Source organism: Kogia breviceps, chromosome 12 (assembly GCF_026419965.1).
Source record: "Kogia breviceps isolate mKogBre1 chromosome 12, mKogBre1 haplotype 1, whole genome shotgun sequence".
Taxonomy (NCBI): domain Eukaryota; kingdom Metazoa; phylum Chordata; class Mammalia; order Artiodactyla; family Physeteridae; genus Kogia; species Kogia breviceps.
This window is the reverse complement of record NC_081321.1, coordinates 32,126,377-32,703,092: the sequence shown is the minus strand read 5'-3', so window position 1 is coordinate 32,703,092 and position 576,716 is coordinate 32,126,377. Positions and strand designations below refer to the sequence as shown.

The following is a 576,716-nucleotide window of genomic DNA, read 5'->3' as shown; positions in this document are numbered from 1 at the left end:
AAAACAGTAGCTCTAAATTCTTTGACTTTCCAGGCTTTGTCCTTTAATAGAAAATAATGCAGTAAATAGAATTGAGCCTGTTAGCTTGAAACAATTCAAGGACTGAATTAAACAAAAACTCCCCGGGGTTTCTGCATGAAAACTATTGAATTTGGCTGCAAATGAGCACAAAGCACTTTCAAAAAAATTTTTTTCTCATCCTTCCCCATTGCAGAGTCCTTGGTTTAGTTTATTTGATGATAATGGATCTCCATTGACCTACGTAAACTGGTATATTTATATACTCATTTCATTTAAAAATACATATTCATATACCTATTTCATTAAAAAATATGTTGAGAAAGAATGTAACGGTTTGTTCAACCATCTTTCTTTTTTTCCCTATTATTTTTTGGTGCATCCTTTTTAACATCTTTATTGGAGTATAATTGCTTTACAATGGTGTGTTAGTTTCTGCTTTATAACAAAGTGAATCAGTTATACATATACATATGTTCCCATATCTCTTCCCTCTTGTGTCTCCCTCCCTCCTACCCTCCCTATCCCACCCCTCTAGGTGGTCACAAACCACCTAGCTGAATCTCCCTGTGCTATGCGGCTGCTTCCCACTAGCTATCTATTTTACGTTTGGTAGTGTATATATGTCCATGCCACTCTCTCACTTTGTCACAGCCTACCCTTTCCCCTCCCCATATCCTCAAGTCCATGCTCTAGTAGGTCTGTGTCTTTATTCCTGTCTTACCCCTAGGTGCTTCATGACTTTTTTTTTTTTTTCTTAGATACCATATATATGTGTTAGCATACAGTATTTGTTTTTCTCTTTCTAACTTACTTCACTCTGTATGACAGACTCTAGGTCCATCCATCTCACTACAAATAACTCAATTTCATTTCTTTTTATGGCTGAGTAATATTCTGTTTTATATATGTGCCACATCTTCTTTATCCATTCATCTGTTGATGGATACTTAGGTTGCTTCCATGTTCTGGCTATTGTAAATAGAGCTGCAATGAATATTTTGGTACATGACTCTTTTTGAATTATGGTTTTCTCAGGGTATATGCCCAGTAGTGGGATTGCTGGGTCGTATGGTAGTTCTATTTGTAGTTTTTTAAGAAACCTCCTTACTGTTCTCCATAGTGGCTGCCTCAATTTACATTCCTATCAACAGTGCAAGAGTGTTCCCTTTTCTCCACACCCTCTCCAGCATTTATTGTTTCTAGATTTTTTTTTTTTTTTTTTTTTTTTTTTTGTGGTATGTGGGCCTCTCACTGTTGTGGCCTCTCCCATTGTGGAGCACAGGCTCCGGACGCGCAGGCTCAGCAGTTATGGCTCACGGGCTTAGCCACACCATGGCATGTGGGATCTTCTCAGACCGGGACACAAACTCTTGTCCCCTGCATCAGCAGGCAGACTCTCAACCACGGTGCCACCAGGGAAGCCCATTTCTAGATTTTTTGATGATGGCCATTCTGACACGTGTGAGATGATATCTCTTTGTAGTTTTGATTTGCATTTCTCTAATTATTAATGATGTTGAGCATTCTTTCATGTGTTTGTTGGCGATCTGTATATCTTCTTTGGAGAAATGTCTATTTAGGTCTTCTGCCCATTTTTGGATTGGGTTGTTTGTTTTTTCATTATTGAGCTGCATGAGATGCTTGTAAATTTTGGAGATTAATCCTTTGTCAGTTGCTTCATTTGCAAATATTTTCTCCCATTCTGAGGATTGTCTTTTGGTCTTTATGTCTTTATAGTTTCCTTTGCTGTGCAAAAACTATTAAGTTTCATTAGGTCCCATTTGTTTATTTGTGTTTTTATTTCCATTTCTCTAGGAGGTGGGTCAAAAAAAATCTTGCTGTGATTTATGTCATAGAGTGTTCTGCCTATGTTTTCCTCTAAAAGTTTGATAGTGTTTGGCCTTACATTTAGGTCTTTAACCCATTTTGAGTTTATTTTTGTGTGTGGTGTTAGGGAGTGTTCTAATTTCATACTTTTACATGTAGCTGTCCAGTTTTCCCAGCACCACTTATTGAAGAGGCTGTCTTTTCTCCACTGTACATTCTTGCCTCCTTTATCAAAGATAAGGTGACCATATGTGTGTGGGTTTATCCCTGGGCTTTCTGTCCTGTTCCATTGATCTATATTTCTGTTTTTGTGCCAGTACCATGCTCTCTTGATTACTGTAGCTTTGTAGTATAGTCTGAAGTCAGGGAGCCTGATTCCTCCAGCTCCTTTTTTTGTTCTCAAGATTGCTTTGGCTATTCGGGGTCTTTTGTGTTTACATACAAATTGTGAAATGTTTTGTCCTAGTTCTGTAAAAAATGTCAGCTTTTAGTTTTATTGATCTTTGCTATCATTTCCTTCATTTCTTTTTCATTTATTTCTGATCTGATCTTGATGATTTCCTTCCTTCTGCTAAATTTGGGGTTTTTTGTTCTCCTTTCTCTAATTGCTTTAGGTGCAAGGTTAGGTTGTTTATTCGAGATGTTTCCTGTTCCTTAAGGTAGTCTTGTATTGCTATAAACTTCCCTCTTAGAACTGCTTTTGCTGAATCCCATAGGTTTTGGGGTGTCATGTCTCCATTGTAATTTGTTTCTAGGTATTTTTTGATTTTCTCTTTGATTTCTTCAGTGATCACTTTGTTATTAAGTAGTGTATTGTTTAGCCTCCATGTGTTTGTATTTCTTACAGATCTTTTCCTGTAATTGATATCTAGTCTCATAGCATTGTGGTCGGAAAAGATACGTGATACAATTTCAATTTTCTTAAATTTACCAGGGCTAGATTTGTGACTCAAGATATGATCTATCCTGGAGAATGTTCCATGAGCACTTGAGAAAAATGTGTATTCTGTTGTTTTTGGATGGCATATCCTATAAATATCAATTAAGTCCATCTTGTTTAATGTATCATTTAAACGTTGTGTTTCCTTATTTATTTTCAGTTTGGATAATCTGTCCATTGGTGAAAGTGGGGTGTTAATGTCCCCTACTATGATTGTGTTACTTGATTTCCCCTTTTATGCCTATTAGTATTTGCCTTATATATTGAGGTGATCCTATGTTGGGTACATAAATATTTACAATTGTTGTATCTTCTTCTTGGATCGATCCCTTGATCATTATGTAGTGTCCTTCTTTGTCTCTTGTAATACTCTTTATTTTAAAGTCCATTTTGTCTGATATGAGAATTGCTACTCCAGATTTCTTCTGATTTCCATTTGCATGGAATATCTTTTTCCATCCCCTCACTTTCAGTCTGTATGTGTCCCTAGGTCTGAAGTGGGTCTCTTGTAGACAGCCTATATATGGGTCTTCTTTTTGTATCCATTCAGCCAGTCTGTGTGTTTTGGTGGGAGCATATAATCCATTTACATTTAAGGTAATTATCGATATGTACATTCCTATTCCCATTTTGTTAATTGCTTTGGGTTTGTTATTGTAGATCTTTTCCTTCTCTTGTGTTTCTTGCCTAGAGAAGTTCCTTTAGCATTTGTTGTAAAGCTGGTTTGGTGGTGCTGAACTCTCTCAGCTTTTGCTTTGTCTGTAAAGGTTTTAATTTCTCCATCAAATCTGAATGAGATCCTTGCTGGGTAGAGTAATCTTGGTTGTAGGTTTTTTTCCTTCATCACTTTAAATATGTCCTGCCACTCCCTTCTGGCTTGCAGAGTTTCTGCTGAAAGATCAGCTGTTAACCTTATGGGGATTCCCTTGTATGTTATTTGTTGTTTTTCCCTTGCTGCTTTTAATATGTTTTCTTTGTATTTAATTTTTGATAGTTTGATTAACATGTGTCTTGGCGTGTTTCTCCTTGCATTTATCCTGTATGGGACTCCCTGTGCTTCCTGGACTTGATTAACTATTTCCTATCCCATATTAGGGAAGTTTTCAACTATAATCTCTTCAAATATTTTCTCAGTCCCTTTCCTTTTCTCTTCTTCTTCTGAGACCCCTATAATTTGAATGTTGGTGCGTTTAATGTTGTCCCAGAGGTCTTTGCGACTGTCCTCAGTTCTTTTCATTCCTTTTTCTTTATTCTGCTCTGCAGTTGTTATTTCCACTATTTTATCTTCCAGGTCACTTGTCTGTTTTTCTGCCTCAGTTATTCTGCTATTGATCCCTTCTAGAGTATTTTTAATTTCATTTATTGTGTTGTTCATCATTGCTTGTTTCCTCTTTAGTTCTTCTAGGTCCTTGTTAAATATTTCTTGATTTTTCTCTATTCTATTTCCTAGATTTTGGATCATCTTTACTATCATTATTCTGAATTCTTTTCCAGGTAGACTCCCTATTTTCTCTTCACTTGTTAGGTCTGGTGGGTTTTTACCTGCTCCTTCATCTGCTGTGTGTTTTTCTGTCTTCTCATTTCGCTTATCTTACTGTGTTTGGGGTCTCCTTTTCACAGGCTGCAGGTTCGTAGTTCCCATTGTTTTTGGTGACTGTCCCCAGTGGCTAAGATTGGTTCAGTGGGTTGAGTAGGTTTCCTGGTTGGGGGGACTAGTGCCTCTGTTCTGGTGGATGAGGCTGGATCTTGTCTTTCTGGTGGGCAGGTTCACGTCTGGTGGTGTGTTTTCAGGTGTCTGTGGCCTTATTATGATTTTAGGCAGCCTGTCTGCTAATGGATGGGGCTGTGTTCCCATCTTGCTAGTTGTTGGGCATAGGGTGTCCAGCATTGTAGCTTGCTCGTCCTTGAGTGAAGCTGGGTCTTGGTGTTGAGATGGAGATCTCTGGGAGATTTTCGCCGTTTGATATTACGTGGAGCTGGGAGGTCTCTTGTGGACCAGTGTCCTGAAGTTGGGTCTCCCACCTCAGTGGCACAGCCCTGACACCTGGCTGGAGCACCAAGAGCCTTTCATCCACATGGCTCAGAATAAAAGGGAGGAAAAATATAAAGAAAGAAAGAAGAAATATGATAAAATAAAATAAAGTAAGGTAAAATTAAATAAAGTTATTAAAATAAAAAATAATTAAGAAAAAAATTTTTAAGTAAAACAAACAAACAAATAAAACAAAACAAAAAAAACGGACGGACAGAACCCTAGGACAAATGGTGAAAGCAAAGCTATACAGACAAAATCTCACACAGCAGCACACACATACACACTCACAAAAAGAGGAAAAGGGGAAAAAATAATACATCTTGCTCCCAAAGTCCACCTCCTCAATTTGGGATGATTCGTTGTCTCTTCAGGTTTTCCACAGATGCAGGCACTTCAAGTTGATTGTGGAGCTTTAATCCGCTGCTCCTGAGGCTGCTGGGAGAGACCTTACCCTCTCTTCTTTGTTCACACAGCTTCTGGGGTTCAGCTTTGGATTTAGCCCCGCCTCTGCGTGTAGGTCACCTGAGGGCGTCTGTTCTTCGCTCAGACAGGACAGGGTTAAAGGAGCAGCTGTTTAGGGGCCTCTGGCTCACTCAGGCCGGGGGGAGGGAGGGGTACGGAGGTGGGGCGAGCCTGCGGCGGCAGAGGCCGGCGTGATGCTGCACCAACCCGAGGCGCGCTGCGCGTTCTCCCGGGGAAGTTGTCCCAGGATCCCGGAACCCCGGCAGTGGCGGGCTGCACAGGCTCCCGGGAGGGGCGGTGTGGAGAGTGACCTGTGCTCGCACACAGGGTTCTTGGTGGCAGCAGCAGCAGCCTTAGCATCTCATGCCCGTCTCTGGCGTCTGTGCTGATAGCCGCGGCTCACGCCCATCTCTGGAGCTCCTTTAAGCAGCGCTCTTAATCCCCTCTCCTCGCGCACCAGGAAACAGAGACAAGAAAATGTCTCTTGCCTCTTAGGCAGGTCCAAACTTTTTCCCGGACTCCCTCCAGGCTAGCTGTGGCGCACTAACCCCTTCAGGCTGTGTTTGCGCTGCCAACCCCAGTCCTCTTCCTGGGATCCGACTGAAGCCTGAGCTTCAGCTCCCAGCCCCCGCCCGTCCCGGCGATTGAGCGGGCAAGCCTCTCAGGGGCTGGTAAGTGCTGGTCGGCACCGATCCTCTTGCGGGAATCTCTCCGCTTTGCCCTCCGCACCCTGTTGCTGCGCTCTCCTCCGCGGCTCTGAAGCTTCCCCCTCCGCCACCCGCAGTCTCCGCCCGCAAAGGGGCTTCTAGTGTGTGGAAACCTTTCCTTCTTCACAGCTGCCTCCCACTGGTGCAGGTCCCGTCCCTATTCTTTTGTCTCTGTTTATTCTTTTTTCTTTTGCCCTACCCAGGTACGTGGGGAGTTTTTGGGCATCTGGGTCGTTTCCAGCTTGGAATTACTGTGAATAAAACTGCTGTGAATGTTCTTGAGTGTCTTGGTGGATCTATGCATTCATTTCTCTTGAATATATACTTCCCGTGTGGGAATGCTGGACCATTGTGCAGGCCTAGGCATAATTTTTATAAATACTGCCAAATAATTCTCCAAGTGAGTGACTTTTCTAATGTATGTTCCTACTGATAGTGTAAGAGTTAAACCTGCTCCACATCCTCACTGTTCGGGACTGTGTCTGTCTTTTAAAAATTTAGCCAATCTGGTGAGGGATTGGTGATATATTCCTGAATTTCATTTAGGGAACATTTCCCTGATAAGCAATGTTGTTTAGCACCTTTTCATATGTTTATTGGTCATTTTTCTGTGTGTGTGTGTGTGTGTGTGTGTGTGTCTGTGTCTGTGTGTGTGGAGCATCTGTCTGGTACCCACTTTGAAAAATTTTGTTATTTAATGTCCTTCTGACAGGTGTGTGAAGGTCTTTGTATATTTTGGATGGGAGTCCTTTGTCAGCTATGTTTATCACAAATATTTTTCCTACTCTGTTACCTTTCTAACTCTTTTAATGATGTCTTTTTATAATGGAAGTTATTCAAGAAAATCAAATTTATCACTTTTCTGTGGATTACCTTGTGTCTTATTTGATAAAGCCTTGCCCATTATAATATTGGACCTGTTTTTTTTTATTGTGACTCTGCAGATACTTTGCAAATTGTGTTCAAACTACCCAGCAGCCTGAGTAGCTAATTGTTAAAGCCCTAGTCAAGAAGTCAACTCCTTCATTTAGTTATGAGGAAAGAGTTTTTTCAAGACAATGGCAGTTGCTGTGGGATTGTTCTTGTTCCTTTTCAAAAGGGGTACAGCAATTGTGTTTATTACTGATTACACTCATTTGCAGTGCATTAAAATCACAGCAGTTCCCAAGATGGACTGTATATCCTTTAACCTGACATTCAAAGCTGAATGGGCTTTTTGGTACCCTGGAATGAACTAGTAAGAACATTTCAGAATGTATATAAGGAAAAAGGGAAAGGAAATCTATCCATAATTAGTTGACAGAGGACTTTTGAGAAGATATAGAAAACTAAAAATATTTATGACTCACACATTAGGAGTAAAAAGGACTTTAGAATGCTTCATTGAGCCCTTTGCTGGAAGGGTGGGTTAAGAGCATTAGCTGACCCTGATTCTCTCTAACCTGCCATGTGGACCAATTGAATAGTTATTTCATAGAATAGAAGCCAATCTAGGGGGTTTAGAAGACTGAAAAAGTAGAGGTGGCACCAACTGTCTTTCCTTTGACTTCTTACCCTGGGAAGCAAGAATGTCTCAGGACCAGTTAGACCTTGGATTGGATGTGGCCGGCAATGGATGCAATAGCAGTGACCCTTTCTGGACCTTGGCTTCGTGACTGCTGGACCTCTTGGTTCTCTGTCCAACAGCAAAGCCAACGTCAACTTATCCTCCATTCTGGATATTTTCCATGTGCCTTTCCAGATTCCCCTCTCTACCCTTCTCCTCACTGCTTTTTACCCTGGGAGCCCGACCCATGTAGCAAGCATTCCAGTTTTCTCTTTCCCTTCAGCTTCCAGTTGGGTTTGGCCAATAAGTAACACCATCCGGAGATCAATGGGAGGAAAAAGAGTAAAGTGAACATAATTATCCCCTCTCTTCAGGGTTGCTGCCCAGGCCCTAGGTCATAGCCCCTTTCAGGTGGCCCTCTCCACACAGCACTTGTTTCAGATTCTGGTAATTGCTCTTTCTCTCCATCTTTCACTTTGGGGACATGTACAGCCTCCTACCATTACTTGTCCTAGAGTACTGCACTACCCCTTGTGGCTTCCCTATTTGCTGTGTTTTTGAGTCTCTACACGTAGTTCCATTATTAAACTCTCCTCCAGTGACCAATTTATAGAGGGAAGAAATTAAAATTGTATGAGAGAGTATGGCATGGAGGTTGTTCTTTGACTAATAATACTTCATCTGAGCAAACATGATGCACACTAGGGAAACTCGAACCATTAAATAGCTCCCATTCTCTTACTATGTTCTGCTCTCATTTCTAGCCTCAAAACGGGGCCTGATACTTTCTGACGCATCTTCTCTAAGGCTGTTTCTTCCCTTTTCTTCTTACCTAGCTCCATATTTTTAAAGTCTCAGCTTGAATGTTAATTCCAAAGTTCCCTGAAGAGTGTTATATGCCACTCATTCTTAGCAAGGAGTAATTTGAAAAATAGCAGTTAAAAGTTGAAATACATATTTGTACTTTTGCTTTGTTTATGTCTACCCCCTCCCAGCTTGTGGTCCATGGGAGATTTGTTCAGTTTTATTGTAAATAGTATTTATAATAATATCACCCAGAATAGTGTTTGGTACATTTTAAAATGCTTAATAAACATTTTTTGAATGAATTAATGATTAATAATCAACCAAATAATAGAATTCAGATGTACTGAATCTTTGCAGACAAATAAATCATGTATCATCAAAAAAATCACTTAACTTTGGGATAAGATATATAATAATAATAGTAGTAGTGATGATAAACAAAACAGAAAAGCATTAACCCAAAGTATATTACCCAAAGATCATCTACATTATTTTCTATTCTATTCCATACTTCATTTTTATCTGTACACAATTTCTGAAAAACTGATATCATAGATGAATTTTTGCTTTCTTTTGGCATTTAAGATGTTGCATAAAAATTCCTTATATTTCTAAATAGTCTGAGTAGTTACAGTTTTTAATAACTGCATAAAATATTATAGAGTTGCTATAGTGCAACTATCTTTGCCCTGTTGTCTGACATTTAGGTTGTTTTCTATACTTTACTATTATGAATCTAACCTAAATAAATTGCTCCATGACCCTCCAATATTAGAAAGTTCACTTTTCTTTATTTGTCTAAATCAAATGAAATCTGGCTAGGGCTCCCACCTGTGAAGGTTAATGAGAAATACAATCCCAGTCATTTCTGAAACAGTTTCTTTGTCTTTCATTGGTTTTACCAGAAATCTGGAGCTAATGTGGCTCCAGAAAATTAGAGAAGGGTTCCTAACCTCAGCTCATCTTTGTTCCTTTTGTTTTCTGTTACAGCCCAATGTGGGGGGCTGGTCGCCACCATCTTGCTCTTACGGTTGCTCCAAGTGACAGAGTGATGACTGTTCACAGAAGCCCTGCCCCACTGGTAGCAGCTCTGATAGGTAGCCACCTTCCCTCTGCTACTTGTGGAGCACTGTACTCAATCGTATGCAGTTTTCCCCCCATAAAAAACCCAAACCCCAACCCTCCTTGAAGTCTTCTGGCATTAACTTGCTCTTCTGGTGGTCCCAGCTTCTGCTCCCATCCTGTGTCAGACAATTTTAATGTCTTCCTTTATACATCCAGACCTCTCAAACCAAGGCCTCTGTGGGAGTTTACTTTGGGCAGCTTCTGAAATAAAGAGAACAAGAGTTTGTTAAGCACCCAGGAACTCCACTCCAAGAAGAGCCTTGAACTTTATAATATTACAAAGTTATACATGTCCGTTGTGTGAAGGAAGGAAGGGAAAAAAATTTCTTATATGTCCTCTAAGAATTAGGCCCATATTCACATTTCAATAGATTTTCCTATCATGTATATAATGCTACAATACATATCATGTAGCATATCATTTTTTCCCCAAGAAATAGGATTCATGGGTCAACTTTTATAAGTGTTTTATTAGTCAGTCTGAAACCTAAACTGCTGTAACAAAGGGAACCAAAAAACATTAACCACAGACAAGTTGGCTTCCACGTCTGTAATTGCTGTTATGAAATGATTTAGGAAATTCTTCCACTGAATACAAGGAGAAAACATGGGTCTATGTGGTTAAGGAATATTGGGGAAAGAAGCCTCATCCTCAGCTTCTACTGTCACTGATGTTACAATGATGCTTTTTGCTTACGACCCACATAGGAAAACTGGCCCCACTGTGCTGGGCTCAGAGGCTCCAAAGGGCAACAGTGATTTATCAGTAAAGACATCAGAGAGTTATCAAGAGAGTAGAGTTAAATCAGGCTAGAACCTGGAAGGATTGAGATCCAAAGAAGTGAGTTCCCTGTTTGGGGCTGCTTTCCTTAGGAGGGTGTGTGTTGTTGGCTCTAGAGAAAAGAAATAAGAGACTGAGAACCTGACCGGTTGTCTTGACAGCCCTGAAAGGAATAGAAGTTTGAATTCAGGGCTGGAAAGAGGACAAAAAGGTTCTGGTGAAAATCTCTGGCTTTGGGCTCATACTCCATGGGGCTACATTATAGGACTAAAGACAGACCAGAGTAAACAACCCTGGAAAGGACTGGATTTCCTACAAATACTTTTTATTTCTGAACTAAAAGAAAGTGGTCCCAGATGGCCAGGGGCCCCAAATAGTTGACAAAAACAACATAGACTTGTTACCAAACAGGTCTGGCTGCTCACCAATCGAAAATCAATACCTGTGAGTCAAGTGTTGGTAGAATGGGAAACGTAGCTTCTAATCAGAGAGCTGGCAATATGGGGAGAGCACAGACTCAGCGTCCCCAAAAACCAACTCCCACGATTCTGCCCAGCCATGAGAGTTTTTAAAGGGAAAAGGGAAATAATCTGTTAATCCTTGAGATGGGAGTTAGAGTCCTCACCATCCCACACTGCATGCAGGCTTGTCAACTTCTAGTGATCTTTCTTTAGATGCTATCTTGTTCACACAGTTTGTGAGATTACTGAAGGGGAAGCTAAGGAAGAGATTTTGTCATTGGCTAATTACTTATTCTTCACTTCTACTTCTTTGAGCTACAGAAAGAACCAACAGATTAAGCAAAGTATTGTGTGATCAAAAGATTTAAAAGGTGTGATTGTGCTGGAGATGAGCAGAGCATGTGGTGCCTGGTTTAAGGTTAGTCACAATATAGCTTTGCTAAAGCGACAAGACAAGGGGCCCCCTGCAGAAAGCTCTTTCCTGCCAAAAACTGCTTACAAATCCCTGCTTGTTAGAACATCATTCCATTTCTATGGGATTATGGGCAAAGGTCTATCTTTTGTAACTTCTTGCTGCTGACATAGGGTGCTGTGTTCTTAGAGTGGAAGATGTTGACATGGGTCTGTAGCATCTCTTCGCTGACAATTGTAGTTGCCTGTTTACATATACGGGCAGGACAAGCTACAATTATTTTGATGCACATAAAGATATAGATTATTATGAGCAATAGTGTTAATCCCATTCTCTTAAGGCCAATTCTTGGCACTGTGCTAGCCATGGATTCAGTATTGCTCAAGATGGAGCAGCTTATGTCATGGCTGTAGTCTGGTCATTGTGCAGTTAGCTTTTTCCCCTCTGGTGGCAGTTACAGTATCGGTAAAACAACTCAGGAATGTACATCAGATACTGAATCTGTGACTCTGTTGCCCTAATCTTTAATGACTTGAGCCTGCCCTTTTGTGACTCAGGGAGGCCTGGGACGTTTCAGCTTTTCGACAAACAAAGGGAAGGGGACGTGGAGGGGCCTTTGTACTGGGGGAGTGGGGGTACAGGGTTCTGATCGGTTCCAGATTCTCTCTAGAGAAAGATAATTTTTAGGCCCAAGTTAATTTTACAAACAATTTTGCAAATACAATGTCTGGCATACAATTAAAATAAAATCAGGCACACAAGGTGACAATACAACATGAACAAACAGTAGAAATAACAAACAATAGAGATAGACAAATAGGGCCTTCAAATATTGGAAGGATGAAGCTATTGGACAGAGACTTTTAAAAATATACATTTATAGGGCTTCCCTGGTGGCGCAGTGGTTGGGAGTCCGCCTGCCAATGCAAGGGACACGGGTTCGTGCCCTGGTCCGGGAGGATCCCACGTGCCGCGGAGCGGCTGGGCCCGTGAGCCACGGCCGCTGAGCCTGCGCTCCGCAATGGGAGAGGCCACAACAGTGAGAGGCCCGCGTACCACACACACACACAAATATATATATATATATATATATGTTTATAATTGAAAAAATACATGATTATTTTGTCAGAGAATTGGAAACCATAGGAAAATATTAAATGTTCATTCTAGTGCTATAAAGTATCAAAATCAAAATTAAGAGCACAAAGATGAGAATAACAGCACATTAGATAAAACTGAGATTTATTGAACAAGAAGATAAATTAGAATAGTAACAACAAAAAAGTAATGAAAAATAAGAGATTTAAAGTAGAGAAGAAAGGATTAAGAGACATAGACAAGAGAATGATAAGGTCTAATAGAGATGGGTAACAGAGAAGACCAAACCTGACTCCATATTGCAACTATGCCTTTAGCTCTAACATCTGTGCTCTGTTGCCTGTGCTTAGTCATGCTGGCTCTGTACCTTTGTCTGAAAGAACGTTGCCTAGAGCCTGAAATGTACATGCTGGTCCATTTTCAAGGCTCTGCCTCCCAGGCTTGACTTTTAAAAATATAACACTTTTCATTCAAATAGAGATAAAAAGTCGAGGAACAGAGAATAACATTTGTCTTCTTGGAGCTTTACGGGAATATCATGACCAAAACTATGTGGACAGCTGCAAGAACAAAGGATCTGGCATCAAAAAGTCTGCAACAACCAATCACACCCTCTCCCCTTTTAGTATTAAAAGAAGCCTGAATTCTAACTCAGGTAAGATGGTTCTTTGGGACACTAGTCCACTATCTTCTCAGTCTGCTGGCTTTCTGAATAAAGTCACTATTCCTTGCCCCAACAGCTTGTCTCTCAATTCATTGTCTTGACGTGCAGTGAGCAGCATGAGCCTCAACTCGGTAACACAACTGATCAGGGGCCCAGCAGAAGAGGAGAGGAACAATTAGAAGCAATATTGTCAGTTTTCTCTAGACTGACAAATACAAAAATCTTAAAAGCAGTTAAACAACATAAAACAAAACAACAGATTGTCTTTAAGGGAGCAACATTTAGATTGATAATTGTCATTCAGTAAATGAATAAATCAATGGAAAACAGAAAATAATGGCATGATGTCTGTAAGTGCTGAAAGAATGATATATGCAAAAAAAACCTCCTCAGAACCAAAAACCTATCAGCCAATAAACCAAACAAAAAAGCAAACAAACAAAACCCTACAAGAAGGAAGACAAAGACAGTTTTAGATGAATAACAAACAACAAAACAAAGCAAATAATTTGACAGCAGATATATACTAAAGAAAGTAACACAAATTGTTCTTCAAGTAGAGCAAATTTTTTTTGTGTGTGTGTGTGGTATGCGGGCCTCTCACTGTTGTGGCCTCTCCTGTTGTGGAGCACAGGCTCCGGACGCACAGGCTCAGCGGCCATGGCTCACGGGCCCAGCCGCTCCACAGCATGTGGGATCTTCCTGGACCGGGGCATGAACCTGTGTCCCCTGCATCGGCAGGCGGACTCTCAACTGCTGCGCCACCAGGGAAGTCCAGTTTTATTGATCTTTGCTATTGTTTCCTTCACTTCTTTTTCATTTATTTCTGATCTTTTCTTTATGATTTCTTTCCTTCTGCTAACTTTGGGGGTTTTTTGTTCTTCTTTCTTTAATTGCTTTAGGTGTAAGTTTAGGTTGTTTATTTAAGATGTTTCTTGTTTCTTTAGGTAGGATTGTATTGCTATAAACTTCCCTCTTAGAACTGCTTTCGATGCATCCCATAGGTTTTGGGTCGTCATGTTTTCATTGTCATTTGTTTCTAAGTATTTTTTGATTTCCTCTTTGATTTCTTCAGTGACCTCTTGGTTATTTAGTAGTGTATTGTTTAGCCTCCATGTGTTTGTATTTTTTCAGACTTTTTCCTGTAATTGATATCTAGTCTCATAGCACTGTGGTTGGAAAAGATCCTTGTTTCAATTTTCTTAAATTTACCAAGGCTTGATTTGTGACCCAAGTATGATCTATCCTGGAGAATATTGCATGAGCTCTTGAGAAGAAAGTGTATTCTGTTGTTTTTGGATGCAATGTCCTATAAATATCAATTAAATCCACCTTGTTTAATGTATCAGTTAAAGCTTGTGTTTCCTTATTTAGTATCATTTTGGATGATCTGTCCATTGGTGAAAGTCAGGTTAAAGTTCACTTCTACGATTGTGTTACTGTTGATTTTCCCTTTTATGGCTGTTAGCATTGGCCTTATGTATTGAGGTGCTCCTATGTTGGGGTCATAAATATTTACAATTGTTATATCTTCTTCTTGGGTTGATCCCTTGATTATTACGTAGTGTCCTTCTTTGTCTCTTGTAATAGTCTTTATTTTAAAAGTTATTTTGTCTGATATGAGAATTGTTACTCCAGCTTTCTTTTGATTTCCATTTGCATGGAATATCTTTTTCCATCCCCTCACTTTCAGTCTGTATGTGTCCCTAGGTCTGAAGTGGGTCTCTTGTGGACAGCATATATACGGGTCTTGTTTTTGTATCCATACAGCTAGTCTGTGTCTTTCGGTGGGAGCATTTAATCCATTTACATTTAAGGTAATTGTTATTGTTGATATGTATGTTTCTAATAACATTTTCTTAATTGTTTTGGGTTTGTCATTGTAGATCTTTTCCTTCCCTTGTGCTTCCTGTCTAGAGAAGTTCGTTTAGCATTTGTTGTAAAGCTGGTTTTGTGGTGCTGAACTCTCTCAGTTTTTGCTTTGTCTGTAAAGTTTTTAATTTCTCCATCGAATCTGAATGAGATCCTTGCTGGGTACCATAATCTTGGTTGTAGTTTTTTCCCTTTCATCACTTTAAATATGTCCTGCCACTCCGTTCTGGCTTGCAGAGTTTCTGCTGAAAGATCAGCTGCTAACCTTATGGGGATTCCCTTGTATGTTATTTGTTGTTTTTCCCTTGCTGCTTTTAATATGTTTTCTTTGTATTTAATTTTTGATAGTTTGATTAACATGTGTCTTGGCTTGTTTCTCCTTGGATTTATCCTGTATGGGACTCTCTGTGCTTTCTGGACTTGATTGACTGTTTCCTTTCCCATATTGGGCATGTTTTCAACTGTAATCTCTTCAAATATTTTCTCAGTCCCTTTCTTTTTCTCTTCTTCTTCTAGGATCCCTATAATTTGAATGTTGGTGCATTTAATGTTGTCCCAGAGGTCTCTGAGACTGTCCTCAGTTCTTTTCATTCTTTTTTCTTTATTCGCTCTGCAGTAGTTATTTACACTATTTTATCTTACAGGTTACTTATCGATTCTTCTGCCTCAGTTATTCTGCTATTGATTCCTTCTATAATATTTAATTTCATTTATCGTGTTGTTCATCATTGTTTGTTTGCTCCTATTTCTTCTAGGTCCTTGTTAAACATTTCTTGTATTTTCTCCATTATATTTCCAAGATTTGGGATCATCTTTACTATCATTAATCTGAATTCTTTTTCAGGTAGACTGCCTATTTCCTCTTCATTTGTTAGGTCTGGTGGGTTTTTACCTGCTCCTTCATCTGCTGTGTGTTTCTTTGTCTTCTCATTTTGCTTAACTTACTGTGTTTGGGGTCTCCTTTTCCCAGGCTTCAGGTTCATAATTCCCTTTGTTTTTAGTGTCTGCCCCTAGTGGCTAAGTTTGGTTCAGTGGGTTGTGTAGGCTTCTTGATGGAGGGGAGTAGTGCCTGTGTTCTGTTGGATGAGGCTGGATCTTGTCTTTCTGGTGTGCAGGACTGCGTCTGTTGGTGTTTTTTGGGGTGTCTGTTACCTTATTATGATTTTAGGCATCCTTTCTGCTAATGGGTGTGGTTGTGTTCCTATCTTGCTTGTTGCTTGGCATAGGGTGTCTAGCACTGTAGCTTGCTGGTTGTTGAGTGGAGGTGGGTCTTAGCATTGAAATGAAGATCTCCGGGAGAGTTTTCGCTGTTTGATATTTTGTGGAGCTGGCGGGAGGGAGTCTCTGGTAGACCAATGTCCTGAACTTGGCTCTCCTACCTCAGAGGCACAGGCCTGACACTCAGCTGGAGCACCAAGGCTGTGTCAGCTACACGGCCAGGTACGTGGGGAGTTTCTTGCCTCTTGGGAGGTCTGAGGTCTTCTGCCAGCGTTCAGTAGGTGTTCTGTAGGAGCAGTTCCACGTGTAGATGTATTTCTGATGTATTTGTGCAGAGGAAGGTGATCTCCGCGTCTTACTCTTCCACCATCGTGAAGGTCTCCTCCTTCCTCTTTATAATACAGCAATGTACAGTCCAAACATCAACCCATTTTAGCATTATAGAGTTCACTCATTCTTATACCTGAGGATTTATCTTTCAATCTTTATGGTCAGAAAGCGCCTGAAATGCACTAGTCTATTTTCTTAGTTTGCAATTAGGGTCCTGCTAGTGTTAGAGGATCTCCTGCCAATTGTACAGTTTTATTTAAAGTGTATTTATCGTATTCTTACCAAGAGTCAACTGTGCTCTTCCCACACTCATTCATGCCACTTGAAATTTATATGTATTATATAATTAATGTTCAACTTCATATTATTTAAAACAGCAAAATATGAGTGTCGAAGAGAGGTATTTCTTTGAAAATTAAGTTGAATGTTGTAGAAAGACAGAAAAAAGATTAATTGCTAAGTGAAAAATACTTTTAAATTTAGAGTGGTCTAGATAATTGCAACATACTGAAAGACATTATAAATATTGAGAAGGATTTTTTGCCCTCATATTTAAAACAAATTCTATCTTTCTTAAAGAAAAATAACCCTGGAAACAATTGCAGATGCATTTTGGTTTTGTTTTCTGCAATAAAGTAAATGTGGAAAGTTATTGATGGGTTAATACTCAAAATGTTGCCTAGTGGTAGAAGCCAGAGACACTGCTAAACATCCTACAATACACAAAATAGCCCCCAGCAAAAAAGAATTATCTGACCCCAAATGTCAATAATGCTGAATTGAAAAAAAAAAGCTTGTTGTTGTGAAGAAGTAAATTAGGATGCCTTGAGGAAACCAGAGACACACTCAAAAAAACTCAGAACAGGAAGGCACAAATGAATTTTCCATGGGAAAGAAGAGAAAGCCTAATGTATACAACATTGTTATTAGATAATTACATACACTTAAAAATGAATGTGCATTGAACTGCCCTCTACACACTTTCATCAAAAAGGTCTGTGGGGTATTAAGAGGATCTTGCTGGTAGAGAATTCTATTGATTGAGTAAAATAGTCTTTGCAGAAATTTCTCAGACGTTTGATATAAATGGTAGTTCCCAAGGTAGGGGAAATACCTTGTAAAGTTTCCTTCAAGTGGAAGTCAGATCTCAGTTATATCAGGGATCCATTCAAAGATACATCACTCACGCTCTTCACTCTATGGCCCCCAGAGAAGTAGTTTTTAACAATAGTTGTGCATGGGAAGTATTAGAGTTACCATATTTAACAAATAAAAATACAGGATGATATTTATACTAGAAAAGTATTCATTGTATATCTGAAATTCAAAATTAACTGACCATCCTATATTTTATCAGGCAACCCTTATATGTATTTTAATTACTTTTAATTAATTTTTAATATAAAGAGAACAATTTTTATGTGTGACATTTTCCACTACAAATTCCATTTAATTACCACAGAATCAAAACTCTTGATTAACTTATTTTCTCTGTTTAAATGTTGGCTTTTGTGGGAATGGTTCTAATTTAAAATACATTTCAAATATGAACTCTGAGCTTAAGAAATAGTATTTCACAGTAAGAAGGCTGTATGGTATTGGACAGTGAGGTGTGGTGTGGACAATAAAAACAAACAACATAAAAACTGCTATCAAAGAAAACCCACAGAGGAGAGAGGGGAAACCCAAACCTCCCCTCAGGCCTGCCACTTGGTATAGAGCAGTGTTTCTCAAAGTACTGTCTCTGGGCCATGTTGTCTCAGAATCACATGGGCTGCACTTAATGTGAATTCCTGGGCCTGCATCAGAATCTCCATTTTGGTTAAATGCCCCAGGGGAATCTTAGTGTAACAGAAGTTTAAACACCACTAGGTTAGAAATTTTGTTGTGCATGTGTGCACAGTATTGGAAAGTGTTGAAAACTAATGGTTTCTTTAGTCTTAGATTTTATTTGGAAATCTGTTGCTTCTTAAACCATTCTGAAACAATGTCCATGAACTCCCTTTTCTCCTTACAAGTGAGTATAAACTCACTTCCCACAACATTTATTTTCATTCATTCATTCATTCAACAAACATGGACAGGGGCAAGCCTCTGTGGCTATTTTAAATGGAAATGTTATAAATATAAACATTATCATTACCTTCCTGAAGGACAGTGTCTTTATATTTTACATTTATGTCTTTCTCCACATTGCTGGCAACCAGAAAAAATACAGCTTTATTTTACTTATTTGCTTTCCTATCACCTGTGGCAAATATTTAATTTGTTACTACATGACATTTACTATTTTGAACTTGCTTGTTTCTGTGTCCCTAACATGCACTGGGGCCCAACACGCATTGACAATATGTGTGTATGCTTATCAAAGTGGCCTTGGGAAATGAAATAACATGTGAAACTCGTTTTTTATTTTCCAGTAAACTTCATAACGTTCTCTGTGATTCTATCCTTTGTATAGATTTCTAGTTTATCTTACATGTGAGAAATGACCTTATAACCTGTGTGTGACAGTTGTTTGGGTTTTATTAAGTGCCCTGCTAGCTGGTGATATAGGGGCATTACTCATAGATATTTGTTTGCTACTCCAGTAAGCCAAAAAAATTTATTTTTATATATTTAACTACAGTGTCTTTCTTCTCCTGCATGTCACTTAAAAGTAGTTCACAGAATAAGGCGAATACTGCCAATTCTAGCTTTAGATGTGGGAAAGAGATGGATTGCTATCATGAATCCCAGAGGTGAAACTTTGTAATACACTCTCTTCTAGGACAAAGTAAGCTTGATGAAAATGAGATATAAATTCAAACCAATGGAGTTTCTATTTTTTTTTCTATGTGCAAAGGAACAATCAGTTCACTACCTCCCCCTACTTCTACCACAAAGCATCAATGGAAAAGGGCCTGCAGAATCTTTCCCTTGAATCTCTGACACTCACCCTTACAGGAAATCAAGCCACTCCTGTAGAGTGTGTGGGCTTCTGCTATTTTTGAAACAATGACATCTTAGTGGCCATTTTGAAGTTGTGGCTAATTTCTGTCACGTGAAAACAGTCTCTGGTCAGGAAATTCATTAGGGCTTCTAAAACAAATTCTTAATCATGTACTGTTTCTTCATATATTCCACCTAGACTCATATCAGGTGTTTTATCGATGGATCTCATACTGTTGAATAGGGAGAAATTTTAATAAAATGGTATTATTTCAATGTAACTCTGTACTCTGATACCAAAGCAGATAGGATCAGTATCCACTGTCACAAAGGATTTGTGCATTCCACTCCACTTTGCTGGCAATTAGATATGGCATTTGGTAAAGCAAAAGTGAGGGTGTATAGTGAATTTTCTATGCCTTCGGAGGTGGCTGGGTAGGGGTGGTATTGAGCTAGTTCTAGCCATAGGTGTTAGATAATACCTCTCCCGCCCAGGCCTTCTTCACATATTCATTTGGATCCAAATGTGCCTGTGGAGACTTGCTTTTTTTCTTGTGTTCGTTTGTTTGTTCATTTTCACAGAGATGCCTGGAAACAATGAAGCACAGAAAAATGGTTAACGATTAGGGTGATGGGGATGCCTGAGAGGCACCATACTTGGAAATGAACAGCAAACTTGGGAAAAGTACTCAATTTCTCTGAACCTCAGTTTCTTATTTATTTATTTATTTATTATTTATTTATTTATTTATTTATTTTTGTGGTACGCGGGCCTCTCACTGTTGTGGCCTCTCCCGTTGCGGAGCACAGGCTCCGGACGCACAGGCTCAACGGCCATGGCTCACGGGCCCAGCCGCTCCATGGAAATATGGGAATATTTCCACTAACCCCTTAGAATTCAGTCTTCCAGTTGTTGAAGTATAAGTAACCCTTGCTTTGTATATCTGTGTATATAAGACATTTTCTTAATTTAAAAATTTTTTCTTGAATGAAGCAAAATCTCTGAGAACCAAAAATGGCAATTATAAATAAATTTCTAAGGATGGATGTTTAAACAATCAATGATAGTTTTAAATGAAGCCTAACTAATAGGAACCATTATGATTTCAAATGAGTTGAGTATAAAAGGAGACAGAACAATAACTGAGATCCCATTTAATAAACATACAGTGATAACAGCACTATCACAAATATAAATTCAACTTTATGCAAGTCAAGCCTGAAACTAATTTATATTTCATGACTTTTATTAACTTATATCTAATGAGAATTATTCACATTTTTCACAGTATCATATCAAACTCTCCTAATAAAACTCTGCCCTGTTTTGCATGTGAATTGCACCATTTCATAAAATTTTCAGCAGTCTTTGACTTGCTAAATAAAGTTGTCACTCAAATCTCATTTCCCGTCTGAGCGCAGAAAGCTGAATGGACATTGAATTAATCCTGCATATTGTCTCCGCTTGATGAGGTCTCCAAGAGATCTTTGTCTTGTCACCTTTAATGGACTCTGTCTAATGGACTCATTAGTGAATTTCTTATCATTTTTAGGAGAAAGATGCACTCTTACAAAGTTGTCCTTCATGTGTTTGGAAATTATTATAATTTATGCCTTAAACACTTATTCAAAAATTAAGAATGAGGAGACTCTACTTTATTTGGGTACCATAATATTGTAACAATGACATGCTGATTACAATGAGGGGTCTAAGAATACTATTTCATGCTGATTATTTATGTTATATTCAAAACGAGTAGTTAAAGCAGACAACACTCTTCAATTCAATAGCTTAATATTACATCATAGTCATAAAATTTGCAGCCAGGAAAATGGAGATTTTCTTGGCTATGTTTATCTCTAAGTGCAGAAAAACTAATAACAGATGACATTGATATCATGCAAATCTCTCTAAATTCATGCTATGGGGATTTACATTTTAATATTACTTTGCATTACAGTCCAATAATGAGTACTCATGTTTGTTATCTTATACCACACTCTTCCTTCTCTGTCTCTTTTCTTGGCTTCTCATGTTATTTTGGTTAATGAAATTCATGGCAGTGGAGAAAATGGATATTAGACAAATATTTAATTCTGAAAAAAACCTGTACAGTTTACTATTTTTATTGTGTTGGAGTGTGTTCTTAGACCCATAATTAATCTGTAAAAACTTGCCATTCATAGGCTTATCACTTGAGAAAATTTGTTGAAGTTTCATTACCTGGTTTTCTTTGAACTCTAATATCTTAATGACTGTTGCTTTTATATTTAATAAGGGGGAAAAGGCCAATATTAATACTCTTGATGACTCTAACACATTTTTTCTTTGCTTGAAACCACTCTTTGACTTTGTTTTGCTAATTGCCTGATCCCGGTGTCTGATGAGGAAGGCGGGGGCCGGGGGGTGGGGGACGGGGACCCAGCAGGTAACTGCTATGTAACCCAAGGCAGGGTGTGTGTGTGTGTGTGGTGGTGGTGGGGGGGAGATGGGGGTGGGAAGAGGAGAGCATAAAGTTCTCTCCAGAGATCATGGTCAATAGAACCAGAAGGCATATACAAAAGTCAAGTTCTGGAGGGAGATCAGTGTGGAGGTTGAATCATCAGTCCATTAAAGTTGTCTATACTAAGGGCAGTCAGAGAGGGAGCTAGGGAAAGACTGGGCTTTCCTGGCCCTGGAACAATGATCTGTGGTGGACAATTAGAGAAATTCCAGATGCAAAAAACAAAGCCAACAGTGTTTATTTTTGTTTGCTTGTTTGTTTTAATATTTTTAGCACACCATTTACTGAACAAACTTTCTAAAAGGATTTAATAGGACTGTTATCTTTGGAATAGTCCTTCAACAACTTGCCCTTATAACCTCTCCACAGGTTACAGAATTTTTTAACTTTTCATTGTACACAAAAGATATTTAGTCCTTTCACTTTTTTTTTTTTTTTTGGAGGCGGGGGAGGTGGTACGTGGGCCTCTCACTGCTGTGGCCTCTTCCATTGCGGAGCACAGGCTCCGCGACCATGGCTCAAGAGCCCAGCCGCTCCGCGGCATGTGGGATCTTCCCGGGCCGGGGCACAAACCCGTGTCCCGTGCATCGGCAGATGGACTCTCAACCACTGCACCACCAGGGAAGCCCAAAGTTCTTTCCCTTTTTGAGTCTTGAATGTGGTGTTTTCTCTACCTAGAATGTTATTTCCCTTCTTATTTGTCTGACAAACTCTTACTCTTCCTTCATGATGCAATTCAAACATCACCTCTTCCATGATGCTTTCTTAAGAAAATCCTACACACCTCCATGCCCAGAGTTACTCATTCTGCTGTGTTTAGTACTCTCTTAAGGTACTTCTTTTTAAAAATGTGTCACTTATTATCATTTGGAGAAGTCATTCAGGTTAACGAAGGCACAGTCTCCCAGGACAACCAGCGTGGTTAACAATGGTTAACAAAGCTAACTATGTCATAGATTTTAGAACAGTTTTTGAACAGCTGAAATGTTTATTGCACTCAACATCAGTGCAATGTGCAGTGGAGGGAGTGTGAAGAAACGGAACAAACCACCGTCTGGTAGGTGTAAGTGTCTGTGATGAGAGGACAGTTAGTGGAAGGCTGTGCCTGAAAATGAGGAGGAATGAAAGTAGTGGAGATGAGGACTATTGAGAAGCAGAACTGATGGGGATGGGAGAGAGATGTGGATGATAACAAAAACATTTGAAGAAATAATAGCCCCAAATTTCCAAATTTAATGAAAAGTATAAACTGACAGACTGAGGAAGCTTATCAGACATGAAACACAAGGAAACATGGAGAAAACTACACTGACACTTCAAAATCAAATTGCTTGACACCAGTGACAAATAGAAAACCTAAGCAGGAGCCAGAGGGAAAAAAGAACACTTTATGTAGAGAGAAACAAAAATAAGGATGATAGCAGATTTTTTCATGTGAAAGAATACAAGTTAGAAGACAGTGGTGCAATATCATTAAAATAATGAAAGAAAAAAAACCTGTCAAATTAGAATTCTTCACCCAGTAAAAATCTCTTTCAAAAATGAAAGTAGTCACTCATAAGAGAAATAATACATATGTCAACACAAAGACACATGCACAAATGTCCATAGAAACATTCTTCATCATCACCACAAACTGTAAACAACCCAAATGCTCATCAACTGGTGAAAGGAAAAATGAAATGTGGTATATCCATATAATGAAGTAATATTTAGCAATAAAAATTATGAACTACTTATACTTACTACAGTATGGATGAGCCACAAAAACATTATATTACTTCAGAGAAGGCAAATACAAAAGACCGTATTGTAGAATCCCAGTTATATGAAATGCTTAGAAGGGGCAAATTTATAGACAGAAAAATATTCGTGGTTGCCTGGGGCTGAGACCTGGAGCAGGGATTAACTGAAAAAAGGAATGATAGAAGTTTTTGGATGATGGAAACTTTCAAAACTTGATTTTAGAATGTTTACACAATTTTATAAATGTACTGAATTATAAATATATTGACTTGTATACTTACAAAGGGTGAACTTTATACTGTGAATATTATACCTCAATAAATCTGTTTAAAAAATGAAGGTGAGGGCTCCCCTGGTGGCACAGTGGTCGAGAGTCCGCCTGCCGATGCAGCGGACACAGGTTCGTGCCCCGGTCCGGGAAGATCCCACATGCCGCGGAGCGGCTGGGCCCGTGAGCCATGGGCGCTGAGCCTGCGTGTCCGGAGCCTGTGCTCCTCAACGGGAGAGGCCACAAAAAAAAAAAAAAAAAAAAAAAAAAAAAAAAAAAAAAGAAGGTGAAATAAAGACCTTTTCAGACACACAGAAGCTGAAAGAATTCAACAGCAGACATTCACTTCCAGAAATGTTAATGGAAGTCCTTTAAGCACAAGAAAAATATAATTAGTCAAAAAGATGGATCTACACAAAGAATCTCTTTAATAGATAAACTATAGTTTAAAACCAAAATAGCAATAGTATACTTACTATAATATTTATAGCATACGTAAAAGTAAAATGTATGACAACGATTGCACAAAAACAAGGAGGGAAAACATAAGTATACTGTTTTATTGTTCTTATACCAAAATGTAAAATAATATAATATCACATGACAGTAGATTTTAATGTTAAGAATGTATTATAAATCCTGAAGTAATCATTAATGTTAACACAAAAATTCTAGCTAATATGCCACCAAAAGAGATAAAATGGAATTATAAAAATTACTTGATCCAAAAGAAAGGCAATTAAAGTGGAGAAGGGAACAAAGGAAAGATGGGACAAATGAAAGACAAATATCAAGATGACAGATCTAAGCACAGCAATATCAATAATCAAATGGAATGTAAATGGTCTAAATATTCCAATAAAAAAGCAGTGAATGTAATGTTGGATAAAACAGAATATCCAACTATATGTTGCTTATAAGAAATACACTTTAGTATAAAGATGTAAATAGGTTAAAGTAAAAAAATGAAAAAAAGATATGCCATTCTAACATGAAGCAGAAGAAAGCCAGTGTGGTTATATCACTATCAGATGAAATAGATTTTAAGACAAATATACTATAAAAGATAAAAAGTGTCTCCTGAAGATTATAAAAGGACCAGTTAATTAAGAGCATACAACAATCCTAAGTATATTATGTACCTAATAACAGAGCTTCAGAATACTTGATATAAAAATTGCAAGGAGAAATAGACAAGTTTACATTTACAGTTGGAGATTTCAACACCCAATAGCAATAGTTGATCAAATAAGTGGACAGAAAATCAGTAAGAATATCAAACACTGTGAATCAGCTTGACCTAATTTATAGGACACTGAACCCAACAACAACAGAATACACATTCTTTTCAAGCACACTTAGAACATTTACAGACAAACCAAATTCTGGGTCACAAAACAAGTCTCAAAAATTTTAGGATTATATCATATAAAGAATGTTATTAATGACATGTAATTAAATATAAATCAATAACAGAAAGATATTATACAATTTATAAATATCTGGAACATAATTGCACACTTTTTAAATAACCTGTAGGTCAAAGGAGACTTCAAAAAGGAAATAAGAAAGTATTTAGAATAGAATGAAAATTAAAATATAACATACCAAAATGTATGGGATGCCACTTGTGTTAGAATAACAGCCTCCCCAAATATGTACATGTCCTAGTCCCCAGAACCTGGAAATATGTTACCTTACATGGCAAAAAGGACTTTGCAGTTGGGATTAATTTGAGGATTTTGAGGTGAGGAGATTATCTAAGTGAGCTCAGATCATATGCTTGTTTGCTCTCTGTATACCTTCTTTGTCTAAGAGTCTGTTCAAATATTTTGCCTACTTTTTATTGGATTGTTTCCTATTATTGGGTTTTGAGAATTCTTTTTATAATTCCTTCAGATATTGGTTTGCAAGTATTTTTCATAAAGGGACATGAAAAGATGTTCAACATCATTAGTCATTAGGAAATGTGAATAGAACCACAGTGATATACTACTGCACACTTACAGGAATGCCTTAAATTAAAAAGATTGATTATACCAAGTGTTGGTAAGAATGGAGTTACTAGAATTCTAATACCTTGGGTGAGAACATAAAATATAGCCATTTGGGGAGGCAATTTGGCAGTTTCTTGAAGAGTTAAACATACACTTACCTATGTTCCAGCCATTCAACACCTAGGTGTTTACTCTTGAGAAATGTGAACATATGAACATACAAAGTCTTAGACATTAATGTTCATAGAAGCTTTATTTGTAATAGCCAAAAATTAGGGAAAAAAATCACCCTAAATGCTTTTCAACTTGTAAATTGGTAAACCATAGTTCCTACAGTGCACTACTGTTCAGCAGTAAAGAAGACTGAATTATGAGAGACTCAATAACATAGATTAATCTCAAAATAATTATGCTGAGTGAAGTTAGCCAGATAAAAAAGAACGTATATTGTATGAATTAATTTTTTTATGTAAAATTCTAGAAAACGCAACTAACTCACAGTAGCAAAAAGCAGATCTGTGGTTTCCTGGGCGTGGAGTAGAGATGGCAATGTGGGATGGAGGAATTACCCAGGGGCAAAATTAAACTCTTGTTGGTGATGGATATCTTTGTTATCTTGATTGTGGGGACTATTTCATGGTTGTATACATATGTCCAAACTTAACAAATTATATACCTTGAACATACTCAGTTTGTCATATCTTAATTATATGTCCAGAGAGCTACCAATAAAACACACACACAGTGAGATACAGCTAAATATATACCCACTAAATTAATTATAATAAAAAACATTGAAAATACTAAATGTTGGAGAAAATGTGTAGAAACCAGAACCCTCATACATGGCTTGTGATAGTGCAAAATGGTACAGTTACTTTGGAAAACAATTTGGCAGTTCCATAAAATGTTAAACATATGATTATCATTTGACCTAGTAATTTCCTTCCTTGGTACGTATCTTGGAGAGAAATAGCATATGTTCCTGAGACTTGTAATGCAAATGTTCATTGGAACTTCATTCATAATAGACAAAAAGTGAAAACAGTCCACAGTTCACCAACCGGTGAAGGGAAACACAATGTGGCATATTCATACGATCAAATACTACCCAACAATAAAAATGAAAAAAACAGAACAAAACGCAGTTCCATGCAAAAACATGAATGAAACTCAAGAACATACTAGGTGAAAAAATTCAGATGTAAAATATTATATAGTGTATCATTCAATTTATATGAAATTTCTAGAAAATGCAGAACTATAAGGACAGAAAACAGATCAGTGTTTCTTGGAACTAGGCGAGGGAAAGGAAACTGACTGCAAAAGGACACGATGGAACTTTTGGGGATGATAGAAATGTTCTAATATGGAACGTGATAATAGTGTGTCACTTTGTAAATTTACTAAAATCATTCTGCATATTTTAAATGGGTGAATCTTATAATATGTCACGTATGCCTCATATGCCTCAATAAATGTTAAAATGCAAAAAAATGTGGAGTACCTTTCATGTGTCACATATGGGGGATACAAAGGAAGAGGTGGCGTTACATGTGATAATTGAGAAAGTCAAAAGTTGGGTGAATGCTTAGCTAAATCCCTCTCCTTTCTCTCATGTAATTGGCCTACTGAAGTCACCTAGCTGATGATGTCTGAGGTTCAGAGGCCACAGCTTTGGAACAAGGCTCTGTACTCTTTCCTGTCGTTAGCTCATTTAGTAAAGAGGTGTCTTCCTTTTTTTCTGTTACAGGTATTTCTTTTTCTAACTCCCCAAAGGAGGTGGTGATGCTATTATTCTTCTTGCATCAGGATCAGACAGATTTAATAAATAAAAAGTCCTTGGAGGTATTCAGGGAAAGGAGCTTGACAGAGTCTGTACAGGTTTAATGACTAAAAAGTCCTGTTTGCTACTTCCCAACAGTCACCTCTCCCCTGCATTCATTAGTTTTGTCTACTGTAAATGCAATTGCTCACATCAATGAGCTGGCGAATAAACTCACACATAGCAAGTCTGCCAGTAAAGCTGAAGACAAGTTCAATTTCTTTGGGGGAGAAATAATGAAGTTAGCACCATATTCCTGCTTGTTTCTTTGATGCAATTAGAGAGGATGTTTTCCCCAAACATTCCATTCTCTGAGAAGTTCTGTTTCTTCCAAGCACTTTAATGTGCTTGATTTAGGGTGCTGTGAAACACTACAAAAGCACACTTGTGCCTTATCATTATATGTTGAAAAATACTGGTTTAAAAACTGGTTAATCTAATGCATTAGGGTGAAAATCAAAATGACTTAAGTAATTTCTCTTCGATAAATACCCAGGAATGGAATGACTGAGACATATGAAACTTTTAAACGGTCAAATGGTATAAATGGAGATGTGTGTACACACACACACACACACACACACACACACACACACACACACACACACACACACACACACACACACACACACACACACACACACACACACACACCAGGGGGAATGACTTAAAAATTCAGCTGTTTCTGTAATGTTATATATTATGTACCTGAGGCACTTTAGGCAGTGCCACCTTTGTTACTTGGAGCAAGGAATCCGGTGGCCAGTTAGGTGACTCGAGTAATAGTATACCTGAAAGGTAATGGGAACTTGAACAAAGACAGCTGGGCTAGGAATGATCAGGAGGAAAGAAATGGAATAATGTAGATATATATAAACTACAGGATCTAACTAATTTGATGTGGGGGTCAAGGAAGGGAAAGAATTAACAATGATTTGGAGTTTGTGGCAATAGTGTCTGGCAAAGGTATTTATAAGGCAAAGAGATGTCAAGAGGAGATTACTGGGTGGGGGGAGGGGAAGCACATACATATTGTTCAGATATGTTATTTTAAAAAAGAGTTCTAGATGGCAGGTCTGGAATTAGAAGAGAATTTAGGACTGGAATGTAGATTTAGGGAGTCACATCCATAGCAGTATAGCTGAAGAGGTGGGGAATTGTTGAGATGACAGAGGAAATAAAATGTGATTGCCAAGCTCTAAGACAGCACATTAAACAGCATTTATAGTTATAAAACTGGAGGAAAAGGGACCACAGCAAGAGTCAGCAGAGAAAGAAAAAGAAAGACAATTAGGTTTGTGGACTCCTTGGGAAGCTAAGGAAGGAGAGAAACCACATCAATTGGATGCTTTAGAAACCTATTTTTAATATGTTTTGCAAAATGTTTTGATCGAAAACCATACAATTCATGAATTTCATGTTCAGAGAGATCTTTTTTAAAGTTGGATTCAAAGAAACTGTGATTATCTCTAAGTAAGCTGGGAAAATGGCCACTGAGCTTAGGTAACAAGTTTCTCAGCATTTTGATCTGGAGTTATTTACAATTTAGCCACCTAGGAAGGGTTTCAAATAAACATGGACTCATGGCTGACTGAGACTGTGTAGCCAAACTTGGAAGACACACACACACACACACACACACACACACACACACACCACACATGAAGTGAAGAATTAATCTTTTCTCAGTGAAAATATAGTGCCATATTATTGAGATTTTTTTTTGTTCATAGAATTTTGATTAGTAATTATAAATAGAAATCACAATTAAAACCATAGTCTCCAAGGTAGAAGTACCATCTAATGATAAAAATATTTGCTGACTCAGGCCTTATCACATAGTGCATACTAGAGTGTTTCCAGCAGCCTGCGTTTTGCCTCAAGCTGTGTAGTTATCTCAGAGCAGATATTAATTTAAGATATTAATTGCTTATGTCATCAGATGTTCTTATTTACAGAATGTGACCCTGTTAATTTGCAGTCCTTGATTAAAATCGTAATTTTTATTGGTTCGTTTTGTGAACACGTAGCTTCTTTGCTTTCCTTACTTGCTGGTACCGTCACGGGATGGTTTGACCGGTAGTTTTACCTAATCTTTAGAAAAATCTCTCCTAAAAACAGCTAAAGATAAACTGTGATAAACAGATGAAAAGTATCTGGAAATGTTTCCCGTATCAGAAGACTTTCTGATTAAATTTATTCCTGTCTTACCCACTTATCTTATTCACACCAAAACACTATGAGGTGCCATGTGCCTGTCAGTCAGGCATGTGCTGATTGCTGGATGTGTATGAAGATGAAGAAAGCAGTTGCTGTCCTTTGAGGTATTCATAGGGTAGCAGTTTACAAAGTTATCTACCATAGCATTTAGTTTGTCATATAAATAGGACATAGAAGGTGTTAATGCAACAAATCAACCACCGTCCTACATAACCCATGACATATGCTGTTACTGAATCTAATCCTTATGTATAATAATATGTTTAAGAAAAATGCACTCAGAGATACCACTCAGGGTGACAAGAAGATCACTTCTCTGCAGTGATAGGAAACTTGCCCTTCTTGCACTGTCCTTATCTTTTTAAAAAAAAAAAAATTATTTATTTATTTATTTATTTTTGGCTGCATTGGGTCTTCGTTGCTGCACACAGGCTTTCTTTAGTTGTGGCAAGTGGGGGCTACTCTTTGTTGCAGTGCACGGGCTTCTCATTGCGGTGGCTTCTCTTGTTGCAGAACATGGGCCCTAGGCGCGTGGGCTTCAGTAGTTGTGGTGCACGGGCTTAGTAGCTGTGACATGCTCTAGAGCGCAGGCTTAGTAGTTGTGGTGTGTGGGCTTAGTTGCTCCGCAGCATGTGGGATCTTCCCAGACCAGGGCTCGAAACCATGTCCCCTGCATTGGTAGGTGGATTCTTAACCACTGTGCCACCAGGGAAGCCCCTCTCCTTATCTTCTGAGAGAGTGACAGCTAGAATCGAAGCTCCAGGAGGCTGGTGGGTGACCCGCTGGGTGAGTTAGGGCTGAGCTGGGGCTCCTGGCAGGAGTGTCACTCTGGGGGAGAGGTGTCCACTCCCTGTAAGTCAGTTTTCTTTTCTTTTCAAAGACCCGGGGATTATTCGGTTTGTTTCTCTTCCATTGCCTCCAAAAAGAGTCAAATATTAGCATGCCCATTCAGCATATGCCAATTTATACAGTATTTAATCTGTGGAGGAAGTGTAAAGATTGACCCTGCTAAATTTAGACAGAGCCTGTTCAGTCTTCTCAGATTGCAGGAGCTCAAACTGCTTATTAAAAACCTCTCAGTTGGAAATAAGACTATAGATCTGTTGGCCTTTTGCTGAACTATTAAGCCATAGATACCACTTTTACTGAATAGGGTATAACTTCAGTCGTTGAGAAGGAGATTATTTGCAGTGGTACATATCACCATAGTAACTGGATTTTCAAGCAGGGCTGTTGAAATGGAACTTAAAAGTCACACAGAAACAGGTCTACCTTGCACTGGCTTCAAAAGCATCATGCTGGAGAAAAACAGAGATTTAGTCATAGATTACATGTCATTTATCTATGATTGCTCAAAGGCATGGGGGAAAGATATGGGCAATATGCATGTTTATATCAATATGTTGCAAAATTAAGACAAAATAATATGTATTCCACCACTGACTTGATCTAAGCAAACAATCCAATAAGCAGCCTCTTCTCTCATAGCCTTGTGGCTTGAATTAACGCAACATTTATGAATACATAAAACTAACATTAGATTTGAGTTTTTCAACAATTTTAATTAGCATTCTAGGACTTATTCACCCTAAAACAGCAAATCTTTACTGTGTCCTCCCATGTACTGTGTAGTCATTGCAGGGGAGAGGGTGTGCTTATTGCTATAGCAAAGTTACAAAATGTGTAATAAGAATTTAGTAGGAAAATCAAATTTTAGAACTAAAAGCAAGTATAGATTGTCAAGTTGTAAAATCTTAAATATGAGAGGGGCTCAGAGAGAGATCACTGGCAATGACTCCAATTTTCAGGGGAGGAAGCAAAGTTACATAGTGATTAAGCAACTTGATGGAGGTCACATAGCTAGTTACATGTGGAACTGAGGCTAGAAGCCAAATATTCTGACTTTTGAATCAGGAGATTAAGAGAAACATGGCAAATTAAATATGGAGGGGTTCTACATGAGTTGCTCACAATTTAAAGAAGAAAACAAAATGAATACACATGAGACAACTAGAATATAATTATAAAATGTCAAGGGCTTAGAATTAAGGGTGAAGGTGTTCCTGCTGAATTACCTTTAAAATTCCTTATTAATTTTCAAGTCCCATGGCTTCTAAAATTATGGGTTGCAGTTTATGAGATTGAATTTTTTTTTAAGCTAAAAACACAGAAAAGCAGACGGAAGCTATAAAAGACATCCATGGACCAATTAACAACTGTAACTTGTTAACTTACTAATATTTACAAGTCTTTTTTCCCCTCCTTCCTTTCCTCTCTCTCTTCCTCACTCTCTTTTGTTCTTTCTTTCCAGATAAGAGGAATATTTCATTACAGATTAAGCTGATGCTCTTGTTTCTCACTCCCCATTTAATTTCCCTCCCAGACCAACTCCCAGGCAATCACTATCATGAATGCATTTTCCAGTAAATATTTAGTGAACCCCTACTATGTGTCAGAGGGAATTCTAGATGCTTGAAAGACATCGTTAAAAAAAAAAGACTAACATTTCTGACCAAGAATATTTTACATTTTAGATGAAGAATTTGATGTGTATCCATTTTTAATTTGTATGATGCCTATAAGTATATATGCAAATGAATAACATGTTTCTATTTCTGTGTGCTTTTAAATGCATGCAGTTTATCTCACACTCTGTGTACTAATCTGAAACTGCAGCTTGCTTTTTCTTCTCAGCATTGTTTTTGAGATCTAGTAGTGCTGGTAGATATAGATCACATTTATTTTTAGCTACTTTAAAGTACTGATATTTTATTTATTGATTCCTCTACTAAAAGTCATTTGGACTATATCAGATTTTAACCTTTGGAAGAATGCTGTAATGACATCCTTGTAAGTGTCTCCTATGCACATATTTAAGTCTCTTTAAGGTATTTACCTAGACATGTGTTTGCTAGGTAACTCCTTTTCAATTTTCTAAATGCTGCTGAATTATTTACTCTAGTGATCATATTGTTTGATACTCCCATCAGCAGTGATTTCTACTTAGAAAGTATCTATAGACCATAGTCATATATTTGACTTTGACGTGTATTTGACATTGACGTATGTCAGAATTGATGTTTTTGTGTTTTGCATGGAGGAGAGTATTTATGTGAAGAGCAGTTTGACAAAAGTAAATCTGGAGTTTTTACTGATTTACTAAAGAATGACCTAAGATCTACATTCTAGAAAGTGACTAGGAAAGTCATTTTTATATTATGGGACAGAAATCTTAACTCCCAGCCTTAATAAGTAGGAAAAGCTGGGCTCAGTCCTTCCCTATGTAGGTTAGTTTGACTGAAATAAAATAAAGCCAAACCTTTAAAGAAATAAAATCATAGGTGATACAAAAATACTAGAATTAATGCATTATCAAATGAGGGTACAAATTTAATGACACGATAAATCGAAATTTGCAAGAAAATTGTCTAAAAATTGGATTTCAGAGATTATTTTTGAAGTTGTGTTACAAGACTGAGTTCTATAGTTAAAACCAGACTAGCATGAGAAAAAAACTTCTTCTAAATACTGGTAAAGAGCTGATGCTGAGAAAGAGTTAGAAAACAGACTTAGAAAAAAATGTTTTAAACAAGAGGACACTTTTTCCAATCAAGAAAGCACAGTGTCATATTTAAGTTGAAATTATTTATAATTCAGAGAAAATTATACAGTTGCTGGTTATTAAGGTAAGAGTTTATCTGATAATAAAATTGGTTGGGTTTATATGTTTAATTATATAAATTATAGTCTTTTAAATTCCAGAGTATTTTTAAATGATCTAATACATCCTTGAATCATATAATGATTTTTAAAATTCATGGCAGAGATAAAAGTTTACAGAGCACATTTTTGAGTCTCAATACCTTCCCTCCACAACTTTATTGGGGAATCACTGACAAATATAACTGTGCATATTTAAAATGTATAATGTGATGATTTGATATACATATACATTGTGCAATAATTACAATGCCTTTCTTATTTTATCTCAAAATCCATGGCCCTGGAGGACTTATGGCCAAGGGGTTTTTCCATAAACATCTTGTAAGAGAAGTACATGATGTTGTCAAGAAGATAAAAATTCCACAGAGAGGGACTATGGGGCAAGTTTTGAACAAGAGGGAGCTTAGATGCTAATAAATATCTAAGAAGGGCTTGGTGTTTTCCTATGTACAAGAAAATTAACCATTCACCTGGACTCACAGGAATCTGGTGTATACAATGAATTTATAGTTAGTGAAGAACAGAACTCAATGCCCTGAGGACTGATACTTCTTGGCCGTCGCTCTCAGCCTCCCCACGTTCATGAAGCCTGCTGTGGGCACATTCCTCGACCAGTCTTGGTGGAATAAGATAAGTCAACTACCCAGACATCTTAGAAGTCACACCAAGAGCCCTGCCTGAGTCACAGGGCTGCCCCTCCGTGTATCTGATCAGAGAAGGATGGAGATAGCCCAGTGTGTTTCGCATAGGTCCGGAGGGGTTTTGGACAGCATCTGAATATTACCCGTGCACAAGAGAAAAACACAGCAGTAGTTGATAAAGATCTTATAGACCAGAAGTAGCATTACATTACTTGGGAGAGTAATGCAGCAACAAGTTTGACTGCAATCTGTGAATGGAGACGGAATGAAAAATCAGATGGCCTCCAGGTTCTAAAAACTGGAGACCAGCCATGCACAAGGACAGTCAGGGGACCTGGCATGAGTCTGTGTAAGACTCATTGTGTGGACCTTCTCAAAACGTGTACACAATGGCAGGGGCTGAAAGGGAAAATGAAGTTGACTCAGAAAATGTGTAAATTGAGAAAACTCTGAATCATTTTTTTACTCTGAATTGACAAAGATTAAGTAGATATCAGATAGAACAGAGGTTCAAGACAGAAAGTAAGTGCAATTATAGAAAATTAAATTGACATTTTTTGCACATTTGAGTCCATAGCCTAAGAAATCTGTATTCCTCTCAGATGAGCTTAATACTCTTGATAATGTATATTTATATGACAGGACTAAGAAAGATAAAAGAGTTGAAAGCACCGATTAGCTTTTAAAATATAATTGAACTGAGCTTACTTCAAATTTTAATTTCTTAATTCCTGTAGGTTAAAGAATAATATAAGCTAATATGAGTTATTATGTGCTTCTGAAGTCTCTGATAGCAGAAAACTTTTAAAATTATTTCAAATCAATTTTAGTGAATGATGTTTTAGAAATGTGAAATCTTTATTGATTTTTGAGAGGCTAAAAAACCTGGTTCCAAATATAAACGATGCCTTAGTTGAAAAAAATCTCAAAATATGTAACAGCTAGTTTTATAATGAATTTTAAATGGCTCTAAGTTCCCTTTGATGATCATTTATTATTCATTTGCATAATTATAAAACAAGAAGAGGAGTATGTTTTCTATTAATTGTATTATCAGTGTAAGTACAACAAATTGCCATACTTGTCTCTCTAAAACCGCGTGTCCCTGGGGACTTCCCTGGTGGTCCGGCAGTTAAGACTCCATCTTCCCAATGCAGGGGGCCCAGATTCCATCCCTGGTCAGGGAACTAGATCCCGCACACCGCAACAAAGATCCCAAGTGCTGCAACTAAGACCTGGCGCAGCCAAGTAAATAAATGAATATTAAAAATAAAATAAAACCATGTGTCCCTGATTTTACATATCCATTTGGGAGTTTGGTTTATTATGATCATAATTTGGAAAATTCAATGGAGACTGTCAAAATTTAAAATTCAAGACAATATTTATAGATACCATCAGGAGAAACACTGCTTTTTTCCCAATTCTGCAGCTCAGTTTCTGAGGCAAATATTGTTAGTCACGTATGTAATTTTCATTATCCCCTTCCTTCCTCCTAAGGAAATCCAAGTTTGCGTCTCCCTTGAATCCACCAAAGACAACACTTAGAAGTGACATTTTAAGAAAATTTCCCTGAAGACCTGAGGATTCCATAATAAGATTATATACCAGAATACGAAAATTTAGAGTTCTATGAGAGAAATAGGGACTCCTAGAGTTCATCACCTTGCCCTTCTCATCTTAGGGTTCCCCCAGACTGGCTCCTCCCCAGCCCCAGGCCTGTGTCCTTATGACTGTGGCCTATCCTCTGAACCTGGGCTCTTTGAAAGATTCCTCCATCCCTGAACTTCAGAATCCATTCCTCCTGGTGTCCTAGACCTTTTCCCATCATTAGTTACCACCCATTTTCTTCAAGGGAAACATCCCACTCATTTCACAGGATGTGGCCAGGCCTCCATGTCTCAGACAGAGCATATCCCTACTATGTAGGAACGAGGTCATAAAATGTTGTACCCTGATATGGAAAAAAAAAAATTTACCGAAATCAATGTGGTATTTTTGAATATTAACAATATTTTCTTCCTAAATATTTAAAGTACATTTAATTTACCATGAGATTTGAAATTACAATATTAGGAAGCCCTGTGGCTGAAAATGTAGGTGATTAGTTGGTAACATTGAGAAAAGAAATTTGAAAAATAAAGCCTGGATAGTCTGCTTCAAAAATATCCGAGATTTAATGCTATAATCTTAGTGTGCACTTTAAAAAACTTCTTAGCTTGAAATATCTCTAGACAGAGACTAAAAGTTAAGCTATTTTATATTTATGTAAATATCATTTTGGCATCACAGACTCCTTTTTCAGTGATTTGATTTGTGACCTGGTCTTCTGATGTTTGTGCAATCAATGGTGGGCATCAGTAGTCCTTCCACAATAGATCTTCCACTAAAAGTAGTAAATGAAACTTTACATTTATAGATTAGATTCTCAAGAGTTCGGTTACTGAGAATCCATTTTCCAGAGTCTGATCATCTCTTGGTCAAGTTATTCAACCTCTTTGAGCTTCAGCACTCTGTCTGTGAAATGTCAATTTTAAATGCCATCTGTTTTATTTATATCTTGCCTCATCGGAAAACACTTCTAGAAGAACAAATATAAAAAAGAATAAAAATATGAATACTGAAAGAGAATATATATTAGGGAATTCAAGAGTACACATGGAAACTTAGTGCCTGGGAAAGTAATCATATAGTCAGTCTCTAAGTGTAAAAGGATAAAACTGACTATCTGTTTAAAGTGGTAAATAACATTACCTGTTTTATAGAGTTGATGAATGACATAATCTATGTCATATCCCTGGGACATCACAGGATTTATCAAATGTAAGTTTTCTTCCTCCTGGGAAATTGAGGAAATGTGGGTTTGTCACAGAACCTTGGACCTGTGGTGATGTCAAGACATGGAGCTTGGTGGGGTCTCTGCACCATTGTAGAGATAAAAGGGGAGATGGATGATAATAACACAGTATATAATGTTTGGGTATTTGTTCCATACATTCGTATGAGGAAGTAAAAAATACAGAACTGAGTAGAGCTGAGAGGCTGTGCGACCCTAAGAGAGTAGAACAGGTGCAATGGGAAGAAGCTGTATCAGATTGATTTCTGCTTAATGTAAGACTTTTATCACATGCAAAGTCACCAAATGTGGCATATCTTGCTTCAGGAAACCATGACTATCTATCTCATCCCTGGAGGTGTCTATATGTAAGCCAGACATTCCATTGGCTGGAATGCTGTTGAAAGGATTGAAGGCGTGGATGGCTAAATGAACTACTTGAAATATGTATCATAGTTCTGTGGTTTTTCTGAAAAAAAAGGAAAAGGAATATTGAGTAAAGTGAATTTTAAACAAGTTTTAATGTCAGGAATGAACTTAAATCAATGGAGAACAGGATTACAGCTTAACTCTTTGCTAGTCTTAATATTTATACTAGCCTGTCATTCTAACCTGTAGGAAGCTCCCTATCCATCCCATTGCTTTAACTTGCAATTTCCCTATTGTGTCTGACTCTATCCAATTACCATTCTCTCCTCAAACGGATCTTTCTGACAAATTCAGATGTTGTTTATTTATAACATACCAGACTCTATTTGTAGATTGCTTTTCTGGCTTCTAAGACTCTCTTCCTTTCAGTAATTTTTTCTTTGATGCAGGCAAAATACTTCTATCTCAATCAAAGCTTCACATAGTTTTCTGAAGTAGGGTCATTACTTTTACCTTTCTTCTTTCTCAGTCGCTTTCAAGAGCTTCTTTCCCAACTTATGCAAAAACAAAACAATAGGCCAACACATTTTTCGTAGCCTGTGTTCTAGTTGCTGTTTTGTTCTCTAGCATCTTGAGTCATCACATTGCTCCTTTCCTCACTTCATGACATTCTCTGGATCCTTTCAATTTTGAAATAAGTAGGTTTAACACCTGCAAAGCCACCCATTGTCTTTTGTTTCAAGTTCCTGCTGAAAGCTTATTCTTATGACCCTATTATTTTCTTTAAATTCCCTAAGAGATAAAAGTCAGTTAAAAAAATCCTAGAAGCAAAAAGAATAATGAATAAGCTCTCACCTAAAAGGTGTAATGATGACCCTCTGAAGCTTGCTCATAGAGCAGGATATGGCTAGCACTCAAGAGGAGATAGCATCTCATTCATTGCCTGGACCACAGTTCTCTCTTCACTTTGCAAGCTTTAAAATGGAGTTAATATTTTATTATTGATATCTTTGTATATGAAATTATAGAGCCCAAGATTTGGTTTTCTAATATCACTAAGCTATAGAATATTTTATGTTTTAAATGTTTCATAATCTCACTGTATGTTCACCATAAACCAGAGGAGTGGGCAAAACAAGTATGATTCCCATTTACCAGGTTAGGTCACTGATGTCTAAAGAGATTCCGGGGTTTTATGAAGACTGCAAGACTACATGATGCATCCAGAACTCAAGTTCAGGTCTTTTGTCTCCTGTCCCATCACTGCTCCCTAAAATTTAAATATCATTTCATTTCAAGTCACGCAGACCATTTTATCTGTAATCTTTAAAAATCTTTTCTCAGAATTCATTTCTCTGACCAACATCTTTTAGTAAAAACCCAACATTAATTGCCATTTGTGTAAATCTTAAATGAAAACAATCTGAAGATCTCTGGATCTAGAGACATTTAATTTGATTACAAGTACATTTTTAAGTCATCTGTTTCTACTTGTTCGGGTGCAACTGTATGATTGGCTGCAACCGACATTCGATTGATAGAATTTGAGGAGCAGTTACTTATTTTCAGTATTTCACATGCACACATTTGCTGAATACATTGAGGGAAGAATACATTTTAGCTAACTCGGGTATTTAGAAGTGGACAAGGGGGCTTCCCTTGTGGCGCAGTGGTTGAGAGTCCGCCTGCTGATGCAGGGAACACGGGTTCGTGCCCCGGTCCGGGAGGATCCCACATACTAGTGGAGCGGCTAGGCCCGTGAACCATGGCTGCGGAGCCTGTGCTCTGCAACAGGAGAGGCCACAGCAGTGAGAGGCCAACGTACCGCAAAAAAAAAAAAAAAAAAAAGAAAAAGTAGAAAAGAGTAGCTCCAATCATAACTCTTTTTTCTGTTTTAATTTCCATGTGCCAGAGAAGCTTGTTTATTTATTTATCACCTATTTCAGACAAACAACCTACTATTTAACGGATTTTTAACTTCTCAGAGCCTGATGACTAATCAATCACTGTAAAGTTATTCCAACACGAAAAATGAACATTCTTTATAACTCTGAAGTATTTTTAACTTAATACCAAGGGTTCTCCCTAATGAAATAGCAATTTTTTATAGGAATAAGTGTAGTAAGTAAACTCTGAGTGAAAATTAGAATGAAAAGTTTACATATTTTTATGCTGACTATTGAAATAAGAATGGCAAACACACACATACTCACTTTCTTTGTATGAAATAAATATGTAGTTTTTTTAAAAAAGAAAAATCAGAATATTATGGTCTCGCCATGGAAAAATACAGCTTTCCCCTAATATTGTAAGTAAAGAGTTTCTTTTTTTTTTTTTATTTTTTTTTTAAGAGTTTCTGAAAAATAACAGAATAAAATATATTAAAAGAAACCAAAAAGCTTTTACTCCAGGCTATTATAATGAAGAAAAAGTGTTACAAATGTGAACTAATGAAGTACAAAGTAATGAATATTTAATTTGTATAATTTACCAAAGTGCTTTTAGAAATCAGAGCTACATTCTTCATAAACATAATGTTCATTAGGCCTTAACTGTAGCTTGCATGCAATTACCATATCCTTCTATACAGCTTCAGCATCATATGGCATTCAGTAAAGCCCCTCTGAGAATATCTTGAGGGCAAAGAGAGAAAAAGAGAAGAAAAACTGTTAGGGCTGTGATCTTTGAATAGCTTAGCTTTGACAAGGAAAACATAGAAGATGCATACCTGGAGGGTGGGCCGCCAGCACTTGTGTAGCAAACAGAATGGCCTCCCCTGGGCTCCCTACCCTTCTGGCAACAGTGTCTTGAAGGGTTAAACTAAACAAAATACGAAATTAGGTTGAAGGCTTAGTAGGACACATTATCACATTCTTAAAGGTAAGAGGAGTGCTGCTTAAAATCTGACTGATAACATTGGTTAGGCAGAGCAGTTTTCAGCAGAAACAAACTTGCAATGTGATATGAATTTTAATAAGACCACTGATGTAGCTCACATAGACTTCACAGCCCAAGAACCTTCACTCTTGGTCTATTATTATATAATGGAAGGTGATGATTTTTTCTCTTAAAGCACATCTCCTCTCCTTTTCTATTCCTTTATCAAGTTGGCAGCCAAATGCCCCTGTCATTAGGGGGTGAGGTAAAATTTTTAAATTTTATTTGAGGAAAGTTTTTGAAATAGCTAAAGAAAATCAAACTTATCAGTAAAATGCATGATATTCTAATATTTTTGAAATCTGGAAATCACTTTTAATAAGGTAAATTTGACAGAAGAGATTTCATAACTTTGAAAACTCTCTTTTCCCCTTTCCCTTTGCCTTGTTAATGTTTATCTTCATTATTCTGGGTCCACATAATTCAACATGCAAGAAGTTATTCAATGTTGCCCTGCAGTTGATCCAGCCTCTAATTACTAATTTCAGCACAAGCCATCCAAGGAGAATCACAGAGAACTTTAAATGTAACAGAGATGCCCTTTTCCTTGGAAAATGGTCTGTATGTGATTATAGTAAAAGCATAATAGCACTACCTGAGAGATGCAAAGAGTTTGAGCATAAAATGAAAGACCTGAGTCTAAATTCACCTGGAAGTCATTAGTGGATAGGCCTGCCAAGGATTTCCATTAAAAATGTTTAGAGAAAAATAATTTGACAAATTATGTATTTTATGAGCAAAAATATGCAACCTGCTGCATTTGGCACTCTGTCCTTCCATTTGTGAGAGAAAGGTAAATTGCCTTTGCAGTGAGTCACTGTAATTGGATTTCGATTCCTCCAACAGCACTGACGATTAGCTGAGATGCCCACCTGGAAGCACTTGGTGACAGCTGGCAGGTATAGCCTTCAGGGAGCTCGTGTCCATCAGACTTAGATCCTATTCGAGTGAAGGGAGAATTCTCAGGAGAGCATTTTGGCGACTTTAAGTTATCATTTAAGAAATCCGTTGGCAAGGATCTTTCATTTAGCTTGTCGTTTGGAGAAGCAGGGAAATGCAGACTCACTTTAGAACAGTAATAAACTCATAATTGAGATGGCCAAAGTGAATGCATTATGTGACTAAGTCCTGGAGGAAGAATTTGATAGGGTATTGGATTCTACACGATAAAAGGATTATGGAATTCTAGTGCCAGAGATTAAAAAAACAACAACAACCCTCTCACCTATCTTGACCTGAATAAATGCATTGGAGGATAAATACTACCATCCAGATAATTTTATAGACCCCACAACATTTTATAGAATTGGAAGGAATCTTAAAGAACTTAAGGGCACTCAGTTTAAATCATAAGCAGAAAGTCTAGTTGGGGACACCCAGTAGTCAAATGACAGCTTGTGCCATTATAGCGTAAGAACGAGTGAGATTGCCGAGGGACAGAGTGAGGAAAATCCTGAAGGCGGAGGAACGTAAGAGAGAAGGAGGGGTGATATTCACTGTGCCTGAATTGAGGGAACTGGAGGCAATTCAGGTAATATGGTCTTTATCTTCTCAAGTAGGAGGCAAGGTGCCCATTTGCTGAAAGTGACGAGATGCACATGCATTTGGGAACTCCATATGAGTGGAAAAAGCAGGAAAGCTGTTTAACAAAAATTGCATGAAGTTAGAGTCAGTCCGCTAGAGATAAACGATTGCCCAGCAGTCTTGATAGCCCCGTGGGTGTTGGGTAGCGTGGATTGGTTGTAACAGCAGCTGGCACGATTGTGTGGTTTTTTCTAACAATGCTCAGCTGTCAATAGTAAGAGACGAGTGATCTGATGATTGACATTACCCAAGGCTCGAAATGGCCATGATGGATATTTTCAGGTTTGGAGTGACCTTTAAAACACCAAATAGCAAGAGTTAACATATATGTAGGAAGTACAGGGTAAAAAGATTTCGGCAAAATCAAGCTGTCCTCATAAACAGTTCTGACAGTCATGTGTCTCTTTTCCTTGACTGTACTTGTCAATTTTACCATCTTATACAGCAGAGCTACTCTTACCTAATGTTATCTGGAATAGCCATTTGGTGGGTTAATTTTTAAAATTCTATTAAAGTGGAGAGTCATAAAAAAATTAGAGTATACAAACATCGTTTTATTTTACCTTAAAACATGTTTATTCTCCAAAATGTTTAATGTAGAACATAGATTTTTTTAGGATATAAATCTAATCATAGTCATAAGATCTTTTATCCCCTCTTCTACATAAACGATACACATAATATATCATCTATAATTTCCATACACTGCATCTGAGTTCAAAATTCTTGTGGATTTCTCTAACTTTAAAATAAATGCCACAATGATGGTGTTGTGATGGTTAATTTTAGGTGTCAGCTTGACTGGGCCACAGAGAGCCCAGACATTTGGTCAAACATTATTCTGGATATATCTGTGAGGGTATTTCTGGATGAGATTAACACTTGAATTGATAGACTCAAGTAAAGCAGATGACCCTCCCTAATGTGAGTGGGCCTCATCCAATCAGTTGAAGACTTGAATAGAACAAAAAGGCTGAGTACAGTAAGTCCCCTACATGCGAACGAGTTCCATTCTGAGAATGGTTCGTAAGTCCAATTTGTTCGTAAGTCCAACAGAATTAGCCTGTAATAGGTTTATAATACTTTTCACACAAATAATACATAAAAAACAAACACAAAAATAAAGAAAACATTTTTAATCTTACAGGACAGTACCTTGAAAAGTACAGTAGTACAGCACAACAGCTGGCACACAGGGGCTGGCATCGAGTGAACATGGCATCTAGTGAACCTACTGACTAGAGGAGGGAGAGGAGGGGGGAGATGGTAGAGCTGAAGGATCGTCAGCAATAGGAGACAGAGGGCAAGGTGTAATTTCACTCACGCCTGATGCTGATGGCACAGGTTCTGGTTCCTTGCTGGATTCAGTTTTATCTACCCTCTCGAAGAAACGATCCAGTGATGTCTGGGTAGTAGCTCTTTTTTTCTCCTCATAAACGACACAGGAGCACTGGATTGCATTCTGAACGGCTGCTGCAACCTCGGTGTACCATTCTACGTTTGGATGCTGTGCCTCAAAAACTAACAGTGCCTCCTCAAAGAACATCCCCTTGCCATTTCCTGTGTCGTGAATCTCTTCAGTTCTTCAGTTACTTCTTTTTCCTCTTGTCTCTCTTCGTCCTTTCTCTGGGCCTCCAATTCCATCAGGTCTTCATTACTAAGCTCCTCGTGTTGCACAGCAAGGAGTTCAATGAACTCTGCAGATCTAGCTTGAAATAAAGATACTGTACTACTGTACTCTATACAGTACTGTAATAAAGTACAACCATTTGGAAAGGATGCACGCATGTGACAATGTACACCAGACACATGAGCTAATTTATGTGATTGGACATGCGAATGCACTTGCGCATCTTTGAAAGTTCGCAACTTGAGGTTCGTGTGTAGGGGACTTGCTGTAAAAGGGAATTCCTCCTGCCCGACTGTTTGAGATAGGACATTGGTATATTCTGATCTCTGGTCTCCAACTGAAATATTGACTCTTCTTGGGTCTTAACCCTGCTGGCTTTCAGACTGGAACTACACATCAGCCCTCCCGTGTCTCCAGCTTGCCAACTGCAGATCCTGGGACTTCTCAGCTTTCATAATTCTCTGAGCCAATTTCCTAAATACCTTTCTATATATGTAATGTATACATACACTACTGGTTCTGTTTCTCCAGAGAACTCTGACTAATACAGATGTCTACATTTTTAGCAATTAATTATTCTTTATAACCCTGTCTTTCCAAAGCATTCAATTACTCATAAAAACAATATTCTTTCTTCCCACACTCACATTTTACTAGTATACGTGCTCTTTGATTAAAAGATGAAACTTTGATAACAGCTACACTGTCATGATCAGTTTGAGAATAAAATTCAAGCTGTGGAAACAGAAGTATGTGGAAGATCCAGTGGAAGGAAACGGTTCTGGCTATAAATGGGGGGAGAGGGTAAACCCAATCATGAACAAGCATGTTACCTTGAAAATCAAGGTAAGGTATTGTAACCCAGCCTGGTATGCTTCTCAAGATACTATATCAGCAGCCTGTGGAGTGGTGTATTAGATCTTCCACTTCCCTTTTGGAAAACCTGTCTTATTTGTGTAAAGGAAGACTGGCGAGCCAAGGCTCTGAGGTTTTCATAAAGTCATCATCTGGTACTGCAATCTACTGCCAAAGATCTGAAATATTCCAGACCAGCTCAGTGTTTCATTGACTCCTTATTCAGGCCACCTTACTGGCATCCACATGTATTCTCTTGCTCTCTTTCTCTTTCTTAAAGTCTTCAGGACACATATCCTTCAAGGCCATAGCTTTTCAGATCTTTCCTTGCGGGACACTTTCTCTCCTGGTGAGAACTTCAGGTACCCATGCGGGATGGATTGTCACCATTCGTGCTGCCACCATCAATGCAACGTGGCTCACAAGATGTCTCGGTCTAGACCCATAATACACTGCCGTTTTGGTGAAAGGAGGAAAGGTGTTTTGAGGTGCTATGGAAACCAAACTAGGAAGAAATGATCAGAGGATCCAAGCTGGATAATGAACTTAGAGAAAAGGGAAGGGCCAAGTGCTTGAAAGTGAACGGAAGAGGTAATGGTTAGAAAAGAATCTTTCCCTTGTGAGATAGCAGAATAAGTGATTGAAAGTGATGATGAGGCCTGTGGAAAGCATGAGGAAACACCCTTTGAAACTAATTTGGAAATCACAAGGCCAAGGATCTGTGAGGCCAGTGTATTTAATATTTTCACCTAAATGAGCTTATTGTTGATTAAAATTCTCAGTTACTTTTTATGCTAGTGCTTTTCATAGTAGAAAATATTTTCATCATAATACATCTAAGAAAGCTAGGATTTTATGTTTCTGGATAATTACCCCAGATCTCTACTTCAGTTTATGGTGAGCCTATGTAGAAGCCAAAAAATCAGAAATGTTAATTCATTGTGATTTTCTAATCTAGGAAGAATGTAAAACAAGGTCCCTTGAATTCAGCTAATTGCCCATATACCTCAAGGTTAGACCATTTAAAATCACATGAAGGGGGAGGGCTTTTGAGAGGGAAGAGGTATCTTCCAGGGTATAATCTTCAAAAGTTCTTGTTGTTCCTAAATATCTTTTGTTTCTGACTAATAAACTATTGCACTCTATGATCTAAATGTACCAAGTGTGGGGCTTAAATAGCCTATTGTCAGTGTCGTGTTCCAAATATCTATTGCTCATTAGTAGAATCTACATTAGTAATTAGTTCATTATGATTTAGAAATTGTTTAAATAAGAATGAAGCCATTATTAAAGGCCATTATGTAAGATGTCTGCATCGTTGCCCTTGGGACCTCACTGTTTTTCAGGGAGGTCAGTACTGGGAAGGCAGTAGGCGAATGTGGGAAGTCAAGAGAAACTTCAGCCTGGAAATCAGGAGAGAAAAGGAGGACCAAAGAACCAGTGATTGTTATGTGATCAATCAGGTTAATTTTGTTTCCAGGACGTCAGTACTTGCATCGAGCTAAATAACAATTTCCTCCCCAGTCTTTATCTCACAGGCTTAAAAACAATGGTCAAAGACCCTTTGGGGACATATTCAACCTCCACTGCCCAGATATGACTTTAATTCCTGCATGACCCTGGTTCTTTTTCCTATTTTCCTACCTGGTTATGTGAAGATCTTTCTTATCCTTTCATGTGTTTGAGGTCTTCTGCTGTGTTCAGTAGGTGTGCTGTGAAAATTGTACCATTTGTAGATGTATTTTTGATATATTTGTAGGAGGAGGTGAGTTCCACATTTTACTACTCCCATCTTGCTTGGAGCCCCTGCATGACCCTGGTTCTGATAGCTTTAGAAAACTGTAAAATTGCACACTGATAATCATTACCTAAACCTGCTGCCCACTCATTTGACTCTAATCTTGACACTGTAACTCCCTGTTGCCTGTAGCCTCTTGAGTCCCACATTACACCGTATACCCTAGACACGCTGGAAATAGAAGGAGACATTGGAGGCACTCCACTCCTAAACCAAGTCTTCAGTAAAAATGATGCTCCAACGTACGATCCAAACTTCTTTCTTTTAAAATATTCTTTTGAGAGTCAGGATCTTGGGGCTGGATTTACCACAGCTAAATAAAGATGAGGGGGGAAAAAGCTATATATATATATTTCCAAAGTGTGTGTGTGTATATATATATATATATATATATACGTGATATATGTATCATCTGTATAATTACTTTAAACTCCAAATTTCTTGTGCCGATATATAAATGACAGACGTGGTTTACATTTCCTAACTTATAAAATAGGAGGGATAAAGTATTTATTTCTTTAAGTGCTTTAAATCATAGCTAATGATAAGTAATTACAAGTAATCTCTCAAGATGAAAAACATCATTTAAAAACATAATTTTTTATTAACTTTTTCATTGCTCTAAAGAGGGTGCAGCTGTATACCTTCTATTACTGTGGGCAAACCCCTTTCCTTAAGTCTCACTGTTTGAAATAAACTTTGTCCCAGTCTAGTTTGAGGAAAGTTCAGCCTTGACTGGTAACCTTGACTGTTACTGCCTTTGTGTCACTTAAGAAAGGAAACTGTAGCAAAAAAAAAAAAGATACAAGTGAACTTATTTACAAAACAGAAACAGACTCACAGACTTAGAAAACAAACTTATGGGGAAGTTCACCAAAGGGGAAAGGTCAGGGGGGAAGGATAAACTGGGAGTTTGGGATTGACATATACACACGACTTCACTACTTTATTTAAAATAGATAGCCAACAAGGACCTACTGTATAGCACAGGGAACTCTGCTCAATATTCTGTAATAACCTAAATGGGAAAAGAATTTGAAAAAGAATAGATACATGTATATGTAAAAAAAAAAAAAAAAAAAAAAAAAAAAAAGGAAAAGAAAAAGAAAAAAATTGAATCAAATCAAAACCCTATAAATAAATCACATATGAAAACTGAGCAAATCATCAGTCATGTATATAAAAAGAATGACATTTCAAGTCAATGAAGAAAATATGTATCATACACTGAATAGCATTGTGACAATGTGGGAAACTATCTGAAAAAAAAAAGTTGGATATAACCTCATAGTTTATAACAAAATAAAATTCTGTTGAATTAAAATAAAAAGCACAACAACAGTAATCGCTCCGGGTCACAAAGCATTCTTTGAACTTTTGTTACGAATCAAATAACAAAACGAAGCTAAGCCATAGTTTGGTGAGCCCAGAGTATGATATAGTGGTTAAGAACACAGGCTTTGGAGTCAGACAGACTACTGCCACAGGACACTGCATTATTATTCCAAAATATTTGCTCCTACAGTCTCTGCCCACGGGGGATGTGCAAATTCTATAACTTTCTTGGTCAGTGGAATGTGACCAGGAGTGACCCATTTCATGGCCAACCACCTGTGCTCTTTCTCCTCTGCCTTGGGATGGAGGTCATGTCCACCTTGGACAGTGATGTCCCACATAAAGACTACTCCTTCAGCTCTAATCCCTGAATGAAGGGGGAGTGAAGCAGGGCCACAAGTCCCTTGTAACTAACATTAACATAAGTGAGAAATAAACTTTAATAAACTTTGTTTGTGTAATCCATTGAGATTTGGGGATATTCTTACCATTAAACTAGCCTGTTCAGAATGATACAGAAAATTGTCCTGGAAGTAGAATCTCTGCCGTTAAAAAATGCCTGAAATTATGTGACTTGTTTTGGGGCCAGTCAGAGGGTGGCAAAGGAACTCATTGCAGGATGGAAGCCATTGAATGCAGTAGTGAGACAATTAGCAAAACCGTTGCCCACAGCAGCTTGGAAAGCAGATAATGTATTTAATTAACTTGTAACTCTAGGTGATGAGATGGGAAAATAGAATGTTTGTAGCATAAACTGGTCACTATTCGTTGTGTTTGATAAGGTACTTGAAGAAAGAGATGAGCTCAAGAAAGAATCAACTGATTTATAAGAAGTAAAAAGGAATAGAGAGAATCCAGAAATTCTGGGACTTGTGTTAAAAACCAAAAATGACAAAGCTGAGAAAAGCTTTGAGCTACAAGGACTGATTAAAACCCCAATTCTTGGCAAAAATCAAATCAAGGGTGTGGCTTCCATGTTCTTTGTTGAAATCTGAATCAATTCAGCTGGTCTCCAGAAAATTCTTTCAAATGGAAAACATGGCTCAAGGTAAAGGGACTTCCAGACTATCCCACAGACGCCTGATAGGCTCAAATTATTAGCCATTAAAGGGGACATATCTGGAAAAGAACTGGTGGTGTGACCAGTGGCATATGAAACCGACTGGAATTAAACAGATACAGCGCTAATCTTCTGTGGGCAAGAAGCAGGCAGCCAGAGCTGCACGACCTCTAAGGAGCGCCGTTTCCAATGCATTTTTTAGATGAAACCAAGGAGGAAAAGGAAGACAAAGGATCACCCGGAGGGCAGAGACAAGGCGACTGAGAACTTTGAGAGCAGTCTCCCGGAGAGCTACTTCCAGGGAACAGAAACAGTTAATAGAGAGGAGCGTTCCCCACCTCTAGGGTGAGGGACTCTTGCAAAAACTGCCCGGAGTCATTCCAGAATTCTTGTGGGCCAAGGACGGCTGTGTGGTTTCCCTTTGTCTTCTTTCCAAACGGGAGTATTTATTGCCATTATCCTGTTCCTATGCCGTCAGTCTATGGCAAACGTGCAGTGATATATGCTGATAAACGTGGTACAATTTCCTCTGGTGAAAAAAGCCCCATTGTATAGCATTTGCCTCTTTCTGTGGTGTAAATACCCCAATGACGACCAATTTTAAACTACCAATGTGATGTTTGCAAAATTCCTGAAACTTTTTTTTTTTTTTTAAAGAAGATGTTGGGGGTAGGAGTTTATTAATTTTATTTATTTTTGCTGTGTTGGGTCTTCGTTTCTGTGCGAGGGCTTTCTCTAGTTGCGGCGAGGCGAGCGGGGGCCACTCTTCATCGCGATGCGCGGGCCTCTCACTATCGCGGCCTCTCTTGTTGCGAAGCACAGGCTCCAGACGCGCAGGCTCAGTAGTTGTGGCGCACGGGCTTAGTTGCTCCGCGGCCTGTGGGATCTTCCCAGACCAGGGCTCGAACCCGTGTCCCCTGCATTAGCAGGCAGATTCTCAACCACTGCACCACCAGGGAAGCCCCATTCCTGAAACTTTTAACAATCGACTCTCCTAAGGATAAGCTAGTTCCAGCACACCACTGGTGTGAGGATGAAGCAGACATATTTAATTTGAATGACCGATTGATCGATTGTTCATAGGTCTCAACAACCACAGGAGCGATACCCAGACTAGGTACAGACCCTCACAAAATCCTAGACTTTCAGTCTGGTCTTTTTTTTTTTTTGACATCTTTATTGGAGTATAATTGCTTTACAGTGGTGTGTTAGTTTCTGCTCTACAACAAAGTGAATCAGCTATACATATACATATGTTCCCATCAGTCTGGTCTTATGTCAAGATAAAATTTGGGGGTTGACTCCAATAAAGGAAGAAGCAAATAGTTGTAACCCAGATTATAGACTTTGGTAAAGTGTGATTGTGTGCGAACTACGTGCTGCCTCTCTATGGTTGGATGCTACATCCCCACCCCGCTGAGGTCAGACTTGCTCAGGTGGCTTGCTTCAGGCTGTGAGAAGAAGGGACATGAACTTCTGAGCAGACCGTAAGGTCCCAGAGAGGGCTGCCTCAACGGGTGGGGTGCTGGAGTGAGCAGGGCAGAGAGTAGAGCCACACCAGAGCCGCTGCCAACAAATAATAAGTGCGCCTCTGTAGTGAAGAGCCATGGAGTGTTTATTGTCTGATTGTTTTTATTTTTTGTTTTTAACTGCAGCATCGTCTGATATAGTTACTTAACAGCATTGCTAGGATAATTACTTCTTCTCTCAGCCTCTTCTGTAGGGAAGGGAATAACGATACCTACCTCATTAGGGTTTTTGTGATGACTGAAAAAGTTAAAATTTGAAAATGTCTGGCACAGAGGAACCCAGGAAGTGAAATTTGTTGTGATCTGGGGATGAAGATCCTTGGAATTTCGTACTGTGAAATGTTGTGGCGTGGGTAGTATGTTGTGAGAAGCATTAATCTTCAGGAAAAACCCCAAGGGAGCTTTCTGTTTAGAGAAATAATTGCCCATAAAAGCCTCCAGATAATAAACATTTTATCAATATTAAATCTTTTTTTTTTTTTTTTTTTTTTTTTTTGGTACGCGGGCCTCTCACTGTTGTGGCCTCTCCCGTTGCGGAGCACAGGCTCCAGACGCGCAGGCTCAGCGGCCATGGCTCACGGGCTCAGCCGCTCCGCGGCATGTGGGATCTTCCCGGACCAGGGCACGAACCCGCGTCCCCTGCATCGGCAGGCGGACTCTCAACCACTGCGCCACCAGGGAAGCCCCAATATTAAATCTTGATGCAATCAAAATACCTGTGCTGGAGCCCAATATTATTACTTAAAATCCAGGTAACCTTGGGCAAGCACCTAGACCTTCTTGAGCCTCTATCTTTTCTATTAAATGAGCAGGATAAAATCTGCGCCACCCAACTCAAGGGATCTTTATCAAAATGCATGAATTTTATCTGAAAGCGCTGTATAAACTGTCAAGTGCTATAGTAATGTAAGAGCTTATGAATACTTAACATACTATCTACTTAGTTTTCCCTATTTATGTTCCACATTAAAATATAGCTCCTTTCTATTTCCTGCTTTTCTAAGGAAAAAGACTGAATCATTTGTTGACATGTCAGTTTCTGCAAAGAAAAATGCCATTTGACTTGTGTGCGCTGAAAATATTACTCTAGTTCCCCCTTTACCAAAACAACCTAAAGGAATACATTCTGCCAGATCATCCCTAATGAGCTGAAGCATGTTGTGTTGCCACAGTGAGGAGATGAGGCCAATTTCCTTTGTGCACCTTATAGGATGCATTTCCAGAGTGGATACTCCAGCTTGTTTTTGTTAAGAAAGTTGTAGCCTTTGAATGTTGCAGGCTAGTAACCACCTGTGACACTTTTCTGAGAGCTTCTAGAAGGTAAAAGTGTTGCAAGAATTGGTATCACAGCCTCTGGGAAAATTCTTTTCAAAGTGTGCCAAATTGTGCCAATATATATCTGATTTTAATGGGTATGCAGTTGCATGATCAGACTTAATACTATTCTATATACTTTGAGAGGATTTTTTAATAAAGAAAAATAGATTTTAAGAAATGATCTTTGTATTAAATAAGTCTGGCGTCAGACTGACTTGAATTTATATCCTGCCAAGGCTGCTTACTAGCTGTGTGATCTGATGCAAGTTACTTCACCTCTCTGAACTTTAGTCTCTTCATCTGTAGACTAGGAATAATAATAGGATCCATCTCATAGAGCTGTATGAGGATAAATGAGCAATACAAGTGAAGTATTTAGCACATTCCTGGGCTCATAGAGTTCAACACAAATTCTGTCATACTTTACTGAGTTACTCTTTTGCTTATGTGAACAGGGAAGTGGTTTTGTTTTGTTTTTAGACTTTTACTGCTTATTTGCTATAGTAACTCTTTCCTCAAAATAGCCATTTTTTCCTATTTATTATTACTTGTATTCACAGCCACTAACTGGCCTAAAATGTTATTTGAATAGGCAACATTTCAGGCTTGGTTGTCTATTCTAAATTGTGTGATGAAGTACAGAAACACACACAACTCTCACACCAATACGAATCTATAGAGAATGCATCAGAAAATTTTTTGTCAATTTTGTATATTGCTGTTCCCTGTTTATGTATTCATTTTATTGGTTGATTCATCTTTATTGTTAATTAAACCCTGAAATTACTATCCAAATTGGAATTCAAGTAAAATGTCAAAGGCATTTACATTTCAAAACTAGACATTCCACAAGTACAATTAATCTCAGAGCATTAAAAAGAAAGAAAAAAATCACATGAGTGTTAGAATCCTAGATCCAGCAAGAAAAGTAGCTTGTGAAATAAGCTGTGTGGTAGCGAGCTTTAGGCAGGGCATGAGGCAAAAAGTTCTACCTATGGAGAGGGTTGGGGGTCCCCTGCTGAATGAATGGGGCTTGGGAAAATAAATAAGGCTGAGGAAAATAATGAAAATGAAGCCTTCCTCCTCACCTCACTTTCAGACCAATTATAAATTATCTTTGATCATAATCTCCAATATTAGAAATTTCATCAGTTTATTTTTTATCATGTGCTAGCATAGTCTTGCTCCTTCCTGGGAATAAATGATCTGTTTTGGCCCAAGCCTTTCATTTTGCAAAATTACTATTCCTTTTGCATCTCTCCTGATGCTCCATATCACTACAGAATATTTGTTAAGTACAGGAAAAATTCATGTTTTCCTCCCGCTTGTCAGGTATCATGTGGAAGAAGGACTAATGAAAACCATTTTTCATGCTTATTCAACAGAGACCGTTAAAATGAAATGAATAAAATGCTTTTTGCTTAAATTGAAACCTGCCCAAATGTTTCTGTAGGGAGACTTTTTTTTTTTTTTCAAACTAAACAAGCTGACCTCCCATTTGGTTAGATAACCATTTCTCACATTTCCTTGGGAGTGACTTACTCAAGATGGTAAACTCAGCATGTTGACTAGGTCTTTACAGCACCATTAACCATCTGGACTGTGAAAGAATTGGTCCAATTCAAGGTGAGGAGCACAGACTCCGTGATGCAGTCTGTCACCTCACATCACTCACAGTCGAAACTGCCTCCAAATTGGATTCTGGATGAAGGAGAAAGGCAGACTCAGAAAGCAGGGTGGTATAAATGGGGTTCTGGTACCTCTGGCCTCATCCCTCATTGGTATTCAGTTCATTCTTATTTTTTTTGAGAACAGGTCTCTGCAGTGGGACTCTTTGCTCAAATCCATATTCTGAACTCCCTGAACCTGGGTATGATCCAGACTAGTGGCTTCAGACAGGGTTTAACAGGAGGAATGGGGAGAGACAGAGAACTGGGAAGCTGGCTCAGAGGCTTCTGGCTTGTCTTGTTGAAACCAAGTTTGTGTGCTCAATGAACAGTGAGGCCAAACAAACCGAAACACCTGAGCTTGGAGCAGAGAAAATTTACTGCAGGGCTAAGCAAGGAGAATGGGTGGCTTATGCTCAAAAAGCCCAAACTCCCTGATGGGCTTCTGCAAAGAGTTTTTAAGGGCAAAATTGGCGGAGGCAGGGCTGCAGAGTGTGTGACTCTCTTCTGTTTGGTTGGTGGAGAGGTAACAGGGGGTGTTCCAGGAATCTCAATCATCAGCCTTCTGGTTCCAACCAGTCTGGGGTCCACAAGCTTGTGCTTAGCCTGAGATTACCATTCTCCACCTGGGTAGGGGCCCCAGGTCCTGCAAAAGTTATGTATCAGATTGCTATGCACGTCCCCTAAGGAGGACCCAGCACCCTGCCCATTGCTGTATGATTGTTTCTTGACTGCCTTTCCTCTGTTTCTGCATTCCCACACTTCCTTAATCATTGACTGTTTGAATCTGCCATTTGGAGCTCCGGGAAGGCCTAGGAGGTTGAAGCCTTTTCCCTCCAAACAAGAAACGGGGGACACAGACAGGCTTTTGTACCTGCGAGGGCCCCACAGGGTCCTGCTCAGTTTCATTTGCACTTGAGGAAAATTGGAACCATATCCTTCAGAGGCCAAGTGGGAATAAGATGAAATCTTGGCAAAGGAGGTTGGTGCTGTGGGGGAACCAGGAATAGATAATGGGTTTGGAACCAAAGGAGTGAGAGATAGTGAATTTACAGGGGGCTGTGGGAGGCCGAGTCCACAGCGATTCATCAGTCTCAAGAGCCTCTGTGGGAAAGGAGACCATTCAAATCATCAAGACTTTAATGGCAAGATCATGATCAATGAAAATGAGATTTCTTAAAACCCAACTTTCTGTCTATTTCACACCTACCCTTGTATCTACTCAGCTGACCACGGCTTGAGAAAAACATACAAACACGCTAACTGGTTTAAGTTCATGAGCTCAAATGGTTCCTGGGAGCAGCATGGAAGTAATATTCTACCCCCAGTCCATTTACTCATCCACATTCTAGGTGATAAGTCATCATCTCTTCTCTCTTCATTCTAGTTCTAGGTGATAACTTTTATTCCTATTTCACTGAGAAAATAGAAGCAATCAGAGGATTGTCCTACATGTTCCCACCATCACCCCTTCCCACCCACCTGCATTTGTGCCCAGACACTTTGTCTTTTTTCTACTTCAGTAGATGAAACTATTACTTTCCACTCAGAGATGAACCCCTCCCACCCTCCCACCAATGCATCAGATCCTATTTCTTCTAATCTACCTGAGACATCATCCCAGGCATCGCCCCCTGCCCTTCCTGGGCATTCCTCTGTTCTCGTTCTGATGGGTCATTCTCATCAGCATACATCCACTTTGAATTTCTCCATATCCCACTCCAGCTATCACCTCATTTTGCTGCTCCCAAAAAACTTTTGGCTTTAGTCTTCCACACAATGGCTCCTGTCAAGCTCAGCAATGACCTCCATGTTGCTAAATCCAATGGTCAATTATCAATCCTTATCTAACTTGGTCTATCAGCAGGATTTGACAGTGTGGATTTGACTCTCACCTTGCAGTACCCTTTTTGCTTGGTTTCTGGAACACTGTACACTGCTGATTTTTCTACTAATTCATAGCTGTTCTTCTCAAGCTCCTTTGTCTGTCCTTCTTATTTATCCTACTGATAAACATTGGAGTGCCTCAGAGTTCAGTCCTTGGAAATTTCCTCTTCTCTACCTGCACTCACTCTTTAGGTCTCTTGTGTCACATTGTTGTAAATACTATCACTAGGTTGATGGTTCCTAAAATTATTTCTCCCTTGAACTCTAGACACATACAGCCAACTGTCTATTCAACATCTCAACTTGGATATCCCATAAAAAATTTAGTGTTGTAAAACCAAACTCTTGCTATGCCCCTTGAACCTGTTACTCCTGAATTCTTCTCTAATCAGTAAATAGTAACTCCATGCTTTCAATTTTCTTCCTATCTAAAATCCCTCATTTAAACCATCAGTATATCCAATGTTCCTACCTTCAAAATATATCCAGAATCTGACTCCTGCTACCAAAACGGTTCAAATAATTGTCATCTCCTTTCCTGGATAATTGCAATATTCTCTTACTGGCTTTGCTGCTTCTACATTTGTCCCAGTTGGTTGACATTCCTAGTGCTCATTGAAATCTGGTTTTCCTTTCCTTCTGGGAGGACTGTATTTGTTGGGTCTTCTGACTAGTTCTTTGTAATGGAGTGTGAGTAGAAGAAAAAGTCATGTGGACTTTCCAGTTCACTTTCTCCTTCCTAATGAATACGTCAGCTGTGTTAAAATAATAAAGCCACAAGTAGAGGCTGGATCATCGTGGATCCAGCTGAATCACCAGGCAGAGGACGGCCAGCTGGAGCATCACCGGACAAACTACTTCACATTTCAGATGAATGTCCGTTAAATCATGTCTCTGTATTTCATTCAGAGTGAAAACCAAAGTACTTAAGAGTAGCCTACAAAACCTGTATAATTTTCACCATTAGCTCTCTCTGCCCTTATCTCCTACTTCTCTTCCCTTTGCTCTCTCTGTTCCAGGCACACTGCCTCTGGGTTAGCCTTAGGACACCATGCACATTTTTGCCTCAAGGCCTTTGCTCTTACTGTTTCCTCTACCTGCCATGTTCCCAAGATATCTGTATTGCTTGCTTCTTCATCTTCCTTGAGTCTATTCAGAAATGATAGCTTCTGGGCTTCCCTGGTGGCACAGTGGTTGAGAGTCCGCCTGCCGATGCAGGGGACACGGGTTCGCGCCCCGGTCCGGGAAGATCCCACATGCCGCGGAGCTGCTGGGCCCATGAGCCATGGCCGCTGGGCCTGCGCGTCCGGAGCCTGTGCTCCGCAATGGGAGGCGCCACAGCAGTGAGAGGCCCGCCTACCACACCAAAAAAAAAAAAAAAAAAAAAAAAAAGAAACGATAGCTTCTGAGAAAGGCCACAATTTATTTAAAATTGCAACAGCTTAGAGCTCCCTAGCACTTTCTGTGCCTTAGTTTCCTCTTTAGTATGTTAGCTGTGTAGCATATTATATATTTCACTAGTTTGCTTATTTATTGCCTGTCTTCCCCAATTAGAATGAATGTTTCATTACAGCAGAGATAGTTATCTTTTTTTTTTTTTTTTTCTAATGATCTTTCATCAGTGCCTCAAATAGTGCCCGGTACATAGTAGGCAGGCAATAAATGTTTGCGAAATGGATGAATAAATAAATGAAACCTCTTTTTCCAACTGCAACATCTGAACATGACAAATGCTTATTTACGTGCTTTGATTAGAATGGGTACAACATAATAGCAGAAATTCACATCCTGGCCTAGCTATAATGCAAAGGTAATGCACAAAGAGTTCCAAATGAGAATCCGACCCTTCATATAATTTAGATGCAAGCCAAAGAGTGCAAGTTGTAAATTCGTAACTACTTACAATTAAAATAAACAACAGTAGGCAAGGACTTAATATTTTTTCTATAATTGAATCTATTCATTTTTATAATATACCTACAATGAAATCTGGAAAGGATATTACACAGCCCATTAGTATATAATAATCATGCAGAAAATATATTGCACAATAAATAGAGTAGGGAATGAGGCGGAGATTATGTGTGTGGTGTGTGCACATGTAAGTGGGCAGTCAGTAGGTGATAATGAACGTCCTCTTCATGTTAAAGCTGTCACCCATTCAAGTTTTTTGCTAGTTACACAGAGTTATTTTCACATCCTCAGTTTAATCGGGAAAATTCAAGATTTTAATGTGAAAAATGACCAAGAAAGTTCTTGGGGATACAACATATTGCCAAAAATGCAAATGTTATTAAACAAAGATTTTTCTTAAAAATATTTTTAATTGCCATTTTCCTAAAGATATTTAATGAAGTCTGCTAAAGGGTTTCTGTAGTATATAAACAGGCTGCTATAATGAACCATTGGGGAAGAACTTTTTTTTGGGGTTTTATTTGGATTTAGAACCTAAGAGGTAAGAATATGCACTTGAATGGCATGGAAAATCAGACCAAATAGCATAAGGGCCTTCTGCCTAGCAAATGAGATGGGGTTTCTCCAGCCTACCAGCCCGGAAGTTACTTCTGACCAACACTGCCTTTATATTCAGAGACCAATTTTCAGCTGAATTTTTTGGGGTATAAGGATTGTTAAATTGATCTATGCCCTTGGGATTTTGTAAATATGAGCTATTTGCCTACCAAAAAAGACAATGCCTGTTTTTTTTTTTTAGAATTAGTTATGAGACAGTGTGGGAGTAGTAGAAGGACACCTGTGTTCTAGAACTTGCTCTGCAGTAAACAAAAATGACATCAATTTTTTAAGCAGTTTCTTTACCAAACAGGATGCAATGGCTATGTTTACTAACTCTTAGGGATTTTGTGAGCTCCAAAGAAGATAACAAATATTAAGGGCTATAAACAACTCTCTAGAAAAATCCAAAATGATAGTATATGTTGTCATTTATAGTTGAAGATTCTGGTCACTTTCCAGAGTGGACTTTCCCTCCATACCTAGGCAGAATCCGATCATCTTTACTCCATGCACAATAGTTTGTGGGATGATTTAGAGAGAAAGAAAGAGATTGTTTAGAATATGAGTAGAATATAATATTCACTATCATCCTTTGGATTCAAGACAGATATGATGTCTAAGAACAAATGAAATCTTATAGTTTGTTTATTACATGAACAAATTTATCATTTGCTCTTTTGTTCATTTCTTGTTGGCTCTCTAATTAATTATGGCTGCTTGCTAAGTAATCATTAAGATCCTTGCTTGGTTCTTCTGATGTGGTCATTCAGATATGCCTAAGTGACCAAAATGGTTTTACACAACAAGCATTATCAGTTTTCTACATGTGAAGAAAATCTAAGGTAAAATTATAACTGGAAAATGCCTACCAAATGAGAAAGAATGTAACTTCCAAAATGTCACATAAACATATAAGACAAGAGTTGCTGGATTTTAGTGTATAAGGCTAGATAATTAGTAGGAAGTTTCTCTGTAGGGAATATGAATCTAGTCTTGGAAATCTGTGTATTTTCTGAAGTTTTTAGAAAAAGTAAATAAAAATTACATTCCTAACAACACGAACAATTATGTAAAATGATCTTTCCTCATTTTTCCTATTTGTTCTTCAACCTGTCTTACTTCTTCCCTTTACTCACTGCTTTTCTAGATCTATTATTTTCTTGCACAGAAAGCTCTTTGCATTTTCTAATGTATAAATGTCTGGTTTTCTGGGTTTCTTTTTATTCTCTTCAGACCAATATGGCAAAAAGCTTAGGGAGCCAAGAGTCAAGTTTACATAGAAACTTCCCATATAGTAGGAGAAGCTGCTCCATTACCGAGACAAAGGCCCTTCTACAACTGGAAGTCTATAAACAAATACAGATTCATTTTTTTCCCTACTATGTTTGTAAGAGATACAGAAAACCTGAGAATTTTTCAATGTGGCCCTTTGCCTGCAGATGTTCTTCATCTGCAAATGTTGTGCGTGAATTTAGCCCCTAACTGTTCCCTCCCACCCATTGGAATAAAGTTTATACTGTTGGCTGCTAAGCCACAGGATCAATCCTGCCTCTTCCAAGAACCTTCATTGACCAACTATTCCCCAAGGTAGATGAGCTTTAGTTGACCCTTCCACCTTAAGCCTTATATAAAGTTACACTCTCTTGCCCTGAGTTAGAATATCCCTTTAGAGTCTTCTCGTGCCTGGCATTTTTGCAAACAGGCTTATGCTAATGGTGCTTTGGTTGATTTTCTTCCACATGCTTATCCAAACAGAGTGGGAGCCACAAGAAGTAATGTACTGTTCTATGATGAGTTTGGTGGGCTGAATAATGGCCTCCAAATATACTGAGGTCCTAATCCCTGGAACTGGTGACTGTTGCTTTATATGGCAAAAGAGACTTTGCAGGTGTGATTAGGTTAAGGATCTTGAGATGTGGAAGTTATCTTGGATCATGTGGGTGGACCCAATGTACTCACAAGTGTCTTTACAAGAAGGAGGCAGAGGGAGAATTCACACAGAAGAGGAGAAGGCAATGAGACCATGGAGATGGAGCCTGGAATGATGCAACCAAGATCTCAGGAATGCTGGCAGCCTCCAGAAGTGGGTAGAGGCAAGCAATCTCTTCTCCTTCAGAAACTCTCAAGGGAGTGTGTCTCTGCTGACACTTGAATTTGGCCCAGTAAAACTGATTTTGAACTTCTGACCTCCAGAACTCAAAGGGAATGAATTTTTTAAAAATTTATTTATTTATTTATTTATTTTTTGTTGCATTGGGTCTTCGCTGCTGCACTTGGGTTTTCTTTAGTTGCGCAGAGCAGGGGCTACTCTTTGTTGTGGTGTGCAGGCTTCTCATTGCGATGGCTTCTCTTGTTATGGAGCAGGGCTTTAGGCATGCAGGCTTCAGTAGTTGTGGCACGCAGGCTCAGTAGTTGCAGCTCGCAGGCTGTAAAGCACAGGCTCAGTAGTTGTAGCACATGGGCTTAGTTGCTCTGCAGCATGTGAGATCTTCCCGGACCAGGGATCGAACCATGTCTCCTGCATTGGCAGGAAGATTCGTAACCACTGTGCCACCAGGGAAGTCCCATGAATGTTGTTTTTAAGCCACTGGGTTTGTGGAAATTAGTGGCAGCAGCCGTAAGAAACTAATTTGTATACAGAAAGTCCTAGTAAGTGGCAAACCAAATATTTTGGAGATCGGATATTGATAAAACCAACTGTGCATAGCTGGGGACATTCTTTATCACTTAATTACATTTCCATTTCCTTCTAAATTAGTCCATGTGTACTTATTTGTCATCTAAGAGAAGAAGAGAAGAGCTTTGTTTTTTGTGTTTTGTAGAATATAGTCTAGAAAAAATGTTTTTACACATCAAGTGTAAATGCAGCCCATTGCAAAAGAGAAAGCGGCAGATTGCACTACAGATCTCCAAAATCTATCCCCTTGAAATCAGGCAAAGCCATGTGACTTGCTTTAACTAATGACACACGCCAAGAGGTCTCATGTGTCCCTCCCATGTGGAAGCTTAAGAGACAGTATTTGCTTCCTCCTTCTCTTTTCCTTTTGCAGGACTTACTAGCAGTGCTCTATGTCCCCAAATGAGGCTGACAGTGAAGAGCAGAGACCACGCTGTCCACCGTAGGCATGGCGTGGGAGCAGGAAACACAACAACAACAGCTTTGTGTTTCAAGCATAAGATTTGGTTACTGTAGCACAATTTAGACCATCTCAACTGATATGCAGAAATAGCCTTTCTTGTCCCCAAATACACCTCCAGTTTTTAATTCTGGAATCATCTCAAGCATTCATATATATTAGATAGAAAGCCGTGTCCATGTTTCTTCCACAATATCTCTCAAAATATCCTTTTCTAGCCATGACCACTGCCAACACCTGTGTTCAGCAACTTCTCATTTCACTCTTGAACCACTACAGTTAAAGTATGTCCCTACATTCAGACCCTTCTCTGTAAGGTATCTCCTGCTAACACCAGCCAGATCAATCTTCAGAAAATGCTGCCTACTTTACATACCACCCCACGCAAAATTCACAGTGACCTACTCTGGATTGAATGTGTACCCTCCAAATTCATATGTTGAACTGCCCTCCCCCCCACCAGTGTTATAGTATTAGGAGGTGGAGCCTTTGGGAGGTAGTTAGGGTGATATCAAGGCATGAGGGTGAAGCCCTCATGAATGGGATCAGTGCCCTCGAAGAGTCCCAAGAGAGCTTGCTTCCTCTCTGCTGTCAGCCACTTGAGGATGTTGGCAATTTGCAATCCAGAAAGAGAGTTCTCACCAGAATGTGACCATCCTGATCTTGGACTTCCATGAGAAATAAATTTATGTTGTTTATAAACCACCCAGCATATGGTACTTTGTTATAGAAGTCTGAACTGACTAAGTCAGCTCCCCATTACGTATAAATTAAATGTCTCATCCTTAACCCTCTTACAAAGTAGCCATAGCTTTCTGTTCCAATTTTATCATCCTTTACATCATATTATTTTTTCTCCACATCAGCCAGGCAAGTCTCCTCGCTCTCAATGAAATGTGTCACACAACTTTAGTTTTCAGTTCTGTCTTTGGAATGATACTTTTTATCTTGTTGTGTTTAATCCTAATAGGTGAATACCGCCTAGGTCTGGTAATATTTTGAAGTTTATTTCAAGTATTAGGTAAAGGTTTTCTAGTTAAACAGCTAATGCCTTTGCCTGAGTGAGAAAGAAAAGAGAGCTGGTCTGCAGACCAACCCTTTCTAGACTTAGAGCAATTTATCAGCCTGATGTGTGATGGCTCTCTCAGTTCATGTAATCACAATGCATATATATATGATTTATCAGAGCTGCCACAAATTATTGCTATGCTTAATTTATTCAGAATCTAGTTCTCTATTTATGTACCTAAATGACATACTAAACACAGGGAAGGAAAAAAATCTGTGCTCAATAAATTGAAACATGATTTGTTATATACCTCATAAAGTTTAGTGGCCTTTAGCTAGAGTCTATTTTTGATTGAACAAAGGGTTTAATTATTATAACCAACACCATTTCAGCATTATCTTCCCTTTGAAATATTGCAGTTAATTTTTCAGTCCAAGCAATTACTTATTTGTTAAAAAAAAAATGGCTACCTTTGAGGCTTAAATTAAAGATGACAAAAATTAGCCATCAAAAGCCATTTCAATTTTATGAAAAATAAAACTGAATGCAATGATTCAGCTTGAAAGCTCAGATGATCTTTACGGGAAATTAGTGATGTTGCTAATAGTGGTTCCAATTTATAAGGCACTAGAAGGAAGCAATCAAAGAGGCTAAAACAAGATAAATAATCCTTAAAATGGAACAATTAAATAAAGATCAGTTGTGACAAAAACCATAAGATAATTTTCCTAGGCTTTAAAAGGCAATGTCTTTCTTTTTGTTAATTAGAAATAATCTACATATTATAATATGCAACTATTTACCAGGCAACGGAGTGCTTTCTGTTTATATAAAAAAAGAATGCATTTCCAGGTGAACTTCTATTCAACAGGGAAGGTGGCTAGGGTGATAATTTCTCATTTCTCTTGGTGTAACTTTGATAATCTCCAGGCTCTCCATCATTTTCTTCTTCAAAATTAAACTACATATATAAACCATGTGCAGCAGAATTCAAAATAGTGCAATATATTTTTTCATTTGGTACAGATATTAAAATACCTGCTTATTTACACACACAGCAGAGTGTAAATATGAAATGAAAAAAAATGTCACATAGGGTTCTCTATGTGAGAGAACCTCTCATATATTCTCCTTCATAACACTCCTGCCTGTATTTCAAACCTCATGAAAGGAACACTATTTACTGTCAGCCTGACAGCTGTTGAACGTGTCGCTGTTACCTCATTTACATATGCAGATTAAAATGCTTCACTTTGTTTTGCACTAGCTTGATCTCTTAATTTTGATAATCTCAAACTGTTGTTATTAGTTTACAAGAAAAAAAAGTCAATTATTTCATAAAGAAATTTATCCACATAATATTTATCTATTCCTACATAGAATACATTTTAAATGTATATATTACTTTATTCTCTGTTCCATTATAGAGAGTCAGAATGATAATATTAGAAGCTCTCTTGATTCATATTGCTTTAAAATTCATGCAAATGGGCATAAATACTGGGTTTGCACGTTTGTTTAGCATTTTCATGCATATTTATTCCCACATAAGTAAATACTTCTCACTTTCGAATTCCTTTTTTTCTTTCTGAGAAAGTAACAGGCCAGGAAATGAAACGGCAAGCAAAATAAATTTCTAGACTCCACACATTTACTTGATTGGGATAAATAAAGTGCTGCATTCTAGTATAACCTTCTTTCCTCAGGATATTACGGCTAGGAGAACGACAATAAGGGCTTCACTTACAGACCTTGGCTCCAGGTGATCTTCAGTTTGTTACTGGGGTACCAGCTCCCTGGTACCTCTCCCATCTCGGACCCAGAGATTCCCTCCCTGGCTGTGTCACTTCTATGGCGTCTTCATGATCCTCTCTGGGGCCATTTGCATTCTTAGTTCTCAGTCATAGCACCCAGGTGTTTCATTCTGGATAGACCCCCAAATCTTGTAGGTAAAAGGAAAATTATTCTAAACATGAGAGCTCTTTCAAACATTCTTTGTCTGCCTGGTCTTTTATAAACCTCAGAAAGTACTCTTCCAGCTTCTGACTCTCTTTTAAAGAACATATCCTAAATCCCCCCAAGAAGCAGGCTGGATGGCAGCAAGAGTTAATTGTGTGACTCTACCCTGTGTCACAGTCTCTGCCTTCTCAACAATCGCTCACATCTGGACCCATGTTTTCTCCTTGAGAGAGCACTTCCTGCCCTCTAGGTAGGGTATTTTCTTTCCCCTTGTAGGGGGTTCTTTGGTCTGTCTTTATTATTTTGAAAGTCTGAATGCCAGGCCTCCACTGTTTCTATAGGAGAGATAAAAAGCTCTCTTGTACACATGGTTGCTGGGAGTGTTGTGCTACACTGAAACTTCAGCTACACTGGCAGTCACTTCCTCCCCTTCACTTCTCATAACCTGTAATCACATTCATTTTAGGTTGCCAAGTTATTTTGTTTTGTTTTTTATCATGAAAGTCACTGATTGAATTTCCTCTATGAAGAAGGCATTGGGTAAAAAGACAGAGCTCCTAAGAAGATACAAATCTAAAGAGGAGAGAGGAGATACGTGCAGATGAACATAACAAACGAAGTTAGCATAGGCTGTCTTATATATATATATATATATATATATATATATATATATATATATATATATATATATATATATATATATATATATATCAAAGGCCGATAAAGAAAATTAGTAGTGTAGCTGCTGCTTAGAGGAAAGAGAGGTCAGCGAGGGCAGGAGTGGTTTCTGATGAGTTCTTAGAAAAGTATGTATCTAACTGGGTTTTGAAGGACAGATAACACTTTAGGTTTAGTGAAGGCAGAATCATACTTCAGGCCATGGAAATTTGGGGAGAAAATGTGAAGTAGGAACATATATGTATGGGAAACAAAGAATCAGTTGAATTTTGGAATGGATGGAGGATTTGTTTAGTAGGAAACAACACTGAAAATATTGGTGGGAGATGGTTCATAGAAGACCTCGTATTGCAAGCATTTAGACTCTTAGGCCAAACTGTGTTCCAGTCAAACTGTGGTCCCACCCTATGAGATCTTAATAACGATTCTCACAAAACGGTTCCAGAGTTTAAATGTCTGAAAAGCACTGTATTACTCTTATAGATATTCACAGTGCATTTTAACGCAGTAAAAGGTCTGAGAAGTGCCGCGATAAAGAAATCTGTTAAACATTGTTTAACCCAGAACTTCTCAGACTTTTTTGACCATGGGAACAAAGCTGCCTTAGGCCCTATATGGATTTTGCAGGAATTTGAGGAAGGAACTATTGCCCTATACAAATGGAGATCTACAGAGTGGGATACCTGCATAATCTTGGAACCATTTGAATTTAGCAGGCCTTTTTTTTTTTTTTTTTTAACATTTTCTGTATAGAAATTGAGACTGTAAATATTAATGAATCGAGATATATTTATGACAAAACTTTCCTGTGCAAAACAATGGATCTAGGTGCTACGTGGAATGCATATACAAATACAGTTGGTTACTACTCATAATAAACTTCAAGCACATAAGACTCATAAGACGATTTCATAAATAACTATAATATGAGGTGGAATATAATGTGTGAGAATAAAGTTACAACAGAGTGCTGTGGGGTGAAGATGTGGCAGAAGGGATGGACTTTCTCAAAAGAAGAGCATTGGGAATAAGAACGTGGCTCAAGGAGGAGCCAGGAGATACACTGGTGGAAACGGAGTGAGTGAAAAAACCGTCGGGTTCTGACCACAAATGTGGCCAACTAGCATCCTAACCCTCACACTTAGAGGGTTTGAGTCTGACCTACACAGTGTTGCCAACATTTAAAAATTCAGAGATTACATAAAATCTGGCTTTCTAGCACCTGTTGCAAATAACAAGACTTGTGAGCAATAACCTGAAGCTGGGTAGAAACTTCCTCTTTAGGTAGAATTTGTGGACTCTAGGTTGCCATAGTCTCACCATAATCTGTTATCCTGGGACCAAGTGTCTGGAGCTAATGATCATCTAGGTGACAGCTGTTTTTCTTACAGTATAGGTAGGAGGAAAGTGAAACTTTTCTTGTATCCATGTTTCCATCAAAAGTGGGAAAATTAAGGACAGACATGCGGGTCACAAATTTCAAGAACAATGGGCAAGACCATGTTAGCTGCAGGAGATAAGAATACAAATACAAATACAAATACAAATGCAACTGTTTTGAAAGAATGTAACATAAGAGACCACTTCAGTCATTTATGTCATCTGCTTGGCGCCTGTAAGCTTTCGAGTTTGACTCATGCTGTAAGAGAACAAGGCAAGTGCTCGCAGGGAGTCAAAGGGAAGAGAGGATTTCCAAAAACAAGGATCATCCTAGAAAGATCAAGTGGGTTAAGAGGATTGAAAAATGGCCATTGGACTTGAATATTTGGAGGCCATTGGTAAATGTAATGGTAAAAGTTCCCATGGAATATGAGGGTGGAAGCCAATGATTGAGGAAGATGAAAAAGAGATGAAGGAACTAGAACCCATGAGAAATGCTTAATGCAGGGTTTCAGTGGAAGGTTTTTTGTTTTTGTTTTGATTGTTTGTTTTAAATGTAGAAGGGCTACATGAGTCTTCGGGCCACTATCCCTCTTCCTCTGGGGCATTCCTTGCTAAGGGAATCTCAAGCACAAAGATTGTGGTCAAATGGTAGAAAAATTATTGTTTTCATTAACCTGAGAGAACTTCCCAAACCTCTTAATGGAGAGTTTAAATTAACAACTACATTATAGCATACAGTTTAGGTCTAATGCCAAATTGGAGCTTTCTACCTCTTTTTCCTTGTGTCTATGCCTATTATACATCTCAGATTTGAGGGTAGGATTTTACCATTGCATTGCAAGAAAAAGTGAATCTGAAGTTTATCCACTACTCCAAGGGTAAAAGGAACAAGATTGCAAGAGAGTAAAAATTTGCCCCAATGACTGACTGCATAGTCTATGGTGGGAAAATGGCCTATTCCTTTGAGAGATTAGAGAGGAGATGACCTGTACTTTTCTCTTTAAGAGTTGGGATCCCTGTAGCTAAAAGGAGAAAAGGAAGCAGGAACAGGATGAGAAAGTATCTGAACTCTAAACTTCAGTACTGTCACTTTAATCGCTAGCAAAACGTGGCCCAAGGAATGTTTGGATCTGGGCAGAAGGCTATTCCCCACACAAAAAACTCATATTCAATGTACGTGACACTTCCTACCCCTCATGACTGTTCAAGATCACCAGTATGTCCTTATCAAGAGACAATATAGTAAGTGCATAAACCAGTTGCAGAAAGACAAATGTTGCATGATCCCCCTTATATGAGGTATCTAAAATAGCCAAATTCATAGAAGCAAAGATTGGTAGAATGGTGGTTTCCAGGGGCTGGGAGAAGAGAGAAATGGTGAGTTACTAACCAATGGGTGTAAAGTTTCAGTTAAGCAAGATGATAGCCCTTGAGATCTTCGGGACAGCACTGTGCAGCACGATGTTTTGTACACTTAAAAACATAGTAAGGTAGATCTTATATTGTGTTCTTTTCACAATAAGTTGAAATAAAATAAAATTTAAAATAAAATAAGACAGTAAAAAGACAGCTTAGCGTAGTGAAGCTTCCAAAGCAACTGACTGCAGTTCTACCACTTGTGAGCTGTGCAACTTTGCCAAGGACTCTACTGTCTCTGAACCACCTTATGCCTACAAGGAAGGCAGTTATGAGGACTGAATTTGACGGCAGATGTAAAGTATTAAATGTATGTTTAGCACATAATAGTATTCAATAAATTATACACATACACACCACATATTTATATGTCATTTTATAAACCTTAACAGTGGTATTTCCCAGACCATATTCTATGGAAACTACTTTCGATAAACTTATCTGAGAAAAATTGTTTCCTTACTGGGAAAGCAATGTATTTCACTGAAGGAAGAAACTGAGGTTGAGAAAGACTAAACACTAAATCAAAGCCCATAATTAATAAATGGCAGAACTGGAAATTGTCATCTAGATCTGGGGTCAGTAAATTACCATCTGCTGGCCAAATCTGTAAATACAGTCTTACTGGAACATGTGCCCATTTTTTATGGTCTGTGGTTGCTTCTGTGCTCCAATGGCAGAGTTGAGTAGTTGCTACAGAAACAGAATGGCCTGAAAAGTGTAAAATATTACTACCTGACCTTCCAAGAGAAAGCTTGCCAACACCTGGTCTAGAGTAGACTAGCGTAGGAATGAAGTATAGTGAGCAGACATTGGAATAGTCCCGATCACCAACAATGTTCAGTGAGATTTCAAGTAATTCAAGTATTCTAAACCCTACCTTCTCATGTGAAAACCCCTAATCTTGCATTTTCTCTTCATTAACCGCTGTGGTGCCTTTTTAGATGCACATTTGTATGCTCAGCAGGTACCTGAATATTATATCCTTAGGAGCAAAAGTTTACACTGAATTGGAGTGGTTATAATAATTCATTTTCAGTTTCTGTTTTACCATTCACTTCTACAAGTATTTTACTGTTGGTTTATATCTTGAAAGTTCCCTTGGGTACCACGATTATGTTGAAAATGCTTCCAAACATGGCCATTCCTCATCCTGAGACCCTGTGGGGATTGAGCCTCCAGCCTTCTTTCTCTGTCTATTTGTAGCTTTCTCTGGAGACTCCGTAACAAGGAGGGCACAGCGTGATCAGAGTGATGCATTATCACAAAGTCAAATCAGATCCGAAACAAATGAAGAGAGAAAGAGATTAATGGACTCACTACTTAGAATACATGATAACCCAGTGATTTGCAGTTTCCATTCAAAGGGGGAAAGTGAGATTGGAAGAGTCTGCATAGACTTGTGATAATTTTGCTATGGAAAGATTTACTATTCTGCCTTTTGCCTCTTTTCTGGACAAATGACATTGCATGTTACCTGCTTGATTTAAGACTATTTAAATTTTTCTGAATTTAGTACTATCTTCCCTTCCTTCACAATTTCTTATAAATAAATTTGCACAGAATCAAGGGCAGGAGCAAATTGATTTAGGTCATTTGTTTCTTTGAAATGAAATAAAACTGCTCCTCCTTCACAGAACTTCAGATAAAAGACACCTGTTTCTGATGGGTTTTGCCCGACTGCCAAATTGGAAAAAAAAAATTGAGTCCCAACCCCATCATTTACCACCAACCATGTGACCTCAGCCAAGTTACTGTGCTTCTTACAGTTTCCTTATAAGTAAGATGGAGATAAAAACAGTAGCTTTCTCATATGCTTGCTGTAAGAATTAATGCAATAATGCATGGGAGGCTCTGGGCACAATGTCTAGCGAAAGTAAGAACTCAGTAATTTTATTTTTTAATTTTTTCAAAATTTTTTTTATTTTTAATTTTTATAACTTAAAAAAATTGGAGTATAGTTGATTCACAATATGTTTAGTTTCAGGTGTATAGCACAGTGATTCAGTTATATATATATATATATATACACACATATACATTCTTTGTCAGATTCTCTTCCCTTATAGGTTATAACAAGATATTGAGTGTAGTTCCCGGTGCTATACAGTAGGTCTTTGTTGGTTATCTTTTTTTTTTAATTCAATGACACTTTTTATTTTAACTGTTATCTATTTTATAAATTAACATTTATTGGAGTATAGTTGCTTTACAATACTGTGTTAGTTTCTGCTGTACAGCAAAGTGAATCAGTTATATGTATACATAATATATCCACTCTTTTGTAGACTTCCTTCCCATTAGTTCACCACAGAGCATTGAGTAGATTTCCCTGTGCTATACAGTAGATTCTCATTAGTTATCTATTTTGTACATAGTAGTGTCTATATATCAATTCCAATCTCCCAATTTGTCCCCCCCCCTCCCCGCCTTGGTAACCATAAGTTTGTTCTCTACATCTATGACTCTATTTCTGCTTTGCAAATAAGTTCACCTGTACCATTTTTCTAGATTCCACATATAAGTGAAATTATACGATATTTGTTTTTCTCTTTCTGACTTCACTCTGTATGACAATATCTAGGTCCATGGCACTATTTCATTAAGAACTCGGTGATTTTAGACCAAGACATGCTTTCTCAATTCTTTAAGACTTGACAGCTGAAATGACGGAAGGAATTTTCCTCTTTTTCATGTAAATTTCAACTGAGAGGAGGTACTGGACAATGTATTCTTGGTTGATAAGGGAAAATTAAGGGAATGGAGCATTATTTTTTTAACCAACAAAATCCAGACTGAAGGGACCTTTGTTGTCCCTGCCATTACGGTGATATGTGTTTGTCTTCTGCTCCTTTGCTGCATAAATACCTGAAAAGTCAAGCGTAGAATATCAGAAAATTCATTGTTTACATAATTTATCAAGAATTTCAAAATCCGTTAACTCAGAATTTCTTAACCTGGGCTGGGCATCCAGAGAATAGCTTTCTGGGGATCCACAAAAACCCTGAAGCTTTAGGTAACATTCTCTGTTTACGTTCACTTTCCTGGGAGAAGTTGCATAGCTTTAATAAGATTCTCATTATGGTCTTTGATCTATAGATCAAAAGTAAAATTCTATGTAGTATCAGAGGGCCAAGAAACTTGAAGAACTTTGGAATTTTGTGAGTATATAACTCTAGCTAAGAACTCTGCACTTTACAATAATCTTTTTTTTTTTCAAGTCAAACTAATGAAAAAGCACTTCATACTGTGTAAAAGGCAACCAAACAGCCTAATAAAATAAATAATTACACATCTGTGGCACTGATGAGCCAGCTAAGTATGTTCAGGTGACACTTCTGTGGAAGGAAAGCTAATTCATTATAATTTAATAGCACTTTACAATAGATGCTTAACAAACCATGTAATAAAACATAATCAGTAGAAGCGTTTTAGAAGCTAATGTTGAATATTACAAAAACCCCCTCATATTATGTAATGATTGTGGATTCCCTTCAATTAACCGTTGCTGCTCTCACTGAGAGGCAATCGGAATTGTAAATCCTCAACATTTTGCTCCAGTGTCTCTTATTTTCAGTTGGGTTTACCATATGCATATGTGTAGCCTTTTGTAAAAGAGTTCCTTCTTTTCTAATCTGAAGGAAGTTCCTTGCTTAACTTGGGTGGTGGTGGAGGCGAGGGGGTGAGGCAGGCCTGGGGGGCTGCAATCAAAGAATTAATCTCCAGCCTTCCCTGTCAAGAGTAGCCCTGGAAAGTTGATTGGAGAGCAGCTGCCATCTTTTCTTTGAGTAACTACTGTATTGACTGTCTTCCCAAGACCAAACCTTCTATAATGGAAGTATACAAAGTTTTCTACACTTCCAAATGTAAAATAGATAGCTAGTGGGAAGCAGCTGCATAGCACAGGGAGATCAGCTTGGTGCTTTGTCACCACGTAGAGGGGTGGGAGAGGGAGGGTGAGAGGGAGGGACACGCAAGAGGGAAGAGATATGGGGATATATGTATACATAGAGCTGATTCACTTTGTTATACAGCAGAAACTAACACAACAGTGTAAAGCAATTATACTCTAATAAAGACGTTAAAAAAATAAAGCAATATGGTCTATGGGAGCACAGAGGTTGTAATTTACTCAAATTGAGTCATGTTCTTGAACTACATAAGGGGAAGGGTTGGTTTATGGCTTAGTCCTCCCAAAAGGAGAATACTCCGTATGCCTTCTTATCTGGCCTCATTCCCCTTTCCTAGTTGAGAGACGCCACCCACTTTTTGAGGAACTCTGTTATGCCCTGGTGGAAGTTCTTCCTCCTTTCTGGTCCCTTCTTGTGTCCTGCAAAGTTGCAAGTTGAATGTGAAGGCATCAGTCCTGTAAGTGCAGCTGAAAGGAGGTGCTCCAATACCAGACCAGTCTCCTGGTTAGAAAGTGGCACAGCTTATTGGCTCATTATCTTTCCTAAGAAAAAGCAAGTCCATTTTGCCACGTTTCTATTTATTTTCTCATCTTATGAAGAAAGGGCAGAATTCCTATGATTATGACTCTGAACTTGCCTCTAGCAAAACAATAATATCACTGTTATTGTGCTAGTGTATGGGAAGAGTGCTTTTCCAGTTCATTTTGTCACCAAAACGTCTATTCCCTAAGATCTAGAATGATTTGAAAAACAATAACTCTCATTGTCATAATTTACATAAGAACAAACTGAAGGATTATAAACACCTTTTATTTATTTGACCCATCTCAGAAACCCAGAGACTGTACTTATTCTAAAACCACCTAAATATTTTCTACTAAACTAGTATTTGGATGCATGACAGAGACTATTCAACAAGAGTTACTTTTAAAAATTCAGACATCTTAGAAGAAAACCTTATACATGTTTTTAAATTTCAATTTTTTAGGTTAATAAGGAAGTGCAATAATAATGTAGTCAGAGAGCAGTAGATTGGATTTAGGTTCTGGTGTGTGACAGGTGGCAGTGACCTTGGTCAGCTTATTTTATCTATCTGTAGTCTCTGTAACCCCCAGGTACCACGCTGCTGATAATATCTAGTAAGGGAATACTAAATGAAGTGACTGCTGAAAGTCCTGACCACACAATGCCTATTGAATCAGTGTCATTTAATTCACTACAGTTTTCTTATTTTTAAAGGAAGTAAGGTGTTCAGCCTCCATTGTTTGTGATGTGGCCGTAAGGCTAAGTTAACGGCAAAAGTACAAGGTGGAAGTGATGTGTACCACTCCTAGCTCTTGCCATCAAAGGGATTATGAGGGCACTTCTCCGGTCCTCTCCCCACTTCTTGCTGACTAAAAGATAATGAGAGCTAGACTAACCAAGTGCGACACACAAGTGGAAGCCATGATGAGGAAGGGAGAGGTACCCTACCAGTCTCAGACCCCTCTCTACCTGTGGACTGTCATGTGACAGATAAACTTCCAGCTAGGTTAAGCTACTGTCTTATCTTTTTTTCTTTTCCCTCCCTTCCTTCCATCCTTCCTTCTTTTCTTTCTTTCCAGCAACTTAGGCTGTACTTACAAAGTCCAAACACCAAACACAAGGAAAGGAGTTGTCAAGGAAGTCTCTGTTTTTCTTTTCTTAATGAACCTATTTATTATGAAGCCATTAACACACCTTTTAAGCATAAAATGGTATGAAAAAATGCTTGTTCTATGAAAAAAGCAAAACCAAAATCATAATCAAAACCATTTTAAAAGCACCTAAATAAGAGAAAAAAAAAAGACTGGAGGGCAATATAATAAATATAGCCATGTTTGTATTCGAAAAATGGCATTATGTTATTTTTTTTGCTGTGTTTTCTAAATAAATTTATGTTATTTTGTACTGGAAAATATTTTAAAGATTTTCTAAGGACATAGTCAATCTGAAAAAATTTCTTTATGAAGATGTACATCACAATACTGTTTTAAATGAAGAGAAATTGGCATCTAACAGTAGGCAAGTGGTTAAATAAATTACATGAAGTGATATACAGGTCCCTAGCAAGAAGTAGGGACGATAAGTCCCCCTGGGAGTAGGGACAGTGTGATTCACCCTCATCCTTGAACTCTTGGTACAATACCTAACACACAACAGGCAAAAGATATGTCCAACGAGTGGACAAAGGAATTAACTAATGAAAAAAGAAACGGTCCCCCAATTCGCACATATTTTTACCACATGATGTTACTTAAAAGAGAATGCAATATTTTTAGTTGGACATCTTATACATACTGCTAAAGGAAAAAAAAAAAGATTCTTAAGAGAAAAAAGATTCTTTTCATCTGTAGACGCCTTCACATTATCCTACCAAGCTCACATTTTCCCTTTCCACATCACTCAGGGCTTCTTTGGCTTTATATTAGCTTTGTGCTGAAAATTGAAATTGGAATATTAGAACTCAGTCGGGGAGCACACTAATTTAATTAAATATTAAAAGCCAGCTGGTTTTATGTTATGTGGGCAAATTAGAGAATTAATGATTTGGTACACTTTCTTGTTCCTGTCAAGCTACAAGAACATGAAGAATAGCTCATTCATACTCAGTTACAAAAGGTGAGATTGAAAAATTAGGTCTGCTCTATTAAAGTGTTTCCACCTAGAGTCTTTTGAGAATAGGGTAACTTATTTATAAAATGCCTCCGAAGGCATGAGTCCTGGGACGATGTGAAAGAACCCAAGAGGCCTTATTATTAGGCACTTCGAGGAAAGCCTCACGTGGGAAAACTGATCCACTCGAGAATCTTGAAGTACTGTTATCTTTTTGTGCAACCTTCTTGGGAGTCAACTGGGTGCCTGTTGATGTCAACTGACTCTGTAAGCTGATCAGCTCCTGTAAGACTTGGGAAATATTTTCTCAGAAACACACAGTGTGAAACACACTCATTTCACACTGTGAGTGACACGCAATCAGTAGAAAGGATTTTCAGTCGTTAGTAGTAAAGTAGTACTGTAGTGAAGATTTCCCAAACCTCTTGGTCGTATGAGTACATACATGATACACAATGCAATGCAGTAAGAGAGCAGAGGGTACTCTATTCATCCCAAGGTCAGATGCCAGACTCGGTGTCTGGTGTCCTTGGTTTGTTAGACTCACGATTGCCTCACTTATTCTGGATCTTTTCCATTTTCCTCTTATAGTAGTTATAATCTTTATTATTTCTGCCTCTAAAAGGATAAGAACCTTATGGGAGTTCTCTTGTATGTTATTTGTCATTTTTCCCTCACCGCTTTCCATAATTTTTCTTTGTCTTTAATTTTTGCCAATTTGATTTCTATGTGTCTCGGCATATTTCTCCTTGGGTTTATCCTTTGTGGGACTTGCTGCACTTCCTGGACTGGGTGGCTCTTTCATTTCCCATGTTAGGGAAGTTTTCGACTATAATCTCTTCAAATATTTTCTCGGGTCCTTTCTCTCTCCCTTCTCTTTCTGGGAACCCTATAATGTGAATGTTGGTGTGTTTAATGTTGTCCCAGAGGTCTCTTAGGCTGTCTTCATTTCTTTTCATTCATTTTTCTTTATTCTGTTCCATGGCAGTGAATTCCACCATTCCGTCTTCCAGGTCACTTATCCAGTCTTCTGCCTCATTTATTCTGCTAGTGTAGTTTCCATTTCAGTTAGTGCATTGTTCATCTGTGTTTGTTTGTTCTTTAATTCTTCTAGGTCTTTGTTAAACATTTCTTGCATCTTCTTGGTCTTTGCCTCCATTGTTTTTCCGAGGTCCTGGATCATCTTCACTATCATTTTTCTGAATTCTTTTTCTGGAAGGTTACCTATCTCCACTTCATTTAGTTGTTTTTCTGTGGTTTTATCTTTTTCCTTCATCTGGTGCATAGCCCTCTGCCTTTTCATCTTGTCTATCTTTCTGTGAATGTGGTTTTTGTTCCACAGCCTGCAGGATTGTAGTTCTTCTTGCTTCTTCTATCTGCCCTCTGTAGTGCTATTTCTAATATCATGTTTTAAATAGCTGTGATCTTTTTTTTTAACAACCATAACTAACAAGTTAAATCATTTTGCCTAAAGGTTGTATCATGGTGTTCCCATTCCTGAAGAAAACTCCTTTTTAATACTTTCTTACGTTACTCTGGTTACTTTGGCTTGCATATAATGACTGGTAAATTGACTATTTTGGGTGGGTAAAGCTGTGGATAATTTTTAATTGATAGTTTTAGCTTGAGTTAACTAAGGGATAAATCTCCATAGGTAGGGTCATGTATCTTTTACTTGACTCAGAAATAATTCCTTGTGAGACCAAAGCCAAACCTAGCAAGACATCCTTACTGCTCTGAGCTGACACCATCATTGTAAATTGACTGTCTGATTATATTTCTTCTCATGGCTCCACATTTTCTTCTGGATAAAGACTGTAATTTTTAAGATGGCTTTTATCACTACCCATGACCTCCCCTATTCTCCCTCATACCCTTCCTTTTGGCTTGAAGATATCCTAATTATTTGTCAAGTCTCAGCTTATACAATGCTTCCTCTAGAAAACTGCCCCAGACCCACTCTAAATCACATTACATGCCCTAATGTGTACCCATGAATCATAAACTTCCCCAATTTTTTATAAGCTAGCATTTGTCACACCATAGTGTAATATTCTTCTTACTTTCTGTACCTTTCTCCCCCACTAACCTCTAAGCCCTGTGAGGACAGACACCATGTTTATTTTGTTCATTCGTGTATTCTTAACATTTAATATGGAAATAGGAACACCATAAATACTTGTTGAGTGACTGAATGAATAAATCTCAGGACTACAATATCAACGGCTGGTGTTTTTAACTCTTCTTACTTGAGTCTGCAATACAGAAATAATGCTTGGTTTTCTTGTTCGCTTTAACTCCTTCTCACTCCCAAATCTCTCTAAATGCCAGCCGTGTGAATAGGAATGGATAGAAGCCCTTTCAGGATATTTATGTTTTAAAAACAGAGTGATTTTAAACTCAGACAAATCTCTGATTGATGGATTTAGATAGTGTAACAAAGGATAGTTAAAAAAGAATCAGACAATGCCCAAAGGTTAAGGAGAACGCAGCTGAGTGATCCACTGGGTGGGGAGTCTTCTCAGACAATTTAATGTTATCCCAAAGGTTTATTTATTCTTTGTCTAGGGGTTGTGTCTGTCCCATGCTGCATCCTTTTCCTCCTGACATGTACTCTTTGCTCTCATGGTACCACTAGGCTCTTGTAATCATGAAAGTCATTCACAGAAAGATTCAAGAGATATTTTGTTTCTTGTAGTCTTTCAGATCACTTTCCAGATAGGGAAATTTATGGTAAGGTAGTGGACATTATTAATTGTCTTGCCATGTGTATTTGTTTTCTAAGGCTGTTGTAACAAAGCACCACAAACTGAGTGGCTTAAACAACAGTGATTTATTACCTCATCAGATAGAAGTATGAAATCAAGGTGTTTGGCAGGGTTGGTTCCTTCTGAGAGCTGTGACAGCAAATCTGTTCCATGCTTCTCCTCATGTTTCTGGTGGTTTGCTGGCAGTCTTTGGCTTTCCTTGGCTCCTAGAAGCATCATCCCAATCTTTGCCTTCATCTTCATACGGTATTCTCCCTACATGTGAGTCTCTCTCCAACTCTTCCCTTTTAATAAGAACACCAGTCATATTGGATTAGGGTCCACCTTAATAACCTCATTTTTAACTTGGTTACCTCTGTAAAGACCACATCTTCAAATACACTCACATTCTGAGGTGCTGGGAACTAGAACTTCAACATATGAATTTGGTGGGGATGCAACCCATAACACTGTGTACGTTTTCCCTTTACTCTGTCCTAATGATAGAGCAATCATATCTACTCCTATGAATCTCTCCCATGCAGACCACCAATATGATTAATCTACAGAGTCCCATGCTCTGGGCCACGGTGGGTTTAAGCCTACCAGTTTGGCATTATATGGCCACAGATTGCTTTATTTATGGCCATGTGGCCTAATGAGATGGCAAGAGATTTACCGACATTGTAGGAAAGAAGTTTCTTAGCTCAAGAAAGAGCCACAAGAAGAGTTGAAAGGCCAGCTTTGTTTGTAAAGGGGCAGACAGTGCCTACTTCAGGCTTTGTGGGCCATGCAGTATCTGTTGCAACTCCTCAACTCTGCCCTCACAGCGAGAAGGCAGCCATAGACCCTACGTAAATGGATGAGAGTACATTCCTTTATACAAACATGTGACAGGCTGGATTTAGCTCACGGGGCATAGTTTGTCAACCCCTGACATAAGATGTGAGAAGATGGTCTTTCTTCCATTCTGGGGATGAAGCTGACACTCAGTGGACAGGGATGAAGAAAACAGAAAATAGGCTGTGGCTCCACTCAAACCATGCCTAGTTATAACTCTAACTTTGGACTTTTTCAGTTACTTTAGTCAGTAAGTGCTCTTTATTATTCAGGTTGGTTTGGGATGGATTTTCTTATGTTTACAAGCCAAAGCACTCTAACTGATAAAGGAATTCATCAAGTCCAAAATAATACGAAAACTTAAGGGCAAACCTGAACACATAAGCTTGTCTCCTGGGGCTGACAGACTCTTCCTAAAATGAGAATGTTTAGGCTGAGCCTGAGACGAGTGAAATATGCATAGAGTCACAAGAGATTCTTACTCGGGGAAAAAAAAATATGTGGCAATTTATGAATCACTTGTGTAATCATTTGCACCCAGCTTCTTGAAATAAGCAGAAGAAGAAAACATCCATAAAACCAGTTGGATTCCCAGTTCTTCTATGTAAATACATACCTCAGAGTGCATAGGCCAGTGCCCCAAATAGATTCTCAACATATACTTGGTGATGATTGATTTCTCACTTCAAAATCTCCTTTGTTGTTTTGAAATGAGGTTAAAATATTTTTGCTATCTATGTATGATAAAAAGAGATATTCACTTTTCTGTTATTGGATATAAAGAAAGTAAAGCAAGCATCCTCACCAAGATAAATCATAGGTCAGAGAGAATTTTTTTTTTTTTTTTTTTTTTTCCCCGGTACGCGGGCCTCTCACTGTTGTGGCCTCTCCCGTTGCGGAGCACAGGCTCCAGACGCACAGGCTCAGCGGCCATGGCTCACGGGCCCAGCCGCTCCGCGGCACGTGGGATCTTCCCGGACCGGGGCACGAACCCGTGTCCCCTGCATTGGCAGGCGGACTCTCAACCACTGTGCCACCAGGGAAGCCCCATTTTTGCTTTTTAAGATTATTGCCAGCATATAGCAGAATTTTAGGGGTGTACAAGAAAAATATGAGCAAAATAGCCAATTTGATGTTTGAAAGACAAAGGAACTTACAGGGAACATAAAAAATAATGATTTTTATTTTGCATACTCTTATGGTGCTATACAGTCTAAAAGGTGTGGTGAGGACAATTAGATGAAATCTTCCTTGAGGTGTAAAGAGAAATACAGGTTTAAGTCTCCTGGACCAGGCATATTCTCAGCACTCAAAATGAAGAAAAGCATTTAGTTATAAATTACTCAAAGCACACACATCATACAAAGAGATATCACTCCTGACAACAAAGGAAAGCGGCTCACAAACGAATGAAGCCGAATTGTAGCAGTTTTACCTTTAGGCTTCATAAAATCAGTGCAGAAGGGCTTTGATTTCATAAGGATGTCAGTGATTCTGAAAAAAAGTGACTTTAGGAAATGATTGTACTGCAAAGATCAAACAGAAGGTTCCATAGGTTTTCAGGAAGAAATAGTTGGTAAGTTACTGGTAAACTGCCGTTTTTAGGGAGGAAGCTGCTTGCCAACATCAGGGTCCGGCCACCAAGGTGGCCTCACCATCCCCTTTATATTATGACCTTTGCATGGCTTTTTTTCCAAGGGGCTGCACAGGAGCAGCATCCTCTAACGATGCATTAACAGGAAGTTTTGGAGAAACTTGCTGTGCTCACGGGCATCACAAGACATGGCTTTGCAACTGTGGTTTTTAAGAGTGAACAGAATTATTAATTGAAGAAATGAAACATGCTGTAAGAGAAAGCGTACTCATGCTTGAAGGATCCAGGCTTTAGCTCCAGCGTTTGCTGGAAGTAAGCCACTGATGAAAATCTTTCAGTGGTGTACATGTTGGGCACTGTTTCTCTCCATTTCCCCACTTTCTTGCCAAAGAAAAATACCTGAATGCTGCTAACTCTCATTCAGAAGATAAAGGGAAAGGGTCCATGTGCCTGATTTGTATTTTGCACATGTATCAATTGCTGGGCTGCCGAGAACGTCTGTTCTATCGGAAAGTGTGAGTCGAGTCCTCCTAGAAATTGTGAATTGGGCTAGCTTAGGAAATTCTGTAAGTACTCTGAAAAAACAGGGCGCCCATAATGCACTTGTAAAATAATGATTTTTCTCATTATCCTTCCCAGTTTCCTTTCCCTCCCTACTTCCCATTGTTTTGCTCTCCTCCCCCACCTCCTCTTCTTTTCTTCCTAAAACAGCAGTGCTGCCGAATACTAATGAAGCGATTCTTGGCCCTACCCCATTCATTTATTTCCAGGCAATTAATTCAACTTTCTGACATCTAGCCAGAATGTTATGCAGGTCATTTGTGGGTCTGCTTAATTTCTCAGGACCCTGTGGTTATCAGCCAGCAAAGCTCATTGTGAAGATGAGCTAATCCAGCTGGTAGGCAACTTTGATTTCCACTGGTAATACCATCCCATCATTAAAGCCACTGAGTCCTTGAGCTTGGCAAGCTTCCCTTGTTGCATACTTCACTCTCTGATTACAAATGGTTTGCAGCTTCTACGTTTGCCTCAAGAGCTCATTTTCTCCCCTGAAGGACACTGGGCCTGATGGCATCATTAGCAGTTTTTCAACATAAAATTTCACAGGGCTGTCATAGCCCTTCCTGGCTCTCCGATGTTGTGTATTTGTGACCAAGGCAAACCAGTGCATTCACTCATCTGCCCTGAAAGCATGTGAAATGCAAAAGGAAAAAGAGGTGATTCAAACTCTCAAGAATTTGCTGTGAGCTCCTTGAATCAGTGACCTATCCTCCTCGTTGCTAGGCATATAATAGGTGCTTATTAAATCTGTGTTACTTTCTCTTGTGAATGAATGAATAAGATTGTGAGGTGGGAGAAAATAAGACATATACATGTGAAATATCTTACAGAGTAATTATGGAACAATGTGTGATTTGTGGCAAGAATATATATCTTTAAAACTTTTGCCGAGGGCAATTAAATGGTAGTGTGGGGTAGTCAGGAACTCTTCTTAAAGAATTTGGCAAAGATCAGCCGGGAAGAAAAGAATCTTTCAGGAGAAGAAATAATTTGAGAAGACAGTCGAGGATCAAGTGAAGTAAAATTGGAAGGACTTTAAAGAGTTTAGAAGTTAAAAGAACAGGGCTTGGAGACTGGGTTTAAATCCCATTTTAATCCCTTGATTGATGTCTGGTCTTAGGAAACTTAATTACTTCTTTGGGCCTCAGTTTTCTCATTTGTAAAATGGGGATAAATGTACATCATAGAATTGCTGTCAGGATTAAATAGAAATAATAAGAGATAATTTAGCATGGGGTATAAAATATAATAAAAATAAAGAGTAAATACTAGGTTTATTAGTATTAGTTTGGAATGGACAGAGATTTCTAAGTCATGAAGATGAAAATGGTATGTAGGATAGTCAATAATTTTGAGGCATTGAAAACAGATATGATAAAAAAATGGGAAACCACTGAAGATTTCTTATCAGAGGAAAGAAAATGATATTTAAAGATGACATTACAAAAAGACAAACTACTTGCTATAGGCAGGCAAACTAGCTAGTAGGACATAGTGATTGGTGAAAAGGGGAAAGCATGGTAGCTAAAAAAATGAGAAGGAGAAAGTGAATATGAAAAATATTACATAGGAAACTTTGGCAGAACTTGGTAATTGATTAGAAATGCAATGCTGCAGAATGTAAGAAGTTAAGTCAAGGATAGGGAGATAATGATAATCAAGGATCAGAAGAAAGGTGATTCCACCGATTATGATGGATTAATTAGTACAGAGTTCTTATTTAGGGGCAAAATAAGACAAATGGAAATATCAGATAAGGTGAAATTCAGTTACTCTAGATGTCTATGGATTTATTTTCTTTTTAATTTGCACACCACACAATTCACACTTCTTGGTATACAGGGCTATGAGTTTTGACAAATGCACAGTCATGTAAATATCACCACCTCAGCCTCAAACCCCACAAATTCCCTCATCCTGCCTCTATGCAGTTGACACAGAGTGAGTGAGTTTTGATAGTTTGTATCTTTCAAGTGGTTCATCCACTTTAAGTTGTTGAATTTATGGACATAGAGTTATTCATAATATTCCCCGATTATCCTTTTCTACTGTTATACTTATAAAAAAGTATCCTCTTCAATTCCTGATATTGGTAATTTATGTATTCTCTTTTTCTTGGCCACTTCAGGTAGGGATTAATAAATTTTATTGCTCTTTTCAAAGAACACTTTTTTTGTTTAATTTATTTCTTTATTGTTTTTCTGTTTTTAAGGTTTTTTTTCCCTCCTTTTACCTTTATTATTTCCTTTCTCCTGCTGACTTTGGGTTGGATTTGCTCTTCTTTTTCTAGTTTATTAATACATGAGTTTAGGTTATTGATTTGGCACCTTTCTCTCTCTGTTTTCAATATAAGCCTTTCATGCTACATGAAAATACAGCAGAGAATATCTGAGTTTTCAGTAGTATCTAGTTAAAACTAAGCATTTGGATATGGATTTCATTTAGTTTGAATGGAGTTTCTTTCAGTCAATGGGAAACAGTGCTTCCCACAGTTTCAAATACACACAAAGCAGCAAAGAGTCATGTAAATGCTGCTACTAAATTTATTCAAGTGCTTCTTGAATACAAAAATAAGATGACGATTATGGAAAGAGACAAGTGAAATGAATCCTAGCCACCTCGGTTCTGTCCGCTAGTCACGGAAGCAGGTACTTAAGGACATTCTCAGGATCAACTGAATCTTCAGGTTGAAAAACTTAAAAGTGCAACGTATGAAACTCATGAAAAATGATACACTTCACCCAGACTCTAGAATCAACAAGAATTTAATAAAGTTAATCAAATAATTGTAGTTCAATCGCACATAAATTTGAATTGTTTTCCCATTAAAGAATGCCTGTCTGTAAATTATTGCAGGGAAAGCCATTTTCAAGTTAATGTTTCAACCATTAGAACATACAAAGGGCATTTTCCTTAATTAGACACAGCTCTCTTTCCTTCTAGTTTATCATTACCTTTGTTAGGTGAAATCAGATTAGTACTCAAATTTATTGACATGTGTGATTCAGTGACACTATTTGTTTAGAGTTCATCATATACCTGGTGGAATAAACTCATTAATTATAAATGAATTGTTATGTAGTCATCATCTAAAATGAGTCAGTGCTGTTCTCCAGAGTCATTATAATGAATGTGAACACAGCTGGAATAAATATCTCTGTGAAGGTTACAGGCTTTATTCTGAAATATTTAAGGCTCCAGTTTCTTGTTTTGTGAAGACCTCTTGTTCAGGAAAAATGACTTGACCTCCCTTTGAGGAAGATTGTTGCATGCATTTACTTTCTATTTTATCAAAGCTATGTATATTCCATTGTGGCATCTTAGGAACTATGGGAACATGGAAAAGCCAGGATTACCCTGGCTGTTTTGGTTTGGCCAGTTTTCTGTATTCAAGAGGATCTGGAGAAGAATGACCTTTGTGGTTTCTGATGGCTCCTATGTGATATTGTTATGATACAAGATTCTCCTATCTTCAGTCCTCTCCCTGATTTCTCACTGTTTCCTTAAGAATGGGGAATCGTATGCCGCATGAAAGAGTCAACCTCGTCTTTTTGGTTTTGAGATTTACAGTCCAGCTTGGAATTTGGTGCTACAATTCTTTCTAGTGTCTAATGGCGAAAGTGGGTAGGACCTGAAAATGTAACCATGGGTGGAGAGATTCACCAGAATAGTGTTACAAAACGCTGCTTTAGAATTATGCAAATGCATACAGTATTCCAGAGCCTTGCTTTTAATCAGTAGTCACCAACATGTCATTATGACATGCATGTTATATACCAATTAATGTTTGAAATCGGAGAATACAATCAATAATCAAAGGAATTATATTTCATCAGTGCACAAAACTATTCCATTTTTCTAGGATGTGATAGCAGGTTAGCCCATTTCACAGTTAACATCACCATGGGAATGTCAGGAGAGAGTCCAGGGTGAAACAAATTGACTTAGCATTACCGTGTTATATGTTATATAACTCAACCATGCAGATTAAGCTCCTGGGTGTGAGAGTGATGAAATGATGTGTCTTGAAGGAATTCCTGAGATGCAAAATCACTTTTCATCGCTGCCTCCTTCCCTACCTTTCGGACTATCTGACAAGTTCGCAAGGACTTTTTTTTAGAATACAGTGATAGATGCATTGAGTATGGTGGGCATATGGTCACAGTGTGAAGCTTCTTTTAGGAATTGTTTTTCTTCATCTTATGAAAAAACATGGATATTGTATCAAGCAAGTGAATGGTTTCTGCTTTTAGAATCCTTGTTGATAAATATTAAATATTATTTATTCAAGTGGCAATACTTCATTAGGCATAAAAAATTAAACATTGAACTGACAAGAAATTAAATGTAAATACTTACGTTTGTTAATGAAAAAGGATCAGGGAAAGGAGGGAGGCAAGGAATATATTCTGTAAATAGTATTTTCATTTATAAAAATACCACTATGTATTGTTACATGTATTCACTCTCACTGGTGCCTTTATTCTCTGTCCTTTCCTCTTTCCTCACTCTCTCCTTTCTGGTTTTCCCCTTCCTCACAAGCCCCATCGCCTGGCCTGCTTCCTGTTGTCAAATACAGTTGCAGATTAACGCCTCTGTCCTCTCCTGAGACTTTCCGAGATGCTCTTGTCTTCCCTGCGGGGGTGAAAACTACACCAGTTATCACTCTACTATTCATGTATTTGATAAGACATGGTCTTAGTGAGCTGAGTACAGAGTCTATTGCCTAAAAAATCAAAACAAAAAATAAGAGAAGCTCTTCACAGTTACAGATGAGTGGTTGATGCACATAGGAGAGAACAAGTTATTGCTCCCCATTCATTCATTCATTCATTCAATAAATGTGTGTTTTAGCATCACTCTGTGCTTAACAGAGGAAGGTACTGGGGATATAGAGAAGAATAAGGTTCTACGGGAGATTAAATGAGTTTTACATATTTTTCTTTGAGAAATTAGGAGAAACTTAGGGGGAACAAACAAATTGAAAGTGGAATGAGTGAATAACCTGAAGTGAGTTAGGTAAGTGTGGTTTTCAAAATAAAACGTCTGTTATAGTCTCCCCACAACGTTCCTTCCGGAAGCGTGGGGAGGAGTGTGGGGTAGGGCCCAAGCCCTCAGACTCCCGAGTCACTGCAGTGTCCATGCCCTAGCCTGCCGTTTACTAGCTGAGAGATGGTATGACTTCTGAGGGGAGTGATTTTCTCTGTTTCACTCACTGATGTAGCCTAAGTGACTGAAACAGTAGGTGTTCTATAAATGTGCGAAGAGTATTTGAAGAAAGAACTGAATTTGGGTTGTAACTTCACCCCTCTTCCTTGGTGTCTTCACCTGCACGTCTCCAGACTTTTATACAAGAAAGAGAAAGACTCCTTTATTGTTAAGACCACTGCTGTTTTTGTTTTGTTGTTGTTAGCTGCCAAACGGAATCATAATTACTCTAAATGCCCTTCTCCCCCACCCCACCAGATTTTTTAACATCTCTAAAAGCTGAATGCTTCTTACAACTAATGACATCTTATAATAATTACAGTGTTCTTGCCTTTCTTAGTGGAACATATAATTATGTAACCTATTTTAATTGATGGCAGTTTATACTTGATGCAATAAGGTGACACACTGTAACTTATAATACCAAACATTGTAAAATATACACAAAGATAAAAATAAATTTTTATGTAAAGAAAGTAAATATTTAAATATGCTAACTAAAATGTATTAGTGGTATAAAACTTCTTAGCTCTCATAATATATTTAGAACAATGTGGTTGAATATGTTTCATTATTTTAAAAATTTTTGTTTATTTAAGTACTAAATTCAGTTTGAGTACTTAGTATTATGTCATAATTGAGAAAGATACTATATGTACATCTAAACTAAAGAAGTTCAACATGAGCTACACTTACTAAATCACAATATTCATTATTAATCCCAACCAACAGTAAAGCCAACATTTTTGCTTAAAGCCAGCTCATAAATTTTCATCTTTCCTTATGTCAATAAGTTGTTTTTGCAAACTAAATAGAAGATGCTGAATTTTTACATTGGTTTAAACTCAGTGTAATTCATTCTATTTAGAAGATTTTTTTTAAGTTAGAAATTTATTTGCAAGAGTTTCAAATATGCATATATGCAAAGTTTTATAGAAGACACACTTACATTATTATTGTCAACAAAAACACAATCCATATTTCCCGACATCCATTTTCGACATGCGAACTTCATGACATAAGTCTCTTTTGAAAAGCAGTTATATTTTTCATTTGTTGGCTTCCTTCTTGTCAGAGTTGGTAAGACTGTCATAATTTTCCCCTTGTAATGTGGCTAAGAGCTTTTATCAGATGCTAAGGGGAGGATTAGCTCTACTATTTTCTTTTTCATTTGTGTTGCATTTTTAATCCTCTATCTGATGTGAGTGTATGTGTGTGTCCTGGTATGTGCACACGTGTACCTGCACAGTTCTTACTCAGGAATCACTTAGAACCACTTGTCAACTTTGTGAATGTTATTTTAATTAAAATGATAAAATACAAGTGTTTTCTTAGGTAAAGCATGCCTACATTTCATACCCAGTGTATGAACACGGCTAATAGAATTGTGGTTTTCCCTGTGACATACCTGAACTGAAACCTGAGTAACAGACCTGGTGAGGGTACGGTGGTCTGTTTGAATATTAAATATCAGGTCAAATTCCTTTCTTGTTTTTAGATAAAAATGAAATATTAATGAGTTCTAAAGTTTACTTCTCACATCCTAGTGGATTGATTGCCTTGTGCACCGCTGCGGGTCAAGACACTCTGGAAACCCTGGCTTATAGAGAAGTTCCTTAGCTTTGAATTCATAGTATTCCTCAAAGTGCTTCCCACTCACATCTCCACATTTATTCTTCATTTTTCTCTTTCACAAATCTCCAGAATTCTCTAATTTATCTTCTTCTTCCAGGAGACAGTGAAGATAGTGCTGTGCTTCTCCAACTTTAAAGTGCATACAAATCACTTGGGGATCTGGTTACAGCGCAGATTCTGAATCAGTTGGGCCGGGGATGGGGCCTGAGATTCCGAATCTCTAATAAACTCCCAGGTGATACTGCTGCTGCTGGTTCATGGATGACTTTGAGTGAAAAGGAAATAGAGGTGAAAACACTGTCAGAAATACATTTTACTAATTCCTTAATTTGGGAAAGCCACACCTTGACTCTCAGGTTTTTCATACCTATCCTACAGTGTCCATTCATTCATTCATTTTTAAATTCATTCAACAAATATTTATTGAACACCTAATATGTATCAGACATTATGACAGTTGCTGACAAATATGAGGTTTCAGGTATCAAGGAGTTGAGTCTAGTGGATTGTTGGGTGAACTAAAGGACTTACCTTAAATGGATGCACATATCAATATATTTATATGTATGCATACATTTAAGTAGCATGGATACACAGATACATGTTTCATAACACACACACACACACCTTCCTACCTGAGGCCTTTGGTTCACATTGTCCCTTCAGACTGCAATATCCTACCCTCATCTCTTTCTGCACCTTTCTGCATCTTTTCTGCACCAAGCCTTTTCCTTTCCCTCCAAACTGAGCAAATGCTCTTTCTTCTTTTGTTCCTGCTTATTTTGTGCACCATTCATCAGACACATAGAAAATGCTGAAAAGATTATTACTTCTTTTTTGATAGTAGTGTTTGATTCTTAATCTTTTTAGGGGAGGGATAATGTCTTATATTTTTGAAATATAGTTCATTACATTTAGAAGAAGCTCAGTCAATATTTACCAACAATGACCGTATTATTTTTAGTTTTTAAACATTATATAATATGATGTCTAACACTAACTCAGATATTCTGTGATCTCTTTTTTTATTATTCATTAGTTTTCAGTTAAATGGTATTTTTGCTCACACATTACAGTATTTATATGATGAGGTGAACTCATAGAAACAGAGAGTAGAATGGTGGTTTCCAGGGGCAGGTGGGTAGGAGACATGGGGAGAGGATGATAAAAGGGTACAAACTTTCAGTTATAAAGTGAATAAGGTCTGAAGAGCTAATGTATGACATGGTGACTATAGTTCATAATATTGTATTATATAAATGAAATTTGCTAAGACAGTAGGACATAAGTGTTCTCACCAAAAAAGAAAAAAAAAGTATATATGTGAGGTTATGGATTACGTGTTGGTTACTAAATTGTGGAAACCTCTCACAATGTATATGTTTATCAAATGATCACATTACACACTTTCAATATATTACAGTTTTATTTATCAATTAGACCTCAATAAACCTGAAAAAGAACTTAAAACTATAGATTACAAATGACAAATATTAAAGAAACCATAATGAAACATACATTAAATAAGATGTTGTTTTAATGGTTATCCATTTGATATCCATTCTATTATTGTTCCTTGAAGATCCAGACCATGTTTTATACTCTGATTAATTCAGAGTGCCCATCGTACTCTTATGTAGTAATCACACAATCCAATAGTTGAAAAATAAATATTAGAGACCTTATTTTTGACAATTCAAGTTTTTCATTATTATACTCAACCACTTAGTACAAGAAAGAGACAAAACAGAAAAAAAAAAAGTAACAGGAAGATCTTCTTTGCATTATGTCATTTAAAAATGAGCCTTATATTTTATGTCCTGTTACTTTACTACTTAAAAATTTTTTTAATTGGAAAATTTTAAATGTTTGCTTTATTTTTCGAAATTTTTCTTTCTTTATACAATTTTTAAAGGTTGCTTTCCACTTACAGTTATTACAAAATATTGGCTATATACCCCGTGTTGTACAATACATCACTGAGACTATCTTACACCCAACAGTTTGTACCTCACACTCCCCCACCCCTATATTGCCCCTCCCCACTCCCACTCGTAATATTCACTACTCTGTTGTATTTCTTAGATTCCACATATAAGTGACAGCATATGGTATTTGTCTTTCTCTGTCAGACATATTTCACCTAGCATAATGCCTTCCAAGTCTATCCATGTTCCTACAAATGGCAAAATATTCTTTTGTTTTTTGGCTGCGTAGTATTCCATTGTATGTGTGTGTCTCTGTGTGTGTGTGTGTGTATATATATATATATATATATATATATATATATACACATATATATACACACACACACCACATCTTCATCCATTCTTCTGTTGATGGACACTTAGGTTGCTTCCATATCTTGGCAATTATAAATAGTGCTGCTATGAACATTAGGGTTCATGTATCTTTTTGAATTAGTGTTTTTGAATTTTTCAGATATATACTCAGGAGTGGAATTGCTGAGTCATATGGTAATTCTATTTTAGTTTCTTAAGAAACATCCACACTGTTTTCCACAGTGGTTGCATCAACTAACATTCCCACCAAGAGTATACAAGGATTCTTTTTTCTCTACATCCTCACCAATATTTGTTATCTATAGACATTTTTTTAACATCTTTATTGGAGTATAATTGCTCTACAATGGTGTGTTAGTTTCTGCTTTATAACAAAGTGAATCAGCTATACATATACATATATCCCCATATCCCCTCCCTCTTGGGTCTCTCTCCCACCCTCCCTATCCCACCCCTCTAGGTGGTCACAAAGCACTGAGCTGATCTCCCTGTGCTATGTGGCTGCTTCCCACTAGCTATCTGTTTTACATTTGGTAGTATATATATGTCCATGCCATTCTCTCACTTTGTCCCAGCTTACCTTTCCCCCTCTCCATGTCCTCAAGTCCATTCTCTACGTCTGCATCTTTATTCCTGTCCTCCCACTAGGTTCTTCAGAACCATTTTTTTTTTAGAGTCCATATATATGTGTTAGCCTATGGTATTTGTTTTTCTCTTTCTGTCTGACTTCACTCTGTATGACAGACTATGTCCATCTACCTCCTACAAATAACTCAATTTCATTTCTTTTTATGGCTGAGTAATATTCCATTGTATATATGTGCCACATCTTCTTTATCCATTCATCTGTTGATGGACACTTAGGTTGCTTCCATGTCCTGGCTATTGTAAATAGAGAAGAAATGAACATTGTAGTACGTGATTCTTTTTTTTTGTGGTACGTGGGCCTCTCACTGTTGTGGCCTCTCCCGTTGTGGAGCACAGGCTCCGGACACGCAGGCTCACCGGCCATGGCTCACGGGCCCAGCCGCTCCGCGACATGTGGGATCTTCCCGGACCGGGGCACGAACCCGTGTCCCCTGCATCGGCAGGCGGATTCTCAACCACTGCGCCACCAGGGAAGCCCCATGATTCTTTTTGAATTACAGTTTCCTCAGGGTATGTGCCAGGTAGTGGGATTACTGGGTCATATGGTAGTTCTATTTGTAGTTTTTTAAGGAACCTCCATACTGTTCTCCATAGTGGCTGTATCAATTTACATTCCCACCAGCAGTGCAAGAGGGTTCCCTTTTCTCCACACCCTGTCGAGCATTTATTGTTTGTAGATTTTTTGATGATGACCATTCTGACTGCTGTGAGGTGATACCTCATTGTAGTTTTGATTTACTTTTCTCTAATGATAGTGATGTTGAGCATTCTTTCACGTGTTTGTTGGCAATCTGTATATCTTCTTTGGAGAAATATCTATTTAGATCTTCTGCCCATTTTTGGATTGGGTTGTTTTGTTTTTTTGATATTGAGCTGCATGAGCTGCTTGTAAAATTTGGAGATTAATCCTTTGTCAGTTGCTTTGTTAGCAAATATTTTCTCCCATTCTGAGGGTTGTCATTTTGTCTTGTTTATGGTTTCCTTTGCTTTGCAAGAGCTTTTAATTTTCATTAGGTCCCATTTGTTTATTTTTGTTTTTATTTCCATTTCTCTAGGAGGTGGGTCAAAAGGATCTTTCTGTGATTTATGTCATAGAGTATTCTCCCTATGTTTTCCTCAAAAGAGTTTCATAGTGTCTGGCCTTACATTTAGGTCTTTAATCCATTTTGAGTTTATTTTTGTGTATGATGTTAGGGAGTGTTTCAATTTCATTCTTTTACATGTAGCTGTCTAGTTTTCCCAGCAACACTTTTTGAAGAGGCTGTCCTTTCTGCATTGTATATTCTTGTCTCCTGTATCAAAAATAAGGTGACCATATGTGTGTGGGTTTATCTCTGAGCTTTCTATCTTGTTGCATTGAGCTATATTTCTGTTTTTGTGCCAGTACCATAGTGTCTTGATTACTGTAGATTTGTAGTAGAGTCTGAAGTCTGGGAGCCTGATTCCTCCAGCTCCATTTTTCTTTCTCAAAATTGCTTTGGCTATTAGGGGTCTTTTGTGTTTCCATAAAAATTGTGCAATTTTTTGTTCTAGTTCTGTGAAAAAAGCCATTGGTAGTTTGATAGGGATTGCACTGAATCTGTAGATTGCTTTGGGTAGTATAGTCATCTTCACAATGTTGATTCTTCCAATGTAAGAACATGGTATATCTCTCCATCTGTTGGTATCATCTTTAATTTCTTTCACCAGTGTCTTATAGTTTTCTGCATACAGGTCTTTTGTCTCCTTAGTAGGTTTATTCCTAGGTATTTTATTCTTTTTGTTGTAGTGGTAAATGGGAGTGTTTCCTCAATTTCTCTTTCAGATTTTTCATCATTAGTGTATAGGAATGCAAGAGATTTCTGTGCATTAATTTTGTATCCTGCTACTTTACCAAATTCATTGATTAGCTCTAGTAGTTGTCTGTTAAACTCTTTAGGATTCTCTATGTATAGTATCATCTGATCTGTAAACAGTGACAGCTTTACTTCTTCTTTTCTGATTTGGATTCCTTTTATTTCTTTTTCTTCTCTGATTGCTGTGGGTAAAACTTCCAAAACTATGTTGAATAGTAGTAGTGAGGGTGGACAACCTTGTCTTGTTCCTGATGTTAGAGGAAATGATTTCAGTTTTTCACCATTGAGAATGATGTTGGCTGTGGGTTTGTCATATATGGCCTTTATTATGTTGAGGTAAGTTCCCTTTATGCCTAGTTTCTGGAGAGTTTTTATCATAAATGGGTGTTGAATTTTGTCCAAAGCTTTTTCTGCATCTATTGAGATGATCATATGATTTTTCTCCTTCAATTTGTTAATACGGTTTATCACGTTGATTGATTTGTGTATATTGAAGAATCCTTGCATTGCTGGAATAAACCCCACTTGATCATGGTGAATGATCCTTTTGATGTGCTGTTGGATTCTGTTTGCTAGTATTTTGTTGAGGATTTTTGCATCTATCTTCATCCGTGTTATTGGCCTGTATTTTTCTTTGTTTGTGACATCTTTATCTGGTTTTGGTATCAGGGTGATGGTGGCCTCGTAGAATGAGTTTGGGAGTGTTTCTCCCTCTGCATATTTTGGAAGAGTTTGAGAAGAATAGGTGTTAGCTCTTCTCTAAATGTTTGATAGAATTCTCCTGTGAAGCCATCTGGTCCTGGGTTTTTGTTTGTTGGAAGATTTTTAATCACAGTCTCAATTTCAGTGCTTTTGATTGGTCTGTTTATATTTTCTATTTCTTCCTGGTTCAGTCTCAGAAGGTTGTGCTTTTCTAAGAATTTGTCCATTTCTTTCAGGTTGTCCACTCTATTGGCATATAGTTGATTGTACTAATCTCTCATGATCTTCTGTATTTCTACAGTGTCAGTTGTTATTTCTCCTTTTTCATTTCTAATTCTATTGATTTGAGTCTTCTCCCTTTTTTTCTTGATGAGTCTGGCTAATGGTTTATCAAATTTGTTTATCTTCTCAAAGTATCAGCTTTTAGTTTTATTGTTCTTTGCTATTTTTCCTTCACTTCTTTTTCATTTATTTCTATCTGTGCTGATTTCTTTCCTTCTGCTAACTTTGGGGATTTTTTTTGGTTCTCCTTTCTCTAATGCTTTACATGTAAGGTTAGATTATCTGAGATGTATCTTGTTTCTTGAGGTAAGATTGTATTGCTATAAACTTCCCTCTTAGAACTGCTTTTGCTGCATCCCATAGGTTTTGGGTCATCGTGTTTTCATTGTCATTTTTTTTCTAGGTAGTTTTTGATTTCCTCTTTGATTTCTTCAGTGATCTCTTTGTTATTTAGTAGCGTATTGTTTAGCCTCCATGTGTTTGTATATCTTACAGATATTTTTCTGTAATTGATAGCATTGTGGTCAGAAAAGATACTTGATCTGATTTCAATTTTCTTAAATTTACCAAGGCTTGATTTGTGACCCAAGATGTGATCTATCCTGGAGAATGTTCCATCCATACTTGAGAAGACAGTGTATTCTGTTGTTTTGTGATGGAATGCCCTATAAATATCAATTAAGTCCATCTTGTTTAATATGTCATTTAAAGTTTGTGTTTTCTTATTTACTTTCATTTGGGGTCATTCGTCCATTGGTGAAAGTGGGGTGTTAAAATCTGCTACTATGATTGTGTTACTGTCGATTTTCCCTTTTATGGCTGTTCGCATTTGCCTTATGTACTGAGGTGCTCCTATGTTGGTTGCATAAATATTTACAATTGTCCTATCTTCTTCTTGGTTTGATCCCTTGGTCATTATGTAGTGTCCTTCTTTGTCTCTTGTAATTGCTAAGTCTGTCTTAAAATAACTCAATGGTAAGTCTTTTCATTATTGCAACACTGAGCAAGATTTTATTTCTTCTATGGTTAATAAAAGATTGATTTAAAAGGATTTGAATAAGTACACATCGATCTCTTATATGTGCCATACCTTTAGTTCTTCTGGCAGTTTTTTTCATTTGGTGTCAAAAAATATATATGTATTGCGCAAATTTTTCTATCAATATTTTGTAGTAATAAAAGAAGCTGAATGAAGTACACTGGAGACTGACAGAAGAAAAAATATAGCCCAGCATCTGGGTAGCATGATTAATTTTTTTAACACAAACTCGTTAATTTAGTGTGTGCCTACATTCATCTTCCATTGCTCCATTCTAATAATGAGTTTCAAAGATGAAAATAATGATTTCACCAAAAATATACTTTAGTGCAGGGGCTGTATTAGTTTTCAAGAGGCACGAGCCTACATTTGCTTGCAATTGTCATCAAAATCCTTCCGTTTAATGGTCATTTAAAAAGCCATCCCCCCTTTATTTGGGATGAATGTGAAGGTGCCTATCCAGGGAGAGAACCAATCAATTTAGTAGTTAATGATTACTGTTTCCATTTCAGAGTGTTCACATTTTCCTCCAGCTTCTCCTAGTGTGGTATTGTACGATTTATGGGAGAAGTCACCACTCTTTCAGCATATGTGAGCATTTCTTTGCCTCTTCTTCGTGGAAACATTTAGTTTGAATTTAACAGAGAAACAACAACAACAACTAGAAATGTCTTTCCCCACCCCAGTGAACACAAAAAGTTAATCATCTCAGAGAGTCTGCATTAGACCCAACGCCGCATAATGCAAATATGGCAGAAAGTCTATCTTTACATTTATTTGCCAATGTGTACAGATATGCTTCATATAAATTAATCTTCCATTTCATTATAAGAAAAGAATTACATCTGTGGTCAAAAGTAGTGGTGGTGGGGGGAGAGTTAATCTGATTTAGTGCAGCATGTGAAAAATTAATTGAAAGTCAGAACTCCATAGTGTTTATTATAAAGTAATTTCACACCAGCTCAGGATTAGCATGGTAATGGCTGACATTAGGTCATCACTATGTTAATTGAAAGACAGCACGCTATATAAAGGGGAGGGAGAAAGAGAAGGAGAAAGAGAAGAAGAGAGAAAGAGATGGTTTTCGTGACACAGGATGTAATATGAGTAGGTGGTGGTATGGGATGAAAGGCATAGAAAGGATGGAACCTCAGTGAAAAAGATAGGCTTTTGCAAAATCAAAGTTCTCTCTTTGGGTCGCCTAAGCAAATATTATGTCTGGTGACATGAAACTTAGAGACGTTCTGAGATCCCTGGAAATTGAAGTGTTTTCCAATTACTTCACCTTTTAGCCGCTGTCTTCTAACTGAAGACACTGGCTTGCTCTCTGGTGGTGATGCCGGAGCCAGTGGAGAAAAGGAAAATCCCAGCACGTGCTTTAAGTTCTCCTCACCTTTGTTCTCGGAGGACACAGCTTGGCTCTCAGAGACTCAGCTCTCACCTGGACAGATTAGTGCAATAGCATTAGTGGTAAAGTAAAGGCATCTTTCGTTCACCAACCTTAATAAAGCCAAGGGTTAATAAAGCCACTAGTGGAGGACAAATAACAGAAAAAATAACCTGTCATTTTGCCATCATGCTGACGGAGCGGCCAAGTCAGGCTCAGCCTTCTAGTTGAGGGCAGACTCTACTGAGCATCCATCTCTGCAGCGACCCGCGGCCCCGCACCCTCTGCCAGTCCCACGGGCGGGCTGTGGGCTGGGCTGTGCAACCTGCACGTCAGCAGCTGAAATAGGGCATCTGTGGTATTGGCAGAATGCGCCGAGGTGTTACAGAAGTTTCAGGGCTAGGAGAACAGGCACAGACAGACCACACGCTGCGTGTAGTGAGTGAGAACTCTGCGTTGGTAACTAGGCGTTGTCCACGTCTGGGCTAGTGGCTCATTAATGATTTAAATAAGCATTTCTGGGCTTCCCTGGTGGCGCAGCGGTTGAGAGTCCGCTTGCCGATGCAGGGGACGCGGGATCGTGCCCCGGTCCGGGAAGATCCCACGCGCCGCGGAGCGGCTGGGCCCGTGAGCCATGGCCGCTGAGCCTGCGCGTCCGGAGCCTGTGCTCCGCAACGGGAGAGGCCACAACAGGGAGAGGCCCGCGTACCACAAAAATAAATAAATAAATAAATAAATAAATAAATAAATAAATAAATAAGCATTTCCATCAGAGCAAACAAACAGACAAACAGAAAAGGTAGAACAGTGGAACACCTATTTAATAAAGCTAGAAACTGGCTCAAAGACCTAAATTCACAGAAACAGATAGGAGAGAAAGTAGCTGTTCCCGTAGCCGGACGGTGGGGAGCGTGGTGTGTATGTAAGTCCAGTGTATAGGCAGGAGAGGGTGGTGGCCGGAGCAACAGGAAATCAGTGACTTTTATTTATAAGGAGAAGAAATCATCTTTTAGAATTTCGCAGTTCTCTGTGGTACAAACTGACGAGTGTGACCTTTCGGCGTGCCCTTTCTTCGGGAAAGTTTGCAACCCAGGCTGACATAAGCTGTTGTAATATGTTAATTTTGACCCAGTTCTGCTACAAATACTAACCATGATCTCTTAGACATTTTTACTAAAAAATATAGTCCTTTCAGACATAGCTTTAAGCACTAAGTCTCCCCATGAAGTGTATTAACCTTTCCAATGAAGGTCAAAATAAACAAAAAGCAAAATGAGGCAAGAAAAAGTGGTGTAGAGACATGGGAACACCATGGAGATTGTTAACTGGGAGGTTAGCATTCCAGGCCTCGTCCTTCCTCCTTCATCTTGCAGGAAGGAAGCTTTGTTCTTTGGATGAGTATGGTGGGAGGTCAGCTGGAAATTATCTGGAAAAAATTTTGAGTAGAGATGAATTCAGAGAGAATGGGATGAATTTGGAATCTCCTGTCAAGGAACGAGGTGTGGTGTTAGAGGCTGGAAGGAAATGGGAAAAACAGGCTGAGAGTGTTCTGTGACCCTGGGTCGACAGCCACTTTTTCAAAGGCTGCCCGTCTGTCCAGGGGCTGACTACGATGGGTCACAAGCTCCAACGCCAACTCTACCTACTAGAAATGAGTGAGAGTGACGTAGGTGCTCCTGGGGAAACAGGTAGTGGCTACTCAGCCCCTATGCTTTGTTGCTACACAGAATTATGGGCCAACTGTGCCTGTATCTTCTGACTTCTCAAGAGGAGACAGAAAAAGAAAATTTTACATGTAATTTCCCAATTCCTAAGTGTGCACGACTAATTTAAATGGAGATTACTGTGTGGACCTAACAAGGACTGTCTGTGAGCAAGACACAGCTTTAGGCTCACAGGTTGTCACTGTGGTACAAGGGGTTTGCCCCCGACCCTCTCATTCTTTGAAATCTATTTGCTGGAAGATAGATGTCTATCCTTCAGTGTATGTGCTTGCAGAATTGCTGTTCATTATTATTATATATTATTATATTTTAAAATCTGAAGGTTAAAAGGATTTTCCCCTCTGTGACTAGTGACTCTCAATTGTCAATTCTCAGGTAAAATAAAAGGCAAAATGTGGAATATGGGTTCTGTGACACACAAAACTGAAGCGCTGAATGAGAAAACAATGTTGAAACTCCAATGTTGTATCTTTTGTTCATTCTTAAAGAACAAATGTTCTTTGTTGTAGGGCAGGAATTCTTAATACTGTGCTCACTCATGAGCTTCAGCTGGGCTCTAAGGTCTCTGACATGGTACACATAATGTTGAATGTAGATGTGGATTGTGCACTTCCATTTTTGCAGGGAGAGTCCATAGCTTTCACTGGCTCCCAAAAGGAGTTCATATCTACCCCACAAAAGATTAGTATCTGCTGCTCTAGATCCTATTGATAATCTTCAACTATTTATGCTCCAGAAAAAAAGTACATTTTCTCTGTTTCTTCTGTGTCACTTGAAGTTCACAGAAAAATTAAAATGACAAGGAGCTCTTCTATCACCCCCTTAGCATAAAATTTAGAGTCCCACATTTGATGAATGTGTCAGGTCACCAGGACAATTATTGGTAAGTTATTTCTGAAGAGATCAAATTAGTTTTTTATACACTCAACTAGACATGTATTTAAAACTTGGTAGAATCCATACTTTCCTAGATTTTAAACTTTTTAGATAATATGCTAGGTGAACATTTGTCATTCTTTTTACTTTCCCAGAATCTGAACCCCCTTCTTAGATTTTGAGAATACATGGAATTAATTAAAATTCCTGCATAGAATGGGAATAAAGGGTAAAAACTCAGCTTTGAATAAGTTCAATCTATGATTATATTAAGATAATCTTCCCAAATAACTTTCTTCAAGAAACTAAACGTACTCTGGAGGATATAACATCATCCAGAGCCTCAAGTTCTTTTGCAGTTTTTCACACACACAAAAGGTATGACAGACTTTAAAAATAATAATATAAAAAAGGTAAAAACTAGCCAGAAATCAAGAGACAAAAACAAACAGGGCTTCCCTGGTGGCGCAGTGGTTGAGAATCCGCCTGCCAATGCAGGGGACACGGGTTCGTGCCCCGGTCCGGGAAGATCCCACATGCCGCGGAGCAGCTGGGCCCGTGAGCCGTGGCCGCTGAGCCTGCGCGTCTGGAGCCTGTGCTCCGCAGCGGGAGAGGCCACAGCAGTGAGAGGCCCGTGTACCGCAAAAAAATAAATAAATAAAGAGACAAAAACAAACAAACAAACAAAGCCATTGAAACTGGTCCACAAGAAATAAGAAATATGGATATTAGAGTAGACTTAAAGTGAGTATGATTAATACAAGTTCCAAAAATTATATGACAATTGAAGAATTTTGGAAGAGAGCAGTAATACGTCTTCCCTTACTAAAATGGAAAATCTAGAACTGAAAAATTTATATCTCCAAATAAGAGGTCAGCTGGTGTGTTTAATAGCAGATTAGATTCAGCTGGAGAGAGAATTATTCATTTAAGTAAAATACAGGTTAGGAGAAATTATCTTGACTAAATCAAAAAGGGACAATAGATTGGAAAGTTCAGGAAAGAGCATTGGAGGTATGGGATGCCCCAAAGAAGTCTAACATAAGTAATTGGGATTATAGAAGGAAGAGAGAGTGAGGGAAGAAGGAAAGGAGAGGGAAAAAGAGAGAAGGAGAGGGAGGCAGAGAGAGAATAAATGAATGGAAGAAAAGAAATATTTGAAGGATCAATGTCAGAAAATTGTCCAAATGAAAAAAAGACATCAAGCAATAGATTCAAGAGGTGCTATAATCTCAAAGCAGAATAAATACAAAGAGAACTACATAGAGACATATAATAATACTGCCAAATACCAAAGACTAAGAAAAAAATGTTAAAATAAGCCAGAAAAAAAATGTTATAATACATTTTAAGGAGCAAAAATGGGGCTGAGAGATGACTCATCAACAGAAATGATGCAAGTAAGAGCACAGGATCTTATTTTTAAAGTGCTGAAGATTTTTATGTGCAGCAAAAGTAGGATTAAAATATGGCAAAACAGATATGGGCCTCTGCTTCCAGTCAATATGAAGTATCAGGGACCATATTTACCCTCCTGTCTGAAGCAAACAAACAAACAAACAAATCTCCCAAATTGGAAAAGATAAAACAAAAGTTTTGCAGACACTGGACATAAAGGCAATGAATGAGTGATCCCTGAGAGATGATGTGAAACAAATGAAGGAAGCACTATAGTTACCCCAGCTTAATGACTTGAAAGATTTTCCAGCTGAGAGCACAGGGAGGAGAAACCCTCAAAAGTTAATGATTAAAAAAAACCCAAATAATCCAATAAGGAATGAGCAAAATATTTTAATAGACTTTTCACTAAAGAATATATAGGGGCTTCCCTGGTGGCGCAGTGGTTGAGAATCCGCCTGCCGATGCAGGGGACATGGGTTCGTGCCCTGGTCCGGGAAGATCCCACATGCCGCGGAGCAACTAAGCCCGTGAGCCATGGCCGCTAGGCCTGCGCTAGGCCTGCGCGTCCGGAGCCTGTGCTCCGCAACGGGAGAGGCCACAGCAGTGAGAGGCCCGCATACCGCAAAAAAAAAAAAAAAAAAAAAAAAAAAAAAAAGAATATATAGAAACTTCAAATAAGAACACAAAAGAGCTTACCATCACTAATCATTAGAGGAGAGACTATTAAAACCACAATTTTTATCTGACTACAAAACTATTAGAAAGGCTGAAATTAAACCAGCAGATCATACCAAGTGTTGGCAAGGATGTGGAGAGATTGGAGCTCTCATACACGTCTGGTGAGAGTGTAAAATGTCATAACCACTTTGGAAAAGTTTGGCAGTTTCTCAGAAAGTTGACATATGCCTACCATATGAATCAAACATGCCATTCCTAGATATTTACCTAAGAAAAATGAAAGCATGTGCCCATACAAATATTTGTACACACATTTTCAAAGCACTTTTATTTTCATTAGCCTTAAACTGGAAACAGCCCAAGTGTCCATTAAAAGATAAATGGACAGATACTTTGTGATATATCCATATAATGAAATACTACTCAGCAATTCAAAATAATTAACTATTGAAACACATAACAAAATAGATGATCTTAAAATAATTATGCTGAGTGAAAAAAGGCCAGACAGAAAAGAATACATACTTGCATGATTCTATGTATATTAAAATCTAGAAAATGCAAGCAAATGTGACAAAGAGCAGATTAGTGATTGTTTGGAATGAGAGAGCAGTTAGGGGCAGGAGGGAAATAATACAAGGGCAGTATGAAAACTTTTGGGATTTATGGATATGTTCACTCTCTTGATTGTGGTATAGTTTCATGGGTGCATATGTATGTCAAAAGTTATGAAACTGCATACTATAAACTGAATATCTTCAGCTTTTTTTGGTCAATTATACTTCAATTAAGACATTAAAAATAAAGGAAAATGGAACTATATTAAAAATACAATAATGAGATAATTCTTCATGAATATAATTGGACTAAAGAAAACACAAAAGAGATTTATTCAGGTGAAAGGAAAATTATCCCAGATGGAACAGACAGATGTAAAAAAGAATGAATAATAATAAAATGTGTAAATATGTGGGTAAGTCTAGATGGATAATGATTGATTAAAATAATAAAAACAATGTCAATGGCGATTAAAAATGTATGTAGTAATACATATAAACTGTAACATAAAGATGGGAGACGGGCGGGCTTCCCTGGTGGCACAGTGGTTGAGAATCCGCCTGCCGATGCAGGGGACATGGGTTCGAGCCCTGGTCTGGGAAGATCCCACATGCCGTGGAGCAACTAGGCCCATGAGCCACAACTACTGAGCCTGTGCGTGTGGAGCCTGTGCTCCGCAACGAGAGAGGCCACAATAGTGAGAGGCCCACGCACCGCGATGAAGAGTGGCCCCTGATTGCCACAACTAGAGAAAGCCCTCACACAGCAACGAAGACCCAACACAGCCAAAAATAAATAAATAAATAATTAATTAATTAAAAATGAATATCTGGTAAAAAAAAAAGATAGGAGCTGGGTAAATGGAGTTTAAATGTTCTAAGTTCCCTCCATTGTTTGGGAAGTTGTAAATTATATTAGACTTTAGTAAGTCAGTGATGCATATGCAATAAAATAGTAAATATAATAATAAAACATATAGAAGGAAATAATCACAACAATAATAAATTATTCTAATGAAGGCAAGAAAAGAGAAAAAATGGGACATAGCACAACCAGAACAAACAGAAAACAAGTAACAAGATGGTAGATTTAATGCCACATATGTCAGTAATGACATTTAAATTAATAAGACTGGGCTTCCCTGGTGGCGTAGTGGTTGGGAGTCCGCCTGCCGATGCAGGGGACACGGGTTCGTGCCCTGATCCGGGAAGATCCCACATGCCATGGAGCGGCTGGGCCCATGAGCCATGGCCACTGAGCCTGCACGTCCGGAGCCTGTGCTCCGCAACGGGAGAGGCCACAACAGTGAGAGGCCCGCGTACCACACAAAAATAATAATAATAATAATTAATTAATTAATAGGACTAAATATTTCTTTTAAAAATCGAAGTTAATATTGGTCTATTATAGTCTAGATAAAACAACAAAACTTAGCTATAGGTTGTTTGGTGTAGATTATGTAAAGATTAAAGTAAGGGAATGGAAAAAGATAACTTTACATACACTAACCAAAGCAGGCTAGTATCATTTGAATAATAAAAAACAAAGTAAATGTTAAGGTAGGAAGAAATACTAATGATAAAGAGAGACTAAAAGTGCCATTCTACCCAAAATTATCACAATTCTAAATTTGTATGGATCTAATAATATAGCCTCACAATATGTGAAACAAAAATTGAAAGAACTAAAAGCAGAAAAAGTTGTAAACACAGTCATGGAGAGAAATTTAACATATTTCTCCTTCTCTTCATAAGTGATAGAACAAGCAGCAAAATGATTAATAAAAACAAGAGATAGCAAGAATATAGAGAAATTGTAACCTTTATATACAGCTAATAGGAATGTAAAATTGTGAAAACACTTTAAAAAACAGTCCAAAGTTCCTCAAAAGTTTACACATAGAATACCATATGTCCCAGAAATTTTACATTTTCCTAGATATATAATCAAGAGAAATAAAAATATAACCCACAGGGGCTTCCCTGGTGGCACAGTGGTTGAGAGTCCACCTGCCGATGCAGGGGACACGGGTTCGTGCCCCGGTCCGGGAAGATCCCACATGCCGCGGAGCGGCTGGGCCCGTGAGCCATGGCCGCTGAGCCTGCGCGTCCGGAGCCTGTGCTCCGCAACGGGAGAGGCCACAGCGGTGAGAGGCCCGCATACCGCAAAAAAAAAAAAAAAAAATAACCCACAGAAAAACTTGCAAATGATTGTTCATAGCAGCAGTATTCATAATGGCCTCAAATTGGAAATAAATGTCCATCAAAAGAGGAACTGGTACATAAAATGTGGTATATCACACAATGAGGTGTTATTTGGCCATAAAAAAAGAATAGAGTTCTAGTACATGCTACGGCATGGATGAATCAAAGAAAATTATGTTAAATGAAAGAAGCCAGACCCCAAAGACTGCATATTGTATGATTCAATTTATATGATATGTCTGGAATAGGCAAATCTATAGAGACAAAAAATAAATTAGCTGTTACCTATGGATGGGAAGATTGGGGAAATATAAACTTTATTTTTCTGCAGAGATAAAAAATGTTCTAAAATTAATTATGGTAATGGTTGCACAACTGTAAATATACTAAAAACCATTGAATTTCACCTTTAAGGGGCTCCATTGTATATTATGTGCATTTCATCTCAATAAAGCTCTTCTTTTTGTAAAAAGGTAATGGTTTCCACCTGGTTCTCATAGGACACTTGCTTTTGGAACCCATTGCCATGTGGCAAGAAAGCCCAAACTAGCCACCTGGAGAGGCCACATGTAGGTGAGAAAACTAACACAAAATAAGGTAAAGGAAATCAATGTATAATAGAGATTATTAAAAATGACAAACTTGGTTTCTTGAAAAGAATAATAAAACTGATAAATTTCTGGCAAGACTGATGAGAAAAAAAAAAAAACTAAAGAAAGTTAAAGTTATCAAAAACAGAAACATGAAGGGGAACATTGCTATAGATCCTACAGACATTAAAAAATATATTAAGATGTTCTAAAGCCCTTTAAATAAATATATTTGAAAATTTAAATGTAGACAAATTCCTAGAAAAAGTTTGCATATATTCAAGAAGAAATAATCCTTTTTTTTTTTTTTTTTTTTTTTTTTTTCTGTACACGGGCCTCTCACTGCTGTGGCCTCTCCCGTTGCGGAGCACAGGCTCCGGACGCGCAGGCGCAGCGGCCATGGCTCACGGGCCCAGCCGCTCTGCGGCATGTGGGATCCTCCCGGACCGGGGCACGAACCTGTGTCCCCTGCATCGGCAAGTGGATTCTCAACCACTGCGCCACCAGGGAAGCCCCCGCATATTTATTAAATAAATTGAATCTATAAATAAAAGCCCTCTCTCTCACAATGAGAATTCCAAGTCCAAATATATTAATTGTTGAATTCTATCAAATATTTGAGAAAGAAATACTTTTAGTTTTAGACAAAAATATTCCAGAGAACAAAGAAGTGGCAATACAACTCATTTTATGAAGGCTGCGTAACTTTCATACCAAATCCTGTAAATAACATTATAGGAAGGGACAATTACAGAGCAATCTTTTAAAATATAGATGTAAAAAATCCTCATAAAGTATTACGAGACCAAATCTAGAAATGATAATATTTAAGACCAAGCTGAGGTTATTTCAGCAATGCAAGTTTCCTTTGACATATGTAAGTTACTTGATATAACATGTTAATAGAATAAATGAGAAAAATCATACAATTATTTCAATATACACAGAAAATGCACTTGATAAAATTGAACATCTATTTATAACTAAAAGCTGCTGGCAAAAAAAAACACAAAAAACTGCTGGTAGAGAGGAAGTTCAAGATGGTAGGAAGATCTTGAACTCACCTTTTCCCACAAACACACCAAATCTATAGCTACATATAGAACAATTCCTCTGAAAAAGACCTGAAAACTAGCTAACAGCTCCTCCGCAACAAAGGATAAGAGGCTACATTGAGATGAGTAGGAGAATCAGAGTCATGGTCTTGCCAAAAACCCCACCCCTGGAATCACGACCCACAGTTGGGAAAGATCTCACAATACGGAGCTTCTCCCTGAGGAATAAGGGATTTGTGTCTCACATCAGGCACCCCAACACTCAGAACCTGCATCAGAGAGATCGGCACCCAAGATGTCTCCCAGTTTCGCTAAAGCCAGAGGGCATGCCTCAGTCTTGTGCTCTCCCACTGCCTCGCTAAACCTGGCAGGTGCATGCAGCCCACACAGGGGATGCCCCTTGAGTGCCTTTTCCATTCAAGACTGTCTTCCTCTGGCCAGGACCCTGACCACTGTGGTTTTCAGTTCAAATATTGGTCCTTGTCCACCTCTCTGTCCGTTTGGCACCATCCAGTGGACTTCTCGTTTGTCTCCCTCAACTCACTGCAGCCCCTCTGACCTCTCCCCTACACTTCAGCCAAGAAGATTTTTAAAAGTTCATTGGGAGCCATTGAAGGTTTTCAGTTCCAAGCCCTTGAGAAGATCATTGATCAGATCTGCAAATTTACAAGACACTAGCGAAAGAAAAAAAAAGGTAAGCCATAACTAGAAGATATTTATAATACACATATCAACAAAAGGTTCATATCTTAATAAGAGAACTACAGACAACCCAAGAGAAACACAGGCAAAATTACTGAACAGGACCATCACTAAAGAGGATATCCAACTGGCTGATAAACACAGGACAAGTGCCGAACTTTATTATTCATTGAGAAAATAAAAATTAAATCCACAGTGATACATTTGTATATCCCCACCAGAATGGTTAAAATCAAAATACCTGTCATTACCAAGTGGGATATGGTTGATATTAAAAACAATTGGCAAGGAGGATACAGTCAAGCCTTCATATCAGTGAGCTCCACAAGAAGGGCTGACTGTACTTTGACATTTTATGTAAGCATTCGTGGATTTTGGTATCCACGTGGGGGTCCTGGAACCAACCCCTGTGGATACCAAGGGACAACTGTATATGATACTCTTATCACTGATGGTATAAATGTAAACTGGTTAAATTACTTTGAAAAACTATTTGGCAATATCTTCTAAAGTTGAACATATGCACACTCTATAACCCAATAATTCTATGCTTCATTTTTATAACAGAAATATGTACGTTTGTGACCTAAAAGATATTCATAGCAACATTATTCTTTTTTTAATATCTTTAAATTTTATTGAAGTATAGCTGATTAAAAATGTTGTGTTTAATTTTGGCTGTACAGCAAAATGACTCATTTATACATATATATATTATTGTTTTTCATATTCTTTTCCATTATGGTTTATCACAGGATATTGAAACATTATTCTTAATAAACAAAAACTGGAAACATCCCAAATGTTCATCAAAATAGAATGGATAAATAAATTGTGGTATACTTATATAATAAATATCCTTTGAATATCTAAAAACCCTCTGAATTTCAGGACTCCCTATTCCTGTTTCAAAGTCATATGAATATTTCAAAGTCATATGTGTATAAATGGGAGGGGAGAGAGTGTAAAGCTTTTAAGGTATTCTCAAAGGTATCTGTGGCCCCAAATAGGCTAATTTCCGTTTCATGGGTTGATCCAATGAGCACAGGCTAGTGTTTCTCAAAGAATACTGATGAGCATTTTAAGATGTTCAATGGAAATAGGAGCCCATGATCAAAAATGTTTAGGTAACACTGCTAAATACAACCGCTCTTTTGGAGATTAGCATACTTAAGGCTTTCATAGAAATCCTGCTGTGAAGAATCATGTATAATTTTCGTCGTTTTAGTATCCACAAACTAGTTTGACAAAGGAATTGTCAAAGGAATTGAAATCCCCTTCCTCTGACTGTTTTTATTTGTTTGTTTGTTTTTGAAAGATATCTGATATCCCAGGGGACTGGCCTTTCTTGCAAAATATTTTGGAAAAACATTGATGTATAACAATTCTGGGTGTGAGGTAATTAAATGAAAGACTTTATAAAAAATGCATAATTGAGAGATGACTCAATTAATTAAGCTACTGAGTGCAAAACCCAGGCATTAGTTGAAATCATCCAGCTCTTGTTTATACGCAATTGACTCAACAATCCTCTCCGGTTTTAAGAAATCCAATTCCTAGTCAGTGTGTAGAGTAGACCTTGCTGATGTTTGATTGCAGTGACTGAGGAGTTTAAGGCATAGAAAAGCAAACATCTTAAAACTTCTTGAGATCCTTGGTCTCAAAAGTCTTTCATCCCCTTGTTCACTAAAATTTTCTAGCTAGCCACCTCTTGCCAAAGGCTCCTACTTCCTACCATGTGGCTCTGGCCGTTATCTCCCTCCATCCCGTCTGTCCAGAGCTTTTCTCTCTCCAATTCACATTTCCTGTTTTTAAACTATGGAGGGTGGTGTAGTCATCACCTGTCTTTTTCTATCTATGACCTAGGATCTCACCTTTTACTCTTGAAGGGCTTTCTGAGCTCTGTTCTAAACAAAGTCCTCTTTTCTGTTTTAATTTTTTCTTTCTCATCAGTCAACAAATATTTTTTGAGTATCTCCCGTGTACCAGGCATATTGGTATTTTTTGACTTTTTATTTGAGTTGTAGCTCTGTGTCATTGCAGCTTTCTCTGATTTCTGTTTCCTAACTCTGTAGTTTACATGCACAGACACAGATAGGTATTTATAAATCTTTTTCATAGAACACAACACTTTTTCTTGGGATATAACTAAGAAACATATGGACAAGATATGGAGAAAAATATGCAGTCATGACATTCCCTGTGTATAATGTTAAATCTTTCTTTAAGATACAATAGCTCAAGTGTTTTAATTCAACCATTTATTATGTGTTATTGTTTGGCTGCTGGACATAGTAATTTTTTTCTTGGCCATAAGACTGACAAAAGTGTTTTATATTTATTACTCTATCCAATCTTCAATACCATGCGCTCACACAGAAAGAGAAGGAGGACAAATCACTTCTTTCCATCACCCATCTTTCTCACCTCTAAAAATAATCACAAAGTTGTCTTTTCACTGTGACCACTTTCATTTTGTGATTTAGAAATTATCTTCCTGAGAATGTGTGTGAGATTCATTCATTGGTTCATTCATTCACTGTTTAACTCACAAAGCATACCTTGAGCACCACTAGGAATTATGTGAGGCAATAGATCATAAAATCAGTCAGTGATGGTCTGTGCCAGGGGATTGTAGCTTTTCCCCTTTCAGGATGGTGCCTTCACTAATTTGGGGTGATCTTTTATTACTGAAACAGACAAAGCTCAAATCTAATAATCTAATAAACATAGAAATTTGATTGATAACCACAGTTTTAAGTCTGAGAAAATTGTCACTTAAAGATTGATGTATCTACAACTAGAGCATTCCTTTCCACATAACTATTTGACTTTTTTTTTTTTTTAATTTCAAAATTCCCTAAAATACCTGATGGAAGTAAAGACCATCGAGTTAGGTTGAACTTTACTTCATGGGAAGGTAGCATTTATGAGCTGAGTTTTCTTCCAGGATAATGAAATTTCATGTGAGGCATTTGGTGTTCTGGGATTCAAAAAGGTTATCAGCCAAGCATTTATAATAAAAATCTGCCTGCTCTTCCCTTGCATGCACTGGGAAGATGGGAGTGCTATCAGTTTGACATTTCTGTCAGAACTGGTATTTGAACCACTGGATGATTCTGACAAATGCCACTGCTGTCATTGGCTCAGTTTTAATTATACCTGACTGAAGCTTCCAATGGCAGCAAGCAGAAAACTTAATTAGCTGGAGTTAGAGCCTGAGCGGGCTGGAGGATTCCCGAACAATGCATGGGCTTTCAGTGGAGGAGTGACCATGCTGAAATCCACCACCCTTGGCAGGAAGCTGTTCTGGCTGGGCAGTTTTCAAAGCCTCTAAAGATTACTGCTGAATTTAAATTGCTTTTTAGAGCACATTATATTTATTAAATTTACATATTTCTTTTTCCTCAGTAGTATATGACAGTAGGTGAAATAAACAAATACAAAAAAGAAAAGGAAAAAGGCCTGTTTAGAAAAGCTTTATTTCCATGAGGTCTGGGAAAAAGAATATATATATATGAATACATATATATGTATACATATATATATATGTAGGTGGATGCTCTGTTCAAGAAAACAACAAAGCAAGTTGGAATTAATGCCTCTATCACATTTTTTAACATCTTTACTGGAGTATTATTGCTTTACAATGGTGTGTTAGTTTCTGCTTTATAACAAAGTGAATCAGCTATACATATACATATATCCCCATATCTCTTCCCTCTTGGGTCTCCCTCCCACCCTCCCTATCCCACTCCTCTAGGTGGTCACAAAGCACCGAGCTGATCTCCCTGTGCTATGCAGCTGCTTTCCACTAGCTATCTGTGTTACATTTGGTAGTGTATATATGTCCATGCTAGTCTCTCACTTTGTCCCAGCTTACCCTTCCCCCTCCATGTGTCCTCAGGTCCATTCCCTACGTTTTATTCCTGCACTGCCCCTAGGTTCTGCAGAACAGAACCATTTTTCTTTTTTAGATTCCATTTATATGTGTTAGCATACGGTATTAATTTTTCTCTTTCTGACTTTTTTTTTTTAATAGTGTCTGGCCTTACATTTAGGTCTTTAACCCATTTTGAGTTTATTTTTGTGTTTGGTGTTAGGGAGTGTTCTAATTTCATTTTTTACATGTAGCTATCCAGTTTTCCCAGCACCACTATTGAAGAGGCTGTCTTTTCTCCATTGTATATTCTTGCCTCCTTTATCAAAAATAAGGTGACCATATATGCATGGGTTTATCTCTGGGCTTTCTATCCTGTTCCATTGCTCTATATTTCTGTTTTCTTGCCAGTAGCATACTGTCTTGATTGCTGTAGCTTTACAGCATAGTCTGAAGTCCGGGAGCCTGATTCCTCTAGCTCTGTTTTTCTTTGTCAAGATTTCTTTGGCTATTCAGGGACTTCTGTGTTTCCATACAAATTGTGCAATTTTTTTGTTCTGTGAAAAATGCCATTGGTAGTTTGATAGGGATTGAAATGAATCTGTAGATTGCTTCCTCCATCTGTATCATCTTTAATTTATTTCATCAGTGTCTTATAGTTTTCTGCATACAGGTCTTTTGTCTCCTTAGGTATGTTTATTCTTAGGTATTTTATTCTTTTTGTTGCAAGGTAAATGGGAGTGCTTCCTTAATTTCTCTTTCAGATTTTTTATCATTAGTGTATAGGAATGCAAGAGGTTTCTGTACATTAATTTTGTATCCTGCTACTTTACCAAATTCATTGATTAGCTCTAGTAGTTTTCTGGTAGCATCTTTAGGATTCTTCATGTATAGTAACATGTCATCTGCAAACAGTGACACATTTACTTCTTTTCTTTTCTTTTTAACATCTTTATTGGAGTATAATTGCTTTACAATGGTGTGTTAGTTTCTGCTTTACAACAAAGTGAATCAGTTATACATATACATATGTTCCCATACCTCTTCCCTCTTGCATCTCCCTCCCTCCCACCTTCCCTATCCCACCCCTCTAGGTGGTCACAAACACCTAGCTGATCTCCCTGTACCATGCGGCTGCTTCCCACTAGCTATCCACCCTACGTTTGGTAGTGTATATATGTCCATGTCACTCTCTCACTTCGTCACAGCTTACCCTTCCCCCTCCCCATATCCTCAAGTCCATGCTCTAGTAGGTCTGTGTTTTATTCCTGTCCTACCCTTAGTCTCTTCATGACATTTTTTTTTCTTAGATTCCATATATATGTGTTAGCATAAGGTATTTGTTTTTCTCCTTCTGACTCACTTCACTCTGTATGACAGACTCCAGGTCTATCCACCTCACAACAAATAACTCAGTTTCATTTCTTTTTATGGCTGAGTAATATTCCATTGTATATATGTGCCACATCTTCTTTATCCATTCATCTGTTGATAGACACTTAGGTTGCTTCCATTGTCCTGGCTATTGTAAATTGAGCTGCAATGAACATTTTGGTACATGACTCTTTTTGAATTATGGTTTTCTCAGGGTATATGCCCAGTAGTGGGATTGCTGGGTCATATGGTAGTTCTGTTTGTAGTTTTTTAAGGAAACTCCATGCTGTTCTCCATAGTGGCTGTATCAATTTACATTCCCACCAGCAGTGCAAGAGGGTTCCCTTTTCTCCACACCCTCTCCAGCATTTATTGTTTCTAGATTTTTTGATGATGGCCATTCTGACCAGTGTGAGATGGTATCTCATTGTAGTTTTGATTTTCATTTCTCTAATGATTAATGATGTTTAGCATTCTTTCATGTGTTGTTGGCAGTCTGTATATCTTCTTTGGAGAAATGTCTATTTAGGTCTTCTGCCTGTTTTTGGATTGGGGTGTTTGTGTTTTTGTTATTGAGCTGCATGAGTTGCTTATAAAGTTTGGAGATTAATCCTTTGTCAGTTGCTTCATTTGCAAATATTTTCTCCCATTCTGAGGGTTGTCTTTTGGTCTTGTTTATGGTTTCCTTTGCTGTGCAAAAGCTTTTAAGATTCATTAGGTCCCATTTGTTTATTTATTTTATTTTATTTTTTTTATTTTTTATTTTTTTGCGGTACGCGGGCCTCTCACTGTTGTGGCCTCTCCCGTTGCGGAGCACAGGCTCCGGACGCGCAGGCCTAGCGGCCATGGCTCACGGGCTTAGTTGCTCCGCGGCATGTGGGATCTTCCCGGACCAGGGCACGAACCCGTGTCTCCTGCATCGGCAGGCGGATTCTCAACCACTGCGCCACCAGGGAAGCCCCCATTTGTTTATTTTTGTTTTTATTTCCATTTCTCTAGGAGGTGGGTCAAAAATGATCTTGCTGTGATTTATGTCATAGAGTGTTCTGCCTATGTTTTCCTCTAAAAGTTTGATAGTGTCTGGCCTTACATGTAGGTCTTTAACCCAGTTTGAGTTTATTTTTGTGTATGGTGTTAGGGAGTGTTCTAATTTCATACTTTTACATGTATGCGTCCAGTTTTCCCATCACCACTTATTGAAGAGCCTGTCTTTTCTCCACTGTACATTCTTGCCTCCTTTATCAAAGATAAGGTGACCATATGTGTGTGGGTTTATCCCTGGGCTTTCTATCCTGTTCCATTGATCTATATTTCTGTTTTTATGCCAGTACTACTTCTTTTCTGATTTGTATTCCTTTTATTTCTTTTTCTTCTCTGATCGCTGTGTTAAAACTTCCAAAACTACGTTGAATAATAGTTTTGAGGAAAACCTTGTCTTGTTCCCAATCTTAGAGGAAAAGTTTTCAGTTTTTCACCATTGAGAGAGATGTTGGCTGTGGGTCTGTCATATATGACCTTTATTATGTTGAAGTAAGTTCCCTCCCTTCCTATTTTCTGGATAGTTTTTATCATAAATGGTTGTTGAATTTTGTCCAAAGCTTTTTCTGCATCTATTGAGACGATCATATGGTTTTTCTCCTTTAGTTTGTTTATATGGTTTATCACAGTGATTGATTTATGTATATTGAAGAATCCTTGCATTCCTGGGATAAACCCCACTTGATCATGGTGTATGATCCTTTTAGTGTGCTGTTGGATTCTGTTTGCTATTATTTTGTTGAGGATTCTTGCATCTCTGTTCATCAGTGACATTGGCCTGTAGTTTTCTTTCTTTGTGACATCTTTTTCTGGTTTTGGTATCAGGGTGATGGTGGCTTCGAAGAATGAGTTTAGGAGTGTTCCTCTCTCTGCTATATTTTGGAAGAGTTTGAGAAGGATAGGTGCTAGCTCTTCTCTAAATATTTCATAGAATTTGCCTGTGAAGCCATCTGGTCCTGGACTTTGTTGGAAAATTTTAATCACAGTCTCAATTTCAGTGCTTGTTATTGGTTGCTTTATATTTTCTGTTTCTTCCTGGTTCAGTCTTAGAAGGTTGTGTTTGTCTAAGAATTTGTCCATTTCTTCCAGGTTGTCCATTTTATTGGCATATAGTTGATTGTAGTAATCTCTCATGATCCTTTGTATTCTGGAGTGTCAGTTGTTACTTCTCCTTTTTCATTTCTAATTCTACTGATTTGAGTCTTCTCCCATTTCTTCTTGATGAATCTGGCTAATGGTTTATCAATTTTGTTTATCTCCTCAAAGAACCAGCTTTTAGTTTTACTGATCTTTGCTATTGTTTCCTTATTTCTTTTTCATTTATTTCTGATCTGATCTTTATGATTTCTTTCCTTCTTCGAACTTTGGGTGTTTTTTTGTTCTTCTTTCTCTAATTGCTTTCGGTGTAAGGTTAGGTTGTTTATTTGAGATGTTTCTTGTTTCTTGAGGTAGGAATTTATTGCTATAAACTTCCCTCTTGGAACTGCTTTTGCTACATCCCATAGGTTTTGGGTCATCTTGTTTTCATTGTCATTTGATTCTAGGTATTTTTTGATTTCCTCTTTGATTTCTGCAGTGATCTCCTGGTTATTTAGTAATGTATAGTATAGCCTCCATGTGTTTGTATTTCTTACTGATTTTTTCCTGTAATTGATATCTAATCTCATAGCATTGTGGTCAGAAAAGATACTTGATCTGACTTCAGTTTTCTTAAATTTACCAAGGCTTGATTTGTGACACAAGATATGATCTATCCTGGAGAATATTCTATGAGCACTTGAGAAGAAAGTGTATTCTGTTGTTTTTGGATGGAATGTCCTATAAATATCAATTCCATCTTTTTTAACGTATCATTTAAAGCTTGTGTTTCCTTATTTATTCTCATTTTGGATGATCTGTCCATTGGTGAAAGTGAGGTGTTAAAACCCCCTACTATGACTGTGTTATTGTCAATTACCCCTTTTATGGCTGTGAGCATTTGCCTTATGTGTTGAGGTGCTCCTAAGTTGGGTGCATAAATATTTACAATTGTTCTATCTTCTTCTTGGATTGATCCATTGATCATTATGTAGTGTCCTTCTTTGTCTTTTGCAATAGTCTTTATTTTAAAGTCTTTTTTTTTCTGATATGAGAATTGCTACTCCAGTTTTCTTTTGATTTCCATTTTCATGGAGTATCTTTTTCCCTCCCCTCACTTTCAGTCTGTACGTATCTCTAGGTCTGAAGTGGGTCTCTTGTAGACAGCATATATACGGGTCTTATTTTGCATCCATTCAGCCATTTTATGTATTTTGGTTGGAGCATTTAATCCATTTACATTTAAGGTAGTTATCGATATGTATGTTCCTACTACCATTTCCTTAATTGTTTTGGTTTTTTTTTGTGTGTGTGTGTGTGGTACGCGGACCTCTCACTGTCGTGGCCTCTCCCGTTGTGGAGCACAGGCTCCGGACGTGCAGCCTCAGCGGCCATGGCTCACGGGCCCAGCCGCTCCGCGGCATGTGGGATCCTCCCGGACCGGGGCACGAACCCATGTCCCCTGCATCGGCAGGCGGACCCTCAACCACTGCGCCACCAGGGAAGCCCTTGGGTTTGTTTTTGTAGGCCTTTTTCTTCTCTTGTATTTCCTGCCTAGAGAAGTTCCTTTAGCATTAGTCGTAAAGCTGGTTTGGTGATGCTGAATTCCCTTGGCTTTAGCTTGTCTGTAAAGGTTTTAATTTCTTTGTCGAATCTGAATGAGATCCTTGCTGGGTAGAGTAATCTTGGTTGTAGGGTTTTCCCCTTCATCTCTTTAAATATGTCCTGCCACTCCATTCTGGCTTGCACAATTTCTGCTGAAAGATCAGCTGTTATTGTTATGGGGCTTCCCTTCTGTGTTATTTGTTGTTTTTACCTTGTTTTTTAAAAAATATTTTCTCTTTGTATTTAGTTTTTGATAGTTTGATTAGTATGTGTCTTGGTGTGTTTCTCCTTGGATTTATCCTGTATGGGAGTCTCTGTGCTTCCTGGACTTGATTGACTGTTTCCTTTCCCACATTAGGGAAGTTTTCAACTATAATCTCTTCAAATATTTTCTCACTTTCTTTCTTTTTCTCTTCTTTTTTCTGGGACCCCTATAATTCAAATGTTGGTGCATTTAATGTTGTCCCAGAGGTCTCTGACACTGTCCTCAATTCTTTTCATTCTTTTTTATTTATTCTGCTCTGCAGTAGTTATTTCCACTATTTTATCTTCCAGGTCACCTATCCGTTCTCTGCCTCTGTTATTCTGCTATTGATTCCTTCTAGAGAATATTTAATTTCATTTATTGTGTTGTTCATCATTGTTTGTTTGCTCTTTGGTTCTTCTAGGTCCTTGTTAAACGTTTCTTATATTTTCTCCATTCTATTTCCAAGATTTTGGATTCTCTTTATTATCATTACTCTGAATTCTTTTCCAGGTAGACTGCCTATTTCCTCTTCATTTGTTTGGTCTGGTGGGTTTTTACCTTGCTCCTCACCTTCTGTGTGTTTCTCTGTCTTCTCATTTTGCTTAACTTATTGTTTTGGGGTTCTCCTTTTTGCAGGCTGCATGTTCATATTTCCTGTTACTTTTGGTGTCTGCCCCCAGGAGCTCAGGTTGGTTCAGTGGGCTGTGTATGCTTCCTGGTGGTGGGGACTGGTGCCTGTGTTCTGATGGATGAGGCTGGAACTTTTCTTTGTGGTGGGCAGGACCACGTCTTGTGGTGTGTTTTGGGGTGTCTGTGACCTTATTATGATTTTAGGCAGCCTCTCTTCTAATGGGTGGGGTTGTGTTCCCGTCTTGTTAGTTGTTTGGCAAAGGTTGTCCAGCACTGGAGCTTGCTGCTTGTTGAGTGGAGTTGGGTTTTAGTGTTGAGATGGAGATCTCTGGGAGATCTTTCACCCTTTGATATTATGTGGAGCCAGGAGGTCTCTGGTGGTCCAATGTCCTGAAGTTGGCTCTCCCACCTCAGAGGCACAGCCCTGACACCCGGCGGAACACCTAGACCCTGTCAGCCAATGACTGAGAGGAAAAGGGAGAAAAAAAGAAAGAAAGAAAGAAAAAATAATAAATAAAGTTATTCAAATAAAAGGGAAAAATTATTAAAAATAAAAAAATTTAAAAGTAATACAAAAAAGAAAAGAAAGGAAAGAAAGAAGAGAGCTGCCAAACTAAGAAGAAATCCACCAGTGATAACAAGTGCTAAAAACTATACTAAAAAAACAAACAAATAAATAAATAAATAACTGACAGACAGAACCGTAGGACAAATGGTGAAAGCAAAGCTATACAGACAAAATCACACAAAGAAGCATACACATGCACACTCACATAAAGAAAAAAAGGAAAAAAAATATATATCTATACATATATATATATAAAAGGAAGAGAGCAGCCTAATCAATAAACAAATCTACCAATGATAATAAACTTTAAATACTAAACTAAGATAAACGTAAAACCAGAAACAAATTAGATGCAGAATGCAAACCCCAAGTCTACAGTTGCTCCCAAAGTCCAGTGCCTCAATTTTGGGATGATTTGCTGTCTATTCAAGTATTCCAGAGATGTAAGGAACATCGAATTGATTGTGGAAATTTAATCCACTGCTTCTGAAGCTGCTGGGAGAGATTTCCCTTTCTCTTCTTTGTTTGCACAGCTCCTGGGGTTCAGCTTTGGATTTGGTCCCGCCTCTGCATGTACATCGCCCGAGGGCATTTGTTTTCCCTCAGAGAGGATGGGGTTAAGGTAGCAGCTGATTAGGGGGCTGTGGCTCACTCAGGCCGGCGGGGAGGGAGGGGTATGGACTGCAGGGTGAGCCTGTGGCAGCAGAGGCCAGCATGACGTTGCAACAGACTGAGTTCTCCCGGGGAAGCTGTCCCTGTATCATGGGACCCTGGCAGTGGTGGGCTGCACAGGCTCCCAAGAGGGGGCATGTGGAGTGTGACCTGTGCTCGCACACAGGCTTCTTGGTGGCGGCAGCAGCAGCCTTAGTGTCTCATACCCGTCTTTGGTGTCCGCGCTGATAGTCGCAGCTTGCACCATCTCTGGAGCTCGTTTAGGCGGTGCTCTGAATCCCTTCTCCTCATGCACCCCAAAACAATGGTCTTTTGCCTCTTAGGCAGTTCCTAACTTTTTCCCAGACTCCCTCCCAGCTAGCTGTGGCGCACTAACCCCTTCAGGCTGTGTTCACACAACCAACCCCAGTCCTCTCCCTGAGATCCGACCGAAGTCCGAGCCTCAGCTCCCAGCCCGCCCCGGGCGGGTGAGCAGACAAGCCTCTCGGGCTGGTGAGTGCTGGTCGGCACCGATCCTCTGTGCAGGAATCTCTCCACTTTGCCCTCTGCACCCTTGTTGCTGTGCTCTCCTCCGTGGCTCTGAAGCTTCCCCACCACCCCCTCATCTCCACCCATGAAGGGGCTTCTAGTGTGTGGGAACCTTTCCTCCTTCACAGCTCCCTCCCAGAAGTTCAGGTCCCGCCCCTATTCTTTTGTCTCTGTTTATTCTTTTTTCTTTTGCCCTACCCAGGTACGTGGAGTGTTTCTTGCCTTTGGGGCAGTCTGAGGTCTTCTGCCAGCATTCAGTAGGTGTTCTGTAGGAGTTTTTCCACATGTAGATGTATTTCTGATGTATTTGCAGGGAGGGAGGTGATCTCCATGTCTTGCTCCTCCGCCATCTTTAAGGTCCCCTCTCTGTCACATCTTATATTCTCAATATTTGCTTTCAAGGTGTAAATATGTTTATACTTTTTACTTTACATTCCTTTGGAAACCCGCATTAGCAAGCTGTGATGTCAAACTGCTAACGTGCGGTATTTAAAAATTAACATAACTCTTGCTTGCTGGTTAAAGTCTCCTTTCATTCAAGAAGTAATCTCTCAGAATCGCTGTTCTGAACAGTATTACTGAGATCCCACTTGACGTTATTACAGCTCATCGTAACTCAGACCCAGTTTACTCTGCTTTTTACGTTACTCATGGGTTTGAGATCCATCATTTGTCTTCACTCACACAGTCTAAGCAGTGCAGAAAGTGTTGTGCTGAATATTGAGTTTTGTCAAATGTCAAGGATGCTATTGTGCTTCATTTTATAAATAAAATATGACGATGCTTGACAAGACTGACAACTTTTGATGACTCAGCCAAGACTCAGGATCTTCTACTCTTGTCAGCTGTCTAGTTTGATTCTTTTGCCACTGTCATTGCTGCCTGTAAATCCAGTGATGCCTCAGGAACAGAACATTACTGGATGTGGATTGATTACTTGGATAAAATAACAGCCTACGGGGAATTTGACTTCTGAAGGAAGGCAGGGCAGTGTCGGGCTTTGAAATTTTCTCAGGATGGTTCTTGTGGGAATAGCTGTAATTCCTCACTTTCAGGAATACTAAAATGCTAGTACTAGGCCTAAGTTAGCTTCATTGCATACTAGAGTTTTTGGCCTTAGAACAAGATCTGGGTGGAGCCTGGTCTCAGCATTCTCAGCAACTTTGAAGAAGAGCAAATCTTAGGTTTGGTTGTTTAGTCAAGAAATATTTATTTCCAGTGGTAAAATTACTACTGAGTTACTTCTCAATATTTTGCAGTATGTGAGCTAATTTTAAGCATTGTGTTTTTTTCATGCGTGTGCTGCGTTGGAATGCAGCAGTCTTTTTGAAGGCTAATGTGGTTAAGAGGTACTGAATTTTGATCATTTTATGAGTTTTCAAGGAACATACTCCTATATCTCGACTTTCTGGAGTCTGCTGATCCAAACTACAAAATAAAGTTGATGGAGTCCTTTTTCATCATCCCTCTGAAAATGGAATAGAATTAAAATTGGTACTTAAAATTAAATGAGGTGAGGTTCCACGTACCAAGTAAATATAAAATATTTAAAAGAAAATGCTACAGATGACAGAAAAGCACAAAAATTGTCCTGACATGAATAATTCACCAATTCTTACATGGTATAAGTCACCTACTAATGTGCATTACCTGCCATTTAATAGTGGCTGTATCTGAAGAAATATGGAAATTGGAATATTTTAATAACTTTCTATATGAAAGATGATGAGACTGCCTAAATGATTAAGAGGAAGATATGTTATAATGAACTAAAGCCACTCGAGTGTAAGGTAATTTTAATTCAAATCTCCATCTGCTTATGTATAATTAAGACTCATTTAACAAGTTAATGCCTAACAGAGAGAACTGATAAGTTTGGTATTAAAGATCTTAAGAGAAGTAAATTAAACTGTCGGGTTGAACTGGTCTTTAGTTTTAATTTCTTACACCTTGATATGAATTTCAGGGTCCATTTCTTTATCCTCAGTGTTCACTTAAGTATGAAGTCAAAGACAAAAAGGAAGGGGAAATGGAATTATCCTTTTTATATTTTAATTTTGGAGATCCCATCCTGTCTAAGGTGTGACAGCATCTTGACTGATATGAATATTTATACACCTCATATTGTTCATAGTATAGCATCTGTATGCCATTAAGATGGTGATTTCAAAGCAACAAAAATATTTATGCACAGTTGAGATTGGCAGCAAGGTTAAATAACCTAAGAAAATAACAGGAAAACTTTTAAAGTGCCAAAGGGACTGTTTTGATCTCTAGTGAATTTCACGAGCTTGCTGACTGCTCAACTTCCTACTTGAATTTTTTTCTACAGTTACCGCCAAAGAAGGTCCAGCAATCATAAATATGGTGTCAACCTTTTTGTCTTCTAGCATAACAATTTAATTCACAGTGTATGACTTCTCACTTAGGTAGAAGATGAATGGATCTTCTATTTACACGCTTCTCAACACTTCCAGGACTAAATTCAAACAGTGGACTCGAATTCATGCCGCCTTCTTGGCAGGATTCTCACTGAGAAGCCATGGGTTTTTAGAAATGCCCGTGCGATGCCAGCGCCATTGGGGACCACAGAGTGAAGCCTCAGTCTTCTAGCTCATTGTCAGTTACCACATAGGCCTCTTGTCAGGTTACCTTGATTGACAACTTACACAGGTCACAAATTAATTCACTGAAGCCTTTTTGAGTCCTCTCAAGAAATTCATAGCTCTAATCACCTTCTACTGATAGTATGCATTGTCTGATTCATTTCTTATAATTTAAAAGCTAGAAAGTATCCTATTACTTAATTCTTTTATTTTATTGCCTCTAAAAGTTCAAGTAATTTGCTCAAGTTCACAGTTTGTAGAAAGCTGTCTAATATTTTGATTCCTAGTTCAGTACTCTTTCCACCATATCACACTGTCTCTTAGATATATCAAATAAACACTCTTTCATACACACATACTATTTATACAAATGTGTATTTTTCCATATATATTTATTTACACAATTGAAATATCCATATATTAAAATACCTCATTTTGTCTTTCATTACTTAGAAATACCTCAAGAGGAAAGTAAATAGTTACTAGAACTTTCAAACTTCCCTATGTAAGGAAAGCAAAACTCACATATGAAAGAAATTCTGGTTAACCCTCCATGAAGTATATACTATTTTTCCTAAAAAGTGTTTAGAAAACTGTGTCTCCAGCAACTTTTCATCCACCAAATTATTGAAAATTTGACTAGCCACTTAGCGTGTTTACGTTCAATAGACCTATTCGCCGCCAAATCCCTGCCTCAATAATAAGCCTCCCTTGGCATGTGTAGTCACTGCAACTGCGGATATTCCTCAGAGATAGTGAGATCCTAAGGCAAATATTTATTTTTTCATGCAAATAGATATTCTGATGCATTGCTTTTGAGAATGCAATTGTTAATAACTTTTGGGAGGTCATTTTAAGAACATGATTGAAAAGTCTTTTAAATGATCTTATTCTTTAGTCCAGCAGGCTTACTCCTGGTTTTTTATCCAAAAGAAATAATCCGATACACACATAGAATACATACATACAAAGTATACATAGAATACACACTCAGAATATAGACATACATAGAATACATACATAGATGTATGAACAAGTATGATTATTGAACCATTATTTATTATACCAGCAGCAAATAGTAAGAGAAAGGAAAAAGGGCAATTGTTAAATAAGTTATGGTTCAGCCATATAATGGATACTCTAAACACTGAATGTACTACATATAAACATTTATTGTTATAGGTGGATATTTAAAATATATTGTTAAGTCAAACATTAGGACATGAACATTTGTATCATGTGATCTGATTTTGCAAAAGAAGTTATACATCTGCATAAAAAGGTTTAGAAGGACATTGTTTTAGGTGGGTTCTTCTGGTTGCAGTTAATGGAAACTTCTTCAGGTTAATATAATGGTGACCCATCATGAACATACACATGAACATAGGGAATATAGGAATCTCAATCACACAGTCAGACCTCATGTTAAAACAGAGGAAACTTTACACCAGTTATGACTAAAGAAGCATAAACTGCAATGGTCAAGCTTTATGGAGACAGAAACTAGATAACCACTCACAGGATTGTCCTACTTTGAGAACACATGCATCCCTACTATAGTTCTTCACCATTATGGAGACTCCTTTTTTTCCTCTGAGTGTCTATTGGCTTGAACATCAGCTCGTAATTAACTGAGGACCTCCTCAAAGCTCCAGTTGAAATTTGATTGATCCACTTGATCACTCTTCTTGTTTGGACAATGTTTATATTCTAGGTTACTTCTTAGACAGATGGCTGGCCTGAAGTTTGGATACGTTGGGGTTAGTGCCCACCCTCTGGTCCAATCAGTATGGTTAGAGGTGACCTATAAAGATGGACTACTTTATAAAGGATGCCCAACATCACTAATCATTAGAGAAATGCAAATAAAAACTACAATGAGGTATCACCTCACACTGGTCAGAATGTCCATCATCAAAAAATCTACAAACAATAAATGCTGGAGAGGTTGTGGAGAAAAGGGAACTCTTTCCACTGTTGGTGGGGATGTAAATTGATACAGCCACTATGGAGACCAGTATGGAGGTTCCTTAAAAAACTAAAAATAGAGCTACCGTATGACTCCAGCAATGCCACTGCTGGGCATATACCCTGAGAATACCATAATTGAAAAAGAGTCATGTACCACAATGTTCATTGCAGCACTATTTACAATAGCCAGGACCTGGAAGCACCCTAAGTGTCCATTGACAGATGAATGGATAAAGAAGATGTGGCACATATATACAATGGAATATTATGCAGCCGTAACAAGAAATGAACCTGAGTCATTTGTAGTGAGGTGGGTGGACGTAGAGTCTGTCATACAGAGTGAAGTAAGTCAGAAAGAGAAAAACAAATATTGTAGGCTAACACATATATATGGAATCTAAAAAAAAAAGGTTCTGAAGAACCTAACCTAGGGGCAGGACAGGAATAAAGATGCAGACATAGAGAATGGACTTGAGGACATGGGGAGCGGGAAGGGTAAGCTGGGACAAAGTGAGAGAGTAGCATGGACATATATACGCTACCAAATGTAAAATAGATAGCTAGTGGAAAGCAGCTGCGTCGCACAGGGAGATCAGCTCGGTGCTTTGTGACCACCTAGAGGGGTGGGATAGGGAGGGTGGGAGGGAGATGCAAGAGGGAGGGGATATAGGGATATATGTATACGTATAGCTGATTCACTTTGTTATACAGCAGAAACTAACAGAACATTGTAAAGCAATTATACTCCAATAAAGATGTTTAAAAAAAAAAGATGGACTAGTATAACTCAATAGCAAAACAATAAATGATCCAATTAAAAATGGGCAAAGAACTTGAATAGGCATTTTTTCAAAGAAGTTATATGAATGGCCAACAAGTACATGAAAAAGTGCTCAATGTAACTAATCATGAGAGAAATGCAAATCAAAATCACAATGAGATACCGCCTCGAACGTGTTAGAATGGCTATTTAAAAAACAAGAGATAACAAGTCCTGACAAGAATGTGGACAAAAAGAAGCCCTCCTACACTGTTGGGGGAGAACGTAAACTGGTGCAGCCACTATGGAGAACAGGATGGAAGCTCCTAAAAAAAATCAAAGATATGACTACCACGTGTTCTAGCAACCTGAATCATACCTGGTATATATCTGAAGGAAAAAAAAAAAATCGCTATCTCAAGGATATATCTTCACCCCCATGTTTACTGCTGTATTATTCACAGTAACCAAAACATGGAAACAACCTAAGTGTCCATTGACAGATGAATGGATAAAGAAAATGTATATATGTATGTACACAATGGAATCTTTTTCAGCAATAAAGAAGAAAGTCCTGTCATTTGTGACACCATGAATGGACTTGGAGGGTATTATGCTAAGTGAAATAAGCCAGCCAGAGAAAGACAAATACTGTATGACCTCATTTATATGTAGACTCTAAAAAAGTTGAACTCATAGAATCAGCGAGTAGACTAGTGGCTCCCAGGACCTGTGGGGTGGTGAAAATGGGAAGATATTGTTCAAAGGGTATCAACTGCCAGCTATAAGGTGAATATGTTCTGGGAATCCAAGGTACAGCATGGTGACTATAGTTAACAGTGCTGTATTGTATTCTTGAAAGTTGCTCGGGGAGTGGATCTTGGTGTTTCCACCACACACACAAACTGGTGATTATGTGAGGCGTTAATTAGCCATATTGTGGCAGTCATTTTGCTATGTATACATGTGTCAAATTAAAATGTTGTACACTTTAAGCTTGGTGTTGTACGCCAGTCATGGATCAATAGAACTGGTAAAAATTTAAAGAAGGGAAGAAGAATAATGGATGTTCTACTAAACTGGGTCAATTGTTTCAATAAACTGGATCGTTTGCACACTAAAAATAAGTATTTCCTATAGTCTTTGGGTGTTCTGGATTGGCATGAATAATTAATACTGTAAGAAAATAAATTCTGCCCTCCCATTTAAAAAAATATCAAGTATCAGTGATTATGTGGAATACTGAGAACTCACACACTGCTAGTGGTAATAGAAATTGTTATAATCAGTTTCGTATCTCTAAAGTTGAACATATGCATAATCTAAGACCCAGTAATTCAACTTCCAGGTATATGCCCAATGAACAAGTGTGTACCATGTATAGAAGAATGTTCAAACTATTAAGTATAATAACAATAATTGAAAAGAACCCAAATGTTCGTCAGTTGTAGAATAGATATAGGACTTGTGGTCATCTCACAACAGAATACTGCATAGTGATGAAAATAAACAAACTACAAATACATATAACACCATCGATCAATCTCACGAAAAAAATGTTAAATAAAAGAAGCCAGATCCAAAGAATACACACTGTAGGATCCCATTTTTACAAACTTTAAAATAGGCAAAATTAATCTGTTGTGTTAGAAGCCTGAATAGTGTTTACAGCTGGAAAGGATGGAGGGGTAATATTTGGGAGGTGGATTCTGGAATGCCGGCCAAGCATTATTTCATGACCTGGATATTGGTTATACAGGTGTGTCCATTTTGTGATAATTTTCTATAGACTTTTCTATTTGTGTTTTATTTTGACACAAAAGTTTAAAATGTAAATCATTAGTAAATAATTTTTTAAAACCTACTTAGAAGGGAACTATGGATACTTTAGGCATTCTGAAGCTTAGCTTGTCCAGGAGAGATGCACTGTAAGACTGACAGTGGTTATTTCTGATGGCCCATCAATGAGTCTCTATGAAAAACAGGCCTTTTCCCTAGTGTTTTTCCCCTTATAAGTTCCCTAGTGCTGTCAAAAATAGTTACCTCATCCCACATTCTTTGTAATCATCAATACTTCCTTACTGGGCAAGTATAACAACCTAGCAACTATTTGGTTTTCTAAAATAATGATTTCAACAGGTACTTAATGCTAAGCAACTATAGGTGATATACTGCATTGCTACATTACTAAGGTCTCATTTTCCATCTTCAAGGAGGTTATGAATATGTTCACACACAAACAAGAGAGTAACTCTATTCTAGAATCTTATTTGGGCATTTGTTTACCGGAACCATATCTAGTACCAAGAACCGTATTAGTTAGTTAAAGCAGGAGAATAGAAATTGCTTAAAATAAGAGAGTTTAATAAAAGGAATTCATCAAGGGAGATGAAAAAGTGTGAATGAGACAATCCATCAATTAGAAACAGTGGGAAGCCACTGTCATTCCCAGGCAGGTGTTACAGGCATTCAGGGGCTAGGGTCCCTTGGAATCTGGCAGCTTGGTTGGCCTTGTCTGGTGGGAGATGTGGCCATGGAGGAGGTGCAGCTTCTGCCAGAGATGTTGTCCCAGGAGAGAAGGAAGAGCCAGAGGAGGTGGAGGGTAGAGCCCAGAGAGGGCTGAGTTTCAGCCTCCTTTGCTCTGTAAGTTCCTGGGAGGGGCTCGGTCAATGTGTTCACATGGTCACATGTTTGTGTAAAATTTGTAAAATTAAGATTATAACTGTAATCAGTTAAGACCGCTGCTTTTTTTTCACTCAACTTTTCTCCCTGTCACATTTCTCTTCCCGTCAGGTGGTGACAGAATAGCCATGGACATTTTGGGGCTCAGACTAAAGAGAAGGTGAGTTGACAATATATTTATTTTTGTTTATTTGGGATGTGTTTTCATGTTTTGCAGTTACTTATGTGTATAATTAGGTTATTTCTAGCTGTCTTGGCATAGGAATAATTTATAGAAATATCCTCTGTCCTAACTCACTGTGTGACATTATACAAAAGAGGAGGGCCAGAATTCCTATTGGGCTGTGAATTTGTTCTTCACTTCCTAGCAGTGAAAATATATGAGTCGTGGGTGAGAAACAAGCTTTAAAATATACAGCTAGAAGCAAATCTAGGGTCAAATTTTAAAAATATTTTTCAGCTTATGTAAGAAAGAAACTTAAAAGAGGCTTTCCTTAAATTCACAACAATCCAAAAAATTTAGATGGCATTACCAATAACGAGTTGAGAAAATGAAATATTTTAAACTGTCAGGAGTCAAATAATGTTGATCAGCTATGATAAAGGAAATATTATCTTTTTATTCTCACCATACAGGTAAGTAATCACAAAATAATTGTCATACAAAGAGAACATTTTAAAGTAGGCAGCCAAAAACATAGGTGGAATGAATATTAAACCTGTTTGACAGATAATTAATAAAAATTAAAAATTTTGTGATGTGACATTTATAAACTTTTCAAAATTTGTAGTTGTTTGCATTTTCTTTCCACATTCTAAATACATATTTGGTTTTGTGCCTAATTTTAAATTCAGAATTTTAAAATTTATCTTTCTAATTAGAACTTTTGAGTGTTTAAGCCACAGGTTCCACAAAACCTGAAATATTCTCCTGAAAGAAGGAAAATGCTGTGACTTTTCCTTCCTTTTGTCCTCTGTTCTTCTGTCATTGCCTCCATTGACTAAGACCAGCTGACCTGACAGCTTTAGGGCATACAGTCCATGAGAATTTGAGGAGGAGGTGAAGAGAAATAGGGCCAAAATGTCACAGCAAGGAAGTGGGTGAAAAGGGTCCTTTCATACTTTGCTGATAGCAGTTGAAATGAAAATTGTGCCACCTCTGTGGAGGGGTAGTATTTATGATCACAGCCATAGTAATTCCACTTCTAGAAACTTATCATGAAATGATATATTTATGTTTATTAATTAAGACATTGATTGCAATAGTTAAAATTAGAGACAAAGTATACATAAATGGGTGATAGATTAATATATCTATGGTACATCAATACAATGGAATATTATTCCCTTTAAAAAGGAGGACAGGGGCTTCCCTGGTGGCGCAGTGGTTGAGTGCCCACTCTGTGCCCACACTCATCTAGCTGCTTTATATGTATTAACTCAATTAATTCCCAACCAATGAAAAAGTCTACAATTATCTCTCCTGTACCCAGCAGCAGCAAGCTTAAGCAACTTTCCTAAGAATATACACGTTGTAAGTGGCAGAGCTGGAAGGCAGTTAAGTAAGTAGTGGTTACTAATAAGTTAAAAACTTGTGGTACGGTACTGAATAATAAGTGAGACCCTAGTTTATAGCTGGCTGGTGAACCCAGGAGCAATGCTTGTTGCAACACAACACTGTTGACTGGGACATGTAAAAAAAATGCATGGCACTAAAAATCCCGAGCAGCTGTTGGTTGGTAAAACAGAAGAAATGTCAGAAGGATATATGTGGCATTGGTTATTAACTGTGCAACACACTCATGAGAGACACATTATGGAAAAATATATTAGACACTATTGGGTAGAAAGCCAAGGGAGTGATAAGATAATACCACCTATGTGTGTTCAGAAATAAGTGGCGGGGCTCCCTGGTGGTGCAGTGGTTGCGAGTCTGCCTGCCGATGCAGGGGACACAGGTTCGTGCCCAGGTCCAGAAGGATCCCACGTGCCACGGAGCGGCTGGGCCCGTGAGCCATGGCGGCTGAGCCTGCGCGTCCGGAGCCTGTGCTCCGCAACGGGAGAGGCCACAACAGCGAGAGGCCCGCGTACCACCAAAAAAAAAAAAAAAGAAGAAGAAATAAGTGGCTGTTAGCAAGAGTTAACGCAAGTCTCCTGGGAAGATGGGAAGACGTGGACAAAGAGAAAGAAGGGTTTATTTGACATGGAAAGCACCACAAGCAGCGTGGCACGGGAAATGCGAATGGCCATGTTTGAAAAACTGTGGAGAGTCCTGTCTGACTAAAGCAGAATCTGAGTGGGATGCTAGAAGTAGCGCAAAACATACCCCAGATAATCAGCTTTATGGGCCCATTTACTCAGTTCTACAAGGAGACTTCTTACAAACCTGCTACAGTGTAAACTGGTCCTGCTGAAAAGGGGAGCATACTTGAGCAAAGACAGCAAAAATCAAAAGGACAAAAAAATTTCAAAATACTACTTTATTGAAGACTATTTTGGTCAATTATTTTTGTCAGTAGTTTGCTGTAGCTACTATTCACTGAAATTCTGCTCTGAAGCCATTTCATGCATATTTATAGGAGCAAATGGTTTGTTTTATCTAGACTTTAAGTCCTTTTAATATACCTCCAAAGATGTACATTTGGAAAATAATGACGAGAAACTGTAGAGAGAATAGACTTGGGGTAGGTGGAAAATAATTTGCTCGAAAAATTTTTTTTTACTTTATTTTTTAAGAAGTGAATTAGTTGGTGAACCTATTGCAGTGTTCAACGTTATTAATCAAAAATTAATAGAAATTATTTAATAATAATTATTGTTATGATATCATACCAATTCTATTAGATTATTCATAGAAATAAAAAATAATGGAAATTAACTAATTAATAGAGTACAAATCAATAGAAAATAAAGTTTAATTAAATTTTAATTAAAATTGGAAGATATTAGTTTGAAGGTGCATCAAATTATTCATCTACCTAAGACAAAGGTTTCTTGAGGTCTGAGTTAGAAATTCTTCCTGGAGACAAGTGTGAAATCAGGTGGAAAAAAAGGTTGAGGTTAAATTATGAAGTCCTTGATAAATGTCTCAGGCATCCAGATTTTATCCCATGCTGAGGACAAGACTCCTGAAGGTATCCGAGCTCAGTGAAGAAGGTAATATTTAGGAGGCCCAGTGTTGCTGCCACACATAGGAGAGACTGGAAAGAGTGCCCAGGGAGAGCAGGTCTAGATCTGTGGTGGTAATTAGGTATGAGACGGAGACAGTCTAGCCCGAAAGGCGACTGGGTAAGGGTATCGAAGACAACCTGAAGTACTTTGAAGAAAAAATCGTACTGCTTTTTTGCCTTACCAGAGAAAAGAGAAATTCAAGAAGACTCAGGTGATAAGCATGACAGAGCAGGCCAACGGTGGCACCAACGCAAAATAAAGAATTTGAAGTAGAGACCAGCAGCTCATTGGAAGCATAAAAATGTGTTTAGATGGAAGATTTAGACACACCAACAAGACATGGATTAAATCAGTATGTAGCTACGGAAAGGTTACGTTAGAGGAGTCCATATTATGTGCTCTTAAAGGGACAGTCTGCACAAAATAAGATGGCAACAGTAGTCTTCTTCATGGCACACAGCGAAGAAAAGCCCGTAGAATATACATTGTTTTCCCCCTCCTTAGGTCATTCACATATGGATCCTAACAACAATTTCTGTCAATAAAAAATATAGGGCTTCCCTGGTGGCGCAGTGGTTGGGAGTCCGCCTGCCGATGCGGGGGACGCGGGTTCGTGCCCCGGTCCGGGAAGATCCCACATGCTGCGGAGCGGCTGGGCCCGTGAGCCGTGGCCGCTGCGCCTGCGCGTCCGGAGCCTGTGCCCCGCAACGGGAGAGGCCACAACAGTGAGGGGCCCGCGTACCACAAAAAAAAAAAAAAAAAAAAAAAAAAAAAAAAAAATATAGAGGGCTTCCCTGGTGGCGCAGTGGTCGAGAGTCCGCCTGCCGATGCAGGGGACACGGGTTTGTGCCCCGGTCCGGGAGGATCCCACGTGCCGCGGAGCGGCTGGGCCCGTGAGCCATGGCCGCGGAGCCTGTGCTCTGCAACGGGAGAGACCACAACAGTGAGAGGCCTGCGTACCGCAAAACAACAACAACAAAAACAACAACAACAACAACAAAAAGATAGAATTTCAGGGCAGAAATAGAGACACAGATGTAGAGAACAAAGATATGGACACCAAGCGGGGAAAGTGGCGGGGGTGGTGGTGGTGGAATGAACTGGGAGATTGGGATTGACATGTATGTATACACTGATATGTATAAAATGGATAACTAATAAGAACCTGCTGTATAAAAAATAAAATAAAATTCAAAAAAAGATGGGATTTCTAATTACTTAAGCCTAAGTAAAATATTTTTCCTCTTCACATTCACGTACGTCTTCTGAACTAAAATAAAATATCTCACATACAGCCAATTACTTTTCTTTGCTGAGCAGCAGATTTATTATTCACTTACTAAAAAAAAAACATGTTTAGCACAAAGATATGTTATATAGAAAGGTAAAACATAACACTTCTCAGATTTTCACTGATTTTTGAAAAAGACATTTCTCAACTCATAGAATTGTATAAACACAGACATGAAAAACACCAACAGCACATTTTTAAAAAATTGGCAAGCACACTTGGCCTTAATAAAAATAAAATGAAACTGCTGACTTTGGAAACACTGCATTCTGTGAGATGTGTACATGTTTCTTTTGGAAAAAAATCTACGTGTTGGTTCCAAATCCCATTTATCTATAGGAGTAATTTGAATTCAATGAATATTTAAACCCAGTTGTACCAAGAGGATAAACAATAACCATAGGTATTAAGTCAGGAAGGAACTGAGCTTTTAAGATAGACAGGCATTCTTATTTAAAACCATCTGGTCAAAAATTAACTCTAGGTGCACTCAGAGTAGTTGTCTTATCGATTGGATTAGCAATAGCTAAAGTTAGAAGTGGCGAAATTTTCAATTGCCTTAAGTTGCTATTACTATCACTATCTTGAAATTTGGGGGTCCAGCTTTTTATTATATGTAAATAAGATTCATTTCTTTCCATCTATGTAATAGCCGTTTAAAAGGTAAGAACTTAGAAGGGTAGATGAGTACGGAAAACAGTAACAAAAGGACCAATCTGTGAGATAAGTGAATAAAATAACTTAAATAGCATTCATTATTGTTTAAATGGCATTCTACCAGAGGTTTATAAAGACAGGGGTGACGCAAGGGCCAAACTCCATGAACATAATATCCGTGCAGGAAGACAATAAGTTCTGTCTATGTGATTCAAATTACAGAAGAATAAAATTTCCAAGGTAAAATAAACTGCAGGTGCATCATAGTGTATGCCAAAATGCTGAGAAAACCTGGTGTCATCAAAACAGGCTCCAAAGAGAAAATGTATATGTGATTACCTTCTAAGAGGGGTGTAGGATTTGGCATAGAAACCCCAGACAGGAGAGTAGCATTAGATAACCTCAGTGAAAGGGGGCAAGCTTCTCAGGAGCCAGAGTAACTCAGAGAAAATCTAAAGAACAGGGGCAATAGGCAAGGTGGGCAAGTTAATGGAGGACCAGGAATATAAGGCTGAGGCTTCAGAGTCTGATTCAAGAGCTAGTAAGGAGCCACTGTATGTTTTTAAACAGGAAAGTAGCTTCAAAAATGTTTGGATGTTGTGTCTCCATTATGTTAAAACAATCTCTTGCGTTGAATGAAAATTTGATCAAACTTATGCATGCATTGATCTGGCCTTTCACTCTGGAGCCATTATGATTGATATATAATATGCTTGATGTTTATATGATAAAATGCCAGATTAAGAAACCTATCTGATAATTTAACAAGCTCACTTTTTAATAAGGCGTTTATAGTTGACTATGCTGAAAATGATTAAAAAGATAAGTTTCCAAAAATGTATTTCCAACGGATGAACTAAATAAATGCACATAGAGCTGTGGACTGAACTGTCACCCTCCCCCAACAAATTCATATGTTGAAGCTCTAACCCTAATGTGAAGGTAGTTGGAAATGGGGCCATTGGGTGGTAATCAGGTTTAGATGAGGTCATGAGGGTGAGACCCTCATGATGGGATTAGTGTCCTTAAAAGAAGTGACACCAGAGAGATTTTTTCTCTTTCTCTCTACCATGTGAGGACACAGCAAGGAGACCATGACCAAAACAGCAACAGAGCCCTCATCAGGGAGCTGAATTGGTTGGTGCCTTGATTTTGGACTTCCAGAGTCGAGAGCTGTGAGAAATTCCTGTTGTTTAAGCTACACAGTCTATGGTATGTTGTTATGGTAATTTGAGCTGACTAATACAGTGTCCTTACAAACAATCTCAGCTATTTCACTGATCTTCTCTGACCATGTCATCCCCTAAATTGTTCTTGCCTTTTCCTTACATGGGTGGCAGTCAAGGAGAGCATGAACTTGTGTTTATTGAATGCTTAGTCAGCATCTGTTAGATGATCTACACACATTATCTAACTTAATCCTGGTAAGAATATAGGACACAATAATCAGTGGGAAGTATTTCAGGACAATTTCTTGAAAAAAAAAAGGGATAGAAAATGTACGCATTTTATAATCCACAATTAGGAGTCTTCTAAATAGTATATATATATAATTAATTTATATCTGGTAACCACAGTGAACAATGGAAATAAAACACTCCTTGATAGCTTTTCTCAGGGATAATCAATAATTTATTTCTCTTTTATTGTCACAATTACCACAACTATCTAGCTACATGATCAATGTCACTACATACCACAGAAAGATTGTCCACCTACACTTTACTGAGACAAAGACAACGGCCATTTATGTGTTAAATGTACAACGGGATGTTAAAAAGAGGTGGCTTTTATGTATAAGACAAGATGTGGCACATGAGTTATCAACAGGTTTGATTTCATATGTATTATGCCAAGAAGCAAGCAGAGAAATGTTTTGGCATTGAGTTGTTATTAAAGTAGAAAATAAGTAAACTAAATCCAGAGAAATAAATCCAGATCTACAATAGGTACATTAAATAGATACATTAAAATAGGAAATTAATTAGCTCCTCAGTATTTCTGTTTGTTTTTTTTTGGTTTTCTTTCCTTTTGCTTGTTTTTATATATAAATGAGTAATACGAATATATCACAAGTTAAAGAAAAATCTCAGCCAAAAAGAAGGTACCAGTATATGAAAAACAAATGAAAAATTAGCAGGTATTTTTGCTTACAAAAAATTTAAACTATAAAGAGTCACAAAATATATATAAAAACGCCACATTGAACGAGGCAAGCATCCTCTACCCAAACTGGTAGCATCCCCTGAAAGTCAGCTGCCTTCCATCCATTCGGTCATACCGTGGTGACTGACAAAAAGGCATTAGGAACTCGTGTGCCATCAGGGGACTTGGCCCCATGGGTCATCAGTTCTTGGATTGTCATCCAGTTGTCCAAAATTTTCTTGTTCCTCTTCTTCATCATCTTTTTGTGACTCAGTTCAATGATGTTGACCTCCTTCTTGCCCTCGCTGCCGCTCTGGGGACTCTCCTTGAGACACTCCAACCGGCTCCGCATCATGAACTCTCGGCGGCGCCGCTGCTCTTTGGCCCGCACCAGGTGTTGCTTCCTCTCCTCTTTGCTCCAGTAGCGCCCCATTTTCATCTCACTCATGGTGTCATCGTCCGTCGTCATGCCACTCCGCTCCTCCTTGATCTTTAAGGCACGCTCCTTCAGAATGCGGTCCCTCACGGGTCTCTTGGTGATGTACCGCGTCCCGTCACTCCTGATTTTCACCTTCCATTCCATCTTGGGTTCTGAGCACTTCTGAGACTCCTTGCACACGCTCACCAAGCTGAGCTGACTCTGAGCGTACTCCACTGCGGACTTCTGTTGAATTAACTGCATGTAGCTTTGATAATGCCGGGCATGTGCTGGGATGTTTGCATATCTATAGGAGGAGCTGTGGTAAGGAGAGAGGTAAGGGATGTGTTCACTGCTGGTCTTCTCTGGATCAGAAAGCTTGCTGCTTTCTGAAGTCTGCTCTTTGCCTTCAACGCCGCAACCTTGTTCAGTGGTTTTGGCTTTGGTTGACTCTTTACTACTCTGTCCAGAAGAGGACTGATTGGCTGCCATTGTGCTTCTCAGGTTTTTCTTATTGGTGAGGTTGATCATTCTTGGAAGGGAACTGTCAGGGGAACGGTCCACAGTGAGTGGAGTGCTTCTGCAGCTTTCAGCTGTGTTGTAAGCACTAGAACTGTCTTTGTCTGACTTTTCTGGGTGTTCGAGGATGTCATCTAGTTTTCCCCTCTGCGTATCTATGCTGGTGTTATAATTTCGGAATCCTCCATCATGCAATGCCCAGATGTCTCCGTACTGGTCTGTCACTTTCCGGAGCCTGTGAGCCTGCATGATATTTTGGCACTCAAGTTCAATGTTTCTTAGTTCTTCATTAAGCAACTGTAGTTCGTGCTCCACTCCTTCTCGTCCCCCTTGATTGCATTCTATTGTGCTGCTTGAGTAATACAGGTCATACTCTCCATGCTTCCGAATCTTGCATTTGAGCTCCAAGAGCTGCCGAAACCTTTCACACTCCTCATCTTGGTTGCCAATACAGTCTGAGTCAATGTATTCACCAGACACGAAGCTCTCATTGCACTGAAGTTCAACGCTTCCCAGAGTGTCTTGGCTCTGCCCCAGCTCTCTCTTGCTCTTCAAAGATGTGCCCTTGGGATGCTCAGCTGCATTCTCCTGCTCTGAGCTCTCGTCGTTCCGCAAGCTTTCGTCTGTGCGCCCCACTCCACTGTCCTTCTCATGGTTGTTGGATGAAGATGTTGCCGTGTCTGTTGTGCCTTCTTCTTCTTCTTGTTTTTTTGGCTAAGAAAATAAAGTTGAGAGAAGAAAGAAAGCTAATTATTTTGAAAAACACCAGTTGTTGGAAAACTTGCTTGAAAAAACAGTGCTTCTTGGCAAAAGTGCAGTTCCTAGAAAGCTGCCCTGATTTTAGTATCCATAACAATTTTAGAAATATAGGCAATTAGCTCATGGCAGCTTTTTATGCTTGAATATAAAGAAAACAAAAGCTGCTTGAATATGGCTATGCTACTCACTTGAGGATAAATAAAACAGGACACATTTAAATAAGTGATTCTTGTCTTAAGGTTCTCTCTTAGTTGGGAAACTGGAGGGAAGGTGTGTAAATGAGGTGACTTTATGAGTTTCTGTGGTGATAACACACGAAAGGATGCATCAGACAGAGTGCCAAAATAGTCTTCAGAAATAGGAAGGCCTAGAGTTCAGAAGCCACATCATCTTGTTACTATGTTCTTTTTCCTGAACTTTTCTCAAGTTCAGAGGAGACTTCATTGGATCTAGTAATACACTGATAATGATAAGCCAAACATCACAAAATTTCAGGAATAGGTTCGTTACTGGAGCCCAGGACCTTCCATTTATAGATGAGGAAACTTAATCCCAGATGGGTGTGGCTTCTTAGGCTAGAGGTCTAGGGGGCCAGTGCCATCCCCCAGGGCCAGGATTTCTTACACGTCCAAGATGCTGTATTCTTGCATACGTGTACTTTGACCTCAGTGCATCTCCAAATCACGTTGCTCAAAAGCAACAGTAATGTCTTCGGACTCACTCGGGTTACTTTAAAAGGTTTTTCTACTCTTAACCAGTAATTTCCATCAGGGGTGAATTTTATTTTACCGAGAGTAAAATGACGGTTCCCCTGAAAATCTGAGCAGCACTGATTGCCAGACATGAGCAGAATGTCAAAAAACATATTTTGAGATAGGTATGTAAATATATGTGAACTTCACTCCCTGATAATTTTTGGCTTTTCATGCAGAACAATTAACTGTCACTGCCCTAGGGAAGTGCACATCTAATTGTTTCTCTGTGAATAGGGTAAAGTTCCTCTTTCTTCCACCACTTCTCTTATAAAAGTCTACATGGCAGTTTCTAGATTGTATTCTCCTTTATGCCTGTTTACTCACTATTTTATATATATATATATTTTTTTTCCTTTAGCAGGAAATTATATAATTAAATATAATTAAGCTTGTTAGTGTCAAAGAAGGACAGAATGGGTGATAATGTAAAACAGGTCTGAAAGGTTAAGATAATTGTTTTCTTCCACCTAAGTAATGGCAGAACAAAGTGTAATGAACTGGGGGGAGAACATAAGCATGTATCATGTTATTCTGGGATTCTCCATCTTTCCCTAAAATATTTTTCCTCATTTCTTAAGAACATACTGAGATTGATTTTAAATGTCTTATTGATAAAAAATAATATTATACATAAATAACTGTAACAATGGAAAGATTGATACATCCCTATGTCCCTTGCTATAAGGTGATAACAGCATCAAATGTGGTGACATCTACACCCTGTGCCATAAAATTCCCAGAGGACATTATTGATATTGGACATTTGAGTTTATATACCATATAACTTACATTTATACTTTTTCTCCTATCTAATGTTAGGCTGAAAAAATACAGGAAGGCAGTATTTTTTTCTTATTTTTCATGCAATAAATGATACAGACAAATTAATTAGCAAAATGTGTGTTAACAACAGTTACAGGACCAAGGACAGCATGTGAAGTAAATCTTCAGATGGATATATATTTTAGTTTTTAAATATGGATATGTAATTTTTACTTGTATTTCCCTTTCTTTTGTCACTGGTTTATGAGCACATGTGAAAACAGTTTTCTATTCTCAAACCTAGAATTCCTGGTTTCTGATATAATGCTACTCTATAATTTATCATTTCCCTATGGAATTATTATAGTGACAGGCAATGTTTCTACCAAGGCATTTCTAATGTAGTATTATTGTTTATAAGGGCAAAGGACTTTTAAAGGTTTCTGTACTTCTCATCATTTTTCAGTCTCACGGTGAAGAAAAATTTCTACACAATGAAAATCTCACCTCAGGGACATCCTGTGTTGCCTCAAAAGACCTGGCATTTGTATTACACCTGATGAGCAGGCAGCATCTGACACCGTATCACTTCACCTGGACAGGATTTCTCCTTTCTTTATTCCAACATCCTCCTGTCAATTTTGTATCAGGTCACATTTTTTATCTAAGAGAGAAAAAGCCTGGAGCAAGGACTTTCTTGCTTGTAACCAGCAGCTGCCACCAAAAAATATCTTTATTTGTGGCCAGTGTTGAAGTCATACATTAAAATTTCAGCCTGTCCTCTTTATATTGAAAAGCAATTGCTACAGTAGCAGTATTGCTTTTGAGCATGAACTATTGTTTGTGAAGTGGCCACCGAGCATCCATGGTGAGCACAGAGTGTAGCACACATGGCTCTGTCAACTGCAGTTTGCAACCTAATAATTTATTAGCATATACACATGAGCACGCATGCACGGACACACACATGCACACACACACCCCTCTGTTACGGGATGCCAGCATGTCAATGCATCTCATCATTCAGTTTGGTAAAGTGATAGGATGTTTGTGTTTTATATTCTTAAGCCTAACTGCCAGGATTTTTTTTTAAATTACCTTTTAGGGTGGGTTAAGAAGTAATGTTGAAAATAGGATGATAATTAAACAAATAAGCAGATTGACAGCGGAAGTGTTAATAAAATTATATCAGGCAAATGAATGACATGAATCTGACATTAAAAAATCTAGGCTATATTGATCTTGATTTTATCTAGTAGAACAACAACAACAACAAAAATGGAAAGAATACTAAGACTCGGTTTGCCACAAACCACACTGTGATCTTTCACTAATTATGAATTACTTAAAGGCAGAAACTTTGCTCATTTTCTTTGTATTCTCAGGATCAAACGTGGTACTTGAAACATATTAGGGGCTGAGAATTTTTTGTTGAATGAATATATGACCTTAAGACAAAATGATGTCAATAATCTCAAGTTGAACTACTCTTAATTCAGGAGTATAAAGGTGTAATCATGATACCAAATGCCCAAGGTTGATGGCTTACATCATGTCATCATCTTCCTAAAGTTGCCTAAATATTCAAATACATACATTAATATTTTAAAATACAAAATTACTTTTTTGGGAGGGAGGGGTTACCTCATGAGATATAGTTTATCTCTAGCTGGCATATTGAGAAACAACATGCATTTTTACTGTTAAATTTCTGAATTAGGTTGAACAGTACCTGGGTCAACATTTGAATACTACTGTACTCTCCACAGTGGCCCCTAAGCTTCCCAAAGTGGAAGTATTCTTTTTTTTTTTTTTTTTTTTTTTTTTTTTGCGGTATGCGGGCCTCTCACGCTGTGGCCATGGCTCACGGGCTCAGCTGCTCCGCGGCACGTGGGATCTTCCCGGACCAGGGCACGAACCCGTGTCCCCTGCATCGGCAGGCGGATTCTCAACCACTGCGCCACCAGGGAAGCCCTGGAAGTATTCTTAATAGAAAAAAATTGTATTTATTTGCTCTGCTTCATTTGAGGCGATCATTGGCTTTCAAAAATTACTGTCACAGAGATGTTTGGTCAAACTCTTTGATTTTTTTTTTTTTTTATTCCATTTATGGCTACACATTTAGAAAAGAACTAGCATCATTTCAAATGCTGGAGTTCAGATTGTGGCCCTACCTGCTCCACCTCACCGGCAGTGCGCTGCATTGCTTCATTATGCTGTTCTTCCAACATCGACAAGTTTAACTCCTCTAAATATTCATTCCTTTCATCTTCCAGCCAGCCTTCATCCAGCTGCAAAAGAATACCTTAGTACATTACATTCGGTTAATGAGAACTCAAGCTAAAATAGGGTAAACTTAAATGGTGACACCTGACCAGTTCCTTTTATCATAATGATTCTCTTCAAAATACCAGCCTCCTATAGTTCACGTCTCAGAAGGAAGAAAAGGTGATAAAAAAAAGTAAAAAAAATTGGACTCATGCCTTTCATCCTTTCCTGAAACAGAGCTACAGATTTTCTCTCATAACTGAGTAGACCTCACAGCACAGAACATCACTGTCTTTCAAAGTGTATGAAAAGCATACTGCATAATCCACAGCTGTCATGCTCATTACCCCCAACAGTCCCCGTGTTAAAGAACTGCAATGGTACTAATAGGGCTATGAGACAATCGGGCCTTTTTCCTTAACAACAACCCCCAAAGCCACTCCACACAAAGCACCCCCCACCAGCATACACACACACTGATGCTACCGTCATTCTGCTTTTTTTTTTTTTTTGTGGTACGCGGGCCTCTCACTGCTGTGGCCCCTCCCGTTGCGGAGCACAGGCTCCGGACGCACAGGCTCAGCAGCCACGGCTCACGGGCCCAGCCGCTCCGCGGCATGTGGGATCCTCCCAGACCGGTGCACGAACCCGCGTCCCCTGCATCGGCAGGCGGACTCTCAACCACTGCGCCACCAGGGAAGCCCTGCTCTTTTATTTTTAGGCGGCTGACTTTCAAGTTAACAAGATGGCTGCTTGCCACAAATACGGACATTTATTTCATCGGAAAAAAAAAAAAAAGGAAAATTCTAAGTTACTCTCAGTAAAGAGTGATGCTGTGCCATGACTATTGTGATTCGTTTCTCAGACCCAGTTCCAAGGAAAAAGATCTCAAATGTGCACGTAAGGGTGTGGGAGCCGTGTGAAGCGTTCAGGGTTTTCTTTGTGGGTGCTGAAAGTAGGTATTCTTGTGGCAGTCTTACACAAACTAAGCCAAACAAATCCTTTTGGCTTCTCAATACAAAAGGAAGTGGAAAACTGGTGGTTACCTTGCTAATATGATAAGTGTTGACAGTCAATTCAGATAATTTGCCTCAAAGTGGGTTTTTGGAGCTGGATTACATAAATTAGCTGTCTATGCTGATTGAATTAACTGAATTATTGTCAAAGCTCCCCTTTACTCTGTGTTACAAAGAAACAGCAGCTTTCTAGTGAATCAAAACTGATAACAGTGGGAGATGTTTTCACCACCGGACAAATGGGTAAGCACCAAACAAACACAAAAAATAAGCTTGTCTTTAAGAGAACTGAGCTTCTGAAACGTAAAAACAAACGAACCTGAGAGGACATTAAATTGCACCAGAAGAGGCATTAGTGTACATGTATCACATTCATTAAATGAAGGCAATCATAGGTTTCTTTTTATTTACTAAAGGCTACCTAGACCTTAAATTGTTTCAAATTTGACTGGGCCAAAAGCATCAATGCATTTATTCATCCTCATTTATCTCACTGTGGCCTGAATAACTTGACCAAGTTCCACCCCAGTGACTTTGATATGCAGATGAGCTATGAAGATTAAGCTGACTAAAAATTTAAATTCAGTCCAATTCATAATTGTCCAAGTTTTACATTTTTTAATCCCTTTTAAGTTTCATGAAGCTGCAAATGCCAGGCTCCAAAAGAAATTACTTAAAGCTAGAAATGTTTATTTTTTATAAGCACAGCAAGGACTTTTTCTTTAATCAGGTCAAAACAAAATATCTGCCAACACTGATACAGTGAATGATGGAACAGAGTCTTTTGAAATTGAAATGAAGGGATGGGGAAGACAAAGAGAACAAGTGATAGAAATTAATGCTTTCCTATAACTCTTTTCTTATTAACTAACTCTACGGATCCCTGAGTTGCCATGTGTAGTTAGTGTATGTCTACTTTGATTAAGGCTTCCCTCTAGGCTGGAGGAATAGACAGCACACTAAGTCAGGAGAGATTCTTCTGGCTCACCTCCCTTCCCTGTCGCATTTCCCTTCCCCTTACACACACATTCATGGCAGTCTGAGTTCAGTGCTGTGGCAGAGACACACTTTTCCCTTGAGTTGAGCCGTGGGAAAGGAGGGACTGTCATAATTATACAGGGGGATCTGTCTGCACAGCAGAGGCTCACACGTGGCATTTCAGAGAAAGAAACAACCTGCACTGTCTCAAAAGTTCTCTACAGTTCTTACAAGAGTCCTCTCTGCCCCAATGTCCCAAGGGGAATAGGACAGAATAGCAATATCTTTAATGGTATGAGGAAGAAAATGGGCAGAAAATGAAAGTAAGTTGACAGGGAATGAAAGAAATGAGTTATTTAAAAATATTGCACCGTTGCACAATACTGCCCCCAGCAACTCTGATCACTTCCAAGAATGTAGAGAGAATTTGAAACATTAAAAAAAAAAAAAAAAAAAGGCTAGAAAAAGGCTAAAACTTCTATACTCTCCCTAAATAAAATACATATGCAAAAAATGCAATAATGAGATATACTGAAACTGATGGGAAAATATGGTGATATAAATACAAGTTTTGTGTTGTTTTTGCCACCTTATAGCATGTATTGCTTAAATTACATTTTTAAATTATGGTATTAAAATGCATTTTCTTTCCTTATTTTTCTAGAAATCTGATTTTCTAAAGGCAATTAGCTGCCTTCCAATGTCATGACAGCTTCTTCAGGATCAAGGGGCTAGGGCAGATCTTGATTTTGACAGACAGGGTGATATGCTACAGTCAGACAACCATCTTTTATCAACTGTGGAAAGAAAGTCTTGTTTGAAAATTCATCCTCCAACATTGACTCTTGGGTCAGGAGTGTAACCAGATATTCAGAAACGCCAGTGGTTCTACCAAGCATATGTACGCCATCAAAGATTAACAGGATCTGGTTTTATGTTATTAATTTCTATTTTTTCCAGAGTATGTTATAGCTGTTATGTGGCATAGTAAAGGAAATGCTTTAATTCTAAATTAATGAGGTTTCTAGCAGTTACATGGCAAGGGCAGGGAAACCACATTATAAGTTGAAATACCTTTTCTACAACAAGGATGACTATTGAGTACTCTTCAATTTACCATTAATTTCACTAATATGTATTTAGCCCCTTTATTCTGTTATTTTTCAAGAAAATGGGGTCTTTGAGGTTAACCGGTTTGCAAAATTTTCAGGTAATTAGTGCAACTTCATATGTATTTTAATAATTCACTCCCACATAGACAGCGCAGCCAGTTGTGGAGTTTCCTTTCCCACTCCTAGGACCTCAGGTGTGAAACTTTAGTCTGCCCTAGGCTATAGCAGGCTTTATGGGAACCATTCAGAATGGTCAAGGGCATAATGGAAATATATGTGGAAAGGGTGATCTTTTAAAACCACTATATTCAAGACAGGATTCGGTTTGACACTGAAATACACTTACTCAATGTAATTTATAGATAGTATGTAGTTATAGAGTCTGAAATATATCAGATCAATAACCTGAAAGACAAATGGTGATATAACCAACTTCACTCACTAAAGTTGGTTATCCAGCACTGACAGATGGATAGAATGGCGACAATGTAATGTCCTTTCTGCACTGTGGTGGGGGATAAAAAGGATATAAAAAGAAGTACCAATAGTACTTTTCTTCCACCATTACCTCTCCTTTACTTTCATGACATCTCCCTCTGTAAAGATATAAAAAAATTCTTTAAAAGCTATCAATTTGGGGCTTCCCTGGTCGTGCAGTGGTTGAGAGTCCGCCTGCCAATGCAGGGGACACGGGTTTGTGCCCCGGTCCGGGAGGGTCCCACATGCCGCGGAGCGGCTGGGCTCGTGAGCCATGGCCGCTGAGCCTGCGCGTCCGGAGCCTGTGCTCCGCAACGGGAGAGGCCACAACAGTGAGAGGCCCGTGTACCGCAAAAAAAAAAAAAAAAAAAAAAAAAAGCTATCAATTTGTTTTTGTCACACTAGGAAAAAATTCATTTACTATACATGGAACTACACTGTACTACTTAAGGGATTTTATTTGATAAAGTTACTCTAAAAAGATTTAAGTTGATAGCTAGATATGCTAATGTTTCTCTCATTAGAGATTCTTTTCAAGATACCTTAATATGCCAATTAAGTATTTTTAGATGAAAACCTAAAGCAAGGATCCACACAGAATTAAATATCACGTAAAGTCAATCATTTTTCATTTATGAATTAATTTAAATAACTGGCAAGTGGAAGGAGAGAGTAATGATTCAATTTTGTGTTCTTTTAAAAAAAAAGATGTTTAGCTGCCTTTCTGTGAAGCAATATTAAAGAGTCTTTACTTATAATTGTTTTGATAAGGTTGACCAGTTGGGAAAGATGACTCAATTATATTTTGTATGCCTGGTTTTACAAACATCCGTGGCACTGATCTGTTATAGAATAGCAGACAGTGAACCTAAAATGCAGTCTCAAGACTTTTGCTCTGTTCTGACCTGACTCTCCGGCCTTGCGACCAGCAGCACGATTCTCCGGCACTCATCACTAGACAGCAGGGCCACCGCCGCCTCTCGATCCTGGACGTCTTCCCCATTTATCTAGAAAACAGATGAAAGTGGCGCATTAGTTTCCATTTCCACGATGCTGCACACAATAAATGGCAAATATCAGCTCATTTATGGTAAATGTATGGACAATGAAGCTCACACAATGGGCTCGTCTTCAGCCCCTCAGTGCTAAGTGCCTTCACTCAATTACGCGCTTACTGTAAGAGCCGTATCGATCCCTGAAGGATGGCGGACATCAGAGGAAGCAGTTATGTTCATAAATGTCCAACCTGCGCCCTGGCAACATACATCTAGCAACACAATTAACCAGCCCCTGACAGGTGACGTTCATCTTTCTCCGCTCAGAGTAATGGAAGTGTCACTCTGAGATAATGGTGCTGGGGGAAGTAGGACCAGCAATACCACAACTGAAATCCGTCATCCCGCGCGCTTGCTGCGAGCCAATTAGCGAGCTGCCACGTTATCTCTCACCGGGCGATGCTCCCGGGCTGCTGTTGCTTGCATTTTCATTTAATCATTTCGTATTTGAGTGTGGGTCTGACTCAGTTGCCCCAAATCACTCTCGGGATATCTTTCAGTGCTTAACTAATCAAACGAAGAACCAGTAACATTGTCATCTACTCCAGCTCCTTTCTCGGATCTATCCGCTTCCATAAAACAACAAAACTAATGAAATATCTTAAGGCTCATCTCTTAAGTATACTTAAATAAAAATTTTAAAAATTAACATAAAATAAAAAATATTTAAACAAGAATGCTTACTGAAAGAAGCCAAGCTAGAGTAAACTTTCGATTAAAACAAAAGATTCTAGTGGTGTTTGAAATGTACCTTTTTCTGAGTTCTATAGGGAAAATAAGGTTCCTAAAGTTTGTATTTTAAACTACATTTCATGTTCAAATGTATTTAGCTCTTATTGATACACTTTTTTCTTTGGATATTTTAAATTTATTTTATTTTATTGATTGCTCAATTCCATAGAGATGAGATTTTTGATCCATAACACATAATCAAAAATGTGGGAAGAAATTTCAATTGAAGAGATCAAGTAATTCTATCTAAAATAAGTATTAATTATTTCAGAAAGTATGGCTGCGTTGACCATTTTTTTCAATAATTAATCTAACATCTTTCACTAAGAATTTCTGCTTAAAAGCATGAAGTAGCCTCCTGCCATTTTCTCCTTGTGGGTCTCTGGGATTCTGGCTGATTCATGAAGACAGACATAATTATCTGAAGACGAGCTCAGGAATCTCAAATGTGGACCACAATAAATGATTATTATTCCTAGACTCATATTTAGCACAAAGAAAGCAGACAATGATAGTCAAAGGGGGGAAAAATCATACAACCTCGTGCTGTATTTTCTTACTGTGATCAGATGAATAGCTCCTTAGTTTTTCACTTGTATGTGTGCACAGGAGATTCAGCTTTTATAACTTTTAAGTACATTCCCTTTTTTCTTTGGCAATTCTCAAATAAAATTCACCAAATTAGAAAAGGAAAACTTTGATTCAAAACTGGGGACTAATGACCAAGAAGGATATTTTGTGGGGGTTTTTTTTGGTAAATATGTATCTGAAAATTTTGTACTGAGTCCAAGGCTTTTTTTTCTTCAAATAAACATAAATTGGCAGTGATGGATTCCACTACACCTCCCCCACCTCAATTGCGTGTAGTTTAAAAATAATGATTTCTTAAAAAAAAAAAAAAAAAAAAAAAAAAAATAATGATTTCTTTCAGTTTTGAGGGCTTTTATCCATTTCATAGTAATTCTTAGGAGTATATCTGTGATGCATCTATTTGTCTATCAATTATGGACCTAATCGTTCATCTTCCCTCAGTCTCCTTAGGAGACTGAGTTGTATGATCTCACACAACTTAACCTTTTGTTTGAAATACAATTCTCACTATTACTTCTTCACTTGAGTATATGCCTACTTCCAAATTCTTCATCTAAACTTTACCTACCATTAATATAAACATTCTTCATTCATGTTAATGTTATTGTTCATTTCCTCTATTAAAATGCAGATAATAGTGCCTTTCTCAGAGGACTGTTATAGGATTAAAAGAGTTAATATATATGTGAACAGTTAAAATAAGTGCCTAGTATACAGAAAGTGCTCAAGCTTGCACATATTACTGTTAATGCTATTGTTGTTATTATTATTACTATGATTATTTATATTTTAATCCCTCAGAAAGACTCTTTTCTTCTAAACAAAGAAAATATATGAAAATTCAGGGGAGGAGCGAGAAGATGGTGGAAGAGTAAGACGCAGGGATCACCTTCCTCCTCACAGAGACATCAGAAATACATCTACACGTGGAACTGCTCCTATAGAACACCCACCGAACGCTGGCAGAAGACCTCAGACCTCCCAAAAGGCAAGAAACTCCCCACGTACCTGGGTAGGGCAAAAGAAAATAGAATAAACAGAGACAATAGGGACGGGGCCTGCACCAGTGGGAGGGAGCCGTGTAGGAGGAAAGGTTCCCACACACTAGGAGCCCCTTCGCGGGCGGAGACTGCGGGTGGCGGAAGTGGGGGAGCTTCGGAGCCACGGAGGAGAGCTTAGCAACAGGGTGCGGAGGGCAAAGCAGAGAGATTCCACAGAGGATCGGTGCCAATCAGCACTCACCAGCCCGAGAGGCTTGTCTGCTCACCTGAGGGGCGGGCGGGGCTGGGAACTGAGCCTCGGGCGGATCCCAGGGAAAGGTCTGGAGTTGGCAGAGTGAAAACAGCCTGAAGGGGTTAGTGCACCACGGCTGGCCGGGAGGGAGTTCGGGGAAAAAGTCTGGAGCTGCCGAAGAGGCAAGAGACCTTTTCTTCCCTCTTTACCTCCTGCTGCGCGAGGAGAGGGGTTTAAGCGCGCCGCTTGGAGGAGCTCCAGGGACGGGCTCGGAGCTGCCGAAGAGACAAGAGACTTTTTCTTGCCTCTTCGCTTCCTGGGGCGCGAGGAAAGGGAATTAAGGGCACCACATAAAGGAGCTCCAGAAATGGGCGCGAGCTGCGGCTGTCGGCACGGACAACAGAGACGGGTGTGGGACGCTAGGGTTGCTGCTGCCGCCACCAAGAGGCCTGTGTGCGAGCACAGGTCACTCTCCACACCTCCCCTCCCGGGAGCCTGTGCAGCCCACCACCGCCAGGGTCCCGGGATCCAGGGACAGCTTCCCCGGGAAGGCGCGCGGTGCGCCTCGGGCGGGTGCAGCGTCATGCCTGCCTTTGCCGCCGCGGACTCGCCCCACATCCGTGCCCCCCCCCCCCCCCCCCCCGCCTGAATGAGCCAGAGACCACAAATCAGCTGCTCCGTTAACGCTGCTCCTTTGACCCCGCCCTCTCTGAGCGAAGGGCAGACGCCCTCGGATGACCTGCGCGCAGAGGCGGGGCCAGGTCCAGGGCTGAGTCCCAGGCGCTGTGCGAACAAAGAGAGGGGGAGGTCCCTCCCAGCAGCTTCAGAAACAGCGGGTTAAAGCTCCGCAGTCAGCTTGAAGTGCCCTGCATCTGTGGAAAACCTGAATAGACAGCGAAATATCCCAGGTTGAGGGAGTGGACTTTGGGAGCAAGATATACTATTATTTTCCCCTTTTTTCTTTTTGTGAGTGTGTATGTGTGTGCTGCTGTGTGAGATTTTGTCTGTGTAGCTTTGTTTTCACCATTTGCGCTGGGGTTAGACCAACCTTTTTGTTTTGTTTTTTTGTTTAATAGAAATTTTTCTTCTTAATAATTATGTTATTTTAATAACTGTATTTTACCCTACTTTATTTTGTCTTCTCCCCTTTCTTCCTTTCTTCCCTCCTTTCTTTCCTATTTCCCTCCTCCCTTCCTCCCTTCCTTCCTTTATTCCCTCCTTCCTTCCTCCCTCCCTTCCTTTCTTCCCTCCTTCCTTCCTCCCTTCCTTTCTTCCTCCCTCCTTTCCTTTCTTTATTCCCTCCTTCCTTCCTCCCTTCCTTTCTTTATTCCCTCCTTCCTTCCTCCCTTCCTTTCTTCCTTCCTTCCCGGCCTTTCTATTTTTTCTCCCTTTTGTTTTGAGCCGTGTGGATTAAAGGCTCTTGGCACTCCAGCCAGGTGTCAGGGCTGTGCCTCTGAGGTGGGAGAACTAACCTCAGGACACTGGTCCACAAGAGACCTCCCAGCTCCACTTAATATCAAACGGCGAAAATCTCCCAGAGATCTCCATCTCAACACCAAGACCCAGCTTCACTCAAGGACCAGGAACGAACAGTGCTGGACACCCTATGCCCAACAAAGAGCAAGACAGGTCTACAGCCCCATCCATTAGCAGAGAGGCTGCCTAAAATCACAGTAAGGCTACTGACATCCCCATACACGCCACCAGACGTGGACCTGCCCACCAGGGAGACGGGATCCAGCCTCATCCACCAGAACAGGGGCACTGGTCCCCCCAACCAGGAAACCTGCTCAACCCACTGAACCAACCTCAGCCACTGGGGACAGCCACCAAAAATAGATAGAACTACGAACCTGCAGCCTGCAAAAGGGAGACCCCAAACACAGTAAGATAAGCAAAATGAGAAGACAGAAAAACACACAGCAGATGAAGGAACAAGATAAAAACACACCAGACCTAACAAATGAAGAGGTAATAGCCAATCTACCTGAAAGAGAATTTAGAATAATGATGGTGAAGATGATGCAAAATCTTGGAAATAGAATAGACAAATTGCAAGAAACAGTTAACAAGGACCTAGAAGAACTAAAGAGGAAGCAAGCAATGATGAGCAACACAATAAATTAAATGAAAAATACTCTAGACGGGATCAGTAGCAGAATAACTGAGGCAGAAGGACGGATAAGTGACCTGGAAGATAAAATAGTGGAAACAACTACTGCAGAGCAGAAGAAAGAAAAAAGAATGAAAAGAACTGAGGACAGTCTCAGAGACCTCTGGGACAACATTAAACGCACCAACATTCGAATCATAGGAGTCCCAGAAGAAGAAGAGAAAAAGAAAGGGACTGAGAAAATATTTGAAGAGATTATAGTTGAAAACTTCCCTAATATAGGAAAGGAAATAGTCAACCAAGTCCAGGAAGCACAGAGAGTCCCATACAGGATAAATCCAAGGATAAACATGCCAAGACACATAATAATCAAACTGTCAAAAATTAAATACAAAGAAAACATATTAAAAGCAGCAAGGGAAAAACAACAAATAACACACAAGGGAATCCCCATAAGGCTAACATCTGATCTTTCAGCAGAAACGCTGCAAGCCAGAAGTGAGTGGCAGGACATATTTAAAGTGATGAAAGAGAAAAACCTACAACCAAGATTACTCTACCCAGCAAGGATCTCATTCAGATTTGATGGAGAAATTAAAACCTTTACAGACAAGCAAAAGCTGAGAGAGTTCAGCACCACCAAACCAGCTTTACAGCAAATGCTAAAGGAACTTCTCTAAGCAAGAAACATAACAGAAGGAAAAGACCTACAAGAACAACCCGAAACAATTAAGTAAATGTTAATAGGAACGCACATATCAATAATTACCTTAAATGTAAATGGATTAAATGCTCCCACCAAAAGACACAGACTGGCTGAATGGATACAAACACAGGACCCATATATATGCTGTCTACAAGAGACCCACTTCAGACCTAGGGACACTTACAGGCTGAAAGTGAGGGGATGGAAAAAGATATTCCATGCAAATGGAAATCAGAAGAAAGCTGGAGTAGCAATTCTCATATCAGACAAAATAGACTTTAAAATAAAAACTATTACAAGAGACAAAGAAGGACACTACATAATGATCAAGGGATCAATCCATGAAGAAGATATAACAATTGTAAATATTTATGCACCCAACATAGGCACACCTCAATACATAAGGCAAATACTAACAGCCATAAAAGGGGAAATTGACAGTAACACAATCATAGTAGGGGACTTTAACACCCCACTGTCACCAATGGACAGATCATCCAAAATGAAAATAAATAAGGAAACACAAGCTTTAAATGATACATTATACAAGATGAATTTACTTGATATTTATAGGACATTCCATCCAAAAACAACAGAATACACATTTTTCTCAAGTGCCCATGGAACATTCTCCAGGATAGATGATATATTGGGTCACAAATCTACTCTTGGCAAATTTAAGAAAATTGAAATCGTATCAAGTATCTTTTCTGACCACAATGCTATGAGACTAGATATCAATTACAGGAAAAGATCTGTAGAAAATACAAACACATGGAGGCTAAACAATACACTACTTAATAACGAAGTGATCACTGAAGAAATCAAAGAGGAAATCAAAAAGTACTTAGAAACAAATGACAATGGAGACATGACGACCCAAAACCTATGGGATACAGCAAAAGCAGTTCTTAGAGGGAAGTTTATAGCAATACAATCATACCTTAAGAAACAGGAAGCATCTCGAATAAACAACTTTGCACCTAAAGCAATTAGAGAAGGAAGAACAAAAAAACCCCAAATTTAGCAGAAGGAAAGAAATCATAAAGATCAGATCAGAAATTAATGAAAAAGAAATGAAGGAAACAATAGCAAAGATCAATAAAAGTAAAAGCTGGTTCTTTGAGAAGATAAATAAAATTGATAAACCATTAGCCAGACTCATCAAGAAAAAAAGGGAGAAGACTCAAATCAATAGAATTAGAAATGAAAAAGAAGATGTAACAACTGACTCTGCAGAAATACAAAAGATTATTAGAGATTACTACAAGCAACTCTATGCCAATAAAATGGACAACCTGGAAGAAATGGACAAATTCTTAGAAATGCACAACCTGCTGAGACTGAACCAGAAGAAATAGAAAATATGAACAGACCAATCACAAGCACTGAAATTGAAACTGTGATTAAAAATCTTCCAACAAACAAAAGCCCAGAACCAGATGGCTTCACAGGCAAATTCTATCAAACATTTAGAGAAGAGCTAACAGCTATCCTTCTCAAACTCTTCCAAAAGATAGCAGAGGGAGGAACACTCCCAAACTCATTCTATGAGGCCACCATCACCCTGATACCAAAACCAGACAAAGACATCACAAAGAAAGAAAACTACAGGCCAATATCACTGATGAACATAGAGGCAAAAATCCTCAACAAAATACTAGCACACAGAATCCAACAGCACATTAAAAGGATCATACACCATGATCAAGTGGGGTTTATTCCAGGAATGCAAGGATTCTTCAATATACGCAAATCAATCAACGTGATACACCATATCAACAAACTGAAGGAGAAAAACCATATGATCATCTCAATAGATGCAGAGAAAGCTTTTGACAAAATTCAACACCCATTTATGATAAAAACCCTGCAGAGGGTAGGCATAGAGGGAACTTTCCTCAATATAATAAAGGCAATATATGACAAACCCACAGCCAGCATTGTTCTCAATGGTGAAAAACTGAAACCATTTCCACTAAGATCAGGAACAAGACAAGGTTGCCCACTCTCACCACTCTTATTCAACCTAGTTTTGGAAGTTCTAGCCACAGCAATTAGAGAAAATAAAGAAATAAAAGGAATCCAAATAGGAAAAGAAGAAGTAAAGCTGTCACTGTTTGCAGATGACATGATACTATACATAGAGAATCCTAAGGATGCTACCAGAAAACTACTAGAACTAATCAATGAATTCGGTAAAGTAGCAGGATACAAAATTTATGCACAGAAATCTCTGGCATTCTTATACACTAATGATGAAAAATCTGAGAATGAAATTAAGAAAACACTCCCATTTACCATTGCAACAAAAAGAATAAAATATCTAGGAATAAACCTACCTAAGGAGACAAAAGACTTGTATGCAGAAAACTATAAGACACTGATGAAAGAAACTAAAGATGATACAAATAGGTGGAGAAATATACCATGTTCTTGGATTGGAAGAATCAACATAGTGAAAATGACTCTATTACCCAAAGCAATCTACAGATTCAATGCAATCCCTATCAAATTACCACTGGCATTTTTTACAGAACTAGAACAAAGAATTTCACAATTTGTATGGAAACACAAAACACCCCGAATAGCCAAAGCAATCTTGAGAACGAAAAATGGAGCTGGAGGAATCAGGCTCCCTGACTTCAGACTATACTACAAGGCCACAGTAATCAAGACAGTATGGTACTGGCACAAAAACAAATATAGATCAATGGAACAGGATAGAAAGCCCAGAGATAAACCCACACACATATGGTCACCTTATCTTTGATAAGGAGGGAAGGAAACACAGTGGAGAAAAGACAGCCTCTTCAATAAGTGGTGCTAGGAAAAATGGACAGCTACCTGTAGAAGTATGAAATTAGAACACTCCCTAACACCATACACAAAAATAAACTCAAAATGGGTTAAAGACCTAAATGTAAGGCCAGACACTATCAAACTCTTAGAGGAAAACATAGGCAGAACACTCTATGACATAAATCACAGCAAGATCCTTTTTGACCCATCTCCTAGAGAAATGGAAATAAAAACGAAAATAAACAAATGGGATCTAATGAAACTTAAAAGCTTTTGCACAGCAAAGGATACCATAAACAAGATCAAAAGACAACCCTCAGAATGGGAGAAAATATTTGCAAATGAAGCAACTGACAAAGGATTAATATCCAAAATTTATAAGCAACTCAGGCAGCTCAATAACAAAAAAACAAACAACCCAATCCAAAAATGGGCAGAAGAACTAAATAGACATTTCTCCAAAGAAGATATACAGATTGCCAACAAACACATGAAAGAATGCTCAACATCATTAATCATTAGAGAAATGCAAATCAAAACTACAATGAGATAATATCTCACACCGGTCAGATTGGCCATCATCAAAAACTCTAGAAACAATAAATGCTGGAGAGGGTGTGGAGAAAAGGGAACACTCTTGCACTGTTGGTGGGAATGTAAAATGATACAGCCAGTATGGAGAACAGTATGGAGGTTCCTTAAAAAACTACAAATAGAACTACCATATGACCCAGCAATCCCACTACTGGGCATATACCCTCAGAAAACCATAATTCAGAAAGACTCATGTACCAAAATGTTCATTGCAGCTCTATTTACAATAGCCAGGACATGGAAGCAACCTAAGTGTCCATCAACAGATGAATGGATAAGGAAGATGTGGCACATATATACAATGGAATATTACTCAGCCATAAAAAGAAATGAAACTGAGTTATTTGTAATGAGGTGGATAGACCTGGAGTCTGTCATACAGAGTGAAGTAAGTCAGAAGGATAAAAACAAATACCGTATGCTAACACATATATATGGAATCTAAAAAAAAAAAATGTCATGAAGAGATTAGTGGTAGGATGGGAATAAAACACAGACCTACTAGAGCATGGACTTGAGGATATGGGGAGGGGGAATGGTAAGCTGTGACAATGTGAGAGAGTGGCAGGGACCTATACACACTACCAAATGTAAATTAGATAGCTAGTGGGAAGCTGCAGCATAGCACAGGGAGTTCACCTCTGTGCTTTGTGACCACCTAGAGGGGTGGGATAGGGAGGGTGGGAGGGAGGGTGACACAAGAGGGAAGAGTTATGGGAACATATGTATAACTGATTCACTTTGTTGTAAAGGAGAAACTAACACACTATTGTAAAACAGTTATACTCAAATAAAGATGTTTAAAAAAAAAAAAAAGAAAATTCATGTGGGGGGTGGTGGTGGTGGGGTGAATTGGGAGATTGGGATTGACATATGGACACTAATATGTATAAAATGGATAACTAATAAGAACCTGCTGTATAAAAAATAAAATAAAATAAAATTCAAAAAAAATAAATAGAATAAAATTCATGCATAACATTGAAATCCGTAACAGGAAACATGGTTCTAGTTTAAAAGATATCTCTCTCATATATATTTTTAAATTTTAGAGGGTCATCAAGAAACAGTATGGCTGCATTTGATTTCCTTTATAGTTGGTGTTCTTCTATCGCCTCTGTGAACTCATACTGACGAGAGCTATGGTCTCCAGTCCTGGCATTATGTTCTTATTTTGGGAGGACAGATCACACGTTGTAGAAACAGTTCTACATCCAGAATCATATGTGGAATGAATGAAATCTGTCACAGGAAACTGGCATTAAAATGTAATCTTTGTTTAGTTTTCAAAATAAAGGCCACCTTAGCCACCGGGTTGGTAGATCCCATTGTACTCAGGACATTAGTTTGATACCCAGATTGATATTGAGGCAAAAAATGCAGCCATAGGTTTCATCAGAGATGCCTCTCAAGGAATGAAAAGACTTGAGGAATGGAATCAGAGAGAGCTTTCCACCTTCATTTGCTCTTGTTCCTGAATGATGGCTCATAGATACAGGATTGCTTGTAGGAAAGCAGCATGTTGTGCCTGGAAACATCATGCAGACAGAAAGGTGAAGGACCCAAAAACAAGGAGAAGGCATAGATGAGAATTGGAGTCAGCACTATTTAACGGAAGACTTCCGTTTCAAGAAAAGAGAGGGAAAGAGAGCAAAGAGGAAGGCAATATTTAACCTTTGTTATAAATGAGGAAAAACTGCTAGATAATATATCTGTCTAGTTTTCTGTGCATGGTATATGCAAATATTAGTTTCAAAATGGATATTATCTTGGCTTAGGAGAGATTTGTGGCAATTACAACAAGAAATCAGCCGAAATTCCACTTTAGGCCTAATCTCCTGTATGGGCATATGGGGGTGTGTGTGTGTGTGTGTGTGTGTGTGTGTGTGTGTGTGTGTGTAAAACCCTAAAAGTCTAGAAATATATTTATATAGCTTTTTTTTCTTGAATATGCCAATTTTTAGGTTTCCTGTATCAGTGTACCATAGGCAGGTAGGCAACTACACTTCTTGACATTCAACCACCTATAGAATTTCTTATTTGAAAACCCAGGAATCTTAGGCAAGAGAAAAAAGATTTATTTCAAATGTGTTTATATTTTAGTGTGGAGAGAAAGAAGGTAAGTGAAGAATAGAAATACAGAGGTGAAAAGAACAGAAATAGGGGGAAAACAGTTATCCAAAGGGAAGAAAGTAAGAGTAGGAAGAAACGGTGAGGACCAGTTTAGGGCAGAGAAAGAAAGAGAGCTGATTAGAAGTCTTATTGTTCCACTGTTTGAGCTTTTGCAGGGTTTTGTCAGGGACTAATCCTTAGAAACATGACTGACTTCTCTGGCCAACATGAGATTAGATTGCTTACATGGAATAGTATATGCCAAAGAGAACGTGAGACTAGAGCACTCTTTACTTTAGACGGCTGATCATGTATGTCTTTAATTTTTCTCCTGACTCAGCACGGCAATTTTGTAAAAGAACTTCCCCATATTAATTCCTGGGAACACATCTGATACCACCAGTTTGTGGCAAAAGCACAGCAAATAGAACTGTCAAGCACTTGCAGAGAAAAAACACATGAGAGCTAGAGTGTGTTCTCACCAAGGTAGGTCATGGTTTCTCTTCTGCATGATCCCTACCTTCTAACTATATCGTGTGATTACCTGTGTGTGTGCCATTAGGTGAGGTTCTCTGACAGGACCGTGAAGCACTACAGTTAGAAAATTTTAGCTACACAATGAAGGCAGGACCACAGAAATACTCTACTTAGGTCATTGTGAACAGGAAATTAAAATCACGATTGCTCTAATGAGATTCATTTAAATCAAAGCCAGCCAGGAAACTTAAAGGATGAGAAGAAATCCTCTCTTTCTCCCACTCTCATCTCCCTGGGAAAGGAGTCATTAATTGTTCATTACAGGGTATCCCATAATCTCCTTACCAGCCACATAGGAGCTATTTGTCTATTGGTACAATTTTGTCACAGTTTTCTTTTATATAATTTACTATCACCCTTAAGATTCTTTGTTTCCTGTGTGTGCAAATAGAATTGAATTCTAGGCTTTTTAACGTGACAGGTATTTATTCATTAGATGTGACATATTTGCCACTAAACATAAACAAATCAGGCAAACCACAGCACTTTATCAATCCTGCTGTTGTTTTTTCAATGAATTAAGTCCATTAAGGAATGCTTATTATCCAGAAAATATCTTATCTGAAAACTTTACCTGCCCATGATATAGCCAAGAATAAGGAAGTGTCAAAATACATAGTATGCATCTGTGGAAACACATGTACTTTATTTCTATCAAACTCTACCCACAGAACTAATAGACACCATTTTACTAACCGTATTTGTGTATCTAGCCTATGGGAGGTGGTGACCTGGAAACTAGGAAGGGAGCCAGTGAGTGCACAGTAGTGGGTATGGGGCGGGTTGAGTAGATGGTGAGAGGAAGAAGTGACAGCTGGAAACAGCAAGAGGAAACAGAGACCCAATGCATCAGAAAAAGTAGCCAACTAGGGTCATTTAATATCAGGGCACACAATCTTACAGATCTTTCAGCCATTGAGCATTTTACTCTATTATATAGAGCGTTGTGTGATGATTGCTGGGTGTGCCGTGTCCCTCAGCATCAAAGGAAGGTTACATTCTTTTCAGTATATTTAATTGGAGATGTTAACAAAGTGAACAACACATTTAAAATGATTTCTAAATCAAAAACTCAATGAAATATTTTTGAAGGTTTCATTATCTGGATGACACATGAAGATGGTGCCCCCTTTTATTAATGAGCATCTATATGTAAAGCTTTACTGCAGGTTTTATTCTTCCATCTATCCTATCACTCTCTCTACTGAATACCCGTGTTTCATTCACTCGTTTACTCACACGAGTGTGAGAAAAAACATTGAAAATATGGTAGCAAACAAGACTAAGTCTTGGTTTCTTGATTCACTTTTCCTGCTCCCGAGTTATCCAGTGATAGACACATCCCATTTTGTTTAACTACAGGCCATCACTTAGGGAGCTCATTCAAGTAGGAATTATGTATTCCTGAAGTTTTCTGAAGACTAGTGGGACCATAACCTCTAATCCATACTTTTATTCTTTCCTCATTGGAGCCTTAGTAGAGGGTCCTTGATGAAAAAGGAGTTCTGTGGCCTCTCGCTAGAGAAGGGAAGGGGTATGGAGAAGTGGTGTGATTCAGTGAGTACCCCCCCTAAAGAAAGGAAAAAAGACCAGCAGAGGCTGGGCAGAATAGCCCTCGTGTGGCACAACTTTCTCACGACACCATCGCATTGTCCTGTAATCAGCTGCGTAAGCAGCTGTCTTCCTAATTACACAGGGAGTGCCCCAAAGGCTGCCATGGCATCTTGTCTATTTTTAAAGCCCTGGTTCCAGGCAGAGTGTTGAATCCAAATGTATTGAATTGAAAAGAAACATTCGTTAGGGGTTCACATCTAGGAAGGAGAAATGGGAACAAAAGATCTGTCATGATAATTAAAAGTTTTGCAGAATGTTTTAACAGTCTGTAACTTCTTCAGTTTGTCATTTGGGCCCGCCCTCCTTCCTGTCTTGCAGCTGTGATCTGCAGTGAAACTCAACCGCCAAGGACCTCTGTTCTTATTTTGGGTTAAATTGGACATAAGAGCTGGGGCGCTGTGTGTCTTCCTCCAGCCACCCTTTATGAGAAAGGACTCAGAAGGGATAGAGCAGGTCAGGGAAGATTTAGGACAGAAACTTTGGCTTTTGCAGTTTTTCCTGGTTTGGCCGGGAACTCTTTCCAGTCTACACACCCCCTATAAGGTGCTTACCCTCTCTATTTTTAAACCGAAATTCAGTCAGCCTCTATGTTTTCACATTCCGTCCTCCACATGTCCCCAGCAACTCATTTATAAATAATTAAGACTTCTTCAGACCTCTAAACTTTCATAGTAATGGAACACTGGAATCCCTGTTTACCTAATTTCTTGTCGAAAAGGCAGCAATAACTGCTGCTGATGCTAGTAACAACAGCAGTTAATGCTTATTACTCACCATGCACTGTGTGCTAAGAACATCACATGCTTAATCATATCTAACCCTTGCAACAATATATTTTACTATTACCATTCTTTAAGATGAGGAAACAGGCTTACAATGAGAGCTTAAGTAAAGTGTCCAAGTAAGTGATGGAGCTGGAAGCTGAAGCCGAGGTATCTGAGTCCAGAGATTATGTCTTACTCACTAATTATTAGCTAATAATCCTTAATAAATGGCACTATCCTTATTTTTAAAAAGGTTTAAATGATCACCTTTAGTTTTGTAGATGTTACTATCCAGAAACAAAGACAAATTATTTTCTCTAACATTTTTCAAGGAACAAAATAAAATTAAAACTATTGGACAGATAGTAGGAAATTAAAGGAAATAACCACAGCACGTACTTGCAAAATACGATCCCCTTCTCGAATCCGGCCATCTTTGGCAGCAATGCTGTTTGGATCTACCTGTAAGGGAGAGGACACACAGCTTCAACTGGATATGCAATATCCTCCCAGGAACTTAAAAATATGGTTTAAAAAAATATTTTAAAAAAACGTATTTCAAGTTTTTCTCTTGATTTATAGAATGCATGCCAAATTTTTCTTCTGTCAACTGATTCTGAAAATGTAAATGAACTATTTTAGGATTAATTACAATAAAATTAAAGAGTACTAGAGCACATCTTGATTTGTAGACCACTTTTCTCTCCCTGCCGCTCTTTGTTTCTTCCTTCCTTTTGTCCTTTCCCCCTTTTTATTTTATTTTATTTTTTTATATCTGTTCACTCATTTCTGTATCCCAACTGTCAGACATGGTCTTCAGCTGACATGATCCTCAGCTGATGTTAATACTAGGACCCAGGAAATTTACTTTCTGCTAGGGTGATTTTTAAATCCTGTCTTAGCTGTCTGAGAAAACCTGATAGCTATACTCTAAGTCCATACTTATTAAAGGGATTTCTGTGTTATGAGCACATTAATTTATAAAGAGATTTATAATCTATGTAGCTCAAGAAGTGAAAAAAAATCCTATCCATGTAGATTATTACTAGACACTACTTTACATATAGGGTGAAGTATATTAACTGTCACTTATTTTAGAATAAATAGATATTTAAAGCTCTATTAAGAGTTTATCAACATTTTAATAGGCCAAACTTGAGTGATGACTTTCTGTTCACTGGGGCTAATTCCATCCATCACATTTCACATGAAGGCTTCAAACCATTTACTGGAGCTTATTCTAGCAAAGCCTTTTTTTTTTTTTTTTTTAAAGCAAAGTATTTCAAGTGTAGGGTAAGGTTGATCCATCCTATCCAGGATATTATTTTTTAATTAGGTGATGCCAGCCAATAAATGAGCTTTAAGTGATCAATCAAGAACAAAAGACACTATAATTACATGTAAGATGTATAGGGAAACAGTTTTTCCAAGTAATTTTGTTCTGTTCCTGTGGCTTTTTTATTATCCCTGAAAAGTAAAGTTCCAAAGCTGACATGTTTAAATAGTAAACAGAGACTTACTTGAAGGAAATAAGGGGTGGTTAATCAATTGTATCCTATTTAGAAGACATTCACAATCTAAAACTTTGTCTTCAGAACAGTAATCAAACTAATATTAAATAGGCTGATAATAATTCCATTACTTGGGCAACAAAATTTACTTTCCTAACTGAAAGTGACAACTGCTGGCACATTGCCAGTTCTTCCCATTCCAGCCTCCCAAGGATTTTCTCATCGTGAGTCATTTCACTCCACTGCTCGCTGTCTGCCTCCCCTAACCTCTTCTCCGTGGCATTTCTCACCTCGCTGACATAAATGCCGGTGTCTTCTTCATCATCTGTTCGGTAACAGACTGTCAGGCCCAGCTTCTCTTGACTGTTAACACGACACAACTCGACCTCCTGAGAGAAAAACACACACAGAACGACATTTATCTCAGAGAGAAATCAAATCCCGCAGCGGAATGGAGAGCTCGCTGATATTCTGCAGGCCATCCTGGGAAGTCTTCATAATTATTGCCCAACATCTGAAATTAACCCATGTTACCAGAACCCTTACAATTTACTCCCAACATGTATATCTGTATATTCAGGCCAGTGTTTTAACTTTTCATTGTAAAGTTGGAGATGTGCAATTTTTTTGTATTAAATCATAAAACTTTACAAAACCACAAATGAAGTTTAAATAAAATATGTATAAATCAAAAATGTGGAATCAAGAAAATATTTGAGAATGTTAAAGTAGGTAGCAAAATGTTTATGAAACTACTGAGAGTACTGTGTTTTTATTTGTATTTTAATAAAACAAAATTAAGTTCAAATAAAAAAAGACTAAACTGTACATCAATTCTTCTTTTGAGTTCTATACAACATTATAATAAGCAAGAGTTCTGTGTAGCTCAGGCCAAGGTTTTCTATTATCTTGTAGCAGCTCTAACCCTTGGAAAGAAATGGGTTCATCCAGGCTATAGGGAGAGACATCAACAGTCATATGGGCAGAGGCAATGATTCAAAAATGTAGCAGTAAATGAACAAGGAAACACATTTACTGAAACACATAGCCAAGAGGCTTGAAATGTCAGTCCTTAGGTAATGTATATTGAATCTATTTCCTGATTTATATTCAGTAAAATAATAATAAATTTCAGGGTATTTCATTTTTATATAATAAAATAGACTTGTACTACTCTCAGAAGCAGATGACTTTTAGAATAAATTGCATAATTCCAAGAACTGAAACACAAATTGGTGCTCTCATCATGGAGAATGTGTTCCTATTGGATGGAGCTTATAAGGCCCTTTAGTAGAGAATCAGATGAGGAAGAACAGAATAAATTTACATTGGAAATGAAATCTAGACCATCTTTCTAAAACTCAGGCTTTGTGGGAGTTATGAATTTGTCTGTCTTGCTTAATGATCTTTCTCTAGTGCCTGGAACAGGGGATTGTTCAGTGTGGGGGACTCAGTTAATACTGGTTGAAGGGTGATGGCTTTTATTTCAAAATATAGCCTAGTGTTTATAAGTTTTTGTAAAACAATAATTAAATAATATTTCCTCTTTAACTGGAAGTAGATTTTGTGTCTGTGTGTGTGTGCGTGCACGTGTGTATGAATGAAGGGAATAAAGTTTGTTAATAAAGTATCTGTTTAACTGTATATGATCTGAAATAGTTACCAGGACTAAATAAAGAGAAACTCACTTAATTTCAAACTAGAGGATATTTTCCAGTACACTGTGCTACATTTGAAGAAGTATCTTCCCTTTTAACTTTGTATTTCAGTGAAGGTCTTGTCATTGGAAAATAACCATTTATTTTAACGACATACTATAAACCAAAGGTAAATCCTTAACAAGGATAGACAGTCATAAGCTCCAGTGACCAATGATTTCACGGTTAATAGTAAATAAAAGAAAATTTAAATCTTCTATCCTGAGACATGTACTGCAAATTGGTGAAGTACATGAAACCATGAAGAATGCTGACTTTCCACCTGGTGGACAAAGATACTCTAAATTACACTACAGAGCTTAAAAAGGGCATGGTGTATGTTGAACAAGAAGAAAAAAAGTCTTTTCACCTAGAGGAAGAATAGCAAACAGTGACATGTTTTGGCACCAGAAGCAAAAAGTATACACCAACCAAGGGCACTATCAAAATTGGCAACAATTAATGCCTCTAGAGGGAAAGAAAACTTGACTAAAACTGTAACATTAGGAAGGAATTATAGCAACAAAAGAGCTTCGATTACAGCAATGAAGTATACAGTTAAGGAGTAAAGAAGCTTGTGATTCCTAAGAGGCCTACAAAGAAACATAAACACCCCATACAAAATTGAAAGTGGGACCTTTAAATCAAAGCAAATGAGCTGTATTCGGAGCTGAACTCCATTGACTTTCGATGTCCTTACAATAGCACCGGAGAAAACACCCCATCCTGTGGCAAGTTGTTTCCAGAGGGAAGCATTCCTTTCGTGAGTGTTTTCTCTACACTCTCCGTGCTGTACTATGGTTTGGTGTTTGTTTAGAAGATGCATATCTAAATATTTTGTGGTAAAATGGAACCAATCTATTAAAATAAAAAGGGTAGAACTACCCATACAACACCAATATCACCAAGAATCACAGGGAAACAGAAATCTGAGATCCTGAGGTCAAAATAACTCTTCAATATTGTCATCTTATTGAACCTAAGCAAAACTGTGAAGCAGGTCTCAAAGTTACCCACGGCATCTTTGTTTTCAACATCACCCCCTCCCCCTTTTAAGATACTGGGCATCCTCCTATTTCTTTTGCTTCCTGGAGCTCCTAAGTCTGCCTAGCTAGCAAGCCGTTGGGGTTTCAGGCTTGCCACCCTAATGATCTCCTAGAAAAACCTGGTATTTGGTGTAGTCTTCCATTCTCTCACAAGTAGCTCTTGAGATATAGAGATAATTGATAAATAAATGTTTCTTAAAGCGATCATTAGTAATTATTTGAAATGTGGCCCCATCCAGGGTTTGGTTCACACCAATAAAGACTGAAAATACAATTTTTATCACAAGCCTAATTCAAAGGACTGAACTTATGGAAGTAAGATTCCAGGCTCCAGAGGAGGCGCAAGTGAGATTTCTTGGATCCCCCAAAACCAGCCCCAAGTGCGGACTTGCAATTCTTCCTTTGGTTGAGAATGTTTCAGATACTACAGATTTCATATTGGTACACAAAAGCATACATTTTAGAATCAAAGTTTCTTTAATTCTATGACAACATAACATATAAGCAGCTACCTGTTGACAATTTTGTTTGCATGCGGTAAAGGTGGCTCTGTAAAGGCTGCTTATCTGAAAAGAATCCTCGAGCCCAGGTTTAATTTAGTATATTCCCTTCACAGTGCACACAAGCCTCTGACTTCTGAAGAAACAACCTTCTGGTAATAGAGAATGTTTTCCCTAACAACTTTCATACCTTTCCCTCTGTCACGAGGAAGCTGTTTGATGAACAACATAAAAGTGAAATGCTACCTCTGTACATTTTCTCCGCGGAGACAATTCTTGGGTATCTACAAATCAAAGGCAAGCCCGCACGGATGGCACTGCTAACTACCCGTAAGTCATTTGTGACTGGAGTGGAAGAACCACTTCATATACCCGATGAAACCACATTCATTTTGGCTTAAATGTGCTTTAAGATGCTATGTTCTGGGAATGTGTACAGTCCCTTAAAAAAAATCAAATCACAGTATTTAATCCTGCGAGAAACTGATTATTGAGATTGAGGGTGGAGTAGGAGATTAAAGTTAGTAAAGTTTGCTGTGAAATATCCTTCGAATTATAGAAAGAATGGGATTTTTACATAAATTGGTTGCACTACAGTGCTGTGAATATTTTATATTTTTTAATGATTGGGTCTAACTAAGGTGGAACAAGGAACTTAAAAAGAAAAAAAAAAAAAACACACTTTTGCTTTTTAGATGGGATTCTCTTGCTGGAAGAAGAACTGAGGCTTGAAGCTGCCTGCAATGTTTTTTTAAGCAAATTGTTTCCACACTCTAAAGAGCTCTGAGGCCCGTGGCATGAGTGAGAAAATTCAGAGGCAATCGGTACTACACAAGTCAGAATGAAAACCAGGGCTAGACAAGATGGTCACTGATGTCAACTGACAATCCCGAGAGAGGGGTCTGTTGTGTCCATATCTTTCTTTTAATTTTATTTGTTTTTTGGTTTTTATTTATCAGACAACATATCCATTACTACACAAGTTTAGTATTAATCGTATATCATTGTCTTAAATTTTGTAAGGTTGATTAGTAACTAGTGAAATACCATGCTTAGTTGTTCTAACAAAACCTTTATTAAAAATGAATTAAGTAGGAAATATGAAAACTTTAACCCTCATAGTTAAGAGAAGCCTAGATACTCTACTGTGAAAATATTGCTTCAGTTCACTCGCTCCTGGATAGTGGAAATCAGGTATAAAACTCAGTAAAAAATGAATGACAAAACTCCTGGAATACCCAAATTGCCATGACTACAACATTTCAGGCTCAGACACCCCAGCTCCAAACATTCAAAACAAGTTGCTGCAACTAGTAAATAAATTACATTTTATAGAGACATTAGGGTAAAAGAGAAAGCACATGGTCCTGTCTTTAACACCCTAACCTCACCTCCTCACTCAACCACTTTCCCTTTTCAATGATATTGTTGTGAAATATAGGCAGTGTTTAATGCTATCCTATTCTTAGCGACTTTCTCTTTCTGAATCCTTTGAGAAATAAATCTGCCACATTTTTCTAGATCCAGGTTGTCTGCTTCTCACTGTGGACTCTGAATTGCCTTAGGAAGTCTTAAATTACCCATTTGTAATCAATTTTACACCCTAACAAAGAAAAAGATGTTAATTTTGTTTATACTTTTAACTGGGGAAGGGAATGGATTCACCAGGCCAGTAATTAAGAGTCCATGTCAGGAATAGAAATGGGAAACTTAAAATCAAGGTGAGTGTGAAAAGTGGTTTATATTTTGTATCGTTACTTCTGCTGTGTCCACTAGAGACTCAGGTCAGCGGCATGCGCACCTGCCCTTTAATGGGCTTTCACCCAGCCCTGCTCTGTCTATACCAAAGAGCAAAGGCAGGGCAGGAAACCAGAAAAACGTGCTGTTTACATCTGACATGGTTTTTTTCTTCCTTCCTATTTTGATATTGTATCTTTTGAGAAAGCTGCACTTGTTTTTAAGTATTAGGATCATGTGGTTTACCTTTGTAAGAATCCAGAGGTTCAGGGCTTTTCACAGTTGACTCTTGAGATTTGAACAAAACATAAAATGATCATTTATTAGCTTACGAATGGCACTGCTAAATATCCACAGTCATTTGTGTCTAGATTTTGTGATTTATATGTTAGTTGTTGGTGGGTCTACATCAAGATAATTCAACATATCATAGCAATGTACAGAAAAGACTACTCACAAAATGTCATTTCCATAGCTGCTTTACTTCTAAAATATCCACTTGAAGCACTCCACGCTCTGATTGGCTTCCATTCCTACTCCACCATTTGTGCTCTCTCACTGGACCCTGAGCCTGTTGACGCTTCCACTTTTCACTATCAATAGTTCCCTCACACCCTCCCCTCTCTCCTTGCCCAGCTTGGAACTGCAGCTCGTCGTGCTACTCATAAAAATCCACAACGTCCTCGCTGTTCCCTGCCTTCACCGTATCACCCAGCAAAGGTCAATCACTGCTAAGCCCAACTATTCACTTCCTTGTGTTCCCACCTAAGCGGCTGCATGGTCCTGGAGCAAAAGGCACAGCCATGCTAGCCACACGGGCTGCTTTCACCGTAAACTCATTCCCACGAACCTCCAATGGGCCATCGACACTGCCCGACAATCGCACGTGCTTCCCTCGTCAAGCTGCTCCGCTTTCCTCAATTTTCCGACACAACCTGCCCACTCTCAGTTGATGACCTCCCCTCAGAACTCACTGGATGCTAAGAGACTCTTATTACCTCAACTTTCCATGCTCCCAGATGAGTATTTCACTCCCCTTTTCTCTGCAGCTCTGCTATGGTGCCTTCGCTCTCTTCACTCGTAGCCAATCATTCTATTCCACACTTCGTGGAGAAGAAAGAAGCCACGAAATGGAAACCACTGTATCTTCCCTCCACTCAGCATATTAATCTAAGTTTATCTGTATCCACCCCATAGGCAAGAATTCTGTTACAGTGGAAGAAAGACCACCAATTCTATCAAAGGCCAATGCTTCCACTCACACTTGGTAAACCATTCCTTTCTTTTCTTTTCAAATTTTTTTCCTCCTGGAATTATTCCTTCTCTTTCTCCTGCATTATCAGTTTCTCTTTCCCTTATGAGGTCATTCCCATTGCCAAACACACACACACACACACAAAGCAACAATATCATCCAAATGGGATAGGACGGGAGGAAACCCCACAAAGATGATGGTCAGCTCTAGGTTGAGAGCTGCTGGAAGAATCAAATAAAAATGTCTTGGAAGACATAATGGAATTGACTTGGTGCTTACCAAGGCCAAATTTCCGAGCAGAGAACACTGACCATGCAAAGGCACAGAGACAGGGAACAACATACCGTGTTAGAGGAGCCTTAAGTAATTAATGTGTGGGAAGCTAAGGGCTGAAGATTGGAGTGGGTGAGTGGGCATGGTGAAAAATAAAACTGGAGGAGTGGCAAGATCATAGAAGAATGACTGCACTCTATTGAGTAACTTGGACTCTGCAGAAAAGTAAAGAAGACTCACCGAAAGGGAAATAACATAGTCTGATTTGCAGTTTGGAAAATGGCTTCAGCAGTAGCATGGCGGGTGAGTTGGAGGGGTTAAGAGATGGGGAGACAAGTTGGGAATGTTACCAGTTCATGCAAGAGAAGGTAGGAGCTTGAATGTAAACCGTGTCATGTAAGTCCTTAAACAATGTTACTATTATTTCTACTTTATTGATGAAGAAAATGAGGCATAGAGATAAGTAACTTGCCCAGAGTCACACAGCAAGTCAGAAGCAGAGCTGGGATTCAAGTCCTAACTAAAGGACTCATCCTGAATTCTCAACAGCTCCTTGCTCTGGTTCCATTTACAGCTCTTTCTCATTTTTCAGCTTTCAGCTTAAATAATATCCTGGATAGTATCCCTCTCCATCACTCTTTCTGAAGCAGGGTCTCCAAAATTTTCTACAGAAATTTCACCAATGCTTAGTAACTTCTTGACAACTATGATTTATTTATTCTTTTTTATTAGCAAATTTGTATTTTATTAAGTTGCTTATTTTTATTGTTGGGTTCCTTTACTATTCTTTAAGCAGATATTTTCTGCTATGTTTATTATATCCCACAAGTCTTAGATATGAAAGAGGGAAACTCAGCTCTTGAGGACAGAGCCATGCCATCTTCTTTGCATTCCTAACACCCGGAGAATCTGGGGATTTATGCGAAGCCCCCCAGGAATCTGCTGGATGAGTTAACTACTATAGTGAAGTTGGATTTAGGCTATAATTGCTTTGGCTATGTTTGTACCTCAGTATAATTGTATTAGATTAAGTAGAATAGATTCAGAAAGCTGTTCAAACAATAAATGTGACTGACTCTCTTATAATCTCTGCCAACAAGATAATTAATCACAGTGAACTAGAAAAATCAAGCAAAATTAACTATAAAGTACTCATTCTAAGGATTCTTCTAGCGCATTTAGTTTTTATTCACTTTATTCACCTGACACTTTCTTAGCACCTGCTATGTGCCAAGGCACTCGTTTAGCACTGGAAACTTTTATGTACCAGCCATTGTGATAAATGTTTTGGGAATACTGTCACATTTAGTTTTATAAAAATATGACAGGCTAATATAGTGTATCACAGTTATTTACAGTCCAACCAGCATTCATTCTCTCTCTTTTTGAAAGCATGACTGTAAGTTTCTTGTGCAGAATCACACCTTCTTCTTTCCTTGTCTATATGTCTATTCAACACTGATTTCAGCTTTAGGGGCAGTCATGTGACCTAGATATCAGCCAATGAGTGTATTTTATTTCCTTAGCTGTGGTGATCATTTCAAGGATGGATATTTGATACGGTTCAAGGCCATAAATATCAGGCCTGAGAGTTTTGTTGAAACTGTTGGGAAAAGAACACTTGCCTTCCCTGTTGTACTTGAACCTGCAAGACTATAGGAGCAGCTTAAATCTTCATCTTCCCACAATATACAGAGCCTAGGAGTAAATGCAACAAAGAGGAGATAAAAGCCAAAAGATGGAGAAAGACTAAAATTTAGTGGCGTCGTTTGAGCCTCTGCATCAAGTTATGCCTGAAATAGTAAACTTCTGGATTTTTCAATTCAGAGAGTCAATACATCTTCCTTTTCTCCGTAAGTATTTGAGTCTTCTGTTTTTTGGATCAGAGTCCCAATTGATTTTGGTAGATAGTATAAATTTCATTTTATAGATAAAACAATTCAGGACCAGTATTAAGCAATTTACCTAAGGTTACTTAGCAACTATTTGTCTGAGTCAGAAATTGAATATAGGTTTGGTTTTTTTTTTTCCTTTTACTCCAAAGCTTGTTTTTTCAGTCAATGCACTCTTCTAGTCCAATGATGATTTAAGAGCTCATTATTAGACTGAGGCTTAAACACTTAAATGACTCAGAAAAGTGCCATGGGCTACATGGTAGAAAATAGATGAGCCAAGGGATGAACCAAAAGAGGGAAAGTTCCAGAGAGAAGCTACTTTCATGCAGTAGGTGAAAAGTTCATTGCAGCTATAGCAAAGGGTTGCTGAGGGGAGTATTAAGAGATGATGCTAGAGAGGTGAGTTAGGACCAAAGTCTAAAAGATCTCATAACCAAAGTCCTGGGCAGCAAAGGGAGAGGGAGGTCAATATGCAAAATGTGGGGCATTCCAGCTTCTATAAACTACAAAGAGTTATGAAACTAGGACTGCTGAGAGAAAGCAAGACTTGATTTTCTGGTATTCAACTGAGGCAGAAGCATAAATTTCTGTTTTATTTTTAATATTGATTAAATTTTAAGAAAATTAATATAATCATAATTTACTTCATAGGATTACTTGGAAGGAAATTTTAGACACAATTTAACTTGTCCTCCAACTTTCATCAATAGAAATGACTTTCCCACATTTACCCGGTAATTTAGTGGCAGAGCTAAGATAGAAGCCAAGTCTCCTGACTTTGATTCAATCACTCTTTTTTACTGTCATCTCGTTGATTCTTATATTATTCTTTATGTAATTCTCACCTGGGATGGTCAGTTGGGGTGTGCAGGGAGGAGAGTGTGATGGGAATGGGAAAATCACTGCAGGAAATGAGAGAAGCTGATGCAAGTGGGTTACCTAGGCGAAATGTGTGGAAGCAGGAACAAGGTTGACATGTGATGTTAGCTGTAAGGTAAACTGAATCAGGGTGATGATACAGGACTGGAGGAGAAAAGGGCTTGAGCTGACATTTTTTTTAAACTATTCTTTCAACCCTTTGTGTCTATAACAGACTTTAAAAGAAGAAATAGCACACTAATCTTTTATATAAAAGTATTGTCCATTCTCTGAGAGGCTCAAACACCTATTATCATTCTCACAGTACCGTATTTCACCTGGTCCTGCTGTCTTTATTGTATCTCTACTCCTGCCATTTGTAAGCTCTCGTCTCTTTGAATTACGGAAGCTAGCTTTTTCAAAAGAAAGTGTTAACAGCATTTCTTTGATATTGGTCACGTGCATTCTGAAAGGTAAATAGTCGAAAATGACAGGGCGATCCTTTGCGCTGTGGTCGTCCTTGATTCAATGATTGTAATTCTTGGTCCTATTCACCTTCATGCTTTTGAGCTTGGCCATGTTTTCCATAAAGGAGATCAGCTAAAGAGATACCATTTACTATTTGGGGTGCTGTTTTAAAGTAAAAAACAAAAAATCTTTTTGAAGAGCAGACATTTACTTGAGAAAGAAAAAACATCTTTTACTTAAATATAAGACAACCTACAGCGACCCTGGGCGGCAGAGTGAGCAGAGTACAGGAATAAAGTAAAATCTACACATGCCCAAAATGATCCTCAGGAGCACCTACAAGGGAACTGAGTGAACTAGGACTGAAATAGGTTATAAATATCAACACTGGGTGACAGAGCTGTCACTGCTTATCTAAGAGAAAACAACGTCATTTGGAAGCTAACCTTTTGGAATATTGGAAGCCCTGGTAAACACGTGGCACAAAAGTTGATACACTGCCTATCCCTTGACAGGTAGGATATATAGATAAGAACAAAGTGGCAAAGAAGGCAGAATGAAGAGCTACAGGGCTGTGGTCTAAGACAAACCCAAGAAGGAGTATATTTACGTTTGGTGGGTAGGACTAAAAGACAGCACCAAAGGGCCCAGAGTTTAGTAGAGATGGTAGATTTCTTGTGAACCAAAGCTAAAGAAAGGAAAGAATCGGGGGCATGATAGCAAAAACTACTTTTTTGAACTCGAATGGAGATAGTAATCTAAATTTATCAGATAATATTCCATTTTTCATGCTCCATGTTGGGGCAATACGTTGAAATGCAATGGAAATTTTTTTGCTAAAAATAGTGCAAACCCACTGTGTTCTTCATAGGTAGGGAAATTAAGTGTAAAACTTGCACAGAAACTACAAAGATTTTACATTGTAAAATATTACATAGAATAAATTTGTGTTCCTGGAAGTGGAACAGAGGAAGAAGTCTTTTATGTAATTATATTTTTATACCTAATATTTAAGACCTTGGTTGAAAATATGATCAAATAATGAATTAAATTTTCTTCTAACTACAAAAAGCCAAAATATCGTCTGCCTTACCACAATCATTCAAAAATACGGTATTTTATTCCAGCATTTCATGGTCAGTAAGTAACCTGTTCCGTAAGATTTGTTATGAAAAGATGTTTGGTGTCCCACATCTCCAGATTAGTACCACAGTGTATAATAATAATAAATTTCTTTGTAAGTACACAGTGATTAATTGCAGGTAACAGGCTGATCCTGAATTCATGCATTATTTCATATTTGGTAGGTTCTATGTTTTGCCACTGGCCGTTATCTCAAGTGTTCAAAGAACTCATCTGATAGCACAGATTCTAGATTTTTCCTTTTCTATCCCTTCTTTATGGAGCCAGCTCTCCTAGTGATTTTTTTAAGGCCAGTCTGTTATGATACATGAAATGCACTGCATCTTTAGTGTACCGGCAGTAAAATTCTAATTACATGCATTAAAACCAATTAGTGGACCTGAATATCTCCTGATCTAATGAATGAGAAAAGGAGGGCCTACATTTATCTATTTCAGATATTATACATTGAATTCTAGACTGGGAGACGCCCCTGTCTCTGTTGACACAACAGAAATTTATCAATCCTTTTCAGAACTTCTCTTTATTTGACAAGCATTTAGGAACTTTTCCAGCATACGTTATTAAGGAAACATAAAAGGAAGATTAACAAAGCAGAAGAAGAGGGGAAATAAATAAACCTGTTGACAAAATGAACTTTATTTCCATCAACTGGTTATTGGAGCAGGAAATACAGGCTTTTCTAATGAGGCACTGGACTATGATGGCGAGTTTTCTTCTAAGCCAATTTACAGTGGGGGCTAGGGAGCTTTTCCTGTGGTCAGCATAACAGGAAAATGTGCAAGACTTTTAAACCTATCAGGATCCCATAAAAATTATAATAATTATTCCCAAATTATTTTTTCCCTGTTCTTTTTCTTGCTTGGTAAAGTAGCACTTTCATATAATCAAATGTGTACACATTACTGCCATAGATATTTCTGATCTAACCCAGGAAAATAAATCCTAAAAACATTTCTCTTACAAAATACAGCAAAAGGTTGAAAATGTGGAAGATAAAGCTTTGCATTTTATTCAACATTTTTACATTTTCTCCAAAAGCTCAAGATAGTTGGTGAGTTATTCTTTTTTCTTAAATCTAGAAGCAATGCGAATGAAGCAACTGACAAAGGATTAATCTCCAAAATATACAAGCAGCTCATGCAGCTCAATATCAAAAAAACAAACAACCCAATCCAAAAATGGGCAGAAGACCTAGATAGACATTTCTCCAAAGAAGATATACAGATTGCCAACAAACACATGAAAGAATGCTCAACATCACTAATCAGTAGAGACATGCAAATCAAAACTACAATAAGGTATCACCTCATACTGATCAGAATGGCCACCATCAAAAGATCTACAAACAACAAATGCTGGAGAGAGTGTGGAGCAAAGGGAACCCTCTTGCACTGTTGGTGGGAATGTAAACTGATACAGCCACTATGGAGAACAGTATGGAGGTTCCTTAAAAAACTAAAAGTAGGGAGCTTCCCTGGTGGCGCAGTGGTTGAGAATCTACCTGCTAATGCAGGGGACACGGGTTCGAGCCCTGATCTGGGAAGATCCCACAGGCCGCGGAGCAACTAGGCCCCTGAGCCACAATTACTGAGCCTGAGCGTCTGGAGCCTGTGCTCCGCAACAAGAGAGGCCGCGATAGTGAGAGGCCCGTGCACCGAGAGTGGCCCCCACTTGCCGCAACTAGAGAAAGCCCTTGCACAGAAACTAAGACCCAACACAGCCATAAATAAATAAATAAATAAATAAAACAAAAAAACAAAACAAAACAAAAAAAACCTAAAAATAGAAGTACCATATGACCCAGCAATCCCACTACTGGGCATATACCCTGAGAAAACCATAATTCAAAAAGAGTCATGTACCACAATGTTCATTGCAGCTCTATTTACAATAGCCAGAACATGGACACAACCTAAGTGTCCATTGACAGATGAATGGATAAAGAAGATGTGGCACATATATACAATGGAATATTTCTCAGCCATAAAAAGAAACGAAATTGAACTATTTCTGGTGAGGTGGATAGGCCTAGAGTCTGTTATACAGAGTGAACTAAGTCAGAAAGAGAAAAACAAATACTGTATGCTAACACATATATATGGAATCTAAAAAAAAAAAAAAAAGTTCTGATGAACCTAGGGGCAGGACAGGAATAAAGATGCAGACATTGAGAATGGACTTGAGGACACGGGGAGGGGGAAGTGTAAGCTGTGACAAAGTGAGAGAGTGGCATGGACATATACACTACCAAACGTAAAATAGATAGCTAGTGGGAAGCAGCTGCATAGCACAGGGAGATCAGCTTGGTGCTTTGTGTCCACCTAGAGGGGTGGGATAGGGAGTGTGGGAGGGAGATGTAAGAGGGAGGGGATATGGGGATATATGTGTAGGTATAGCTGATTCACTTTGTTATACAGCAGAAACTAACACAACATTGTAAAGCAATTATACTGCAATAAAGATGTTAAAAATGCAATAAATATAATATTTCACTTTCACATCTTTCAATAAAAATAATTGTAGTTTCTTCAAAAAAGAAGCAATGTATGCATTTGAAATACAACTGTTCTTAGAAGGGAGAAAGTTCATTTGGGAGAGGTATGTGCATTTTAAACTTTGGAGCAGCTTTCTCAAAATGTACATAACATTATTTACAGGTATAATTTCATGTATTCATATTTTCTAAGTTTGGTCATAGCTCCTTGTCTGTACCTATATGATTCATAATTAACAATGACCTGTAATGTTTATCACATATTATCCTATGATCTATTTTTTTAATGGAAAATAAGTAATGGTATGGATTTTTCAGAGCTTGTAAAGTTTCATAAGAATGCACATATTCTCATATATATGTATCAATTTTTATTCTAGATGGTATAATTTCCCCAGTGACTAGTGTATAGGTGTATAATTGTATGTTTGTATCACCATGATGCTAGTTTGTGGCATTTAAAGTAGTAGTAATTTATTATATTGGATAGACAATTAAATAAATAATGATCAGATTAAATTATTTATTTATTTTACATATTTATTATTAAAATTATTTTATAGTTATTTGGCCAACTGCTTTATGAATTGCTTTTTCCTTGGGCCTTTGAAGAATAGACATGTTTCTCTATTTGTTGTTAATGAGATCAGTCTGAATATTTGACCACTTGAAAATTTCCATCATTGCATTATGTATTCTACAGCCTGATTTGATAACTACATACAAAAACATGGATTATCAAAATTAATCTGAAGTATATCAGCATCTGTTCACTACCACATAATTTATAATAGCAAAGTATCATAAATGTCCTCAATGTCCACAATATGGGACTTCTTAAATAAATAAGGGAATATCTGAACTACAGAATATTAAGACTCTGGAGAACTTCCATAACATGGGAAATGATCAATATAAATACTAAAGCAGGGCACAAATTTATATAACATATAACCATCTCCCTTTTGTGTATTTTTTTTAGTCTTATATTCAAAGAAAAATTCCTGGAAGAAAATATGAGTAGTTAGCTCTAGTTGCTATTGTTATGATCATGATTCCTTTCTTTTTAATATATCCTTGTATTTCCAAGCATATTTTCTGTGAGTATATACTTACCTAGAGTCAGAAAACTAAGCATTATTTTAAAAAAACAAACATTAATCATTGAAAACAAATGGGTGCTCTGTACATCATGGTAGCTGGCAGATCTCCATGCCTTCCCTTCTACACAATCATCTTATTTACTAGAAAATACTAATTAAAAAGCAAGGAAAAAAATAGTAATTTGATCAACTCAGTGAAGTGAGAAGAAACTAAACATAAATATCAAAGAAACACTGTGTGAGGGTAAGAAGCTCAATGGCAGTACCATGGGCATTATCTTCATCTAAAGGAGACACAGGGCTTCCCTGGTGGCGCAGTGGTTGAGAGTCCGCCTGCTAATGCAGGGGACACGGGTTCGTGCCCCGGTCCGGGAAGATCCCACATGCCGCGAAGCTGCTGGGCCCGTGAGCCATGGCCGCTGAGCCTGCGCGTCCGGAGCCTGTGCTCCGCAACGGGAGAGGCCACAACAGTGAGAGGCCCGCATAGCGCAAAAAAATAAATTAAAAAAAAATAATAAATAAAGGAGACACAGACACTAAACCTTGGTTGTTTTTTAATGGCCCAAATTTAGCCAAGCTTTTCTGTTATGGAGCTCCAGAGCCTGAAGTTCTTTGTGTTCGTACTAGAGCCAAATCTACATGAACACGTCAGACTTGACTCTCCACAATTCTGATCTTCTTTCCCAACTTGCTTAATGACATTACCATTGTGTCAGTCAGCCCCATTTAGGTCTTCACCGCTATCTTGTATTCTCCACCTGTGGTCTTCTACAGATAATGAACATTGCCTATAAAATGATTCTCCTTTCTTCTTTTCTTCCTACTCCCTTTGTTGCTGCTCTGGTTCTGTCTTGTAATTTTTATTCTCTACCTGTTCAATCCCCTTGAATCATCTGGAAGATTACTCCTTGATTGATCTTATTAATATGTCTTTAACACATTATTTCATGCTCAAAAGCATTAATGGTTCCCACTGATTACTGAATTAAGTCAAAAGTTCTCAGACTGACTCTCCAGACTCTCTGTAATCTGATCCCAAACGACATCTGTACAACATCTCTTATTCTTCTGCTTAAAGATCTGATGACCTGGCCAAACTGGAGTAGAAATCATTTCCCAGATCTGTCAGACTTTCTTCCTCCTTACCAAAATGTATGCCACTTCATTTACTATCCCTATTAAAATTCTGCCTATATTTAACATCTAATAAATTATGAACTTCCGAAAGGTGACGGAAATGTATTCAACTTTGTATCTCAGTGTTGATAGTAGGAACTTGCAAGTAGTAAATGCTTGTGCTTGTTTGCGAAATAAATGAATCCATTTCAAACCACACCTGTATCACAGTCTCTTTATCACCCAGAAGTACTCTTCATCCCTCTGGGTACACAGTGGTCTCTGCATCTCTAATTCAATACAAATCATACTCGGCCTTACATGTCATTATGGAAGACACGGACATTCCCAGTCTATAGGCATTAGGATTTCCTTGCATCTGGCCATGTCTAGAAGACTAGTATAGATGAACCGCTAGGACCTATTTATTTGTAAGAAGGCTTAAGAATCTCCCTGTGAAAAAGGACACAAAGACTCAAAGAATAGGACTCAAAAAGTAAGACTTCTGTGTTTGACAGTTATGTTGTGCTAGGTACTTTGAAGAGCCTTCCTGCTGAAAACAACTAATGCGGCTGACCTACTTCTTTTATTTATTTTCAAAGTATCACTAGGATGACAAAATAACAGTAAATACTCAGAGGACAAAACAAATGAGTGAAGGTGAGAATTTGGAAAAGAATAATCAGGAAGCAGATTTTATCCTTGAGAGCATTTACTGATTTAAGTGAAGCTAGGCCTCAATGTCCACAGTTTCACAGAGCACAAAGAATAGGAGACAATGTCCAGAGCCTATCCAAGATAAAGAGTCTAACAGGAGACCACAGGAAGGAAGCTGGGAGGCCCAAGAGCTATTGACTTAGTGTTATGGTGAAAAAGAAACACAACACCTCTATCCCAGGGCATTGCAAAGAGAACTGTTTATCGTGAATTTTGGTCTTGAATGAAAGGGAGAAAAGTCTCACCTGAGAATAAGCAATAACAAGATGGCCCCTATGCAAACTTCATGGATGTTTGCACCTCCAATTCAGACTACCTGGAGGGGTAACTGGTGGTATGTACGACAGTTCAAGCTGATAATTAAGTTTAAAGTAGTCCTGGGAGGGTGATATCCCCAGGAGTCCAGAAGAAACAAACTCACGCTTTCTGGCTGGAGAAACGCAGGCCTCAAAGTGTGCCAGGGACAAAGTTGGAATTAAAATGTGCTTATAGTCAAATTTTACAAAGTACACAAAGAAACAGTGCATCATGAGTGAGATCCAGCTGGAGAAAAAAAAATTAAACAGGAATAACTGGAAAGACATTGCAAATATATACAAAGAGATTTAACATAATGAAAGAAATAGGAGCAAGGACGGTAAATATGAGTAATGAGTATAAAAATAACCAATAAAAAAGAATAAGAACTTATAGAAATGAAAATTATAATAATTGGAATTAAAATTTAAAGGATGTGTTTAAGAGCAGATTAGACAGACCTGAGGAGTCACTCAACTAGAAATTAGTGAACTAGAAGATAGATTTGAAAAAATTATCTAGAATGCACACAAAGAGATAAGGAAATGAAAAATAGGAAACAGGAGTTAAGAAATATGGAGATAAAGGCTGAAAATACTCCAGAACTGATGAAAACCACTAATCCACTGAAATCAGGAATCAGTACCTTTATTGTGTAACATAGCTGTGTTATCAGTGGAATGGTACTTCTGTTGTGCTGAAATAAAACATCTGCTGACCTAGAGTTCTATACTTGGGAAAATGTTTTTTCCGAGAGTAAAATAAAGATATTTTCAGATAAACAAAAAAGCCAAACTATTTTGCCAGTAGCAGGCTCTCGCTAAAGAAAGCTAAAAGATGTACGTTAAGTTCAGAAGGAAAACTCAGATGGAAGGTCTTAGATGCAAAGAGAAATGAAGAATAAAGAAAACCTAAACAAATATGAAGTGTGTATAACAACTCATACTATATAATGGCTTAAGGGGTTAAAAGAAGGCCAGGAAAAATTAAAATGCTTATAAAGGGTATCATATAAGTCAGGAAGGGTGTGGTTTGCTTAAGTGTTCTTGAGTCTCTATACAGTATTCCTGTTAAGGATGAGGGTAAAGATATTGTTAATTACCAAAAAAAAAAAAAAAAATACACTAAGTTTTATAAGATAAGCACTAAAACAACAGAAATAGTTCATATTACCATATTGTAATCCAGCAGAGGGGAAAAACTGGAATGAGAAAGATAGACAATCAGTTTACATTAAAGACAAGAAAGGATAGAAAAAGAAACAGAAAAGCGAAAACAAAGCACAGTATAAGAAAATATAATTATGCCTAAATTTATAAATAATTATGAGTGTAAACAGACAAAATCATGTAGTTAAAAGACAAAAAAAAATGACAAAATATAAATGCAAACAGACCACCACTGCCGCTAGCACAAAAGAACAACATTCCAGCTATATAAAAAGTATACAAGAAAGGCTTGCAACAAGACATTGTCAAAAAGGCATCCAAAACATAACAATTCAGAAAAGTTGAAAGTAAAAGTTGGCAAAAGTTATGCCACAAAATACTAAGACTAAGCTGGTGTGGCTATGTTATTAGTAAAGTAGAATGTATTGTAGAACAAAGATAATCGCAAAAAATGTCACTACATTTTTTTAAAGAAAAATTAAATTGACCAGGAAGAGATAAACCTTCTGGGCTTAGTTGCACCTCAAATCATGACCTAAAATCGTAGAAAACAAAAATGACAGAATTAGAGATAGAATTTGACAGATCTATCACTGTAATGGAGATAGATAGATAAATCAGCCAATGTAATTTTAAGGATAAAGAAGATTCAAACAGTATGATTAACAAGCTTGATCTAATGTATAGCTATAGAATATAATTCCCAATAAATGCAGAATATATATATTATTTTCAGGCATGAACTGACCTTTCATGAAAAGGTTTGCTTTAGCATAATAATAATAAACACATTAAATTCAATTTATGCTAGGCAGTGTTTTAACCACATTAGAATACATTTAATCCTCACAGTCCTAAGGGTTTGGTATATAAATATACCCATTTTATATATGAGAAAACTGAGACACAAAGAGGTTAAGTGATTTTCTCAAGGTAACAACTAGAAAATGGAAGAGCTGGGATTAGAGTCTGTGCTCTTATCTGCCATGCACCCAGGAGCACTGCCAGGCTGTTGGCAGGAGTTAGAATTGTCTCCATTCCGAGCTCTCCTTCGTTCAGGACAGTGGGTTCTTCCGAGGGAGAATGTACAGAGACAGGATTGGGAGGGGGCATGAAATATCATGGTAATGTTCTTTTTCTAGAACTGAGTACTGAGCAGACAGGTATTTATTGCATCTCTGTTTGAGGGCAAGTTGACTCTAGCATAGTATTACTCAGACTATTTTTAGACCTGACATTACAATTTTATGCCATTGTACTAAAAGTGCAATGAGAACAAGTGAAAATAAAAGGTAGATTTTAGCTCTTTGTAACACCAAAAGCATAAAGATAGGCACTGGTTACTTTTTCTCCTGGAGGTAACTCTTGGAACACGGCGTGGCAGGTACACAGTGATCCGACAATCTGCCTGGACCAGTAAGAAGTGGAGAGAGGGAGAGAGACCAGGCCCCAGAACATCAGGTCCAGCAGGGGATATGATCATCATAGTTGAAGTCAGAAAGAAGGAAAATGCCAGATTTTATAGGGTAGCAACTTGGCAGTTTGAGAGTACATATGTGCCATACCATGAGGATTCCCAGAAGCTTCTGGAAGAATTTTGATGGGTGATTTGAAGAACCCAAAAAACAAGAGGAGAGGGTATAGCCAGAAAAATACTGTTTTATTACTGCCTGTGCTTTTTTCTAAACACAGGCATTTTCTAAGGAAAGTGGGTAACTGTTATCTATGCACTTAAAATGAATAATAGATATTTGCTGAGGGCAGAGATTGTATATATTTTTATCATAATAATATCTTACATGATATAAAAAATCATGAATAATGCAAAAATCCATCAGAACTCCTAATAAAGCAACTTTTAAGTATATCTGATACTAGATATTAGGGATACCATTTTTAAAAACAAAAGAAGGCACATGACTTTTTGCAGAAAAAAGTGCCATTCTATTAGTCTCCTAATACCATGAAGTGTATCCCAATTTAACTCAATAGCTAATTTTGGACAAGTATGTGGGTTTGGGAAGGGGCCTTGAATCTATAAAGGGAACAAGAAACGTGTAATATAAAGAGATAGTAATTTATGTACAGATGGAAATCCAGATATACACGCACACAAAAACACACCCCTCTGGAATATATACCAGCCCTAAAAGGCTCTGTCCTTTCCAGCTTGGCTATGCCAGTGGCATCCAGCACCCTAGGTAGTCACTCCTTCTGAATGCTCCTGGCTAAAATGCAGAAATTCTGCAAATTACTTCTATAATGGGCAATGGAGAGGAAAAACTGGATGCAATTCAACATAGGAAAAGCCAATTTAAGTACTATAAAATGTTTTCTAATAATGGAGTCTGTTAGGCTTTGGGGTAATCTCAGCAGGAGATATGAAGGCTGTATCATAGGAAGGACTTAAAAATATCAAGGAAAAATTTGATTTCAACTGTTTCAGTTGGGCAAACTTCTGCAGCAGAGGAAAGGCAGTACCTTTAGAACATTACCGAGGTCACAACTATTGTTGAAAACTTACGTGTGACAGAGAAAACCTTGCAATTCGCTGCTGTGTACAGGAAGGTCAAGGGCATTGTAGTTTCAAAAAATCATTACTCGCTTTCTAGGAAAAAAATCAGTTTAATCTTCAAAATATGGTTTCCTGAAGTAAACAGTATGAGACAGGATGGTCTGGTAAATGAGAGGCAGTGGACACCTACCATAATTAGTTTTACTAACTGTTGCTAGCATCTCATTTAAAGAGAAAGTTCACTTTAAGAATTTTTTTTGTTTCCACTGTGAATGCAAGTTTTATTAATGACCACACTATGGGTAGACCACAGTCCGCTGTTACTCTATTCAGATTTTGGCTCTTTCCTTCCTAGATTTTTGAGCAATGTGTTCACGTATGTAGATGACCACCATCCCATTTGTAAAAAGGAAAGAAAGAAAACGTTTATTGTACAGAATGGACTTCTCATCAGTGCTGGGGTGGTCCTCTGAGACTTTCATTTCTTTCCTTCACAAAAGCAGAAGATGAAGTTTAAGTGCCTTCCTGTGTACTTAATTTAAAAATACCAGCCACTCTATTGTTCAGAACTAAGTCCTTTCAATCAAAAAATGGCTTCTTATTCCTCAGATACCTTCCATGCATGAGGTAATGAGCATTTTAGGATCTTAGAAGGATGCTTCACAGTAATCCCTTGGGCTTTTCTATTTCACAGAATTTACTACTTATTTTGCTACATGCCTACACAGAATTGGTCGAGTTCATGCTTTTCCTTTTAAAGCTATTGAAACTCTTCAGTTGTGAAAACAGCCTAATGAAAGTGGCCTCTTTATCCTCCTCCTGCACTTGCAGACTACTCTGGAATGAATATATCACATAGGTAGGCATGGCCTCGGTGCGTCTGGGGGCTATCTGGGTGGAAATGGAAAAGTCTTGAAGCGAGACAGACCAGTCTAGAGGTAAACAGGCTGCCAGTGCTGGCAGCTGTGCCGTTACAGAGAAAACTGCATTCCCCAATGTGGTCTCACTTATCAATTTTGACAGGTGACTGTCTTGACTCCCCAGAACATTTATCAAAGAGGACAAATCGTGCTGAATGTCAAGTTTGCCAGAATGACTTTGGTTAATAGTTGACTATAAAGAAAATAGTGCTCATAACCACCTATTTATCATGCAGGGGAAGGAGAACACTCTACCTAAATAATTGTTGTTTATTTTTAAAAAGCCAACTATTTATTTATTTGAATCTATACTCTACCATTCCCACCATCTTAGTTCAAGGCCTTTTCATTTCACACATAGACTATAAAAATTTGGGTCTCTCATTTGGGTTTTGTTCCTTCAAATATGTCCTCCACACTTCTACAAAAATGGGTCGATCTGGGAAACAATCTGATTCCTCAGGCCTCTTGTAACATGGAGGTGTCTTCCCATTGCTTGTAGTATAAAGTTGCCTGTAGTATAAAGTCCAAGTTCCCAGTTGTTACATAAAAGTTGTTTCCTTATCCGGCCCCTGCATACCTGTCCAGCCTTATCTTGTATCTTTCTTCACTTCCCAAAACACTCTCCAGTTAGACTGAACTGTTATGAACCTGCTGTGTTTGTTGATGCCATCACACATTTGTACTTACTCTTGCCTTAAACATTGGTTTGTTCCAAATTCTCCTCAGGTACCATTCATTTCCTCTCTGACCATTTCCCAAAGAGTTAGTCACTGGTTTCTCTGTACCACTTCTGTATTTTATTATTGTGTATGTCTCAGAGTAGTGTAATTATATATATCTTCCTATTTCTGTAAGCAGCTTTTGCAGGAAAGCGCTCTCTGCAGGAGGCCCCTTTGTCTTGTCACTAACCTTTCACCAGGCACCCCCAAGCTCTACTTATCTCTAGCTGCAGCACACCTTTCAAATCTTTTGATCACACGGTACTTTGCCTAACTTGTTGGTTCTTCCCGGAGATCAAAGAAGTAGAAATGAAGAATAAGTAATTAACAGATGGCCAGATCTCTTCCCTAGCTTCCCCTTCAGTAGTCTCAAACTGTGAACAAACTGTGTGAACAAACTGTGTGAACAACACAGCATCTAAAGAAAGATCACAAGAGGTTGACAAGTCTGCACACAGTGGGGGATGGCAACGACTCTGACCTCCATCTCATTGATTAACTCAGCTTACTTCCTTTTTTCCTTTTAAAAGCTTTCATGGCCAATCAGACTCTTCGGAGGTGGTTTTTGGGGGACACCGGAGTCCATCATTTCCCCAGATTGCCAACATTCTGATTACAGGCAACTTTCCTTTCTACCAACATTTGTTTCGCTCTCGTGTGTTGATTTTCGAGCGGCAAGCGGCCAAACCTGATTCGGTAACATTTCTACATCTAGACTGTGAGCTCCTTGATCGAAGACAGTATCGTTTATTTTTGGCTGACCAATACTCAGCATAGAATCTGAGATTGAACACATTGCTTAAAAATATTTATTTCTGAACTTAACCGGGTCACCATGGTTACCAGAAGCTGAAAGGAGAACATCTTTATATCATAGAAGCTGGAGGCATTAAAACAGCTTTGGTTTTAAAAGCAAAATTTAATGGCATATGAAAAATAAAATGTAAAAAACCTGCATGTCTAATTATGTATTATGGGAATACCATGATCTGTGTTGTATGCAGAAGGACTGAGACCTTAGAGTGCAATTTTATTTTATTTTCTGATTTTTTTCCAGCTTTGTTGAGATATTATTGACATATAACATGTATAAGTTTAAGGTGTGAAATGTGATGATTTGATATATGTATATATTGTGAAATGATTACCACAATAAGGTTACTTAACACTCATTCTGTCACATAATTACCTTTTTTTGTGGGGAGAACGTATAATATCTATTCTCTTAACAATTTTCAATTGTATAATATGGTGCTGTTAATTATCATCACCATTAGATCCCTAGAACTTATTCATCTTGTAGCTGGAGGTTTGTACCCCTTGACCAACATCTCCCTATTTCCCCCACCTCCCAGCCACTGGCAGCTGCCATTCTACTCTATTTATTTGAGTTTGGCGTTTTAAGATTACACATATAAGTGAGAACACAGTGTTTGCCTTTCTCTGACTTATTTCACTTAGCATAATATCCTCAAGGCCCATCCATGTTTTGCAAATGGCAGAATTTCCTTCTTTTTATGGCTGAAAAATATTTCATTGTATGTATACACCACATTTCCTTTTTCCATTTATCCCTTGATGGACACTTAGGTAATTTTCATGTCTTGGCTATTGTAAATAAGGTGCAATGACCATGGGGGTGTAGATATCTCTTTGAGATAATGATTTCATTTCCTTTGGATATATACCCAAAAGTGGAATTGCTGGATCATGTGGCAGTTATTAGGGTACAATTTAAAATCACTGACTACCATATGTGCATAGACTAGCCTCTCCTTTCCTGTTGCAAAACCCCAGAATGTATTTAAAAAAAGTATATATTGAAAAGAATCGTAATCATGCTTCAAAATAAGAAGGGAAACCCTTGATGGATTAGAAACTGTGAGAAATCTCTGAAGGATGAAAAGCAGAAGGGATCACATAAAAGCCTGAAGCTCCAACAAGGTAGAATGAGCACCAAGGGTTCGATTCTAAAATAACAGGGAACTAGCAAGGCTCTGGGCTGGGAGCCTCCAGACACACAGGAGGGTAGTGGTACACTGCACACTAAGGGTTCCTCCAGTTCCATTCTCCCTGCCTGCTTGGAACACCAAGAGCCCCTGGGAAGTTTGCTTCACTCTCCCCAAAGCTCTAAGAAGTAAGCTTGTAGTATCTCCAAACTTAGAGATAGGAAACTGAATTAAGCCCAGGTAGAGCTGTTCTGGGATTAGGAGGAAAATGCAGTGCGGTATTATGGAGACAAAGGAAGAAGAGCATTTCAAGAAGATACACATGGGCAATAGCACCAAATGCAGCTGAAAGGTTAGGGAAGTAGATGGTATAACTGGATTTGGTCATTCTTTTATTACTTGTCATCCTCATATCACATTTTAATGGACTGAGAAATAAATGAGATTTTTAAAAAGTGGCAGAGAGTCAAACTCTTCTTTTAACATGTTGAAGAAAAGGAATAGAGAAGATGAAAGTCAGAGATCCAAGCAGGCTTCATTAAAGGTCTTTTTTTTTTTTTTTTTGCTTTTACATAAAGGACTTTTGAATGTGTTTGGGGGTCCACTGTGACACTCAGAGCATCTCTCTTTGTGTGCAGCTCATAACTCATGTTTCAAGGGCTTGCAGACCCTATCATCCATAAGATGTGGGGTTTCTTTCCTGAAGGTTCATTTTCTCCTTCCTTCTCTTCTTATTTTTATTTTTTAAATTGAAGTATAATTGCTTTGTCATGTTGTGTTAGTTTCTACTGTACAATGAAGTGAATCAGCTGTATGTATACATATATCCCCTCCCTCTACACTAACAATGAAATAGCTGAAAAAGAAATAAAGAAAATATCCTATTCACAGTAACATCAAAAACAGTAAAATTCTTAGGAGTAAATTTAACTAAGGGGATGAAAAATCTGTACACTGAAAACTGTAAGACTTTCATGAAAGAAATTGAAAAAGACAGAAATAGGTGGAAAAATATCTCATGTTTATGGATCAGAAGAATTAATATTGTTATGTCCATATTATCCAAAGCCATATATAAATTTAATGCAATCACTATCAAAATTCCAATGGTATTTTTCACAGAAATAGAAAAACAACTTAAAATCTGTATGGATCCAGAAAGGTCCCAAATAGCCAAATCAATCTTAAGAAAGAAGAACAAAGCTGGAGGTATCACACTTCCTGGTTTCAAACCATATTACAAAGTTATAGTGATCAAAATAGTATGATGCTGTTATAAAAACAGACACATAGACCAGTGGAACAGAGTGAAGAGCCTAGAAATAAACCCAAGCATTTATGGTCAACTATTATTTGACAAGGGAGCCAAGAATAATCAATAGGGAAAAGACAGTCTCTTTGATAAGTGTTACTGGGAAAACTGGGTATCACATGCACAAGAATGAAATTGGGTCCCTATCTTATACCACTCACAAAATTAACTTCAAACAGATTAAATACTTAAATATAAGACCTGGAACTATAAAACTCTTAGAAGAAAATATGAGGACAAAGCCCCTTGACATTGGTCTTGGCAACTATTTTTTGGGTATGACACCAAAAGCACAAGCAACAAAAGCAAAATAATTAAGTGGGACTACATCAAACTAAAAACTTTCTGCACAGAATAAGAAACAATCAACAGAATAAAGAGGCAATACACAGAATGGGAGAAAATATTTGCAAATCACACATCACATAAAGGGTTAGTATCTAAAATACATAAGAAACTCATACAGTTCAACAGCAAAGACAACAACAAAACCACAAGTAATCTGATTAAAAATGGGGGTAGAAGACTTGAATAGACATTTTCCTAAAGAAGAGATACAATGGCCAACAGGTACATGAAAAAGTGCTCAACTTCACTAATCATCAGGGAAATGCAAATCAAAGCCACAATGAAATATCAATCACTTCATACCTGTTAGAATGGCTATCGTCAAAATGACGGATAACTAACGTGTTGGTGAGGATGGGGAGAAAAGGGAACCCTAGTGCACAGTTAGTAGGAATGTAAATTGGTGCAGCCACTATGAAAACCAGTGTGGAGGTTCCTCAAAAAATTAAAAATAGAACCAGCAATCCCGAAGGAAACAAAAACAAGGTATCAAAGAGATATCAGCACCCCCATGTTCATTACACCATGATTCACAATAGCTAAGATATGGAAACTACCTAAGTGTCCATCAATCAATCTATGAATGGATACATAAAATGTGATATATATGTGTGTGTGTGTATATATATATATAATACATACACATGATACACACACACAAAATGAAATATTATTCAGCCATAAAAAGAAGGAAATCCTGCCATTTGCCACAATGTAGATGGACCTTGAGGGTGTTATGTTAAGTGAAATAAGCCAGACAGAGAAAGGCTATACTGTGTTCTCACTTATATGTGGAATCTAAAAAAGCCAAACTCAAAACCAGAGAGTAGAATGGTGGTTGCCAGGGGCTGGGGTTGTGGGGTATGAGGAGATGTGGGTCAAAGGTACAAACTGCCAGCGATAAGGTGAGTAAGTTCTGGGGATCTAATGCACAGCGTTTTGATTATAGTGAACAGTTCTGTGTTATATACTTGAAAGTTGCTAAGAGAGTAGATCTTAAATGTTCTCATCACACACATAAAAATGGTGATCATGTGAGGGGATGGATGTATGAACTAGCCTTATTGTAATCATTTTGCAACATATGCATGTATCAATCATTATGTTGTATATCTTTAATTTATACAATGTTATATAGTAGTTATATTGGGCTGGCCAAAAAGTTCATTCAGATTTTTCCATATCTTACAGAAAAATCCGAACAAACTTTTTGGCCAACTCAATATTTCAGTAAAGCTGGAAAAAATACAGATAGATTTATGTATAAAACACTTCACTGTAGCTTTTTATGATAGCCAAGAAAATCCGGAAAAATAAATACCCAATGAAAAGGTAAATTTTCAGTTATAGAAAAAAAACAATGTAAAGAGGGAAACACATTAAATGTTGACTGTGGTTAACTCAGGTAATACAATTGTGGATAATGATATTTATATTTTTTATTTTGGACTTCAAACACATAGATCAGATTTACCATAATTCTTGGCCCATCTGTATTGTACATGCAAGTTTCCCCTTTACCTATATTAAATTAGATTATTTAATACATAGTGAATACCGGTGGGCTCACCACATAACTGAGAACTAGGGCATCACCGATAGCTTATGTCTTAAGGGAGGAAAGGTAGAACGATATGCCAATACAAAACACATCCTCTTTAAAGATTCCAACATTTTTTTCAGAGATAATAAATTGGTGGAAAAAAATCCAAACTAGAATTATTTTCTGTACTTTTCTAATTAAAAAATAAACACTGTATTTAAATAAAACCATTTGTTTCTAGTGCCTACAGACTGCATCTGACATTCTGAATTGGCAAGTGTACATGAGTTAACTTGTTCTAAACACTAAAGCTAAAGCCAGGACAAGAGGGCATGCTGCTTGCTACAATTGGTACAACAGACCAGACTATTGTACAGTCTGTAGAGACCAGAACAACTACTCACAATGTGTAGCCTTACGTGTGTGTGTGCTCTTTTCATAAAAACCCATAAAGTGTCGGTTGGTATGTTTGAAATGTTAAAATATTTGTAAAAATTTTTAAGGATTTGACTACGCATTTTTGTCACTTTGCTTGTGTATTACATGGAAGAACTAGGTGCTGTCAAATCATTCCATAACCAACACTAGTGGCCTCACAGAGCTCACATGTGAGGATGCTGTGATTGAAGAGGTAAGTGGTCTCTTCAAGAAACAGAGCTAGACCTGGGACCAGACTCCTAGTTTGGATGCCTTTCACTTGATTACATTGCCTCTGAAAGGAACATTGGAATGTTTAGCTGTGATTTGCTTTAGATTGGAAAAGATAGCTCTTCTTTCTTTGTCTCTATGAAAACTGTTCTTTGAAAGCAGACTAGAAGTCATTGGGAAAATATGATTTCATACGCAAATGTTCACCTTAAACCCAACCTTTCACGAACACCTTTCAGTAATGCAAGGAAATCCTCTGAATGTGTATCACTGAGTATCTTCAAACAAAAACTGAACGTCAGCATTTTGATAAAATTCATATATGTAGCGTAAGGAATCTTCATTTTATATCTAGATTCCTAGTCAAAGAAATGTGCCCTTGGTTACATTGTTTAATCACCAACTTGGAAGGTTCAATTTGCTTTTCATTGTTTTCTTAGGAAATAAAGTTTAGTGTTGTCATAATCAGTGAGTCAAAAGACAGATTTGCCTCATATTTGTTTTATGAAATTACATGACCAAATTGATAGCCATACTAATCTCATTTCTTTCAGTAAGAAATCTAAAAGAATTACAATAACTTTGATGACTATTTCCAACTTTGTGAAATTTTCTCTCTAGTCACTCCTTAAGAAGGCCTTTTTTTAAAATAAAAAGTCATGACTTAGGAAAATTGTTCAATTTAGCAAACATGGGTATTCAAATTAGAACTTCTGAGTCATCTCTGCTTGGACTATTAGGATTATATAAAATGGGATTACAAAATCTCAGACTCCATTAACGCTCAACAGATATAAAAACTAGGACAACCATACAAGGTATTGTGCCAAAGGACATTTTTGGGAGGGGTGGGGGTACGCAGGCCTCTCACTGTTGTGGCCTCTCCCGTTGCGGGGCACAGGCTCCGGACACACAGGCTCAGCGACCATGGCTCATGGGCCCAGCCGCTCCGCGGCATGTGGGATCTTCCCGGACCGGGGCACGAACCTGTGTCCCCTGCATCGGCAGGCAGATTCTCAACCACTGCACCACCAGGGAAGCCCATGAAAGGACATTTTTGAAAATGGAAGAGGAAGCTATTCATAATTAAATTTGAACAGTAGTTGTACATGGAGACAGTTTAGGGCAAACCAGGGCATATGATTATCCTAACACAAATTGAACCCCAATCATTCTTTACCTACATAAATTAGCATGTTTATTTACTAGGGTCCTCCAGCTTATAAGTTTGGGGTAAAACATGCACATCTTCTTTGTTAGAAAGGCAACCGAAAACATCCAGATTTTCTTCTTTTATGATCTGGCACAAGTGTATGTTAACTGTTTAACAACTGGGCTGTTAGCTGAATTATCATGGGGAAAAAAACCAAAGACTTTCACACTTTATTTCAAATTTCTCTTCTACATCAGCTCTCTTCTTATTTCCCTTCATATAACCCTTTGTATTTGTTTTCAGGACTCATAAAATAAGAACAGTAGCAGCAATGGTCAATTCTTTGTTCACTTATCAAGCAAATGCTGCTGAGTGCCCCCCATGAACTAGGGCATGTGCTAGGCTTTCCAGGTGATATAAAGATAATTAGAAGTGGTCACTTCTGTTAAAAAATAAAAACTATTTAGAAGAAAAAGATAAGTACATAAATAACTATAACCCAGGAAATCAGGACAAAAATATTTATAGAATGTAGTAGGGGAGTTCAGTGGTGGGAAAGCGATAGTGAGAAAGGGGTTTCAGGAGCAAAGAGGCCCATAAGTAAAGGCACAGAGGAAGGAAAGCACACTGCTAGAGTTTGACCCCAAGATGCCTGGAAAAATAGGGTGATGACAGACTACAAAGGATCTTCAATGCCAGTCAGAGAATGTTAGAGTTAATTCAAGGAATAGAGTCCTACAACGTGATGGACAGGGGAGTGATCCAATGAGAAGTGCATTTGAGAAGTACTGGTCTGGCATGGGAAATAGGATGGACAGCAGACTAGGGACTGGCCCCCAGAGACCAAGACATAGCCTAGAGATAGAGGAATGTCCTAGACAAGGGAGGAAACAGTCGTGATATAAAGGAGAAACATGCCACAGAAAGTCTGGACATATAAGCCCCAATATATGACAACCTGACTGGTTTGACCTCCATGATTAGCATTTTAATCTGATATAACTAATATGGTGAACTGAAGTGAAGATGCTGGTGTCATTACTAGACACTTTGCTAAACCAACTCCAAACTGACAGAACAGCATCTTATCTTAAATGTTCAAAGTAATAAAAATATGTTCACACTTCATCTAGATTAGTTTTCAATTCAATACATTTCCCCAAAGGATGAAACTTATTAAGATGATTTTTTTAAATGGATGATTTTATTGCCCCAGTGGTAAGTGGTACAAAGTTATTTTAAATATTTTATTAAGAATTCTAAAATGGGATTAATAAGTGGAAGGAAAGGGATTGGTGAACTATAAAGCCTCCATTGAATTTAAGAATTCTGAAGATTCTACACTTTCACACTCGGCACACTATTTTCTCTTTTCCCTAATATCTACCACAGTGTATGGATAACATAGAGTCTCTTTATGAGTTATGTTGCATACCCAAACATATTCCTGCTACCACTGCTTTTCAAACTCCTTGATACATTCCTCAGAGACTGTAAGAGTCAGAGCTGTCTACTTGGGGAGACTCTCAGTTCTCTGTCCATTATAGTGTTTCACAGATTTGCTGAATGATCCCTTGATGAGGAACTTACAAACTGGGTATAGGAGTGGATTAGAGAACATGTCAAATTCATATCAAATATGAGTTTATAAGATATGCTTAGCAAAGTAAATTTTCATGGATATCATTAAAAATCTATCTCACTGCATATTTCTTTTTGTTTCTCCCTATTTTAACCCTTTCCTTAAAAATGTTTAACTGAAACAAAAATGGCACTAGAATTTGAACCCCTGACATAAAGAACAAATACCTTTGTTCAGAATAGCCAAGATATGGAAACAACCTAAGTGTTTGTCAATAGATGAATAGATAAAGAAGATATGATATATTATATATATATGTATATGTATATATATGTATATATGTATATGTATATATATATATACACACACACATATATAATATATAATAGTCCATTATAAGTGTATGTATATACATACAATGGAATATTATTCAGCCACGAGAAAGAAGGAAATTCTGTCATTTGTGACAACAGGGATGGACCTTGAGGGCATTACGCTAAATTAAATAAGCTAGATAGAGGGGGAAAAAAAAGCATGGTATCATTCATGTAGAACATAAACAAAACAAAATAAAGTCAAACTCTTAGAAACAGAGAGTAGAAAAATGGTTTTCAGGGGCTTGGGGGTGAGGTAAATAGGGAGAGTTCAGTAAAACAGTACAAACTTTAAAAGAAAAAAAGAACAAATAGCTATTAGAAAGGGAGAGGATATCTCCCTTTATATATCCCTTATAACTGCATGCTGGTCTCAAGCTCCTTTCCAATTCCCTTGTGCAAAAGGTGGAAAGGGATTGTGCTTCTCAAAGGTTGGCCCATGCAGACCATAATGGGGATCCTCATATATTCCTGCATCAAATATTGAGCATCCACTATGAGACAGGTGATGTCAGGCAATGATGAACACACAGGTAAGGCCTCTGCCCTCACAGCCTAGAAAGGAGCCACACAGCTCTATATGTGCCCACTAAGCAAACTTTGCTGAAAGCTGCCTCACAAATCATGAAGTTGCTCAAAAAGATATGATTAAAATCTCACTAATGCTTATCCTCTTGTTAACTACTTTTCTGAATGAACATCTTCCTGATTCATAATTCTCTTTTCTTTAACTACGTAAGAGAGGGATTATATACTTAAATTCTCACAAATATTCTGCACATATTCACAGGAATCCAGCTCTGGGAAATAAATTTTGCAAAATGACCCTTCTCAGCATAGCCCAAGGGTTTACTTATGCTTTGCATAAGAATTGCCAAGAGGAAGCGAATTAATATGCTAAATGCTCTTTCTTGTTTGTAGATAGTAGCCCAAGTTTGGGTTTCAGTTAACATCATACAGAACTCTGACACATACTTGTCTTTCTCTCTTTTCTACCTTTAATACCTCTCCAAGCAAACTTCTAAATTCTCTTTCATAGTGATGACAATGTACACACAAGGGCAACTCTATGTGCACTTAACTCAGGCTATTGGATATGTTTCTTCAACTTAATCTTAGGGGGAGGAATAAAAACAACGTCAAGCAGCATTTCTAAATGATAAAAATCACCAAGCTCAGAAATGTTGCTTAAATTACTCGCTTGTCTTGGCTAACATGATGTTTTATACTATCCAAATGTTGTACTTATTAATTTTCTGACTCTCCTCTATCAACACTGAGTTTTGAGAGTTGATGGCAAATGGTGCAGAAAATTCAACGTCTTCCTTGCATTCAGGCAGTAGCAAACATACCTTTATTAGGAGTTGGACAAAAGAGCTCTCTTTTCTCAAAGGCTTTCCCTTTAAATTATTTCTGGTAAAGGCTGGATTTGAGATCTGCCTCTGACTTGCTAAAGGCTATTTATGATTTATTTCAACCTTTAGCTGGCTCTAGGAAAAGAAAAAAAAAAAAAAAAGAACAAAGTTGAAAATACAGAAAAAGGAGTGCTTAATCCTCGGTATTTCAGTGGAAACAAGAGTCTGCATCCTGTATCTTATGATGGCTGCATTGTGTAAATTTTGATATTTTAATTTTTTCCCTCAAAAATGAAATTAAAATCCTTTACATTTTTAATTAGAAAACAGTGCCATCATTTTTTAAAAAGATCAAATTTCAAGCCGTGAGTCTTTTAATACAGGCTGGTCTGCTGAGACTTTTCTGAAGCACTGGGGGAAAATGTAAAACCCAGTCAAATAATTTTCTGAGGCAAAGTGGTGATGGGCCATGGTGAGATACGGGTGTCATAAAAATTTCATAGTGGTCCCTAACACACCAGCGTCACCATAGCATTGACACGTTGACTCTAATATCTCCAAAGAAGCATTTGCTGTCTATCATGGCTCTGAAGGGAGCTGTTACCATCTATCAGTGCAATAATCTGAGTGTTAAAGAGTCCCTAAATATATATTTACAAGATAGTCAGATCTGTTTTGGTCTAGTGGGTCAATAATCCACACACTAAAAGTCCCTAAATATGTATTCACAAGATAGACAGATCACCTTTGGTTCACTGAGTCAATAGTAAGTAGGCCTTTAAAAAGGTGCCTAAATAGTTGCCTTGTTTGTTCTTCAGCAAGTTCAGAAATTCAGTTCTGTACTCTTTTTGTCTTTTAAGAGTAGATTTATTATGCTAGTTCCAGTGGATGCCACAAGCTGAGTTTCACTCTGGCCTATGCTGTTTTGCTTTCAAAAAGTCAGAAGAAAAAACCCGCCCGAGCACAAACTATATTAAAGTTACGAGGCGAGGAATGGAAGTGCAGACACACAGGCAAAGCCCTCCGGGCCAGGATGAATGCTGTGCTTTCAGACTATGTCTCACCCCTGCCTCCGTCTCCGGTCAGCTTCCAGCCTCCCCCAACTCCTCCGACTGCTCTGCTGGAGGCTCTGCTTGCCCATCTTAAAGCTCATTTCAACAGCAGAGAGATCTTACGAGGGCTGCAGAACCCGGCCCTGCTCTCCACCAGTTACTCATTCTGAGTTCACCTCCTACCGCTGTCCGTCGCTCTTGCCTGTGCCCCCAGAGCACACCGGCCTCTGCTGTTCCTGGAGCCCACCAGCTGTGGTCCTGCTTCCGGTCCTTTGTACTCGCCCTTCCCTCTGTCTGGGAAGCTCCTCTCTCAGAATCCACACGGCTAGCTCTTTTACTCCCTTTAGGTCTCTTATGAGAGAGGCCCTCCCTGACCACCCTGTATAAGAGGGCAACGTCTCATCCCAACAGCATGCATTTCCTTCTTCTGTTACCCACACTGCTTGTTATCCACTAGCAGTTAATCACCATCTGATATAATGTGTCTTTACTTGTTTCTTGTCCATCTCTTTCTCCTAAAGGTTAAATTCCACTGGGGCAGAGGCTTCATCAATCCCACACTTAGATAAGAACCTGGCATATTTTTCGAACTGCTCATTAAATATTTATGGTACAACTGGATGAAAGCAGATGGAAAGGAGTCCTGTCTCTACTTTTCCGATTGCCTACTGATGTGTTTTCATGTTTAGGTTGAAGAGGAATGAGTATCTCTTTCTGAGATGAAGTCCTCTGCTTGGCCATTAGACCTCTCTTTTCCATAATACTATCTAAGTGGCATAAAACAGGTCCTTCCTGAAGGACCACTGCATCCACTGCATCCCCACAGCTACTGGGTTATAACAGAGTTCCTGGAGGAGCTGGGGTCATCTGAGCATGTCACAGAAACACTTGACCAGCCTGCTTCTAAGTGTAATATTGTGTAAAGGCAGCATTTCTAAATCTCCCTGTCCACAGTCAGCTCTGGTGATAGCAGTGGACTGACGAGATCTCACAGTCTCATCTGATGTAAACAAGAGGGATGGCGTGTGGCACTCTGCCATGTTAGCATAACAGACTGAGGTGTACTGGGTAGAGCCATTCTCTCCTAAGCTTGGTCAATTATCCTTGGGGTATTCCCCAATGCCTCCACCCCTACCTTTAGCCATGCAGATATTCTCAAATGTATCCCTTCTCAAGACTGAAGCCTGTCACAGTAACTTCTTCGTTATTTAAATTTCATGGGCATATTCTTTATTTCAATAACTCAGAAAGGTGACTTTGGCAAGAGAATCACAGCTGACAGCAAAGCAATGACTATGGCGGCGTGATTAGGAGAGGTTGCAGGCTACAGAAGGCCTGTCTGAGCATTTACCACTGTCATCACACTGATGCTGGCCTCTATTAGGGACTGACATTGGTCAGAAAAGAGGATGCAGTTCAGCAATAGTAATCACTCTAGAATCTGTCTGTATTGTAATAGTCAAAGATATGCTAATTAATTATAAGAATTTTTACTGTGAAACTGCTTAGCCTAAGCTAGTCTTTCTCCCATGTCCTCCCCTAGCACACAGATGTATTTTAATAAAGCTTTAAGGCACAAACGAAATAAAAAGCTGAAGTGATCTAGATAAATCCATTCCCCAAACCCAAAGCAATTAATTAACTGAAAGAAAAACGTCATTTAATCTTGAGTTATTTGGATAAGTGACTCAACTTTGTAATTTATTTTGCATGATGGGCAAAACTTAATGCCTATTTCAGTGTATACCAGTACTTAAGCAGATTTATAAAATAAAATTTTCAATCAAATTAATGGAGAGGAGGGGATAAGAAATTAACATGAACAACAGCAACAAAACCATCAACTCAGATACTAGGTATATTGCACAACCTTCCAAATTCTGGCTGAAAAGAAATAATGATTTCTGTAATCCCCAGCAATGACTTTTGCAGGGGCAAGATTTCAAATAAACATCTATTTGCTTTAGGTGAGCTTCACTGAATCGGTCTTATTTGATTTCAGATCCTCCTAAGGGAAGAGATTTCAGGATTTCCTGGTTGTAAAATGGAAAAGAACATTTTGCTGAACTTGTATGACATCATCGAAAGCATTAAAAGGGCAGATAATCACAGGTTCTTTGCCTGTTTACCAGAGCTTCTTTACCTCCTCAATCTACTTTATTTCCAAATGTCAGAGTAGTCTGAAACCTTTCAAAGATTTATAGACTGCAGAAGCAGAGGAAATATTAGTTTAAATTCTTTAACTTTTGTGAAAGCTTTTAAGTGATTAATAGATGGGCTTTTGGAGTTGTTTCATAACACGGTACAGATACTCTGATATGTACCGTGTGAAGGCTAAACACGATTTAACAACAAAGGACATGAGGTCATCTCTCAATCTAGAAAGTCAGGGAAACTGCTCTTTAGAGTACTTGAGTCATAAATATATATATATATATATATATATAAGATTTAGTTTATCAGTTAAAATCAAAATACTACACAATGAATGAAAATAGTAAATACAATCTCGGTTTTAAATATAATTTCTTTTCCAAACTCTACTTGGAAATTCTCTTATATTACAAGAAGAAGAAAAAAATTGTAGCTGCCATAATATTATTTATACAAAGCAACAAAAATGTGAGCAAATTATTTTCAGGCTTGTATTATAAAAATGTTTTTTCCAATATACTTAAAATACCAGTGCCAAATAGGTGAAACAAATATTTAAAAGCTCTTACCTTAGATATATAATAGACAAAATAGTTCTCACAGTGATAAATTAATGTTTTCTTTGTTATGCAAAACGCCTCAACCATAACTTCATGAAGAAACGTGAAGTGGTGTGAAAATGATCTTACCTCATATTCAAAGTCCTCTGTTCTGTCTGCATCAGCAGGCAAGCTGGAAAGATACTCATTGTCCTCATAAAATTCATGCTCCATCGGATGAAGAGAATGGCAGCTATGGGAAATGTAGCAATATGATAGGAATGGATCAAAAGGGTTGTTCCCAAGATTAAAACTAATTTTAGAATTTCACTTTTGTTTTCACTGCTCGCCAATAAGACCTTTACTGATCTAGCCTTTAAATGAACTACACCGCAGAAAGAGCAACTGCTTTTCTTTCTCCCCCTATATGAAGTCCATCAATTTGATTTTCTGAGAGAATACAAAGATAATGGCTCAAGGTCGACCTTCATTCTGTGAAGGGGCAGATGTGCGACCTCGCCCCGCCGTGGTGCTATATTGATACTCTGGCCTCCTTCCATTCCATCGAATGGATTTGCTCCATGCATCGGTGTGTGGCATTTGAGACTGAAGTCTACCCAAAGGTGGGTATTTTATAACAAAGTACTCCCAATTTCCTAATTACAGCCTCCAACCAGTTCTGAAGTCTGATATTATACGCGCAGGCGGCCCTCCATGTCCTTGGGTTCTGCGTCCAAGTATTCAACCAACTGCGGATCAAACAATCGAATCTTTAGTTCTATTTCCAACCTTGGGCTATCCCAGTTACCTCGCAGGAGCCATGTGAGGACCCAGTGGATAGATGAATGTAAAGGCAGACGTTTCCAGACGTGGTGGGCTCTGTACTGGCCCAGTGGGGGTAAGAAGCGCGGTAGCACGCGAGTGCTGGTGAGTGTGGGCCAGGGGCCTGCTGACTGCAAGGGGCACTGCAGGAGGGAGGAGGAGGAGGAGGAAGGTACAGTGGTACAGTGGCAGGAGTGATGCTCTGCCTCCTCGACGTAAATGGTGCTGTGTATGCCAACCTCCCACCACCCTCTGTCTCTCTGTTAAGCCACTTAATCCTGGCAGGGACAAATAAAGTTGTTATCTGTACCCCCCAAAAAAAGATAGAAGCTGAGGTTGGTTGAATCCTTGGATGCGGAACCCGTGGATGTGCAGGTAGGGTGGGCACCGTGTCTTTCGGATTGTAAATCGTACTCACGTTGCCCCCATTTCTTAAGATTTCCTTCCTCATTCTCCCTCATAACCCACATCTTTCCCTCTTTGATAAAGGGCATGTCCACAAACAATAAAGAACGTTCATGGTGATAACTCACTGGAAACTCCTATAAGCCACAGGTTTTCATAATCCCTTTAGAAAATTTCTCAGGACAAAGGGAACTGATGGAGTAAAGGAAATGAAGAGGACCCAAGGCATTGTATATTACTTCTATGTATCCTTTAACTTTGGGGAAATGTTTTACATAATTTATAGAAGGCCTTTCAAATTGCTCTATGCCCTGATAGAGGCACTATACATTATACAATATGAAAGCTAAGCACAGTTGAACAGCAAAGGGCATGAGGTCCTCTATAAGAATGTCCAAGTCAGTGAAAAGGCCTAAGTGCAATTAACCAAGTTGGTTTCAGGTGAGACCTCTAAGCCCAGCCATTATGAAAAAACTGGACTTAGTAGCATAAATTAGTCCCCTCATCACTAGCTGGAATGCCAGAGACATTCATCCTGGTGCCCTCACACAGCCAGTGTAAATATTCTACCAGCCTCTTCTCACTATACTCTAACACTCTCTAATTTTCACACAAATAGCAAAAGCAGTACAGGTAGTATCTTGCTTGCTGGTCTAACAGGTGAACCCTCCTAGCTTAAAGCTGGACTGGCTTTTTTTTAACTTTTAATTTTATATTGGGAGTATAGTTGATTAACAATGTTGTGTTAGTTTCAGGTGTACAGCAAAGTGATTCAGTTATACATATACATGTATCCATTCTTTTTCAAATTCCTTTCCCATTTAGGTTGTTGCATAATATAAGCAGAGTTCCCTGTTGAGAAGCCCATTTGGGCTGGTAAAACATCAGAGCCTGCCGTTTGGGGCATCTGACGTGTTTCCCTGGTCTTTGACTTAGTAAGTAGGAAGCCCTGCTGTGAAGAACACCTTATTAATTCAGTAAACATTTACCAAGTATCTACCAGACGCCAGGCCCTGTGCCAATTGCTGGAAATCGGTTGGTGTCTTTTTAATTGGGTAGAGCAGCAAAGTGGGAATTTTAATATAGTGAGATAATGAAGGGGAAAATAGAGACACTATGAGAGTACCTACTACAGTCCTAGGAAGTCTGCTAGGAGAGGTTAGCTTTCAGCTACGATCTGCAGGGCTTGGGAAGAGGACACAGCGCACTGGTTAAGGGAGTGGGCATTGGAGACAGACCTCCTGGGCTCAGGAGCCTGGCCCTATCGCTTCCTTGCTGTATGACCTTGCCAATTACTTAACATTTGTTTCCTCATCTGTGACAAGGGGATGGTAATAATATAATGTACTCCCTCAGAATGTTTTTATGAGGAGTAAATGAGTTAATAATTGTAAAAAACTTGGAATACTCCCTAAAACATGTTAAGTTAGCTAATAAATGTCAGCTATTATTCATTCAAGAAAGTATTTATTGGATGGCTACTCTGTGTCACACTGTACTAATGAATATTGTATATTTGTTTGCTTGTGTATTTTTCATCTCCCCTGTAGAATATAAGCTCCAGGAGGCAGTGGCTTTATTTTTTGTTCCCCGTTTTATGCCCAGTATCTAGTTCCAGTGCCTGACTCAAGGGGCTATTTAATAAGTAAGGGATAGATGACTAGAATCGTAGGTCAGACAAACAGAGCCCCTGTCCTCCTGGAACTTGAAGTTTCAAAGAGTGGTTTCCAAAGCATGGCTGCACATTAAAATTGCCTAGGGACATTTTTGAAAAATTCTAATGCCTGGGTTTTGGCCTGAGGTGGGATTGATCTGGGCATTGCATTGATACTGCTTTTCAAAGTTCCCAGGTGATTCTAATGTACACGTGTAAACCACTGAGATGGACTTAACAAAAGCCACTAAAGGGCAGGCGGGTGTCATGACCAAGTGTACATTTTGCTAAATGGAGCGTGGATTGCAGTGGGCAATGAAAACGCAGGCTACAGAGACTACTGCTTTTATAAATCAAGCTCTCAATAATGTTTGAATATTTGCTTAAAAGTTCACAGAACAAAGTGTGTGGAGCAAAACAGACTTCCAAAGCTGCAAGGGGAGCATTATTTGAATAAACTATCTCTAACTGCCTTTAACTCAGGTAAAAATGGAAAAGAAATATTCCTTTAATAGTTCCTTATTTTGTAGCTCTATACTTCCTCTCGGACAGCCGGGATCTTTGGTTCACTTCTCAATATATCAGGTAATTGTTTTCTTTGGAGAACTGCACTTTAATAAATTTCCTAGCTTCTCCTTTAAAGAAGAGAAAAGCAAAAGAGCAAAAGAGAGAGAGATGATCCACAGAGGAGAATATAGTGCCAACCTGCCACTTCTGGGTCCGTCTTAACAAGGTTTTTTGGCAGCTTCGGTGAGAAAAGCTATTTCCCTGACCAGTGCTCATGAGCTGTGTGAGGCTTGTGATGACTGGAAATATGAAGATGAACTAATCAGAGCCAGACTTTTTCACTCAGCATCTCAGCAAGTATGATTCCTGAGCTGAAACAACCGTGCAGGTCAGGAAAAGTAAGAGCAGGACAGCTGAGAACGAATTGGATGGAGACACCATTACACTTTCCAAACAGAACTGAGAGCTTGTCTCCATAACTGTCAACCTGCTACAGTGACTTGTCTCTTCCCAACACCTACTTTCAATGACGAATGACAACAAATAGGGCTCTGGGAGAAATGACAGAAAAATACCTGTCTGAGAGCAGAAATGGACAGATGTCGGGCACTGGAGGGGTGGGTGGCCTAAGTTTGGCCAGGGCCATGATATGTTCAAAGGTGATGTCCGTCTGAGTGCTGGCGTCCACAAGCCGCACTTCTGGGGCCGTCCCATAGGCTGGTTTACTGAGAGGCGTTCGCCTTAGCACCTGCACCACAATGGGCTCCTTGGCATTTCGAAAAGCTTCCACTGCCTCTTCATGGGTGGCCTTTGAGAGATCCTTCCCATTGACCTGCAAAGATGAAAGGACATTGCTCATCTCAGAGGAAAGAACAGAGAGGCTGTCATGATAGATTAAATAAAGGTGGGCAGGGGAGGCTTAAACCAGCTCTTGTTATGAATTTTGTAAAGGAATATTTAATCAGACATTGGCATTTATTGAACTCTTCACCAGCAGGAGAAAGTGAAGGAGCCTAGGAAAACAGTTATTTCTTACACCTTTAGGAAGCAAATCATCAGAATTATTAGTAAAGATTTCAAAACTTAAGCAGCACACAAGCCTCAGAAAATGTTCAAAATCTTCAACTAGGTAGAGATGTTCAGTATATCCTTTTTAAAAAATGATCTATCAATCTCTTGGTGGTATTTTCAATATTTAATCAGTCTTACTGACTTGAAATCTAATTTGGGGGGATATTGTCAAATTTCTTTCATATTCATCATTTTTATCCAAGACCAAATTATTGCTCATGTGCATATTATCCTAAATCCTTGCTATTCAGAGTGTGGTCCATAGGCCAGCAGCATAAGAGATTAGAAATGCAGAATCCCCGGCCCTATCCCAGACCTACTAAATGAGAGCTGGTATTTCTACAAGATTCCAGCTGATTTATATGCACGAGAAAGTAGCACGGCCCTAAAACACCTCTGAGTGAGCATACCATGTCCCTCTCCTCCTAGCCTGTTTTCATTTGTACCAGTTTATGACTCTCCAGCACAGCCCTGGACATAACAGAGGAAGAGGTCATGTTTGTCTTTGCCCTCCATCACTGCTTCTCAGTTGGGCCAACCACTGGCATTTGGGAGATAAAAATTATTCTTATAGTGATACTCTCCCACACCTGCTTATTTAGGGCCATTGATGTTCCCCCACATTTGTGGCACCCAAAACAGCCACACTCTTTTCTGACCACCCTCTTGAGAGGCAGTACAGACACTGCTCTCAAATTGTCATCAATTTATTCCCCTAAAATAGGTCCTGATAACACAGCCTCTTAGTGGAAGTTGTGTTTTCATAAAGGACTACGGAATCCTGAAAGAACTTCACAACTCCCATCCTCAGTGAATCAATAATATTGGCCTTTGCAAATAGGAAGACATACTTGGGAGTACAGTACTATGATCAAAACCCCTGAAATTACACCATTTCTAGACAACTAAAGTACCCGCCTGTTGGTGAGGCTCTGATAACTGCTGTGCACCAGTAAATCCTTAGAGATCCCTGGGTGCCTTCAAAAGAAGCAAAGGGAATCACTGAGTTGAAGCCAGAGAGTGATTGGCTGGCGTTCAAATGAGCACATTTTCTCTCCCTGAGCAGACAAAGAATATGTGCGTGCTCAAAGCAAATGTGGGGCATTTGGGGGTAAATGACACAATGCCAGGCAGAAATCATCATGTCATGCAGAGATAGGCTTAATGACCTGGAGGAGGTGATTTGCTCAATTGACCCTGAAAGAGTTAATGTGCCTTCAGAAGCTGAGCAATTAAGTTTCCTCACCAGCACCATATGACCCAGTACAGTTAGTTCTCGAATAACTAGTAGGAAGCATCAGCTGGAGATTTGGGTGTGTACCTACCAACGTGCACACTCACTAATCTGTGCATTTACTCTCTCATTCTTTTCTCCACGAACTAAACTTAAACATTTCCACTGAGTTTTCTCTGGCACAACCTTGGATGGCTTGATGACTTTGGGCATACAGGAGGATGTGAATGAGGGACACCTACTGACCAGCATGCATTCCTTGAGCTGCTGTCGGGTGACAGGTACTCTGGGCTGAGGCCACCACTCCTGAGCACCTGCAGTCAGCAAATGATAAGAGAAGTTCCAGGAGGGAAAAGCACAACCTAAGGTCTGGCCTCTCATGTTGAATAGCGTCATCCTCTGTGTCTCATATTGTGGTCCGTATTTATAAATTCCAGGGTTATGGAAGAGGGTCCAGTGGTAGATAATACTGCTCTGTCGGTATCTATGTGTTAGGGAAGAAGTGCCCTTTTGTCCACACGTTTCCTGTTTCATGGCATACTCGTACAAGATTTCATACCCTTCCTTCTCCGAAAAGAACTCCTGGTCACAATCTGTTATCAACTATTTAAAATCTACTGGAATTATGTCAATAATGCTACCTTTTCCTTTAAACCTTGCATCTGGAGTAACTCTAACAATGGCAGAATGAAAGAGGACAGAGCCCTTTTTGAAGGAACTTCAAGCAATATCTGAGGGTAAAGGGAAAATAATTTGTGGCCATGGTTTCTTCCAGTCATACATTAAATCCTACTAATGCATAAATTGTGTGTCATTAAATAATGAACAGACAAATGCCATTATTCTATTTCTTCCCCAAGGTGGCTCAGTACCTTGTCTACAATTTAGTCTTGATATTCCTTTGTTTCTTATTTGTTTTAGTGATCTTCAAAGTAAGATTAATTTTTAAAAAGTGAGTTCCTTACTGACAATGATTATTTATTTTATGTTCCAATAAGGTAAATAAGATTATTTTTGCAAAGTTCAGAAAAGTATAAAAATTTCTGCAGAAACATAAAAATTGCTGGAGAGTATTTTAGGCTGTGAAATTATTAGTTCTTATTGCAATGCTTAGTATATGCAGATATTAGCTTTCATACAGCAAGATCAATAGCTATTGATTCTAAGAATTGTACATTCATTCATTTACAATCATGGCATTTATATGCAAATTTCATTTTTTTCCCTTTAAGATAATCAAATACAGTCTTAAAAAAGGACAGTCAATATAATCTCAAGTATCTTACTTCCCCATTGGGAACGCTCTTTTCTTCCAGTTATCATGCAGCTGACCTCTATTTTCATAAGCTATTTAATATCTCTCGAAGTAAAGAAGTCTATGACCTTTAAAGGCTCTGCTGCCCCATGTGATTCCTTAGAAAATGTAAGCACTGATGATACAAAACACCTTTTTTTTTCACTTCACTTGAAGTTCATCAACATACTGTTAGCCTAGCAAAAGGTCACCCTTTTATAAATTATGCCTTTCACAACAGAAAAAAGATTAGATTTAATTGGGATTTTCTGGCAGTTGCTTTGCTCAGTTATCATCAGTTTCAGCTAGGGAGAAGAACAATGTTGGAAGAATACCTGAGGTTTTAATCCTATAGAAAAATTCTGTAGTAAACTAACAAATGAATAGCAAAACTTTGTTTTTTTTCCAAATGGTTAGATCCTAAACCAACAAAGTATTTGGTATTTCATGGTGCCATATCCTTATCATTCTACTTATTTTCCATCATATTCTCTCCGTCCCCCCCTTTACTCCTCCTTCCGCCTTCCTTCCTCTCTGTCTCCATCTTGGTTTTGGATGGACAACTTATGTGAAATGAAACTGGAGAAGGAGAAGCCATCTATCAAATGTGTTGCAGTTAATGCAGGTAGTTAAGAGTGCCGATCCAAACTGTTCTAGGTGCCTAGTAAACAGAAGGAAGCAGAAGTGAAGGAAGTTGAGTTTCAGGAGAAAAAAACTGGATGAAGAGCGTTGAGAGCAAAACTGATGGGAGGAAATGAAAGGTAATTTGAAAATTTAAAAAGATATACTAATGTATTATGTGGGGTGTGCTTTGAAGTGTACATGCGGAAGGGTTTCAAGAAGCCTGGTGATTTGATTTAAGCAGGGTGTAGAGAACAAGACCTTTTTCTAAAGTGGTTGTTAAATGGAATGAGTGAGAGGTTAGAGCGCCATAATAAACAAGAGACGTATATGCGATAATTCCCTCTATTACTCTAACATCTGGCTTTTTGAGAACTGTGGCCAAAACTGATTTGGTTCTAAAGCTACCTAGCAACTAGAGTATAACTGAAAAGACTCATGGGGTTGCTGTTTGATAAGAGGCTTGCGGCCCCAGAGTGGGGTGACTGGACTCTGAAATGGTGATTAAGTTACCTGACTTGAGGTAAATGGGAAATCAGGCACATTATTGATAAAGAGGTTCTCAGAATTGGTTACAGCATAAAAGAGGAAAGGAAGATGCCACTGATAGAAGTTGAGGAGAAATAGAGACATGTGGTTATCCTCATAAAAACTAGATTTGGGATGGGAAGCAAGTGGGAAGAGTAGCCTTAATCATGCCAAACTTGAAGCAGTTCTAAGACATTCAGATAAACTAACAAATAAATGGATGATAAGTGACTAAAAGAAGAACTAATCATGGGAAGCCACTTCCAGAGAAGGTCTTCCTCTCACCCCTGCACTTACTTTATCAATTTAGTTGATAAGTTGAAAAGTATACCCAATTTTACTGCTATGAAAAATGTCGTTTCTAAAAAAATATTTTCCATTTTATTGATAGAGAGCAGTGAATAGGCGAAAACTAGTAACTTTTCAGCAATTAATGCAAAAAAAGTATGAGTACATTTGTTGTGGCAGATGGGCTAATTAATCCATAAGCAACTTGTGAATGTTAAGTAAAGAATATAGCTTTTCATATGTAAACCAAATCACAGCATCTTTTGATGAAGCTTCTGTTTAATGAACAATCAATTTACCCTTTGGGATAAATTGCAAAATCTGGGCTACTTGTCAACAACCTCCCCAGTGTGACTGGTGGCCTCAGCTTGGATATGAGCTCCCCTACTTGGATTAGTCCTGCAAATCCACACACATGCAAAATGTTCTTGAGTACCAGAAAGCCAACAGGCTTTTCTCTTTTCCTTTTGTAGTGCAAACAAGTGCATAAATGACCAAGTCACCCTGGTGAGGTTCCATTTCCAGAGTCAGCTGTTTGGGATGATTAGGGTTTCCAAACCTCTGTGCCTCTTGTAAAAAATATGGGTGTTTAAGCATCTCTGCCTTTCATGGGAGAATACATATGGGAACACTCAATAGAAGAAGTATAGAATATCAAGGATTATGTACAGTTTCAAGTTGAGAATAAGCAAGCATAAAACACTTGAATATTGTTTTTTTAATGTTTATAAAACTTTATTGTTTCATTCATTCATTTATTTTCAGCTTTATGGAGGTATAGATGACAAAATTCTAAGATATGTACATGGTGGGGATTTGATATATGTATATATTGTGAAAGGATTCCAAACAACTAGTTAATTAACACATGTATCACTTCAATTAATTACTTAAGTTTTATTTAGGTGAGAACATTTAGGTTCTACTCGTTTAGCAAATTTCAATTCTATAATACAGTGTTATCAACTACAGTCCCAGGTTTTACGTTAGATCCTCAGACCTGAGTATTGTAATTCTGATTGGGCATGACAGTTTACAAGAACTCCCACCCTCATGAATAACTGTGAAATTAATTTTGATTAGAGTCCCTATGTGAATGCTGATCAAATTCTCTACTTGATAATTACCAAGGTGTTGTAAAAACATGGCCTAATAACAGTTTATATAAGGAAGAAGCAATATTTAAATTGCTACTAAAATGTTTGGTATGAAAGGAATTTAAAATACTCTGAACTCTATATTCATGAAAACACTTGTCATATACAAACTATAAAACAATTTTAAGGAATTAAAGCATATTGCTTTTTTCTAAACTTGGTATGCTTGATTCTAGGTGGACATCTGTTATGTAAATTGAGGACAGCACAGCATAAAAAATACTTATAGTAAAAGGAACTCACAGGATAGGAATGGTGCAAAATGTTGTGAAGAAAACCTGGTGAGAGATTGACTAAAATTAATTTTGACTATTTTAAAAACATTATCAATGAACAAAACAATCACTGGTAGGTTTGTGATAATCACATAATTTCAGAAGTTGAGAATGTAAGAAATGTTAGATTGTATTAAACCAAAAAGCCTGCATAGTTCAGTGTTCTTTTGACAGTGCTGTTACTAGATTTTGGGAAGAGAATATGGTAATTATCACACAGGATCTAATGAGCAGACCTATTCAGAAGTGATCCTGGGGCTCCTTCTGGCTTGTCTGGACTACAGGGTTGGTAGCTTTATTTTCCTGGTGTGTGGGGTGTTGCAGCTTCCCTTGAGCTCCAAAGGCCCCCAGTGCTGCGTAGCTGGCTTTCCCAGAAAACTGGAAATAACTGACTTCTAACTCAAACAGCCTGAACCTTCTGTGTTTCCATACTGACGGTGTGCCTATAAGAGGACAACAGTGGGGTGGGGTCCCTCCACTGGAATACAGACCCAAAGCATGTCCAACAGTTTCAGGTCCCCTCTGTGCTGCTGACCTCTGATTTGCATGTTCCCCCAATAGAGACTGTAACCTAACCTATAACTTGTGACATTGTAGGATTTGCCCCATGGACCCTGTGTGACATAATACACATTTATAAACTAAAGAATTGAATTTATTCAAAATGCTTTCGTATGTAACATTAATGAATTGCAGACTTCAATGAGATATTTTAAAAGCCTAATATTATGTTTAGTTAATTGACTGTGACACTGTGAGGTCACTACAGTAGGACAGTATGTTGTTTCCTGGTCCCTTTCCTAGTACATTTTGATGGCGAGGTGTTCCCAAATGCAAGCAAGACTCATCTTGAATTTGTCTCATTAAGATGTTATAGACCCATTATTTGTGGATTTGTCAGAGCTGTTCTTGAACCAATTTATAATTTTGGTTATAGGAAATCTTGGGGATGCATCTTTCATAATTGCTTTTCCCCCATAATCTTTTCACTGTCTTAATTTTTGCATCCCTTCTTCTGTATTTTGTTTCTGTCTTTATTCTCATTGCCACACTTCTCTTCCAAGCTTTCCCGTTTGAGATTCAACAAATCTGAAGAGTGGTTTTCTATAAAAATTATTCCTGTTTTTAAGGAACAGGTTATGATAGTTTTAATTCTTACTGGGGGAAATAAATTAAAATATATACAACATAGTTTTATTTACTTCATTATAAATGAATTTATTTTCCCTCCCCTCAATGAAAGAAATGGAAGTTTCTCCTCTTTGGCACATGAGCTGGTGTTTCTTCGTTTGTCCCTGAGATCCACAGTCTACTCTTTTCTACCCAGCTCTGTATAGCCTGGGATGCTGATAACCGTACTCCAAGTCACCAGGCTCCCTTGCTTTACATCTTTTGTTTGGTTTGGTCAATAGTAGGAGAGGTAATGTTCTGTCTTTATCCAGCCCCTCCCCACCGGGCTTGCAGGATGGCAGCTCCTGCCAGGTGTGGTTCGCACCCTGGCTTACATTCCACCTTCATGTCTGCAGGTAGTAAGGAGTTCTCTTTCTATTGCTACTCCCTGCGCTTGTTCCCTTAGCTCTGCTCATATCTCTCTAAGTGCTCCTTCATACAGCCTTCTTCAATGAAACCCTTTGAGTGTGCCTTCTGCTTCCTTCTGACTAACTAGACATGAACCTCCTCTGATTTAAACAGTAACAATAACAAAAATATGGTAAAAGCTAAAACTTACCACCTTTGCAAATTAACTTTACTATCAAAATGAGTTGCATTGAAAATACAATTCCTAGTTTCTCAGATTCAGCAAAAGTCACACATTTTTAAGGGAGAACTAAAAATGTAACTTTTATTGCGATCATATAGCAGATGTAAAGTATCTGGATATTATATGTATACAGTTATTTTGTAGACAATCCCTCAGTTTGGCTTTGTCTAGTGTTGCTTCTTGATTAGATTCATGTTGTATACTTTTGTCAGCAAGTCCTAGAAGTGTCTTTCTCAGTCCATTCTATCGGGAAGCAATGGATTTTCCCGTTTTTAAAAGATTATTATTGGAGTACAGTTGATTAACAATTTTGTATTAGTTTCAGGTGTACAGCAAAATGAATCAGTTATACATATACATATATCCACTCTTAGATTCTTTTCTCATATAGGCCATTACAAAGTATGGAGTTCCCTGTGCTATACAGTAGGTCCTTATTAGTTATCTATTATTTATATAGTAGTGTATATATGTCTATCCTAATCTTCCAGTTTATTCCTCCCCCACCTTACCCCCTGGTAAACATAAGTTTGTTTTCTACATCTGTAACTCTATTTCTGTTTTGTAGATAAGTTCATTAGTACCCTTTTTTAGGTTCCACATTATTGGTGATATTAAACTTTATGACTTGATGAGACAGAGAGGGAGCAAGAGATGGGGTGGGGAGGAGAGGAGGGAGAGAGAATGAATCTGAAGTACACATAAGAGGTTAACGTTAAATTTTAAAATGTTAAAATTCTACACGAACGGTATTTGAGAATTCTTTGTACTACTCATAACTTTTTGATGAGACTGAACTTACGTGAAAATAAAATGTCTCAAAATATTGCTCTATTGTTATTAGCTATAAATGGATTTATGCTCTAATCATTTAGAGTTAGTAAATAAGAAACTGATGGATTCCTAGCTTCCTACAGAGTTTGTTTTTGTATTTGCATATCTTTAAGAGGAATAAATTCCTACTCTGAACTGAATGTCTTTTTTCTTGGGCACACACACACATACACACACACAGACACACACACACCCCTACAACGAAAAACACAGATTGCTATCACCAACTTTATCATTGTCATAACAATTCATCTACTGAGTATCACCTGAAATCCTGTTCTCCTCCAAGCTGAGCTATTTAAAAAGATAGATGACTGCCTTCTGGCTAATTGTAGGAGTGCTTTCATTACTATAAAAAGACTTTTTATATCTCAAGTGACCCTATAAGCAGTGAATAATGACTTGAAGTCTTTGGAGAAGTGTCCACTGATGAAATGGTAGGATAACAACTACTTACTGACCTTTTACTTCCTAAGATAATACTAAGCTGATGTAGTTGATTATTAATAAACCTATCCGTTGAGCTTTGACACATCAGATCCAAGTATGTTAAACTTAATGAGAAATTCTGATGGAGACATAAAATTTCCTGCAGCAGGCCTAAGGGTGTAAAGACATAAGGCATGTATAGGGCAAAGGCTGTTAAAATGAACTCAAATTGTTTCATTGGGTAGAAACTTCATTGTAATTAAATGACCCAGATTTTCTTTAAAAATTACTATAAACAGCAGCAGCAACTGAGGGTTTGAACAGAGCTCTCCATCTTTCATGATCCCTGAACAAGAGAAAATGTGTTCTTCGTGCTTGGACGAGGTCTCCTGGTCCCAGTTTCGTGATGAGAGCATATATGGATACCAAGAACATAACTTTGGGTCTCAGCCACACTAGCATGCCAAAGGAGTGCTAAAAATAACTATCAGTTAAATGAAAGGAATATTAGTTCCCCACAGAGTTACTAATGAGGGATGAGACAGTGAATTACTTGTAACAGGGCATCAGTCACGACAACATCAAAGATGCTGAGGACGTCTTCACCGGAGGTTTGCTGTCCCCTATCTGTAAGAGTGGTCTAACGCTTAGCTATTTAAATGCTTCTTTGAAACAAACATTAAATGACAAGAAGCTGACTGTTTTGTCTAGTACTGTAGTTTAAGGGCCCCAAACACGCTTGGCACGCACTTGACACTCAAAAAAAAATGTGTTAAATACATTTTCGTATATTTCTCTATCAAGATTCATGTTAAAAGAAATGTGATTGGATTTGTCATTAAAGTTACTTGTGTTTATGTGCAAACTACATGCCTTTCACTGCCCGGTTCTATTTTGTAGCCCAGTTAACCATATCATTCCTTTTACTTAAATCTACCATAAAAATGGATTTGAGTGGCAAGGAAAGGCATCCACTTGGCTCTGCTCAAGAGCCCCACCCACCATTCAGTGTTATAGTACAAAAGATCAAGGACGTGGGAATCATTCAGGACTGGGGTCTGAACATAGTTCTCAATATCAGCTATGTGGCTTTGAGTAAGTTATGTAAACTCTCTGAGCCTCAGTTAATTCATCTGACACAGGAGATGATAATACCCACTCAGAGAGTTGTGGATGGGATCCCATAAATAACACAGCTAAGGCAGCTGCCATGCTATGATGTTGATTCACGCTTCCTTCCTTCCCTCCCTTCCTTCCTGAGTAACTCTTGAGTGACAGAGACCAGGTGATTCTCTGGGGATAAAGGCCTGGCAGCGATAATAACAATACTACCGGTTAGCACTGAGCATTCCTCACAAAATGCCAGGAGCTGAGCAAAGTCCTTGGCCTTCACTATCTTGTTCACACCCAAGAACAACTGTGTGAGGTAAGAACTTTATCCCCAACTGAAAGCTGTGGAAGCTGAAGGGCAGAAGGTATAAGGAAAGGTACCTGCTCTCACAATCTGCTAAGACGAAACAACATATACATCTGTAATTGTAAACAAACTTGTAAAGAGCCGACATAAAGGTACTAATGGAGTGCTGTGGAAGCTCCAGGGGCCAACTATACTTGGGAGAATTGTGATGACTCTAGGACTTGACATTTGGGGTGGTCGTTTTTTTTTTTTTGGTACGTGGGCCTCTCACGGCTGTGGCCTCTCCCGTTGCGGAGCGCAGGCTCCGGACGCGCAGGCTCAGCGGCCATGGCTCACGGGTCCAGCTGCTCCTTGGCACGCGGGACCCTCCCGGACCGGGGCACGAACCCGCGTCCCCTGCATCGGCAGGCGGACTCCCAACCACTGCGCCACCAGGGAAGCCCTTGGGGTGGTCTTAAAAGATGCAGTTTCATAAGTTGCAAAGATGAGAGTAAGGAAGGGAATCCCAGGGCAAAGGTGCAAACGAGAAAGTGCTCTGGGAACCGGTAAGAGATCTGGTGTGACTGAGTACACAGGCATTTGGCTAAGTTGCAGGACAAAGAGGCTGGAAAGGAGGCTTTGACAAGATCCCAGTGTCTTCAGTGGGCCATGGTGAGGTATTTGTTTTAAACAACACCTTTCCTCTGAAAGGTAGCATGGTCTCATTCGGGTTTGGGGAAGGTAACTCTGAAGTCTATGGTGAGAAGTAACTAAATGAAAGCAAGGAAACCGTTTAGGAAGTTACTTGGAGAGAATGATCAGTGCCTGAATCAAAATGGGGAGAGTGTGAATGGTCCAAATGAGGGAGGATGGATAGGGCTGTAAATGGTACTCTGATACTCTCATTCATGCATATTCCAATGGGACCTATCAGAGTGGCAGATTTTCTACTCCAATTGACTAAATCTACCCTGTAAAGAAATACAAGCTGTAGAAGTTGATTTTTTAAGTATAAAGGTATAAAGGCATTCTAAGTAGATGTTGTTCGTCTCCTATGGACTTACATTTTCAGTGATTATTGTAGAAATCAAAAACTACTCTTCCAATGTTCTGAAACTGCCTTTCTGCTTAGTACCCACCTAGCAAAGTGGGTAACTCTCTCACTATAAACACCATACACACTCTCTTTCTCTCCCTCTCTCTCTCACACACACACTCATATAAACTCACAAATTCACACACATACAAACACTTTTATACTTTCTACGGTCCTCCACCTGAATCATTTATAGCTTTTGTGGGATATAAACTTAGAAAGATATTTTACCCAAGTGGATATATAGCAGTTTTAGAACGTGGGGATTAACACAAGAAAGTAGAACTTGGGTGACATATAACTGCCTCTTCACTGCCAGCATCTCTAAGCTAGTGTTTGGAAGATGAAAGGTTTTTCATACCAGTTTCAAAGGATAGGACAAAAATCTGAACAAACAGCCATCACCCTATTACAAGAGGGAGGTTTAAATCGTTTTCAGCAATCAATACTGCCATTTGAATTCATTCTGAAACTTGTTGAGCTCAACTGATGACATGAAACGATGGTACAAAGGGAATTTCCCCAGGGAAATTCTCAAGCTTTTATATCCACAAGTAAAGCCACCTGAATTTGTGCCCATAACCTTCCTAACACCATGCTTCCAAATTCCTCAAATTCATGAACTTTGAAAAGTAATATTTTGTTCTATATTTATAAAAAAACAGATAGCTGTCTGAGGCAAAAGACGAAGTAAATGCATTTAAAATAGCAACTGATGCTATTTTATATAAAATAGCTGGAATTTGCCCTAGTAATTTCATTGACTTCGTTGTCTCTATGTGTACCTTGAAACGGATAATAAAGATAATAACAATAATAAAACTTTGTTGAGCGCTTACTGTGCGCCTCATTCTCCACTCAGTACTCTCTGCTCCTAGAGGTGAAGGAATTATTATTAAAGTCATCCTCTAGATAAAGAAACTAAACTTTAACAGCTTAAGCAATTTCCACAAGATCACATAGTTCCCGAGTGAAAAAAAATCCCAAGATTTTTCTTAAAATTCCTATTAATTCTTTTTACACATCAATAGAAGTACAGAGCCTCTAAAAACTGGACAAGAGGATTGGTGGGTTTATTCTTCTATTTTCTTTTAGTGAATAATTCATAAGACTACAATTAAGTAATCAACTGTAGGCAGTCACGGGTGTAGATAATTCTCTCAACATCTGTCCCTAGGACAAGAAAACTCCAGTTGAACGGTGAAAAAATGTTTCTGTAAAGTGAAGAGTTTAGACAAGATGCTATTCAAAGACCTTCACAGCCCTAAGAAAATCTATAAAAGTATACATAAGCATGAATATGCCCTATTCTTATGCAACACTGATGTCATTTAAAACTTTGTTCAAAAGAACCCCCCACCCACTTGTTTTCTATAACTGAATCAAGTAACGCTCAGACAGGAAGCTGACTCAAGGACCCGTCAATCTGTCATTGAACTTTTACCTTGAGATGCCCAGTTCAAGGCCCAGCCTTGCACAGGTGTGACACAGTTTTGTTCCTCCCTCACAGCAGTTCAGTGGCCCACTGAGGTGTGATGGATAAAGTTGCCAGAGAAAAGAGCACCTGGGTTCTCTTGTGTTTTTACCTCAGTGGACATATTACAAGAAGTGGTTCAAAGAGAAAGAACTTCTCCAAACCAGCTGCTGGACTGTATGAAAAACGGTAACCAACTCAAGGCTTTGCAATGTCTCTCTAATGGCATGCATGTAAAATTAGACAACAGCATTTGCGGGCACTTCTTGAAAACTGCGTTTTACACGGCCCTATCGCTCCTTCAGGAAGGGAATAAGACTGAGGACCAGAGCGAATGTAATTGCAGATAGAGTCATTATATTCTTAAATTTAACCTGCCACAAACATTTTTCTGTACTAACAGTGTTGATTTTTATTTTGCTCTGTTTGGAAGAGTTGGGGGAGACGGGCATATTTTTGTAATTTTAGTTCCTTCAAACAATTAACATATGTACAATTTTCAAATAATTTTCAGCAGATACAACAATCCTGCCAAGGCCTGGTAAAAAGCTCTCCATTGTTCCATGTCTGCACAAATTACACTGCATCTCCAATGATTTTATGTACATTTAATCACTAAAGATTAATTACATGGCATACGGAAACCAGTGAAACACTGAAGAGATAACTTCAGTCTAAGTGCACATGCAACTAACTTGAGGCTTTTTAAAACAATTTTAATTAAAAGTACTAGAAGAATCATCAGGCTGAAAATATTAGGAGCTCTGGGATGGATGAGCTTAGCATAGCTAATTAATTGTATATTTAATCAAAGCAGCCTTTGGCTGTAATTAATAATCTATTTTCCTCTGGTAATAAATACTGTAGTTCTGTAAAAACAGGTTATAATTTCCAGAATGCCATATGCACAGAAGAGTGGGACAGAAAACAAGCATTTCCACACCAGCTTTCGAGCTGAGCTTGATTTTATTTATTTAGAGAGGATGTTGTCTATATCTCTTTCATTCGTCTTAAATGTCATCTTGCAGTAGCAGCTTACAAATAGCTATCCCAGAGTGGCTTGGACATTTCAAAGGTGTAAAGAGTAATCCAAAAGGAGTGACTAGTAGAATGCTAAATGAAGTCTGATTTTTCTTGCACCACAAAGATCTCATATTTGAGAGAACTTGAAGTAGTTCCATTTTAATATGACTGCTAGGATGGTGAAACTCAGCATTAAACAGTTCCTTCCCTTCATTTCCTTTTAAATGGCAGAGCAGGACTCAAGAGATGTCTACCACCTGCATCCCGGTAATATGCTCAAAGCACAGAGCCAAGTTGAAACTCCCTTTCCTTATGATAGATTTTACTCTGACTGCCCCCCCCCACACACACACTCCTCTCTGCTCTTCAAGATTCCCTGCTAAGCATAGTATATTTTTGTTCTTATGACCCTTTCATTAATTTGGGGGACAGAAACTCTCTAATAGTCACATGCTTTTCATATGATCTAAGATTTCTTTTCTTCTTTCTTCTTGCAAGCGAGATATAAGTTCCAAGAGTTTTGCATAAGTAAGGAGATAACATAAAAATTAATCTTAGATGATGGGTTTTTCCTATCTTTTAAAATGTTTTAATATGTGAAAATTAAGTATTATTGTTTCATATTTTTAAGATTTTAATGGTAGCATGTAGGAGTTATGGGTGGTTGAACAAATAAATCTTTAACTTAAAAAGCATCTTTTAACATCATGGAGAACACACATTTTTGTATGCATCTGATACAATTGCTTGATACACTAATCAATTCATAGCATACAATCCATTTGTCTGGGGGTTATGTGGTTTTCATATGAATATGTATGAATGAAACAGATATGAATTAGATAATTAAAATTATATCAAGTGAAAATATCTTTATTCAGTCTATAGCGGGCATTAATAAACATCTAGGAACCAGACCAAGAGAATAAAGCACAGAGGTAAAAATTTGCCTGTCTCCCGAAGGCCACCATTAATATCCTATGATCAAAAGTAGCTCTTATTAAATACATGAAGATGTCTTCAGGGCCTAATCAGTTTATAATATAACATGCAATTTCTAAAGAGAACAAAAGTGTTAAGCACAATTTTTAAAAACTGCACAGGTAGCCTTTTCCTTTTAGAATTAGGACTAGTTGGTGACTCATGACACAGCCTCTCCCATGTCCCACTAAAATTATCTATGAAGCAACAGGGGAAAATAGTTCACTTGGACAGTGAAAGGCAGCATCATTCACTATTACTTTATTTGCCTCAATTTTCACTTGGTGATTGAACCCACTTTCTCTGAGGATTCATATGGCAGCGCCTACACTCACCCTGGAATATTCTGTTCTCCTCACAGCACAAAAGCCTACTCTGCTCTGTCCTGTTGGAACCCTCAGAAGATTATTCTAATAACTCAGACCTGAGGTTATGTACTATCAGGGTTGAGAAGATGAAACTGAAGAAATGCAATTCCACCAAGAGGTAGATGGTAGGAATTTCTTGAAATGTGTGGGGAGATTCGAAAAACAGAAGTTAAAAGTAGAGGATCTTATGGGCTTCCCTGGTGGCGCACTGGTTGCGAGTCCGCCTGCCAATGCAGGGGACGCGGGTTCGTGCCCCGGTCCGGGAGGATCCCACATGCCGCGGAGCGGCTGGGCCCGTGAGCCATGGCCGCTGAGCCTGCGCGTCCGGAGCCTGTGCTCCGCAGCGGGAGAGGCCACAGCAGTGAGAGGCCCGTGTACCACACACACACACACACAAAAGTAGAGGATCTTAGAGGACAGGCAATCCTAAAGACAGGGTCCTCAGGTGAACTCATGAGAGGATGCTCCTGTGGAACTTTAACATCTTTTTTTTAGTCTATATAAAGATGCCATATTTAAAAGTATTCTTCATTTGATGTGTATTCGTCATAAGTTATTTACTTTTCTTTAAACCTTCTTGTCATGAGAAAAGAGAAAGGGAGGAGAAAGGGAGGAAAGAGTGAAAGCAAGCGAGAAGGAGAAATAGAGAGAGAGGGAGAGGCCTGAGCCATGCTTACATACTTAGCTTTCCTTTACGTCCAATGCTGCACATGACATCCTTGTAAAGAAGGGAAAGTACTAGTTCCCTAACCCTAACCCTAACCCTAACCCAGAGAAAGTACTATTTGGAGGGTTTAGGTTGCTCAAACAGTACATGACAAGATATTCATCAACGTGCCATTATAATGCACAAAGGCAAAATAAAGTAAAGGGAAAAAGTATGACTGTTCAGCCCTAGGTTTGATTCCAAGCTTTGCCCCTTGGCAGCTGTGTGACTTCAGGTTGATCAAATGACTTTTGCGAACTTTGGTTTCCCCAGCTATATAACTGGGGATAATAATAATGCTGATCTCTAAAAGTTATGACCAAGTAATGAGAAGATAAATAAAACAACCAGTATGTGAGACAGAGTAGGAATTCAACAAAATATGGAAATTATTTATATTATTTTCTTATCTGCACAGCATTCAAAAGGGTTCTCTAGTCAATGTTTATCAGAGAGTGATAATTATGGCACATTTAGACACGTTGAGAAAGCATGCTCCGGAGATTTTTGGATGGTAAAAATTTAAAGAAGTAAAATGTTATACAAGAAAGAGCACTGGATTAGTGGTCAGAAGACCTGAATCCTTATTCTAGAACATTTGTTACCAATGTACACTTGGAAAGTCACTTAAGCCCTCAAAACCTCAGTTCATTATAAGTTTCAAATACATATGAAGTCAGTACAGATAAGTTAGTACTTGATATTTGCAATCTATTTAGCAATTTATAAGTTAATTGCCTCACCAATATTCATCTCCCTACTCACAGGAGATTTAAAGATGATCCACTTCTTAAATCGGAGGTAAATATTGGTTTAATTGATTTTTGCCAAGGTCATACAACAAGTGGTAAAGCTGGGATTAAAGCCTGGGCTGCCTCTCAGCATTCCTGTTATGCCACCATGAGGCATCTCTCCTTCATTCTCAACCTGTTGCCTGGATTAGTTAATTAATCCCTGTACAGCATATAGGAAATTGTTGTTAATTTAAATCCAAATATTACATTCTTAGCAAAACTGCTCATCAAAGAAGGCAATGAAAAAAAGAAGTGAGATTCTATGATTGATTTCCTAGCTCTGATAAGTATTTCTGAGTTAACTAGAAACCAGAGCACAGAACTATTGGCTGAACTGGGCCCTTGTGAAATGTACAATTTGATAATTTTTAGAAGGCCGAGGATCACAGTCAACTGATGTCACCATGACATTTTTACTCATTTCCTAAACTTATCAAATGACAGCTTCAGAAAGTTAAGAGTTCTGTTTAGAAGAAAAATCTCAGTAAAATATCCAAAATTTATGAAGTCTAAGTCTTTCAAAATAAAGTAAAATAACAAATTTAGTTTAAAGAATGGCGAGTTGACTTCCTCTTGTTGCTTAAACAGTGAGTAAACCGATGAGATTCCAAACATGGAGGTAAGTTCCATTCACATCTACTGCTCCATTACCCCTGCAATTACTTTAATACAGGACGCATGAGAGGAGCCGCTGGCGGAAATGATTTCCCAGGTGACTGGACTGCTGAATAGCACAATTGCCTTTAGGCTGGGCTTTCTCAACAGTGGTGCTGCTGGTATTTAGGCTGGGGAATTCTTCCTTGTGGAAGCTTTCTTGTGCCTTAAAGACGATGAGCAGCATCCCCGGCTCCTACCTACTAGATGCTAGTAGCGTCACCCCTCCCACCACCACCACACACACACCACCAACTGTGACAACCAAAAATGTCTCCTAGAGGGTGAGATCATGCCCAGTTGTAAGCTTCATTTTAATGACACTACTCCATTAAGGTTGAAGAATGCTGGCTCTAATAGACACCTGGGTTTATGATAAGAATGTTGAAACACTGCTTAACATAGAAGTTGAAAGGCAGAAATTAACCTCTATTTCATGGATTTTAAAAATTTTATAATTATAGATAGTCATATTTTAAGGGGAAAAATTGACCTGGGAAATACCTGAGTAAAATAGCAAGCAACAGTACTTATAAAAAGATCTCTGGGACTTCCCTGGTGTTCCAGTGGTTTAGACTCTGTTCTTCCACTGCAGGGGGCATGGCTTTGATGATCTCTGGTCAGGGATGTTTCACATGCCATGCCATGGGGCCCCCCAAAAAAGGGGGGGGTGTCTCATTATGTTCATTTTTTTTCCTGCCAGTCAAGAAAAGTTAAATGTGATTGTCAGGGTTCTTTCTTCATGGTGTTGTCCTGGTATAGAGACCCAGAAGTTGTCACTTGTCCATCAGCTACTATGTGTTGGATTCTTTGAGTTATCATTAAAGTGGTAAGATCACGCTTTGTTGGTGATGGCCATATGACAAGGATTAAGATGACAAGGATCCCTGCATTCCAGGTGACCTGCAATATTTATTCCAACAAATATTGTGTTTCAATAATTTTTCATTATAGATTTGATTTTCTATATTTTATTCAATGTATAATTTCCTCTAAACTTAAGTTTTCCACATCCTCCCCAAGTAGTGAGGCCCACATATGCTTGTAATATGCACCCTAATAAATAATAGCTTAAGCATTGTTAATATGAATTGAAAAATTGTTTGCGATTCCATGTACTCTTTTTAGAAATGCTCTGCTCCACATTGATTATCTGAACACTTCATGGCATTGCTGACTTGGGGCAGGATTTAGGATGCTGGATAAAGAAATGTGCAAGGGATAACAGAATGTACTTTTGCAGGACTAAAAGGCTGTGAAGCATCACCAGATTAACAATAATACCTGGTAACATTTACTATGGAAATAGTAGTTAACTATTTGGAGCCCTTGACATGACTATGTACTGCTTTTTTGGATGCTAATGGAAAGAAACATAGCTGACTCATTTCTTATTCATTCATTCATATATAATGCATTTCTTTCTAGATTTAAAAAGGCTGCATACATATGTATTTTCTAAAAGGCTACAAAAGTCAATTATTATGTTTACCCAACAAGGAACTACTTTTTCAACTTTAGAACTCCAGTTTGAGAAAACACTCACCTCTCATCTGGGAGACATTTTCCATCTTACCTCATTAGGGTGGTTGAGCATGATATAGAAAAGGGTGATCAAGTGTGACAAAACCTGTGCTCTGTCTACACTAGTTGCTTTCACTATAATTTTAATTGCTGGATATCAGAGCTTCAAATATTTCTACTAGATATCAAGAGACAAGCCTTATAAATTAAAGAATATTGTTGGTATATAACCAAACATGTAAATAGATATTTTGCATAATTAGCTAATTTTTGGAAACCAGCGTATTTTTAGAGTTTACAATATTAAACATTTTAATACATATAGTTGAGGTTCCCTGCTTATAGTCTTTCAAGTTCTAGGCCTATTTAGAGTCAGTTACAGTAGAATAGAAGGCAAATGATGTTATTAAAACCCAAAGCTAACAATTGTAATTTAAAATATAATTAGATGTTGAGACCTTTCTAGTGTGTAATGTTATGCTCCTGTCACAGCACTGGGAATACTAATTAAAATGAAAAATTAGAAAATAATTTTCCTGAGCCTGTGATTGGTTTCCTCTTCCTTTTTTTCCCTTCAATTTTCATTCATGAATTCACAAAAAAGAAATTACTGAGCACCTGCCAGGTGCTAGACAGTTTTAGGCACAGAGGTAATATAAGTGAACAAGTCAGACAAAATCCCTGACCTCACAGAGTTGACATTTTAATGAAACAAGCATACAATAAATATAATAAATACTTCATCTATTTGTTAAGTGCTATGAAAAGACAATTATCTGTTACTTGGTAAGCAGAAAACAGAGCAGCATGAGGAGAATTGAGAGTGGGAGAGGGGAGTTGTAATTTTTCTTTTTGTGGTCCATGTAGGTCTCATTGAGAAGGTGCTGACGTTTGGACAGAGACCTAATTAAAAGAAAAAGGAATGCTCATGTGTCTATTTGGAGGAACTTGAGGAGAAAAACAGCCATTCCAAAGGTCCAGAGGAGGAAGCGTTCTGTGCATCTGTGGGCAGCAGAGAGGAAAGGAGACTGGAGAAGAGTGAGTGGAGAGAGGAGTGATGGCTGAACTCACAGTAACTGGACACATACTAGTCCACTGTATGGATGTGTCTTTGACTCTTGGTTGACTTTCCAGGAAAGCTTTCTCCACTTTTCTTACTTTGGTTTCTTTTCCCTATTTTCATTCTCCACTTTCCCATCTTAGTCAATCTGCCGCATTCATTCTCTGCCATCACGCATATTCTCCCACTGTTGCCTTTTCCTCCTATTGCCATTTCTCTTGCCATCTCCCGGTGGACTGTACACACAAATAATGAGGCCTCATTCGTTCATCTCTTACTCTGTGTCCAGCATGATGCATTAGATACAATCTTGTTTAATTCAATTTTTACAATTACTCTTTTAGATTACTGCACCTAAATGTTACATATTTCTGCTTGTGTTTCACAATAAAGATTCATAAGCCATAGGATTTGAACCTCAGTTGGGTTGATTCCAACTCTAAGATGTTTATCCTGTTTTTTTTCTGGCTTTTCTATCGCCAGCTCAATTCAAGAAGTATTTCAAACAGTGGATTTAACAGAATAGGAGTCTTATCAAATTTATTTTTCAGTGTTAGAAGAGGCCTTGGAAGTCATACTGTCTAACCTCCCCTCAGTATCTGAATCTCTTTAGCATCTATGCCAAGTGGTCATCTAGGATGTATATGAAAACTTTTGGCAATAAAGTATCAAAATGTTTTAAAAATAACACTATGTTATAACATAGGTCCACACTATTCCATTGTTCTGCCTTACATAAAACTGGAAACTATTGGCTGTGATTTTTCACATATTAATATTGAAAAGTTACCTTTGCCTTTTAGTTTTCTCTTCTTTCTTCTAAATGGTATTTTGTCTTAGTTTATCTCATTAAGCGTTAAATTTGAAAAATATTTTAGGTATATTCTGGTTAAATTTTGTTTTGTTTTTGAGGTTACGTTGTAGCCAAGGCAGACATAGAGATGGTTAAGCTGCCTTGCCTCTAATTATATTTCAAAATAAACACAAATAGTAATGTAGGAAACAGGTGGCAGTAAAAATAGTAACACTTCCAGTGAGTCCTGGCATTCTGGGAATTTCCTGGCATGTCATTTCCGTAGTGGAATTAACACACAGGAATAGTCAATCTCAAGGATCTAGTCATCTCAGGATAAGTAAGGGGTTCAGGCTGTCTGATTTGGCTTGTGCCAAGGACAGGATAATGCAAGTGCTGCCTGCCCAGAGATAGGCTTCTTCTGGCTCCCTCTGTAGCCTCTTCTGCATGGTGACTGAAATTCCTCTTTCTCTTTATCCTCCTCACCCCCAACTCCAATTAAAAAATAAAAACAACACATGTTTTGTCTGGGAATAGTAACAGATTAACATTCACTACACTTCATTGTAGATGAGTTAATCAGGCCAACTTGTGTCAACACTAAGATTTTAAGAAAACTGGGTCCAGAGCAAATATATTTTTCTAGGAAGAGGTTGGGGTTGGAGAGGGGGGCAAGTTTTGAAGCTTGATATGGATGATTAGGGAGTCAGACAGGGGAGCATGGTAGGGACCAGTCATAGAGGCCAGAGGGAGGTTGTGGTTTGAATGAACACAAAAAGTCAGTGGGTGGACTGGTGTGTAAGTACACCTGACTTACTGCATGCTTTTCTTCTGGTGTTTGTCACCCTAAATGTCTATCAACAGATGAATGGATAAAGAAGATGTGGTACATATATACAGTGATGATTTCAGAGTAAAATGCTAATGTGTTCTCAAAGAATATGTGGACCTGAAACTTCACCTTAAGAGTTAGGAAACAGAATCATAAGGGCTAAGTGAGTAGTGCAAAGTCACAGTTTGTAGCAAATCTGGGGAACTGAAATCTGTCTGGTCTTTGGACTCCTTGGCTTGGTCAGGGTTATATTAGGTGAGATGAAAATAGGGAAGATAATAATTTTAATAGCTCACATTCATTGAGCACTTACTAGTCACCAAGTGTTAAATATTTTCCTCATATGTATTCAGCATGTAATCTAGCAAAACTACAATGAAATATCACCTCACACAGGTGAGAATGGCCATCATCAAAAAGTCTACCAACAATAAATGCTGGAGAGGGTGTGGAGAAAAGGGAACCCTCCTACACTGTTGGTAGGAATGTAGACTGGTACAGCCACTATGGAGAACAGTATGGAGGGTCCTAAAAAAACTAAAAATAGACCTCATGTGATCCTGCAATCCCACTCTTGGACATATATCCAGAGAAAACCATGGTTCAAAAGGATACATGCACCCCAATGTTCATTGCAGCATTATTTACAATAGCCAGGACACAGAAGCAACCTAAATGTCTATCAACAGATGAATAGATAAAGAAGATGTGGTGTATATATATATATATATATATATATATATATAGTGGAATATTACTCAGCCATTAAAAAGAGTTAAATAATGCCATTTGCAGCAACCTGGATGGACTTGGAGATTATCATACTAAGTGAGGTAAGTCAGACAGAGAAAAACAAATATCATATGATATCACTCATATGCAGAATCTTAAAAAAATGATACAAATGAACTTATTTTGATAGAAATGAACTTAATTACAAAACAGAAACAGACTCACAGACTTAGAGAATGAACTTATGGTTACCAAAGGGGAAAGGTGGGGGGAGGGAGGGATAACTTGGGAGTTTGGGACTGACATATACACACTACTATATTTAAAATAGGTGACCAACAAGGACCTACTGTATAGCACAGGGAACTCTGCTCAATATTCTGTAATAAATGGGGAAAGAATTTGAAAAAGAATAGATATATGCATATGTTCAACTGAATCACTTTGCTGTACACCTGAAACTAACACAACATTGTAAATCAACTATATTCCCACATAAAATAAAAATTAAAAAAAAACTCATTGTGGTAGAATGACCCCTCTATTATACTATTTGAATGGGTGAGAAACAAATAGAGTGATTTTAAGTGGCTGATCTCAGGTCACACAGCTAGTTCATGAAGAGTCAGGTTTTGAACCAAAATTCTTAATTACTGTACTGAAATGAGAAAAGGCACTGATATTGACAATATCAAGTTAGTCAGTTGGTTGTAGTGGGAAGAAGCCAGCACATAAATGACCTCTTCAGTCCTGCAATTTTGATTAAGGTAGGTTTAGGTTCAAAAGTTCACATGGATTTGCTTTGATCTCTTAGGATTATGCATTTCCAAGTATATCTTCTCAATTTCACATTATGATAGAGCAAGAAAACTTAGTTGTGAGGAACAGTACTCCTTAAATTTTGCTACAGGACACTCAAAAGTCATGTATATAATGCAGATCATTCTTCTCTTTCTTTTACAAATAAGTTGTTGAACTTTTTTGATGGGCCTAACAAGAAGAGCAGGATCTTACCCATAAACCCTTAACATATTTTCATCTATTTAGCTACTTTCAAAAATGCATTTTTTTTTCAGAGTGGGATGCAGAATAAAACTTAAAAGAAAAAAAATAAGCACAACAAATTTAGATGAAAATAATACAAGTTCAAATGATAAAGGAAGAGGGTTTCATTTGCATAAATGTAATGTGCATACTACTGGATCCTGAATAAGTCACAAAGAATTTCTACTTGATTGGTTGTTTATTTTTTTCCTTTGAGAGGGAAGGTCAGAGCAAAGGTTAGATATTTCAATAAGCTGCCCAAGAACCTCTGAAAGAATAAATGACTTGCACCTAGATGTCATAATTTAGGGATCCTGATGAAAACCGTTAACTGTCAAGGTAATGCTCCCAATTGAACTCGTAGAGTCGATTTAGTCTGAGTTCTTGCAGGATCTGGGAGGATCATTAGAAGAAGCTTGAGGCTAAGCACAGATAATAAGAGTATCTTAATATTCTTGGTGCTTTTACAAAGGAACAGATACCATACATCAATTGTACACACTGCTCTGAAGCTCTAGATGGGGGCTGGGGTAACTCCAGCCACCCTCTCCTTTCTCCTCTCCAACTGCTTCAACAACAACAACAGAAAGATGTTTAGGATGCTGTTTTCCAGAAGTCCTAAGACACCATAAAAATCTAAAGAAGTCTCAAAAGAGACATATTGTTTTTTATTCTTTTTGAGATTCTTCCCTTTGAAATCTTGTGTAAACTTATTGAGAAAATGAAAATAAATTGCCACTTTTTGGAAAACCTGAAACAATGAAATTTAAAAATAAAGAAAAAACATAATCCTTGGTTATGGAGGACTCCTACTATCTACTCTTGGACAAAGAGGATAAAATACAAAATGCTGAGAATATTTAAAAGCTCAGCTGAAATACAGGCTATCCTTTAGATTCTCCATACATTGTATCTTCTGAAAAATTCCACTTTGTGACAGCTCCTCAAATGCTCTTCAGTTGAACCTTGAACAACCATGGGGTTAATCTGCATATAACTTATAGTCGGTCCTCCATATTTGTGGTTTCTCTGCATCCATGGATTTCACCAACCATGGATTGTGTAATACTGCAGTATTTATTATTGAAAAATATCTGCATATAAGCAGACCCTTGCAGTCAAACCTGCGTTGTTCAAGGGTCAACTGTACATACATAACACATAATGTCAGGATGAATTTTCTCAAAAGGTTCAATATTTTTCCATTTATATAAATAGAAATAATTGTATAATTTTGAAAAGTTCTTAAAACTCTTAAATAGAGTTGATCCTTGGCTAAACTTCCCCCATCCCCTATAGGCAGCCTCACTGTTAGAAGGCCAATTTATTTGTTCTGTCTCTAGTTCCCCTCTTACTATATGCTAGGTACACTCCCTTTCCTATTCTGGTTAGATTTTTTCTTCTCCATCTATTATCAAAACTTTTTGCTTTGAGACTCAGAGACACAGTAGAAAACACCCTGGCCTTGGCCTTATAAGAAGGACTTAAAAATTCATCTCTCCTACTTAGTTAATTTTGATAACTCTGTAACCTCTCTGAGCTTCAGTTTCTTCATCTGTAAAATGGAAAATACTACCAGTCTCACAGAATTGCTTTGAGAAATAAATAACTCAACATATGTGAAAGTAGCTAGGATGGTAGGTACTTAACCACTGTTTCTTGACTCTGAATATTACTGGTTATAGATATGATTGATTGCCTGCCCAAAAGTCATTCCCTTCTTCCTTTTTATAGAACCCCAGCTCCCATAACGGAAGCTAAATATTTCAGATACTTCTTTTCCAGCTTTCTTAATAGCTAAGAGACAGGCATATAATCACACACTGGCCTAAACTATTTCTGGGGAAGTCTACTGAAGTATTTCTGGGATTTTTCTCCTTGAGAAAAGAGAAAGATGACAAGGAAAAACACCTTATCTGCCTTCCCAGCTTAAGTTTAGCCATGGGACGATGTGACACTTGGAGCTACAGTAGACATTTGTGACAATGAAGAGAAGGCTAAGATAAAGACAGGAAGCCAACCCAAGGCTGAGGCATCATTGACCCACTGATCTAGGCTGGGGACAATTATTCCTGAAATGTTTCCATGTGCTCAAAATGAAGTTGAACTCCTATATTTAACCCACCTTTAGTGAAGTATTGTATTACTTGCAGCCAAAAAGCATAACAACTAATAAAACTTTTTAGTTTTATATCTATAAAGTATTATGAAAATCAATTCATTCTTCTTAACCTGGTAAATTGATCCTTAGCATCCATGAACACCAAGTAAGTGGCTAATGTGAGTAGGGCAATGTGATAGATACTAGTGAGAGCATAGGTCTAAAATATGCTTTCTGGAAACCTTCAAGATGGCGGAGGAGTAAGACGTGGAGATCACCTTCCTCCCCACAAATACATTAGAAATACATCTACATGTGGAACAACCCCTACAGAACACCTACTGAACGCTGGCAGAAGACCTCAGACTTTGCAAAAGGCAAGGAAGTCCCCACATACCTAGGTAGGGCAAAATAAAAAGGAAAAACAGAGACAAAAGAATAGGGACAGGACCTGCACCTCTGGGAGCTGTGAAGGAGGGAAAGTTTCCACACACTACGAAGCCCTTCACTGGTGGAGACAGGGGGTGGCAGGGGGGAAAGCTTCAGAGCCACAGAGGAGAGCATAGCAATAGGGGTGCAGAGGGCAAAGCAGAGAGATTCCCGCACAGAGGGTCAGTGCCGATCAGCACTCACCAGCCTGAGAGGCTTGTCTGCTCACCCACTGGGGCAAGTGGGGGCTGGGAGCTGAGGCTTGGGCTTCGGAGGTCAGATCCCAGGGAGAGGACAGGCGTTGGCTGTGTGAACACAGCCTGAAGGGGGCTAGTGCTCCACAGCTAGCCGGGAGGGAGCCCAGGAAATCGTTTGGACCTACCTAAGAGGCAAGAGAAAATTGTTTCAGGGTATGCAGGAGAGGGGATTCAGAGTACTGCCTAAATGAGCTCCAGAGATGAGTGTGAGCTGTGGCTATCAGTGCGGACACCAGAGACGGGCATGAGATGCTAAGGCTGCTGCTGAAGGCACCAAGAAGCCTGTGTGCAAGCACACATCACTATCCACACCTCCCCTCGTGGGAGCCTGTGCAGCCCGCAATGGCCAGGGTCCTGTGAGCCAGGGACAACTTCCCCGGGAGAACTCAGTCTGTTGCAACATCATGCGGCTTCTGCTGCCACAGGCTCATGCTGCATTCCATACTCCTCCCTCCCCCTGGCCTGAGTGAGCCAGAGCCCCCTAATCAGCTGCTACTTTAACCCCGTCCTGTCTGAGCGAAGAACAAATGCCCTCAGGCGACCTGAATGCAGAGGTGGGTCCAAATCCAAAGCTGAACCCCAGGAGCTGTGCAAACAAAGAAGAGAAAGGGAAATTTCTCCCAGCAGCCTCAGGAGAATTGGATTAAATTTCCACAATCAACTTGTACCCTGCATCTCTGGAATACCTGAATAGCCAACGAATCATCCCAAAATTGAACAGTGGACTATGGGAGCAACTGTAGACTTGGGGATTGTTTTCTGCATCTAATTTGTTTCTGGTTTTATGTTTATCTTAGTCTAGTATTTAGAGTTTATTATCATTGGTAGATTTTTTTGCTCTCTTCCTCCTTTATATATATATAAATTTTTTTTTTTTTTTTTACTTTTTCTCTTTTGGGGATCTTTGTGTGATTTTGTCTGTATAGCTTTGCTTTTAGCATTTCTCTTAGGGTTCTTTATATTCTTTTTTTTTTTAAAGTATGTTTTTTAGTGCTTGTTATCATTGGTGGATTTGTTTTCTGGTTTGGTTGCTCTCTTCTTTCTTTTATTTAATTAAATTTAAAAAAAATTATAATAATTAAAAAAATTTTTTATTTTAATAAATATTTTATTTCCTTCCTCTCTTCCTTTCTTCCATTCACTCTTTCTCTCTCTCTTTCTTTCTTTCTTTCTCCATTTTCTTCTGAGCCACGTGGCTGACGGGGTCTTGGTGCTCCAGCCAGATGTTAGGCTTGTGCCTCTGAGGTGGGAGAGCTGAGTTTAGGATATTGGTCCACCAGAAACCTCCCAGCTCCCCATAATATCAAACGGTGAAAGCTCTCCCAGAGATCTCCATCTCAACGCTAAGACCCATCTCCACTCAATGACCAACAAGCTACAGTGCTGGACACCCTATGCCAAACAACCAGCAAGACAGGAACACAACCCCATCAATTAGCAAAGAGGCTGCCTAAAATCATAATAAGGTCACAGACACTCCAAACACACCACTGGATGCAGTCCTGCCCATGAGAAGATCCAGCCTCATCCACCAGAACACAGGCAACAGTCCCCTCCACCAGGAAGCCGACACAACACACTGAACCAACCTTAGCCACTGGGGGCAGATACCAAAAAACAACAGGAAATATGAACCTGCAGCCGGTGAAAAAGAGACCCCAAACACAGTAAGATAAGCAAAATGAGAAAGAAACACACAGATGAAGGAGCAAGGTAAAAACCCACCAGACCAAAGAAATAAAGAGGAAATTGGCAGTCTACCTGAAAAAGAATTCAGAGTAATGATAGTAGAGAAAATCCAAAATCTTGGAAATAGAATGGAGAAAACAAAAGGAACGTTTAACAAGGACCTAGAAGAAATAAAGAGCAAAGAAACAATGATGAGCAGCACAATAAATGAAATCTAAAATTCTCTAGAAGGAATCAATACCAGAATAACTGAGGCAGAAGAACAGAAAAGTGACCTGTAAGATAAAAGAGTAGAAATAACTACTGCAGAGCAGAATAAAGAAAAAAGAATGAAAAGAATTGAGGACAGTCTTAGAGACCTCTGGGACAACATTAAATAAACCAACATCCAAATTATATGGATCCCAGAAGAAGAACAGAAAAAGAAAGGGACTGAGAAAATATTTGAAGAGATTATAGTTGAAAAATTCCCTAAAATGGGAAAGGAAATAGTCAATCAAGTCCAGGTAGTGCAGAGTCCCATACAGGATAAATTCAAGGAGAAACAAAAAGACACATATTAATCAAACTGTCAAAAATTAAATACAAAGAAAAAAATTTAAGAGCAGCAAGGGGAAAGCAACAAATAATATACAAGGAAATCCCGGTTAGGTTAACAACTGATCTTTCAGCAGGAACTCTGCAAGCCGGAAGGGAGTGACAAAACATATTTTAAATGATGAAAGGGAAAAACCTATAACCTACATTACTCTACCCAGCAAGGATCTCATTCAGATTCGACAGAGAAATTAAAAGCTTTACAGACAAGCAAAAGTTAAAAGAATTCAGCACCACCAAACCAGCTGTACAACAAATGCTAAAGGAACTTCTCTAGGCAGGAAACACAAGTAAAGGAAAAGACCTACAACAACAAACCCCAAACAATTAAGAAAATGGTAATAGGAACATACATATTGCTAATTACCTTAAGTGTAAATGGATTAAATGCTCCAACCAAAAGGCAGAGACTGGCTGAATGGACACAAAAAAAGGACCTGTATATATGCTGTCTACAAGAGACCCACTTCAGACCTAGGGATACATACTGACTGAAAGTGAGGGAATGGATAAAGATATTATAAGCAAATGGAAATCAAAAGAAAGCTGGATCAGCAATTCTCATACCAGACAAAATAGCCTTTAAAACAAAGACTTTTATAAGACACAAAGAAGGACACTACGTAATGATCAAGGGATCAATCTAAGAAGAAGACATAAAAACTGTAAATATTTATGCACCCAACATAGGAGCACCTCAATACATAAGGCAAATGCTAACATCCATAAAAGGGGAAATTGACAGTAACACAATCATAGTAGGGTACTTCAACACCCCACTTTCACCAATGGACAGATCAACCAAAATGAAAATAAATAAGGAAACACAAGCTTTAAATGATACATTAAACAAGATAGACTTAATTGATATTTATAGGACATTCAATCCAAAAACAACAGAATACACATTTTTCTCAAGTGCTCATGGAACATTCTCCAGGATAGATCATATCTTGAGTCACAAATCTAGCCTTGGTAAATTTAAGAAAATTGAAATCGTATCAAGTATCTTTTCTGACCACAACGCTAAGACACTAGATATCAATTACAGGAAAAAACCTGTAAAAAATACAAACACATGGAGGCTAAACAACACACTTCTTAAAAACGAAGTGATCACTGAAGAAATCAAAGAGGAAATCAAAAAGTACGTAGAAACAAATGACAATGGAGACACGATGACCCAAAACCTATGGGATACAGCAAAAGCAGTTCTAAGAGGGAAGATTATAGCAATACAATCCTACCTCAAGAAACAAGCAATGTCTCAAAGGCACAATCTAAACTTACACCTAAAGCAATTAGAAAAAGGAGAACAGAAAACCCCCAAATTTAGCAGAGGGAAGGAAATCATAAAAATCAGATCAGAGATAAATGAAAAAGAAATGAAGGAAATGATAGCAAAGATCAATATAACTAAAAGCTGCTTGTTTGAGAAGATAAACAAAAATGATAAACCATTAGCCAGACTCATCAAGAAAAAAAGGGAGGAGACTCAAATCAATAGAATTAGAAAGGAAAAAGGATAAGTAACAACTGACACTGCAGAAGTACAAAGGATCATGAGAGATTACTACAAGCAACTCTATGCCAATAACATGGACAACCTGGAAGAAATGGAAAAATTCTTAGAAATGCACAAGCTGCTGAGACTGAACCAGGGAGAAATAGAAAATATGAACAGACCAATCACAAGCACTGAAATTGAGACTGTGATTAAAAATCTTCCAACAAACAAAAGACAGGACCAGATGGCTTCACAGGTGAATTCTATCAAACATTTAGAGAAGAGCTAACACCTATCCTTCTCAAACTGTTCCCAAATATACTAGAGGGAGAAACTCTCCCAATTCTACGAAGCCACCATCACCCTGATACCAAAACCAAAGATGTCACAAAGAAAGAAAACTACAGGCCAATATCACTGATGAACATAGATGCAAGAATCCTCAAGAAAATACCAGCAAAAAGCATCCAAAAGCACATTAAAAGGATGATACACAATGATCAAGTGGGGTTTATCGCAGGAATGCAAGGATTCTTCAATACAGGCAAAATCAAACAATGTGATAAACCGTATTAACGAACTGAAGGAGAAAAACCATATGATGATCTCAATAGGTGCAGAAAAAGCTTTTGACAAAATTCAACCCCCATTTATGATTAAAACCCTCCAGAAAGTAGGTGTAGAGGGAACTTACCTCAACACAATAAAGGCCATATATGACATACACACAGCCAGCATCATTCTCAATGGTGAAAAACTGAAACCATTCCCTCTAAGATCAGGAAAAAGACAAGGTTGTCCACTCTCACCACTATTATTCAATATAGTTTTGGAAGTTTTAGCCACAGCAATCAGAGAAGAAAAAGAAATAAAAGGATTCCAAACTGGAAAAGAAGTAAAGCCATTGTTTGCAGATGACATGATACTATACATAGAGAATGCTAAAGATGCTACCAGAAAATGACTAGAGCTAATCAATGAATTTGGTAAAGTAGCAGGATACAAACTTAATGCACAGAAATCTCTTGCATTCCTATACACTAATGATGAAAAATCTGAAAGAGAAATTAAGGAAACACTCCCACTTACCAATGCAACAAAAAGAATAAAATACATAGGAATAAACCTATCTAAGGAGACAAAAGACCTGTATGCAGAAAACTATAAGACACTGATGAAGAAATCAGAGATGATACAAACTGATGCAGAGATATGCCATGTTCTTGTCTTGGAAGAATCAACATTGTGAAAATGACTCTACTACCCAAAGCAATCTACAGATTCAATGCAATCCCTACCAAACTACCAATGGCATTTTTCACAGAAATAGAACAAAAAATTTCACAATTTGTATGGAAACACAAAAGACCCCAAAGAGCCAAAGCAATCTTGAGAGACAAAAACGGAGCTGGAGGAATCAGACTCCCATACTTCAGACTATACTACAAAGCTACAGTAATCAAGACAGTATGGTACTGGCACAAAAACAGAAATATAGATCAATGGAACAGGATAGAAAGCCCAGAGATAAACCCACGCACAAATGGTCACCTTATTTTTGATAAAGGAGGCAAGATTATAAAATGCAGAAAAGACAGCCTCTTCAATAAGTGGTGTTGGGAAAACTGGACAGCCACATGTAAAAGAATGAAATTAGAACACTCCCTAATACCATTTACAAAAATAAACTCAAAATGGATTAAAGACCTAAATTTAAGGCCCAACACTATAAAACTCTTAGAGGAAAACATAGGCAGAACACTTTATGGCATAAATCACAGCAAGATCCTTTTTGACTCACCTCCTATAGAAATGGAAATAAAAACAAAAAGAAACAAAAGGGACCTAATGAAACTTAAAAGCTTTTGCACAGCAAAGGAAACCATAAAAAAGAGGAAAAGACAACACTCAGAAAGGGAGAAAATATTTGCAAATGAAGTAACTGACAAAGGTTTAATCTCCTAAATTTATAAGCAGCTCAAGCAGCTCAATATTAAAAAAGAAAATGAGCAACCCAATCCAAAAATGGGCAGAAGACCTAAATAGACATTTCTGCAAAGAAGATATACAGATTGTTAACAAACACATGAAAGAATGTTCCACATCATTAATCATTAGAGAAATGCAAATCAAAACTACAATGAGGTATCACCTCACACCAGTCAGAATGGTCATCATCAAAAACTCTACAAATAATAAATGCTGGAGAGGGTGTGGAGAAAAGGGAACCCTCTTGCACTGGTGGTGGGAATGTAAATTGATACAGCCACTAGGGAGAACAGTATGGAGTTTACTTAAAAAACTAAACATAGAATTACCATACGACCCAGCAATCTCACTACTGGGCATATACCCTGAGAAAACCATAATTCAAAAAGAGTCATGTACCACAATGTTCATTGCAGCTCTATTTACAATAGCCAGGACATGGAAGCAACCTAAGTGTCCTTCGACAGATGAATGGATAAAGAAGATGTGGCACATATGTACAATGGAATATTACTCAGCCATTAAGAGAAACAAAATTAAGTTATTTGTAGTGAGGTGGATGGATCTAGAGTGTGTCATACAGAGTTGAAGTAAATCAGAAAGACAAAAACAAATACCATATGCTAACATATATATATATGGAATCTAAAAAAAAAAAAGTTCTGAAGAACCTAGGGGCAGGACTGGAATAAAGACACAGATGTAGAGAATGGACTTGAGGACATGGGGAGGGGGAAGAGTAAGCTGGGACGAAGTGATAGAGTAGCATGGACTTATATACACTGCCATATTTAAAATAGATAGCTAGTGGGAAGCAGCCGCATAGCACAGGGAGATCAGCTGGGTACTTTGTGACCACCTAGAGGGGTGGGATAGGGAGGGTGGGAGGGAGATGCAAGAGGGAGAAGATATGTAGATATATGTATATGTATAACTGATTCACTTTGTTATAAAGCAGAAACTGACACACCATTGTAAGGCAATTATACTCAATAAATATGTTAAAAAAATAAAAAATAAATAAAAATGGTTTCTGTCCTGGAGAGCCTCTTAATTTACTTGGAGAGATAGGGTGTGTACGTAAAAATGGTAAATAAAAAAAGTGCTACATTAGTGATGCAAACGATCAGTGCTATGGAACTTAAGTCTCAGGATTACTGATGACCAGGGAAAAGTTTGTGGAAGCCTTGTGTTTGAACTTGTTTTAAAGGAGGCTTTAAGGAGAATGCTTTCAAATGGAAAATAAAGGAAAAGCTAAGGGAAGATGCTGGATCAATGGCACACAAGACGGAAGAATTTTGTTATAAGACCAATTTGCCAGACTCAAGTTTTCATGTACAGGAACAGGGAGAGGTAGCAAGCAGCAGATCGTGATGGTTTAAACACCAAGTTAACGAGTTGGACTTGGTTGTGTAGGTAATATGGTTTTGAGTAAAATGAGTAACCTTCTTCACGCTTGAGGAAGTTTAATTTGGCAGTACTCTATAGGCTACCTTGGCAGGAAGAGACTCTGAGGGTTAGAGAACCTAGCTGTTGAGCTGAATGTCTAAATATGGCTGGTTAGAGTGGAGGAGAAATGAACAGATGACTAGAGGTGTTTTGATGGGTGACATTGGTAGGAACTAACAGATCATGACTTAGCTCACAGGAGAACAACTGCCATGGTGGAAATATGAGGCATTATGGGAAGTCGTGGGATAGATATTTTGTGGGTACATTTGCTTGGCCTCATTCTTTCGCCACCACATACTTCTTTATGTGCAGCTCACCTTCATTTACACCGAGAGGAACAAAATGGAGATAATTCTGAAATATGGCTTATTAGAAAAATACTATCTGTAATTTAAGATTTTGTTTTTGTTTTTATATTTTATTTGCCTGACATCATGAGGCTTCTCAGTCTATCAAACACAATAACTATATAGTCATGTTTTGAAATCTCTTATCTTCTCCATTTTACCCCCTGTTGAAATTTTATCTGTCTCCCGTTCTACACAATATCAGCAGTGTCCACATAGAGCTCTCACTGGAGTTGATCAGAGTGTCCCTTTCTATTTCTTCTCCTTTATCTCGCTCTGTGCTGACTATCTGAAAAGAATATCTTCTAGGGGAAGAGTTAAGAAATTATAAAATATCTATATAAGAGCTTCTATTTGGTAATTGAGCCTGACAGTGGGAAACACTTAGATAGCAGTGATGTTTTTGTTAAGTTTGTTTTTGTTTATTACCTTCATGAAAGCTACACTGTGCAGAGGTACAAACACAGTAGAAACCTTCCCACAGAAGGTTTCTGGTTATTTCTGGGATGAGAAATAAAACCTACTACTAACAACTTTATATCTTCATAGCATGGTTATGTTTTGATATTCAATATAGAATAAGTCTCAAAAAGATCAAAATCTCAGCAAGATCTCTTAAGCCATTGAAAATCTACATTCTTAGTACAATAAGCATATATAAAAAAAGGGGTAGGAATTCTTTATCCAAGAATTCCAAATCTCAGTTCCAACTTAACTTGACTGTGGAAAATATCCCAGCCATCTGGTGACTTAGCAGTGAGCTAATGTCAGCCACACATGTCTTGTGAACAGTATCAAAACTAGGATGGGGATGATAAACTAGCCTCACCTCGGAAGGACACCAAGGCCACTGAGGCAATAGATAGGCCAACTGCTCTCTCAACAGGTGGCTGGTGAAGGGGATGGCTGTTGTGAGTGGAGAAGAAACTGCTGACATATTCAAAACCATGCCCTTGACCTTCTAATCACAATAGGTAATTCAGAGAAGAAAAGTTCCTGTACCAATATATCATGAGCATGAAACATACAGACTTGAAACATGCAAAGAACTTTATGGTCCCAAGAGACAAACCATTTTGGTTCATGGAAATTACTCTATTCCTTTGATCTAGTTTTACAAAGTTATGGACCAGTGATGTTCACTCACATTTAATAGAAAAGTTATTCAGAGTAGATAAACATTCAGGTGGATCAAATGAATGGTTTTAAGGATAGAAAAAGTATTTTAATATGTGTATATGTTAATTTCCACGTTTCTCACAATTTCTCATTTTTTTAAATGTAAAATTGTTATTGATATGTTGAACAAAGAGACATGTCTATATCTATGTTTCTTTAAAGAGATCTATACAAATGGCTGTTCCAGAATTTCTTTTGTTAAGCCTTTCTTGCATCTAACCACCTTTCCAGAGAGGAGGCATTCTTCTCTGTGTGCAGCAAGAACTCACGTGTAGGGAGGCTCTGGACCGATGATAGGATAACGTCAATGATCATGATTCCCACGTAACTTAGGGACCTGCTACTTCAGTTGAAACTATTTCTTCCTGCTTACTGTTCAGTGAAAATGGTGAGCAGCTAGTTAACCTCTTTCATAAAATAATCTCATGCACATGAGGAGTTACTCAATCATTCTCTCAGCCATATAAGAATTTTGAAGTGATAATGGAACCAAGTCAAAGTGGAAGGTTATATATTATCATCAAACTATAATAACTATATTCACTGACCTATTAGACTGTAAAAAAAAAGAAAAAATATTGTGTCATCTAGTTTCCTGAGAAATCAATATTGCCCCAGTCTCAAGAGGAAGTCAGATTTTCCTTCTGTGTATCAGTTGAAAATATATACCCATGTTCAAGTCAGGATGTAATCACATTCTTTTCATCTGCCAGTGTCCTCATTGTATCTCATTAATATGCCATTGGTAAAAGTCATTATTTCTTATCCTGAAATCTTCATGTCAATTGTGATGTTAAATATTTGAATGGATTTCATAACAGAAACAAAACTTTTTTTTTATAACTGCTTGATTTTATTTTGGGAAAGGAGGTAGGTATTACTTTGGTCCTTACTTCTTAACTCATTTGAAACTAAAAACACCAGTATCTTCTCTTAGAATTCTGACTTGGAACATCACTACTAATAGCTAAGCCTTGGCACTGAAGTGTGTTTCTGAGGCAATATGGTTTTAACAAAATTTTATCAAGCTTTAGCATAGCTCCATCAATTTTTCCCAAGAGAGCTCCCTAGATACCATCAATGGTAAGAAACTGTGTGTGTGTTTCTTATATAAGAGAACAAACTCATTGTGATTATACAACATTTTAGATTTTTTGACCCAACCATTATTGGGTCATTATTGTTAATACAGTTGTATTTGTTCAATAAGAGGTTTTCCATAAGTCTGTGGAGAACATGAAGGAAAGTTTGTGTCTTGTCAGACTAGTTTATGTCTTTCATATAAATTATCAACAGGTGAGAATGTTTGAAAACGCATTAACATTTCATAATAGGAATAGTCTCTGGACTTTTATTCTTTTGTAAAGAGTAAAAACCAGATTCCCAAATAACAACATAACTTAAATAAGCTAGAGTATCTGTAGGGCTCTTTAAATTAACATATTTATTAGTGTAATAACATTCAAGGTACCTGTGGCTGAAATATCTTATTTGGGGGCATAAAACCAGTGGTAAAGAAAAAAAGACCAGAGCAGCCAGATTTGTCCTCTTATTTATAATCAGGTAGGTTAATTTGCTCACTGATAAGCAAGAGAATAAAATTATGAAAGAAATTTAATCTCATGCTCACAATGGAGATCCAACATGTCACAAAGGTTTAAGGAAAAACCCTCTCTTATTTGAAAAACACAAGAGCAATTCAAAGATAAGCATTTCTCAATCAAAATCATTATCATGAATATGGTAAAAGTCCCTGGGGGCTTTTCATGATGTCGCATTTATAACTAATATTTTTTATTTGGCTGTTTTATGCAGAGTTGGTATATTTAGCAACTAACCCTCATTTATACTTATATTTATATTCTACATCATGCCAATTCTGAACCTGTATGAAATATGTTTACATTTATGTGATTCTGTAGCATAAATATCTGATGCCTAAAAATTTTTAAATAATAAACAAAAGGAATTAAAATTCAAAATGTATGATGCAATGCCTCTCCAGCCAAGCCCACTTCCATAGCTTTTACCATACTTTTCAGCTCTTCTTTTTTTTTTTTTTAATATCTTTATTGGAGTATAATTGCTTTACAATGGTATGTTAGTTTCTGCTGTATAACAAAATGAATCAGCTATATGTATACATATACCACCATATCCCCTCCCTCTTGCATCTCCCTCCCACCCTCCCTATCTCACCCCTCTAGGTGAACACAAAGCACTGAGCTGATCTCCCTGTGCTATGCGGCTGCTTCCCACTAGCTATCTATTTTACGTTTGGTAGTGTATATATGTCCATGCCACTCTCTCACTTCATCCCAGCTTACCTTCCCCCTCCCCATGTCCTCAAGTCCAGTCTCTACATCTGTGTCTAGGAATAAAGATAAAGACTCAGCTATTCTTAACAGACATGTGCCAACATCTCTGCTAGACAATTTCACCTTCAGTACTGCTGAGAATCTGCCCACTAATGACCATAATGAAACATGCTTTGTGTGAGAGCCTGTTCATTTATTTTCATTCCCGTGAGTGCCTTCAGAGACCAGAGTTGCAATCACGGCTACTTACTATTTAATTCCCAGCCAAATTTATGGTCAAATTGAAAAATGGAGGCAAGCAGCCTGATGCAGGATGCTTTTGTCTGAAGTGTCCTCCTGGAATCATTATACTTGCATTAATCTTTAATCTGCAATTAAACAATCAGTTCTATGTAAAAAAAGCTGCAAACAGATCTCTTGCATATGTCCTAGACAATATATCTTAATGGGAGGTAGGGGGCAGGGTGAGAAAAAGGTGCAATTAGGACTAAATTCGTCACAGATCCTGGTTCAGTGGGCGGTTATTTATGGAGCTCAAAGTTCCTCATGCAAAATGACTTTTGTGTATTCTGACTGTTCACCAAATAACCTCCATGTCTTGCACTGTGGGCTGGGCAGGGGGCCTGCAGGGTAACAAAATACAAATGCCAAGAATAAGGATGAAGGAAGGAAGCTTGGCCTGACTGAAACAGGTCTTGGCAGAAATTGTAACCTGCCTTGTATCTTCAGCTTCCCAATTAAGAGGCCTGCTTCCTAGCTTCCACAGAGGCTTAACTGGAGATCTGAGGCTGCCAGGTAGGCCTGGGCACCACAACCATTAGCAGGTAGTTGAGGACACTGGGTGCTCAGGCTTGTCAACTGCCCTTTGCTATCAGAGGTGTCCACAAGGTGCCACCTTCCTGTAAGAGTGGAACACCCCAATAAGAGGAGCTTTTTATAAATAAAACAAACAGAGCTCTTTGAGTACACCAAAGGTTTCAGGGTGTCCTTGCGGAAGCAGTAGTCTGAAGGGCAGGCAGTAAAGGTCTTTCTGCCTATACTGGGAAAACAAACAATAGAAGAGAACAAACAATAGAAGAGGACAAAGTGGGTGAAGCAATAATTAAGTAAAAGGATCATCTGTTTCAGATTGGAGTGGTCCCCTAATTCAGTTTTTATAATGAGTGGCACTTAACCACTAGTTCATTTGGGGTCTCATCTAACAACCTGGAATAAAAATGAGATTCAAACCTCCTAATTTTAATTTCTAATTGTAATTCTACTCCTGGTTTGCTATGATGGTTCTTTAGCAATGCATACATACTATGAAAATGAATGGTTTCCATCAATTTTGTAAAGAACAACAGCTATTACAAATTTGAAGTCAGCCTAGGAAAGAGAAACAAATCAGGCATAGAAACTGTGTTGGACCAACCCCTAAAAAGACTGGCTTCATTTTACAACCACATTTCACCAGGTAATTTTTATTTCATTATCTTATTTCCTTCTTCATGTATAATGTTTTCATGATCATAATAATTATAGAAAAATATTGGATTTATAGGGGATACTAAAAGACTATTTCTGAGACAGGGGAATCACAAAAGGCTGTCAGCCATAATTGGTATTTGGCCATGCTCAGCATACGCAGGCTTGTGGTGTGTATGGGGGGTTGCAGGTGCTAAGGGGAATCCTTGAAAGCTTGAAACACAACAACCTCAAGGAACTGAAATTCTCTATGCATGAAAGTATAGCTTAAAATACCAAGTAGCATGCAGCAAATGAATGGTATAGACAACATATATTCCTAGAGGCCAAATGAAGAAAAAAGAGGGAGAAGAGAGAGAGAAGGGAATAAGGAGAAAGGGCTCTGTAAGTATTCAGTTCAAGACATCAGGCAAGAACTCCAGGTTCCTAATGCATCTCAAACATAAGCACAGGAGAAGAATCATACCTTTTATGATATCATGTATGAAGAAAACCCCTAAAATTTGAACTGCGAATACTGTGCCATCAGTCTGCTTTTCAGGGTGGTTTTATTTATTTATTTATTTTTATTTATTTATTTATTTATTTGTGGTACGCGGGCCTCTCACTGTTGTGGCCTCTCCCGTTGCGGGGCACAGGCTCCGGACGCGCAGGCTCAGCGGCCATGGCTCACGGGCTTAGTTGCTCCGCGGCATGTGGGATCTTCCCGGACCGGGGCACGAACCCGTATCCCCTGCATCGGCAGGCGGATTCTCAACCACTGCGCCACCAGGGAAGCCCCTTCAGGGTGGTTTTAGATTCAGAAGTTCATAGTGTCAAAATGCATTATTATTTATAATCAAAAAATAAAAGTCACTCTCAGTACATGAATGTTCTTATGAAAATTTACTACAATATCATTTAGAGCTGCAAAGAATTTGCTTCTCCACACCACTTTCAGCCTGGCAATCAAGTACTCTAGATAAACATAATTAAAGACACAAAAGTAATAGACATATATTGATTCCAACTAGTAAACCATTAAGAGAATTCTAAGGTAATATTTTGTTAAACATCTGGTAATAAATTTTACTCTACAGTATCACAGATTGCAAGTTTTGATTCTATTAAGAAAAGAGAGCTGCAACCATAATCTCCAGAAGAAAGAAAATTGACATCTGGCTCTCATTTCGTTACAACTTTTTTAGAGACACAAGAGAGCAGCTATTATTATTATCTGGGTAATTGTTATTCATTCAATCATATTTTTTTGAGCATCCACTATGTTCCCAGGTCCAGCGCTTGGCATTGAGGATTCAAAGGGATGAGGCCAGGAAATCCCTTTTAGGCAGGAGAAAAAGATACAGAAACATGGTATTGAATATGACATGAGTACATCCCATATAATATGGGAACTCCAGGTATCTATCTGCAAATGTTTACTGGATATTTCCTCTTGTATTTGCCAGCCCAGACACAAAATCTGTCTCAAAATATTTCTTGCAACTTTTCCCTTTTTCAGATAGTTGTATCATAATTCTTGCTGGTCAGGTGTACATCCTCATAATTCACTCCTTCACATTTACCTTTCATATCTAATTAGTTCACACATCTGCTTTATTCTGCCTGCATAATATCTCATATTTTTTCTCTTTCTGCCCTCACAACCCTGCCCTAATCCAGGCCTCAATTATCTCAGTTTAAAATTACAGATATAGGAACTTCCCTGGTGGTCCAGTGGCTAAGACTCCGCGCTCCCATTGCAGGGGGCCTGGGTTTGATCCCTGGTCAGGGAACTAGATCCCACACGCAATTAAGACTTTGCATGCTGCAACGAAGAACCCATGCACCATAACTAAGACCCGGAGCAGCCAAAATAAATAAACAAAAAATAAATATTTTTTAAAAATGTAGATATAATCTTCCACCTGACCTCCCAGTTAAGTATCTAAGAATGCTTACATGCCACTTGTTATGTAATTATCCTGCTTAAAATCTTTTAGTGCCCTGCTGCTTCCCTCCTTCCTTTATTTACCAAAAAAAAAAAGAGCATGTAAGAGCACAGATCCTGAATCAACAAGGCTTCCTGTGTTTGAACCTGGCTCCACCATTTATAAACTGTAAGACCTTGAGGGAGTTAGGTAACCCCTGGGCACCTCATTTAACTCTGTTAGAAGATGAGAATAATGATAATAGTACTTGCTTCATTGGGTTGCTGTGAAGTTTAAATGAATTAATTTTTGTTAAGCACTTAGATCTGAGCCTGTTAAATAGTAATTGCTTTAAAAGTGATTAAAAGTTATTTTAAAATTTGGGCTTTGATAACACCCCCTCTCTGGATCTCAGCTTCTTATCTGTTTAGTTGATCTCTGATTTCTCTAATCTGCTAAAATAGAATGTGTCAGTACCTGGCACATAGTAGGTGCTCAGTACACGGTGGCTATTACTGGTTGTGACTCAAGGCCTTCCGTCCAACACTGAGGACTTGACACGAACTGTTTTACTTCATCTTTCTTATCTCTTAACTACATGAAATCTTCACTCTCACTGGATGATCCCTTATCTCCTCCACATGCCATGGGCCTTCTGTGTTGTTCTTTTCACTCCACCGTTTCCACAGCCTGAATAGCCTTTTACTTTTGCATTCATCCAAATTCTGTTGTTCAAATTTCCATTCAAGGCTTACCCATGTCAGTGAAGTTTTCTCTAGATACCCTGATTCTCAAAGACTGTCTCTCCTGTTTTTTGTTACAATCCTGTTTTGGTCACTTTGCAGGACTTCACTACGTAACACTGATAACGTGGCCACGGAGCAGGTCGAGCCCTATCAGGGTACCAGCATGGACATGGGAGCTCACTCCCCTGAATGATAGAGACAAAAGTCCGATGCTGGAGCTGGGCATAGTGGCTGGGCATTGGGGTGGGTACAGGTGCCTGGCCTGGAGAAGGTAAGAATATAACTACAGACTTTAGCTGGAGTGCAATCCTAAATCTGGATGAAAGATCAGAGTGTGGGCAGTTCCTGCAGGGCCCACAGGCAGAAGTCACTGAAGTCAGGCAGGAGGATTCAACGTGTCCGTCGGAGGTACAGTGAAGTCACTGGGCCCTTCTTGAAAGCCTGGGTGCTCATTCCTGCCCTTGTGCATCCATTGGTTTTACGGAGAAAACTCTCCCGAGTTCGCATCTGGACACGACTTCCCTCTGTAAGATCCCCCGAGGGGTGTCATACATTTACAGGTGTGTCTGTCTTTTTCCTATACTCGCATCGTAAGCCCTCGTGAAGACCATGTCTTACCCCTTTTGAATCCTTTCACATCCCCATCATAATTTCTGACCTACTCTTTAACAAATACCTGTGGTATTCAGTTGGCAATAGCTTGCATCTTTTTTTTTTTTTTTAGATGTTGGGGGTAGGAGTTTATTAATTTATTAATTAATTTATTTTTTTTGCTGTGTTAGATCTTCATTTCTGTGCGAGGGCTTTCTCTAGTTGTGGCAGGCCGGGGCCACTCTTCATCGTGGCGTGCGGGCCTCTCACTATCGCGGCCTCTCTTGTTGCGGAGCACAGGCTCCAAACGCGCAGGCTCAGTAGTTGTGGCTCACGGACCCAGTTGCTCTGTGGCATGTGGGATCCTCCCAGACCAGGGCTCGAACCCGTGTCCCGTGCATTAGCAGGCAGATCCTCAACCACTGCGCCACCAGGGAAGCCCAAGCTTGAATCTTATAGAACTGCCAATATGTGACCCTTCTTTACCCTCAAAATGGCAATTTCATATGGTTCAATTGAATACAGTTTTAGTGTTTTCCAGGTTACTTTACTGAGAAAACTCAAAACTCTGTCATTTTAGTTAACTCATAAGGCAGATTAAAATAACACTCAACTTTTTTCCCTTTCCTCAAATATTACCTGTTATGAGAATCTTCTAAAATCAAAATATTTCTCAAATCAAGAGAAATAATGGTTACTATAATTTGTCTTTTAAATGTAGTAATGAACTACATATGCATTCCATTCGATTACTGGTTGCTCAGTGATATCAGGCTTACTTAGATACATTGCAAAAACTATTCTGTAAAAAGTACCGCAAAATCAACATTTTGGTTGTTGTTAGTAGAGAAGCAACTTTAGTGTGGCTCAGAGCAAGTTCTCTGTTGTTCAGCTTCGTGGGTTCAAATCCTACTCCTCTAGTTATCAGTGTGATGGCTGTGGGCAAGTTATTTAACTCTTCTGTGCTTCAGCTTCCTCACTGTTAAAACGGAAATAATATTACTACCACCTCATACACCTATCAGGAAGACCAAGTGAGTTGACATGCTCCAAACTCTTACAATGACACTTGCTACTTACTAAAAACTCAATAAATCTTAGCTAATGTTATCTTAACATAAATCATGGTAAAAAGGAGACCTAGAGATTATCATACCAAGTGAAGCAAACCAGACAAACATCATATGATGTCACTTATATGTGGAATCTAAAAACATGATACAAATGAATTCATTTACAAAACAGAAATAGACTCACAGACATAGAAAAGAAACTTATGGTTACCAAAGGGGAAGTGGAGGACGGGTAAATTAGGAGTTTGGGATTAAAATATATACACTAATATATAGAAAATAGATAACCAGCAAGGACCTACTGTATAGCACAGGGAACCATACTCAGTATCTTGTAATAACCTGTAATGGAAGAGAATGTAAAAAGAGAATATATGTGTGTGTGTGTGTGTGGATATATATATATATATATATATATATATATATATATATATATATATATATCTGAATCACTTTTCTGTACACTTGAAGCTAACACAAAATTGTAATTCAACTATATTTCAATAAAAACCTTTTTAAAAAGGGAGGCAATGAGCCTAGAATACTTCTCTTCAAAATATTTCGAAGAAAGTGAATTACTTTTTAATATTCCTGAGGAGGTAAGATGTGCCCTAGCAAAGATATCTATCCAGGAAAGTGTATCTATCCTCTTTTGTCACAGGTGATCAACAAATAGTGCTGTGTGATATGAGATATCTTAAAGAAAATTGGGTGTTTTTAATAAGTTTTACAGAATAATAGTTGTTAAATGTATGTACATTTTATTACTTGAACTGACAAATTGATGATATCATTTGTCACCAATTATATTAACATTTATTAGAAATACAATTAATTATGCTCAAGGGGAATCTTAAGTTTTAAAATACATTCTTAAAAAAGCAAATTGACCTCTATAAAGAAATTTTTATAAAAGCAGAACATTCTCTAATAAATGAAGTATACTCTTGGCATATCTTATCAATTACTTATGTTTATAATCATCACTCTGTAACAATCATAATAATGAAGATTATGACTATGATACAGAACATCATAAGAGCTAAAACAATTTCAACCTGCATTCATTAATACATATACAACTATCTCTGAGTTTCTATATAAAAGTCATCACAGTCATCATGATCAACATCATCTAAAGCCTATTTAAATTCATCAAATATTTATTAAATACCTACTATCTAAAGGGGAATGATTCAAAAGGCAAACCAAAAGATAAGTCCTCCTCTGCCAAAGTAAAGAATAAATCCTTTTTTTAAAAGCTAAATTAAGCTACCTTACAGATATAGCATCAGAAATAATATACTGTAGAACCTGAGTTTCACATTTCTCCTTGACATCACTTGTTAGATGTGACAGTAAATAGCTGAACCAAATAAACCAATGAAACATATTTAACTAACTTCAGCAAAAGTGAGAAGAAAAAGAACATGGCATCGGTTTAAAAAATTACTCTTATGCTTTGGCAATTTTTTATATTTTAACAACATTTGAGTTGTTTAATACAGGCTGTCATGGGATACACTTTGTCATTAAGACAGTTTCTTTGTCACTGTAGTTCTGCATGTGCAACTTTTTTGGGAGAAGAGGGAGCATTTCAAACCACCACTGTCACTGAAAACAATATTCAGAGCACATGACTAACTCAATCGGGAGTGTCGTTAGGAAGGTAATTTGCACATTGGCGGAGCTAGATGATTTTATCTGTGTATATGCATATTCTTATCTATTTGTGCCTCTTCCCTCATCTTCCCAGCTGCTGGCTGAGGTGGCTGGTTATCCACCATAAAGTCATGCTGTCACAGCGGGGGGGGGGGTTGTGGTTGCGGGTGCTGCTGAGCCAGAGTCTGTATTTCCTGACTCTCCCCTGGTGTCCAGGTGTGGCCATACGGCTTGCTCTTGCCAAAAGGGTTAGAGCAGAAGAGATCTATATCATTTCTCATCATGACTTTTTTAAAGAAGTGGATGGGGTTTTCTACTCTCTGCCTTTTCCCTTTCTGCTGGCTGGAAGTAGAGGATTCCGAAGCCACAGGGGATGACGGAGACAGAGTGGAAGGAGCCGGAGCCCCTGAATCCCACGGATGAAGGTCCCGCCAGTACAAGAGAGTGACCAGTCCCAAGTTAATTTTCTTTCTCTCCTGCAGAGGCTCTTTATAAGGATAATTTTGACCTTCCTTATCACCACTATCACACATTTATTAAGAATGAGGATGATGTATTTATGTCCCTGGGTGAAATGTTGTAGGTAGAGATCTCAATTGTGGCCCCAAATCTAAAAGGAATTTGGAAATTTTCTGGCAAATTCATCTAAACAAAGCTCCCTAGAGACCCAGAAATAAATCTATAAAGGCCTTCAAGTAGTCAAATGTCAAAACCTCCTAGTACCAAGTGATACAATAATGCAAAAGGGAATCTGTAAGATCTAATTCTGAGTCTACTCTTATTTTAGAAAATAGCTTAGCAACCTTTTTATCTGATTTTTCAGTCTGTGGCACACAAGAATTAGCAGATACCCTAAGAGCAGCAAAAAATGGATCTGGGTTGATTAATGTGTAGGAAGAAGAAAAAAAAATCAATTTCGGCAGCAATTTTTCAAAAACAATTACAGAGTCTACTTAGTAAAGGGAACACAATGATACAAATCACTTAATTCTGTTTATTTTCACTTACAGCCAAGTTGGAATTTAGAAAATAATTATGCACATGGAGAGTAAGATGCACATCAGTTAAGCCAACTATCAACAAGGTAAGTTGATAGTCTTTGATTTTATACATTTGGTTAATAGATTTTTCACTAATAATAATTCCTTTTGTAATTTCTCAACTATTTTGAGAAATATGTAATTCCTTTTGTAATTTCTTTTGTAATTTCTCAACTATTCTAGGCATACTTTCTTCTGTCAACTGAAAAATATGCATAACCTAAAAGTTAGTTGAGTGTTGTATTTTATTCAGTGGACAAAACTGAGGACTTAAGCCTGGGACACAGCATCTCAGATAACTCTGAGAGACTGCTCCAAAGAGCAAGGGTTGCGGGGAACCAGTATACACAGGAGTTTCTGCCACAGAAGACCTGGTAGTCAGAACATCAAAAGATTACTGTCAGTTAAAGAAAACCATCTCAGGTTGAGGAATTTAGCGCTTTTCTATGTATGGGAAGATGCAAAGGCTGGGCTCACGGAAATCATTCCTTTGATCTGCACCTCAGCGCTCTGGGGCCAGTATCCTGTGCTTCTTACCCTGAGTCTCCTCAGGGTGCCCTGCCCGGGGTGACTGCAGTGGCTGACTGCTAGATGGGGGCAAATTCTGCCTCCATCCTGAGTTCCCCCAGGGCTCACCATCGGGATGGCTGTAATGTGATGGCTTGATGGCTGCAGCATCCTTTGTTTACTGATTTGGCAGGTGGCATTTTTAGTTCACATTTCAAAGACATTAATCTTTAGCTGGCTATTCAGGCAAAACGATGTTAGTTAAATACTTAGAAGAAAAGTCAGTTTTCTAAACACTGCCCCTAATTCTAAAGAGAAGTACTTCTTCACCTGGTATTCCTTTGCTGTAACGTTCAGGGAAACTAGTACCACAAAGTAACTGAGAAAAGGATGGCTATGTCTAGGGGAAAGGTTGAATGATTTAAGTAACAAAACTTGAAGGCAAAAACCAAAAGGGAGCAAAAAGAGGTTTACTAGATGGTTTGTGATAGAATTGATTCTGATTGTTTCTAATTAGTCACTGTAGACGAGGGAAAGAGATTATGGAATACATTTAGTTTGTCTGCTATACATTTAGTTTGTATGCTATACATTTATGCAAAGGTTACATTCTGATAAGTGTATGTTACATTTATGTACGTGGGGGGGAAGACTCAGAAAGTTTAAAATTTAATCATAGTTCTTACAACTGAAAAGGAAGCAGCAGAAAAAGAATTTACTTGGGAAAGTGTGTCTATTATTTAAGAATATATATCTGCAGTGGATAAATGGCAGTGAGCAAAGAAGATATATTTTTAGCAGAGGAAATTGATATTTTAGTCTTTCTGGTAGTTTCCCTTTTAGTTAAAGTTCAGTCAAGAATGTCTGTCCTTGATGTTAAATTAGCTCATATTCAACTGTTTTGGGGCTTTGTGCACAGAGGGCAGCAATACTCTGGAGTATTTTAAAAAGAAAAATTCCCTCATTTCCTATGGGTGAGAAAGTTTCCTTCTAATGCCCACATGTTTCCATGAATGATTTTTCTGCATAGTTTATATGCTTCAATCACTCTGTCCAAGGGATAGATGATTAAGTTAGGAAGTCTTTCTAAATATTCACTGACTCAATTTTGGTTTTCACATTTCTGGAGATGAGCTGCAATTTCTCTGAAATTGTCCCTTTCTTCTCTGTGCTCTCATGGTGCACAGGAAATATCAAAGTATGGTCCATTGCAAATATATATATACTGTTTCCTCCTCTATTAAAGGAGAAATTTGTATTTTTCCATTGATGAAATGTAATGCTTGGCACTTAGTAGATGTTCACTGTATGTCTGTTGAGTGAATGTTAGAATATCAAAGGTTACAGAAGCTATATGCTACTTAAGTAATTTAAAGGAGCAAAGAAACTTTCAGTGAGAATAGCAACTAATTTACCAACAGAAAAGGGGAACATACGATGAATTAGGAGTGATTTGTGGAATAAGTGATTTCTCACTTTATATTAGCTTTTACTTGGCCAGCAAGTGCTGAGGCCCTGGGGCATTCTGCATTATGAATTGGGAGTCACCAGTCATCACCAGGCACCAGATCCAGACAAGGGATGAAGATATGGCTGGTAACTGCTCTGGGTCACAATCGTCTATTTTCTAGTTTGTGGTAACCCAAGATTGGATAAATTCAATAACCTCTGCTGTGTTCTAGGCAAATGGCTACACCACCTGAAAGTTAGAAATATATCCAATTGCTTCCTCTGAAATAGTTTACAACCCAGAAATTCCCTTACGCTCAACCTTATACACTCAAAACCTCCTTCCATTTTGTCCTATTGAGTAGGATAGGGAAAAAAATGAGTTCAAATAGAATTTTTGTAGCACTGAGGTAGACAGTTCAACTGTGAATCATCCTTTAACACCGTTATACAAAGGACATATGAGATATTAATTTCAACTATAATGGTTTTTGAAAGTATATTATTATTAAAAATATATTCCCTTAAACCAAAAAACCTCATTAGTTTTTGAAGTCAATAACATCTAAAAAATTCTCTGCTGGGTCAACATTTTCGGCACAGTTATGATGTAAAGAAATGAAAACTTCCCACCCACCAAACACTCACTCTGTCTACCACTGCCCTTATATGTCAGCGAAGGACACAAATAATATTTGTGGTTAGGTATGCCACTCTCCCATCAGGAGCAAAGCTATTTTGTTCTGTAATGCAAATGACTGCATTCGTCAAAGGAGCTTTGTTACTTATTCATTGTGTTCCTTATCATTCCTTTCCCAAACCCCAGCGATTCCGTGGCAAGCACAGAGGTGCATCAAGAGCAGCATCAGCCACTGTCAAAGGTATCCTTATCAGGCGAGGCAGGGTGCTTGGAGAATGACCTGCCAAGTCACTGCAGCCTCCTGCCTTCCGACTCCTTTGTGCATAGTGGGATTCTTTGTCCTTATTCTATGATCTGCTTTTCTCAGCATGCTTCATGGTGCCATCCCCACAAACACATCTGGAAAAACACACTGGAAATTGAAAGGATTTGTGAAAACACCAGGCTCTTTTTTTTTTAATCTTTTACTTCTTTTTGGATGAAATGGAGTACTTTGTCCAGCCTTCCCACATGGATAAGCTTAGTTGTTTTCTCTCTCTCTCTTTTATTTTTTAAGCACAAACATAATTATTTAAAGACGCTCTAAGACTCAAGAGAAGCCTAGGAGGAGTGGAGAGAAGGAAAGCCCAAAAGGGATATTGACAAGTGGAGAAAGGGTCATCTGACGTCTCCGACAGAGACAGGCACAGGGGGCTCTTTCTCATTACATCTAACACAGCTTAACTGAGTTCAACACAGCCGTCTCTATCCTCGGGGGGAAAGTTTTCTTTTTGGACAGGCACTAGAGATTAATCCTTCTGTAATTTCTCCTGCTTTCCTAACTGTCAGGGGATTTGTGTTGGAGATAATGGCGGTATTAATGCCTAACCTAGGTGTAGAAATTGCCTTAATATAACAGGGGTCATGAGGAGCACACCAATAATTGCCCCTGAGTGATAGCCCTTAAAGTAAATGGCAATATAGGGGGGCCCACATCCAGCGGTCTTTAATGAAGTTTGGGGCTCTTCTGATGAGATTCTCTACACAATAGGCAGAGAATCAAGGCTGCCTCATGAGTTTTAACCTCTAGCCTAGATTTAATATGGCCTTATTAAAGATCCTGGCCAGGGCATTCTGGCATGAAACGTAATAAAACAAGACACAAAATGTGCTGTAATTAAAGCAGTTTGGGTAGTAGTATCAGATACTTAATAATTAAGGATTTTTATCAGACAGTTGTGCTGGACAATGAAACAAACAATTCACTGATAATGAACTGACAAGGGCATTGAAACTAAGGCTATTTTTAAAAGAACACCAAAAACGGCTGTGCGTATGCTTTGTGAAAACACGGTGGCATTATCACTTAAGCTATATTTAAGTGTCACTGGGTGAGATTCTATAAATTAACAGTTGGCAGGCAATTGAGATCGTCTTAAGTAAATACTTTGCGCATCCTCCTCTTCCTCCTCCCCAATGCCTCGATGAGCGAGAGGCAGGGAGAGACCCGTTAGTGCTACAATTGTCCAGACCTAAAGCACGACTATGGCAGTGGGCTAAAGAAAGGGGAAGGATGGGGACCATTTAAGGAGGATCATTTGCTAAAACACAAAAGGAGTCTCTAAATGATGCTATTATCATACTAATCTAACAGTAAGCAAACAAGCATATTTGCAATATTTTCAACACAGAAGCTTTCCATTTCTAAGTTTGTTAACATATTAGTTCTTCATAGCTTTTCTTTGGCCAATTTTTTGGAAACATGCACATTTACTTAAGTTTCTTGGTTTAGAAAAAAATTCAGAAAAAAAAGAAAAGTAACTTTAGTTATCAGGTGTAGTGAGTTATAAGTGGAGTCTCTGTGGTTGTTCATTGATGTGCTTGGGTGTCATAATTTAACCATATCTGTCTCTGCTACATTGACCCAGTATATGGTCCCTCTTCACCCCACAACACAGAGGCAAACCATGTAGGGAGATGTTCATAGGTCGCTCTCATGCCCTTAGAGAAAAAGAAGTATAATTTGGGGGCATAAAAGTTGTCCATTCACACTCACTCACTATCTTACTGGACAAGAAGTAAGAGACACCATAACACTCATTCACTCATTTAACAATGAAATTCAACCCAAGTGGTTCTACACAGGCTACAGTTACCACACAATATCTTCATTATCACATGCTGTCTTTCCTTTTTCTAAGAGTGATGAATGAACTCACCAGGTGACTTAGTTAAAGAGAAAAATATGGAAGTTAGTACTTTGTGGTTCTTATTTACAATTTATCTACAGCAAAATATGTCTTTAATTCAGAAGAGAAAAAGTAACGATATATACCCCAAAAAATCTTAAGGAAAGAGCCCATGACAAATATTTCAGAATCCATCTTAATCACGTTTATGATTTTCTAAGTATTTTAATCCCAGGTCTGGACTGGCACCTCCCCCGACACTGTTGACGGAACAGGTGGCTCCACTGAATGGCGTATCATAAAGGGAACGGTGAGTAGGCACAGGTGGCCATTCTGTTCACTTCACTTGTGCTCTTCTGTTTCATAGAACTGACCAACATATGAAAGCCACATGCTATTTTTTGTGGAAGCTAGTGCAGTGGAAGCCCAGAACTGGGTTGATTCTCTTGGCCTTCAGCTGGGCATCATCCATTGAACAAGTTTTGCTCCTGTGTTCATTCAAGACTGCGCTGGCTTAACTCTGCTAGTTGAATGTGGCTGGCGTTATGGAGTGTGGAGGACGAAGCAGCCACTTCTGGAAGTAACTGAATTCTATTCTCATAATGTCCCTGGAGATGCCAATGCAACCTTCACCATAGATTCACTGTGGAAGCCATGAAAGCCTGGGTTGTCTCCATGTCCCAGGGCCATGTTGCCTTCTTCCAGGGTAGCTGAGCTCCTGGAATCCCCCTTATGTTTGGCCAGATTGGAGCCTTGTGTTAGATGGAAATGGCTAATCTATATCTTACTGACACAAGATCTTTAAGTACCGGAGGGAAAGTATACGGTCCTCCATCCTATCAGAGGCTGTGTCTAAGTCCAGGTGCTTTCTGATGGTCAGTTCCATAGGAATAGGAAACAAAAATTTACTTTAATGCCAAATGGGTGTGAGTAACCTACAATTTCTGTTTAAATATATGACAGTGTACCCTACACTGATTTATCAAGGGAGTCATATGTTGGATATACACGTGGTCTTGACCATATAATATTCTATATAATTCTATGGTTCTATACATCTGTTGTGTGCACTGTGCCCTCCAAGGTACTGTGGGTTCTCATTTGTTTACTTAAAGATTATATCCACAATGAATAAGGCGTTGTACTAGGTATTGTGGAAGGAGCGAAGAATCCACGACAGGGCCCCCTCTTTCAAGGAAATGTAAGGATGAGTCCCCCAAATCTGAATAACTCTAATACAGGTCAGAGTGTGATGAACTTCAATATTAACTAGGGAAGTATAGTTGAGGAGCTCAAGAAAGACTTTGGAGGCATTCCTGAGGTGGAAAAATGTGTCCAGCAGAGAACATGGAATGGGCAAAGTGCAAAATAAAGTCAGAAGTCAGCCACCTGCCTAGTTTGCCACTGTACATTAGGAAAAATTGGAAAATATGGCTTAAGAGAGAAGTGGTTTTGATCATAGCACTGAAATCTTAAAACGCTTGTTAATCATACCTGGTTTTGTAATTTTACAGGCAAGTAAGAGCTACTAAAGTTTTCTTGAGCAAGGGAATGATACAGTAAAGTATTTTTTAAGAGTATGTATTTGGCAATGGGGTGACAAGGACTCACTGGCTGCACTTAACTAATGCTAGAGGTGAACTCAGGGTACATGACCCCACATTGGCCGCAAGGAAACTGGGAGGTGCCCAGCCCAGGATCTGGAAGCGGACAGACCCCCAAGTACTTCCACACCCAGCCAATTGCTCTTGCTAATATCACTGCTGAATTACTGTAATTCCTGTGTTTTCTTATTTTATAAAACTATTTCCTAAAAAAAAAAAAAAAAAAAGACAGAATTACTGACGCATAACTGTGTTCATCATTTTGTGTGTGTGATTTATTCTCTCTATTGCAAAGAACCCCCTCAAAAACTTGCTTATTTTTTACTTGATTTGGCAGAGCTTGACAATCAATAGCTGTGTCTTTTTCTCACAGGTTGGCTAGGAATTCAGGCAGAGGTATGCATATCTTTAAATATAGTCCAGGAATCTTCTGAAGGAATAACTAAGTGATGACCACTTTTTTTTTTTTAACCTGGATAGCTTCATTTGTTTTACTCAGGTAGAGAGATTAGCAGCCTCTTGTGACTAATGATCAATGACTTCTAAACCATGTCAATACATTTTTAGAGTTAAAGCATAATGAAAACTTAATGAAGTCTTCCTGGTACATTAACTTTCTATGAGAAATATACATAAGAAATGCATGCTCAGCAGTCAAGAGACTCATGTGAGTTTTATAGGTATTCCTGACTTAACAAGTTAGTTCCACAAACACTGACTGAATATCTATTTTGTTAAAAGTCCTGTATTAAGCAACTCGGTGGGATACAAAAATGATATATGAAGTGGAGAGTTCCCTCAAGGACCTTTCAGTATAGAAGTTAATTTATTTGTTTTTAATCCTAAACAGATTTGAAAATCAAGTTTAGAAGGCTGCCTACTGGTTGACAGAAAAGACAGACATTGTATAGTCATACAGAACTGAATATAATCAGTTCCATTATCCAAATCTAACCCTTGGGAGCACAGTGTGAGGTTAACATTGAACGTGAACATGAATGACGTTTTAATGAACACCTACTGTGTGCAAAGCACTCTTCTGTGGGATTTGGGGTGGGGTGCAGGAATGAAGCAAATATGAAAAAGATAGGTTCCGCTCTGGAGAGCAAAGAAAGGCATGCACTCAATTAAAATACAAAGCACTTGGTGAAAGTTCCATAAGAAAAAGGCCCAGGCAATATTATGGATTTTGGGAGGAGAATCCATTGATTCTATTTAGAGCTCTGAGAAGATATCAAGAAGCAGATGGCATTTAAATTAGGTCTTGAACGTGAGATAGGATTTTTAAAGGTAAGGAAGTAAGGGAAGGAGCATCTCAGTCTCGTTCCCCAATTCCTTTATACGGGTAAAATCTGGCTAATATATATCTACGTTAAATGTTCCTAGAGGTAGACATCACTTGGGAGTAATACTTGGAGGTGCGGTTGTCGGGAGCCTCCTCTCTTATCTCTTTAGGGAAGTTGTGCCCATGGAGCTCAGTGGTCACTTTTTTTTTTTTTTTTTTTTCTTTTTTGCAGTACGCAGGCCTCTCACTGTTGTGGCCTCTCCCGCTGCAGAACACAGGCTCCGGACGCGCAGGCGCACCGGCCATGGCTCACGGGCCCAGCCACTCCGCGGCACGTGGGATCCTCCCGGACCGGGGCACGAACCCGTGTCCCCTGCATCGGCAGGTGGACTCCCAACCACTGCGCCACCAGGGAAGCCCCAGTAGTCACTTTTGCTGTTGCTTTTGTGCTCGGCATTTGTGTGGTTGACATGGGCTGTCTCCCTGCAGCCCTAGTCAAATGACTGGGGTCTCTTCAAAGCCAAGGCCCAGGAAAGTTCCACTTTTACACAACAAACTCTGCAGAACATCATCCGGGGTAAAGAGACACTATACAGCTGTCCCGAGGAGACCCCCTGTAGGTGAAGGAATCCAACCTAACAATTTGAAACTACAATGAACCCTAACGATCCACTTTGCTGTTCCTCAGTGCAGCAAAAAGAAGGTGGTATCTGCTCATGACAGACAGACACATCTCCACAACCCCATTCACCTAGGGTTATGTGTGCATTTTACAGCGAGACGGAGCTCTACTCTTTTCTTTCCCACTCAAGAAAGCACAGCAGAATGCAAGGCAGTAACAATGCAGTTATAGGATAACACTTGTCTCCCTCCCTCCCTCTTTCTCCACACACAAACACACACACACATATGCACGCACACAAATATGGTTTGTGAACATTAAGTACTTTTATACAATTATTAGTAACATGTTACTTGGAAAACACTGCACAATTTCTAAGATAAATTTGGATATTTCAAAAATGTATTCAAATAGTCTCTAAGAAGATTCATACAGACAGCTTGCTTTAATTTTTTTCTCAAAATAAAATCCAAGTGAATTCATCTGTGAACAGTTAACTTTCTCCAGACTTGCCTTGTTCAGACTGAACAAGAAAAAAATTTCATTTAGGAAATGCCTCTCCATTAAGCTTCATTTCCAGGGTGTTAAAATTTATGCATTAGAAAGTTTGAAACCAGTTAAATATGTTTATTTTCATTCATTGAAAAATTAAAATCTTGAAATACTGCATAGTTAATGTGTAACGTTATAAAAAGTAGCAAGTGTATATACTTTAACCTATTCCTAATACCTATCTAAATATTTGAAAAGGAGGATATTTATTCAATTCAGGAATTAACTCTTTGTCAAAGCTGCAATCAATATATAAATAAAAAGGCAGCAGTAAAAACATGTGCTAGGCAGGCTATGTTTATGATATCCTGACAGAAAATGTATAAATAGGGAAAATTTACCACTCACTCACGAGAGCCTCACGAAGCAGAACTAAGATCTCGCGCACATGATCAGTCAGGTTGGGAACGTTGGCAATTTCTCAATTTCATGCAGAATAGCATTGTTCAAGTCACATCTCTTGGAACAAAGGTCATTTTTTTCCCCTCAGTCAAAACAGTAAAACTGTAATTGTTCTAGGAGTTTTCATTTTTCTTAAGCTAATGTTAATTTAATGGGCATTCTTTTTCTACATCCCTGACTGTAGGTAACGCAGGGCTGTGCTGTCTCCAGAATCAATCTGTTCCATGCATTGTGGCTCGTGAAGTGCATTTAATTGATGTTTATTGCAAGGGAAAATGATTTATAGTGTCTAATAAGCATTCACGATTTAGAGCCTTGTTGTTCATAACAGCTTCCTGAAATAACAGAATCTTTGGGTGCATAAATCTGTTCATAAAGGCTATTAAACACATTGCATCTCTTTAGCCAGGGAATCTGATTCGGCTACAGACAGGATGAGGGATCCAGCACCAGCTATTTGCTTCTTTACTTAAGTCTGGTAATGGCTAATTGAAAGGTTGCCGTGTGTAAGAATGCTTAAACATTGCCCAGATTTTAGACAAAGGCATGCTTCCAATTTCTGAATGTTCATTTCTATTTCCACAAGCTGCATTACTGTGTTGGCCAAGAGAGACATATGGAGTTTCAACGACTGTCTAAGCTGCACATTTTAAACTTGCCCATGAAAAGACATTTTAAAATTTGTTACATCAGCCTGGATCATATGCCAGGTGTCAAGACTTTCCTCTAGTAATTTCTCAAGTTGTTTTGAAATGTTAAGGTGAAAGATCAGGACAACAAAGCCCCAGGACACACTAAAGAAAAAAAAAGTAATAAATACAAACAAATCACCTCGTTTAAACCTGGACTGGGCTGACATGATTTTGGGCAATCAGATGTTCATGTTCAAACATGTTCAAATCAGTGAGCAAAGCTGCCAATATTTGTCTGAATTTTTGACACGCACTATTCTATAGACTTTGAAGGCAGGTCTCATGCTCAGTCCTCACTTATTCCTAAAGACCTGTATTTCCTCTTGGTGCCTCTACCCTCTTCCCAGTTCCTCCATTGTGAAACATCAGAAACTTCTCTGCCGCCTTTTTCTCCCTAACCTCCTCCACTGGACTCAGTCACCGAAACATGATGCTCTGGCCTGGCGCCCTCTCGCAGCCACCTTCTCCAAGCCAGCCCCAGTCCCTCCTCTCTCGGTTCTCTTGATTCTTCTGTAATCTCTCGTCTCCCTCCTTTGCTTTCCTCACCATTCCCACTTGTAGGAACCTCAGGGGGATCCCTGGGGCTCACAGCGCTCAGTCCATCCTCCTCAACTTCCCAGACTCAGCCAGGCAACTCTGTGTTATATATTGAAGCTCCTTATTTCATTTGGAAAACAAACAAACGAAAAGATTCAATTCCTAAAAACTGGTATGAAAATTATACGTGTCTTGGTAATAGTAACTTCCACTAATTTTAGCCAAGCATAGATCTGATTTTGCCACTGCTTTCTAAAAAAACAACATTTTTTGAAGGTTTCTAACTACATATAAAAGAAAATTCACCCTCCTCAGCTTGACCCTCAGAATTTCCCACCACCCACCCCGTCTTGTTTTTTGGTCACTTCCTCCTCTTGCCTTTCCCAAAGTCCCCTGTGTTCCCCCCACAGCACACCAGCACGGTCTAGATAGATTCCCCGAATTCTGATCTTTTTTTTTTTTTTTTGCGGTATGCGGGCCTCTCACTGCTGTGGCCTCTCCCATTGTGGAGCACAGGCTCCAGACGCGCAGGCTCAGCGGCCATGGCTCACCGGCCCAGCCGCTCCGCGGCATGCGGGATCCTCCCGGACTGGGGCACGAACCCGTGTCCCCCGCATCGGCAGGCGGACTCTCAACCACTGCGCCACCAGGGAAGCCCCCCGAATTCTGATCTTTAACTTTCACTGTCCTTATGGCCAGAATGCTGACCCCCATCTGTTTGATGTTCCAGAAACAGCTTGAATTACATGTTCTTCATGAGGTTTCTGTGTGTGGCTGCCTTAGTTACAACTGCCCTCCTTTTCCTGGTCATCAGTTGCATTTTTGTCTTACTACAATGACTTATCCTAAGGATGTGAAGCCGCTGGAGGGTCCATTTCCTGTCTTATTCACCCGCAGAGGCCCCACTGTGCTAGCAGCCTTGCACCAGGAATGCACTTAAAATCTATATTGCATTTAATTGGATAGTCACTATCAACCACTGGGTTAATTTACTACTCATAACACCAAAAAGTCACTAATGCACTTAATTATTTAGAAGAGATAGATTTTAAAAGCATAAATTAAATTATTTTAATTTAATTTAAAACAAATGCCATGTTTCTGACATTGGTACAACAAATATAAGCACTGATGGAAAAAGTCGTGGTTCCCGGGGCTTCCCTGGTGGCGCAGTGGTTGAGAATCCGCCTGCCAATGCAGGAGACACGGGTTCGTGCCCTGGTCCGGGAAGATCCCACATGCCGTGGAGCAACTAAGCCCGTGAGCCATGGCCGCTGAGCCTGTGCGTCCGGAGCCTGTGCTCCGCAACGGGAGAGGCCACAACAGTGAGAGGCCCGCATACCGAAAAAAAAAAAAAAAAAAAAAAAAAAAAAAAAAAGTCGTGGTTCCCTAGAAACTGTAGTTATAATCACATGACTCAAATGGCTACAATAATCCAGCCATTTTATTCTACTACTGAAAAGAGGGGGGTGGGACGAGATTATTCATTGCTTCATGACTTGAACGTTTCTTTCTTATAAAGCTTGAGGAAGTTCAGGTGTTTATTTTAGTTTTCTATGGAGAAAACTTGAAAGAAATCATCTAAAATCCAAGCACCTTTTCCTGTATGGACAAGTTAGTTCGTGTGTTTCATTGTACTTCTGTTCCCCTTCAAAAAGCATCAGTAGCAAAACACATTTGAGAAAAATGCAGCCAGAATTTTACAGATGAGCTAATTTTCTGTAAAACAATACTTTCAATTGTACAACTTGAGCCCAAGTTACATTGTAATAAAGGATGCAGCATAATTCAATTATGTAGTGTTTATATCATATTCAAATTAATCAATTTCCATTCCTCTTGGAGGGTCTACCTTTTGCCTAGCAGGGGCCTAGGTGCCATGGGAACAATAAAGTACAAAAAGATAGAGGAAAACAACATTTTCACATGTGAATAATTAGACGTGGATCCATAAAGATTATGAGACAATATATAGTATAATCAGATGCCAAAGGGCTTAGCAGATAAAGCCTCATCTATATTCAAGGGCAATAGTTCCTCCTCCAGGCCTGTCTCTCTCTCTGGAATGGGTACCACTCTTGCCACATAATGGCTGAATGTTTGGCTCTGCCTTCTCCTTTGGCCTCACGTTCAATTAGTGTCAAGAAGCAGTAATTCTTAACTCATTCTTTAAAATGTCTCCCACTCTCCCCTGTTTATCTCGGTTCCCGCTGTCTCACTGTATGAAGTTTTAATCTCACTTCCTAATTGTTTTCTCAAATTTACCTGCACCCCTCCTGCTCAAGGATCACTGGATCACCTGCTCATTGCCTAGACAAGCCAGTTCAAATACCAGTCAGGATATTCAGAAGGCCCTTAGCAATGGCCTTCATTCATTCAATCAATCAACACATATTTTTTAACAGTTATTATATGTGAGGCACTATTCTAGGCACTGGAGATATTCTTTTTATTGAAACATTTATTTTATTAATATGGAAAGAATCCAGAAATTGGATCTCTTACCAGCTGTGTGATCTTGAATTATTCTCTCACTTTCCTAACCTCAGCTGGTTTCCTTCCTTGCAAAATGGGGAAACAATCTTGCTTGTCCTACTTAGATCCCAGAATTACTAGGGAAACTTACACATAAGGTAGGGAATTGAAAATGCTTTGCAATATCTAAAATAATAATTCCCCACTAATCCCATTAATTTATACATTTTGGAGTTATTCTGAAAAGACATACAGTCAACTAACATAGGAAAGAGAGAAACTGGTTCCAGTGGAGGTGACAGTGGAAGGCTTTCAGGATTCAGTGTTCTCCTAGCCAGGTGTAACTGGTATGACAGGACTGTGTCCTGCAGATAGTGGAAAGCTGTCAGGAAAGACTTTTGAGCAAAGGAGCCTGAAGAACAATGTACTGGCAGCAGGTGGAAGATGACTTGAAGCACAGAGACCAGGATCGAGATATGTTAAGAGTGGAGAAAAGCGTGGATTCAATAAATCAAGAAGACTGGCAGTAAAGGAAAGGAGGAGTGGAGGTGAAAAATATTATAGAGGAAGAATCACAGAATTTGACAATTTGAATATGTTGGTTGGGAGAAGAGAATGTGGGACACAGGTGAGTAGGCAATGACTCACAACTTAGGATTTGATGTGAATGAATGGCTTGTGATACCCTTACCAGGTTAAAAGAGTACATTTATATTCAAAGATTGGTTTACTATTGAATGATGAGTCTGAATGGCACATACCTTGGAGTAAATATTGAATATATATATAAAATAATACTCACATAATAGAAAAGATTATTAGAGCCAAAATGAACTAATGAGGACTTGGAAGAAGCAGCACTTCCCAAGTATTTCTCAGATCAATGTATGTGATTGATGGGGGGAATCCTACAACTGGGGAAGAGTGTGAAAGGAGGTTCAGTACAAACGACTTCTCTAATTATACTCCTATTTATTTTGTCATTTTATTATTTTACTTTTGTTGTTACAGTTGAAAGGGATCTGTTTTTCTCAGAATGCCCCAACTGATGATAATTTTTTGAGGTCTAGAAACATAGCTCTTTTGTATTTGGATTAAAATGAATTCATTCTTTATTCCCACCATTAATGTACAATGACCCAGATTTCAGGCTTTCAAGATCTGTAAGTTATAAAATGGCAAGATTGGTGTTTGTGTGTGTGTGTGTGTGTGTGTGTGTGTGTGTGTGAAATTTACTACCAAAATATTTACTAAACACTTTTCTGTGAGGGGGTTCTTTCAGTGTTCTAGTTTCTAAGACACCTCTTTGTAGGCTACTCCATAAGATTCCTATTTTTAATGCTTGCTTTCTGAACTTATATTTTATTTCAGTTTTTAAAGAAACAGTACATGTTTTAACAAAATACCCACCTCACAAAAGAAATCAACAGAGAGATTTTTTAAAATGCTAGGATAGAATAAAAATTGAACTGTAAACTTTAAGGCTATAAAATCTTAAAGTCTATTGCACTGGATACGATTCCTTAATCATATCCAGTGCAATAGCCTCACTGCACTATCCAATGCAGTAGTCATTAGCCACATGTGGCTACTGAAATTTAAATTAACTAAAATTAATAAAATCAGAAATTCAGTTCCTCAGTTACATTAGCTGCATTTTAAACAATCGATACCCACCTGTGGTTAGTGGGTTAGTGGCTACCTTGCTACTCAACAGCACAGATGTAGAATACTCCCATCAACACAGAAATTTCTCTTGGATGGTGTTAGTTGAGACCATTTTTTTACATAAGTGAAAGGAGCTGACTATAGTCTGATTAGTTCCATTTGCCCCAAAGTTGGTCCAAGTATTTGTATAGCACATGAGCATTAACATTGCTAAAAATGTAAACGAGCTAGGCCACATCCAATTTGACAGCTGTTCACAGACATGCCCCTATGGTCAAAGTCTCAGAATAAGGGCTTCCCTGGTGGCGCAGTGGTTGAGAGTCCGCCTGTCGATGCAGGGGACGCGGGTTCGTGCCCCGGTCCGGGAGGATCCCACGTGCCGCGGAGCGGCTGGGTCCATGAGCCATGGCCGCTGAGCCTGCGCGTCCGGAGACTGTGCTCCACAACGGGAGAGGCCACAGCGGTGAGAGGCCCGCGTACCGCAAAGGGAAGAGAAAAACAAAAAAGCCTCAGAATAGCTCCTGCCATCCTTGGGACCAAGGTCAATATGGAAGAATGTTATTTACTTTCCTTGGACCATATTATCCATAGTATTTAAATAACCCCTTTGATCCCTGGGCAGTGGAATTCTCTTAAGGTAATTCCAAAATAATTTCTTTGGTCAAATTATTTTAAAAAGTGTGAATTCCTCCTGTCACGTAAGAAATAAGTCCACACTGTTTCCTCTAACTCAAACACAGGAACACGAGGAGAAATGAGGTGTAGAGGCCAAAGCCTGGTAACTGCACGTGGGCAGGTTTCCCTCCCCTCAACACATTAGATGTTGTAATTAAACAAACGTTTTGCGAGCACTGCAGAAATACCTTGCTATTCTGCAATTTGTTGAGAACAAAGATAACATTCAACAGATCCAAGAAAAACCTAGGATGATTGGGCCTTCCAAAATCACTGTGGTTTTGGCTTCAGTTTACAATAATAATAAACTTAATTATCAGCTAGCACAGAATATAAAATGAGCCATTAAGGTAGCTTATCAGAGGGGGAAAAAATCTGACATTGAAGGCATCTGGTCTAATTGATTCTAGTACTGAGAAGTCACCAAAATGAGTCCTGACTATAAACAATGTAACAGCTATTAATTCGCCTTATAAAGATCAAACATTTCAGAGGGAGGTTGAATTTTAAAGCATACTGAGTAATCTGCTCTTATAAATAGGAGACTCTGTTTAGTAAACCTAGCGAATTAAAGCACTTAATAAATGGGGGAAAACCCACCAGTCTAAATCTCTTGTTGGTACTAGAGAATTCTCATTTGCTCCTTCAGAGAAGTAATTAATTGAAGGGCACATTTTTCTTCTCTTTGTTCTTTCCCATCAATTTTAATGGGTACAGAACGTCAGTCACACGAAATGTAATAGGACGAGAAGATGGATGAGTGTATTGAAGCCACTAGTCAGAGGACAGAAACTATCCTGATGAGGTGACGGTGGCAGCCCAGAGTTCAACAATATAGCCTGGGCAATATTTAGTAAGTGAAACTATGTTGCTCCATGATTTGGTATTAGCAGTCAACAAAATCAATCTCCAAACACAATTTATCACATTTCTACAGGTCAGACTTTCAAAGTCACATTCTCAAAATATGCTCCAATGACACTCTTAACTCCAGAAAATGATTTAATCTGGCAAAAAAGTGGATAAAGAGAAGAAAGGCAATCTAACCTTAAGGAACCTGACCTTGTCTTATAAGTGATTAGAATTCCTTTGGAAGGGGGGGTCTTATTATAGCCTAGAAATTATGCCCCTATATTACAAGATGAATTGGTATATGCGGTGGATGCTTGCTGAGCACTGAGACCCCACCTTCAGGACCGAGGCACTCACTTACGCAGCCCCTGGGGGCACTGGGTGCTGCTGCCTCAGAGCTTTGTCCTGCTCTGGGTGCTGCGCTCAGCCAAAGGGAATCAACGGCCTTGTGCAAAGCTATGCCCACTCGCCAGGAGCCGCCACCTCCACAGATTAGACGGTGCAGGAGTGCAAAGCCAGGCTATGGGAACAATTCTGAAGGGTCATCCCAGCTTCACAGCAGCCCTTGCCGTTATCTGAGGTCTCTGCTGGGATTGCATTCCAGTCTACTTTTCCTTCTGCCTGATGCTACTGCCTTCACTCCCACACAGGTGTTGTTCCTGAGAAAGCTCTTAAGCATCTCATGTATAAATCTTTGTCTCAGAGTCTGTTTCCCAGGCCATGTAACCTGACAGTATATATAATCAAAGAGACATTTTTCTTTGTAGAGAATTAAGGTAATTTAAATACTGGGCTGAATGAAATAACCACAGACGTTCATGTTCACAATTGGTAAATAATGAATGTACTGTTACTTTGCTAGGATTTACACAGCCAAAAAGATGTTTTTTATATAATTTAAAAAATTTAAACCATATGATATTTAATAATTTAAATGCAGTTTGATTCTTGTGGGCCTCTGTATCTTTATGTAATCCAGGAACTAATCAAAGTATATTAAAACACACTCAGGGGCTGAGGTACCATGTACTAGTCCTGACAGTTTCCTTTTTGAGGGATTCAAGGCAACACTAGGCATCGTATATATGACCACCCATTGGTTCCCACTTATGAATACCATGATGTTCTTAGTAAAATTTATGTAGATATTTCTTTAAGGTCCTGTTAGACATCTGTCTCATATGCACTGTCTAAAAGCAACCCTTTATAACAAGATATCTAAAATTCAAACTAAATCTATTTGAAAAATATCAGTGGAAGATTCTACATCTCAAATTAATAGTGTGTTTTTTCCCTCTCTCAGGATTTTCTGTGATCTATGAAACACAGATAATACTGGCTGGAAAGCTGTGAATACTTCAAAGCCATCAAAGCAAACTTCAAAGCAAGGGCCCAGTTTTAAACTGATTTTATAAATAAATGAATAAATAAATAAATAAAGGTATTTATGGGGAAGCTCTGGGGAGCAGCCATCAGCACGTTGATAACAGGGTTACTGGGCAGTTCGGTGGTACCAATGGTCAGTTCATCAGTCACAGACGTGGTATCAATTAGCCAGAAAATGATAATCCATCAAGAAGATCATCTGATGAATGTGACCTTACATAGAAATTGCTGGGGAGGCTATTTATGTATAGCATTTGCTTTAAATGTTTTTATCACCGCTGTTTTTAATCAGTTATGAAACCACAGTTTCATTTTCCTGAGATTTAGGACCTAGCTACCTTGCTTTCAAGAGACTGAAATGACAGTATGAAAGATTCGTAAGGTCACTTCTTTCTAAATTAATATTTAACTTGGTTTTAACAACTTTTTAGAATACTTAGTATCCAACTGGATCCCACACATCTGAAAAAGAATTAACAGTCACAGGCTCCACTGAGATGTATCTGTGAATGATCTACTCTGCAGATGAGCCTCATAGAAATGAATCTGTGATTTTTATGCATCTGCTAAGAAAACTGGTTTTTATTGGTGACGTTTTATTTCAGAAGGAGGAATGGAAAAGACTAAATTAAGCCATCTAATCTATGCCAGTTCAGGAGGAAACACTTCCCAACACTTTTTAGTCTACATTTCACATCCAGTGAAATATGACGATTGCATGGAGTACTGTCATTGACTTACTTTCTCTGGGTTCTACCAACTGCGTTAAATATTACGTAGTGCAATTCTGAAAAATATTTTAATTTTAATTTTATTTTTACAAACTCTTGAAGGTTAATTGAGAGTAATTTACCCTCAAGTAGAGACACCATCCTTATATTTAATTCTTAAAATGATCACCACAAACAAGACAGTAAAATCTCCTTCTTCTTTGCCTCCCTCTTTAGATTACCCTAGAATCTGGATAAGACTCTGCTCTGACCTAGAATATGTCGGGCATTTCTGTTACAGTTTAGAACTAATTTTGTGGCAATTGAAAATTAATCCTGATTAAAATCCTGAGTTTTTCAAATTCAAAAACTTAACTTCTACCCTTTCTGAGTTTTCTATCTCAAGTTATCTGGGGGTCACTGAGTTAGTTTCCTGAAAACCATCATTGATATTGGGTATATGAGGGGCATTATCTTTACTATCATTATATTCCTCATGGCTCAAAGAATATCCTCACTTTACAAGTAATAATATCTAATAAGTAAAATAAATATGGTTTTGAGTTATTGAAAAAATCTATTTTTAGTATATTATTGAATTGGACTAGGTTTTACTTAAAGCTTAAAGTTTTAAAAATGATTTTCATGGTCTTCTTAGGCTACTCTTTGCTTTATACGACCTTTATTGGGATAGCTGCACTTGGACAAATTCTCATATTGGTGCTAGAGTAATTATGAAACCAAAGGCAACATCATCAGGAAAAATTCAGGCATTTTGCAGTGTATTTTATAATGATCACTTTGAATTATTTTAATAGTAAGGAGGGACAGAGATAAAATGAATATTGTAATAATTTAGCCATCTTTTACTATTTCAGTGATGGATATAAATCATGTAAAATAAAAAGAAGTATGTATTAAGCCACTTTTACACAAAATAGCTAATTCAATTTTTTCCTTGTTTTTAAAATTTAATTTAATTAATTAATTTTTTTATACAGCAGGTTCTTATTAGTTATCTATTTTACACATATTAGTGTATATATGTCAATCCCAATGCTAATTCAACTTCACAGCATGGAAAGCAGCAAATGAAGAAACATGACAGTTACTAAATCAATAATCAATTAATCTCATCCCACACAAAACACTGTTTTGTTTTATATGATGTATACATATTATATTTTAGACACTTTACTTTTATCTATAATATAGCAAATCATTATCACTATGACAACCCATGATCCCTTGTTCCTCTCTCTCTCTTTCATAGAACTAATATTGTACCTTGCATTATAGTTATTTGTGAACAAGTGTGTATTACTGGAGACTGCGGGACAGTAAACACCTTGAGGGCAGGGATCCCATCTTATTCTGCTTTTATATCACCTTCAACAAATTGCCCTGTATACAGAATTCACTTGGAATTTAGCCATTCATCCTTTACTCAAGAAACATCTATGTGGGTACTGAGTTAGATTGAAAACAGGGTTTTTGCCCTCCAGAGATTCAGAGACCAGTGAAAATCACAAACAAGTAAACTGAGAAAGGATACCATTTGGTACATGTTATGACAGAGGTAAGCACTGGTTACCTTGGAAGGAAAAAGGAGGGGGTATTCTTAAGTTCAGGGACTCCAGGAAGATTTCCTGGAAAAGGTGCTACCTGACTCAAGCTTTGAGGAGTGCTACAACTTAGTGAGCTAAAGGGCAATGGGGAAATTCTAGGAAGAAAGAACAGCAAGGTATATTGGCCAGTTTGACAACTGAGGAATAAAAATTGTATCATTATCCATCATGACTGGCAATTTTGAGAAAAGGACCTGATATGCTGAAACCACCTGGGTAATAAAATCCTTAGTTTGTGAGAAAAGGTCAGGAAATAGGAGTGCAGTAGGGGTGAAAGAAGGGTCGATAGAGCTTGTTTGTTTTTTGTTTGTTTCATTTCGAAAAGCAATGACAATTCTTCCTTAGTTTTAAGATGTGAGTTCTCCCCAGTATCTTCTTGTTTCTGAAATGGGGATGCAGCTTGCAATCAATACGGATATTAAAGGTGGTAGCTTGTCAACCTTGCATGCCCCCAGCTGTCTTTACACTTGATGATGAGCCTTGCAAGTAACAATACCGTAAAACAGATGACATCTTCAAAATCAAGAAAATACATAATTTCGTAGTTTCCCAAATCATTTTGTTTTCAAAGAGAACTCAGTGAATACTGGAGACGAAAGGTTTCTTCTGTGAATGCAGTTGTAGCTATATCCCCACTCCTATTCCTTGACCCGATGTGTATTAAATACCAGGCACTGTATGATATGGTAGAAATGCAGAGATGCAGAAAAACTAAACATAAATACAGTAGGATCTGACTATATTTCAAATTCTGGAGGAGCTTTGGGAAGAACCACCTACTCTGTCTTGGGTTCAGAGAGAACTTCCCAGATTGTGAGCCTTGAATTGAGTTACAAAGGATTAGGGTTTTTATCAATATATGTGTAGGGGTATGAAAAACACACTAGGAAAAAGGGACATTTCAATGAAAAGCAAAGAGATGGGGAAAATCACGTTGTTTTCAAATAAGAAATTATAGTTTGGTTTGGTGAAAATTTGGGCTCTTAGGAATGTTTGAGGAAAGATAGCAGATTGTGAAGGATCATTCATGCCAGGCATAGATTTATGGGAAAGTGGGGAAAGGCTTTCAAGCTCTCAAAAGTGGGAGTGTCAAGTCACTTTCCCATACTGATGGGCTCTCATAGGTGAGACAATTTGATTTAAGCTGTTAAAACAGATGGGAAAATGGTAGTAGAGAGGACCTGCTTCTCTTCATTATACTGAAAAGGCCATCTCTGTAGAACTCTCTGAGGAGAAATATAAATAGCATCTATTATCCCCCTGCCTTTCTTCATCCTTTCCTCCCTCCCTCGCATTTCTTTTTCCTTCTTCCTTTATCAGACGTTTATTGAGGACCTACGATGTGCCAGGAGCTCAGTATTTATGGATCAGTTTAGTGAATAAGTATGGAAAGCTCAAAGGGAGAAGAATATTTGCTATTTATAATAAAATGAGCATGGACTTTGGCATTAGGCAAATCCCAGTTTGAATTTCAGGTGTCCTACTTGCTGACAATATGAATTTATCATTTGATTACTTTGTGCCTCAGTCTTCTCATTTGTAAAATGGGGACAATAGTAGCTAACTCACAGGGTCACTGAAATGAGATCATAACCTCAAAAGTTACAATTAATGGCATCCCCACAATGTGTTATGCCCTTTAAATATATCTCATTTAATCCTCAGTAAAACCCTTCAAGGTTGATATTAATCAATTAAACAAAGGCTCAATGAAGTTAAGTAACTAATTCACAGTCCAAGAGGAAATACATGGTGCTACTGCTTGATTCCAAAGGCTCTGTTCTTTCTTCTGTGCTCAGTGCCTCTCCTATGTATCACATTGTGCTTGGGCACTATTTTCCATGTTGTCTTAACAGTGAGGTTCACAACTGCATAGGCAGAACCAACTTCAAACAAACAAAAATATGAGCCGCTAAGGAATACAGAGCACACTTAAGGAGTGAATGGCAAAATCTATCCATTGCAAATCAACTTAGCATGGCTGTGCTCTTTTAAATAAAGTGCCAAGAAAACAATATTTACACATATTCTATCATTTAACTTGACTTCAGAGATGCTATTTGATTGCATCCTTATGGTTTATAGAGCCCTGCAGTGATGCCTGGCACCAAGTCCATTCATTTTTGCAGGAAGATCAAGATACTCAACTATCCTCATCCCATATCCTGCTTTGGTCAGGCCGTTTGTCCCATTTTCCCTAAATATGTCCAATTAGTCATATTCTATGACTTTGCTTTTACAATAAATCCTGGACACCAAACATACTACATTGACTGATGGGATATACAATAATTATGCTGAATTTAAAAATAAACCTTGGCTCCTAACCTAAGCCACTCTAAATAAGGACTGCAACCATGAAGACCCTTAGATTATCCTCGCCCATATAGAACTGCCCTTTCTCTGTAACATCTTCTGCGTTAGGGTTGTGCATTTCCACATTTATCTTCTAATTGCTTTGTGATAAAACACTTTGAAGACTGGCTTCTTAGCTTATGCTTCTTCTGCAACCTCTGTTGCTATCTAGCACAGTACTGAGCACAAAGCCGGTACAGAGTAATTATCTGTGATTATTCAAAGTTTCCCAAGCTTTCCTTTACTTCAAAAAACATTAATATCTGAATTCTACCGTAATTCAATTATAGGAAAATATTACTATCACTGATTACAATAGTGGTCTTTAATCCGTGGATTTATTATTTTTTAAACCATACTCAGTAATTCTTTGTTCATATACCCTTGAAAAGAATTTGTTAAATTTTTATTATTTAAGTAAAGGTACCTGAGACAGACCCTTAAGGGCCTTAGAAGTAAAAGGTTAGTTCAGAAAAAATCTAATTTCCACTGAGATGAGAGCAAGTTTCTAAAAATTTCCTACAGTATTCCTAAAAAGCTACATAAAGCAGAAGTGGGGGGATGTTCTTCACTAGGATCCAAACTACCATTAAGCAAGATTTATAGCTTGTTACAAAATGGCACAAATTAGCAATTAGATGTTATATGTTGGAACACAGGAGAATATGGGGCTGCTACCTTTTAAGCTTTTTGTTGAAAGAAACAAAGAACTCTTCACAATAAACTTTAAAGCTGTTATTCCACGTTGGGAGTGAAAGAATTAAGAGAGAATGGAATGAATACAGCTGGAAGGGAGATGGAGATGGAGCAGGTTATATGCATGATTTTGGAAATGTTGCATTAAGATATGAAAATCACAGTTGTATTTGAATTACCTAGAATTCTAAATCTGAAGACAAAATTACGACCCAGTGGTACCTAAATCCTTATTAGTCACAAGAAGAAGACATTTATTAAGAATAACACCTAAGGGCTTCCCTGGTAGCGCAGTGGTTGAGAGTCCGCCTGCCGATGCAGGGGACGCGGCTTTGCGCCCCCGTCCGGGAAGATCCCACATGCCGCGGAGCGGCTGGGCCCGTGAACCATGGCCGCTGAGCCTGCGCCTCCAGAGCCTGTGCTCCGCAACGGGAGAGGCCACAACAGTGAGAGGCCCGCGTACCGCAAAAAAATTAAAATAAATAAATAAATAAATAAAATAAAAAAAAAGAAAAAGAATAACACCTAAAATTCTTATGGTGTATGCCGCAGAATGGGTTATGAGAGAAAACAGTGATTGAGGCAGAGCCTGTTCTGGGCAACCTTCTCACCTTTCCTTCACAAATTATAAACTTTTCAAGAGCAGAATCCTTCATAGAATTATAGTCTAGGGCCTCTACTTGAGTACCTAGTGATTTAATTTTTGTATCTTTCTTAACCATTTAATAGGATTGATTGAATACCTAGTAAATGACTTGTAAAAATTCAATATATGAAAATATACCCACATAAAATGAATTTATTGAACAGTGACTGGCTGTTGTGCAAAGATTTTTCACTATTGGTTAATCTTCATAAATAGTTCCTCTTGTAAAGTTCTGAAATCACAGTTTGCTAAAGATAAGCAGCCCATTTCCTACTATCTAACGGGATTTGAAGTGAATAAAAACGTGCATATGTTATGTAATGATATAAACAAAATAATGTATTTTATAAATATTTTCAACAAATATTGAAATTAAAGAATTTTCTAATCAGATTATCCCACTTAACTAGCAAATTCAGGTGAGTTGAAGAGTCAAATATCTCAGCATATCTATTAGCTAAGTTTTCAGCAACATGTCTCCTTTGTGTGTAACATGGAACCAGTGAAAATGTTTTCCTCCAGTTATTTCCTCTAAATAGAAAGATATGCAACTAGAGGTAGCTGATCTTCTCCTGGGTCTAGAACAATTCAATAAGTAGTGAAAATTTGAAGAAATTAAAGGTATACATTTAAAAAAATATGTGATATTCTGATCCTTATAGTAGAGAAAGGCACTTCATTTATTAAACCTACCTAAATCATTAAAATATTTATTTTTATTGATATAAAAAATGCTCTAACATTTAAGGTTTTCTTCAAAAGGCTTGGATAAGGTAAAGTCTAACTAAATGTACATGTTTTATTTTTTAATCACTATATTATCACCACCCTATGGACATCATAGTTCAAAAATCAATTTATCTTAGTTTTCAAAGCAGAAGTAAAGATGACTTTCATTTTTAATATTCACAATTTTAAGCAATTTTGCATTCTAAAAAAATCAGGGCTAAAAAAATTCATACTCCAATGTTAGTAGTAACTCCATTTTTTATAATCTGCCTTATCCCAGAGAAACTTCTTGAAAGTGCAGTCGACCTCATCTTTGAATCCACCACTTTCTGGATTTTGTCCACATTGCTCTATTTAGATGCTCTGTAATTGTCACCACTGGCCTCGCTCCAGGTTAGGTTCTCCAGGAAGCCAGCTCTGAGACAGAGTTTAGTGGGAAAGAGCTGAGAAGCATTCCCTCTGTGGAAGGGAGGAGAAAGAAGCAGGACTGGGCAGATGGAGAACTGAACTATGACGCAGGCCCAACAACAGTTGCAGGGAGCTCTGGAGCTCGAGCTGCCTCTCAGAGGGTCCCAATTCAGGCTGAGATGCCCAGGCCCGTGTAGACTTGCATCCTTTTGCCATTGGAGAGGATGAGCCTCCTGGGAGGGGAATAACCTTGGGTGAGGGGCTGACAGTGCTCTCAGCAGCTGGGGCAACAAGTCCTTCTTGAAGAGGCACCTGAGCAGCATACCACATATTTTCATATCCAAAGACACTGCAGTTCTTATCCTGTCTGACCACGTTGGCCACTCCTTTTTAAACACCTTCTCTGCTTGGCTTCTCTCACTATTCTTCTCCTCTTCCTTCTCACTCTATAACAGTTTCACTTTTCCTCCTTTTCTTCCTTCTCCTTTTTGTGTTTCTTAATATTGTGTCCTTGGTTCACAACTCTCCTCACTGTTCAGTTTTTCTCCTCACTTTTTACATCCTTCTGGGTGATCTCATCCACCAAACACATATATGCCAGGTCTTCATTTTGAATATTCACTCTCTGCCAGCATTGCTCAGATAGCCCATGATGAACTCAGTGGCCTTCTCTCCTCTTTCCAGAACTCACTTCCCCTTCTCTTATTTCTTCTCTGTAAATTTCACTACACCTCCCTGGTCTCACAAGCCAGAAACCTAATGAATTTACCTCCTCAGGGTCTCATTTCTGTCCTCGCTTTTACATGATTTCTATCACTAACTAACTCTGCAACAGCCTCCAAATTAGCCTCCCTTGTAGTTTTGCTGTGGTACCTACCCCATCCCCCAACCCAAGCCCAATGTCCCCAGACACACACCACAGCCAAGTCTACACTCTTAACTCCTAACAGAGTGATTTCCCCCTCTTTAAAAACAAACAAACCAACAAACGGACACAATGCCCACCACCTCTCAGGCCATGTTCTAGAACCTGCCTGCTACTTGTCACTTGTAGTTCCCCTCCTCCAGGTCCATTCACACCTAGCACCTGTTTGCCACCTCCATGGACTTCTTTACCCTTCCATCTCTTTGATTCTCTCTCCCTTCTCATCCTCCCTAATGCCCCCCCACCACCATCGAGTCCCTTTGCACTCCTCTAGAAGTCTGTCAACATCTCTGTTAATTCAGCATTTTCACTTATCACATTATATGAAAATTCTTTGCTTATGTGTCTTTCTTCTACTGCCATAGTGTGCTTCTCAAAAGCAAGGACTGTCACATCTGTCTTTGCATCCCCCGTGGAAAAAATGAGGACTTGGCACCTATTGGACAATCGAAGCCTACTGAAAGTAGTTTATTGAACTGAACAGCATGGCTAGAGTTTAAGGCAGCTGCTAATTGGTTGACAAAAGCAAGACATTATTGTGATATGTCCTCATTTATTTCTCTGATTGTAAAAGAGAGATAACCTCATTCAAGAAAATTTAAATGAAGGGAGAATTTATTATAGAAACGTACTGGAACTGGGGAAATGAGGCCTCTCTGAAGACCTGCTATTTATTATTTACACTCCTCTTCTTCATGACCCATGTGCTCGTAGAGACACTTTCTCAAGTGTCTCTGATTCTCAGTATATTTGATCCTTGTAGATCTGGTGGACCACAGACCCTCAAGCTTCCCAATCTACTTAAAGCCTTCTCCCTCTCTCGATCTCTCTCTTTCTCCCTCTGCATTCTAATCCCCTTAGTAATGGCCTGTTTCCCAATAAATATTTCTGAGACTGAAAAAAATCTAATTGCACCCTCAACTTCATGTACTAGGTGACTGCTCCTGGTTTAATCAGCTGTTAGGTATGGGGCAGAGAGGAAGGAAGAGTGATATGGTCTTTCACTAGAAGCTATGGATGGGGCAGAGGCTATGGTCTTTCAAGGAACCATGGTGGGACTCAGTGAGTGTCTGCTGGCAGGGTGGGGTTAAAGGACAGTCAAGCGCCTGACCTGCCTTCAAGGAGTGCACAATTCAGTCACACATACTTGACGGTAATACCAGTCCGATGAATGTAAAACACAAGAAACTCAAAAAGTGCAAGCAAAATGCTATGAGAGTTCCAAGGTGGGAAGACATCAGTTTTTAAAAAATCAACACTTGCAAAAAGCTCTCTGCCCAAGGAGACATTCAAGCCAATGGGGCAGGGTTTGACTAGCTAGTGATGGAAGAAAATAGACAGTGATGGGAGTGGATATAGAGGGCGTTCCACAGAGGCTGAAGGAAAAGAACTACATTACAAGGGTCTAAGTTGGGAAGTCAACTTAAAGAGAAAAGCAAAAAGATTGGTCTAGAGAGATTATAAATTGCCCTGGGGGAAGATCAGTGAGCGAGAAAGCCAGAAAGGAACCTAGCGCCAACTCAGAAGGTCCTTGAATATACTGGAATAAGAAGTTTTACTTCATTATATAGTAATTGGGAGCCATTGGATACTTTCTAGAAATGTTGTTTTGGAAATCAGAGTGGACTGGCACACTGACAAATTCCAAGTGGAAAAGTTGTTACCATGATATCAGAGAGATTGAATAAGAAGAATTGTGATTATGGGAAGGCAGAAATTGATGCTGGGGAACATGGAGAAATAAAATAACCAGAAGGTCACTGTGTGGATGGAGAAGTAGCTATTTTAATTCGGTGTTTCTGAGTCTCACTGATAGCAAGAATGACGGTGAGACCTTCGCTAGCACCAAGGAGTGTGGGGGAAGGATGACCTTTGGGTAAAGAGGTTAAGACATTATGAGTTGGGTTTACATAGTATGAAACAAAATAAATTTCTGAGGGATATGGGATGGTTACTAGAGAAGGGCGACTACACTAGATTAAAGAAAGTTGTTGTAGGATAAAGGAGACTTGAACATATTTTAAAATTATAGGATGCTATCCTGTAGCTCCTTGTTGGGATTTTGTGAGGATTAAATAAGATGATGCTTAGAGAAACAGTGCTTAGCACAGTGCCGAGAAAAAAGGAAGTGCTCACTGTTAGCTGCTGTCAATACTGTAATTGTTGTCACTGTCCATGAAGGTTCCATTTCAGTTTTGATACTAATTCATGGGTGCAGGTTGTGGGGAGACCTTCCAGTTATGCCAAGCCAGTCAATATTTGCCCCCATTTGGAACATGTTATTCAACACCAATGAACACCCCATTGATAAATTTCCATTAATCAACCGAAAAGTTACATTCGATTTATGTATGAAAAAATCAAACTTAGAAGTCAACAGATTTAGATATTACCATAAAATCTCCCTCATAAATAAATCTGTTTTTAGGTCAGAAATGCCTAACAAGCTACTGCAGCTGTCTTGGTCCAGCTGGCTATTTAATCAGATTAGTACAAAACAGGCAATTTAGTTCGTGTCAATAGAAGGGCCTTGTTCAAATTACCCATTTATTAATTCTTAAGAGGTTAATAAATAACCTACTTTGAATAAAATAAATCACTGCAGATAACAATTGCGTTCCTGGCACATATAAGAGTTAATAGATGCATGAAAATTGCTTGGTATGAAGGTTACTGGATCTACACAAACCCTAGATTCTTGCATCTGCGTTCATACTGGAGCTGGACTGGCCCAACTCCAGCTACAAATAATTTTCTTGAAGCAACATTCCTTTTCTTCTGCCAACTGAAAGCCTTAACTCCTCTGTAGGAACAAAAAATATCAACCAAATTTAAACTTGACCTCATTTCACACCTAGGTACATTATTCTGATTGTTTCACTGGATTCCTCAGTGAGCACATTTGCTTTTGTTTCCTGCGGTTACAAATCTGAAACTGTATTCTACTTGGCCCATGTTATCAGATAGCAAAATCTAGAAATATAGAAAGAAAATTTTTAAAAGTTCAATGTCATCATGATTCTGTTACAGAGAAATCATCTTTTTGCTCTTGGTCATGTAGGTAGTATTCATTGCTAGTCTTAAATGTTCACATCCCCTGATAACCTTTAATTTGCCTTAGCTTGTAAGAAATAATAACAAAAGAAACAAAAAGGCAGGTGACCTGAGAATTACATCTATAAATAAATACATATGGTTTGGACCATCAGGTGTTGATGTTCGTGGGAGCTAATTTGCTTTAATATACCAGCTAGAAATATGCCGGCTTCCAATCCCAAAGTCACTTTTGTATATAGTATCCTCTCTTCTGGGGGCAGCTATGTGGCCTCGTGAACACCTGGTTAAGAACATGCTTACTTTCATGTGTGCTCTGAGCTGCTGCTCCTTCAAACAAAAATAGAAACTAGTCTGCAACACCACACGGGGCTCCAGTGTATGATATGAGCCTATCACTGGTTTCCTTTGATGTCTTATCTATTCCACTGACTCAATAAAATAGAGCGCAAAGTTAAGGACAAACTGGAGGAGGGCTCCCCTTGGAAAACACACACAAGACCTTCAAGCTGGGGTTTTCACTTATCGAATAAAAGCCAGTTAAATGGAAGCTAATACTTCATTTTCACCCCCTTTTATTAAAGATCATAAGTACTACAATTCAGGAGTCGAGAAAATAAATATATGAAGGAGTACAGGTGGAAGCAATAAAGAGTATGGCTTATCTATTTTCTCAAGATTTAGGAAGCACTTAAAGGCAAAACTACAGACAAGCACTTTAAAATTCTACAACAAAGACTCCTTAACAAATAAATACAATGGTCCTTTCGGGATGCAGGAATCTGGCTTGATTTCTTAGCAGAAGATAAACAGCTTAACGGAGGCATAATCAGGGAAGATGCCACCTACTACTTCCTCCATATTATACTTTTATGTCAATTTAGTAATTCAGAGAAAAATTAGATTAATCCACTCCCCTGCTCCTCCACCACCCAAAGAAAAACAATAGTATAACTCAAACTCTTAAAAACCAAACTAAAGGGAAGTGTTCCACCTAGAGACTGTTTTCATGAGTCCAAGCAGATGAGAGCTTATCTTGGAATGAAGATGATTTTAACCTAGGCTCGCAAGTTTGTAGTAAAAAGAGAAGCAAAAGGTATTGCCCCTGGTGTAATTAACAATGTTAATCTTCTTTTTCCTCTCTATGGTGATAAAGGAGTCATTTTTATATTTAATTAATGCAGAGGATCATTTTGGAAAGTGGCTAATGAGCCTCTGATCACATTACCATGAAAATGTGCATTAACATTGCAACTAAGGAGGCTGTTTCATGTGTAGCAAATCCACTTTGTAATTAGCCCACTGTGAAATGAATCACGTCAGGGGGAAATCTGAGGGAACCAGTAGGCAGTGGGCACTTGGCGACTGCTGTGCCCACAGACCACCAACATCCCAAACATTGTCTTTCATCAGCAATTTCACCTAAAATCAAAAGTAGTAGTGTGTCACAACTGGGACAAACCAGAAGAAGGGAGAAATAAACTTTATTTCGCCAAACAAGAAATTTGGACTTCATACACCCCCAGGGAAACCTGCCTAAATAAAATGGTGAACTAATAGAATTCTATGAAAACTCAGAAGGCTGGGAATATCATTTGCTTATTTTTATTCTGAAAAGCCCTCAGATATACATTAAAGGGACATCCAAATTTACACACATTTTTCCTTTTTATTACAATACAAATATTGTAATAAGCTCTTGAAATTAATTTCTAGTGCTAAACAAAGAAATTATAAAAAGGATCCAAGAACAAATGATAAGAAAATTCGTTTATCTACTTTTTTAATCCAAGCCGAGACACAGTATGTATTTTTTCTCATAAAATACAAATATACCAGGTCTTCCTCTTAAAACCAAAGCACAAATTCCTAATTAGTCAAGTAATTCCTCTGACTAACAAGATTTGGCAAGAAACTTCTCCTGTCTATTCCAAATAACTGAGCTCACAGACCTATTAAATCCCAATATTTATGCAGACAATGATACATTTGATTTTCAAATGTCAACACTGTTCCAAAATGAGAGAGGGGCTTCAAAATATTACAGACATGGATCTCAGTGCTACTCCTTTTACTTAACTGACATCTTGGCAGTAGATACCCAAAAAATGTTAAAAAGAATCCCACAGGAAGTCATCTGAAGGGGGAGTGGCAAGGAAGCTGAAAACTGCCACCCCAAACCAAACTGAAAAGCCCCCAGCCAGCAAGGCTGCCCTTCACTCTGAAATCTACAGAAAGAAAAACGAAAGCCAGCCACAGTTCATTTACCATTTTTCAGACAAACACAAAGCCTGGCTATTTAGTTGCTGGTCGCAGACCCTGCACTCACCTGGGAAACTTCATACAGCAGTTTGTAGTGTTCCTCTCTTTTCTGAAAAGTGCACAAATGGCAGCCCATTCTAAGAAGCAGAGAGAGAGAGCAAATCTTCTAATTTCCCCAGAACTGAAAGGCAAGTGAGCTGAAAGGGAATCACCCTCCAGACTTGACTACTGTTTCTCATCAGTCACTTCAGTCCAGAACCACAGACAAACCGCTGTTAGCCGGAAGCACAAGCCGGGGTGCTGTGTGGCAGCATGCTCTTCTTCGCTTTCCCTAAGTATCCTGCACTCACCGATACACACACAGAGTTTCCAGTCAGTTCATGGCAACACTCCCCCTGTCTCTGCATCAGTGCACATGACTACACAGATTCCAGCTCATGAATATTAATAGTACCTCATTGATTATTTATGACAGAACATGTTAGCAGGGAGGGGTGTCATAGCTGCTGCTGATGACAGATGAATATTCACTAATTAAGAAGCAAATGTAGTGTGGTTAAACAAAATTCGCTTGTGTCAATACCATCTCTGTTTATTAAGGATAGAGGGGTTGAGCGTAGGGCATTTCAAAGAAGAACATACACTTAATTTCTCCCTTAATGTAAGCTCTTAATATGGGAGTAAGAAATTCAGAAACAGAAATATTATACTTAGTTCACATCTCCATGTTTTGTCACAATTAGAAGAAATATTTTCAGTACTATTAAGTCTAGGGCAAGATGGATAGGAGCAATTATTTGAATTTATAAAATAAACACAGAGGCAAAGGAAAATCTGGGGAGTGATGTGGGAAAGGGACAGAAGATGGGGGTGTCATTCAGAGTTTTAATCCTGATCCTACAAAAATAACTGAATATTTGTATTCAAATATTCAGTTCATATGTAAAGATCATTACTTACTAGGGAGGAAATAAGTCATATTTTCTTAATCTAAATAAAGAACATTTAAGCAAGTATCAGTGGATATACCTGTACAAATAATAAATATTTTAATTATATAATGGGGCATATCTATTGAATGTAAATTTGCAGCCCTGTAATACATGCAGGTCTATATTTAAAAATTAGATAAACACAATGCCTTTTCTGAGAAAAATTTCAAATGCATATAGTATTTATGCTAATTTTATTAAAGCCATATATAATATTTCAGAAAGCTGACACTGGTAATATTTAAATTCTAATGTAATGCACATTGACTCCATTTATGATTCTATACTTAGAGTTCATAATATACAAAGGTGAACACAGACTTAAAAAATTAAACTTAAATGTTTAGATAATAGAAGTAATGAATCTAATTTCATACTCTCACAATATATACATTGTATCGCAAGCTGGCATTTTTTGTCCCTTAAAGATATGCTGCAAACAGCTAAAGCAGATAATAAAATTCCTTTTGTTCCTGTACTGACTTATCCACAACCTCTGCTAATTAAGAAGTATGTCCTTGTACCAGCACATCTTTAAACTGGACAGGATAGCAGGTGGGTTCCAAAGCAAAAATAATTACTTGGAAACTGATGACTGGTTAGGAATTACATTGGATCCTGAAGATTTTTAATTGCTCAACACTTACGATAGCTACTTTTGGGGGTCCAATTTCCTAAAAGTGCTTTGTCAAATGTTTAGAATCGATAACAGGAAATGATTCTAATGAGTACTAATTGTTAACAAATTGGCTTTGCAGCTAGCAACACCTCAACACCAGCAAGGAGCCAGGAGATAAGCAATCATCTGCTGCTTATCAGTCATTTCCCTTGGGATGTAATAATCCGATTTTCTGGGCCTAATTTCACCTAACAGCCTGGATGAAAGCCAAGCTAAGAGAACTAGATGAAAGCAGCATCATAATTGAGGACCTGATGTGAACAAAGTTTACCAGGACTTCCTGCAAATTAGAAACCACTTGTAGTAAATATTAATTATTTTGATTCCTTTATGAAAAGGATATTGTCAAGGAAGTATTTGAGGGGACGGACCTTTGTGAAAGTCAGTTGTGGCCACAAACAGATGCAACCTCCTTAGGTGCAGTTGTAAAATATATATGTTTGATGCTTTTTAAAATTTTGATTTTCTTTGAGTCTCTACACCACTTCCCATGAAGTGTTCTTATGCTAGAGATCACATCCTCAAAGCAAGCATTGACTGTTTTTTGAAGGATTCTATATTGCTGAGCTGTGACAGAATTAATGACTCTCAGATGTTTAAATTCTGTGCTTTAAAAAGTCAGATCAAGGAATCAGAATGCAGTAAGACAAGGATGGTTCACTCATCTATCAATGAAAGTGTTTGCTTCCCTCACTGATAAAAATCTTTATGCAACAGGTTTTGAAAGCTAAGTAGGAAACAATTACTGAAGCTATGGTTGCTTATTGGGGCTTTCTTATAATATTTTGTAGTTGGCTTGTAAAGAAAAATTAAATAATCACAGCTTTAAAATATTTTCTTAGTCATAAAAAAGTAAAGAACGAACAGTGAAGTAAGAAATTTCAAATTAAAACTATTCTTTCAGCAATAGCTTTCTTGGCTGTTTTCTTTACTCATTATTATTTCTGCGATTCTCTAATTTCTACCTCAGGAAGCAAGGGCAGCTTCTCCAATCATTTATCAAATGCTGCCCTTGGCCCATGCACCTTGGAAAGATTCCATCTTTTGCTCCTAATGGGTTCATCCTGGAGAATTGAAAGGTGATTTGAAAAAAAGAACTATAATTCCAAATTTCTCTAAATTTCAATAGAGAATGAGGGTTAGGTTTTTCCAATGACTAAACTGTGAAATCTTGTATTAGAATATAAAGTTTGAAGCAAATAGAGACAAATGAGTTAACCCGAACAATGTTTTAACAATGCAAATAGATTAGATATTATCTGTCTTGGACAGTAATAATATGAAAGAGTATGAGTTAAAAATAAACAGAGAATAGATGTTTATCTTCCCAAATATCCTTAGGAACAAATTCATCAAAGTGTAAAAACATATGTTGGGTTGGGTATATATTTCAAGATATAGTTGTTTATTTTAATTGCTTTTAATTTATGTTAGTTTACTCCCCTCAAATGCAGTGGCATTCAAAATAGATGTTCATCAAGATCTGGACTGCTGTATAAGAGGGCTCAGTGAGAAGTAAATGAAAGAAAGGAGTCCAGCATTTATCTTGCTTTTCCTCTATAAACAGTACCACTAGACTAACCAAATAGTAGATGAGAGGAAGCTTCTCTTTATAGAATCATGCCAGCTAACAAACCAAAAAAAAGGAATGATAGAGCATGCCCATGCCAGCAGCCCTTAATTATTTAATGGACCTAGTAGTGAGAATTAATGGCTGCTGACATGACACCCTCACGCACACACACAGGAGATAACTGGACATTGTGTGCCACCTGACAGAAGAAAACGGCACCTTTCCAAAAACGAGTCTTTCCCACAGTTGAGCAAGTTTCATGGAATATGGAGGACCAAGGAGCATGTTAAATTATGCCATGGAGATGCAGTCAGCGAAATTCAGACTGTGGGCAACTCAACATCGATAGATACACATTCCAGTTTCTGAGAGAGAGGGAGAAAGGGAGAGAGAGGAAGAGAGGAAAGAGGGGAAGGGAGCTAGAGAGAGGGAGATATGATGCCTAGGAAGTCTACAGATTAAAAGAGACTTTAATGACATTTTATAAACATACATTACTAAGCTATATGCTTGGGTATGCAAATCATTTGGGTGATAAAATGATAAATAAACCTAAGAAAATGATTACCAAAAAAGTCAAGAGGATGCTTACTCCTTAGGGGTAGAGAGGGGGGTGTGTTTAGGAGGGGACAACAGAAAGTTTCAGCGTGGCTAACAAAGTTCTAACTCCTGATCGGGGTAGTGGTTTTACTAGGTGGTCATGTGATAATTCATTTAATTGAGCTTTGTTTTATGTGTTTTCTATATTTTTGCTACATTTACAAGAAAAGATTTTAAAAACTAATTAACAAAGAGGGTGTACCTGTGTTCCATCCCTGGTGGTCAATACAGTACACAGTTGCAGGCCCTACCAGAGAGAGATGGACAGTCCAAATGTGCCTGTTTTGAGCCACTGATCCCCTTGAGTCTGTGACAGCTGCTGTCAGTTGCATATGATTCTTCCTCTATTGCCTTTGCAATGACTGGGGCTGTTTCTCCTACGTGGGTGTGGACGTTCGGTAAGTAACTCCACTCTCTGACCCTCTCGCTATCCTTGCCACAGTCATGTGTGGATCTTCTAACTAGGCTGTGACTACCTATCTTGACACCTAGTATACAAATTTCCACCCTAGTCTCAAACTTGCATTCCTTTTAGGGATATATCTGGGCACTTCTGAGTAGACACTTAGCTGCCTAACATTTTCTAAAGTTAGTATCTTATATTCAATCACAAAGAACTGAGGCTCTGAGAGACAGGGACTTACTCAAGGTTAAACTGAGTAAAGAGATCTGAACTCAGTTCTCCAATGACAAATTCTGTGGTTGAATTCGATAGCTAGTTTGCTGAGCTATCTCTCTTGTAGAGGAAGCTAGAGCTACATCAATATGCCTTTACATGATCCTGATGACAGGAAATGAAGGCTAGCCCTTCAAAGTGCTGAAATGAAGTGAGAGAGAGAGAGAGAGAGGAGAGAGAGAGAGAGAGAGAGAGAGAGAGAGAGAGAGAGAGAGAGAGAGAGAGAGAAAGAGAGAGAAAGAGAGAGAGAGAGAGAGAGAGAGAATGAACAAAACTTTAAAAAGATAGATACAGCCTGAAATAATGAAAGTGATTTGTAGTTAAAAATGTAGACTTTATAAGACTACTGAAAACATTTTAATATGTCACAGCTAAATCACTTCAGTTAGCTAAAGCCCCTCCACAGCCTTCATTGCGTGTGGTCCCCGAGTGCGCAGTACAAAGTAGAAGAAAGGACAACTCATCCTGGTTTGCCTGGGATTTCCCTGGCTTTTAGCCCAAAGTTCCCTACCCTGGAAGGCCTACTGTCTCGGCAAAGTGGTCCCTGGAACGCACACCTCTTGTTTCAGGCTCCAGCAGAGCCAAACGCCTGTATACAGGTCCCCATCTCTTCCCAATGTTGGCCCAGATTTTACTTCACCCTGCTTATTCTTCAGAAACACAAATCAAGCTATTGTGGTTCAGTTTAAATGCTCTCTCCTTCCTGGACTCTTGGAGTTGAAGTAGTGATCTCTTCAACTTGTGAATTCTCAGTGCATTTTATCTGTATCCATCTCAAGACACATAACACTTCTACTGTACATCATTTTTACATACATGCCTTACCCCTCTTATTGGACTATGAGACATGTGAGGACAGCAGTAACATAAGTCCTGGGCAACCTGAGATGAGATGGTCAATTGATCTTTGACTTCCTCAAAATACTAGTCTGGTGTCTTTCACACTGCAGGTCTGCAACAGAGGCATAGTGAATGAATGACTGTTATTGGGATATGAGAACAGACCTGATTCTGGCAAAGTGACATATATTTGTGTTTCTACTCTATACCTAATTTCCAGGTGACATTTTTCCCCCATTAGGGCTGGTTCAAGAACATTAAGTCAAAGGACTGAAGAATCATAAGCATTAAGATAGATTTAATCTGGTTCAATTCTATAAATTTGAGAATCCATGAAACAGAATATTTTGTGCCAGGTACACAATTAAGTATGATCACATGTGTTTTATCAGTTATTGCATATACATATACTATGTATACATTTCAAGTTATACTTTGTTCCACATATTAGTCACATATTCATTTATTTATTCCCCAAATAGTTATTGGGCACTTATGTCTGGTGGTATAATAATGCAAGGTGTTTGAAATTATACATCATCTCATTTGATGTTTACAATTTCTCTGAAGTAAACATGTCAGGTATTATCCCATATTTATTTATTTATTATTATTTTTTTCCTGTACGTGGGCCTCTCACTGTAGTGGCCTCTCCCGTTGTGGAGCACAGGCTCCGGACGCACAGGCTCAGCGGCCATGGCTCACGGGCCCAGCTGCTCCGCGGCATGTGGGATCTTCCCAGACCGGGGCACGAACCCGTATCCCCTGCATCGGCAGGCAGACTCTCAACCACTGCGCCAGGGAAGCCCCATCCCTTATTTATTAATGAAGAAATTATTAGATGTTGAAATTCCCAATGCCAGGAGACCCAGAGCCTTTGTCTTTTGTCTCTAAACCAGTGTTCTCTCCAGAACACTATGCAATATCAACTAATATCATGTATTTACAAAAATGCTTCTGTTGATAGTACACACGTGACATCCATTTGCTTAGTTACAGCTCCAAGGACCAGTGTGTAATGGAGCATCCTTTTCACACTGTGATCACTAGGTGACCATCATCATTTTGTATCGACAATTATTGCTTGCAGAAGAACTAAGAGGGCTTTACCAACTTACGAACTCCTAAGAATGTCAAGTTATTAGACTAGACTCCAATGGAAAGAAGGGTGTGGATTGCAAGGAATAGGACTAGGGTTCCACTTGAGCTTTGTTACTAGTACCTGTGTCACTTTGTGCACCTTACATACTCTGAAATAATACTTACCTTGCAGGCTGATTGTGAAGATGGAATGAGATAAAATACATGAGAAGGGATTCATTAACTGTGAAGTATTTGGTCCATATTGGGGCAATGGTTCGACATGGGTTCTAGAATCAGTCTGCCCTGGGTCAAGTCCCAGCTCCCCTAATTTCTATCTATGTGATGTTGGGCAAGTTATTATTTTTTAACCTTCTCTGTTTCTCATCTCTAAAGCAAGGATAATAATGGCATGTACCAAACAATTACTGCACGGGTTAAAGTTACTGTGATGATGTGTCATGTATACCTGGCACATAGGATGTACCCCCATCCCTACTGGCTACTAGTAATCATACAAGTAGTGTGGTAACGATAATAATGATCTCTGTTCCCAATTTCCAGGTTATCTATTTCTAATTTTTCTATCATAATAAATCTCTATTACATTATTTCAAATTTACTTCATGGAAACATCATAGCCATACTTCTGTCCACCTTGTTTGCTATTGTACACTTGCATGTTGGTCATTCAACAACTTCTGAAAGGCTGTTTCCCAGCCCCTTGTATAATAGAAATAGTGGCGCATTTTGTAAATGCATAAAATTTTTTTCTGTGTAAAGAATGTAATGTAATACAGTCAGAGTAATAACCCTGATGTTATATTTACTCCTTTTAATGCATAATGTGTAGATGATCACATCTGAAGCAAGATTCATACAACTGTGAAATAGGTAGTTCTTTGAGAAATTTAACGACTACTAATCTAGCTCGGCATAATATTGGCTTTCTTGATTTGATCATCTATAGGCCAATTGGCTATGTACATTCCAGGGTATCATGTTTTGGTAAGGTCGCACTGTTTAGCAGCGTCATGGATAGTATGTAGGGTTTCCCAGCACACTACCATCGCCGTTTTTAGTTCTACAAAAGTGACCTAGTAAATGCTCAGCAAATCCTTTCATTTACCAGAATTTTTTGAACACCATGATGGGTAGAGAATGGTGATAATTCTTACACATTTTTGAAAATAAGAGCTAACACTTATTTAACATTTTTTATATACCAGTCATCATTCTGACGCTATGTGTTATTAATTTGGTTTAATCCTCATGTCAACCCTCATAGGTGAGTACTATTAATATCTCCTTTTGACCTGGGTAGAAAATGGGTCACATTAGTAGTAAATGGGGGAGCTAGGAGTCAAACCCAAACAGTCTGGTCCACTGCTTAATCAGTATTTTATACTGATTGTCACACAGAGATAATCCTCATTATGACAAATTCCTAGATGGTTAGAACAAGGCATTCTGGTGATGCTTGTAGCACACTGAGATGGAAGAACTTCCCCAAGGACTAGAAGTGCAGTCTAAAGTTAACTCCCAGGGCTTCCCTGGTGGCGCAGTGGTTGAGAGTCCGCCTGCCGATGCAGGGGACGCGGGTTCGTGCCCCGGTCTGGGAGGATCCCACATGCCGCGGAGAGGCTGGGCCCGTGAGCCATGGCCGCTGAGCCTGCGCGTCCGGAGCCTGTGCTCCGCAGCGGGAGAGGCCACAACAGTGAGGCCCACGTACCAAAAAAAAAAAAAAAAAAAAAAAACCAAAAATAAAGTTAACTCCCAGGTTCCAGGTTGTAACCTCAAGCATGGCTGCAAACAACAGATTGAGTAAATCTAAGCAATTTCATAACCTTACTCCACTCCACTGGTGATGGAGGACTGCTGCACTGAATATGTACCAACAACCACAGACTATCTTTCCTTCCGTAATAAATATTAATAAATATTAAATGAATTAATAGTAGGGCAGTCATATCTCTATATTAAGAAATTATCAACAGTTGCTTAAGTAAATTTGGAGGTTTTGAGAAAGGTGAAGGTATACAGATTTGCTGATGACTCCCAAATTTGAATCTCCAGGTTTAATTTCTCTCTTAAGCATCAGAACCCCTTATTCATTGACTAATACATTAACGTATGTGTTGTCCATAGCACATTAAATTCAATGTATCAAAACTTAAGCCATAATCCTCTACCTCCAAAACTGCTGCTTTACAAGTGCTCTGCATCAAAGAATGGCCTGACCATCCCCAGGGGCTCAAGTCTGAGGTCTGAGCATCTGTCTCGGCTCTTCTCTCTCCCTACACCTAATGACCAAGCACTGTCAACTTTAACTGCTACATCTCTCTTCCTTCCTTCCCAGAGCACTCTCCCAGGTTCAGGCTACTACCTTCTCTCAGCTGGGTCCTTCATTCACTCAAGAGCATTTGGAGTTTAGAATCATACAAGGAACGACCTGATGGGTTTTTGATTCTCTCTGCCTGAAAACACATATTTATAAGCCCTTCATTTTTAAATTTTTTAAAAATTGAAGTATAGTTGATTTACAATGCTGTGTTAGTTTCAGGTGTACAGCAATGTGATTCAGTTATACATACATACATATTTTTTTCAGATTCTTTTCCCTTATAGGTTATTACAAAACACTGAATATAGTTCACTGTGCTATACAGTAGGTCCTTGTTGGTTATCTCCTCTATATATAGTAGTGTGTATATGTTGATCCCAAACTCCTAATTTATCTCTCCTCCCCGCTTTCCCCTTTGGTGACCGTAAGTTTGTTTGCTATATCTGTGGGTCTGTTTCTGTTTTGTATATAAGTTCATTTGTATCATTTTTGTAGATTCCACATATAAGCAATATCATATATTTGTCTTTCTCTGTCTGGCTTACTTCTCTCAGTAGGATAATCTCTAGGTCCATCCATATTGCTGCAAACAGCGTTATTTCATTCATTTTTATGGCTGAGTAATGAACATTGGGGTGCCTGTCTCTTTTTGAATTATGGTTTTCTTTGGATATATGCCCAGGAGTGGGATTGCAGGATCATATGGTAACTCTATTTTCAGTTGTTTAAGGAAACTCCATACTGTTCTTCATAGTGGCTGCACCAATTTACATTCCCACCAACATGGTAGGAGGGTTCCCTTCTCTCCACACCCTCTCCAGCATTTATTATTTGTAGAGTTTTTGATGATGGCCAGTCTGACTGGTATGAGGTGATACCTCATTATAGTTTTGATTTGCATTTCTCTGATAATTAGTGTGGTTGAGCATCTTTTCATGTGCCTTTTGGCCATCTGTATGTCTTCTTTGGAGAGTACAGTTCTGTCAACACCACTCTTTAGGTCTCTTTGGTATCTTTCTTTTTTGACTTTAACAGAGTCTAGACTCTACTTTTGTATCTAATACTGTGATATATACTCTCTCTCATCCTTGGATCCTGCTCACCTGTCAGTCATTATAATAATATTCAAGATTTATAAAATTTACTCCTGGATCTCATGGAGTAAACTTTACAGTGAGAGGAAGCAGTAAATAAATAAATAGATAACGATTACATACAATATCCAGGCAAGTAAAGGGGTTATCACAGAGTGATGTGATGGTGAGTAACTGGGTCATCCTTCTTGGCTACTCTAGAGTCTGGAATATCTCTTTTATTCCCTGCCTGCTGACATACATGCATATATATAATCAGGTAAATATAAATTAAGAAAAATAAGGCAGGTAAGGGAATAGCAAGTAAAGAGATAGGTTCTTTAATAGGGTTTTTCAGGGTGTGAAGTTTTCTCCACCTTCAGGACCCTAGGAAATCAGTTATCTATTGTAGTCCTGGTATTTTCAGACCTACTTCATCTCATTGCCACTTTTTTCTATCACGAAAACGGCCTTAATATGGCTGTTTAAAACATTAGCATTACAAAACAATATGTTAATACCACATCAATTTCTGTCAAACTGATAATATAGAATGCCTGATTGTATAACAATTCTGGCTCAGAACACCTATCATCAGAATGAGTACCTGAGTTCTTTTAAGACTTTGAACTTATCTAGAAATGTCTTTCAACCTCACTCTAAAAAACTTCCTGTTACAAACTTGAACAAGTTACGTACCCTTTAGATGCCTCGATGCCCTCACTATGAAATAGGGATATTCACAGTACCTGCCACAAAGGGATTGTGTGAACATGTGTTTTACCTGCAGCCTGCTCCATGTAGCTGCTCAATAAATATTGGCTAACATTATTACAGCTTACAATATCGTCTTGCTGAAGTGTCTAAATTCTGTTATTGTGAAGATATCCAAAAAAGAGGCAGCTATATTTTTGTTTTGTCTACCGTTCTTGCCTATGACTGGAAGGATACTTTGAAACATCAAGTTTCACTGGGGAAAAGTTGGATTCCTCTAAGATTAAAAAATGGTTGATATCATAGTGTCTGGCAGCCAGGAAGGAGCAGAAAAGAACTACCTGGTTATGGGAGGTAGGACCTGGGCCAAGACATGGACCCTCTGAGTTCCACGAATAGTTGCTGAGCACTTCCTCTTTACCATGCCTTGTGCAGGCCTCTAGAATGTACTATACTTAAGTAGGCTCATTTGTGAGACTTTCTCAAGTGACACATGCACAAGCTCTAGTCCCAGGGCTTCGAGTCAGCAAATCGGGGATGAGACCTAGAAATATGCATTTTCAAACAATCCACAGAAAATTCAGGTATGTGCATCCCTTTCCCTTCTCAAAACCTAGAAGTAAGGTGTTAAACCAGACACTCTCTTGAATGCCTCCATCAGGAGAATCTCTATTATGGTTACTCATGTGACTAAGAAGATCTTTGGGTCTTTGTTACTAATTTTAAAAAGTAACTAATATTTCCAAAGCACCTACTATGGCAAATATGCTTTAAGTCTCACAAAAATTTTATGAGATATATGTGGTATTTTTTAACATAGAACCTCAGGCTCAAAATATTAAGTGATTTGATGAAAGTCACACAGCTGGTAAGTGGCAAAGCTGAGATTTAAATCCAGATGGGCTTTACTCTAAGACTGTGTCTTTTCCAATAAGATATTTCACTTCCCTCAGGAAGTAAGGCAATAGAGCCCACTTCATATAGCACAGTGTCTTTCATGAATGTGCTTTGAACAAAGAGCTGTGGGAGGTAGGCTTAAATCAGAGTCATTGCCTCTTTTTGCAGTTCACCAGACATATCCTAACTGTGGGCTATGCCTATGAGCAATTCTTACCAGACCTGTGGCAAGGCTGGGTTTAGCTTCTGGGAATCAGGTATGAGGTTAAACGTGAAGAACTCAACACCCCCTAAAGGGACAGTGAGTGGCCCAAATTAGAGGTATTGGTGCCAGGCAAAGGGAACTAAGTGACTGCTTATTGGATTCTATGTTAATGAGATGATTTTCCATCATGCACCATAATTGATTAAGTAAAAGTATGAATCCATATACTCTTCTGAAAGATATGAGTCTTCTTTGATTTTCAGTATCGCTAGATATCAAGTTCAACCTGTCTGGAGCTTAGTTGCTCCATATTTGAAAGCTCTTTCAAAGAGTGATGACAAAACACTTAAGGTTATTGAGGTTATAAAGCTAATGGTATCAGAGGATAATGAAAGGTATACCTTGGAAATTGTGGTTTCAGGTTGGAATTCTTAAAGTTGTTTTTGTTTTTAACCCAGCTAGGTGTAAGCCTCCTTCTTAGCTAGCCTGAAGTAGACCCACAAGTCTAGTGATTAAATCCAGTGAGAAGGGACCACGTGTATCTACCACATGCCTGCAAGCAAAACTCACCAATGTAGTGGAGTCACATGGTGAATATAGCCTAGATCTCAGACTCATTATTTGGGGAAAGACATTCAGATGATCTTACAGACCTGCATCCAACTCTGTATGAAGGAGAGATACATCTTTACTTCATTAAACCACTAAAAATTTGAAAACTGTTTGTTACCCCAAAATAGCTTAGTATGACTAAGACTCAGAGACAGCATGTCTGAGTTCATGTATTTCAATAAATACAGTTAGCATGAAAAAGCTCAACTCATCATGACTCAATAACAAGTCATGATGGCTTCTGGGGACCTCTTAAGCAATTTTGTGTAAAGAAACATAGCAACATTACCTAGCATAATTGAATGAATATTCAGAAATATCAGTATAAAAATTGTCAGGTTTCCCAATAAGCCATCCAGATTTTCATCAGATCATTTGCTTAACCATAAAGATAAGCTATATTTATTTTGGAAAGAAGGGAGAATAAATCCAACATAAGGACAGTCTTATATAAGCAGACTAAATATATGCACAGTGTGATCATATAGAACTAATTACCCCTTGGAACAAAACCTTGCCCATTTTAGAAATACTGATGTTCAAAGTGGCTTTGCATCTTAATTGCATTAAGACAGCAACTTTGTATTACCAAACAAACGTAGCATAAGTAAGTTAAGCTCATTTCTAATCAAGTGATGAATTATTTTTGAATAAAGGAGAGTAGCACCTGAAGGAAACCAGACACAGGACGGAACGGTTTTAGTATGGAATAGGAATTTCCAGAGCATGATGAACTTCTCAACAGAGAGTAATGGAACATGGGCGTCAAAACCAAAAAATCAAGGGTTTAAGGCCCAGCCCTACAATTTGAGCTGCAGTAGCATGCTTAACTTTCTGAGTCTCAGTTTCCCTTTGGGAAGCAGAGTTAATAGCTTGTGCCTTGTGGCACTGTTGATAGTATTACAGGAAAAACTTGTTCCTCATATAAGACCATCTTTTCCTATCACAACTCCTAAGAGTCTTACTGCTTTCTGAATGATTTGGATGGGTTACAATTACTAACTTGTTCAAAATCTTAACAGGTAAGGATGTTAAAATATCGTCTTTTTAACTGCTGAGGGTGGAGAGGGTCTAATGGCAAGGTAAAGTAAAATCTTATGATTTTGGGAAAGACTCAATGTTATGAAACTAATATTAGAAGTTAGGCAACATTTTCAAGGCAGTACGTCTCTTAAGAATATATAGTATTATGTGCAAAAGATCAGAGGTATAGGATTACACAAATTCAGTAAAATTTTGGGAAAATGTTTGTAGTAGAATGAAGCTTAAAGATTTATCTAACTTAACTCACTGCCGAACAGTGCAAAAAACAAAACAAAAAAACAAATCCCAGGGCTTCCCTGGTGGTGCAGTGGTTGAGTCCGCCTGCCAATGCAGGGGACACGGGTTCATGCCCCGGTCCGGGAAGATCCCACATGCTGCAGAACGGCTGGGCCCGTGAGCCATGGCCACTGAGCCTGCGCGTCCGGAGCCTGTGCTCTGTAACGGGAGAGGCCACAACAGTGAGAGGCCCGCGTACTGCAAAAAACAAAAAACAAAACAAAACAACAAATCCCAGAGTTGAGCCTATGTTGCTAATTTTTAGTGAACAAAGAGGAGTTTTTGAACGATTGAAATGAGGAATAGTTCAGGAAAATCAGAATAAGCATACGTAAAAAGAGGGAAGCTACTGGAGGATAGGAGCTTAGCTAATCATGACTTGAATAAATGTCATATTGACAAGTGAAATTCCCATTATGCATGTACTGTGTGTGCACACATGTACAGAGATGGAGAATGAGATATGTATATTTTGTGTGTATGCGTATATTCATAAAATTTTGGACACTAGTAATGATTTCTAATGGAGTTTATTACTGGAAATTTATTACAATAATGATAACCAACAAAAGTTCATTGAAGTGCCGGACAATCTGCTAGTTATCTGTGAGACGTAGCTCCTTTGAGAATTTATTTCATAACTTTTGCCATGTAATGGCAGATGCACAATATTCTCTTCTAATATTAATTAGTAAAATGAAAATTAGTTATATTTGTGTTGATTCTTTTTTTTTTGGTTTAATGATAAACCTAGTTAACTATTTCCATAGGTGTAGCACATAAAATGGTGTATAATTCAGTAAGAATAAAACTACAAATAAAAGCAAATTGATAACTCTGTCAGGCTCAAGAAATACCAAGGTAATGAGCCAAGAGATTCTAATTAAAAGCCATCAGTTAAATTCATTTATTCATTCAACAAGTATTTATTGACACACATGGGTCCTCTGTTAACCTTAAATAATTAAATAAATAAATCATTAAAACAGAATTCTCAGTAGAGATATAGTATACTAATCACTGTGGAATATTAGCTGGTTGAGTGATCTATTTTATATATATTACTTACTTATAAATATATGATGCATGTATATGTATTTCATTGTTGGTAATTTTTGAGTATTTCTCAGAAAAACATTTAAGGTAGGATATATTTAGCGAGGAGAGATGGAGGAGTTGTAGAAAAATTGTCAGTGGAAGGAACAGTGAAAAGATGAATACTTAAGAAAGCATGGGAACATTAAAGGAATGACATATAATTTAGTCTTCAGGGTAAAGTTTGGAATCTCCTCAGGAGAGATGAACTTGACTATTGGGTGAAAGGTCTTGAGGGTCTGTGTTTGTTCTTTCTGCAGTGGGTAATGAAGAGCTACTGAAGATTTTGTGTAAGGGAGTGCCAACATAAAGGCCATTATTTCAATCTCTCAAGAGTCCCTAACTGGAAGAAACAAAGAGGAATCTAATAACAGTATTAATAATAAAAATAAACCTTTTACAATAGTATGTAAATGGTCATGAAAAATAGGAATGGAAAGAAGGGGTATACTGAGTAAATGAGAGAAATGCTACAGACATAGGTTCCAAGCTGTTTTGCCAAGTGATCAGCAAGGGATAGGAAGGAATCAACAACAAATACATCTGTAAGATTGGGGGTTTGATTTCAAGGCTATGTCATGAATAGAGATGAGGAGGTCAGGAGGAAGAGTTACTGTGGAAACAGACTGGAGTTGGGTATGATGATATTGAGGTACTTCTTAGAATAAGATGTCCTCTATGGAGTTGAAAGTTTGCTTAGAGAGGACAAAGATAATGATACTGGATGTGTATCATAATATGGATGTGAAGGTCATCAATATGCATCTGAAGGTAGTGAGTTGGGAAAATATGAAAGAAAAAGATATAGGAAAAAAAAAGGGTCCAGAACTGATCCTCTAAAGAAATCAGAAGAGGATGGGACAGAGAAGAAAGTCAAGAGTCAAGGGAGTTGAGAATCCACAGAAATACAGTTTCAAAAATGAGGGGCTCATTAATAGGGTCAAGTATGGCTGAGGATTCCAGGTAGGGGTGCAGGGAGTGGTGGATTGGAATGCATCAGTCATTCTTGAGAGGCTGATTAGAGGAAGGCAGAGGTATCTGCACAGAGTTGAATGAGGGATGGGGCAAGTGATGCAGTGTTGATAGTGGATGAAGACCATTCTTTCAAGAAGTTTGTAATGGAAAGAAGAGGAAGCTAAAATGTTATTGTAGGAGACGGTAGGATCAAGAAAGGATTTGTTTGTTTGCTTGTTTTAAAATAGGGATGAATTGAAGAAAGAAGAGAGATTGAAGATGCTAAAGAGAGATGGAACACAAAAGTAGAGGAAGTCAGAGTAAATAGGATGAGAGCATGGTAAGAGCCATAGGTATTGGTTGGAGGAAGATTTTTTTTTTTTCCTCAGGCAGAAGACAGAGATGAGTAAAGATTAGATAATTTAGAAGTGTGGGAAGGGAAAAGAGTTGAACAAGCTCACAGCAGACACCTTTGCATTCGTTGATGTAGGAAGTGAGGTTACAGTTTTCTTGAGATTAAGATAAAAAAATAGTAAGCTTAACTTACAAAATCAGGACGTACTCAACAAATAGCAATAATTTAACATAATTCAATGCTGAAGAAAACTAAGTTTCCACAGGAACATGGAAACTGCCCTCTGAGAAGTGACAACTTGCTTTGCTTTTGTCATGATAAAACTTACATCAAGCATATGCAGAACAACTGAGGTTCCAAGCAATGATCTAAAATTGTGACGGATGTAGAGAAACACCAAATATTACCAAGGAGTCCTCATATACTGGATGCATCTGACGGCTGGCTAGTTTGATTTAAAATTACAATCTGAACAGATAGAAACACATTTCTTGACAGTCATTAACCGCAAGTCATAAAAGTGCCATTAATTCTGTAGTAGTCAGCAAAATGCTTTGTAATGATCTCACATTAACGCACCCCGCTCCTATAAAACCCCCATGGCAGCAAAGGTTTACTCTGTAATACTAGTTGAGTTTTCAGAAGCTTAAAATCCCTGCCAGTGCACCTGCTTTCCAGAAGATCATTAGGTAAAAATCCCAAGGCAGCATAATCAACCTGGCTTCAGTTACCTCACCGTCTGCTAGAGAAGAAAATTAATGTTATTCCATGAGTCTCTCTCCCAGGATTGGCTAGTGTATAGTTACTGGGCCAGCTGTCTGAGGGGTGCTTAGGTCTGTTCTAAGCTGACCTGGCTCATCGTCTGTGTGGATCCCAAGTCTCAGCATAGCGCACTAACACACCGACTGCAGCCTGCACCAGCTGTTCCACGATTGTACAGGTACTTAACAGGATTACAGCACACGGAGCTACTAGTTTGGCAGTGAGCATTTTGTCTTCCAACGACAGCTTTACGGCGACTCTCACAGAAGCCATCCTACTTCTTAAAAAAGCGTAAAACCAAAACACCAGATATAAAACCAGCATTCCGGACAAGAAGACAAGGAGAAAAGAAAGGCTCTTATGACAGGGTTATTGCTCAAGCCCATTTAACAAAAGATTTCTCTTTTATTCTCATTTCCTATGGAAAAGAGTACAAATTATCATGGAAAATCCTGCTTTATCTCTGAATGGAGTTACATAGCCTTAATCTGAAATCTGCTTTTCTTCTGGCTACAAGAAGCCAAGCGGGGTATCCCAACAAACTGCGAGGGGAGATGTGTCACATGTGACTGGCTCTCAGACTGTGGGTTGTCAGCTGGATGCCGATCTGAGACGGCAGTCACCCTGCCAATGACACCTACATCTTACACTGGTCCCCCGACTATTCTTCTCCAGCCAAGCCCTTTTCCTTTGGTTGCTGTTGTACCCACTCGGGGAAGCAGCAATAGATCAATGCTTCCTTCATATATCAGAGCTGTCCTCCAAGGTGGACTGCAGTGAAATTGCTTTGTTTCACCTAACAGCCAACTCTGAAATTTCGGGGTAGAAAAGTAGCCACAGGCAAAATGTAGTGAATCTTACAGAATCTTCTGTTTAACCATTTTAAATAGGACAAAGTCATGACTACTTACAGAGCTTGCTTTTGGATCTGCATGAACTATGATCACACAATTTTTTAAAAGTCAAGGATTTTTTACTGGGAATAAAATTCCTTAAGGGCAGTTTTCAAGTTGGTATCCATATGTAGTAACTACAGGTACTTCCTTGTTTTGATGCAAGCTAGAACTGTTAGTGTTTGAAGGTGTATACCACAGTATCTTTCTTCCAGTTACTCTTTCCTGATAATGTACCAGCAGAAATGATACCAACATTTCATTTAGGAGGACATTCCACTTTCATTGCTGTTCCACAGAATGAAAACGATGTTTCTAAGTTTTTCAATTTAGATTTTAAAGCATGTTTCTATTTCAAAGAATTTCATACATGCAAACATCAATGTACTTTTGTTGTTTGTCAATGTCAGTTATAAATTCAAATAAATGATAATATGCTGCAGAAGGAGGCTCCTAGAAGCAGGGGAAAAATAACCTTATTAGAACTGCATAAATTCTACTTTGTCATTTAATGTTTAATTTTTAAATAAAAATACACAAACCTGTAATTATACAAGTTATATGTCACATATGTAAGATAAAGGCTGCTTATTATCTGTTGCAAGGATGAATAATTAGGAAATTAAACAATAGAGTTTTATGTTACATAACTATCAAGGGAGTTAACATGTGGACTAAGCTTGTCATTATATATATATGTTTCTATATACACACACATATACATATGTATATGCATATATGTATACGTATTTTTATATACATACACACACATATATATATGTACACACACACATACACATTATCTGAAAGTGTGGCTAAATCTTAAGACCCACACAATGTGCCATCCAGCTTCAACATTCAACCCCCTCTACTTACTCAACAAATACTGTACAGTCTTGCCATTCAACATTCTCCTGCACCTTTATCCCTGTGCACTTTTGATGATGTTATTTCCTCTACCTTGATTACAATTACTCATCTGAGAATTCAAATTTTATCCCTTCTGTGAGCTTTTTACTTCTTTCTTAAGCTGAACGCAGTGCCTCTATCTCTGTATCTCCATACCATGTTGTAATTATCGCTATTCTAGGAATTCTAACATTACCTCCTTACCTGCCTGCTGGGTTGTGACATCTTGGAGGACAAACACCATCTCTGCCTTTCTGGCATCTTGAATACTGTCTGGCATGTAACAGATACACAGTATGTACTAATGCATGACTGAATGAAGTGTGTGAAACTAAAATAGTGGCCAAATTAAGCAAGAACATCATACATAAATCTCTTAAACTATTAGCCTTGTCAATGTTTTGCCAATTGCTTTCCAAGGAAGTAGCCACTGTTATTCAGTTTGTGTTGACAATGGCACTTACCAAATTTCCTGTGGTCAAAGATGGCATTGCCTATAAAATAACCACTAATTTAACATCAGCTTATTTTTGGTGCGGGGAGGAAAGGAAATACGACAACGCTAAAGGCATGTATGAATTACAGGCCTGTTTACCATTTTTAAAAAAAGTTAAAACATTTAAAAATTGTGTGTCTTTAGAATTAAGGAAATATGGCAGTTTCTCTTCCAAGTAAGAATAATTGGAACTCATCCTTGGTTGGGCTATAGCGTTCATCTTGAAAGCGATAAAGAGGTTGCATCCTCGCTTGTTTTTAATCAAACAACAAAACAAGGTTCTAGGGCAGAAAGTCAAATTCCAGTTTCTTTTAGAACACATTCTTTAGACGCTGAATGTTTCTACCATCCCCCCAAATTCACATGTTGAAACCTAAGTGCAAAGTGTTGGAATTTGGTGATGGGGACCTTTGGGAGGTGATTAGGTCATGAGGGCAGAACTCTCATGAGAGGGACCCGTGCCTTGTAAAAGAGATCCCAGAGAGCTAGTCCACCATGTAAGGACACAGGGAGAAGACAGCATCCATGAACCAGGAAGTGGGCCTTACCAGACACCAAATCTGTCGGTGTCTTGATCTTGGACTTCCCAACCTCCAGAACAGTAAGAAATAAATTTCTGTTGTTTTTAAGCCACTTTAGTCAGACTAAGAAGGAGGCTATTATCAGTAAGTTTAAACATCAAGGCACAGGATGCTTTTAGGTAAGGGTATTATGGTAGTGTTTTGGGAAAACTTTGCATGAATTTGGACTCAACTTCTAGAGCTGCTACAATATAAAAGAGCAGACCTAATCCAACACACACCTTCAGACCAGTTAGAACATTTACCCAGGGAAGAAAAACAATTCATTCCAGGCATTGTAACCCTCTCTGGTTGCTAAATCTGTCCAAATTTCTAGTTGTATTAAAAAAAAAAAATACATGTTGAGAAAAGTAAAAAAAAAAAAAACCAAAAAAATGCTTTTAATCAGAAAGAAAGTCCCTCTTTTGCCATTCTTGGTCTTCAGAAAGAAGAAAAAGATTCTCTCATTTTCAACAGAAGAAAAATGCATCTCTAAAATAAAAATTTAGTTACCGAATTTTAAACTATAGGGATATATAAGTATGTGGAAGAAGCAGGAGTAACTATGAAAGTAAATTTAGTACATTTGCTTGCATTTTTAATTCAAATATACTTTTCCAATTTATACTATGTTTAAACTCTCAAATTTTAATGGCTTAGCTTAGGAAAAATATATTTGTCAACCTCAGAGGAAATACTTGGGTCTCCATCAGTCATACAGTTGTAAAGTCTTAGCAGAAAACTAAAATAATGGCTTTGCTTCTAGGTCCCATGTCTGCCAGCCAGACTTAGTCTCTTTCAATTTACTTAAAATTTAAAATGAATATAAAGTATACACATATTGTACTTGCAAGCATGAAAATAGACAAAACTTAGAATAATTCTATTTCGAGAGTCAAGATCTTGATTATCTAAGCAGATAGTAAAATGTGACATTTTCAGCAAATTCCTCCCATGATAAATGACCCTTTGTAAAACTGAAAGACATACTGTAACTCAGTGCTAAGGTTGCTATGGTAAAGCATGCCTTCTGGACACAATTCCTCATTTCCAAATAACTGTGTTTTATCTACCACAAGGTAACCAATTTCTTCCTTTAAACACATAAAAAAACCATATCTATACTTAACTATACTTTCTCAAAGTTGAAATTTCACCAAAAATGTTGGATGCTTTACAACAAAGGATGTTAGGTTTTACAAATTTGATGGTTGTCAATATTTTCCTATATTCAGACTAAGATATTTATTCATTGAACTTTTATTTGTATGTGGGCTGTGTATACTGCTGGACTCTAGGAAGAAAAGGCAAAGTTCCAAACCAGTAACTAAATTTTACAGTTTTCTTCATGTACATATGAAGAAAGTCCCATTGACTTTTCCTTCTGAATATCTCTCTGCTCTACTCTCATGCTGACATTTTTCTTTCTTTTTTTCTTTTTTAACATCCTTATTGGAGTATAATTGCTTTATAATGGTATGCTAGTTTCTGCTTTATAACAAAGTGAATCAGCTATACATATACATATATCCCCATATCTCCTTCCCTCTTGCATCTCCCTCCCACTCTCCCTATCCCACCCTTCTAGGTGGTCACAAAGCACAAAGCTGATCTCCCTGTGCTATGCAGCTGCTTCCCACTAGCTATCTATTTTATATTTGGTAGTGTGTATACGTCCATGCCACTCTCTCACTTTATCCCAGCTTACCCTTCCCCCTCCCCGTGTCCTCAAGTCCATTCTCTACAACTGCATCTTTATTCCTGTGCTGCCCCTAGGTTCTTCATAACCTTTTTATTTTTTTTAAGATTCCATATATATGTATTAGCATACAGTATTTGTTTTTCTCTTTCTGAATTACTTCACTCTGTATGACAGACTCTAGGTCCATCCACCTCACTACAAATAACTCCATTTTGTTTCTTTTTATGGCTGAGTAATATTCCATTGTATATATGTGCCACATCTTCTTTATCCATTCATCTGTCAAAGGACACTTAGGTTGCTTCCATGTCCTGGCTATTGTAAATAGAGCTACAATGAACATTGTGGTACATGTCATGTCGACACTTTTTACTGCAACCAACCAAGGTGAAATTATCATCATTTGAACTGTGCAAAACTGGCCCCATTGCATATGCCCTGCCTCCTCCAACAGCTCACACAGCTTCCCCATAGTTCATCTGTAATACAGGTAGATTTTAAAATACAAACTGGATCAGACCACATCCTTACCTTAAGGCTTCAGTATATTCCTGGTGTCTTAAGGCTAAATACCTAAATCCATAACAGTGTTTTGCAAGGCCCAGCATGATTAACTCCATGCTTTTCCATTCTCAGTTCTTGCTGCTCTCTTCAGTCATAGACTTCGTTCAAGTCTTCAAGTGTGCTCTGCCCTGTTCCCCGCAACCTCAGGACCTTTGACTATGCCAGTCCTGAACGAAAACCCCTTTTCTTTGTCTCCTGAGTACCTACTCATCTCACAATGTCTTCTGGGACACCCTTCCTTAGGCTCAAAATGAGATTATTGTCAGTTAGACATGACTGTAGCATTCTGTATTTTTCCACCATGGAAGTTATCATAGTTTTAATTACTTTTGTGGAAATTTAATTAATACTTATCTTCCTAACTAAGCTCTTACCTCTAGATTTTTAAGTTTTAGATATTATGTTTTGATATTTTACAATGAACAATTAATATTTAGCTCTTTACTCCCCTTCCAACTCTCTGATATTGTTATATCACATTCTTTAAGTCAATATTTAGTCATTACTTCACATATATATCACATCTGAGCCATGTGGTATATTCTGATTACATTTCCTTTCTTACACAATATCTTGTTTTTCCTCTTTTTTGTTTGTTTACTCAGTATGTATCTATGTTATCTCTACAACAGAGACTGCTAGTTGTCATTTGCTATCACACATCCCTTCTTCCAAAGTAAAAGATCTTCCAACTTCTAACTTGGTACATGATTATCCAAAAGCCATTTCTCAAGGGCAGCCATGTTTCTGATCAATGCTATGTAAGTGACATGTCATATGGAAATTCCCAGGAACCTTCCTAAAATCACTGCTGGCTCATACCCTTTGTTCATTTTTCTTCATCATCCCTTTCTCCTTCCTGCCATCTTTCCAGCAGAAATAAAGTGGACATGAAGACCGGAGATGAAGCAGTCATTTGGACCATAACACAACCTTGGGAATGGAAGCCAAGTATGCCCATATATGTGGTTCAAGGGGGTCTGCTGTGATTGCTACATTACACATAAAATTGTATTTTTGTATACCCAGATATGGTGGGAAATATCTGTAGGAATTATTAGATTTTCAGTGAGGGAACTATAACCCTAGAGATATCAATTAAAGTTGGTCTAATGCAATCTCTTTATTATACAGCTAAAGAAACTCCCCCAGAGAGATAACTTGTCTTACCTAAGATCATAGAGAAACAAATAGCAGATATTGGACTAGCCTGAGATCTTAGGCTCTTGGCCTTCTTTTCTAACCTTTCTCCTCAACTTCTTTGTCTCCTGTTAACCAGCAGAGTGTCTCTGAGCTATTATAACCTGGGAGAAAAGCTGCTGATCGCATTAAGAACTGAAATTAATAGGGGAAGAAAGTGAAACTAGAAGGACATAGCTACTCTATTTTGTTTACCTATAGGGCCTTGTGAAGAATTAACTAGGTTTAAATAAATGTCTTTTACTTGAAATAGCATTCCTGCTTCAATTAAGCAGTATCCAGTGAAGCAATAAACCAGTAGAATAAAATAAGCCAGAATTTGCTTACCCTCCAAGTTCTTTAACATGGTAAAAAGTCAACACCATGATGCAATGTCTGTGCTCTGGTTGATGAGTGCCCAATAAATGAGGAATCAATTGATTTTTTGTCAGTCAGTGAGAGAAATCAGCCTGGTCAATGCTATTTCTCATTCACAGGTGTGAGTTTTACTAATCTGACCCATAACTAAAAATAGAGAAACACCAGGGGGGGTAGTGTTTCTCTAATGTGGCATGTGGGACTGCCATCTTTCTACTTCCTCTTCACATTTCTGTCTTAAATGGGAAGATGAAGGAAGTGGGGCTAGAAAGGAAGACTGGTGCTGCAGATAGGATAGCTGTACTTACATCAGGGGGTAACATTGGTTTTGTTTGTTCTCACTTTCTAGGCATTAGGTTGGGAGAGCATAGGCTCCCCTTGTATGACATTTCCAACTGGATATGACCAACCCTTTCCCAGGTCGCTTCTATGGGCAACAGTGAAAGAGGCACTTTCTCATGTTACGTCATTTAATCCTAACAGCCTTCTCATCTTTAAAGATGAGGAAATTAAGGCCAAGAGAGATTCAACAGTCAGAGCCATTAAGCCACAACAGGATTCCAAGTTAAATCAGTCTTCCTTTACATCTCACTGCAGCATTCTTCTCCTAGATAGGGTACCAAAGAGAATACACTTCCTGACCTCCTAAACGCTAAAGAAAAGTCTGTATCAATTAAATTACAAATATGACAACATTTTAGCATTTCACTTCAGGCTAGGCCAAGAATACATCAGGAGGCTCAATAGTAAAATGGTGTAGCACTAGATATGTTAACTATATCTGCCTATGATAAAGAATTCCAAGTAGTGGCTTGTATTTAAAGGCTGAGTTATTAGGCAGAAGTTTCGGAATAGCCATTTTTATCTTTTTAATTATGTGTGTGTGTAAGTATTTTCCAGGATATGAGAATATAGAGGGTTTTTAGGAAGTCTTATGCTTATGGTTTTCAAGCGAAAACACTAAAGAAGGCTGTACATCATCATGCCCAACAAGACATGAAAAAAGAGTATTAGAAAGTCTTCTGAAAGAAAACATGTGTCATTGTTCACATTTCTACAGGGTTTAATTTTCTCAAGAAGGTCGAAAGTTGAAGTGGAAGTTTTTACACTGTTATGGGTTGAATTGTGCCCGCCCCCCCCCCCGCCAAACTATGTTGAAGTCCTAGCCCCCAGTACCTCACAATGTGACCTTATTTGGAGATAGGGTCATTGCAGATGTAATCAGTCAAGATCGGGTAGAGTGGGTCCCTAATCCAATACGACTGGTGTCCTGAGGAGAAGACAGTCATGTAAAGACACAGAGGGCTTCCCTGGTGGCGCAGTGGTTGGGAGTCCGCCTGCCGATGCGGGGGATACGGGTTCGTGCCCCGGTCCGGGGGGATCCCGCGTGCCGCGGAGCGGCTGGGCCCGTGGGCCGTGGCCGCTGAGCCTGCGCGTCCGGAGCCTGTGCCCCGCAGCGGGAGAGGCCACAGCAGTGAGAGGCCCGCATACCACAAAAAAAAAAAAAAAAAAAAAAAAAGACACAGGGAGAAAGCATGTGAAGACGGAGGTGGAGATTGGAGTTATGCTGCGACAAGCTAAGGAATTACGAGGCTCCACCAAAAGCTAGAAGAGGCAAGGAAGGTTCCTTCCTCGGAGGCTTCAGTAAGAACATGGCTAAGCTGACACCCTGACTTCAGACTTCTGGACTCCAAAACTAGGAGGCAACAAATTTCTGTTGTTTTAAACCACCCAATTGGTAGTATTTTGTGAAGACAGCCCTATAAAATTAATATATATGTTAATACTGGTTGTCTCTGAGTTTCATTGAGAATATTGAAAAATATCCTTTTAAATATCTGAATCTTACTGGGAATACCAAGAAACTTTTCACATGTTGATATTTCTGAATCCTCATTTATAAAGTGGTAAATAATTGAAACACCAAAAAAAATGGTCAGAAATGACATCATATAAATAAATTCTACAGTAAGGGGAATAAGTGTGTCTAAATAATAGATGGAACACTTTTCCTCAGTGCTCCCATAGCACCCTATGAATCCCTGTCTACTCGTTTTCCCCAATGTACTGAGAAGTACTTGAGGACAGAAGTCTTGTTTATGGGTAACTTCTGCACCCAGCCAGGTGCCTGGGGACCTGAGTTTAGTACTCAACAGATGTACTAAACAAATGAATAAAGAAATAACAAAATAGCATAGACTTTAACAATTTTTTTTTAAAAAAGAGGTATTTAAAATGTATTTCCTGGGCTTCCCTGGTGGCGCAGTGGTTGAGAGTCCGCCTGCCGATGCAGGGGACAAGGGTTCGCGCCCCGGTCCAGGAAGATCCCACATGCCGCAGAGCGGCTGGGCCCGTGAGCCATGGCCGCTGAGCCTGCACGTCCGGAGTCTGTGCTCCGCAACGGGAGAGGCCACAGCAGTGAGAGGCCCGCGTACCGCAAAAAAAAAAAAAAAAAAAAAAATGTATTTCCTAAAACAAAAGCATGGTAAATCCCTTTACATAAAGGCTATACATGATTCTTTTTAATATTACTAACTTCAACTTTTATTATATTTCTTTTTAAAATTAATTTTTATTGGAGTATAGTTAATTTACAATGTTGTGTTAGTTTCTGCTAATAGCAAAGTGAATGAGTTATACATATATCCACTCTTTTGGTACGCGGGCTTCTCACTGTTGTGGTCTCTCCCGTTGTGGACCACGGGCTCCGGACGCACAGGCTCAGTGGCCATGGCTCACGGGCCCAGCCACTCCGCGGCATGTGGGATCTTCCCGGACCGGGGCACGAACCCATGTCCCCTGCATCGGCAGGCGGATTCTCAACCACTGTGCCACCAGGGAAGTCCATATCCACTCTTTTTTGATTCTTTTCCCATATAGGTCATCATAGAGTATTGAGTAGATTTCCCTGTGCTATACAGTAGGTTCTTATTAGTTATCAATTTTATATATAGTGGTGTGTATATGTCAGTCTAAATCTCCCAATTTATCTCTCCTCCTTCTTGGTAACCATAAATTTGTTTTCTATGTCTGTGACTCTATTTCTGTTTTGTAAATAAGTTCACTAGTACCATTTTTTTAAGATTCCATATATAAGCGATGTCATATATTTGTCTTTCTTTGTCTGACTTACTTCACTCAGTCTGACAATCTCTAGGTCCATCCATGTTGCTGCAGATGACATTATTTTGTTCTTTTTTATGGCTGAGTAATATTCCATTGTATATATGTACCACTTTTTTTTTAAACATCTTTATTGGAGTATAATTGCTTTACAATGTTGTGTTAGTTTCTGCTGTACAAAAAAAGTGAATCAGCTATACCTATACATATATCCCTATATCCCCTCCCTCTTGCATCTCCCTCCCACCCTCCCTACCCACCCCTCTAGGTGGTCACAAAGCACCAAGCTGATCTACCTGTGTGATGCAACTGCTTTCCACTAGCTATCTATTTTACATTTGGTAGTGAATATATGTCAATGCTACTCTCTCACTTCATCCCAGCTTACCCTTCCCCCTCCCCGTGTCCTCAAGTCCATTCTCTACATCTGCGTCTTTATTCCTGTCCTGCCCCTAGGTTCATCAGAACCTTTTTTTTTTTTTTTTAAGATTCCATATATATGTGCTAACATATATATGGTATTTGTTTTTCTCTTTCTGACTTACTTTACTCTGCATGACAGACTCTAGGTCCATCCACCTCACCACAAATAACTCAATTTTGTTTCTTTTTATGGCTGAGTAATATTCCATTATATATATGTGCCTCATCTTCTTTATCCATTCATCTGTTGATGAACACTTAGGTTGCTACCATGTCCTGGCTACTGTAAATAGAGCTGCAATGAACATTGTGGTACATGACTCTTTTTGAATTATGGTTTTCTCAGGGTATATGCCCAGTAGTGGGATTGCTGGGTCGTATGGTAGTTCTATTTTTAGTTTTTTAAGGAACCTCCATGCTATTCTCCATAGTGGCTGTATCAATTTATATTCCCACCAAAGTGCAAGAGGGGTCCCTTTTCTCCACACCCTCTCCAGCATTTATTGTTTATAGATTTCCACTTCTTATCTCTATTCTTACACTTAGCAATATAATCAACCCTCTCTTTTTTTTCTTTTTTTCTAATTGGAGTATAGTTGCTTTATAATGTTGTGTTAGTTTCTGCTGTACAGTGAAGTGAATCAGCTATATGTATATGTATATCCCCTCCCTCTTGGACCTCTCCACCCACCCCAACCCATCTAGGTCATCACAGAGCAGCAAGCTGTGCTCCCTGTGCTATACAGCAGGTTCCCACTAGCTATCTATTTTACACATGGTATTGTATATACGTCAATCCTAATCTCCCAGTTCGTCCCACCCTCCCTTTCCCCCACTGTGTCCACATGTCCATTTCCTTTTAAAAGGAAAACTATTTGAAGTCCAAATTTATTGCATGATATAAATAGTTTGTTTTTGATACCACTTGGATTCCCCATTCATGTGCTCAAGTAGCTTGGAACATTTATTTGCAGAAGTTTTTCAAATAAAGCTATCATAAGTTTTCACTGTTCAATTAAGCAAGCATCAATAATAGAAATGAATATTCTTCAGTCCCAAAAGTAATAATGAGAGAAAATATGGAGAGACAGAATGAGGGAAGAAAGTTCAAGAGTGAGAAAGAAGGAAGAGAAAGAGAGAAGCAGTAAATTTGCTTAATAGATCTTTGAAAATTCCAAAAGATAACAGATTGCTTATGGGGAAAAATGTATAAAATTCTGACTTAAAAAGTCTTTAGTAAACCTCAGGTTTCAATTAAAAGGGTCTTATAATCTTTCCATTTTATGTGTTTATATTCAGCACAGCTCTTTAGAGAAGTACTCCTCCTTTGGATAAAATACCATGTTCACTTTCAAAGACTTTATCTCATGTTGAAAAGATGATGTTTTAATCAGCTCCCTTACTTCCACTTTGACAAAACTTGAACTCTGTAAACTTATAGAATCACAGCTCCCCATATGATAGCAGTACTTCACTGGAAATGGCTTAAAATAAAAACCTGTTGTGCTGAAAAGAAAGCAATTTACAAACAGCTTTATCTTTATATTTCAAAATTCTTCTAGGTTGAAAACACTCAGTTTTTCATACGTGCAAATCAGTATCTTCCAAAAGTTTCCATGAATGTGAAATATCCCTTTCTTCATGGAATACAAAATGCTTAATTCTTCTCTTCTACTCACTTCATGGTCTCAGTTCATCATGCTTTCTTGTTTATAATATCCATTTACTAAAATTATTCCTGTCATATTTTCCAGTTGATAAATACTGTCAAGGTAATTATTAAGTGTATATTTCTTTACTCAGCTAACTGGCCTTATTATTAAACCTCACACTCTAAAAACTAATTGTATGTAAAGCGAACGGGCTGCATGTTTAAGAATTTTAATTACTTTTCTATATCACTTTGTATTCTGTACATAACAGCCAGGTAACACAGCTTCTACAATGATAAGTGGTTTAATTAGAAAGCTAAGATAAGAAAAATGCCTTTTACATTAACGAATTTGTTCATGCCAGTCACGTGATAACTTGGACTCGTCTTTTCTTGCAGAATTTTAAAATGTAAAATGTTAATATTAGGTGAACCTTACTTCCTAATAGTCTAGCAAAGGCTTTGTTAATATGTCATTGGTTCTTTCTCTTTTGTATATTTAAACACTACAGTTGTAATTAGATTGCAAAGCTGAACCTGCCTTTAATCTTTGTGCCAGGCCAAACAAACAAGTTCTTTCTCACGCTCCTAACCTGGCACGAGAATCACAAATGTAAGTAGACGCAAAGTAGACGCAGATGTAAGCTGTGCACTGCCAATAGCATGCCTGCCCTTTCCACAAACTGTCTCAGAGGACAGCCATTGATTTCCTAGTTATTATGAACATGAAATTATTGAATGACAGATGATAGAGTGTTAGGTCCTACAAGTATTTTCCCAAATGGGTTATCTAGCCAGGGTTGCCATGGTAACTCTGCTATTTGACAGACCTTCCCACAAAGAACCCTTTGCTCAGAATTCAGCATCAAATAGCTCTCCGCTTACTACAGGCTCCTGTTATATCACAGAACTTAGAAGCTTTCATATAAAGAAAAGAAGGGTTTTCTTGCTGGGTGAGTCCACTCTGGTCCAAAGTACTAACCTAAAACCAAGCTGAGATATTTTAGCTCAGTTTTTTTTCCCAAGTGGATGAGGACTTTGCCAAGGGCTGGACACTGTTCCATTAACAAAGGCAGTGTTAATTCATAGAAGATAAATTAATGGCTCTGAGAATACAGGGTCCATGGGGAATATAAGTTCTGCATCACAACACACAACTCATTAGGAGGAACGAGGCTCACAAATCAGGCAGTTTTGCATCATCTAAACGTTGTAGCATTTCTTGTCAGTGCAATATTCACACTGTGAAGACAGAGTAGGGGTTGCATTTTTCTTTTATGTTTTTGTTGTCACACATACAGAAAATAAAATAAAATAAAATAACATTTGCAGATGAAAATAGTCTTTCTAAAGAAAATATTTTAAAAGGTAATTTTTCTAGTTGATGTGTCTCTTCTTAACTTTTGGCTTTACACTCGCCATTTTGGCCATGAGAGGTTTACATGCTGGTATTTTTAAGATGAGTTACCCGGGGTGAGTGTAAAACCATAATTTCATATCAAAACAACAAATTAAGGACATTATAATAGCCTGGTCAAGATGAAGGGAGCTACCCTGCTGCCACAAGTAAACTTTGATTTTTTTCTTTTCAACGGCTCCATTTCCTCATTTTCTTTTCTTCTTGCTAAATATAACTTTGCTCTCAAAAGACATTCTGGAAATGCAGAGCTTTAGTATTCTTCCTCAGGAACACTTTGTTAGACTTATCTAACACTTGTATTTTAGTTTTTCTGAAGAATGTATCATCACTCAAAGGGAACAGCAGTTAGATTGAATTTTACATCCATTCAATGTTTTATAGGTAAAATTCCACAGGAATGGATACCAAAGATCACATTCTTCACATGTAGTAGCAACTCATCTGCAAGTTCCTATCCAAATTCTCCAGAGATGACCAACACTGGTTTTATGACATTTTATAATCTTAAGGAGAGAGATCCAAAACAAAATTAATTTTAATTCATCTTAAGCTAAGAAAAAATGCCACATTCAACATTTTTTTTCTTATATGGAGGAAACTTAAGCAAGTAATGATAGTATGTCATGTTTCTGATCATTTTGTACTAATTAGTTTTAATCAAATTTATTAATCTACAGTAGAGATTTAAAATAGAAGTCTAAATAAACCACAATTTAGGCAAAGTGTTTGCTATTACAAATTTCAATTAACCTGAATCACAGGAAATTCAATTTTATATTTGTACATGCTGATAACAAGCAAATCTCTCTCTCTACAGATTTCTACTCAGAGCTCCAAACCAACATAGCCAATGTTCTACTGGCTGTTTCTATTGGGATTTCTACTGGGATGACCAAAAAGACACTTCAAATTTCATATGTTCCATCTTGAACTCATTGAATTAATTGAATTTCTCTTCCTTGCCCTTACCATTTCCCCATACTAATAGCTGTCTTCTATACTACAAAATGGTAGGTTTATAATACGATGACTATTGTATTTTGTTGCATTTTATTTGCTTTGGATTATCTGAAAATTGTGATAACTCTCAGAAGACAGAGAAAACAAAGTTTTTCTATGTGTAGAGCTGGTGGGGTTTGGGCTGGTACATGAATACGTCAAAGAGGTTAAATCCTGGCCTTTCACAGTATGCAATCAATAGATTTCCCCCAAGATTGAAAAGCCAATGTGCAGCAATATAAGCAAAGTATTTAGGAACATGGAGGTAAATATCAGAAGAAATGTGCAGAGGTCTGGGATGTGGGGATGAGATAGACCATGGGACTCCTCTTTTTCACTACAAACCGTGTCATATATTTCAATTTTTTAGCCATAAATGTGTACTTTGAAAGAAATAAAACCTATCTTTTTTAAACCTATAAAAAAGGTAACACCATTCACCCAACTGCCCATCCTAGAACTGGGGTGTCATCTGTGTTACCTCTCCTTGCCTCACTCTCTACATTCAATCAGTTACCAAGTGCTATTCATACCATCAAATTAAAATCAATCTCTCATATTGCTCAATTCTTCTATCGTAGTCCAAGGCCTTCATGATCTTTCCTAGATCATTGTAGATCATGATAGACTCAGTCTCACTGTCCAATACAGACTGTATAAGGCAACCAAATTAATCTTTATAAAGCATAAATCTGGTCAGGTCATTACTTCTCTGCTTTAAACATTCTAATGCTTCTCCATTGCCTTCAAGACAGTTTAATCATCTTAAAAAGCATGCAAGACCCTTCATGATCCAAATTTCACTAACATTTCAGTCTTATTCTTGGTCACTTCAGGATGTATTTTCTCTAAACTCTGGTAAGATTGAATTTTTGTGTGTGTGTGTGTGGCAAATCATATATTTGACAAGGTCTAGTATCTAGAATATATAAAGGGCTCTTACAACTCAACAACAAAAAGATAAAACAACTCAACTTAAAAGGGCAAAGGACTGGAATAGACATTTCTCCAAAGTAGACATCTAAGTGGCCAATTGAACTATTTTTTAGGTTTCTGATTAGTACATGAGTTCTTTTGCCTCCAAGTCTTTTCATGTATTGTTTTCTTTGTGGTGTAGGATATTTTAAAATATCAAAATATTCTTTGCATACTCAAGTTTCTTTGCATACTCAACCCCTGTACCTCTTTGTTGCCCCCAACTTTCAATTAATATGGAGAACTCCCTTTTTTTATTCTAAGAAGGAATGATACAGTAATAGGTCAAGAAGTTGAAAAAAAAATTAAAGAATACATTCTTGGTATTTACATTTCAAAAGTTTAATCTTGGGGATGTGACAGACAGTAAACAGGGGGAAAGAATCATAAACTAGACAATGCATTTCAAGAGAATTCTTTGAAGAGCAGCAGAGAAGTAAATGAAAGAGAACTACACCTGAAATGGTACATCACACTGAATGAGGATATTACGAACGATGACTCACCTAAACTGTCAACAGAAAACCAGGTCAGAATGAGGAGTGCTCAGCAGATAATAGGTAGATAGAAGAACACATGGAAGGTCGGATCCAATACCATTTTCTTTTTTTTCAGTTTTATTGGAATATAATTGACAAAATTGTAAGATATTTAAAGTGTACCTGATGATTTAAATATGTATACATTATGATTCCCCCATCAAGTTAATTAACACATCTATCACCTCACATATTTACTGTTTAAATACCTTCTTTGGTGAGAACATTTAAGTTTTACTCCCTTAACAAATTTCAATGAAATATTACAAACCATAGTCATCATGTTATACATTAGATCCTGAGACCTTATTCATCTTAGAGCATAAAGTTTGTACTCTTTTACCAGATTCTTTCAATTTGCCTCACTCCCCCATCCTCCTGGCAACTGTTTTTCTACTCTCTGTTTCTATGAGTTGGATTTTGTCTTTAGATTCCATGTGTAAGTGATACCGTGCATTATTTATCTTTTTCTGTCTGGCTTATTTCAGTTAGCATAATGCCCTCCAGGTTCATCCATATTGTGGCAAATGAAAGGATTTCCTTCTTTTTAAAGGCTGAATAATATCCCTGTGTGTGTATATCTATCTATCTATCTATCTAATCTAATCTATCTCACATTTTCTTGATCCATTCATCCATTGGCGGACACTTAGGTTGTTTCCATACCTTGGCTATTGTGAATAATGCTGTAATGGGCAAAGATAAGTAATACATAAGATACTGACCATGCCCTCAAAGGGCTTAGTATTTTCTGTTAATGTTTTTCTTATACAAAATAGAAAATAATCTTTTCATCTCTGATTAGTCCCCGGTGATTTTAAATCATTGACAATTCTCATTTTTGAGAGAGTATTAGTGCTCATCAAATTCAAATACTTTTGATGCCCCAGGGTGAGAGGAATGGGAAGAAGTCAGGACTGTAGTCATAAGGGAGGGGCCCATCCACTGGGCATAAGACTTATATACTGACCTCAAGGGGTGCAGAGAATTTTTTACATGAGAGAGAAAGGAGGAATAGGCCCCATAGTTGAAAGGCACAAGATGTGCAAGGGCCCTGAGGAATTTAAGGTTTCAAAAAGTGAAGAGGGTGGACTGTTTCTGGCTGAAGCATAGTTTGGGGAGAACTTTAGGAGATTAGATTTAAGATGAAAATCAGAGACAGAGTCATTTTGTGATAGCCTATAGACTTTGGACTTCATCTTGCAGATAATGCAGTTGGTATTAAGGAAAGTAGCATGCTTGGGTTTATGCTGGCAAGGAGAAATTCTTGCCATACTGAAGAAACTGGAGGACATACTCCATAAAGAGGTTGTTAGAACAACCTAGATAAGGTATGAGGAGAGCCTGCCTAACAGTGGGGAGTGGGAGTGGCAAAGAGGCGATGGATTTAAGAAGCCCTGTGAAGGCAACAATCTGTCTCAGTAAAGAAAGCTGAGTCAAAGGAGAAAGAAGCTGAGATTTCTGATGGGATGACTAATGGACAGTGAATGCATGTAAAGAAAGCATTTTGTAAGTTACACATTCATAATAAAGCTAATCAGTTTAGCACATGGTGCAATATAAGGGCAAGTTAAAGAAACAACTGAAAAGTGTTTATTACAGATGTTAGAGAAACATGTTATTACCACGAGCTACTGGAGAGAAGCTTTCCATTTCAAACAGCTTCCCTTAGTTCTCAGTAGACATTCATGAAATGTTCCCTGAATAAGGGAAATTGTATATTTATTTGTTTGCCTATAAGCATGCAAAGTGTTAAGCTGATGACAATCTATGGATTCATCGACATTTTAAATTTATCTAGCAAGCCGATCCAAGTAATTATAAGGACAAACTTTTATCATTTACGTAGAAAATCTGAATTGCCAGTAAGTGGATTTTTGCTACACCCAAAGCACCTTATGGCTAGCTACCTTTTTCAAATGTACACATTTAAGTCCTTAAGAAGAATTTTTTTTAATGCTTATATCCTAAATAAATGTGAAAGCCAACTCTACTATAGAATCCAGAATCTCAAAAATACAATAAAAAAGAAGCCTAATTACAGTCAGGTTTAGATCTACCTCAAAAACACAAAAGATATAGATGCAAGTAAATCAAAGAAGGCATAATTTTAACCAAGAAGCTATATTTCTTCAGAACTATTTTAGCTTCTTGGACAGTTTTATTAAAAAATCGTTTTATACTACTTGTAAAGCAACATCTGTTCCTAAAGACACTTTTATAGAACAGGTCTTAATGAAATTATTTTTCAGTGAGGATTAGTTTAGATTTCACTGTAAGAAAGGATAAAATGATGCACTAGGGAAGTTTTATGAAGTTATCTTCCCCTGGCTACACCCCTCCCTCACCCTCCCATCTCTACCTCTGGTTGAAAGCTGTAAACATTGTAGGGCTGTGTGACAGTCCCAGAACAAAACAGAACATATAATAATATATTTTCAAACAGAAAAAACAAACAAAACAAAACCCATGAAGTCTTAATTTCTGAAGTATGCCTCTGCCCAGAATGCACCCTTGACAGTGCCTCGAATGTGTTGAAAATCACTTAAGACCAATTATTCAGATTTAGATGAATCTGAAGGCTCATCAGAGGAGCATTAGTCAACTATTTCACATGAAGGCCAACTACATGTTTTCTATATCATTCCCTGACTACCCACTAAAATTTTGCTGATATTAGCCTATCCAAAATGCCTTTCTGGGACTTAGGTACTAACAGTGTCTATTACAAAATTCATCTATGGTTTCTGTCAGATTTAAGTTAAATGCACAACAGGGGGGAAAATAGCTGCCAGAAAACAGCAGATTCAGTAGATATAGAAACAAAGAGAATGTATCTGTGTATTGCTCTCAGAGTCTTGCAACCAGAACCTGAGTTATCTGATAACAGCTTCATTAAACTGAAGGCTGCTCCAATATCCCTTTAGAGAAGTTGCACAATAGCTCCATTTTAAAAGAGAACACCATTTTACATATGAAGCTGGCACAGGGGGCCAGGACCTTCTATTCCTCTGCCCTGCCTCGCCTCCTCCTCTTTGACGGATCCTTTGTAGGATGCCCGGAATCTGCATTTTTAGGCTGAGGGAGCTGAAGCATCTACCCAAACAGGAATAAATGGATTTTACCCTAAAACTGAAAAGCCCACGGAACAATTAAGAAAGGAATGCAAGGGGGAAATTATTGCTTTTTTTCCCTTTTCTGTTGATATTAATATCGTATATCACCGTGGGTTGGAATAATTTTAAAACCTACAGATCTGTAAAAATTTAAGTGCATAGCATTGAAAAAAAACCAGGAAGATGACTGTCAAAAGTTAGTAAAATAGGCAGAAGAAATAAGAAACAGGATAAAGGGACACAATTTACCATTTGAATTTTGATATTTTTATCATTCTTAGCCTACGTTTTTACATTATAACATCTGTTAACAGTAATTTTTTTTTAATGACGATAGTTTTTTCTTTCTTCTTTTTACATACCTTGGTCAGTTTTATTTTTGACAATCAAAAAGCATTATTTGTGTAATAAAAACAATTCATGAATTTTAACGGATCAAATAAAATATCAGTATTCTTGTATATACTGATATATATTATATATATTATATAACATTATACTATATATAATACTATTATAGTAGATATATTATATATACTAGTACATATAATAAACACTTTATTTTTGCACCTTTCTTGTTTTCTACTTTTTCCTCAGACCCAATGACACAAATCCTTAAACATAATGCAAGTTAGGAAAAATACTGAAAGAGCTTGTCTTTGCCACTGCTTGTTTTATAGCTGAGAATGTTTTATGGATACATTTGTGCAGATGAGATGAAAATAGTCTCTTTGACTTTAACCTAATAAAATTACCTTAGAATTAGGACAGTAAAGGAAGATTCTCAAACTAGTTAAGTCAACTTTCATGCAACCAAAAAATACTTAACTGAGTACCTTATGTGTCAGACACTGTTGTAATTTCTGGAATAAATACTTTCATATTGTAATTTATTTGTATGAAATAAATGGGGAGAAAACTCTGTATTTTTGAATTTCTAACCCCCTGGGAAATTGACTAGGCTTCAATTTCAATATAAATTAAACTAGTATATAACATTTGGTATTTGACAAAAGCACAAAAAGTTTACTAACTGGAAGTTATACAGAAGTTATAGCTTATGGCATTTGTAAGTCATTATAATTCTTGATTCAAATTAGAACAGCTCAAGACATCATGCATCTTTTTGTTATGATTTTGATCTGTTCATTTCTTCACATGGTGGTCTAAGATTTTCTTAGAAAAGGAACAACAGATCTAGGGTCTTCCTATTTCTCTCCCTTTACTTCCTTCCCAAATTTGAACTAGTTATTTTTCTCCAATCACTGACTTCACATATTCTTTGTCCCACTATCCCACCCTTTATGACACCTTCAGCAAATCCTGTAGTTTCCCAGTCACCTTCTGTTATTAAAAGTTCTGTCTAACCTAATTTAAAGCTCTAGTCTCTTGACTGCTTAACTCACTCTTTCTCAATGCCAGCCAGACTTGGGACCTGGGCCGACCTGGTTTGGGAAGCAAAGGGGTTTCACCACACCAACATGGGTATATTTTAAAATTCAGTGTCATATTAAGAACAGAGGAGTAATAGTGTTGATAATAAAACCCAAAATTCACAGATCATATCTTATGTACCAGGTACTTTGCTAGAAGCATTATATTTATACCTCCACTCTTTACATCATCTCTGAGGCACAGACATGGTTAATAACATGCCCAAGTTCACCCAGCTAGTTGGCAGCTGAGTAAGGATTTGAATTTGAGTATTTATGGCTCTAAAGCTTATGTTTGTTTTTTTTTTTTTTTACCATATACCTCTTTTCTCTAAGTGGCCATTTTGTGTACCTTTTAACCATAAGATACAGTCCAAAGGGGCAGAATAACTTATATTCATGTAATAAAGGAGTAAAAAGAGAATATAAGTGGCTTGTAAAATAAACTACCACTTTTTAATAATAATCAAAATTCTGTAAGGGCATAGAGATAAATATATAATAGCAGAATTTTAAAATGTCTGTCGGCTAGAGTTGTTTTGGTTTTTAAGAACGGCAGTAACCTGGAAAACAAAATGTGGGTTCTCCAAGATTCTCTGGCACTTTCTCAAATCTGAATCTATTAAAAAATACTGAATTTAAAAATAATTAAACACAGCATTTTCCCCCCAGCTTGACTTGTCAATCCTATTAGACCAAAGTCTAATTAAGAGCAGAAAAGTGGTTATTTTGTCTGCCAAATGAAAATAAGTTAGTGCAAGTTAATAAGGGTTGGCTTATTACTGGTTGGCTATTTTGATTCCAGCTTGTTATAATAGTAGAAATTGCTTTCAAAAGATATACTCATTTTGCCAGTCATTTATAAGCATGGAACAAAGAAAGAAACCTTTGTTGTGCCTATTTGGGGATTAAAAATAGGATGAAGATACAGTAGAGTACAAAGCTAAACACACCCTTAGAAATCACAACTCCATCTAAGGTAAAGGAGGAAGAAAGATAAAAAAGTGAATCGAATATTTCTTGAGTGTGTTATTTTACCACAAAGTCATTCAATTAACAAAATCAAATATGAGAGTGATTTAAAAGTAGAACTTGCCAAAAAAAGGTACTTTAAAACAAGCATTTATTGCTTACTAGTAGAAGGTACATACCTGCCAAATTACACATGCCACTTTAAATCTGCCTCACATGAGCAAAAGAGAAAAAACTAATTATCATAAAAACTGTATTTGTGCAGTTTTTATTTATATTACACTGTAATGATTTCTAATTAGTATGCTTCATAAAATAACATTAGTAAGACTGACCCTAAAACTTACTCTCAATTACCTGACTTTCTCACTGAGCACTCTATTTTGTAACTTTCTTAAAATATGTCCTAGATTCTCTAGGACAGCATTTGAATAGACGATGGAAAATGCCACGGACATAAAGAACTTTTTCATTTACTTACAAAGGTGAGCTGGGAAGTAGATCTTCCCCAGGACAGCTTTCTGATGACACTGCAGCCCTGCCAGCTCCATGACTGTAACCTCACAAGAGACTTTGGGCCAGAAAACAGCCAGCTATGTTGCTTCTGAATTCTTGACCCACAAAGACTGTAAGATAATAAATGTTTGTTGTTTTTAACTGATAAGATTTGGGGTTTAAAAAAAAATACATTTACTTATTTTATTTATTTATTTTTGGCTGTGTTGGGTCTTCACTGCTATGCGTGAGCTTTCTCTAGTTGAGGCGAGCAGAGGCTACTCTTCACTGTGGTGCACGTGCTTCTCAGTGTGGTGGCTTCTCTTGTTGCCGAGCACGGGCTCTAGGCACACGGGCTTCAGTAGTTGTGGTGCGTGGGCTTCAGCAGTTGTGGCACACAGGCTTACTTGCTCTGCGGCATGTGGGATCTTCCCGGACACAGGGCTCGAACCCTCGTCCCCTGCATTGGCAGGCGGATTCTCAACCACTGTGCCACCAGGGAAGTCCCTAGATTGCGGTTTTTCTTACATAACAATAGAAAACTAATACAGATTTTGGTGCCTGGAGGTGGAGTGCTGCCATGAAGAGCAAACTCAAATGTGGAGGCAGCACTGAGACCATGCAGTGAGCTTTTAGGAGGGTGCTAGTAAGAGCCTAAAGTGCTTTTAAAAAACTGTCTCGTGGTCTTTGATAGGACTGTAGGGGAGGATTTGCAGCAAAGTGAAGTAAATGTTACTGGAAATTGGAGAAAAGGAGACCCTCGTTAGGTAGTGGCAGTAAAGTGTAGCAACCCTGTTACCTTCAGTAGCTTGGAGATAAAGGAATTATCTAATAAACCGGGTGGTCTAGTTAAAGGCGTGTCCAAGCAAAGTGTTAAAGTTGCTTCCTGGTTTCTTAGTCCTGCTTAGAGTAAATTGCAAAAGTATAAAGATGAACTACAGGAAGGACTGTTAAAAGGAGACGGGAATTGATAGTTTTGAGAATTCTTACCATTTCCATATGGCACATGATACTAAAATTAAGAGAAGGCTTCTGAGAAAGGATGAAATCCAGGGTACTACTAAGAAAACCTGGTCCAAAGATGAAGCAAAGGCTATCCCTGTGAGGTATTGCCTCAATGTACTATTCAGTCAAGCAAAAGGCCTCTAAAGAGAGCAGGGAGGTGCCCACTCTTCCAACTAAACAAGACTTCTAGAAAGATTAAGGGTGTAGTGCTGTTCCTCAGTGTTCACAAAGTAGAGGAGGGTTTATCTCAAAGATAATTTTGAGTGTAGCCTTTGTCTAACAGAGTAGACACCAGCAAGATTCACGAGGTTTTGAAATAATTATATATTTGCATACATCATCAGCTTAGACTGAAAGGGACAGAGAGATAGCACAAAATGGAATAGGACTTTTTGACCTCCAAAGTTCTGCTTGCTGGAATCAGGCAAAGAAAACTACTCAGCTGCAGCCATGTACTAACTTGCATGAAAAATGAAGGAGGACTCAGAGCCCGAAAGTGGAGCTGAGAGCTATGAAGACTCATTCCCAGACCCTGAGACCTAATCAAGGAACTCTGGAATAGCTATGGACCAGCGACTCCTTTATGTCTCCCATTTCCCCCATTTTTTGAACAGGAATGTCTATATCAGTTACCTAATACCTGTGATACTATTGTATTTTGGATGTGTGTGGGGGGCAGATAACTTGCCTCTTTAGTTTCATAGATGTACATATTGAGAGGAACTGTACTCAAGAAGCTTTGTTTAAGATCCATAGTGGAGGACATTCATCCATACCTAGACTTGATTTAGATGATGAGATTCTGGATTTAGAGCTGATGCTTTGAAGCACTTGGGGGGCCTTGGGAGAAGTGAGTGTATTTTGATTGTGGGCAAAATGTGAATAAATTTACATCCAGAAAGTGGACTGCGGTGGTTACAAACATTAGTTGATACTCCTCCCTTCAAGAGGTGGAGTGTATTATACCTCCCCTTGGGTGTGGGCCGAATTTACGAATTCACTTCTAACGGGTAGAATATGGCAGAACTGATGCTATGCCACTCTTAAATTAGGTCACAAAAGACCATAGCTTCTGGTTTGGGTGCGTCTCTCTCTCTCTCTCTCTCTCTCTCTCTCTTTCTCTCTCTATCTATCTTTCAGATCACTTGCTCTGGGGGAAGTCAGCTGCCACATCATGAAGCCACTCAGGCAACCTGTAGTGAATCCCACTGGTAAGGCAGTGAAGTGCTTGGTCATCAGTCAGTGAGGAACTGAGGCCTGCCAACAACCATGTGAGTGACATTGGAAGCAAAATCTCCCCAGTTGAGTCTTCAGGTGAGACCCCAAACCAGAATCAGGCAGCTAAAATGCTGCCAGATTCCTGACCTACAGAAACAGTGAGAAAATAATGCTTATAGTTTTAAGCTGCTACCTTTTGGAGAAATGTGTTGTTTAATAATAATAATAAAACAATGCACTGTTCTTAGAAGGCAGAGACAGTATATTCAGGGCTTTCTGAGTCAAGATTATATAAAGCCTTACAGCTTCTACTTATTCGTCTCAGAAGGCTCACTCTTGGAACACTGTCTTTGGGCGTCTCCTGATCTGCTACATAAGAAATGTGACTGCCCTAAAACTGTCACTGTAAAAATGCCACATGTAGGTGCCTGTTTATCAGTCCTAGCTGAGCCCAGACACATAACCACCCCCGCTAAGGCACCAGACATGGGAGTGAAGTGGTCTTAGGTCCTCCAGATCAGCCCGTCTTCCAGCCAAATATCACTACATAATCTTAGTTAACCCAATAGAAAGAGAACATTCACTCTCAGGCCTTGCCTGAATTCTCAGCCCAACAAAATCATGACATATAATAAAATGGTTGCGGTGGTAAGCCACTAAGTTTGGAGGACTTATTATATAACTACCTGTATAGTTACCATTTCTACTCTAGGATAAGCATTCGGTTACACAGTGACACGTAATAAGAAAAGCCACCAATTCCATACCAGAAGAGTTCCAAACACTTTGCTGAGCCCCTAGACCCTTGGAAGCCCACTTTTCTTTTTTAATTAGGAGTAGGCATCCCGTTATTCAGTTTTCCAAATATGTAATACTTACTACAACGAATTGGGTAACACCGCAGTTACAAATAGCCATGACAACGAAGTAAGCCTTTTAAATAAATCTAATACGTTCATGCATTTACCCAACAAACAATTATTAGCCTCAGACCAATTATAGTGTTGAAAAGAAAATAATTGTTACATAACCATTACTTGTGCTAGGTGTTGTATACAACACAACTACAAGAATCTAACATGATTTAAAAAGAGGGAAAAGTGCTACTTACTATATGGTAAATCCTATCAATTAAGATAAGCACTCAGTGAAGGAACCACAGAGAGGAGTTGAAAGGATTTAGTAGAATAGAGAGTGTTTTCATTCCACAGTTCCTGGCGGTAAGGAGACCACTATCCTAGTATTATCACAGTAAATACACAATGCCCGGGGCACTGCAGGCACTCAATACATCTGAATGAATTTTGAATGAATGCATATAGCACTTGCTAGTAGAATTCAGTGACTAAGTGTATTGTCTTGATTCTTGTTTACAGGCTAACTCTAAAGTTAGATAAAGGGATATTTTTTACACAATGCAGGCCACCTCATCTTGTGGTTTGGTGTTAAAGCCACAGCTAATAGTAAACTGTTCTTTCGCAATTCCTGTAGCTCCATTAGGAATCTTGCTGAAAGAAATGGCTGGTAAAGTATAAAGCTCCAGTGCTCCTGGATTTTCTGACCATACACCATTAATCTTACAACTATTCAATAGGTGATAGATAGTTCTCTTTCTTGGTAACTTCCAAGATGATTAGGATTTACCTAAAGGGGGGGCATTCTGGAAGGAATAATGGTGTGAACATAGATCCAACGAGAGGAACACACAGAGAACATTTTGGGAATAAGGAGGCGTTAGGTACGATGCATTTCAAATAGCTTTTTGTGAGCCACTGGCGAGCTGTGCCATCAAGTTAGTGTGATATAACCAGTCTTTTAAATGAAATACTGAAATAGAATAAAGTATCAAAGAGCATCACAGAAAATAGGAGTAGGTCTCTTTTGAATAATATTTAAGTTGTGGGTGTATGATATATCTTTGTGTATACTGCGTCCCAGTGAATAATCTTTTCCTTCTCTGGGTCATGACCGAAGTAGTTTGAGAACCACTGTCCTAGGGGAACATCAGCAGAAGCTACTGCGGGATCTGGAATTACGGAACCAAAGCTTTTATTCTACTCGTTAATCAAAGCAAATCCTTCAGGACATACTCATGATTTAATTCATCCCTAACCATTCAATTCTCAAGAATTCTGATATCAGTACATTTTATATGGCCTAATCTTATTAAGAATCACAAAATACAGGTTTCTTTATTTTAGTGGACATAAGATCTATAACATAAAGCTATACTATAACTTTCCCATTTTTTCAATTTTACATATTCTCCCTAAAGCCCTGTGCTACTATAAAAGATATAATATGATTTGAGACAAACATCACTCCAGGGCTTCCTCATCTTCATCACTTGTTGGTTTTTGACCTTGACACTTATTCAATTAGAAGTGACTCGCCCATCATGCACTCCTTTGCTCAAGTCAGCCTTTTCATACCAAGGAGAAGGCTATTCAGTTAGTAAAGATTTTTCAATGAACCCAGGGCCAAAAAAAAAAAAAAAAAAAAAATCTTACAATGTTAGCACTTATAAACTAGTGATTGGGGGAGGGGTCCATTTCCCAGACGCTATCATTCCTCCCAGTGTTATATGACACTCAGTGAACTGATGTTATCAGGAGGGTCCACAAATAATCTGCAGGCAAATAAATTGCTTCAAAATGTCCCAGACTGTGAGGTTATTTAATTTGCTCCCTGATGTGTGTCTCAAGTACGTAAGGTGGCTCAAGCTCTTCCCAGTTATCCTGTCAATTCTCCCTTGGTCTCAGGATACAGGGGAGCAAAACGTCCACATCACATACTGGCCATGCAGTAAGCTGGGAGAGAGCAGGACTTGTTAAGACTGTCAAGTACCATTCACAAATTTATGCCTGTGGAGCTGTTCCCCCTGGAAGGGAACCAAATAAGTCATGCTTTTTGAAAATTGCTTATGACAGCTTTTCAGTCTGCTTTAGGCTGGCTCTCCATGGTGATTTGTATTTTCATATACTGCTCATACATTAAAAAATTTACACCTGTCAGGTATTGACAGAGTGCCTCCATCCCTAACCATTTTCAGCGGGGGAATGCTTTGCTTCCAGACATTATCCAAATAAGTTTCTATCAAGAGTGAGGGTGACATAACAGGTGAAGTCATAAGAAATATGAAGCATATAAGTATGGAATTTCAATAAGAAACCAAGTCTTTGGACTTTTTGAAGGGATGGGAGTTACAATAGTCCTATAGGACATTTGAAACTGTACATCCAGCTATGGGCTGATAGTGAGGAGCGACCATAATTGCTACAGTGTAGAACCTGCAAAGTTTGTTTTATTGTTCACGATGGAATCATCTTTCCTCCTGCATCTGTGACTTATGCTTAGCATCAGAAAAAATAAGACTGTCCATGGTATCTTCTTCTTTCGTTTTAAAATAAATGACAATAAATACTATTGCCAAGCTGTTTGCGTCAGTTATTTGGTTTTACTGGCTTCCGGAATTGCTTACACCACAGGGGCTTGTAAATTTTCACTGACTGTAGACCACTGTTATATTATTCTTATCAAACAACTTCCTGGGAGATAAGAGTATCCCAAGCATCAAAGGGATAATGACATGTTACTTAGCCCAATTAGAAGGATGTGTGTGGTCTGAGCCCCAGGAATCATCAGTTTGGAAATATGAAAAAAGCTTTTCCTTTTTTGGTTCAGAAATTCTTAACAATCCCCAGGTTACCAGCCAAAAATATATATTTTTCTTAGTGTAGGGCACAATTCTTTGACAGAATGTACTTTTTATTTCTTAAATGCTGTAGGATCAATGTTATAATCTTGTCTGGCATCAAATAGGCACTATTGACTGACTGACTGACTGAATCAATCAATCAATCAGTGTAAGATGCATAATGATGCTCTAAAGCAATCAGGTGTATGTTGCATGACAAGAACACTTACCAGGCAGGATTTTAGGTGCTTAGATATATCACATCACCTTTAGTATTCCTGAAACTTTTGGAGCTGAGTGTTGCTATTACTTCTAGTATTACTATTTCCCTTTTCTAGGTGAGAAAATTGAGTTTGATGTATGATTCCAATCCACTTTAGCAGTCCCTATTCTCTTTACCTTTACTAGAAACTATTTTAGGTGCTAAGGAAAAGTCCCTCAAGCCAAGAAGTAAGGGTCAACTGTTGTAATAAACAGTAGCTAGGATGAGCTGTCTTCAGAAGTAGCTTACTCCAAGAGTGCAGGACATAAGGGCCCCTCCAAGACTAATTTTACACAGTTAGAAAGATAAATTTAACAACTTAAAACTATCCAGGACTATTAAATTCTCTCTGAAGACAGTATTAATTTCACCTATATTGAATCAAAAAATAGGAAGTCTCCAAAAGAAAGTTTTTGGCAGTGTTAAATCCAGCCTTGTTAAAGGGAGAAAAACACTGTCAGGTGAAGGTTACTTCTGGGGTTAATAAAATTGTTTATTCTGGTGTGAGTAGTAGAGGAAATGCTTACCATATCTTTTCACAGCTTGGAAAAAATATCCCTTAAAACTGTCCCCATGCTGAAACTGATATTAATAACTTAAAATTCTGATTCTTCCATCAACTTGAATCACTCTGTTTACTAAGGGACCCTCCCAGGAGGTACTTTGATGACTGGAAATTGATTACCCCATTTCATAAAAAGGCTTTTCCATGCATCTCCAATACCCTTCAGAAAATAAAGTAACATCTTTCTTGGTGAATGTATCAGTCTTTTTTAAAACTGAGCTAGCATGAATCAGCTCAATATATTCTAAGCAAAATTAAAATCTATGAGGAGATATTTACCTATAATACAACACAACAAATATTATAATACAAACATATACAAAGTAATAGCAAACACTGATAAAAGAGTGGTTAATCCATGTGAAAAGAGAAAATTTTATAGAGCAGGGATTATTTGAGCTGATCTTGAAGGAAGAGAGGGAGTTTTCCCAGATCCTATTGGGCTCCAAAGTTTTCTGGAATACGTATCTTTGCTAATCATGAAAACTCAGTGTGACTTGGTGCTTATGAATGCATTCTGAACAGTCATAAATATTTCAGTTGGTGCTTTAATCATAAAATATAGAGTGTTTATTTCTATCAGCTAACTACTTTAAAATCTCAGCATATTTTCAAAGCCTACTTTTCTGCCTTTTTCCCCTAGAGTGCCTCCACAGAACAGCTTTGCTGGAGTTATTTCCTTGGTACAAAGGAGGAAAATTTCTGGAGTATCCACATGGCAAAAGCTGAATAAATAGTGTGCTCCAAATGTCCAAGCTGGGTGCCAAAAGTCCTCATCTGGTGCTGTAAAGAGCAGAAGGGCACAGAAGGTTCTGTTTGATTGGCCTCACACATCTGAGGGTCTGAAGGCATAATCAGGCGCCTGAGGAGCCATATTTGAGGCTCAATGTATTACAGTCAATGAGTTACAAAATCACAACGTTAAAATGGAATTCACTTAGGTTGGACCTAAGTGAATCTATTGTGCTCATTTACTGTCTTTCTGGGGGGAAACTCCAGTGAGGAAAGATGAGAAGAAAAGGTTATGAATCACTTTTTTGTGTTTGTTTACAAAATGACAACCGATAAAACAAGAAGAGGTTCATTCAATGTCAGGATAAATGCATTTGTTAGCAAATGAACTGTGTACTTTTTATTATTCTTTAGTGTTCGCCTTTTCTTAACATGCTCTTGTGACATAAAGCTATAAATGAAGATATGAATTAAAAGGCCAGTTGTAGAAAAACTTGCTTGTATTAAAAAAAAAACAACAACACAGTATATTTACACCTAAATTCCCCCATCTTTGGGGCCAGGCTTCCAAAAAGCTGCCAAATAGCTGCCAAATAGTACAACAGAGAAAGTACACTTTTGAAAAGTAAAGAGACTGCTGATACTCCCTATGTGAACTTTACCAGGTAATTTAAAGTCTCACTATTCTCTTCTGTATAAGGGCTAAGCCTAATTTGCAAGGTAGGTCTCCAAGAAGAATCAAGATTTTGGTGAGAATATGGACTGGCCTTTAATAAATATTTGACAAATGAATGAAAGAACCTTCTGTTTCAGCAAAACTCAATGAGGTTCTCTTCCCTGAATTTGCAATTCCTTACCTCGGTTGCCCATTTGCTTGTGCCATTCTTTAGTTCAATGCATAGGAGATTAGAGCAGGGAGCATCTACCACTAACTAGCTGTGTGATGATAATCAAGTTGCTTAACTTCTCTAGGTCTTAAATTTTATCATTTGTAAAAGACATATAGCTATATTCAATGAATGAGTACATGTAAAGCATTGAGAATTGTGCTTTGGACATTTGGTTTACTTAATTTTAAAACAGTATAAAAAAGTAAAGACCAGGATTCTGAAATTAGATTTAAAATAAATAGGAATCCAGCTATATATTGTTTAGAACATACACACTTAAAGACTCAATGATATAAGAAGTTTGACTGAAAAGGAAATAATAAAGAGATATGAGTGAAATTCAGGAACTGATACAACAGTATTGATTGCGTACAAAATAGACTTTAAAGTAAAAGGTCATTAACAAAAAAGGGCAATTTGATTTATAAATTAAATGAACAGTGCAAGAGTAAAAGGTAACCATATTGATCATATGTGCACTTAACCACATCTCCTCACGAGGCATAAAGGAAAATTTTAAGGGAATTGCAAGGAAGAATTAATAAATCCACAATCATACTGTAAGACCTTACCATACCATTCTAAGAAACTGAAAACAGACAGAGAAGTAGTGTGAATAATACAAAGTTGAATTACATAATTAACAAGCTTGAGCTACCATATGTGTGTGCATATTAGTGCATGTGTAAGTGTGTATGTGTGAATGTACACATGTATACATATGAATATGCATGTATATTATATACACATACACATATTTATGCTCACATGTACACAAATGAGAAGGAAAAAGAAATAACTTTGTACCTCCAAATTATAGAAACATTCTTTTAACACTTACTAAAACTTCACAAATGATTATAAGTACATTAAGGAGCTATCAATAAATATAGATGAATCAACAGAGCATACAACATGTTTTTTGACAAAAATGTGATAAATCTGAATAGGTGAGGGCACAAATCATAAGTTTGAGACATGAAAAGCATACTTCTTAAAACTTCATGATGAGGAAATAATTATAAAAAATTATAAATATTTGCTTGTCATAGCAATGACAATTCTGTATATTAAAGCATGTGGTATGCAGGTAATGCAGTATATAAAAGGAAATATATAGTCTAAAAGGCATATATAGACTGCAGGGAAAAAGAAAGGAAAATTAATATGTGAATAAGTATTTAACTTATGAATTAAGGAAAACACCACTAAGTAAACCTGAAAGAAACAGAATTAGAGGAAAATAAAGAGTAGAAATTATTGAAACAAGAAACAAAGAAAGATTACAAGTATTCAATAAAAATAATATGAAGAGACTAGCAAAGAAGACAAACTGTTGACAATATTGGACTAGTAAAAAGAAAAATATAGAGAGAATGGTAGAAAGGAAGATGGGGACATTTCTATTTGCAATGAATAGAGTAGTTATTTTACAAACACCAGTTCAGTAAAAACACTGTAAATAGTGGACATATTCTTGAAGAGATGAAACTGTGAATCACTTAGATTGGCTTAACAGCAAGTAGAAATGTTAACTAAGACTATAAAGATGATAAAATCGAATCAGTAGGTAGGAAAAAACCCTCAAACATCACCAGCCCGAGTTTTACATGAGCTTTTTTTTTTTTTTTTTTTTTTACCAAAGATGGTAATCTCCATCTCTAACAAACTGGTGCAGAAAATAGATAAATAGTCTAGTACAACCTGATACCAAAAGCAAGCCTGGACATTGGGATTGACATATATACACTAATATATATGAAATAGATAACTAATAAGAATCTGCTGTATAAAAAATAATCAATAAAATAAAACTCAAGAAAAAAAAAGCAAGCCTGGACATGCATTAAAAGTTATAGATTATGAACAAGTAGTGTCTACCCTTGAAATGCAAATTGATTTAACATTAGAATGATCTTTTAACATAATATCCACTATTAGCAAGTTAATATTATAAAACTACATGCTAATTTCAATGGATAATATAATTCTTTAAATAAAAATCAATGTTCACTTGTATTAAAAAATCTTTTAAAAAGAGGAAAAAATATAAGTTCCTTAGCTGTGAAAATATACAGCACATATTCTTAGAATTAAAGTGTTGTAAGTTGAAAGGTTTTTCTTTAAAATCAAGAACAAAAAAGGATGTTTGTCATTACTTTCATAATTGTAAAGTATTTAACACTGCACTAGAAGCCCTAGCCAGTGAAGTAAAAAAGAAAAATATATAAGAGGGAAAATAATTGGAAAGGGAGAAACAAAAATCTCATTATTTGCAGACAGTATAATTGTATGAATGAAAAATCCAAAAGAATCTATAAATTCACAGATTATTAAAAAATTTCAGCAAAATTCATTGTATATAAAATCCATTTATGAAAATTATGCAGTAACCTGTGTTTAAGTTCTGGTTTCCATAAGTACAAGCTACTTTGGTCATGTGATTTCTGAGCATTTAACATAAACTCTTTGAACACGGATTCCTAACCTGAAATACCAAGATAATACAACTTCCCTTGAGGGTTGTGAAGATAAAATGAAGTCTTGTTTATAATATCTAGAAACATTATTTTCCCTTCTCTACAAATTTCATATCATAGGCCATAATAAAGGTAGGGTCATTAGATTACTCAATATCCTTTTTATATGACACATTAATAATTATCTAACTACAAGAAAAGAATTATCTTTGCAGAAAATTTTCCCGTAACAGGAAGTGAATACAATATGGGTAGTATTTTTTTAGCAAGAGACTCTGATACTTGAAATCGGTTAGCTGGCTTTCTTTAAAGTCAAAATAGAAAGTTACCTGAGAGATTGGTAATTCAATCTGGAGTAACCTCTCTCAGTTATATAAATATATGCCAGCTGGCTTCTATGTCCCAGAAAAACACTCAGGAAAAGGAGGCTCTACATTCTGGACAAGAGCAGCCCCTTGCCCTCAATTATATTGCCATCCACTGGAGAGAAGATGAGAAAATACAGAAGCACCTGGATGGAAAAGGTAAAGAGCTCGCCTTCCTTTTTAAGGACTAATATTATTAAAATCTTTTGAATGGATTGAGATAATACAACTGAAATCTGCAAACAAGAAAGATGCCAAAAGCCTCTAAAGAAAACTTGCAGGTAAGGAAAGAAAGAAGGCTGGACTGGGCCCTGTGCTCAACTCCAAAGTGGTCTTGCATTGAGTTCTTTTAATAATACTTATAACAGCTAGTAGCCTCTGCTCTAAGTGTACGTGTGTGCATATAACTCATTAGCTGTCTCATGTAGCATGAGTCTGAAGCCCTTTCTTATCCTGTCTCTGGGCACTGTTGGTGTGCCTGGGGGGGAAATGGTTGAGTTAGAAGCACAAACTCGGAGTGGAAAGTGTTGGATGGAGTGGGACTATCTTTTCCAGGGAAGCCATTGCGTCCTGCACAGGGATATGGACCAACAAGAATGTAACCACAGCTGTGGACGGGGAGACAACAAACTGTGCAGGTCCTGTTTTCAACAGTGACACCTTGTGGCAGACAGAAGTAAAAGCAGTCAAATGGTGAGCGTGGATCTGACTCTTCAGATCTCCCTTCCTCCCTCACCTTCTTTTTAAAAGTAGGATTGGGCTTTTTGACTTTTTTTTTTTCCCCAAGAGGAAAGAGAGAAAGTGGGAAACTGAGTGTCTTGTTTATTAGATCAGGAGGCAGTTTAAGTGCTTACAGTGACTATTAGAATATTATATTAAAATATTAGAAAAAGAGGGCACCTTACTTTTTCCCTGCACTATGGTGTGTACAGCTTTCTTCTGCTGTCTTAGCAAGCACAGAATCACTGCCAATTATGGTGAAACATTTCTCTCAATGGCTTGGTATCACTTATCCCTTCTGCCTCATGGACTTGCTTTGGGATTTTTTTTTCTCGTTTTTGTTTTCAATACCCAAATAAGAGATTTTATATTATGATTTAATTTATTGGGTTGGCCAAAAAGTTCGTTTGGGTTTTTCTGTCACATCCTACAGAAAAATCCGAATGAACTTTTGGGCCAACACAATAGTTTGTAGGTTCCTCAAATCCTCTTGAAAACAGGCAAGACATATATTAAAAATAGTAAACTCTTCGGATTTTCCCACAGTGATAAGGAAAGGAAGACATATATTCACACATATTATGTACACCCAAGCTATTTTATATCAATAACAGCAAATTTTCATTTCTTTTGTGAAAGTGTTCATCAAAGACAAATAGAAAGAGGAAAAGGCACTGATGAGACACTGTGGAAGTTTACACAGGCTTGCGAGCAAATGTAGCATTTTTTACCATAAAATCAAGATTCATATCTTAAGCAATGATAGACTTGAGTCTTCCTTATTTGAGACTCATGTGTACTCAGGGCTGTAGGGGCAAAGTTGTACGTAGGAACATAGAGGTGATTTGTGTGTGTCTACGCTTCTGCCTCTTCTAATCTTGCTGAGCTGAATTTGCATGCCCTCTAACCTAGGGAGAAATGGAGCTCAAATATCTCCACATAGGTCTAAATAACCTTTCCCAGCACCATTCACGCTCCACGTCACCCCACCTTGATCTTACTGCATTCTGACCCACTCAGGCACATTTCAAATAATTCAGACTTATGCTAGAGCATTTTGAAATGAAACATTTATTTCAAAAACAGTTCATAATTTCCTAATATCATGAAAGATATACATATATATAGTAATAATTGCAATGTAATTTAAAATTATAATAAATATTAAGGTAATTTTCTTATGGTAGTAAGTACTGAAAGGGCTTATTGTCTTGTGCAGATGTTTAGAATTAACCTTTCTTTGCCTATCCTTTCTTCTCTATCAAACTCAGTAATACCCATTTTATTACTAAAGTCTTAACTAAGGAAACGGGTTACCTTGAAAAGGAAATATTATCGTATATTCCATTAAACACAGCAAAACTTAAAATTTCACATAAAAATAGGTTATCGAATTACATGGTAAATATGTCATTTGTTCATTGTCCAGTACACGATATATTTACAGGAAAATTACTAGGAACTTCTCAACTGTATCAGATCTCAACCTTATATTTAGATGCAGTCATATATTACTGCTGATAATGTGATGTCAGTGAATAGATTGGAATTTTTCACTGTCCTTTATCAAGATAAATTGTTCTGTCAATAGCAAATGGCTGGCAAGTATTAACACTCTGCACACTATATGACTTTTCATTCCCTGCAAAAATTGTATTTAATGTTTTTGCACAAAATCTATGGCCATGACTATCCTTATTACCTATTTAACTACCTTTTAAAAGGAGGATTTATTTCAGCAAATTAGGACCTGGGTAACAAGATGGTATCATGCATCATAAACTTTAAGTCAATACAAGGCAGGACACTTGCAGTTTGAATGGGAAAATACCTTGCTCTCATCCCTTGGTCATCCAATAGTATTAGCAATCTGTGTTGGGAGCAGCTGCTCAGAGCAGAACTTTATCTTGGCCTCCTTCCATCTACACTGCCATGGTGTCCTACAGTAGCAATTTGCTCATTGGCCTATTACTTTCAATAGGTATTCCAGTAATTGGCTATTTCACACTTGTAAGGCTTGAACTGGCAGAGAGCAAAGGCCAGGCAACCAGCCTGTCAGGGTCTAGCAAGCTGGTCATTCATCAGTTATAATCAGCTTTTACAAGAGTGAGTGAATCCTCAGAAACCTTGTTTGCTCTGATCAGTTTTGCTACTAGTATAATTTGACCACAAACTGAGCTGCCCTTATCTGAAGAATGAAAAAGTTGTCCTACAGTGACAAGCATGTTTGTTTATTCAGACCCCTGGAGAGACTGATCTAGGCTAAAAGGGGGAAGGGGAAGTTTTGATAATTCTGGGTTCCTTCTGTTTTTCTAACCACTTATTGTCTGTCACACAATATACTTGCCAAAAAATAAACATTCAGAGGGCATCCACATAATTTATTTTTTAATGATAGATTATTCAAGAAGGCCTCATCAAGTTAAGAATTTAAGAGTTAAATTTCTCAAAGGTGAGGTTCAATCTGGCCAAAGAGGTTGGGAGTTTTTGCAATCATAGATTATTTTAGAAATATCTATTTAAATGCAATTTAAAAATACACTGTAGTAGCAGAAATGATGTGTGCTTAGGCGTACTTAAGTTCTCCATGACCTGATTTAACATGATCTGGGATAAACTAGAAAAACGGTTTGCTAGAAACTTTGGGTCCATAAACATAAATCAGCACGGGCCTCACTCACATTTAAAAATAGCAATTTTTCTCTTGTTAGCCATTCCCAATATCTTCTGCTATTTCTCATATCACTGAGCTCTAAGAGAACAGAAACATCTGGCACAGATCTAAGTTTTCAAGCAAAAAATATGTGAAACAGAGACAAGAAATAACACATTTAGCACTGGGAGATCAGCTCTGAGCTTTGTGACCACCTAGAGGGGCGGGATGGGGAGGGTGGAAGGGAGGGAGACGCAAGAGGGAAGAGATATGGGAACATATGTATATGTATAACTGATTCACTTTGTTGTAAAGCAGAAACTAACACACCATTGTAAAGCAATTATACTCCAATAAAGATGTTAAAATAAATAAATAAAAATAAAATAAAATAAAATCCTGATCAGTTTCAACTGCCCTCACAATTTCAGGGCCTAAGCACGTGGGTCATTGCTAATTTATGGAATTCACCCTAGGGGGCTAGAAAAACTTCATTTGTATAATTTAGAAAGAGGGTTTAAAAGTGCTTCTTAACATCCAGGATTTATATTCCCCCCCCCCCGTGGGCATCTCTTTTGCAAAAAGAATAAACCAATGACTACATGGAAAGCATGCATACAAAATTTCTAATGGAAAAAACTGCTCTTTATTATGATGTCTATTTTTTGCCATCAATCAGCACCTATGATTCCCATACAACAATCCTATGCTCTCTCTTCCCAAAGGCCCATTCGGTCTGTTGACCAGCTGGTGACAAGGTGATCTGTCATCAACAACTGCCTTGAGCACAAACAAAATATACAATCAAAAATTTGACCTAGTTAGTAAAGATTTTCAAAAAATTCCAACTTAAAAAAAACATAAAGGGTAGGTGATTTAGAAAGCTGTTAGAGATGCTCAGGAATCAGTTCTAAATTTTGAAAAGACATGACTAAAGCTTTTAATAAATCTACCTTCAAAGAGTTATGCACTCTTCCTAGTTGAATAAATGAAGTGACACAGATGCATATCTAATTGTAATACATCACAGGATAATCTGTCAAGTCCCCAGTGCTCAGGCCCTGTCACCCCTCTTCATCCATTATTTATCCACAGCCTTCATTGCCAGTGAAATCTCTGTGAAGTATGTAGTATTTTCGCTACATACTTAGCAAAAACTTTTGGAAAGCATGTAGTGGATAATGATCATTCAACACTGTGTAAATTGTTTCTGAGGGGGAAATAAACAAAACATTTAAAAAGCACCAGGATTATCCCAGACAAAATCATACATTTCATTTAGCCAGAGAATACAGTGGATGTTCCATACTAACAAAGTTCATTTGGGTGACACCAGAAGGCCCCAAATGCCTTTTCTTTGCTGTAGAGCAATCAAATCTCCATGATCTTCCTTGTATCATGACAGGGACTGGGGAGACCTCAAAAAATGCAAGCCTGAGCTTATAACAACATCACTTCAATAGTAGGCAAGTGGATTAAGGGCCCAATGTAATCATTTTTTCTTTTTCCCTCTTTTTTTAAATTGCTAAGCTGATAAAGAAGTTGGAAGAATGAGGAGATGTACACCATGACCACTCTCTTGGTGTGGAAAGCCTGCCTCTGGCAAAATTACAGGAAACTCGTAGCCTTGCTTTTCTGCCGGCTTTTTCTACCAGCTCCGGTGCACATCCCTTAGTTGGGAGCAGGGCCTTAGGAAAGCTTCCCAAACAAATGTATCCTGGCTTTACAATCAGGATCACATGGTGCTGTTTTTTTGCTTTTGTTTTTTGTCTTTTTAAGGAATCACTGTCATAATTCACAATAATCGTAGTTTTTTGAAACATGCTCTTAAACAATGAAGAGGAAAAGACATATTTTAAACAACTTGAACAGTTCAGACAGATACTCTGATTTAGTCATGAAGGAGTGATATAAACAAAAAGCTGCTTCAGGCGTGTAGTAGTAGAAAATTAAGGTTCCTGTAAAATAGGTTTCTATTCCTCTCCCAGTCCAATCACTAGCTTTACTGTTTGCCAATAAAATACCAGATAAAAGACTAGTCTCCAGATAAGGCAGCTCTTGCCATTTGGACCTTGTGATAGTTTATGTTCTCAGACTGTGGTGTGGCAGTTGCTGATAATACCTTTACATCACTAACAGGTGCCCTAAGGCCCAAACCTTACACACTTTCCTCTGGAAAGGAAGACCATAATAAAAGAACAGAACATACATACCATACACAAGTTAAGATCAGGCAAGTAGCTGTTTTATGGCTTTGTAACATTTGAACTAGAGTTCTGAAACATCCTTTGTGATTAATAAAAGTCACAATTAACGCAGGAATATGACAGCTGGAAGCAGTTCTGGTTCTTGCTGCAACAACTAAGCTGCTTCCCACAGCCTCACACAATTCTCCCTAAGCAGAGCCCAGCCTGTCCTGTAACAGCTGCTTCCCATCACTTCCCTGGACAGAAGGGCAGTGGATGACACGCCTTCGCTATGGAGACCCACGCATCTCCTTGACAATGTGCAGGAAATCCCACCATGTGGAAAAGACAAGTTTGCTTCTTTCCTTTGAAGATGTACGCTAAACTTACGGGATCATTAGGCAACCCTGAGAAAGAACAGATTTGCTTTCTTTTAAAACTTTACTTCCCCTAAAGAAAAAATAATTAAACTCCATCTTATGTGGCTGTTAGGATAGCAGCACTGAGGATATGAATTCAAGCTTGTCTCATTTGGTATGAGGTTCTCATATTTGAAGAGCTAGTATTATTATTATCATTACTACTTTTATTATTACTTTAAATCAGAAGCTGCCTTCACTCTTAGAAATCCAGATTCTATTCTCTAAATCCAAATAAATTCTCCAAGATTGAGAAGACTAAAAAAATTGCAGGTGAAATAAAGGAATTTTTAAGTTTATTCTCACTTTGCAGGGGCTGGGGGGAGTCTGGGTTCTATTTATTGTGGCAGTACTAACAATTAATTTAGGAAGATGGTGTGACATGAAAATAAAACTTCTGATTGAATTTCAAGGACTCTTCTGTTTAACTAGCTTCAAGAGTCCTTTTTTGATCATAATAAAATTATTTGCCATATGGTTCAGATGCTTGTGATCCCCTCTCAATGAGAGGATTATGCACGAGATAAAATGCCTACTGTAGCTGCAGCCAAGCACACAGCTGGCTCTGATAATGCCAACAAATGGCTTCATCTATCTCAATGTCATGCAGGAGCTGGTGCGATGTGAGTCAGCCCCGAATACAATTAAAATCTACATCATCTGTGAGAAAGGTGATGGAGGTTCTGACATCAGAGCTGAGCCAGATCCATCCTCTTCCCAGAGCAACAGAAGAAACGTGTTGCCCCTTCACCCTGTCACATTAATGATGCACCCTGCACATCCCTTCCCCTGCACATTAAAGATACTAAATCAAGGAGCCTCCAATTTAAAAGTTTCACCTTTATCTGACATTCAGCAACAAGATGTACAGTTTCTAAACTAAAGTTGTGTATTCCTTGCTTCCCTTCTTTTCCTGATGAGAAAACGCCATTTATGTCCATGAGTGAAATATAAATAGAAAAGTTTATGATCCATGTGGCCTCAAATTGTGGCAATATGCAGAAATTTCCTTGTTTTAGTTCCACAATGTTCAACCACACTAATAAAATCAGGTTTGAACATCCATTCGTTCCAGAGAACCAAATTTTATTGCTAAAACATCCATAACTCATAACAAGCAAGCTCAATACCAATTCACAGACAAGTCACCTCTTTTGCCTGTCTTGAGTAAAAATGAAAAGTGAAGTTTGTGCAGAAATTTTGCCGTTTTGCTCTATTATATTAGAAGGAAACCTTGCCAATATATTTCATTGGCATGTCCAATGACTTTCCATTAAAATTAAATGGAATAAAAAAAATTAAATGGAATAACACCTAAATTTCAGAATGAGGTTAAAGTGAATTCTATAATTTGTTCATTATTTATACACTTTTATTATGTACCTTTTTCCCTACTGAAAAGACAAAATTAATAAACCGGGGCTTCCCTGGTGGCGCAGTGGTTGAGAATCTGCCTGCCAATGCAGCAGACATGGGTTCAAGCCCTGGTCCAGGAAGATCCCACATGCTGTGGAGCAACTAAGCCTGTGAGCCACAACTACTGAGCCTGCGTGTCACAACTACTGAAGCCCGTGTGCCTAGAGCTCATGCTCAGCAACAAGAGAAGCCACTGCAATGAGAAAGCCCACGTGCAGCAGTGAAGACCCAATGCAGCCAAAAATAAATAAAATTAAATTAAAAATAAATAAATTTATAAAAAAATTAATAAACCATACACTAGTATGCAAACCTGTAAACTAGCATGCAAATTTCTCATGCAACTGAAGAGGAAAGTATCCACACCAAACAAAATACCCTATACTTTACAGTCAAAGAAAAACCTGTGTAAGATGCTTGAAAGTCCTTAACATATAAATATATGTGTTTGTACATATTATATATCTACATATATGTAGATATTTGTTACATACATATTTAGATATATAAATAATTCTTTGGAAAAATCGACAGGTTTTTTTTTGTTGTTGTTGTTTTAATTTTTTGACCCTGAAGTTAGGTAGAAGACCTTGTGTAACATAATCATCAATGGACATGAGATATTTCAGATGTCACCTTTTGCACACTTGCCCTGTCTTTGATGGTCTATCATATGCATAAGAGTAATTTTTAAGCAAGCCTCGTCAAAGTAGTCTACTAATGTGACAATTATGCCTTTAGTCTATTCAGTTTATGAAAAATGTATAAAAAGCAAGTCAGTTATTCATTAATTTTTTAACCAAATAAGCTTATAACTCACTATGCTGTCTTAGGACAATTTCTATAGAATTCTTTGTAGTCACCTTATACTAGAGGCTTTCGACTTTGGCTGTACCTTAGTATCACTTGTGGTGTTTTTTAAAAGTAAAGATACCTATGATTTACCCACAGTATGCTGGAACTGAACCTCTGAGATTGGGGCCCAGACTTCTGCATAAGATTCCGTTATAAGGTTCCCCAGATGATAGCTAATGAACATGAAAGATGGAGGCCTGTATCTAAACATTGCCTGAAAGGTATTTTAAATGTATTATTTAGCAGCTATATGAAATATACAGCACCATTAGAATAACTGTATTATTTACAGACATTTCTTGCTTTAAGCAAAATACATCACATTTCTAATATAAATTTATACAATCCTGTAAATATTTATTATAATGTTATGATATGTTTAGCTCTATACTAGGCACTGTATGGTAATATAAAGAAGTATGACATAGTTTTTATGTTTATTGAGTTAATCATCTCAGTAGGAAACAGACATACACCATATTAAGTATTAACCAAATATAGTAATTGTCATATTGAATGATGCTTACAATAAATGCCAAAAGGCAGTAGACCTAGAAAGTACCAGTGTGCAGGCATGTGTTGATTATTCCCCATGGAAATCTTTATCAAATATTCCTTTAGGGAGCAAAATCCACTGCTGCTTCTTAGAAACAATTTTTTTTTTAATTGTCACACAAAACTTCTGGGAGAAACCTATCACACAAAGCAAGATAACTTATCAACTATATTTTAACTGTTAGTCTTAAGTTGCAAAAGGTCCTAGCTTGATAAAGGTTTGGTTTATTAACCCCAAATGAGAATTGCTTATAACAGATTGCCTTTTTGAAGACAGAACAAAAAGGTATTAGGAACGTGTGTGTGTGTGTGTGTGTGTGTGTGTGTGTGTGTGTGTGTGTATTTATTTATTTATTTTAGATATAAATGTAGTAATTTGAATATGGAAGTGTCCCATTTCTAACCTAAAGTAGATATTTAATAGATTTCTAGTCTTCCAATTTCATTTCCAAACTCTTCTCCACCAAAATACAGTTAACTAGTCTTTCCTTCAAAGAATTAAAAAAATACTTTAGAGATTTGGTGATTGAAAATGCCTTTGAAGAAAGTAGCACTGACAGATTTGTGATGTCACCTAGTTATCAGTAAAATATAAGTACACTAGAGAGGGATAGAAAGGTCTTAGGTAGTATCATTAAAGGACCACCATTTAGTTCAATGCTATAAACTTTTTTAGAAAAATCAATCCCAGAACCTCCATTATTAAATTAAATAATTTAAATAAATTAAATAATTAAAGGCATAGTTATTTGAGAACTAAGTTATGAAACCCAGAAGAAAAAAATCTCTACTGAGTGACTATTTGTAAAAGACAAAATTATAACCTCACTTTGATATGTGCTCACAATTGTAAATTAGCATGAAAATCCCTCAAACAACTAGAAGATAAAAATACCTACACCATGGATTTGTGCTTTAGAGTCAAAGAAAAACATAAGAAACACATAACATAGAAATATAACTTAACAAAAACATAAGAAACTCCGTAAATAAGAACACGCAGTTTCCACATATGGGTGACCTACAGCAGCTGGGGCAGGACAGCCTTCCTGAGAGGGAGATTAGCAAGTCAGTCAACCTCTCCCAGCTTGAGTTTCCTCATCCACACAATGAAGAAAAGTGAGCGGGTGTGAGGATGGAGTGTACGGGGACTGCCCGGGATACTACCTGGCACATTTAAAAACCTCAATAAAAGAAGAAGAAGAAGAATGATGTTTTTTTTTTTTAAGAAGAATAATTAGGAAAATCATTGGTTACACACCGGAATATAGTGTCTAATCAGAAGACTCTCTTCCTATGCCATGGAATTGTATATGAGTTCTGGCAATCCTGAATATAATTCTTCTATTCAGCATATATAACTGGATGGAAGTGGCAGCTGGTAACAAATAGCTGGAATAAAATGGTATGCAAATGGCTATAATTCAGAGGCTGTGCTTTTTGCCTCTTTGTGCTATTTCCCAGACTCTTCATGTTTTCATTATCAAATCCTACCGATGGAGCTCCTCTGAGCTTACCATGCCTCCATCTGAGGCGTTACCACAAATCAGCAAATTCACATTGCTCAGAACAGAACTCTTTCAGATCTGGATCCCTGGCGTTTCACATCTTCCCTTCCTCCTGACTGCCCCCAAGGCCTGGGTCAGGGTAAAAGTATCATCCTTTATCTTGGTGGGAGCAAAAGACATCGAAACTCTCCTCTTGGGTTTCATGCAGCCTGTAGCTTACCAGGAACTAGAGAGGGTATTCCTCCCTTAAAGGGTGGCTAGGTGGAATGCAGATGGTTAGACAACTGAGGGAAATCCCAAGAGAAACTCAGAAACTGATCCTGTGTCTAATGGCTGGGTCCTGAAACATTTCTATGGTTGCATGGCTATTGCTACTACCCAAACAGGCAGCCAAGGCTAAAACGGTCACCAAAGAGTGGACTCTACCTATTGCCTTACAGAATTCAGAAAGTTCCCAGCATTGTTGCGGGCCTCAGCATCATCCTTGAACAGTGTATGCAGCATGTGCTTAGGACTAAAGCCTATGAATGTGCAGAAATTACTCATCAACATATGATCAAGTTACAAGGAGAACACTATTCACATAGTGTCAAACCTTGAGGGCAGGGTCCATGTCCATGTCGCTCGCGTTTGTATTCTTAGATTCTAGAAAAGTTTGAGATCATGTAGATGCTAACTTGCCAAAATAATGAGTAAATGAATATAATACCATTCTGGTTAGGAGAACAGAGAATGGGCTTTAGAATAAAACACATGTAGATTTAAGTTCATAGATTCTACCTTTTATGGCTCCGGTTTTCTCTTATGTATGATGTATACAATAATATAAACTAGCTTGTTGGGTTGTTGGGATTAATAAAGTGGTTTGTTCACAGTAAGTGAACTAGAGCACACAGTAAGTGCTCTAAACACCTTGATATTAGTCTAGAGGGTGTGAGTGAGAGAGAGAGAGAGAGAGAGAGAGAGAGAGAGAGAGAGAGAGAGTGCGTGTGTGTGTGTGTGTGTGTGTGTGTATGTATGAGAGGGAGAAGTTGGGGAGAGAAAAGTTAATGTAAATCTTTCTAGATTTGGAGTCAGAATAAATGAAATTACCTTTTAGGGTTCTGTTTTTCATCTGCATAAAATGTAAAAACCCTTTAACAAACATTTTCCAAAGAATCCTGAACAGAAAACTGCTTGAGAGTTCAGCTCTCACCCTGATTCCCTAAGGTAACCTGTGAATTTGCTGACTGGTCATCGTTAAGTATTTGAGCTGAATCTTAACATCACTCAACAACATTATTTCCTAACAAAAGAATAATGAGATATTACTTTGGAACATTTTCCTGAATGGACTCCCACTTGTTACTCATTCTTCCCTTTAGTTGTTCAAGGATAAAATTGACTAAGTGAAGGTGTTAGAGCCAACTCTCTACCAGATGAAGTCAGTTCTAAAAGGTCATAATAAAATTAGTAAAGGCAGATGGAAAATGTGCGGATAACAGCTGGTAGCCCCCTAAGTATGCACACTGGTACAACTGTGATAGCAGACACTGCTCTTTCATCTCTTTGCTTTCTCCTCATGCATTCTTTTTTTTTTTTTTTTTTTTTTTTTTGCGGGCCTCTCACTGCTGTGGCCTCTCCCGTTGCGGAGCACAGGCTCCGGACGCCCAGGCTCAGCGGCCATGGCTCACGGGCCCAGCCGCTCAGCGGCATGTGGGATCTTCCCGGACCGGGGCACAAACCCGTGTCCCCTGCATCGGCAGGCGGACTCTCAACCACTGCGCCACCAGGGAAGCCCCGCCTCATGCATTCTTTAATTCCCAGGGACACAGTTATCTTGGTGGTTGAAATTAAATCATATACATTACAGACCGATGGTTGGGAAGACATCATTAGGTTCTTAGCCAACATAGAATTCTACTTGTCGATATAGGTTATCAATGAGTAAGCATGAATAGAATCCTGGCTTATTAAAAATAGCTTTTGTGGGCTTCCCTGGTGGCGCAGTGGTTGAGAATCCGCCTGCCGATGCAGGAGACACGGGTTCGTGCCCTGGTCCGGGAAGATCCCACATGCCGCGGAGCAACTAAGCCCGTGAGCCATGGCCGCTGAGCCTGTGCGTCCGGAGCCTGTGCTCCGCAACGGGAGAGGCCACAGCAGTGAGAGGCCCGTGTACCGCAAAAAAAAAAAAAAAAAAAAACAAACAAACAAAAAAAATAGCTTTTGGGACTTGGACATAGATTCTAAAAGCTATCACTTCCCAACACTGTTATTAGCCTACAAAATATTTTATCACTTCCTCCTACCAATGTTAGAGAATAGAAAATACAAATTATATCTAAAAAAATAGAGAAAAGTTTTATGTCCTCTTGTTCTAATCAGTTTTCTGCCATTCAATTGTCATAAATTCAAATTTCTAAACATAATTTTAAAAATATTCCTATGATGCTTCAATTGCATTCAGTTTAATTTATCCAGCATTTAGTGTTTCAAAGATATCTAAAATAGGGCTTCCATGGTGGTGCAGTGGTTGAGAGTCTGCCTGTCAATGCAGGGGACGCGGGTTCGTGCCCCGGTCCGGGAAGATCCCACATGCCGCGGAGCGGCTGGGCCCGTGAGCCATGGCCGCTGAGCCTGCGCGTCCGGAGCCTGTGCTCCAGAACGGGAGAGGCCACAACAGTGAGAGGCCCGCGTATCGCAAAAAAAAAAAATAAATAAATAAAAAATAAAATAAAAATTAAAGATATCTAAAATATAAATTCTAAGTATGTTTAATATATGTTTATTCTTCCATCTTCTTCTTACATACATAGTTGAATCCATAGCTGTATCAGAGATATTGGCCAGAGCAACTCAAAGAGAGTAATTATTTTAGTGAATTCAATTCTCTGAATAGAAACAAAACAAAAGAGAGATTCAAATTTTCACATGTAATTTTCCCCCTCACATTTATATTTTTGAAAGTCTATGGAGACAAGAATCCAGTTGTAAAGACATCGTGGGATGACTGTTGTACTGCATAATGGGATGCATGTAATGCAAATTCATTTGTTGAGCACCAAATAACCACTCTCTCCTGGTTAGCGTTTTTCTCCCCTCTTGGATAACTATGAATTAAGCCAAAGTGTAACTCCCTGAACAAGCTCCAGAAAACCTGGAGGCACTAATATTTCTTGATCACCTTCTTCCATTTCCATTTTTCATTTTGTAGGACCCAGCTGTCTGCTTACAAGACTACAAAGATTTTGTTTAATACTGTATCAATGTTCTTGGTTTACCATTGACAGATTTGAAAAGGTTGTTGAAAACTGAATGCATACATGCAAATGTTTTGTTATTAAGTGGAAACATTCCAAGAACTCAAATGATCCATGTGAAATTTTAATTATAACTTAACAGCTGCTTGAACTAATTGAAGGATATCAGAAAGGTGATTTCCTTCTCATTGTAATTAAAGAGTTAAGCCTAATTTGCTGTTGTCAGGACAAGACTAAATACCAATCTGGTCTGCCTAATTATGGTAAACAGATAACTGCTAGAAAAGGGTAGGGCCCACCCTAGACAAAGACAACAGGTTCTCGATGTGCCATCGCCACCCATTCCTATTGGAATATGAGCAATGACCTTTAAGCAAAGTAGCAACTGTTCTCAACTTCTGCTCTCAAGGCTGCAGTTTCATCTTGCAGCATCATCTGTTCATTCCCTCTTGTAGCCAATTTTATTTTCTTTCAGTTTCTCAATCTTTTCCCCCAAGGGTCCTCTGTGACCTCATTCCTTATGAGAGAAGAAAACTGAGGCAGAGAAAAGGCAAGAAAATCTTCAGAGCAAACAACTGGTAGAAAACAAGACTCTTGACTAAATAGTATGGTGCTAGGCTTGGGCTGGGCTTCCCTGGTGGCGCAGTGGTTGAGAGTCCGCCTGCTGATGCAGGGGACTCGGGTTCATCCCCCGAACCGAGAAGAGCCCACATGCCGGGGAGCACCTGGGCCCGTGAGCCATGGCAGCTGAGCCTGCACGTCCGGAGCCTGTGCTCCGCAGCGGGAGAGGCCACAGCAGTGACAGGCCCGCATACGCCTAAAAAAAAAAAGTATGGTGCTTTTTCTCACTACTCTCTGTGCTTTGCACCTACTAACATGGAATTTATCTAGTTATCAGTTTACTATATTACAGTAATGGGGGAATACATCTTGAAGTCTTTTTAATGGTATGCTGTCACTTGCCCTTTGTTCTGGAAGAGCCAGAAAGTTGTGTTTTTGATTTTTTTTTTAAACTAGAGTGCTATGGAAGAGTATACTTTATGAACAGTATCATCCTTTAATATCCTAACTGAAAGGGGTTAAACCTCCTATTCAGTAGTGCAAGGATTTTAGATGCAAAATAAATGAATCACTTTAAGCCTGGTATTTCATACTCTTTACAAAACCCTGTCTCACTTTCTGAGTAGGCTTCTAGATATGAAAACAGGTGGAATTCAGCTGCCAAGGGTTCTGGCAATCTTGATGCTTTTTGGATGATTCTTCTTGTTCTTTTTTTATGAATTCATTTTCTTTCTATCAGCCCATAACATAAGGATAGCCAGTAATTGTTTCTGTCTTTTTTTTTTTTTTCACTGTCTATAAAAGAGACTCCTACATAAACTCAAACTCATTTGGAGTAGTGTAGGGGACTGCAGGGGGAGGGGCTTATTTACTCATCTTTGGATCTTTCTCAACGGACACGTGTCTCCTGCCCCCAGATTCAAATACATATTGCAAGTGGGGCAAAGCCGAAAACAGAGAACCACTGTCAGAATGAACCACTGTCCCTGTGTGTGGTCCATGTGTTAGACCTCAGGCATGTCAGAGTAGCTTATACAGAAGCCCAACGCTCTATAATTCTTTATCAGAGCAATAATCTCTTTACTTAGAACAGTAATACACACGTTAGTATATTATTAAACTTCTGACTCACTTTTCTAATCTATGCCCAGTCCCATATTGTTATTGCCTAATTATGTATTTGCTGCATCTACTCAAATTCAACCTGTTTAACTTTCTTCCCCTGAAAACCAGCTCCCTTGTTAATATGACCCATCTCTCCTATATTACCTTTCCAGCTATAGTCTCTCTCTCTCAAATTATTCAACCTACGTCACACTGACAATAATCTTCACAAAGCATCATTTCGTAGGTAATGCCATGCTACTGGTCAAAACCATTTAACACTGGGGATTTCCTATAAAGTTTAAATTCCTTAGGCTGACATTAAGAGCTCTCATAATTTTACCCTAAACTCTTCTACTTGTCATAATTCTTAGTTCTAAGCATCACAAAAACTACTCTGACTACTTAAAGTAGAAAGGCGTTTGTTAGAAGACTCATTGGGTAGCTCACATAACAGCTGAGGAGACCTAAGAACCTGACTCAAAAAACGGAAATGAAGAAGAGAGGCCAGGCAGCCCAAACCAGCTCCAAATCATGCCACCGACTTAGTCTGGTGAGGACACTGCTGCTTCCACCATTGACCACTGGATGCCATAGCTTGCCACTCCTGTCACCAACACTGCTGACGTCAGCACTGGGTACACTGCCGTTGCTGCCACAGAAAATGGATGTGGCTGCTTCTACTACCAGAATGGATACCTCATTACAAAGGTGCCCCGTTTCTGATCCCAAGTCCCAGACAAGCTTCTGCTTGGACAAACCTAGGTCTGTGGCCAATCTTTTGTTGTAAGGGTAGGGAGCAAGTATCTGGACTTTCCAAGTTATAGACTGAGAAATAAGTCTGCTTGCTACCAATGCTCATATGGGGGGAATTCCCCAACCGGGCACTCAGATGGCAAGGAGACTTGCCACTGGTTCTTACCATGAGCTTCTGACATGCTTAAGTCTGTCCCGTATAAATCAACAAGTGCACTTTCTTGACTGTCTGTCCTTTTGCAGGATGACGCTCTCCCTCATCCTCTTTCCTTTCATAGCCGTGCTTCTTAGACGTGGAGCCCGTGCTCACTGTCTTTGTATCCTCAAAACTGTGCAAGTTAGCAACACTACTCCAGTTAATCTAACACTGACTTCACCATGTAGCTTTCATATGTTAACCTCAGTGCACCTTTTTCAGAATTTCCCTTAACATGACCATTAGGTGTAACCAGATCCAATGGCCACTCCCACTGTTTTGAAAAAAGTCTCCTTCTTAGCTTTCATACTGTTTCTTTCCCAGTTCTCTTTCTTCATCTCTCTTCCTTGAAAATGTTTTAAGAGACCTCCCCTACTTCAATCCACCTGTTTAATAGTGGATGTTCTCCATCCTGTCCATGAGGTCCCCCCAAATTGTTCATCTTATAAGCATATCAAATAAACACACTGTAGACCTTAAACTTTCAAAATGCTTTATGCCAATTATATCTCAGTAAAGCTGGAACAATGGAATACAAATATTGGATGTTTCCCAAATTATTGTCCTTCGCCTTTTCCCCTCGTACTTTCCCATCTATTTATATATCCCAACCCCCCACTCATTTCCAGCTAGTTTACCTACAAGGCTTACTGCTACCTAACATAGAGCACTGCTCACTTGTTTTGTTTTGTTAAAATGAAATTGATAACAGTCCTTCTCTGGAATTTCTGATACAATGCCATGTCTTACAGTGACTATCACCTATACTGTAATGACTCAGGTCTACATCTCTAGCCCAGATTTCTCTCTAGAGCCCAAATCATATATTCAGCTGATTCCTGGTTAAAAACGTAATGCCCATTGACAAGCAGAATCTTGTCCAAGACCCCAAACTCCAGAAGAAATGCACCTATTTCACCTCCTTTAGACTGTACTTTTGTCAAATATTGAATCCTGCCCAGAATCAGAATAAAGCTTTGGCACTCCCCAAATTATGGTTGTGATACATATAGGGATATGGATCCCTCCCAGGTATGGTGCAGATGAAGGGACGAAGGTGGCACCACTGTTTCCACCCTGATGAGAAGTTAGCCTGCTCTGCATCAGACAAACTCACACCCAGTTTGGGGCTGGCTTCAGTTCTTCTTCTCCCATATTCATAAAGTAAATATAATAACATCTCTAACCTGACTGGCGGAATAGATCCCAGAAATGTATACAAAGTTCTAAGCTACTGACACTACATTTTTAAAAGTTATTATTGTTTCCTATATGCTTTCCAGAAAGCCATGTTTTCTCTGAATCTCCCTTTGGGGGCTACTTATTAAGTAAAAACAATCAGGTAGTTATGCTCAAATTAAACTAAAATGTATTTGTTCCAGAATCCTATTATTTTTGTCATTGTGTAGCATTTTTCCAATTAAATTTATCAAATTTGTAAGTTTATATAAATAATGTTATTTTGAACCCTTTAGAGTATCTTTATTTAATCTATTTTGAGCACTTTAAGGACTTCTTATCTATCTAGTTTTCCAATCAAGATAAATTATGAACAATTTTTACTCTTTGTGCCATCTTGTCTAGGTACCAAAGTCACAGCAATCGCAGGTTTGTTTTAAAATAAACTCTGGAATTGCTTCAGTTGCCCATACTATTGGGGACTAAGAGTAATTATATCAGTAAGGTTTGGAGCACACCTGGTGATCTCAGCATACAGCAGGGTGCTTTCCGTGGGTTTCCCCTCTCATCACACAGACTGCTAAAAAGACATGCAATCAAAGGTCAAGATCTAATAAAATTAATAATTTTAATGCTTCATCAAGGATGTTCTTAAGTGAAACTGGCATTTTATTTATTTACTGACTTAGTTTTAGCTTTCACTGCAAGTCTGTAGCAGTAGGAACACACTGACTATTAGCACAGTTTGGTGCCACTGCCTTGATTCCTGTTAACGCACAGCAGTTTCATCCACCATTGCTTCTGCATAATCAGCACAATGTCAATACAATGAAAAAGGAAAATAATGTCTGAATATTATTAGGGAAATTGTCTTGACCTAGCAGGCCACCTAGAAGGGTCTCAGGGATCCTCAGTGCGCTGCCAATGCTTTTAGAACTACTGCTCTATGGCACAGAGCAGGTAAGATCTCAAGACGGTCCACTCTGGAAACCCCATGTCAGTGAGACTAATCAGTGATGTCCCTGATCTTTATTAAATCAGGAAAAATCTGCCAAAACTTTATCTTAATTTTTATTTCAAAATTTAAGTCAAACATGAATAATATCACTTCCCACAACCACAGATGATCTTCCTTGAATTCCCAACATATGGACTCAATCTCTTTCATGTAATCCTTGTCATATTTTACCCTAAATTTTAGTTATTTGTGTTAGATCTGTTACTCTTTGTTAGGCAGAATACCTTCAGTACAGACTTATGAGATTCTAGGAAATAATTCTGACTATATGCCTTGAATACATAACAGTCACTCACATATATTTGTTTTTTGAATTGACTTATAAAATTGGCAAAGCCAAAAAGAATTAGGGAATTCCTTGGTGGTCCAGTGGTTAAGATTCCGTGCTCTCACAGCTGAGAGCCTGGGTTCAATCCCTGGTGGGGGAACTAAAATCCCACAAGCTGCGCTGCATGGCCAAAAGAAAAAAAAGAAAATAGCCAAAAGCCAAAATGAATTAAGCCTACACCACAAGGTGTCCTTTAAAGAGTGTTTCAAATAAAATTTTGCAATATATTTAAGAGCTAAAACTACTTAGAATAAAACAGGAGCATATCTTTGTGACTTTGAGTTAGGTAATAGTTTCTTAGAAATAACATTTAAAGCACAAACAGCAAAAGATAGAAGATAATATAATTGGGCTACTCAAAATTTAAAACTTTTGTGCTGCAAACAATACCATCAAGAAAATGAAAGACAATCTATAGAATGAAACAAAATATTTGCAAAGTATATATCTGATAAGATACTTATATCCAAAATATATAAAGAAGTTTTACATTTCAACAATAAAAAGAAAAATAATCTAATTTTAAAATATGCCAAAGATTTGAATAGACATTTCTCCAAAGAAGATATGCATATGGCAAATAGGCACGTAAAAAATGCTCAACATCATTAATCATTGGGGAAATACAAATCAAAACTACAATGAGACACAAGTTCATACTCACTAGGATGGCTATAATCAGAAAGACACACAAAAACAAGTACTGTCAGGATATAGAGAAATTGAAATCCTCACACACTGTTGGTGTGAATGTAAAATGGTGCAGCTACTACGGAAAACAGGTTAGCATTTGCTCAAAAGGTTAAATATAGAGATACCATATGATCTAGAAATTCTACTCCTAGGTATATACCAAAGAAAAATGAAATCAAATGTCCATATAAAACCTTGTACATATATATTCGCTGTAGCATAATTCATAATAGCCAAAAAGTAGAAACAACCCAAATGTTCATCAACCAATAAGTGAATAAACAACATGTGATATATCCATACAATGGAATACTAATTGGGAATTTAAAAATTAAAGTACTAATATGTGCAAGAAAATGGGTAAACCTTAAAAGTATTATGCTAAGTGAAGGAAACCGCACACAAACGACCACATACTGTATGAGTTTTGCAATTCCATTGATATGAAATGTACAGAATAAGCAAATCTATAGAGACAGAATGTAGGTCAGTAGGAGGATGTTGGAGGGAAGTGGGGAATGACTGCTAACAGTGTGGGGTTTCCTTTAGGAAAACAAAAGTGTTCTATAATTAGATTGTAGAGATTATCGCACAAACCACTGAATTGTATACTTAAAAAAATTATTCAGGCAGGACCCATCAAGCTTTTGGTTAGTGGACTATAATCAATGTTTATCAAATAAATAGAACAATATTTACATATTGGTATTTACTGTATTAGAAACTAAAATTTAGAACATTAAGAAGCTGCATAAACAAATCCTCAGAGATAGCTAAACTGTTGAACTGAAAATAAAATAAATTTTAATTCATTTTCATTCATAAATCAAATATAGTCTATAGACCACTTTTTCAGGAGACAGGTTCAGGATCTATTTTAACCAGGTAACATTGGCTAAGTTAACTTTTCTGTGCTTGATTCATCATCTGAACAACTGGAAATTTGCCATATTCAAGATTTAATGTGAAAACACTAAGCTTTAGCACAAAATATTTTCTTCTAGTAATACACATGTAATGATATATTTTTAGAACTCTAAACATTTGATAATCAATGGCATACCTTTTCACAACAAAACACATATATATGACACATAATCCAATGGGAAACTATTGATCATGCCCAGAAATCTACTTTTCAATTTTAGTATCTGGACTGCTTTTTAAAACAATTCCAGGAAGAATTCCAATACAAACATTTTGGGCAAAAGGAAGGAAGGTATACCCATTCCCATACTGTGTTTGATGGTTAAAGAAACTGTCTAAAAAATTTTTTTGGACCCCTTTCTCCCTATCCTGACAAAAGTCAATTTAAAGCAACTGAGAAGATAAATGGTTCCTCACATAAAGTGGGGGAAGGAAAACTAATTTGGGGATATGACAGCAAAACACTCATTTGTCATGACTACACTGAGGTATCTTGGAAAACGACTAGAACCTTGTTGTACACTGTGTGACTGGAAGGACCAACGTCTGTTTTCTTCCCCTTCCTTGGTCAAACTCCACCTCCTGCTGCCTCCGTTCATTTCCACTGAAGGTTACTAGCAATATTAACTCTCCATGGTAGTCAAGTCAGGTGCCCAGCAGCAAGGCAGGGGAGATGGGTAGGGAACTGAGAGGAGGAGGAGGAAGACACACCGACCAGGAGGGGGACGGTGGGTCATGAATTTGTAGGAACTAATTTGTCTAATATTCAGTAACAAAAGGACCTCGTCTGCACTGTGCATTAATGCAGCATCAATCACTGGGTAACTGCTCCACACACATAATGAGAATATTCTCTGGCCAGCCCCGTGGTCTGTACAGACAGCTGGGGAGATAATAACCCAAATGGAATTTTTATTTTAATGCAACTCCCATCCTTTAAACACAAAAATGAAACAGATTAAAGTTGGTAAAAATGTAACAGCCTTTCATAAAAGCTTAGTGTGATAACGTACTTATTCCAGCAGTGATGCCTGAAGAGACTGAAATGTCTCCACTTGATTGTTGGGATTCTCCAGTTTAATGGCCCTTTTCTTTTTAATTCATTATGAGTTGCTTTAGTCTTTCCAGTCATTGTGTCTAATAACATTGGCTCATCTGATTACATTTCATTTTTTTCCCTTCTTTTTAAAGGATGCTTAAAAACTGCACTTCATTTAGATTAACTTTATTTTCAAATCAAAATTATACCCGTATTGATACTTACATGAAATATTTAAAATATACATTTACTCCCATGTTACATACACAATAGTTGAAAAATAGATTAATTACTACAAAAATTCACAGAAAACAGATCAGCTTCATTGCAACAGAAATTCAGGTCATCTGTTAGAGAAAAAAATTCCCCCATCTCTTATTTTTCCACTCTAAAAAACAAAATCTATGCAAAAAAGTAGAGAGTTTTTCACTTGTTAGACTGCAGCAACTTCTCTAAGGACACTTTACAAATAAATTTGAAAACAGACATGAATAAACAGAAAAATAGCTTTTGACATTTAATGATTTTCTAAGAAATAGCGACTAAGAAATCTACCTGAATTTTTCTAAATGTAGTTCATGAGGCACAATGAAATCAGTGCATTAGGGCATTCAATATGTTGTCACTAGAGAAATAATGAACTCTCCATTGCAGAAATATCTCTAAAGGACAATTTAAAAGGGACAGAGAGGAAATATGAAAAATAGTAAGCCTAACAATGACAAACAGAAGGAAAAAAATTTAATGAGGTCAAGTTGAAATATAATTTAAGATAAAAAGCCTCATTGAACTCTTCCTGCTGTTCCACTATAACAGAATAATATAATCAGCTTCCTTGATCTGTGTTATAGATTCCAACTCACGGAAGCTGCTTTAGCATGAAGCAATCACATATAAAATGGCTGTGTTAATAATGAGTAGACATATACTATCTTATAATATTTGTGTATTTTAGGACTGAAAAATTTTACAATAATATTTTAAAATTTATTTTTAGATCTATATACCATAAGGCTCCCAGAAATCCTTGATGTCTTTACATGACTTGATACAAATATTTTAACTAACTTCTTTATTAAACCTGAACAAATCTTTATTAATCAAAGCACTATGAAATGATTGATTAATAAGAGTAACTGATAGCAAGTCTAATAATTGGTCTGTTTTCACCATGAGTTTCTAATTTTGCTTTAGTTTCAGCATTAAAAAATACCTTGCTCCTTGAAATAAAAATAAAAATCCCCTCCACACACTAAGATTCTAAGTCAAGTTTTTCCCCTAAAAAATCACTAACATGCATGTACTTGTGTATTTCCACAAAGAAGGATAATAGTTAAATTTAATTTTCTGTAGCCCATATTAAAAACAGTGTGTTTTCTCACTTTAAAATATAAAATTACACTATAATGTGAACATGCTTTTCCAACTCTGTACCTCATCATCTCTTTTGAGAATCACTGCTTTAAAGAGAGGCCTAATTTGGTCAGACTTCTCCAGAAAACAGTTGGGAATTGGATCAGAAGTCTTTGATCCCAGCCTCCACTATGGCCCCCAATGATCCCTGCCCCCTGGTATGTGACCTCTTATGTAATCTCTTCCCGCACTGTACCAGGGTTGTCTGTGTTAACCATAGAATATGGCAGGAGTGATGATATATGCTTTCTGGGATGGGTTTATGAAAACACTGTAGCTCTTATTTGTCTTATCAATCACTCTCTCTCGGATCATTTACTCTGGGAGGAGCCAGTTTCCATGTGATGAGCAGCCCTATGGAGAGGACCTTGTGGCAAGGAACTGAGCCCTCCAACCAACAGCCAGGAAGGAACTGAAGCCTCCTGCCAAGAGCCTTAGGAGTGAGGTAGAAAGCAGATTCTCTAGCCCCAGTCAAGCCTTTAGATGACTGCAGCCTTGGCCTACACCTTGACTGCAGCCTCATGGGAGACAATGAACCAGAACTACCCAGCTAAACTGCTCTCAGATTCCTGACCCTAAGGAACTGTGTGAGATAAATAAGTCTTTGTTGTTTTAAGTTTGTTATGCAGTGATTGATAACTAACACAGTTCCTGCTAGCATTCTGCAACCAAAAAGAATAGGTATGGTGCTAAAGAGAGTGATACATTTCCATTGCCAAGAGATATGTTATCTGTCTAGTGCACTAAAATTTGTCCAACCTGGTTAATAGAGCCAGGGTATGGATAATTCCTTCCTTTCCCAATGCAGGACTATGCCTGCACAAGTTATACAACTAAAACCAAAAGAAAACAAAACAAAAATGACTGGTCTATTGTGACCCATGGCATTTTTGCTGCATACACTACAAAGAATCCTTTGAATAATATTCAAAATGTAAAATTAATGCTACAAGAGTTTCACATTAACATTTTCATTCTGTTAAAATAAGTTCAAAATGCTAACCTACATACATTGCTTGTGGACCGCATAATTTTGAGATTTATCAGAACTGGAATAGTTGGCACTAGATAAACACTAGATGAATAAATGAATGAACTAATTTACTGTACTACTAGGTTCTATTTTATTATTGAAGTGGAATGTGGAAATAAATGATCAGAACAAACATCAATCAGTCCTGTCTAAATAACAAAATTATATGCTGTAGGCACATATCTAGATATGGTATATGTCTAAGGAAACAAGGTTATAGAAAACCTTTCCTCAAGTTATTTCCTTATTGTGAATAGTCATCCACGTCATATTAGTAAGAAAGTGAATTCATTAGGAAGAGAACGAATCCTGAGGCCTCAACTAAGTCCTCTACGTTGGTAGCCCAGCATCCATTATAGTCCTGGTATTGTCTATTCCAGGAGAGGACAGGGTCAAAGATTATTTAACTCTATTGGATTCCAAGGAATGACTTCATTTTCATCCTGGCAGGTGACCAAGGAAGCTTAATCCTGGGATCAAGGTCATCTGAGAGGTTTTCACGTAAACAAAGACATGGCTCAGACAAAGAAGAGCAGAAACTGTAAAAGCTGACACAAGATGATAATTATTGTAATATGATAAACTGGACAGGCTACGAAAATCCTCTGAGCTTCCTCTGAAGAACCCACCTACATATAAAATCAAAATCCAGGGGCAAGGCTCCATTGTTCCTGCAGCCTGCCCACCCTTGGAGCTCTGAATGCTACATGCCATCCCTAAATTCGCAAGTTACTGTACAGAACTAGGACATGGCCAGGTTGGAGACCCCATACTTCTTAGCCTTAGGTAGTTCAGTCACCTTACCATTTTTGGTAATATTGCCCTTCTTCTTTGAGGGATGCAGCTCTGACCTGGACCGCCTCTACTTTGGGTACTGGTTAAGAAACTGAAAACACTTGACAGGGATAGAGAAGCAGAGTAGAGATCACATTTCTCCAGTACAGAAGTAAGTACAAATTTACAAATTCTCAAATTCTCTCAGAGTCAGATCACATAGATAAGAGAGATGATGCTCTGGACACGTCAGTCACATGACTATCAAGTTCAAATTCTTCTTCTGGCTGCCACTTCCCTGTACATAGCCCTGTTTCCTGGGAAGTAGTAACAGCCTGGTCTTTACGTGGAGTTGGCCACTGATTGGACCAGGTGGGGAGTGGTGTGGGATTTGACTCAAGGGTAACCAATCCCTGAGCTGGCCAGTAAGCTATAATGGTCACCACAAGAGCAGTATAAGAGCACTGCTGGGCTTCAGGCAGAGTAACACCTTTTTTGTTCATTTTTGATTTTACAAGTGCTGACACACTCGTAAGAGCATTATTCTCCGTTCCCAAAGCTTCTATTTTTTAACTCTTTCTTCCTCTTCTCTGTATCTCACATGCCAAAATGAACCAGCCTTTAGTTGACACACACATTATTCTAGGGATAATGTGTAGAATCAGGCATATTATTGGCCATATTTGTTGAATAGTAAGAGCAATACATTTTGTCTTTCATAGGCACACAATAAATATTTCTGAATGAGAACTGTTAAATGAGGAGAAATATCTCCTTAATTTGCATGCATATATTTAAATCTTTGAAAGAGTTATGATTCTTTCTAAAAGAATACTTTTTTAAATGCCTTATCCTATAAGTAGTTTTGTGTATGCTATTTCCGAAAAGAACTCTTATTCCAGTTAACATTTTAATAAACCATGCAATGCCTTTCTTTTAGTTAAAATTCTCTGGATAAATGGACATCAGCATAAAACTATAATAATATGATTAGAAATTAGATACCCAGGTAAAGCTACCACATTAGCTTGGTTAGGATATCAAGAGTCATGTTTATAGTCATACTCTCCAGTAAAATTCATACGTCTACATTTTGGGCACATTAACTTCATGTATCTTCTTGAATATGGTGGCTATTTTCCCACCATTGAGCAAAGAAATATCCATAAAGTAATATTAGCCTCTTCTTTCTCAGTGTAGCAATCCGGTGAAAAAACCAATATCTTGGGCAAACATTATAAATATGTTTTATTGTATGCTACGGAGTGTTTGCATATCTTAAAAACTTCAATACCTTCTTTCAACAGCAAAACAAATCAGGTCAGACATCATTAATTAGCTTTTCAAAAACTCCATAATTAACCTAGCTAAGAGTTACTGCTCCTTTTATCAGATTATTTTAATATATTATAAGGAGTACAACATATGTGACATGTAACATAACATGGTAGCAAATGGGTATAGTGATTATTTTATGGTTCTGTCTTGAACACTTTCTTTGTCAATATACAAAGCTGCTTTAGATGTGTAAATGAATCCTCTGCTGTCACCGTTCAGAGTATTGTATAAACAGTAGCCTTCCACACAAAATACCTTTATGTTTAATACCTTCATAGTTTTGTTTTTACCTAACCAATTTTTTTTTTCAAGAATGCCCTATCAAGATCATTAGTGCTCATTTTATTTTAAAACGTTAGGATAAGAATTCCAAAGCACATCAAAGTCACAGTGCTGTTTTTCCAAGGAAAGACTGTTACACAGACACAGGTTTGAAAGAGTCACATACATGGACTTTTAAATATGTGGTAGTTTGAGAAAAATTTATTAAAATGGTGGCTTCTATTAGGGATGCTGACCAATTTAACTGATCTAGAACACAAGGTTACAGTTTCAGTGACAAGTAAATTAAAGGGAAATCAGATGTTCTATAATCAGTGATTTATCTTTTCGCTTCTTCTTTAACCAAGGAATTAAATACAGCCCCCGTTAGTCTAGTTATCTATGATGTGCAAGGCAGACAGGATCTATTGTGTACCCACTGTGAGTGACAGCATGAATGACAGCCTTTGCCAGTCAAAGCTGTGATAAGGACTGGGTTCTGAGAGAAGCTCCTATTTGAGAGCCATCTGCATTGTCCCAGCCATCACTTCTGGCAGGAAGGCTGATTCAGAGATAAGAAGGTGATGGTACTGAGCTTATTTCAGAGAAGGATCTCAGCAAACTAATCAGTGCCATCTGCATTTAGAACAACACTCATCAATTTGGCTTCTTTCTTTCTTCCTCCCTTTCTCTTTTTAACTTTTCACTGAATACTTCCAAAGCTTCATTACATTTTGTGTGCTACCAAAGACAGACTCTCAGTATTAAACAGCAAAGAAAACCAAACCAAACAAAAACATGGAAAAAAATCTGAGAATAATGAAAACGCAGCAGCAAGAAGGCCTGTGAAAGATACTATTCTGATGGACTCAAGATTGGTGAGATGCTAGCAAAGTCTGCGTTACAGGCTCCCAGAGACTCAAATGCTAATTGAGGCAAAGGTTTACTGAAGTCTTCCAGAGAAAGGATGGCCTCTGCCTAAGAGGTGTGCATAACTGAAAACAATAACAAAAACACTATCAATAGAAGAGTAGACATGAAGCTGAGTAATAGAGGTCCCTGTCAGCAACTTGAAAGCCCAGTGGGATTAGAAAGAGGGAAATTTCACTTTGGACTAGTGTTGTAGAATGCTTAATTGTCCAAATTGTCAGTCAGTTTGCACCTCACACAAAAATAACTAGATATGAGAAGTGTATCCAGCTTGAGCCAACAAAGATCGTTGCGGTACCGTGATAGTCAGATCAAAGCAAACTAAAATATTATAAACTACACAAATCATGTTATACTTTCATTCACATAGCTCTTCTCAACTATAAACTATTTAATAGGACTTGGAAACACTGAATGTTTAATAGCCAGTGAGAACTGGAGACATTTTCTGGTGGCATACTATGGGAATAAAAGATAACAAGATAGTCCATAATTATTTCTTTCTTTTATCAAATTGCAAGCCATACTGGGGATTTGCCATGGAGGATAGAGTAAAAGCAGAATGAGAGTGAAGAAAGTTTGAATTGACTGAAGACAGGAAAGGAGGCAGAGTGGAAGACTGGAAAACAGGATCCAGCATGCAAGCAACAAGCAATGGTCTGACAGCCAAGTGGCAGAAACTGCTGTCAGACCACTGAGGGGCAGAGCTCTCCCTAGTCATGGACCAAGCAATCTGCTCCAACAACTGGCAAAGCAGAAGTTCAGATGGAGTCCCACCCAGGTTCAAGGTTGGGTGGCGGTAGATGGGGGGATGTGAGACGCTGTTGTGCTGCAGCATGTGGCTGCCAAGAAAGAAATGGTTACAGGGAGGCCTGGACTGAAGCATGGGTCTGAGACGTAGGCTTTCCTATCTCAGAGCTTTACCTTACTGATACCAAATGGTCCCAGAGCAACCTGAAACCCAATGAACACATTCTCCTTCAGAAATGTTAATTCTCTCCCTTCCCAATTAAGGACTAACTTAGCCATGTAGTGGTTTAGAGGCACTACCTTTGAAATCAGGCTGCCAGTATTCAAATCCTGGTTGCCTCACTTACTAGCTGTCTGTCTTTGGCAAAGTTACTTAAATTTTTGTTGCCTCAGTTTACTAAAATGGGGATATTATTAACAGTCCTTACTTCTCAAAGGGTTATGTAATGATTAAATGAGTGAATCCATGTAAAGCATTTTGAACAGGAATTTGACTCACAGTAATTCTCGATAGCTATTTCATTGTTCTTATTTTTGTTGTTGTTATTTCATGTACTTCAGGTCAATGAGGTAGAGAAATTTTCCTTCTTAGCTCTACCCACCCCAATTTCCACTTCCAGACCATTTATTCATCTGCCTCTTGCAAAACTTGCTATTCTGCTCTCACCACCTCTTTGGAGCCATTGTTACTCATTTCTTGGTCATTTCCCTTGATTCACGAATTTAGCTCTGGGCCTTGTCTTCCTTGTCATACAAACTTTATCCAGTCTTGATAACTTGATCAGCAATCAGGCTTATCCACCCAATTTAATAGACTCTCAAGTTCTTGGCGTCCTTGTCCCAGATGATCTTGTCCTTCACAGTACCTCAGTATACTTTCTCTGGATCATACCCGAGATTTCAGCATCAACAGATCTGCACCATCTCCAAATATGAAATGCAAACATTCCACTGTGGAATCACACCTTCCTATTCTTTTCTCTTCCTTATGCAAATAGTACTCACTTTACAATGTTATAGTCTGCAGGGTACTGGACACGCCACGTTTTCATCTTCTCTCAACTTCCCAGTGGCTTCATTCTCCAACTTACAAGCCAAAGTTTACTTTCAACTACATGGTTTCTCTCCTCTTTGATAGTACGCTCTTTGCAAAACTCAAACTCCAGATGAACACAACCATCTGCTTTCTTAATATTCCTTCCTGAGTAGTTGAATGTAGCTGGCGAAAATTATATAACCAGGCATACTGTTTTTTGTTTTTCTTTTTTATTTAACATCTATATTGGAGTATAATTGCTTTACAATGGTGTGTTAGTTTCTGGTTTATATCAAAGTGAATCAGTTAAACATATACATATATTCCCTTATCTCTTCCCTCTTGCACCTCCCTCACTCCCAAACTCCCTATCCCACTGCTCTAGGTGGTCACAAACACCTAGCTGATCTCCCTGTGCTATATGGCTACTTCCCACTAGCTATCTATTTTTCGTTTGGTAGTGTATATATGTCCATGCCACTCTCTCACTTTGTCACAGCTTACCCTTCCCTATCCCCATATCCTCAACTCCATGCTCTAGTAGGTCTGTTTCTTTATTCCCATCTTACGCCTAGATTCTTCATGACCTTTTTTTTTTCCCTTAGATTCCATATATATGTGTTAGCATACAGTATTTGTTTTTCTCTTTCTGACTTACTTCACTCTGTATGACAGACTCCAGGTCCATACACATCACTACAAACAACTCAATTTCGTTTCTTTTTATGGCTGAGTAATATTCCATTGTATATATGTGCCACATCTTCTTTACCCATTCATCTGTTGATGGACACTTAGGTTGCTTCCATGTCCTGGCTATTGTAAGCAGAGCTGCAATGAACATTTTGGTACATGATTCTTTTTGAATTATGTTTTTCTCAGGGTATATGCCCAGTAGTGGGACTGCTGGGTCGTATGGTAGTTCTGTTTGTAGTTTTTTAAGGAAACTCCATGCTGTTCTCCATAGTGGCTGTATCAATTTACATTCCCACCAGCAGGGCAAGAGGGTTCCCTGTTCTCCAAATCCTCTCCAGCATTTACTGTTTCTAGATTTTTTGATCATGGCCATTCTGACCGGTGTGAGATGATATCTCATTGTAGTTTTGATTTGCATTTCTCTAATGATTAATGAGGTTGAGCATTCTTTCATGTGTTTGTTGGCAATCTGTATATCTTCTTTAGAGAAATGTCTATTTAGGTCTTCTGCCCATTTTTGGATTGGGTTGTTTGTTTTTTTGTTATTGAGCTGCATGAGCTGCTTATAAATTTTGGATATTAATCCTTTGTCAGTTGTTTCATTTGCAAATATTTTCTCCCATTCTGAGGGTTGTCTTTTGGTCTTGTTTATGGTATCCTTTGCTGTGCAAAAGCTTTTAAGTTTCATTAGGTCCCATTTGTTTACTTTTGTTTTTATTTCCATTTCTCTAGGAGATGGGTCAAAAAGGATCTTGCTGTGATTTATGTCATAGAGTGTTCTGCCTATGTTTTCCTCTAAGAGTTTGATAGTGTCTGGCCTTACATTTAGGTCTTTAACCCATTTTGAGTTTATTTTTGTGTGTGGTGTTAGGGAGTGTTCTAATTTCATACTTTTACATGTAGCTGTCCAGTTTTCCCAGCACCACTTATTGAAGAGGCTGTCTTTTCTCCACTGTATATCCTTCCCTCCTTTATCAAAGATAAGGTGACCATATGTGTGTGGGTTTATCTCTGGGCTTTCTATCCTGTTCCATTGATCTATATTTCTGTTTTTGTGTCAGTACCATACTGTCTTGATTACTGTAGCTTTGTAGTATAGTCTGAAGTCAGGGAGCCTGATTCCCCTGAGCTCCATTTTTCATTCTCAAGATTGCTTTGGCTATTCGGGGTCTTCTGTGTTTCCAAACAAATTGTGAATTTTTTTGTTCTAGTTCTGTGAAAAATGCCAGTGGTAGTTTGATAGGGATTGCATTGACTCTGTAGATAGCTTTGGATAGTAGAGTCATTTTCACAATGTTGATTCTTCCAATCCAAGAACATGGTATATCTCTCCATCTATTTGTATCAACTTTAATTTCTTTCATCAGTGTCTTATAATTTTCAACATACAGGTCTTTTGTCTCCTTAGGTAGGTTTATTCCTAGATATTTTTATTCTTTTCGTTGCAATGGTAAATGGGAGTGTTTTCTTAATTTCACTTACAGATTTTTCGTTTCTAGTGTATAAGAATGCCAGAGATTTCTGTGCATTAATTTTGTATCCTGCTACTTTATGAAATTCATTGATTAGCCCTAGTAGTTTTCTGGTAGCATCCTTAGTATTCTCTATGTATAGTATCATGTCATCTGCAAACAGTGACAGCTTTACTTCTTCTTTTCCGATTTGGATTCCTTTTATTTTTTTTTCTTCTCTGATTGCTGAGGCTAGAACTTCCAAAACTATGTTGAATAAGAGTGGTGAGAGTGGGCAACCTTGTCGTGTTCCTGATCTTAGTGGGAATTGTTTAAGTTTTTCACCATTGAGGATGATGTTGGCTGTGCATTTGTCATATATGGCCTTTATTATGTTGAGGAAAGCTCCCTCTATGCCTACTTTCTGCAGGGTTTTTATGATCAATGGGTGTTGAATTTTGTCGAAAGCTTTCTCTGCATCTATTGAAATAATCATATGGTTTTTCTCCTTCAATTTGTTAATATGGTGTATCACGTCGATTGATTTGCGTATATTGAAGAATCCTTGCATTCCTGGAATAAACCCTACTTTATCATGGTGTATCATCCTTTTAATGTGCTGTAGTATTCTGTTTGCTAGTATTTTGTGGAGGATTTTTGCATCTATGTTCATCAGTGATATTGGACTGTAGTCTTCTTTCTTTGCGACATCTTTGTCTGGTTTTGGTATCAGGGTGATGGTGGCCTCGTAGAATGAGTTTGGGACTGCTCCTCCCGCTGCTATGTTTTGGAAGAGTTTGAGAAGGATAGGTGTTAGCTCTTCTCTAAGTGTTCGATAAAATTCGCCTGTGAAGCCATCTGGTCCTGGGCTTTTGTTTGTTGGAAGATTTTATATCACAGGATCAGTTTCAGTGCTTGTGATTGGTCTGTTCATATTTTCTATTTCTTCCTGGTTCAGTCTCAGCAGGTTGTGCGCTTCTAAGAAGTTTTCCATTTCTTCCAGGTTGTCCATGTTATTGGCATAGAGTTGCTTGTAGTAATCTCTCATGATCCTTTGTATTTCTGCAGTGTCAGTTGTTACGTCTCCTTTTAAATTTCTAATTCTATTGATTTGTGTCTTCTCCCTTTTTTTCTTGATGATTTTGGCTAATGGTTTACCAATTTTGTTTATCCTCTCAAAGAACCAGCTTTTAGTTTTATTGACCATCACTATTGTTTCCTTCATTTCTTTTTCATTTATTTCTGATCTGATCTTTATGATTTCTTTCCTTCTGCTAACTTTGGGGTTTTTTTGTTCTTCTTTCTCTAGTTGCTTTAGGTGCAAGGTTAGGTTGTTTATTTGAGATGTTTCCTGTTTCTTAAGGTAGGACTGTATTGCTATAAACTTCCCTCTTAGAACTGCTTTTGCTGCATCCCATAGGTTTTGGGTCATCATGTCTCCATTGTCATTTGTTTCTAGGTAGTTTTTGATTTCCTCTTAGATTTCTTCAGTGATCACTTCGTTATTAAGTAGTGTATTGTTTAGCCTCCATGTGTTTGTATTTTTTACAGATCTTTTACTGTAATTGATTATCTAGTCTCATAGCATTGTGGTTGGAAAAGATACTTGATACGATTTTAATTTTCTTAAATTTACCAAGGCTAGATTTGTGACCCAAGATAGGATCTATCCTGGAGAATGTTCTATGAGCACTTGAGAAAAATGTGTATTCTATTGTTTTTGGATGGAATGTCCTAAAAATATCAATTAAGTCCATCTTATGTAATGTATCATTTAAAGCTTGTGCTTCCTTATTTATTTTCATTTTGGATGATCTGCCCATTGGTGAAAGTAGGGTGTTGAAGTCTCCTACTATGATTGTGTTACTGTTGCTTTCCCTTTTTATGGCTGTTAGTATTTGCTTTATGTATTGAGGTGCTCCTATGTTGGGTGCATTAATATTTACAATTGTTATATCTTCTTCTTGGATCGATCCCTTGATCATTATGTAGTGCCCTTCTTTGTCTCTTGTAATAGTCTTTATTTTAAAGTCCATTTTGTCTGATATGAGAATTGCTACTCCAACTTTCTTCTGATTTCCATTTGCATGGACTATCTTTTTCCATCCCCTCACTTTCAGTCTGTATGTGTCCCTAGGTCTGAAGTGAGTCTCTTGTGGACAGCATATATATGGGTCTTGTTTTTGTATCCATTCAGCCAGTCTGTGTCTTTTGGTGGGAGCATTTAATCCATTTACATTTAAGGTAATTATCAATTTGTATGTTCCTATTACCATTTTCTTAATTGTTTTGGGTTTGTTATTATAGGTCTTTTTCTTCTCTTGTGTTTCTTGCCTAGAGAAGTTCCTTTAGCATTTTTTGTGGAGCTGGTTTGGTTGTGCTGAACTCTCTCAGCTTTTGCTTGTCTGTAAAGGTTTTAATTTCTCCATCAAATCTGAATGAGATCCTTGCTGGGCAGAGTAATCTTGGTTGTAGGTTTTTCTCCTTCATCACTTTAAATATGTCCTGCCACTCCCTTCTGGCTTGCAGAGTTCCTGCTGAAAGATCAGCTGTTAACCTTATGGGGATTCCCTTGCATGTTATTTGTTGTTTTTCCCTTGCTGCTTTTAATATATTTTCTTTGTATTTAATTTTTGATAGTTTGATTAATATGTGTCTTGCCATGTTTCTCCTTGGATTTATCCTGTGTGGGACTCTCTGTGATTCCTGGACTTGATTAACTATTTCCTTTCCCATATTAGGGAAGTTTTCAACTATCATCTTTTCAAATATTTCCTCAGTCTCTTTGTTTTTCTCTTCTTCTTCTGGGACCCCTATAATTCAAATGTTGGTGTGTTTCATGTTGTCCCATAGGTCTCTGAGACTGTCCTCAATTCTTTTCATTCTTTTTCTTTATTCTGCTCTTCAGTAGTTATTTCCACTATTTTATCTGCCAGGTCACTTATCCATTCTTCTGCCTCAGTTATTCTGCTATTGATCCCTTCTAGAGTACTTTTAGTTTCATTTATTGTGTTGTTCATCATTGCTTATTTCCTCTTTATAGTTCTTCTAGGTCCTTGGTAAATGTTTCTTGCATTTTCTCTATTTTATTTCCAAGATTTTGGATCATCTTTACTATCATTATTCTGAATTCTTTTTTAGGTAGACTGCCTACTTCGTCTTCATTTGTTAGTTCTGGTGGGTTTTTACCTTGCTCCTTCATCTGCTGTGTGTTTTTCTGTCTTCTCATTTTGCTTATCTTACTGTGTTTGGGGTCTCCTTTTCGCAGGCTGCAGGTTCGTAGTTCCTGTTGTTTTTGGTGTCTGTCCCCGGTGGCTAAGGTTGGTTCAGTGGGTTGTGTAGGTTTCCTGGTGGAGGGGACTAGTGCTTGTGTTCTGGTGGATGAAGCTGGATCTTGTCTTTCTGGTGGGCAGGTCCACATCCGGTGGTGTGTTTTGGGGTGCCTGTGACCTTGATGTGACTTTAGGCAGCCTCTCTGCTAATGGATGGGGCTGTGTTCCTGTCTTGCTAGTTGTTTGGCATAGGGTGTCCAGCACTGTAGCTTGCTGGTCGTTGAGTGAAGCTGGGTGTTGCTGTTGATATGGGGATCTTTGGGAGATTTTCGCCATTTGATATTACATGGAGCTGGTAGGTCTCTTGTGGACCAGTGTCCTGAAGTTGGTTCTCCCACCTCAGAGGCACAGCCCTGACGCCTGGATGGAGCACCAAGAGCCTGTCCTCCACACGGCTCAGAATAAAAGGGAGAAAAATAGAAAGAAAGAAAGATAGAAAAAAAGAAAGAAGGAAGGAAGGAAGGAAAGAGGATAAATAAAATAGAGTAATATAAAATAAAATAGTTATTAAAATAAAAAATAAAAAATAATTATTAAGAAAAAAATTTTTAAAAGAAAAAAAAATAAGAAAAAAAACCCCCAGACAGTCAGAACCCTAGGACAAATGGTGAAAGCAAAGCATTTTGTCAGTAGACAAAAATCTCACACAGAAACATACACACTCACAAAAAGAGGAAAAGGGGAAAAAATAATAATCTATCTTGCTCCCAAAGTCCACCTCCTGAATTTGGGATGATTTCTTGTCTATTCAGGTATTCCACAGATGCAGGGTACATCAAGTTGATTGTGGAGATTTAATCCGCTGCTCCTGGGGCTGCTGGGAGAGATTTCCCTTTCTCTTCTTTGTTTGCACAGCTCCTGTGGTTCAGGTTTGGATTTGGTCCCGCCTCTGCGTGTAGGTCACGTGACGGCATCTGCTCTTCCCTCAGACAGGACGGGGTTAAAGGAGCAGCTGATTCAGGGGCTCTGGCTCACTCAGGCCGAGGGGAGGGAGGGGTACGGTTGCAGGGCGAGCCTGTGGCGACAGAGGCCAGCGTCATGTTGCACCAGCCTGAGGCGCACCATGCGTTCTCCCGGGGAAGTTGTCCCTGGATCACGGGACCCTGGCCGTGGTGGGCTGCACAGGCTCCCGGGAGGGGAGGTGTGGAGAGTGACCTGTGCTCGCACACAGGCTTCTTGGTGGCAGCAGCAGCAGTCTTAGCGTCTCATGCCCCACTCTGGGGTCCACACCAATAGCCGCGGCTCGCACCCGTTTCTGGAGCTCCTTTACACGGAGCACTTAATCCCCTCTCCTCATGCACCAGGGAAGAAAGAGGGAAGAAAAAGTCTCTTGCCTCTTTGGCCAGTGAGCAGACAAGCCTCTCGGGCTGGTGAGTGCCGGTCGGCACCGATCCTCCACGGGAATCTCTCCGCTTTGCCCTCCGCACCCCTGTTGCTTCGCTCTCCTCCGCGGCTCCAAAGCTTCCCCCCTCCGCCACTAGCGGTCTCCGCCTGTGAAGGGGCTTCTAGTGTGTGGGAACCTTTCCTCCTTCACGGCTCCCTCCCACTGGTGCAGGTTCCGTCCCTATTCTTTGTCTTTGTTTTTTCTTTTTTCTTTTGCCCTACCCAGGTACGTGGGGAGTTTCTTGCCTTTGGGGAGGTCTGAGGTCTTCTGCCAGCGTTCGGTGGGTATTCTATAGGAGCAGTTCCACGTGTAGATGTATTTCTTATGTATCTGTGGGGAGGAAGGTGATCTCAGTGTCCTACTCTTCTGCCATCTTCTCCTGTCTCCAGGCATACTGTTTTTACTTTAACTTCATGACTTCACATCTCAAATGGACTCAATACTTCTCAGCAATTCTTCAATGTTTATCAATTCAGCTCACTTTCCAATACCTGAGATGTCTATTTTATATATTATCCTCTCTCCTTTCCAAACTCACTCTGAATCACTCATAGCTAATGGCCCCACCTCATATTTTACTGTGAAAATAATAATTACCAGAGCAGAGTTCCTTATAAACACACCTGCAAACTCACTGATAAAAGAAATTTTCACATATTGAGGTATGGGGAAGTCATTCTGACTCATACATAAGTTAACTTGAATTTTATGTTAACTAGAACAGCCTGTTTGTGGCCTATCAAACATATTGTACATCTGCTTTAGTTATTAAAGAAAAGGGAACATTGACCAGAAGTAAAGAATGCCCATGTTAAAAATAAAGATTAAATGCCTCCCTTCCTGGGACACCAATGCTGGTAATCCTTTGATAAGATTCCCTTACTAGGTGCCAAGGCCATACTGATTAGCTATGCATGTGCTGGTATGTTTGTTTGTTTTTTTGAAATCTTGAAGAAATGTGTCCCTGACTTGTTTAATGTTCTTTCTTCTGACAAGGTATAAAACTGTGCTGAAAACCATGCTTCTTCAGAGCAGTTCCTCAGGGTAATCTGGGAAGCTGATCTCTGGGCTACAGTCCTCTCTTTGGCTCAAATAAAACTTTTTCCTACTCTTATTATAGGTTGTGTACTGATTATTTTTGCTGATGTCACTTACATACCCACATACCTTCTCTTTTTCCCATCTGTTATATCTAAGAAATATAAAGGCCAATCCTTTCATAAGTGCTCGGATTCCATTTTGGCTTCTCTTTCAAGCTTTTTACTCCCACTTCTAACTTAGATCCAATAGTTTTCATGCTTCAAGGCCACAGACATCTGGGGGGTATAATTACTTCTGGGTTTATGTGGTTGTTGACATATTGGTATTGAGGCATGTTCATCTGTAAACAGATACATAATCCTAACTAAAGTATATGAAATAATTTAGAATATTTAACATTTCTAAAACTATGAGACAGTTCTTCATGAAGCAAAATAAAAGAAATATGGTATGAACATACCTGCTGCTTCTCTACTTTTAATAATCATCAAATTCGATTTCTCAAAGTCTAAATATCCCCTATATTCACTCTAATTAGTTCACTGCATTGATTTACTTCTCACATCAACTGGGGGTAATTTGCAATTTATGATGTGAATTGGTCTTTCCCAAAGACTATTCAGTTTTCAGATGTTTTAAGTTTGACTTCACTTTAGTAATTGTTTCAAGTTTTTTGGTCACAGTTGTAATGAAAGAAAATAGCTACCTTAAAACTACACAATATGCCATGATATAAAGCTGGATACTTAAAACCTTTTGATGACATGAGCTAAATGCAGTATCAAAAATATTTTGGGAGGTGACTTGTTGAAAGATTATTGCACCGAATGCATACCAAGTCATGCGGATACATACTCTGCAACAACACTTCCTTTCCAGAAATGCAAATACAGACATTAATCATCCCTGCTTTGAAAAATGTAAGAAAAGAATGTATTCTGAATTACTTTGGACTGCTGGACAGTACTACTTTTTTCTTTTTTGCATCAAGATATTTATTGTAGTATTTCTCAAAATAGAGAGGAAAAACTAGAAACTATATTCAAAACTAGAAAAGAGTTTAGTGTATTAGGACAGATCATATGCAGCCCTTAAAGTTAAAACTATGACCATATCATAAGCATTTTTATTGGACAGTATGACCTTGAATATATATATATATATTTTTTTTTTTTTCACTCCCAGATGGACCAAATGCTTCTTGGCTTTTCTTCTTCTAATAATAAGAATAGTAACTAGAACAAATGGAAGCTTACTCCAGCATACTTAGTATTGTGCTAAGAGCTTACACGCTTTAGCTCTTTTAATTCTCTCATCAACCTTATAAAATAGGTACTATTAGGGCAAACCATAGTGTCTGGGGTTATTGTTTTTAGCATATATGACCTATACACCTGAAACTTTATATCATTTAACCTAACTTTACTACCCTATTTTACAGATGAGGATACTGAGGTACAGAGAGGTGAAGTTGATTACTCAAGGCTTGTGTCACACCCAGGTCTGTATGGCTCAAGAACTGGACTTAACACTCAGAATGGTATCTTAGCAACACTTGAAATGTCAAGATAACCCTTTTTTTCTTACAATGGGAAACTTTCATCAATGTTAACTAGAGTTCTGCAACATTGGGTTATCAATGGTTCAACCTGTTCAGATTTTATTAGATAATTCTTCATACTTTCTCATCCTGATAATACTCATTATGCTAACTTAGAAGCATGAAAGGAAAATAGTTCTTTAAACAATACATACTAATCCTAAATTATTCATTGTTACTGAAAATCACATAACAAAGGATCCTTAAATGGTCTAGCTTATCTCCTGAGGAAATATGAAAAAGCACATTATGTCTCTGTGTGCTATAATTCTAAGATTAATCAAAGTTCTGGCCTCTAGGCAAAGACTGACCAGTTGCTATCAGGAGAGAATCAGGTATAAAAGATTTCAGGTAAGGAGTATGGGTTCACCTTTAGGAGTCAGGTCTGAGCAATTTGAGTACAAACAGTATTTAGCTTAAGTGATAGTTTAATCTACTAAAATATTTTCTTTAGTTTAATCTACTAAAATATTTTCTTTGCATGATGATTTGTTATATTTATATTTTTCATACGTTTAATGGAGTGAATTTGTATAAGCAATGCCAGATGAAACAACATTTACTTAAAGAAACTAGAAAAGAAATTTAATCAGCAATTAAGAATCTCATTTTGCCTATTCTTAGTAGTCATTATATTAGCATTACTCCATGATGATATTAAAGGAAAAAAAAGCACATCAATACTACATTACTACACATACTCACACCAAAAATGACAACAGATCTATTTATTGTCATGAACAATATGCTGAACTGACTTTTAAAAACATGATTAGAGGATTGATTAAAAGTGACTCTGATGGCTGAATTAATTCTACTAGCTACCATGGGATTTGTATATATATGCTCTAACAAATATATACTCTTTGATGAACTTTCCTTTTTAAAAGCATAAAGTGGAAAAAAACCATATTAGTGTATTAGCATACATGAAGTATTAGCATAGAATGTGTAGGTGTTAACATTGTCTTTAGCCAAGGAAGAGCACACTGAAAACACCATCCTCTATTAAATATACTCCCATGTGCTTTGGGAGAATGAATAGGCAAAACATAGGTGACTGGGATTGCTTCAAGGGAGGTTCCCATCTCTGATGCCTCCCAAATGAATGAACATCAAGCTGTACTACCAAGTAACTAGCAGAGGGTGGTATCAAGAATATGCAATAGATCCCATATTTGTACTTGAGTTGAAGAACTTGAAAGGTGAAATGGAGGTAAGGAGCAAGTCCAGTATCTAAAAGGAAAACAGTCATCTCAAGTTCATCAAGGTGGTTCCATTCTGTGTTACTGAGTCCAAATTTGCTTGAGCTGCAACCATTAGTGAACTTTCCATGAATGCTGCTCCCTGGAGTACTGGTGATAATACCCTAAGTCTTCACCTCCTGGCTAAATCAGGTAACAAAGAAGAAAAGCCTCACTTTCAGTTCCAAAATAAAATCCACTTGGCTCTACCTAATGCTCCCCATGACGGTCTTTTATCTTCCTGGGTCTCATAAGACTCATAACATTTGCCTGCTTTCAATCCCAGATACGTTTTACCTTTCCCTGGAGGGAGGATAGCTATATGGAAATACTAAGTACATCAGTGAAAACAGCCCCATTCTCTATGCTGGTGGGCTTTTAGAAACATCTTGGATATTGCTTTTCAGAGGAGATCCAGCCAGGTATACGCAGAAGTTTGAAAGCTAACCTTTTAAACAAGTTGAGCTGTTTTGTAACAAACTCCCCAAACCTGTAGTTCTATATTTTTAAATGATGTGTGTGTGTCTATATCAAATATATTTTTCTGAACACATTTCAGCTAGCATACAGCCATCAAATGTCAAGGAACACGAAGCAATCTTACTCTACATTGTGTACAATACTAGTGGCTCTGATAAAAGATTAAAAACAACCATATTTATAACTGGAAATTAGACTTTATATTTAGATTTACTTTCCATTGTTCTTTTTAAATGCATGGTTAATACAGTTGGATAAAAGTATCATATATACGCATGTATGTTTATTGGTATTGTGTGTGTGTGTGTATATATATATATATATCTCAACATATAGTGAGAGCAGTTTACCATTATTTTATATCCCAGTTATTTATATACCATGTGATTTTCATTTTCAAAAATGATACCACTGAGAGGTAGTAGTTATTGAAAAGATTCTGAGCTCCGTACCAACAGGGAGCTAAAAGACAGTGGCCATTTCAACCTTAAACCCCTGGCCTTATCCACTGGTTCAGGGATGGGCTAAGAACTCAGAGACTTTTCACTGTTTACCCTTCTCCTTCACAAGCTGCACAAAGGTTTTATTCAAATTGAACAGACCTCTCAGTTTGATTGATGCTCACAGCTACAACCACTTCCCCAAAGTGGAAAAAGCAGGGGTGCTAGGAATAGAGAGAAATTTAAAAATAGTCTGAATGATGCAAAAGCAATACTGCACCTACCACCCCAATTTAGCAAGGTGGAATGTGTACTAAAATTGGAAAGGAAAAAAGCCTTCTCTTTAATAGAAGGAAAGCAGAAAAAATAAAGTGGGATTGCACCTTCAAGAGAAATAGAAATTGTAAATGACCACATGCCTTTGGAGAGAAACTGATTGAAAAGATGAGAAGATAAATAATTCAATTCAGACACTCATAACCAAGTAATACATCATTCAGTCTTATTTGTTTTCATTTTCCTGCTTATAATCAGAATTTAATTAAAACATTAAAATTATTTTTATGTATTTTATGAGTACCTAAATATCCTAAATTGTATACTATATAATGCCATTCACTTTAGCAATTGATATTTTGTTCTTTCTTCAAAATTTTCAATTATAGCCTGCTTTTGTGAGAAATTCTTTTCATTCTCATTTTTCAACTCTAGGGCAGGAAGAGTTGAAAAATGCCTTATCTGATGCATCTGGTTAGGGTTGTTTTGGTTTCACGAAGGAAAAAATTCTGGGTAAAAGATAACTGCATCAGAATTATGCTTGACTCTAATCACAGGTGTTTGGTGATCAGAACCTTCTGATGCCCTTTGCCCTTGCTGTGGATGGGGTCTGTTGCTCTTAAACCTTCTACTTGCTTTTTAATCCTTTGCTGCTCAGTCTCGCAGCTTGACCTTATTATTCCAGTTGCCTGACATCTACACATAGAACAATATATTTTTTTTCAAATTGAGGGGTGTTTTAAATGAGGAGTTGTGGTTGTGAGGTCAATTTAGTGGATCATAACTAGAAAATGAAATTGAATAGACTAGATAGAAAATATTAAAGTCTATCAGCTGTAATAATGGCAAAATATGGTTAGGTAAACTGTGTGTGTATGCTGTGAGGTAAATGTATTACTGTTGGTCATGGTCAAAAAACTTTGAAAATCACTACGGTAGAAGAATACTTATCCACAAAACTAAAACGCCAAAAACATCCCAATAGAATTATCTTAGAAAGCTTTTTCAATTTATCCGATAAAAATAAATATTGTATTCAATTTCTCTAAGACACATACACTTTAAAACTGCTTATTTATTATTATAGTCTATGTCGCATATTAGGAATGATAACATTTGCTAAAATCTTTTTTTGGATCACTTGGACAATTTGTATGTATAATACCTAAACTCCAAAAATAACATTAACTGAGACAAATCAATGTTTAGACTCTCTTGCAAATGATCTTTGGCTGAAACTCTAAATTTGGGATCTTTAGTATTGCTCATCAGCTAACCTTAGCTAATTTCTCTAGAAGGAGCCTCTATCCTCTCTGGCTCAGCACAGCAGTCAACCTTCTCCTGTTGACATGAGTTTGTTAAGATGAGTTACCAAGTCCTGATCTCCTCTTCCCTAGTACAGCCCATCTCATCTTATTTCCTCAGGGAGTCATTGTTATATGCTTTTTAAATCAACTATTATACTGTTTCTGAGGTTTTAGTTAAAGAAAATAATATGTATAAAGATATCATAATCATTGATGCATACAAACTAATTTTGGTTCCTTCCCTTTTCAGAAAAATCTCCAACCTGTACCATGCTTAAACACATTGGTACAAACAACTCTCAAAGGAATGTTAACTTCTAGCATTAGTTTTTCTAATTTTTTAAAGTAAGGATTCAGATGCCACTGAAGCACCACATCATATGGCATATATTTATTTATTTTTAAGATTAAATATTAATCTTACACTGAAATATTTAGTTTTTAAGATTACTATATAGTAGAGAAATAAAAATAAAGATCATGCTATAATATTTGAAACATTTCACAAATATTAATAAAGTACATTTAAATATCCCCACAGCTAATCCTCACTTTAAAGAGAGATATTTGCTCTAGTATATTAATTTATAAAATAGATATACTGGAGGGCTTCCCTGGTGGCATAGTGGTTGAGAATCCGCCTGCTGATGCAGGGGACACGGGTTCGTGCCCTGGTCCGGGAAGATCCCACATGCAGCGGAGCGGCTGGGCCCGTAAGCCATGGCCACTGAGCCTGTGCATCCAGAGCCTGTGCTCCACAATGGGAGAGGCCACAACAGTGAGAGGCCCACATACCACACACACACACACACAAAAAAAAAGATATACTAGAGATGAGTATCTAGACCAGTGCTGTCCAATAGAAATAATATGAGCACAGGTGAGAGTCATATTATGTAATTTCAAATGTTAAATTTTCTAGTTTCCACATTAAAAAAAGAGGAACACGTTAAAGTTAATTCTAACAATATATTTTATTTAACTCAAAATATTGTCATATCAATATGTAATCAATATAAAAATTAATGTCGTGAAATCCAGCAAATCTCAATTCAGACCTGCACTATTTTAATTAGTCAAACAGCCATGTGTAGCTAATGCTACCATATTAGAAACTACAGATCCAGAAGGTGACTACATGTTTTGATTTATAGGAATATTTACCATAAAGTTCCTATAACCAGCTATTCTTTTTCTTTTTTTAATTACTTTTTTTTTTTTTTTTTTGCGGTACACGGGCCTCTCACTGTTGTGGCCTCTCCCTTTGCGGAGCACAGGCTCCGGACGCGCAGGCTCAGCGGCTGGGCTCACGGGCCCAGCCGCTCCGGGGCATGTGGGATCTTCCCGGACCGGGGCACGAACCCGTGTCCCCTGCATCGGCAGGCGGATTCTCAACCACTGCGCCACCAGGGAAGCCCTAACCAGCTATTCTTGATGGATGCACCTATGAAAACTGGTGGCTGGATTATAGTAACAGGTGTCTACAATGGAAAAATAATAATACCTTTCTGAAGTAATAAGACAAAAAATGTAGTTAATGGATATACTGTTTCTCAATTAAAGTGTATTTTTCATATAATTTGTAACATTTCTGTTCTTTCATGTTTCACAAAAAGCACTAGCACATACAGTTATTTCAAGAGCCCAACAAACTGAACAACTACTGATTAAAGAGTAACCTCTTTCTTGAATTTAAACTATGGCCTAATTTTCAAAAATTGTTTTATATATAAATTTGCACAGCTATATTTTTTGTAAAATATATGTGTAAAGTGAGATATAAATAATATAATGATTAAGGAAATATATAAGTACATGCTGATACTTGCAAAATCTCATGCAGATGAATAAAAGAAGGAAAGATTAGATCATTTTTATTTAGAGACAACTTTTATTTAAACAACCTTTCTATGTTATAGTATATTATGACATCATTTTTAAAACATTAGCTGTAACCAAAAAAAATCCTTTTTCATATATACTAAAAGTGTAGTCTTATAAATAAATAATTTATGGAAGTTTAATTACAAGGATATGGATATCTAAAAGAGCTAAATACCTAGAATTCAAAAGAAATAAACCCAAGCAGTTTTGTTTTGTTTGTAAACAGCCATGCAGCTAAATTTTTGCATAGTGTTTTTACAACATGCTTTCTGTTTGAGATTAATAATATGCTATAATGTAACAGGTTAACTTGTCATTTAGTGTATTATCTTTGAAATTTTAGAAAATTAAAATAAATTCATATAAATTAATATAAATCACACATCTATGAGACATTTTATAGCTAGATTTATTAATAAAATAAAACTAATGTGTATCACTATAAAAATGTGCAGATAATGTTCAGACATTTTATAACTCTTTACTAGAAAAAGAAAAATTTTAATGTATAAAATATAACATTTGTTTCTGAATCAGTGACTTTTTTTGATACATAATTTTATGACTGATTTAAAGTGTATTATCATTTCAATTTGTATGAAAATTTATCTTATTCTACAGCTTGGTTATGATTATTTCTTGCTTTCATTTGTCTGAACAATACGATAAGAAGACCTATCTCTTCATCTGGCCAAAAATATTACTTTTTCATCTTCTGTTTACCTTAGGAGCATTCAATTTCAATAGCTGCATTACTTTTGACTTTATTCTATTTTACTGTTCTTTTATCATATGCTCTATTAGATGCCTATCAAACTCAACTAAAGGTCTTATGTAAATTTCAAGAATGGGATCAATATTTTCTTATAATACTAAGAAGCTAAAATATTTGTATTTTAAAAATTGAATTTGATCTTTCATTCCAATAACAATGAGGAATTATTTATTTAGATGTTTCCTTTTTAAGGCACACTCTATCCATAAAAGAGCATCATATACCTCTTGTTAATTTGAAGCTGCAACTGAGGTGCAAACCTTGAGGGTTAAGGATAGTGCTTTATCCTGCTGGGCTTAAAAGAAATGCAATATTTTGATAAGATCCAGAAAGTTCTAAACAAAAGTAATGTAACCACTAATCTAGCCACCTTCATCGCTACTCAGACAGCGGAATGAGGAAACACATTTCTTTACTGGATTGGCCTTATTTTTCCTCTGCCATGTTTTTCATTATCCTAGCAATGCAGTAGATAACTATTTTCAAGATTTAAAAAATAACCTTTTTTTCAAGATTTACAAAAAAAGAAAAAGAAAGTGATCAGACTCCAGATTCCTTTAAATAAGTATGTTTCTAATGACTCTCATAGAGTTCACATTACCAAAATTAATTTTACACATTTCACAAATGCATTTATTTTTATAAAATGAGCTTCAGCTATACATTTTGGAGTACATTTCTAGTATGAGTATAAAATTGCCCAATAGGCAATCCCCAAAGTTTAGTTACAAAAGTTTTTGGTAAATGGTAGCATTGGTGGACCAACCCATCCATGAGGCATGTTATAACGAACCAGTTTTAAATATATAAATTTGGATTCTCTTGCAGGAGGAAGAGGCAGTTCAACTGGTTTATAACCATATCCACCCATGTGAAGATAAAACTGTAAGCTTTCCAACGAGTAATCCCAATATAATTATTCAAATTAGAAAATTATAACAATTCTAAAGTGTTCTTGGTGATGAGACTGTATCTGTTCAAAGAAATTGTCTTCCTATGTATTTATCTCCTAAGAAAATATAAGACAGTCTATTTATTTAAAACGCAGTGCTTAAGGCGTATTAGACTCCATCCAAAATACCAAAACCAAAACAAGTAAAGAGGCAAACAAAGCAAAGGAGTAGATGCTATTAGGTGAATATACAGATAAATAAGTGAACAGTGAATTTGACTTGGATTTTTAGGAAATAAAGCAAAGCAGATTTGGGTTAGGTAGTTTTCATTTTGCCATAAGAAGATACACAAAATCTGTCTATAGAAAAGAACTGTTTCCTGAGACTAAATGTCACAAAAGAGATTTCTGGGTAGGTCTGGGCAATATTTTAAATTAAAGTATTAAAATTTCACCCAGAGAAAATGTTGAAAGGATTCTAAGGTTAGAAGCAGAGAATATGCCACTAAATCATCCCTCAGTGAAGGTGTTTCTGTGCCATTGAGGTGATGTGATCCAGGGACATGGCTTTCTGGGTAACTCAAACACTGGAGGGCAATTTATTGTATATCTGCATAGCACAGGCTTTGTCACATAAACAGCAGACACTATTTTTGAAAGGTGCATGTGAGAGTTTGTTTTGTTCATGTTAGATTTTCTAGTATGTGAGAAAAATCTTAAAAACATGCAGAAAAGTGAAGAGGATTTTTAAATTTTTAAATGTTTGGGGGGTATGATTATTTAAACTTATAAAAGTTAATATATATCATTTTTATTACAAAAATTACATATATATTACAGAAGTGACATATGTGTAAATATATAATGGAAATGCTATATATATATATATATATATATATATACACACACACACATATATACATATATATAGTGGAAATGCTAGAAAATGCAAGGAACAAGAAGAAAATTTAAAATTATATATAATTATATCACCTAGCAATAACCGTTGTTAATTTTTTGGTATGATATCTTCTTGACACTTCCATAGTTATAGGATTATTTATTCTAATGAACTTTACTCATATACTCCTATGAATTTTAATTTACAGATTGTCATTCAAGTGGAGAGATGATATTTCTCCCTTGTGTTGTCACTTCCAACTTAACGAAATTTTCACACATGCAGTCTTTCAAAGCCAACCATGTCACTGTTGATATCTGCCTGCCTCTGACTGCAGGATAGCCTGGAGTCAGCTGCAAATAAGCATTGCTCCCTTCTGACCAGGTACCCATTTATTGGTCACCGCAAAGAAAGCAAGGAGTGATAAGGAGACACCTCAAGGCAGCACGAATGGCATTTTTGGCCTAACCGATATCCTCCATTCCCACAACATCCTGGATAAAAAAGCTTTTCCTGAATATTTCCGATATAAAGCTGATAATCATAACTGGCTTTCAGCAGTAAAAAAATCTGAGTATTTGTTGATAGATATAATGAAAAAATTGAATCTATTTAGTCAGCACACATTATGGGACATGAAATGACAGTGTGGTGTCAACACTGTATCTGATTTTGCTCCAGGGACACATCTAAGGAAACTGGTAGCATACCACACACTGGTAGCATACCACACACACATACCACACATACACACCGAGGGGCATCGAGCGGCCTCCTCGGAATCCCCTTTGAGCCGCAGGAAGTGTCAATGGCAATACCCACCAGTGAGTCCCTGGACCACGGCCAAGGCCCTGGTGCAGAAATGATGTTCTCCCTACCTCAGGCCCCAGGTGGGACTGCTAGAGATGCCTAGGCCCCCGGGCGGCAGCTGTACAACAGGTGAGAGCAGGGTGGCTGCAAAGCCCAGGAGGCAGAGTCAATGCCTAAGGACGTGCAGCCGTACAGTCCAAAGCTGCGCCGCAGAGCCGCCAGCTGCTGGGAAGCAACAGGAGGGACCCACCTGAGACAAGCATCGACGATGGAGTGGCTCTTTTTGCAGAAAAGGGGAGGGCAACCATCAGACTGAAAAGCAGGCGCCAGACTCCTGCAAATGAATCATGGGCTTGCAGGGGAGATGAGTCTGTTTTTACCTTTAGGCATGCTTAGGAATTATTTTTCAGCCTCAGTTTCCTTCTCTGAATGAACCAACATGTCCTATCTGAGAGGAAAACAAAACCAAACAAGACAGGAATTTAAAGGCCAGCTGACTGTGGAAATGATGGGCTGGTGATTCATGGGAGGGTCTGCACAGATGCTTCTGGGTTTTTGTCTTTAGGTGGAAGGAGGAGGAAAGAGAATTGTGGCACATTGCCGGGGAAAGACAGCAGATGTGGGCATTGAGGAAGGAAAGTGGCTGATTTTGAGTGGCCCTGGAGCAAGTGGTTTGTGCAGAATGATGAGGAAGGGGCTGTATTCATGTGAGGCGGTGGGGCTGTGGCCACATACGCTGGGAACCCGGGCCCCAGAGACCTAGCTCATCGCAGAGTGGGAGCAGATCACGGGCCCTCCTCTCTCTCCTTTCTGCAAGCCAACACAGCCGGCAGTATAACAGTGAACGGTATAATAGTGAACATCCTGGGCGTTCACTGCTATAGCCTCCACCGGGGGATGTAGATTTCCACGGAAAGCCTCAAAGGCGACTGTGATGAACATGAATAACCTTCCAGACTCAGAGGAACTAGGAAGATTTGGAAGGGAGCCTGAGATGCTCTGTGAATGCGGGCTGCTGGAAAAAATGTCCTAATTTAGGCAGTAACGTGACTGTGATCTCACTTGCTCTCATAGTATGGTGAGGCCTGAGACATTCCGCTTACATGTAAACATTCAAATGTTTCATGTGCTTTTTGGTCATTTGTCTGTCTTCTTTGGAGAAATGTCTATTTAGATATTCTGCCCATTTTTTGATTGAGTTGTTTGTGTTTTTTTTTTTTTTGATACAGAGCTGCATAAACTTTTTGTATATTTTGGAAATTAATCCCTTGTTGGTCACTTATTTTGCAAATATTTTCTCCCATTCTGCGGGTTGTCTTTTTGTTTTGTTTATGGTTTCCTTTACTGTGCAAAAGGTTTTAAGTTTAATTAGGTCCATTTTGTTTAACATGACTAATTATTAGAGAAATGCAAATCAAAATTACAATGAAGTATCACCTCATACCAGTCAGAATGGCCGTCATCAAAAAATCTACAAGCAATAAGTGCTGGAGAGGGTGCTGGGAGAAAAGGGAACCCTCCGGCACTGTTGGTGGGAATGTAAATTGGTACAACCATTATGGAAAACAGTACGGAGGTTCCTTAAAAAACTAAATATAGAACTACCATATGATCCAGCAATCCAACTCCTGGGCATATATCCAGAGAAAACCATAATTCTAAAATATACATACACCCCACTCTTCACTGTAGCACTACTGACAATAGCCCAGACATAGAAGCAACCGAAATGTCCATCAACATAGAAGCAACCTAAATGTCCATCAACAGGTAAATGGATAAAGAAGATGTGGCACATATATAAAATGGAATATTCCTCAGCCATATAAAAGAACAAAACAGTGTCATTTGCAGCAATGTGGATGGACCTAGAGATTATCATACTAAGTGAAGTAAGTCAGATAGAGAAAGACAAATATCCCATGATATCACTTATATGTGGAATCTAATAAAAATGATACAAATGAACTTTTTTACAAAACAGAAACAGACTCACAGATCTCAAAATCAAATTTATGGTTACGAAAGGGGAAACGTGAGGGGAAGTGATAAATTAAGATATTGGGATTAACATACATACTACTATATATAAAATAGGTAATTAACAAGGATCTCCTGTATAGGACAGGGAACTCTCTACTCAATGTACTGTAATAACCCATATGGGAAAAGAATCTGAAAAAGAATGGAGATATATATATACATATAAAATTGATTCACTTTGCTGTACACCTGAAACTAACACAACACTGTAAATCAACTATAATAATTTTTTTAAAAAAATTCATATACTTGTTCTAGGTCGTAGTTGTTCTGAGATTAATTACACAAAATATGTGATAGGGCCCAAAGCAGGTCCTGGAACAAAGAAGTTACTTAATATTTTCCAAGAAGCACTGCAAGGAGCTCTACATGTATTTTCCATTTTAATCTTCATAGCTACTTTACAAATTATTAAATAATGACTACTAATGTCTCTGACATAAATTTCAGGGAGGTAGTAATCTACCCAACATCACACAGTTGTAAGTAATGGAGTCAGAACAATCAGAGGTTTCCCTGTTTTTCAGGTTTTTTGTTTTTTAATTTTTTTCTTTGGATTAGACTACTAATTCACAAATGAAAGTGGGAGGGGAGGTAAGGGAGGAGGTAATTAGAAACTGGGTCTGCATAGTTTGCGAAAGCATAACCGATACATCTGTTGTTTTCATTATACACATTTTAGAAAGTAAAGCTTCCGTTTCTTAAAGATACAAATGAACTTATATACAAAACAGAAGCAGACCCACAGACATAGAAAACAAACGTATGGTTACCAAAGGGGAAAGGCTGAGGGAAGGACAAACTAGGAGTTTGGGATTAACGTATACACTCTACTATGTATAAAATAGATAATCAACAAGGACCTACTGTATAGCACAGGGAACTATAATCAATATTTTGTAATAACCTATAAGGGAAAAGAATCTGAAAAAATAGATATATATGTATATGTAACTGAATCACTTTGCTGTACACCTAAAACTAACACAACATTGTAAATCAACTATAACTCAATAAAAATAAATAAATAAATAAATGATATTCAACAAAAAAAATAATAAACTAAAGCTTAATACAAATGCTCTTGGCTGGTGGGGATCCTGAACGGCAGCCTGAGAAGCACTGCAGGGGTACGTGTCTCGTGAATCCCTACATCTCCCCACACTGACTTACTAAGGGATCCAGCACAATGAGAACATCAAAATGTTCATTTTTATTTCTCTTTCGGTACTGGGGATAATGGGCGATTTTTATTTTCTTCTTTGTTTTCCCTATTTTCCACAATAAACTTGCATCTTTCTTAATCATAAAAACAGTTATTAAATGCAGATTCAATTTTTAAATTTAAGACCTTTATTTATAATATGGAAATGATTTTTGAGTAGTCATAGTGAAAAGGTAGTAAATAGCAGTATATCTAGGTAATTACATAAACATGTCTAGAAGAAAAACAATGAAGGAAAATACACTAAATCCCAACTCATTTTGATTGTCCTTTAAAAACTGCCCCCAGTACCCAAATCTAGGTATTAATAAGCCGTCTAAACAACAGTTTTCTTGCAGCTATATCAACTTTTTGGATTGCTTTTTAATGTCATATTCAATATTTATTAAATAAGCAATGCCATGAAAAATACATTAATGAACAAACCACTTATTGTTTTAAGGGAAAGAGAAAAAGGAGGGTAAAGTGGTTATATCTGCCTCCATGGCGGACATCAAAATCACCTGTGGAGTATCTTAAACCCACAAACTTGCATGAACGTTTTGCACCACCTGCTGCTATCTTTTCCTAGATTCAGATAAACCAGTGGTTGAAACCTCTGATAGGGAGGCACTGTTCCTGATGTTCATGTGTTTGATTCTCTCAGTGTGTGGGATTTGAGAACAGTGGAGAAGCACCAGCCCAGATGCTGTGCAGAGCTGTCCAAAAGTGTCACACTGAAAACATGAGAGAGAGTTTATCTGCCAACTAGGGACAAGACGTACAAATCTCAGAGGTATTTTTGCTTATTCTGCTTTGCTGTGCTTTTGTTTCTCAAAGGAAAAGCCCACCTTCTCCAACCCACCTTCCAGTCCCCAAACAAAAAAAAAGAACAAATGATACTGGATGTTGGATGACAAAAATTTTTCCACTGTAGTAAGATGGTGATTGCTTCTGCTTTGGACCTTATATGCTGCAGTAGCAGAGCATTCTGCATTAACAGAGACCCTGAGGAGGGTGGCGAGGTGCATAGCCGTGTTTCTGGCAAAGGTTAAACAATGAATGAACCTTAATGAATGGTTGAAGGTACCAGAATTTAAAATGACATTACCAAATCGGGATTCCAGAATGCCACGTGGAATGAGATTTCAACCTCTTTTATAGGAACCAACTGGATTCAACTGTTTAAGAATACTAACAAAGATAGAATATTAGAGGTCTTATGAGCCATGCAAATATAGCTGTTCTTCTGATTCTATCACTTTCATTGAGGCATGTAGTTGGAATACTCTTGAAATTGACATTTGCATTACTTTCATAAGTTGAAATAAGTATTATTTAGGTATAGCCTATCCTTGTAGAAAATTCACTGTCCTGAATTACAGTTTATATTTTTTACCTTTTTTCTCCAGTAAACAGGCTGGCCTTAGAACTCTCATTAGAAATGTTTCCCAGATTATCTCCTTATAGTGGCTACTTAGTATACAAGGAAAGCACCATTCAAACTATTAAGAAGGAAAAAGCAAATTCTTAGTCATTGCTACCTTATCTCACTTTTAATAAAACTTGTGTCTTACCCAAGAGTACTTATTTTTATTGACTTGTTCTCTAACCAGGGGGGGTTAGTAAATGAAAAACAGAAACAATGTAATATGGATTACAAACACTAGGCATGAATATTGGAAGGAAAAGAAAGCATTCAAATCTGAGTAAACAGCTTTGTTATGAAAAAAAGAAAATGGTTTACAGTTCACCTATTTTAGTGTTCCAAGAAAGAAAATACATTATTTTGAGACTCATTTCTAAAGGATTTGCCTCTCTCCCTGGACACCTCACCCTACCTCACTTCATAAGTCACATGCTGTCTAGACCAGATTCAAGGTTGACTTTGAAAAGATTACATTCACAGGGTCACCGGGAGTGAAGGCAGGGGCAGGAGCTTTCAGCCTGGAGAATGGAGCTTTGATTTATGTTGGGTTGCACATTTAAGTTCTGACCAGAACTTTTCTACCTTTCCAATCCAAAAAGCAAGAACTACAACAAAAGAAAAACAACCTGCAACATAATATAAATGAGTACAATACCTTAGAATAAGGGCAATCTACCTAAATAGGATTTTATATGGTTACAGGATAATTACTGTATTTTACAACTCCTGCATAGTACTGTTATAAATCCTATCACTAGCCGATCTTTATTTTTCCCAGTATCACAAACTTATTCACATGAAAACTTCACTTACAGTGTATTAAATAAAGAAAAGCACATAAATTAGAGCTCTTTATTAACCAAGATTAAAAATCAAATGATAATGGTAACACATAATATTGAAATCTTTATGTTTCTATTTATTTCATTGCTTATATTTCACTTCAAACAAAGGAGTTATAATGTTCACTTGCTCTCACAACTTTCATATACATTTTCATTTAATTCAAAGGTCAAATGCCAGTGGTGTGGATCAAATGTATTAAGTAAGAGTGGAAAAAAATCAAATGTCATTTGGCTTTTTCACTATCATGATCATGACAGTAGAAAGAATAAACTAAACTGGGTTTTATATACTGGTCGGCAGAAGAGGTTTTCATTGTTAGGAAGTAGGCATGCATGAGAATAAGGACACAGAGAGTTCATAAAATGTCAGATCACAATGAAATATATGCTCTCTCATTTCCTGTGGGTTTGGCTTCATATGCTTTCAGATTGAGGATATGGATAATGTAACAGAATGGTGTTCAGAAAGGAGTGAAGAATTGTGTGAAGAATTCTCCCAAACGCTCAGGAACACAGCTTTGGCTTGGTGTACACCACTGGGTACCAAGCAAATGAGATCACTGAGAATCATCATTTCTGCCTCGTGACCTCTGCCTGCATGAGCTACCATTCTTAATGACTTAATGGTAGTGTTCAACGATTTTTCATGGATATCTAAGCTCTAAAATCTCCCATGAAGCACTTTATTTCTTTTCAGAAGATTTAGCCTGGACAAGTACCATATGAAACTTAAAGACATGAAACAAAGTACAGAGTCTGGGTGTCTCAATATTGGGAGAATCTGAATAGGGGAAATATAAACCAAAAAATATCTTACTCAAAAAAAGTAACTGACATAAGACAGAGACCAAATAACCCACAAACAAAATCTTTACAAAGCACAACTTTTTAGCCACACAAACTTTCCAGTCTTCCCCAAATGTTTCACATTCTTTCTGATGTCTAAATCTTTGTTCATGCATGGAATGCCCTCTTCCTTCTTTCTACTTGGAATATTCCCACTCAACATTTGGTTAAAATGTCACTTCTTTGGTGAAAGACCCTCACTGCTCAAGAAATAACCACCTCCTTGACTATGTTACCACCACAGTCTACATCCTTAAATTGTACTACTTATGCTATATTGTAATTTGTATTGTCATTTTCCTGATTTTAAGGCCTTCAAGTTATGAAAAATAAATGGCAATTTCCGTGACAAGAAGTAATGAGTGGTCTCAGAGGATTCTTTTTCCAATAAAAAAGGATAAATAAAGACAGTAAAAGAGAGAGGGCCTTCCCAGCACAGAGAACAGAATGAGCAAAGGTAGAGGTAGAATTAAGAACCCATACAGGTCTTATCAACGGTGAGACTCCACTGGCGATAAGAAGGGCCTATGAACAAGACCAAATCACGAGCTTGAACATTGTCTGAGGCAGGAGGGTTCTTTAATTTAAGCAAGGAAATCACAAAAGCACATTTGCATGTATTATGATCATTCTGGCAATAGAGGGGTGGAAAAGTGGAGTTGGGAAGGAGAATTTTGAATCCTTTGTAATAGACAAAGGCTGCTTGATAGGATGAACTAATGTAGTAGCACAGTGGGAATAATGAGGAAAGAATATTCAAGAACGGTTTGGGAGTTAGTATTGAATATGAGATGGGGGATACAACAGGCATTTAAGGATTGGAATCCTTAATTAATAGGATGATTTTCATATTTCTGATTTGGAAGTGAGTGTAAGTGTTGGTCTAGTCTACCTAGATGGATAACACAGGAGGGAGGAAATGTCTGGAAATAAAGCAGTACTTTTCCTTTTTAATACCCTGAATTTACTTTGCCTATGGGGCGTCCAGTTGGGAGATGTCTGGTAGGCAGTCACAGTATCTGGGTCTAAAATGAAAGAAAGCAGCGTGATTTGGCAGTAATGCACACTGCAGTCACCTGTCTCCAGGGGCTGTAGGAATGAATTAAATTGCCCAGGAACAGAACAGAGAGGAAGAAGAAAAGGTGCCATATGCCTGGCCTCAGGGGTAGAGTATGTACAGAGGTCAAAGTATTTACAGGCAGGTAGACGAAGATGCTACAAGACCTGAATTCGTTCAAAAAAAAAAAAAAAGCCTAAACTTTGACTTTGGAAGTTCTTTTTTGCTACAGAGAAATGTAAAATGTATGTGTGTATGTATGTGTATTTTTCCATAAAAGCATTTGACATAAAGGAGAGACTGCCCATAATATGAAAATACTCAGAAAAAGTTAAAAATGACAAATGAAGTATCATGTTTATGAAGACATTTTAAACAAAATTGAATGCACTGTACAACAACTGTATTTAAAGTAATACCATTTAAGTTGTTAGTATTTGAATGCGGCAGAAGAAGAACCCTAATGCTGTTTGAGGGAAATCTGATTTTCAGGATAAACCCAAGTGTGGCTCTCACCTGACTGGCTGAGGGCTGTAAAAAGTGTGATGCTGAATCAGGGGCAGTGAATGTCTTCTTCAAATATAAAAACTGCCATTTTTTCAAATCAAATATTCTTATATGTACTATGTTTAAAAGAAATTGAAATATGTTTATAAAGTTAAGTATTCCTTTTTAATGAACACAATCATTTTCTAATATATTTTCTTTTAAAATTCACTCTATACTTTTTGAGGCTTTGTCTAATGAGAAGACTTGGATAACTGATAAAGATTTGTTTCTGGTTCTATAGGACATCAGTATCCCATATAACAAGTAAAACAAATCAAGGAATGTTTCATCCAAATTCCTGAATCTGAATATTGGTTGTACAAGCTTCCAGAGGATCAATGAATTTTGACTTTTTATTAGGGCATCGTGTATTCTATAAGACTAGGTAGTAAATTGGGAAGTCAAGTCTCTGCAGCACTAAAAACTTAACGTATCATTCTAATTCCTTCACAGTGATACCTAATATTTCAGTATTAACATGCTTTAATGAAGTAGTTCTCAACCCAAGATGCATACCAAAATCACCTTATGGACCGTTAAAATTTCAGATATTCAAGTCCATCTCAAATTACTGAAGCCAAACAGGTGTTCTTATATCCTGAAAATGCCAAAACACAACACTGCCCTGATGCCCATTCTAAACAACTAATATAATATCTTTTGTTGCTAATTACCTTTCATAGGCAAGGGTATAATTTCCCCACATAACAAAGGTCTTGCCTTTTTAAAAATCTCTCCTTGCCTGTAACAGAGTACAGCAGACTCAATATTTGTCAACTGATGTGATTTTTTTAAAGATTTACTGAAACCAAGTTTAGCTGTACAATGATGTATTGGAGAGTTAGTTTTGAAGCCAAGTCATATAGCATCCTAAATTGTTGACAAGAATATTTAAACTGTTCAATGCTTTCATCTATTTTTGATGATTCAGTGCAATAAGAAATTTTATAGATGTATGAAAAGAATTTTAAATAGTTGTTATGTGTGCTGAAGTAAATATATTATTAGCAGGAGGCCTCATTTACATTCCAGATCAGAGGAAGTTTGTAGTAGAACAGTCATATGCTCATGAGATTCAACATTAGATCTGTATGTTTCCCTTAATCCTATATGAACTTTGTGAACATGCAAAAAACCTTTTATGTTTGTAGAACCACTTGCCATAAATGTAAATGGTTTCCAAGGTAAAATTGCTAAAGAAAGTGACAAGATATTTTTAAGAATCTGTCTAATGAATAGAACATTAAAACATGGTAGTGCTTTAGAAACAGGATACTGTGGGGAAAAAGTAGCATTTGCTTTTTCATAACGCTTATCTTAAGATTTATTTCTTATCTTAAGAAATATTTTGTCCTCCATCCTCAAGAGCAACAATTGACACTGATTACTTAGCAACCATATAAAGCCTAGCACGGTCAAGCTGTGATAATGGAACCATCAATGCAGTTATAATACACTTAGGTCCTGAGAATGGCGGTTGCAAATGTAACTATGATCCAGGCTAAATCCTCTTTGCCAGTCTGGAAGGGTTAAGAGCCACTGAACAGAGCTCTTTAAAACAGCAAGTCACAGGGTGAGGAAAAGGAAGATGAGGTTAAAAGCATGACACAATCTTTAAAAAATGCTAGATATCATTAATATGTAAAGTCCATCACTGTATTATTTTTAATCCATAGGCAGACATTTAAATTTTAATAACACTTCAAACACACACACACACACACACACACACACACACACACACACACACACACGCAGGAAAGTTCCTCATAGTCTCTCAAACAGTGAAAAGGGAGCTCTTGCTTTTTCTTTGTATCTTCAACAAAGCTGTGATGATGTGAGAGAGTGGCAGAGACATATACACACTACCAAATGTAAGTTAGACAGCTGGTGGGAAGCTGCCGCATAGCACAGGGAGTTCACCTCTGTGCTTTGTGACCACCTAGAGGGGTGGGATAGGGAGGGTGGGAGGGAAGGTGACGCAAGAGGGAAGAGATATGGGAACGTATGTATATGTATAACTGATTCACTTTGTTGTAAAGGAGAAACTAACACACTATTGTAAAACAGTTATACTCCAATAAAGACGTTAAAAAAAAAACAATGTTGGATATTATCATTCTTTTACACGTTTGTCACTTTGATAAATGAAAATCTGCAGCTACTTGATCATTAGTATAAGGTATTTTTTAAAAGCATGTTTACCATTATGCAGTGTTACCTAATCTTAGCCCTAGCTCATCTTTCTATAAGATTGTTTTAACTTTACTTATTTGTACCAGCTCTTTGTATATTAAGGACATTAACCTCTTCTGTTACTCGTGATGCAAATATTTCCATATTTTTAACGTTATTTTGCTTATAGTTACTCTTTTCATTTTCAAGTTTTAAATCAGATTTCTTATGGTGCTTAAAGATTCCTATTCAAAGAATATGAAACATGATATTCTATATTTTCTTTTAGTACTTTTATAGTATTGTTTTAAGGAGAGTTTTTCATTTAAATTTAGGTCTTTAATCCTTCTGGAATTTATTTTTATGTATCACTTTAAATAAGAATATAAACTTTTTTCCCCAATTAAAATGTCAACATTAAAATACCTTGAAATGCTTTATTATAAATGTGCTCATGGGTTGACAAATCATATTCTGTATAGCAGCATTTTTACAAAGAAACTAATGAGTAGCATTCTCTATTCCCAGAATATTGTGTGAAATATAAAAAGAGAATATGAATCTAATTTCACTAGGTCAACTTTCTTCTTTGAAAATTATCTGGAATATATGTCACTTAAATATTCAAATATAAGCAGAGGCTCTTTATAGAACACAAACACCCGCCCCAAAGCTTTTAAAATCACAAGAATATATACTTGGATTATTTACTAGTTGAAATTGTCTCAACTTCTGCTTTCTCCCATTTATAAGTACAATCAAGGAGACAATATGGGATTCATTTCTAGTTCTTAGTTTGGAATTTAAGATTGCCCTAGAATTCATCTTTGATATTACTTCCTGAGATTTCCTGCTTCTGATATTAAAATCTAATTTACAAATGATTCACTTGTTTGAACTGTGAGTACTAAAGGTAAGCATTTTTCTTTTGCACATGTAAATACTGTGGTATACAAGAAGTGAGAATAATCAATCTCCAAATCTCAAGGTTCCTCATCTGATACTTGAGTATCCTAATGTTACATCATAAATCAAGGTGAGACTGAAATGAGAGGAAATGAGAAAGGGTCCTTTATAGGGTCTCGTACATAGTAGTCGAGACAATAAATATTAATGCCTTATCTTTTCCATTTCCTGAAAACACATACATTTCACTTGGGCCAGGAATATTCTTTAAATTGAGCTTAATGAAAAGTAAACTGAAATAATGACATGAATAATTTAAAAGAATTTAGAAATATTGTCAATTTTTAAGTAGAAAATTATTATTTTAAAAAATTCATGAGAATTGCTATTGTTTGAATGTCTGTGTTCCCTCAAAATTCATATGCTGGAATCCTAGCTCCCAAATGATAGTATTAGGAGGTGGGGCCCTTTGGGGCGATTAGGTCACGTGGGCAGAGCTCTCATAAATGGGATTAATGCCCTGATAAAAGAGGCCTCAGAGAGAGTTTCTGAGGCCCTTCTGCCAGGTGAGGTTACACCAAAAAGATGGCCATCGAGGAAGTGATCTCTCATCCGACACCAAATCTGCTGGTGCCTCGATCTTGATGTTCTGCTATCCAGAGCTGTGAGAAATAAACTTATGCTGCTTATAAGCCACCAAGTTTGGGGTATTTTGTTACTGCAGCTCAAATTGATTAAGACAAGAATGTTATCAGAACATAATAATACATAAAGCAGAACAGCAGATGTTTAAGAGCTGGGATTATGGAGTCATGATCTTAAATTTAACCACTTAATAACTGCAGGTACTTGAGAAAATTACTTAACCTGCCAGAGTCCTAGGTAGTTGTTTTGTTTGTTTTCATTTTGTTTTTCCATATATAAGTGGGCAGAATAACAGTGATAACCTTACAGAAGTGCTGTATGGATTAAATGAAATTATGTCTATAAAATTATTATCCCAATGCTTGACACATCATAACCTGTCAATACATGTAAACTATTATGGTTACATGTTGACAAAAGATGTTTTAATATGTAACCAAGAGGGGATTTCTAAGATATCATGGAAAGGCTACTGTGGAAGAAATATGATAAGAAAGACAATACAGATGAGTTCCTGGACTGTGTGAAGCAGCTATGGTACAATGCAAAAAGCTATTTTTTAAAAAACCCAGCCCCCTTCCCCTGGCCCAAGTTCCTGCCTCAGGTAAAAATCTCATCATGTCTTGCTTTAACTATGGCTGCTTAGCTGTTCCCATTAAATCATAGCTAACAATAGTACTATTGTATGTCAGGCACTGTTCATGTACTTTAAGCTGCTTATCCTCCCAAGTCTTCCAAAATTTTCTCACCATTTCTGGTTTACTGATGGCATCCTTCCAGATTTCCAGTGATTCAGTGGATTTTCATGTGTGCATGTGATTTCAGTAGGATTTTTGCAGGAAGGAGAAGAGAGAAACTTTCCGGCTTTCCTCAGCCACCCTGAACCAGAAGTGAAACACCCAAGTGATCTTTCTAAGACACAAAACTGATCATGTCACCCCTCCACTGCTTCCATGAGAAAGTTTAGGCTCCCAGTTTATGACATGATCCTGACACTTCTATAGCTCTCTCCTCTTCTCCTAAGCTTTTTGCAGACCCCAAAACTGCCCATGTTGTTTTACCCCTTTTGCCTTTGTGGTTCTGGTCTGTCTGCAATATCCTGCTCCTTTTTTCCACCTGCTGGTCACTTTCTCCTATGGTAAGCCATAACCATGAAGGGAGTTTATGAAGTCTGTTATAACTGCTCCCAGCCAAAGTTGCAGACAAACTCTTCTGTGCGTTTACTGTACCTTGTACATGTTTCTGTTGTGGCACTCACTACTTTCTGTATAAATTATTTGTTTGCTTGTACTTATCCATTAGTATTGAAATGACCCAGAGAAAGGACAATATCTTATTCATTTTTATATCTTTAGTATTTAGAAGAATGTCTCTAAAACATGCATTTTCAATGAGGGAGATATCACGTTCAAGGGGGCAAAACTTAGGAAGGGGGTTGAAAAAACTTTAGCTCTTACAATGCTTTGTGGCCCTCCAAAGAGCTACAATACAAAAAGGATATACAGTATATCCAAGGTATTAAAATTTCTTAGGGAGAGGGCAGTTAGGTTAAAAAAAATGTTTAAAAATGTCTCCTAAGGTAGAATTGAGAAATACTGCTTTGAAGTAAGCACTAAGTTAAGGTTTATTTTTATTTTTTATTAATATTCAGTAAATATTTTTGAGTAGATGAAGAAATAAATTAAATTCAAACTCTAGTTCTAATTCTTTTTAACTGGGTGACTTTGCCTAAGTCATTTAACTTCTCTTGACGTATTACTATCATACACAAGGCTGGTGAAAGATGAAAGCATAATAATATATTCATAAACTCAAAAATATGTAAATAGCATATGCTTTCATGCTTCAGAGGTATGTCACCAAAATTCCTTATTTTTTTGTTCTCTACTCAGCAAGTTCTCAAAACAGAATTTTTCATTTTTTTTGTGAAGTATGCCCTGATTTTTTTAAGGGAAAACTGCTCTAATGTATATATCTCCACTCTCATAATGTCTTTATGCCTGTGTTCCTTACCTAGAGTGAAAGAATTCTGAGTGCAGAGTTTGTGTCTTATTCACAGTAGGTACCAAAATGAGACTCATATGAATTCTAAAAGCTGATGAGAGAATGTGAAGTGAGGCACTTGCATGTCTGTCCTCCTGTCATTGCTACACAGAGTGATAATAAAGAACCTGCCAGCTAACTTACCCAGAACCCCAAGCTCACTAAGAGCTGATCTGGAAAAGCAAAAGCACATCCTCTAATAAAACCTGCCTTTAGCAGATGTGTGGTATTCTAGATGCATGTCACAATTCTGCAAAAATCTTTTGAATCAAATGCTCACATAGTATCAGTATTAGTATTATTTTCAAGTAAGCAGGATGATGAGAAATTACACATGGTTCCTCTAACATTCAAATAAAAAACAATATTTTGAGTGATTAGTTAGATCAAATTCTTGTTGAAACCTAACTGAATGTGAGATTTCCAGAGGAAACAGGTGGGTTCTTTACTATCTTTATTTATAAGCGTCTTTTTTATACTTGGATGTATATAGCCTTTGTCTTACGTAGAGATGTAAAAATTTTGGAATATGGTTCATGGATAAAGAGAACTTCTAGGAAGTCTGGAGGCACGTGATGCACCCATGACTGTGATCAAATCTCAGGCCAGCAGGAAAACCCCCTTTGGCACTCAGCACAAAGGACGCTGGGGGGTTTTCTCTAAAAAACTCCTTTGTAATTATGCTGCATCATATTTTGCCAAAGGCATGGTCTGACTGGTGGTTTTACTGATTTACTGGCCAACACTGACAACATTATGAAAATAGAAGACTTGGAGCAGTAATTGTAACTGCCGTGGAGGTCTCCCTGAAGATCGCCTTTATGCTGCCATGAGTTTATGTACTTCCAGTGGATAATTCCTCAGATCATGTATGTTACGGCTCAATGACTGTCAGTACCAAGGCCAGTGTCATGGACTAAATACTTACAGCTTTTCAATCTTCAGTAAACAAAATTATATGCATATTATACTGATTCACATAAATAAGCCAAGGCCCGTAATTCTTCACAGCCCAATAAAACAGCATTCTCTTGAGCATGAACATTTATAATATATCTAAACATGTGGCTTACCCTTTAGGACACACATGAAGGTTCACTCAGATCAGCTGCACCCGATGTCATCCGTTATGGATGGGGGTAGGACGGAAACTGAACAACTGATAACCTCAGGGTTATAAAAATTGTAGACAGAAACTATTTCTGCAAGGCTGTGATATCTCACTGAATGTATGGAAAACTTTTAACTTCGTAAAGGAACGTTTTCCAAAACCCACTGTGTAAAAGTCAGCAGGAGTGAAACAGAGTTAACTTCCTTTGGGGATTATGAATCTGATTCTATAAAAACTCACTACCTATGGGATAACTAAGTGTCCATAAGAGGTGTGCAGTGATCATCTTACTTAACAGCATCCTTACATCTTTAATCTTTACATCTTTAAAAAATGCTCTGCATACAAATCATCCTCAAAATACCATCTAATATTGTGCTTTGAAAACTAGAGTATATGTACCCTTTCTCCTGGATACACATTGATGAACAAAAGGCACAAGAAACCACAAAATCAATATTGAGTAACTTTTGGAGGAGATAATTTTACTTTAAAATGTGATGAATGTGAAAGATATTATTTTAACGTTAAATATATAGTAATGTAAGGAATATATAATTTATATGGATTTTTAAGATTAAACAAGAAACGTCAAAGAAATATCACTCTTGAGGTTAGTCCAAATATTCTGAATAAGATATATTATGTTCATATATATCCATATATATATATCCACATGTACACACAAAAACATACACACATACATATAAAAACAAATATATACATGTATATACACAAACATATATGTACATATATACACATATAAACATGCATACATCATGTGAAACAGTCTATACATTTAAAAATCAAAACAAGAAAAAAATGAAAAGAGAATAAGATCTAAAATCATCGAGCAGATATTGTTACTTAGTGTGCTACAGTCTTGTGCTGGGCATCTTAAATACATCATTTCAAGTAATGATGCCCCCAAATTTGAAAATTAGTAGTAGGCCACTTTTAGAAATGAGCCACGTGAGCTTTAAGTAGGTTAAATAACTTGCCCAAGACCACATGGCTACTAAATATCAAAGCTTGATTTCAAACCTAGTATCTTAGGTGCCAAAACCAACCCCAGGCTCTTTCCACCCACATTTTGGTGTTAGAACTCCTAATATCTAAATTCTGCTAACCATTATCTAACCTTGTTTTCTCTTGCTATGCTGCAGTGAAAAAGAAAAAAAAAGAAATTTGGTAACCATCACTGATAGCACAGCTATTGTATTTAGCCTGAATGACTACAATAAGCCCTTGGATTAAGGGAGATATTGAAAACTTCTGAATTATGTAAGGAAGGGATAGGGCCCTAATAACTTGATTTCATTTTTATGTAAGAATGATATAAATATCCTGCAGTCTATATATAGTCTGATTTTCCTTTTATCATATCTAAGACAGAAACAACAATCCTCATCATGGCACTAAAACAGTGATTACACCCTTGCACAGAACAAAGGGAACTCCTCAAATATTGAAGATTTGAGAACAGCTAAGTATATAAAATACAAAACACTAGAAATCCTGAAAGTGGGTATCTAGAAGGCAAGGAAGGCAGTGTATTCTGACAGGTATAATGTCTGTCCGTGTTTCCTTTCTCATCATTTCAACCTCCTTTCTTTCCCCCTCTGAAAGCAAACACATAGTCCAACATCCCCAATAAACTCCTGGGTGAACAATTTTGGGAGTTATTTTGCAGCGATCATCTATAAGCTAATAACTGTCACAGGACAGAGATTATATAAAAAATAAGGTCAACATTTAGAATTGGCAAGAAAAATCATCTCTACTGATAAGAAATTCCTCTTCCACATAATTCGATACTTAAAAAATAACAACCACCCCTTTCACCTTGGCAGCTTTCCTTCAGATAAACAGAAGCCATAACACAGAACTCATGTTTTGATAACTTTGATCTCTTGAGTCCACTGTCTCTAGACCACTGGGTCTAGGAAGACATATTTATTTCCCCTGAAGCTTTCAATAAAGCACAAGGAAGTCTTAGAAGACATAATAGCTCTGAAGGATCACGAAGTTGTACTGCAAAACTACATGAAGTTTTCATAATGATCTCTGTGTACAGCTGACTGGTATGTGAAAGGCCCTAGGGATATTTGACAAATATCTTATGGATTTAATAGGAAAGGGAGAACTCTTGAGGTTTTCATTTCCTTAATGTACACATATCCTGGGGCCAAATGAATATCTTTATTAGAGGCCATTTCTCAAAGAAGAGATAATGATCACAAGGGAAAAAATAAAACCTACATATTATGGAATATTTCTAGTATATGTTCGATTTTAATTAGAGGCATTTCTGGGTGTGCCAGGCAGCTTATTGAACCATTTCACATAAATATATCATACAGACACACATATCTTCAGATAGAATTGTTAAAGTTATTTTAATCCTTACTGTTGACCATCTGTACTTGAAACATTATTGAAATATGATTCAGGAAAACTGTATGTTAACTCTAGTACTGAGTTTATCAGGCATATCATTTCTTGCTATACTATCTCCACTTCTTAAAACTAATATATGTGATTATAAATCTACTTATGTCAAAAGATTTTAAAAAGATAAAAGAAAATACATATTAAAACAGTAGTTAAAAGAGATATGCAAAAGTAATGTGGCATTGTTATTATTGTTATATTGTATTTTCCTTTCTGGAATATATTATCAGTAATGCATACATAAAAATGATATCATAATATGTAATATATAAAATATGAAACAAATATACATATAAATTAATAGATAATATACACTTTACCTTGGAATAATACTGGTGGAGGTTACTCAGAGGTCAAAATAGACAAAACAATTAAATAAAATATATGCATCAAGTCTGTTTTTAACAGGTATGGTGATGTGTACCTATGTTTGAAAGCTACTTTTGTTCAAGAAAGCATCATAAAATAGTATTTTTCAAATATTATTCTTGCTTCATAAGGATGAAAACTATAAATTGTACAAGATCTTAATATATAAAAATACTTAAGTGGCTTTTAGTGGCTGAATTTGCTGACTCTGTTATCATGAAACACAAATACACAGTGAAATACACTTTGAAAACAAATTCAATTTGAAAATGTAAAAGCACAATAAGATTATTTCTAATTGTTTCCCATAAGATTAAATTAAACAATTTTATTACCTGAAAATATGCTCTAAAAGTTATACTCATTAAGAACCAACGTATAAAAGGGTATAGCAAATCTGTCATTGAATAATGAAGGATAATATGCTACTAACAGAGATTTTAAGGATATCATCTAAACCTCGAAAACATGAGGATTATAAAATATGTAAACGAATTCTGGGAAATTCAGTTTGAATCTGAAGTCAGAACCAATAATTAAAATAACTTCACAAGCAGACGTAGAGAATGGACTTGAGGACATGGGAAGGGGGAAGGGTAAGCTGGGACGAGTGAGAGAGTGGCATGGACTAATATACGCTACCAGATGTAAAATAGGTAGCTAGTGGGAAGCAGCCACATAGCACAGGGAGATCAGCTCGGTGCTTTGTGACCACCTAGAGGGGTGGGAGAGGGGGGTGGGAGGTAGATGCAAGAGGGAGGAGATATGAGGATATATGTATATGTATATGTATAGCTGATTCACTTTGTTATAAAGCAGAAACTAACACACCATTGTAAAGCAATTATACTCCAATAAAGATGTTAAAAAAATAAAGACCTACTCATCAAACTCCAAAACAAAACAAAACAAAAACTTAAAAAAAAATAACTTCACAAGTTAAATATGTGTCGAACAGGAGCATTCTGAAATTCAAAAAATCTTGATGGTTAATAGATTACAAAAGAGGAGAAAAATATTGACTCCCAAGCAAAAAGCCTTAAGAAATGAGCGTACAGGTCAAGACTTTTTAATTGCAGAAAATTTCAGTCTCTCTCTCATTTTTGTTTAACTTTCCACTGTGAAACCAGCTCAAAGAAAATTTCAGAGAAAGTTTTTGATTAATTATATTTAGAGGTTTAAGTAGCTACAGAAGATGGCAAGCTCTGCTTATCCAATTTTAATGGTCATTTGCCCTAGACTAGTATATAAAATGAAGAATTCCTCCAAAAACCCAGGGCCACTAACTGCTTATTGCTTACTAAAGGATGCATGGATCATCTGGCACTAGCCTCTGAGAGAATGCTATTTGGATATTGTCAGAAAAAAAGTGCTGCAAAACAACAGGAATTAGGATCAAGGCTGAAGGGTGGGGCATGCATGATCACACAACAGACTGGTAGGGCTCGAAAGGGAGTGAGGAATTGGCACTCAGAGAACTGAGCTCCACTAAAGCAGTTCAAAAGACAGAGGGATACTGCCTTCTTAAAGAAAAAGAAACATTTCCCCCCAAATTTTATCTCTTTAATTGAAAAATAATAGAAATTCAAATGTTAATCTGACACATTTATGTTCCTTTCTGGAAGACATTATACTAGTCTATTTCACTGGTTTGGTTCAATTTGAATACCTTTTTAACCGCATTCTAACTTATATTCTAGCTCCAGTAGGTACCATTTCTCATACAATTCTTATCAGGTAATTTGTAAAGAAATCTACTATAAAAAGCATATCATCATTTTAAAAAATTCATAAGACAACAGATAATATTAAGCTTAAAATGTATACAATAGTTCGTGCAAACACCAAATTAAAACATGAACTTGAGTGGCAATGCAGCTATGACACTGTTAAAATTTCAAATATATTAATTCAGGATTATTCAACCAGAATAGCACATTCTTAGCCAGGAAAACAGGAATGTATAATATACAAATAGTAAAAGTCTGTGAATTCACAAAAAGAACCTTTAAGCTCCAAATGGTCACTGGAAACAATCTTGAAATTCAATTCTTAAAATTACATTTGAATACATCTGTTAACAGTACTGCTCTCTGGGGTGAAATTATTGGGAATTTTAATTTCCTACATTATAAAAATAATCATTAAAGTTTAAAATATATATATTTGAACTAGAAAATATGTATTGGGTTTCTCTGCTCTATAGGATAGACTAGGAATAGGGTCTGAAAGGGTAGTGAAAAACAGCAACAAGTCTACTTTAGGGGGATTGCAAAGATGTCACCATCTCATCTCATTGTGGCAATAAGTCTAACGTGGGACATTTTCCAGGCTGCCTAGAAGCTGCTTCTTGGAATTTCCTCCTCATTCCGGATTCCCATGTCTCTTGAAGTTTGACTATAATTAAATATCACATTTTCCTTTTTAACCTATCTATTTAGTCAAAACTTTTATATTGTTTTACTTCCAATAAATGGCTGTATTTGTGTATCACATGAACATGGCTTAGGGCACAAGTTACAAGGGCACAGTTTTCCATTGAGGTTGGTTTGAGAATGAGGGGGAAGGAAGGATTCCCTCCTCCCCATTAAAGAGGACTATTTTGTGTGTCCCACCAATGGCACTGGGTAAATAGTGTACATCTTAAGAAATTATTTTTTCAATGTCTTACCGCCTTTTAAGCCAGCCAGCACTAGATTAATGTCTGCCCCAAATTTTAATGGTGTGAGAACGAGTTTAAAACAAGCTTCAGAGAACAGGCTTTAATTTGTACATTTGTTGGCAAAAAGTCACAACAAGCAAAGGCACTATGACAGACTTCACAACAGTGAAGCTGAGTGAGGACAAGGCCAGGGCCAGAACCAGGGGACTGGGATGTGTTATCCCCTAGGCTAAGGATTTTTTTTTCTTCTATTCCAATGTTACTACTTCTATGCTATTTACAATTCAAATATTCTAACATTATGATCAAATTTGTTCTTACATTCTATCAACTACTCAAAAGTATGCTACACTTTGTTTTTTAATATATTTTGGGCCATGCTTTTCTTATAGAGTTTTTGATATTTTTGTTTGTGTGTTTTAGTTTTCAAGGGGTGTAGGAGTACCACATTTCTGTTTATTTGTTCTTTTGCTCTTTCTGGCTTTCCTAAGTACATTTCTTTTGTCTCTCTGAGAAAAAACATATGCCTTTATAGTGAACTGCTTCTAGGTTCTTAGTCATTTAATCTTTGAATTAAATCAGTTTCTACTCTTGTTTTATGCTTTCTGGTTGACTTGAGGACTATTTTTTGATTTATGGATGACAAAACAGGAATGTTTTTGGTAATTGAATTCAATGGATTGGTTCCAATGCTTCTTATATTTCATACTTTCCTCTTTTTGGTTTCCATGGCTGTTTGGATAGAGTACACCTTGAAATAAGTTCCTCAGAAAGGGTGAGTGGAAGGTAAACTTTTTGATTCTTCCATTTTGGCAGCTGTCTTTATTTTGACCTCACAGTTTATGAAAGGTTTGATTGGGTGTGGGATTCTACTTTGAAACTCATTACCTCTCAAAATTCTAAGGGTTTGCTCCATTGTCTTTTCAGTGTTACTAATGAGAAATCAGATTTTTACGCCTGTGATTTTTATGCCTTTTTGATGATATCCACTTTTTCCTTTCTGGAAGACTTGAAGCTCTTTGAAAAAAATTCATGTCTTTGTACTGCTATAGGAAATCATCTTCTATCATTTCTTTGATAAGTTCTTCCCTCCCGTTTTCTCATTTCTCTACTTTTAGAATTATTGTTAAGGATATTTGACCTCCTGAGATTATCTATGTTTGTCTTTTCGTTCTTAGAGATCTCTTCAACTTTATCTTCCAGGTATAACAGACTTTAAAAAATGTTTTTGTTATCCTGTTTTTGATACACAAGGGCTCTGCTTTAATTTCTGAGATTTCCTCCAGGCGAAGTGTTAGAAAGTGTTTAGGCTCATATTAGAAACGAGATGATATTTAAGTTTTGATCATCTCTGTTTTACTGAAAAATTTAGTAATCAAAGTCACCCTATTTGATATCATAACATTTTAAATAATTTTAAATGTCAAATATTCAAAATAAAGTAATCCCTTTATCACTTAATAATCTTCATAAAGTCATAACAGTTCTCCTACTGTTCTTACTTATATACTTATCCTTTGAAATCAATCATGTTATTTATAATTCATATAAAATTATTAGTGGAAATTAATCCTTTTTTAAGAGAGAGGCAAGTCAGGATATTAAATTCAGGTTTTGTTTGCTACCATTCAGTTTAAGACACACAACAACTTTGTAAAGTATATTTTGCAAATGAGAATAGTCTGAGAGATGGCAAGTTACCCACACATCAAGTGTGATAAAGCCAGGACTCATACCCAGATCTGTCTGAATCCCAAACCTCATACCTCTCCCCATAACACTACACTGCAGAAAGAAGTGGAAGTTTCAATGGCATGAAAGATTAAGGTGAATATTTTGCCCTGGAAACACATACTCTTGTGATACAAATTGTAGTGGGAAAAAAAAACTATAAAACTCTGAGCATATTTATGCAAACATCTTCAAATTAATCCAAGCAACACTATTGTTTATTGCATGGCATGTCTTTGTAGAATACTTATGAAAAGGGAAGACAGATCCTTGCTTATCTGTAATGGTCATATTTTCCAGCTTCAATATTTAGCATTAGAAACTTGTTTTATTGGCTTTATTTTGCAGTACTGTATCATTCTTCATGACATCCAGAATGAATAATTAAACAGGTAACTGTGAAACACTATAGAAATTAATTTTAAGAGGACAAATGGGATCAAGGAACACAGCATACAGTGCATTTTACTGAAAACACCTTCAGCCATTACACTAAATAATCCATGTCACATCCTCTGGTAATTTCCAGGGTGATTTCCTTTTGCCAGGATGAATTATTTCTGCCACTACTTGGAGTACAACATACTAGGGATATGCGTTAATGGTGAGTTTACTTTTTCAAAACAGGAGGGGAGCAGTTTAAAATTCTAAGGAAATTCCCCCGAATGCCAGCACCTTGCCATGATACTTATTCTAAATAGTAGCAGAGAGGGCCATCAGCTTCTGGCTTCATAGACATCCCTGGTGATAGCTCTCCACTGCCATAGAACAGAAGCACAGGCAGTAGGGGAGAAACTGTAGGTGATGGAGAGGGGGAAAGAACAACAGATTGGTCACTTGAGTGGAGGCTATGACATATCCAACACTGTGTGTGCCCTGAACCAGTTTCTTTTCCTTGACAGCACTAGGAAATCTACCTTTCCCAGGACACTTTACATCTTGATGGGACCTCATCATTTACTTCTGTGACTGAATGTGGATGAAAGTCATCAATGCTTTCTTCAGGCCTGGCCATAAAATATTCAAAGTGAACCTCCATTTTCCACTGTCTCTCGCATCTCCCACTCACCACCCGCCCGGACTAAGCAGCTGGAAGCAAGAGACTCCAAGATGGTAACGGAGACACAAGATGCAAGGACCTCAGAGCCCTGAGACGTATCTCAGTAAAGAGCCATCAAGGAGAGCTGCCTGACTGGAAACATTCACACTGGACTTTTCATGAGCAAGAAATAAACGTGTACTGGGGTAAGTCACAGAGATTTGGAGGTTGCTTATTCCAACCTGTAGCTGATCTCGTCAAACCACAGCTCTCTGGGACATTTTTTCCAAGGCTACTGAACCTAATTAAAGTCACACTTAATGTGTCACATTCTTCTCCAAACTCCTTAAGGAATGAAGGTAACAGGAAGGCATCATGCTTCCATACTTGGAAAGTCATTTTAAGAACTGAAAAGGAGTCTCATGCTTCCAGTGGTAGCCAAGGGGCTATCATGTATACTTAAAAAGTGAATTTCTGGACCATTTGGGGTTTGAAGTACTAATTCTCTTCAAGTAGTGGCAAAAGGAAGCCCAAGCACAGTCAAAAGGCATCCTGAAATGTAAGAATCAAATCAGAAAAAAAATCCCTCAGATGGCCTCAGAAATATAATGAAATGTTGTAAGTGAGCATCTCTCACTAGGCTATTTATTGCTTCTTTTCTGACCCTTGTGCACTTGATATTCTCACTTCCTACACATACATACTCTCCAACAACATGGAACTAGCTCTTTGTACATATGGTCCCCAAGAAGGCCAAGCTCTGGAACAGTTTTTTGCCCCTTTGGTAAGAATGTTTGAGCCTTGTAGTAGGAATTAACAACTCTCTGTAGTTGGTTCCTTAAATCTGTTGTTCTGCCCAATTTTCTCTGTTCCTTTGTTCATTGCAATTCATAACTTCATGGTCACAATTATGGATGACATCTCTTCTTTGTCTAAGAACCATTATACCTGATCCACTTTTTTCTCTAACCCTCTGTACTCATGCTCTGATTTCTGCTTGTCTGCGTGCTGACTGTTTCACAGACACTGAAGACTACCAAATACCACTTAAGTTGATACTGACCTCTTTGGCTTATTTCCCCAATGCCAGCAGATTTCTGACTATCCCAATCTTGGCTTCCTCCCACAATTGTTGCTCAGGGTTCCCACGATGAGACTGTTAGAGAGGCTGCATCTAACGTACCAGGTTTGATGTAATGGGGTCTCCATGGAGAAAGAGTAACCCCAGTATTTGTCTACCCTGCAACCAATCTTTCTCGTGGTGTATACAAAGTCACCTATCCCTTTATTCCATCCACAGCCACTGTTCGTACAAACCAATGCTCATATAGATCTGGCCCTCCTCAAAAACTATCAACATTACATGACTACCATGTATTGAGCACCTCCAGTGTTTCAGGGCTGACTTTTGGCCTTGGCAGAATCAGGATGCACAATATTTTAAATTAAACAATATATAGAGAAAAGAATATTTATTGAGCATTTTAAATCTTATGAAAACTCTGAGAATCATTGTTCCCAATTTACAGATGACAAAATCGAGATTCAGAGAATCTAAGCAACATAACCAGGTTTGCATAGCTACTAAATGAGAACAGTGGGGGTTCAATAGTCCAAGAAATGGTGCAATTCACAAAGTCCCTCACCTAGGAAAGCAAATAAGGCAAGGCTATGACTTTCTTGGTTTCTTCCATTTAAACGTTATGCTTTAGAAGTATTTTTTAATTAGAACATTGGGAGATTGGGATTGACATATATACGCTGATGGGTATGAAACAGACAACTAGTGGGGACCTGCCGTATGGTACGGGGACCTCTACCCAGTGCTCTGTGGTGACCTGGATGGGAGGGAAACCCAAAAGGGAGGAGATATGTATATACATATGGCTGGTTCACTTCTCTGTGCAGCAGGAACTAGCACAACACTGTAAAGTAACTATACCCCAATAAAAATATTTTTAAAAAAACAAATTATAGTGTTGCTGATCACCAATATCTCAAAAATCAATCAACACTTTTAATGTCCATAATATTCCTAGTAACCATGTAAAATGGAACTTTAATGTCTTCAAATTAGATCTGTACAAAAAGATTTATAATCCAATAGATAACAATATTTGGATATCTTGGAAATATTCTCTAAATTCTCTCAGAATTTACATTACCCAGGGTTAATTTTAACATGTTAAAAAAAAAAGAAGCAACTTTGGCAACAAGCAAAATATATCCCATTTCTTAAAAAAAGCCTTTTATTCTCTCATTTAAATTTATGCTTTATGCTTTGTCAAATTTAGAGAGAGAGAAAAATAGGATTTAAAAAAACTTTAAGAAGTGAATCATATTACTTAGAATTAGAAAATTATGAAATTTTAGAAATGAATGTGAAAGTACAAGAGGATGCATCCTTGCAAGAACCTGATAAAACTGTGAGGAACAACAGGTTATAATTTCTTTGAAAGATTTTGATGCTTATTTTCTTGGGATTAGGGTAAGTATATGAAATTATCCCTCAAAGATTTAGTCTTGAGCTACTTCAGAATTACCATTTCATGAAAATTAATTAAATAATATCAATATTGGATTTTGTATTTTTCAAACCTTTCCCCCCAGTTAAAGTGCTTTCCCACATGTCAGAATGTGTGTCTGTGTTCCAGAACACATGTGTACGAATGCATATGCCTTTTTCCCTAAGGGTGATTTATTTCATGTATATGTGCAGGGATTTTCTGTTTCTTTTACATTTTCAGAAATAAAATGGCAAAAAAGGAATTTAACGGAAAATGTGATAAATCAGTGATGTATTTACTTTTATTTTAAAGCGTCATGACACAGAGTAACCAGCCTCAGAATTTCTGTTTTCTAAAAAAAGATGTTTTTGAGTAAAAGCATTTTAAGAAAAGCCTCCGTTCATAATGTATAAATATCCCTACTAAAGCATATTTGATATTTTGCTTTGAATTTTTTTATCAAAAAAAATGTCTCCCATAAGTAGAAGCAATAATGCATCTTAGCCAACCACAGCACTTAAATCATCTTTTATCTGAGCTAATGGTAAGGACGCTAAGAGGATTCTATTCCAAAGCACAGTGGATCTCAAACATCAAATAAATCTCTGGCTACCCATGAACCGAAAGGAAAGCCACACACTACAGTGGCTTTTCACAAATAAGTAGACACTCTTAAGCTTAATATTTGAAGGAATGCCCTATTTGCTGTCAAAAATTTTAACTATTTCTTAACAATCACTGGAAATCCAGCTTCTATCATGCAGCCAGAATTCCACTTTCTTCTCTAGGGTACACTCACAAAGCAAAAGGAAGAGGCAAGTTGATGGGAAAGGACTTTGCCCAGTTATTTTCTTTACTATCCCCAATCTGGAGACAAATAGAAGGCAACTGTCTTCAAAATTGCTGTCACCATAGTGTTCCATGCTTTCCTAATTCCCATATTGGACTGCAGCAATCTTTACTGTGGGAGCCAGGTTTGAGGACACGCTGGTGCAGAACAGAGGCCGCGAAAACCATTTGAAACAGGAGAGAGCCATGCCGCGCCTTGCAAGCTGCACCAGTTACATATTTGCTTCCAAATGAAGTCAAGTTGATGTGTTCCAAAAGGTCTTGTATTCCATAAATGCTACTTTCCTTAGTGATTGGCCATCTCTCTGCAGCTCAGCTGTATGCTGCGGCTCACAGTGCCTGCATTTTTATTTCAGGATATGAAGGAGCAGGGGGCCTGCGCTGTTATTTCCCACCTGTTTCAATCCAAATACTCTTTAGGACTAGTTCATGATCTTTTGTATGAAAAATATGCCCCCTCCACATTGGTGAATATGGCAGTGGATTAAAATACACTATTATTATAGTTTTATGACTCTAAGTAGTTTGAATGTTCAAAACAGGCTTAAGCTATAAACCATGATATTACACTGCAGTAAATGGTACTGCGTGGATGCATCGAATCACTGTTTCCTTAACTGTTCAGAGATCAGCATGAACTTACTATACGGATGCTTAGATCAAGACAGCAGAGGCTTGGTAAGCAATCGTATGCATCAAAAAGAGCTAAAGTACTTTTCAGAATTAATTTACACAGTTGTAACATAAGAAAATAATGGCAAAATGAAATATATGTCTCACCTCCTTCAGAATAGCTGTTAATTTCCATCTAGTGTTTCTAATTTTTTTCAGATCTTTGTTACCATATGAGAAAATTGTAACATGTTTTTAAAAAGGTGTATATTCTCATTGAGACACAGATGTAGAGAACAAATGTACGGACACCAAGGGGCAAAGTGGCGGGGGGTGGTGTGTGTGTGATGAATTGGGAGATTGGGATTGACATATATACACTAATATGTATAAAATGGATAACTAATAAGAACCTGCTGTATAAAAAAATAAATAAAATAAAATTCAAAAAAGAAAAAAAAAAGGTGTATATTCTCAGCCAAAAGAATGATTTTTAATTGGATCATTTGTATACGTATAACAACCATCACCTCTGCTGTTATTCTAGGAGAAATTAATACATACAGAAGGCTTGGGTATTCTAACAAAGTCTGCATAAACATGATTCCTGAAATCATATACTATCAAGATTTGCTACCAACTCAGCTGGGTTGTCATCTTTCAAATGACATGAAGTAATGATGAACTGATGGCCATTGTAGCTCCAAGAAAAACAGTTCCCATCAGGGTATCTATATTTTTAAGAGGATAAATAAGAACAGTAAGGCCTTATTGATTTCTTATCCATGCAAAGATAACTGAGAGGCCAGGTGGTCCCACTTAGAGTGGTTCTACCGTATTACAGAACTTTTATTTTTTAAAGAAACACGGCGCCATATTGCAAATAGAGACACAAAGAAGAACTACAGTTCCAATTAGGACAAAATCAGCCACTCCAGGCAATAAAACAACAGGAGGCATCACAATATCGATACCTGAGAAATACTGCCACTTGTTATCTAACCATATCGCTCACTCAAAACATTACCCAGGAGAAGCGGAGCCAGTCTAAACACTTCAGAAACCATCCAGAGCCGTATGGCACACTATTCTTTCAGACCTCAGGAGTAAAAGTTAGCCAGAGCCTCCTGACATACTAAAATGATTTATTATCACAGAGCTGAACTAATGCATTGTGCTTTAGAACTCTCCTGGCAGTCGAGGGGAGAGGCTGCGTTTATTACCTACAGTGCATAATGCCTGCTGAAGAGCTTGTATTATTCATAAGACTGCCTTTTTTGTGCCATCATAATGCTGATAAATTATGAAAAAATGCATATTTTATTTCAATTTATAGCATATTGTTGTATACATATCAATACATCACATTACAGCAGGTGGAGGGAGTATTATTGCTGACAGCTGCTGACATGCTTCAAGAAAGCCCAAACAAAGGGGCTTCACCAATAATCCAGAGTCACAACGTGCATTCCAAATAAAAAGCCACTTCTTTCTCTCACAATATTTAGAGGGGATTTGCAGAAATGTCAGTGCTCTACATAAGGGAGAAATTTGGCAAAGCCCTGAGAGATATTTGTAATTTTCTACCCAAATTCACTGCGGTTGGGGGGGGAGGGGGTCTTCTATGTTAAACAGTAAGGCTTCTGTGGGAAATGCAGGTCCTCAAGCAAAAAACAGAAAGTCTACTTTATGAAGAAGAGTTCCTATCAGAGTTTGCTATTATTTTAATCTTTCTTTCCTTGCTTCAAATGGTAAAGTGCCTAATTCTAAAACACATTCTGAGGAGGTTCTTAAAAAAGACGAGAGATTTTCTAATAACTCAGACTTCCTTAGCAGTTTTCAAGTTTTCAAGGTTGTTTTCATAATAGTTAGACTGCATAGCCAAATGTATTTGGATCTTTGCAAATAAGTTTAGCAATTTCCTTTTTTGTTCCATGTATGAAGAAATAATTTAAATGTAATGAATAAAAGCTAATTTGGGATAACTGATACTTTCAATAAGGGCAAGTTACTTTTACACATCAAGCATTCAACTGATACAGTTTTGAGCTCAAAATGATTTTAGAGCTCATCAGTTTAGTTCATTTTACAAATTAGAAATCTGAAGTCATAAGTCAAGTGATCTTCTCTGGGTTATGCCTCTAGCAGAGCTACGATTAGAACACAGGTTTGCCTCCTTCTAATTTAGTCTTTCTATTATTCCAAGTGGCCTTACTGGAGTTTAACATGCTATTTTATATATTAATATTTTAAATGATTTAAATAATGTTTGAATACAATTATCTATTTCTACACATCAAACTATGTTGCTGCCTGGGGTCTTCTGCAGAGGCTAGCTAGACTGAGACTACAAAAGCTACCTTAGATGTGTTTTTACGTCTGAGAAACATTTTACTGATTGAAAAAGTAAAAACAAATGCATCATTTCCAAACCTAGATGACATAAAGACCACAGAGAGTAGGTATAAAACATTAAATGATTAATATGGAACAATGTGCCATATATTTTAAAAAGTAAATTGTCGGACCTCCCTGGTGGTCCAGTGGTAAAGAACCTGCCTTCCAATGCAGAGGACGCAGGTTCGATCACTGGTCAGGGAACTAAGATTCCCACATGCCCACTGGGCAACTGCGTCCACGCACCACAACTACTGAGCTCAGGCGCCTCAACTAGAGAGCCCGCGTGCCGCAAACTACAGAGCCCACACACTCTGAAACCCATGCCACTACTACAGAGCCCACGCAGCCTAGAGCCCGCGTGCCATAGCTAGAGAAGAGAAAACCTGCACGTTGCAACTAGAGAGAAGCTGTGCACCACAACAAAGAGCCTGCATGCCTCAAGGAAGATCTCATGTGCCACGACTAAGACCCGATGCAGCCAAAAATAAAATAAATAAATAATAAATCTTTTTTAAAAAAGGAAATTGTCATTGTTTTGTGTATATGGGGTGTCTCATCATATATCATCAGACTCATTTAGCATGAAATCTTAAACTGCTGCAATGAAATCGGCACTCTCACATTGCTCTCTCACTGCCTTGTGGGTCTTCTGCAAACAACAGCAATGCCCCCAAACAGACATCTATTGGATGCCCAAACATTTACACAGACGCATGCGCACACCCAGCCAGCCACTCGCCTCCAAGAACAGAAAACCAGAAACTACTTAAACGGAGCCTGCCTTCATTTAATGAAATGGAATCATAGAACAGCTACTGTACATTACAGAACTTAGAATTTGTGCCCAGTTTATCATCAGACAGGTCAGGGACAAGCTGGGGAAAGTTTTGGGAAAAAAAGAGTTCCTAAGGGGGTTGGAGTGGGGCAAGGCAGTTCTCCCATGGCTGCTGAACTTTACAGTGAGCTCCCAGCAAACAAAACATTACCTGTGAAGGAGAATTGGGCCTTCTGAGCTATCAAATTCCTTATTTAGTATCTACCTTGAACCTAAGTCAGATTTTATGTTGCTGTTTCCTACCAAATAGGATGCCTAGCCCTGCACACTGATAGAGGAAGTCTTCAAATTTTTAACAATCTTTGTATGTTCCTTGCAGGTGCCCTTTTACAAATCATTATAATCTTTTTATAGTCTCTCCTCAACACTATTAGATGATCTTCAACTCTGTTTCTTTTTTGAACAAATCTCTTTCTTCCATCAAAAGCATTAGTGTTCACATATCATCGTAATATGTTTGATTTCCACATTTTCAGTTTTAAAAATTCACCTTTCACACAGACTGGACACTGGTTCAGTTATATTCTCACCTGAGGATATAAAGACTTAAGAAAACATATTACAAGCTTTCTCTACAGAAATCCAAATAGAAACTAATTAATTCAATAATAGTTGCTCCTACCTATTACTGGGAATTAGCCCTTATCTTTAACCACCACAGCCATCATTTGTTACGCAATGAAGATATGTTGCTTCTCATTTAGGTTCATAAATTGTACCAAGGTGTTTTAGCTTTTTAGGTTTAATAACTGCCTACTTTGTATGAATAAAATCAAAGCTAAGATAACTAGACAACACTTTGATGGTTTTATTTCTTTTTTTATTGTTTGATTTGTCATTCGTAAGTAATTTTGAGCTAAAGGAAACCTTAAAAGTTTCTTTAGTTCAACTTCTTATTTTATGTCAAGAATGTTTGATTTGCTTAAAGTGTGACAAGAAAAGTGGTTCAAACTTTATCAACCCAAACACTTGAAAAACAGTGTGTACCCAAACCTTGCAGGAGACTCTGATTTCTCCCCCTTTAAATTCACTAAACAAAAATCCTAGCACATCACTATTTTCACATTTGCACTGCCATATTTTTCATGTCCCAGAAATCCTCCAGAGTTACCAGTATGACAGGATATTTAAATGGGACCTGTTCTCCATTTTTGGCTGAAGGCCCTACAGCTGAGATAAGAGCCATTATACCCATAACCCAAGTGAATGCTAGATCACCAGGCAGGACTGGCAAAAATGATTTCCAACAACAAATACTGAGACCCTTAATTCAATCCATACTTTAAAGATATTTAGAAATGAGAAAAGCCAGGAAATGGGATGCTTTGGGATAGAATTTCTTAGGCACTGCAGTGCTTCCCACATTCCCTCTCTTCTAGCTGAGTAAAAGGGTCTTAAGGGAACCACAGTGGAGAAGGTTTAACTTTGGGTCAAGTGGGGAGTTTTGATTATTAAGAGACCATTTTTGTACTTAGAAGTGCTGAAGCGGTGGGACTGCTTTGACATTTCCTGGAAATAACTGGCCCACCTAGCAGTTTTAGGGACAGTAGAAGGAAAAATACTGCTTTCTATTGCACTCTATTGAGTTCTGCTCTTTCAATGTAATCGTTACACAAAGTAACCTTCTGTAAAGTCGATAAACCTGCTCACTTAACAGACTGCTGAGATTAACTAATGCCTGTACATTAACCCAGTTCAACAGTTAACCTTATGCACAAAATAAATTTAAAAGTCTCCTTGCATTTAGGGAAAACATCATCCTGGATAGAAAGATGACAACTTTTCTTTGCACTGCATCTTGTGCCTATTTTTCCTTTCATGGCTTTTGAATATCCTGTTAAGACTCAGTTTGCAGGATGTATTCATTCATGGCCTTCTTAAAGCCTCTTCTCCATTCAGTCCTATTACCCTTACAGGTCATGCATATATCAAAGGGCAAAAATTATTTTAACTTTGTGTACAGCCAGGGGAAGGTAGAAGAAGAATCACCCAAGTGTCCATGCAAACATACTGAGTGCCAAAGCTCTTGCTGACTTACGGCCATGGCTTTTACATCTAAGAGAGCCATTAACATAATTGGCTTTTGGATCAGATGGAGGCCATTAGCCTTAAATTCTCTGCTGAGGACTAAAATGTCTCACTAATATCCCTTTTATTCTACATTACCTTTCACTTGCTCACATAAATTAACTTCCTCTCTCTCAGACATAAGAAAAATTCATGTTTATCCATATGTGTGTGAACTTGTGTGTGTGAATTCCATCCATAGTCACTAATCTGCCAAAGAGAAATTTATTTCTTATAACAAACATTGCTTTCCCTACACACCGAAGAGCAGTGGAGTATCCTCCGTCGTTGCAACCAGAGCCATTCCCCAACCTATTTCAGCTGGAGGTTACACTTTCATTCCGGCAGTAACTAGATTAGCTTCAGCACAGCTGGAGATCACTGATGAGTCCAGTTGTTCTAGTCTACTGAGTCGACCATCCACCCACCTGGACCAGGTGAGAAATCTCCACAGTTAGCATAACGTGAAGAAGAGACTGGGACAAGAAGGCTCACCATCTGTCTGTGGACATCACATTCACCCGACTGTGAATAAGCACCTGAGTTCACAACGCTCCGCATCCAAGCTGCCTCTCCCCTTAGTGGGGAATTTACCACCACGGTCCTCTCTCTGAGCTAAAGTACCCACCCACCACTCACGCCCATTTCAGCAACAGCCCTGTCTTTCCAGGCAATAAGATTTTATATTTTGACATTACAAAGTAACGAAAACGCTATGAAAAAAGCAAAGGCTTCATTTGATGGGAAGTAGAGTTTTAGGTCGAAATTCAGATGCTTGGGTACTATGCCATCTGCTGGCTTACAATCGGAATGTTTAAAATTCTTGGGCACTCTTATTACAGGATTTTTCAGACTTTTTCATTGTTCAGCTGGACTTACGAAGTTGAAATTTTTTAAACTGCAAGTTAAAAGAAATACTCAATTCATTGCTAGAAATGAATTTTAAATAAGTTTTTTTTTTTTTTTTTTTTCGGTACGTGGGCCTCTCACTGTTGTGGCCTCTCCCATTGCGGAGCACAGGCTCCGGACGCGCAGGCTCAGCGGCCATGGCCCACAGGCCCAGCCACTCCGGCATGTGGGATCTTCCCGGACCAGGGCACGAACCCGTGTGCCCTGCATCGGCAGGCGGACTCTCAACCACTGCGCCACCAGGGAAGCCCTAAATAAGTTTTTATTTTCAAATAGATTTAGATTTAGAGAAAAGTTGTAAATATAGTATGAAGATTTCCCACAAGCCCACGCCCAGCTTCCCCCATTGTTAACAACCTACATTAATTGGTGTCATACATTTGTCACACTACCTAACAATATTGGTACATTATTATTAGCTAAAGTAGAAATGGATCTTTAAAAATAGCAAATGCTGTTGACTGCAGTTATCCAGACAGACGCAGGGTACCAACCACAGATGGGTAATAAGAGTAGCTACCACTCCTGCCTGGCACTGTGCTAACTGCTTTATATACATTATCCCATGTCATTCTCATAGCAACCTACAAAATAGCTATTACTATCCTGTTATCTCCATTTTTCTAATTAGGAAAGTAAAGCTGGTGGTGTTGCTAGCCCTAACATTGTAACACTTGACCGTGGGCAAATTTTATTCATAGAACTTTTTATTAATTTATTGCAAGGCTTTAAATCAATGAATACGTGGGAAACATTTAGAAGAGTCTACAGCACGGATTAAGTATAATATGATCCCCAGGTCTATCTGAGAACAGACTCTACTCCTTAAGCCACTATAATATACTAAGGAGAGTTCTTAAAACACTGTAGATCTGCCTACTTGGCTTTCCCTTTGTATAAACTGTTTTCTCTTACAGTTTCTACTCTCTTACTCTCTTGCAGTAGGACTGTGTTTCTCTCTCTCTTTTTTTCATTATCACTCCTCCTTCCCCCTGATATTTTAATAGCACAGGTATACAGATGTACACATCTGTTTAAATTTCATGATCCTTTGGAGGGCCATGAACCATTGTAACATCTGTTTTTTTCGTTTGGGTTTTTTGTCCTCCAAGAACCAATTTTGCTCCTTTGGGACTGATAATCATCCCCACTGAGAATATTTTAGGCCTATCACACTATTCACCCTCTTAATAACTATGAAATCACTGCTGGTCGAATACATTTACCAAGATAGAGATAGAAAATCTGGAGCTTCCCGTGACTGTAACCTAACCTTTACCCAACTCTGAAACCCACTCAGTGCTCTCAGCGCTCCCTACTCTCACATCCCTCAGAACCACCTTTATTCTTTACATCAAGCCTTACCTTTTCCCTAAATGATTTTCTGAGGATAAATTATGCTCCATTTTTTGTTCTACAAAATCCCCTTTACACATATCACTGTGACCCTTATAGTTAGACATTTAAAAACTCTCTTTTGTGATCAATCATATCTGAGTTTGAATCCACTCTCCTTTACTTAATATATATCCATAGCCTTGTATAAAATAAATAATATCTCAGGTTCTATTTTTTAAAATGTCTAAAACACACCCTTTATCAGAGGAGATAAATAACATAGACTCTAGCATAGACCCTAGCATGCACTGGGTAAGGATGTGTACCAGAGGGAATCTGTTTCCTCTTCCCTTCTGTGTCACTCCGTGAGCTTGCTTTTTCTAGTTTTATTTTTCAGTCTACTGCACAGCTCATGCCAATGACTTGACCATTAAGTCATTTTATGGGAAAGAACTGAATGTTTGAACTGTTGGCAATGAAAACTAAAAAATGCTGGAACTTACATTCTAGTGGAAGAATTTCCAGTCAACTACTAAATACACAACATATCAAGTGGTGATAAGTACAATGAAGAAAAATAAAGCAGGTGCAGATTTATGATCGAAGGAGAATGCTAATTTCTATAAGGGGATCAGACAGGGCCTATGCAAAATGTGGACTTTTTTTTTTTTATCAGAGACTTGAATAAAATGAGGAAATGAGGCACACAGTTCTCAGGGATAACTGTCAGTAAGCACACCACTCTCCCTTTCAGAGTTGCCTCAAAAGTCTATTTGATCCTATGTCAATCAAGGTCCTCAAGCTTAGTCATGAATTCAGATGTTGAGCATCTTAGTCTAAAACACAGATCATTCAGCATCCAAGCTCCATGGATACTTCAGCTCTCCAGGCTGATGCCAACCCATTCATTAGCCTCTAGTTACAAATCTACTTAATTGTACTGTCAGCCAATATTTTTCTGTCTATAATAACCCAGTGAGAGATTTTGCAAATATTTGGCTGATTTCAGAGTATTTTGTCTACCATATTTCGCTGGTGGCCAGTCAATCTAGTGATTTAGTAAAAAGGAAAGGAAATTCATCTTCAGTTGTCTTCAGATATTTATAGGGCTATATGGCTCCAGGAGGCAGAACTCAGGCCAGGGAATTCTGGTTGCAGGGAGACAGTTTTGGAATCATATAAGGAAGCATTTTCTAATGGAGACATCTGAAGAAGCAACAGGCTGCCTGGAGAAATCTGTGCTCCATCACTGACTCAGGTGCTTGAATGAGGTCCAGGGAGCCAATAGGCAGAGATGATGTGGATGTCATATAGACTTCAGGTGGTGGTTAAAAAAATGATCTCTAACGTCCCGAAAAACTATGGTACTATACAGTTGACCCTTGAACAACACGGGTTTGAACTGTGCACGCACACTTATAAGATAATTTTTTTTAATGGTTAATACTACGGTACTGCACAATCCATGGTTGGTTGAATCAGTGGATGTGAAACCTCAGATCCAGAGGAATTTCAGATTTGGAGGGCTGACTGTAGATTATACATGAATTTTCGACTGTGTGGAGGGTCAGCATCTCTAACTCCCGAATTGTTCAAGGGTCAACTATATTTTCTTCCAAAGTATTCTCTAATTCAGACCTTTTACTAATTCAAAGCAATCTTTCTTTCTTTCTAGTTTCAGCTACAAAGTATTTACAAACACAGAAACAAGCTCAACACTCAAAAGGTTTTCCATTTATAGATATCAGATCTACATATTTTAATTCAAGTTGCACTTTGATGCCATGTCAATTCAATGTCTAATGGATTGATTATTTTAAATAATATTTGACATTAAGGAAGTATAAAGTCAATAATTTTACCTATACAATACACAGATCAGTTATTAATAAAACATATTCTATGAAAGAATAAAATCAATTTTTCCTAAAGGAAAACACCAGCTTTACCCATATTCATTAGGATGACCTACTTTTTGACATGTGGTTACAATTTATTTTACCACTTACTGGTGATGTAGTTATCCCAGTTCACAATGAGAAAAAAAAAAATAATGTACTCACTTAAAACGTTATATGAACTTAAATGCCATCCTCACGTAGAAGAAGGCAAGACCCCTTTTATGACAAAGGAGAGGAAAAGCAAAGAGAACCCCGTATTTCTGTGGCTGCTGACCAAGCTTTGCCTTCATGAACTTACACTTTAGGTCTAGATGCATTAAGAAAAATGATAAATGATAATGGAATGACATTAGGAATAATTGCTGAACTAGTTCTTTGGCATCTGCTGCAGTGAAGGTAAATTTATGATAAATTGCATGCATTTCGTGGCTTTTCACTGCAATTAAACATGTCTTAAGATTAGCCAGATTTTTGTTGGTGGAACTGACAAAATATTTTATCAATTAAAAATATGCTTTTATGTTCAGTCTTTTTTTTTAGGTATTCCAAAAAGTCCTAAAACGACTACTTCTGGTTCAACACAGTTTTTCTTCAGTGAAATACCTCATACATTTGTTTCTGCATCACTTTTAGAATAATGTCTAAACTCTGAAGCTCCTTTACTAATATCATCCCTTATCATTTCCTCCATCTCTGCCTCATGCCGCATGTTTAATTTGTAGTTACGACTACTTGTAGTTTTCTAACAAGCCGCATATTTCGTTCTTCTCTGTTTTGAACTATTTCTTCTTCTCATAATACCCTTTCCTTCTTGATATGTCAGGGGAACTGCATTTTCAGGGTTTAGCTATAGTGTCTTTCATGACCCACCCCCCCCTTCAGGTTTGATCATTGTTCCTTGTTAGCACTCTGTCTTAAGCATACTTTCATTACCATACTTATCAAACTAGACTACAACTCATTTTCCTTACATGAATATTTCCTCTCTAGATTAAGATACTTTGAAAGCAGAAACTGAATCTCTTTGATATTTCTATCTGCAATACCTAACGCTTTCCCTCATAAAATATATACTTTTGCATGAATAAAATCAATCCAATGGACACTCAGCACTTCAATTTTTCATGCCAATTATTATATAAATTTAACATGAAAGACCACTTACTACTAAGCCAGATGAGTTTAAGCAAGATGCCAAGAAAGTGAGGCTTTCAGGGACTCCCAAGACTATAGTTCTCACTGGTTGCAGAAATTATTTCCTCCTACAAGCTTTGATTAGTAGGACTTTAACTTTAATGTAACGTCTGGAAATTGAGATTAACAATCAACAGCACCTATTTTGCTGTTCCCTCACACGTATAACAATTTAACTAATTCTTACCATGTCTACTCCAGAGGCCTTCAAGAGAAAATTTGACTGCCACAAAGGAGAATAAAAACAAAGTATTTCCTAAGTAAACATTATATGTTATGATAAAAGATAGAGGCAATCCAAATACGACAAATATTTTTAAACTTTCCAAACACTGATGAAGTTTGTAAAAATTCAAACTGGTACATGTGCTCTAAAAGTATATCAATTTTTAACCAGAAGAGTGGGTTACTTTTTATTGAACTCTGTAGTGATTTCACCTTTTGAGGAGATGGGAATAACCACAGGTATAGGTATCTGTTTGGTGAGGTAATTAGACCCATGGCCCTTTAAAACGAGTTTAAGTAGTTGTAAAGATTTAATACTCATTTAATACAATGAATGAGCCATTATAGTTACAATGCTTTAAAATTAATATGTCATTCAGGTCACTATTAGAATCAATACATATGGTCTGTGAATTACATGTTATATGTCTGTCACTTAGGAATATTTTATGTGAAGATTCAGACTGGCAAGTTGCAATTAGATCAGAAATTTTTATAGTCAAAAAAAAAAACAAAGTACTTTCACCAAATAATTTTAGGTCTGTACATATACCATTGGCACTTTGGCTTTAAAAGGGGCTGTTTATTACAAATTTTGTGTTTTGAAAGTTAATATTGGTAGAGAAGAAAAGAAGCAAATAATTCACTGAATGGACATTTAAAAATCATTAATTTTTATTGTTTATGTGAGTTAAGACAACAAGTTTAAATGTCTGCTTAATACTCTCTTTCATACCAAAAAAATTATGGACTCATTAAACAGTAGAGAAAAAAACTGCCTTTTGGAGACTTTCTATATAATAGAGGCTTATGTAGAAACAGAAATTTTTAAAGATCATTTGGTGCTTATGCCATAAGATATTTTATGAGATCAAAACAATGAAAACAGGCTGGGGTCATGTGTTTTATTTCCATATTTCAGATATTCCCTAATGATAACCACAAGATTCTCTGAGGGGTATGTATTTGTTTTCAATGCACTTGTAATAGAATGAAGGGAAGCTTTAGCTTCCTAACATGCTGTATTCTAATAATACTTTGCATCAACTTGCAAATGTAAATTGTCACCCCTGATTTATGTTCATTAATCAAAATGGCAAATGCATGTGGAGTGCAGAACCAGGGTCCAGACTGTTGTCTGAAAATGTGATCAATCATCACTGACTGGCATTTTGAGCTAAACTATAAAGAATGTGGAAAAACAGATGCTTGCTGGGAATAAGGGAAAGGAAGTTAAGGCCAAGAGGCTAGCATTTTAATTGGCAAGATGCAAAATATTTAAAACAGAATAGGCCGAAAAATCTGAGTTTGGGAAGAAGAGAAAACAATTATGCAAAACTCAAAGAAGACTGACTTAAAAATAAACATATTTATGTGAAAGATATCTTTAAAACAATGCCATGGATACTGAAAATGCTACCTGCAGTTGTGATTTAATAAGGCCATGAAAATGGAACTTGACCCATATTTTTTGTACCCAAGGGAAAGTAGCTAAGTATAACGAGAATCAGCTATTCACAAAACAATAAACTTTGAAGATATTTAATGTGTCCTGTCTCTACTTTCTGTTTGTTGGGGAAGGAGGGAGTGGATTTATTATGTCATTTTTTTAGTAAAAAAAATCTCTAAATATAGTTACTCAAAAACAAATAACTATATTATTTTAATCTGATAAGACTATATCTTATGCCTTGAAGTATAAATAATATAAAACACAAGAGGAAAAATAATATCAAAGCAAATTCTGTAAGTCAAATACAATTATTTATAGTACTGGGAAACTACACGTGATGCTTTAAAGGCTTTATATTTCAGATTTCTAAAATGATAATAATTTCAACCTGAAATAATAAACAGTTTGACCTTTTAATGATCAATTTTACTGTATGAATTATTTTTAAATACAGAGTTGTCTCTAAATCTAAAGAAAAATATGAGACACACTTTAGGAAAGAGCCCTTCTCATTAAAAATATGACTTCCCCACTGCACATACTGAGTTTTTATACCCTCGTTATGGTATGCACACAACAAATATTTTGAGATTTCTTAATCTGAACAAATGAATGAAAGAATGATTGAGTTTTGCATGGAATCTGTATCATTTCTTGCAATGAGATTCATCTTTACTCTATACTATTAGGATCTAAAATATCAAGAAGTAGTTACCACAGGAGTGAACGAATTTATTATGAACTGAATCGATTAGTCTGGAATGATGAATCCTTAAACTGCAATGATGGCAAGATGGAAGCAAATGAAAAGATTCCAATCTCATATCTTTACTGAAAACAAGCCGTGACTTTGAGAAAGTCAAGAACTCTAGGACACAATTCCTTTGAAAAAAATTAAAGATAAGCCTTTTGTTAGGCAAACGATTTAAGTATTTTTGTGACTTAGTTCTCCTTGCCATTAGAGAATTAGATTATCTCAACAACTCATTTAGCTGGAAAATTTATTGAGTCGAAATTTTTATAAATTGCTTAAATTATGGCCAGGTTATATGCCTTGAAAATTTAATTCTAAACACACACTCATGCATACAAACAATAGTTACAATCAACAAATTAACCTGGGTAATAGCAATATTAACTGAACAGTAGCTTAGGTGCTATTACATCAATGAGCTCATTTAATTTATAGCAATCTTGGGGATGGGGAAATAATTACTACTACTTTGGAGATGAATAACTGACTCACCCATATCTATTAAATATGGGACAAAACCTGAAACCTGAATTCATCCAGGTTTGTGTGATGCCTAACTCTTTCCACTCTCCAACAATATGCCCCATGAGAAGTTATTCAAAAAACCCCAGAGAGAGATGGAACAGAGGTGGGGGCAAGGGAGGAGAAAAACAGAGGCTTTTTATCCTCTGTGAGGCATTTAATTAACTTTTGAGAAATTTTATAGCAATATTGTGTGTGTGCTCACGTGTGTGTGTGTGTGTGTGTGTGTGTATCAGCATGCTTATCATGGTTCAAAATCGAATGTTAACCGATGTTTTCTCCAAGGACAACCCCTGGGTCTATGCATAACAAGTCTTTATTATTACACCCTTAATCTTCCTATCTTGTGCTTGATTTAAAGTTTGACTTTGCATCTTTCTTTGCAGTCATCAGGAAACAACAGTCTGATGCAAACAGTCTTCGGTTCCTAAAAAATTTCAACATACAACATATGAAGCCCTGAACTCTGGCACACTGTGAGGCCACGTGAAGGAAGTGACACTGGCCTGACATGATGTTTGTTTTGTTAATACTAAGAGTCTCAAATGGCTAAAATAAATGGAAAATGCACTTTTTAGAAAACGTCTATTTTGAATAATTTGTTTAATTTAGATCAGAGATGTTTTCTCTCCCTCTCTCTCTTTTCTTCTTCTCTTTGAAAAAAGATTTTCATAAAACCAATCAGTCCTCTGTAATTGAGAATGCATCAGAAGCTGTGTAATGCACACTCTGGTAATAAAAGTTCTGCTGGAATCAATCATGCTGGGCTGCAAGAAGCTATCTGCTTCCTGTACGATGCATAACATCCGGCTTAAATAGTATCAACATTAATAAGCTGCTCTTAAGTTTCTATATAGCTTTCTCTGGGGAGAATTTGTTACTGTCAGTCAGCTGTCATATGCTTATAGTATGATTAATGAATCATATTTAGATGATTGACAGTGAAAGTCTACTTTATAGAACGTGTCAATCATTTTTATAGTTGCTCTCCATTTTCGTGGACACTAGCAATACTGTTCTTAGCTTAGGAACCATTATATCCTCAACTCTGTATGCTGTAGGCCACTAGCTACACAGAGACCTGGAGAAGATTTTATTCCATTTCTTTTTATGTTGCTCCAGGCTAAACCCAAATATTCTTGTTTGTCCTCTCCAAGCTCAAGGCAAGCAGCTAGGCGAAGCAGACAATACATTTTAAATGAAAAATTAATGACCGAGGGTTCCTGTACTGAATTGTATTATCCAGTTGATAATTTATAAGGCAGAGTATAAAGTGGAATGCCTTAGTTTCAATCATGCAGTTTTCCATGTTTTTACCCCTCAATGATTCGTTTATCACGTTCCTCTTATGTGCACTCTTCCAATTTAATTTGGATTTTTAAAAATAACCCAATATCTTCAAATAAAGGATGGCTCCATTAAAACATTAACATTTCTTAAAAGATTATTTTTGACTTCAAAATTCTTCACACTATATTGGAAAAGAATGATGTGTTTAACTGGAAATCACAACGTGATTTCCTAGTGTGGTGGCTATCTTTAAGTTAAATCTTAAATCTAAATCTTATTTACAATAACTTTACAATAAAGTTTAATAGGCAGCTATTTTTCAGGGAAAAATAAATCAAAGTTTTTCAAACCTAGAAAAAATTAAAGACCACAAATAACGAGACCAGAATAGGAAGTCAATCACTGGTAACTGATATTTTTTCTTTTACCTTTATCCTTTAAAATCTATATGGTTTGGCCAAGGAAATAATAGAGAAAGCAAAATGATGCCATCTCTGCTCTTTTGCTTCCTCTGCTGTTTCAGTGAATCCAGAGATATGTAAAAACAGTGCAACTAACTTATTGGCCATGCAAGGCAACACATGTGAAAACACTGAATTTTTGTGCAAGGTCTGGCCTCACCTGGTAGCTGTTTGACTTTTGGAAATTGGCTTAACTTCCCCCAAAGTCTCCTCACCTGTAAAGCTGATACAATACTACTTGGGCTCAAGGATGTTTGGGGATTTAAATAAAATAACATACGTTAATGACCTGACGTGGTGCCTAGCACATAACTGGAGTTAATTTTTAAATTCCTTTTTTGTATATACCATAGAACCTAGCATAGTAAGAACATATGCATAGTATACATAATGCCACTTAACAAATATTTGTTAAATCTAATTTAGCAGGGTGGGATAGGGAGGGTGGGAGGGAGACGCAAGAGGGAGGAGATATGGGGATATATGTATATGTATAGCTTGATTCACTTTGTTATAAAGCAGAAACTAACACACCATTGTAAAGCAAGTATACGCCAATAAAGATGTTAAAAATAAATAAATAAATAAAATAAAGCTACAAGGATATATTGTACAACACAGGGAATATAGCCAATATTTTATAATAACTATAAATGGAGTATAAGCTTTAAAAATAGTGAATCATTATATTGCACTCATATAACATATTTTGTACATCAACTATATTTCAATTAAAAAATTAAAAAGAAACAAATTTTAATTTAACAAAGTCAGAGAAGTGGAGAGTAAAGGTCTCTAGCTTCCCCCAGCTCACCATGGTAAGTGGCTACTTTGTGTAGGCTTTTTTTTCTATGTTGAAAGGGATTGACAGAATAACTTTCTTAGCCATCTCTTTTCTTTCCCTTTGCCTCAACTCCAATTTTTATCAGCAGCACATAGAAAGGACATTCCTAATTTCTGATTCAATGGGAAACCCTGGTTCCCTTTCCTCTTTCTTCCATTCCATATCCTTACCTTTGCCTTTTTTCTTTTTCTTCCTCCAAATACAGGAATGGCAGGCATCAAGGTTTCAAATAACATGCCTGGGGGGAGCGAGAAGATGGCGGAAGAGTAAGACACGGGGATCACCTTCCTCCTCACAGATACATCAGAAATACGTCTACTCGTGGAACTTCTCCTACAGAACACCCACCGAACGCTGGCAGAAGACCCCAGACCTCCCAAAAGGCAAGAAACTCCCCACGTACCTGGGTAGGGCAAAACAAAAAAGAATAAACAGAGACAAAGAATAGGGACGGGACCTGCACCTGTGGGAGGGAGCCGTGAAGGAGGAAAGGTTCCCACACACACTAGAAGCCCCTTCACGGGCGGAGACTGCGGGTGGCGGAGGGGGAAGCTTCCGAGTCGTGAAGGAGAGCGCAGCAACAGGGTGCGGAGGACAAAGCGGAGAGATTCCCGCAGAGAAGCGGTGCCGACCGGCACTCACCAGCCCGAGAGGCTTGTCTGCTCACCTGCGGGGCGGGCGGGGGCTGGGAGCTGAGACTCGGGCTTCAGTCGGATCCCAGGGAAAGGTATGGAGTTGGCAGAGTAAAAACAGCCTGAAGAGGTTAGTGCACCACTGCTGGCCGGGACGGAGTCCGGTTGAAGTCTGGAGCTGCCGAAGAGGCAAGACACCTTTTCTTCCCTCTTTGCCTCCTGGTGCGTGAGGAGAGGGGTTTAAGCGCGCCGCTTAAAGGAGCTCCAGAGACGGGCGCACAGCTGCCGAAGAGACAAGAGACTTTTTCTTGCCTCTTCGCTTCCTGGGGCGCGAGGAGAGGGGATTAAGGGCACCACGTAAAGGAGCTCCAGAAACGGGCGCGAGCTGCGGCTGTCGGCACGGACAACAGAGACGGGTGTGGGACGCTAGGGTTGCTACTGCCGCCACCAAGAGGCCTGTGTGCGAGCACAGGTCACTCTCCACACCGCCCCTCCTGGGAGCCCGTGCAGCCCGCCACTGCCAGGGTCCCGGGACAGCTTCCCCCGGAGAACGCGCGGTGCGACTCCGGCCAGTACAGCGTCACGCCGGCTTTCTGCTGCCGCGGGCTCGCCCCACATCCGTGCCCCTCCCTCCACGGGAGAACGTGCGGCACGCCTCGGGGCGGGGCAGCGTCACGCCGGCCTCTGCCGCCGCGGGCACGCCCCGCTTCCGTGCCCCTCCCTCCACGGGAGAACGTGCGGCGCGCCTCGGGCCGGTGCAGCGTCACGCCGGCCTTTGCCGCATCCATGCCCCTCCCTCCCCGTGGCCTGAGTGAGCCAGAGACCACGAATCAGCAGCTCCTTTAACCCCGTCCTGTTTGAGGGAAGGGCAGACGCCCTCGGACGACCTACACGCAGAGGCGGGGCCAAGTCCAAAGCTGAGCCCCAGGAGCTGTGTGAACAAAGAGGAGAGGGGGAAGTCTCTCCCAGCAGCCTCAAAATCAGCGGATTAAAGCTCCACAATCAACTTGAAGTGCCCTGCATCTGTGGAAAACCTGAATAGACAGCAAAATATCCCAATTTGAGGAGGTGGACTTTGGGAGCAAGATATACCATTATTTTCCCCTTTTTTCTTTTAGTGAGTGTGTATGTGTGTGCTGCTGTGTGAGATTTTGTCTGTATAGCTTTGTTTTCACCATTTGTCCTAGGGTTAGACCGACCCGTTTTGTTTTTTCTTTAATAGAACTTTTTCCTTCTTAATAATTATTTTTTATTTTAATAACTATATATATATATATATATATATATATATATATATATTTTTTTTTTTTTTGCGGTACACGGGCCTCTCACTGTTGTGGCCTCTCCCGTTGTGGAGCACAGGCTCCGGACACACAGGCTCAGAGGCCATGGCTCACGGGCCCAGCCGCTCCGCGGCATGTGGGATCTTCCCGGACCGGGGCATGAACCCGTGTCCCCTGCATCGGCAGGTGGACTCCCAACCATTGCACCACCAGGGAAGCCCTAATAACTATATTTTATCCTACTTTATTTTGTCTTCTCCTTTTTCTTCCTTTCTTCCCTCCTTTCTTTCCTACTTCCCTCCTTCCTTCCTCCCTTCCTCCCTTCCTTCCTTTCTTCCTTCCTCCCTTCCTTTCTTCCTCCCTCCCTTTCTTCCTTCCTTCCCTCCATCCCTCCTTCCTTCCTTTCTTTCCTTTCTATTTTTTTCTCCCTTTTATTTTGAGCCGAGTGGATTAAAGGCTCTTGGCACTCCAGCCAGGTGTCAAGGCTGTGTCTCTGAGGTGACAGAACCAACCTCAGGACACTGGTCCACAAGAGACCTCCCAGCTCCACGTAATATCAAACGGCGAAAATCTCCCAGAGATCTCCATCTCAACACCAAGACTCAGCTTCACTCAACGACCAGCAAGCTACAGTGCTGGACACCCTATGCCAAACTACTATCAAGACAGGACCACAGCCCCGTCCATTAGCAGAGAGGCTGCCTAAAATCATAATAAGGCTACCAACATCCCCAAACACACCACCAGATGTGGACCTGCCCACCAGAAAGACAAGATCCAGCCTCATCCACCAGAACACAGGCACTAGTCCCCCCAACCAGGAAAAATACTCAACCCACTGAACCAACCTCAGCCACTGGGGACAGCCACCAAAAACAGAGGGAACTACAAACCTGCAGCCTGCAAAAAGGAAACCCCAAACACAGTAAGATAAGCAAAATGAGAAGACAGAAAAACACACAGCACATGGAGCAAGATAAAAACACACCAAACCTAACAAATGAAGAGGTAATAGACAGTCTACCTGAAAGAGAATTCAGAATAATGATAGTAAAGATGATCCAAAATCTTGGAAATAGAATAGACAAAATGCAAAAAACATTTACCAAGGACCTAGAAGAAATACAGAGGAAGCAAGCAATGATGAGCAACACAATAAATGAAATGAAAAATACTCCAGATGGGATCAATAGCAGAATAACTGAGGCAGAAGGACGGATAAGTGACCTGGAAGATAAAATAGTGGAAATAACTACTGAAGAGCAGAATAAAGAAAAAAGAATGAAAAGAACTGAGGACAGTCTCAGAGACCTCTGGGACAACATTAAACGCACCAACATTCGAATCATAGGGGTTCCAGAAGAAGAAGAGAAAAAGAAAGGGACTGAGAAAATATTTGAAGAGATTATAGTTGAAAACTTCCCTAATATAGGAAAGGAAATAGTCAATCAAGTCCAGGAAGCACAGAGAGTCCCATACAGGATAAACCCAAGGATAAACACGCCAAGACACATAATAATCAAACTGTCAAAAATTAAATACAAAGAAAACATATTAAAAGCAGCAAGGGAAAAACAACAAATAACACACAAGGGAATCCCCATAAGGTTAACATCTGATCTTTCAGCAGAAACTCTACAAGCCAGAAGGGAGTGGCAGGACATATTTAAAGTGATGAAGGAAAAAAACCTACAACCAAGATTACTCTACCCAGCAAGGATCTCATTCAGATTTGATGGAGAAATTAAAACCTTTACAGACAAGCAAAAGCTGAGAGAGTTCAGCACCACCAAACCAGCTTTACAACAAATGCTAAAGGAACTTCTCTAAGCAAGAAACACAAGAGAAGGAAAAGACCTACAAGAATAACCCGAAACAATTAAGTAAATGGTAATAGGAACACACATATCAATAATTACCTTAAATGTAAATGGATTAAATGCTCCCACCAAAATACACAGACTGGCTGAATGGATACAAAAACAAGACCCATATATATGCTGTCTACGTTCAGACCTAGGAACACTTACAGACTGAAAGTGAGGGGATGGAAAAAGATATTCCATGCAAATGGAAATCAGAAGAAAGCTGGAGTAGCAATTCTCATATCAGAAAAAACAGACTTTAAAATAAAAACTATTACAAGAGACAAAGAAGGACACTACATAATGATCAAGGGATTGATCAAAGAAGAAGATATAACAATTGTAAATATTTATGCACCCAACATAGGTGCACCTCAATACATAAGGCAAATACTGACAGCCATAAAAGGGGAAATCGACAGTAACACAATCATAGTAGGGGACTTTAACACCCCACTGTCACCAATGGACAGATCATCCAAAATGAAAATAAATAAGGAAACACAAGCTTTAAATGATACATTACACAAGATGGATTTACTTGATATTTATAGGACATTCCATCCAAAAACAACAGAATACACATTTTTCTCAAGTGCTCATGGAACATTCTCCCGGATAGATCATATATTGGGTCACAAATCTAGCCTTGGCAAATTTAAGAAAATTGAAATCGTATCAAGTATCTTTTCCAACCACAATGCTGAGACTAGATATCAATTACAGGAAAAGATCTGTAAAAAGTACAAACACATGGAGGCTAAACAATACACTACTTAAAAACGAGTGATCACTGAAGAAATGAAAGAGGAAATCAAAAAGTATTTAGAAACAAATGACAATGGAGACACGACGACCCAAAACCTATGGGATACAGCAAAAGCAGTTCTAAGAGGGAAGTTTATAGCAATACAATCATACCTTAAGAAACAGGAAAGGTCTTGAATAAACAACCTAACTTTGCACCTAAAGTACTTAGAGAAAGAAGAACAAAAAACCCCCCAAATTAGCAGAAGGAACGAAATCATAAAGATCAGATCAGAAATAAATGAAAAAGAAATGAAGGAAACAATAGCAAAGATCAATAAAAGTAAAAGCTGGTTCTTCGAGAAGATAAATAAAATTGATAACCATTAGCCAGACTCATCAAGAAAAAAAGAGAGAAGACTCAAATCAATAGAATTAGAAATGAAAAAGGAGATGTAACAACTGACACTGCAGAAAAACAAAAGATTATTAGAGATTACTACAAGCAACTCTATGCCAATAAAATGGACAACCTGGAAGAAATGGACAAATTCTTAGAAATGCACAAGCTGCCGAGACTGAACCAGGAGGAAATAGAAAATATGACCAGACCAATCACAAGCACTGAAATTGAAACTGTGATTAAAAATCTTCCAACAAACAAAAGCCCAGGACCAGATGGCTTCACAGGCGAATTCTATCAAACATTTAGAGAAGAGCTAACACCTATCCTTCTCAAACTCTTTCAAAAGATAGCAGAGGGAGGAACACTCCCAAACTCATTCTATGAGGCCACCATCACCCTGATACCAAAACCAGACAAAGATGTCACAAAGAAAGAAAACTACAGGCCAATATCACTGTTGAACATAGATGCAAAAATCCTCAACAAAATACTAGCAAACAGAATCCAACAGCACATTAAAAGGATCATACACCATGATCAAGTGGGGTTTATTCCAGGAATGCAAAGATTCTTCAATATACGCAAATCAATCAACGTGATACACCATATCAACAAACTGAAGGAGAAAAACCATATGATCGTCTCAATAGATGCAGAGAAAGCTTTTGACAAAATTCAACACCCATTTATGATAAAAACCCTGCAGAAAGTAGGCATAGAGGGAACTTTCCTCAACATAATAAAGGCCATATATGACAAACCCACAGCCAGCATTGTTCTCAATGGTGAAAAACTGAAACCATTTCCACTAAGATCAGGAACAAGACAAGGTTGCCCACTGTCACCACTCTTATTCAACATAGTTTTGGAAGTTCTAGCCACAGCAATCAGAGAAAAAAAAGAAATAAAAGGAATCCAAATTGGAAAAGAAGAAGTAAAGCTGTCACTGTTTGCAGATGACATGATACTATACATAGAGAATACTAAGGATGCTACCAGAAAACTACTAGAGCTAATCAATGAATTTGGGAAAGTAGCAGGATACAAAATTAATGCACAGAAATCTCTGGCATTCTTATACACGAATGATGAAAAATCTGAGAATGAAATTAAGAAAACACTCCCATTTACCATTGCAACAAAAAGAATAAAATATCTAGGAATAAACCTACCTAAGGAGACAAAAGACTTGTATGCAGAAAACTATAAGACACTGATGAAAGAAATTAAAGATGATACAAATAGGTGGAGAAATATACTATGTTCTTGGATTAGAAGAATCAACATTGTGAAAATGACTCTATTACCCAAAGCAATCTACAGATTCAATGCAATCCCTATCAAATTACCACTGGCATTTTTTACAGAACTAGAACAAAAAAATTTCACAATTTGTATGGAAACACAAAACACCCTGAATAGCCAAAGCAATATTGAGAACGAAAAATGGAGCTGGAGGAATCGGGCTCCCTGACTTCAGACTATACTACAAGGCTACAGTAATCAAGACAGTATGGTACTGGCACAAAAACAGAAATATAGATCAATGGAACAGGATAGAAAGCCCAGAGATAAACCCACACACATATGGTCACCTTATCTTTGATAAACGAGGGAAGGAAACACAGTGGAGAAAAGACAGCCTCTTCAATAAGTGGTGCTGGGAAAACTGGACAGCTACATGTAAAAGTATGAAATTAGAACACTCCCTAACACCACACACAAAAATAAACTCAAAATGGGTTAAAGACCTAAATGTAAGGCCAGACACTATCAAACTCTTAGAGGAAAACATAGGCAGAACACTCTATGACATAAATCATAGCAAGATCCTTTTTGACCCATCTCCTAGAGAAATGGAAATAAAAACGAAAATAAACAAATGGGATCTAATGAAACTTAAAAGCTTTTGCACAGCAAAGGATACCATAAACAAAACCAAAAGACAACCCTCAGAATGGGAGAAAATATTTGCAAATGAAGCAACTGACAAAGGATTAATATCCAAAATTTATAAACAACTCAGGCAGCTCAATAACAAAAAAACAAACAACCCAATCCAAAAATGGGCAGAAGAACTAAATAGACATTTCTCCAAAGAAGATATACAGGTTGCCAACAAACACATGAAAGAATGCTCAACATCATTAATCATTAGAGAAATGCAAATCAAAACTACAATGAGATATCATCTCACACCAGTCAGATTGGCCATCATCAAAAACTCTAGAAACAATAAATGCTGGAGAGGGTGTGGAGAAAAGGGAACCCTCTTGCACTGCTGGTGGGAATGTAAATTGATACATCCACTATGGAGAACAGTTTGGAGGTTTCTTTAAAAACTACAAATAGAACTACCATACGACCCCACAATCCCACTACTAGGCATATACCCTGAGAAAACCATAATTCAAAAAGAATCATGTACCAAAATGTTCATTGCAGCTCTATTTACAATAGCCAGGACATGGAAGCAACCTAAGTGTCCATCAACAGGTGAATGGATAAAGAAGATGTGGCACATATATACAATGGAATATTACCCAGCCATAAAAAGAAATGAAACTGAGTTATTTGTAATGAGGTGGATAGACCTGGAGTCTGTCATACAGAGTGAAGTAAGTCAGAAGGAGAAAAACAAATACCATATGCTAACACATATATATGGAATCTAAGAAAAAAAATGTCATGAAGAGATTAATAGTAGGACGGGAATAAAACACAAACCTACTAGAGCATGGACTTGAGGATATGGGGAGGGGGAAGGGTAAGCTGTGACGAAGTGAGAGAGTGGCAGGGACATATACACACTACCAAATGTAAATTAGATAGCTAGTGGTAAGCTGCGCATAGCACAGGGAGTTCACCTCTGTGCTTTGTGACCACCTAGAGGGGTGGGATAGGGAGGGTGGGAGGGAGGGTGACACAAGAGGGAAGAGTTATGGGAACATATGTATATGTATAAGTGATTCACTTTGTTGTAAGGAGAAACTAACACACCATTGTAAAACAGTTATACTCAAATAAAGATGTTAAAAAAAAGAAGAAGAACAGCAGTGTTGCATGTCCTGTTCAATCATGTAAGCTAAACAAAGTCTGTCTTTCAAGCAATAAAAGATGACCTCATTTCACATATATGTAGCATAAAGAAAAAAATAAATAAATAACATGCCTGTTATAGTTCGTTGGTAATGGCTGTCTAGAGATGGATTCTGATCAAGTTCAGTAGGAATGATCAATTAGCAATATCTGCTAAAGGCACAGGAGGGGGCAAATAAATTATGCGTGCCAAGTACTTGTCATTTCTATCTGAATCCTACTACAGCTATATTTCTGCTTCATTATATGCTGAAACTCATAAGCAGTTTTTAAATTATCTACTTAAGATGACAGCCAAAGGCTAGATAGCTTTGTCTCAGAGAGATCATAGACCAGCACTGAATTATTTTTAATTAACAGCTTGTCTGGCAACTCAGCTGAAGAATGCCTTGAGCCAAAAATGCTTTAATGCATGGAGATGTCAGGCTGGTTGTCTAAATGTATGGATGGACAGATGGATGGACAAACTAACAGATTTCTGACAACACTTAATAAAAAATGCTGTGACCGTATTCAAAAGAACACAGCTGTATGGCATTATATTAAAAATTATTTGTAAACTAGTGATACATTATTTTTAAATATGACATCATTTATTAATGTTATAAGATTTGAATACATCCCTCAAAACTCTTTTACTATTTTTGATCAAGGAGCTTTTCTTTTCCAACAAATAAGCACATTTTTAGATATTTACCCAGGTAACACTGATGAAAAGACCTGATCAGCCTAAGGTGATGGATGAACTGATCTAGAAAGCTGAAATGTCACAGGGACCACCCATTACCTCCAATTCTATTTTCACCAGTGTTGGTCTTTGCAAGATTCTTCTCTGACTCCTAACTTCCATATATGAACATATATGCCTATAAAATAATTTTAAATGTTACAAGGATGAATATTTGTCCTTTCCCTAAGATTGATGTGAAGGCTGGAGGGGACTTTTTTCTCCTTGGATCTCAGGCTAGTAGCCTGATTGCTGTGGATTCATACACAGCAAGGTGATGGAAGCATGCAGATTTTTATAATTTCCTGGGCCTTGGACCATGCAGAGAACAAAGGAGTACTAGGTGAGCCACAGGCCCTTCCCCATTCGGGGACTTCTCCACTTTGGGCACAGAATGAGTATTGGCAATGGGTAGAGTGAAACGGAAGCTGTATAATTTCAGTCTTGAAATATCTATTCCTGAGATGGGCATCTCACCTGGGTCAAATAGTAGCCTGAGATCTAGCTTCCTGCTTCACACCTGCTTCCCACGGCTCGCAGGTCCTGTGTCTGTAATTAAAAATGTAAATTGCAATCTGGCCCATTAATCCAACGAGGTGCACAAGTGAAATGGGAATCTCAGTTCCATTTAATATCAACACAAAGAAAAAACAGAATTATCTTGTTCTCTGGTATTTATGGCATATCATTTTGGTTTTCAATTTATGCTAATGGCATCCTTTACAATACATTGATTTAAGTTTAAAAAGTGGTTCAATGAAGTAAACAGTACAAGAGGTACATGGATATGGCTAAAAGTTTGAGGGGCACTGGTCTAGTCCAAGTCCCAAAAACAGTCTAATTGATTACTTAATTACCATCCCCCTTCATCAAGTTCAGACCATCACCAGCCTTTATACGAAAAGGCTGTCTGTGTCACTCAGATGCTCACCCTTGGCCCAGTCATCAACTACCCCTATGCCGAGAAGAATCCAGAACTGATTCATTACAGTTTCAGAAGAAAACAAAAGTCCCAATATAGTTCTTTAATTAATGCCTAGTGTTTTCTTTAAATGTCCCTTTTTTTTTTTTTTTGGTGCAATACACATTAATCAATAGGATTTAAGACAGGATTTGAGATAGGTCCCTGCTGTGCTCTGGTGTCATGTAGAACAGTTTTTTAAAGTAAAATCAAATTCATGACATACTCATAATTATATTTCAATTAATTAAAACAAAGATATATTAAATTATATAGACCATTTGGTTACATGAGTTAAGACTGTGTTTTCAAACTTACAGATACAACTTGCATTCATGATTGAGTACAAGTTTAAACTTTACTTATAAACTATATATGTAAAATATATGTTCTTTAATATAAATAATCAATTTTAAAAGGCCCAGAATTATTTCATTATTCACATATATATGAATGCATATATATTTATGTGTGTGTATGAATATATATATATACCTAAGTTATTAAATCGTAAAAAAGTTTTTTATTCAATTTTAAGAAAAATTTTACATTATATTATGTGAAAAATCTTTTAAAATAAAACTTGAGGATATTTACTGTGCTATTTATATCTACCAAAACACACACAGATAGAAATACAAATTTAGAATAACATCTTATTAAACTCTAAATTTTTTTAAAAAGCTTAAAATCAGCTGAGGCTTTGTGTTTCAGATCAATAAAACACTAATAAAGGAAGGCTAAAACTAATTTATTTTGTTATTAAGAAGCCCGTTTTCAAAACTCTCATGCTGAGAAGCAAGGCCATTTTGCCCTTTCATTACTTTCTCAGCTTCAGAGTAATGTTATATCGCCCTCTAATGGGTTTTTTGAACCACTACAAGCCACTATGCAGATAAAAAGAAATGGCACAAAGAATATATTTTACTGGTGATAAGCAAATTTCCAAGAGCTATAACCAATATAAGGTGGCCTTAACCCCTTTGGTATGATATTTTATTCATGATGATTTAAAGTCAATTAATATAGTCACCTTGTAAATTATATGCGCTCAGTTTGAGGTTTACTTTTGTAAGGCCACAGTCATTTGATCTTTGCAATTAGAGATTATGATTAGTCTTGCAAATAAAATCTTTTCATTATTTTATATCATATAAAATTTTAATGTATTCATTGTACCTACAGCCTCAAATAGTTATATAGCAGAAAAATGATAGAACTTAAATTAGATTTTTTCCCTTCCTCTAAATCAGGATATTTGTAAGTATGGACACTTGTTAAGTATAGTTCTGTATTTTTAAATAGTTCTGAGAATTCAAAGGATTGGGATGCTAGGCCAAAGGTGTAGGTTTTATAGGGGCAGTTAATTTCTTGGGCTACAGCTTGACTTGCCATGCGGGATAGGCCTTGATCACACATGTAAAAGCATGTTTATGGATCCATGCAACCTATTATCAGTACCGGGGGAGGGGTGGAGTCTCCTTCATGTATTTTAAGATATGAAATTATATATGGCAAACATTTCTCTTGTATAATTTGAACTAATAGTTTTAAAATTTAATATAGGCACAAAAATTATGATTGCCAATTCTTCTCCATCAGCATTTTGCTTTTACCTAGTTGATGGACTCTTTTCACTTTTCTAAAATGAATATAAGATATAACTCAATAAAGATGATTATATTAGTACATTGAAAAAAAAATTAGGATGGCTGAATTACTTTATATGTCTCATTGATATACCTATGTGTGCAAACACACACATACATAGTCCTTTTGCTTTTGGGAGTCACTAATAGAAATCAGTTATAATTTTGAGGAATAATTAAACTGAATAAATTCGCCCTTTCCATGATTTTATTTACCCAATATTCACAAACAACCATAGTTCCTTGTGGTTTATCATTAGTAACATGAGGTTACCGTCTAATACTATGTAAATCTAACTGAAATAGAAAATGCTAAATGTGTGTGTGTATATATATATATATATATATATATATATATATATATATATATAAGCACTATATCTATATAGTGCTTTTTATCCCTGCTTCAAAAATCAGGCTAATAACAGCAACTCAATTGACTTACTTATTAATCTTTAAGATTTGTCTTTAATTCCAAAACCCCAGCATTTTATCTTACTTACTTTAGTGATCTACATTTACCTCTTACCAGTTTCACCTAGAATCAATCTAAAATGAGGTTTAATTACTGAGATAATCTAGCACATGTCTACCACATGTTTAAGGAGGGTAATTTCACTCTAAACCAGGGATTAAACATCCATAGCATGAACGCCGTTCCATCTGAGTTTCAAGCCCAAGTCAGGACTCGAAAATTGAAAGCGTTCCTTTCACAGGGTCTGGAGGAAGCCTAAGACCTGTGCAATGCTTTGAGCAGTTACTACTTATCAATTCGAGCTAGCATGTGAAGTAGTCTCTGCTATCCCTGCTCTCTTAGTTACTCTTATTTTTCTTTGTTTTTACTTTGACTTAGAACATCTAAAAAATAGTATTCAGTCTATGAACGAGTTTCCCCTTGTGTTTCTTATGCCAGTGATCACTTATGGTTTTACTCAATGCTGGTTATTAACAAGCAGCAATTTCATTCTTTCAGAATCTAATGCAACCTTCAAAAAGCATCTCAAATTCCACTTCCTCAAGGAAAGGTGTAGCTCCAGTATCCTCTAGCTAGTAATTCTTTCTTTTTCCAGCTTTACTGAGATATTGCTGACATATGACATATAAGTTTAAGGTATAAAAAGTGATGATTTGATACATGTATATATTGCAAAATGATTACCACAATAAAGTTAATTAATACCTCTGTCCTTTCATACGATTACCATTTGCATGTGTGTGTGGTGATAACATTTAAGGTATACTCTATTAACAACTTTCAAATATATAATATCATATTGCTAATCATATGGCTGGGATTTTGTAAACTTAGACCAACATCTCCCCATTTACCTCACCCTTCAGCCCTTCTACCAATCTACTCTCTATTTCTATGAGTACTAGCCAGCAGTTCTAAGACCACTATCATTCTATTACATGAATATTATTATAAGAATTGTGCATGTTACAATATATTGAAATTGGTTTTTTGTTTTGTTTTTGTCCCTCTCTCTCACTAACTTAAGAATTCCTAAAGATCAAACCTTCTCTTACTCATTTTGTATACCCAGACATTTCATGAAGACACTCAATAGAATCTCCTTAAACAGAACCAAATATATATGAGCACATCAGACAGGGAACTCAAGATGGCTTTGTGCACACGCAGGTGACTGCTTATCTCAAGGCTCTGCCATAGGATGGAGCGTGGCTATGGTCCTTCAGCAGGCAGAGCTGGAATAATTGTTACATCTTATAGCACTGTGTCATCAGTGTCATTTGGAAGCAAAAAAAAAAGGGTTACAGAAGTCCTGATGTTGGAAAAGACACTAATTTAGGGAACCAGACCAAACATCTAAGAAAATCGAAGGAGTGCAAATGGAATCATGGGATGTGACAATGGGAGGATTAAGATGGGAAAAGAAACTGCAATCACAGGATAAATACACAGGTTTCAGTGAGGAGCCATTAGGTCCATCTTCAACACTCAAGTCTGCCCCTCCTTATCACTGTACCCTATCACCCTTGCTCACCACCATAATAAATACTGCCCTCCCCGTTCTCATGCTGTCTGCCTTGGATGTGCTAATGCATGTATGTGTTTGTCCTTCTCACATTACACTTCACTATAATTTGTCGTTTCCTCAAACTGAGATTTCAAAACAATAACAAAGGAAATATAACTACCATGACTGCTTTTGTAGAAGAATGGGATCTGATTCCTTTAATTCCTAAATCTTGATTAATCAAGCCTATGACTTTTGATGTAGCATAATTAATTTATCACAAGTCATTAGATTTCCAGCAAACAATCCATGTGGAATGGGATTGGCCCAGTTTTCCCTGGATGTTTTCTAAAGAAAGCTGGAACTGTTCCTTGCTAAGTACTGCAATTTACAGTCTTCATAAGTATATCAAACACATTTTTTTAAAAAAAGTTAGTTTGTGATAAAAATCCACCTAAATTAGTGTGAGGAATTCTAGGGAATTCCAGAACTGCTAGACATTATGTACAGCTCTAATGAGTCTACAGAAGAATTATGTATCTGTTCAAACTAGGATATGCCATGGAATTCTTGAAGCAACAAAAATATGATGCATCGTTCTGGATCATCAGTTTTACTCAATATAAACATATTGCTTTTGTAATTAAAAAGGAGATAGACCATGGAGTTTAATTTTTTAAAAAACTTAAGATTTTAAAAATATCTTGATTGAAGGGGGCTACTTTGTAGATTGGCAGAACCCTGGGATTCGAAGCTCATTATTTTCTGTCCTTAGAGATATTTCAAGTGGAAAAGTATAAGAAATACTAATGTTTCTCTGTGGGTGAAACAAAGTAAAGGCAGACTACAGAAGATCCAAGTTATGACTTCAACTGTTCACAAGTCCTGGTAAGATTCTCTGGCTCACTTTAAAAAAATATATAATGGTATCACCTTGTTTAGCTTCATAATGCATATAACAGGCCTTCAGTTAAATTTTAATGGAACTAATATACTTGACTATTCCTTCCTATTTGTTGACAATGTAGCAGATAGTAATTTTTAGTATTAAGGAATTATTGATAATTATAATTATCAATAACTACATGAGCTAACAATGGCTACATATTGCTATTATATAAAAATGGAAACACATACTCTTACATGAACTTGTGTATAACTGAAGTCATAACTTGGATCTGCTACATTCTGAATCTCCTTAAGGCTTGAGTTTACCTTATTCAATATTAAATAAACTATGGCAATTCCACTCAATAGCACTGGCTTGTTTAATCAGAGACCACCCAGAATATAACACTTCTTATGGCCTTTGTTTAAAGGGAATCAAAACTAATTTTTTTCATATAAATTGTAGCAGAATAGACACACACATCCCCAACTCTGCTGTCATGCTGGAAATTATACCAAAGTTCTCCTAGAAAACAGGGTGTGTGAAATTCACACCTCCAATATACAAGTCAAAACAAAACATGACAAGCAAATCTTAACACTATTATCCAGAGTTTGCCAAAAAAACGCTGTCTGAAAAATCTCAGTTTTTTTTTTTTCTTTTTTTGCGGTACGCGGCCCTCTTACTGTTGTGGCCTCTCCCGTTGCGGAGCACAGGCTCTGGACGCTCAAGCTTAGCGTCCATGGCTTACGGGCCCAGCCGCTCCGCGGCATGTGGAATCTTCCCGGACCGAGGCACGAACCCATGTCCCCTGCATCGGCAGGCGGACTCTCAACAACTGCACCACCAGGGAAGCCCGTTTTCCATATCTTTGATAGAAAATGCATTGGATTTTTTTTTCATTAATCATATATGAAAACAATTTCCAAGATAATTCTCAGATATTCTAAACAAATCAGTTTACTAGAGTATTCAGGGTAGAAAATGACCTAATATGAGTCTAAGCTGTTGCTTCAAGATCAGTCTTTTCTGAACCTTATCAAAAATATAGATGAAAAAGATGTATATAACTGATACTTCGATTTCTGTAGATTAACTTGAAAAAGAAATAGAATTTATAATCCTAGTAAGTGAAATAATTAGTGATAAAGATATCGAAAAAGAGAGCTAAGATTAAGCTGATTCGCTCAAAAAAGTAGCCCTCTAGACTAAATTCACTTATGAAATAATTACATAGCATAATTAGTTTGGTGAATATATTCACTTTTTTAAAGTTTTATTTTTATCTTAAATTGTTAACATAAATACTTTTTAGATTTGTCTCTATCGTGCCTTGAAGTCTTTGTTCACATATATGATTAGAGTCTACAAAAAAGATCATCTGAGAACCAAAGTAGGAATCTGGCCCAGGTTTAACTTACTGTTTTAATTCTACTCTCAAGAGTGGACCCAACATTCGGTCTAATTTCATTCAACACAGATGACAGTTTACCAGTTCCAATATTTGTTGATATTCTTGCCCTGTTGAAAAGTAGTATTATAATCTTTAAGGGCTGCATTTTAAAGACTTTAACGTGGAGCAATTACGTGAGCATATGTACCAACATGTCTCTTTCTCTGCATCTCCTTTTCTTAACATAAAGATTATCTCTTTCTGTGTATTTGCATTTATGTGTCTTTTTTTAAGAACTGTGTCTTTCTGTCTCTTCTCTCCCTTTATTTTCTCTTTTCCTTTTCCACTCTGTCCTTTCTCCTTAATAGGCTGAATATAAAAATGTTTAAATGTTATTTTTGTCTTATTAAAGAATTATGTACCGTAGAACTATCTTAAATGCTTAAAATATAAACATTAAAATAAAAATAAGCCAGTGATAGCCATTGTTACCATTTTGGTGTTTGCTTCTAGTCTCCTTTATGTGTGTGTGTGTGTGTGTTTGTTTTAAAATATATTTATTTATTTATGACTGGAATGGGTCTTGGTTGCTGTGCGTGGGCTTTCTCTAGTTGGGGCGACCGGGGACTACTCTTCCTTGCGGTGCGTGGGCATCTCATTGAGGTGTCTTCTCTTGTTGCAAAGCACGGGCTCTAGGCACTCGGGCTTCAGTAGTTGTGGCACACGGGCTCAGTAGTTGTGGCTTGAGGGCTCTAGAGTGCAGGCTCAGTAGTTGTGGCGCACGGGCTTAGTTGCTCCATGGCATGTGTGATCTCCCCAGACCAGGGAACGAACCTGTGTTCCCCGCTTTGGCAGGTGGACTCTTAACCACTGTGCCACCAGGGAAGTCCCTATGTGTGTGTTTAAATGTGTGTTAATTTCTAAATGTTTGCAATTGTATTCAAAGTTGACGCCTCAATCTGTAGTAAATAAGTGTGCTCACTGTAATGTTTCCAAAGTGTGTATTCGTATATCATCATCTGATAACATTAACTGGACAGCAGCCCCATTATTCCCTTTTCTCCTTATCCTGCTTTTTGATCATGATGTATATCACCACCTGACACACTATATATCTGTTGCTTTATTTACTTATTGTCTATCTTTTCCACTAGAATGTGAGCTCCATAAAAGCAGGGAATTTTATTTGTCCATCGCTAAATCCCCAGTACCAGAAAAGTATCTCAGCAAATAGCGTGCACTCAATAAATGTTTGTGGGATGAATAAATTAAATGTAGTTTTATAATTTTGTACTTAATTTTAAGTGTAGTATTTATATTTTTAACAAATATTTTTGGTTTAAAATAGTATTTATTTTTTTATTTCTTTTTTTTTTTTTTTTTTTTTTTGCGGTATGCGGGCCTCTCACTGCTGTGGCCTCTCCCGTTGCGGAGCACAGGCTCCGGACGCGCAGGCCCAGCGGCCATGGCTCACGGGCTTAGTTGCTCCGCGGCATGTGGGATCTTCCCGGACCAGGGCACGAACCCGTGACCCCTGCATCGGCAGGCGGATTCTCAACCACTGCGCCACCAGGGAAGCCCTAAAATAGTATTTATTAAAGAATTCCTGCTTTTTTTCCCCACCTTGGGCTATGATCTTCTCATAGGGGAGAGGAAAGATTCCTTACAGCTGTCTATACGAAGAGGACTTCTATCACCAATGACTCTTACTCTGAATCATGTGTAAAATGAGGCATTTCATTTCCAGCATATATTTTCTCTCTTCCCCACCCCTTTCTCTTTCTCTCTCTTTCTATTTTTTTTTCCTTCCCTCACTCTATTTACCTGAATAAGAACATTGAGACTATAGATATTATTAGCTTAAAAGGCCAAAATTAAACAGGACATTTTTGCCATTAGATACTAGAAGGAGGGCTAGTGAGTAAAACAACATAATACCAAACAGCTTGGGTTTTAGAAAATACCAGCTACCCAGTATAATATCCACCAGCTTCACATTATGACACATGATGGGATAACCCTCAGTTAGAAGTTATTGCCTAGGGAGTAGCTAGCTCATTTTGTTTGAATCCAGGCCCTGTCACTGGCTGTGTGGTCATGCCCAAGTCGTTCAAGTTCTCTGTTACTCTGTTCATTTATAAAAAGGATAATGATACTACTTATCCCACAGTTTGTTGAAAGGATTAAACAAAATGTATCTAAAGCACTTAGCATGGGCATATAATAAGTGCTGACTAAATGTTAGCTTCCAATATTACTGTTAAATTTATAAACCTAGGCAGTTTCTAAGCTACTTACAATTTTTGTACTACCTGGGTTCCACTCACAGGAAGAGAAAAAAAATGAGTAAACCGATGAAAGGGACAGGCGAATCACAGCTGCTCTCCATTTGAGAACACTGTCTCCAGCTGCAGCAACAGTAAAATCAGTTCAAAATGAACGAACTACAATTGAAAACTCAATCTTTTGGCAAATCACTTACTAAATTACATCTTACCACACTTCCCAGGTTTTACTTCTTCCTCTCTGGCCATTTCTTCTTTGTCTCCAAAGGTTCCTTCTCCTTCATCTGGTCATTAAATATTGAATTTCACGGACAGTCTCTTCTCCCTCTAATGTCTGTTCCAGGGAATTCTCAGATCTATTCCCTCTAAGGCCATTCACACCCAGAGCTTCAGTTACGCCTTCTATGCAGTTGATTTAACACATTTATATTTTGCTAGACCATAACTGTCTCCAGACTTGCATATCAGCTGTCTACTTGACTGTCCTCTTGTGCATCTCAAGGCCTCTCTGATGGTCCAGAACAATATCATTAATTTTTCTAACAAATCTGTAATCTGCCTATCTCAGGTAACGGCATGACCATTCATCCATTCAAATAAACCATAAAGTCATCTCTGACTAATTCTTCTTCCTCCCCTCTCCTATTCTATCTGTCACCATATTTCAGTGCTTTTGCCTCCCAAATATGTCTTGAATCTACTCACTTCTCTCCACCACCGTCAGCGCAGCCTAGGCCACCGGATTTCTCTCTTGGCTGGTGTCTCCTGAACGGCCTACTTATATTCACTTTCTCCCAAAACCCCAACCAACTTTTCCAAGCTGCAGCCACAGTGATGTTTTTAGATCTAAATATGCTCCTTAACGCCTCAATGATTTCTCTGTGCTTCAAGGACAAAAACACAACTACCGAACATGACCAATAAAGCCCTTTGAGATTCTGCTCTTATCTGCCTGACCTCAGGAAGGTAGAAGAGGAGTGTAAGTGTGCACTTGTGCCTGGGGAGATCAATCTGTTCCTACAGGTCCTCATACCGCATTTTAGGCATTGCATACCCATGTGTGGAATAGTCAGATGAATGAAGACACAGTCTCAGTGTATAAAAAGTATTAAAGTTCTTTTACCACCCCTTTTGCAATTTTTAAAAATCAAATAGCAGTCTTAAATACTTTATATTATACAGTATCATCAAAATTTGACTTTGGGAGAGCAGGGCATTAGAAAGTGCTCAAGAAACAAACCTTTATCCATTTTAAAATGTCATTTTGGAAAAATTATTTTCTCTTTAATTTTTCAGGCCCTTTTATCTAGAATATTTGCTTAAAATCACTTTTACATGACTAGGAAAGGAAATAATAAATAATTTTATTTTTTAAATTATCTTTACACTTTTGGCTATTAATGCATTTTTTAAATTCAGTATTTCTTTTTCCTTAACTATTTCTTGAGTGACTATAATTTCCTTTGAGAATGTGAAGATTTAAAAGGCATCATACTGTATAGCACAGGTAACTATACTCATTAATTTGTAATAACCTATATGGGAAAAGAATCTGAAAAAGAACACACACACACACACACAGACAAAAAAAAAAACTGAATCAGTTTGCTGTACACCTGAAACTAACAAAACATCATAAATCAACTATACGTCAATATAAAAATAAATAAAATAAAAGGTATCATACATACACTTCAGGAAGTTAAAATGTACTTCAACCCCTCCCCAAAGCATTGCAATAGACGTGAGGCAAGGTAGAATTGCATCTAATCATTTACTTCTCTGCTTAAAACCCTCCAATTGTGCCAACTACCCTTAAAAACTTCGAACTTCCTTTCAAGGCACGTGGAGTGTCCCACTGGCCATGGACAGCCCTAGCTTAGACCTGCTGTCTTCGTATGCTTATCAACAGTGCCCTTTTCCCCCTCAAGTATTCTGGTTTGGATCACAGATTAAGGATCTGAAAGGTGTGGCCGGTGCTGATCACTTCACCCCTCTCCCTCACCATTTCCTCACTTTACACTCAATACTCCAGCCCACTAAACCTGCCTTACTGAACTTTTCTCTCCTCTAGACCTTAACAGTAATCTCTTCTGGGGCAGTTACTACCCTGCCCCCTTTCCACACCAAGAGAACAAACTCTTGTTCATCCATCAGCTCAGATATCATACTTCTAACGTGGTCTCACAGCACGGTGACTCCCTCTTTGAAGAGTATTTTACCTTTTCTGTTTGCTATCATCTTTAAACTCACAAGGACAGGGGATCTGTCATGTTCCCAGTACATAGCACAATTTCTGGCACATAGCAGATAGTCAAATATTTATTGAATAAATGAGTATAATGGTTTACTCTTTGTTTGCTACATGATTTTATATGTCTCACTTGAACAATCCTACATACTAGTATTTCCATAATAATGTAAGAATCTATGATTTGGAAAGTTTTAGTTGGGTATAACTGTTAAGCATGTATAGTTTTGAGTCAGTCTGATTGAATCCTAGCTCTCCCACTCATCAGCCATGTGACCTTGAGTACTTAGTCTCCCTAAGCTTTGTTTTTTACAACCTATCTCATGGGGGGGTTTGGGAGGATTAAACAATGTTAGGCTTATAAAGTGCTCAGTATAATGTCTGCACTGTGCTTTTTCTTCTTCTGATCTCTCTGGCAGTTTTAAAGAAAATGCTGACTTCTACAGTCAGCACTCAATTTTAATTTTTTTTATCTCAGTTCTACTCTACTTCAAAACAATTTCAAGTCTAGCTCTTTTAGGGGTGTTATTTCCTACCATTCTGGATTGCAACATGACTTCCACCACATATTCATTTGTTCTTACACATTCAATGTCAATTTTTCATTTCTCCTTTCAAAATCAACTTTATTGATGTAAAATTTACATACAGTAAATACACCCATTTTAAGTATATAGTTTGATGAGTCTGTCAAATGTAGGCAATGCTGTAACCAACCCAGAATCAAGATCTGAAATATTTCTAGCTCCCCATTCCTACCTGCTTCCTAGCCCCAGGCAATCACTGGTCTGCTTTCTGTTACAGATTTGTTTTGCTTGTTTAAGTGTTTCATGAAACAAAGCTTCCATGTCTGCCTTCTTTCACTCAGGTTAGGGTTTATGATTTGTCTGTATCAGTGGTTCATTCTTTTTTATTGTTGAGTAGCAGTTCATTGTTTGGACATACCAAAATGTGCTTATCCATTTACCTGTTGGTGAGCATTAGAGTTACTTCAAGGTTTTTGCTATTATGAAAAAACTCCTGTTTTTTTTTTCCTGGTAAATACCTAAGGGTGAAATTACTGGTCATACAGTAACATATGTATAACTTTATAAGACACTGCCAAAAGTTTCCAAAGTGGTTGCACTGCAATGCTTATCTTAAATATAACATTTACAATTACTTTGTTTTCTAAATTTTACAATTTTGTTTAAGGATTTGTTGCTCTGTGTTGTAATCTGACCACACAACACAGTTATAAATAGCTCAGGTAATTGGGGGGGGGGGCGCTGAGTGATTCATTGTACAGCATTTATGTAAAAAGAAAACAATTAATGGTGAAATAATCAAGAAATATCTTAGTATGTTCTAAGCACAGGATGTCAAACAGAAATCCTAGTTTCTCTGAAAAAGTTTTTTGGAAGTGAACAAATGGCCAAGGCTATACTGGTAACAACTGTCTCTCCATCCCACCCAACTATTTCACTGAAAACCAGTTGTTCATCTTTGCTGGAACATGGAATGAATCAGAAGTAGAATCTAGTTGCAAAAAAAATGCTTTATGGGTCTTCGGTGGCTAAAAGGCTGTTTTGTAACGTTTCTATAACAATCTGAACAACTGAGTCAAAAGCAAATAAGTAAATTATGCACATCACACTACTCATTTTCTCCACTGTTATCTATACCATCTAGAAGAATTTTATAAGGGATTAGTCTAAATAAAATTGTCCTTAAATGAGCTTTATATCTCACAACTATGCTTGCTGGGGGTAAACTGTGGGGAAATTTGGCTGATTCCCCATAAAATTTGTTGGGGAAATTTAAACACACATACACACACACACACACACACACACACACACACACACCTATCCTATACATAAAGAAAGGGCTTCAGTTACCAAATCCAAATACTGTACCTATGGGTGACCTCTACTTCCTCTTTACCTCCCTACTGTCTTGTGCTGTTCTTAGCTTTGTGTGGACTAAATCATAGAACATGTCAAAAAGTGAGAAGTCTTAGAAGCAAAGGAAGGCTGCATACTACTTCAGGCAGCCCATCTATAAAGCACTCTTGGACGGTGGTGAGTCCATTGCTATGCTTCTTAAATAATTTAGGCTAAAAGGAACCTGTATGAGCAAGGGAATCGTGTGTTCAAAGCATTATATTTATATTCCTGTCACACTGCTAATGACTTCTCTCCAGCCTTAAAACTACTCATTCATCTCCCTTTTAACCCAAATCCCCACAATTTGGTACGAAAGACAGACCACAGGTTTTATAGGAGTACTGCCATCTGCCAGGGGCCTTCAATGGGTGTATGTACAAATTTATTTTTCCCCAAACAACTTATTTTGACATGTTATATACAATCTTGAAAAGTCACCCTCAACACAGAAACATTTCTTAACTGGTAGCAAAGTACTTCTTCATGAAATGTGCCTAGTACCCACCATACTAACAGTGGAGTTGTACTTTTCCTGGTATAACACATTTCACAGTCCCTCTTTTCATATCTATCTGCATGTTCAGGCATATAATCTTATAAAATAATTATCCGTTTTTGGAATTGATTCTGTGTGAGTGTTTCTGTGCATGTATATAATGGATTACACAGTCATTTTTGTTTGGTAATAACCAAGAAGTTTTTACTTCAAAGCAATATAAAACAAATATTGGGGAATTGGAAATGCTCACTCATCTGCCAGAGTGCAATGCATACATGGTTCCTATGATAACCTAGGTATATGAATGCTCTCTGGTTATGTAATCTGTGTTGTAGTTACTGACAACATTATTTAAATTGCTCTGGGGCAAATTACTTTATGTTAAGTAAATTATCTGTGTTTCACTTTTTTTTTAATGCTCTTTTATATTACAATTATTTACACTAAGGTATCTTCTAATGGCATGTGTGTGTGTGCATATATATATATTTTTTTTTTTTTTTTTTTTTAAACCACTTCTTCTAAGAATTCAGACTGCTTTCCAGATGTTTGCCTTTATGGTTAATTGTTATATATGAAATATGTTAGGACTCACAGTAAACGTCAAACACTGCATACTGAAATTATTAACATAAATGACTGGAACTCTTTATTTTGACAGTCTACCATAATGATTAATTACTGCCATTCTAAGCTCACAATTTCACAGTGGATTTCCTGAGCAGGAGGATAAAATCTCAGCGATTACTGTCTATTATACTCTAACTTACTGAATTGAGCCACTGAATATTAAGTAAACTTTTTTCAAGCAATGAAAATGTTACTTTTCTTCCCATTTGCATTAAACGCATAGCATGGGCTATTCATAAAACCTATGGTGCATGTGCATGACGATGAAATCTAAGCCCAAACATTTCTGATTCCCTTATAGAAAGCCTTGATAACGCATGATTTAGGTTCATATATTTTATCCAGCGCTTTGGGTTTTGTCTCACTGGACTCTAAAAGAACTCATCAAAATGCCTTTGGAAGCACATCCGTAATTTTCACAAACTATTATTTGCTGAAGCAAAACAAACAAACCAAAACCCAATATAGTTGCTCACCCTCTGGGCAACATCACTTTAAATATCATAATGAGTTGGTGAAGTAAACCTGCAAGAACTGGCATCATTTCAATTCACTGCAGCCTGCTGTGTGCAGTTCATGTCCTGTTTCACCCTGACTGCCTTAAACAACAGTCCAGTAAATTTCACATCTATAAACTCTCCCAGCACATGGCCTAATGCCAGTGCTTTCTGTGCTGAAATGCCTGATGACTATGTCCTAATCATCCTAAAATGAATGTCCTAATCATCCTAAAATAAACCTGAACCTTAAAAAATCTTAGATTGAGCCTAGATCTTTTAAAAACAATTTCCAATACCAGTATTTTAAATTGGCTATGCTGAGCACAAAGGGTATTTTGTTTCCTTTTTTAAAATCTTTAAAACATATTTTTCAAAAATATATATATATTTTAAAAGCATAGAAGATGAGTGGACATTTTTTTTTTTTAATCTGTTCCATCGATTTACTATCTTCTCTGCAAGGCTACTATGTCAAGAAACACATAACAATCCGTATGTTAGAGATTTATCACACTGTGCAAACTAGTCATTAACAAAGCCAAGCCCAAGGCCAGAGTAAGACAAAAGGCAGTGCTCAGTGAACTCTACCTCACAGGAGGGGCATTTTGTTATTACGCAAAATACTTAAATGAAATCCCCACCTCCCCCCCAATTCAACAGTTCATCTACTTATATTTATGTAAAAATCAGCTTGTTAAGACGCAGATTTCAAGGCTGCACTTCCGAAGACTGTGATTAATTCAGTGAGTTCTGTTGAGGCCCAAGAATTTGCATATCTAGCAAGTTCTCACAGAATGCTGATTCTGCAAATCCACATGTACCACACTTAGAAATGACAGTAGGCAATATGTTTAGCATCTTCTTTCTAGAGCTCTCAACCAGATGTGATAACATCCTTCCTCTGTATTCTCAAAGCATTGTTTCTTATCATATTCTACCTCGGGCCATAATTACTTGGGAACCTGTTAATCCCTTTACTAAATTTAAATTATTTGAGGTTAGGGTTTCACCAACATTACATTCCTCATAGTAGTTTGCACAGAACATTGGATATATTAGCTTTCAATGTATTTGTTAAAATTTTTTAAATTTAGGAAGGAATGCATGAAGGGCATATTCATGCCAGAAGGAATGAAAACAAAGTGAGGCAAAATATCTTAGCTGAAGACTCCATGTAAAATTATCTACTTATGTTTCAGAGTAAAAGGGGAAATTGTGTAGGATCTCTGTACAGACCGAGGCTGCTAGCTTCTTAAGCAATTTAGAGGTCATTATCTTCACTATATTTCACATTCAATGGCATAATTGGACTGATTTTGCCAACGCCCCAAGGCATTAAGAATAAGAGGGTAGGGTTCAAGTCAAACTTGCCCTTTATAATCCTCACTGAATGAGAAGGTTTACAGAGTAAAGATTAAAATAAGAAGAGAAACAAGTACCATAGGGAGACTTGTGATTCTAATGCCTGCATCTTGTTACCTGATCTACCTATCAGCCAACCACAAACGAACAAACCGAAAAGCTTAGATACAGTCTTGACATCATAAAATGTAGCAAGACAACACGCCCCAAACATTTAGGATGAAAACTTCCTTTGAAAATGAAAGAACCCAATAACATGCAGAATATAAAGAATTTCCTCAAGAGGATCAGACTTAGATCAATAGCCATCCATATCTATCCACACAGCACATCACATCTCTTTGCAAAAACTTAGCTATCATGTCATCAAAGCTTTTCAATCTAGAGTGAATTTCAAAATACACTATCAATTGTACAATTCTTTTAAAACTTTGACATGTCCAGTGTGACAAAACAGCTATTATATTTTTAAAATTTCTCTGCAGACAGAGCTTTTGCAATGAAGTAGGCAAGTAACACTCAAAGCAAACTGTCAAAGACGTTCTGTTAGCCAGAGAATGAACTCTGCAGTTGGTAAAATGTCTCCTGGCTACCAATCGCTGCTCAACGTGCGTGGTATTAGAGTTACCTCCCTAAATAGCTCAGCTGGCTTTTGACTCCTTATGGGATAATTCCACATCTCTTCATATTGCAAACAAAGTCCTTGGCTACTTTCCCTCAAGCACTCGTCTAATTCGCTTTATCATCCACCTTGTTTGATTTGAGCCACACCCCAAAACGTCAAGCCCTTGCATTCTTCTCTTTTGCAGAGCAGATGATGGCAAAGGGGCGCAGTGCCTTTCCAACTGTCTGCTCACCACTTTCATGAGTTCTTTTTGCCTCATCTCCTTTAGAGGCCAGCTGAGATAGCATTTTCCCTTTAAAGACTCCCTGTCCCCATAGGGAAAGTCACTGTCTCATCCACTGTATTACCACAGGATTAAAAAGTATTTCCTTATTGAAAATGTAAAGTATTTTTTAAAGTAGAGAGAATAGTGTAATGAATCCACACGTACCCACTACCCAGCTTTAACAATTATGAGCACATTGTTCTATATATAAACAAACCCTTCCCTCCATACCATTTTGAAGCTAATCCTAGATATTCTATCACGTCATCCATAAATATTTCAGTGCGCACAGAACTTCTCACAAGGCTCTACTACAGTTGTCACATCACATTCTAAGTAATTTTTTGCATGTCTGTCTCTCCCTCTTGAAGGCAGAGCCCATATTTTAGTCATATTTGAATACTAAACAATTAAAACAGTGCCAGGCATACAGTCAATACGTTTGCTGACAAAAATAATACATTTGTTCATTCATTCATTCAACACATTTTTATTAAACACTTAATAGGAGGCAACACTGTTCTGGGTCCTGGAAATAGCAGTGAACAAAACAGGCAAAGTTCCTGTGCTCAGAAATCTTCTCCTCTAACCTGGGGAGGTGTACTAAATTGATAAATATATAACAGCTAAAGTGGTGACGATGCTATGATATAAAATAACACAGGCCACAAGGCAGGAGAGCGCCCAAGGTGGAAAGTAGGGATGCTGTTTTATATGGAATGACCCGGGAAAACCTCTTTGATAAGGAGACGTTTGATCAGAGACTAATATAAAGTGAGGGTCAGGTCAAAAGTATACCTGGGGAAAAAGCCTTCCAGGGGAAGTACCAGTACAGGTCTGAGGTGGGAGTTGACTTAACCTGCTAAAGGAACGGGAAAGGTGTTGGTGTGCCAGAGGCAGAGGAAGCCAAGGGGTGAGGGGTAGGAGATGACATCAGAGAGGCAACAGTGGTGGCGGGGGTGTGGAATGTGGATCGTGCAGGGCTATGGCCATGGAAAGAACTCTGGATTTTACTGGGATGGGACTCATTGAAGAACATCGAGCAGGGTAGTATCATGATCCTCTGACATCAACAGCATCACTCTGGCTGTCGTATGGTGTATACAGTGTACTGGGGCAGAAGAGGAAGGAGAAAGACCAGTTAGAAGGCTATTGCAATGCTCTAGGAGAGAGATACAGTGGCTTAGTGTAGATGGTGAGACAGAATTTCATGTAGGGTATGGGAAAAGGAGACAACAGTGACTCCAGTGGTTTGATCTCAGCAACTAGAAGAAAAGAATTGCTATTTACTGAGATGGCTTGGGGACCAAGAGTTGGCAATCAAAAGTTTGCTTTGAGATATGGAAAATTTGATACCTATGAGCTGTCCAACTGGAAATGCTGGGAAAGCAGATGGAGTCCAGGTTAGAGGTCAGAACTGCATATAAAATATTAGTAGCCATTAAGTCTCCTTCAGCCTTGGGCCTGGCTGAGATCATCTAAAGCTAGAGACGAAATTTAAAAAAGGTCTCCTCTGGTCAGATTACTGAGGAGTGCAATTATAGATTGAGAATACGAGAATGGAATGTGGGATGTTGGAGTAGATATTTTAGCTAAAGTTACAAAATGGGAACATTAGATACTTTCTTTTTTGTTAGTTACAGGGATATATTCTCTACATGTGAAATCCCATACTAAAATCTAATGTTCCAAAATAAAAATATATTCTATTTCTATTCTATTCTCTTTTGAGTCAAATATAAGGCAACGCTATCAATATGGAAATTTAAAAAGCACTAAATCTGCAACACATAGTAAGAAAAATCAATCCCCCAAATGAAAGTCTGAAAGGTAATTTTACTTGGATCACAGTCTTAAATATAAAGTGGCTTCAATAAATATATTTAGCTTTAAGTGTGAACTCTAAGTCAAAATATTTTTAATTTTCTCATATTCTGTAACATAACTTGCTTGAACGATTTTTTTAGTTTTGAACTAGTTGCTTTGTCATAATTTTGTCATGACTCAGGAGACGTGGTCATAAATTTAAAACATTTTAAGATCTATATTTTTTCTTAGTTTACCAAAAACTGTACTTATTCATTTGTAAAATTGCATTTACTGTAGTACCATAACAATAAGGCAAGCTGACCCAGATGTTAACAATTAATCCAAACCTAAAGAGTAATATCTATATAAATGTTTAAAACTGAAAATATTACTTATAAAAATCTGAGCAACATACAAAGACGTAAAGTTAGTGAATGCTAATAAATACTTATTTCATTTGTCTTGTGAAACACAAGCTTTTACAACCAATAGTTTAAGAAAAAGAAAATTTCTGGAACTCCTAGTATATGTCCTGAACTATACGAAGTGTCTTATTATATATCACTTAATCCTCACAACAACAGTGCCATGTAGTTATTACCCCCATTTTACAGTTGAGGAAACTGAGACTCAGAGAAGATAAGTAACTTACCCATAACTACTGAGCTAGTATGTGGTAGAACTAGCTACCAAAGGGTCAATTCAAGCCAATCCGCTAACAAAAGCCCATGCTCTTTCTACTAAGCATTGATTTTTAAGACAGTTTGATTCTAATATGTTTTAGTAGTTTGTTTAACCTCTTTAAATAAATCCAAAATCTAGATGCACAACAAAATCAACAACTGGCATAATAAGAAATATATATTTGGTCTTTGTCCTGGTTCCTGACACACAGTTCCTAAACCTCTTGAAGTTTCCTAAGGGATAGGAGTAATAGAAGCATTATTTTGTTATTCATAACAAGCCCCTTTCAATCATGTGAAATTATGCTAATTATGCTAATTAGGTGACTTCTGGTGGGCCCCTAAATAGTTTCAGGATGGGAGCTGGTCGCCAAAGGAACAAACTAGACAATGAGAAGGTTGGAACTTTCGGTCCTGCCCCCAGGATCTCTGGAGAGGGGAGAGGAGCAAGAGATTGAGTTAGTGACCAATGACCAATGATTTAATCAATCATGCCTACAAAGTGAGATCTCCATTAAAGAACCCTAAAGGATGGGATTCAGGGAACTTCTAGATTGGTGAATGCATCGAGGTGCAGGGAGAGTGGCACACCCAGAGAAGCCATGGAAGCTCTGCTTCTGTCCCCCTACCCCCACCCCAGCCCCTTACCTTGACAAGTGCCTCTCTTCCATTTGGCTGTTCCTGAGTTGTACCCTGTATAATAAACCAGTAATAGTAAGTAAAGCACCTTCCTGAGTTCTGTGAACCATTTTAGTAAATCACTGGGTCTGAGGAGGGGATTGTGGAAATCCCCCAAGACTTTATAATCGGTCAGTCAGAAGTAAGGGTGGCTTGGACTTGCGATCGGCATTTGAAATGGGGGCAATCTCATGGAACTGAGCCTTTAACCTGTGAGGTCTGCACTAACTCCAGGAAGTTAGCGTCAGAACACCCAGTTGGTGTCCATACAGTTGAAGAGCTGGTAGGTGTGAGGAAAAAAAACACACATATTTGGTGTCAGAAGTTTGGTGAGTAAAAGCAGGTCATAAGAACCAAGCAGAATATTCGAGAGCTCCAGATCTCTACCCAGATATCATCTACCCGCGTAATGTAAAGGAAAGAATTAAAAGCACTGGGGAGGGAGAGGAGGGCGTAGACACTGAATTTCATCCGTTCTAAGACCTTATAATCTATACAGAATTGGTAGGTGAGCAATTAGTTGATTCTGCAGCCTGTGTTGATGTTACTGTCTTCACTATAACTACAGCCCCTTGGCAGCCTAAAGCAGCTACAACCGACATGTGAATTAGTTGGCTCTTTAGCTACTTCCAGTTAAAGCACCTCCAACATTTAGATTTTAGCTTCTTACTTTTTAGGATGGTGCTGGTGAACTGCAGTTATTATACCCCTTAACTTTTGAAACAGAACCTGGTATGGTCCTCAGATGCACATGTGAGAATCGCATCTCTATATGCTGCTGATGGGGTAACAAGAAACAAATATTTAGGAATGATCACCCGCAAAAATACTCTGGCAACCATCGGCTAGAAACTTGTCAGATGCTTACAATTAATTTGAATTCAACTATCATCGCAATACTTACAAATTTTCAAAGCAGCAAGCAAGAACAGAATGTGAAGTACAATTTGCCACATTTTCAGCAAGAGGAATTGTCACCTGCTTGCTCAGTGTGCTAGCGTGCAGTGAGTGCCTTCTCCCAAATGTACACTTTAGAATTTTCTAAAAGGGAAAAATTAGCCCCATAATGGATTTATAGAGGTTTAAAACACTATTTGGATGTCTTTTCCTCTGGAAACTTCTAAGCTCAATAATAAGCTTTATGATTGTTCTTTATTTTTAAGATTTGTCCTTTTAAGAATTTCTTTATATTCTTCAAAATCCTGTTATATATCCTTTTCTTTTCACTCCTCTAGCCTTTCCAGTACCCTTGCTGCCCAGTGAATTGGCAGAAAACAAAAAGCTATGAGAGGCTAGCCTGACTTTCTAAAGCTTCAAAGAAACCCAAAATTCTTGAAAATCGCTTATTCAGTATTTCTTTTGTCACCTTCATAACCCCAATAGCATGTGGCACCTTTTACCTAAAAGGTGCTCAAATTAATTTTTGGTGCATGAGTTGAACACAGTAGATAAAGAAAGCAACTATTTCCCTGCGTCACACACTATTTCAAAATTGGGAAACAACAGGTGACAGTTTTGTGCCCTGAAGCATTAAACTATTTTACCACTCATAACAAAGCAACACATACTAATAACAGTAATAAAATTATGAAACATTTTAGTTCAGACATTTATTTGAACACCTACAGCAATTAATATGGCCAAATTATAGCATGCTCCATAAAGATATTCACTCTGAATATGACTATCTTTAGTGATCTTAATTTTACCAGATGATTTATACTTCCATTTCATAAAGAAAAAGGAGGGACTAGATTTCTTTTTAAAGTATTATAAATAATATTTTCATTTCTTCAACGGTCTCTGGACTGTATACTCTGTTCATGTGAAAGGTCTTGATTTCTAGTTTTCCTAAGAAGTATCTACAAGGGGAAACCATCACCAAGAAGGTATGGTGACTAGAAAATGCTATTGCCTTATTGTGCTTTCATTTTCATGTTTCATTTTGTTGATGATGTAAATTAGTCCTGGAAATTCTAATCCTTGTCTTTGTTTTTGTAATCTATATTATCATGTATTTTAACTTTTACCTGTGTGTGCATTTGAAATATTATCAGTTCTCCAACTTTAGAGCCTATAATGAAAGCAGAACAAAATATTTTCTTTTTGTCCACCCTCCTCAATAAATCCCATTTATAAAAGAATATATGCCCAGAAGCTGAAAATAGAACTTGTTTTTGACTATGCAGGAAAATCCAAATACCCACAGTCTTATCATTTCTTCCTTATTTAGTTGGGTATGCTGAAATTCAGAAAGAATGGTGAGCTGACAGTGAGAAGAAAAAAAACTAATATCTAGGACAAATTATTTCAATGACAGTGTTGTCAAGAAAGAAAAAACAGTCCCTGGACAGTCATATAGTTTGACACCACATCCGTGGTCCCTCAGGTCCTGCTGTCCCCACACAGCTCAAGTCCTCATTATCTGTTGTCTACACTATTGAAATAGCCTCCTAACTGATATTTCTGTTGTCAGTCTCTTCTTTCATCTCTAATCCATGTTTTACAATGTACCAGCACTAGCTTCTAACACAGACTGTACCTACTAAAAGTCCTTAGGTCTCTTCTTTCTACAGCATAAAATCTCCAAACATGCCAATATGATACTCAAGGCCCTCTGCAGTCCTGTTCCAAGTTAGCCTCCCACTCCCCCCCCACTCTGGTTCCTCAGTGCTCCTGCCAGGCCAGACCATTTACCATCACTCAGCCCAAGAATCTGGAAATTTGCAACGATATACTCTCTCAGATGCATCTGAAATGCCACCTCCTTCAGGATGCTTTCCTTGATCTTTGACCTCTGCAAAGAATTGATCTTTCCTCCTTTGTACTATGAAGGCACAAAGAAGATCATTTTTTCTCTCTTTCATGACATCTGTACATTTGCTTTCATCTGTGCCATATTAAAGCTAGTCTTTCTTATGCATTGGATTGCAAACTACTTTGGTTAGGAACTCTATTTCAATCACCTCTTCAGTGCCTTTTAATCTGGATACTCAATAAACATGGTTTAATTGGACTGTGCAAAAATATTTCAGACTAATTTAGAGTTTATTATCTCTAGGATCAATGTTGATTCCTGAAATGGCTAAGTTACTAATTTACATAATTGAATATACCTAACATAGCTTTAATTTGACTTTTGAAAATTCAGTAGTGAAAAAATGAGTATTATACATTTGAAAATGAAAGTCTGTACCTCTGATGCTGGATTATGCTCCACTCAGTTAAACATGTATCTCTCACATGCCTGCTACCCACAGAGCTTTATGTCTGCATGTGTTTATACACTGATCAGAGCTTGCAAGCTGGTGGCCCCAGAGCCGAATGGCCCTTGAAAACATATATATACATATATATATATATATATGTGTGTGTGTGTGTGTGTGTGTGTGTGTGATTTGGCCCATAGAGGGTTTTTTAAAAATTTTGAACCAACATTTAACAACTGATATGTTTTATACACAAATTTAGATAAAGAACAGAAAGTCTAGCATTTCTGGGCCCACATACATATAAAGTAATATACATGTCCAATTTCTCACAATCCTCACGATTCATACGCACAGTGTGTGCAAATCAACTTACTCCCTAAGTGGAATCTTCCTGGCACTTCTAGGCATTTTGAATTTGTGGCCCTGGTTAACATAACTGTTTCTCTTCTTCATTGGTTTAACACATATTTATGAAATGCTAAAATTTATAAGTTAGACTTTGAACCATACTGCTGGCAACTTTGTTTCATTACTTGGCTATTTTCTTATTTTCCCAGGAAGGGAATATTGTTGCAAAAGGAACAAAATGGTGTATTGATACTTCAGGTGAGAAGATGGTAGGGCCTGAAATACTACCATCGTTGTCAAGTCAAAGAGTTAATATTCAATTGTACTACACTAAAAGTTTTTATCTGAACAACATAAAATTGTAGTGATCTTCTTAAAATCAGTACTCCTAATTCTTACTTTATAATTGATAAGACAGACCAGACATATTTAGGAATACTAATGCCTAAAGGTGTTTCTAATAGACTTATAAAGGACTGTGTGTTTAGGTAACCTTCTAACCCCTTCCGTTGTAGGTTAGTGGGGTCATTTACACAGACTGGTGGCTGGCTTCAAAGCTGGGGTCTGAGGAGTGCCAGGAATGCACCCTTCCTTGGTCTCTCAGTGGTCCACTTCAATTAGTCGCATATTTACTCACTTGTGCTCTTTCACATTTCATCTTTGAAGGCTGAGACAGGCTGTCTCCATCTGTCATAGGGTTAAATAACCATCTCCAATTTCAGGAGATTCAATGAGCTAGAAAATACAGCTCTGATCCAAGAAACTTTTAAAGGACACATTTATATAACAACTAAAGAGGAATCCAGAAAAGAAAACATTGTCCATTAGGGTTTTTGTGGTTGTGATAATTCCATCTTGTCCAAGACACAGATGCAGGTACAGGTGAACCTCAAAGGCTTCCTATGTACTCGTGTGTGACTACAACTCCCTCATCCCAGCAATCCAGAAACCACCATTATAGGGACTCTCTTGTAAGATGCCTACATTTGTTGGATAAAATGGAAATTTAATATTTTCTGCAAGAGTTCTTTTATTCTGTGATTATGAAAGTCCTACTTCATGAATGATATTCACCCATATCCTAGGCCATGGACCTGGGATTCTGTTTTGAAGCTCTGAAAAGTATATTTAAACTTTTCTAAGATGGTTTTCTGACCAAAGGTTTTGAGTTTCTCTCTTAATCCTGGCTGCTCATATTCATAATTTGCATAAGAATCCAAACTGAATGAATTCAGAGAAGTTACTCTCTTTCTACATCATTTGAAGATAAAGAAAATTACAGGTCTCAATACTTGCCAAAATATTTGCCAAAATAATTTTGTAAAATACCATGATCTTATTAATCCCCCTAAATAATAAAATTATAATATTGATATCTATAACATAATTAATATTATATTACATGTTCATGTAATTTGTTTAAAATATTTTCTCATATTTATTCACTTGTGCTCATTCACATTTCCTCTCATTCAAATATTAAATTATTAATATTGTTTAAAATATTTTAAAATACTTGTTTGACTATATTATGAAATTACAGACAGCCCTAGAATTCTGGAGTTTTAATAGGATATATTATCTAAAATGCTTTCCTATGGTGTTCCATATTTGGCTTCTTGAGGATTCTATTAATCAAGGAAGAGCAAATTCAGTAAAGTGGATATTCTTCATAGGGCCAATATTGCTCTGTCATGGAGTCCAGTCAAAGAGGGGTTCTTTGCTTGATCTTGAAATTATTTCTTGGCTATGTATCTCTTCATGTGCCAAACATGTAAGGACAGGAGTACCTTTATTTAGAAGCTAAGTAAATTGCTTACTAAATTAGTAGTAAGGTGTTACTAAATTCTAGGCCTTGATAACACAGTTATTGAACACACCCTTACATATTCAAACACAGTATATGGGAAAATAGCACAGGGATCTTTTTCACACTGAACGTTCATCAAGGAGTATATAATAATGCACTCTCCCCCTCTTTCTCATCCTTATGCAGAGAGGCAGGAAAGGCTACGTGGGCATCAATATATACCTACTTTATGATGCAAGTAAATATTTAGCAATAGTAGGTAAAGAAGGCACTTCATCAAAACCTAGAAATTTAAATTGGAACACATGCTTCTTAAAATGCAATTTTCGAGCAGATTTGTAATCTGAGTGGGCTTGCTGCTACAGATACATAACATACCTCTGCGTTTTTCTAAAAATGGCCTCTTAGAAACAGTCAAAATATTTATGTCTATGTTAAGAAACAAAGAATTCATATAGATACACCTTTCAATAAATATCTTATTAAAACAATTATAATTCCCAGAGTTTCAAATGTAATAAACTTCTTTAACTCAGTGATAAGCAGTACAGCAGTATTTTGAAAACATTTCTATAAAATTACCCTGCATTTTGCAGAATAACTTCAACACTAAGACTTTCCATTTCCTTTCATGGAATCATAAATTTTTGGTAGAACTGACCATAACTCAAGATTTATTCTAGCAACTACAATTGACAAATAAGGAATCACACAGCTCAGAAAGTGTGAGAATTGCTCATTGTCATGCAGCAAAGCTAGGGTTGGGGGGTCCATGTAATCATAGCTTCAGGCTTCTCCATCATATACTGTCAAGTAAAAAATAATAATAAAATTTTAAACAGAAAAATGACTAAGTAAATTCTTATAAAGTCTAAGAAAAGATGCCATACCTTTCAGTACGTGATCAGGAAAAACCATCACTCTGGAATAATTATACCTCCAGGGAAACCTATTTGCATGTCACCATAACTCTGACACCAGAGGTGTCAAATTAAATAGATCACCAAGTTAACTACCTTGCCATTTTTTTTTTTGCTATTATATTTAGATCAGAACAGAGAAAATCCAATCCTTTCTGCAACAAGTAGGGTCACTGGGAAATAAGGCAATGTATATGCCAACAAGTGAGTTTTTAAAGGTGATGACACAAAGGCAATTTCAACGTCCATATATTTTTTCCTTAATAAAAACCTTGAAAAAAGCAATTGAGAAATTTACAAAACCCATTAATGATAATAGAGCAGTCTGGTTGCTCAAGGGCTTATCAAGTCCAAATCAGCTCCCAAATCTCTGTATCTGCTCAGCCCTAATCAGTGCTTTTCATTTAAGATGAATGTGAAACTAATGGAAGCAATGCATGCTCATGAATGGATTTCTGTTCTATTCTCTTCAGTATTTTTTTTTTGAAAACACACACACACACACACACACACACACACGCACCTACACACTCCATTAAACCATGGAGGAGGTGTCAGAAATTACTTTAGTCTTACCCTAGAAGAATTAGACAGCTCAAAGACAAAACAAAGAGTATACTGTTATCTTTTAATGTGGCTGAAACACAGATTTTCCTGTCTCCTGGGTGAAAACAGATTAGTTGTGTGTAAAAATAAAAGAACTACCATGTACGCAGCTGTTATGAATAAAACCAAGTACAAGAGTTGGAAATAAAAGACAAAAATCTACTTTTCTGAAAATGTCTAAAATAATCAAAACACGGTTTAAGTAACAAATAACTTTGAAAAAGATGAAGGGTTTTCAAGTCCACTAATACAGATGAAACATACTTTACTTGCAATCTACCATTTCCAAGGATGGCAGAATAGGACATTATTTCTTCCACCATATTATTACAATATGCCATCCTAATTCATAATAGCCTGCATTTATAACTTATTAGTAATGATACAGTCAATATTTTGACTATATGCCAATGGAGGGAAGCAGAAATAAAAATAATCCAGTGTAGTGGTAACTCAGAAATCACAAATAATTCCTTTGGAATGCACTGTATGATCTTGATTTACATTTTAGCAGAAGATACACCTTCCGAACTATACTTTCTTCAGGCTAATTAATATTTATTATAGCTCTATTGCCTGGACAAAATCCAGTTATAAGGAGAGGCTTTAAGACGACAGGCAGGGGTAAAAAAACCACATTGATAAAATCATAGATACATGAGTCCTTTAACACAACATGGCATAAAGCTTCCTACTTCTACATGGGATGCACCATCCCTTAACAAACACTGGAACGGCATATGTACTTTTTAGAAAAAAATAATTAATTTATTCATTTTTGGCTGCGACGGGTCTTCGTTGCTGCGCATGGGCTTTCTCTAGTTGTGGTTGTGAGAGGGGGCTACTCTTCATTGCAGTGCCCGGGCTTCTCCTTGTGGTGGCTTCTCTTGCTACAGAGCACGGGCTCTAGGTGTGCAGGCTTCAGTAGTTGTGGTACACGGGCTCAGTAGCTGTTCCTCCCGGGCTCTAGAGCACAGGCTCAGTAGTTGTGGAGCACAGGCTTAGCTACTCCGCGGCATGTGGGATCTTCCTGGACCAGGGCTCAAACCCATGTTCCCTGCATTGTCAGGTGGATTCTTAACCACTGTGCTACCAGGGAAGTCGGGCATATGTACTTTACCTGGTCAAATTAAAGCAGAGGGGTTCCCACTTTAAACTGTGCTATATAACGGTCTGCCCAGTGAAACGAGCAGGAGCCTGTGGGGCTCCAGGGCACAGAAGCCTTTCTGTCCCCCATTTTCTCATTTGTAGGGAACAGAATCCAGCCTCCATGACCTTCCTTGAGTTCCAAAGGGCAGATTCGAACAGTTGCTAGTCAAAGGAGGAGCAGCCAAGAAACCACCTGAGGCCAGGAACAAGAGAAGCTCATCATGATTACCTGAGACCAGATTAAAGGAGTGCAGACCCTGTACACACCCTAATCTTAACAGCAACCCCATCCTTGAACCTTTGCTATAAAACTCCTCATCAAATCCTCCTGGGGTTGGGACACAAAGTTTTCAGAGGGCAGGAACCCACTGTATCCCCCTTTGCCTGGAGAAGCAATAAAGCTATTCATTTCTGCTTCAGCCAAAACTCTGTCTCCAAGATTCAATTTGGCACCAGTGCACAGAGGCCGAGCATTCGGCATCACTAGCAGCAATGTCCACTCTGTTAAAAATATTATCAGGTTTGCAATTTCTGGCCTCCACAAGAGAGAGGGATGGTTTTGAAATCAGTTACAGTCCAGTTATAGAGGAACCCTGACATAGTAATGAAAATCAGGTCACTAACTGTTATTGCCAAGAACTACTTATGGAAATGGGAAAAATCACAAAGTGCACCAACTTTACATAAAAGTATAAATTGGGTTATGCCTGAACATCCAGTCTGAAAAAAAAAGCAATCCTCCTAGTGAGAAATGCAAAGAATGTCACTGACATCACCTAGGACCCTAAGGAAAAGAAAGTTGGTGAATAAAATGGGAAGTCTCTCAGGCCTGAAGCTCTGAGAGTTCCCAAGGCTTCCAAAGCCCAGCACAAGAAAGGTCACAAATGAAAATTCTGATAAAACAATGGTGCTAATGGTCACTGAGTTCTTTTAAAGAATAATGTGAAACTGGATGAAAGTAGATACCAGCACTGCATCTATTCCTATGCTCTGATATAGTAGGTAAGAAATAAGACAAGGAAAAGGTCACAATCTGAAAGAGTGGAACCTAGTTCCAGCAATATTAACACAGTGTACAACCTTAACAGACACCTCACACTTGAGGTGTCTTCTTTGAAAAGAAGATCTGCTCTGAAATAGAAAAGTAGATATAATAGAAATTACAAAGCACCAGGAATTTCTGATCTTGAAGCTGCTGACATTTTTGGTTATGAAACAGTCTAAGAATCCTGGCTGGTACTACTTGTTTGATCTGTGACAGCAAACTTTTCAATCTTTCATTGAACAAATTTCTGAGTACCCACCCCAAGGTGATAATCTTAAAGTTGAATGAGCACAATAATACATATTATCTCTATTAGTTTATCAGGGTAAACATTAAATGAGATAATGTAAGGGAAATTATAAAGCCCTGCATGACACAGGAGTTGATTGAGGTAATAGGTTTATTTCCAATTCAGGGTAGAAAATTATATTTTGTAAAGGAGAAGAATGTCATACCAAATTGTTCAGAACTCTAAGAATTAAATCCCATCCAAGCAGTAGGGCTGCCCCATGCCTCAAGCACCTCTGGCCCTGCCATGACCGCACCCTGCAGGATTTCAGATACTCAGACTCCACCTTTACATTCAGCTACATTGGCAGCCCCAAAAGATGGGCATGTCTAAAATGTCTTGAGAAGGACCTTCAATATGGCAGACAAGTAAGATGTGGAGAGCACCTTCCACACACAGATGCATCAAAAATACATCTACATATGGAAAAACTCCTATAGAACACATACTGAACACTGGCAGAAGATCTCAGACTTCCCCAAAGCCATGTGGCTGACAGAGTCTTGGTACTACAGACAGGTGTCAGGCCTGAACCTCTGAGGTAGGAGAGCCAACTTCAGGACATTGGACCACCAGAGACCTCCTGGCCCCATGTAACATCAATCGACAAGAGGTCTCCCAGAGATCTCCATCTCAACGCTAAGACCCAGCTCCACTCCATGACAAGCAAGCTCCAGTGCTGGACACCCCATGCCAAACAACTGGCAAGACAGGAACACAACCACACCCATTACCAGAGAGGCTGCCTAAAATCATAAGTTCACAGACACTCCAAAACACACCATCGGATGTGGTCCTGCCCACCAGAAAGTCAAGATCCAGCCTCATCCACCAGAACACAGGCATCAGTCCTCTCCACCAGGAAGCTTACACAACCCACTGAACCAACCTCAACCACTGGGGGCAGACATCAAAAACAGCAGGAACTACGAACATGCAGCCTGAGAAAAGGAGACCCCAAACACAGTAAGTTAAGCAAAATGAGAAGACAGAAATATGCAGCAGATGAAGGAGCAAAGTAAAAACCCACCAGACCAAACAAATGAAGAGGAAATAGGCAGTCTACCTGAAAAAGAGCTCGAAGTAATGATAGTAAAGATGATCCAAAATCTTGGAAATGGAATGCAGAAAATACAAGAAACATTTAACAAGGACCTAGAAGAACTAAAGAGCAAACAAACAACGATGAACAACACAATAAATGAAATTAAAAATTCTCTAGAAGGAATCAAAAGGAAAATAATTGAGGCAGAAGAAGGGATAAGTGACCTGGAAGATAAAATAGTGGAAATAACTACCACAGAACAGAACAAAGAAAAAAGAATGAAAAGACTTGAGGACAGTCTCAGAGACCTCTGGGACAACATTAAACACACCAACATTTGACTTATAGGGGTCCCAGAAGAAGAAGAGAAAAAGAAATGGATGGAAAATATTTGAAGAGACTATAGTTGAAAACTTCCCTAATATGGGAAGGGATATAGTCAATCAAGACCAGGAAGCACAGAGAGTCCCATACAGGATAAATCCAAGAAGAAACACACCAAGACACATATTAATCAAACTATCAAAAATTAAATACAAAGAAAAAATATTAAAACCAGCAAGGGAAAAGCAACAAATAACATACAAGTGAATCCTCATAAGGATAACAGCTGATTTTTCACCAGAAATGCTGCCAGCCAGAAGGGTGTGGCAGGACATCTTTAAAGAGATGAAAGGGAAAAACCTACAACCAAGATTACTCTACAGCAAGAATCTCATTCAGATTCAACGGAGAAATTAAAATCTTTACAGACAAGCAAAAGCTAAGAGAATTCAGCATCACCAAACCAGCTCTACAACAAATGCTCAGGGAGCATCTCTAGGCAGGAAGCACAAGAGAAGAAAAAGATCCACAAAAACAAACCCAAAACAATTAAGAAAATAGTAATGGGAACATACATATTGATAATTACCTTGAATGTAAATGGTTTGAATGCTCCAACCAAAAGACAGACTGACAATGGATACAAAAACAAGACCCATGTATATGCTGTCTACAAGAGACTACTTCAGACCTAGGGACACATACAGACTGAAAGTGAAGGGATGGAAAAAGATATTCCATGCAAATGGAAATCAAAAGAAAGTTGGAGTAGCAATTCTCATATCAGACAAAATAGACTTTAAAATAAAGACTATTACAAGAGACAAAGAAGGACACTACATAATGATCAAAGCATCAATCCAAGAAGAAGATGTAACAATTGTAAATATTTATGCACCCCACATAGGAGCACCTCAATATATGAGGCAAATGCTAACAGCCATAATAGGGGAAATCAACAGTAACACAATAATAATAGGGGACTTTAACACCCTTCTTTCACCAAAGGACATATCACCCAAAGTGAAAATAAATAAGGAAACACAAGCTTTAAATGATACATTAAACAAGATGGATTTAATTGATATTTATAGGACATTCCATCCAAAAACAACAGAATACACTTTCTTCTCAAGTGCTCATGGAACATTCTCCAGGATAGATCATATCTTGGGTCACAAATCAAGCCTTTGTAAATTTAACAAAATTGAAATCATATCAAGTATCTTTTCTAACCACAATGCTATGAGACTAGATATCAATTCCAGGAAAAAATCTGTAAAAAATACAAACACATGGAGGCTAAAGAATACATTACTAAATAACCAAGAGATCATTGAAGAAATAAAAAAATACCAAGAAATAAATGACAATGAAAACACAACAACCCAAAACCTATGGGTTGCAGCAAAAGCAGTTCTAAGAGGGAAGTTTATAGCAATACAATCATACCTTAAGAAACAAGAACAATCTAAAATAAACAACCTAACCTTACACCTAAAGCAATTAGAGAAAGAAGGAAAAAAAATACCCAAAGTTAGCAGAAGGAAGGAAAGAAATCATAAAGATCAGATCTGAAATAAATGAAAAAGAAATGAAGGAAACGGTAGCAAAGATCAATAAACTAAAGCTGGTTCTTTGAGAAGATAAACAAAATTGATAAACCATTAGCCAGACTCATCAAGAAAAAAAGGGAAAATACTCAAATCAACAGAATTAGAATGAAAAAGAAGTAACAACTGACACTGCAGAAATACAAAGGATCGTGAGAGACTACTACAAGCAACTATATGCAATAAAATGGACAACCTGGAAGAAATAGACAAATTCTTAGAAAAGCACAACCTTCCGAGACTGAACCAAGAAGAAATAGAAAATATAAACCGACCAATCACAAATGTTGAAATTGAAACTGTGATTAAAAATCTTCCAACAAACAAAGCCCAGGACCAGATGGCTTCACAGGCGAATTCTATCGAACATTTAGAGAAGAGCTAACACCTAACTTTCTCAAACTCTTCCAAAATATAGCAGAGACAGGAACACTCCCAAAATCATTCCACAAGGCCACAGTCACCCTGATACCAAAACCAGACAAAGATGTCACAAAGAAAGAAAACTATAGGCCAATATCACTGATGAACACAGATGTAAGATCCTCAACAAAATACTAGCAAACAGAATCCAACAGCACATTAAAAGGATCATACACCATGATTAAGTGGGTCTTTTCCTTGGAATACAAGGATTATTCAGTATATGAAAATCAATCAATGTGATAGACCAAATTAACAAATTGAAGGATAAAAACCATATGATAATCTCAATAGATACAGAAAAAGTTTTCAACAAAATTCAACACCCATTTATGATTATAAACCCACCAGAAAGTAGGCACAGAGGGAACTTACCTCAACATAATAAAGGTCATATATGACAAACCCACAGTCAACATTGTTCTCAATGGTGAAAAACTGAAACCATTTCCACTAAGATCAGGAATAAGACAAGGTTGCCCACTCTCACCAATATTATTCAACATAATTTTGGAAGTTTTAGCCACAGGAATCAGATAAGAAGAAGAAATAAAAGGAATCCAAACTGGAAAAGAAGAAATAAAATTGTCACTGTTTGCAGATGACATTATACTACACATAGAGAATCCTAAAGATGCTACCAGAAAACTACTAGGACTAATCAATGAATTTGGTAAAGTAGCAGGATACAAAATTAATGCACAGAAATCTCTTTCATTCCTATAACTAATGATGAAATATCTGAAAGAAAAATTAAGGAAACACTCCCATTTACCATTGCAACAAAAAGAATAAAATACCTAGGAATAAACCTACCTAAGAAGACAAAAGACCTGTATGCAGAAAACTATAAGATACGGATGAAAGAAATTAAAGATGATAAAAATGGTGAGATAAAGGAAGGAAGACTACACAATGGAGAAAAGACAGCCTCTTCAATAAGTGGTGCTGGGAAAACTGGACAGCTACCTGTAAAAGAATGAAATTAGAACACTTCCTAAAACCATACTCAAAAATAAAATCGAAATGGATTAAAGACCTAAATGTAAGGCCAGATACTCTAAAACTCTTAGAGGAAAACATAGGCAGAACACATAAATCACAGCAATATCCTTTCTGACACACCACCTAGAGAAATGGAAATATAAACAAAAATAAACAAATGGGACCTAATGAAACTTAAAAACTTTTGCACAGCAAAGGAAACCATAAACAAGACGAAAAGATAACCCTCAGAATGGGAGAAAATATTTGTAAATGAAGCAATTGACAAAGGATTAATCTCCAAAATTTACAAGCAGCTCATGCAGCTCAATATCAAAAAAACAAACAACCCAATCCAAAAATAGGCAGAAGACCTAAATAGTCATTTCTCCAAAGAAGATATACAGATTGCAAACAAACACATAAAAGGATGCTCAACATCGCTAATCATTAGAGAAATGCAAATCAAAACTACAATGAGGTATCACCTCATACCAATCAGAATGGCCATCATCAAAAGTCTACAAACAGGCTTCTCCGGTGGCACAGTGGTTGAGAGTCCGCCTGCCGATGCAGTGGACATGGGTTCGTGCCCCAGTCCAGGAAGATCCCACATGCTGCGGCGTGGCTAGGCCTGCGAGCCATGGCCGCTGAGCCTGCGCGTCTGGAGCCTTTGCTCCGCAACAGGAGTAGCCACAACAGTGAGAGGCCCATGTACCGCAAAAAAAAAAAAAAAAAAAAAAAAAAAAAGTCTACAAACAATAAATGTTGGAGAGGGTGTGGAGAAAAGGGAACCCTCTTGCACGTTGGTGGGAATGTAAATTGATACAGTCACTGTGGAGAACAGTATGGAGGTTCCTGAAATAACTAAAAATAGAACAACCATATGACCCAGCAATCCCACTACTGGGCATATACCCTGAGAAAACCATAAGTCAAAAACAGTCATGTACCACAATGTGCATTACAGCTCTGTTTACAATAGCCAGGACATGGAAGCAACCTGTGTCCATTGACAGATGAATGGATAAAGAAGATGTGACATATATATACAATGGAATATTACTCAGCCATAAAAGGAAATGAAATTGAGTTATTTGTAGTGAGGTGGGTGGACCTAGAGTCTGTCATACAGAGTGAAGTAAGTCAGCAAGAGAAAAACAAATACCATACGCTAACACATATATATGGAATCTAAAAAGAAAAGGGTTCTGAGGAACCTGGGGCAGGACAGGAATAAAGATGCAGACATAGAGAATGGACTTGAGGACACGGGGATGGGGAAGGGTAAGCTGGGATGAAGTGAGAGAGTGGCATGGACATATATGCACTACCAAATGTAAAATAGATAGCTAGTGGGAAGCAGTTGCATAGCACAGGGAGATCAGCTTGGTGCTCTGTGACCACCTAGAGGGGTGGGATAGGGAGGCTCAAGAGGGAGGGGATATGAGGATATATGTATACATATAGCTGATTCACTTTGTTATGCAGCAGAAACTAACACAACATTGTAAAGCAATTATACTCCAATAAAGATGTTAAAAAAAAAATCCCATCCAGGGTGATAGTCCAGCATAACACTTCTCTGTCTAATTTTTAAACTCTATAAAATTATCTCCATGGTAATATTTCATTTGCTCTACATATAAAAGCATAGATATTAAGAAAATCACCTCATCTCATTTTTTATGTTGACTTTTTAGAAATAGTTCAAGGAAGCATTAAGGAACATTGTTTTGCTGACATACTCAAAGGCAGTTCAACCAGAACTTCGTTTTCCATTTAAGAAAACTCAGGCTTATACTTGTCAAGGACATTACAGTTGCTTGATTCATAAAAATCAGAGCATCATAGTTCCTTGAGTGTGACAGAGCTTGAACAAAGGTAGCCTTTTAATTTAGGAAGATGATAAAATTCTCCTGGGGGTTTTTAATCCCCTCAATTAACAGTCTAACCCACTGCACAATCTTTTTTTTTTTTTTTTCTTTTCCTGGCAAAAGGCTTTTCAAAATGTATGGTTAGAGTCAGGTTTTTCTTTTTCTTTTGTTTTTTGTTTTTTTTTTTTTGACCTATTATATCCAAGTTAAACAGGCTATTCATATAATACTAATGCTGCTGTGAACTTTCTTGGATACTCACAAATTCTCAGAGTAGTACAAAAATTATTTTGTAGTCAGTAAGTCTGACTTATGCCCCAATACTTAATTAAAATTAACCTTTGACCTAAAGAAACCCTTATGAATTTCCCTTCTGTGCTTTAAGATAATTATAATGACATAAATGGTGAGGTACTGATGAATGGCTACCACTGTTCATCTGATTGGAGAAACACTTGAAAACATCTTCACTGGGCTCTGGCAGATTCTGAAGACAGCTGTTCATAACTGTTGGTAATAAGTAGATATAGAGCTCAGTCATTCTGGCTTCATGTTAATTCCATCTAGATGACTCTCATTCCTCGTATCATTTTATTTATATCATAAATAGTATCAAATACCTTTCTTGTATAGTTTAATCAGTCATCTAAATAGTACTAGTAGTAAATATCTTCTCTGAAAGCTACTATATTTTTAGTGTATGATAATACACAGAATCAACTCTTGTGATGAATACATAATGTGATGTACATGTATATGTTGTGTATGTATGTGTGTGTGAATTTTTTTTGCTTATTTAAGATATAATTTGTGTTTATTTTTTTAAGACATAATTTTTGCTTTTCCCTTTTGTCTCTACTTCTGGATATTTTGTTTCTTATTATCATATTTTGCATAGAAGAGAAGTAGGTTATAGTTCATTAAACACCACACAGCATATAACTCATATGTTCACACTATAGATCTTGATGACTTTGATATACCAGTTTGTAGCTTGATAGGTCATTTGCAAATTCCATATTGGCCCTGACAAAACAAGGAGAAGCAACAGAGTTATTCAAAATCACTAGGGATCCTAGCTCTTTGATGTGAGATAAAGAGAACAAACCTCATACAAAATCAAAATTACTTCTACCACTACTGAACAAGGATCTCATACTCTAAACTTCTCACAGATATCTCTTAAATCCACCATTTTGCTTATTTTATTAACCAACTATGAAAAGTAATCTGACATTACTATAACAATAGCTCTCATTCTAAATATGTAGATGGTCTATAGGTTTTGAACCTACAGATTTGGATAGAGAAAAGTTAAGATGCATCTACCTATCTTCAATTTGGGATATTTTATACCTGCATGATACAAACAGGCAAGCTACTTGTGTATAAAATAGCAAAACAGCAAATACAAAATGGTCAAGGGAAGACTGGTTTGACTGACACAAGAAGAATGAGAAAGAACGCTATGGATAGGCCTTTCGGGGGTAAATAGTGTGACTGAAAGGCAGGAGATGATTTCACCACAGGGAGACAGGTCTGGGAGGACGGGTGAGGGAGGGCAAAGGCCTTTCCTCTTCAGTCACAGTGCGTGATATTATGGTAGTCAGCCACTCATGATTTGGTATTTGTTTGGAACTTAACTTCTCTAACCTCAACATTATCAAAATACCAACATGCCTGGCAAGAGTTAATACTTCAAGCTATAGGTTGCAAACTGGAATCTCATGGCCAATATTTGAGACATGGACAAAATTTTTATGACTTGCACTGTTTTATACATTGAAACAACACTTAAAATCAGGCAGGTCTATGCTTTATGAGATAACACCTTAAGTCAAGGTTTCTTTACCTTTATTTTAAGTCCATGGACCCTCTTTGGAATCTAATGAAAGCTACATGCCCCCATAATTATATGAGTTACCTCAACAAATTCTATTGAACAGCTACTAAGTAACAGTCTCTGGTTCAGGCTCTGGAGTTCTTAGCAGTGGACAAAAAACAAAACAAAACAAAACGTGCCTCCAAGGAACTTTAGATCCAGTAGGGAATAGACAGAAGATAAATAGCGAAGTACATTACGCAATCCATTAGAAGGTGCTGGTGCTCTGGGGAGAAACAGTAGGTAAGGGGGGCAGGGAGAACCTGGGGTAGAGAGATGCTGCAATTAAGGAGGTGGTCAGACACGTGCTCACCAAGAAAATGCTCTTTGAGTAAAGCCATGAAGCCCGTGAGTGACTGGACCACAGAAAGGTTCTCATTTCATAATGCACACAACGGCATACAACACAAAGTGTTTTTCAGAAAATTTCAAGTTTTTCACGCTAAGAACCATAATGTCAAATGATCAGCTCAAGCATTTGAAGGCAGCATTTAACCAGGTCCTAAGAGAAAGAGACCCAGAACAGGTAACTGAGGACCAGTAGGAATGCCTGGAGAGGTGAAAGTAGCAGCAGAAGAATGCAAGTGGAAGCATGTGTATGCTGTTGACAAGGGCACCTGCCTCCCAGATGCCTGGCTCTGCTATAGCCCAGAAGAGAAGAAGAAGGCATATGATGCAAATGAAGATGAGATGCCAAATCCTAGAACACCTTAACAGCTGTTTCACCTAACACGCAAAACAAGCTGAGACAATGGATCCAGTAAAATCAATAAGAGGAATGGCAAGGGCTTGCACTGACTCCTGACTCAGAGGTAAGGGGTGAAGTTTCTAGGTCCCCCACCCCATACTCAGTGGTCTCTTAACACCCTACAACATGGAATCATCCATATTGATCCAGAAAGAAGAGACAGGGGAATTAAATTGTTATATAGTAAAATGTGAATTGAGCTAAGTCAGGAATTCTGACCTCTTGTCCCATCTTTACTATTAGAAATATTGCTCTAAGAAACAAATGTAAATTCTCTTCACCAATAAAATTGGGATGATCTCCATAACCATAAAAGATCTACAATTCTATGCTTCATGGAACAGAAATTCTCTTGACTTTCTCTTTCTTTTGTTCTTTAATCCCAATGAAAGCACTATCACTTGGTCACCTCTTCATTAAAACCATCTGAGCCTATAATTTTATTGTGTCCCTGCTTAGGAAGAGTTCCACCACACCCCAGAAAATAACTGACTCATTAATCGTGGCATTAATATTTAATACAATAAACTTTGAAGAGGGTAACAAAACATAATGTTATGAAGATGTCAATAGATGAAGTATAGCCTGGAACACTTTAGCTGAGAAATTCGAAGGCACAATACTGGGTAAGTAACTTAATCTTCAGAACATCAGTTTACCCATCAGTTAGGAGTAAGGCATTCAGTTCCCATGTGCTTTCATGGGAACTGAATGCCTCAATGTCTGGCACATAGTGAGCACCCAAAGACCCCAGCTCTCATCCAAAACCCTATGAATGATCCTTCAGGTCCAATCATAGCCAACTGCAAACCTTCGCCTGGGACTTCCCTGGTGGCCCAGTGGCTAAGTCTCCACGCTCCCAATGCAGGGGGCAAGGGTTCCATCCCTGGTCAGGGAACTAGATCCCATATGTCGCAATTAAGAGTTTGCATAGTGCAACTAAAGATCCTGTGTGCTACAACTAAAAAAAGATCCCACATGCAGCAACTAAAAGACCCCGCATACAGCAACTGAAAAAAGATCCTGCATGCCACACCTAAAAGATCCCACGTGCCTCAACTAAAGATCCCGCGTGCCTCAACGAAGATTGAAGATCCTGCGCACCGCAACCAAGACCCGGCGTGGCCAAATAAAGAAATAAATATTCAGAAAAAAAAAAAACCACCCACAACTTTGCCTAGCAGGCCTTATGGCAGGGGTAGGGGTGTGGGGACTGTCCTCACCACATCAGAATTAGTAGTTTTGGGGGGGAGAGTTGCAATGAAGGACTCAGTCCTCCTCCCAGACCAGCTATGTGTATATAAAAATCTGCATCCCGAGCCCTGGGACCTCCTCAGAGGCCTTCTTATTGGAGGGCCTTGGCTGAGGCACTTTCCTCCACTTTGACTCAGTACCTTTCCGATCATAGCCCTTCACCCTCTCCTTGCCCTCGGGACCCACAGGTCCATAAAGAGGCAGGAGTCTTATCTGGGCTGCTCAACAGTGAGATGATTTCCCCTACCACTGCACTCACTGACCTTCACCCAGTTCCATTCCATAGGAAAAAACTGGGACACTGGAGGGCAGACAGCTCTTCTTGCCTCTTGCTTGTACTGTGGCAGTAAATGAGTAAAGGTTTGATTCTTACTTTGACTCATTGTCCGAATTGACTACCTCTACATCTAGTGGCTCAATAACTCCCAGAGTCAATATTACTTTATTTTTCCCATTTACTTTAACAACAAAGAAGTGTTCTGCTTTGGAATTTATGGAATACAAAAAATATATACTTTTAAAAATAAACAGAGCACCACACATGTACTATATTCTATAACTTGAGGGTGAGCCTCTAGAGAGGAAGAGGTTATTCATCTTTCTTTCTCCTGTGTGACTGGTTAAATTAAACACAAACGCGGGGGTGGGGGGAATGGGGGGAGAGGGAGAGAGAGAGAGAGAGAGAGAGAGAGAGAGAGAGAGAACAAGGCAAACATTGTATGGATGATTTATGGCCAGCTTGAGAAGTAGTATTACTCCCACTTAACTTCCTTTGGCTACACCTTGGTCATATTGTCCACCTGTATGCAAGGGAAGTGGTGAAATGCAGGCTTCGAGTGCACCCACAAGGAAAACAATGTGAAAATGCACACCACTGCCACAGCCATAATTAGGTTCCAGGCAGAGTATGAAGGAAGATGGACCCTCTGGGTAAAAAGATGCTTTTCTCGATAGTATTTTGTTTTCCTTCCAAATTATGGTGATAGTGGCCCAAAATACTCAAATATAAAGTGTCAAGACCGAAACGTTACAGATCAACTTTCTTGACTCAAGCCCAACTTTTTTTCTGAACCTCATGGTGTTACCTCCGCATTCCATTCTCTTAACCTTTGGGCACTACAGAAATGATGACTAATGTATTACGTATTTCCTTGCCATAGCCTAGGACACAAGATCCAAGTCAGCTTCTGACATCAGCTTCTCTCTGGCTATTTATTTATTCTTTCAAACATTTATTCAAAACAAAGTTTACTGAGTGCCAGCCAGATCCTTGTTCTAACCACTAAGGATTCTGTAAGGATTCTGTTACGGGCTGGCTGAATTGCTTCCCCTTCTCAATCACATGTTGAAACCCTGAACCACAGTACCTCAGAAAGTGAATGTATTTGGAGATAAGGTGTTTAAAGAGATAACAGAGGTTAAATAAGGTCATTAGTGTGGGCCCTTATTCAATATGGCTGGCGTCCTAAGAAGAGGAGGTCAGGACACAAAGACACACACAGAAGAAAGGCCACAAGAAGACATAGAAGGAGGATGGCCACTTACAAGCCAAGAGGAGGGACTCTCAGAAAAATATAATCCTGCCAATACCTTGATTTGGGGCTTCTGGCCCCCAGAACTGTGAGAAGGAAAATTTCTGCAGTAAGCCACCCAGTCTGTGGTACCTTGTTATGGCAGTCCTAGCAAACTAATACAGATTTCACCTAGGAAAAAAACAGATAAAAATCCTGTGCATTCTTGGAGCTTGGCTTCATGGCTCTCCTTTATTACTCCTCCTCCACTCAGCAACCGCCGCCCCCCCCAGCCCCCCGCAACTAGTCCTGTCCCTTAGGATCCATATTTGCAGCCTTTCTGGAAAGTACCCACCCTGGTTTATCCACCCTTTCAGAGCAGAGTCAGACAGGTCTCTAGGTCAAACTGACACAGAAGATCCTTGAACATTTTCCCAGTCAATGTTGTAGGTTATATTAGCAGCTAACCACAGCATCTAAAAATGTGCTGACATATATGGAATTCCTAATTTGGGGAAGGCATTATACAACTTTAAAATATTCACTTAAAGAAAAAAAATGCCATTTTCTGCAAAAACAGCATATACCCACAGCTAATTTTTAAATATCATGTCAAGGTCACTTCCAGACTGGTAAACTCCTGAAGCATTACTGTATGTCTTATCTAGCAGTAAACTTGTCTCTCCTCAAGGCAAGTTCAGGTTTGTCAGTTAGCAGCTTTAACACCTCACCTAACATGTAAACTAATTTCTCTTAAGCATTTACACCATCTAAGATGCAGATTATCAAGGACATTGCCAAGGCTACAACTGATTAGCAAAGAAGTTATACTTCCACTGTTGAGAATGCCATGTTTCAACTTCTAGTGCATCCCACTAGATTATTTCTTCTCCTTGATCTCTACTTTAAAAGTAAAATATCTACCAAAAAATACCATTCGGAATAAATCTGATCTCAGCTTTGAGACTACCCAGCTTTCTTCTCCTTGCCATTCCCCCCTCTAACCTTGACTGAACTCCTACTTAATCATGGAAATGCAGGTCAGAGGTCACATCTTCCAGGAACTTTCCTCAGTCTTCTCCCAGCTTCTTTGCACCATTTCCAGTAGAACCAGGGCATGCTTTCACCCTCTCTCAGCTTCCATAACAGCACTGAGGACACAGTGCTATAATTCTATGATGGCCTCGACTCCTGCAAGCAAAGGCTGTATCTGGATATACAAAGCAGCCTCTGTAAATGTACACTGAATAAAGCAGCATTTATTTTCACCCATCGGAACAGTATTATTATTCCTAGATACCTGCTTAAGGTTCAAGAAATATTTCTATAGTTAATTTAAGGTTGATTCACTCTTGAGTCCAATATTTGAATTTGCCATAAAAGGGTAGAAATTAAATTAAAATGTGTAAGGAGCAGTGGATGAGAGATATTTGAGCATACTTCAAACTTTATATGTGATACACGTTTGCTGGAAATGAGCTGTAGTTAATGATAAAAGTAAATTCATTTTATATTATTTTACTTCAGCATATACAACCAAATCATCTGAGAGTGAGTCCTTGTTGAGGAGTGACTTCCTACTTCTAATCCTTATTACTGAGAGAGCACAGGGCTCCACACAGAGGGTGTGTCAGTTGTTTCAAACCTGCTACTGTATCAGATTTTTGTATTGTAAGCTGTTATCCAGCCCTTTAAAAATATGTTGAAACAAATGTGCCTGGATGCAAGACAAACATCAGAAGTGAGTGTCACACCTGTGACTACAGCAGATTTATGCTAGGGAATGAACTCTTTTACCTTTAACATTTTCAAGATCAGAGATCAGGTCTGCTCTGAAATAATACTCCTGTTCTTCTGCTTTTGACATGCTTTAATTCTCTTAGAATGTATTTCTGTTCTGTGTCCCATCTACTTCATCCTACCCTCCTCTGATGAAGCGGAAAGCTATCAATTGAAGTACAAATCAAATGAAGCAGTCAGTGAGAGAGCAAAACAGTACAGATTCATATAACAATGCAAAAGGAAATTAGGCTTTTGCTCTAATTATTCCTACAATTCGGACAAAAGAAAGATTGTTCTTCTAAAACTGACTTAATCCTTTCAACAGCTTCCTTATGCCAGAGGAGCAAACTGAATTGTGGGAAGATAAGGTAGTTGCTTCTAAAACTCACCCCTATCAAAATTTTCAAGGTGGGGACTGAATCCTTCTTCACAGCATGGCAGCCCTTCAGGAGCTGACTTGCCCAAGTCCTTTCTCATCTGGGCTGGGAAGGTGGTGCTTGTGGGAAGTTTATAGAAATAACGTGGTGTTCCCCTTCATCATTTCTTCAGGGAAGTTGAGGGTGGGATTTAGAAGGGTCTTGGGGGCACGGAGATGAACTCTGCAAACTGGGAAACAGGCTAATACGCAGCATTATCTTCTTGGCAGCCCATGCTAAGAACGTCTAGGATGGCTGGGGCCTGTGTGTATCATTAAAGAGAAGCAGATGAAAACAACAGCAAGAGAAAAGGGGACCCTGGAGTAGGGCTGGGAAAATGGTCTTTGTTTTACATAATAGTTTTCCTTCAGGCTGTCAGAAGTACTTGCTAAACTGATCAAGCTTACCTGTATCTTCCTTGACTATTGCACATATAAATGTTTTCTTTTAATTAGAATGGGCTATAGGGAAAATCTGGTATGCCAGCTGATTGGGTCTCCAAAATTCTGCTATCTTGCTCTTCATGTCAAAAAATGACAGTATCGGGCTTCCCTGGTGGCGCAGTGGTTGAGAATCCGCCTGCCGATGCACGAGACACGGGTTCGTGCCCTGGTCCGGGAAGATCCCACGTGCCGCAGAGCAACTAAGCCCGTGGGCCATGGCCGCTGAGCCTGTGCGTCCGGAGCCTGTGCTCCGCAATGGGAGAGGCCACAACAGTGAGAGGCCCGCATACCGCAAAAAAAAAAAAAAAAAAAAAAAATGACAGTACCTATTTGGTACTTTCATTCAGTTTTGAGATTGCCATCATAGTAAGGGGTAGAAGTCTTAGAGCAGAACCCAGTACAACCTGACAACGTGGGGTTCTCGCTCAAAAGTGTTCAGAATCTCGAGATGGTGACAGCAAAGCACTGAAATGAGTGCAGGGCCCTTCAAGGCAGGGCCTGTGTGATTGCCCAGGTGCACGCCCAGGACACCAGCCCAGCCGCAGCGGCTTGCTCGTCTCTGCATAAACTTTAAACGAAGACAGAATATGATTCGTTGAATTGCTCTGATTTGGGTCAATGACCTCGACTTTGGGAGCCACCTGAGCTTAAGCTGAAAGCCAAGGCACAGCTCTGAGAAACACTCTGCCTCATCTGCTACTTAAACTAGCTTCAAAACAGCAGATTTTGCCCAGGTAAATGAGAAAGGAAAATGCAAGGATCATTCATGGCAAAGGGAAGAAACTGAAATTAGCCTATTTGTTTGGGGAAGGAGAGGATGATGGGGAGTTAATTTCCTCATGAGATAAAGATGGATTTCCATTTGAGTCAGGCTCCTCCATGCAAAGCATTTACCATGAATATTAGTAAGGCTGGTGACTTCTTTTTATGAATAATAAAAGGACATAAATTTAAACTTAACATGTTGACTCAATGACTTTTTTAAAAATTTCATGCTTGATGATTCCATATTTCCTAAAGAAAAAAAGAAATGATAAATATCTGGTTCTGTGCTCTGAGATGAATTATAAATGGGCAGATAAGATTAGCAGACCCAGAATAATTACTCAATTATTGTCTACTATTAAAAAAATACAATGCAAGGCACAACAGAATTTTAAAGTTCTGAATATGCAGGTTTGTGATCTAGCAAAATGCATTTTTTTAATTAAAAAAAAAGATGAAAGAAAAATATACTCAAAGTTTTTCCTGGTTTCAAATCTCAAAAATTTGAAGCTAAAATATACTTCAGAAATTATTTCTACCTTATATTCAAGTCAAACACTGATAAAATCTTCTGAAATCCTACCCATCTTTTTAAGGTCCATATGGAGTCATTTGTGAGTCCTTTAATTTTACTTTTTTTTTTTTTTTTTTTTTGGTACGCGGGCCTCTCACTGTTGTGGCCTATCCGGTTGCGGAGCACAGGCTCCGGATGCGCAGGCTCAGCGGCCATGGCTTACGGGCCCAGCCGCTCCGCGGCATGTGGGATCTTCCCAGACCAGGGAACGAACCCGCATCCCCTGCATCGGCAGGCGGCCTCTCAACCACTGCGCCACCAGGGAAGCCCTCCATCTTTTACTTTTTTCTGTAAAAACTCCCATCGTCAGCACTTTCTATCTTATTACTGGCACTGATTGTATAGTAACTTGCATCACGGTTGTTTGTATTTATTTCCTCCTTTAGAAAATCTCTATGACAGTATCAAGAACTGCTTTTTAATTTCTCATTATTTCTCCAGTATTGTCCAGAACAATACTTTGCATATACTAGGTGCTTAATAATTATTGGTTGTACCTAATTAATCTGGTCCATGGAAACGGATCTCACTTATTAGTACCAGAGATAAAATTTTTATTCAAAATAACTGAATTTGTTTTGCCAATAAATTTGACAATCTAGAAGACATGGATAAATTCCTAGAAACATATAACATACTAAGACTAATTAGTAATTACCAGTAAGGAGATTGAATCAGTAATCAAACATCTCCCAATAAACAAATGTAATTTCAACGTGGGCACTGCATTCCCTTATGAATTCTTACTGAAACGAAGAAAGGTAGTATTGTTATACCTAGACCAATGGGGGATGCCTGTTGTTTATGGCCCTCCTGAGTCTGCCCTGAAATATATGTTGAGTCCATGAATTTTCTTTGTCTCCACTGCTAAACCCCTAATCCAAACCACTTCCATCTGGCATCTGAACTACTACTGCACGGGCCGACCAGCTGGTCTCCCTAGCTCCATCTTGATTCTTCAAATCTACTTACAACTTTGTAGCCAGAATAAATTTCTTAAAATGTGAATTTGATCTTTTTACTTCACTACTTAAATACTTAAAGGGTTCTTATTTTTCTTAGGATTAAAAGAAACTCTGATTTATAAATAGGGTGACCATATAACTTAGCATCAAATTTGGGCACTTTGGATAGTAGGGGCATTATTAATCATTTTGCCAGATCAACAGGGCTTTCCAGGGCAACCCAGATGTATGGTCACCCTGCTTGAGAGATATTGCATGAAGTAGCCACCTCAAAATGCCAGCCCTCACTAAGAGACATTATTCTGCCCAGTTTTCTTTCAATTCCTATAATACACTGTGTTTTTTCCCACCTCAGAGCTTTTGTGCATACCCATCTGTCTGTTTAAAAAGCTCTGTCTCCAAATCTTTGCCTAACCCTTATTCATGTTTCAAGTTATGCTATAAATAACACTCCTCAAAGAAGATTTCCTTGATTCTTCAAATAAAAACCACCTTCACCTTACTATCATTATTTCCTCAGATGAAAATAATAGCTCAAACTTTTCTTTTATATATTGCTACAATTTGTAATCTGTAACTTCTGCCTCTATCTTTTTACCATAATTACAGTTCCTTAGGTGCAGTATAACTAATACCTAGCATAGGAGCTGGCTTATAGGAGAAGCTAAGTAAATATTTATTGAATGAATGAGAAAATGAATATTTTAAAAAAGATAATTATAGAATAAATACTGTCACAGAAAGCATTGGTTTGATTTCAGATAACTATTTTTATATAAAACACATAAAAAATAACATGGGAATGTCAATCTTTCCATATTTAAAGGGCATAGGTTACCCTACTTGGAATGATATAAAATAAATACACACAGTAGGAAAAAAATCCACCAACCTAAACAAGAACCTTCTTGTAGAACTACTAGTTCACCAAAACAAACAAACAAAAAAACAAAACAAAAAGCAAGCAAAACACTAAAAATAGGCGGTAGAAAAACCATTGCATTGATACCATAATAAATCTACATGACAGCAATATTTTGGTCTGAACAACACAAATGCTTAAATATCTATAAAGGAGTTTATGTTCCCATAATAACTATGTAATCTAGTTACAACCCACAGAGATTTTGGAACATATACTGGTTTAAGGCAAGATCCAATTAATATCAGATAGGGCTTCTCTCACCATTAGGAGGACTGACACAGTGCCCAGTAAAGGTTTACTCTATTCCAGTGTACAGAAGTATACAAGAAAATAGAAAAAGTGTAAATAAAGTTTTCTTTAAAGAAAACGTAAAGACTTAAGGCATATATACTGATTTTAGGAGTCACATACAAATTTAAAAAAAAAGATTAATGCAAAGCAAGGCCCTGACAGAGAAACGATTAATGTAATTCTCATGGGTTTTTGGTCTCATGAAAAACTATAATCCTGAAACTATATTTTCATTTTGATTTGGGCTGAAAGAAATGGCTTTTACTCTGCCTACATTGATCTTCCAACAGCTCATCAAATTCAATTGCATTTTCACACATCCAGGCTTCTGTGTCTACTGCCTAAACCATCCAATTATCAAATCAGTGGAAAGAATCTACAAGTGGCCTTCTTTGTGTATTTCTTATGATTTTGTTAGGGTTACAGTTTCAGGATAATAGTTTTTTTAATTAAGATTATCTCTCTATGTTTAAATGATTAGCACTTCTCATGCTAATGGTATTACACAGCACGTCAGAGATGATTCTTCAACAATGCAGGAATGACTAGAGAAAACAGATCTACCCAGGCTTTCTGTTGATATAAATACCATAGAGAAAGAAAGAAAAATAATAGACAAATACAAAAGACATAACAACCTTCCCTTATACTCTACAACAGATTTTCTCCTAAAATGAACCAAAGCAATAGAATCTGAAGTTAAGTTCTAAGAAAAATCCCAGGACTGGTCTGGCTTCTGAATAATTTAAATAATAAGAAATCCCAATCTGGAATCCAAAAAGCTTTCTACACCCTGTGATTTTTTTTCCCTTCAAGAACCAAAGGGCTACTGACAATTCCTTCAATAAAGTGACTGTAAAGTACCCTTGTGTGAAAACTCTGGCAGTTGGGACTATTGACAATGACATTGTATGTGTTTGCTAAGGGAATAAAATATTGTTGTGGTTTTTTAAAAATTATGAATCGTTTGTACTACCTAACATTGTGTAAACATAACTTATCTATAAAATTTACAATGTTTTAGAGATTATATTTGAATAACAGCTTGGCACAGAGAGAGGAACTATACATGATTAGCAGAAATAGATTTCAATGTTTCAGAGTGAATATCAGTTAATTAATTTTTGGACTTTAGTTTCTTCTTAAAAAAAGGGTTAGAAATCTTAAAATGATTTAAGCAGTTCTGGGACTTCAAACCTTCAGCAAAATTCACTGTACCAATCAATACCAGAAACTACACAAAGAACATAAGCCTTCCATTTTGAGCACTGTAAGTTCACATTTCTACTTGGTTTTCTGAATTCCCAAGAATCCTCCTCCAAAAAAAAGAAAAAGTAATTTTAAGTGCGTTTTTTACACTCTGGTTTCATTTTCCAACAACTGTATACAAATAAAATATAAAATATTTCTTACACATATTTAATATTTTAAAAACATCCACCAATTGCTGGAAATGAGTAAAAGATACAAAGTATGATGCTTCTATTGCATTTTTAAGAATGTTGTAAGATTTTAAGTATATTTTAATACTTCCCCTCAAAAGATACCAATAGTAATGTGAAACAATATTGTTTCCTGAACACTTTCAACAGATAACTTGCTACTAATAACTTGCTTGTTGATAAAATGATGTCTAATTTTAAAATGTCTTTCATCTGTATCCAAATGACCTTTGAGAAGCCTAACAAAGTGACTGCTGATTTTTTTTTTTTAGCTCATTTCCACTCAGAATAAACCACTACTTCTTATGGTTCATTAACTCAGACACTCATTTGTATCCCTGGAGCTCTTTCCAAAATAAGGATAAAAAATTATCGTTATAATAAATCAAAGTGCTGACATATTACTTTCAGACTTGGCAAAGAGAGAGGAAACACACACGTGTGCATGCAGACACTAATAAATAAACTTAGGGAAATTCACAGGGTTTACACACCTTCTTAACCTCCTGTAATTTAAGCTGCACACTCCTAAACATCTAGAGTATGAAAAATGAAGATGAAGAATTCATTATCTTGTACATGTAAACCTTCTGAAAAAAATATTTTCCAACATAAAGAATAAGAAAAAATATTTGTAAAATTTAATAATGTTCATATTCCTTTTTGTAATATGGCCTCTTTTCCAGAGAATAAACAATAAGCATCTTACTATCAAATTCTTTTTAAGGAGGAAAATGAACTACAGAGCATGTTTCCTACAGATCCTAGGCTCAAGCTTTTATTAAACAACAACAAAAATCATATACCCTTCTTAGTTTTTTACACTACAAAGCCACCTCCATGTCAAGAATTAATCCGAATATGGTGAAAGACGATAAACAAACAACTTAGGCTGTGATCATTCTGAAAGGTCAAATTTCATCAGCTGCTACTGGTCAAGTAAGTGACAAAGATCAAAAGCTAAATCCCTAAAAAGATGGAAACAAATATTTCTGACATATTCAGTACAAATCTCTTAGAAAAAAAGTAATGGCATATATATTGGAACAGACATTTCTTTAGTGAAAAAATTTCATATGGAAAGGCATTAGGAATATTAAACTTTGGGAATCACATTTTCAAAGCAGAAAACTCTCTTCAAGTTATTCCTGGAATTGAATTAAAACATTTCTCTTGAACCAAATAGTCAAGTCTTTATTGTAAAGCTTACACTTAAAGACCTTTATTTTAGTAGGCCAGGCATCTCTAATACATTATGAATTGGGGGATTTAACAGTTGGATCTTGGGAACAGAGAAAATTGTGGACACCAGTTTAATGCGTACAAAGCTTAAAACCAACAAAAAACAGGAAATTCAGAGCTAAGTATAAAACTATCTGTGACCTGCTCCACTAAATGTTTTGGGATCTTTTAATAATAAAAGCTATTACAAACTTTATATATTACAAAGAAAAGACATAATGATCATTGTATTTCCTTGATATTTTTGTTAAGCAGTAAGCTTGGTTAATATCGTAATTACCTTGAACTTTATTTCCTGGCTTAAAGAATTGTCGGAACTATCAACTGCACAGGTCTCCATTACATGTTAGTTCATGGTTAATAGTCCTCCAAATAAACTTGGATGTAATAAAGTTGATTATGATAAAATTGAAACTTATCAAGTTTAAATTGTTGTTATTCACTGGCATTCTTTAATTGCACCAATATATTTATTACATATTACTGTTAGCATAGCGTTTGGCACACAGTAAGGACTCTATAAATGTGAGGGCTATTGTTAACCTTTATAATCATTATCATTATTAGATAGGAATAAATAGACATTTTGTACATAATTTAAATTATGTGTTGAGATACATTTTATGAGTTTTCTCTGTGTCGGACTTATATGTATAAATTATAGTCAGATAATTTATTTGACAGCTCATGTTTCCACCTTATAAAATGTTTAGATATGTAAAATATCACTAGAGTATTCAGCATTTTTTACTTTTATATAAAAATCACTTTTCAATTGTTCACTTAACAACCCTCAACTAACCATTTCTTTTGGCTCTAAGATTCTATAGTATTACCATCTGTATGTCCGGGAACCTACTTTTATCTTAGGGCTGACATAGTATGCCTCAATGACCTAATTCTGAATCAGTAGGCTCTGACAGTCCCAGAGTTCTAATTTGGATTCAAAGAAAAATTATACCTCTCTAGGAGGAGATATGCATTGTAAAATTCTGTATTGTAAAAAGAAATCTCCTCTGGGTGAAAGCTTGGGTAAGCAGAAAAGCAAAGACTATTCTTTGATCATTCTTATCTGTTGGAAAGGATTATGCCTCTGAAAAAACAACACCCACACATTCAGCAAGGTGAAAGGGTTTGCAACACAGTGTATCTTGGCCAAAAGTATTTATTTAGGGATCATATTAATCTTTGTGACACTGTAACAAAGAATCTAAGACTGGCTCTACAAAAAGAGTAACATTAAAAATTGAGCATGCCAAGATGATCAAATGTGATAACGTCAAAGGAAACACAATTATTACTTCTTCCTCTAAAATAGAGGAAGAAGGAAGGGTAAGATAGGAAGAGTATAATTGCTTTGTGATAGATATGTTTAAAAGAAACAGGAAAGCTTTTTTCATCCATTTAGTATATATTTATTGGATGCCTCATATATGTTAAGCATAGGGATTTAATAGCAATGTTAGATGGGCTTTACCCTTATAATCTTGTATGTATTAATCCATTCATCAAACAACTGCATTGCAGGTGGTGTGCAAGGTGTTAAAGGTGCAGGAAAAGGTAGGATTTCTGCGTTCACCATAATGCCAACAGGTGTTTCACAAAAAAGGATATTGAAATGGCCAAAAACATAGGAACTTGTTTAACTTCATAAGACATCAAGGAATTGTACATATACCAGTTCACTACATGGATTAAATTTAAAAGACACAGGATACCAAGTCCTTGCAAGAATGTGGAGTAATTGGAGCTCTGACACTGATGGTAAGAATGTAAATTGTTACAACCATTTTATCAAATCTATTTGGCAGTAGTAATTAAAGCTGAACACATATATATCCTCTGACTCTGTGATGTATTATACAAATGTACTCCTGGTGTGTGTGTGTGTGTGTGTGTGTGTGTGTGTGTGTGTGTGTGTCCAACCTCTGACTCTGTAACATACAAATGTACGGGGTGGGGGGGCTTGTGTGTCAGAAATGCAGGCATATATTCACCAAAAGATGCATACAAGAATACTCAGAGTAAGTTACTGTAGTAACACAGAGTTAGCAATTCCACTAATGATACAATTGATAACTAAATGGTGCTTTAGTGAAATGCTAAACAGCCATGAGAATGAACAAATGACAGATGCAACAACATCCGTGAATTTCATTAACATAATGTTAAATAAAAAGAAGCTATACTCTAAAGAATATCTATTGTGTGATTCTATTTAAACACAATTCAAAAATAGGCAAACTAGGAGGAAGGCAATGGTGGAAGAGAGGAATACAGGAGAAACCTGGTGTGCTTGGAATGATCTGTGTTTTGATCAGGAAGCTGGCTACATGGGTGACTTCACTTTCTGATCTTTTATTGCACTAGGCACTTATCACTTGTGACTCTTCTGTGACAAATTTACTTAAAAATTTGTAAATTGCACTGAGCACCCCCATTTTTGATTGAAGAGGAACATACTGTAGGCAAGTGAAGAAACATTACGGGGAAACATTACGATAAGTATGATAGAGTAACGAGGTTGTCACTACCTTCTGGCAGTTTTCTACTGTGTTTGCCACAGGCCCTCATTACCTCATATATGGACACCTGTGGTACTCACCTACTCTTTCTGATCAAGTCCCTTAACTTTTCAATCTATTTACACATCCCAGTGAAACCTATTTTTTGATTAATATTTTAATCATTGCTTTACCCATGTCATCCCCCTGCTCGAAAATGATTGCTTACTCCTCATTGCCTGTACTATAAAATCTAACTCCTTAGCCAAACATACAGTGCCTTCCATTAACTTCACCAAAATCTGAATTCAAATGACTCCTCATACATTATCTACCTTGAATCACCTATATAACTCAATAATAGCAGTATCAAATTGCAGTTAAGGGCACAGACCCAAGAACTCTTACTCTGTGACCTTGGCAAATTACTTGATCTCTCTGTGCCTCAGTTTTCTTGTCTTCAAAATGGGGACCCTACTAGTACCTATAACACCAACCTCATAGAGTTTTTATGGGGATGAAATGAATTAATACCTATAGAGCATCTGAAGAGTATTTGACATACAGTAATCAATAGGTATTGACTATTATTTTTTCATTATGTTAATCAGCCAAAATGGCTGCCAAACAAGTCATAGTCAATCCTGCCTTGTCACTTGGCTCATGGCATTCTTCCTAAATATGGAAAGCCCTTGCTCCATCCTCTCTTCCCTCCCAATCTCTCATCTTTCCTTTAAACTATCATTTCACTTGTTTTTTTTGTTTGTTTTGTTTTGTTTTTGTGGAACGTGGGCCTCTCACTGTTGTGAGCCTCTCCCATTGTGGAGCACAGGCTCCGGACGCGCAGGCTCAGCGGCCATGGCTCACGGGCCCAACCACTCTGCGGCATGTGGGATCTTCCCAGACCGGGAAACGAACCCATGTCCCCTGCATCGGCAGGCGGACTCTCAACCACTGCGCCACCAGGGAAGCCCTCATTTCACTCTTAAAGCTTTCGGCCACCATAATAAAAGGGAGGTCTTTTCAGAAGTCCCTCTGTGCCAGTCATTCATCACGTGTTCTTTTGCTTTTGTTTTTTAATATACACTGTCTTCGTGTCTTGATTTTAAGGTATTTGAAGTAAATACAATCACTAACTGATCTTTTTACCTCCAGCAACAAAAGCCTATTGAAATTCAAGTGTGTTTAATTACTTAGTAAATCATGTGTATAGTAAATTTCACTGTGAAAAGTGAAAACTGAAAACTTGTCTTAATCAGCTTTATTGAATTACAATTGAAAAGAAAATTGTAAGACGAAGTGTACATTGTGATGATTTGATACATGTATACATTGTAAAATGATTCCCACCATCTAGTTAATTAACACATCCGTCACCTTATTTATGTATTTATTTATTTAGAACAATTAACTTCTATTCTCTTAGCAAATTTCAATTATCTAATACTGTGTTTTCAACTGTAATCATCATGTTCTATGTTAGATCCTCATACTTCATTCACCTTAGTGATGAAAGTTCATATCCTTTTGGCAACCTTTCCCTATTACCTCCACCCCCAAAATCAATATAAAAAATCAGCAGCATTTCTATAAATAATGAACTATCAGAAAGAGAAATTAAGAAAACAATTCCACTTACAGTTACATTAAAAAGGATAAAATACCTAGGAATAAATTTAACTGAACAGGTGAAAGACAAATTATAAAAACATTGATGAAAGAAATTGAAGACCCAAATAAATGGAAAGATATTCGGTGCTTATGGCTTGGAAGAATTACTATTGTTAAAATGTCCATACTACTCAAAGCTATCTACAGATTTAATGCAATTCCTATCAAAATTCCAAAGGCGTTTTTCACAGAAAGAGAAAAATCAATCCTAAAATTTGTATGGGACCATAAAAGACCTCTGAATAGCTAAAGAAATATTGAAAACAGAAGGACAAAGCAATAGGCATGACACTTCCTGATTACAAACTATATTGCAAAGCTACAGTAATCAAAACAGTATGGCATTAGAATAAAAACAGACACATAGATCAATGGAACAGAGTAGAGAGCCCAGAAATAAAGCCACACGTATATGGTCAATTAATTTATGGCAAAAAAGCCAAGAATATTAAATGGGGGAAGGACAGTCTCTTCAATATGGTGTTAAGAAAAACAGATAGCCACAAACAAAAGAATGAAACTGAACTCCTATCATATACCACTCAGAAAAATCAACTCAAAATGAATTAGATTTGAAAGTAAGCCCTGAAACCACAAAACTCCTAGGAAAAAACAACAACAACACCAAAAAAAAAAAATCCTTGACATCAGTATTGAGAATCATTTTTTGGATTTGACACTAAACGCAAAGGCAACAAAAGCAAAAATAAACAGGTGGAACTACATCAAACTAAAAAGCTTCTGCACAGCAAAGGAAACCATCAACAAAATGAAAAGGCAACCTATAGAATGGAAAAAATATTTAAAATCATATATATGAAAAAAGATTAATATCCAAAATATATAACTTATACAACTCAATAGCAAAAAAACCCCAAACCATCTGATTAAAAAAATAGTCAGAGGAACTGAATAGAAAAACAGGTACATGAAAAAGTGCTCAACATCACTAACCATCAGGGAAATGCAAATCAAATCCACAGTGAAATATGACATCACACATGTTAGAATGGCTATCACCATAAAGGTAAGAGATGTTGGTAAGGATGTGAAAAAAAGGGAATCTCTGTGTACTGTTGGTAGGAGTGTAAATTGCTGTAGTTACTATGGAAAACAATATAGAAGTTTCTAAAAAAATAAAAATAGGACTACCATATGATCCAGCAATCCCACTACTGGATATACATCCAAAAAGATTGAAAATAGGATACTGAAGAGTGAATATCTGTACCCACATGTTCACTTCAGCATTACTCACAATAGCCAAGATATGGAAACAATCTAAGTGTCCATCAACAGATGACTGGATAAAGAACATATAATGCGCACACACACACACACAGGAATATTATTCAGCTACGAAAAAGAAAAAAATGTGCCATTTGTGACAACATGGATGAACCTCAAGGACATTATGCTAAGTGAAATAGACCAGACAAAGACAAATACTGCATGGTATCACTTATTTATGGAATATTTTTTAAAAAGTCAAACTCATAGAAACAGAGGAGAAAACAGATTATCTTTTATATGACTAACAAATTTTTGTTAACTAATGATTTCTTTTCTAAATATGATTTCATAAAGAAAATTTATTTTCTTTTACTTCATTATGACACATTATGTAAGTATAATATTGAATTACCTAATTTTACCCAAAAAATCCCTTTAAAATTTAATTTAAAATTATATATATTTTCCAACTATACAGTGCTAAATTTTATCCTAATCTATATCATGAAATATAATCATTTCCCTATAAAGTGAGCAGAATAGTCAATTGCTCATTTAAATTGCTCATTTAATCTCATGAGTTGGAGATTTATTCCTACATCTTTTAGAGCAAGATAGAATTATATTAAATATTTTAAACATAATGAATAATGTCTATTCTTTGGGGCACTTTTTATTTGAAGATAGTAATGAATCACCTGTGAGATGCTGATTATTAAAGGAGTGATAAGCTTCATAAGAACACTTATGTGTTATGCTTAAGAAAGAGGAGGGAAGCTGATTAAAGGAACTGTCCATACAGCCATTGGACTGTGATGTGGCCACAGTAATTCATAGGTTAAGAGGATCAAATCCACCCAACACATGCCAGCTGCCCTTTGCTCTTCTGTGATGCTTTCTCAAGGCAGTAGGAAAAACAAAATTTTAGGAAAAAAATGGAGAAATATGTATAAAATTCTGTAAAAGCACCAGAATCTACAAGGAGTACAACAGCACATATTCTACAAAAGCACAACTTTATAAAAGTTGCCTTAAATAGTTCCGAACAACAAGCTTAGTAAGTTGTTCCTTAAGCTTCCTCAGAACAGCTCACAGCAGGAGCTACTGTTAGTTATTCCAAGCAGCTCTCATCAGGAGAACTTCAAAGAGTCTCCACAGCCACTCCCCAGTGCTCTAGGAAGCTCCAAAGTCTGTCTTTTCACCAAACCATTTACAAGGTTTGGAAACATTGATAACACCTTTCATCTTTTCAGTTCCTCTGTGGTTAATCATGTTTTTGTTCGATTCCATGTTCAGTCCAGTACCATTTTCTGCAAATCTGCTTTGTAGGCAAGCATGTGAATTTAGTAAGCTTTACCAGTGTTCTTCAAGTTCAATGACATAAAATCTGAAGGCAAACATACACATCTTCAGATCCAATTCAAGCATTTACATAAACAGAATTTGAAACATTGTGTTGCAGACTTGAGTTCTTTCCTATTTACAGGTTAGACAAAACAGTCTAGAAAAATAAAATTGCTTCAATCCATTTACACTAGATCTTAGGGATTTTAGAACTTAAGAAACTGTAAATCTTTCAACTTCTGATTGACCTTGTGATAAAGATTCAAAGAGAAGGAACAGGGTGTAACAGGGATAGCCTTCAGGGGCTGCCCACCTAGCACCTGAAAAATCCTTAGATCTAGACTATAATGCCCAAAATTTTGAGCTTGAGGTCTATCCATTCATTTATTCCATAATTCAAAGATAAATAACAGAGAACCTTTGGTTTGCCAGACACAATGCTGAGAGCAGGAGGGGTGCTAGAACTATTAAGTCCAATAAAATTCTAAACCACTTTTGAGAAAGCCATACATTTGTCAGGGAAGAACACCGAATAATAAATAAACAGCAAAGCTTATGAAGAGTGCTACAAAAGTGAGAGGTATAAAAATCTACTGGCAATGGAGAGAAGAAAATAATTCCCCTTAGTGAATTGTGAAGGGCTTCAAGGAGTGGAGGATTCTTGAGGATACTCAGAAATTTGTCAGAGAAAGAAGAGATGTGGAGTGGGGGGAAGGCCAGAAAGCAGGTAAAAGGGAAAGAAGGAATAAAGGCAGAGAGACCTGAAAAAAAGGGGAGGAGTTTCATGTGACTACAGTAGAGAGTCTAAGAAAGAAAATTGGAAAAAAAAGTAAAGATTTTGAAGGCCCATTTTTGCATCACTGATAAATTAGGATTTTATCCTACTGACAATAGAATGATAATGAAGGGCCTGCAGCAAAGGAGTAAAAAAATAACAACTTACCAGAGGTAAGCAAGTTGAGCTGATGTGGTAGAGACCGGGTGTGGGCAAAGTTTACTCAAGAAGCTACTGTGCTGGTCCAGGTGAAAATGATAAACACTTGAGAATCATGATGGCATTATATCTGGGTTAGTTTCAGATATCCTGAGTAGGGCTAGCTTTTATCATTCAAAATCTATTGGTATAAGTGAATTTTAACAACATGCTTTCCTAAAGACAAATGTTGCAAAGAAATAAGAACATGACAAGGAAGATGCCAGATTGCTAGGATTCCTGGTGGAAAAAAAAGAGGGCAAAATATAGTAAAATATGGCACACTTTGAAATTTTACCTAAAATCAATTCTGGATCTCATTTTAACATAAATTCCAGCGATGTTATAGGGAGGTCCTGGTTCAAGATGTCAACAAAGGAAGATCCTGAACTCACATCCTCCAACAGAATCTATAGCTGTATATGGAGCAATTTCCTCTGAACAAAACCTAAGAACTGGTGAAGTGACCACCTTACATCAGGATAATGAAATGGAAACCACATCAAAGCAGGTACAAAAGGCTGAGACACAATTTCACCCTAAACCCCACCCCCAAATCAAAACCCAGAGCTTCCCCCTGTGGAGTGAAGGGTTCATACCTCACATCAGGCATGCTGACTATTAAGACCAGCACCTGAAATATGAGGCCCCCAAACACCTGGCTTTGAAGACCAGCAAGGCTTATACCCATGAGAACTGCAGGGCTGTGGCAAACTGAGAAAAGGCTCTTAAAGGGCTCATGTGAAGACTCACCCACCCCAGGGCCCAGTGTAGAAACAGACCTTTAAAGATGCCTAGACTTCTTTTCCCTTCCTTTTTAATTGAAGTATAGTTGATCTACAATGTTTCAGGCATACAGCAAAGTGACTCAGTTATACATACATGTATATGTATAATATATATAATGTATGTATGTATAATACACACACATATATATACTTTTTCAGATTCTTTTCCATTATAGGTTACTACAAGATACTGAATATAGTTCCCTGTGCTCTACAGTAGGTCCTTGCTGTTTATTTCATATATAGTAGTGTGTATATGTTAAGCCCAGATTCCCAATGTATCCTGCCCCCCACTTTCACCTTTGGTAACCATAAGTTTGTTTTCTATGTCTGTGAGTCTATTTCTGTTTTGTAAATAAGTTCATTTGTATCATTTTTTAAGATTCCACATATAAGTGATGTCATAGGATATTTGTCTTTCTTTGCCTGACCTTCTTCACTTAGTATGATAACCTCTAGGTCCATCCATGTTGCTGCAAATGGCATTATTTCATCCTCCTTTTGGCCAAGTAATATTCCATTGTTTGTCTGTATGTGAGTGTGTGTGTGTATATATATATATATACATATATATATACCACATCTTTATTCATTCATCTGTCAAGGGACATCATTTAGGTTGCTTCCATGTCTTGGCTACCGTAAACAGTGCTGCTATGAACATTGGGGTGCATGTATCTTTTTGAAATACAGCTTTCATCTTTTCCATATATATGCCCTGGACTGGGATTGCAGGATCATATGGTAGCTCTATTTTTAGTTTTTTAAGGAACCTCCATACTGTTTTCCATAGTGGCTGTACCAATTTACATTCCCACCAACAGTGTAGGAGGGTTCCATTTCTTCACACCCTCTCCAGCATTTATTATTTGTAGACTTTTTAATGATGGCCATTCTGACAGGTGTGAGGTGGTACCTCATTGTAGTTTTGATTTGCATTTCTCTAATAATTAGCGATATTAAGCATTTTTTCATGTGCCTGTTGGCCATCTGTGTGTCTTCTTTGGAGAAATGTCTATTTAGGTCTACTGGCCATTTTTTTATTGGGTTTTTGTTTTTTTGATATTGAGCTATATATTAAGCTCTTGTCAGTCACATCATTTGCAAGTATTTTCTCCCATTCCATTGTTTGTCTTTTCACGTTTATGTTTTCCTCTGTTGTGCAAAAAGATGCCCAGACTTTATTTAAAAGAGACTCATTTGCTAATTTTTAAATGTTGGTCTGAGTGGCAGAGACCTGCTGGGATACTATCCAGGGACAGGGGCTGTGGGTGCCATCTTTCTGCTCTCCTTCTGCCTCAGTAAAGCCGGCAGTTGCCATCTTTTTTTTCTTTTCCTTTCGAGCAGGTGCCATCTTTATACTGAAGACAGCGGGAGCCATCTTTTTTTTCCTTTTTTTCAGAGGGTGCCATTTTTGTACTGTCCTTCTGAAACACACCAGGGTGCCCGTAACTCCTGAAGGAAAGCTTCCACACATGTTTGGTTCCCCAGTTTTTATATCAGGTAACCTAGTTTTTGTGATCATCCAGAGAACACCTCTTGATTTCCTGGCTCTACAGACTGGGGGAGCCTTGTGTTCCTGGGTCCCATGGGACTGTAACAATTGGAGAGACAGTTCTTGGCAAGCTGCCATTCCCAGGGCACTGCACAGATAGCAAACTGAAACATGCCAAGTCTTTCTGAGAAAGAGGCCTAGTTGTCTATCCAGAAGTTTGGCCTGTGAGGCAGGCTTCTGGTTTGGCATACTTAAAGCGGCCATCAGAGTTGCTGTCAGGGAACCGATGCTGCGGATGTAATCTTTGCACTCTCCCTCGGCTTCATTCCAGTTCACTGGTATCTTCCAGAAAGGGGCTTATATCCTCGTATGGTGCCTTGATTTTTGCAGCTGCTGCCAAATGACACCTATACATCACCTGAAACTGATGGCCAGCAGAGTTTACACTTGCTGTCCAACAGTACTGTATATATTTGCGTACTCTCAAAACTGCTACCTGGGCTTCCCTGGTGGTGCAGTGGTTAAGAATCCACCTGCCGATGCAGGGGACACAGGTTCAAGCCCTGGTCTGGGAGGATCCCACATGCCACGGAGCAACCAGGCCCGTGAGCCACAACTACTGAGCCTGCGCGTCTGGAGCCTGTGCTCCGCAACAAGAGAGGCCATGATAGTGAAAGGTCCATGCACCGCGACGAAGAGTGGCCCCCGCTTGCCACAACTAGAGAAAGCCCTCACACAAAAGCGAAGACCCAACACAGCAAAAATAAAAATAAATAAATTAATAAACTCCTACCCCCAACATCTTCTTCAAAAAAAACAAAAAACTGCTGCCTGAGGGTCTGGCTTCCAATCAACCTGAATCTAGGTGATGACTGAGAGCCTCCCCTTTGGGACAATAACTGGTTTTGGCACACCCGCAACACTGGGAGCTATTAAAAATAAAATAGGATGCTTGGACAATCACAAAGGTTTGGGAGACAGACAAGAGCTAGGGCAAAGATGAACACTAAGGTTTATCTACACAAGGCCGACACTTCAAAAATGGGAGAGGTGGCTGTTTCATCTTATGCATAGAAACCAACACAGAGAATCAAGTATATGAAGAAAGAGAGAATGAAAGAATAAAATAAAACCTCAAAAAAAAAAAAAAACCCTTAACAAAACAGACATAAGTAACTTACTAGATAAAGAGTTCAAAGTAATGATCATAAAGACACTTAGCAAACTTGGGAGCAGACTGGATGGAATACGGTGAAAAATTCACAAAAAGATAAAAAAATAGAAAATACAAGTACTACAAAGAACTAAAGAATACCATAAGTGAACTGAAAAATACACTAGAATGGTTCAACAGCAGACTAGATAAAGCAGAAGAAAAAAATCAATGAACTTGAAGACAGGACAAAGAAACTCACCCAATCAGAGGAGCAAAAAGGAAAAAGAATGAAAAGAAAGTGAAGATAGTTTAAGGGACCTATGGAACAACAGCAAGTGAAATGACATTTTCATTATAGGAGTCCCAGAAGGAAAAGAGAGAGAAAGGAGCAGAACACTTATTGGATGAAATCATGGCTGAAAAATTCCCTAATCTGGTGAAGAAGCAGACATCCAGATCCAGGAAACCCAGATGGTACCAAATAAGATGAACCCCAACAGACTTACACCAAGAAACATTATAATTAAAAATGTCAAAGGTTAAGGACAACCAGAGAATCTTAAAAGCAGCAAGAGAAAACCAATTTGTTATACACACAACACTATCAGCAGATTTTTCTGCAGAAACTTTGCAGGCCAGAGGGGAGTCACGTGATGTATTAAAAGTGCTGAAAGAAAAAATACTTCAAACCAAGAATACTCTACCCAACAAAATTATCAATCAGAATTAAAGGAGAAATAAATAGCTTTACAGACAAGCAAAAGCTAAATGAGTTCATCACCATTAAACTGGCATTACCAGAAATGTTAAAGTAACTTCTTTAAATTGAAAGAAAAAGGTGTTAATTATTAACAAGAAAAAATATGAAAATATAAATCTCACTGGTAATGGTAAATATATAGTAAAGATAGTGAATTAATCACTTATAAAACTAGTATGAAGGTTAAAAGACAAAGTACTAAAAATAACTATAATTATCTATGATAATTTGCTAAGGAATTCACCAGAGAAAAAGATATAAGATGTGACATCAAAAATATAAAACATGGGTGGGGAGATTGTAAAAATATAGAACTTTAGAATGCATTCAAACTCAAGTTTTTATCAACTTAAAATAAACTGTTGTAAATATAAATTGTTATATTTAAGCTTCATGGTAACCACAAAGGAAAAAGATATTTTAAATTCACAAAAGATAATTAGAAAGGAATCTAAGTATAATATAATCTAAGTATAGTATAGTATAGTATCTAAGTAAGTATAGTATAATCTAAGAAAGTCATCAAACCACAAAGGAAGAGAGCAAGAGAAGAAAAAAGGAACAGAGGAACTACAGAACAGCCAGAAAACAATTAACAAAATGGAAACAGGTACATAACTATCAATAATTACTTTAAATGTAAATGAACTAGATTCTCCAATCAAAGACAGAGAGTGGTTAAATGTATTAAAAAACAAGACTCACCCTGTGATAAACCATAATGGAAAAGAATATGAAAATGAACATGTGTGTGTGTGTGTATATATATATATATATATATATATATATATATATATATATATAACTGAATCACTTTGCTGTACAGTAGAAATTAATACAACTTTGTAAATCAACTATACTTCAATAAAATAAATTTTTAAAAAAGACTCATCTGTATCCTGCCTACAAGAGAGTCACTTCACACTTAAGGACACACAAACTGAAACTGAAGGAATGGAAAAAGATATTCTGTGCAAATGGAAACCAAAAGAAAGCTAAGGTAGTTATACTTATATCAGACAAAATATACTTTAAAATAAAAGACAAAGAAAGGCATTACATAATTATAAAGGGGTCAATCACACAAATAGGATTAAATATTTGTAAATAGGGGCTTCTCTGGTGGCGCAGTGGTTGAGAATCCACCTGCCGATGCAGGGGACACGGGTTCGTGCCCTGGTCTGGGAATATCCCACATGCCGCGGAGCGGCTGGGCCCGTGAGCCATGGCCACTGAGCCTGTGCGTCCGGAGCCTGTGCTCCACAACAGGAGAGGCCACAACAGTGAGAGGCCCACATACCACAAAACAAACAAACAAAAATTTGTAAATATTTATGCACCCAACATAGAAACATCTAAATATATAAAGCAAATATTAACAAACCTAAAGGAAGAAAATAATAATAGGCAACTTTAATATCCCACTTACAACAATGGATAGATCATCCAGACAGAAAATCAATAAGGAAACATTGGCCTTAAGTGACACATTAGATCAGATGAACTTAACAGATCTACACAGAACAGTACATCCAAAAGCAGCAGATTAGCCATTCTTTCAAGTGCACATGGAACATTCTCCAGGATAGATCACATTGGGCCACACAACAAGTCTTAACTAATTTAAGAAGACTGAAATCACATCAAGGATCTTTTCTCACCAAAATGGTATTGAAGTAAAAAACAATTACAAGAAGAAAACTAGAAATTTCACAAATATGTGTAAATTACAAAACAAGCTACTGAACAACCAATGGGTTAACAAAGAAATCAAAAGAGAAATTTAAAAAAATATCTTGAGACAAACGAAAATGGAAATACAACAAACCAAAACTTATGGGATGTAGCAAAAGAAGTTTTAAAAATGAAGGTCATAGCAATAAATGCCCATCTCAAGAAATAATAAATATCCTAAATAGACAACCTAACTTTACAACTCAAGAAACTAGAAAAAGGACAAAATTTAGCAGAAGAAAAGAAATAACAAAAATCAGAGCAGAAATAAATAAAATAGAGAGCAAAAAGACAATATAAAATATCAATGAAACAAAGAATTAGTTCTTGAAAAGTTAAAATTGAGAGGACTCAAATATATAAAATCAGAAATGAAAGAGGTGACATTACAACTGATACCACAGAAAAACAAAGTATTATAAGGGACTACTACGAACAATTATATACCAACAAACTGGATAACCTAGAAGTCATGGATAAATTCCTAGAAATACAACCATCCAAGACTGAATCACAAAGAAATGGAGCATCTGAACAGACTGATTACCAGCAAGGAGATTGAATCTGTAATCAAAAACCTCCCAAAAAACAAAAGTCCAGGACTAGGTTGCTTCACTGGTGAATTCTAACAGACGTTCAAAAAACAATTAATACTAATTTTTCTCAAACTCTTCCAAAAAACAGAAGTGGAGGGAACACTGCTAAACTCATTTCATGAGGACAATATTACCCTGATACTAAAACCAGACAAAGACACTAAAAGAAAGGAAAATTATAGGCTAATATCCCTGATAAACACAGATCTAAAAATCCTCAACAAAATATTTGCAAACTGAATTCAACAATACATTAAAAGGATCATACACCATAATCAAGTGGGACTTAATTCCAGAGGTGCAAGGATGATTCAGTATCCATAAGTCAATCAATGTGATAAATCACTTTAACAAAATGAAGGATAAAAGCATATGATCAGCTCAGTAAATGCAGAAAAAGCATCTGACAAAATGTAACATTCATTTATGATAAAGGCTCTCAAGCAAGTAGGTACAGAGGGAACCTACCTCAACATAATAAATATCACATATGACAGTTCCACAGCTAATGGCATATTCAATGGTAAAAAAAGGAAAGCTTTTCTTCTAAGATCAGGAACAAGACAAGGATGCCCACTCTCACCACTCTTGTACAACATAGTATTGGAAGATTTAATCAGACAGCAATCAGACAAGAAAATTAAATAAAAAGCATGCAAATTGGAAAGGAAAAAGTAAAACTCTCACTATATTCAGATGACATAATTTTATACAGTCATCTTTTGGTATCCATGTGGAATTGGTTCTAGGCTCCAGCCCTCACCAAAATCTGTGAATGCTCAAGTCCCATATATAAAATGGCATGGTATTTTCATGTAAACTATGTACATTCTCCCATATAATTTAAATAATCTCTAGATTACTTACAATACCTAATACAATGTAAATGCTATGTAAATAATTCTAAGTATGATGTAAATACTATGTAAATAGTTGCAGGTGCATGACAAATTTAAGTTTTGCTTTATGGAACTTTCTTTTTTTTTTTTTTTAAATTTTCAATCCATGGTTGAATCTGCAGATACAGAACTGGTGTATACAGACAATGAATTGTATATAGAAAATTCTAAAGACACCACCAAAAATTGTTAGAAGTAATAAATAAATTCAGTAAAGTTGCAGGATACAAAATCAATACACAGAAATCAGTTGAATTTCTACACAGTATTAATGAAATATCTGAAAGACAAATGAAGAAAACAATCCTGTTTACAATTGCATCAAAAAGGATAGAATACCTAGAAATAAATTTAACTGAACAAGTGAAAGGCCTGTACACTGAAAACTATAAGTCATTGAGGAAAGAAATTGAAGAACACAAATAAATGGAAAGATATTCTGTGCTCATGGATTGGGAGAATTACTGTCATTAAAATGTCCATACTACCCAAAGCAATCTACAGATTCAAACAGCAGTTTTCAGAGAAAAAGAAAAATCAATCCTAAAATTTGTATGGAATCACAAAAGACCTCAAATAGCCAAAGTAATCTTAAGTGATCTTAACCTTTGCTTGAGCAAAGGGGAAGACATCACACTCTGATTAAAAACTCTATTACAAAGCTATAGTAATCAAAACAGTATGGTACTGATATAAAAAACAGTCACATTGATTAACAGAATAGAAAGCCCAGAAATAAACCCATGCATATATAATCAATTACTGTACAACAAAGGAGCCAAGAATATACAATGGGAAAAGGATAGTCTCTTCAGTAAATGGTTCTGGGAAAACTGGACAGACACATGCAAAAGTATAAAATTGGACCACTGTCTTACACTATACTCAAAGATTAATGCAAAATGGATTAAAGACTTGAATGTAAAATCTTAAACCATAAAACTCCAAGAAGAAAACATAGGCAATATGGTTCTTGATGCTGGTCTTGGCAACAATTTTGGAGGGATTTGACACCAAAAGCAAAGGGAACAAAAGCGAAAATAAACAAGTGGGAATACATTAAACTAAAAAGCTTCTGCACAGCAAAGGAGAAAAAGAAAAAAGGCAACTTATTGAATGGGAGAAAATATTTGCAAATCATATAGTTGATAAGGGGTTAATATCCAAAACATATATAGAATGCCTACAACTCAGCTAAAAATCAAACAATCTGATTAAAATATGGGCAGAGGAAGTAAACACATTTATTTTTACAAAGAAGACATACAGATAGCCAACAAGTACATGAAAAGATACTCAACATCACTAAACAACAGGGAAATGTAAATCAAAACCACTATGAGATATCACCTCACATCTGTTAGAATAACTATTATCAAAAAGATAAGAGATAACAAATGTTGGTCAAAATGTAGAGGAAAGTGAACTCTTGTGCATTATTGATGGGAATGTAAATGGTGCAGTCACTATGAAAAACATTATGAAGTTTCCTCAAAAAATTAAAAATAGAACTACCATATGATCCAACAATTCCACTTCTGGTTATTTATCCAGAAAATAAAAACACTAATTCAAAAAGATGTATGCACCCCCATGTTTACTGCAGCATTATTTACAATGGCCAAGATACATAAACAACCTATATGTCCATGGATATATGAATGGATAAAGAAACTGTGAGATATATATATATATATATCAGCTAAGTGAAATAAATCAAAGAAAAACAGATACAATAGGATCTAACTGATATGTAGAATCTGAAAAAAAAAAACCTCATAGATACAGAGAACAGATTGTTCAGTGGTTCTCAAAGCTGGGGGTGAGGGGTAGAGGAAATGGGTGAAGGGAGTCTAAAGGTACAAACTTCCATTTATAAAATAAATACATCATGGGGATGTAATGTACAGCATGGACTATAGTTAATAATACTGTGTTGCATATTTGAAAGCTGCTAAGAGAGTAGATCTTATAACTTCTCACCACAGGAAAAAATTCTATAACTGTATGGTGACGATTTCAACTAGGATTATTGTGGTGATCGTTTTACAATATATACAAAATATCAAATCACTGTTATATACCTGAAACTAATATAATGTTGTATGTCAATTATACCTAATAAAAATCACCTAGATAAAAATAAATGTTATAAGTGCTCTGTTGAGGATTTTTGTAGCAGGGAACAAAAGGGGAAATGGGAGCCACAGTTAGGCCTTCTGACAGGGACATCACATGCAGCTATGTAGTGCGCAAACTGCATAGTCATATGTGGTGGCCCTGTTTACTTTCTCAGAAGCTTTGTACTCAAAAAAAAGAAATCAAAGTTCATATCTTATAAAGTTAAAACAGATAAATCAGTGCTTAACACACTAAATCTCAAGGCTTTAAAGACCTTTCCAGCCTTTCGTTTGTAAACTAAAATAAAACTACATTTTAAACAAAACTGTATTTATCCATAATGGAAACTCAGTGGAGTGGCAAAATACTATGATTAACTGGATAGAAAATTTGAGGGACTAGCTATTGTTACCCTCATAGTTATAGGCACGAAACTGGGAATGAGAAAAATTGAGAAACCTTCGTGAGATAACGCAGTTCAAATTCAAGGCCGAGACCCAAGTTCAAGGCCTGCACCTCCTCCTGAAACCACGGTGCTATGTTACATCCACAGATTCTACTCTTTTACTAACCCCTTATCATGATGTCTCAAAATGAACTGAACTACTTGTAGGAGAATGGGAAAACTACAATAAATCCATAGTATCATTCCACTCAGACAAGATGGTGATGTTCATTTACGTTCTTAACAACTGAAAGAGTAGTGTCACATAAAGGCCTGCCTTGCCTTGTATAGACAGAAGACAGGACCTCTACACCATGGGCTACTTAAGAGCAGAGAATGAGTCTTATTTCCACAACACAGGGTATGCCACCTGACACATATAGGCAGTTAGTAAAATACTTGTTGAATGACTGAATTAAATCATAAGTGTAAAGTTTTCTCCCACAGCCCTTTCTGCATCTGAGGTCCTTATGAGTGTGTGAAATGTACAAGTTAAAACTTTCTACATTTATTCATTCAAACTGTGGTGCCTATGGAAATGGGAATGACTGAGAGCTGGAGAGAGTGATCTGAATTCTCCAAAAAAGAAAAATACAACTCCCCTTCCTCTCCCTGCATTGTCTATCTGCTTTGGAGAGCAAACTACTTGCATAAGCTGAATGAGACACATCAGGCTCTGATAGCAGGTTCCAAGAATCTGCCCTGTGCCAGGTACTATGTGCACACAATAAGTATGAACGGCGTACAAACTGAGGCACAGCTGGTTTATTCAAGGCCACACATTTTAAAAGGCAGGACAGGAATTCCAGCCAGATCTCCTTGATTTCAGAATTCATGCTCTTACTGCACCACAGTACTTTTCACGATACATTAAATTATACAATTTATATAATGACAATCATGTATTACAAATGTAATCATGATTACAAAACTCATTACAATGTATTTCTTTACTTGCATTAACAGGATTGCTTTATTTCTTTCCTAATTCTTTCAGACAATCAATGTTATTTGAAGTTAAAATACACTTTAAAGATGTGTGAGGATGATAATATTTTGACAAATTCAGTGATATGTTTGAATTCAATAGCAATTTGTCAAAAATTCTAATTGCCCACCAGATTTACAAATGACCTACAAAACTTGTAAATGCTTCTAATGCATAAACAAATTAGCATGGCTGCTTTATGAAGTGGTAATTACACTGTGCCATCAGGCACATACATGGGTGCCACATTGAAGAACTGATTCAAGAGCATTCCTGAATGTTTAGCTCTGATCTGCATTTAAATTTCCTGTGTTAATAGTTACAACAAAACTATGCAGAGTCTTGGGCAAATAAACATGATAACCACCAAAGATTTTCACTTTAGTGGAGGAGAAAGTAGTGACAGAGAATGCAGAATGTCTACCATTACAGAACTAAAAGAAATTGTAGTTGGCAGTCTGGAATAGTTAAGAAGTTCTTGAAGAGATATTTGTAAAGTTCTTTCTACTAGCACTAAACTCAGCACTTTCTAGAAAGTGCTACACTGACATTATTCCATGTGGGAATTGTTTCTAAAGTAAATGGAAATGTCTGTGTGTTGCATTTCATAATGAATTTCAAACTAAATAAATAGGATAGATTTTAATGTATACACTAAAGAAAACTCTGCTTTCTGCTCCAAACTGTTCTCAAAGACTTCACAGCACTCCACCCCGACTCTCTGGTCTCCAGAAGCTGAAAGAAGGATGGACTTTCCTGTCACAGTCACAGGGCATTGGTAGGAACTCGGGAAGGGGGTTGGGGGAGGGAGAAGAAAATGTGAACAAAGAGCCATGAATGACTATCCTCCCCTCTATTCACTTTCTCACTTAGGGGTTATAGTTGTGTAGCCCACTATCAGCATCACAGAAATAATAATAGAGGAATAGTTGCTGACGGCAGCAGTGAACTTTGACTCTCAACTCCCTCCCACATACCCCTCAGGCATCCTAACATGATGATAAGGACTGTAATGGTATTGCCTGCATAGAATTGTGCCAAAGCCTCTGATAGTATCAAGGATCTTCTGTGGTCCTTTGAGCCTTGAAAGGGTGAAAAACAGCTTGTAAAAGATGCTTTTATTCAGATGTACACTCTGGTGAATTCCTGGTCTATGTGAACTTCTGTGATGTTTCAAAATGTCTTTAACAACATCTGCTGTCTTTTCAGTCTCCAGTGATACTTTGACACCTAATGTAACTGAAATATCACAACTGATGTCTTTTCTGAATCTACACACATAAATATTTTAGCAAATGTGGACGTGTAAACATCTAGAAACTGGTAAACATGACTGCTCATGGAGACTGGCTCCAAAAATAAATTTGCCTTGTATTATGTGAAAAATATGACATGGATTTACCTCATGACTATGATTTTTTGCTTTTATAATTCTTGAATTCAGCTTCAGTAGAATGTGCAATACTAAAAAGCAATACTTTTGGAGTTTTTGTCTTCTGTTAAATTTTAACAAAATTGTTATAGCTAATATTTTTATTAGGATTAGTAAAATTTCTTTAAGTATTAGTAGAACCAAACTTTTAACATATCTATTTCCTCCTTCAAATGAATGATTTATGAAAATTTATTTTATAAATTTATTTCATAAACCTGCTGTAATGAGTGCTTTAAGCAATTAACTATACAAAATATTTTTAGTATATCTTGACTTAATTAAAAACAATTATCTAACAGTTTCTATTTTTTATTTAAGTTACATATCACTGAATTCAAGGCATTTAGTAATGTGTCAGACTGGGAGTTAAGTCATATGGGTAGTTCATAATATATGAACTATTTGTGTATTTTATTCTGCAAACAAATTTATTTGTTACACTAGGTTTAAATCAGCATGGCCATTTGAAATTCAAAAACTGAAAAAAAAGAAAAAAGTCCATCAAATTAGTTCACTAAACAAATCACTGAGAACAAAAAAATGGAAAAGAAATTCCTCTAATATAAAATCTGTTTTTCTGTCTCTGCACATTTTAAATTAATCAATAGATTTCTTATCAGTTTCCCATTATTATAAACTCTGTAAAGCTGACTGGTACCATAATGGCAGATGAACTAAAATAATTGACAAGAATCAAATATTTCTTACTTTAATTGGTACAAAGGGATATTTACACATATATATGCATAAGAACAAGCATGCTTATTTACATATGTATGTGAAATAAGGTCACAAATATCTATCACTTTAAAAAAGTTGATGGCATCACTGAGCAACTAAATATAAGAGATTTATTTCTAATAATCTTCCTTGCAAAATATTTCATGCTGTTTAACAGGCAACATTCCAGAAATATGTATACCACCTAACTAATTTCTTAACTGCAAATGTGGTCACATGAATCCATTACAGAACTACAATAAAACTATGCATAATACCAATTTACCCTGGCATAAAGGATACATTGATAAATCTCTATCACTGACGCAAATTTCAAGCCCTTGTCATTAGCAGCTAATATGTGCACATCAAAGTGAAATAATAATACTGCAGCTGGTTATAAATTATAATTTAGATTTCCATGGTTGATCTCTTTGCTCTTTATCTTATATTATTTAAATAAGGTTATTTTGACATATATTTGTAACAGTATTAGATATAAAGATGCACTTGATTAATCAACCATAGTTTTTATACATCTATACATTTTGTACATCTATACATTAACAAAACCAGTGAATTTTTTTAAAATATGCTATATCACAATATAAAAGACAAATTCTTTTTCCTCGTTTTCCATGCAACATTAATGAAGCATACATAACATTGTTACCTACCTGGAACAAATTATTTTTAAATCCCCAGTATGTGTTTCCGTTATGAGTATATGTGAGTGTGTGTGCTACCTGAATATACATATCCAGCTCCAGCAGCCCTTCTAATAGTAGCATATGTAGGCATTTGTTTTCCATTTAACTGGAAAAATCAAAATGCTACCAATAAGGCAGAAAGTAAAAAGAACAATTTTTTGTTTAAGTTATCTTGTCCTTTATATCATACCGCACAAACATGAGTAGAAACAGAAAAATTCTAACTTTAGAAACTGTAGCATGTAAATGTTTCCACCAGGGAAACTGTCAGGACAAACTGGACATCATCAGTGAAAGTAGCTCCATACTTTCTTGGCTACAAAACTGGAAAGAGAAAACCTTGATGCAAGAGACCTCTTCAGATAAAAACCACAGTTTTTCAGCCAAAGGCAACTCCTCTCTCTTCCCCAAAGTGCCTAATCAGCTAATTTCTAAGAGTTATGAGTCAACAACAAACTATAGGCTCTTCTCTACTCTTTACTCTCATCCTAGGTCAAATTATTTGAAATTCAACTTTTTTAATGCACAAATGATAAATGAACATCTAAAACTTTATTCAAAGTTTAGTAAAGAAAAACAGTCTCCATCTAGATAGTTTATATAGACATTCAGAAAGATAGTGCAAATGATTATATAATCTAGAAAAAACAGAATATTTCCAAAAGAATAGTAGAGTCAAGTATACCTTCCAAATTTCTATTTATGTCTTTACTAATACATTGGAAATAACTCCATTGACAAAACTAACCTAATTTTCAGTTACGCCAAATAATACTATCTCAACCAGTTAAAATTTCAAAAGCACTGAGGTGGTAAATGGCAGTGACCCAAAATTCTATTATCACAGCTCAAGTTTCACTAACTTGTGAGTATTTACTTTGTCAACCCTAAATACAAACAATACAGCCACAATGTACATTAGAGAAAATGAAGAGTTCCCACCAAGTTTTTGCAATAGCTGCTTCTTTTTTTTTCACATAAAAGATACATGAACAAGATAACCATATTAAACTAAGAAATGGTAAAAAGGGAATGTATAAATAATTCTACATATAACATACTAATTACAAGTTTAAAGATAGTAATATTTACTTGTCAAAAATGTTCTTCAGCAGAGATTTATCATCCTTTTTTGAGATGTTATAACAAATCAATCCCTTAATAATCACACAATTATCTTTATAATTCATGGGGAGAGGCAATTTATTAAAATGGAGATATTCATTAACACATTTGGAAACTTTGGGTGATTCATTCTTGTATTCCAATATATAATAGTTAAAACATGTTAGTTATACACTCTAATAAGTACCACACCAAGGAAAAGCAATAAGTTTGGAAATTTTAAATGTCCAAATATTTCTTCCACAGATCCTATTTGTGCTTTATTATTTTCTTACCTCAATGATTTTGTCATGAATCTCCAAGCCATCTGCTCTATCAGCAGGTCCATTTTCCAAAATCTTTGAAACATAAATTCCTTCCATTGGTGCTTCCTCTGGATTATCCTTTAAAAAATAAAACCTTTAGCAGTAAGAAAGATGTAGACAAAATTTTAAGTTGGATAAAAAACAATTGAGTAAATGTAACATTGCCAAGCCTCTCTAAACATGCAGTTCTCTTTCTTAGCTGGAGATTTGGTACTGAATTTTAACATACTTAACACCAAATAGTCATTAATCAAGATGGCAGCTTTAATGAATGAACATCTTTGACAAGATTATCTAGTTACCTCATGTTTTTCAGTATACATAAAAGCTCTGGGGAAAGGGCATGAACTGAGGTGATAACAATGGACTTCTAAGTACTATTTATAAAACATCTCATGTATAAAGAGGTATAGCAGTTAAAAAGGTCTATAAGTTAAAGAAAACAAAAAGCATATCCAGCCTAACTATATAATTGGTTTGAAATGTGGTCATAGTTCTGAAAATATAACTTAGCCTCACGATGTGACAGATTTGGAAATAGAGTTCTGACTGTATCTATTCACAGGGGAGACTAGGAGCTTACTCAAGTGTAAAATCCCAAAAGATCAACTCCAAATTGTAGGAGAACCCATTCAAAGCTAATCTTTACACAGTTCCAGGTACAATGAGACTAATGATTAATTAAACCTCAAACACACAGCCAATATCATACATATAGGACATTTTAGCGAGTCACAGAAAACCAATTACCCTGCAAAACTTATTTAGGGAAAATGTCCAACATTCTATAATAATACACGGTATAATTTTAAATGTCATTTCGCTTTATAGCAAGTTAAACAAAATTATTTCTCCTTAATCAGCCTTCTTTAACATGAATCTTAAGAGGCTCTTAAAAGTGTCTAGTGTCATCTAAATGTCAAACACCCTACTAGCATTTATAAAGATATTCCTTAGGGGAAAAGAAAATGAAAATGATATGCTGAAAAGACTTTTATCTTTTCATAATAAATGGCAACTGTTCTAGAAACAGAATACAGCAGTCATTAGTTGCTAGGTTTTCAAAATGCTAAATACAAAGGGGAAATATGTCATTGCCATCCTGGTCTGAACACAGCGTATGTCCGACAATGCTCAGACAGTTTCTGTGGCCAACATCTGCAATGCAGGATGCAAAACTTTCATGGCAGCTGATTGGAAAATGAAAGAACATGATTTTTGAAAAACTTCACCACCTTTCTTAGTTAGGATGAAAATTAAGTTGATGTACTATTTGAAGGATATGAAAGAACATTGCAACTACAGTATTTGGTATAAGTTTATTAACTCATGCATTTTGAAAACAATTGGCATCAATGTAGAAAAAAATTATTCATTCAATTTAATAAAAAAATTTGATTTGGGGAGCCAAAACTAAATCAAATCTACTATCTTTTTTAGACATGGTATTACCTATGTAATTGTGAAAACAATTATCCCTCATTTTAACTTATTTTAACTCTTCATTCATTCATTCAAGATATTTTATAAATTGCCTGGTCTGTGTTAGCATCTGAAAACTGAACAATTTGGCATAATAAATAAGAGGTACAAGCAAGCAATACACCTGTCTAAGATTATCAAGCAGAAATTGCCTATATGTGTTATTGTGAAATAGGATTATTTAAGAAATTTGCCAACAGGGCTGTATGATGTAGGTAAAATGTGAAATGTACTCTTTTTTTTAAAAAAGTAGCAAAGTTTGTTAGCTGTTGTTTTGTTTTATTTTTCTCAAAAAATATTCTCGGTTTGTTCTGAAATATTTTGATGACAAGCACTATTTTAAAGATTAAACCTTCTTTTTGTTTGTTTGTTTGTTTGTTTTTTTACTTAAAATCCACAAATGAAAGCTAAGTCTTCTACTATTTTAAGCAAAGAGTGAGTTATGCATTAACAGGGTGGGTTACCTGATATGGTCGACCTCCTATAATATGGAATCCCAAAGTGTCATTTTCTCTTTCTAACACAATAGTGAATGGCATATGTTCTCCATCCTAGAAGAAAAGGGATACAATAACTGACTAGTTAAAAAATATAGGGCTTCCCTGGTGGCGCAGTGGTTGAGCGTCCGCCTGCTCATGCAGGGGACGCGGGTTCGTGCCCTGGTCCGGGAAGATCCCACATGCCGCGGAGCGGCTGGGCCCGTGAGCCATGGCCGCTGAACCTGCGTGTCTGGAGCCTGTGCTCTGCAACGGGAGAGGCCCATGTACCGCAAAAAAAAAAAAAAAAAAAAAAAAAAAAAAATATATATATATATATATAAAAGAAAAAAATGCTACAATAAAGGTGTTTTTTAACTGTAAATAAATTGATTTGAAAAAGAGAAAATCTTAAAATTAAGGATGGCTGAATTTGGGAGGTTAATTTCTTCCTGAATTTACTTTGAAAGTATGTATTTGAAGGAACAAACATGCATGTGAGAAAAGTAACTATTTTCAAAAATGACTAAATGGCTTTGCATGTTTATACATGCAGCTTTTATCCTAACTCAGCATCTGATCCTGACTCCACTGTAACTTAAACAGATTTCTGATTCAACCATGCAGGTATCCTTATTTTTTCCCCTCCATTACAAATGAGTAAAATAAATTGTTAAAGGATCTAAGAATTATTTTATGTAATACTTTCACTTTGGAAAATCTTAAGGGATGTAAGTAATAGCTATTTATAAATTTATTTCAACATTAATATTCACATTGCTACTGAAATACAGGATTTTGTAGGTTACAGTAATCGTAATTTTAAATGGTATTTTTATTTGGTTTTGCAGAATTTTTAAACAAGAGGATTTATGTTAACTAAATCAGTATGTATTGCTCTCCTGATGGCCAAATAACAGTTAAACAAACAGGAATTATATCTACAAACCTGCTTGTTAAAAAAGACCAATTTAAACATAAGATGAAATAGTGCAAGGCTATATGAATTTTATTCATGGTTATTCATATTATTAACTATCCTAGGAAATTACATATTTGGCAATTACTTCAGAATGATAAATTTCTATAAACATCATCACCACTGCTACCATCATCACCACCTTTTCCCAGGAACTTTTCCCAGGCAGTGTGCACAGCAGCCCCTGCTGGTAGTGGGAAAACATTTCTGAGCAGCACGGAGAAGCCTTTTGGTAAGCAGTCTGCAGATCATGGCCAGTTTTGCCTCACTTCTCAGAACCACAGCTTGACTTCTTGACTTGTTGCATGGACTTCTCTGTCATATAATCTAGCCTTGCTCCTTTCCACCAACCATTGCTTCCCCAAGACCTTGAACCCTGAACTGGTATTACAGACCATATTTCTGTGCTTCTCTCTGGTCCTCCCATTTTTAAATTTACATGTATGTAAATATGAGAGAGAAAGAATCATAGAGAGTATCCAAACCTTTAATAAGCATGTGCTTCCGTTTATCAGAGTAGAAACAGTTCAGCCCCTCACACTTCAACTATCCTTTTTAGGTTCAAGGACAGAAGCTTCTAAATTCGGTGCCTGAGTTGAAGGCAATGCAAAGCAGTTCCAAATGGGCATCACCCTGGGTTGCTCCTCCCCAGGAGGTTGGGGAATGAAAACAGCTCCTTGAACGGACTGTAAATTCTGCTAAATCCCTGCTCACCATGGCAGCGGCCAACAATGTCAAACACTGTGCAGAAGTCCTTCAGAAGAGAAGGAACATCTTTATAAACAAGCCTCTTGTCACGAGCCGCTGCAAAGAGGCTTGTTTATTCCGTCAGAAAGCCGGCAGTCCAACAGTTCAGGGCCAGCAACCTCGACAAAGAAGGGAGACATCCCGGGAGCTCACACGGCTAGTCTGAGCGCAGATAGACGTGAGCTCTCAGACTAGGTTCCCCAAGTCTCACACTCACCCACTCACGTTCCACTAATAATGAAATCTGGAAGCACTTAAGGACTATTTAGGGAAGGTCAGGGTGATGAAAAGAACCCTGCAGGTCTAAGAAATCCCGTCTCTTAATTTCTTAACTCCAAGTTATCCTGGTTTCCCGTATCCCTGAGTCCCTGTGCTGAGTACAAAGTGGCTGATATGGGTGGTTTGGTAGGGAAACTAAGTCATGCAGAGCTAAAGGTGTGGGAATGACACGCCCCGGGATGCTAGCCAGCCACAGAGAGGAGGCAGGGTAGGAGAGGTCCTAGCTACCTGGCTTTCCTTCTCTAACTGGCTTCAGGCCGAGGCCGAAGGTATAAAAAAATACGCAGAGAGGGTAGGCAGGAGAGTGAAAGATGGGAAGCAAGGGTCTGAGTGGGAAAAGGAGTTTTCCTAATTCCTCCTTCTCCGACGAAAAGTTGGAATTTAATCTGTTTAACTCTTTTCCAATCCCAGTATAAGTTGTAAGGGGACAATCCTTGTAAACTGCAATACTAATACACTCGAAAGATAGTAATAGTATATAGGATGATCAGGGCAGTGGATGCTTCCTACCACATAAAGAAGGATGTCACCTTGCGAAGGAACTCTGAAGTGCAAGAAAGAACCGTTCCCCTTTCCACCCCGATCGACCATTCCCCGGGTGCCGACCCCTCAGCGCTTACCCGGCCGCGGCCGCCGCCCGGGTCCCTGGCGAGTTTGCGGACGTGAGCCATGTACTGGGTGAACTTCTCCTGGTACCTGCGGGCCGTGAGCTGCACCTCCCCCTGCAGCGCCCAGAGCTGCGCCAGCAGCGCCTTCTCGCGCCGCCTCCAGGCCAGGACTTGAGGCCCTGGCGCCCGCCCGCTCCCGCCACGGACTCCCGGCGTCCCACCGCGGCGGACGCCGGGCGCTGAGCCGCAGCGCCCCCGCGCGCACGCGTCTCCGCCGCCCCGGCCGTCCGGCCCGGAGACGCAGCCCCGGCGGCGGCGGCGAGCAGGGCCGAAGTCGCAGCGCTCGACGTGCGCCGCCAGCTCGCGCAGCCCGACCGAGTGGCCGCAGCCGCGGGCGCGGTAGTCGCACTGGGTGCGCAGCTTCTGGACGAGGCTGCGCAGAGGCAGCACCCGGTACAGATCGCCCGGCGCCAGGGGCTGGCACTGCAGCGGGCACCGGCGCCGCCGCGCCGCCCAGGGCAGCAGGCAGCGGGCGCAGAAGACGTGCCCGCACGGCGTGCACAGGGGCTCCTCCAGCACCTGGCCGCACAGCCTGCACTGGAAATCCGGGTCCACCGCTTCGGCGAAGCGCTGCAGGGCAAAGCCCATGGTAGGGACGGGGGAGAAGGGGGAGCGTACGAGGAGTCCACTTTCTCAGAACCCCTTGTTCCCCACGAACTACCCCAGGGACAGTGCACCCGCTGCGGTGGCTCGTCGGAGGGGAGGAGAAGGGTGAGGGATTGTGATCTCAGAGTTTGTTTGGCTTGAAGTTTTCTGGCTCCGACTAGGTCCCCTGACTCTGCCGTATTGACACGAATAGACGCCACCTCCAGTGGCCTCCCTCACCCCCCAACACCCCCACTCCCAACCTGCCCACTCCTTCGCTGCTCTGCAGTTTATGTTCTTTCAAATGTTTTCTGCGGAGAGCTGAGGCCAGCTTACAGTGGTCCTTTGGAAAGCTGTGTGCCCGTTTGCCTGAACAGTGAGATTCAAGCAGTCCTTGGGTAGAGCTGGTAATGGGCACAGCGCGGGTGTTGAGAAACAACACAGCTCCACCAGAATGAAAGCTCCCTCCGGAAGAGCAGGATCTTTGTTCGGTTTTCCGCTGAATCATCATCGTCCCCGCACTCAGTCGTTCTTCAATAAACATGTTTGAAATCCATGCACTTCTGTTCTTTCAAATCAACTACAAAATCATCAGCTAAGTGTCTGCGACCAAAGGAAATCACTGTGAGGTATCTACAGAGCCAGGCTTCTCAAATCACGATCCAGAAATCGGGTGAGTGTAAGCGAGGCGGGATGATGACTGACAGCAAAGACCGGGAAAAGACCAGGTGCTCGCCTTAGGACACCATCCTCTTAGGGAGAACTTGCAACGCCCTTCAAGATCTCCTGCGGCGAGAGGACGCTAGGATTCTGTTACCTGGCAGTCTGGCTGCAGGTTCAATCGCCACACCATCCGTCTTCTACCTCCACAGGCATTTTACCACTGGGAATAAGAATGTGATCATTTGGGCACCTGGAAAGGAGAATTAAAGGAAAGGATGATGAAAGAAAGAAGTGAAATAATAGCAATAAAATAATGAACCGCTTCCCTCTCTTTGTCTTGAATATACAATTTAGGTCAAACTGCCCCTCCCTCCAGTTTGACTCTTCAAAGTGTGTAGCAGCCAGGCCTTACAGAAAACATGCAGTAAGGGAACCCTCCAAGCCCTCCGGCCCCAGCTTCCTTCACCATCTTCTGAACCTTAGGAATGCAAAGCAACCCTATGGCCTGGCTACACATCACTTATTGCCATTATTCTGAAGCTACTTACACATAACTTAAGATGAGCTTCCTAAATTAGTCATTGATGTTTCCTCATTGTTCCCAGAAAATCAAGTACTTTGGTATAGTGCCAAAATGTATCTGTTGAAACACATGAAAGAGGCTTCAGATTTTGTTCTTTAAATCGTTGGCACTAACTGAAGAATTAGCAAACGCTAATAGTAGAGACTAAGAATCTTCTGAGCCTTGTTTCTGTTTGAAAGAGGAGATTTCATTAGAGTAGTTCAATAGCAAGTGAGGATCCTGGGGTGGCTTGCCAAATATTTGATATGTTTTAAAACTTGTTTCAAAATAAAAAGCTATATTTCATATTTTATACATACAGATATATGATAAAGTAATGTTTGCCACAGTGCTCTACATTTCACCCTCCCCTTTGGCCAACTAAATAAACAATAAATTCCTGAATAAATAAGAAATCATTTAATAAGAACAGCATGTACATATACTTGGGAATTGGGTAAATCAGGAAAAGCAGAACCTTATTGAATTTATTCAAATAATTCGGGGCCAGAGGCATCTATTCCATCTTTTTAGGCTGTTGGAAAAAGCTACGACTTACAGCTATGACTTTATAGATGGAGCTTGACAATGATTGTTTCACAATAAAAGCAATGACAGTGAGAACATTTCTTTCTCTCTCTCTCTCTTTTTTTTTTTTTTTTTTTTTTTCGGTACGCGGGTCTCTCACGGCTGTGGCCTCTCCCGTTGCGGAGCACAGGCTCCGGAAGCGCAGGCGCAGTGGGCATGGCTCACGGGCCCAGCCGCTCCGCGGCACGTGGGATCTTCCCGGACCGGGGCACAAACCCGCGTCCCCTGCATCGGTAGGCGGCCTCTCAACCGCTGCGCCACCAGGGAAGCCCAATGTGAGAACATTTTTTTAAAGAGAGCATGAAGAGATGGAATCTAAAAATATTCTAGTGAGATATTAGGAAAATTAGACTTGCAGTTACTTGAAAAGAAAAAATAAAACAGTGGTTGTGTGATGCCCTTGGTCCAGCCATGCAATTCTTGTAGCAAAAGTTAGGAATGTGAGCAGATTATGGTATGAGTTATTCCAGGATATATAACATTTTGATTGTTAAAGAGAAGATGGATGTCAAAGACCTTGTCCACAAAGAATAACAAGTTCAAAACTGAGAACATGTGAAGTGAAGCCAAGTAATGAAGTAGGCCAAAAGGAGCTAGGGAAAAATCTTTTAATTCTGAGAAAATGCAAGCCTGAGTGTGTCCAAAAGACTTAAGTACCAGGAGAAAAATATTACAACAGTTGAACCCTAAGGGAATGGACACACTTAAAGTGAACCCCATGGACTCTTCCCATCTGAAAATCTGTGACATCAGTTGAGCCAAATAGTCTGATTTCACTTCCCAGACTGTAAAATATTATTCTATGTATAAGGAAAATAGTAATATCTAGGAAAAGCTTGGGTGAGCTGGAAACTTGAAGCCTAATTAGATTAAGGTAATTAGCTGATGTAAGCAAAGGAAGCATTTGGAATAAGTTTTAAATGTGCAAAATATTTCAGCAAAACAGATCCAGTAATATTTGAATGTCTTTTGGCAAATGAGACAAATTATCGCCTTGCATCATTAGCTTGGGCATATCCTTATGTTTTCACTGATCATAATTTTCTTTTAAGAATGCCTGCTTAGTGAAGTTTTCAGGCTGAATAGCAATATTGGAGGAAGAGCTGGAAGGTAAGCTGTTGTCTTCCTTCTTGTCTAGCTGTCCTGCTGGTTGTGGCCAAGACCATGCCTGTCTTTCTTATAAGCTTTCCTTCAGACTGAACTTGAGAATATGCGTGGCCAACTGAGAGACAAGAGAAAGACAGTACATAGACTTAATTCGTCTCCAAGCCACGGACTCTGGCTTGACTCAAAATATCTTTAAGTAGTCAGTATTTGGTTGGGAATTTTCAGCTTGGGAACTAGTTTTTGCTTCAATTCACTGTCAGGAATCATATATTCATGAAAACAAATTAAAAAATTAACTTGCTATATTCTTTGGGCTAATTTCTAGAAGAGTAATGAAACTAAAGTATGCCTGTGAGTGTTTTGAGTGAGAAGAGGCAGGGTTCCAACCCAGTTCTGAGTCAGCCCTACTGCCAAGGATGAATAGGGAATCAGAGAGTTACTTAATGCTAAAAGTCAAATGTTAAAAGACCAAATACTGAAATACTATATTCCGAGACTCACAAATGATGAATGGAGACGTGAAAAATAAGGAAGAGATATTTTTTTTTCCACCCCATGCATAGATAGTACTTTAAACCAACTCATTTGTGATTTGTGTCATGTTGTCTCATGCATTTGATTAAAAATCATAAGATCAGGAAGCTTGGGGAAATTTTTCAAAGAAAAATTTAAATAAGTCATTTCTTTATTTCATATGTGTTCATATAGCATAATTTGGTACTTTTAATACAAGAGTAATTTTTAAATCTTCTAAGAACTTGAAATCTCATTTATATTTTCTTTTCTCTGATTCCCTGGCCATTTATCATGAATTAATGTTATGGGCTATAATCAAATACATTTTCCCAAAGTGTCCTAAATTTAAGCTACAACTATATAATATTACTCTGATAGGTAAGACAAAAACAGCCAGCTGCTTCAGGTTAAAATTGGAATATATTTATCTGTATGATTGAAACTAACATTCACTTTTGTTCTTATCTTGACAGTTTTTGCATCATAATTTAGAATCAGAATTGTATCTAGTAGCATAAATAAATATGTTCAGAAAGCATAAGATAATAAGAAGGTCAACTTGAGACTATTTAAAAATTCCAAACTTGATAAAAACAATGAAAGATGCTTTAAAGTTGAGTTTTTGAAAGCCTGTTAAAAACAAGGCAGGTATTTTTATAAGATAGGTTGATAACATACTATGCCAAATAAGAGACACTTTACGATTTGTGTTTTACTCTTTGGCAAATAGAGAATTGCTTACACCCAGAGAACAGAGAGTAGTATCACTCCTTACAATCCCTGTCTTTAGGAGTTATTTGCTATTATCTTGCTTTTTGACTGCCTTTGGCAAAATGAAGAGTTAGAAGGGGCATCATGACAGTACAGAATGCTATTTTTTTAATGAATTTATTTATTTATTTATTTATTTATTTTTGGCTGTGTTGGGTCTGTTGTTGCGCCCGGGCTTTCTCTAGTTGCAGCAAGGAGCTACTCTTGGTTGCAGTGCGTGGGCTTCTCATTGCAGTGGCTTCTCTTGTTGCGGAGAATGGGCTCTAGGCACACAGGTTTCAGTAGTTGTGGCACGCAGGCTCAGTAGTTGTGGCACATGGGCTTAGTTGCTCCACAGCATGTGGGATCTTCCCGGACCAGAGCTCGAACCAATGTTGCCTGCATTGGCAGGCCAATTCTTAACCACTGCACCAGCAGGGAAGACCCAGAATGCTATTTTTAAGAGGAATAAAGTGATATGAACAAAACTGTTATGCACACCAAATGCAGTAAATGATTTACAGTAACTGCAGTGTCTGTGGAAATGAATTGTCAGACAAAGCGAAATGGAGAATTTGAAGAAAACCGAGTTAAAGTGAGATATTAAATTAAAAATTTTTGCAACTTTCAATTCACTTATAGCCTAACTTTTTAAAATCACTGAGACATTAATTAAGGTAACATTATTATCCTATTTAAGAGAGGTCTATTGTGAGAGATGGTTTGTACAGGAAAATATATTAAATCCTGTATTTAATTAACCTTGATTTTTTTGCTATATCTCTGTGGGTCACAGTCACTGTCAAACAGGGAAGTTATCAAAAACAATTATAAGAGGTAACGTGTAATAACTCTTTACTATATGACAGGCAATCTTTACATGCAAAATCTCTTTCAATTCTCCCAATGACCATTTTGGGTATATACTATTATTATTCCTACAAGTTGCCCAAGTTTACACAAATAGAAAGTGTTAGAACCTGGAATTAAACAATGATCTGCCTCATTAAAGACCTTTCACTCAAACACTACATTGTAATGACTTTTTTTTTTCCATCTTGACTGCTGAGTTATTTTAGGATAAAATGTGCATGTCAAACCTGATTGTGAATTGAAGCTATGACTGTGTCTATTTGAATTCCATTGTTCAAAGGCTACCACTTTTTTGTTTTCCTTTCTTTAAGGAGGGAAAACCTAGGGTCATATGTATTAGAGGTGTTTAAGTAATTGATGTGAATGGGAATATTTATGTTATTAATTGTTCTGTGTAATAGCAATGTGGTTATATTTTTAGATCACTTTGTCCCATATAACTGGTCTCAAATAGCTGGGAGTTTTCTATATAATAAGCCAATTGTCCCAGTTCCTTAAATCCTGGCTTAATCAATCACTATATATTTTGACTGAACTCTTATTTTCTGTTTAGTTCTTCAGTGAAAATTTTCTGCAACTGAATATCTTCTAGTTATTTCTCCACAAAGTCGCAAAATTTTGAGATATGGTAAATTCGTTAAATAAGCTTGTTGCTTAGTGAAAGCTAACAACTTATTTTGTTGAATGTCATTTTTGGTTTTTACTACTTGCTATAATGATGTAAAATTAATAATGTAAGTAGGGTTTGAAGACAACACTAGGAAAAATGTCACTAATCACATTTACCCTCAGTACAGTAGCTCTCCTTTATCTGAGGTTTTGCTTTGCATGGTTTCAGTTACCCATAGTCAACGGCACTCTGAAAATACTAAATGGAAAATTCCAGAAATCAACAATTCATAGATTATAAATTGCACAGCATTCTGTGTGGTGCCATTCCACTCTATCCCACTCGGAATCCTCAACCATCAACATCATCATGGCTGATGATTCAGGTTAACGGGAAACAGATGATCCTCCCTCTGAGGTGTCATCAGAAGGTCAAGAGCAGCCTAACGTTACGTCACAATGCTTACTTCATTCATCTCACTTCATCTCATCACATAGGCATTTTATCATCTCACATCATCACAAAAAGGATGATTACAATAAGATATAAATATCCATTTTATTGGCATAGAGTTGCTTGTAGTAATCTCTCATAATCCTTTGTATTTCTGCAGTGTCCGTTGTTACTTCTCCGTTATTATTTCTACTTCTATTTCTACTTCTATTGATTTGAGTCTTCTCCCTTTTTTTCTTGATGAGTCTGGCTAATGCTTTATCAATTTTGTTTATCTTCTCAAAGAACCAGCTTTTAGTTTTATTGATCTTTGCTATCGTTTCCTTCATTTCTTTTCCATTTATTTCTGATCTGATTTTTATGATTTCTTCTGCTAAATTTGGGGTTTTTTTGTTCTTCTTTCTCTAATTGCTTTAGGTGCAACATTAGGTTGTTTATGTGAGATGTTTCCTGTTTCTTAAGGTTGGACTGTATTGCTATAAACTTCTCTCTTAGAACTGCTTTTGCTGTATCCCATAGGTTTTGGGTCGTTGTGTCTCCATTGTCATTTGTTTCTGGGTGTTTTTTGATTTCCTCTTAGATTTCTTTAGTGATCACTTCGTTATTAAGTAGTGTATTGTTTAGCCGCCATGTGTTTGTATTTTTTCCAGATCTTTTCCTGCAATTCATAGCTAGTCTCATAGCGTTGTTGTTGGAAAAGTTACTTGATACAATTTCAAGTTTCTTAAATTTACCAAGGCTAGATTTGTGACCCAAGATATGATGTATCCCTGAGAATGCTCCATGAGCACTTGAGAAACATTTGTATTCTGTTGTTTTTGGATGGAATGTGCTACAAATATCTTTTAAGTCTAGCTTGTTTAATGTATCATTTAAAGCTTGTGTTTCCTTATTTATTTTCATTTTGGATGATCTGTCCATTGGTGAAAGTGGGGTGTTAAAGTCCCCTACTATGATTGTGTTAGTGTCATTTTCCCCTTTTATGGCTGTTAGTATTTGCCTTAAGTATTGAGGTGCTTCTATGTTGGGTGCATAAATATTTACAATTGTTATATCTTCTTCTTGGGTCGATCCCTTGATCATTATGTAGTGTCTTTCTTTGTCTCTTGTAATAGTCTTTATTTTAAACTATTTTTTCTGATATGCGAATTGCTACTCCAGCTTTCTTTTCATTTCCATTTGCATGGAATAACTTTTTCCATCCCCTCACTTTCAGTCTGTATGTGTCCCTAGGTCTGAAGTGGGTCTCTTGTAGACAGCATATATACGGGTCTTGTTTTTGTATCAATTCAGCCAGTCTGTGTCTTTTGGTGGGAGCATTTAATCTATTTACATTAAAGGTAATTATGAATATGTATGTTCCTCTTCCCATTTTCTTAACTGTTTTGGGTTTGTTATTGTAGGTCTTTTCCTTCTCTTGTGTTTCTTGCCCAGAGAAGTTCCTTTAGCATTTGTTGTAAAGCTGGTTTGGTGGTTGTGAACTCTCTCAGCTTTTGCTTGTCTGTAAAGGTTTTAATTTCTCCATCAAATCTGAATGAGATCCTTGCTGGGTAGAGTAATCTTGGTTGTAGGTTTTTTTCCTTCATCACTTTAAATATGTCCTGCCACTCCCTTCTGGCTTGCAGAATTTCTGCTGAAAGTCCAGCTGTTAACCTTATGGGGATTCCCTTGTGTGTTATTTGTTGTTTTTCCCTTGCTGCTTTAAATATGTTTTCTTTGTATTTAAATTTTGACAGTTTGATTATTATGTGTCTTGGTGTGTTTTTCCTTGGATTTATCCTGTATGGGACTCTCTGTGCTTCCTGGACTTGATTAACTATTTCCTTTCCCATATTAGGGAAGTTTTCAACTATAAGCTCTTCACATATTTTCTCAGTCCGTTTCTCTTTCTCTTCTTCTTCTGGGACCCCTATGGTTTGAATGTTGGTGCATTTAATGTTGTCCCAGAGGTCTCTGAGACTGTCCTCAGTTCTTTTCATTCTTTTTTCTTTATTCTGCTCTGCAGTAGTTATTTCCATTATTTTATCTTTCAGGTCACTTATCCATTCTTCTGCCTCAGTTATTCTGCTATTGATCCCTTCTAGAGTATTTTAAATTTCATTTATTGTGTTGTTCATCACTGCTTCTTTCCTCTTTAGTTCTTCTAGGTCCTTGTTAAATGTTTCTTGCATTTTCTCTATTCTATTTCCAAGATTTTGGATCATCTTTACTATCATTATTCTGAATTCTTTTTCAGGTAGACTACCTATTTCCTCTTCATTTGTTAGGTCTGATGGGTTTTTATCTTGCTCCTTCAACTGCTGTGTGTTTTTCTGTCTTCTCATTTTGCTTATCTTACTGTGTGTGGGGTCTCCTTTTTGCAGGCTGCATGTTCGTAGTTCCCGTTGTTTTTGGTGTCTGTCCCCAGTGGCTAAGGTTGGTTCAGTGGGTTTTGTAGGCTTCCTGGTGGAGGGGACTAGTGCCTGTGTTCTGGTGGACGAGGCTGGATCTTGCCTTTCTGGTGGGCAGGTCCACGTCTGGTGGTGTGTTTTTTGGGGTGTCTGTGGCCTTATTATGATTTTAGGCAGCCTCTCTGCTAATGGATGGGGCTGTGGTCCTGTCTTGCTAGTTGTTTGGCATAGGGTGTCCAGCACTGTAGCTTGCTGGTCGTTGAGTGAAGCTGGGTCTTGGTGTTGAGATGGAGATCTCTGGGAGATTTTCACCGTTTGATATTACGTGGAGCTGGGAGGTCTCTTGTGGACCAGTGACCTGAAGTTGGCTCTCCCACCTCAGAGACACAGCCCTGACGCCTGGCTGGAGCACCAAGAGCCTGTCATCCACACGGCTCAGAATAAAAGGGAGAAAAAAATAGAAAGAAAGAGGATAACATAAAATAAAATAAAGTTATTAAAGTAAAAAATAAGTATTAAGAAAAACATTTTTTAAAGTAAAAAAAAGAAAAAAACATCAGATGGACAGAACCCTAGGACAAATGGTGAAAGCAAAAATATACAGACAAAATCTTAGACAGAAGCATACATATACACACTCACAAAAAGAGGAAAAGGGGAAAATATAATCTATCTTGCTCCTAAAGTCCACCTGCTCAATTTGGGATGATTTATTGTCTGTTCAGGCATTCCACAGATGCAGGGTACATCAAGTTGATTGTAGAGCTTTAATCCACTGCTTCTGAGGCTGCTAGGAGAAGTTTCCCTTTTCTCTTCTTTGTTCGCCCAGCTCCCAGGGTTCAGCTTCGGATTTGGCCCCTCCTCTGCGTGTAGGTCGGGTTAGGGCGTCTGTTCTTTGTTCCGACAGGACAGGGTTAAAGGAGCAGCTGATTAGGTGGCTCTGGCTCACTCAGGACAGGGGGGAGGGAGGGGTATGTAGTGTGGGGCGAGCCTGCGGCAGCAGAGACCAGCCTGACTTTGCACCAGCCTGATGCACCGTGCATTCTCCCGGGTAAATTGTCCCTGGATCATGGGACCCTGGCAGTGGCGGGCTGCACAGGCTCCCAGGAGGGGAGGTGTGGACAGTGACCTGTGCTCGCACACAGGCTTCTTGGTGGCGGCAGCAGCAGCCTTAGCGTCTCATGTCCGTCTTTGGTATCCACGCTGATAGCCGCGGCTTGCGCCCATTTCTGGAGCTCCATTAAGTGGTGCTCTTAATCCCCTCTCCTCGCACCCCAGGAAACAAAGAGGCAAGAGAAAGTCTCTTACCTCTTGGGCAGCTCCAGACTTTTTCCCGGACTCCCGGCCAGCCGTGGCGCACTAGCCCCCTTCAGGCTGTGTTCACGCCACCAGCCCCAGTCCTCTCTCTGCTTCCGACCGAAGCCCGAGCCTCAGCTCCCAGCCCCGCCCGCCCTGGTGTGTGAGCAGACAAGCCTCTCGGGCCGGTGAGTGCAGGTCGGCACCGGTCCTCTGCGGGAATCTCTCCGCTTTGCCCTCCGCACCCTGTGGCTGCGCTCTCCTCCGCGGCTCCGAAGCTTCCCCCCTCCGCCCCCCGCAATCTCCGCCCGCGAAGGGGCTTCTAGTGTGTGGGAACCTTTCCTCCTTCACAGCTCCCTCCCACTGGTGCAGGTCCCCTCCCTATTCTTTTGTCTCTGTTTATTCTTTTTTCTTTTGCTCTACCCGGGTACGTGGGGAGTTTCTTGCCTTTTGGGAGGTCTGAGGTCTTCTGCCAGCGTTCGGTGGGTGTTCTATAGGAGCAGTTCCACGTGTAGATGTATTTCTGATGTATCCGTTGGGAGGAAGGTGATCTCCTTGTCTTACTCTTCCGCCATCTCCGAGTCTCCTAGTTTCTTTTTCATTTATTTCTGCTCTGGTCTTTATGATTTCTTTCCTTCTGCTAACTTTGGATTTTGCTTGTTCTTCTTCCTCTAGTTTCTTTACGTGTAGGGTTAGATTGTTTATTTGAGATTTTTCTTGTTTCTGGAGGTAGGATTGTATTGCTGTAAACTTCCCTCTTTGAACTGCTTTTGCTACATCCCATATGTTTTGGATTGTTGTGCTTTTTTTGTCATTTGTCTCTAGGTATTTTTTTATTTCCTCTTTGATTTCTTCAGTGATCTCTTGGTTATTTAGTAGAGTATTGTTTAGCTTCCATGTGTATGTGTTTTTTATATGTTTTTCCCTGTAATTTATTTCTAACCTCATATCGTTGTGGTCAGAAAAGACGCTTGATATGATTTCAATTTTCTTAAATTTACCGAGGCTTCATACGTGACCCAAGATGTGATGTATCCTGGAGAATGTTCTATGGGCACTTGAGAAGAAAGTGTAATCTGCTGTTTTGAGATGGAATGTCCTATAAATATCAATTAAATCTATCTGGTCTATTGTGTCATTTAAAGCTTGTGTTTCCTTATTAATATTCTGTCTGGATGGTCTGTCCACTGGTGTACGTGGGGTGTTAAAAGTCCCCCACTATTCCTGTGTTACTGTCGAATTCCTTTTTTATAGCTGTTAGCATTTGCCGTATGTATTGAGGTGCTCCTATGCTGGGTGCATATATATTTATAATTGTATGCCTTCTTCTTGGATTGATCCCTTGAGTATTATGTAGTGTCCTTCCTTGGCTCTTGTAAGATTTTTATTTTAAAGTCTATTTTATCTGATATGAGTATTGCTACTCCAGCTTTCTTTTGATTTCCATTTGCATGGGATATCTTTTTCCATCCTTTCACTTTTAGTCTGTATGTGTCCCTAGTTCTGAAGTGGAGCTCTTGTAGACAGCATATGTATAGGTTTGTTTTTGTACCCATTCAGCAGGCCTGTGTAGGTGTCTTTTGGTTGGGGCATTTGTGTCATTCACATTTAAGGTAATTATCTATATGTATGTTCCTATTACCATTTTCTTAAGTGTTTTGGGTTTGTTTTTGTAGGTCCTTTTCTTCTCTTGTGCTTCCCACTTAGAGAAGTGATTTTGTCATTTGTTGTAGAGCTGGTTTGGTGGTGCTGAATTCTCTTACCTTTTCCTTGCCTGAAAAGCTTTTGATTTCTTCATCGAATCTGAATGAGATCCTTTCCGGGTAGAGTAATCTTGGTTATAGGTTCTTCCCTTTCGTCACTTTAAATATATCATGCCACTGCCTTCTGGCTTGTAGAGTTTCTGCTGAGAAAGCAGCTGTTATCCTTATGGGAGTTCCCTTGTATATTATTTGTAGCTTTTCCCTTGTGGCTTTTAATAATTTTTCTTTGTTTTTAATTTTTGTCAGTTTGGTTACTATGTGTCTCAGTGTGTTTCTCCTTGGGTTACCCTGCCTGGGACTCTGTGTATTTCCTGGACTTGGGTGGCTATTTCCTTTCCCATGTTAGGGAAGTTTTGGACCATAATCTCTTTAAATATATTCTCGGGTCCCTTCTCTCTCTCTTCTCCTTCTGGTACCCTATAATGCAAATGTTGGTACGTTTAATGTTGCACTAGAGGTCTCTTAGGCTGTCTTCATTTCTTTTCATTCTTTTATCTTCATCTGTTCTGCAGCAGTGAATTCCACCATTCTGTCTTCCAGGTCACTTATCTGTTCTTCTGCCTCAGTTATTCTGCTATTGATTCCCTCTAGTGTATTTTTCATTTCAGTTATTGTATTGTTCATCCCCGTTTGTTTGTTCTTTAATTCTCCTAGGTGTTTGTTCTTTAATTCTTCTAGGTCTTTGTTAAACATTTCTTGCATCTTCTCCATCTTTGCCTCCATCCTTTTTCCGAGGTCCTGGATCATCTTGCCTATCATTATTCTGAATTCTTTTTCTGGAAGGTTGCCTATCTCCCTTCATTTAGTTGTTTTCCTGGGGTTTTATCTTGTTCCTTCGTCTGGTACATAGTTCTCTGCCTTTTCATTTTGTCTATCTTTCTGTAAATGTGGTTTTCATTCCACAGGCTGCAAGTTTGTAGTTCTTCCTGCTTCTTCTGTCTGCCCTCTGGTGGATGAGGCTGTCTAAGAGGCTTGTGCAAGTTTCTTGATGGGAGGGACTGGTGGTGGGCAGAGCTGAGTGTTGCTCTGGCCGACAGAGCTCAGTAAAACTTTAATCTGCTTGTCTGCTGATGAGTGGGGCTGAGTTCCCTCCCTTTGGTTGTTTGGCCTGAAGCGACCCAGCACCAGAGCCCACTGTCCTTGGTGGGGCTAATGGTGGACTCCAGGAAGGCTCACACCAAAGAATATTTCCCAGAACTTCTGCTGCCAGTGTCCTTGTCCCCATGGTGAGCCACAGCTGCCCCCCACCTCTGCAGGAGACCCTCCAACACTAGCAGGTAGGTCTGGTTCAGTCTCCTATGGGGTCACTGCTCCTTCCACCTGGGTTCTGATGTGCACAGTACTTTGTGTGTGCCCTCCAAGAGTGGAATCACTGTTTCTGTCGAAGTACCACAGTACTCCCAGTCCTGTCGAAGTATCACAATCAAATCCCGCTAGCCTTCAAACTCTGATTCTCTAGGAATTCCTCCTCCTGTTGCCGGACCCCCCAGTTTGGGAAGCCTGATGTGCGACTCAGAACCTTCACTCCAGTGGGTGGACTTCTGTGGTATAAGTGTTCTCTAGTTTGTGAGTCACCCACCTAGTGGTTATGGGATTTGATTTTATTGTGATTGCCCCCCTCCTGCCATCTCATTGCGGCTTCTCCTTTGTCTTTGGATGTGGGGTATTTTTCTTGGTGAGTTCCAATGTCTTCCTGTCGATGATTGTTTAACTTAGACATGTCTTTAAAGTCGTTAAGTATAATACTTTTATTGTGCCTAGGTTTAACATAAGTTAAATAAAATCTTGTTGTATCTGTTGCAAATTTGTCAGCAAGGAAAGTAACTTGATGTGAAGAAACTTTTAAGGAAAGAAAATGCAAATGAGATAAGAGCTTTAGGTGAACTTTTAAAAATAATTATATTTTAGGAATGTCTACCTAAAATTTATCTCTCCAGATATTCGACAACTTAAAAGTTAGAACTGTGCTAAGGTAAATTATGTGATGGAAGGTTTATGGAAAGTGGATCTCAAGAAAAGAGTTTTGTGCATGGTCAAGATTGACTAAGTTTAAAATAAGTTTAATCAAGTAAGTGAATTTTAAAAGTAAGCCAATGCAAAACTTGAATTTGGCTTTTCTCTGTGTTAAGAAGAAAAGTTTTCTTAAGATGTTGATCTGCCTTTGATAACAGGTTTTAGGTTTATTTACCTTTTAAGTGATCTGTTCTGTATTTGCCTTTGAAATATTTTATTTTATTTATTTATTTATTTATTTATTTTATTTTACTTCGGCTAAGTGAATAACTGTTGTTTCACAGTGACCTGTTATCCTATCTGACTGAGTGTTTTAAACACTTTTGATATTTTTTTGGACAAATCTTCCTAAATCAAAGTTTAATGAAGTTCCTTTGACCTCTAGCTAACGTTGGGATGATTCAAAGGGACCCTGAAACACCCCAAAGAGAGATATTAACTAATTAGGTTGACTTGATGTATTGAATTACATGGGAAGTGTTGTCAAATAAGTAATAAATCTTCCTAGGTTATATAGTATGTCAAATGACACAGGTATTCGAAGGATTATATGGAGTTCCTAAAATTTGATATGTCCTGGTAAAATGTTATCAGTCATAATCCTAGTTATTATCTGAAAATGTTGTATGTCACAGCAGTAACCAAGTTACTTTGTCAATTGTATTGTAATCAGATTTCAATGTGCCTTCTTAAGTCTTTTGTCATTATAGATAAGTTATGGTTTCACTCTGATGCCTTTTCAAAAATGCTTCCTCTTCAAGAAGATTTATAGAAAGGACTTTTGGCTAAATATAAGTTTCTGACTTTCAGACCATAATATTGAATGGGGTAAGAAATTGAAAAATTCTAATGGGAAACCTGATGGTTTCATAAAGTTATTAACAAAAAGAATTAGTTACATAGGACTGAGTGATATGGTAAATATGGTTATAATTTTTATGGTTTCTATCTGAAAAATGACTGGTTTAAATCTGGGTTTTCCAGGTGTAAGGAAAACCTTCCCCTTAAACTAATTATGACTTACAGTAATTTGGTAAATTATACCTTTGTAAGGAGAATTGAAACATTTATCTTTTTCTCTCTTCCTGGTTGATCCTGCCAGTAGCATATGCTTGTCTGGAAGCATATGCTAAGTATGCATGTCTAAGTATGCATGGCCAGTATAGTAAAACGGCAGGTGGCTCATTATATCAGTTATGGTACCTTTGGTCACTCATTATTGCAACTGGATTATAACTAGTTATACTCATCATTGTTTTAATTTGTTCTTTGTTTCCGAGTTGTTTGTGCTTTGTGTCTCCCTGCTGCACTATGTCTTTGTCAGTATTACTAGATACACTACTTATATCCTGTCTATTCTATAAGATTGTTGTCTCTTACAGTACCTAATGTGTAACCAGGCCTCCAACAAAACTTCTATGGCTAAACATCTTGAGAAAATAGATCACTTTTATAACATAAAATAATTGTAATAGTCTGATTCTAGGTATGGGAAGAAGCAACAAGGGAAAATGTCTCCTGGACTATAATTAGATAGAGGATCCAGAGAATTTTTAATTGTCAATAGGGCCGAATCCAAAAACTAGCACCTGGAGTGGCATATCAAGAATTTTCAACTGATCTGGGATGAGCCTCCTAGAACCATGGGACAAATTTGATCATGAAATGTCTCCCAAATATTGGTCAAATTCCTGACCAAGAGGAGAGGATCTGAGAAATGGAATATTTCTGCCATATCAGTCAGCAGAGATTATAGCCTTCGAACGTGAGGAAAGCCCTGAGGAAACTCAGGAAGGAGAAGAGGCAGCCACTCCCTATGGTGAGCCCTGGGGAAACTAAGGATATGAGAATACAGGATACAGGTCCCAGATAGAGGAGGTGCATATCAAGGGAATGATTTCAGTGAGCCCGGACTCTTGCAAATTCCCATACATAGAAAAGCACTAAATTCCTTAACTTGAGATGCTGCCTCCTGGGCTTGAATCCCTCAAAATTCCCGCCAAATAAATCACAACTCTCATCTTTTAGGTTGTGAATGTTTTTTTAAGTCTACAGGTGTAAAGGAGACACTTTCCAGAGAGGAACAAAAGAAACAACGTTTGGAACTCTGGCACAGATGGTGGACACTCCCAGAAAGATCCATCTGACCAAGCAATTAGAACAGTTGTCACTCCTTTTTCCACAAGATTGTGGAATGGACATTGACAGTGGGGAATTGTAACAGGGAAGAGCCAAATCTGACTACGTGTTGGATCTGTTTCTTTTACTTTAACGTTTTCTTCCTGTTGCTTTTATTAACTAAAAGGATACTGTCTATGCACAATGGCCTGCCTCAGGGAACACTGCCCCTCTGCCTGAATATTAAACCAAGGTGCATTTGTCAGGGAAACATCCTGACCCTGTCCACGTGTGGATGGCTACAAGAAAGAAGAAATTAACACACCCCCTCCCCGAGGCTGGCCATTCCAGGGGATATTTGAAAATCTTATGGCCTTTTTACTTTATTTCCTCATCTCCTCCCCCTCTCTGTTCTATAAAAGAAACTGGGATCCAAACCCCAATAAAATGGTTTTTTGGAGACACTAGTCTGCCATCTTCTTGGTCTGCCGGCTTTCTGAATAAAGTCATATTCCTTGCCTCAACACCTCATCTTCCAATTCATTGGCCTGTCGTGCAGTGAGCAAAGCGAGCTTGGACTCAGTAACAAAAGCATTTCTAAGAGGGAAGTTTATATCAATACAGTCTTACCTCAGGAAACAAGAAAAATCACAAATGAACAAACTGAACTTACACCTAAAGGAACTAGAGAAAGAAGAACAAGCAAAACCCAAAGTTAGTAGAAGGAAAGAAATTGTAAATATCAGAGCAGAAATAAATAGAAATAGAAATGAAGCAAACAATAGAAAAGATCAATGAAACTAAAACTGGTTCTTTGAAAAGGTAAAGAAAATTGATAAACCCTTAGCCAGACTCATCAGGAAAATAAGGGAGAGGGCTCAAATCAATAATATTAGAAATGAAAAAGAAGTTACAATATACACCACAGAAATACAAAGGATCTTAAGAGACTACTACAAGCAACTATAGGCCAATAAAATGGACAACCTGGAAGAAAAGGACAAATTCTTAGAAAAGTACAATCTCCCAAGTCTGAACCAGGAAGAAATAGAAAATATGAACAGATCAATCACAAGTACTGGAATTGAAACTATGATTTTAAAACTCCCAACAAACAAAGGTCCCAGACCAGATGGCTTCACAGGTGAATTCTATCAAACATTTACAGAAGAGTTCACACCTATCCTTCTAAAATTATTCCAAAAATTGCAGAGGAAAGAACATTCCCAAACTCATTTTATGAGGCTGCCATCACCCTGATACCAAAACCAGACAATGATACCACAAAAAAGAAAATTACAGGCCAAAATCACTAATGAAAATAGATGCAAAATCCTCAACAAAATAGCAATCTGAATCCAGCAACACATTAAGAGGATCATACACCATGATCAAGTAGGATTTGTCCCAGGATGCAAGAATTTTTCAATATCCACAAATCAATCAGTGTGATACACCACATCAACAGATTGAAGAATAAAAACCATATGATCATCTCAAAAGATGTACAAAAGGCTTTTGACAAAATTCAGCACCATTCATGAAAAAATTCTCCAGAAAGTGAGCACAGAGGGAAAATATCTCAACATAACAAAGGCCATATATGACAAACCTAGAAATAAACATACCTAAGGAAACAAAAGACCTGTACTCTGAAAACTATGAGACACTGATGAAAGAAATCGAAGACAGCATAAACAGATGGAAAGATATACCATGTTTTTGGATTGGAAGAATCAATATTGTCAAAATGCGTATACTACAAGAATCTACAGGGAAGCAAAAATAGCAACAGGAAAGGCAAATATATAGTAAGGATTGACGATCACTTAAATAAGACAATGTGTAGATTAAAAAACAAAACCATATTATAAAAGTGACTATAACTACAATAAAGAGTAAAAGGGTAAGCTTGAAGATGTAAAATAGTACATCAAAAACCCAAAATGTTGGGGACGGAAATAAAAAATGTAGATCTTTAGAATGTGTTTAAGCTTAAATAATTATCAGTTTAAAACAAGTAGATATAATTATCAGTCAACATACATGAACCCCATGGTATCCACAAATCAAAAACCTAATATGGATTTGTAAAAACCAAAAAGAAAGAAACTCAAGCATACTACAAAAGAAAATCATCAAACCACAGCAGGAAAAACAAAAAGAAGGAGAAATGCACAAAGGACTAAAAAAACAACTGGAAGACAAGGAAGAATAACAATAAGTACATACCTATCAAAAATTACTTTAAATGTTGATGGACTAAATGCTCTGATCAAAAGACACAGGGTAGCTAATTGGATAAAAAAACAAGACTCTTCAATATGCTGCCTACAAGAGACTCACTTCAAGGCAAAAGACACAAACTGAAAGTGAAGAAATGGAATAAGATATTTCGTGCAAATGGAAATGATGAGAAAGCTGGGGTAGCAATACTCATATCAGACAATATAGACTTTAAACAAAGGCTATAACAAAAGACAAAGAATAGCATTGTATACTGATAAAGGGATCAATACAAGAAGAGGATATTACACTTGTTAACACATACGCACCCAGTACAGGAGCACTTAAATATATAAAGTAAATACTAACAAACATAAATAGAGAAATTGACAATAATACTATATTAGTAGGAGACAAATTTATGGTTACTAAAAGGGAGGGGGGAGGGACAAATCAGGGCTGTGGGATTAACAGATACAAACCACTATACATAAAATAGATAAGCCAAAAGGATTTCTTATATAACATAGGGAATTATACCCAATATCTTCTAAAAACCTATAATGGAATATAATCTGCAAAATGCTGAATCACCATCCTACATACCTGAAATTTAACCAATATTGTAAATCAACTATACTTCAATTTAAGCAAAAAATAATCTATGAAGAGAATCATAGTAAGTGTTACTGCTTGACCTAGGCACAAGATGTATTCCTAAAAGTCAGGGAAAATAATCCAGCATGTCTTCTTAAAAGCAAGATAGAGAAAAGTTAAAAACCAAAAACTGAGTTTGAGAGAGAAACGTCTATTCGAACTTATTTTATAATATTTATTTTTCTCTTCTGTTTAGACAGGAGTCACAATAGACACAAGAAATGGGGAAGTGATAAAAGTTAAAGGAATCAATACATCTAATATCTGACTCTTAAAATGAATAAATTAAAACTGGTCTCATTACATTATCCTCAATAGTATTTTATAGATTTGTAACAATGGTTCTTCTAATTTCTATAGGATTTGAGTTTTTACAAAGCACATTTACATCCAATATGTCTTTGATCTTCTCTAAGCTCAACTGTACAAGGAAGGACAGTTATTATTATCACTCTTATACAGATGAGAAAACTGAGTGCCAGACCTTTAAATGCATTGTCCAAAGTCACGCTAGAATTTGAACGTTGGTCATCTAATTTTAGAATTTGATTGATGCTTTTTTCCATATTTAAACTATTTAGCTTTTCTCCTCCTTAGTTTTAAAAAGGTTGGCACCAAGAACTATTGCCTTTTTGCTTCTTAAATATCTTCTCAAAGTTGAGGTTATACACAAAATAGCTATATTTTGAAACTATAATACCTATTGACCTTATTTTTTCACAAAGCCTATTTTTGGATAAATGGCAATTAGACTATTAAAACACTTTTCCCCCACCTTAATATTAAAAATAAAAACCAACAAAAAACCCCACTTAGTCAAGTGGGGTTTTGACCAGAAACCTCTTGGTCTCTCTTTATTATCAGTGCTATGTAAAAAAGTTAAGTCAACTCAGTGAGATGGAACATTTCAGCCAGAACAATAAACTGGACCATTGGGTTTAATTCAAAAACAAGTCACCTGCAATCCTCCTACCAATGATTCTTAGACGCTGTGTATAAATTCAGCTTCAGTTAGGAAGTAAAGAAGGGGCATAGCTTTCTATTTAATAAAATACCTGTGTTTTAGTCTGTGAGAATCTTGGCCTCTAAAAAATCTTTTGTTTCATAAAATATGCATTTTCATTATTTAACTTATTCTATAAAATCCTGCGTGACAGCGGAGATTTTTATCTAACTTTGTTTACTGTTGTAACTCTGATGTCTAAAACAATGTCTGGCACATGGTAGATATTCTACATATATTTGTTGAATGAATGAAGAAAATTCATAAGCAAAGATTTAGTAAAGAAATTGGTTTCCCATCTACTTTTAAATAACATGGATATGTAGGCAGGATTTGTGTCATCAATAGCAGTTTTAAAAATCTATTCCTCGTCTGTTCTTCACCCTATCCTCAACTCTGATGCCTCCACTTATTTGGCATAATCCCTACTGCCTGCAAACTCAGTGATGTAGTCAGGTGAGGATGGAATCCTACCTTCTTTTCCATAGTCTTTCATCTTTTCACTAACCTCTGATAACGTGTTTTTCTACCACCTATTCTAACTGCCTTCCATTAATCTGATAAACACTAACATTGACTTCTTGTCAGCTAAGCACTTACTGCATTACCTCCTGTAAACAGTTGGACCCCCGGCAGGCATATTTCTCTAGAACAGCTGCTAATAAAGTTAGCAGTAGTCTTGTGAAAATTGCAAGGAAATTTTCTAAATATTAAATTAATATACATGATCTAAAATAAAAAATAACATGCAATAAAATATCAATCACAACAGAATACCTATTGTTAAACTTTAAGTTAATATTCTTTGCTAGATATTAGTAATTCTACTTTATTTAATTATATCGAACAAATTGCCAAAAGAAAGTTAACTCTTGTGTTTCTGAAAAATTCTGTTCTCATTTGCATGCAAACTTAGGCTGCTGTCTGATGAATTTTGGCATCTAAATTAGCGTAGATCTTGTTTTACTGGTATACACTTTCCAAAATTAATGTTCTTTAGTTTTTTTCAATGTCTAAATGAATTATGGAATTTATCAAAGAGAAAAATTGGTTAAATAGTCAATTAAAATATGCATTTTATGCCTTTATGGATAAACATACTTTAAATTATTTAGTATTCTGAAAATAATCTGCCAGAATGGTTTTAATTGTGGAGACTTTTTGTCCATTGACTCATAATATCTCTCAAATTTAATTGTTCTATATATATTATAGTTGGCAGTGTTCAGCTTGAGCTTAAAACCTAATCTAATAACGCTGTCTGAAGCAGATTTACAACAGAGAACATTTTGGAGGGAAACCTCACTACCTACTTTTTCTCAAATAGATCATTTTGATGTGTGCAATGGTCAATAGCACACTCTTTCTGTGTTGGCATTAAATTGCACTCAAATTTCTATAACTGATAATAATAAACAAAATATCATTATTAACTATTTGAGAATATATTCCTTTGCTTTATGTCCCAACTCCAGCACTAAACTTTTTATCTCTCCACAAGACCTATAGGTTTTGTATCATTTTTCAAATATCTGAATGCACCCATTCTCCTTACTTTTTAAAATGAGTCATTAATTCCTACATTTAGTAGAATAATTTATTTTTCAACAGATACTCCTTATTCCATTACTAAAATGCCATTTTAAAATTATGTTTTTAATCAACCTCACAAACATCCCTGAATAAATCATATCTCAACAACTTCAAAATTCTGCATGCCACCTTTCTTTCCCTATATAACCCTGAATTGAACAAAATCGCAAGTATTTTAACATTTAAAATAAAAGATATTAATTTATGAGGTTGTGAACCTAAACTTATCTGATTCATAGTGAAATGAAGTTTTAATTTTGCTCCCTACAGAATTCTTTATAGGCAAACATTTCTTGAATTACATCCAAATTAGTTTAGTTTTTCAGAGTCCAAAATAGCTTTCAATAAGATAGTTTTACACTCATGAGATAATCTACCACATGCACTTCGAGGATAAGGTTGAATATACTTCCTGTGTTCTTCCAGTTTCAAACCTATTAATGTTAAAGGGGCACGTGTCACTAAAATCGCTCAGTCTAATGTGGAGGTCATAGCATAGTTGAAAATCTGGTTTTCTAGAGAAGTTTTGGCAAATTATGGCCTTAGGTCAAATTTTACCTGCCACCGATTTTGTAAATACAGTTTTTTTGGAATAAAGCTCCACTCATTTGTGTTTGCATTGTGTATGCTTTCACACTACAATGGCAGCAGAGACTGTCTGGCTCCCAAGGCCTAAAATATTTACCACCTATAGGCTCTTTACAGAAAATGCTCTAGAACATCATATAATTACATCAAGATTGCCATATACCTCATTATCCTTATCAGAAGATTATTTCTATTTTCAAATTGTTATATAACCCATTGATACTTTACAAATCAACTGATTGTATTATTTTTGTCAGCTACATAGCTCAGAAAAGTAAACAGTGCACATTAAAAAATTATAAAAATGTTTTAAAGAAGGAAGCAACAGTGTTTCTTAAAAAAAAGAAAGTCAACCCAGGGTCCATGATATATCATACAGCAGAAGGTAGAATTTTAAATGTTTTTCAGATGTGGAATAGTAGAATGAAGAAAATTGCAGAGGAATATGTGTTTGGGTCTAATGGAAGGAATTATACAATGAGAAATCTAGCCTTCTAAGCAGGAGTTTTTATTTCTTTACTAAATAATTTAAAAATATATTTTTGGAGTAAGATTAAACACAAATAATTTTAAATTTAATCACGACAAAGAACTAAGTAAAATATTTTAATAAATATGATTTAACATTATTTACATGTAACTAATTTAATTTTGTATGTTAAAAAGTGGATAATTTATAGAGGAGATGAATAATAATTAGTTAAAATAGGGGAAAGAAGTTGTATTTAAATATTGGTGCTAAAGCAGTAAAATTCAATATCTCAAGTTGTTTTGAATAAGAATCTTGCTTATTCTATTAGAAGTAATTAATCTAACTTGTTATACTCCAGAACAATTTGAACCTACCACAAATAAATTAATTAAAAGATAAATAGATAAAGACTTTATTAATCTCCATAGGGACTGCTACTTTGAAGGTCATCTATGACTCCCATGTTGGTAAATTCAAAGATTAATTCTGATTCCTCATATTTCTTGACTTATCATCAGCATTTGACACTATAGGTTGCTTTCTCTTTTTTTTTTCCCTTGTTGTCTTGGTTCCCTCCAGGATCATGCATGCACTCACCAAATTGTCTTTCTGTCATGCTAGTCACATCTTCTAAATCTCCTCTGTTGGTTCCTTCTCTTCTCCCTGACTTCTTTGGTTGAGTACCCCAGGGCTCAGTCTCATACCTTTAAATAGCGTCTACCTTCGAAAGACTACCAGATCTGTATCTCCAGGCTAAGCCTCTTCCTCAATCTTCAGCATCTCTGATTGGGTATCTAATGAACATTTCAAACTCATATCAGAGTTCCTTATTTTCTCACCTGAATCTGCTCTACTCACAACATTCAGTATCATCCTTCCAGTTGCTCAGGCTAAAAAACATGTAGTTATCCTTGATTTCTCTCTCTCATACTCCATTTTAACTTCTTCAGAAATACTGGGTATAACATCGAAATACACTCATAATCAGCCGTTTCTCAACATTGCCATAGTTGCCAGTCTGATTTGAGCCCTGTCACCTCTCATCTGGATTGTTGTATGTTTTCTCTGTAAGTTATATAGACTGATTCCACATAAGGGCTGTTCAGTTAATCATTTTTTTGTCCAATCATGCTTGAAAAAACTTTTTAGACAATAATTCCATATATACATTTTCCTTTTCACTCAGACACACACTAAATATGTTATAATATGTTATTTTCATCATTTAACATGAAACAGAGTTTCTAGTCAATGCCTGTATTTGGAACAAATTTGGATTGATGTCATAAATGGATGAAACTAAAATGTTTTTCTTTGCAAATGTACACCAATAAGCAAGATAAAAAGATAGCATCCTCTAAATCCTTCAGTTTATTTGGCTGCGTGCTATTCTCATGTGTTTCAAAGGGCCTGTTTACTCTATGGTTATCGTCAAACACTTGTGACTCTAATATTGAAGACCTGCTCAGGAGGTGATCACCTGATTTCCACAATCTTCCAGAGAATGACTTCTTTGTACCCTTCTTCCACTTAATTTCACCAACCTTAATCCACTAATGTTCTTTTCTTTGGCAAATACAACAAATCTCTATTATCTTTCTTTTTATGTACAAAATATATTTATTTACTTTCAATTTTCTATGATATAAATTTATTTTCAGTTAACTGATACATAATTCTATCTATGAAAGCTGTTTGGGGTATTTTGGGTGGAATGAAATATCTAATAATTTTTCCCACTAGAATTAATGAAAACATTTTTTCATTTACTAATTTTCCACCTAGCAGAAGAGCTTTCAGGAACAAATTAAAATTATTGAGAAAGAAATAGGTGTACTTGTGTAAAGGGCTCATTTAGAAATAAATGCAGAAAAGGTCTCTACATCATTCTTAAATGTTACTGTTTGGTTTTTCACTGCCACTCTCAAATAACTCTTAGAACTATTATTATTTAGAACTTAAACACAGATGTAATTCAGAAAAATGCAGTTTTTTGCTTTCCAAATTACATGGAATGCCTTGGTTTCCATTGTACTTTATACTCGTTGCTCTTTAGAGTCTGCACTTATATTCTGTGCATTCATGTGTGCCTGAATATATCTCACCATGTGTTGGATGTATATCTAGATTACCAATAAAAATACATATGAGTCTATAGGCATGGCAGGCAGGGGCTACTGACAGGGATGGGTCTTAGAATGGTCGGTCAATATTTACTGATTGGCTACAGTGTATGAAAAAGTGAAGGCTAGTGGGAACAATGCCTAACTTTATCTTTAAAATGTGTTAACTTGTATGTAGAAAGCATTAAATCAGTTAGAGTATCATGTTAGATTTTGTAAATCTGACTTTAAACCATTAATCCCTTATTTTCTTTTCACTTAGTTTGGAAATCTGAAAAATAATGACTCCTTAGATAAAAACTGTTGGTGTTTACTACTTACCCACAGTAGTGTTTCAGTTTCCATATATATATATATATATATATATATATATATATATATATATATATAGAGAGAGAGAGAGAGAGAGAGAGAGAGAGAGAGAGAGCGAGCGAGCTTGGAATGAATTGTTTTGTTTTTACTTTTTTTAGAAATCCATCTTGAATTTATATTTCCCCTCACCAACTGATAGTCTTGGTAAATATAAAAAAGAGGTTGGATTGGTGGAAAACTCTCTAAAATTCTTATTTTTAAGGGAAAATAGGAACTAAGATCATACTACTAACGCAGATGATTTTGATTGTCTAATTCCGAACTAGATGATTCTTCTTATTGGTTGCACGTTAATTGTAAGGTACTTAACACACTGAAAATTAATTTTTCCCTCTGAGACTTTTTAAGTTAACTCTATGCCAAAGTAATATTAGACAATCAACATTACAGAATATGGCCTTATACTAGTTCAAGATCATAAAAGTTATTATTTAATACATTCCCTAGAATATCAATATCAATTTTTATTCCAGAATTGTATAGAAGGAAGATTGTGTCTGTGTTAGTGATAGAGCAATAGTTGGAAATTGGACTTAGGAATGAAAAAGATTGATGATTAAAAGCCAGATTGGTACCTAAAGAGCTATGCTTTATTTTGGTCTAAGTTATTCAGGGCTTATTATTTTCTCATTTATAAACTTATGAGAAATGCCTACCACATTGGTTGGCACATAGACATTAAATAAATACCTATCGCCTTTTTTGGAACGTGGAGTAGAAGCATTGAGATCTGAGTTTGCTTCATTAAAATGCATTTCAGAAAAGGGAAGAAAATAAGCTAAGTTAACAGCTCTTTGGTTTGGCATTGTGAATGCTTGTGGAACCTTGGTATGGAGACTTAGATTATTTGACTTATCCAAAAATCTAGGTAAGAAATGAAGCATCAAAGTGCTGGATTAAAAACAGGCAATAAAAATAAACTAATACTTAATGGTAGACAGAAATCCTACCAAGATGACCATGAGTGCTTGACTGCATGTACTTAACAACATAGATTTTAAGAGATTTTTACAAAAGCTTAAAAAATATTTTTAAATTTATTGTTCTTACTGCACATTACTTGTGGCAGTGAGCAACTATCATTTCCTCTCCCCTTCTCCCAGCTCATATGGGAAAACAAATTACTTGCTATATAAATAGAGGTTATCAGCGTAATGCTAATTGATGGTATAGCTGCCAAATACCAAGTTATATTCTGACAAAAAATATGACTAATGTTACTCAATAACATTTCATCAATCACAAGTCAGAAAATTACCAACAATAAGTATTTTCTTTGGATCAGTTATACAACTTAATAATGGCAGTTAGCATAATTAAAGGCCAGTAACCAGATAAAAAGTCTTAGTTAGTAATTTTTTTACTAAGAAAGGATACGTATTAAATGATGTTTGAGTTGACTCCAAAGTATGGGTTAAAAAATCTCACCAATATGATTAAAAAGCTTTCAGTGAGTATTTAATGAGTACCTACACAGTGCCCATAAAGGACACTGGAGGAGATATAACGGTAGAGGATATAATCTCTGTTCCCCATGAATTTACAATATGATTGGGTAAAGAAAATGAACAAAAAACAAAAGCTCAATGGTTGAAAATGAAGTGTTATAGGCGATCTAAGGATAAGCAGAACTATGTGAGCTGGAATTATCGGAAAATAACATTGCATAGAAGGTAAACTTCAAGAGGATGTGTGAATGGAAGGCATTTCAGTGGTCCATTTTGTCCCTACAAGCTGACTTTCTAAAGGAGCACATAAAAACTTAGGTAAACAAGCATATAAAAATGCAGCTGTGTATCCCACCAACTGTTTAGGACACAAAAGTTCAATGCAATGAAAAAGTATATAAGTAGTCATGCATTTTGTAGCCATTAGCACTTAAATGGCAATTGAAATTATGAACACAATTATGAACATAATTGATAATTGTGAAATTATCAACACAAACTTGAGTAACAGGACCCAGAGGCAGGAACAAAGAACCCAGGATGGAGTCCTGTGTAAAATATAACAATAGATTTTGAGAGATGCAGAAAAATCATTCATCTTAGGTGCCAAAAGTAGTAAGTAGTTAACACTATCAAGGCAGCTTAAGCAAGATAGGAAGTAACATTGGATCAGCAAACAGAAAGTCATTGGTATCATTTTAGAAAAGGAAACAAAGATCAGAATGAGTGGATTTGTTGAAATAAAAAGTATCATCAATCTTTGGAAAAGTTGGATAGTGGAATAAAAAGTTTGCATATTATCTAGAACATTCTGGAAGTATTCAGATAGCACTCCTATTCTTTCTAAAACAAAGATGACCATTGCAGATATTGCTTTGGTGACTATTTTGGCATATCCTAATAGAGATAAACATCTTCAAAAAATAAAAACGTTTTTTCTCCCATTAAAAAGTAGACTGCTGGGCTTCCCTGGTGACGCAGTGGTTGAGAGTCTGCCTGCCGATGCAGGGGACGCGGGTTCGTGCCCCGGTCTGGGAGGATCCCACATGCCGCAGAGCGGCTGGGCCCGTGAGCCATGGCCGCTGAGCCTGCGCGTCTGGAGCCTGTGCTCCGCAACGGGAGAGGCCGCAACAGTGAGAGGCCCGCGTACCGCAATAAAAAAAAAAAAAAAAAGTAGAGTGCTAAACGTGAACACAGTAAACTGGCCCTTCAGCATTATATAGGATAACAATGCAGATTCTGATGGTGTTTTTTCATACTGTGAAGTAGTGTGATGGAAGTTTAATCCAATTTGTGAGAACAGAACAACTCATTAATGTTAAAAAGAGCTCAGGATATCATGGGTTTGTCCTGCTGTAATATCTACGTAAGCAGCAAACTTTATCCATTCCCCGTTGTTAACCTCTGTTCAACTTGTTCTTTGATGTTTGTCACGAACTCAAATATGCAAATTTGAAAGGTTCGGAAAGAAACAGAAAAAAAATACAAGATATTTAAAGGAAAACTAAACTTTAATTTCAGTAAAATACATAAAGCTATATAATGGTCAAGACTAAATATTAGAGTTGGAGTCAGTGTACCTTATTCCTTTTGCTAGTTATAAAGTCGTCACGAACATATCTCTGGAGACAGAGTGCCTGCATTTGCCACTTAATAGTTGTGTGTCCTCAAGCTAATTAATTGCATAACTATTTGTGCCTCAGTTTCCTCATCTTTAGACTGTTAAAAGCACCTACCTCTTAGGGTTGTTGTGAGGACTAACTCACTTAAGTTTTTAAATCACTTATTGGCACAAACTGAAAGTTGAAAGTGTTTACCATTCTACTTATTTGTTTCTTTTTATTGAGTCCAAGTTTCCCAAATGATTTTATGAGGTCATGATGTTATTTCTGAGAGGTGTTATTACACAATTGTGTTAAATTTATTTTGGACTGCTGTATGATTTTTTTCATATATCTTTATCTTTCAGTGTTTGTATTATGGGGCCATGTTCTCTCATCTACAACTTGGAGCATATGCACTACATCATTATGTAATAAAAGGCCAGTAGTGTTTTGTCCTCAGTTTTCATACCTTGCTCTTGGAAGATTATTGTGTCTCAAAATATAGTCCACTAGCCACCTGCTGCCCATATACGGTGCTTATTAACTGTATGCATTCCTGGGTCCTCCCACAGAACTACCTAATCATAATTTATGGGAGTTGGAACAGGAAAATATATTATTTGTATAAGCCAGTATATTCTGCGTAAGTTGAACAAATTCAACTAAAATTTGAGAACCACTGATGTAGATTATTTGGTATACTCTCTCACACTTACTCTCAGTTCTTTTGCTTATGTTCTCTTTCATATATTCTTATATTATCTATCTTCATTTTCTCTCTTTGGCATCAAGCTTACAGATAGAAAGAAAGCAGTGTTTTAGTTAACCAAAAAATAATTCTATATGCTACCTGAGATTTTAATCATAAAGTTAGTTGTGTATTTTAAATTAACTAGGTGTCTGAGTTAAACAGTATAATATGCCCAAAAGAACATAAGGCAAATAGCAACTAATCTGCTATAAAATATAGTATGAAGCAGTGCCAAGCCACTGGCATTCTTGCACATGTTAAGTTTCTATTACGCTATCAAGCACTGTGCTAAGTATGTTACATACATTATACTATTTAATTCTCATGACGTTCTTAAGAAGAGAGAATTAATATTTAGAGATGAGGAGACTGAGGTTTAGAGGTTTGAAGCAACTTTCTGAGAATCACCCAAAAAGAGAAGAAGCTGGAATGCCAAACAGGCTGTATGATTTCAAATAATGATCTCAAGTGCTATGATATTTTTAGCATGGAAAGTATAGACACTTAAAATGGATTGACCATCCGGTCAAGCACCACACAATGAATATATATGTTTACCTCTTTTATTTTCTCATGAAAGACTTCACTAAAATTAAGATGAAGTAATAAAAATGTACAAACACACAATACAGAGAGAATGGTAGAGTGAAACGGTGATATAAAGATGTGAACACATTTTTAAAATTTAAAGAGGATGGAATTGTTTCCAGGGAAAAGAAAGTTGAGTACAGATGTCAATGAAAAGCAAATTGATTAACACCACAGAACCCTGGAAAGGCTCTAGAATTGGAGGTACCAGGAAGCAGGGTGAGTTGAGGGATAAAAATGGGAAAAGCTGAAATTTGTTATGAGGATGCTAACAAACCGAGTGATGCTAGAAAGTGCTTCTCATACCTTTAATATATCTTGCTAAAGATATAAAATAAAAATGTAAAAAAAAAAATGTATATGGCTGGCAAACATCTACATGAGTTTGGTGAAACAATCAATATTTCAAATCAAATTAGGACATATAATAATCTTACAATATTATGCAGTGCAATGAAGATAAAAACATAACACAAAATTTGTCCTTTATAAAATGTATATTTTGCATTTACTAATGCAAATGTAGCACACTAGTGACTACTACACTATTAATATCAGTTCATTTCCATGCTTTTATTGTCCAATTGTCATAGAGCTGCAATTGTAATGTTGCTACAAAAGAACTGTGCTACACCAAAAAAAAAAAAAAAAAAAGAAGCAGAAGTTGTGGGCAATAGGGACGTAAAGAACAGAAAAGACAGATAAGGTGCTGGTTTGGGCAGAGTATGTTGTGGTATGTCATAAAATATTTGTGTATTTTTCAGGCCAAAAACATTTTCTACATGCCAGCTAAATATTGTCATTTGCCATCTGCCTCTACAAGGATTAGGTCACTAGCCATAGCAGTTGCTGACCTTCAACGCATCCCGATAGGAATTCAGGGTGGAGGTCAGGAATGAGGCAGTCTGTGCTCTGGGAAAAACTAGCAGAATAGGCCTTCAGATAGTTAGATATTTTCAGGAGTCTTTATGAGTCCACTTTCTTATATCTCCTCGTATCTAAAAAGGCACTGAAATCATTAACAGAGACATCTGCTCCTTGTGACTAGCAGCAACCTTCTGCCAATATGTGTGCTTGATTGCACGTATCTCCCTTCCCTAAAATCACATATATACTGACTTCCCCCCTACCTCTTCAGAGCAGTTCTCAGAGCTCTCTGAGAGGCTGTCTCCTGGGCTATAGTCTTCATTTGGCCCCAGACCAAACTTAACTGAACTCTCATGTTGTGCATTTTTTTTTCAGTTGATATATACATTCTGTGAGTTCATACCAATGCCTTTATTCAAGTTTGGCAAACATCAGGGAAAATGTAATTAGTACCATATACCTCCCATGTCAGAAATATGAATGAGATGCCAGTACACTAGTTACTTCTGAGTGTTGTCTCTGATGGTATATCAATTTCAAGGATGTACATATATATACCTTTATTATATATATACTAATAAAATTTTAAGGTGAATTGTGTGTTTCTTATCATTCTAGCCTTAAGTCTCTGATGAATGTGAAATAAAGGTTTTGCCTTGGAACTTCCAAAGTCTTTAGCTACTCTGATTTCATGTTTTATTTATGGTTTCCTCATAATTATTTACATTCTGCTTTCTATTTTTTTTTTTTTTCCCAGTACGCGGGCCTCTTACTGCCGTGGCCTCTCCGGCTCCAGACGCTCAGGCTCAGTGGCCATGGCTCACGGGCCCAGCCGCTCCACGGCATGTGGGATCTTCCCGGACCGGGTCACGAACCCGTGTCCCCTGCATCAAGAGGCGGACTCTCAACCACTGTGCCGCCAGGGAAGCCGATACATTCTGCTTTCTTGTTTTAACTTAATGTGTGTATTTGGCTTTTATCTATGAATGAGAAACATCTGATCACTTGTGAAAACCTTATATACTGTGTTAGTTTCCTAAGGCGGCCATAGCAAAATACCACAAGCTGTGTGGCTTAAAATGATAGAAATCTGTTGTGTGTGTGTGTCCAAACTTATCTTTTCTTATAAAGTAACTAGTCATTGGATTTAGGACTCAGACTAATCCAGGATGACCTCATCTTAACTTGATGACATCTGCAAAGACCCCATGTATCCAAATAAGGTCACAGTCACAGATGCCTTCAGCATATCTTCAGGGGTAAACAGTTCACACACATCTCATACCAAGCATTTCAGCCCCTCTGAGATATTGTACAATCAATTTCAAACTTCTTATTTTATTTTAATTGGTATGTTTTTCTAACTTCCAGAAATAAATAAGGGAAAGAAAAGGTTTTGTAAAGTTTCAACAGAAATTCAATAAACCCAACATCACTGTCATCTGAATGTGACTTTTAAAGGATTTTTCTTTTTTTCATGATATTGAATATTAACTAATTTTCATGAGTACTCTTTTTGATTTTGCTGATTCATTTATGTTAACAATTTATGAACAAGTATCAAAGGATCAATAGTGGCTCCTCACTTTACAGAAAAGAAATATGGAGAAACCTTTTAACATGTGTTAGAGAGCACTAAATTACCAATCTATACTTCTTTACTCGTGATGAAAAGTAAGGTGGTTGCTAAGGACTGAATCTAAGGTTTAGTTTGGAAACTTCCACTAATACCTTTTTATCTCAAAACCCAATTCATGAGTCACTCTCGGTATCCCCTTGAGGTGGGATGAAAATGTCTACTAAGCTAAGTGGCTGAGACCAAAATGGCATGCACACAACAAAATAAATTCAATGGCCCCTAACAAAACTCTCTTTGTGTAACAGATCTTAATACAGAAGTGCAAGTGCTTCATATTTGAATACTACCCTGAAGATAGCCTCTTACCTAATCTAAAAAAATTAGTCTCAAATTAGCTAAGTAACTCCTTTCTGCTTTATAACTCTGTTTTACTCTTTTATTCCTCAAAGGAAGAAATATACATGTGCATATATTCTTCCTGATTTTTAAAATTCTATATCAAATAACACCCAAGTGTTAGTTAGAAAAAGAGTTAGTATTTTTACTTCCTATCTGTCAAAACACTAAATATCTCATTATCAAATTGAGATGTTATAATATTGATATATTTAGTTGCTCTTTCCTGAGCTTTCACATTGAATATTTTTATATTTCATAATATTGCTCTCAACGCTTACCCTCAACCCTTGTTTTGCTTTGAATACCAAGCATAGGTTAGTATTTCCACAATAACATTTTGAGTTCCTTGACAGCAGGCACTGTGACCTATTGTTGTTGTGTCAATAGCCAGCACATAGTAGGTGGTTGGTAAATGCTTTTTGATTGAAGGAATAACACTACTGTGGTTATAATGGAATGTTTGCCTGTAGCTACAAAACACCCTCTTAATTCTATGAGTTTAGATGTGGGGTGTGCAGAATGGATCTTCCTAGGCATCTATAGACTTGTTCAGAAATGCCCTTGGCATGACTTTTAAACCCAGAGGCACCTAGGATGGTTCTGTCACATTTTAAATAGAATATATTTCTGTTTCAATCAGGGTCCAGGCAGGAGACAAATGGTACACTCAAATGAGATGAGTGGGAGAGTTTAAAGAAGAAAGCATTTAGAAAGCCCTGGACAGAGGTAAGGGAATGAAACAAGGTTTTGTGGCTTGTTTGTGGCTGGGGTGGGGAGGGACAGTTGTTGCGTCCAGGCCTCAAGGGACAAAGGGAAGGGGCACAGGAAGGAACACAGCCATTGCAACCTGCGTCCATGGAGGGAGAGAGTCAGAGAGTCTGGTGAAGAACCACCTGGCCTCCCGCTCCCCTACTTCTGGTTCTCCTGTTGGGGCCTTAACAGGCCAGAGCCAGCTGGAAGCCAGAGGACAAGCGGTCAACAGAGGGTCACAGAACAGAGTGAAAAGGGCAAGAAAGTGAATATAGAGGGACAGAAGGTCAATACCTAGCTGAGTTTTCTTCTTTATTGTTTGATGTATAGGCTAAGCAAAAGGATGAAGAAAAAACTTTTTAGGCACCTTCTAGAGGATATTTATTTAGTGAGCATAGCTAAGGTCTAGAAAGTAGTGCTAGAGACAACTTAGATATTTTCTAGTCCAGATCATGTAAAATTGGTATTCTCAAGAATTCATCCATTCAGTATTTATGTGAAGTGTGTTATGCACTAGGTACTGTGCTGGTGATGAAAAGACAGACAAGACAGACAGGCCCCTGTCCCCCAGAGTTTACTTTTTTAGAGAGTGTGGGCAATAATAACTAGAAAGATAAACGGGAAAATTAGAAGCATCACAAAGAAGCAAGGAAAGAAGATAGAGAATAACTGAACCACTTTAGAAAACCACAGGGAAACCTCTCAGAGAACATGAAGGAAAAGCAGGACCCAATGCAGTGTTTTCCAACCCTGGGTAGGTACAGGCGATCAGCCACTTGTGAAAGTGAGTTAGTGGCTGCAAAATGGCCTTGTTTTCATTTATAACTGATTGCAACTGGCCAGAGTGTACCACACATACTAAATAGGAAAGTGTTGTTTTGTGAAACTGCCTTTACTTACTTACATAGATGCATGCCCGTATGTGGGCTGGGTCTTTCATTAAATTCTATCCCTATGTGGATTACAAGCTAACACTGCAGAGGCTAATGTGACCCAGTCTGTCACCAACTTCCACCCTCCAATACCTTCTGTTGTGCCTTTTGGAGCATGTGGTAGATTAGTAGCCAACTTCTCTTTTTCAGTAATTTCTTTTCTGAACTTTCTTTCTCCTTTCTTGTCCTAAATGAAACTGACCATCTCCTACTGATGCTGTACTCCAGGCAGAACTCAAGTGGAGAGGTTGTTTGTGTTTTCCCTCCATATACCTCGGAGCTCAGAGAAGAGGAAGGCCTGAATCTTACTTGCCCTGCCTCATGCTGCTTCCAAAATGCCTCCATCCTTCCCTTTCAAATGCACAGGTTTTTTGAAGTTTATGCCAACAAATTTTATCAACTTTACCCTCCTTTTGAGTTTCACGTGCCAACCTCCAGCCACTCCCCTTTCATTCAAGATGACTTGAGCCCTTGCTCCCTTTCATCTTCACCACATTTACTCTGGGGTAGTTCTTGCTGACTCAGTATCTGTTTAGGTATCTATCTAATCCCTTGGCTTCTTAATTCTTTGGCCTCACTTGCACTTTTTTTTCTTTAACTTATCTCATTTACCAACACCCACAGTTTTACCCTTGACATTTCTAATTTTTGAAAACTCAAACGCTGCCAGAATTTCTCTTTCAATCTCTAGAATCTACCTAGCACCTCCTACCCACTTTCACTTGCTTATTCTAGTTCTTCTACTCCAGTAATTCTTTGTCCTTATTGAGACTTTTAATTCTTTACTTCTTCTTCTTATATCAACCATACCCCTCTAATTCTCATTGCTATTGTTATACACATTAGATTTCATGTCCAATAATTAAAATCACTTTCTTGAAAAAACCCATAACTATCATGCATCTCTCTCCTTCATTTAATTCCTGGGTGAGAAAGCTCTACCTCTGATAAATCCCAGCTATTAATACTTGAGCAAATAAGTGTTGCTGAACAACTGAACCAGTTGGTCTCACTTTATATTCATGACCACAGATCTCAAGTCAGCACTCAACTTTGGTCAGGAATCCTACATTCTACCCTAGAAGGTTTGGTCTCCGGTTCTCTAAAACAGTTATTTCAAACTACCTTCTTTTCCTACTCTTAGCTAAGGTCCTCATGGAGAAAATAGAATGAGGCAGGAACTTCCACACATTCATAGCCCCAACTCTACCACTTTCCTGGCATGGATACCAGCACCCTGTGCTTGTTCCCCCATTACAATAGATGAGATGCTCCCACTCAAACAAAGGTCACTCCTTCACTCACTCCCTGGTCCCACACCCTACCACTGTCTCAACAGTGCAGTCATATTGTGGGAATTTACTCCTTTAGTTCCTCCAGCCTATTGAATATTTCTGGCCTCCTTCACAAGAGAATCTTGAAAGAGTTGTGTCAGTTCAACTCCTCCACTAAATCATTTCTGATTCTAACTCCTCCACTAAATCATTTCTGATTCTCTCCTCAACTTGCTCCAGTACAGCCTCTCTCCCCATCACTATCCTGACACTGATACTGTCAACAAATCAGAGTCTTCAGCTTTTCCAGACTCAGTGGTTATACTCACATCCTTATCTTACTCAACTTCCCAGACCATTCAGCATAGGGAAATACTCCTCCATCCTTCCTGAAACCCTTTCTTCTCTTGGATTCTGAAATGTCACACTCCAGTGCTTTCATTCTACCACACTGGCAAATTTCTCAGTTTTCTTTGAAGACTTTTCTCCTTGTCCTAATCTATAACTGGCTTGGCATTTTTCTTCCATCTATACTTTTTGTCTAGGTGATATCCTCCAGCTCAGGACTTTAAATACTATCTAGTTGATGATCAACACTCAATTTATATCTTTACCGCAGACTGTTCTGGACTGCAGACTCAAATATCTAATTGCCCATTTGACCTATCCACCTTGATGTCTCATAGGCAACTCAAATTCAGAATGGTCAAAACAGAAGTCTTAAGTCACCCCACTAAACTCCAAATTTGTTTTTCTCACAGTCATACCCATCTCAGAAAATTGCATATTCATGTACTTAAATGCTTAATCTGAAAGCCAAGAAATTATGCTTGCTTTCTCCTTTTTCTCCATCTTCTATCTCCAATCTATTAACAAGCCTTTTCTCTATCTCCCTATGTACACTTTCTTACATCTACAGTAGTACTAGCTTGGTGGTAAGAGTTTCCATTTTCTTTAACTTGAGCTATTTCAGGTTGTCTGTAACCTGACTTTCCTTGCTTTCCTCTTTCCTTACTAAAATCCACTTTGCAAGTTAAAGTGATTTTTTAGCACTTAAATCAGAGCATGTCATTGGCCTACTTACTATGCTTTAATGGGTTATGATTGAATTTAAAATAGAATTCCAAATCCTTAACCTGGCAAAAAGATCCTACCTCATCTGGTCCCCATTTCTTCTCTATCTCACTGTTAATATTCTTGACTTCAGTCTCTAAGCTCCAATCATACTGACCTTCTTTCTGTGCCTTTAACATGCTAAATTTACTCTCTCCTATATTCTCAGCTTGGAAAGTCCCTCCCCATAGTTTCATGAGTTTTTCTTGTCACTAAATCTTACTTTAGATGAAACTTCCTCATAGACATCTTCTCTAAACCCTCCAGTCCAAATTCGTCCCCCAGACATTCTTTTCCACATTCCCTTGATTTATTGCACTACAGCCTTAATCACTGTCTGATGTCTTCTTGTTTGGTGATTGTCTATTTTTTGCATTGGGCTTCTGGTTTCATGAGAGCAGAGCCTGCATTTTTTTTTCTTACCCTTTTGCTCTCTGAACCTCCACAAAGCCTCCCATATCATAATTCTGTAGTATATTTTGTTGTATGAATGAATGGATCAGAACTTTCCCTGTTCCAGTCTAATCTGTGTTCTCTTCATGGCTTCATGTCTTTCTTTGCCTCTCTCCTCCACATAGCAGGTCTACTAGAGAAACTAACAAAGTATAGATTTAATAGCTTAAAATCTCTCTTTCTCTTTTAAGCCAAATTCTAAATTCTGGTGGGAGGCACGCTTATGTATTCAACTTGGATCAGGCAGCACTCTGGTCTAATGAACTGTAATCAGGAGTGTGTAGTTATAGACATAGAGTATAAATATAGCTGCTAGAGGACCAACTACTATGGATGAGAAGTGTCAGGGAAGGGAGTTGCTGATAAAGAATGCATTATAAATAGGGTAGACATCCCCAAAATGTCTCTGTGACCTAAGCAAATTCCTTTATGGCTCGTGTCTCTGTGCCTGTTGTGTCATCTGTCTGGCATGCCTCTGTTTGACACAATTTCTCCTTCTCCAACTATGTCTCTACAGCCTTGTCTGACCCTGATGACTGAGATCTAAAATTCTCACTGGCTCTTGTTTGTGTTAGTTGGTCTGATATCTGGACTGCCTTTGAAAGTTGTATATACCCATTACATAAGACTAATGGCTTCTCTATAGAATTTTATTAACCTTTCTGTCTTCCCAACTAAACATACTGCTTCTAAGGCAATAGATCATGTCATAAGTTTTGCACATTCATGGCTGCACAGAGTGGAAGTCCCTAATTAATACAATTTTTTCACATGTGGCAGAGCAAGTAGGCAGGTAGAAAATTAATTACATATAATTGTGGTAGCAGCGAATGGAACAGTGAGACCAAGGAAGGAGGAATAAGAGAGGGCTAGGAAAAGGAAGTTTTTGATTTATGTATGCAAAGATTTAGTGACCATGACATTGGAAAAGAGACTTCATGGGTGGAGTAGAGAAAGAATAAGCTGGATTTAGTGACAGAAGGAAGGGACATATAGGAGACATGACAATCTTTTGCTGCCTAGCAATTCTCTCAACATCTACCCTAAACATCTTAGAAAAAAATACCAGAAATGAGGTTGAACTATAAAATGTGCACAATATCAATAATATAAATTGAGAATCATAAGCCATTGTTTTATTTGTTCTTCATTGCTGCAAATTATTCTAAATTATCAAGTTATATATGCAACATGCTCTCATATTTGCTAACAGTGAGTTTTTTCTACTGGCAGGGGACAAATTTGAAAAAAGTTGAACATCTATGAAATATATATTAGAATAAAAACAAAGTCATGTTAATTAAAATAAATAATAGAATAAATGAAAAATAAAAAACAAAGAAAAGTGAAAAGATATGACCCTCATGAATGTCAGGTCCACAAGGTCCAGTCTTTTAATGGCACTGCAAGTGTGTTCAAGGAAACTCCAGTCAGACTATGTGGATACGAATCTAGCTGTGACATTTTCTACTTTTGAACTTGGATAGTTTATTTAACCTCACTAAGCCTCTCATCTGTAAAATTAGGTTTTGAGAGGATTAATTGAGGAAAATTCATATAAAGGCTCTATTTGTCAAATTTGGGAGGTTGTAACAAACTCGGTAAAGTTAACCTAATTAAAAAATAAAAGAAAAGAGGAGGAAAGAAATGAATATACTGACTCATGTTACTGGGAAGTCTAGACACAGTTAGAACCAGAGACTTGAAAAATATTCCCTAGGTTTGTCTGTGAACTTAAATCTCAGGCAACCTCTTTCTGTGTGGATGAAAAAGAGGGATGCTGGCAGACTCCACCTTGTCTTCTTATATCTTATATCTTATATCTCATAGTCCAAAGGGAGTTGAGATTTTCTCTATTAGTTTTCAGAAAGACTCTGATTAGCCTAGGTCACATGCCTGATCCTATACTAATCACTATATCCTGAGGAATAGAGAACAGTGGGTTAAATAGTCTTATACATGTCTTTAGGGATGGGTGGAGCATGATAATTGACAGTTCCACAAAGAACACATGGAGAGAGAAAAGATGGTCCCCTAAAGGAAATGATAGGGTAGACCAAAAATGTTCACCATTTAATAAATTGTCTTATCGATGAGAAAAAAAAGGACTTATAAGCAAGGATGTATATCAAGTAGGGAGAAAATATTACCATTCTTTCTCTCTCCCCCTCTTCCCTCTTTCTCCTCTCCTTTCCTGCCTCTATCTACTCTCCAAAGTTTTCTCTTGGGTTATTCTAGTCAAACTGCATTTTACTGAGAAATCATTTTACTTCTGCATCTCTCTATGGCAAACTTTGATAAATGAAATCCTGGCTGAAAAGTTATGGTGATTCTAGTTGTGGAGTAGGATGGGGTGGTAAATCTCTGTGGTGCATTAACATCTTTGTATCTGGCAAACGGAAATTGAGTTGCAAAAGCCAAACAAGTCAAGTTCAATAAATATAATTTGTTCTCACGATAGTCATAGTGTTAACATTTACAACTATCCCTGCTTTAATCCAGCAGCTAGGTGGGAAATCATTACAATAATTTGTCTCTTTAAAATATTTAGAGATTATTGGATCTAAAAGACAAAATTAAGCAAAGCAGAAGCAGGGATTTTTGCTCTTTTCTGACTGATCTAAGAGCATGTTGTCTGAATTGAACTAGGCATCTTGAGTTTGACCTTAACTGGAAGAGTATTTCTTGAGAACGCTTCAAACTGAGCAGTAAACGTTCCATTGTGCAGACCTAAACCTATAATTTTAAATCTTTGTAATACGGGAATACCTGACAACATTATTAAAGCTTTTTGCTTGTAATGTAAGACAGATTCTCATCATTAATTGAATATAAACATTAGCTTGTTATCCATCACAAAAGTCCTTTGAGGAAAGGTTTTTAATTTTTTTCTTGTTTTTCTATCTTCTATGGAGTCTATATTTCCCCCCAAACTTGAAGTGCATTTTTTCCATTGTTTCTGGGTATTTTTTGCATGCAACACTCATAAAATAAACCTTTTAATAAAATAAACTATTAGATATGGAATTATCTCTGCTGAATAATCAGCAAGGACTTTCTTCAGATAATTAAAAGTAAAATACTGGTAGCCAATAAACAGAAGGAATTCTAATCTTAGATTTCTGTGTGTGGTTGGATGGGACTGAGGTTGGTGGCGGTTCAAATGTGTTTGTATAAAACCTGGGGAGCATGTTGATTCCGTCCTCTGCACCGTCTCCTTAATAAGGCAGATACTAGCAGCAACAGGGAAGGGACTCAAAACTGGGGCCATGCCAGGAAGAATGACATATTATATAATTTTTTTTTTTTTTTTGCAAATTCTTACCCATCGTCTTTGTTCAGCTAAGGAACCGAAAAAGAACATGATCACCTCACTTTCTCAGATAGACAATCTTCACAAAATCTTATCTGTCAGTGTTTCTGCAGATAAAACTGCCTTGGGACAAAGTTATGAGGTACAATCTTTTAATACAGGGATATTATCAATCTCAAAATGTAGCACAAAGATAAATGAAAATCTCTGACATTTTAAAAGCCTATGATATAGACAATAATAAAGAAACAATTTGGATAAATTAGAAATACACTTGATTGGGAGATGTGAGATTAGGCAGGCCTGGCTGCCACCTCTTTACCCTGGAGCTTGTCCAGACATGTACCTTAGGCTGTTCTTTATCTGCAAAATAAGGGTCCAGCTGCCATGATCTGCAAGTCTGCTCTGGTTCCTACATGGATTGGAAAGTACCATTGGGCAAAAGATTGAGCCTATCCTCTGCTTCTTCATTTGTAAAATGGGCGTAATAACTGCCTTGAGTGCCTCACGTAATTATTGTACAACTAAGTGGGATTATGGGTATGAAAGCACTTTACAAAATAGAAATCCATTCAAATGTAAGTTATCGTTATTATTAAAGAGGAGTAAAACAGGAAATTATTCAGAAGAGCCAGATACTAGTATTATACTGTCTAAGAAATCTATCAATGGGAGTCGTCATTTGGAAATTCATCATATGGAGAATCAGCAACATTTTCTCATTATTGGTTTACCCATTCACCCTTCAATTTATCCTTAGTATTTCTAACTTTCTATTCACTCTACTGCCTCTCCTTTCACTCTTCCTCCAGTTACCTGATAAATATTCATCCATTTATTTTTTTTAAGCCAATGCATATTGAACACTTACTGTGTGGCAGGTTGTACATCCTCTTACATATTTTGTATCCATATGTAGTTTTATGTGTGATCACTTACTGTCTCCACAGTGCTTTGTCACATTCACATATTCAAATTTCCACTTTCTTCAAGTTTTCAATAATTAGTGCATTTGTGCTCAAGCTCTTCTCAACCCAGGCCACCTGTCTGTTTCCCTTTCATGGACTTTTCCTTAAATTATTTTTGACTTAATTTCCTTACATCCCTTTCTTGTAACCCATTAAGTGGATCAGAAAACATTTACTCAGCACCTACTAAAAGTCTAGGATCAGTGCTGAATGCCAAGATGAGAATCCTTAGAGAGCATACCCTATAGACATAGAGATGCTTAAAATACTGTCATGTTTACCCTATATCTACATCTAGAATAATATTTATTTTTTATTAGAATGTAAACAAGTTATGACTTTGTCTATCTCTCAAGTTTTGCCACTTTTGTGCTTCAGCCTTGACGTTCTTCTCCAAAGTCAACCTACTTTTTTTATATCTCAATACCTATTCATTCGTCAAAAGTCAATTCCAATATCGCCCCCATTTGAGAACTTCATCCTTGGCTTCCACAATTATTGAATTGTGTTTTCCTCCCTACCCATTTAACAATTATTTATTTATTTATATTATTATTTAGAAGTTTTTAAATTTCTCACCATGTGGAGAAACCTAAGAGGCCAGGCACTCTGTTCTATGCATTTTATATTCCAACACCTTACTGTTGGTACTTAATAAATGTTTGTTAAACCAATGAGTGAATGAACTAACACAATAATACACTCTGGGTATTTAGAGGCAATATATTGTCAAGATGTAAGAATCAGATCTATATTGGAATTCCATCTTTGACACTGATTAACTAATATTAACCATGGAAAAATGACCTTATCTTTCTCAGTTTCAACATCTGTATAGTTGGGTTAGGGATCCTAAGATGCTTAGCACAAATGCCTTGCATATTAAGTATCCAATATATGTTAAGCTCCACTTTAATATAATAATATATTTTATTGAGAGACTAGCTAATAGGGTACAGCTGGTATAGAGCACCTCTAAACAAGAGGGACAGACCAAAGACATTCCTCAAGAACCTAGAGAAGGAAATTCCACATGGTGTGCCATATTACAACCCTTTGGGAAATTACTATCACAAGAGACAACCCAGGCTTTATGATGGATGAGGTGGTAACAAAAGGACCTGAAGTGAAGCCAAGCAGCAAACGGAGCTTTTCTTTTTTTGTTTAAAGAGCTATTTATCAGCTCTAATCCCAATCAAGGGGTGATCTTTATGAGGCTGCACTGAAGCTATTGGTCACCTGGTGAACTTTGTAGTTGCAGATGTCTGCAAAACTAGTGATCACAGCTAGTTTAATTCTTCTTAATACAAAGTATGCAGAATATTTATTAACTTAAATTCTCCCCATTATTAATCATCCTCCACCCCCTCATCAACAAAAAACAGTTATTAAGCCCTTACATGTGGGGCTGAGTAAAGGATTGTGCCTTTTATTAGAACATGAGACATACTTAGAAAGAAAATTACACACCTCTAAAAGGATGTGCAGACATTCCATTATGTTTGTCTTTTCTCAATTTTTATAAAATTAAAATTCTTGCTATCAGTGCTAAACAGTGTCTTTTGTGTTGTTGAAATCTCAGCTTTGTCAATACAACAAAACTTTAATACAATTTGTAATAATTCACCATATGAGTGTAGCTGGACTAGTTTTTAACAAACTTGAGTATTTTATTCTTAAAAAGTATTTGCTAACAAATTAATGCTATAACCCAAATATCAGGTTGGAAATTGAATATATTTAAGAGACTCTATTCACTCAAGGCAATTTAAAATATTCACTCATATATGGTGTGCAGTCAGAGGCAATCAATCCCATCACCATTTACTCAATATCAGTTTTTGATGACTCTCTGTTCTACTTGGAAATATTATTAGGCAAACACATCAAGTTAATATCCCACCTTGGGGAAAAAAAAAACCCAAAACACAATTATACACCCAAAACACATGAAATAATTTTTGTACATTTAGAAGTTATTAGAAAAAATATTCCAAAATTAAAGAAATACTTCTAAATTATTTGTTACTGAGATATATTTTAGACAACACTGAAAAAAAAAAAAAATCAGTTTCTTGACCTGCTTTAAGTAAACTCCCATCCTATTGAAACTGTGAAAAATGGATGTTTAGTCACTATTGTAGGCAACATCTAATAAATTGTCGTGTCTTCCCTGTCGGGGAAATGTCCCTAACTATAATCTCACAGGTGATCATTTTCCAAGAAGGCAGACAGCCCCTGAGCTGAGGTGACTGTCATTCAGCACCCGGGGTGGGGTCTGGAGGGACTAGCCTGGCCAAGGGCTCATTGTCCTGAAGGCCAGTTGGGTATTGCAGTGTCTAGATTCATGTCCCAAAGACCAAAGTGGGGTCTGGAAAATATGTTCTGTTTCACAGTATTTCTTTTGAAACGACAATCTTACCTTGGAGTCTTCTCTGTGTTTTAGGGCATTTCTGTGCTGAGGTAGAGAAGGGATTGAGTGAGCTGGACTCTGCAATGCCCCATCTTATTTCAATCAGAGTGACTCTACTTTTATATTGGATTCCCGGTCCATTGCTTTATGAAGAAAGGATTCACTGAACAAAAGAAAAAAGAAGTGTGTTAAAAAAAAATACTACAGAGTATCAGAGAAATGACTGTTATGATAGGATAAAAGGTAGATGCTACTACATATTTTTTAAAATCTCCAAAGCCAAAAATATCTTTCATCATATGAAATACCTAAGACAAAATTACTAAAATTAGCAATCAAGCAGCCTTATTAACACTTAAAAGAACCTGTATTTGTGGTGCTGTTACAGCATAACACTTCATGGTCAAGCATTTTTTAAATAAAGCTATCTCTGTAGGTAGAAAATTTAGTATTCAAAGATTTTAGGGAAAAATGAGACTATGAGTTATTATTCCTCTTACATATATGTGTATTTTTCTCACCCTATTATCTTTTCCCCTGATTATTTCCTTAAAGAGAGAAGAACACTTTATTTATAACTTGCAATGCTCACATTTGGGTAATACCTCAAAATCCAATTATTACTTTTAATAATCATGTTATTAAAATTATAAAGAAAAAAGAGGAAGATTAGAAGAAAAAAGTCATCTTTTCTTTTTTTTAAAAAAAGTCATTTTTTTTTTTTTTTAAGTCATCTGTGGTATCAGAAGCTCTGTTTGAAACCCTATTACCTAATATGTACTATGACTTCTCTGAGCTTCTGTTTCTTCATCTGTGAACTGAAGTTAATGGCAACTTTTAACGTGGAACGCTGGATACTTTTCTAAGTATATTGTGCTCGTTAATACAATTCTCACTTAACCCTATGAGATGTTTGCTACCATGATCACCATCTTTCAGATGAGGAACGTTGAAACCAGTTGCAGTGAAGTACCTCATCCAAGGTCACATAGCAAAGAATGGTAAAGTAAATGGTAAAGCTGGGCTTCCAACCCAAGCAGTCTGACTCCAAGGTTACATGTTTTAACAGCCACCTTTTACACTGACTCTATGAGTTGAGCCCAGACATTAAGATTACTGTCTTTGTTCTTTACCCCTAGTTCAACCCCTTATCTAATCATTCATTCTACACGTATTTATTTACCTCTATTAAGTGTAGGTTACAATGAAGACAGAGCTCAGAATGAAAGCAGGAAAAATGGTCACTCTCATGATGCTTATGATGTAGCGGAGGGGAAACAAAACAAACAAAATCTATATAATATGTCAGATGATAATAAATGCTAAGAAGAAAAATAACTTAGGAAAAGGTGACTGAGATGACAGGAGGAATTTCTATTTAGGTAGGTTTATAAAGACTTTATCTATATGGCTTTCCTGATTGATGTTTGAACAGAAATAGAAATAAAATGAGTGAATCTTTCAGAGCAGTTTGAGGATTACATGACATAAGTATAGCAAGTACCTAAAACAGTGCCTGTCTCATCATAGGGACTGGCTAAAAGTTTCTTTCTTCTCCCCTTAGAGTTAAAAGAAATTGAGGTGGGGGAGTGAGAAGATGGCGGAAGAGTAAGACGCGGAGATCACCTTCCTCCTCACAGATACATCAGAAATACATCTACATGTGGAACTTCTCCTATAGAACACCCACCGAACGCTGGCAGAAGACCTCAGACCTCCCAAAAGGCAAGAAACTCCCCACGTGCCTGGGTAGGGCAAAAGAAAAAAAAGAATAAACAGAGACAAAAGAATAGGGACGGGACCTGCACCAGTGGGAGGGAGCCGTGAAGGAGGAAAGGTTCCCACACACTAGAAGCCCCTTCACAGGCGGAGACTGCGGGTGGCGGAGGGGGAAGGTTCGGAGTCGTGAAGGAGAGCACAGCAACAGGGTGCGGAGGGCAAAGCGGAGAGATTCCCGCAGAGGAGCGGTGCCGACCGGCACTCACCAGCCTGAGAGGCTTGTCTACTCACCCGCCGCAGCGGGCGGGGCTGGGAACTGAGCCTCGGGCGGATCCCAGGGAAAGGTCTGGAGTTGGCAGAGTGAAAACAGCCTGAAGGGGTTAGTGCACCACGGCTGGCCGGGAGGGAGTTCGGGAGAAGTCTGGAGCTGCCGAAGAGGCAAGAGACCTTTTCTTCCCTCTTTACCTCCTGCTGCGCGAGGAGAGGGGTTTAAGCGTGCCGCGTAAAGGAGCTCCAGAAACGGGCGTGAGCTGCGGCTGTCGGCACGGACAACAGAGACGGGTGTGGGACGCTAGGGTTGCTACTGCCGCCACCAAGAGGCCTGTGTGTGAGCACACCGGCCCTCCCGGGAGCCTGTGCAGCCCGCCACCGCCTGGGTCCCGGGATCCAGGGCCTGCTTACCCGAGAAAACGCGCGGCGCGCCTCGGGCTGGTGCAACGTCACGCCGGCGTCTGCCGCCGTGGACTCGCCCCACATCCGTGCCCCCCCACCCTCCTGAGTGAGCCAGAAACCACGAATCAGCTGCTCCGTTAACGCTGCTCCTTTGACCCCGCCCTCTCTGAGCGAAGGGCAGACGCCCTCGGACGACCTGCGCGCAGAGGCGGGGCCAGGTCCAGGGCTGAGCCCCAGAGCTGTGCGAACAAAGAGAGGGGGAGGTCCCTCCCAGCAGCCTCAGAAACAGCGGGTTAAAGCTCCACAGTCAGCTTGAAGTGCCCTGCATCTGTGGAAAACCTGAATAGACAGCGAAATATCCCAGGTTGAAGAGGTGGACTTTGGGAGCAAGATATACGATTATTTTCCCCTTTTTTCTTTTTGTGAGTGTGTATGTGGGTGCTGCTGTGTGAGATTTTGTCTGTGTAGCTTTGTTTTCACCATTTGTCCTGGGGTTAGACCGAACCCCCTTTTTCTTTTTTCTTTAATAGAAATTTTTCTTCTTAATAATTATTTTTTTATTTTAATAACTGTATTTTACCCTACTTTATTTTGTCTTCTAGCTTTTCTTTCTTCCTTTCTTCCCTCCTTTCTTTCCTATTTCCCTCCTTCCTTCCTCCCTTCCTTTCTTCCTCCCTCCCTTCCTTTCTTCCTTCCTTCCCTCCCTTCCTCCTTCCTTCCTTCCTTTCTTGCCTTTCTATTTTTTTCTCCCTTTTGTTTTGAGCCGTGTGGATTAAAGGCTCTTGGCACTCCAGCCAGGTGTCAAGGCTGTGTCTCTGAGGTGGGAGAACTAACCTCAGGATACTGGCCCACAAGAGACCTCTCAGCTCCACGTAATATCAAACGGTGAAAATCTCCCAGAGATCTCCATCTCAACACCAAGACCCAGCTTCACTCAAGGACCAGCAACGAACAGTGCTGGACACCCTATACCCAACAAAGAGCGAGACAGGTCTACAGCCCCATCCATTAGCAGAGAGGCTGCCTAGAATCATAGTAAGGCTACCAACATCCCCATACACGCCACCAGACGTGGACCTGCCCGCCAGGGAGACGGGATCCAGCCTCATCCACCAGAACAGGGGCACTGGTCCCCCTAACCAGGAAACCTGCTCAACCCACTGAACCAACCTCAGCCACTGGGGACAGCCACCAAAAATAGATAGAACTATGAACCTGCAGCCTGCAAAAGGGAGACCCCAAACACAGTAAGATAAGCAAAATGAGAAGACAGAAAAACACACAGCAGATGAAGCAGCAAGATAAAAACACACTAGACCTAACAAATGAAGAGGTAATAGCCAGTCTACCTGAAAGAGAATTCAGAATAATGATGGTGAAGATGATTCAAAATCTTGGAAATAGAATAGACAAATTGCAAAAAACAGTTAACAAGGACCTAGAAGAAATAAAGAGGAAGCAAGTAATGATGAGCAACACAATAAATGAAATGAAAAATACTCTAGATGGGATCAGTAGCAGAATATCTGAGGCAGAAGGACGGATAAGTGACCTGGAAGATAAAATAGTGGAAATAACTACTGCAGAGCAGAAGAAAGAAAAAAGACTGAAAAGAACTGAGGACAGTCTCAGAGATCTCTGGGACAACATTAAACGCACCAACATTCGAATCATAGGGGTTCCAGAAGAAGAAGAGAAAAAGAAAGGGACTGAGAAAATATTTGAAGAGATTATAGTTGAAAACTTCCCTAATATAGGAAAGGAAATAGTCAATCAAGTCCAGGAAGCACAGAGAGTCCCATACAGGATAAACCCAAGAATAAACACGCCGAGACACATAATAATCAAACTGTCAAAAATTAAATACAAAGGAAACATACTAAAAGCAGCAAGGGAAAAACAACAAATAACACACAAGGGGATCCCCATAAGGCTAACATCTGATCTTTCAGCAGAAACTCTACAAGCCAGAAGGGAGTGGCAGGACATATTTAAAGTGATGAAGGAGAAAAACCTACAACCAAGATTACTCTACCCAGCAAGGATCTCATTCAGATTTGATGGAGAAGTTAAAACCTTTACAGACAAGCAAAAGCTGAGAGAGTTCAGCACCACCAAACCAGCTTTACAGCAAATGCTAAAGGAACTTCTCTAAGCAAGAAACATAAGAGAAGGAAAAGACCTACAAGAACAACCCGAAACAATTAAGTAAATGGTAATAGGAACGCACATATCAATAATTACCTTAAATGTAAACGGATTAAATGCTCCCACCAAAAGACACAGACTGGCTGAATTGATACAAAAACAGGACCCATATATATGCTGTCTACAAGAGACCCACTTCAGACCTAGGGACACTTACAGGCTGAAAGTGAGGGGATGGAAAAAGATATTCCATGCAAATGGAAATCAGAAGAAAGCTGGAGTAGCAATTCTCATATCAGACAAAATAGACTTTAAAATAAAAACTATTACAAGAGACAAAGAAGGACACTACATAAGGATCAAGGGATCGATCCATGAAGAAGATATAACAATTGTAAATATTTATGCACCCAACATAGGCGCACCTCAGTACATAAGGCAAATACTAACAGCCATAAAAGGGGAAATCGACAGTAACACAATCATAGTAGGGGACTTTAACACCACACTGTCACCAATGGACAGATCATCCAAAATGAAGATAAATAAGGAAACACAAGTTTTAAATGATACATTACACAAGATGGATTTACTTGATATTTATAGGACATTCCATCCAAAAACAACAGAATACACATTTTTCTCAAGTGCCCATGGAACATTCTCCAGGATAGATCATATCTTGGGTCACAAATCTACCCTTGGCAAATTTAAGAAAATTGATATAGTATCAAGTATCTTTTCTGACCACAACGCTATGAGACTAGTTATCAACTACAGGAAAAGATCTGTAAAAAATACAAACACATGGAGGCTAAACAATACACTACTTAATAACGAAATGATCACTGAAGAAATCAAAGAGGAAATCAAAAAGTACTTAGAAACAAATGACAATGGAGACACGATGACCCAAAACCTATGGGATACAGAAAAAGCAGTTCTAAGAGGGAAGTTTATAGCAATACAATCATACCTTAAGAAACAGGAAGCATCTCGAATAAACAACCTAACTTTGCACCTAAAGCAATTAGAGAAGGAAGAACAAAAAACCCCCAAATTTAGCAGAAGGAAAGAAATCATAAAGATCAGATCAGAAATAAATGAAAAAGAAATGAAGGAAACAATAGCAAAGATCAATAAAAGTAAAAGATGGTTCTTTGAGAAGATAAAAAAAATTGATAAACCATTAGCCAGACTCATCAAGAAAAAAAGGGAGAAGACTCAAATCAATAGAATTAGAAATGAAAAAGGAGATGTAACAACTGACTCTGCAGAAATACAAAAGATTATTAGAGATTACTACAAGCAACTCTATGCCAATAAAATGGACAACCTGGAAGAAATGGACAAATTCTTAGAAATGCACAACCTGCCAAGACTGAACCAGGAAGAAATAGAAAATATGAACAGACCAATCACAAGCACTGAAATTGAAACTGTGATTCATAATCTTCCAACAAACAAAAGCCCAGGACCAGATGGCTTCACAGGCGAATTCTATCAAACATTTAGAGAAGAGCTAACACCTATCCTTCTCAAACTCTTTCAAAAGATAGCAGAGGGAGGAACACTCCCAAACTCATTCTATGAGGCCACCATCACCCTGATACCAAAAACAGACAAAGACGTCACAAAGAAAGAAAATTACAGGCCAATATCACTGTTGAACATAGATGCAAAAATCCTCAACAAAATACTAGCAAACAGAATCCAACAGCACATTAAAAGGATCATACACCATGATCAAGTGGGGTTTATTCCAGGAATGCAAGGATTCTTCAATATATGCAAATCAATCAACGTGATACACCATATCAACAAACTGAAGGAGAAAAACCATATGATCATCTCAATAGATGCAGAGAAAGCTTTTGACAAAATTCAACACCCATTTATGATAAAAACCCTGCAGAAAGTAGGCATAGAGGGAACTTTCCTCAACATAATAAAGGCCATATATGACAAACCCACAGCCAGCATTGTTCTCAATGGTGAAAAACTGAAACCATTTCCACTAAGATCAGGAACAAGACAAGGTTGCCCACTCTCACCACTCTTATTCAACATAGTTTTGGAAGTTCTAGCCACAGCAATCAGAGAAAATAAAGAAATAAAAGGAATCCAGATAGGAAAAGAAGAAGTAAAGCTGTCACTGTTTGCAGATGACATGATAGTATACATAGAGAATCCTAAGGATGCTACCAGAAAACTACTAGAACTAATCAATGAATTTGGTAAAGTAGCAGGATACAAAATTAATGCACAGAAATCTCTGGCATTCTTATACACTAATGATGAAAAATCTGAGAGGGAAATTAAGAAAACACTCCCACTTACCATTGCAACAAAAAGAATAAAATATCTAGGAATAAACCTACCTAAGGAGACAAAAGACTTGTATGCAGAAAATTATAAGATACTGATGAAAGAAATTAAAGATGATACAAATAGGTGGAGAAATATACCATGTTCTTGGATTGGAAGAATCAACATTGTGAAAATGACTCTATTACCCAAAGCAATCTACAGATTCAATGCAATCCCTATCAAATTACCACTGGCATTTTTTACAGAACTAGAACAAAGAATTTCACAATTTGTATGGAAACAGAAAAGACCCCGAATAGCCAAAGCAATCTTGAGAACGAAAAATGGAGCTGGAGGAATCAGGCTCCCTGACTTCAGACTATACTACAAGGCCACAGTAATCAAGACAGTATGGTACTGGCACAAAAACAGACATACAGATCAATGGAACAGGATAGAAAGCCCAGAGATAAACCCACACACATATGGTCACCTTATCTTTGATAAAGGAGGGAAGGAAACACAGTGGAGAAAAGACAGCCTCTTCAATAAGTGGTGCTGGGAAAACTGGACAGCTACCTGTAGAAGTATGAAATTAGAACACTCCCTAACACCATACACAAAAATAAACTCAAAATGGGTTAAAGACCTAAATGTAAGGCCAGACACTATCAAACTCTTAGAGGAAAACATAGGCAGAACACTCTATGACATCAGTCACAGCAAGATCCTTTTTGACCCATCTCCTAGAGAAATGGAAATAAAAACAAAAATAAACAAATGGGATTTAATGAAACTTAAAAGCTTTTGCACAGCAAAGGATACTATAAACAAGACCAAAAGACAACCCTCAGAATGGGAGAAAATATTTGCAAATGAAGCAACTGATAAAGGATTAATATCCAAAATTTATAAGCAACTCAGGCAGCTCAATAACAAAAAAACAAACAACCCAATCCAAAAATGGGCAGAAGAACTAAATAGACATCTCTCCAAAGAAGATATTCAGATTGCCAACAAACACATGAAAGAATGCTCAACCTCATTAATCATTAGAGAAATGCAAATCAAAACTACAATGAGATATCATCTCACACCGGTCAGATTGGCCATCATCAAAAACTCTAGAAACAATAAATGCTGGAGAGGGTGTGGAGAAAAGGGAACACCCTTGCACTGTTGGTGGGAATGTAAAATGATACAGCCACTATGGAGAACAGTATGGAGGTTCCTTAAAAAACTACAAATAGAACTACCATATGACCCAGCAATCCCATTACTGGGCATATACCCTGAGAAAACCATAATTCAAAGAGTCATGTACCAAAATGTTTATTGCAGCTCTATTTACGATAGCCAGGACATGGAAGCAACCTAAGTGTCCATCAACAGATGAATGGATTAGGAAGATGTGGCACATATATACAATGGAATATTACTCAGCCATAAAAAGAAATGAAACTGAGTTATTTGTAATGAAGTGGATAGACCTGGAGTCTGTCATACAGAGTGAAGTAAGTCAGAAGGAGAAAAACAAATACCATATGCTAACACATATATATGGAATCTAAAAAAAAAAAAAAAAATGTCATGAAGAGATTAGTGGTAGGATGGGAATAAAACACAGACCTACTAGAGCATGGACTTGAGGATATGGGGAGGGGGAAGGGTAAGCTGTGACGATGTGAGAGAGTGGCAGGGACATATACACACTACCAAATGTAAATTAGATAGCTAGTGGGAAGCTGTAGCATAGCACAGGGAGTTCACCTCTGTGCTTTGTGACCACCTAGAGGGGTTGGGATAGGGAGGGTGGGAGGGAGGGTGACACAAGAGGGAAGAGTTATGGGAACATATGTATATGTATAACTGATTCACTTTGTTGTAAAGGAGAAACTAACACACTATTGTAAAAGTTATACTCAAATAAAGATGTTAAAAAAAAAAGAAATTGAGGGGGAAATTTAGCTGTATGAAAAGACAAAGTGTTGATGGGAAGTTTGTTGATTCAAACTTTTTTTTTATGAAATAGTAAAAAATAAACACGATCAACAGTCCCCAAATTCCCTTGAGTATTCAAATTTACAAAAGCAAATGCATCACAAACTGAGAAAGGAAGTGTCAGCTGTGGTGTGTGTGTGTGTGTGTGTGTGTGTGTGTGTGTGTGTGTGTGTGTGTGTGTGTGAGGGAGAGAGAGAGAGAAACAGGGCAAAAGAGCAAAAGTGGATAGGGACATTGAAAGGTTTAAGCAGAATGTGCTGACAGACTTGTGAGCATTTCAGAGCTTGAAGCATCTACTGGGCTAGTAAATAATGTTTCTGGCAGATCAGAGTTCAGAACTTTTGTGCAGAGATGGGAAGATGAGTATTTGCTTCTGGATTTCATCCTGTTCAATTAGTATCATGTATATATATATGACTCACCCAAATCCATAAATCAGAGGCACAATTACCATTATTTTTCTAATAGTGCCATGACTGTCATAACGCCATGCAGAGAAATTCAAGTTTCCTTTGGGAAAATTATGTGAACATGAAAATTTTATATGACTAACTGGAGCATAAACACGGAGATATAATAGCTCTAAACTTCTTTTTATAATATGTAACTGTAGCTATCATATCAAAGCATCTAACTTGACTGAGTCCACCGGTGCATTTAGGGTGACTTCATTTCAGGGTTTTGGTATTAAATTAAGGTGAAATTTGTATAAAAAACCCACCTGAAATTTAATACAGAACCCAGGTGCGGGGATTGTTAAATGGCAATTACTTTGGTGCTCTTGGCATGGACAGATGGATCAGATGAAGTTAGTGTTAACTTATATTACACTGCTGCTGTTATTTCAACCCCTTCCTGGTATTCACACCCACCATATTTAATCTGTAAATATGTAGTCAGTAGATAAAATGCAGGGAGGTTTGAGTATTGGAAGTTTCTGGATATAAATGTGCTTTCGTTTCTCTATGGTAACAAAAGTTCTTTGCACGAGGAAATAACCAAGGAAACTCTAATCCGGGGGACAGCTCACTGCTGAATTTACTCCAGGATGTGAGGAATCTTCCGGCTTCCCCAGGGGAGCCCCTGCAGGGAGTGGGGGCTTCAGGGAGAACGTGCCTTCCCAGCACTTCTGCCCTCTGCTCTTCCCCTTGTCCCTTCCTTCACCCAACACCTATCCCTTCGCTTTTGCGAACCTCTGCGTGTCATGGGCTCTTGCCCAAACTGTTGCACCCCTCCAGACTGAGACTCAGATGATTTTATCTGAGGAAGGAGTTCCCCAAACTTAAAGCACAAGGCATGCAATATTTCAGTTACATAATAAATTTTGTTAGTCTGACTTCAGGCCACAGCTCTTTAAAATAGATCAAATTAGAGCTGTAAAGCTGGAAACTGTCAGAAGGAACAGTGTGTCTCTCCTGTCCATGGCTGAAGCCTCTATTCATCTTCTCCCTGAATTTCTCCATAAAAACTAGGCCTAATTTGTTTTTGAAAGAGGCAGTAAGTAGTATGTACTCTGCATATCCAGAGAACGGATTCATTCTTTTGAAGCACAGGATTATTTTACTTAATGGGTTAATAGTAAAATCAAATACTAATAATAAATGTAGTCCCTCAAATCAAGCTGTATAGAAGGGATAATTTCTGAGAGTAGATCTAGCCATATCTATCTCCAAAGACTAAATTATATGAAACTTTAAAGTAAAATGTCTTCCTCATTAACAGAAAAAAGCATAGAAGATTTGTCCCCTTTACTTTTAAACATATATTCCATATAAATTTTAAACAATCCTTTAAATTGAATTTCATATTTTAGTAACCAAGTAACATTACAAAATACAGTGGCTTATCACACAGTGCATGATCTGGGTAATAGTATTGTAACTATGGAAACAGCTTTGATCAAAAACACCGTCAAGGGCTTCTCTGGTGGCACAGTGGTTAAGAATCCGCCTGCCAATGCAGGGCACATGGGTTTGAGCCCTGATGCGGGAAGATCCCACATGCTGCGGAGCAACTAAGCCTGTGAGCCACAACTGCTGAGCCCGCATGCCACAACTACTGAAGCCTGCATGCCTAACGCCAGTGATCTGCAACAAGAGAAGCCACCGCAGTGAGAAGCCTGCACACTGCAATGAAGAGTAGCCCCCACTCGCCTCAACTAGAGAACGTCCGCATACAGCAATGAAGACACAACACTACCAAAAAAACCCCCAAAATACTGTCAAGACACAGAGTGTCTTTCCATGAGTGTTACATTCAATGTGCACACCCCTTCTAGCTGTGGTGTGACATTTTTTCATTCCTTGTAAAATCTAAATACTAAATATAAACAATGCTGACCATATAGTTTACACTGTAACAGACAATTTCCATCTCAGAAAACTACATTTCTGATTTTAGAGTAGTATGGATCACGAATACATTTAAATCATATCTTAACACTTAGAGGAAACTTATAGCACATCCTGTCATGAAACTCAAAAGAGACAATTTGTTATTCTAAACAAAGCATTCTTTCCTTCGTACTGGTGGCTTAAGCCTATGAATTTGATTCAAAAAAGGTTCCTTTATCTCCATGGACATTCATTGTAATTTTGAGGTACAGCCCCAAGTCCAATAGCCTTTTGTCAAGGGAGATAGTGGGCAAGTGTATGAATTTAATGTTAAATAGGAACCGCTTTGTTGCATTTTCAGACCTGTGAATCACTTTCCAGATTCACTTTAATCAGTTAAGTACATCAATCAGCCTGCCTTTTGAGGAATGTACAATGTATGGGAAAAGCAAAATTTCCTGTGCCTAATTATAATTTAATTGGGCCATCTTGAAATGTGAAATATATGTGACAAAATATAATCAAGTGTTAAGGGGTGTGATATAATTGGAAGGGGCTAACTGAATTCATAGGAGTAAATAGGCTGCAAACATTGGCAGAGAATTCAAGGCTGCCTGCCCTTGATGAGTGGGCAAAGAATAAAGATGCAGGAAGACAAGGAAGAGATTTCAGGAGAAAGACACTAAGCCTTGGAGGAGAGGTGGATCTGGTTAAGAACATCCTCCAGAAATGGAAGGAATTGCTCTGACCAGAATTTGACAGAAAATGAAATTAGACTGTTTGAGTGGAGGTAGATAATAAAGGACTTTGAAATCTTGGTAAGGAATGGACCTAAAATAGTGGGCTTTTTACAGTCAAGTTTTGTAGAATTTTCAGCAGGTACATGAAAACTATATATGAGAAATTTTGACATGGATTGGAATGGAGAGAAACTGTGGTCATAAGACCTAAAATCAGGTAGAAGCTTGTTTTGTTTTTTTTTTTTTCTAATTTTCAGATAATAATCATAGCAAAGAATTAACTGCCTGCGGAGAGATAAGTTGGAAAAGCCATCAAAATTAAAGGAAGGTATAGTTATTCTGAACTAATAGTTACAGACTAGTGGAAGCTTCAAAAATATTTGTGGAATTTATCAGGCCAACCAGAGATGTATACTGTTTGTTTCCCAAATGTGGCCTGGCTACTTCCTACTGCCATATGTAGGACCTGCAAACTGATTGAGCATTATTTTCTTTGGAATGCACTTACTCTTCCTTGTTATCTATAAAAATAATAGCACCTGATATTTACAGAGTGGTTTCTTTTTTAATTAATTAATTTATTTTTGGTTGCGTTGGGTCTTCATTGCTGTGTGAGGGCTTTCTCTAGTTGTGGCAAGTGGGGGTTACTCTTCATTGAGGTGCACGGGCTTCTCATTGCAGTGGCTTCTCTTGTTGCGGAACACGGGCTCTAGGCACGCGGGCTTCAGTAGTTGTGGCATGCGGGCTCAGTAGTTGTGGCTAGCAGGCTCTAGAGCGCAGCCTCAGTAGTTGTGGTACACAGGCTTAGTTGCTCCGTGGCATGTGGGATCTTCCTGAACCAGGGCTCGAACCTGTGTCCCCTGCATTGTCAGGCAGATTCTTAACCACTGCTCCACCAGGGAAGCCCTACAGAGTGTTTTATACTTATGACTTTGGGAAATGGTTAGCTTTGCTTTAAAGATGGGACCAGAAGAAAGTGATTTGTCCAATCACATAATCTGAGATAAGATACATGCCATTTGATACCAGTATTAGCCTTTGAGGTATCTAATAGTGCCACAAAAATATAGCCTCTAATAAGCCTAAATAAATTGTAAAACATGGAGCTCAACTATGAAGAGATTCCTAGGACTTGCTACGGGTGATGGTAGCTATTAGTATGTTGACATGTCAACTTGTCAGATTAGTGATATTTGGTTGACTCTTCATCCTTTTGTTCAGTCTTTCCTAGAGTAGATTTATGATCTTTACACCTTATACCTCTATACTGTGTATTGATGGAAAATTCACCTGTTTCTTCTTTGGCCTTATGCTTAGAGAGAACATAGTTGACTGGCAAACCAGTCACTATTCCTTAATAGCATGATGTTTTGACAATGTTCTAGAGGCATCCAACCCAGATGTCTAGTGGAATTTATCCAGTGCTGGTATGAATGGTTTCTCTGTTCCCAGCACAACGGTGCCTGTCACTCAGGCAGCCATATTCAGGGGTTAGCCAAAATAGTCCATACCAAATTTGGGTGTGCCCTTCTATTATATGCTATAGGTTTTGTATTGACCCAGGCTTTTATTTCCTCTAGTGTTTTTGCGGTTGCCACATCTAAGTATATTGTGGTGCCAGGAGAGAAGGTGAAATTATGGCCTGGCTGATTGATTGTGTCTTTAACTGGCCATTCAGTGGGGAGGAAATTGGTGACTTCAGAAGTGACATCCCCAGCTTCCATTACTTCAAGAATGAATTCTGCCAAATGTTTCCAATCAGAGCCTTTAGGGGGAAAACCCACCAGGGCAGTCTGGACGCCGGAGACACAGGTAGTTGGCAACATATCCAGCAATTAGAGTGTTTAAAAGAGTCAGTAAATGAATAAGCCCATTGCAAAAAGATATTTCTTAAACTAGGAGAGAACACCGTTACCAGTATAATACAAAGCTCTAGCCATCATTTCTTTTGCTTAAAGTGATACTTAAGGTCTCCAATGGGATGTGAAGTAAACCCCTGAGGTTTCCTTTCAGTGGGTGGAGTCAGCTCTGAAGTCCCGGGGTGTGGGCCCATCTCTGGAGGTCTTTTCACCCGGGTGTGGTGGATCCACGGCTTCACCCCTTCAAGCTTGAGAGACATATCCATGGTTAGAAGAACATCATATGGTCCCTTCCACTTTTCTTCAAGTTGATGATGGGGCCCTTGTTCTTTCCACACTTTTAATAGCACTTGATCTCTGGCCTTGAAAGGATGTAGAGGAACTTCCAGGTGCAGAGGAGACCTGTAAAATATAAACTCATTCATAGAAGTTATAACATCATTGAGCTGTTGGACATAGTGTTTTACTTTGGACTCATGTAAGAGAGTAACATTTCCTAGCTCCCTATGATGAGCAAAGAATCGTCTCCCATAAAGACTTTCTTAGGGGCTTAAACCTAGCCTGCTTCTAGGGGCCACCCGTATGTGGAGAAGAGCAACAGACAACACTTTGTCCCATTTTAGCTGAGTCTCTTGGCATAGCTTGGCAAGGTTTTCTTTAATGTGTGGTTCATCTTTTTTGTTTTTCCTATTGATTGGGGTCTCCAGGCTGAGTGAAGCTTCCACTTTATTCCTAGAATTCTACTTACGGTTTCAGTTATTTCTGCTATAAAGGCCAATCCATTATCACTTTGTATGGATGAAGGAAGGCCATACCTGGGTATAATTTCTTTAAGTAAGACTTTTGTCACTTCTTGAGATTTCTCAGTCCTGGTTGGGAAGGCCTCAACCCAACCTGAAAAGGTATCAATAAACACAAGTAAGTATTTTATGCAGCCCCTAGTCTTTGGCATTTGGGTGAAATCTACCTGACAGTCAGCACCTGGGTGTTCTCCAACACGTTGGGTTCCTTCAGGTAATCCTAGCTTACCTGGTTTAGGATTGTTTTTTATACAAATGGGGCAGCTTTCACTTACCCTTTGTATAGTTCGGTGTAAGTTAGGTCCGCGTATATGAGGTTGGATATAATCCATTAGTGCCTCTTGGCCGTAGTGAGTGTTGTCATGTAGATGTTTTATTATTGGCCACACTAGGGCAGCAGGCAGCAAGATAAGACCATGTGGGTTAATTTTCCATTGTCTACTCAGGTTTGTGGAATCAAAACCTCACTCTTTTGCTCTCTGATTATCTTCTACAGTATACTGGGGATGGTACTATTTGGGGAAGCAAGGGTCCCACCATTACCCTTTTTAATGCAGCTTGTTTTGCTGTGGCATCTGCGTTTTGGTTCCCTCTGGCTATGAATAATGTAGGTTTTTGATGTCCTGGGCTGTGCGTTATAGCTATAGCCTTTAGCTCAGTCACTGCTCTCAAGAAGCCTAGAATTTCTGGAGCATGTTTGATGTCCTTATTGAATGAATTCAGTAGCCCTCGTTCCTTCCATATGGCTCCGTGGGCATGTAAAACCATAAAGGCATATTTAGAGTTTGTATAGATGTTGGCCCTTTTCCCTTTTGTTAAGGTTAGGGCTCGGCTTAGAGCAATCAGCTCTGCTTTCTGTGCAGAGGTGCCAGGAGGACTGGGGCAGGGCCAACACCTCAATTACCTGTTGTTCGGTAGCCACCATATACCCTGCATATCTTTGTCCCTCCTTCACAAAACTACTGCCGTCAGTACATAGGTCCCAATCAGCCTCGCTCAGAGGTTTATCAGATAAATCCAGTGAGCTAGAATAAACAGTCTCTAATACCTTCCAACAGCACGGAGGATGTCCTTTTCAGGGAGTGAGGGAAGCAGGGTAGCAGGATTTAAAGAACTGCTCACTGGAACAGTGACATTGGGGTCATCAAGGAGAATTGCCTGATATTTTCACATCCTCCCTGATGTCAACCAGTATCCAACCTTTTGTTCCAGGAGCACTAAGACTTGATGTGGGACATATACTGCTGTTGGCTGACCCAAAGTGAATTTTTCTGCCTATTTTAGCAGATCACAGGTGGCGGCTACTCAGCGGAAGCAAGGGGGCTAGCCGGCGGCTGTGGTATCCAGTTGTTTAGAAAGATAAGCCACTGGTCTGGGGATGTCTCCCACCGGCTGTATGACTGCGCCCAGGGCCAGCCCCTGTCTCTCATGTACATACAGTTAAAATTCTTTCTGAAGGTCGGGCAGGCCCAGGGCTGGTGCAGTCATGAATTTAAGGTTTAAAGTCTCATAAGCCTTTTGGCATTCTCCTGTCCAAACCAAGGGTTCAGAATCTGCGCCTTTCAAATCGTGATATAAAGGCTTTGCAATGAACCTGAAGTTGGGTGGCCATATGTGACAAAATCCAGCCATCCCTAGGAAACCCTGGAGTTATCAGCGGCTTTTTGGAATGTCTAAGTTACAGATAGTCTGTCTTCTGTTGGCTAACAAGCTCCGAGTTCCTTCTTGTAATTGGAATCCTAAGTAAGTGACCGGTTGTTGACAGATTTGAGCTTTCTTTTGAGAGACTTTGCAGCCACACCAGGCCAAGTGATTTAATACTGTGACAGTGTTAGATAAGCAGTGCTCTGTGTCTGAGCTTGCTATTCACAAATCATCCACATATTGTAGGAGGACTCCTTGGTTTAAATGTAGTCCCTGTAACTCTTTGGCCCGAATTTCACTGAAAATAGTTCTTAACTCCTTGGGGCAGTACTGTCCAGCAGTACTGACGGATGGCTTTTGTTCTCGGGTCTTACCATTCAAATGCAAATAGCAACTGTGATTCCTCCTCTACCGGTATGCAAAAGAAGGCATCTTTCAAGTCAGGCACTGTACGGTGGAGTACACAAAGTCTCCTGGAATGTTAGTGAACAATGTATATGGGCTGGGGACTGTGGGATGAATAGCCTGCAAGATCTCGTTAACGGCTTAGTTCCTAAACAAACCGGTATTCATTTGTGTGGGGTTTCTTTACCGGCAATATTACGATATTGCATGGGGACCTGCAGGGTCTGATGAGACCATGTTCCCAAAATCGTGTCAGCACCGGTTGGATTCCTTGAGTTGCTTCCCTTTTTAATGGATAATGTTTCTTTCTGGGGCATTTTACTCCATCCTGTAGGGTAATGGAAACTGGAGTGGCAAATCTTGCACGCTCGGGCACCTCACTGGCCCAGATAGCTGTACTCACTTTTTCTTTGATTTGCTCCAGAATCGGTTCCGTTTTATCTTCTTCCTCTTCCAGTGACTGGTGAAATCTCAGGGCACTTTCCGGCGTTATCTCTAGGCACAAAAGCCACTTTTCAGGTGAGAAAGTTATTTGAGCGTTCAGTTTGCACAGCATATCCCTCCCTAATAGAGGAATGGGACAATCGGGCATGTAGAGGCTTTTTGTCCCTAGTCTGACATTCCAGTGGTTTCAGGAACAGACGGTTTTGCCCATTCCTGCCCTGAGACTTCTGCTACTGATATTGCATTTTTGCCCAGCAGAGTCAGTTTGCAATTGAGAACTGAGTGGGAGACCCCAGTATCCACCAAAAAGTCCATCATTTTGCTCCCCACTGCGATTTGTACCTAAGGCTCCTCTTTTGCTGTGTTAATGGGAGCTGTTAACATAGCTAGGAAACTGAGCTCCTTCATTGACAGTCACTATACTCTTCCTCAGAGCTTTCTTTACTGGAGACCCCAATTGTTTTGTTTTCCCCAAGCTTCTGGGTCTCTCTGTATTGTCTGTTCAGCTTTGGGCATTCCTTTTTCCAATACCCTTTTTCTTTACAATATGCACATTGACCTCCGTCTAATTTGTCCCTATCCTCTTTATTTTCTTGCCTAGGCTCCCGTTTTTGTTCTTTGCCAGGAGTCTTTTCCCTTGTATTTAGAATTGTTTCATTTGTAAGCGCTTACTTTTTAAAAAAGCCAATTAAATAGAGCTCATTTACAAATTAACCTCGACAATATTCCCCAAAGACAAAGACACATAGTGAGACATACACATATATCCAGACAGACAGAGACCTCATAGTTTCCACTTGAGATTTAAAATTTCTCTTTGCCTCTTTTTTTTTTTTTTCTCGTTCTACAAATTAACCCAAGGCTGAAGTCTCAGGCAAAGTGGGCTGTGTTTGTAGATCAAGGACATGATAAGAGTTAACTTCAAGCTTTGTCCTAGGCATATTTTTGTTTTCTCAGGGTCAGAATTTTGAAAAGTATTTTAACAAGCTAGCTTTTTCTAATCGCACATGGAAAAAGAATTGGCTTTGCAGTTTTAAAAATGTTTTATTTTAACCAATTTTCTCCGGAGTTTAAAGAATACTGTGGCCATACTGTCAAAAATCATCTTTCTCTTTCTGTGGTCATGGTTTCATAGCTAAAATTTAAACCAGACAGTGCTCAAATTGACGCTGATAACAGGGGCAGACTGGCTGATAAAATGTTGTCCCAGCAGGAATTTTCCCTCTTGGGAGGTGGGGTCTTAGTTTGATCAGAAGAATCTGAAGGAGTGAGGGAACTTGCAGGAGTGGAGGAAGCTTTGTTCCCCGGCCGGGAGAATTGGGAGAAGTTGGAAGGGGATCATTTAGAATGTGAGGATGGTTTTTCTGAGTGCTCAGGCTTTTGATTATAGGAGAAAGTCCTAGACATAAGGGAGCCTCAGTCCATTTTTCCAGTCCTGTGGCAATAAAGATCTAATTGTAGGAGACCTATTTTCAGGCCATTTTTCTTTGTCGTTGGATCATAGCTATAGGACCACCAGTCATTTAAAATTTTCCCCAAGGGTTCCCAGGTAGCGGTGCAACCTTAGAGGAAGCACTTCCCATTTTAGCTGGAGTTAGTACCAGATGTCTGCGCGCTGAAACCTAAGTAACCAAACCAAACCAAAACCTCGCCAGCAGGAAGTCACAAAGTAAAACAAACAGCAAAGAAATGCCCAGAAATCGAAAGCCAAATGGCAGAAATGCCCCAAACGTGACTTCCAAGTCCTGCTAAACCTGTGACGTTTGTCCAAAGCGGCGCCTTGCAAATGTAATTTCCCTTCACAGGTAGAGTTCCCCAGATTGGAACCGAAGTTACCAAAATGGACAAAGTCAAAAGATCTCGGGGTGCACCCCCGGGGACTTACCAAAATGCTGGCAGGTGAGTCGCGATGTACCAAATGCCCCCTTTCTGATCCTCCAAGAGTTAATACTTTCTCGGAGTAGAAGTCCGGGCCCATGTGGGGAAGGGAAAAAGAAGGTGTCTTCCAAGCAAAGAAAGCCTCAGCAGCTGCTAGGTCAACCTCTCCACCGTTCCCCGCTGCAGACTCGGAGTTCCGCAGCCAAGTAGGAAGGTCGGGTGTGACAGAGGCATGGTCCTGCCGCAGGGAGGCCCTGGCTATCTGGCTTCAGAGAAATCCCTCAATCCTCTGCTCTCCCAAAGGAGGCTGGTGTGGAGAGAAATCTCCAAGCATCTATTCAAGCCGAGGGGCCCTGCGGGGCCACCTGCCCATGCTCAGATCCCAGACGAGCCCCCCAAATTTTGTTGCCAAAAATCTTGGCTCCGGTGCACGATGTTGAATAGAAATATGGAGACAGAGATTTGGAGGATGAGAAATAGAGACGCTTTTAATTTTCTTTGCCAGGCAAAGGGAAGACACAGCAGGCTAGCACCTCAAGAACTGTGGCCCCCTCTCCTGGGGAATTACAGGGATACTTATAGGGCGAGTTCACAGTCCGAAGTGAGTGATAAGGATCAAAATGGTGAAGGTTTAGCCTTCTTCTTCCTGCATTGTTTCAAAACAGTCACCGCTGGCGTCAGGCAACCCAGTAATTGGGTCTGGCAGCCTGGTAATTGGGTCCGTTAGTTTCTGGATTATCTGCCTGTGACCTCCTTCCTGAAATGTAAACAGCTACAAGGGGTGATTTGCTACAAGAGATTACAGGGAGAGTAAATGCCAGGTGCAGGATGTAAATTACACAGAATTAGGGGTGACAGGTTAGGTTTTTGAAGGACTAATCTAGTTAGAGAAACTACAGATTAGTAACAGTTAAAATAAAACTAGGATTGATTAACCCTTTCAGGCCAGTTTATGTTTCTTCTCTAGCCTGTTCACTGTCCCCTTTACTTTCTTTGTTTTCAGGAGAGGAAAAACTTCATTTCTATTTTGGTTGTAACATTGACAGTCTTAAAGCCAGTTTCCATTTCGTTGAGAAGTACATCATATCATTTATTGGGTATCTTCTTACTTTCTGGCCTAACAAGTGTTCCAGGTTCATCTTTATCTACCCTGTCTTAGCCCTGGAATTAGCCATTAGTCAGAAAAGCTCTGGTCCCTTTTAAGTTTGAATGGTAGTAGGACTAAAATCTGGGAGCTGAATATGCCCCTTGCAGTCATTGCTATTGAGGTGTCTTTGTCCTTTCAGTAGAGAGGGCTAAAAATATGTGCATGCATATTCACATGCATACACACATACATCATATATATGTTCATGTAGATAATCATACATGTAAAGACATTCATATACATACATACAGAGGTAGATAAACACATTTACACATTCATACATATGTATATATGTATTTATAGACACACATATACATACATTATACACGTATTTTGGAAATCATGAATTTACACTATTATCTGCAATTCTAATCCATCCCCATGGGGTTCTTTCTTACCTTGCCCCATATCATATTTATATGTCCATTCTTCTAGGTGGGAGGGCATTTTTGTGTTTTGGTTTCATTTTTGGTTTCTAGCTGTATTCATTAAGATCAAAGAGTGCTTCTGAATAGTTCTAATTCATGGAACTTACTGTTTTTGAATGTGTATGTGTCCTAATGACAGTCAATTTCTGTGACTATTCAAGTGGTTGAGAAAAAGATATACTATCTTTTATTGAGGTATAGTATTTGATATATATTAAAAAAATCTATAGTACTACATTGTGTACAACTTTTATGTCTTTATTTACTTTTTGGCCACTTCATCTGTCTTGTACTGAGGAGAATGTGTTAAAGTCTCCTATATTTAGTATGTTTCTATTTACTTCTCATTGCATCTCTTGTAGTTTCTGTTATATATAGGTAACTGCTGTGTTACTTGGTGCAAAACATTCATAACTCATATCTTCATTGTAGAATATCCATGGCTTTAATACTAAAATGGGTCCTTTTAGTCATTTGGCTAATGCTGGGTCATATGGCTAATGTTTTTCCCTTGAATTCTACATTTTATAATTTCAAGATCTCCACTCCTTGAGAACCTTCGAGGTGGCGGAGGAATAAGCATGGAGATCACCTTCCTCCCCACAAATACATCAAAAATACATCTACATGTGGAACAAATCCTACACAACACCTACTGAACACTGGCAGAAGACCTCAGACTTCCCCAAAGCCATGTGGCTGACAGAGTCTTGGTGCTCCGGCCAGGTGTCAGCCCTGAAGCTCTGAGGTGGAAGAGCCAAGTTCAGGACACTGGACCACAGGAGACATCCCAGCCCCACATATCAATCAGCGAGAGCTCTCTCAGAGATCTCTGTCTCAATGCTAAGACGCAGCTCCACTCAATGACCAGCAATCTACAGTGCTGGACACCCCATGCCAAACAACTAGCAAGACAGGAACACAACCCCACCCATTAGCAGAGAGGCTGAAATCATAATAAGTTCACAGACACCCCAAAACACACCACTGGAAATGGCCTGCCCATCAGAAAAACAAGATCCAGCCTCATCCACCAGTACACAGGCACCAGTCCCCTCCACCAGGAAACCTACACAACCCACTGAACCAACCTTACCCACTGGGGGCAGACACCCAAATCAACGGGAACTATGAAACAGCAGCCTGCAAAAAGGAGACCCCAAACACAGTAAGTTAAGCAAAATGAGAAGACAGAGAAATATGCAGGAGATGAAAGAGCAGAGTAAAAACCCACCAGACCAAACAAATGAAGAGGAAATAGGCAGTCTACCTGAAAAAGAATTCAGAGTAATGGTAGTAAAGATGATCCAAAATCTTGGAAACAGAGTGGAAAAAATATAAGAAATGTTTAACAAGGCACTAGAAGAACTAAAGAGCAAATAAACAATGATGAACAGCACAATAAATGAAATTTAAAATTCTCTAGAGGGAATCAATAGCAGAATAACTGAGGCAGAAGAACGGATAAATGACCTGGAAGATAAAATGTGGAAATAACTACTGCAGAGCAGAATAAAGAAAAAAGAATGAAAAGTATTCAGGAGAGTCTCAGAGACTTCTGGGACAACATTAAACACACCAACATTCAAATTATAGAGGTCTCAGAAGAAGAAGAGAAAAAGAAAGGGACTGAAAAAATATTTGAAGAGATTATAGTTGAAAACTTCCCTAATATGGGAAAGGAAATACTTAATCAAGTCCAGGAAGCACAGAGAGTCCCATACAGGATAAATTCAAGGAGAAACACGCCAAGACACATATTAATCAAACTATCAAAATTTAAATACCAAGAAAACATATTTAAAGCAGCAAGGGAAAAACAATAAATAACACACAAGGGAATCCCCATAAGGTTAACAGCTGATCTTTCAGCAGAAACTCTGCAAGCCAGAAGGGAGTGGCAGGACATATTTAAAGTGATGAAGGAGAAAAATCTACAACCAAGATTACTCTACCCAGCAAGGATCTCATTCAGATTTGATGGAGAAATTAAAACCTTTACAGACAAGCAAAAGCTGAGAGAGTTCAGCACCACCAAACCAGTTTTACAACAAATGCTAAAGGAACTTCTCTAGGCAGGAAACACAAGAGAAGGAAAAGACCTACAAGAACAAACTTGAAACAACTAAGTAAATGGTAATAGGAACATACATATCAATAATTACCTTAAACGTAAATGGATTAAATGCTCCCACCAAAACACACAGACTGGCTGAATGGATACAAAAACAAGACCCATATATAGGCTGTCTACAAGAGACCCACTTCAGACCTAGGGACACTTACAGGCTGAAAGTGAGGGGATGGAAAAAGGTATTCCATACAAATGGAAATCAGAAGAAAGCTGGAGTAGCAATTCTCATATCAGACAAAATAGACTTTAAAATAAAGACTATTACAGAGACAAAGAAGGACACTACATAACGATCAAGGGATCAATCCATGAAGAAAATATAACAATTGTAAATATTTATGCACCCAACATAGGAGCACCTCAATATATAAGGCAAATACTAACAACCATAAAAGGGGAAATCGACAGTAACACAATCATAGTAGGGGACTTTAACACTTCACTTTCACCAATGGACAGATCATCCAAAATGAAAATAAATAAGGAAACACAAGTTTTAAATGATACATTACACAAGATGGACTTACTTGGTATTTATAGGACTTTCCATCCGAAAACAACAGAATACACATTTTTCTCAAGTGCTCATGGAACATTCTCCAGAATAGACCATATCTTGGGTCACAAATCAAGCCTTGGTAAATTTAAGAAAATTGAAATCGTATCAAGTATCTTTTCCGACCACCACGCTATGAGACTAGATATCAATTACAGGAAAAGATCTGTAAAAAATACAAACACATGGAGGCTAAACAATACACTACTTAATAACGAAGTGATCACTGAAGAAATCAAAGAGGAAATCAAAAATACTTAGAAACAAATGACAATGGAGACACAACGACCCAAAACATATGGGATGCAGCAAAAGCAGTCCTAGGAGCGAAGTTTATAGCAATACAATCCTACCTTAGGAAAAAGGAAACATCTCGAATAAACAACCTAACTTTGCACCTAAAGCAATTAAAGAAAGAAGAACAAAATACCCCCAAATTTAGCAGAAGGAAAGAAATCATAAAGATCAGATCAGAAATAAATGAAAAAGAAATGAAGGAAACAATAGCAAAGATCAATAAAAGTAAAAGATGGTTCTTTGAGAAGATAAATAAAATTGATAAACCATTAGCCAGACTCATCAAGAAAAAAAGGGAGAAGACTCAAATCAATAGAATTAGAAATGAAAAAGGAGATGTAACAACTGACTCTGCAGAAATACAAAAGATTATTAGAGATTACTACAAGCAACTCTATGCCAATAAAATGGACAACCTGGAAGAAATGGACAAATTCTTAGAAATGCACAACCTGCCAAGACTGAACCAGGAATAGAAAATATGAACAGACCAATCACAAGCACTGAAATTGAAACTGTGATTCATAATCTTCCAACAAACAAAAGCCCAGGACCAGATGGCTTCACAGGCGAATTCTATCAAACATTTAGAGAAGAGCTAACACCTATCCTTCTCAAACTCTTTCAAAAGATAGCAGAGGGAGGAACACTCCCAAACTCATTCTATGAGGCCACCATCACCCTGATACCAAAACCAGACAAAGATGTCACAAAGAAAGAAAACTACAGGCCAATATAACTTTCCTCAATATAATAAAGGCCATATATGACAAACCCACAGCCAGCATTGTTCTCAATGGTAAAAAACTGAAACCATTTCCACTAAGATCAGGAACAAGACAAGGTTGCCCACTCTCACCACTCTTATTCAACATAGTTTTGGAAGTTCTAGCCACAGCAATCAGAGAAAATAAAGAAATAAAAGGAATCCAGATAGGAAAAGAAGAAGTAAAGCTGTCACTGTTTGCAGATGACATGATAGTATACATAGAGAATCCTAAGGATGCTACCAGAAAACTACTAGGGCTAATCAATGAATTTGGTAAAGTAGCAGGATACAAAATTAATGCACAGAAATCTCTGGAATTCTTATACACGAATGATGAAAAATCTGAGAGTGAAATTAAGAAAACACTCCCATTTACCATTGCAACAAAAAGAATAAAATACCTAGGAATAAACCTACCTAAGGAGACAAAAGACCTGTATGCAGAAATCTATAAGACACTGATGAAAGAAATTAAATAGGTGAAGAGATATACCATGTTCTTGGATTGGAAGAATCAACATTGTGAAAACGACTCTACTACCCAAAGCAATCTACAGATTCAATGCAATCCCTATCAAACTACCACTGGCATTTTTCACAGAACTAGAACAAAAAATTTCACAATTTGTATGGAAACACAAAAGGCCCCAAATAGCCACAGCAATCTTGAGAATGAAAAATGGAGCTGGAGGAATCAGGCTCCCTGACTTCAGACTATACTACAAGGCTAGAGTAATCAAGACATTATGGTACTGGCACAAAAACAGAAATATAGGTCAATGGATCAGGACAGAAAGCCCAGAGATAAAACCACGCATATATGGTCATCTTATCTTTGATAAAGGAGGCAAGAATGTTCAATGAAGAAAAAACAGTCTCTTCAATAAGTGGTGATGGGAAAACAGGTCAGCTAATGTAAAAGAATGAAATTAGAGTACTCCCTAACACCATACACAAAAATAAACTCAAAATGGGTTAAAGACCTAAATGTAAGGCCAGACACTATCAAACTCTTAGAGGAAAACATAGGCAGAACACTCTATGACATAAATCACAGCACGATCCTTTTTGACCCACCTCCTAGTGAAATGGAATTAAAAACAAAAGTAAACAAATGGGACCTAATGAAACTTAAAAGCTTTTGCACAGCAAAGGAAACCATAAACAAGATGAAAAGACAACCCTCAGAATGGGAGAAAATATTTGCAAATGAAGCAACTGACAAAGGATTAATCTCCAAAACATAAAGGCAGCTCACGCAGCTCAGTATCAAAAAAACAAACAACCCAATCCAAAAATGGGCAGAAGACCTAAATAGTCATTTCTCCAAAGAAGATACACAGATTGCCAAGAAACACATGAAAGGATGCTGAACATCACTAATCATTAGAGAAATGCAAATCAAAACTACAATGAGGTATCACCTCATACCAGTCAGAATGGCCATCATCAAAAAACCTACAAACAATAAATGCTGGAGAGGGTTTGGAGAAAACAAACCTTCTTGCACTGTTGTTGGGAATGTAAATTGATATAGCCACTATAGAGAACAGTATGGAGGTTCCTTAAAAAACTAAAAATAAAACTACCATATGACCCATCAATCCCACTACTGGGCATATACCCTGAGAAAACCACAATTCAAAAGAGTCATGTACCACAATGTTCATTGCAGCTCTATTTATAATAGCCAGGACATGGAATCAACATGTGTCCATCAACAGTTGAATAGATAAAGAAGATGTGGCACATATATACAACGGAATATTACTCAGCCATAAAACGAAATGTAACTGAGTTATTTGTAGTGAGGAGGATGGACCTAGAGTCTGTCATACAGAGTGAAGTAAGTCAGAAAGAGAAAAACAAATACCATATGCTAACACATATATATGGAATCTAAGGAAAAAAAAGTGGTTCTGAAGAACCTAGTGGCAGGAGAGGAATAAAGCCGCAGATGAAAGGACATGAGGACATGGGGAAGGGGATGGGTAAGCTGGGACCATGTGAGAGAGTAGCACTGACATATATAAACTACCAAATGTAGAATAGATATGTAGTAGGAAACAGCTGCATAGCACAGGGAGATTAGCTTGGTGCTTTGTGACCACCTAGAGGGGTGGGATAGGGAGGGTGGGAGAGAGATGCAAGAGGGAGGGTATATGAAGATATATGTATATGTATAACTGATTCACTTTGTTATACAACAGAAACTAACACACCATTGTAAAGCAGTTATACTCCAATAAAGATGTTAAAAAAATTAACATAAATCATTAACTGTATAAGGCTCAAATTGCTTATGGGAATCTATTTATTGAAATTGTCACTCTTAGAAAAGAAGTATAAGTTGAAAGAACAGATGATTTTTCTTGTAGTGACCCCCAAAGATGTTAGATCCGAATCCCAGTAATCCAAATTTATACTTGTAAATGCTAATTTATACAGCAAAGACTTTGCCGATGTGATTAAGGATACTGAGATGGGAAGACTCTCCTGGATAATCAGAGTGGCCCTACATGCAATCACTTACGAGAGGGAGGTAGAAGGGCATTTGACTACATATAAAATAGGAAAATTTGATGTGACTGTGGAGGCAGAGATTGGAATGATGTGGCTACAGGCCAAGAAACGCCAACAGCTACCCCAAAGCGGGTAAGGAATGTACAGCAAGGAACATACTCTCCACTAGGGCCTCCAGAGGGAGTATGGCCCTGACAACACCTTGATTTTAGTTCAGTGATATTGATTTAGTACCACTGGCCTCGATAACTGTGAGAGAATAAATTTATATTATTTTAAGCCACCAAGCTTGTGGTAATTTGTTATATCAGCCACAAGAATCTAATACAGTTATCAAAGGAGATGGCAATTATTTTCTAAAGAAATATCAGTTTTGCCACCTAAGAGATTATACATTGGAAGTTATCTAATGAGCTATTATTATATGTGATCTACAATTGTATAATTCTTGGACGCCACTGGTTGTGGGAGAAAATAACAGAAATTCACTGTGAAAGTTTAAATAAGTCTATATTTACCTTTGCACACCTTTTGGATCAGCTTCCCAGAGATAATAACCAAAAATCTAACCAAATCCTACCAAATCTGGTAGACTCTTTAAATAAAGAGAAAATATATTTAATTGCTTTAAAATAGTCTGCATTTAAGTGTGTCATGAGGTGCCCTTCAGCTCATAAGAAGCAAATGTTGTCTATTACTCACCTCTCCGCACTCCCTTGATTTTATGGGTCTGCTTTAAAGCCAGAACAGTCCAACCTCCAATCTTTTAAAATTTCTTTTCCAAATAGCAATTGCCAGATTTTCTGTGGTTTAGTTTTTTAAGTGGTTGCATATTTAAATAAAATATTGACATCATATAAGCCCCATAGGAACTTTCTAGAACACTAGGTTCTTTAGAAGTATTATCAAATGAATGACTCAGGTAAATGAAAGAATGAATGTTAAGATCTCCTTTTTGATAGCAGATTCTAAAGAATGCACAGAAAACAAAAGCTGCTCAGGCACCCAATCTTAAGGCGAGCCAGTTTCAGTAGGTAGAGGCAGATGGGACAAGCGGGAGATCAAAGAGCTTCCTGTGACTATTCCAGGCCACTGAAATCTGAGGCAACTCTTTGCTTTTGGTGTTGCCTACCCACGTGGCATTTTATGCTTCTCTAGAATGACTACCCAAACTAAGCTTTTCTGAGTGCCAGACAACAGATTATGTCATGGAAAAAGAATGGAGATCTAACATCTTGGTTTTATTTGCCTTGAAGAGACTTCAATAGGAAAAACATTGTTACATTAATCAGAAGTTTTAAGAAAAGGAGTTAAGGGGGAGAAAAGAAAGAAAAAAAAAATCAAAATAAAAAGCCAAAACAGATTCTTAGCAAAGAAATATTTTAGGAAGTTGGAAAGGTCACATTCTTTATTTGATCATTAATGAACGAAGATTTTGTACAGTTCTGTAGTGGCCCTGAGGCACCATTCCTCTGGTGAAAGAGAAGTGATTATGCTAAATAAACAGGAAAATAAATGCATTGTAGAGTCCTGGGGATAGGTTCTTTTCCTGGGGGTGGCAATAAAAAAGACCAAAATGATCCTTTTTCAAAGACTGAGACAATAAAAACAGCATTATAAAAATATGGTGTATTTCTGCAATTGAAGCACAGAAGTAGCTTGTTTGTTCAGTTAGGATTTAGCACACAGGCTCTTAGCAGCAAGCACATTTTTAGGGTGTGATGGAAATACTCTTTATATAATACGTGTGAGATCCAATGGAATCATTATAGGGAGAAATAATTTATTTCTTTTTCTTTAATATTAATTTTGTAGAGGTTTACTATACAGATTAAAGGAAATTTCTTTAGCTGTAGGTTTAATGATACAGAGGAGTTGAGCCCGTGATTATTTTTGCCAACTTCCTCCTGCTATAGGTAACAACACTTAAACCCATAGGAATCGTGAAGCTAGCTCAGTATCTCTAGATCTGGGACTCAGATTTGTGGTTTAAGACTCCGGTAAATTATTTGTGTCAAAGAACTGTTGTATTTCCTAAGATTTTTCAAATGGTAAAATCCTTCCCAAACTGGACTGCTTGGAATATTCTATTTCATACCAAATTAACAATTTCTAAAGTATATAATCTGTCAGTTCTTAATAGAATTATTTAAAAAATAAACATTTCTGTTCAAATCAAAGAAAATCATGAACATGCAGGATCAATGGCGTTTCATATGCCAAAAATGCCAATCATTAAATCTTTTCTGAAAGCTTGTTTGCCTCAGTTGGCAACATAAAAAAATCTCTCTGAGGATTGAAACTGTTTATTTTAGAAGTCTACCTCTTTGCTTTTTTAGTACTTTAATTCTATATCAGCGTGGCTGAATTGAATAGAATAATATACTGCATCTATAATATTTACTAATGTCACAAATTTTTTAAAGTATCCATATTATGCTTTACATTCTTCCTCAGATCATTTTTAATCATCTTCTTCTCTCTCCTGTATTATGGTCACTTTGGTCCCTGTTACCTTCTAGTGCCTTCTAGTATCTTCCAAGAGTTTCATATCATCATTAAAAACGCTTTACTTACAAATGCTTTATTTCCTAACCCTTAACGCCAGCCAAAGAGAATTGTCTTTCCTTTTCTTGAAGGTCTTTCCCTTCTCTACTTTAATTGTTTAAGTTAGAGTGTGAAAAGATCTGGTGTGCTATTCTTTACAAATATTGAATAATATTTGCATTGTAACTCTTGCCTATCAAGACTTAATCCAGTGTTCTTCAAGCTGGGTCTAGTCAGAGAAATTGCTTTCCACAAATTCTGAGAGTTCTCAGGGAGAATGTAAAAGTTTTGATCATCTTTGGATGATAGCTTTAAAAGTAATGTAAGCATGTTCTGGATTCTCTGAATGCCTGCTGGATAGCTTAATATTTCCTATAATTTTAGCCCTGGAATTTGCATTTACAAGTCCATTGGTGCCAAGTGGTACTATTTTATTGTCTCTGGATAATAAGAAATAAAGAGATATGCACTTAATGGTAAATGATGAGCTTGCACTAAGTGATGCCCAAATGTCAGCACTGCTTGCCAGAAATCTTTATTGTAATTAGCATTGAGAAATGGCCGAAGAAGAAAGTCATCTGGTACAGGGCTGCAAGCAGCAAATTAACTTTGGCAAAACAACATCAATGATCATATTAAATCAATGATTAATTTCAATATTGCTTGCCTTGTATCGTTGTTTTATTTATTTATTTATTTATTTATTTATTTATTTATTTATTTATGGCTGTGTTGGGTCTTTGTTGCTGCATGCAGGCTTTCTCTAGTTGCGGCGAGCTGGGGCTGCTCTTCATTGCAGTGCGTGGGCTTCTCACCGCAGTGGCTTCTCTTGTTGCAGAGCACCGGCTCTAGGTGCACAGGCTTCAGTGGTTGTAGCATGCAGGCTCAGTAGCTGTGGCTCATGGGCTTAGTTGCTTCACAGCATGTGGGATCTTCCCAGACCAGGGATCGAACCCGTGTCCCCTGCATTGGCAGGCAGATTCTTAACCACTGTGCCACCAGGGAAGTCCATTGTATAATTTTTAAATGTACTTTGGTGTGAGTTATAAGTACAATAAATTTATAACTAATTTTATGCTGTATATATTTAGGTAGAATTTTAATAATAATAATTTTAGTTAACATGGATAGCTGTGGTTGTTTGATTTTAGCTGTGCTTTTCTCAATCTTAAGGGCCACAAAGCCAAAAGAATAAATAATACAGGGCTTCCCTGGTGGCGCAGTGGTTGAGAGTCCGCCTGCCGATGCGGGGGACGCGGGTTCGTGCCCCGGTCCGGGAGGATCCCACGTGCCGCGGAGCGGCTGGGCCCGTGAGCCGTGGCCGCTGAGCCTGCGCGTCCGGAGCCCGTGCTCCGCAACGGGAGAGGCCACAACAGTGAGAGGCCCGCGTACCGCAAAAAAAAAAAAAAAAAAAAAAAAAAAAAAAAAAAAAAAGAATAAATAATACAGACGTCTAAAATTCATTAGACAGATGTCCTTCTGGCAATTCTCAAATCATATAGTACCAGAAGCTGCCTTCCAATATTTGGCTTTGGAAATGGCCAACATGTGAGCAGTCGATGAATGTTTCTAAGGACAGCAGATTAAATGAGGAAGGGAATGTTAACTTACTCTCTTTTAAAGAGTCTGTATGACCGTGTTCTCAAGAGAGATCTGAATGCTCATCATTGGTAAACCACAAAAAAATTAGAGAAACTTAGGAACAATCTGATTTATCTCTGCTCACATAGGCAAGTCTTTTCAGTCTCATGAAGATATTTCAGACTTTTACTTTACTTCATCAGATTATCATACATTAAGCTGTCCTCCTCCAGATATTGTATTATTTTTTTCTAGTCATGGCCATGAACAGTATGGGCGTAATATAAATGCTATAATTATAAAGATTCAGTGTAAATATTTTAAAGTACTCAGAATCATTTCTGAAGTCATTTGAAAGCATTGGTTAGTTTTTAGGAAAAATAGCTAAACCTGAAACAAGTAAATACTTCTCAACATTTTTCATTTCTTCTACTTACCATATCCAATCACATGATGAGTTCTCTTAATTTGGCTTATTAGACATGTCTAAAGTCTGTCTACTTTCTTTATTTTCCTCCACGACAAAAGGATTTCAGGCCACCATCCTTTCTACCCGGATTATTGCTACTACTGGCCCCTGATTGGTTTCCCTCACTCCAGTACTGCTCATTTCCAAGCCACGGTCTACACTGTAGTCTGAACTAGGCTTAAAAGGCAAACCTTATTATTTCACCCTCCGATGTGGTAAATTAAAACACAGTTTCATTACCAGGACTCCCAGGGCCCTCATGACCCACTAAGATATCACTCCAGCCTTGACCCTCATACTCCAGCCATACAGTCCTTTCAACTTCTAAATCTCACCTAGCCACTCTCAACTTGGTTCCTTCACAGTGACTTTCCCTTGCCAGGCACGTTCTTCTCATCTCAGTGTAACACTCTCTCCCAGCCTCCCCACGCCGCCACCCCCCACACCCCAGGTAGTAGCTTAAACATTATGCTCTCTGAGAAGTTTTTCTTGATTCCTGGACTGCATTGCCAAGCCCACTCTACTCTGATAGCTTCTAGAATTCTCCCTATCATAGGACTTATCACACTTGATTATAATTTCTTCTTCAGTCATCTTTCCTGTTGATTAAGAATAATGTTTTATAACTCCTTTGTGGGAGATATATGTGAAGTCACATTTCCTAACAATGTTAATTTAAGACATAATTAGAAATGCAGATGTATGCACAATTAGGTTTATTGAATTTTTAACCAAATCTATTTTTTGAAACATACTATGCATATTGAAAAATGCATGAGTCCTAAGTGTAGAGATTAATGATTTTCACACAGTTACCACCAAATCAGGAAAAGCCATCACCCCAGAAGTCTCTTATTCCCTGCCAGTCACTACCTTTACCCATCTTCTCAAAGGTAGCCAAATATCCTGACTTTTAATGAAACAGATCAGTTTTGAACACTTTTAATATTGAACTTTTAAAACAGTACAGCATGTACACTTTTGTGTCTAGCTTGAAAAACATGTGCATGTAAAATTCATTCTTATTGTGTGTAGCAGCAGAATATTCATATTATTTACTCTATGATATTCCATTATATGAAAAATACCAGGGCTTCCCTGGTGGCACAGTGGTTGAGAGTCCATCTGCCGATGCAGGGGACACGGGTTCGTGCCCCGATCCGGGAGGATCCCGCATGCTGTGGAGCGGCTGGGCCCATGAGCCATGGCCACTGAGCCTGCGCATCCGGAGCCTGTGCTCCGCGACAGGAGAGGCCACAACAGTGAGAGGCCCGCGTACCACAAAAAAAAAAATAAATAAAATAAATAAAA

General features: G+C 37.8%; 1 protein-coding gene across 6 annotated transcripts; it reads right to left on the bottom strand.

Moving 5' to 3' along the window:
- Positions 1-130,541: 130,541 nt before the first annotated feature.
- On the bottom strand, positions 130,542-501,792 carry PDZRN4 (PDZ domain containing ring finger 4). 6 transcript variants are annotated; one of them, XM_059080716.2, is made up of 11 exons: positions 500,181-501,792; positions 497,544-497,630; positions 495,568-495,675; positions 442,681-442,725; positions 196,406-196,662; positions 192,593-192,695; positions 156,796-156,894; positions 155,394-155,456; positions 141,047-141,148; positions 136,465-136,581; positions 130,542-132,728 (listed from the first exon to the last, which is right to left on the bottom strand). In XM_059080716.2, the coding sequence occupies exons 1-11, from the start codon at positions 500,814-500,816 to the stop codon at positions 131,208-131,210; spliced, it is 3,138 nt and encodes a 1,045-aa protein (XP_058936699.2). In that variant the 5' UTR covers positions 500,817-501,792; the 3' UTR covers positions 130,542-131,207. The 6 variants fall into 6 exon arrangements, with proteins under 6 accessions (XP_058936699.2, XP_066865178.1, XP_058936698.1 ...); XM_067009077.1 differs by lacking the exon at positions 136,465-136,581; XM_059080715.2 differs by lacking the exon at positions 442,681-442,725.
- Positions 501,793-576,716: the final 74,924 nt, after the last annotated feature.

Coding starts and splice junctions, on each gene's coding strand:
- PDZRN4 (XM_059080716.2), bottom strand. CDS start 500,816: ATGGGCTTTGCCCTGCAGCGCTTCGCCGAAGCGGTGGACCCGGATTTC. Junction 196,663..442,680: donor GAAGAGAGGCACTTGTCAAG/GTAAGGGGCTGG, acceptor TCATCTTTGCAG/GTCAATGGGAAGGATCTCTC. Junction 132,729..136,464: donor CTGCCGGTGAGGTGGAGCAG/GTAGGGCCACAA, acceptor TTATTTTCTTAG/CCAAAAAAACAAGAAGAAGA.